Here is a 491,294-nt window from a genome sequence, read left to right as displayed (position 1 = left end):
CCTTGATCAGATTTCAGTCTCTGTTCAAGAGTAAAATTCACAGTTGCAAAATGCACAACTTATCTAAATTTGTCAACAAAAATCTTCTTTTCTTTAACATTACATCAGCTGTTAAATGCCCAAATTGCACAATGTTAAGCTGCAACGTGTGAGTGCTAACATCTTTTCGCCTGTCTCCCCGTGAAGAAACACAAGTTTTCAATGTTGGAATACTGAAGAGAAACAGACTCTAGTTTTTGATCCAGATCCTACACATCATTACCCAAGATGCCGGCCCAAAACCACAGTCTATTTCAGTATTCCAACAAGGGTCAGACTTGCTTTCAAGCCAGACAGGGATTGTTTGCACATGTGCGAGTTCGCAGCTCGTTGAATGTCGCGCAGTTCGATTCGCTGCGTCATCGTTTAACTGAGGTCAAGATACTGGGCCGTATAATTGGATCAGTAGAGCGCATTGTTCAGGATTTGGTGTCTTCAACTTCGAGACAGTTGCAGCTACACATTTGTTTTAGATATATCAAATGCTCTATGAGTAATAACAGCAAGGAGCATTGACAAGTGAACACAGTTTAATCCGCTTATCCCGTTGAGGGTCATGAGAGGTCGGAGACATGTTATCCATAATCTTATGATGACAAAAATATAAGTGCTTTTAGCGTTTAATTAGTTTATCATTGCGAATTTAATATCTTAAATAAATAGATTCATGATTTAATTTAGTTAATATCACTTTAAATAAATTAAAATAAGATAGCAGCATCAAATAAAGAACTAGAAAAGCACTGAGTGGACGCAAACCACGGCCAAGCAGCTTCAGTCCACCCCCAACGCAAATTTCCAATGATCTTGTAAAAAAGAATCGCCGCCAATATTGAATCATTGGTTCAGTGTCCCATCTCACATATCTCCGGAAAATTTCATGCAAATCCATCCATAACTTTTCAAGTTATTTTGAACATTAAACAAACCAACAAGGTGAAAACCTAAAAATTGTGGCCTGTATTTAAATGCCTTCCCATCAACTGCAACTCAAAAATGGTCTTTGTGAAAGAAAAAAATGAAACATTTGAGCCAACCAGGAGTCGAACCCGGAATCTTCTGATCCGTTACCCATTCTACCACTGGCCCAATGATATCCTAAGTGGCTGTTTCCTCAAAAGAATCTGTCCAATAACTTATCAAGTCATGGTGAGCACAGACAAAGCTGCTACTATGCCACTACCATGGGCTTGTCTTGCTAGCTAAGTTAACAACCTTGATGTAATGGGACAAACGTCATCTCTAAACTCTCTTTTATGGGCGCAGTCAGAGCAAACAGACTGATCATGAAGGACACGACCCACTGTCAACACCATTGATACACATTTTAAAAGCACTTGCATTAGCGCCACAACAATAGTGTATGTTTAGTCTGGGTTGGCTTTGAAAGTGAAATCCATGCCATCGGTCAGTGAAAGCACAAAAGTAGAGACAACCTTGATGGATTATTTGGAGGACTGTGAGTGTAAACATCAGTTTCAGTACTTCAGAAATTCTCACTTCAGACTCTGGCCTGTGGAGTCTTGACACAAGGCAGTAATTAGGTCAAAGAGTCACTGTTGCAGACTACTGTTCGAAGGGAGGCGATGACATTACTTGATAAACATGGCCGGACCGAGATGAGATTAGGAGATAACTGCTGTAGCACATCTTCACTCCCCACAATGAGAAATCAATCATCACTGCTTCACATGACAGGTTTTACATTTCACCATAGCATTAGCATGACATTAGCATTTAGCATAACATTCTGATGGAGCTTTTTTATTGTTTAAAACTCTCCCTTGAAAATTATCCTAATTTCTTTGGATGTCTAACTGACAGCTGACACCTCTACGGTTGTTGCCAGTGTAGCGACCCCTGTTAATATCAAGGACGACCTGTGACCTGGCGACACGGCCATGACTCGCTGACTGATGTGGAGAGTGACAGCCTGCGTAGTTTAAATGTCCAGCAGGGGCTCATCTGTTTAACTGTATCATGGGTTTAAAAACAGGAATCTATGCAAGAATGATTTGATGCTCAGTGTAAAATGATACCCCATAACAGCCCCTCTCCTGAGGCACAACGCCTTCAACTTTAATCCTATTTGCTAGTGGTTAAGTGACTGAGGCTGCTGGGCTTGTTCTGGACTGCCGACTTAAAATGGAGCGGAGACCATCAGAACCATCTGGCAGTGATTATCTGCACCCCTCTGACTTATTCCAGGTCTTTTAACTTGCTGAGTGATTGCTTTAATGACCATTTCCAGCCCAAGTTAAAGTTCTCTGTATCCTAGAATCTGCTGATGTCAACAGTCTCATAAACCAGTCTATATAACCTCCAATAAGGTCACTAAGAAGATGTACAGCTTTAAATTCTTAATCATGACTGCCTGTTTTTTCATCACATAATAATGTGCGGATATAATATATATTAGATAGATGCCATTTAAAGTCATGTTTTTCCAAACCATAATCCATGCATGTGCATAAATCATGAGGTTATTCCCTTCAAACAACAAGAAATGTTGGTACTTCATTAAAATCATTTTGCGAAAATAAACTTTGCAGATCTCTAAAGAGGTTTTGTGAAAACATTGAACTTGAATTTTTAATCAGGTAAGGTTTATTTATTATTTCTTACACATGTCCATCTTATCATTTTATTGACTGCGATGATGATTCCTAGAAAAAACTTTATTGAAATCAGCACGTGACCTTCATTCGTTTCTGGCTATTGATTGATGTGACAAAACTGAAGTCAAGCAAACACATTTAATAAGTCAATTTGTACATTCCAAGTTGGGAATGTGTTGATGGACAACTGTATTTGCCAAAGCAACATTTTCTCCACTTAGGTTCCAAGATGATTATGTTACATGGAAATTAAAAACAAAGACAAACACAGATGTTTATTTTTTTTTTGTTAGTTTTTTTCCCTGTCATACATCATCATTTTTAGAGGTAATCTAAAAACACCACCTGTTCGTCCATTAGCCTGTGTTTTATATATATATATATATATATATATATATATATATATATATATATATATATATATATATATATATATATATATATATTTTTTTTTTTTTTTTCCCATATGTGAACTAAACCACTTGGATCCTCTTGACATCCCAAAATAATAACCTTTGCCTTCACGAGTCAGTTTGCTTTGACACATCTGGTGCTAGGGGTAACAAAGAAGTGTCTGTACCTTCTCTGCATAGTGTTGGGGGAGGAGAAAGTGGGTCGCCCCAGCAGCTCCTTTGGTTGAGGTGTTGAGTAGAATGGTTTTTCAAAGTGTTGGTGTCATCTAACAACATTGTAAAAGAAAAGGTGAAATAAGATTCAGCCATTAAAGCTCTTTTTTTCTTTTTCTTCTGTACCTCCCTTTCTTCACCTCCATGATGGTTCCCTTGCTACATCAAGGAACATTACTAAAAACTGACACATATAGACGATAAGCACTTTATCTAAGGTGATTGCTTAGAAAAAAAATGTGTTTTTTTTGCCCGAATGCAACACTAGCCAGACGAAGCACATACATTTTACTACAGTATTATTTATGCTCAACATTCTGTGTTAATTCGGCTTCTCATTTCAACTGCAGTGCTGGCAGTTTGCTTTTCATTTTCTGATATTGATTTTTTTTTTGTGTAGATGAGAGTGTGTGAATGGTTGTTGGTCTATGGGGAGAATAAGCGGAAATAATATGTGAATAATGTATGACAGTTTTACTATATAGGAGCTGCAAACCAAGGGAACATCCACCATCATTGGAAGACGATCACAAAGGTAAAAGCTTTAGAGAATAAGTCGCAGTTTCACTTGTCAATGAAATCAGTTGACAGGGAAACGGTGTCAGCTCTTGCATCTGACCGACAGTAACCCTTGACGGTGGGTTAAAAACACAGCTCACCCCCTCATCTTACTGAAATCGTCCAGAATATTTTGCAGAATAACACATTTATGCCACATCACAGGCGCTCAAACGAGCCGAGGGTCAACTAAAAACGCACAGTGAACCGACGGGCTTGTCCGATAGTAACCTCGATGAGAGGAAAGAAGGAGGAGGGGACGAGTGGCCGATAGTAACCTCGCTACAGCAGGAGGAAGGGAACCAGAAAAGCAAGGGGAAGATGAACACAGTGTCTGCGGTGTGTTCTCGATCAGCTGCATCACAAAAATATGTCGCACGCTTGTTTCGATTAACTGCATTTATCATACATCATTTAACACGGACTCACATCACTTTAGTGTATCAGCTAAGGAACGCCATAAATCGGACACCAAGTAGCAGAGCTGATGTCAAACAATAATGAAAAAGGATCAAAGTGTTTCATCAACAAAAATGTGTTTATAAAATTCGTGCTTCTGCGCCATCTTGCAACGAGTCTGAAGTGGCCCTCAGGTACCGTCGGAACCTTGACCACTAAAAGCAAAAAATAAAGGGGACAAATGATAACCCGTTGTGTTATATATATATATATATATATATATATATATATATATATATATATATATATATATATATATATATATATATATATATATATATATATATATATATTAGTTTAGGGGAATAAATGCAACAGTGAACGTGGCATCGTGTTTCGTATTTCACCTCAAATAAAGCGCTGTACACACACGTCACCTCCGACATCTCCATCGCTTACGATTTAAAGAAACGACAAGTTGCATATCTGTGCATCGTTCTTTTGTCGTATCGGTGACTGGAACATCGTCAACCACCGTATTAATCATCATCAACACTTGCGATTCCGAGACGGGGAGCCGGTGGTGAATGCATCACGGTTTGACCGAAAGTAACCTCTCAATGCAGCCCGGAGAACTGGGTGAAAGGGGAATGATGTCATTGCGTGCCTGAAGACGACGGGAAGAACAAATGATGGTGTAGATCAGCTGGAAGAGGTTAGCGGGCAAACAATCGCAGACTATATATGACTTCACACGCGACATAGTTATTATACTGTACTACAGTGTATCACCAAATACATTCTAATAGTGTTTATACGATCATACCATATAGAGCTTTGTAGTGTCAACAACATACACGTTCTTGGTATGTCGTGTGTCCCTGACTTTATGACACCAACTTTATGCACACAGACAATTAAGTTAACGGGACTATATGTCAATGTATCAGTGCCATTGTGTCCTCTTGATTCCCAAGGAAATAGAAGTTATTTCATAAGAGTTCTGGGGCAAGTGCCCTACTTATTGACATTTTGAAAAGGGCTATTGTTGTGTCATGTTTTTCTGCGCTCCGCATGAAAACCCTTCTAATAAGGCATCAACGCCGCTTATGTGGGCTATTATGGTGCTTTCTGTGAAGTGAGCAGCAACCACTAATGAACAGCTCTACAAAAGGCACAGGAGGTGTTTGATAATTTCATGTCGATTTCATGCTAAAAGAAGCCACCGTGCGAAATAGAAACACACTTTGCGGCATCTTGAGAGCCCAAAAGGGAGCAGTCATTTTTAAACCAATGCGTGCGAGGAAAATCAAGTCCAGTCGTCAGAGGGCCGGATGCGGACATCATGAATAGCATGGTAGATGATGAGAAACATGGCCTGGTTACATATAAACAATGAAGGCTGGAATGATATTCTAAAGAAAGTCACCCCAGATCTAAAGGCGATGAACTCACATGTCATCCTGGAATAGTTTAATAGAATCACATGACCTCATTTCTAAAGCAATGTAGATTCTTGAAATAAAAAAAACAAAAGACATATTTAAACACTGACTACCTGACACCTTTAAGCCAGCAAATATGTTCAGAAACATTAATAGAACAGTTTCTATTCTATTCTAAGAAAGTTCTATTAGAACGTATATTAAATAATGCAGAGGAAAGTGTAGGTGTGCGTGTTTGTTGGCTGCAGAAGGTTGCGTAATGTGTTTCGTGCTAGTGGGCGACTGGAGTTCACTGTTGACCAGTTTGTTTGTGAACGCAAAAAAAAAATGGATTCAAAGTGTTTTCGAGTGCAGTTTAACACGACAACATTTGATTGTTCCCCATTTGACTTGACTCCAGCACAAGACCAAAGTGCAGAGTTAAATATTAAAGACAAATCGCTTCAGGACACGCAGACTGTTTATGGCTAGATCTCAATTTTAAGGATATAATGTTGGCTTATCAGGCACCTTTCATAGTACAGCGTCGCGGCCGCGGGTCTGAGGCATTTGCTGAGCTGCTGAACCATCTGCAGCCCTTGCAAAAAAGAGCTATTCTTCTCCAACAGCTGGCGGCAATCCTGACCTCTGTCTTTCACTCTGTCAGATGCTCCTGTCAGACAGACAAATGAGGTCACCCAGTGTATAATCAGGTGGAATAATAATTGTGACTTCACAGTTTGTAAGCTAGACACTGTTAGAAAACACTAGCATGAATTGGGCAATAGATCTGGTGTAAATGCAGAAGTCGACCGTGACTTCAGCATGTCACTGCTTGACTTCCTTCATGTGGCCATATTTCCAGCGGGTGGCTTTATGAGTGATGGAGATGGACCTGTGTGTATTTATTACCTGTATATAACATGAGGCATTTAGTACCTTTTCAAGTATTATGGATTGCATGAAGCTGACAGTAGACAGACAGACACCATTGATCGCATGACTGGCAGCGGTACTAAACAAATGCCTCTGTAATTATTCATCACTTCCTGTTTGTTGTGAAGGAAAAATCACATTGATTTTAAGTCAAGCCTCAAGTACACTAGCAATTAGCTGAAATTAGCCAAATTGTGAGTGTTAAAATAGAGCAATTTCAGCTTCCATTATTTGATAGAAACAGAATTCATCATCACACACGACAATACTTCACTACCTTTGACAACACTGCCTTTAGTTTCCATTAGATTTACAGGGGCATCACCACAATACGCCCCTGCAACGTCCCATTAATATCCACCTGGAGGAGAAACTTCTCCTGCAGCTCATTTCTCAGAGAGTGTTGTCAAATATTTCCTGAGCTGCTTTCATAATTTGGTCCTGGCATTCCTATCCTGGAATACACCAGTCCTGTCAAGGATGTAGTTATCCATTAATGGAATAACCTGGTCGTGACCTCCTTCTCTGACCATACAGAGCTGCTGAACCTCGACCTTAACAGCTGCGGCGCCCGCAGATCATGGCATTGCCCAGAAAGGTGTGTACAGTAGACAAGACACCAGTCTAACTGTAACTGAATAACAAGGAGGAATAAACGCGATGGTGGCTTCTTCTGTTGTTGGGTGCACTGCAGACTGTAGCCTGCTCAGAATATTTCCAGACCACTTTCTTCTTCAAAGATTATGAGTCTCTGATATTTTTACACTTTGACTAGCATGGTTTAATGCTCATTAAAGTCCATTTCTGTCAAAGCCATATGGGATCCATAGTGTGCACTCCAGTTTGATATGCTGGCAGGAAATCAGTCTGTCTTTGCTTGTGATGTAACATAACGAATTAGCTGTAGAGATGTTGTTTACTTGTATAATCGGGATTTTATCCCAGTGCACTTCAGTGATGGAGTTCATTTAACATTACTACCATGGTTCTCAGGTGGCTGGATTGTCCATTTCTTGGAGAAGGAAATCAAAGGAAATCCAGTGTCTAGTTGATTTAATAAAGAACAGAGCATGAGACAGATGAATTGGTGGAGCATCTTCAGTTATGACAAGGCTGATGTGATGGTGTGATAAAGAAAGAGCTGAGATCTGACAGATGCTCCTTCTCTCACTTATGCCCACAAGTCCTGGTTAGCAATGATGAGAAAAGGTACTGAAAGGCTGAGGAGCTCGGTCATCTAGGGAACCTCTGTTCCTCCATGTAGAGAGAAGCCTGTTGAGGAAGATCTTGTCTCCCTGCTGAGATATTACAAGCGTGTCCAGAAGAGTGAAACCCTCTGGACTGACTCAGGGAACACGGGTGAGACTATGTCTCTCAGTTAACCTTCAAGCATTTCTGGAGGAGGAGGTTTATGAGGACAAGATAATGTGGACCTCTTCACATCCCCTGCTGCCCCAGCGACCCTGCCATGGATACACAAGTTTGGACAGTTTTATTTTGAATACTTTCTCCACTCTACATAGACAGTGAAGACATCAATATATCAAGGGAGATATATGGAATTATGTAGCAATGACAAAAAAGAAAATATGTTTTTGGTCTTAGATGACTCAAAGAAGCCACCGTTGCTTTGATGATAATCTCATGAAGCTCATTGTGAGAATTCCAAGACTGTGCAGAGCTGTAGTCGTAGCGGAGGGTGGATAATATAACATATAACATGTTGGCCTTGACATAAGTGGTAGAAAATGTGTGAATGCTAGTGGAGACCAACTAAACAGAGTCTGCATGAGTCAAGCCTGAGTCCAATGAAGTGGGCAGAGACCAAGATAAAGGACCAAACTCAATATAGACTCAACTAATGGTTTGGTTCCAATGAAAGCATTTCACTTCTTGAGTTCTTATTTTGAAAAAATGCCGACCATTTCTATTGCAGTAAGAGATAAATGTGTGTGTAATAGCTTGTGCTTCTGTATTCTCTTGGTTTTGGTGTCACCGCCCTCTTTGGTCTTGGTCTCGACAGGAACACTGAAGGATGGATTTCATTCCCTGAGGAACCGAGTTACAAAAGCAATGATGTAGCAGGTGAAGAAGGCAGTAGAAAGGTGAGTAGGTATAGATGAGGAAAGAGGAATTCGAACCATGATAGAAAGATTATTCACAACAGTCCTCAAGTCAACACATTGGTTTCCGATAGACTTGAATCTCTGAAGAAAACAGTGACCAACATTCATGGCTCTGACCTTCAAGAGTCCCAGCGAAGGTTGAAAGACCTGCTCATGCTGAATAAGGCACGAAAGAAAACTGCTGATGAACTGAGATGTGGATGCATCAGAGGAATTCAATAACATGTGGGGCAAAGAGAGATGACAGAGAGAATCGATACCCATGGAAAAGAACCCCTTTTTTCCCCCTCATGCTGCTCTCACCGCATCCACGTGAGTGCTGAGCAGAAGGGTGGGGGGGAGGCATCACAAATTATGAGGAGGAAAAGGAAGCGTGCGTCAGGAATGGCAAGCACAGCTCAACGCAAAACCATCTTGTGGCAAGACTAGTGGCAATCGGGAACGGAGACAAACCAGATTCATTCATTAAAATGTAGACCATACCTCAGTACCTTTGGTCACCGTATGGTCTTATTTAGTTGGTGTTTTCACCTGGACATGTGTGAGTTCTGGGTGGTGTGATGATGGACTTGGTGGAGCTGCCACTGGTTATAACTGGACATAACTGTTTCCTTCAGGTACTAACGTGACAATATTCAGTGTGAAAGGAGCTTTGGTGTTGAAATAGATGAGAAATTAACTGAACAAATATTCTTTTGTTTACTGCTTTCAAGGCGTACACAGTGTATGTAATGATTCTCAATACTCTTCCCTGTTATTGTCTACCCAACTTTTGTTATTAATGTAACAAGGTCACAGCTGTCTCTTTGGTACATAGCTCATCTTTGTCCTTTTTCTCTGAAGGTAAACGTTGTAAACTGTCTCGGCTTTTCTTCATCTACCTTCTTCTAACCTAAGATGAGTCATCCTTCGTTGTCAAACATGTGTTAAAATTGTCCTCTAGCGCCATCTACTGTTGGGTTAGCAGAAGAAACAGAATAACGGGAACAACAAAGAAAAAAAACTGAAGAAAAATTTGATTTTCAACAACAAAAATGTTAATCTGAATAAATCTTTGGTCCATGACAATCTAAAGTTTGTTTCCTGTCTCCACCCCAGTTTAATTCCTTTACCTCATTGATATAGCTTCTTATTCTCCTGAAGCCCATGAACAACTTCCTTACTGCTTAAAAATAAATAAATAAATAATAATAATTATTATAAATAATAATAATAAAAAGAATGCCATCATGAAGTTTGAGCAACCTTTAGCAGACTACCATTAAAAAACAAAAACAAAACAAAAACAAAGAAACAAAAATGTGCTCATGAGCGCAGACAAGGTTACCGACATAGGAGTAGAACGAATTGGCACAACTATTTTATAATTTTTATCATTAAATGCAATGGAATAATATAAGGCAACATGTTTATTGTTATTATTCAGATTAGATTAAGCACTATTTATCAGATGACTTTGCAAAAAGGCAGACAATCTGATCACCAAGATATGTGGCCATAATAGCGTAATAATAATATTAATAATAAAGTGAACGTCTAATTCTCTCGTTTTCGCAACAGCGCTAGTTCTATATTAGTTGGATAAGAGCAGCCTCTAGTGAACAGCTTGTGTAATAACAATAAACCAGCCCCTTCACCGAATGAGCGGTATAAATGAAACTATTATCAGGTGCCTCTCTAAGCGACTATTAGACTTCTGGCTGACAGGCAGCAGCTGGCAGCATGTGGTTTTACTTTTATTGTCCGTTCATCACTGTCATGTGAATATGCGAGGGACCCGATTGTTTTATTTTTTTTCAGTTGGACTTTCAGTTTTTATTGTTTCATTTGAAATTTAGTTTGACCACCTTCATGTCACCTAATGGAGAAATTGCATATTTCAAAAGGACCTGTGGTGACCTGAGGTATTATTCTATTAGAGGCTCTATTAGATTCCTGGGAGAAGAGACCAGTCACAATATTGACTGGAACACTGCATGAGCACCTCATGTGAAGACATCTTAACTTCTCATAACTTCAACTGAACTGTCTGACTGAGTCATTGCGTTCCTCCACATGAAACTGGTGTGATTGTTCTGAAAGGTTTTGCACCATCAAGATAGTGTATCACTACTGTAGCCAGTGGTGGCCTTTAAGTTAAAAATGATTTAGTCCCTTAAAACTATCAGGATTTTACGCGCTCGGAGCTTGACCTACAATTGTTACAGGCCCTTGAAAAGGTCAAATGATAGACACAAGAGTTGGTCACCAAACCACACACAATTACAAGCTCCTTTCTTTATTTACTGTAACACTATTTGAAAATATATGCACAGATATCAATATATGTCCTTTATAATGAACTGACCCGAAGACGACCCGAAAAGTACCGTTGTTTAATTTACCAATTGGAATTGGATTCAATAGAGATCAACATCTTGCTAGAATGACATGATTAAAAAAAAAATCACTTCAAAAACAACAACTCCAACTCCAGTGTCTCTTCCGCAGTCTCTCACCAGGGTTGAGTTCAGACTCCAAAACAAGGTGGTTCACCTCTTTACCTTGTTTACAAAAAAAAAAGCAGGATATAAATTTAATGACACTGATGCTACTCTTGGGAAATTAAAAAAAATAAAAAAATAAAAAAAATAATTTTATTTTATACCATATCGTATCGTATGATATACGATACGATACGAATCGTAGGATATATATATATATATACAAACTATATATATATACAGTATATAAATTTGATATATTTATGTAGTTATGTGGTGTATATATATATAGAAATTAAACTAGGTGTTAGAGATGACTTAAATGATAGTATGTAAAAAAAGACACCAAAAGTAATGATTTGTTTCATTGTTCTTTCTCTACTTTTATTTATTCATTTTTTATTTAACTATTTTGATTTATTTTAAAACACTTTTTTTACTTTTACATTTTTTTTTAAACATACACTTGCATTCATTACAGTCAATTCAATAAATGTTTAGTCTTGAATACACTTCAAAATCCACTGTCAAGTTTGTAGAAAGTCATTGAGATGCAAAAACGGAGGATTATTTTATCAGCATCTTTGGTGAGAACAGTGAGCTGCAGCTACATTATGGCCCATGTTCCATATCAGAACATGCAGGAAGCTGATGAGCCATGATGGAGCGTAATGTTCTGCTGAGGTGTGCAGCTCTCACTACACCACGCTGCACTGTCAGGGACCTCACGGTACAAATGTAGGGGCAGGAGTTTATCGAAATTATCGCGCCGCTGGAGCAGATCCAATTGTGGAGAGTGAATAACAAGGTGAAAGAAACGTGATAAACTTGTATATAAATGGACACCGAGTACCTTGTAGTCATCCAAACACTAACTTTGCATATAAATTGTCTAATATGAGACATAAAAACCATAGCAGCAAAAGTAATTACTGCTGACTGGTGAATAATTCATGAGCGGCGTTCTCACCGAGTGTGGCCTACGTGTGCCGTCTCTTTGTGTCCTCCTATTCTCTCACACTCGGTTTAGTCCTGAAGAATAATAACATTTCTGAAAAAAAATAAAAATAAAAAATGTTTTGGTGTTTTTTGTTTCTTTCTGTTTTTATCACTTCAAGTGTCCCTCATGAAACAGAAGTGCGGCACGAAGAGAGGGAGACAAACAAGGCGTCACCATGAACGTGGGCCAGTGTTTACTCATCCTGGGAATGAAAGACTGACTTTGCGGAGGATTTTAAAATTAAACAGTAGCGTCCTCATGCAGAAAAACACACACACACACACAAATAAAAGATGGCCGTCCATACTTCTCTCCGTTGTATTTCAATGTGCCAATTTTCCCTCTTAATTAGCGCGCACAAGGAGAGCGGCGTCTCATGTGCTGCTGGAAACTGAAAACATCCTCTAACTGGACTAGTTCCTCATTGAACCCAAGCCAGCGGGATTGTTGATGACACTGCTATCCACACGACTCTGTCACGCCTCAAATGCCAGTTCCCAAGGTCTTGTCTGCAGGCCTTATTTTCTGCTGTGTTTTCAAGCGCATGCACTATTCTACGTGGAGAACTTCATTCTGTCCCTGACGCCGAAGACGATGCTTTGTCTTAAGTGGCCATTCAAAGAGCATTTAAATCCCTCACCTGGGAGTCCATGTGTTTCAGGCTTCTCTGTCTACCGACCCCTTTTTTTTGTCGGTGTTGATTTGATCAGCGCCTTAATAAATCAGCCCCAACAATGTTTTCATTCATTCTCAAGCAATTTGCTCCAGCAGTCAATCACCGCTATCGCCTCAGAAATCACTTTATCTAGGAAGGTGGGGGGCGTCTCAAGATGGAGCGGCACTGGTGGGAAGCGTTCAGCTTTAGATAACACTCAAGTTCTAATTACCACAAAGGGAACCTGTGGAATACTTGAGTGCTTGCTATCTTGACATCTGATTCATAACTTATAAAGGTCCTGACCTCTCTTGGCGAAGAAAGGAGCACGTCATCCAAGTGTTGCAAAAGTGACCCCTAACATTTGTATCTTACATGCCAACACACTCCTCACTTCTCAGATTGATATATGAAAGGTCTGAACTGGAATTTGCTCTGAAAAATAAGCTATTAAATGACACTTTCAGGAGGGTTTGATGCAATGAAATGTAGAAATGTATTTGCATGTGCAGTTGAGGCTGAGGCCAGTGAGAGACACGACCTACAATTTTGTTCCGGTGATGGCATCTCAGTTCTGGATGGATTTATTATTTATCTAAATTACAGTTTCTTTTTCAGTTAGAAATAAATGCGCATCTCTATGTTACTAATCGACTTTTGCTTCTGTATTTTGTATTCACTTTGGTGTTGGTTGCAACTTGATACGACATCATGAAAAACAAACATGACTTTTTCCACTTTTAGTTTTTTACCGGCTGCACTTACAAAACTTCCTTATAGAGTTGTCATGAGTCTCCCCAGGTGGGGGGCAGTTCTCTTTTTAATGAACCTCTAACTGTAGTCGTAAACATTTGCATAGGCAATATAAAGTAAATCTGTGTGTATAAAAGTGATATATAGCATAAAAGATCAAACATGAACATGACCACGCTCCGCTGACTCTCAAATACCTGCTGACGCTGCTGTATAATAGCTCAGTTTTCCGTGTGTTTTGTTGAGAGGTTTTTGTATTGTGTTATAAAAACACCTGAGCTCTTTGTTTCTCAGTCATAGTTTCTGGCATCCTGGATATAAAATTCACACCCTGCTGCGGATCTGCTGGAGAAGTCCTGCTCTCTGTTTGGACAGGGCCAAAGCCTCATTCATTTGTCTAGACAGCTCAGATTTTTTAGCCAAACGCACTTTGACCTTGGGCAGAGCGCGAGTGTGAAACCCCGTGAGGGATCATGATTCTCAATTTTCACACAAATCCTCATGTTCAAAAGGATTTCTGAGAGAAGGGAAAAGAACGAACACAGTTGATGATAATAGGTACATTGCGTTCTGCTCTTCTGATGGACACAGGGCTGTTTGTTGCGGCACCATTGTGTATCTTTTTTCTTTTCCCATGTTTTGCATCTCTTCTAAAGTGTAAGTGCAATGAAGATGTTACTAATTTCCTCATGCAAATATTTGCAATAACAACTCAACATAACAGATATTGACAAGAACATTCTCGACAATTCCGGCGATAACAGATTTTTCCTTGTGTAAATTCTGTATTTCACATCAATATTAACTACAAATAACTTCTGCCTTTTCGAAAGAAGCACCTGGCGTGACTTTAAAACTAACCATTCTACGGAACGCACAGAGGGTGGTTCAAAACACGCACGTCGAGAAAGGGACGGTCAAACGTGCGCGTTATCACATGTCAAATGGCATTAAGATTGGCCTTAGTTAAGACATTTTTAACAAGTTATGCCCATGTATTTATTAAGATTTATAGTCTACAAAATGGCCGCCTAGCTCAAAAAGCTATGTTCTGCAATGAAAGGTCGAAAACAAAATTCATGTCCTTCTCACTCACACCCGGTTCCTCAATCCTCCGGAACGTACATGCTGTAAACGCATTCATGAAGTCCTCATGGAGTGCCACATCAATCCCATGATCCTTTGCAGGTTCAAAGAACATGCCAATGCATTCATTCACTAAAATGGAAAAAAAAAATGACACAGAATGTAACGTATCATGGGGGACAGTGCTAGCAACTGTGATCGAAGGACACGTTCAAATATTATACACTACCAAGCATTCGTTTGTTATAAAATGATACGCAGCATACTGATAAAATTAGCTGAAGGATCCACGTGGAACTGTGGTGATGAAAAGCAAAAACACCTCTGAAAACAGAGAAACTCATTCATGAACCGGTATATAAAATATGTGCATTCCTGGAATGGACAGGGGAAAGTCACACCACACAGCAGACTCAGTGTAGTACAACTTAAAGAAATGATCGGGGGGTTTAAAATATTCATGTGGTCCCAATATTATAAGAAGCGTATGCACCTTCACATTCCAGCTCTACACACAAGCCCATACACGTGTGTAAAAATCTCTGCTGGAAGCAGAGATATTAAATATTTCAGGGGTGAACATATTCTCTCACCGGCCCTCCTTTCCTGCTGGCACTTTGGCAGGTGTTGAGCTCAAAAAGGAGATTCATGACTTATTGATGTCACAGAGAAGTAATGCTGACGGACGAATGACGGGTGAAAATGAATGCAAAGGTGCGGCATTATGTGGCTCTGCTCATTATGACTTTTCTGGAACTAGAAGGCTGAAAACCCATGTTATTTTGAACCGTTTAATAGTGAACATGCTTCAAAGGAAAGCAGCGGCAACAACTCTGCCTCGCACATAGAAATCATCCAGTCATTTGTCAGTCCGTCTGTCTGTCTTCCAGTCGTTCAGCAGCTCGGAAAACTCCTCACCATCCCAGCTATAAAAGGTTGAGTGGTTTACTTAGGCATTTGTACTCATTAATGTACAACTAGCAAAGTGCTCTTTTTCACCGCTGCGGACCTGAAGCTGTTAAGTGTCTGACAAGATGTTGGCAGGTATTTCTCCAGAGATCGCTGTGGGTCCATCCTGCTACAAGAGCTCCGCTGCAGATGGATGTTGATGAGAAGGTGACAGCTGCAGTCCACAAGAAGACGCTTTAAAAATTCAACAGCTTAACTTTGAAGATTTATAAGGTTTGAAAACCCTGGAGAGCTCTCATTTATGAATTCAAGATGATAGTGTACGTTGTTATGACTTTAAAAAACGGAAGGCAAGCCAGACTTTTTTTTTGTTTTTTTAGGTGAAAACCAAAAACAAAACAAAACCAAGTGCAACAAATAGACAAACAAAAATACAACTGGTGCCACAGTGAACAATACTATGGGATATCTCACTACTCGTGGGATAAGAATGATCACATCTTCACACACAGACTGAGTGTGTTCAAATCAAATACTACATCTCATTATTACTGGATGGAAAGCATTAATAGTTAAACCAAAACAGCAGTTGCTCGAATACATTTAATGGCAAAAAATATATATCTTTTTACACAGACTGAAGTTTGTGTATTGACAGGGCATTCATGTGGCATTTGGGCACGTTCACGCTGCCAAAAGTACCATTTTGTGTGGAGCCACTAGAAACCTAGACGGATTCCTTCCAGATAGACCTGCATGTTAACTCATGACACACGATGGGGTCTGTGTGTGTTTCGGCAACAGTAGTATGGTCAAACTCTTTAAGAGGGCTACTTTCAAAAGATCGCACATTTTACAGGCAAAACCTCACACTGACGGATGAAAAAAATGATGCCGACCCATCTGTGGGTGGACAGAAGATATCGGTAGAACTTTAGATCACGGTTAGACAACTGCTGTACTGACCATCGAACAACCAAAGAAAAGTTTTTGAATGAATATTCCCCTACATGTCGATGTATTTTCTGTGACACGGTCAATGTCTGCAGTTATGGTCAATGCAGTTCCTGTTGCTGGTCGCTGGCTCCCTCGTCAACGATCACAAGGCATGCTCCTCTCCTCCAGACCTTATCTGGTTCAGCACCTTCCAGCCCTGGAGAAGATGGCACTTTTCAGCCTCCTCCATCTTGGACCCGCCAACAAGTTACAATGTTTGCTCAAGCCTCCTGTGTCTGCTTCACTCCAGCCATTGTGCTGCACCTATAACTTCTCTTTCTCACGCACACTCAACCACAGTCTTCACTCAGCATTCCTCCATCTGTAAATAACTTCTATATTAGTAGCATTCCAACAATATTAATATTGTATAATAAATGCACAATTCCTATTATTTATAAATGGGACTATAGTCTCTGCCTCTGTTTCCCTGTAGTATGGGCATACGTCACATGATGGGTGGTCCCTCATCAGGAAGGCCCAGCAAAGAATGTTCTGTCTAAAGCAGCTACGAAAACTACGACTGGTGGAGTTCTACACAGCCATCATCCAGTCCATCCTCACCTCCTCCGTCACTGTCTGGTACAACAGCGCCACCTCCAGGGACAAGAGCAGACTGCAGCGCATCGTACGTTCTGCTGAGAAGGTGATGGGTTGCAGCCTGCCACCTCTTCAGGACCTGTATGTCTCCAGGACCCAGAGACGTGCAGGTCGGATCAGAGCCGACCCTTCTCACCCTGGACATAGACTGTTTGTTCCTCTTCCCTCTGGCAGGAGGCTACGGTCCATCCAGACAAGAACCTCCCGTCACAGGAACAACTTCTTCCCCTCGGCCGTCAGACTGTTGAATTTGTGAACAGCCTTGTTGTTATTTTATTTTATTTTATTTTATTTTTTGTCAGCACTTTATTCCAAAACACTTTCCTAGTTAGTGGGCTCCCCACTGACCATGGCAATAAATTGGATTCTGATTCTGATTCTGATGTGCTTGACCCAAATGAACACTGCAGTGTTTAAGTCTTTCTTGGCACAAATGTATATTCCATTGGTGTAGAATTTGCAACTAGTGGTGTGCTGAGGAGCGTCCTCATATCTTTACAATAGGCGGTTGAATTTCCATAAAAAAACATATCATGTTACAGGCCAAAATTGCAGTTTTTGTGGCTTGGATAGTTCACTACAAAGATACTGTAATTACTTGAAGTAGCGTAAATTGTGGTTAAGCTGTGTGGCCTTCAACTCTGCTGAATTACACTCATTTAATCCAAAAACAGAATGTCCATGGATCTACATTGGGTGGGGACACTGCGTGTGTTCCCTTCATACTCAATATCTCATCAGTTTTGCAATTTTCCCGCTGCCACTTCTATTCAACTTGATCACTGCCTCATTTCACATTTCCAGCCTCCCACCTCTGTCAGTTTCTCGACAGCCGTCCTCACAAAGTCTCATCCTTCCACCGTTCCGAGTTCCTCTTTTTTACAGGCCTGAATAAAAGCACTGATGTTGTTTGTCCTCTCAAAAAGGTTTTCACCTTCAAGATTTGTGAGTTGTTTAGTGCAGAGTTTATCGAACTCAGCACACGGCATTAATAGTCACCGCACACATTGAAAAAGTAGCTCTGCTTAACCCATTCATTTCAATGAAGCTAATTAGTGGAGCCGTCTGGGGAGGAATCCTCGTGTGTTTGTTTGTGTTTGTGTGTGTGTGGGTGTGTTTAAAACACTGTTTTTATGAGATAAATGAATGCTGTTTAACAGAGCAGTAAATACAGATGCTCCACAAGGGGATTATTACCCCAGTTCACTTTATTTTCTAAGCAAAAAAAAAACACAACACACAATCTAAAATCTGCTCCATCTATTCTGCATTAGATTTTCATGTCACTTGCATCAAGAAAGTGTCCTTTTTTTGCTTCAAAATGTCACTTAGTGAGCCCAACTGACTATGCAAGACATATGAGCGTTGCTGCTCCTTTGTTGGGTTTAAAACGTCTGTGTTCACTGGCTGTCGAAAATATATTTTTTAGTCCGTCATGATTTGCAAGACGGAATAAAAGGAAAAATGCTTTCATGAAGAGGCCAACTAGAAACTCACTCAGAGAGCAGACCTCCACGGAGCTGCTAATTTCCACCCACAACAATATTTTCAGATTATCATCTCACATTTGAAGCTCATCCTTCTCTGTCTTGAAGGAACGATGTTCATCTGAGTAATTTATTCTTAAAAAAATCTTTAAAAAACTAAACAAATATGGCACAGACACTCCATTTCACAGAATACTTTTGCTAACAAATCTCATTACCTTTTTTGTCACGATGTTATAGAAACTCCTGCAAAGGATCATGGGATTGATCGCATAATGTGCTGTGTAGCTACTGCCACTTACTACGAACTTCACAGAGCGACTTTTGAACCATAGCTAACTTTTGTTTTGAAAGATGAAGAAGTGGGTTTTTGGCTGTGAGAGAGAGGAACATCCTCTCCTAAAAACTTTGCGACAAAGGATCCATCCCATTCTCTCATGACCTAAAATGTAGCCATCTTTTTACTTATGTGTACTGCTGAAGCGGAAGGCAGAATGTGAGCATCAATTGGAAAACTAATGCGTCAACATGTGATGCTGAAGGCTGTCCTCCACGTCAGTATAGGACACTTTCTAAAGTCCACTTTCCCAGTGTCGATATATTACGTCATGAGAGTGAGGATGTTTTGCTTACAAGACCTGAGATGAGTGTCCCAATACAGTACGGATTTCACTCTGGACAGTTGCGCAGACATGACCTGCTTATTGTAGGTTTTTGTGGAGGACCACTCATCCTCAATCAAGGAGCTTTTCCAAAAACGTTTTTTCTTGAATAAAACTGTGGACTTCATTCACAACAATGAGAACAAATTGAGGGAGGGAGAGGACATCTCGACACATAATTTGTGACGTTTGGGTTTTATATATATATATATATATATATATATATATATATATATATATATATATATATATACACAGTATGGTTTCGGCCTTTAGAATGCATCAACTAATATTTTTGCCGAGATGACACTTAGGCCTATATAAGATGCTTTAAATATTTTTTGTTTCATATTTGTGATCAGTTGAAATTGGAACAGCATCAGATGCACGGCAGGGCAGCCATTATTGTAGTCCTCATTGCTGTGTCAGTGTAAAACAGAGCATTTTGAACAAGGCGGCCATATTGTAAACTCCAACAAGATATTATTTTGAAATTATATTTTAATGTGAAGCCACTGAATCAGTATAGGAGATATGGCTTAATGAAATATCTGGTATAATATTATTCCTTCTCCATTGTTTTCTTACATGAATTAGAAAACATATAGATTGAGTAACATCAACAAAAACTTGGGGCTAAAAAAGTCCTACAATGAAAACGTATATCACCTAATAAAGCTTTTTAAACGTGACTCTTACAACAGTGAAGTAGATAAAAGTGACGCCATTTCACACTGACCATTTGTGGGCCACTGCTTTTGTCGCTGCTGATATGGCAGCGGAATAGACACAGTCAAACAGTCAAAGAGAATCAACTTAATAAGAATTCTATCAAATATGAAACCAAAGAAATCTTTGATTCACCAGAGAAACCTTGAGCATCTTGACATGGACAAGCATCAATGTCAATGTCCAACAAGAAAGGCTGGAAAGATATTCATATTTTGTACTTAATCATTTAAAGAAAACCATAGGAAAATAGTGATAGAAGAGGAAGACATTTAAACTTGACCGGACTTATTTTTTGTCCACTCTTTAAAGTGTTGTGAAGTCCTGGGCTGTACCTCAGGGTGAGGGAACCCTGGACAGGTTGTCAGTCCATCGCAGAGCAAGGTCTTACCTCTATTTTAGGTCCGGACCACTTCAAATGAAACACCAAATTACTCAATGAAAAGTGCAAGTTTTGCTCTGCAGCCCGAGTGTGAAGGTTTTCACAAAACAGTAAACACTTTCCGCTTGTTTACTTGAGCTTGTTAAAAGTTGCTTCCATCCGACTCAAGGGACCCAAACTCACTCCTGTTTGAGACTAATAAACGTCACACAAGTGTTCCAGGTGATGAGGGTCTTCGCTGTTTTGTGAAGACCAACAGAAACGGAGCTTGCCGCAACATTCTTCAGTGCATGACACATTAGAAAAGATCATCATCAAACGGTGAAGTTTCATTCCTACATCGCAGCTGTTGGTTTAAGTTACATTAAAGCCACTTCACCAGCTCATGAAGTTCTTCAGGAAACCTCTGCCTCATTATCCTCCATTATGCAGACACCCCGAATATTTGATATGCCTCTGAAGTCTGACAGGAACCTCAGTAAAGCAGTGGCCTAAAAATCAGAGTCGCTGTTCAAAAGATTCACTGAAGTAAAGGTGATGAACACAATTCCTGCTCATTCTGTGATGTACAGTTAGAGCAGCTTCTGTTGTAGACACAATGAGTGTGTGTCACACAGGGTTCCCTAGTCAGCTGATATAGAGAGCTGCTGCTCAACTATATGCAACAATAGGCTCAAAAAGTATTTGATTCAATTCATGTAGCAAAAAAAAAAAATGTTGCCAATCAATCTTGTCAACATTGCGACTTGGTAACAAAATTCTAGGACCCTCCAAACCCTTTTTTGTAAAAAGAACCTCACAACAATAGCAGATATTTTCTGTGAAAAGCATGAATTCCTGCAGTCTTCACACAGAGCGCTCACAATACTTAACTGTCTTGTACATACCATGAGGCCATATATAGCTCCCTATGGTACACAACATGATGCCATTTGCTTTGAAAAAAAGATTTTTTTCCCCATGAAATACATTTAGTAAACAAGAAAAACAGAAAAAAAAATCTTTGAATTATTTGTTGATATTAACATATGGTTGCTCTATAATTGTAAAACATCCATTAACAAATGAGATTATAGTCTGAACACCCCCCAGTAGAAACAACTATTGACAATACAACTAATGTGAAAACTTAAACCACAAAAAACAGGGGGCCCTGTATTGCCACGGTGGCAGGCCAGGGTTTGTTGGGAGTCCACTGTTGCTGGTGGAACCGGTGCTGTAAGACCTCAGTCACTCTTCCAAGCCTCACTCAGTAAATGGAAACAAAGGTGTGAAACATGATCACAGGCAATGTGTAAAGGAACCAAAGTGCATTTTTGCGGCAGATTATGAGATCACTGTAGGTCACCAACATGCAGACCAGCATGACCTAGACCTCTCTCACAATGTACTACATCTTTAAAGAAGTACTTTGGGTGAATTCCAATTCCTCCCTTAATCCTCGGTCTTAACCCTCAACCTTACACCCTCAAAACCAAATGCTGTGACTTAGAAATGGGACACACCTCAAGGCAGATACATCCTTAGACTGCGGGGGGCAGCATTGGGCAAAAGAGGCGTTTTTCTTCAAAAGAAGAAGAAAAAGATTGATATAAGGTTGTGAAAAAAAAAAGCCGTGCAACAATGAGGTAAATAATCCATAAAATGGGCTAAGATAGTGCAATGTTTTTCCATAATATTTATGTCTCCATTCATCATGAAGATACTTTTGTAGATCGCCGTCTTCAACACCATTTTTTACTGGCTGAAAATACGCGAAGCATTCTGGGTAGTCTGGATATTCCTCAATCCTAAAGTAGGTGCTCCTCAACTTAACTTGCTGAGAATCAGGAGCGTGAGTTCTTGAGGTCGGGACGGAGGTTGAGGATTAAGGAAGGAATTGGAATTCACCCTTAGTTTGTGTGTTGTGAATTGTAAGTCATAGTTACCAGCTGGGTATGTTGTACCATTGAGGGAAGCATTTAATCTTTTCATAGAAAAAAACATCCACACAAACGTCCCTCCTCCCTCGTGAGTTGCTCAATACCTTGGCGATGTGTCAGTGACAAAGATCTCCAAACAGGCACATGTCATTGAACGTCCTTGAGGACACAAGAACAAACACGCTTTTCGACTAAAACAGCCCATTCTCTATATAGAAACACAAATAAATCCTGGCTGTGCTGTGTTAAGCTAAATCGATTGGTTCCTGCCGGACACAGGAGATGGCTGCATTCTCTGACCTTTCTGAGACAGAGTTTGAGGATTCAAGTTTCTTGTTGTTTCTTTCCGGCGTTGATTCGTCTGGTCAGACTGACTGACGGATCCTTCATGAACTTGAGTCACTGAGCAGCAATAGCTTGAGGACAATGACAATAACTTTGGATATAACACATTAAATTAGAAAGTTTGGTGAAAGATCTTTTACCATACATTGAAATTGATTCAGAATGGCCAAGGAAATGAAAGCCACAAAGCCGATCTCTCAGGAACCTGTGAGCGTGTGTGTGCGTTACCACGTCTCACCCATTAGTTACCGTGATTCCTGAACAAGCGCGACTTAATTACTGAACTCTGCAGGGATTCTGCCGTCCTCTGTACATTACCATGTTCCCCCCCGCACCATCATTCATCCTTGTCTAGACTTGTTTTCTCCTCATATGTTTGCCTTCTTTTCCAAGGTACTTTCTCCCTCTCTGACTATTTGGTTTTCTTCCTGTTTTCGCAATTGACCCACGGAAAGTCACAGAGTGCATACGCCAGTCTGCCTCTTTGTCTCGGTGCATTTTCATGCTTCACATGAGTTAATGTGCGTCTGGTAGATCATTACCGCTTCGATGAGCCTATTCTTGGTTTCGAGACGTTCGCTCGAGAAAAGAGACAAAGACGGATGTCGCATCACTGGCTACTCTTTGTGGCGCCAAGATTATCTGCATATTTTGTTCGGATGTAAACGATTTCAGACACAGATGCGGGGTGGATTCTGTAGCAGCAATGAGAGAAAAGGAGATTAAACAGGACCTTTATGATGAAATGCGAATATAAAAGGACAGAAAAAACTCTTAAAAAACTTGACATACATATATTATAAAAAGGTGAGTTAAATAATTGAGTATTGATGGAGGTTCATGTTTCACTTTCCTCATCTCAGGACTTGCTTGGAGTTTAAAAATGAACTCTGTTTACTCTAAAACTTAAGATAGAAATTCGCCCACAATGTTCTCAGATTGAAGTTACAGGTGCCGCCATCTGGTTGCGCAAAGACATCACTACATCAGGCTTCATATTTGCAGCATGGCTTGTTTAAATGCAACAAAGTTGCAGTCACAATTATATAGTTTATATAGCAATTGACTTCATTTTCAATTCACTAGGTGTCGCTCTACACTCTGTTATCTTTGGCTTTAGAAACCCTCATTGAAAACATAGTTTGTTTTGAGACTTATTTAACAATTGTGATGGGTTGGTGTGGTCTCATGAAGCAGTATCCTAACTCTCAGAGCTCAGTAGGTGGCGTTCTTGGTTTAAAAATAATGTGAGGTTTCATCAATTGATTTTTGTTTATTACCAAAGGCTATACAGCACAGTGTCAATGTTTCATGAAACCTCATCAACCCATCAATATCTCACAGTTTTGTTGAGTAAAAATGCAGTTCTACTTTGGAGATATTTAGTGTTCCGTCACCTAGTTATGGTTTGGTAAGGCATTTAATGGCCCACTAGATTTGTGTTTGTGGTCTGTCATCGCAGGTATTTCAGAACAACGACATTGTTTCATGAAGCCTCACCAACTCATCACTACTTGATACTGGATTTCATGTTGCAGTTTCATGTTTCATGTTACTGTTTCCCCATCAACCCATCGCAAGAGAGAGGTCACACTGCTGTGGTGTCAAATACAGAATAAGACACTTTTTTGTCATTCATTTCCAAAAATAATTAATAAATCACCCTCCTCAAGTCTGTCATAAAAAAAAGGCACATCTTAAAAGGTCGTAATTTTCAAAGCCCACTGGACTCAACTCTGTTGCTCCTTTCTTCAGTCTTTGTCTTGAAATACTGTTTCAGCCGAGCCTCTTATCACTTTTGAAGGAGAGCGCCACTTATGTAGCTCTGGAATTTAGTACACTTTTTTTATGAAGGTGCTGTTAATGGAAGGAAGAAACACAAGAACTATTTCTCTGAGCAGATTTAGAATCCTTCAGATGAGTGACAAAGTTTTGTGATGAAGACCAAAGGTTTACAAGTGAGTCTCTACGATTAAATGTTTAATGACTGTTACATGCAGAAATCCATTAAACACCTTCCTAGTGTCACAGTGTTGGGATTTGTATTCGCCAGCGGGACTGTTGGTGCCATGTTGCTGACCTGCTGAAGGGCAGTAAACAAACTCCATTTCCCAATGGTGAATATGGAAGTACTCAAGACACTCCTGAGCATAGCAGACGCACTCTGTCCGTGAAAGAAACGCTCATTTCTTTTTCAAAGGAATGAAAAACAAAATCACAGACAAGGTCTGAAAAAGATGGTTATTGCTGTTGATAATTTGAGGATACAATTGTCTGGCGTTTGCACATGTATTTGTCTCTTGAGAAATGAAAATATGACACTTATTTACATGCTCACAACAAATGATTCCCTCTGCCAGTTATTCACAGTAAATGTGCTTGAAATGCATTTGATTTTCCATTAAAGTCACATTTAGGAAACTCTCAGTCCATAAGGAACAAAACTATATCTGTACGTATAAAAAGTGGGTACATAATTATGCGTATTTTGGTCATACTGGTCAATAAAATTTCTCTTTAGTGTATTCGAACTTTTTTAAAAATCTGAAATGTGATTTGGAGGTATTGTGAGGACATGGTTGCTTGGCAGCTGGAGCTGCAGCAAGGAGCGAGAAGTCTTTTTATAGGTTTCCAAGTTTAACAGAGTGCTGCTGAGACCACCAGCTTCCCCCATCCGCACTGGGGACTCAGAATTCAGAATTTATTTTAAAGCGCTGTTCCCTATATGTTTTTGATGAAGCAAGACAAATTCACACAATCCTCAATTTACTTTTTAAAAAAATGTCTGGGTGTCAACAACACTGATATTTTACATGCACCTCATTGAAAAAGCATACATGGATTGACAGAGCACCATGGCAAGGGAGGCCTTTTACCTGAAGAAGACCTTTAGATAGCACTGCGTTCATGTACACAGCCATTGTATTGCACATCAAGACACACTCCGACATAACATGCACTGCTGAAACACCTCCTTTATTATTAACTGATGAGTAGAAGAACCTGTTGAGAATTAAAAAGTGAAATTGTTTTCCATGTTTTCCGTGTTTTAAATGTAAGTTCAAGGAATATTTTATCAACACTTTCCTCATCCAAACATTTGTTTCGTACAGCAACACAACATAACAGAGAATACAAGAATACTCTCTCCTCAGAGGCACTGAGATGGTTTTAACACATGCTAAGAGCATTACATAGGAAACATATGCCCTAGTAAACAGCATGACAATGAACGCACACAAAGGGATGCGCACGCTTGGATCGCTGAGGAAGTAAGTCATTGGCTGCGAGTGATTTTAACATACAAGTAAGTAATTACAAGGCTTAATAGAGCATTAAGGAACCAACAAGCCGAGTTTTCATTCAGGTTTACTTCTGTTCTTTTACATGTGGATTAATCAAAAAATAGAATGCATTGTCTCTTTACTTCGCTAAAGGTCATGGTAGAATAGAAAGAACAGCCCTTGACAGCTTAGGTGGAGACGGAAAGGACAAATGCCCTGTTGCAGTACATCAATACAGTTTTATTGCTTAATGTTAGGATGAATGTGGTTGAAAAGCGTGATCTCTGTGGAGCCTCTCAGAGAGACAGAAATGGTAGAATTCACCGAAACCAAACTTAAACCCAATTAAATGCACCAGTTATTTTGATGTGCTCATCCTCAAATTGAGGCTTGAACTTGTGGGGACCAGCAAAATGACCTCTTCAGTAGGTGTGTTTCCAAGAACTGGTCCAGTAAAACAAGTACACACACACATAAAACGGTATAGAAAAAACATAAAGGTCAGGACAGCTGTGACTGAATTGAAATTCATTTTACAGCCACTATTTTTACTTGGACAATGCACACATTGATTTGGATAATATTGGTTTTGTTGGTTAAACTTTGAAAGGTATGCAACATGCATATGATTCCTGGTACGATCTTGCATTGGCACACGTTCCCAGAGTGGGGGACCTCTGCTATCTTACACTCTCCTTTATGATAGAGGTAGCAATGGTGCGTGAAATTGATCAGGGCTCTTCTTAAAGGCAACGGTCTATATTCCAATAAACATATGTTCAAATCACCACCTGTGGCCTCGAACTCGAGATGATACAGAAAATGACATAAAGATGCAAGCGACTGGCATTAGTTTGAGCTGAGCGCCGCCAAGAATTGACATGACTGCGATACACCACACTCTATGGCATCATCTGCTGTACGATTGAAATCCAGAGTTTAAATGTGCTAACACAGCTACAGACAGATAGGACTTTAGCCTCAACGTCTACATTTCACTGACCATCACCATGTGTCCGCAGGCCAGACAAAAAACATGGTTTATCATGGCTTATCCAGTTTCATCCAGGGTCAGTGTATTCATGATCAATGCTGTGGTGGAATATGACAAGTTTGAATGGGTTTTCCAGTTTCAGTTCCAGATATTGACATGATTATGGCTCGGGCATCTGCCCCCTGGACGCCTCCCTGGGGAGGTGTTCCGGGCATGTCCTACCGGGAGGAGACCCTGGGGAAGACCCAGGACTCGCTGGAGAGATGATGTCTCCGGTCTGGCCTGGGAACGCCTCGGGATCCCCCGGGAGGAGCTGGAGGAGGTTTGTGCGGACCGGGAAGTTTGGGCTTCCTTGCTCCGAATGCTGCCTCTGCGACCCGACCACGGATAAGCGGCAGAAGAAGGTGAAGGTGAAGGTATATAGCAAGTGAGTGATAGCTCAGGGTACAAATCTTAACATCAAAGGAAATGCTCTTTGTCTTTTCACCTCATAAGCTTTGATGTTTGGCTACCAAATAGCAATTGAAGTTTTGTCTCTACAAGTAAATCTAAACCACACACTAACCATTAGATTTCAACTTTCCAAAAAAAACCAACAAAAACAAAACTCGCAGAGTCACTCTAGAAGCTCTCAATATTAACCTCAAAGTTACTTTGAAGTTTAAATCCGATTCATTTAGCTAGGTTTAATCCAGGTTTTGTTCCATCACTGGAGGACATTATTTCTGGCATATTCTTGTTTAATAAATGGTGCTTTATCATAGGTCAGGTAGTTAATAAGAAGTTTTCTGGTGTCAAATTTATAATATTCCTGAAGGAATATGTTTAATTAAATCTTTTTAACACACCATTTACCTCGTCACCTTGACGATTATGACAGTTGAGACTGGTGTTTTTTTTTCCATGTAAAGAGCAGGAAATGAACTTTGCAGCCATCACTTCCACTCAGGCGGCGGCGCAGGCAAACACACTGTGACAAACACAGTGTGAAGGCAAAACTAATTATTCATTGCAATAACAAATTCACATAAGTGCGCTGGTTGGTACACACACACACACACACACACAATCTTGCAGTTCAGTGTGGGGACAGCAGTCAGACCCAACCACAGTATGGTGCTGAAACGCTGGTGTATATAAGGGGTGAGGGGGTACGGATGAGGAGCTAAAGGCTAGCATCAGACCAGTAGTAACGGAACAGTGGATGAGTTAAAATGGGGACATTTTCAAGTTACATTGTACGTTGGGTTCCAACGGCGCTGTCATAGATTCGTTTCCTGATCAAAGCAGGCGAGAGTATTTGAGAGGATGAAAAGGCATCAATCACATGCAGCTGATCCCCATTCAAGTGGCAGGCACACACAGATCTTGTCAATTCTCAACCTTTGTACACACAGGCAAGTGTGCGCCTGTCAATCACTCCGGCACCGGGCCATTGTACTGCTTCTGAGCATTTTTCTCATCGACTGGACCCAGGATCTCACAAAAATTAAATCTGTTGCAACAATCAGAGCGTTTTTTTGCCTGAGCCTCAGGTACATAAGATCATCAGAGCCGCATGAAGGAACTGCAGTGAAAGACACCGCCTACTTCCTAGTTCACGAAACACTATGATATTCTTTTACTTTATATTCCCAGCTCTCTGACTCACATGCTTAGTCACGGTGGTGGCACTCACTTATTCTGCACGTAACTTGACATTTATAGTGTTTTTTGTCTACAGAATTTACCTTAAGAGCTCCATAGGAACATTTTCCACTGTGGCTTTGAAGGGAAAACGACAATCTAAAAAAACAAAACGACAAAAACAGAATCATATTTACAAAAATGGAATAACAATTTCAATAATAATCATAACAACATACTGAGTAAATATGAAAGAACCCTCTACAGATCCTCCACTATTTGCAACCGAAAATATGTCGATAGGATTTTGCGATCTCACGATATTTTGTTTCCCCTGCTGGGCTCTGTACTCTGTAGCATGTATTGCATAGAGCGATGGTCCGACAACGCAAGACATTGTTTTTCCAACTTATTGACAGACAGTCGAATCAGCAGCAACCCTTTTGTTTTTCGGTTTGCATCAGTTCAGTACTGGTTTCCTTTTTGTAATCGTAAACCTGAATTTGTGGTTGTGCTTCTGTTTTAGCAATGAAACTTTGGTTTTGTAAATGTGATTCCATTTTTCGAATAACGCTGTCATGAATGTAGTTACAGTTTTCCAATGTTATTGTCATCTGGACACTTTACTTCTGCCTTCACTGTGTGATACTGTTGATAAAACATACAAGTAAAAATAATCAGTCAACGCCGTCGCTGAACTTTCTTTTGGTGTTATTGCTTTCTAAATAAAAAAAAAAAGTGTTCTGGAGCCAAGAGGTGCAGCGTTTTTAAGCAGCTCGAAATCGGCTCATGCCAGTAATCGATCACTGAGAACCAGCTGCACGAAGGCGCCATGCATTTTGGAGTGACTATGAGAAAGTGATGACGCAAGCAGTCAGTACACTTCTATACAGTTTTACCCCAAAGAACACAAACTGTTACTCAGCAGCAAAGTTGGAAAACTGCAAGTAAAAATCCATTACAAGTCATGAATTTGTCTCTTTCTTTGGGTTGGTGATCTCTCGCAATAATCGGGAAAACTCTGCAGAGGTAAATCAAATGAAGAAGAACAAGAGTGACACTGTTATTCATAAATGTGAGTGCGTAGCTTTTAAGAGGCACTTTCTGAAAAAGTAAGAAAATCTTTCTTTGCATGTCATCAAGACCTCGGGACTCTTCACCCTCTTACGCTGAAGTGTACTAAAGAATATGATTCTGTGAGGCAAAGAGGCAAAAAAAGAGCATGTTTACAGAGCCATTATGCTTCTAATGGACAGGAGGTACCTCCGTGCCAACCAGGCTTTGGTTTGACGGTGGTTTTGTGTCTGCATGTTTTTAAATCAAATGAGACGCAAGAGTGCTCACTGCGCCTTCTCTGGACCGCTGCAGCTTAATGTGTGCATGTTGGGAAAATGTGAGGAAGAGACCTTCTGGTTTCTTTAATGACTGACTTGTTTGAATTTTACTTACAAGCGCCTCTTGGGAAAGGAGTGATCACAGCAGTGGATTTGATCAACAGAGGTAAACTGCCATGTTGCCACCCATCTTTGCCCTGTCTGTGTGTCAACGGAACCCAAGTGCCTGTCGTAACCAGCAGCCAGGAGACAGGAACGAGAATAAAGTGAATTTATTAACTGAATTAGAGCGTGAAACTGGTAGCAAAGTGTGGCCAGTGTATTGATAAATGATGACAAAAAGTTACTTAGTTACTTTACCAATTACTAGTGATGGGTAGATGAGGTTTCATGACACAGTTTTGAAGGGTTGATGAGGTGTCACGAAACAGTGTCCTGATTCTCAGTGGCCACCAGATGGCAGTGTCATCTGTATAATGTTTGGACTTGGTACTTACCACATAATTTCTAAACCAAGAGTGTCATCTAGTAGCCTCTAAAAATTAGGACACTGTTTCGTCGACCTCTCGATACTGTTCCATGATGCCTCATGTACCCATCACTACCTGTCACTTGAATTTAAAAGTAGGATTACTTTTCAAGATACATTTAGCATCAGGAAACGGCTCTCATTGCCTGAACATCACATCTTCTATGGCCAATATGAGGTTGCGCTTTTGAAACAAGGCAACCTAAGAAGAAACCTGCACCGTTGGGAGCTCAGCCTTTTGAGTTTCACCTTCATATCTACGCATTAAAACTGTTTACCTGGCCATGTGTAACCTTTTTACAACACCCTTTAGTAACACACTCATCCTCAATTCACACACAAGAAGCAACAAATCTGACTACTAATATTTTGAATATATTACATCGCAAATACATTAACATACGCAAAGTCCATTTTCAGAAGTGCAGGAAGTGTCCCAGTTTTTTTTTGTTTTTTACTGCAGACAAAACATTGCAATTAAGCGAGTCCCTGTTCACTGCATGACACAGTTGTACAAAACCTCAGTGTGTCACGTCTCCTGTTGACCAGTTGGGGGCAGGAGCTGCACTAAAGTGATTGCTGCCGTGACTCAGATCGTAGCTGGCAGAGCAATTCATTTTTTACTTTTGGGAGAAGGCAAAAGACAGAATCAGTGCTGTTGCTTCCAGCACCAAAGAGAAAATAAAGAAAAGTGTGGATTGCTTAATTTATCATACAGTAACTGTTGTTAAACTCGACCTTCAAGATGACTTTTAAAAAAAACAAACAAACTGGTATATAGTTTCTCTCTTAAATCTGTCATTCTATGCATCCGTGGAGCCTGATCCTGTCAAGGATCATGAACCCAGAGAGGGGCACCAAGTTACCTGCGGGGGAACGACAGGCTGAGCACAGGGCACTGGAACCAGGAAGCTTTCATGCAGCAGGTGGACACATCGTGGTTCCAGGTGCGTGCCATTACCTAGTCAAGCTCTTGAAGAAGAAGGAAGCAGTAAGACTGTGTACAAAATAAGAGCAGTATTTGACCAGCAATAGATGGATTTCAACGATATTTCTGCTTCTTCATACGCTGACTCAATATGACTGTCCTTCATTTATCTTATATATGGAATCCCACACTTTTTTTTTTGCATTTCAAGGAGCAACATCTTTAGTATTCACTCTCATATGCTGCCCCTTTTTCTGACTGGGAGTGGCGCAGCCTTCAAAAGGTTTGTGATAATCCTGCATACAATCAAAATGTGGCCATCTGGTCCTCATCCCACATCACACAACCTCCCTGTCGGAAGTGGTCAAAATGGCTGAAAACAAGGGATTGGGCTAGAAAATATGTTCCTAATGGGTGGAAATGGGTTAAATTTTCAAGGGTACGCCGCAGCACTGCTGGCTCTGTCACCGTCTCTGTGTCCCACATCGACGTAATTACTGCATCTTCTGCTTGGTAAACTGTTCTCTGGCCTCATTTCCAGTCACCCACGGCGGCACTGATGACAGTGACACGTTTGCTCCTGGTGGCCATGAGGTGGCAACAAAAACCTTAAAATCATTCCCTTCATCTCATCCTCACTGTCATCTGCCAATATGTTTAGACCTTCACTCGAGTTTTAAGACATTTGAAAGCCATGGGACAGTATTTGTGGACAGAGGAGGAGAGCCAACTCCAAGTTTAAAACTGACGCAAATAAAAATACCTCAATGCAGGTCCTCAGCCTGGTTGTTTTGCTGACTCAATGAAGACAAAGACTGCGGGTCCTCAGCTTACAGACGCCTAGAATCTACTTCAGAAACACAAATTCAGTGTGTTTCAATCAACCAGGTTGTTTCTGTTAAATTACTGATGAAGAAAATAAGAACAGTACTGAGACAAAAATGAGCAATCCACTCGCTTCTGACTGAAAGATGAAGTAAGAGCCACTCACATTCACAGCTGTGGACCTCATCTTTGTAAGTGAGGCTCAAATGAAGACTTGGAATTCAGTAGATGAGTATCTTGTCCATTTGAGTCGAGTACTTTGAGAAGATACGCATATCCTGCAGTCGATCACTGAACAAATTATTATTGAACCCACCAACGAGAACTGAAGAATTCATTTGGTAGAAAAACCAATTTTTTTATATACAAATATTTGTTTGTACATTCACACCAAGCAAGAGACATTCATCAATTTTCTTGTGTAAAGTCAACACACTCTCATGCTCTGGTTGACAGCCGTTGCATCAAATGCAGAAGTCAGAAAGTCTTTTTGTCTTTCAACCAATCAGAACCTAGATTTTAATCAGCCACCAAAATAGAACTGAAGCTGATGGTAGTGACTGGTCGACCCAGAGTCGACCACGTCCAAAATCTTTTTGCCACCGCTGAGGTATGTTTTCGACAGCATTTGTTTGTCTGTCTGTGTTAGGTAAAGGGTTATAAATGAAAAGTTGTGGACAGTTTTGAATGAAATTTTCAGGAATCATGTAAAATGAGACTAGGAACAAATGACGGCATTTTGGGAATCATCCGGGTTACCGCCCCGATCCAGGATTTTAAAAAATGATTCTTTATTGGTGGAGGTTTGCACTCTCTGAGTACTTTTGCTTCCACTGAAATACAGGGCTACAACTGTGCCTCTCTGATCCGCCATGTTGACTTTCCACTTAGTTTAGTGGGTACTTGACCAAAGAGTGGTAGTCGCTTTAGTGCCTGGAAATCACTCAGGTGCAAGTGTCCCAAAATGTGTTTGATGTGAACATACCTTGAGCCTGTGCAAAGAAATGTGCACACATTTCAACGAAAGGGGTGGTACCAACAACACAAACAACCAGAGGTTTTATGATGAATTAATCTCGATTCATTGTCTTTTAATAGTTGACACCAGAATGGTCAAATTTACGTCGGATCTGTTCACGTAAATGTGAACACCAGGGTGGAAGTGCTCAAGAGATGAGTGAACTCTTTTGGGCACACGGTGCTCAGAACATTTTTAAAACGTTTCCTTCCATTGGTCTCCTTCAACATTGGTGTTTTGCTGATAACATCACATTGTACGATGAGGTGTACCTGGTATTGATGTACTGAAAAATGTTCCCTGGGCAGGAAAGTTTATACACAATTAATTCTTTAAGTTATTTGATCGATTATATTGTATTTGTCTGAGAAAATGAATCTCTTAGTCCCAGTCCTAGTTTTAGTTTACGCCAACCTTAAACAAGTGAGCGCACAAATGTACTACATTTAATAGGATGATAAGATTCATATTAGAGTTGGTACCGCAATTTCAAGACTTGTATGTGTGTATGTGTTTGGACTGGCTCGCTTTCCAAAATGTCAAGCTAACAAACAAACCCCTACACTTATTTGATAGTGATGGCTGCAACAAATGCTGGCTCGGTTTGTATCAAAGTGTGAAGCGGTTGGGAGGATCAGCACCACAAGTCCGAGGCCATGGTTCTCAACCGGAAAAGGGTGGATTGCTCTCTCTGGATAAAGAATGAGTCCCTGCCTCAAGTGGAGAAGTTTAAGTATTTTGGCGTCTTGTTCTAAAGTAGGGCTGTAAGAGAGTTTGAGATTGGTCGGTGAATCGGCGCAGCGGTGGCGGTATTGCAGTGGCTACACCGCACTATTGTGTGCAAGAAAGAGCTGGGCCAAAAGGCAAAGCTCTCCATTTACCGATCAATCTTCATCCCGACTTTCACCTATGGTCATGAGCTGTGGGTCATGAGCGAAAGAATGAGATCCCAGATACTAGCGTCTGAAATGAGTTTTCGGGTGGTGGGCGTCTCCCTTAGAGACTGAGGGCTTGACCCGGGTGGAGGGATTATATCTCTACACTGGCCTGGGAGCGTCTCGGGACCCCCCAGTTGGAGCTGGTGGATGTTGCCCAGGAGAAGGGTGTTTGGTGCGGCCGTCTGAAGCTGCTGCCCCCGTGTCAATCCATCGATGGGTGGAGGGTTAAATGATGGATGGTTTAAATTGCACTGCGACATGAACATTCCAGAGTCCATCACTGGGGACAAACTTACTAGACTTGAGGGAAAAAAAAAAGATGAGGTAATGACACGGTAGTATCCAAGGCAGTTTTCATTCTCTCTAATTACCACATTCCTGACTCAGTGGATGAAAATCTAACCTTTTATGTACTTTTTCATGATCAATTACCGAAGTGTTAACGTGTCTGAGGCAGGGCTGGCTAGCACCAGCGGGCGGTCGGCGCGAGTTTCCCCCTCATTTTACTGGCATACATGTATTTTCAGTGAGCACCTTGCCTTTCATCATCCCCGCAGGACATTGCGCTCACATCGTTCACACTGTGGACGCAGCAGGAATCAAACACATCTCGGATAATATGTGCCGCACACTTGACTGCACACAGTGTTGTATTTCTTTGTGGTGTTAATAATTACCGCGCCTGAAAGTACGTCTTATGGACTGAACCAAAGAAATCGATGCTGTGAATGCAATGTCTGTGAGCATGTGCGCAGACCCCCCGTGCACAACAATTTATTCAAACTTTTTATCTAAGTATGTGGGATGTGATGGGTGTCTGACATATTGAGACGACTTATGAGACTCCTGTCTATGCAGTTACTGCCGCGTCAGCTTCAACTGTTGCAGTGCTGATGGGACCTGGAGGTTGCTTTAAATTGGTGGGCCAGTACTAAATGACAAGAAATATTTCACAACCAGTTATACTCATGTCACGAGCCACTGGTGACCTGTACTCTAGAGGTTTTACCCAGCTGTCCTGAGGAAGAGGCCGCGAAAAATGCTAACTTCGGTTCCCAACTCTCTGTCCGACTCGCAGCACGTTCACGGTGAGTCGCCACACATTTGTTACGGCGGACTTCGAGTGGTGACTGATCATCACCTTTTCAAAAGTGTGGCTTTAGGACGACCGAACCCCATCCAAATCACGGTACTGTATAAGGACGAAAGAGTTTTCTGTGACTCCTTCTGACTTTAATCACTGTGGACAGTGTCCACACTGTCAAGCTAACAGCTAGCTTAATGGTTAGCATGGCGCTAGCTTGTTGTTGTCAGAGGAAATGCATTTGTTTTTCATAATGTCCCAGGCATCAGATATGAGCAACTGCTGTGCTGACTTTTACACTGATCCAGAGAAGAGGCATCAGTCTGTCTCCTCAGGAACCATGTGTAGTGTCCTGCACTGATAATAATAAACTGCAGGTTCGATGTCTGCTATATCCTTATTAACCAAGCATGACTCATTCCTGTTTCACCGATGCCAAATCCACTGAACTTTTTGAAAGTTTTAGCAAGTTTCCTTGTCATTTGTCACTACACAGTGAACCATTCAAGAAGACCTGAATACACTTTTAAAAAAACTGATCTTTACGGAACTGGTATCAGTAAAAAATATTGTAAATGTAATGACTAAAATCTAAAACATTTTGACCAGTTTCTCGTCCTTTTTTCCCCATTTAGAATCAATAAGAGAATCGCTGAGGAACCAAATCGCTCAGCAGTTTCGATAATGGAATCAGAATTGTTAAAATCTTGTCAATTCCCCTCCCTACCTGTGAGACGCTCCAGATAACTGAAGCCCAGGTTCTTTGAAGAGCATGTTGTCTTTCTTTTCACTGTATCACTGTTTGAGTGTGAGAAGTTCAGACTTGTATTCAGTGGACAGGGGCCTTTAGGAACGAGGATAATTGTTGCGTTTCAAACTTGGCTAACAGCTTGCTGTTTGTTTGTTTAGTCTGAAGCAAGATCATATGTATTCACCTGCAGCTACTTTACGTGATGAATAAACCAGCAACAGTTTCATAAGGTCCAAAACTAAATATGATCTACTTGATGTCGCACCACTCCAGTGTCAGTGGCAACTGAATTACGGTTGTTTACAAAGCCGATAAAATGGGACAAGCCGATTGAGAATTTCAGATTTACAGCAGAAGCCTAAAAGCTACTTTGCATTGCGTGCAGTAAATAAAAAGTTTTCAAATCTGGATTTGTACCTCTCAATCCAAGGTGTGTCGAGGGAACACTGTATCTGAATAAACCGTGTTTGATGCTATTATTGCTGTTCATGACTTTTCTCCAACTTTGCTTCTGAGGTCATGGGGACAGCAGCTGTGATAAACAGACCTCCTTTAGATCATACCAGCATCCTTGAGCCGCTCCCTCATGCCTGACCTTGTCTCCATATCTATAGCAGAGCGTTAGCCTTCCAGTTCTGTCTACACTGTGACTGACTCTGCTGCAGTGATCCATCCATCGATCTCACACTCCATCCTTCCTGCACTCAAGACCCGGCCATACTTGAAGCTCTTAACCTGGACGGGACCGTTTTTTATCACGTGGGCTGCTTCACATTCAGTTTTATTGGTTCAGTTTTATCTGCTTCTCTCAATGAAGAAGGCTGTGTACCTGTTATGGAAGAGCCTTTGAAGCATTTGGTGGTGATATAAAAAGAAGATTGCCTGTTTTACTCACATTCCAACAGTGTAAGATGTAATTCTCACCAATAAAAGAAGGAAAAAACAAACTAAATCCCACATAATTTCATTAAAAAAAAACCATGACAGGAATAGCAAACCGTCTTCCACCTCTTGCATCATATCAGCATGTCACATGACATGAACAGGAAATTAACATGAGGCAATTAAAACACCCATCAGGACGAAGAATTACAGCCGTCACTTTCTGTTTTCACCAGCTTGATCTCCAACTGTTGAATTTGGGAATTCAGTGGCGGCTTTTTGGTGACAGCTGTGGGGGAGCAGACAACAGCACACAATTATCATTCCTCACAATGACACACATTTGCATCGCTGCGCACACATCATAAAAATCCTTTCATTGTTCTGCAGCCCAACTGTGGGGGACAGAGAATAATCAGACTTATTTTTATCTTCACTGATGTCAAACCAGGCAACCCAGTTTAGCTATGCACCCCAACTAATGACACAACTGCTTCCTAGGGTTTGGCGCAGACGGCTTTTTAAAAGAACCATGACGTCAAATTGTCCATGGAGTTAAAAACAGGGGCTTTTATTTGTAATATATAAGTGTGTGTGTATACATGTAAAATCCGACTTACGACCTGCTTGACTTAGATCCACCTGTACTTATGACCACGGCCAGCAGATGCTTTTTTTCGCATACGACAGTTACAGCAGCACAGTATCGCAGCATCTCACTCTCACACAGCCATCTACCACTACAGTAGCACCGATAACCCTCGTGTCGGCTATTTTGAATGGCAGTCGACTTATGTCCAATCTGACTCACGACCAGTTGATCTGATCCCGGTCGCAAGTCGAATGTTTTGCATACGTAACTGTTGTCTGAGCTCATGCAGTCGAACAATACATATACAGTGGTACCTCGATTTTCCCGGAATTCGAACAAATCGGAAATCGAAATCAAGATTTTTCTGCTATTTGCTTTTTTGCGGATTTTGAATGAAAATCCAGAACTCGAACACCCCCCAAAAAAGTAGGAAAAAACGCGCACGGACCGATCAGCTGACCCACGACGTGCTTTGTTATTGTGTACAACGCAGCCTCTGTACGCAGACGTGTCCCGTTAGCTACATTTACTGACTGTTTTTTCTTCATATTGAGGTGTAAAACCTTTCCTGTCTCCTCACTGGACCGAGTGTCACAGGGGAGGTGCTCGCTCTCCACACCTCCGAGGCTGGAGCGCTCACTCCAGGGTTTGATGTCCTGTTGTGGGCTGGAGCTGGGACAGGGATGAGGCGAGTCTGGGACAGAGCGTGACTTGGTTTATGACTTTGTCACAGCCAAACTGCACAGAAGCGCACATTCAGAGCTGGACACGCACCGGGCACCTCTTCACTTCTGGAGAGACGTCACTCACTCGGCAACCCCTCCCACATGCAGCGGCCACACACATAGAGGAACAGCGCACCTGCAGCAGACACTCTACATTCACTCCTACAAAAGACTATTTTAAGGCTTGGAACGCATTGTTTCTTTTTCCATTCATTGTAATGGGAAAAATCGATTCAGATTTCGAACAATTTGCAAACAGCCGTCTGGAGTGGGTTGTGGTCGAGAACCGAGGTACCACTGTTTGTCATTTTGAGAGAATAAGACACATCCACTGGTGATGTCATAGTTCGCAACCAAGAACCAACTTTCCAGGTTTTAAACCTGTTCTTTTCCCTGTCTGAACACGCAGGCTGGTTCAAAATTGTGTTCAGGAACCAGGACCAGTATGGTGCTACGCCGGTGTGAAATGGTTCAATTGGAAAAAATGAAGGTGGAAAATGAGGTTTTATTTAATGGCCATGGGAAGACTTCTGGACTCGTCTGCAGTTGTAGATCAAGCCTGTTGAACTTTACATCAAAATAATAATAAAGAAAACAGAGATGTTCAGAACTGAGATGATCATTGAAATTCGACTGACTGATAGGCGGTGTGATCGGACTCCTTCAACTCTTTCTGACAAAGCTATTGACATTCTGCAGGGCCAATATGGAGCCTCTGGCCACTCTCTCTTCCACCATGCCCTGGGAGCCAGGGGGAAGGCAGAGGCACCTGGCTCCCCTGCCTTCCTCCACAGACCCTCTCCAGATTCGGATGGCAGCGCCAGAAACTGCACAATCCTCGACATTGCGACTTGCACACAGAGGGAAAAAAAATCAAATTACATACCGTATCATCAATTTTACCACAATATTTATCCCAAGCCAGAACAAATCAACTTTGGTCACCGGGAAGGACACTTCTGAGTTACACTGTTGACTGCAGTAAAAAATTTTAAGTAAGTTAAGGAGACTTTTTTGCCTTTATTTTGTCCTGAAAATAACTTTATAATGCATCTGTTTATACGGACGCTCCATTGACCAGCTGGTGACCGTGCACTTTAGAGGAGTCGACTAGTGTTATGAGCCAACAATTTCCCTGAGAGGAACTGCAACTGAAGTGGTCATAACTCAGAGGTGTATTTGGAACATCATGCTGTTTGTCATGATGAAAAAAATTGCGATATATTCATCTTTTATTTTGGTTATTGGATGCAACTTTGTGTATTTTCCTTAAGAAATAAGAGAGAATCAAAGCAGAGAATCTGGCTTACATGAAGCAGCCACGTCACCTATCTGGAGGACGAGGCCATGACACGTCTTCCAAACATTGATCATTATTTATGGTCAAACGAGCAAACGCAGCGATCGCTATTGTTCAGTTAATTATAAAGAAGTAGGCTTAATGAGACAGGAGGACCAATTAAGGGATTAGAGGCCTGATGAAGGAGAGGCGAGCGCACACCTGCAACCTTTGGATCGCTAAGACACCACTCGACCCACCATCCCTCACTCATTATCCTCCCAATCACTCTGGATCCAATGTCATTATCGCAATCATTTCAAGACCAAAGTAGAGCAATTACTGCGCACAATTAGCATGAAACATTCGAGGTGTGACACGTTTGAAATGGAACGCTCCCTTGTTATCGCTGTCAACAGGATGAGAGAAATGACTCCACCGTTGAGACAGAAAATGCACAAAAAGGTGAAATGAAGTGTCAGGAAGTTTGGGGATGGAATAGTTTTCTGCTTGTCTCTGTTCGTTCCACTATCCTGGGATATTAACAATAAATATGTGCATGTGCAATATGTAAAGGACAAAGACTGAAGGAATGTACGGAAGACTTCAGCACTGCCTTTAACACGATTCTTCCAGCTCTGCTTGAAGATGAGCTTCGCCAGCTGGACGTGCCTGACTCCCTCTGCAGATGGATTACAGACTTCCTGACCAGCCGGAGTCAGCGTGTGCGGCTGAGGACGACTGTCTCCGACACTCGGACCCTCAACATTGGGTCTCCTCAGGGCTCTTTCTGTACTCCAACTGCTGCACCTCCAGCCACCAGTCCGTGAAGCTGATCAAGTTTGCGGATGACACCACCATCATCGGGCTCATCTCAGATGGAGATGAGTCGGCTTACAGGAGGGAGGTGGAGCGGCTGGTGTCCTGGTGCAGCCACAACAACCTGGAGTTCAACGCCCAGAAGACAGTGGAGATGGTCATAGACTTCAGGAGAGTAACAGTTTCTCTGTCTCCTCTCATGTTGGCTGGTTTACCCATTCCTATTGTAGACCTCATTGGCAGAATTCTGACTTTAATCTCAGAATTCTGACTTTTTTTTTCAGAATTCTGACTTTAATCTCAGAATTCTGACTTTAATCTTAGTCGGAAGTTAGACTTTGAAGTCAGAATTCTGAGATTAAAGTCAAGGGGGAGCAGCTTGAAGAAGAAGGATGCTGCACGCCTGGACAAACTGGTGAGGAAGGCAGGCTCTGTTGTTGGCACAGAGCTGGACAGCCTAACATCAGTGGCAGAGAGACGGGCATTGAACAGGTTTCTGTCCATCATTGACAATCCCAGTCATCCTCTGCACAACACCATCTCCAGACAGAGGAGTAGTTTCAGCGACAGACTGCTGTCATTGTCCTGCTCCACAGACAGACTGAGGAGATCGTTCCTCCCTCACGCCATTCGGCTCTTCAACATCTCTCGGGAAGGACGATAAAATGGACAAATACACTCTAGACTCACTACACACTCACACCAAAGACACACGTCTATCTATCTATCTATCTATCTATCTATCTATCTATCTATCTATCTATCTATCTATCTATCTATCTATCTATCTATCTATCTATCTATCTATCTATCTATCTATCTATCTATCTATCTATCTATCTATCTATCTATCAATCAATCAATTGAAGGTGGAAAAGAGGATTTCTTCTTTACTTCTTGTAAATGATTCTGAGAAAATAGTCGGAATTCTGAGAAAAAAGGTCAGAACTCTCACTTTAAAGTCAAAATTCTGCCAATCATTTATTTTTCTTCGATGGCCCTAATCCTCTTCCATAGGAATGTGTCTTGGATTCTGAATATTTTTCTTTACTTCTTGTAAATGATCCATTCCATTAAAAGAAAAACAGCAGTTGATCTCCTTTCACCCTTCAATCAAAGGCTCAGGAAACGTCCACTGCAAACACACAAGCCTCTTTCATTCTCACCTCAAGATTCCAGTCGATACCTGCCTCTTTTCCACCTTCTCATTCTCACCATCCAGGCATGGACAATCAATATTGACAGAGGGAATCTAACTTCACATGACCTTTCAGCAATGCACACATCACTCTGAAACGTCGACCACCTTTGAGTCTGAGGTCGTACAAACATTGATGGATGATGAGGTAGCTGTCCTTAGAAGCAGTTTTGCATCAACATTGGTGAACCTTATATCCACTATCAAATTTCAGGACGACAGAACCGTGTGAAGAAGCGACAAAAATATTGAATAAAAATAGAAACTCAAGAGAAGTTGAACAAAAAATCAAGGTTAGCATTTAAAGCTATGACAGGAGCATGTTTCATGGTCCTAATGTTTTATTACTGGATCATAAAGCTCATATTAAACGAAAAGTTACCGCTTAAACTCAACCCTGTCTTCATCATCAGGGTAATGAACTAAAATACAAACAGGGACGAGAAGCTGTCAGATGGATTGTACATATTTTTTAGATGATTTTTCTACACTCAAGTGATTTTCAAAGACAAATACTTGTAAAGAAATGTTGCTGAACTAAAATTAAACAGGCGATTTGTACGTTCTGAGCCTTCCAAAATGATAATGCTCTCTCCATTGGAAAAGCAAGGCTAAATCATCTTTAGACCCAAAGGCACAGAGCATAGAAGTTGAAAATAGCTGCATGAACTTGAAAACTTCCATAAAAACTTCACTTTTTGACCGCAGTATTGTACAGCTTTAATCTAAAATGGACTGACTAATGTTTCCTTTAGAGCCCAGACCTGATCCAATTGAACTTCTCTGCGGATGGTGATGGCATGTTTCCCTTCCAACCTGATGGAGCTTGAGAGGAACTGCAAAGAGAATTGGAAGAAACGTCCCAAAGAGTGTTGTGCCAAAATGCTGCCTTCATGTCCAGAAAGACTGGAGGCTGTTACCGTTTCCAAGATGTTGTTGTGATTTCTCTGAACAGTCCGAATGCCTCTGCGGAGTGAAGTGAAAAGTGTGACACCGAGAAAAACGCCAGAAAAAGGGTGTGTAGAGTCCGTATCAGAAGTGTGTTGCCAAGTCTGCAGTGGGACCCAGGAAGAGGATGTAGAGACTGATGACGCCGCAGAGCAGCAGTAGTACCAGAGCAGAGTGGATATCTTTCTGGCCAATCTATCTGCGTCACATTTGAGTGATGCTAAATTAAGAATGGGATCCGTGCGCGCTGTGCTAGGTGCATCAGTGAGCCTGTGTTCACTTTCATCTTTATACTCAAGTCCCCCCCTTGTACTACAAATGTTTGTGAAGAAACTCTCTCAACCAAGGAGTGATCTCTGTCTATAAGCACTTCACTCCTGCAAGTATGTAGTTCTGTTCATGTGGCTTAACTCAATATAAAATACACTTGAGAATAACGGGGATTCTCGCACCATTTCTATTTGTGGTCCTGGGATGCGTGGTACACCAGGTACGACCCAAAATAAAGTTGCAGTGTAAGACATTCAACTTCCATTCAGTCGCCCTTCCCATCTGTTTTTCTTGGTTTGTTTAGATGAGGTAGATGTAAGACGGGGAGCGCAGCCCACTGGGTACAGCAGGAAGCAGTCGTCTGAGGTGAGGGAAAACATGCCAGCGATTGGGGATTGTCCTCACCTAGCATCACAGCAAATGCTCCCAACTTTATGTGCGTATCGCAGATAATAGGGTCACCCCCGCTTTGTTGGCCTCGACGTCAGATGGGGGCGCAACATCAGTCGCCGTCACCGCTGTGATGCTTGAAGCAGTGACAGAGAAGGTGTCACACCAAGTTTAACACTCGCCTTCGTTTGCTTTACAGCACTGAAACGGCAAATGAGCTTTTTGTTCTGACAAATGTGTGCCTGATAGATTTGCGAGTTCGGCGCTCCCACCAGCAAAAGCCAAAGGAGCGTCTGTCATGTTCTGTGAGCTCATTCAACATCAAGTATGAGTGTCATGACCACTGTCATCATTGCGCATTTACTGCTCCAAAACATCAGTTGAAACAACCGGCATGTCCCAAAGTTATTAGATGCAAAACGGTTTATTTTCAGGTTGTTTTGTGCACACATGCAACAAAACACATCTCTGTCATGAGTGTATTTGTATCGTACTGGAGAATTGTTGCTGAGGCTGACCAGACTTCTACTATCGTCCGACTGGAATTTGAGTCTTTGGCCAGTGTTATTATTCAGAATCATTTGTCTGCATTTTTAGTGTTATAATTAATCACAAAACACTGGTTTGTATAAATATTAACAAAGTTAGACAATACACAGGTTATTTAATTTTGAATGTATTGCTTAAATAGAAACAAACTAAAAACTGAACAAACTCATTTATACACAATGTTTCAAGCCTGACACTTTAAGGAATGACATGCTGTGTCGTATGCCACTTTTACATGTTTTCTTGAACAATATTCCCACCAACCCTTTTCAAAAATGTCGTTGTTTACAAACCCGCATCCTGGTTCTCATGTACGCCATCGTCTCCGCCATGCAGTGAAACTGCTCACGTCTCTGTGCTCCTTCACCTGCGCTCCTCCTGGTGTGCATTCAAAAGTGTTTCTGACTTTAATAGCAGGCAGTTTCAAACACGTTTACTCTCACTGGCAACTAAAACTCTGGTGCAGTGTTGCCTTAAATAAGTCATGCTTCAGTTCCAGATGTTTACGTCAGAAAAGGATTAGACGTGATATAAAGTTCCTGATGATCGCTACTAAATATATGTGATGTTTTTCTTTTCTTTATAAATTGCCTTGATGCGCTCAGTAGTTTTTTTGCTGTGTAGGAATTCTGTCAGAACGATAAATCACCCTGAAATATGAGTTGCACCAGTCAAAAAAAAGAAAGAAGAAACAAAACATCTTTTGGGGGAAATTTATTTTATAATATCCCAGACCAACAATGGATGTTTCACATTGAAAATCCAGTGATAATATTAAAAACTGAGTTTAATGGATGTACGGTATGCAAATGTACATGTTGGTGGTTATTCAGGTACATGAAGCATAAACAACTTGAATAGGTCAGGCATGTTAAGATGACATACAAACAGTTACCCAAAAAGTGGACTTTGAAATAGAATGAATGCAACATACAACACACAAAAACACCAAAAAAACTCACCAAATGATTTAAGAGCTCTATCTTCCATTCAAGATTTCTATTAGGCTCGGGACATCAAATACTGTCACACTGTAAATAGATTGTGATTTCGATGCAAGATAAATAAAACTTTAAATGCTGAGTGCTCAGAAAAGCATCCGGGAGTGAGATCGAATGGCTGTAGAAAAAGTAGGATGCGGAGAAGAGCTTGAGCTCTAGTACTTAAATTTGGCTTAAAAAAAGAACCTTTGTGTGTTACTTCCCCCTCCAGCAGTGGCGCATTATATGAGCAGCAATAAGTCGGTGAACTTCAAGAGTTTCTCTTGACATTCAGGAGTGAAAAGTGACTCTCATTGTAAGAAGAAAAGTGTGAGATGCCCTTTATTGTTGGAATGATAGAATCGTTCGCTCCACTGTTTCTCAGGGAGGACGGGCTGTTGTTGCCCAAAACCTCAGGTTCACCCGTGACGGCCATCTTTCTCTGACTGCCAGCGCCTCTGCCACACATGGATCATGCACATCAGGAGTGTGTCTCAGAGCAACTTTGGACAAGAGCATCACTTGAGTGATGTGTCCAAGAAACCAGCAGAACAACAAATGTCTTTGGAAACTGGAGAAGGAGAATCATTTTGTTTATCTTTATTTAAGGTGGCAGCGACGAGCTCTCACCATCAGTGGTTATAAATCGGCGTGTTATTATTCGGCATTCATCGATGAACATCAAGCAGGACCCTCACTTTCCTCACCAAGTCTCAGGCAAATGCGTTTTTCTCTCAGAAATGCTTCCACCTGGGTTTTGTGTTTGACAGGAGGGCTTGGAGATCAAACTGGCAAGCAGTGAACCAGATCATGTAATCCTCACACCTCTCCTCCTTAAGCGTGAAGACAGCCTTCCTCTGGATTAGGGACCAACTGGGTGCCTGAAGCATTGGATTACATTTGGCAGAGATCACCGGAACAACTGAAGGATGCTCAGCATGGAAGGGGAGATGGGGACTTCTGTGTGGCATTGGCGCTGTTTGCATTTTAGCTGTGCTTATTTTGTCTGCACAACTGCTCCCTTTTGTCTAAAACCAGCTGTGGACAATAAGTGAGAACCCAGCTGTGGAAACCATCGGCAAATTAAAAGATAACATGGCCACATATAAAATGATAGCGCTGTGAATAAATACATTTTTTAATCGCGATAAATTGCACTACAGACATAGTTAACCTAAGATTAATCGCAAATGATGCACATTTTTGGTTGTAAATGTAACGGAAGATTCCAAAATTCTTCAAAACTTTCTTTTGCAAATTACGACAAATTATTACAGCAACCCAACATAACAGATTCTGTCAGGAATATTCTTTAGAATAACTTCAGAGGCACTAAAAATGCAAATCGCTCAACAACAATGGAGGACGCAACCAGAAACGATGCTCATGCTTGGATGGAGTGTTCAGCTGCGAGTGATTTTTAACTCACTGGTGCGGAATTACAGGACTTTACAAAGTTAACACTTGGACAACTTCAACCTTAAAAAGGAAGGAGAAAACATCAAAATCTGTTTCTTAGTCTTCATCGTGAGACACAATGAAGGTTTTCATCATCCGTCTCCAGTGGTAAAAAGTCTGACCGTGACATTAAACTACTGTAATGACACTTTGACAAGTATGTGGTTCTTGTTTAAAATATGCTCCCTTGTTTTCTGATCCTTTGGTTTTCCCTGGTGCCTGAGTTAATGTTTTTTCCATACTTGCGTTTTGATCTGATTCTGTTGTTTGTTTTATGACCACGTTTGCGATTTTGTTATTTCTGGTCATCGTGTTTGTATTTCTGTTTTCAGATTCTTGTTCGTTGATCTCCCGGTTTGGTGACGCTCACCTTTTGGACGATTTCTTTGTTTTGTATTTGTTTATTTGTATCATTGTCAAAATACTCACTTCTCAACTTGTCTCATTGTGAGTTTCCCATCAAGGCATTTGGGACCCACTCTGCTCGAATCATAACAACACAGTCATGTTGGGAGCGATAACTCAACCAGTTGTTTTGCATCTTGCCCCTGAAGGTTTATGACTGACCAGCTGTTCATTTTGTGCAACAGCGAACAAGAACCATCACAAAAATGTATTTTTCAGACGAAAAATGCAGGCACTCTCTTGCGCTCTCTCTCTCTATATATACATGTATAATATTCTCAATGGAAATGCTTTTCTCAGCGCTCCCTCAGGTGTCGTATTTTGGGATCCAATCCTGCTGTTACGGTGTTTACTTTGCTAGGAATTATCAGGATTTCATCTGTTGCTGCATCCAGCCTTTCAACATGGTATAGAAAATAGTTTTACGGAGAACAAATCACAAACAAATGTTGAAAAAAAAAGTGTGTGTGTGTGTGGATGGGTTGGGGGTGTGGGGGAGAGGATGATGATGTTTTTATTTGCTGCCTCTAAGGAATGGAAGATGATTTGGTGATGAAATAGAGCACCTTCTTTGGGGTAGAACCAAGAGTCGGACACCAACTGCAATGGCAGTTGTTTGGGAATTGTCATTACACTGTGAGCTGCTGTGGTGATACAGGTGTTTTAGGCTGCATAATTTTATGATGAAAAAATTGTAGACAGTAAATACAGTAAATATAATTTAGTAATAAAAATAAATACATATATATACATTATGATATTGACACTAGTGTCAAAGTTTTTACATTTTCTTTCTTTCTTTCTTTTTTGGAATTATGAATCTGTTTTTGTGAGATATGCTTTTGTTTTTGTGATTGTGATGTGATTTTTGCAGCACTTTTGTTTTTACAAAATACCAAAGGAGGTGATGTCACTTCATGAAAACATCCCCTCAATAGAGAGTTAAAGATGAACTCATAAACTCTGCGTTTTTTGGTAACTAGAATGTCTGAAAACTTTTCGGAAACCGCTTAAATCAGAGTTAAATGATTGTCAGTGTTGAGCTATATTACAGTGTAATGACATTGGTACAGTGCAAATGTTGTTGCTGTTTTCTTCTGTAGTTCTCTCTTTTCTCTTTTTAGTTTAGCCAAAACTTCTATCCAATTCTTTGAATAAACTCAACCGCCTTCAAGATTCCTGGTAATACGCCTGTTTTTGGAGATTATTTTACCAAGTTGGATTCCTTAGCCAGCACTTAAATGGCGAGTGAAAACCTGTCTTCCTCCTCACTAAGCTTTCCATGAGCTGTAAATCAGATGTGAATGAAGCCCCACTGACTGGACAACACGATTCTTTCAAGGGTTTCATTACAAAAATGTGCACTAAAACCTGAAGTTTGTCCATTTTGGCTGAACAAAAAACCTCTCCAGTCTGGTCCCTGGCAATAAAATGGATGGATGACCTGTTTTTCTTTCCTCTCAGACCACCTTACTCTTAAGAACCGCTTCAGGTGCGGATCCGTTGTTGAAACCAAGGTCATCTCTGTGATTGTCTGCTGCAGATGAACTGATTCTGTCGAAGAGAGAGATAAACATAAGCCTCTCTTTCCTGTAGCGTTATTTGTGACATGCTAGGAAACAGTGGAGAGACGAAACGAGCCAGAAACACAAACTTTGCAGTGCCAGTCATCTATGATACTTCTACTCACCTGCCTCAAAGGCTTGTGGAGATTACAAGTCACACAGGATATGCACTTTTTCAGGCCGCACGATTGAGCAACCGGAGACGTACTGGGGAGAGAAGCAATGACTCATCAAAGGTGATGCAAGTCTGACTGCATCATGTGATGTGACAGGAGGCAGTGAGGTACTTTTTTTGGTCCTTAAAAACTGTCTGCTGTGATGACTAGAAACTCCATGTTTTATATACGAGAGAGATATGTGTCAGTCATGTGAAGGGCAGGAATGAATTACACTGCGCATCATGAAAGTCGGATGCAGGAAATTATCTTAGGGCTAGTTGAACTGGGACTTGTTCAGGATGTAGCATTTAATATAGCGAGTCAGTGTCAGCTGTAGGAGACTCTAGTTCACATGCTATTGCACATACTGAAGACCCCTGGTGCCCATTTCACAACAATTAAAAATGAAACAAATATAACGTTTTAAAATGTAAACAAATGTTTTTTTGAGGACACAATGCATAGTCCCCGATACAAACTATATCTGATAACCTCCACCAAAAATAAATACATTTACAGGGTGTCCCAAAAATTTGACATTGTGTCACAGTGCCAATAATTTGGGCAGTTATTGTGGAAATGACCTGAAATTTTCAAAGCGTTTCCAGAAACAGATCAAGATTTTTTTTATCCATATTTTATTGTTGTTCTGTTTTCAGGTTGAGTCATGCTGCTCACTCCCAGAGACGCCTTTTTGCGTCTTGGAGAACGGTCTTCCTTGCAAAATAGTCAATACTTCAACAAAAAAAAAAGGTCCCAGAATGAACCTATAATGTTCAACACTGAAACGGTTCCATTTATTGAGCTAGACTTGCTGTATTTAGGAGTCCTGGGGAGTTAAGGTTGAAGGATGGATGAGGTTTCATGAAACAGTGTCCTGGTTTTCAGTGGCCACCAGATGGCGCTGTCTGTGAACTGTTTAGACTTGAACAACTAATTCAATGACACCATTTCTAAACCAAGAGTGCCATCTGATGGCCTCTGAAAATTAGGACACTGTTTCATCAACCCTGCAGTACTGTTTCATGAAACCTCATCTACCTATCTCACTAGAATTTAGGGTTGCTAAATAAGATTGCTATAGACCTGACAGCTTGGGTTTTGCATCCAGGATCATTGGTGCATCAGTGGCTACGATTGAACTTTCTTCACGGTGACGGATGTGTGGAGGAGTGTCAAAAGACTCAAATGAGTGACACTCTAGTCTACATATGTTTATGTCACATAGACTTTTTGATGTCTTCACAAATAAACAAACAAATCAAATACACAAATCAAGTTTGTGATTCAAATTTCAGATTTCATTCTGAAAAACAGAAGGTTACCTACTGTAACCTCTGTTCTTCGGAGTATGCAAAGTCTTGCTCCGTTCTCAGAGTTATCCACTAGTGATGCCTCAATAAATGGTGGAGCGCACTTCAGAAAAGTGAGTGTCCCAGCATGCATTGCAGGTCTAACAGTTTCCTCTAGGATATTGTTTTTTGTTTTGCTTTATTTTTCACTTTGTAATGGTGATCTGAGGGCGAATATGACGGTGTTGTGGTGACATCATTACTATATTAGCTCCACTACCCACATGAGCCCATGAAATAGAACCCTGGGGCCGACAGACTGAGAACCCGAGGCCAAGTACATTTTAAAATATTGTCTTATTAAATGTACCACTTTATGTTTTGGTCTTCAACTAATAAACATTGGGTTCTGAATCAAACCTAAGGTATGAACGGACAATTTAGCAAGATATTTTAACTGCGTTTGTGGGCGCACTCACATGAGACCATGACAGTCAATCAATGTACAGACGGCAGAACCAATACAATCTGGAGCTCGAGCTTGTTGCTTTGTTTTTGTTTATTTTCCTGAATGTTCAGATGCATCATGAAAGAAAGGATAAGCACTCCAGACAGATTCAGAGACCAGATTAAAAAAACAAAGACAAGTTCAAAGCAAGTTTGACTTACACTTATCCCCCACTCCCACCTTCTTTCTCCCTTTAAGCTTCCAGATGCATACAATTTATTTCCACAAATACACACGAAAAAAAAAAAAAAACGATATTCCCTCGGAAGCAAATTTCTCCGTTGCTCAGAAAGACCACGGCTTTCTGGTAAATCCTAAATAAGATAATCCTAGAGCGCCAACAAATGCAATTTTCAGCTTAGCATAAAATACATACAAATGCAATATGAGAATGCTTGTGACTGCCAGAGGCAAGGAAAGTGGGATCGTGTTTTCCATACTGTTGAAGGTGGAGGTGAGAAGACCAGCGGGGTTATTAGGTTCGTTCTTCAGAGAATTCTTCAGCTCACACAGTAGAAAATAAATAGATTCTATATATTTTTCAAGTCCGTAAGGTAGAGAGTATTTGATCGTCATGTTACATCACTGACGCAACAATAACAACTGCAGATAAAGAAATACAAAATAGGTTTTTGGTTTAAATAAAAAGTACAATCCAGTGCAAGGGGAGGACTTACCTACATAAAAGACTTCACAAAACAAAAACAGGCTCCTAGTTAGTAGAGGCAACAAAATTTGCAATGTGTTACAAGGGTGGATCAACAACTAAACCTGACTTGCTGACACAAGTCTTATCTACTTATGATGCCCTTTAAAAAAAAAATCTTGGAAGTCATGTTTATTCGATCAACATGATGAAAAGAGAGGCATGGTTTCTTTACTTAATGGTAGTCACATGCTACTTCACGGTTCCATAAAGCAACTTAGAACTTTCACGCATGGATCTGCCATTGTGACACTGTTAGCCAGTGACATGCGCAGATAGACCCCAGTCGTGAGGGAGATCCATTCCTGAATCCTTGCATGAGAACAGTGCCCCACCTGGAGCCCATTTTTTTTCGTCATTTTTGTGAAAAAAATAGTTACTCATTGTTATGTAGTTTGATATTTTGAATGACCTCACGATAGAAACAGCACGAAACGTTGCGCCTACAGGATCCTAGGACTAGGGCCGATCTCTGGTTATTTACAAGCCAAGATGACGATGACTTGGATCATCAATGCCAGCAGCAGTAGCAGTGGTCAAATCCAATAGATAAACATTGTTAACCGTGGTCAAATCCAAGACATAGTCACTTCCAGAAAATCAACAGGAAGTCACCAAATGTGTGGTTCAAGATGTGAACCTGCCTATGATACGTTTATTTAGCCGCAGTTTCCTTTTCATGACTCTTCATGTGATTAGCTGATATGTTTTTGTGATGTAAAATGTACCAAAGAAAAACAAGCGTAACGTTAAACAACTTCAGGGAGAAGCGTTGATGTTGTGCGGCGCCGACGGCAGCGGTTAGTTTTAGCAGGGAGCAGGTCTTCACTGGCGCCTTTTGGGTTTAATTACATGCTTTTGTATCTCGTTTTAATTGGCAGGGTATTTTTTCATATTTGGATCCTTGTTGTTACTCAAACTTTTAATTAAATGTGTTTGTGTTTATAACCGCACCGAAGTGCACTGCTCCACCTGTAAAAGTGAGGATGAGGAAGAACAAAACTGAGCCATCAGTGTGGACTTCACAAACTTAGGGAGATCAGTGTTTGACAGAGAAACAACACAAAAAACAACTCACCAAAACAGTGCAGGTTTAATGCAGCCTGCCATGACAGAATGACGTGGTCCCCCAGTAGCAGCAATACCAGCTGTGTAACGTCTCCCATGGAACAGATACGTTTCTGAACATGTCCTGAGGCACTGCTGTTAAGGTAGTTTAAGAGCTTAACAACATGATTTAAGGTGCAAAAAACGCTTTCTCTTCATTTGCGCACAGGAGTCAAGTGGGATACAGCGCAGTCGTTTTGTGTTCCTGGATCACAAACCGACACACACAGTGGGATTTGGGCCGTCCTCAGTCTGCTCACTGATAAAGAGGAATTACTGTGTAATGATCACATGGGTTTTATCAAGAACGAGGAAGAGAAACTGCACCAATTTTGCAATCCCCCCAATTATTTATTGTATCACATTCACATCAACAAACGGATGAGTGGTTCTGGAAACAATGACTCATTACTCTTGTTGCGCCTTGAAAGATGAGACTTGATCTTCTGTTTGCCAAGTTTACTCTTCCTTTGAGAGTCAGATTCTTTTTGCTTTGATCGACAGCAACACAAATTGACATACACAGGAACATACACTAGTAAATATGATGATGATCCAAACTAAATATGTGTATTTCCAGAACAATATTATTGCAATGATGGTGTTCATTTCTGTTTCTAAAGTCTTAACACGTTCATCTATGGTGCTGCCTTGCAATAGTACATAGTAACCTGAAACCTGCTTGATATTAAGAACCTTGAATACATTTCCCTCTAAGTTGCAGACAAAAAAACTGTCATAGTCATAAAGTCAGAAGACAATAGTTAATATACAGCTCGGATCCATCCCAGATCCGAGCCACATCCCGACCAGAGGCGGTCCGGTTGAAGTCATATTCCAGAGAGCAGCCAAATCCACGCCGGATCCATCTGGTGGATTCGATCTGGATCTGAGGCAGAGATCAATTCTCATCCACAAGGTTAGGGTGCACTGTCCTGGACAATGATGTTTGCTGGGGATATAGTGATCTGCAGTGAGAGTAGAGGTGAGTTGGAGGAGAAGGGTGTTGAGTTTGTGCAGATGAGTTCAGGTATTTGGAGTCAGTCATGTAGAGTGATGGACAGATAGAGAGTGCAGGCCGGGTGCAATGTGTGCTGTGTTACTGAACCGAGCAAATTTAGATGGTTCTAAAAGTCTGGCTCTGGTTTAAAATGTGTATATTTGTACGTTCACCTTGAGTGTGAGTCTTTGTCACAGGAGGACATAATAGAGTCTCAGTCGAGGGCTACACATGCACTAATAGAACTGGAGTTAGCTGCAGTCAACTAGTATATCTCCCAATGTTTATGATTTATACTGACAATCTTGAAATAAAACATGCACACAGTCACACAATGTATAATTAAAAAACACATTTCAAGCATATTTAAATTAAAAGTTTCTCCGTGTTTTATATAATTAAAATAAATCCAGATGAAAGAAAAGTCTGACAACAATCACTGTACATGGTGTGGCCCCTTGGGAAATGTTATTTCTCACCCCTGAACTCGAGAGAAAGGGAAGCTTTTTAGGTCAGGACTTTGACACAAAAACAAAGGGCAGAGCTAGAGGTTTTCATTGGGAATGACTAGGAAGGACAAGATTAGAAACCAATGTGTCAGAGCTCATGTAGGACTGTTTGGAGACCAAGTTAGGCAAGCCAGACTCAGGTGGTTTGGACCGTGGTGCGGAGAGAGGGTGACTATTTGGGACTGTGAATCCTTGAAATGGAAATACCTGGCAAAAGAAGGAAACAATGAGCATGAGGAGGAAGGACGCACATGATAGCTCAGGTGGAGGAGGCTGACTTGCTGTGGCAACCCTGATGAGAAACGCCAAAGACAAAGACGATTACTGTGGTTGTAGTACCTAACAAACTAAGGGGAGCATCACTGATAAATGGACATGTCTGACCTAATGTAATATACTCTGTGTGCAGGTGCGCGCTTGTTGAAACTGTATCCTTGACAGCTTAATGTGCATGTGTTATAATTGGAAATGCATGTGTGGGCTTTGTGTCCTGACCTGTGCCCAGGTCTAGTTAAACCGAAATAGCTACAAGAGCAATAACATCCATAGTTAAGCGGCCAGGGATTCAATTCCCGAGTCATTTTACAAAAGCGCAGTGTGATTGAGTCGGCCTGCCCACTGAATTCAGTATTTAATTTCCTCAAGGTCCCACGAGTCATGTCTCTGTTTCCAATTTCTCCTCCTCATGAGATCAGGATTGGGCACTAAATGAAGTGCTTTTCTCTCCTCTTTTTCTGTAGTTTCCCCTCTTTGTTAAATTCTGCACGTTGGAAGGGAATTGGGAGGCGGCAGGTGAAAATGTTCTTGGTCTGACAACTCTATCTATTGCCATAATTCGTCTGTTTACATCGCTCCTTTCCCATCATTTCATCACTCCAGGGTTTACGTCAGATACGGCACGTCCAAACTGTGGTTTAGTGCTGTGAATGTCTTAAAAACTACAACATAAAAACATCTTTATTTAACCATTTCATTTTTTTCCTTTGCTCTTCTATTCCTGGACAGATAGACAAAACACAAAGCGGGGCAACTTCCGCCGCCTTGTTTGTTTAATGTGAGGAACTGCACACAGTGCACGCAGAAGGAGATTTAAAAAGCTCCTCACAGGACAGTAGTTCAAGGCCAAAGAGAACTGATCCCACCGCGACACCACTTATCCTCCACATATCATACAGATATATTTCAAATTTAGCCACACTCAGAGGAGGAGCAGAGTTAATGCAGGGAAGCAAAGGAAATGAGCCAGTGCATCACTTCACCGAGGTGAAGCTTTCCATCTCTGTGATTCACTTTCCATCCTTTTCTGTTTTTTCACTTTATTCCGCATTTGCAGCTGGATTTTTTATCCACCCCCGCCGCACATAATTCCCAAGTGCATAACCATTGGCATTCAAGATATTTGAGGCAAATAAAATAATCAGCTAGAACCAAATATTTCAGATCAGTTTATTTCTCTCATCTAATCTGTTTTTCAGTTTCAGAACTTAAAATGAGCGCTCGATGATGATTTGGTAACCTAGGACCTGGCTTAACTTGTCTAAGTCTGACTGCAAATTATTATTGGTGACACTTTAGATTAGAAAACATATAGTATCAATAAAGGACTTATTTAGATGTGAAATACCAACATATTAGCCTGTATGGCAAGGTGAAATGTCCATGTAGTGTTAGCGTAGCGTGACCATGACACTGGACAAAGCAAGAGAGCAACACTGAGCAAAAATGTGAGTACAGTCCGCTCTCAGTTTTCAAACGTCCCAGAGTTCGAACGAAAATTTCGAGATTTTTTTGCTTTTGATTTCGAACGAAAATCCAGAACTCCGCTCACTCCAGGGTTTGATGTCCTGTTGTGTGCTCGAGCTGGGACAGGGATGAGGCGAGTCTGGGACAGAGCGTGACTTGGTTTATGACTTTGTCACAGCCAAACTGCACAGAAGCGCACATTCAGAGCTGGACACGCACCGGGCACCTCTTCACTTCTGGAGAGACCTCACTCACTCGGCAACCCCTCCCACATGCAGCGGCCACACACATAGAGGAACAGCGCACCTGCAGCAGACACTCTACATTCACTCCTACAAAAGACTATTTTAAGGCTTGGAACGCAATGGGATGCTTCTCGATCCGCCTTCTGGAATCGATTGTGGTTGAGAACCAAAGTTGGACTGTATTAAAAAAAAAAAGAAACATTAAAAACACAACTTTCACATTTTGTAATATTGCACAACCTGATTGTTGGGCAATAGCTTGGTCGACGTGTAAACACATGAACCCGCTGTTGTAGCATTAGCTTTGATGCTAGCGTCCGTATTTCATTACACATGAGAAACCTTTGTCTTTCAGCCGATCTTTGTTCATAAACTGCCCTAGATCCACCAATTGCCCCATCTTTTTAAAACCCCACCGCTGTATTGCTGGCACTAGCATGCGCCAAACAGGGCTGTGTTTGAACTAGCTTAGGCTTTAGTCAATAAAAAAATTCATTAAAACTTCATGTCTAAATATGTAGATATCTGTTATGCTCGATGTTCTATCGAGCGGAATCAAATTTGAACTTACCCCATGTGGCAAGGTTAATTGCGACACAGCCACAAATAACACAATCAAGGCTGGAGAAGCACAAATGAACGTCCCGCTGTTTCATAACTGATCCAGTGTTTCAATCAAAAGGACAGGTGACATCAATTGGAAGTGAAATATGAATACACAAGGCAAATCAATCAACATCTGATCAAAGATTCATCTGGTGACTTGAACGCGTCTGAAAGTGCTGTCTGCCGACGGACCATAACCCAATCATCCGTCCCCCGACACACGCAGAGATAACTGATCCTCGGGTGCCGCCATGTCGCCGAGCTGTCACTTAAACGTTCTTCAAAACCATGTACATTGATTCCCAGCCACAAAAGAAGCGAGTCATTCCATCAGAAGAGACTATTAATATCCCTTTTATGTTTCTAATGCTTTGATATGTGTAACAAAAGGACAAAACGTCCATGAAAGCAGCTTCCATGCTGGCTGCCGTCCAAGCGACACCAACCTAACTTGGTCATTTATTTGAATTCCCGTAGGGATAAATGATCAAAGGCCAAAACGTGGGTATTTGTATCCCAATTTAGCCAATGAACCCCGCAGTGCAGCACCAAGCCAAAGACAACTCTCGAAAGTTCAGAAAAGGGTTGGATACAAAACAAGAAACTAAACAAAAAATATGGCGCATGGGCGTCCAAAAGGCTCCAGCAAAGAGAGACAGAGAGGAGAGGACTCTGGACTCTGGCCCTGGAAGGAACAAAAAAAAAAGGATCACACGTGCAGTCTTGTCTTGAGTCGTGGTACTTTATGGAATTGGTTTGTTCAGATTTCACAAGCTTTTTCGACATGCTACATGCCATGTGACACAACTGATGGACAGAATGTGGCTTTGTGTCGGAGGCAGATCAGCAGGGGGTGCAGAGAGGTTCCATAGGCGGGTGGAGATCACCACCCGGTTGAGGGGAAACGGTGGATAATAGATGAAGGCGGACGCCTCCGGGGACAAACCATTAGTGGAGCCGGTTGGAACTCTGCCTGACTTCAATTCTGTGAGTAACTTCAGTGAAGAAACTGGTCAGCAGTGAGCTCCACATCCCCACCTGGAATGTCTGGGCTAAATTTAGCTGGCAATTTCGCACCAGATTGCGGTTCAGCTGTATACCTCATCCCCATTTCATATGCATATTTGTCTTTTGAGGGGGCTTAATAACCAGTCACAGGAACAAAAAAAAAATAAAAATGTTGAGTGATGGAATATACTTCACCTCGATATGCCTCTCTATTTTCTGCCCATCGTGTGACTGTTACCTGTTCTATTTAGAAGCAGCATGTCATTGCAGAATGAAGGGACTGCATGCCAGAGCGCCTCTTCCCTGGTGGTAGATGTACACAACAATAGCAACACAAACATCAACAATAGGTGGAACAACTGAGGGACAAAAACAAGGCCAAGGTGAGCTGTTAATTTATGTGCGGCTCCCGGGAGATACAGCAAGGTTTTATGCCAGGAAAAGTGAAAACTAAGCATCATCTGTTTGAAGGAAATTGAAAACACTTTCAGTTTTGTGTGTTTTATCTTAACCTTTTTAATTGTTTTATGAAGAACATAGTTCAATAGCCTAACTTTGTATTATTGTTATGAAGCAATGTCATAAACACTTTTACAGCGCCGGGGTATTTAATGTGTAGTGGGTTATATGAGTGACTGATAATAGCAGTCTGACTGGTGTTCAGTTGCTCGAGGTTTCTCTGAGCCCCGAGAGAGAAGCGGCTGTTACAAAACATGACGACTGATTTAACAAATGAAATGGTAATAGAGACTGGTGATGGATGAGATTATTTTCTATGAAGTAAGTTGTGTGCTCCAGTGAACCCCATTGGCTCAGAGATGCCTTTTGGTTAAGTCAAATTTGACTCCAGCATTCAGTATTTGAGAGGCTTTGTTACGAACAGCCACCAAAACAACATTGGAAATAGCTCTTAAAAAAAGTTTGTATGAGGCAGTCAAATACTTCAGTCAATCCCGGACGGACTCTGAAGGTATCAATCTTATCCGGTTCTTTGCAAAACGAAGGGAAATAAAATCCAAATATCGTGGACCTGCTGCTGTTGTGCCGGAGGATCCACACCAACTCGGGTGAGTCAGTCGATAGGGACAGGGGTGAAAGTTCATTTGGCAAGGGACCGAAAATTTTAAAAGAGTCCAAGTCTGGAAGTTCCCAGATTAGTTGTTGACATTTATAATCACGACTTTCAAAGGGCGCTGCTATCTTCGCGGGTCACAGTGTCACCAAGCGTTGGGAGCAATGTAGTTTTTCAGGCACTTTAAATCAGCATTGGCCAAACTATGTTTTGAAAGGTCTTGCTGGGCCACATGACCATGAGATGGGCGTTTGCTCTGCGGGGGAAGTGGCACAATGAAACTTCAGCTAGGTAAAGGACAAATACTTTACCTCAGTTCAGTCTTTCAGTCAATCTTTCTTTGGATTCAGGATATAAAACACTTGCTCGATTGGCTTTTATAGCAAGACGAGAATCATGATTTCTTGCTGTCACCTGACCGTCACTTACACCAGAGGGTCTTGAAAGTTAGAAAGTTGCAGATGAAACCTCCAAGAGAAGACCAGAGTCAGTTAAACTGCCTGTGATGGTGGCAGTGGCTGGATGAATAATGGCCATATTGTAACCTCCACGACTCCCGGGGCAGCTGACTCAGCCAATTAGGCTGAGTCAGTGTTCCTGTGTGAAAGGACAATGTCAAGTTGTCTCACTGACCTCACACCCAAACTTCTCCTGCTACAGTCGCACCTCTTAATCGTCCACCACTCAACAATTGGGAGTTAAACCAAGTGTTTCAATTAGAGAGTTAAACATAAATGATCGTGCCAAGTTTTAAAAGTAACATGATTTAACAAAATGAAATTAAATCAAGTTAAATATGCTGAATGAAATGAAAAAAAAAAGTATGAAATACATTTGTATAGATGGCGTGATCTTCCGAGAAGAACAAAAACATTCAACAGTATTTGAGGGAATAATAACAGAAGGACACAGGAGCAAAAAGACACAGGAATAGAAACAGAAATATTTGTAACAGGAAGTGAGATAGTTGGGCTGTTAGCTAGCTAGCTAGCTAAGCGAGTCTCCTCCTCTGGCTTGACACATCACCTGATGGACTAGTGTTGGATCATGATGGTTCTTGTTTTTGAGTAGCTCAACTGACTTTTGTCACGTCTGTTGCATTTGCTAAGTTTCTAGTAGTTCCAGACAGGCTAGTGTCAGAGAGCTGAACCCTCGGAGATGGAGGGCTGGTTTGCCCTAAAAAGGCAGAGTTCACAAGAACTCTGTAGAGTTGATGTTCTGTTTTGATTCTGCGAGTACAAATAGCTAGTGTACACGCGACAGAGTTATTTGATCCAACTATACAGTGCATCCCAGTCTCTTTCATGCATTGAAAGAGATGCATTCAAACTTTCTTTCCCTGGTCCAATTCCTAGGTTTCCTCTCAAAATACACACTTTACATTGAATGAACAACAAGGACTACCAAGAACGTCAAACATGGGGGATCACATGTGCATGTACATGGACAGGAAAACTGATTCAAACTGATGAATCGATTTTATTAAAAAAAAAAAAAAAAAAAAAAAAAAAATATATATATATATATATATATATATATATATATATATATATATATATATATATATATATATATATTTGTTTGTTTTAAATGTATGTATCAACACACAGGAAAGCAGGTATTGTCATAAAAACAATATTTTATTCCATATTTTATTATTATTGTTATATACATGGCATAATTTGTGCTTTTTTGTTATCAATAAACCATAAGGGAACTCTTGAAAAATAAACTTTCAAACGTGGATTGGATTGTTCTTTTTCCAGCTTGATTTATCGAGTGGATGGGAAAACCAGGGGAAAGAAAAGTGCCAAAAACTAAATAAATAGACAGGTATGTTGATAAATAATTCTGCCCAAAGACACTTGCAGATGGTCCGCTGAGGCTAGTGTTAACGTTCAGACTGTGATGTGCTTTTACCAACAGCAGCAAAGGCACCTGTGTATCGCTTTGTTTAAAAAAGAAAGTGCGCCTCAGGGCCTTCATTCTGCGGAGTCCGTACACAAACACAATCCATTCATAATGCCCTCTAGCGAGATTTCTGCCACACACATTTCAGACTTCACAGGCCATTCACATGGATTACCCGCTGGAGCTTCAGGTATAAAACAAACTCCTCTAAAATATACTTTGAATTTCCCGTGACGCTTTTAACCGGAGAAAAATGTGACTCAATTGTGTGAGTTTGCAGGGCAGAAAGCAACAAGTTAATTTGGAAAACGTTGGAGTCAATTTGTACACAGTTGAGGAACGGGCATGGCAAGAACAGGGTACAGAAAAAGTGACTGGAGTGACACCAGAAAAGAGAATAAAAGTCACAAAAGAGTTGGAGGACAACATCAAAACAAGTATGTGGGCGTGTGTCGACTGACCCACACCTCACAGGAAACTCAGTTCTGAATTACAAACAGGCGGAAGATGATGGATCGGATTCACACATTAATTTTTGGGTTGGAACTCTAGAGAAGGGGGAAGGCCTTTCTGGTATAGATTGGTCCATTAGCTAGCTTTAGCTTCCCAATGAATCAAACCACTGTTTAATTTGTTTCCCTTCCATTCGCTAACCAAGACTCATGTCCCGACTTGCAATGTTGCAGTTCATCTGAAATATAAAGGAGGACTCCGGGACAGTGAAGTAAAATACAACTTTTCTGCTCTGCTATTCTAAGATTCTCGGATCTCAGATCATGTTATGTGAGTTCACATGTCCATAAGAGGTCTTCAGTTCTACTCCTCTGTTGCGTCCCATCAACTCGTCCATCGCCTCAGGTCCATTTGGTCATCTGGAAAATGTCCGTCTCTGTGAACTTCCTCCATCAGCTAGCATTGGCTTCACGCCCTGACAGCCTGTGATGGTGTGCATCCTACGGAACTGTAATCCCAAATTTCTGATTGGAAAATGGACTGTCACCTCCTCGTCCTTATCCCGGATTCCGGGACATTTTGGTCTGCTAGCCAGAAGTAGCTCTCCTCAGAGTCCGGCGGCTAGCAACGGCCCAGAATTCCTCTGTTCATTACGTTTGAAGTTTAGTCCACTTTCAACTCCAGAGACAAAAGTTACTTGTGGTTTGGCAGGTGGAGCCTTTCTCTGCTGGGGACAGGTAGAGCTTTCCATTAGCACAGGAACACAGCTCATACACAATCTGTTTGGTGTAGGTCGTGCCCGCTGGTGCCCCTTCTAGTGGGTCCACGGCACTGCCCAGAGGAATGTTGCCCAGCTTGATGGTGTTTGCATCTAGTAGGATCTGGAAACAGAGAAAAAAAACAGGTGCGGTTGAAGATACATGGCTGTTTTTTACACAACCAACCTCCATGGTGTGCCACATAGCTCTACCTTGGGTCCCTTTATGTTTGTCTTAGTACTTGCTTCCCCTCCGTCTCAGTTTTAGGAAACATGGAATTTCATTCAGTCAGACTGTCAGATGTACATTCATGTGACAGCTGCATCAAATGTCCGGAGCCTTCTTAACTGTTTGAGTGATGCCAGAGCATTGATGTTCATGAGCAGGGGTTCTTAACCTTTTTGAGCTCGGGGTCCAGTTTTTCCAGAATAAATGACTCATTACTCTTGATTTCATTTGTGTTCAATAACCATATTTCATCTACTGACACGTGAACAAACCAAAACCTTGGGAAACCACATGATCATCCCAAAGATATTTTGAAGAAAAATAAATAATACACTTAAACTGCTTCAGCGGGTGCTATCATGAATAGTGTTCTCTGTCGTGGGCGCCATCACTTCCTTTATAATTTTTTTCTTTTCAAGAACTTCAAACTACCACAAATTTGCAGCTGTCTAGTCAATTCAATGACACACCACTGCCACCATTCTTGGCAAATGTATTAAAACTTAGCGTCTCGCAGCCCAGACGTGAAAACAAAATACCTTCAGTGGTTTCTTTTTTTCCACCTCAGACAGCTAGTTCAAGTAAAACAGACTTTACCCAGGAGGCATTCTGGAGAGCTCATTTATGCTCTTATTGTCAGCGCATCTGGACAACTGCAATAAGGAGCATAAGCCGTAAGACCGTAAGATAAGATAAGATCGTAAAAAAACTGAATGGAAGTCTCTGATTTTCTGGTCCACCTTGCCTCATGCTGTGGATCGCACATATGCTGTACCATTTAAATCATAATGATGTTCGACTATGTTTGTTGTGTAATTGATGATTCATTTGGTGGTGAAAAAACATAATTATTTGAACTACAAATCAGAATCCGACTTCTCCGGCGCTAAGGCAGATTCTAAAGGTACTAAACTATCAAAGGTAGAAGCTTGCAACATCAGCTGACATAGTTAAACACTGGCCGCGACCATGTAGAGATTGTCCCGTAGGAGACAAGCCTGCGACACGCATTGTAGCTTGTAGCTACATATCACCCAAGACCTAAAGCAACTTTTGATGTTGAAGAGCAGTGCTCTCACGGCATTAGAATGTCTTTCAAATTCACAGACATATGTGAGGCATATTACAAGCAAGATCAGAAAATAACTTTCGCCTCTCCACTGACTCCCGTTGGAGGTAGGTCCCATGAGGAAGAAGTAGATGGGCCCTATACACATACACATATACATTATGGGATGAGCAAGACCTTCCTCACCCACCTGCAACTGGTGCAGAATGCTACTGTCCATCTTCTAGTGGGCACTTACAAACCTCCAACACTGAGATCTCTACACTGGCTTCCTGTAAAATCCCACTTTAAACTCTTCTTGTTGGCATACATATGTATCCACGGCCTTGCCTCACCCTCCCTGCGTGACCTGCCTCATCACTACTGCTGTCATCTACTTCAAATAGTTCCCAAAAGCAGACTCAAACTAAGGGGTTTTTACATCTGTAAGTAAATCTCATCTCTTTTTGGTCTTGTTTTTAACGGACGACTCAGCTTAGTAGTTTATGGGTTGTAATAAAAAAGTTTTCAACCACTCATAAAGTTATAACAATATTCATCACACAGTCGTAGTTGAGGGCCAAACACCATTCATTCTCTATTGAAATATCTACCTGTTTTGCGAAAAAAAAAAAAAAAAAAAAGCATTAAATAACCATGAAGATCATTTTATCTCTCCAATATTATTTCTACACTTTTGTTACAAATAATGTGAAACCAGAAAAGCACTCAGAGAGCACAAACCTTGGCCAACCAGCTTCAGCTTCCACTCCCAATACAACATCCTTCAAAACATTCCCAGCTCCAGATGACGATCCAGATCTATCCCAAAATTGAATCATTCGTTCCTTGTCTGAAAAATTTCATCCGAATCTGTCCATAATTTATCACATTATTTTGAACACAGATAGACCAACGCCATCAAAAACTTGACTTCCTTGGTAGAGTTCATGAGAAACACTGCCCTCCAGTGGTGGAAGGCCGTCGGTTAATGTATCATACCGTGACCGTACCATAATGTACCGCGTGGGAGATCTTGTTTTTCATCTGCTTTTAATTTTATTTCACCGTCCAGTGGGCAAACAAGCGCTGAGGTTTAGTATTAACAGCAACAGACGTGTCATAAAACGTACAAGTCTAAAGCTGTTCATTCAGTAAACTGTGTGTGTCGGTCGCATCATCTAATCGTAAGTTTAGCAGAGTTCAGTGGACCCAAATGTCCTCTTTGGGAAATGGTGAATAAAAGCAGCTTTCGCTTGGAAATATGGGACAGATTTTTTTTTTCATGCTGATCCAGTTCCAAAGCAGAAAGGAAAGTTAAATCATTTCGAAGTGCTTGGCAGGTCAAGTGATTCTCATTTTTTTGACAGAAGCAATGGTTTTGACGGATCCAGGACCCGAGTCACTTTTATCAGAGGAAAGAAAAGCACCAACTCGCAAAGACTACACTCGGCTACACTGCGAGATTGTGTGAACAAGGACAGATAAGCTGCAAAAGCGCTGAATGCGATCGCTGGATACGGGTACTGAAAATATCTATTTCCCAATGGACTTCCACAAGAGTTCCTCGTAGACTTAAAGCACATGAAATGTGAAAGAAAAATGCACTCAACAAATAAACTTCTATAAAAGTTGAATTTCTTTTCAATGATTCGCCAAAGATTTGAGATGGCGGATCTTGTTCCACAGCACCATCATTGTCCCTTTTTACCTGCTGCAAGGTGAACATTTTAAATATGAATAAATGTAGGTTGAGACAGGCGATGGCCAACAAACTCTTGTCTTGCAGTGGGACTATCTTCTTCATTCCTGCTATTATTCACAGCAGAAATGAAGAGCTTGGAGAAGAAGAAAGAGTGGATTAGAACATTCTGATAATAAGAAGAGAGTGACTGAGAAGAAGCGTCACACCACAAGTGACTGTTGCTGTGAGGGAAATTTAACGCATGGAAGGAAAAGGCAGAATGAATAGGCTCTTCACTGGCAAGCAACCAATTACCACTTCCACTGATTTGACACTGGCGGATGGAGCACATCTCAAACAAACAACCACGCTTCGTGAAGTCTTTCCGCATAAAGACCAAGGGCGGCGTTGAAGGTTAGTGAAGGGGCGGGGCATGGTGATAGGGGCGGAGATTCCTGTCTTCAAAGGGTCAAGGGGCGACTTTACCGCCCTTTAAGAGTCATGTTCCAAGATGGCAACATTAAGCAACGCCACACACACTTGAAAAAAAGAGAAGAAGAGAAAAGAAAAAAAATGCAAAATTGATCAAGGGCAGAAAAATGACAGGGAGGGTCTGTTTCATCTTCATGTTTTAGTTTGCACCAAGGGACCCAAACTCAACTGCGTCCTTTGATAGGAAAAAGGCGTTTAAACAGAATCGGTTTCCCTTAAAGTATTGAAGCTAATTCAAGGCTTCTCTGTGGTTAGCGTCATAAATTGCCCTCCTTCACCACCAACCTGCTACACAGCTGTCAGTCCTGCATTCATTTTTAAGGAAGTTTTTAGAAGGATTTTTTCCCATTTCAACTGTGAGTTTTGAAGAAATGTAATGGGCTGATTTCATTAAGCAACAAGAAAAGTACTTGGCGGCGACACATTTCTTTTTTTACCCACTTAGTGCCTCACATTTGAAGCTCATTTTTGTCTGTCTGTCTGTCTGTCTGTCCTTTTTTTCCAGACTATGGAGCGCACCGCAATATTAGCTGCACCCACAAAATCTAAGAAGGAAAATAGATGTTTTATGTCCATAAGCCGCACTGGTCTATAAGCCGCGGGTGCACTGTTGCTGTCTGTGCTGCAGAAAATGCATGAGGTTCACTTCTAGCGATCCTCTAGTTCTAGCGGTCCAGCATGGAGACTGACTTATGAAAAAATCTCGGCAATGATATGAACTTGAATCATGAACTCCTCACATCTTATTTACATTTAAAGTGTTCAAAGTGTGCTGTTTTCACCCTCCAGTAGATCGTCTTTGTTGGCAGAGCTGCAGACACGCGGGCGAAAACAGCGCAATTTGAGCGCTTTAAAGGTAAATAAAATGCCATTGGTTTGATGTGACAAGGCTCAATATTTTTGCCAGCATGACACTCTTTAGACTGTAAAAATGAGGGATGCTCCGAGAGACACGGAGAGCACTCAGCGGAAGCAGCTGTCACTCTGGACGTTTGCAAAACATTCAGGTGGCCAAAGAACGCTGCATCTGACACGCACAAAACAGCAGCGGATTAGCTCGATACGGTCTTAAAGCAACACCCGAGAAAGGCTGGTCATCTGCCGTTTTAAATATCATACTGAATTTGTGGCGTTGACGCCTTTAAACGTGCAAGAAACCTCTGCAGTAGACATGCTGTTGCCAAGTGAGACGGCATGGAGGGAGGGATCTATCTATCTATCTATCTATCTATCTATCTATCTATCTATCTATCTATCTATCTATCTATCTATCTATCTATCTATCTATCTATCTATCTATCTATCTGTCTATCTATCTGTCTGTCTATCTATCTGTCTGTCTATCTATCTATCTATCTATCTATCTGTCTATCTATCTGTCTGTCTGTCTATCTGTCTGTCTGTCTATCTATCTATCTATCTATCCTCCATCCATCCATCCATCGATTGGATCAACAGTGGCCCCACAGTTGGTGAGGACATTTCAAGTGATTTTGAAATTGGAGGACAGAAAGAGAGAAACACCTGCCAAACCAGGGAGGTAACCATGGCATTAAAGTCAAGTCATTTGGTGAAAACACTTATAAACATCAGGACGTTAAAATGCTTTGCCCCTCATCATTTTCAGGCGTAATGTTTGGAGGCACTAGCGGACTGTGCCTTGCTGTACTGAAGAATTCACTCATTTTCTACTTGATCAAGGCACATGTATGATTCACCCACATTTAAATAAAGCTGGGTCAAGTCACAAGGCATAGAAGATGATTCATGAATGAGCTACATGCATCACATTCTCATTAGACAAGGAAATAGAAAAAAAAAAGTAACATTCAAAGGGAAGTAGAAACAGAATGTTTTCTTATTCATATTTTTCCATTTAAGATGTGAGTGTAAAACAAATTTGGATGTGCAAAGAACCGCTTCAGCGGCCAAACAGGTGAGTTCCTGCAGCCATTCTGTTTCTCAAAGCTTCCGCCTGCTGTTGCTTTCTTGACAGTGTAATATGAAGATGGAACAAAAGAACCAAACAAGATGTGCTCACGAGGTAATATCCCTAGGATACAAAAGTAATAACGTATGCTCTCAAAGTTCATCCTCGATTGCACTTATGTGGCATCTTGAACTTTGGCACCTTCGCTATTTTCTTTGTGTTGTGCTTCCGTGCATCGGCACGCTTAAGAAAAAAAAAAACAACAACACACACACAGAGATATTCCAACAGCACAAACAGGTGGGAGGTTGTGAAGCTATCACACAGACCATTAGGCTCAGTGAATGGACAGACTCTGGAATGGGAGCTGACAGTGGACTAAATAAAGAAGGCTGGAGAGGACACAGAGCAATATCAATCCGCCTCACACAAGTCCACACTCACACACAATACACACCGCCACTGAATGCAGTTCTCCCCAACAGAAAAAAAGTCCTTTTCTTTTCCATAAAACCTTCTCTTCTGCTTCATTAAATATGTCTTTTATTCAGAGACACAATGCTGCACGAGACATGTAGCATTTTGTTCTGATAACAAAAGGCGAACAATGAAGAAACAAAATTATCTCTAAGTGTCATCAAGTTGAAGACTTTAGAAATAGCATCACAGCTTAAAAGTGCAACATGGTACACTAGAAATTTGGAAAATTTGTAAAAATGTTTTCACATTTGGAGGAGGATTTTCAGTTTATCGATAATGAAGTTAAGAATTGTTTCTATGAAAACAGATTTTGCGATAAAGACACGGCGCATTACGTCGCAGTCTGCTTTGGTTGTCTCCCAGAAAGTCGTCACTTCATAACAATACTGCCGCATATTACATATTAGTGTGCATTCGGCAACAACTGTTCAGGTTAACGTCAACATTAAGACAAACTCTTGCGCTACTCTGTAATTATAAGCAGTGAACAATTCTCGTGACAAAAGCTGAACTACATGGTCAGTAAACAACGGATCCATGTGGACGGCAGAAAGACTATGCTTTGTTGAAACTGGCATGGAAAATGATCGTGTGGGTGTAGCCTAATGCTATTCTGGATGGGAAACACCAAAGAAACGTCAGCGGAGTGTGTTGTTTTGTGGCAGAGAGGCGCTCTCTGATGACATCATCTCATGGTGCACTCTCCTCTCAATGATCCCAAAATAATAACAAATGGAAACGGGAATGAAGTCGCATTTTATTTTTACATGTAATGTAAATGTAATACATGTGTAATGTGTCTGAAGCGCATGGTCATTTAAGACACTTTGTACAAGTAACATCCGACTTACGACCTGCTCGACTTGCGTCCATCCGTAGTTATGACCACGGCCAGCAGGTGCTAATTGTTTTTTATTCAACGTCTGGCACCGCAGCAAGTAGCAGCCCAGCAACGTGTACGACAGTTACAGCAGCACAGTATCCCAGCATCTCACTCTCACACAGCCATCTACCACTACAGTAGCACCTATAACCCTCGCGTCGGCTATTTTGAATGGCATTCGACTTGGTTGGAACCGATCCCGGCTCGTAAGTCAGATATGCAAAATGTTATGTGCTCATGCAGCCTTACCTACATGACACCTTGGCAGTGAGGACGTGGTGCAACCCAACACTGACACAGATCTTCTGCTTGCATATTTAAAGGGAAAGCTTTGCGTCCCCAAACATACATTTCCTCATTTTAACAATGCAGAATGAGGGCTTGCAGGAAGTGTGGCGCTTCAGGGTATGAAGTCAGTGTCTGCTGAGTGGGCTGTCATTCTCCTCCCTCGAGTCCCTTCTTTGCTGTTGGCTCATCAGAAAGCTGAAAAACCCACATCCGAATGAAACTTCCTTGCATCTTTAATTGGCCCTGTAGTGTTTTAAGCACTCAAGCGGAATTAAACTCCATTCAATTAATCAATTGGGAAAAATCCCTGCATCATTCATGACGTAATCTCAAATTAATAGTGACAATACTTATTCTGCCCCTGCTCTGTGTGGTCACTATTGCTCAGCACATCGTGAACAGCTTCCAACAAAGATGCAGAAGTTCGTCTTCAAATCTTTATGAATATCTTTAAAACTAAAAACACAAGTACAAAACAGTGTTCCGTGCAATATACACACATTTACACACAAGAAAATAACACACAAAAGGTTCCGCTAGCTGAATGCTCATGTCAAGGGAGAATCCCATTACTGTGCTAATGCTAAAGCGCGTGGATTAACGGGCGAAATGAAAGCGATATAAGTCCAAAAAAATAAACTACACATACTCTACAGTTACACAACAGCAACACATACTTACAGGCAAATGTTATACAGCTGTATGAAATGTATTAAAGCGCTGACATTGGCTGTCGAGTGTAGCTGTGTATTTTGTTGAACTCTGGCAACTACGGCAACACCGCAGGCTCACAATGCTACTAAACACCTGGAACATAAGGCACAACACAGTCAACAACATAATACTAATAAAGGAGAGTATTTTCTTTGACTGAAGCATGTTTTCTCCACTCGTTTTTATTGAGTTTACGAGAACAGATCAGCCAAGAAGCTTCAGAACGTCAGCAGTGGAGCGATGACTAAAGAATGAAAAAAAGGTTTCTGAGGTTTCTGATATCCCCAAAAGAGCGACGGAGGGATCCAGCTACCAACGCTTATGATAACATGGAGGAGCGTAAGTATCCTGAGCGGATCTGTCAGCTCTTGTTGGATTTGATTTTAATGGAAGCCGGAGCTTGGCCATACCTCTAACCCATTTGGCCCTAATTCCAGTACGGCTTTCTGAACTTTTTAAACTTTAATGGCCTCTTCTTAAGTGCCAGATGCTGACAACATTGATTTGGCTCTAAGCCTCGCTGTCCTGCGCCGCCTTTATTTTCTGCCGCAAAGATCGACAGAAACATCTATTTTCTGCCATCCTCCCACTCATCCGCTCTTTCTTCAGTCCTCCCATCATCCACTCTCCTCCGTTCATTTGATGGAGTCAGCGGTCAGGGGAAGCTGGTTTGAGAGTGGAATAAAAGGAATGCAATCTGGGTAAACTGAGAAGCACCAGCCACTTGAGCGCTTCACACCGAGCTCTTTAAATCTCATTACATCACCCGTTGCTGCGCGCAGTCATTATCAACCTGACGCGCAGGCGTGTGTCGGTGTGTGTAGGGCCTCACAATAATAACCTTGTCTAGATGGACGGATGGATCGATGGGACTGACGAGAAGCGCCGGTATGGACCTGGAAAATTAGAAACCAAATACATTTCGATAAAAGAGTAGGTTTACTTTATCTGTCTCTCAAATATAAGAGCCACAGAAATCCCTCTTCCCACCAACCCTTCTGGGAATTCCTCCCAGTTCAATTGAAAGATATCATCTGGCCGCCACAGGCCGCCTTCCACTTTGACATGCCGGGAACTCCTCTGCAAGGAGGCATCAGTTATCGTGGCCATGCTGTCAACGTGGATGAGCGGCACTCCGACTTCACGCCGTTCCCTCAGTCTATAAAATAAGCTCTGCCGAGGAAACTTGCCAAGGCCACTTACATACCCTTGTCTGTGGCCTTGGTGGGAAGGATTCGAGAAGGAGAGGTGTTCCTTTGGGCTCAGCTCTTTCAGAGCGGTACAGTGCTCACACACGGGTCAGTTAGTCCAAACATTGACCAGCCTTTGTTCAAGTCTCTTTCAGCTTTAGTTCGCATTAAATGTTACAGAATAGCAACGGAAGACTGCAGTGAAATTATTAAAGCAGCAGAATGATGGTGGATTGACCATCGGTGGTCCATCCAGAGAGAGATAACAGAAGATCTCATAGACACTGCCTCCTAAATGGATTACCGAATGAGGCAACCGCTTCACTTTTCAGAGGTCAGTACTGCCAGGAAATGGTTTAAAGATGCTCTGTAATCTCAAGATGGGAGTCGGCAGAGGCACGAAGGAAAGCGCTGAATGGAAAACAGCTTCTGTTCCTCCGCTGAGGTGAGCTGATCTAACTGAGCAGGTGTGTTTTCACATCACCCCTCTTTGTTGTCGACCGCTGTTTATTTTTTAACTTCACTCTTTGTACTGTGTTTAATTAAAAGTTGTGCAAAAAGCAATTGGTGATAAGAACGTGACATTTTTTTAATATTAATTAACCGCATGGCTGAAGAGGAGGATTGTTTAATCATTCTGAACACAAAAAAAAAACAGTTTTTAGTCCGTCACACACATATTGATTTCCATAAAGAGGTGCTGAGTTACAGTATCTCAGACACACACGGATGACGCTTTGATTTCAGAGCCACACCGGCGGTCTTTGCCTTGAAGAGATAGAAAAGTGCTATTCAGCTCTGGTGAATAAAAAAAGTACTTATGCAGCGCTGAATACGCTGCTTTTTGTCTGCTTCAGTATTTTCAATTTGATCGCGGTCACATCAAATTAGTGCCACGCTGCATGAATAGTTAAACTTAATATTGGTTGACAATTTCTTCACACACACACAAAAAAAAATAATCCAACCCTTGAAAATATAACACACAATTAAATAAAAATAAATACTCAAATCCAATTTTTTTGCAATACCAGTTACATTTCAATCACTTGCACCTTACATAATAAAAAAGTTATTTTCCTTTAACTTTTCAGCAATCTGTGCAACATTTAAAAACTTGCCTCAAGACTATTCTGTACTTAAGGAAACCAAAACTTTACCAAAGCAGTGCGCTTTTAGATTTTGGTTGGACATCTGGCCATGTTCAAAGCTGTACCTTATGAATGCTGATATCCTCCGTGCTGCTACTGCAGTAAATATAAATATTACAGATTGTATTTTTCATGCCATTGTGAAAATTTTCACCTGCCTTCTAAGCAAGTTTGTATTGCTACATTATCAAAGACCTATTTTTTCACCCCAATAGTATTTTAAAACCAACATTATTGCCATTGTTTTATCTGTATAATGTGGCATCTATTTTAGCATGTGAAATACCATTGAACACAGTGACTTCAATCAGACAGTAGGTGGCAGTAGTGTGGCTCACACAGTTTTCTAAGATGTGGTTGCTGGTGTTGGGGCAACACAGGCAAGTGAATGACAAACACTTAAAGAAGATTGTAAATCCAGATGAAACTGCTGAACACCAACAAACCGACCCTGAAAGCTTAATTGACGTTTCTTATTTTTTAAACTAAATTTCTTCAAATAAAACAATAAAATATGAGCTGTTTCAGTTCATTCATTAAACTAGTTGGTCAGAAACACAGCAATGAATAATAGCAACCAACTTTTTCCTCAGTTAATGGAAAGGTGGCGACAGTGATGGGTTGTTTTACTTGGGTTGTAAATAATGCCAGAGTGGGCCACACTGCAGCCTCACAACAACAATGTTGTGGGCTGGATTCCAACCTGGGGCAACTCCTGGTTCTACTTCATGTGTGCTCTGCCCTCTGATGGGCTACTAACACATTCGTAGAACTCAGGTTACATCATGTACCCTGTGCCCACTAACAGGCTGCGCTACTGGTACTGCCTGCAAAGCCATTGAGGGCTTCACACAATTCGTAGAACCAGGGTTACACCATGTAACCTTGGGCTTCTTTCAGTGAGGAGTTTGCCGGTCAAATGATCAGTAGGCGAGTTCATCAAACCTGTAATTTGACAGTTCAATTCCACGAGATTCTTATTTTTTTGAATTGAATTACCCACTTTTTGAACCAATATTTTTGGCTGGATTTGTTTATGCATCTATCCAGGTATCTGTATTTTTACTTTATTAAACTATTACTGGTGTTGTTGTTGCTAGTTTAAAAAAGCAATAAACAAAACAAACAAAGGATACCAAGAAAAAAATTAAAAATTAATGTAAGTGTGTGCATGACTGGTTGTTAGTCTCCCATCTAAGGTGCCCTGCCATACTGGGGTGTGCCCCGCCTCTTGGTCCGAGCAGCTGGGATTTGCTTCTGCCTCCTTGCAAGCCTATTAGAGTCGGAGCTGAAAATGAATCAATGAATAACAGCAAAGTTTCATTAACTTTAATAATGAACCGTAACATATCTAATCTATCCACTGTGAGCCTTTTGGCGTCGAGTGAAAGACGGAGTTATATATGATGAACAAGCAGAGTGTGACACAATTAAGATTCTGACTGGATCAATGCTGTTTGAACAATTCGAAAAAGATGTTTGAGCCTGCTTTTGAGCCCCTCTCTGCTGCTGTAGTGTTTGAGAAGGTTATTCAAACATTTCAGTTTGAGCATACCTGCTTCAAGGCTATCATCAGCAAAGAGAGTTATTCACTTTCATCAAGTCCAATGTCTTAGCCAGACATGCGGGCTGTTTTGTTTTCTGTCTTTATTCTGGGTGTCAAAGACCTTTTCACAGCCGAGGATGCGGCTCGGTCTGGAAAACACAACGCACTGATGCAGATGTCACGCTCTCATGGTGTTAAATCATCATGACCTGGTCGTGGACTGACTATCAAAATGATAAATGCAATGGTATGAATTTAGGAACATCAGACAGTAACAGCCTCTAAAATGCAAACGTCATTTTTTAAATGCCTGTCACCAATACTGGACACTATTTAGTAATGGTGACCAGTTTGAAATAAGATGCTTGTGTAGATATGAAACATTTCAGCATTTTAGCACCAACACAAGGAGCTGTGTTTGGAGGAGGGAGGACATCCAGGCAGCATTTCACAAACTCAAGGTTTGCTAAAAAAGACTTTAAAAGGTGATCGCAGTATGTACTGTGTGAGTTGGGTAACAACAGCTTTTCACCAGGATTTCAATTTGAACTTTTTGTCAGTTCATGTAATGATAAAAGGGTGCAGGGTGAATCAGGCGCGAACCACCACGCAGAAGATTTTTGATCTTTCTCAAAACTTTATTGACTTTCTCAAGGGCAGCAACACAACGTGTTTCTTTATTAGCATTGAACAGCATGAATATGCAGCGATATGGATGGCAGGAGGAAGACAGAGGCTGATAATGGATTAACACTGAACAGAAGAGGACAAAAAAGACACGTGAAAAAAGGATGTATGGAGCCCCACTGATGTATAACCCTGGCAACGGAGAGTTAATTAGACAGGCTGCATAACTCGGAGATAAAAAACTGACACAGACAAAACAAATGGGTCGAGGTTGTAGTGCAAAAAACGGAGGGAGATGGAAAGATGCACCTGAGAAATGTAAAGGATTTCACTGTAAGTACGCTGGTTTTTCAACCTCAAGGCTATGTGTGAAAATATGCAGTCGACACAAGATGGGTTTGTAAAGAGCTGTGCAACTTTATATTTAACTAATAGCATGGAAGGTTAACTTTCCTCTTTGTGAAGGCTGAGACCTGCCCTTTGCTTTTATTGATTTTATGGTGAAAATTGACTGCATGCAGAGTCTTTTTTCATTGAAATATTATTGCCTGTACATTTAAATCAACAGCTTTAACAGCCATCTTCCTTTGCCTCTTTGTTTTCATTGATACACAGCAGGCTTGTGCCGTATTGTGTTTGTCCTGCACACCTCCTTGGTCAGCGGATTTTTAACAACTGCCAAAGTAGGGTGGGAAGGATCCTAAAGCCGAAGGGAGACAATTTGCTGACAAAAATCATTACTTTACTGAACATATTCTGTCTTGTAACCAGAAGAAGTGAAAGTTAGTTTGACAAGAATAGATATTTATATCCATTCTTTCACTCATTATCACTGACACCGTGACTTCTGAGCGTCCAAACTTAGATAGACTTATTATTTCGAGATATGCGCTGCCTCTCGGACATTTTTATTTTTGTTTTCTTTTGGCTTCGAGTTGAGAGCTAATATTCCAGTTATGTGCCATTTTCACCTCTGGGCGAACACTACTGTGAAACACCTTGAAGCATCATGGTTGTGCTGAAAATATGGAAATAAATAAATGCATAAATAAATAAAGCCAATGCACTTCAATGGAAAATTTAATGACATCACTGGACTTATATTTTCTACCTTTTTTTACTGCAGGTTTTTCAAAGGCGAAAGCTACAATTGAGTTACGCACCACCAAGAAACACATGCAAATGTAAACACAAATAACAAGAGGAAAATAGCCTCTAACACCTGCATTACTGAGCTCTGACTCTATTTTATACATATATTTTATAAAAAAAAAACAATTTTCACAGTTGAAATCAATGATGCTGGTAAATTATTATTATTATTCTTATTCTTATTATTATTATGTATTTATTTGTTTTTTTTTAAGCAATAGAAAGCATAATACACAGCTGATTCATGAAAAAGTTACATTTCATTATGCGGTGAATTTGAAATATGAATTTATGTGGTTATTACATTTCTTATGGCTGAAAAAAAAAGCCAAACTATGCCAGAGTACATAAAACACGTTTGAGCACACAAAATGATTTCTAGTTTTGCTTATATTTGGCCTGTAAACAAAAACAAAAATAGTCATAATGATGAAAAGATGTGAATAAAAATACACACTCTTCATTGAATAGTTGAACTTTGAAAGACACACTGTCTTGTGTGTGCGAAACTGCCAGCTTGATATCGACCACAAGACTTTAAAAGGAAGCTCTGAAAGTCAATAGGGTCAAACAACCGAGGAGTGACACAAAGCTGGGAGCATCATGTTGGGTTCAGGACACCTCTACATACTGGAACAGATCACATGCCATGTTGCTTCATGAGGGGGCGCTTCATTTACTGGTCAAATACGGGACGATTCTCTATTCCATGGGACGGGTGGCAGTCCTCACTCGGCAGCTGCTACGTGACATTGCAGTTTTTTTGAAGATTTCCTTCCCTAGGTTTCAAAAAAGCTTTATTTCTCACAAGCGCTAACAAAGTTTTGGCATGGTAAGATACCTCCACTGAACTAACATCACCTATGTCAAAGGCAGTGTTGGCACTAACGCGTGATTAAGTAACGCGTTATAGGAACGACGTTATATTTTGTAATAACGAGAGCCATGACGCGTTCCTTATTCTCATTATTTTTCCATTTTCGCTGTAAAAGACCAGAGAAATATTGGAGTAGCGTGCAAGCTACGTGGAGGCTCGAAAACACTAAGCACGTCCAAAGCGAGCGATTCCAATCTGGCGTAACATCTTCAGAAAGCGCAGGCGTCGATCGACCAAGCTGGTGAGAAAAGAATGCTAAGCAGACGCTGCTGAGGTTCGCTGGTCTGACGCCACAGTAGAGAAGTCACTGCAGCCAAACAGCAGGAGCTCGACTTGGGAGCACCTGTTCCTCAGCCTTTACCTCAGCAGCAGTTGAACATACTGGTAGCAGCGAGGTGTGTTGTGGAAGACATGCAGCCTATCGCAGCTGTGGAGTTAGATAGATGTGTTGCTGTTGAGATGATCATCAGCATCATCGGTTTGGCACTAGTGTTTGTTTCTGCTACTACTGAGTGTTCTGTAAAAAGAGTTTTTGCCCTGCTAAAAGTATAGTTTGTAATCTAAATGACTGCAATAAATATGCCCATCAAAAGTTTCAATATAGTCATTTGTTCACACTGCCATTGCACCCTAAGGTCACTGAGTGGAGACTTTGTAATGGGATTGCACTTGAAGTGGGTTATCAATCATCGATTGCCTTTATTACCTGACTATCGAGTTTAGCGGGCCACACAAATAATAGTAATGGGTCAGATTCTGTCCCAATGTCGCTGGTTCCCAACCCAGCCTTGTGACCGTGCCTGTTGTAAGATGACGTATGTTTGAGCTCCACCATAATATACAGTTTTAAAAAGCTACTTTCGCTAGTAACTAGTTACTTTGAAAGTAATGAGTAACTTGAGTAACAAAGTTACTTTTGAACAAGGTAACTAGTAACTGTAACTAAGTTACTACTTTAAAGTAACTTGTCCAACACTGGTCAAAGGGTTAGCACTGTGTAATTACTGACCAATAAGACGATGCTCCAGGTCTCACACAGGAAGGAATGTGAAGGTTCGGTATCAGTTTTACCTGCAAACTAATATTGATCCGCACCAGAATTTTATATATCCCGAAAGTGTATTTGTGAGAGTGTGACATCCATGGAAGATTTATTTTTCTTGTTACTATGGAAATGTGTTTTGGAAGCTGCTTGAGCACAGAGAAGTGACAGGAACAGTGGGCGCAGCGAGAGGGGGGCATTTTCCCGTTAATTACGGGAGTAATGACACACCACGCTCTAGTGGACACACAGCCGCCGCGCACACTAAGGAAAGGAGGCACCACAACAGTGAGCAGAGTTACGCTCGACAGTGAGCAGGCAGGCAGGCGCTGACATCCTCACATCACAGCACCAACTGACAGGGAACCTCATCAAACTAGTGCTAATGCAGTCACCACTCCCAAACAGAAGAGCAGAGGAGGGATGTGAAGAGGAGGGGAGGAAAGGAGGACAAGGTCGCCTGGATTGATGGCTCTCATTAGTCTAATAAGATACTTTAATGAAGCAGCCCCGACACCGCTGAGTGCCACCGGCAGACGCGGACGCCGCGGTTGTGTTTGAGCGCGGCCCCTGAATATCACTCTAACACGATCAGTCAAAAGCCGAGCGGGACACTTTCCAAAACATCAAAGGAAGTGGAACAAAACACTCACCTCTCCTTCAGAGGACTGTAAGAGGAGGTCTTTCCGACAGGACGCCACAAATTCTCCCACTCCGGCATTGATCTCCACTCCTCTGGGAGCTTCTAGTGACAGTGTTCGGGTGGGGGACTCCAGCCTGACAAAAGCGAGGAACATGTTCACTAGTGAGATCAATACCTGCGACAGATGTAGGTGATGTAGGAGAACAACTCTTTTCAAAGGTACATCCGCACCCACTGGCCATGTTCATCCAAGGACTGGCTCAGTTCCATATGTTCTTTTTGGTCACAGAAGAAGTTTGGCCGCACAATAAAAAATAGAAGAAAAGAAAAGACACTTTATATTGTAAACCTTGCTGAAAAAAAAAATGGAAATGGTGGCAGAATAGAAAATCTTTGGTGAAGAAAGGAACATTCACAGCCGTTCAGACTAAGTTCGGATCAATAGGTAATACTCTTGCAGGAAGAAGTTAGAGTGCATACTATCAACAGAGCCATTTAAATGAAGCTGGAAGGCAGTTTGTTCAAAGCACATACTGTATGGTGATGACTCCACTTTACAGTTCATTTGTTTGGGGCTCATAATTTAACATACTCATTTGTGAGGTCAATAGTCACCACTGAAATGAATTGAAATGTGTGTAATGAGCTTAACCCCGCCTCCCCCCCGCCAACGTTCTGCCTAACAAGTTTGATTAAGTTTCTCCCACATCCCCAAAACACTTCCCTCATCTCACTTCAGAGCACCTCCACCTGTTTCCCTCTGCAGTTCCTCCTCTTTCATTCAATGCACATCATCCTTCGTCTCTCCTCCGTCTTTCACTCACTTTCCTCCGACTCAGTTTGAAAAACAAGGGAACACAATGTAACATAAGATATAGGCTTATCTGTGTGGCGATGACGTCATCGCCCAGAAGCCTCTTTTGTTAACATCCGTAACAATGAAGGTTTGTGAAGGACATGCTGGTTCAACAGAGCGTTCATCGCTTCAGTAGAATGGAACAGAAGATACGACACTAGTGCTTCCACAGCGAGATAAGATGCGCTCCCATGCTAGGACAGAAAGGCGCAGACTTGGATCTGTACACAAAGCCATCATAGTAAAATGCTTCTGAACTGTTCACAGCAAGTTTTCAAGTACTCCTGGTGTTGAATTTTTAATGGAGACGATGGAGCAGCATTTGGAGGCTGAAACTCTTCTGCTGCCACCTGAATTTGCATGCTGAAAATAAACCTCTTGAATCACATCAAATCCACTTCCTTCTCTCTTGGACAGTGCCTCAACAAACAAAACAGCAGGAAACCTCGGCGTTGTGACCCAGTGGTAACAAATACAAACATTGCGTTATTTAAATAACGTAGAATGCTGTTGACGGTGATCTCAAGGAACAAAGACGCGGTTTTGTTAGCAAATCCCACAAAACCTGTAGCGACCGCACAAAATCTCTGTCCTCTTTCGTTCCTTTCTTGTGTTCAGTTTTCCATTCCACTTGCTCTCAAGTTCTCATTTACGCTGAATGCCTTCTACGCTCATTTCGTCTGCTTTATTACCCCAAAACAAATTGGCAAAGAAGCAACTTCAGGTCATTTTACCCACATTTTCATTTCAATATTTTCACCACAAAGTCCACAAAGCAAAGTGAAGAACAATAGTTTGATTCCTTTGACAATGCTGACAGCACTTCTGTAAACGCTTAATATTGTTCTTAATATTTAATATAGTCTGAAGCTCTTTTCACACGGACTGTTGAGGGCTTTAGACTTGGAACCCTCTCCTTCACACACAAACCTACATGAACTTTAAATGTATCCATTCATGAAATTTCAACATTATATTGTTGTTAAAGCAAAGCAATGAGTCTGTATGACAGTGACTTCAGAGTAATTCATAACGCTTGCGAGGCAGAATCTCAGCGTCACCGGGAAGTTTCATCACTTCATTAGAGGTGGGATTCTCAGAGATTCATTTTGATTTATAGATTATTACACATTACGCAAACCAATCGCTGATAAAGTCACAGGGAACCTTTGACAGTGACCAACTATAGGTGCAACCCATTAGACAATGGCATGTCATAACAGCCACATGATGAAGGAGACTAGATGAGACGATGTGGAAGGATAAAAGAGATACAAAAAGTCTGCTTCAAGGCCCAAAGCAAATAGGAGCAAAGAGTTTGCTTTTCGCCTGAGCACTTGTACCCTGATGTTTCAGCGCATGTTTGATCATACACTGTTATCTACCTACCTACCTAACTATCATGCCATTTTGTGATCATGTCGGGTGCGTTCTCGCGCTGAAGGATGATTTGACTGGAAGTCTGAAAGTTCTCGTGTGTTGCTTCTCAGATGGAAATGAAGATTTATTCATGCGCACGTTCTCCTGGTTTACATGCAGCGGAGTGAAAATCTAACACTGAGTAGTTCACCTCCGTGGCTAGGGGTGGCGCTATGAGCTCTTCACTCACTTCACCTTCAGAGGTAGAGCATTGGTAGCAAGAGGCTGTTTCAGACTTGTATTGAACTCTGTAAACATCGATCGTGCTGACTAGTTCAACTTCAGAGGCACAAGAGTTCAACGCCACCATCGCCATGGAGGTGTCAACATCATCAAACAGTGTCCCTTCAGCAGGTTTTTCGATTAAACCCTGTAAGTTTCTGGATAAAATGTAATATTTCTGAGATTGTGTTTTCTCAAGAATGATAGATATGGAGTGTCTGAAGTACAGTCACACTTTTCATCTCCGGCCCGAGCCTTCACTAACTTAGCAACCATGCTAACGGTTGCTAACATGGAGTAAATGTCGGCCCCTTGAACCAACAAAGAATAAAAATGACCTTCAGTAAGTGTAGGAAGTAGAAGACCAATCTACACATCATAAGAACCATAAGAGTCTGAAGCTGAAACTGAGGACAAAATCTAGTGCAATACAAAACTAGACCTTGACCACTTTAACAGTCAACTATGATAAGTTTATTCCCACAAACGTGTATCCTGTAGTTCATTTTCTGAGCACAAAATAACGTAGTAAGTAGTGGTGGGACTTTATTCAATTTAATAAAATTGAAATTCTTTTACAAATATTTTCAAGACATTAAAAGAGGTTTAGTTTAAATAAGGTGATATAAAAACTTGAATATAGATTGAATATAGATCCCACCCATAGTAATAAGTTCACGTTTACGAGAGGCAAAGAGACACACCCTTTTGAATAAGAGGTTTCTTGTTTCATGGTTTGCAGTCGGGGTGAGATGAGTGAGACACCAGCAAAACTGAACACACAGGGGCGCACGGTGGGTTAGTGGCTGCCACGTCAGTGCAACAATGTTGAAGGGTGGCTTCCATCTTGTGGCAACCTCTGAGTGACGTTTCTAGTTCCCCCCACAGCTGATGGAGTACTCTAAATAGTCTGTAGATGTGAGTGAGAGTGTGAATTGCTGTTCTACGCTGTGTGCCCCGTGATAGTCTGGCAACCTGTTCAGGGTGTCCCTGGCCTCAAGCCTAAAGCACCTGGGCTCCTGTGACCCTCTTAAGGGAATAAGCGGTTGGAGATGAATGGAGAAAAAAGGCAAAGTGAAGTCATGACTCTTGCTGCCCACAGGATCCTGACAGAGTTTCTCCTCAATTCCTGGCGGGATAGCTGGAGTCCCACCACTGGCACAGGTAGAAATGGTAGAAAAATAACAGCCTCAAAGGGCGCAAAAGATTTAGTAATGGAGAGTCCAAATGCAATTACATTTCAGAATCCAACACTAAACCTGTGAAAAGATAAATAATGCACGAACAGTTAATAGTTAAAGACAGACACAAAGCATGAATAACATCCAAAATGAGCGTTTTGGCTCCGAAAATTCGAGGACATATTTGTGGCCTTCAGCATATGATATGAAGAGCCGCGCTGCCGCTAGTTAACCACCAGAGATATAAACCCAGACAACCATTTAGAGCTGCTAATTTATGGTAAACTATGAAACCTTTCAACAGTGCTGCGAAGCAGCCTCGCGGAGGGTGAAAGGGTCTGAGAGCGAGTCAGTAAACAACGGTTCTGAGACCATCGGCGGTTGCTTTGACGACCAAAGCAATTATGACAGCGGCGGTGCCAAGAGAAAACAGCATGGATTAGCACGCAAACACCGATGATCGATCGCTGGAGAGGGACGCGCCATCCAAGTACGTAATGTAAATCAATCATTAAATCTCTTGTCAAACACTTGAATCAACAACACAATTAAAACCCTATTCACCACTCTGTGCTTCAGTGCAAAATAAAAGTGCTTTTAAAACGTACTGGGCTCTTATAAAGATTTCAGGAGGAACAATGGGATCGATATTTTGCAGGCAGCAAAGTCTTAAAAACCCCAAATAAATTCCATGATCAATGAGCCTTAGGTAGGTTGTCAATTTCACTGATCAATGGCCACAAATATGCATTTTCAACTTGGCTAGCCTTTTGATAATATATGTTTTATTGGCACTCATCAATAACAGAGTTAAAAACTGTAGATAAAGTCAACATTTTTTCTGTAATATTTTAATAGGGTTAGGCTCTGATACAATCCTGGGAAATGAATGAATTGCTTCTGACTTCAAATAAAAGCTGATAAAATGGAAAGGTAAAAGCTGCACAGTGTTGGTGCTGCAGTTCCACAGCAAGAACGTTTGATTCCAAATCTGTTCCCAGCACATCCTCACCCCCATGTTGTAATATATCGACGTTGGGTGAGTGGCGCGGGGCGGCGTGAGGCACAGGGGGACGTTCAGTAACAAGCCATACAGTATGCGTTAACATGCTGAAGGCTGGGTGACAAAAGTTCACTTTTCTAATGTCAATATATTAAACCAGTGATTCTCAACCATAGGGCCGGGGCCCATGATTGGGCCGCAAGCACCCCCTAAAGGGCCCACTAGAAGTTTTTTGTTTCTCACCTCTGGGCGGTGAGATCTGCGAGACACTCAATTTTAATAAATTTGCCATATATGGTGGCAATAATGTGTTCCTGAAATTACCTGACAGCTGCAAATTTAGTTACCAACTATGGAGAAGTTCTTGAATAATGACTGTAATGAAAAATGAAGTGATGCTGCCCTAACAACAACAAAAGCTGTTAACCCGTTGGAGCAGTTTTTAAATACTTTAATGTACACTTCAGTCGTCTTCTTCAGAGATTCTTTATGGAAAAAATATATTTTAGACATTTTATTAAAATATTAAAATTCTGAATTTTATTCATGACATATCTTTTTTTCATATTTTCTCAACAGTCAAGTGTATTTTTTTTTCTTTAGTAAATTTGATGAACATGACTTGCACCTGGTTCTGCTGCTGGTTGAAGATTTCAATGACAACTATCTCTGCGCTGATCGCATGGTTTCATGTCATCGCACAAGGTTTCTGTTTGTTTACATGTATGGTTGTAGCACAAATACAATAAGTAATTCTGAAATCAGAAATCACAGTCATGAATCAGTTCTATTCCTTGAATGGCAAAGTCTCAACCTCAACCTCAACCCCTCATCCTCCCTGGTCACACCCATCCTCTTCATCTCTCCTCTCCACCTCTCCAAAACATTTGGCCTTCTGAACTTCCAGAGTCCAAAGTTCACCACGTGACCGTCCCATCTCCCTCGACTTCTTCTCTTGTCTACTAACACTGCTTCTGTTTTTTTGTTGTTGTTTTTGATTCAGTTAACACAACAAACTCCCTCTTCACTTTGACACCTTGTTTTTTTTCCAACCAATACAACGTAGAAAATATGACTTGTTTGCTAAACCTTTAACTTGTGTCATGTCAAATGTTTTCCATCTATAGAAGTGATTTACCGCCATAAATATTCATGTTTCTGTGAGCTCACCCTGATCACATGTTCAAACAGAAGTCATCCGCAGAAGAGACCATCCATCTGCATCTGATGCGGGGAACAGCGCATCATGACTTTTCCCCACTCAGCTTTAGTAACACTTTAGTAACTTTAATTTAATAGGTTTTGTCGTGCAGCCGGCGTGATTTTTTTAACCCACTTGTTATTCCAGTTTCAATCAATGAATATGTTGCTTATTTCCATTTGGGTTAGAAGCCTTAGAGGACCGAGTTGGTGCCGCACCAGTGAACAGAGCATCTGGGATCAGTTTGCAAAGCAATTACTGCTTTCAGCTGACAGGCGTCAAAGCACTTACTTCAGAATTTAATACTTCAACACATCTTTTTCCATTACTTAAACAGTAAAAATTAATCTAAGTTCTGCTGAGCTGCAGTTGTAAGGATCTTTTATTTATCATTGCAATACTTTAAAACTTTTAAACGGCGCTCAATGGGTGGCTCCAACATGCTGTTCTCTCATGCAACTATTATTTGGTGACTTTGCCTTGAGACTTCGGTCTAACTTCTTCCAAAATCAAAATGTATCAGAGGCCACAAAACCCAGTTTTAAAAATTGCGTTTCAGCAGGCTGGTTCAAATTTGAGGCGCCCCCATGGAGAAAGCTCAGTCACCTTTAGATTTAAAGTCTGGACTTCGGAAGATTAAACGACGACCCGCGGATTTAAGGGTCTCGACTGGCTCACATGGGTTGAGCATTTCTAAAATGCATTCCAAGAGCCGGTCCAAAAAGTTATCTATGGTCTTATAGTCTGCTTTTCTCTGCTGCTTTCAATATTCACTTGAGGTATTTAGCTGCTGTTTCCTTGAACATCCTCAGGAACAACGTCACTTCTTCCTCTTAACTTCTCATGATGACTACTCTGAAAACAACCCCCCGGTGTTGTACTTGAAAGTTGCATCTGATGCTCTCTGAAGTTTGAAGTATGTCTGGCAAGCCATAGTGCTTCTCACATACGAGTGCCTCTTTAATTGGTAAAAATCTGAAACAATGGTGGGAGTCTAGTGTGGCCTTGGTTGGAATCCAGCAACCTGTCGGTCTTTTCTTGCTCGAATAAACTTTGAAAAGATAGCAAAACCTGTTTAAGTGATTTTATTTTTGGTCACATGCTTGAAAAGCCATTGAAGACCAATAGCAGCCAGAAGCATTCTATTTCCAATCAGGCAACACTGACCTTGGCAACTTGAAATGGAATATGATCATGGATGGCTCCCGGTTTGTTTTATTCTGCTGCTCCACTTCCCGTATCTGCCCTTGTGTTTGTTTTCTTTTTGACAGGCCGGAGGCAGTCGCTAATCACTGTCCCTGAACGCAGCGCCAGAAGATCTGGTCTCCAGGCCTGGCAGCATCAGGGCCGTTGCCAGCACTTTCATTTGTGAGTCCAGCCAACACCCGTTTCCCGTGTGTTTGTTTGGCTTCCTGAGTTTTGTTTGGACATCGGATTGGGGTTTGAGATTTCACCTTCTGTATTATTGCAGGCTGTTTTCTAAATTAAAAGAACTTGAACTCCTGAGTACAACTGCCATCAGTGGGTCCACTGCATCAAGCAGGTCACATAGTTTGCCTTGTGCTAAGCTTGAGTTTTATGGGCACAGTGTGAATGAATGTATACCGATCTGTCTAAAATCTCATGATGAAACATGACACTATCCGATTCAGATTCAGATGTTCGGTTTGATGGAACTGCTCAGTCATCCACAGTACTGTCAAATTGAACATAAATTGACGGCTGCGTGTATCTTTGTACTTACCTTGCTTTTGGATTTGAACTCTGAACTTGAACTTGAATTGTGTACCACTTTCAGAGGTGCAAAACTGCTCGTGTGCATTTGCTTCACTTAATGTAATATAGAAATGAGGATGTTGACCTGTGATGTAGTCGTTTCTGGAAGGAGAAACTATCATAATTATAATATTAACATAAAAAAAATAATATTGATAGCCAGTGTTGACACTGTTAGCTTGAAAAAGTAATCTGACTACTCATGACTGATAACTCCCTCAAAAAGTTACTTAGTTACTTTTCCCATTACTTGAATTTAAAAGTAACTAAGTTACAACTTGTTATATTTAGCAGCTAAGGACAGCTCTCATTGACTAAACAACATTTCAATACCAAATTTGAGATTGTTTTTGAAAACAATGTAATTTCAGAACAAACCTGAACCCATCAGGGTCCAGTGTTTAGATTTTCACCCCCTATATCCAAGCTTCAAAATTGTTTGCCTGGCCATGTTTGGGGTCATTTTTTTCAGCGCAATCTCAGCCATATGATTGCAGAGTCAATGTTTTATTTTCTAACCCATTGGACTGAACCCATTGGCAAAAGTTTAGTAAATCTCAACGTGTCTGTCTGCCGTCGGCCAACGGGAGGCAGTAGCTGCACTTAACTGCTGGCTGCTGTGACTCTCATGTGTTTTTATGACTTTAGAAAGAAAGCAGAACATCACATCAGTACCGTTTCTTCCTGCATTGAAGAAAAAGAGATCTAAAAAAAGTCAGAAAATCTATCATAAGTGCTGTTTAGGCTCTTTTTTTCCGCTCTCTTCAACCAGCCATTTCTCAGCGTTGGTGGACCCTGCAGGGTTAATACTGTCACCTGTAGCAGACACTAACTCAAAGTAGTGGCTGTATTTTCAGCTATAAACGTGCATCTCTCTCCTCACTCCTCTGTTACGTAGTCGGTCGCTTGAAACGTGAACTGTCCGCGTGCTGAAAACGTGACTGACGTATCCTGCGTGAGGCAGTTGAAGTAACAGTAAAATAGTAAAATACTGTAGCAAAGCAAAGTGACTTAGATACGTAACTGATTATTCGCATTTGAAATTGTAGCACGTAAGATTACTCATTGCTGAAAGAAGTGGTTATACAAGAGGCTGCAAATGTCACACATATATTTTAGGATTCAACAAAACTTCACCTGGAAATTGCGTGTTCAGTAACTCGGTCCCGCCATGCAAGCTTCAATATAGAGCTCGCTTTTAAGGGACAGGGATCTTAGTAAATCAGCCTCTACGTCGCAAAGCTGCAATAATCTGAAAAGTAGTTGTGGCAATAAATAGATGGACTGTAAATGTCGCCTCGCAAAGTCATATAGCGCTTCAGGGATGGCGTGGAAAAAGCCTCCTGCATTGGTACTGAGGGAGTGAAAATGGGATGTGATTTGTTGTTTCTTTTTTTAGGTAGACTTCAAACAAACAGTTTAAGGAAAACTTTTTTTTGACAAATGTTCGTGTCCAGACTTTTTCCTCTTCCGATCCATTAAGAAGACGCTATATGATTAACGTTTCAGAGCTAAAGTATCTTATTCGCTTTGTCACAATAAGATCTTAAAAATAAATAAAGTGATTAAGTGAAGGAACTCTACAGAAAAGAAAGTGAATACCGGAGTGAGCCAGTGTGTTTAAATCACCTCATGAATGTTGCATTTGGTCAGAAGAAAAGCGAACGGAAACAGGGAATTTTAGATGCCCAAAACCCCTCTCATTTAAAAGAGTGCGGCAGGAGAAGTCTGAGCACATTAGTGGTTTTAGTAGTTAGGACGATTTCCAAGTGAGTTAAAACTGGCATAAAGTTTTCAGTTCGTCTGAGGTGATCATTAAAGGCAGGAGAGACTCGGTTGAAGATGCTATTACAAAGTGTGTGTTCACCTTAATTCATCTCTCCCCCTTGTTTATGTTTCAAAGTAGACACTTGATAAATCCCAAGTCGCTGAAAAAGGAACACCCAAATGATGTGTCTGTCCTCCTCTTGGTGAAATGTAGCTGCGGAAATGGCTGTTGGCTGTCTTCACTGGAAGGAAAAAAATGTCAAGCAATTTCATGCCCTCGTGCTTCTATATGGCCGACCAGTTGATAATTTAATTTAAACTGAAAGGCTAACTGGACTCCCCCGCAACTGCCTGAGCTGCTGCTTTGGCAAGGAAAAAAGGCAAATGAGCAAACAGGCTCAATATTGAGGACAAGAAGGAAACAGACCTGTGGCCACTGGAGTGCTGTTTGGACCGAAATATCCGTATATGAACAAGAATTATTTGGGATTTTAAATATTTGTGAGGTGTGACTACAAAGCAACTTCTTTGGAATGACTGTCATGAATAAATGATGCTCCCCATACACGAGTCTCAGGCAGGGACTTGGTGAAATAAGTAACTAAGTGAACTCCTCTTACCACTTGTCACAGGTAAGTCGACATCAATGGAAGTTCAATTGTGAGAATAAGCAACTATGTGCTCGGACTGCTGTTCCACTTAAGAGTGGCTGGACTTCCAGTACATCTCATGCGATGCAGGAGTTTGACTTGCCAGACTTAGGGGCAATAAGCGAGTATAAGTAGAGTTACAGTACGTTTGATGGCAAGACATCTACATGAAAGGGTTGATGAAACAGTGTTTTAACTTTCAGAGGCCACTAGATGGCGCTCTTGGATCAGATGTGGTGTGAGGTTTCATCCAGCGGTCTCTGAAAGTCAGGCCACTGTGTCATGAAACCTCATGAACCCTTCTCTAGCTACATGGATTGTTCCCATGAAGATGACTTCAAACCTGGCTCCACTCACCATGACAGTGAAAATTCTTTCATTCTGGAAGGCAACCACATGCTTTTGTTGTGTTGCTGAGCTTTGATTCCTCTCCTTCTCAAACAGTGCTGAGCTTATTGAACGTGTTTGCGTTCAGGGCCATCAATACCCCCTCTAGAGGGCTTCGTATCGCCGAAGATGAGACACAGCGAGTTAGAATGGGTAGGTAGAAGGTCGGCAATTGATGGACTATAGGGAAAATAGATGCCTTCTGTCATAGCAAAACATATTTCTGAACATAAATGTGACAAATGCATTAAAGACAACAAACAAAAAGACACAATATAGCAATGTAATTTCAATTAAATAAGTCATTTCATGGCAATCTGCTCCCTTCTTCTTGACAAGATCCGACCAACCATTGCCTCATATAATCATCATAGAACATGTTGTGACTTTCATATGTGTCACGCGTTATGTTTATTCCAGCTAAGATGATCACTGTGCCGTTGTGTACACCACAGTCGTGAAAAGTAAAGAGATAAAAGTTGACCAAATATGAGGCCTGAGGAGGACGATATGAGCTGTTCGGACAACAGAAATTTGAAGCTTATAAGGTGGATTGAAATAAGAAGACAGCATGTCCTCACCACCTGAATTGAAAGGTAGAATCACATTTTCAACTTTTGCTGTTGACATTAATGGTTATACAAATTGTAAAGCGTATCTTAGAAGCTATCAGTTCAAATGTCACTCTGTTCCTGTCGAAGCTAGGATGGCGCTTCTCGCTTCACATATCAACTTGGCACATAAGAAAGACACTGTGATTTGTTTTCCTCTACATTATTGTATTTGTTTTTATTTGAAAATGTATTTTTCTCATCTTATCAGTATCATCGAGGGCATTTCTTGACCGCTAACTTGTTTAGCGCTCACATGCATGAGACTCAAAGCAAATAGCTTTCTTTTCCGGGGGAACTTATTGACAGCACCACGTCAACAAGAATCACGGTTCGAGTCTTGAATAATCACATGGTATTACACGTGATAGTTTTCTAAAACAGAAATCAACTGAGGACATGCTTTATCTCAATCTAGCTACGGGACAGTTGAAGTTGTTTTTAATTTTACCTGAATGCCAAATGGTTGTCGTTCAAGGTTGTACACGTACATCCATGTGGGAGGAAACCAGGAGCCAGTGCAAAGATGAGTTGCTTTTAATGTCTTCATTCATGATTTAGCTCTGCCCACCTGAATAATGTTTACTCGTATATGGCTCACACAAAAAGTCAGTGAGTAAACTGCTGTTCATTTTGCAGTGTAGTTTACCGCCTGGCTGATTTAAAATGGCCGTCCAGTGTTGCTGTGGTGGGATAGTTGGACAATAGTGTCGCTTGCCGAATGGCACGACACCTTTGTGGTCTGTATTGCATTGGATTTAAATGTTGTTTTACATACATTCAAATGCAAATATTTTGTGATCTTCAGATATTTAATTTAAAATTAAAATGTAAAATAATAACAGTTTAGAAACTGTAAAAGACAATTTTGTTGGGCATATATTATTTTTTTTATTGTAGATTTTGTTACAATCATTAAAAAAAACAGGTGGTTTCAGGTCTGTTTCTTTGAGTTAAGTAGAGTCGACACCTTCCGTAAAGAGTTGTTTACCAAGTCAAAACAGCACAAACTTTGAGACTTGAAAAACTAAAGAAACCAAATAAATCAAAGTTAAACAAAGTATGGCATCAATGAAAATGGAAAATGATCCAAAAATGATACCCAGGTCTAAAACAGGACTTGCCATGCTTTACTCTGCTACGGAACACGTTAAACATTTAGTCAAGTAAATAACGTTCAAATGATTCGCCACTGGGAAAACACCAATTGACTGTTTTCCAAGCCGGACATAAAACGCTGCAGTTCAAATCCATTAAGCGAGTAAAGTGGGCTGCCTAAAGGGTGGGTGTCGAGTCAAGTGGAGATGAACCCACAGGCGTATATGGCAGAGAAAGTGGGCCAATTTAAATTTTAATGATTTCCAATTAGTGTGACCTGAACCTAAACTTTCCGTTTACAAGAACTCCTGGCTCACACACACACACACACACACCCATACACAAATGATTTGAATCATATTTTGTCACAAATTGGACAGTATAAATATCACTCAGAAATCCTGATGTATTTGCTGATGAATTGTCCATAAAAAACATTTAAAATACAAGGTTTTCAATGTAATGAAACATAGGGTGAGATAATATATTTGAGGCCATTTTACTCCATTTGCTACTTCAAGGAGTCGTAAAATTTTACAGTCGGCAATTGGGTTAAATTGAAGGTATCACAGGGATTCTGGGCATCTGAGCCCAATTTGCTACATTGTCACTTAAGCTTTTATTGCACTGAACAACTTCTTTTTCACGCTGCTCAATGCCACTGTCAGCGCAACTTGGGTACAGGAATATACACTGCAGGATTGTGAAAATAAATAACTTTAACTACAGCCTGGTGCCTCAACACTATATCACCTAGCTCCTACTGTGTTCCAACCACGAGGCAGCAACACACTCCTAATACGTCACATATTGGCGATGGAAGTGAATGACGTAGACTTTTCGACATCACTGACGGAGTAGTGATCGTTCTGCGTTCACCGTTGACGTGAAAATCTACCCGTCCTTTTCAAACAATGTTATTTCACTGATCACATGCTTCCGTGCGTCTGTATTGCTGTTCACCAATACATCCACCGGGGGAGCTCAAAAGTGTATGACAACAATAAACTCCAAAACAAACATGCCGACTGTGGAAGCAGTATTGATAATACACCGCTTGAACAAAAGACGAAAACGGAGGCAGCGTTGTGGGGCGGTCGGTGAGGACGTTCAAGATGTTGTGACAGGAGGACGGAGGATTTCTTTCTTCTTCTTGTCCTGTTAGAGCTACGTGTAAGGGAGTGACAGCAACACTGCCCCCCCACGGTTTCCGGTGGTACTGCTCCGTTCGGCCAGCATCCATAAGCTTCGTGGAAACATGCAGAAAAGTGGATGAAATGAACGCAGAGCATGGAGAGAAGGCTGCATCCTTATCTAACATTGAGCATCAATGAGCCTTTTTTCAATTGAACCAAATGTTCCCCCCATTTCCGAATGTTGGTTGGGCCGGTGAAGTCATTTCCTATGAAATTTTGGGACCATGAGCTTAACTCTTTAGCACATTCTCGTGGCATCACAGCACATCACACATGAATCATGTTTCCCCTCACCACAGCGTTTCCTGACACCGTGCACCACTGCACTGTCCAACCTTGAGGTACTCCTTACTCCTTTACCCCAACCGTTCTTTTGCTGTTGGACCAGTAAAGTCCAGCAAAGAGTTGCCATTAAAGGCAAACACTTCAGTACACTTCCACTCTGCCTCTGGAACAAGTGTCAGATTTCACTGACAAAATCTCTCACACTGGCATTGCCAACCTCTATCTCTCAACACCATCCTGATGCTCATCTGTACCAGCATTTGGGTCCAACCCTAACATGTATATGGACGGACAATGGATCTCCTTAATCTAGCCATTGCAAATGCAGCTATTTACTGTTTTATTTGATGTGTTTGTGTCATAACACAAACCTGGTTGACAGTTAAAACAACTTCACCAGCATCCAGCTGGTTCTTCCACTGCAGCGTATACTCATGTGATTTCTAGACTGAAGGACAAATAGAGTTGCAAAACTTAGGGTTGAGGAAAAAAAAAAAAAAAAAAAAAGATCGACTCAAGCTTAATTCCTCTCTAAACGACCTTGGTTGTGTTGGTGCTTACTTTCCCAAGGGAACTTTCTCATGACCCCAGGACTTACATAGAAGGGAGGAAGAGCACGGAGGGAGGGATAAGAGGATAAACAGTGGATAGGAACTAGAAGATATTGAGCGTGAACACGGCACTTGTTTTCGACCCACTGTGGAGCCAAGTATTAGATGTAGTTGGAAACCTGAAGTAACCCAGCATCCAGTCTTTTCCTCGGTGGAAGAACTGTACTTTCTGCAGGTAACTATGAATGTATTTATGTCAGAAAAACACTGCTTCACCCTGCTCTTGGCCTAGCACACAGTGGTAGATCAGAGTTCGCACTTCATGCAGTCTGTTGAGCACAGGCACCTGTGTAATTTAAAATGCCTTTCGAAGATCCTCATAGAGGATTTTACCATGATGGACTACTTGAATAAAAGTACAGTTCTACCATATTTGCGTGATAAAACATCAAGAAGAATATTTAAAAAGTACACCTGCGCTCAGACTGCATAACTGGTCAAACTAAAGTTCCCTTCAGCTCCTTTTGACAGTCAAAGGGGCACATTAAAATGTACTGTCTCTACATGAACACACTGCCACTTTGTAGAGATCCCGCAACCATGAATACACCGTCTATAAATATGAAAACCAAACCGATTGTTTTCCAATTGAAAATGTGCTTGTGTCTCCTTTGTCAAGTCTCGATGCAGCTTCTGAAAGGAGGGCAGACAAAACTCTTCTTTCAAAGATGACACACTTCCTCAGTCTCTTCCTGTGTTCCTTAAAGTGTGTAAACAGTTTTCACCAGAGCAGAATGGTGTAAACACACTCCAGTGAAGATAGTACAGAAGAGCTTTTCTAACTTTTGTCACAAGTCGAACCGTCTGTTTCCTTTGCCTGGTTTCACATTTGGCAATGCCGACCTCCTCATCACAGATACATGTCTGCTGTTCGCTTCAGGATGCAGGTTAAACAATCTGTCCTGAGTTATTTCACTCCGGAGTACAGACATTCTCGCAGCAAAGTCTGAATGTATCAAGAGTGAACTGAGTGTGTAAACGTGAGGTGCTTCACTGAAGTGGCTGGCATAAGCAGGTGTTTCCATAAGTGCTCACTCAGCACTCAGCTGCGTTCCTGGTATGTGCATGTGAACAATAAACAGAAACTATCACTCAAGAGCCTGTGTTCCTCGTGTTATCGGAGCCATCACTGCGCACGCGATGCCTTAAAGGCTCCATGTCATGATGACTACTGTGTGACTGGTGCTCTCTTCACAATAACCATGTTTGTAGTGCACATTAAAATGGTTTTGTATTTTATTAAAATGAAGCAACACACGCTGGTCATTGAGAACAACACACCTCTCTTACAGCCAAGTTTCATACCGTAACTCACAATAGTGCACATCCACAACAGTCAACATGGATGAAGGGTCTTTTAGCATCGCAACATCTACAGTCATATGTCTTCACAGCATCGATGCCAGTGTTTAAAGCTACAGACTTGCAGTATAACTTGTTGTTACTGGTGAAATTATATTCTCACTACCAAGCAGTCAGTGACTACTTTCACATTGACTCTAGTGTTTCTGAGTGACATTGAAGTCTGTAGTGTTGCACTGAGAAACGTCACGTGACAGAAGTATGATGGCTCCACTCACCACAATGTGTCACTTATGTATATTAGTGGGAAGATGAGGTTTCATGACACAGTATTGCAGGGCTGATGAAACAGTGTCCTAATTTTCAGAGGCCATCAGATGGCGCTCTTGGTTTAGAAGTGATGTGAGGTTTCATTGAATTGGTTGTTTAAGTGCAAACACTGTACAGCAGACAGCGCCATCTGGTGGCCAGAGATGAAACCTTATCAACCTTTCAATAGTGTCACGAAACCTCATATACTCATGACAAGTCTATACAAAGCACCTCAAATAAATCATGTGTTTCAGTCATGGCGAGTCTTTGACTCATGCTCAGAGTGGTGCTATATATACCATGTTACATTGTCATGTTTCAGTGAGAAATTTTGCCATGCTCATACGTGACACATCAGTTGAATGTGTGGGGATCCATGTGTGCGCACTGTTTCAAACATCAGGATAGCTTCATGTGTATGCTGATATCAGGGTTAGAGCGTGTTTCTAGTTTCAGTAAGTCGTCTACGCAAGTATTGATACGAGGGCGCAAGTGTTAGCAGCTAGTTTAATCAACCACGAGTGAATTTTGAGGGTATAAAGCCATTGTATGCCTCATCTCTTCTTATCCATTGTCTTTCAGCATTGCAAGTCAGTGTTGGAGTTGACCTTAACTTATTTTAAATCACCTTAGTCACTCCTTATCCTCTTCATGAGCTGCCCCTCTGCTATACTTCTGATCTCGTCCTTCCCAGTCACTCCAAATGAGGACCTGAGCCTCTTCAACTCTGCCACCTCTAACGCTGCTCCTGTCTCCGAACCAAGCATCATGACAGGTCTCACGACTACCCTTTGAAGTTATCCTTTCATTCTGTCTGCGACTGCAGTGCCTATGAATTAAAAAAAAAAAAAAAATTATATATATATATATTCTTTCTGTTATCGGTAGATGGAGCAAGGATGTCATGCTGTGATGCCCAAGAAATGTGGCGCTAACCTTGGCATTTGAAAAACATGCTGTGGCCATCAGAAAATAAGGAATGTAATGTGAGGCTGAGCTTGACTTTAACGCAGGGTTTATTGCAGCGATCGCTACTCGGAGTGTTGCTCTTTCATGCTGGATTGTTAATGACCGCTGCGTCCACTGTGGGATTTTCAAGTCCAGAGGATCAGTAAATACGACATAATGAACATCAATCACCGCCATTAAGTCTTCGGCTGCGCACAGAGGAGGATCGTTTGGTAGAACATGACTGACTCAGTCAGTATCGCTTGTGTTTTCCTTTCTAGGATGTGTTCCTTCAGTTTCCACCTCAAATCCAGGTGAGACTGCCTTTTGTAAAGGGAACACTGCAGGACATTTTCATCTGCCATGCCCTCGCCGCTTCCAGATTCATTTGACTTTTGTTCTTTCCTCTTTCAATTTCTTTTTCTGCAATAATGTCTTGTCAAAATGATGAGAAAAGGGGCACAGAAGGGGCACTGTGGAATTCACGTAAGATTGAGCAATAGTTCTAGGTCATGGTGTTACAAAATGGGGAACAAGATGACACCAGGAATGGGAATCTAATGTTTGCATGCAGTGCTGCGAGAATCCCACTGTCGACATTGGAAAAAAACAAAAAAACGTTACCCTCTTATAGGAGTTCATAATTAAAATCATGGCTCTCTCTCCGATCTATTTCACATCTTACAAGTGACTGAAGACTTTCTGAAGCATGTAATTACTTTTGGATCTGCATTGTTTTCCCATTTATCTGTGGCTGACCTCAAGGGGCGTCTGTGCAGAGATGCTGGCTGATGGGTTGTTATTTCAAACGAAGCATCGTAAAGTTAGCCTGCATTTAATTATGGCAACGATGTATCACCCATGCGACTTCTGTACTCTGAAGTGAGAGAAACTACCTCAACATATTTCCATTTCGATGAGGATATTTGTGAACATACATACAGCACACGGATCAAATCAGCGATGTAATAAATGAGTGATGTATAGCTGAGGTATCATGAAACAGTATTGCAGGGTTCATGAAACAGTGGACTGATTTTCAGAGGCCACTAGATGGCGCTTTTGGTTTAGAAATTAGACAGTGTCATCTGGTGGCCTCTGAAAATCCAGACACTGTTTCATGAAACCTCATCCACTCGTAGCTAGTTCATACCCCTTGTGAAAGATGCGTGTCCTTACTTTTCAAGTCATTTCAAAACACATAGATATGAACACGCTTTCGTCCGTGCAACCCTGCTCCATGGCTCCTGGTGAACTGGTGTGTCTCCAGGTATTGCTGTTACCATAGAGCACAGTAATGTGCCAGCCTGGTTGAGCTGCTCCAGCTGGGCGACGTCGGCGGGTTGTAGAGGCAACTTCATGGTGAGAAGTGAGCATAAATTTGGCAGAAAGGATGAGGGCAGGGGAATGTTCAGTGGCCAGAACCACTCTTGTCAGGATTATCTTGGTAACTGCCGGTGATTTGCAGAGTTGCCTCTTTGCTGTTTTCTTCGTTTTTCTCTCACAGTATTTACTGTATAATAAAGAGATGCTGCTGACAATGACACCTATACTTGCAATGCACAATGTGAGACTGAACGTGGAGGCACTTTTCTACTGACAGTGAAACAGCCACTGAATAAGATGTTTATGATTCTCACGCCTTACTTTAACTACTTTATAAACCACGTCGTGAAGAGCATCAAGAACCTCAGAGAAATTCACTTCAAACCAAAAAACAAGTGAGCTTTTCATAAATTCTGTCCTCGCAGGATCAACCTGGAGCTTTAAAGAATCCCAGCGCCTCACTTATAGTTTGGGGTTTTACATTGTTATTATGCACAGTATATCAGCACACCGAAGGGCTTTATAATAGCTCACTTTTATTTCTCCTGTATTGTCTTGTTTAAACGCACCCTGTCACTGTTCTGTCGGTAAATGGAAAAAGTGTCCAATATTAGGTTGAAACAACTCCATATAAACAACCTGAGAGTTGCTTCAGCCATAATTTTCATTTACTTGCAGAAGACAACGCAAACAAAACACACAGCCAAAGCAATAAAGCCAGTCATTTATCAAAACGGATAGCATTTTACCATCTGTCCTGTGATTACACTCTAGACAACAAATGGCATCTGATATTTAGTTTCTAATTGTGGGTCCATATTTTCTTCCCTCCACTGTTTTGCTGGCATTGTGGAGTGGAGTGACTTTGTGGAAACTATTGTCGACTGGCAAGTTCATTGAAGGTGAAACTATCCAGGTGTGTAAATACATCCGTGGCTGAGCTGCTTCATCTGTGAGGGAACCTGGAGCAAACTGCCAACCCTTGACATCCCACCACGATGGGCTCAGAGCTGGCTTTCCAGCCTCTCCCTCGGCATTCCCGTGTGAGCTCCTGGCATTTGAGCTTTTTAAAGGACGTGTCAACATATGGAAGACCTCTTCAAACAGAGTGAACTTAACACTGAGTAACACTCTTTACAGATTCTGGATTCAACTGACTTGTGGAGTGGTTCTTCTCGACGTCCCCCTTACCTCAGGTTACCTGAGGTCCTCAATGAATATTTTTCCTGCTGCTGCATCAGTCAGTCAACGTGCGTCAATGTTATTATAGTTAGTCTAGTTAGTTAGCAGCAAATGTGGACAGCTGGAATGTCAACTCAGTGACATTCATATCACCAACACCAACCCATCTCTACTCAGAACTTGGTCCTGATCCTCTTCAAAAGAGTCACAAAACACTTCTGTGGAGTCTGGTCTTCACTGGGAGATTAAAACCTTTCCTGTCCTCAAGAAATGATCCGTGCTTTCGTTTATTAAAAACAAAATATTTCAGACTGGTATTGAAGTTACAAGGGAAAATGGCAAGGTCACATTGACAAATCTTTGTTTCACACAAAACTCTTGTGGCCAACGCAGGCTTTAATTGTCCTGTCAGTGCAACACTGGTCTCAGTCATAACTTAGCCCTTGTATACTCTTGCCCGGGGGATGTGTCATGCCTGTCACAATGCCAATCATTGGCTCAGTTCATACTGAGGTGAGCTGCTGAAAACAACACATTTGGTTTTTCAGACAGTTATCTGTCAAACCGTAGAGGGATGAGAGCAGATATGCAATATCGTCTTGTGGGATTCATCTAGAGTACATTAATAAATAGGTACACCGCCCACTTTTTATTGTTAATTACTCATTTTGTCGTCATCTTATAAAAGTTTTTTAATTGCAACTCTGCATAGGAAGGCACCATAAAGGCAGTGAAGGTCTCGTAAATCCTTCAGGCACAAGGGTCTTTTCAGTGCAGTATTCAACATTGATGTCACTCTTTCAATTTTTAGAAAGATCCAGACTTTGGTATGGGAGAGAATCCACCCATCTCATTTGCAGATTATGACATCACCAGACGGTGGCGATAGTGATAGTATCTGATCCACTGGTGACACTCTTTCTCATCTCTCAAACAATGATGTTGACGGCTACAGCGGGAATGTGAACACCTCTGCTGCCTCCAGTGCTATTTTGTCCAGTGGTTTCAGCTGCATGTGCTGTTATTTCCATGTTTTTTTTCCCTCCCATTCTCATAAAGCAGACCCGCGGATACAGTGAAGCTAAGCACCAGTTTTTCTTTGTGCTGCTTGTGGACTGTCATGGCAAATGGACTCATTGCCATTATGCACAGAAGCAGCATCAGTTTTTGTATCTCTGGATGACTTAACAACTTCAACTGAGGGTGAAGTCAGTCAAATTCACTCGCCATTGAAAGACCATTGAAACACCTATACGTCAACATGCCACCAGTAAGGCTGACTTTTAAACACTGGATACCAAAGATAGTTGAAGTCTTGGAAGTGAGAATGGGTTGGCATTATGGGGTGTTTACATACACTTACAAAAGCATTTTCAAAGAGGTGAAAACAAATGTATTTGCTACCAGAGTAATGAAAACATGACAAAGTCCTTCTTTAACATGCATGTATAAACATTGTATATGGGTAATGGACCTGTCAATATTGTGCCAGCTGCGACGGTAAACAATCTACAAACTAGTTTGCTTGATACTCAAGTAAAATCAAGTCCATTTCTCACATTACTAAGAAGAAACAGGTCCACAGAGAATCTGAGGCAACGGTTTTCGCCTACATAGTGTAGATACAGTGAGACACCCAACACTTACTTTAGGTCCTGGAATGGTTCTGCCCTCACATGTGACGTCTCTACAGAGTGACTGAACACCATGCCTTCATCACCTGAGGAAACAATGCATTTGAGTTCAATGTCAAATGTTGCATGACATCATCTTTCAAACACAGACTTAACTAATATTTTAGTCACAAAAAACGTGATGGCACTTTAGTGGCTTCTGTTGTTTCAGCCTGATCTGACCCAAGCTTTTGAACCTTAAAACACCACAGGAAAGTAGCCTTATGAAAGATGGGCAGAACTAAAACTCTGCTTTTTCAAGTAGAACATATTAAATTGGTTAATGATCTCTTTTGGCAGCCAAACTAGTTCTGCAAAATTGAATTATTTTTTCCCCTCTAGATACTGAATAAATGTGATCGCATGCAAAGGGACGTAATGTCCCTTCGCGCTTTATGGAGCTGTGCAGCCATGAAATGTTTGCAGGATAACAGCTTGCAATTTCCCGTTAAACCAACAGATCAACAGAAGCATATGTGCCATCAGTGTGATGCAGTCATGAGTGCATCTCATGAAAGGCGAGCTCTTCCACATTAAAGGAAACTATCTGAACCTCGGCCCTGCAGCATCCAGCGTGGACACCAGCGACAAGCCTGCATCCACATGAATCACTGAGCTGAATCCATGGTGGCTGGTTTGACACTTTTGGACCTCACCACATGATGTGAATGGCTGCGCTCATATTTGCATTCTGTTTAGAAGTGTTCACTGTCTCCTCTTTCACCTCCATCAAAAGGAAAGTGAAAGCAGTCACCCCCTGACCCTCATCACTTCACTTCCCCCTCCGTCGTCTGCTACCTTATTCCGGCAGTGTGTGTCTAATGGACAAGTCTCTTCAATTACTGACACTGCTCAGGGCAATTTGTGAGTCTGCAAGTGTCCGCCTGTGCTTCGTGATGCTGCTGTGAACAGTGAAGGACTTGGAAAAGCTCCGGTCATTTCAACCAGATTTTGATCTGTTGAACTTTTAAACCAATGACGTTCTCTGACGTACAACAGTAAAAATGCATTTAGCCCACAGTTTTCCCTTGTTGGCCAGTGTTAGCTAGCTTTTCGTTCACCCCCTTCGATAAATGAGAATGACAGGAAACTCTTTCACGGGGCAAAGCTCACCTGTAACTCGGAGTTTCTCTGTGCCGATGCTGATCTCGTCTTCATCTGCTGAAAACAGGACTCTCTCTCCATCTGAGCTTCTCACCTCGAACCTTTGACACTGTGCCTCCACCATCTCTGAGCCTAGAGGCAAAGTGGTAAACAAAAAATATGAGGAAAACAATGTCCAGCACAACATGCTACAGCACCATACACAGAAATTCCTCCTGTTCAAGATGAACAACAGATCTGCTGTTATCTAGCTGTTCGATTTATCATGGCAAAGTTTAAGTTACCGACAGAACTTATTTTTTCCCGGACTTCAAACAAATCGGAGTTCGAACAAAAATTTCCAGATTTTTTTGCTTCGGATTTCGAACGAACATTCAGAACTCGAACGCCCCCGAAATAAGCCGGAAAAAACATAACGTGATGAAGCAGATGGGTGGAAAATTTAAGGGTAAAAAACGTCTCCCTGAAAACACAGAGAAAATGCAGTCACAAAGCGTGCGCTCATCTCTTGATAAAACTTTAAGAAAAAAAAAAAAAAAATCAAGCCCCACCTATGAACTAGATAAAAAATATTCAAAGAAATGTGACTGCATTAGTAGGCAAGAAACTAAAAAGTGGCAGAGCAGCGTTTACCCACTTGTTTCCAATCAGTTTCCAAAACCGATGCCAAATGCTAACAGAGTTTAGACCATATTTTCTGTAGAATCGAAGCCATGGCAAGCTGAGAACCCATGACTGTGATTCCAGAGTGAAATTCAGATTGTCTTCTCTTTACTGTCGTCGCTACATCCTTCTACATTTCCCATCCCACAGGAAGTCAGCCTGCTCCCTCTTATCTTGACCATCCACCCGACTCATGCTAGCACCTTCACCCACATCTTTCGTCCAACATGTCCTTTCAAAATACAGACAGCAATGCAGGAGAGATTAAACAAAAACAACAACAACATGGTCCATTACAACTTCCTCCACGCTCCACTGTTGAAACCCTGGTAAACAAACACTTGTATTATGCTTCATATGTCAAAACTGCATCCAGTTACTTTGTGCAGGAGACGCTGCTGCTAATAATATAACCTCTCCTGACGGAATTGGTATATGTGCTAAAATTACAAAACCAACTGCCTGGAGAAAGTACTTGAAAAATCTAATTTGAATTTTTAACTCACCCTTGAATAAGCTTCTATTGCTGCAGGCAGAACTGTGGTTCAACACCACGCTCTACTTGACTGAATTCTAACTCTGACGCTCATGCATATTTATAAACACACATCTAAACTTTTCAACATTTTGGTTGACGTTGTTTTATTTATTTGCAAGTATTGTCTATGAATGCCGGACATGGCACGATGAAAGGTCCCCTCTCCAGTCATTCATAGGCACGCCATCTTGTCTTGCTTCAGAAATAATAGTAGCGGCTTTAAAAGGCATATTCAGATCGCTTTATAAATACAGCGGTACCTAGGTTTTCGAACGCCCCCGAAAACAGCTGGAAAAAACATAACGTGGGGACTGACCAGGTGACCCACGATGCGCTCTGTTATTGTGTATAACGCAGCCTCTGTATGCAGACGTGTCCCGTTAGCTACATTTACTGACTGTTTTTTCTTCATATTGAGCTGTAAAACCTTTCCTGTCCCTGCACTGTCACAGGGGAGGTGCTCGCTCTCCACACCTCCGAGGCTGGAGCGCTCACTCCAGGGTTTGATGTCCTGTTGTGGGCTGGAGCTGGGACAGGGATGAGGCGAGTCTGGGACAGAGCGTTACTTGGTTTATGATTTTGTCACAGCCAAACTGCACAGAAGCGCACATTCAGAGCTGGACACGCACCGGGCACCTCTTCACTTCTGGAGAGACGTCACTCACTCGGCAACCCCTCCCACATGCAGCGGCCACACACATAGAGGAACAGCCACCTGCAGCAGACACTCGACATTCACTCCTACAAAAGACTGTTTTAAGGCTTGGAACGCATTGTTTCTTTTTCCATTCAGATTTCCAACAATTCGCTTCTCGAACGGCCACCTGGAACGGATGAGGTACCACTGTATACTGTAATTGTAAAGCAGAAGAGTGCAGCATCACTTGTCCTTGGATAATTCATTCATCATCACGGAAGGTGAAACCAAGAGCAACAAACCAGATGCCCATAATGGCACATTCCCGTCCCGGTGACTCCTCCGGGCGGGAAAAAAAAAATGCTTTATTAAATGTTTATCTGCGATGATGAAGCCTCCAACACAAATTAGCATTTGAGTTTGTGGCCAACTGCCGCAGCACACGAAGCGTTGACATTGCTCCAAAAGGTTGATCACTCTCTGCAGAGTTGTTGCTGGTGAGTTTTCAAGAAAAGGCTGGCGCCGAGCGCTGAGTAATGAAATGTGATGGCAGAGGCCTTTTGTTCACGGCTGCACCTAAAGAAAATGTTCTCCCTAATCCCCCCCCCCTCAACCTTTTCCTTTCATTACTGCACCGTGTTTGCTCCCCTGCCATTACAGGTGTCAATTAGAGGCCCAGAGTGCCGTATCAGTCTCAATCCAGCTTTATTAGCAGCCATCCATCTCAAATGAAGGGCTCTCTCTTTCGCTCTGGCTCGCTTTATGTCCTCCGTCGTGGTCAGCTATATCATGCTTTGCAAGTACACGGCACTCTATAAGTCTTAATGAGCAAAATAAAACAAGTCAGCTCATTTGCCGCTGACCCTCCGCTCATCCACCACGGAGAGTGTGTGTGATGTGGTGAGCGGGGAGTTGGCAAATGAGTGTGAAATGAGCAGACTTTGACCCGTAAGGTTATGGTGGAACGGGAGGAGTGATGGCTCAGACGGAGGTGGGAGATGGAGCCATATTTAAAGCTGAATCGGAGAGCAGAATGTCACGTCAAACAGAGTTGATGCCGGAGATTTAATGAAAGTCCAGGAGAACGAGAGGAATTCGGAAAGAAGTTTCATGATTATGAGGCTGGGTGAGAATAATGGACCTCACGTGAACCGCGCCATGCAAAGCTCATGCCAAACTCAAGGCCTGGGGGCCACATCCGACCCCACTGTAATTTTATGAGGCCCGCAAGAGCTTTAAATACTTTTTGCTTTATAAATGTCAGGATTTGCTTTAACGTTGGTTTTATTTTTTGTCTGACTTAAGGCCCATCTACACTACATATGGATCCAGGTGGAGCTGTCTGTCTGCTGTGCTTATTTTGTCCGAATTTCTGCACATTTCCATAAAGCTTATGGATACAGACCATCAAAAAGGAGCAGTACCACAGGATACTGTGAGGGCGGTGTTGCTATTACTACCCGATATGTAGCCCCAATGAGACACGAAGAAGACATAACAATGGCGAAAATTCTCCGTTCTCCAGTCGCGACATGCTTAACGTCCTCACCGACCACACTCTGTGGTTCTGTTTGTCTTTAGTTTAGTTTAGTCTAGTTAAGAGGGACAAACATTTGACTCTGGGCTGTGGCCCCAGGTGGATATGTTGATGAACAGCAGCGTAAAGAATGCATAGAAGTATGTGATGGAAGTGTCGTTGTTGTCATTGGCTGATTTCAGTTGGCAAACAACGGCAAACGTGAGGGAAGTTTATGGTTGGCGGCACATTGAAGGGAAAGCACAGCAGTAACGTCCGCGGCTGCCTCGGCTTTATATTGCAGGAGGAGCAGGCAAAGATCTGATATAGTGCTGTACCTGTATTTGTACCTTTGTAGCATGGACTGACTGCTTGTTTTCTTGCATGTCGGCTCTGACCGCCGCATGTACTTTTTTGCCCCGAGGTGTGTGTATGCGTGTGTGTGTGCCCCTGAGTGACGGACTGGCGACCAGTCCAGGGTGTATTCCCGACTCTTGGCCAATGGCTGTTGGGTTAAGCTCCAGCACTCCCCGCAACCCTGAACAGGACTAAGCGCTGGTTACCTGACAAAGTATGCTTGTATGTATATTGTATTTCAGTAATAAATCTTGGCATTTGCTCATGTCGCTGCTTGTTTGTGAGTCATCACACACAATTGGGTTTGGCTGTCGACCGGTTTCACAGCAATTAAATAAGGTGTGAATTTAAAGTTCACCAAAAACTCTCACCTCCAATGTTGACATTTTCTTTTATATATATATAGTAAAGGTTAGACGTGTCAACAGATGATGAAAGCACAGACAGATGAGTGTTTTAAAGATGCTTCACAGAGAAAAAGAAGAGAGCGTTGTCAGGTTGACAAGGGGGATTTTGACACCACATGCACATACATTAATACGAAAACTGCCTCTCGGATTTAAAATGGACACTGACAGCAAGTTTTGCTTGAACTGAAGGTGGAATGAGAGCAGAATGTTCAAGCATGAATTGAATCTGTACACAAGAATTTAAACATCAGAGTGGAAAGCAAACTTTTTCGGCATTAAGTCCACAGAACAACATATTTTTTGAAAGTTTATTGTAGTAAATCTATTTTTGCATGACATGAAATGATCTAAATTAATATCTTATATATAACCCCAGCCCTGTTTTAAACTCTTATGCTAAGTTTGTATGGAATTTTCAAGAAAACAAAATCATTAAAAATGTTGTTTACTACATGCAGTGCGTCTGGATCTACGTGTAATGGGTCTAGACCAGAATGTGGACTATGGCAAGTATGTATGGAAACAAACCACAAGTGATGGGCTGCCTTTTGTAGTGACGGGTAGATGTATCATAAAGCTGCATTGCAGAGTTGATGAAACAGTGTCCCAATTTTCAGAGGCCACTAGATGGTGCTCTTGGTTTAGAAATATGGTTCAATGGTTTTACTGAATTAGTTATTAAAGTCAAAACATTTTAGAGAAGACTGAAAATCAGGACGCTGTGTCATGAAACCTCATGAACCCTTCAGTCCTGTGTCATGAAACCTCATGAACCGTTCAGTACTGTGTCATGAAACCATATGAACCCTTCAGTACTGTGTCATGAAACCTCATGAACCCTTCAGTCCTGTGTCATGAAACCTCATGAACCCTTCAGTCCTGTCTCATGAAACCACATGAACCCCTCAGTCCTGTGTCATGAAACCTCATGAACCCTTCAGTACTGTGTCATGAAACCTCATGAACCCTTCAGTACTGTGTCATGAAACCATATGAACCCTTCAGTACTGTGTCATGAAACCATATGAACCCTTCAGTACTGTGTCATGAAACCTCATGAACCCTTCAGTTCTGTGTCATGAAACCTCATGAACCCCTCAGTACTGAATCGTGAAGCTCATCTACCCATCACTAGTTTTTAAAAATGATTTCCTCATTTAAGAAGCTCAGTAGTTGGTGTTCAAAGTTTAGAGGTTTCATTGAAATAGTTCAAAGATGATCCAGTGCCATCTAGTGGCCTCAGAAAATGCGGACACAGTTTCATGAAAGCTCATCCGCCCATCACTACTATTTACAATGAAGTGCGTAAATTAGAGCCCAAGCTGCTTGAATTAATTTCATGAATCTGACTCCAGACATGTAAAAATGGATGAGTCAAACACGGCGACGAGCCGCTCGGAAAATTCTGTGCTGGGCTTATGGCGACGCCCGCAGAAGTGGTTTGAGCAAATCTCACTCACTTGACTTCCTGATGAGTTATTCTGACATAGTGGGGCTTATCTGAGGATTAGCATGAACATTTAGTGGAGGAAGCAGGTCTGCTGCACTTGTCAGCTCCCTTCCAGACTCAAATGTCAAATTTAACGAATACTGAAAGTTCTGCGGAACGAAAATACGTGCCTTGCAAAAGGGGCCTTTAACCAGTGGTGGTTCTGAGGGTTTGTAACAACTTTGACAATAACTGTTTTCTGCTGGTGTATCTATCTATCTATCTATCTATCTATATATATATAGATATATATATTTTGAAGGGCAACGCTCTGCGTTGTGACGGAAGTTCAGCAGTTCGCTCTCCTTTTCGCTGGACTCGGTGTCAGTGGGTAGGTGAAACATTACGCTCTGCTGAAAATTAATGTTTTGACATCAAAACCAGTCATTTTAAGTGTGAAGATGAGAATTCTATTGCTAGTATAAGCGCTATCAACTTTTGGTTTTGTGACAAACAGTTGTGAATGTTTCATGGAGTTGTCGTCATGTTCGGGAAAGGTGTGTTAAAGTGCCACATGGTTGTGTGTGCTTCACTGTGACTGTATATTTTGATGTGTAGGTAAGCTGCGGTTGTGTTGAGTCGAGACTGTGTCTTTTCTTTTTGTTCAGGTTTGTGATTTGTGTTTGTTATGAAAAGAGCTGTGTGTGTTTAGTCCCAGAATGTTTGTGTATGTATTATTTTGTAATAATCCACTGTTCGTCATGATACACTATACGTTCAAGAGGTTGGCAGTTTGCTCTCTTTTTCGCTGGACTGGGGTTACAAATATATACATGTCGACTTGTCAACGACATTTGTTACGTTCAATTTTTGTCAGTTCTTCTTGTGAGGCATTCCTCAGAAGTACCAGGTCCTCAATCATTTCTCCGGAACACAGTATCCATCACAAGATCAGTCAGTGAGATGTGTTTCAAGAGACTCAAAGTGACTTCATCCTTTGTCATTTTACTGTGATGTGAATCAAAGTTAATGAATTTCCCAATATTCAGCTTTGTTGCGAGCAGCACAGCTCGGAGATCAATTCATCAGAATTACTTTCAAAGCCGTTGCAAACCTTAAACAATCTATATCTTTGAAAATAACATTTCCTGGAGGACAGCGAGTGGTCTTCAGGTGGAAACAAAGATGAAGGAAGTACAGCGAACAGGAGGCTCAACTATGACAGTAATGTAAAGGCAGTGATGCAAAAGAACAAAAGTGATCCAACATTGTCTGAGGCTTTAATGTGAGCCACTCTGAGCAGTTCACTCAAATCTCTGCATACAGTGTCTGAAATGTTTATTCACTGACTGTAACTAATGTTCATCTGGAACTAAATACAACTGACTGTGCGAAGGGAGGGAATACAAACATCTCTTCTTCCATCAGTTTCAACAATTTGGAGTGTTGGATGGACAATGGAAGAAGCTGACCTTCAGAATGAGGCAGTCAGCAGGTCAAATAAGAAGGGAAAGTGTTAAAAATTCTAGGTTTATATATGTGTGGTTTTGGATTTATTGAAACGGTGGAAGCTTGTTAAGAACTCTAGACAAGACAAGGTCCAAAACAGGTGGTTGTTCTCACCTCGGTTGCAATTTCCCCCCCAAAAATAGAGCCTCAAAACTTCTACCACAACTTGGAGTCAAACTACAGTCCACACCAGGGAACCTTTATCTCCACTTTAGTCCTTAACATACTCTTCTGAACTCCTCCCGTTCACATTTTATCTATAAGGGGGGCCAGTGAGGGGGACACATCAGTAATCTCAGAGCTCTAACCAAGGTGAAGTTGTCAACAACAACAGTAAATAAACAACATAAAATGACATTGTGCAAAACAAATTTCAAGCTCCTGTTTCAAGGCAGAGGTTGAAGCTCGCAGAAGTGATGGAAAACCATATGAGCCTTCAGTTGGAGCTGTTGTTAAAAGGATGCACAGAGGAAAAGCCTTGAGGAGAGACCGCGAACACACTGCAGTGGCCATGCCATTTCCATCAGACTTACAAACACACAGGTGCTGAGGAGGGATGAGGGTAATGAGTAGCAGCCAAATCTCTCGCCTGAAGAGAAAGGGCATTCATTAGCAGCAGCATGCACTTATGGAAATGACAGCATGACAGACACACACACACACACACAGGCTACCATCTCTGTGGGGACCACTCACTGCCATCCAAAACCCTCCGAAACAAATGGCTTAACTTAACCAGGACTCCAACTATAATGTTATACTGAAGCCCTCATCCTCAAATTGAGGCTTGACCATGTGGGGTCCGGCAAAAGGGCCCCTAAGGTCCCAACAAGGAAGTGTTTTTCCCTAAAACTGGGCGTCGTAAGGTTAGCTCAACCTAAACACAAACACACATTTCTTCTTTGATGTGAATTCTTGTTTTTGTTTATCTTTATTTAAAAAAAAAAAAGTTTTCCAACAATTATTGAGCCCTTTTTGGTTTTAAGGTATAACTTCATATTCATACCTTGTTCACAGATCTTTACCTAGCCGATCTTTTACTCAGCTCATTTAGAAAAAGAGTGCTTGTTTCTGAACATAGAAAAATGGTCATCTGAGCGAAATGAAAGAAAATGATGCAGTACGACTGCCAAGCCCACATGTGGCACCGTAGTGCTCTAGTGAAATGTAGGGAAGGCGGCAGGGCACATGCACATGAACGTGTTTCTGGCCATCATGAAAACAGAACTGAGGTGGTGGAGTGGACTGACGGCCACGGAGGGACCCCTGGTGGTCCTCAAGCGCCGGACCTTTTCACTGAATAGAAAAGTGCCCTTTTTGCTGGTGCATATTTGAAATTCAAAAGATACAAAAAGTTACTCTTTCTTATTACTTGTGCTCAAATCTGTTTTAGTATCTGACATTTGACATTTCTCACCTCTTGTGAGAAGCATGGCCCCTCCCACTCCTGTTGCAGCCAAAGGCTCAAACGTGGAAACTACATACATTTTGTCATACATTTGAATTCATTCCAGTGATGTTAACATTTCTGGCTTGTCTGTTTTTAGCTACCAAAAGTAAACCCAAACAACCTCATAGTGACGGGTTGATGAAGTATCATGAAACAGTATTGCATGGTTAATGAAACAATAACCTTATTTTCAGAGTCTATTTGGTTTAGAAATGATGTGACTAAGTTGTTGAAGTCCAAGCATTTAACAGCGGGCAGCGCCATCTGGTGGCCTCTGAAAATCAGGACACTGTTTCATGAAACCTGATCTACCTGTAAATACAGTGTCGTGAAACCTCACTTACAAGTAACTGCGAACTGATCCAACAACAACTATATGAATAATTTTCGTGACTGGTGCCCCTTTTTTTACTGGCTTAAGCACCTGCTGACAACGAGGTTGATTCTTTTTACACGACATTCAGACAATCGAAAGTCCCACTGTATCACAGACGAACTGTAGCACTGCAGCGTGAGACCCAGACATCCAAATATAGTCTTGCAATTTTCTCACATGAAACGTGTCTCGCCAGTTTCACTGATCACAGTGAGAGGAAAACGCTTCATTCACGCTGACAATCCTATTGACGTTTTCCTCATTCGACAAAGGATGCCACACCGACAGCTCCCCGCAGCCGGAACATTAGTTCCTCTGTGGAATAGAATTGTAGCATCAGAACTACAACTTCATACGTCATCTTTATGGTCGGCCGTAGAAAGTCGAACGATTCTCAATCACAACAACGATCCCATTGTGACAGGGAAGAAACAAGTAGAGAGACAGGAAAAGGAAACAATTTAAGTAAGACTGATAGCAAAATGCGACAGGGTGTCAAAATCCTACCAACGTGAGAAGCGCTAAAAACCTTTATGTTTGATAGAAAATAAGTGCAATAGGAAAAAGGCAAACGTTGCTGGGACGTGCAGATCAGATTTTGGGAAGGGAAACTCTTGAATACATAAATGAGTCTGTGATATGTTCTGATCTTTCATAGAGGTGCTTTCAGCTGGTGGGATAAGACAAGGGATCAGGTAACATTTCTGTAATCCCCTGGAGGATGTGCAAGAGTCACACAAGGATTAAAGCAACTGAGCTGCAACAAAAGAGTGGTGGAGCCAAATAGCAGACTTCATTTCCTGCAAGTCAAACCACACCTTTTTGGGATAAACTTTGAGATCTTATATTTTACGGTCATATATAGACAGCAATGCACATCCACGTCATGCCTTCCTCACGGCGTTGTCACGCAACATTTCCTGGCTGTTCTGTTTTCTCAGAGAGACGACTAGTTGTCTCATCTCTTTCTCTCTGTGCGGTGTAGATGGTGGCGCACAGCTGGACTACTTTTCAATGACATCACATTTAATTTGGCGTCTGAGAACAAACCTGAACGTGATTCCTTCAAGCTCTCGCTTGTGTTTTCGTTCTCCTGATTTGAACCTGCTACTTTTAGTGCTGCTGTGGTTTGATCGTCCCCAGCTACTTTTTTATTTGTTCCCTGTTGTCTCAATGGAGATTTTTCCATATATTGTTCTGAGTAAATAAATTTCATTTTATAAACTGTTCCATGCCTTGTAACTCTCTTATTTCATTCCCTGGTCTCCATCTGCTCTTCCTCAGTCCAACAACACAGCAGCATAATCCCACACTTGTGGAGACTCCAGATCCCTGCAGCACCTTCCACAGTCCGCCACTCCAATATCTCAAAAGCATTTGGCATGAGTGGAGCCACGTAGAGCTGTGCTCCACATGTTGAAGAGCAGTGTGGAACAGTTATTTTTATGGCTGAAATGTTTTTCGCTTTCCAACAAGACACACAGAGTACAATAACAATAGTTTAGTAAGAAGAAAAACAGATATTTTGCGCCTGTTTTTGTTCACATTTTGACTATCTTGGCTGGTGTGCAAGGCTGGCGGCAATTTGACTGACGTGAGTGACGGCTTTTCTGCCTACTTATGGAGCACTGTGACTCAGAATGAGCCTCCAGAAAAATATATACTACGAACCAGCCAACATTTGCTTGCCACCTCGCTCTGAATCCCGTACATTTCTTCTGATGTTGCCAGGACTTTGAGTAGTGTAAGTCCTGTTTCCAGCCTTGCCCTCCTCCTGTCTTGTGCTTCAGAACCTTCTTTGTTTTTGTCTCTGTGGACTGTTCTAGTTTTCCTTTATCTAGTGGACTATATTTGGGTTTCAAACTTGCCTTGTTGACGATCAACACATTTTTATCGACTACCCCTCTTGTGACTGGATCGCATCCACATTTGTGTCCAAACCGTCACACACTCTTTAGTAATGAATCTTACTAAAGCCTTAAAGGAGGCACACAAGGATTTTCAAAGCCTTAAACATTTTTTTTTATCTGTGAAAGACACCTCACAAGTATAAAACAATGTAGTGTTGATGGTTACTATATATGTGTGGTGAATGCCATAAATCCATCATAAAACACCTCACACATTCCGTGGTCCACCTCCAGAAAATTCCTGTGATAGAATGAGGGGTAAATAAAATAAAATAAAATAATAGTGGGAGAGGAAAGCACAGCACACAGCATGGAAGTTTTAGGTGTTTTAAAACGAAATATTCTTGAAGAAAAATAGCAACTAATGACATGATAACAGAAACACATTTGCTGTGGCCGGAACTTAAGCCTGGACACATGAAGGAACAGTCTGGGGGAGGATGGCTGCAGTTTTTAGGGGGATTTCCCATGATTAAAAACTGGCATTGTTATTGTCACCAATTCAATGAATGTCAAAGGTCCGGCTTTGCTTCCTTGTTTCTCTGTTGGATCGCTACGTTCTGTTCCACATCTTGGTCCAAGCAAATATTGTTTACATTTACGATTATCGGCCAGAGGTGTGAATTCGGATCGGCAAACAGGGCTTCCTGGAGTAAAGGTGACACACAGTGAGTGGTTCATGTCCACCATATCTTGTGGATACATTTTTTAAAATAAGATTGCATGCATTTTACTGTGAGCCAGTTTGAATTATCAAACTAAACAACAAGGCAATTTACAGTGTTTTTTTTTTGTTTTTTTTTTATAACAACCCGAACAATCCGGATACACGTCTCTCAATATCAAGTTAGTAACGTCAACTGCCTGAGTCCTGCCTTCAATAACTGGTCCTCCCGACTCCGCAGCTGGGCCAACTTTGCACCCTGCCTTTTTGAATCAAAAGTTCTCTGCTCCTTCCTTTTGAGTTTATGTTATGTAAGCAAAACAAATCACGCTAACTGACCTCCGCCGTCTTGTCGGGCCAGATACTACATTTCCTACCTGTCCACACACCGCAGACAAAAGCATTCTCTTGTTGGATAATCCTATTAGAGTTGAGGTAATCGGGCATTTACCATGAGGAAGGAGCCACATCGGGACAGATCGATGACCATTACGTGGCCCCCATCAGTTTCTCACGCTTCGACTGCTTTTTGCAAGTTTTAGTTTATCTAGTGGAATAGTGGATTCTACTTTGCCTTGTGGAGAGTGAGACTTACTTCTCGTGATTAAAAGCTAGTGTTTTTCTTGTCATCCATTCAGTTAGTGTCACAACTTCCTCCTTAGTTTTCTTGTTTCTCAGGTGGATCGCTTCTTGATCGACTATTCTGTTACACTCCACTGTTCCCCACTCGCACAAAGATTTACCTTTTTAACAAGACAGACAAAACAGTGCAAATCAGGTGTTTGCCATCCTTGGTTGCGAAAGGTCAAAAAAAGGGATGAAAACAGCGCCTCCTGTTTAGCAACATCAAGAATGGAAGAACTTGGTTTGGCAATAGACGTATTCCTGTGAGTTGGAGCAAGTGCACTTGTGATGCCGTTTGAAAACAGCGACAGCATAAACTTTCTAAACACAATGACTGTTATCCTGCAACTGCTCCAGTCGCAGGAACATCTTGTCCCTGGGTTCGGCTGCAGCGATGAATACTAATAAGAGCTTTACCGGGGTGGAACGAGATTGTTGAATCTGATGACTCCAGTGGCCAATGATCAAAAACATTATTCTTCCTCACAGGAATTTTACTATCCCCTCAAGGATATTGAGGAGTTTTTTTTTTTTTTTTTTTTTAACTGCTGATTCTGTGAAAGCGCGTTGGAGTTTATTAAGAACCTGCAGAGTGACTGCATGGATTCTCAATGTCAGTTGAATAAAACCTGCTTGAAGTTCAACCTACCAAAGTAAGAATCTTCTTTATTCTCATCATGTGTGTTGTGTCACATTATCTTACTGCACAGTTGCCATCATGCTCTGATCCAGCTGACAGAAGTGTGAAGGGTGAGGGAGTAAGTGCGTACCCGACCAGTGTCTCACTCAGTTCAGCCATCGATGAAGATGGATGGTGAGAGAAGTGTAAACTAGAATGGCCGTTTGAGGTGACTGAAATGTGGTTCCTTCTCAGCCAGTCCATAGACAGCTTCCTTAAACATGCACTTTCAGACCTTGAACTGCATTCACATCCTGACCTTGAGTTGCATCACCACATATTGATCAGAACATATGTGGATGCAAATGAACATGTCACATCCGACTCTTCAAATCTCTCGATGATCCGTGAAGACAGTTTCTCTCAGACCCTGCAGAGCAATCGTCATATTTCTATCTGCGCTGGGATGCCATTAATTTTACATTTTTATTTGCTTCATTAACATTTTAATTGTTTCCAGCGCCTGGTGCATTGCACGCAGCGTTACGAAATCTGAGCTTTGAATTCATATTTTTGATTAAGGTCCATAGAATTATGAAACCCAGCATCTTCACAGTCCTGAGAAATCGCTTCACAAAGCTTCATTTATCATTGAGATGACAGCTGCGTCGGCCATGGAGATATTGTGGGAACAATAAACACAATACGACACAAACAAACTAGAAAGACTTTTGAGTGAGATACTTACTGAAATAAACCGATGCGAAACCGATACAATTACATATTAAAGCAAATTCCTAAAGTAAGCCCATTTAAATTACGCTCTACTTATTTCCAACAGCTGGGGAAAATAAACTGACACAGCACTGTCCAAATAAATTGAACCATATGGTTAGAATATAACAACAAATAATGGTAATGGAAATCTGTTGACACCATCTCAATGAAAAATTGGTTTCACGTGTGATTCATCAACGCCCTCACAGTTCCTTCTTGTTGCAGAATGTTAGTTCTTATAACAAGTAGAGACTGGAACTCTTTTACTCCATGAGTCTATAATAATAATAATAATGTCCTTCAGTACTGTGTTGTCTTGTCCATGTCTTTGCACTAAAATGAAGAGAGGATTCAATAAAATAATTGAAGTCAAATTTAAGTTGACTCTATGGTTTACGCTTTAGCTGGAACATCAGGGTCGATGTGCTCCAGTGATGAACATCATCTTTGTTGCTTGAATATTTTTGTGCTTCTATTCTGAAGTCTTTTCAGCTAAAATCTTCCCTCCATCAGAGCAATCTCATGTAGGCTCATGGATGTTTTGGTGATGACAACATATTGTGTACTGCTTGCTTGAATTGGTGCCCTGTGAAAGAAAGTTTATTCCTGACTAATCTGGGTTATGTGGATTATTTTTGTCAGCAGTAATCGCTTAAACTGAATGAACTGTATAATCTAAGGTGGTGGTTCTAGACAAGGAGTGTCATACTGATCCACAATAGGGCTGCAGTGGATGCTGGTATTGGAACAAAAACCGCCCTTTGAGGGCCGATTTGACACTCTGTTCTAGACCCAAGCTGCATGAGTTGGTAGCATCTCGGTCTGTTGGTAAATATTGGCAGAAAATGGCAGAAAAAGGACAAAAAAGGAGTTCTTTGCGCCTAGTTTACTGTCGTTCTCCACGCGGATGCTCTCTTTACTGTACGCTGGTAACTTGACTTTCAAATGATGTCAGTGCTGCATGTCACACTGTGCTTGTATTTTGCAAACCTTGGTTTTTCCAACCATTGCCCAAAGAAAGTGAGCTGAGAAGTTCAGTTCAGAAGAAGGAGCAGATGATGTGAATTGAGAAAAAAAGATGAGGAATAGATAGGGGAGCTAAGAGAGCAACAGATATACAGAGAGGTGGTGCAGGAAATAGGTGAGACAGAGCAGGCGGTGGACCTTATTTCTGCAAGTGAGGAAATAGGACAGAAACTTGAGGCACAAAATGACTTTGTCAAGTCAATTTGTTGTGTACTTTCCTGGTCGTTTTTTATATACACAATATATTTTTCTGGAGATTATTGGGGACATAATGATCAAATTCAATGGGGAATGTTGATTTGACATAGGAGAGATTCAAGTCACGATTCTGCCAGGAGTTAAAATCACAAGTCAAGGCACTGCTGCACCATGAAGTGCTTCAAAGTATGAATCATAAAAAAAAATAAAGTTTCTAGCTGCATTGTAAGCTTTCTTGTGTATTTTCCGCACAAACCCACGTGTTTTTTTCCTGTCGTGGATGCAGCACCATCAGCTGCAGCACAGCAGCTCAGGGAATTATGCCCACCCCACATGTCAAACAGTAAAAGGGCTTTGTCTGCTGCACCTGTAGACCTCCTTCTTCATTCATCACATCTCACATACTCATAGAGTAGTTTCGCATTAAAAAACAACTTCAAATGTCTCACATTTTAAAGTCTTCATTCGCAATGAATGGACCACAATGACAGTGTGCTGTGCTCATGACTTAGTTCCAGTTCCACAAATGTAAGCTGCTAGTTGCTAGAAAATAATACACTGAACTACATGTACTTCATTCTTTCACACAAACTTATATTTATATGCAACACCATCATAGTGCCCCTTTAAAACAGGCAATGCTCCTTCTCTTCTGTAAAATAGCCAGTATGAATTAGCGTCACAGAAGTTAATCTCTACCTATTGCATGCGCTCCACTCCATAAAAAAAGCCATTACCTTGAAAATTCCCCATTTTCAAACTGATTGCATTATATAATTGATTCAAAACGGCACCTCGGTCACGAAGCCGGCAGCTGAGAATCACAGCTTGAAGCGCTTTGGCGCATTCACAACTGAATTATCAAACAGCTGAATCTACTGCCTTCAAACCTCATGAGAATATTCCTCTTATCTCCAGAGGGAAGAGTCACTGTGAGAAATTGAATATAAAGTGTTTGATGCAACTCCTGTACGAAAGGCCCCCGACCCAATCGGGTCGAAATAAATCAATGAATAAACCGTGACCCAACTTGTCGATACGCTAACAAGGTTGTGCTTGTTCATTTGAACTTGCTAAGACACCAGTGTGATTTCACAAGTTTGGCATTTACACTACAGTGGCCATGAACTAACACTCATCCTTAATGTATTTCCAAACACCTCTACTACAGTAGCACTACAGTATAATAAAGCTCAATGAAACCTCAGGATAACTCAGTTACCCTGAGGTGTTATTGAGCTTTATTCACTAGTATTTTAAGTTTAAATGAGGCCAGAGACTGTAGTCTCATCCATTTCCCATAAAGCTGATAGAATTTACTGTACAAAAGCAAATGAGTGAAAGACTCGAGCATGAAGGTCGTTCGTCCTTTGCTTCATTTGCGACAGATCTTCACCATCGGTTTATAAAGTGAAATATATCACGATCATTAGAAAGCAGAACATGGAGATAAAGTCGGCCGGTTATAATTTCTTGCTCAATGTGGCGTGAAATTTGGGGATTTTATAACAACCAGACTTAAAAAAAAGACTTCACTTATTGTAAAGCATTTGCGCACATATTTGCTTAAGCAATATATTTTTTCCGACAATGGGAATTTAATGGGTTTCATCGTCGGCTTCAGACGTCAGAGTCACAAAGACGCAATTGAACAAGGCCTTTATGGGAACTTTATTGAGTGAAATAAAAGCCAAAACAAAAATTATTCACATAATTTATTTCTTCATTGGTCAAATCAATTCCTGAGTAATCTCAGTTGTGCAACTATTGTTTTGCCATGAAGTATAATGCAAAGATCTGGGGATCAATGACACACCACGCTGTGCTGCATGAAGAGCGTCCCTAACGGACTTTTTGAGCAAACATTTCACGCTGGGCAGTTTTATGAACATGACCCAGGATGTCGCAGGATTGGCAACAACACCTATAAAATAGCTAGTCCCAGAGTTACCATTCGTTCACGACTGTAAACTGTTGTTAGCATCGCTAATACTATAGAGGGTTTTCACGGCACATCATCAAACCCGAAAGCCGCCATGTTGGAGATACTCACTGCTCAACACAAAACGGTACTGAAAGCGATTCTGCAGCATTTCCTGTAAAATACGGTGAATTACTGTCGTGTTTTTGGGCTGTACAAATCGTTCTGATCGTGAAAAACATTTGGAATTTTATCGACTTTATTATAAATCAAGGATGCCAGAAGTTGTCGTAAGAAAGGTTTGGTTAGCATAGCTGACACAGGACCTTCGTGGCAAAAGTGTGGATAACGCCTGAATATTTTGCTCATTAAAAAAAAGAAAAACTATAGCCTAAATGTCTATTAATTTGCATTATATTGCTGTGGAACAGTAGAGGAATACACAGAACTTACACAGCACATTTTTATCCATGCCAACCCACACGGTTTTAAGTGTCGCGCATTTTTGTGTTCATTGAGTCCCAACTCGTTTCTACAAGTCTTTTGTTTTGGTTTTTTTGCGTTTGTCCATCACATTCCATTCACAGTCTACAAGAGTATTTCCAACATGGCGGCTTCCAGGTTGGCTGATGCGGTGATGATGCGCCGTGAAAACCCTCTATAGCATTGAACTGAGAGGTCTCACTCTAGATTAGGGGACATTTATTACCCTAAATAAACTACTTATTCCTATGTGTATTTGCAGCATATTAGCCATTATTGAGAAGTGTCTTGTTAAGACTGACTAGATTTTACCTTGGGATAGTCACCGAAAGTTCTCGTGTGACAGCACTGTCAAGTATTAACCGGAAATAAAGAAGGAATTAGTTTACTAATAGTACTTGTGGTCCCAATTTTAAAGCGTTACCTTTAAAATATTACATATTTATTGTGTGTAATAAATATGCAATACAACATTAAACCAAAAATGAATACAGCAACAATTGCTTCGCCTAATAAAACACACTCAAAAAAATAAAGAATTGTCCTCCTCATATTTATGTATAGTTGAATAAACATGAGAAACTGAAACCTGTGTACTTTAAAAAATAAGGCAAAGGCTTTGTCAATTTATTTAGCTTTATCGCGAAATAATACCTGTTGGGAGCACATCAGCGGCCATAATTGTAGTTCTTTAGGGAGTGTTTTGAGGGAAGAGGCCATTTAGGGATCTTTAAACAGAAATAGCTTCAACAATACAAACATTTCAAAATTCATTTTGATGGCAAACTAGTCTATAAGAATGTGAAATTCGATTATTGAAGGAAATAAAAAAGTTCTAGCGTACAACTTTTGAAACTTGCAGGTGATTTATCGCTCTTCATCGGAATGTGTCATGGCTAATGCCGCTCTATGACCATTGAGTTATGTGTTCTGGTATACACACGTTTCTCATTAATTCAATGAGAGCCTGAGAAAAAATGATGTAGTCAGAAAACAGTACAGCTGTCAGCATCTGTGGGAAGGCCTAATGGAAATTGATGGCAGATTTAGAACAGACAGAGGGGGAGAGGTACAATGCAATTACGGATCTGAGCCCACCCAAGCCACGCGAATGATAAATAACAAAGAAAATGGATCAAAATAAGATTTGTTTTGTGCGGTTTAGCAGCGGATAGACATGTGTGCTGACCTCCTGTGTTGGGTTCTTACCTACTGTGAGTTGACCAGTCAGCTCTCCCTTATCATTCCGAGCATTGACAGTCACATTTCTGTCCGACTGCAGGATCAGCGGGCTGTCCTACAAGGGAAGAGCAAAGACGGATGCTTGAAAAAGAACACGGCCAGTGAGAAACATTCCATCATTTATCACAGGTTATTCTTTCCAGATCTGTCCTGAGCTGTTATTCACTCTTCAGAGTTTACACCGCCACGCGCAACTCACCATAAATTATCAGCTAGCCAGTAAAAAAAAAATCCAAACCTATGCTCCGTCTTCATGCAGTTGCCTCAATAATCTCGCAGGATTAATTATTGTACAACAGTCGAGGGCTTCAACATATTATTTTTCCACTCTGTTTAAAGCAGTGGGTGCTTTCCACGGCCTGACAGATGTAATGCTGTCCGATTTATTCCAGCTCAATGGGCAGTGCACATGAACAAGCGCTATCTCACTCACTCAGAGGAGGACTCAGTCATTCGGAGGTGTTGCTGTATGCAAGAGTCATATTTACTTAAGCACTCCCAGTCAAATAAACATAAATAGAGGAGTCAATTATAAATATTTAACAGCTGCTAATGTTTATTCATGTAGATTATGAGTGACAGAGCAACTTTTGTTTGGAGTGCGAGAAAGAAATCGCGTTGAGACGTGTACTTTGCATATTGCGTGACGATAATGTGGCATTTTTTTTCTGTTTTACTTTACCATTTCCTTGCTTTTGCTTCAGGGCACGAACATATTGAGATTTATTTTGGTATTCACCGAGGATGAATCAATTCTTGTTTGAAATACAGGTATAGAGCACTAGCTGAAGGCTACAGGCAAATCAAGAATGATGCGTTCACTTCTCCCCCTCAGTCAGGACACGCAGCGTCATTAAAGGAGACAAATTGTTTGGGTTTCATTTTCTGTTTAATCTAACAACCACTTTACTAATGGAAAAGGTCCGAGCTGAAACTTAATCTTCACAAAAAGGACACTTTTGGTGGCAACTCTTACAACGATTCTTGTGTGCTAGGTACAAGGCAAAATTAAGTTCTGTGTGAAGTTCTTGTATATTTTGAGAACTTCTGTTGGGTTTCATTAGTTCAGCAAAGAAGGTCTTCGGATGTGATGTGGATTTCAGAAGGTTCAGATGGTATCTCCACACTTTTATGCTGTTGTTTTTGTTTCTTGTGTCCATTCCAGACGGCCGTTCAAGAAGCAAGTTGTTCGAAATCTGAATCGATTTTTCCCATTACAATGAATGGAAAAAGAAATAATGCGTTCCAAGCCTTAAAATAGGCTTTTGTAGGAGTGAATGTAGAGTGTCTGCTGCAGGTGCGCTGTTCCTCTATGTGTGTGGCCGCTGCATGTGGGAGGGGTTGCCGAGTGAGTGACGCCTCTCCAGAAGTGAAGAGGTGCCCGGTGCGTGTCCAGCTCTGAATGTGCGCTTCTGTGCAGTTTGGCTGTGACAAAGTCATAAACCAAGTCACGCTCTGTTCCAGACTCGCCTCATCCCTGTCCCAGCTCCAGCCCACAACAGGACATCAAACCCTGGAGAGCGAGCACCTCCCCTGTGACACTCTACCACGGTCCAGTGTGGAGACAGGAAAGGTTTTACACCTCAATATGAAGAAAAAACAGTCAGTAAATGTAGCTAACGGGACACGTCTGCATACAGAGGCTGCGTTATACACAATAACAGAGCGCGTCGTGGGTCAGCTGATTGGTCCACGCACGTTATGTTTTTTCCGGCTTATTTCGGGGGCGTTGGAGTTCTGGATTTTTGTTCGAAATCCGAAGCAAAAAAATCTCGAAATTTTTGTTTGAACTCGTTTGAAGTTGTTTGAAGTCCAGGATGTTCGAAAACCGAGGTACCACTGTACTTTGTAAGAATTCAATCGAATCACTAAAACTAAATGCACATTCAACTCACTGTGGACACAAAACATGCTGTTATGGATCATTTGATATTGTTTTGGTGTTGCCCAATGATTGGTTTTGACTACCAAGCTAGCGTTAGCTGTGACCTAGCGCTAGGGAGGCCATGTCCACAGGAGCAAACAGGAGACCAATTTGAGGAATTGTGAATAATTAAAACCCATGGACTGTGAGTATTCCCCTCTACAATGGATTGTGTGCTTAATATGATACAGTCTCAAGTTTTGATCTCAGCTCATAATGTGAGATTTGATAGTATACGACTGGGTACTGGTTGGTTGGTTGACGGTGGCCATGTCGACCATTCTAACAATGTGCAAGGCTTTAACTGTAATAGTTTATGAAGGTTTTAAATACTGATGGGTATCTAGCAAATACATGCATAGAATGGGTAATAACAATCTCATAGATTAACTATATTACTGACTCATACTACGATTACATGCAGAGAGTAGCCCGACTAAGGCAGCAGCTCGCCACGTCAGATTGCATCACCTTCTCTCGGTTTACATGCAGCACAGAGGAAACCAAAGCAATGCATGACTTCGACTTGGCCCAGCTCCCACTGTTAACCTGGTCACTACTTGCTGTTCAGTATGTTCCACTCCTGCGTCACTCTGAGGATGTTGTTTTTATGCGGGAGAAATACCCCATCTTGCCTGTGACTTGTCACCCACTGTCACACACTGAATGCTTGAGAGCCATGTACAGTGACTCTGTTTGGATTCTATTCACTGAAAGACATTTTGATCCATGATTGTAATATACTAGCTGCTTCAAGGAAGACCATCTGGTGCTTTTCCTTATACATACAATGTTTGACAGACAGTCGTGGAAGCTCCTTTAGATGGAGCACACCGTAATAATCAATGCTATTCTAACCACTCGATAGCAAACAAAGTCACTCTATATGGTGCTGTTAGTTTAGAGATGATGTGAGGTTTCATTGGATTATTTGGTCTAGTCAAAACATTACCATTCGTGGCCTGGAAATCGGGACACTAGTGATGGGTACATGAGGTATCATGGAACAGTACCGAGAGGTCAATGAAACAGTGTCCTCATTTTTAGAGGCCACTAGATGGCGCTCTTGGTTTAGAAATGATGTGCGGTACCACTGAATCAGCTGTTCAAGTCCAAACATTGTACAGATGACACTGCCATCTGGTGGCCTCTGAAAATCACGACACTGTTTCGTGACACCTCAGTACTGTGTCATGAATCACCCACCCATCACTATTTATCACTGGACATTGCTTTCAGCAAATGGGGTTTTACAGTGTTGTACTCAAGACCACACCAGCCGAGACCAAGATATTAACAAGATATTATTCAGGTGCACCGATATAAAGGACAAATGTGCGTCTAGAGTGACGTTAAAAACCGGACTGTCCACCTACAAACTGAATGTCTGGTTTCCTAAACTAGAGTGCTTTCCGTGTCAAGACAATATGTTTCTGCCATGAGCCAAAAACTATTTTTGAGTCATGGAGGTTTTTGTTTTTATTCAGTCTTGCAATGCCTACAATGCCTTGTATTCGCAGTTCTCCTTCCTTTGTTGGATTTTACTCTCGGCATTTCTGGTTTTAATCTTACAAATACATGTCCTCTCCTAAAAACAAATGTTCTCTGGAGAACAAAGGACGTAAGCGTCCCTGTAATATACAATGACACATCCCAATGTCTCTGCACAGTTTACCTCTTTTCACATAGAGAAACACGAATCCTCGCCAGAGGTAATCTTTTTAAATACGTTCTGGAGCGCGTGTTTTCAGCTTCTGTTTACGTTGAATTTGTAAGGCACAAATGAAGATCAAGCAAGTGAGCAGTTCGGGACACGTCGCTCCACTTTGACTAGCATTGCAGCTCCTGCAAGAAACCACCCCAGACCGACACGTCAGCAGGTTTAAGCACCTCTTTGGGCAGACCTGCTTAGCTTCTCTTCGATGCCCCCCTTCTCTCCCTATATCTCTCAGTCTACCGCTCTTTCTTAATACCGGCGCTGCCGTGTCCTTTATCATGTGCAGTTGTTGCACCCTGCAATTTCTACGGTCTTATCACCAGGGGAGCAGACAAATGTGCATTATGCAAATATTTATTACTGCAACAACCCGAGACAATGACAAATACCATTCAGATTCCCCAAACCGAACAAATGTGGTGAGAGAAATTGGGGACTGAAGCCCAACCAAAGGCATATTTAAAAATACTAGTTTGGCCCACCGAGACTATTATTTAATCTAAACAGCTGTTTCAAAGGTGAAATGAATTCTAACTAAAATGTGAAAATGCTAACACAATACCTTGACATTCAAACGGACTCAAAAGAGTAACCAAAATGGATCAATTGAAACGACCAGCCATATAAAGGGGAGGAAAAGAAGCTTGAAGAAATTGCAGCTCAGTCTCAGGATAGGTGCCAAAAGCTGCTGTAAGAATCGACCTCCCAGCTTTCAGCTTTCAAAGTGATAAATCTTGAGATGAGGGAGGCAAATAGAGTCAACAAAAATGAAACAGAGAAGGAGGGAGAGAACGGCAGAGGAGGGTAAACAGAAGATCATTTGTTTCAGAGATAGACACAGAAACATATCTATAAACAGAAGCAGCTACATCTGCCCACTACTTTCTGCCTCTGAACAGTAACTTATGATTTCTGAAGGAACATTTGGAAAGTCACGGAGTTCATGCATAAATAATACCGAGCTGCAACATAAATCTCGAAAGACTACATATTCAGTAATATACTTTAAAAAAGTACACATCTTCTCTTGTTCTTCCGGCAGGCATGGGAGCCAAGAAGTCCACCTTCGCACCAGCTGCCAACCACTTAACATATCAAGGCGCTGTCTTTACTGGGAGAAGGCCATTGTCAGCCAAATATCAGGGCAAGAGGAGATTCCCCAATGATGCATGAGTGCTCAATGAAAGGTGTTTCAGCTTTCCCCAATCCGACATGGATGACTGTACACAGGTTTTCTCCGAACACATCAAAGGTTACCTCCTGGGTCATAGGCTTTCCTCATCTAATGTCTTTAAATCTTCAGCACACCTGCTGAGTACTCAGACGCGCAGTACATGTTCACTAGAAAGCACATGAGCTGGATGTTCTCCCCCGTCGGATCTTCCCACAGCTTCACACTTGAGTACAATTCTAGACTGAAATAAGCAGTGGAAGTCGATCAGAGCATATTGACCACAGACGGAAATGTGTTCGCTGAAAACATGGCAGTGAGTGGGTTGGTGCATGCTGGTTCAATTCCAATATGTCACCTCATGCTGTCAAAAGCTGCCAAGCTCACCATCTGTCAGTAAACCTTTACACTTCCACCATGTAAACCCAAAGTTTCCATGGACTCCCTACCCTCACTGCATTGCAGCTGCAGATGTGACCAGCGCTGACTGCCTTCCTGAGAACCACACCTGATGGTCAGTAGATAAGAGTTTGTAGAAAAATAAAACCTGTATAATGTTAAACCAACCCACACGTTTTTCCATGACACAAAAGTGTGAACAGAATCCAAAGAATTAAAAGTGCGAGTGCGTTCTAGAGGGCCGCTAGATGTTTTTTTGCTTTACATCTTTGGGTCGTGTGGGCGCTCTGTTTTAATACATGAGCCACATATGGTGGCAGTCGTGTGTCACTGAATTGACTTGACAGCTGTAAATCTGTGATAGTTAACAACTATGGAGAAGTTCTTGAAAAGAAGATATTTTGAAATGGCGATACTTTTATTTACACTTCATTTATATCTTCTTTGGAGTCTAAATAAAATGTATTATTTTTATTTTATGATATTTAGACATGTCTTTACTATATTCCTTTTATTCAGAATTGTATTCAGTTTTTCCAATTTTCTGACAAATAAATATCTTTGCGACGATCACATGGTTTCATGTCATTTCACAAAGTTTTGGTTTGTTTACCTGTAAGTAGATTTAATATGGTGCATTTGTTCTGGGAAAGGTGGGCCCCAAGATCAAAAAAGCTTAAGAACCCCTGACTTAAGCCACTAAAACCAGTGTTCCGTGCCCCTGCTGGGGGCAAAGGGACGCAAGAAAATCGAGAGTGGAGTTGGTGAAATGAAAGTCAAATCAAAAGTTTGACGCAGTTTAACAAGCATCCGAGGAAATCATGCAGTCTTAACAATAACAGCGTTCTAGGGAGCGAAGATGTCAAAGGAGCCTGGAGGCTCTTTGCAGAAGAAGGACGAGCTGTTGGATATTTCCGCAGAAAATAAAACAAACCTCACACCTGAGAGCTTCTTATTTATGATGTTTTACTCCCGAGTACAATTCGACAAACGCCTGATTCAGGCAGTTGCCTTGTTTAACCAGAAGCTGTGTACAGTCTTAGCACTTCACAATAATAAACAGACGTCTGCCAGTCGTCCATCCCTCTCAATGAACACTTGTCGCTGAGATGAAACGTACACGCGTCGGTCAGCACGAGCACAGAGGCCTCCAACGTGATGCACTAAATACACATTCCACTGTATGTGCAAGGGCTTAATAAACAATATGGCTATAATATATTCATTTACATTGCCCCTGCTGTGTTTTCAGATTACTAGACTGTTCACTATATTGGCGTGAATAAGCTGTTAATACCATATACAACAATGATATTTACGTGAACAGCCTCTATCTAATAAAAAGTCACCTCTTCAAGTGCAGTAACCTCTTCATTTCATTTGTTTTCTGAAACAAGGCTCTGATCAAACCTCCCTTGAGTGTTTGGCTCATTTCCCGCTGTTCCAGTGTTTCTCATACTATGTTAGTGTCACATTACGGTGATAGGTGTTTCCTGATAATGGCCTCCGCGAGTCTCCCCAGTGCTGCCGACTCCTCAGGAAGGAAAGTCGCGCCTGGCTGTTTGGAAGCTGCTAAATGATGTTATTGTGGAACCCAGGACCGGAAAAAAAACTAGATTTGTCGCTGGTTGCTTTTCATAATAGAAGTCGCCAAGAGGAAATGGATCTTAACCAAAGTGGCGACAAATTCATCAGCGAGGGAACTTGCTATTGGCGATCGGTACAGTGGCTAAATGAAATCATTGCCTCATTTGCATAAGTGGCGTTGCGCGTGCAGATTCATTTGCAGTATGTTCCGGTCTCCAACTGCAGCAGAGGCTTCTCTGAGACATTTCAGTGAATGAGAGTGACCTTCGCCTGCGTGGGCTTCGGCGCTGATACTCGCAGCGGAACTCGCTGCTTGCGGAAGACGGCGGCATGAGATGCGTCTCACGGATACAGGACCGGAAAGATTTGTTGCGCGTCAATTTTAAAACGGCGCCAAGAGGATTTGGAAAGTCACCAGATTTAGCGACAAAGTCGCCAAGTTGGCAACACAGGAGTCTCATGAATGGGTGGCTCAGTGAGTTCTTTACATTACCAGGACATAATGGAATTGGATCAAACACTGCCTTGAAAAATAGCTTGATTTTGGCGTATATAATTCACTTTCAGGGGAAGTGAGTGAAAATGGAGCAATTAGAGACGCAAGAGGTGACAAAAAAAAAAAAAGGAAAAAGTAAGATGAGTAAGTGCGGAGGTGGTGAGTGGATGCTCACTGGATCATGTGAAGGAGATTCCTAGTGCCAACTGCCCATTAAAGAAGAGCGACCCACTGAAAAAACAGATGCTGAAGGAAATCACTGCCGCTCAACAACACATACAAATCTTAGGGACGTTTGCATTTGGACCAGAACCGTCTACATGGACCATTCAATCTCATGCTAGGAAAACACATCCTGCATCTGCATGTCCAGTGGGATGCCATAACTATGCTGCACTAGGACACAGAGCCTGTCCATAGAAAGACGGAGTCAGTTGTATCGGTGACTGAAAGGTCCACTCACTGCAACCACAACTACTTCACACCAGTGCTCAGTGTGGGCAGATTTAATCACTGCAGGAAGAGAGTCCCTTGACCCTACGCTGTCATCAGGTTAATGAGATTCTTGTGAGGACTAAGCGTAGTAGCTTCTAGAGCTCCTCATTGATACCATTCATTTCAAATGAGAACAAGAGAGTAGGTGGCAGTAGCACAGCCCAACAACATGGGTAGATGATGTTACAAACACACCATTCAAGGGTGTACACAAGCTTACATTTGCACACATGAGAAATACAAACTGTCAAATACGTGAGTCATAAGATTCCTAAAAGACACATGAGTGGAGCCTCCTCATGCGCGATGGATGAAGAATAGAAAGCAGCATCCCGCCTCCTTGCAGCTGAGTATCTAGCTGTGTATCTGTGGTGCCGCTGTGTTTTGTATGCATGCTGCGATGCGCTGTTTGGGTCAAAAGGCCAGAGAAGTGCAATGTCACGGAGCCAACAGTTAATTCATTCAAATGTTCGACCTAATTACTTTCACATTTTGGATTTTGCTTGTACTCCTCGAAACAACCGGCGAATACTGATTACCCACAGGTACCAAATGTGAGCTCATGAGCCCATCTATAGCGCTCAGTCTCATTTGACTGAGCTTTTGTTTATTCATTTTATTTTATGTAAACACCAGATGGTTATTTTATATTTTCTATGCAATACTAAAAATGCAAAAAGCGACATTTTTGCAATGGGAGACACCTTATAGAGCAGTGGTCCCCAACCTTTTTATCACCGCGGACCAGTCTACTCTTGACCATTTGAAGCCTGGGTGGTATGAAGTTGCCACTTTGAACCTTCAGATAAGGCCTCTGCATGTTTGCGTGTTTGGCACCTGGGACTCACCGATCATGACGAATCCATATTTCAAGTACAACTCCAACTATTGTCTGTTAAAAACGTTCTTCTTCACGGAAGTCGTGGGCTCTTCTTCTGTCTCTTCACTGAGCCTTTTCCTCTTCGCAAAGAAACTTTCCAAAGACGGCTGTTTCTGGCTCATTTTGCAAGCTTGCGGCTCACAGTTTGGTTCTCAAGTGACTGAGGCTTAACCAAGAGAAGCCGGTCATTTTTCAAAATAAAGGTTAGTCTTGTGTGGCCCGGTACCAATTGATCCACGGACCGGTACCGGTCCCCGGCCCGGGGGTCGGGGACCACTGTTTTAGAGCACTGGATATAAGACTACAAATGTCATTCAGCCATTTTCACCCATGGATCTAAGGTTGGATACTGTGATAGCAAAGAGGGTTTTTATTCACTCTGCAGCAGGTTTCCGAACATGTTGTGCGTGTTCTCAAACAAAGATAAGCACACAACGTGTAACCAAGACAAGTAAATTTGCTAAAATGAATATGACATTTGGGTTGCATTTTCTGAATGGAGACAATAAAAGTACATTAATTTACCCTCGACAAACCTTTGTGTGTCTTATTTAATCCGGAAGGTACTTGCAAACACCGTCTATCTTTAGCAGTGTGGAGCCAGTAATACTCACTACTTAATTTGTGTTTTATTTCAAGGACTGTCCAATAAACGCCACAGGGTACGACCTTTCGGCTTGTAGGACTCTGCTGGATTCTTCTGGCTCGTGTCTCTCCAAACATGTACTGCTGCCAAGTCGGGCACAAATGAGTCCACAAGTGATCTCAGTGAATCGGCCCCATGAATAAATGAAGACAGAGTATTAAAAATCTTGGACTTGACTGAACCAACAAATGTGGTTTCACTTCACAACAGCGACTAGCAGGATATGCTAGCAGCAGCTTCTGAAGAAAGTGTCATGTATTCTGAGGGAAAAAAAAAAAAAAAAAGATAAACGGAGGCCACCAGTGTCTTCACTCAAAAGAGCGATTTGCCCGGCGTCCACAAAAGTAAATAACTGTTTGTCTATCGTGCAGTATATAACCGAGATCCTTCCACTTGATTATGGCAAAGCTTTGTTTTAAAACTCTTCAGTAAAATCGTAAACCCTCTGTCTCCTCTCTGCCATTCGGAAAAGCTCTGGGCTAAAAGATAAAGCCTTCCCTTCATGTTATCTTCACACCCAATTACTCAACAGAGAACAAACTCCTTTTAAGCTGGTCATACTTTAAACTGAAACATTGGAATTATCTTTGCTTTATAAAGGAGCTGTGTAAGTGGGAATAAGTCTGCAGTGTAGAAACGGCGTACATGTTAGAACTGTATTGTAATGATGGAAGATCATATCATACTGGAGATGAGCGATAAAATGGTGGTCCACTTTCAGGTCTATCTTCATCTCCAACCATGTTGTTTCAGCACCCATAACTGCAATGAGCGATATCACATGATCCTCAACCTTCTTCTCTGCCCAACTTCAGATTTAGTCTTGATAATCCTGTTCAGGTGTTGAGCACTACAGCTCAGACACTGGGGAAGGACACATGTATCGACTTATTCTGTTTGACTTGAAGCCTGCTGAGAAGAACATATTTAATCCAATGAATGTCTGTCCAATTCAGTCTCATGCTAGGAAACATATGGGCCTCCTGCGACTGCATGTGTTAGTAGACTGTGGGACGCCAACGTTTATGATGCACATAGTAATGATCAGCCTCCCTGTGCACATTACCAAATTCAATTTGAAGGCCACTTAACATTTTTTTCTGTTCCACGTCTTCATACTGATAATAACTAAGGTGCATATAGCAACATGTCCACATAATGTTGGTGTGGATTGCCTCCATACACGTGCGCTGGACTGGCGTTTCTTCCAAGTGAAACTCACTGAAGCTGAAATAGAACGGATTTGTCTCAACCTCGTCTGCACGACACAGCCACTCATTTTTGATGCCAAAATTGTGCAGTGTCTTGATTTAACATCTGTATAAACCTGTCGTAGCTCAGTGTTGCGATGTTTGTGTGAGGAGCGTCGGCTGTGGGGATGATTGGCAGCTCGATAATTGGGGGGAAACATCCGCCACCCAGAGGCCAAACAGTTTTGGACAGCTGGTTTCTGAATGCTAAATGCAAAGAGTCGAATATGAGTGGGTGTCAGGAAGTCACACGTGTGGTGTAGGAGCGCAACAAGGGAAATAAATGGACAAAGTTTTCAATAACAACTCATGACTATGAATTTATTTTTTTCTTTATTTATTATATTTTAACTATTTATTTATTTTTTATTAACGGTAACAATCATCAACATGATCAGCTGGTGGCTTGAAGCATTAGCTTAGCTTTTGTATACAGTGTGTGTGAGGCACATGGTGCTGTATCAACCAAGTGACATCAAACTGTATGTCTCTAAACATTGTTTTTTATTTTTATTTTTTTATTATGAGTGTTGCTTCCAGCTTCAAGAAATGAGACAAGAGGGAACCATTTGATTCAATTGAAAGCCGAAGCAGTGTTGGTTGCCTTCTGCGTCAGCCCAGGAAGAAAAAGTCCACTCAGCCAAGTCCAAGAAGTGAGAACATGTTAGATAGGGGTCGCCTTGCGGTGGCTTTCTCTAATGTCTTAATGCCGATTTTTTGGAGTCAAGAGTGACCCGTAACAACAGCTCAACTACAATATGTAATCGTACCACACCAATATCTCGCACAGTTTTCATTGCGCTCGCCATGTTTGTGTTTTTGTTGCATACATTACACAAGCTTTTAGGGGCAAGTTCTATACCGCCTCCTTGTTCTTTTACGCAGGCATAATGTTAACAAAATGGCAGACCTCCCTTGTCAAATGCAAGAGCCGATTATTAGGACTTGTGCGTGTAAGTCAGTACTCTGTGCTACATCTGACCTCACAGCTGCATTAGCTAAACCCATCCACTCCTTTAGAATGTCACACAGGAGAGGATACATTTGACTCCATTAAAACGCCCACGTGTCAACACTAAAACGGAAGGTTGACTTCTCCGTCAACATTGGAAGCAAAAGTCCACGTGATGACAGTCATGATGTGATGCCATACGAGTGAGAATGTGTTGCACAACTACTATGAAATTTTGTAGCTGGTGTGGACACAGGTTTTTCCTGAAATGGGAATGGAAATGTGAGGACAAGACCATTCCATTAGTCAGTAAGCAGCTTGATGCTCTGAGGAAGTTGGTTCCATTGGCCGTCTATAGGCAGGGCTCAACTCACAGTCTGCTACTCAGCTGTATGGGATTTTTTTTTAATTCAATTCTATTTAAGATGAATTTAAACTGCTGCTTTCATCGCATCATTTCATTTGGGATTACATATAGCTATCGTTTTTTAAGAGAGCAATTTCCAGGGGCAACGTTTTTTCCGTTTTATTTTCAATGAAGACGCAGCAGGAGTTTGGCTTTATGACGGCAGAAAAAAGGTTATTGTTGCGACGCACAAAATATCTTTTCAGTGTTTCTAATGTCTAATTTATGCAAGTTTAATAGAAAGGGAGATAAAAGCAATAAATATAATTTTAGAAGAGGACAAATATGCAAATGTTGGCTGCATATTCCAGCTGTAATTGTCGTATTTGTTTTTTTGTTTTTCGCAGAGCGACGCCTTTAGCTCTCCAGAACTTTTCACTATTCATGAACCACTTTCCACTCAGATATTTTTTATTGCAACAGCTTATTGTTGTCATGCTGCTATCATTATCGCACACTTCAATAATCCGTATCATTCTGTGCAGTCCAACCGCAGACAGAGACAATTTCGTTTTCTTAAAGCGATGCGAGACTGGCTTACATCGAGAGAGTTTCATTCCCTGAGAACTGTCAGGGGAAGAGAAAATTGTGAGAAATGACACATGGAGGGTTGCTGTAAAAGGATTTCATAGAAAGGAAATGAGAAGGTGTAACCATTTCCACAAGACATAGAGGGGCATGTCAAGGAATAGCTTATTTTCAATTTACCTCAGCAGTGTGAGGAAAAAGTCAAGTAAATGTTTGAGGAAAACTAATGATTAACCATGATGACGATACGACTTGACAAGAGCGTTCCAGCAAGCCTCTGACAGGCTCTGGCTGGGGCCATTCATTACATTTATGACAGTCAAACAAGTTGAGACTCAACATACTTTGACAGCATGTGCCCTTTCTCTCTCGACAAGTCCTGTAATGAAGGGAATGTGGCTTTTGGATGACGCCACCTCCGAGACAGCAGCTGGAGGGATAGATAGAATGATCTTTTGGTCCATCAGATTAATATTCTTATTCACTTTTCCAGGTTCTTCTTATCCCTCAAGGGCTAATGTGACTTTCATTCATCTGACATTCTGAAAAATGATGTTAAATGTTAATGAAGACTATTTTTATGCAGGTTATGACCATGTCTGGCAGGACAGACAAGCCGGACACACTTGGACGCGTGTTGTAACGTGTGCCGAGGCGTTCGTTTTAAAATGCATGCTGCGTTATATCATTTGTACGAGAAGCTCAAATGTTGCTGTTTTGAAAGAACAATAAAACATTTCCATCATTTGTCACAAAAAATACAAAACAAACAAACAAAAACAGCAGCGTCGAGTGAATGCAACAAGAGATAATTCATGGATCGGGATGGGGAAAGCGGAAAAACAAAATGCTGCTGCTGCTGATCGACACTTGGTGCTTCACATTAAAGTGGAGAAATCCAACATTTCTGACTCAGAAGATAAGACGAGAAGGGAAAGTCAGTGGCCAGAGGTTTTGTCCAACACATTCCAGAGGTGACACAGCCGTCAAGTGGACCAGAGACAGGAAAGGTTTTACACCTCAATGGGACACGTCTGCATACAGAGGCTGCGTTATACACAATAACAAGGCGCGTCGAGGGTCAGCTGATCAGTCCGTGCACGCTACGTTTTTTCCAGCTTCGAGTTCTGGATTTTCCTTTGAAGCAAAAAAATCTCTAAATTTTTGTTCGAACCCCGATTTGTTTGAATTCCAGGACGTTCGAAAACCGAGGTACCACTGTAGTTCAATGAAACCCTCATGTCACTTCTAAACCAAGAGCACCATCTAGTGGCCTGTGAAAATTAGGACACTGTTTCATCAAACCTGCAATACTGTTTCATGAAACTGCATCTACCCACCACCAGCATGTAGTGTGAGCAGATGCACGCTGCATTGTGGTATAACATCAGCCCATGAAGGTGAGGCACCTGAAACATCACGATGACTTTGTCACTGCCTCCTCATGATGGAACCTCAAACAAAAGTCGCTACAGTTACATCATCACTTAATATGCATTGCGGCTTGTGCGACTTATTTATGAACACCTCAATGAGAAAATGACTCATTTGAGTGCTAAAGACAGCAGCAATACACGTTTGTCACAGAAACTTGAGCCACAAAGAATATTTCGCTAGTCGTTTTCTGCAATGCAAGTCACCAATAGGAATTGGAAAGTCGCCAAATTTAGCGGCAACATCGCCAAGTTGCCAACACTGCACGCCAAGGTAAAAGGGCAATGGTTGAATTATTTAGGAGAATGTCCCTCAACTGCATTCGCCCAATGTAATTCCCATGATGCAGCTCAAGTAATGGGCAATGCTTGGCTCGCAGTACAAGAGCGATAGTTCAGGCTCCCACAGGCCAACCGTAGTCTGATTTCTAATGATCCAGTCCACTGGGCAGTGAGTCTGGAAAATGGAGTGGTGGGTGGTAAACCCTTCCCAGGTGGCAGCCTACACCAACGCACTGGATCATTGAAACACCAAAGCTTATAAACAATGTTAAATGAATGGAAAAGAAAATAAAAATCAACCTTGAGGAAAGCCAGACTAATTTTGACCCTACATTTAAGACACTTTCACAGAGCTGAGAGCTCCCTTGTAAATGAATCGTAAATAAGTGTAACCGGAGTAGATTTATACAGCAGAGAATAGATGAACGAATAAATCATAACCAACACAGAGATCCTAAAATTCTGTAGACATGTTCTCTGTCTGTCTGTTTAAGGGAGCAGCCATATTTTCTACTTACAGTTAATGGCCAATAAATTTCTCTGGGAAGAAGAAAAAGAAGTGCACTACAGTAGTCAATATTGCTGGAAATAAAAGCTGGCATTACAACCAAAGCACAAGACGCTTTAAATAATAATAAACAGTCTTGTTGTTATGTTGCAGAAATATAGTCGAGATTGTGGAGTACAACAGTTATTCAGATTTCACTTTCTCCAGATAGTTGGGCTGAATAAAATGACTTAGACTTCATGGGCGCACACACCAAATAGAGGCACATTTGGAGTCACCCACCTGAGATGAGTAAATGAATCCATCCTCACTGTGACATTTGTCTCTGTGGCATGAGCACAGTTTATTACACGCACCTCAGTCCTTAGCTGAATCATCATGGCTTTGGTTTCAACTTAGGCTCCGTTTCAATGAAATGTTAAACTTCGATATCAATACTTCTAGTGCTCTCAGGTGATTATAAAAAAGTGTGTGATAAATTATGATGCTCTGTAATGAATAAATCAAATTAATCTTATTTAATGTCACATAAAAATTGCGGAGAAAACCCTTATACTTGTGGTATTTTCAGTTACATTTATTATTACAGTGACAGATAAAAACATACATATAACAAAAAATGTTTTTTTTTAAACAGGTGTAACTCTATATTCTCTATAACTCTATATTGTTTTGTTCCTTGAAATGCACCAAATGATTGAGAGCGGTGAGAGCACATGCCTGTGCAACAATAATACTGAACACGAGAGTGTTTCATGACACAGCACTTAAGCATAGATGAGGTTTCAAGAAACACTGTCCGGATTTTCAGAGGCTACTAGATGGCACTGTCTGCTGTAAAATGTTTGGACTTGAACAGCGAATTCAATGAAACCTCACATCATTACTAAACCAAGAGCGCCATCTAGTGGCCACTGTTTCATCAACCTGGCGATACCGTGTCATGATACCTCATCTAACCATCACTGCTGAACAATGAACTGAACCGGTTGCTTCAAATAATCTAATAAAGGAAACGGATCCATCAACCACAGTGTAATACGGAAGTACATCAAAAGTAAAATTCTTCATCATCATAAGTCCTGAAATATTAATAACAATTCTGGTAGCCCACAGAGTACAGAGCCATTGGCAGTGATCAATACCAGTCAGGTGGGGATCTGTGTGACTCCCATCCCACTGCTTCTTCAGTGGAAGTAGAAGTGAGGAAGTATGGATTTAAACTTATATATATATATATCGGAGTTGCACAGCAAGAGTCCAGAGTTTCCCGAGCCCTGGATAATTTCACTTCACAGTCGTGTCCACAGTTCCTCGAGGCCCTGCAGCATCAAGAATGAGTGGAAGACGTTGGATGAATGAGTGAAAAGGCGATGAGCATGCACGATATCTGTCAGCAGAAGCTAAGTAATAGAGATTGTATTATAGAGGCACTTGAAATTGACGCTGCAGTGGAGGAGTGATGGTACGATTCGGAGCTGTGACCGAGTTCTCCATAATTGAGCAGCAGCCACATTTACCACTGTTTGTTTACAATACAGCAAAGTCAAAATCAATCGCGGCTGCCTACAGGAGCAGCTTAATATGCCATTAAAATCCTTTTCTATTCAATTACACATCTAGAGTCGGGGAAGTTTCCGCTCACCCCCTAAGTGGAGAGCCACGGAGAGAAACCCATCTGGAAAATGGCTTAATGAACGTGTATGCACACAAGCGTCATGTCTCTTTTGAAGATAAAAAACCCCCCCAAACATATTAAAAATGTGTTAGACATATACGACTAAAGGCTTCTCTGGTGGTCTGCACCGGCTGTTTTCACTTTGTGTTTGTATACGGGGTGAAATCTAATTTGCTTCTTGCTTCATTGCTAAAAATCGATGATACACAAAGCTCACTAGATATAAATTGATGGCTATGAATCGCATCAAAATGTGGGCATGGATGGAGCAAGTCTTCAGTTTGAGTACAATTTCAAACTTGCGGTGAGGCTGCAACACTTCAGCTGTGCTGTCCTTCCCACTGTGCTTTCAGTTCATATTTTCTCCATTCAAAAAGATCTTCACGTTGACAGATTTGTTTTTGAGAATGGAGGCCAACCATCAAACTATTTCAATGCGAACTAATCCTGAGATGGAATACTCACTGGGAACAATGGCAATAGTGCGTGTTACGTTACATAGAGATGGAGATAAAAAAAATGCTCAAAAAAGACTATTATAAACCACTGGCTGTTTAAAAACATAACACAAAAAAGGACAAAGGACGACCAGGGATGAATCACCAGGAGGCATCAGATGGTCGCAATGTGTCGCTATGAAAATCCCACAGGAGACAATTACAGCGCCTGGTAGCAGGGGTCCGCATCCGTGTTTGAACATGTGCACTGGCTTTATTATATGTATAAGAAAGTCTTTGAAGGGATTTAACAAAGCTGGAGAGATAAAATGAAAATACCTTTACCAGCCTTAATTCAGCCCCCTGATGCACCGAGACTTTTATTGACTACCGCTATCTACAGAGAGCAAAACTGACCCAAAAAACATATGTTCCAGAAGATTGTTTGGATACATTTCCAGGCTCTTTTCCGGAGCTTAGACACTAACTTTTCCAATTATCCTTATTTTCGTGCATGTTGAGTCTTCCCTCAAACTTTGTTGAAAAGGTCAACCAGAGTTTTAAAGTGAAAGAGCATGTGGTTATCTGTTCCATTCATCTGGCTAGTCCATGATCTGTGCTGTCACTTTGCAGTATACACTGACTTTCTGCTGGCTGCTTAAGAAAAGGTTTGAAAGCTTCTGAAAATATCAGTCAAAATATATTTCTTCACTAAACCTTGGTCATGATCAGGTTTTATTCAGTCCTATTTTGTGCGGCTAGTTCCTGTTTGCCCGCGTGTCTGTTTTTTTTTTTGTGCTCAAGAGAGGCTGGGCACGTTGACAGCTACCGGCAATCCACGGTCCTGGATTCAGTGGTGGAAGTCATCCTCTATTAGACACGGTACTGGGCAGATCTGGAGCGTTTCTGACAAAGGTCAGCCCTACTGTACTTCACTTCACTTGGTAGACAGTGAAAGACTGTGGTGTACTACGTCCATCCATCATCATTACTTTTGGCTCAAGTACATTCGCCACGCATAAAGCTTCTTGCACACCAGATGCACATTTTTTGTACATATATATATATATATATATTTTTTTTTTTTTCTCTTTGTTTTTATTCAAACTTGGTGTTTTTCAAAGCAAACTTACACAACCTGTTATTTCACTGAGTGAAAATGTGGCCTTTATCTTTTGACACCAATGATTTTTTCCGAAATTTCATCTGACCGATAGAAATGCTTGTTGTTGACATGTCACATAGTAAAACCATCAACATGGCAGAGCGCCTCATTGTGCTCATATCCCAGCAACCAGCTCTTTTTCATAACAAAACACATAAAAACTACAAAGGCAACGATTATAAAGACAACGTTTCGTAGGGGAATAGGTGCGAAGATTGAAGGACCAGGTCGGCACTGAAAGGTGGATAATACAAAGGTCCCCCCATTTACATGGGGTCGGGGAAGATGTTTCCGTGATCGTGAAAAATCATAGGGCCCATTTATTTGCTCTGACTAGAATGCCGCTACTGTTACGTATTTAGTCACCGTGCTGCTGATGTGCATAGACTGGAGCGTCAAATGTGTTGCCGTTTATTAACATCACTCTAGCGATGATGTGCAAAATCACTGTGTGTCCTATGTTGACAGCTTTGCGGCGTGTGGGGGCGAACGGCGAGGAGGTTAGGACAGGAAGCAAACCATCAGGACCAGAATGTGGGGCTTGTAGACTCTGAGTCATGGCGAATGGACTCCCAGTCACAACATGGGAAACAGCTTCACTGTGGATATTCTGAGTCAGTCACATTCCCTCAGGCACTCAGACGCAGTAGCGTAACTACTGTGACCGTGGTTTTCAAAATATTTTTACACCAAAACATTAATAGAAAGATGCCCACAATGTTATGATTGTGAACGAATGGAGACAACTTTGGAAGGGTTGACAATTTGCTATTTCACAAGGGACTGTCTAAAAAGAGTCGAATGGTGGGCATAACAGAGCCATCCTGTAAAATCCAGTTTGTGTATTTTATGTCACTGCCAACCCAACTTCATCACTTGATGGTTACCAGTGTGTGCAACTCTTTTTTTAAATTTCTACTCTTGGTTCATGCCTTGCTCCAAAGTTCCTGTTTCTGAGGTTACTACCTGAATTACACATTTGAATCATATTTGGCTGCACTTCTATCGAGAACACAGTTCCAGCTTTTGCTGTTTTCAAAGGGAAAAAGTAAATAAAATCAATGAAAATAAATAGGTCACAAAAGGCATGTTTTGGATTTTCTTCTTTTCAATTCTCTTTACAACCGTTGCTACATTCAGTTCAGCGCTGCTTTTTTTCATCCTTTCACTTTCACTTTCACTATTTTGTGGATTTTTATTTTAGTTTTATTTTATTTAGCGCAGGTTCATTTTATTCTCACAGGATGTGCTTAAGAAAGATGACCCTGATTTGTGTATGTGAAGGAAATAAACTGGCTGTTTTGGTCACACACATCTTGAAATGGAGAAATAAAATAAAATAAAAACAGAATAAAATGGACACACTAAGGTGCACGTCTTCGGGCATTCACACAGACATTCACAGATCCAATTTGTCCCAGCTGGAATCAACCATCATTCAAATCATGCTTGAACTTTTATCTAACTTGTTTCATACAATTAAGTCAGTTATTACTATTATTATTATTGTTATTATTATTGCTGTCCTTGGATGGCTGGTGGCGAAACATATCTCAGTGCGGAAAGCAACAGTTCACCGGCTGGGTTTCCGAAAATGAGCACACTCAAATCTATCTCTGGCCCTGATAGATTGTAGATTAAACCTTCCGTTTTTATGAAACAAAATGACACTGTCCGATACTTCAGATGTGCAGTGAGCGTTAGTACCGAAGTACTCTGACATGCACAGTACAGCAGAAGAAGAGGCTCTTCTGCCTCACCACTTTCTCAATCCATTTGTGAACAAACCACCAACCGTTTCCTAGTGACATGTTCTCGCAAAGAATATTACCTTTATTCGTGTCTGTATTTTGTTTAATACACTTGTTTCACATTTGTTTTCATGGTGCTGGAGGACCAATGTTTGTTAAGATTTTTTTTAGTGTCACGTGGAATTGGAGTGGGTGTGCACATGTAGCATAAACCACACCTCTTGACGAACACATTTTAATTCGTAACAAGTTGAATTTTGGAAACAGTGGTTTGCGATATAGGTGCACTGTGCTGCATTCAGGACAACAACGGAATTATGACTTAATAGTCCAAAATCACATCAAATGTCGGCGATTACATGTTGCAAGAAACAATGTTGAGTCAACTAACATTTTCTTTCTTTCATTTTTGAACTATTTCCAAAATCCTAGTCTCTGTGCAAGCTGTTGGTGCAGTGTCGCACCTTTCTGCTGTTCAAATCCCAAGTTTTGCTCAGTCTATTTTTCTTGTGTAATGATTCGTTCTGTTCAGCTGGGATTGAACGTGATGTCCTGCTTGCAGAAGCACAAAAGCTATGGATATCGCAGTTGTCGCACTGATATTTCTTTTTCAGGAAATTTTCCGGAGACATTTTTTAAAAAGGTTTGATGATTCATGAAAAAGAGACATTTGGTCACTGAAAAATATCTGTATGTTTTTGTCTTTGAAATGAGGTGATGCTCAAATTTTTTTGAACTTCACTTTGTGCTGAACTTTGTACGAACATCTCCAAGGCCAAATAATGGGATTTTTTTGTGTGTGTGTGGTTTTAGTGAAGTCCATGTCTAAAAAACTAACTAATGTAACTACTGACCATGGCAATAAATTTGATTCTTCTAATGTAAAGCAGGGAGCTCACCTCATAGTACAAGCATCAGGCTTGCATGTTCCCTTTCCTTCTACTTCTCATGTACTTAAGTACTTATTTATTTATTGGGGATCCGTAAAGGATTCATGAAACGTACAAGTACAATGTCAGTTCCCTGCTTGAGCATCTAAATGTAACTTACAGACAAACATCACAGTGGCCAATAACGCTTTCCTCATGCAAACTGCAACAACCCCACATAACGGATCGAGGCACTGAATGCTCAAAAACCTGCTCAAAGCATAACATTGTAAACACAAACCCTAGAGAACACCACAACAGCACTTTCATACTGGCCTGTTTTACCAAATAGAATACATTGTTCTCTCTCTTTAGTCCACTGAAAGTCACAATATCTGCAATGATGTGAATATGTGAATAGAGTCGGCAGACGCCGGTGGTAACCGAGTTCATATCGACAGCAACTGCAAGGAAATAAGGCGTTGTTCAAAATGTCATGAAGATTCACTGCAGTCAACGCATTTTCAACACGTTAATGTTTTTTTTTTTTTTTTTTCCTCTTCAAACTGTCTTGCACCGGACTTGAACATGCAACCAGTCAACATTCACATCACATAAACAACATGACAACAGAGTGAAAGAGGCCAGAGCAAATATTTAGTCATGACGGCAAACATTAGCTGAACCAGATTTTCTTCAGTTAAATAAGAGCAGGTGTTATACAATCCCAGCCGACACAGAAATGTCAAGCGAAAGCAAATAGATGGGGTCGTGTGTAATCCTCATGCAAACATACACTTACCCTGCGTGACTGAATCTCCTTGACATATAAAGGTTTCAGGAATTCCGACACGCCCTCCAGTCTGACCCCTTCCTTTGTCACCCGCAGGTTGCCCATACCATCCTGGAAATGCAGAGGCAAAAATGAGTCGGAAACAAATAGCGTAATATCTGTATCAATCTCTGTTGGGGAGGGGTCACATGGTCACTGTCAGCTACATGGTGCGAAGAGCTGGGGGACACCTTGGATATGAATGGAGCAAAAAAGTAATGAAGAGGTGGTGAAAGGGACACACACATTTGTTGAAATGTACATGTAATTAGACGGCAATCTGGGACCTTGTCAGTCAGAAAATGATTCCGTGTGGTTCATAACCATCGAAGGTGTCTCATTACTGAGGTGTCACACACGAAGTATCTCATGATGGGCAGAAGCAGAGCCGCCTCTCAACATACTCAACCAGAGGAATAAAAAGGAAAGAGCCATCATATGAGTCCTTGGTCAGTCAAGCTGTCCGACAAAGGAGGAAAAAAATACCAGAAGAAAAGTTACTGCTGGCGAAAAAGCGTGAGGAATGTAGCGTCAAATGACTCCGCACAACACCCCCCCAAAAAACCCCAAAAGAGTGGTCAGCTTATATCTCTGCCATCTTTTGTTTCATTGAAGGAACACTTTCCAGATTAGAAAAAAAAAAAAATCAACATATGATGGAGCGATTGTAGTCAAATGCGGGTGGATTTCACTGTGAGACAATAAAGCTGCTTAAGAACAAGCAGAACATTTCACATGAATACCAAATAAAAGCGATGGAATTGAACTAAATATCCGCTCATGAAAGATGCCCAAGGAACCGTTTCAATTTTAACCAATTTTAATGCATATTTTTCTTCAACTTGTCAGCAACAGTCCGGAAATTGAGTTGAATAGCACGAAAGCGTTTGAACTCTTTGTCTCCCATCCGGTTGAGAGAAGCTCCTGCCCCTTCTGTGATTGGTTAATGCCTTTTCCAAAGGGGCGGGGTTTAATATCCACCCAATCTCCACATGTCCCAGTTGAGTAATTGACAGGAGGGAATAGACTAGTTGGAAATAGTAGTTGTGGTAATAATAGTTGGAAGTCGGTAAAAAAAAGAATGAACTTGTTGGAAATGCTGCAAATAAATCGGATATATGGATTTCCTTATTTATGCTCACATTTCTGGGTGTATTCATTTTTTCATAGCCGTATAAATGAGTGTATTGATGTCAATATATTTGCTATATTCGGTGTTTTCTTGTGCTTTTGTTTTGCAATTTCCCGTCTGTGTTTTCCTTTTCCTTTGTTCCCTCCAGCTTCATGGCTGCGCAGCTGGAGCTCGTCTGATGTTCAAGCTCGCTGAGTTCTACACCTGGGTTCCAGTTTGCGCTGCCAGATGTTCCTCCGGTAAAATTCCCCTCGAGATCTGTTTCTTCTGCGTCCTCCAAACTTTCTATTGTGCCTGTCTTGTCTGCCGCTTCCTTGTTTTCCTTCTCGTTTATTTTCTGTCTTACAGCGTTTGTTTGAGAGTTTTTTCTTTTGTTGGCTTTTTTTCTTTCGCGCGTGCGTGTTTGAGTCTTCCACCACCTCGTGTTTTTCATTGTTTGGGCTTCATGTATGTATGTAGTGCGGTTTTGGTTGTCCCCGTTAGTTGGCTTGATAATAATTTGCCTTTTTTTTTGTACGTTTTCAGGTTTTTCCTCGTCCTTGAGTGTTTCCCTCGCTCTGCGTTTTGGATAGCGAGGCCTATAGTTGCAATCCAGCACTTGGGTCTGTTCACCTGAGCCAACCATGACACTATTACCACTTTGTTTCTTGTTTGCCAGTGTGGGTGAAGGGAATCATCGGACGAATAGGGATGTGCCACTCTTGCCACTGTCCTTTTCTTTCCCATGCCCTTGTGTATCATGGATGGAAAGTCCTGTCTGTCAGTGGTGTGGCTACGTGAGCTCCTTTCACCTGATAAGGTTATCAAAATGACAAACCAACCGGTCTCAGGCAGCCAGATCTCTCGGCTATCCTCAATGGGAGTCATACAATTCTGCCATTTCTTTCTGTGGTCAGATCATTTGTTCAGCTAACTACAGCGGACGGAGCTGGAATCCCTGGGGCTTCACTGGAGCTTTGAGCACACAAACCTTTTCGTCATGACATTTTTCTGAAGCACTCTCTGCCTGCTGTTTTACCGTTGCGTTGCTGTGTGCCACCATTCTGGGAGCCATATGTTGACTCTGAATTTATTCGATGCCTTGATATAAATGCATGTTGCCGCACCGGTTTATGAGTGAGACACAGTGACACTGGTTGAATAGGTGTATATATAATATTACCAGCTCAAATTTAAAGGCGAGTTCATCTCTATCTTTCTGCCTCCCGCTCCGCCGATTGCGGAAATACGATGATGTTGAATGTAATTAGTTTTATTCTCCGCCACTGCTTGACTTTCCTGCACTGAAGCATAGTTTCATCAAACACGACAGCTATCTCTTTCCATCCTCTCACCATTCATACTTACTTCATTTCATTTTCAATTTCAATTTTATTCCAGCACGCATCATGCCACATGAACAGTGTTATCAAATTCTGGAACATGAGGAGAATATATGATGGTGAATCATTTCATTTGTTCATTCAGCCCAAACTTGTTGGCTTTTTAGGCTCCACTTGATGCTCTTGCTTTTCTTACATATCTTACAAGGACAGTTGTGTTAAAGTAGTTTACAAGTTACCTGAAAGTTCAAGCAGCTCACTGATGCTTTTGCAGGTGTCAGGTTTCACAAGAGGATTTAAATGAGGCAACTGAACAAGTTTTAGAATTTATTTCTATCATTGGATCCAGACTGCAACCTGCTGCACGCTGCAATCATGGCTTGAGATACCCTGGTGGCTTCTATGGCTGAACTTGAAGAGAGATTTCTTGGATAATTTGCATCCAAATTTTGTCACCGCCTGCCTCAAATCTTTTTTACAGAAATGGTTAGAAGGAAACCAGCTTCTCAGTGCATAGGGCAACACATTTGCAAGTGAGGATTGATATCTGAAGTTGCATCTCATTTTCGCATTCTCATGCATTAGGACATTTTTCATGATTTTTCCTTCAACATTATTGATATTTGCGGCTGCGTGATTTACAGAATCCATCCATCCATAATCCAAATCTAATATGCGCATGAAAAAAAATCTATTGCAATGACTTCAGTCAAGTTAGACTAGAAATTTCGCAATCCAACAGAGGAATGAATGGCTAATAAACAAAGTAACTCCACAACATGAGTATTAAACATTTGTCACAAATGCAGCAACAAGTACCACGTATTAAATAGTGATACAACGTCAAACAATCAAGTATTCCGATATTTCAGCAAGAATATTGATACCATATCTTGCAATCAAGTATCGCGATATTTGAATGTATCGACACCCCGACTATCCATTCTTTCGTCCATCGAGTTTGGTTCTCATCCACGCACTCTGGTTTCCATCCCAAAATTACATTGAGTTTAATTCAAAACTTTGCGAACTAAAATAGAACTTGAGATTCAATCTACACACATCCTCATAGAAGTCACAGAATAGGCCTATTAAAACAGAGTCTACTGTTTAACACGGAATATTTCGGAATTTGACATAATGCGCAGAAACTGTTAGTGTGGAAGAGGAATGAGTGTTTGGGGAAGGAAGCACATCTGGTTGGCAAAGCAAACCTGCGTCACAGGGTAATACGCAGAACGCAAAGCTGGAGTTATTTGGGTCTTATTTATGTGTTTAACATGCCGTTAAACATACAGGGATGAAATTAGGATCTGGCTTTCATCAGATCTGGCTGTTTGAAGGTGAAAATATATTCCCATATATTCCACTCAGCGGCTGGTATACCTACAGTATAAATCCTGTTTGCCATTTGAGAAGAGCAGAGACGGGCTGTCAGGGCCAACAAGGCTCCTGGCTTAGAGTTTTTATCCAATCAGAATCCAGCTAGCTTGTGTGGTCATGTCCAAGGCCTTCAGCAGCAACAGTGCAGGCGCAGGTGCCCTCAGAGTGAACGGACACATATAGTTGATAACCAATCGGATCACCAGTTGGGGACAGCGAGGCCTTCTAGCTGGTCTCATGTTGAACGTGACTTGTTTGCGTCCTGTGATTGGATACTCATCCCGTCATTTCCGGAATAATGGCGACTCTTTTCTCCCCGTCTGAAACCTGTGGCTTAAACATATGAGGATGTTTATGGGCAAACTAGCTTCAGAGCAATGAAACCACAGATGTTTGGTGACATTCCAGCACATAACATGCTGTTCTCCGCCCCTGCATTTCCCCGGCATCTTCAGCCACGCTAGCGAGATAACCAGACGAAGAAAGTTCGCCACTTCCAAACATGTTAATAACGGGTCGCACTGGCAGCAGTGTGATTCTACTATGACATGTTTCTGGTGCCGCTGTCAGCAAACTGTGGCCGTCTGGTTGGAGTCTGAGACTTTGCAAGTGAGTGTACAACAGGGCTTCCGCCACATATAGACCAGCCTGGTGGTGCAACACGGCTTCCATGAGAGCCGCCACACCGTCAGAAAACCGTTCTCTTTTTAATGATGAAATCTCACGTGATCAAACGTATAAAACTAAGTGGAAACATCAAAGACGTGGTCTTGAACGTGTCGGTTTTCACCTGTTATTTGTGGAAAAATACCAGAAGACACATCATATACAGTGATGACTGAAGTCCGTTGCTGGTGGAACTCAAGTCGCGGATTCCGGCCAGACATATGTGAAGACGGACCGGAGCTGTTTGGAGACAGGTTGACTCCTCATGATTAAATACTGGCGTTTTTGCTGTCAGCACCAACTCAGTGACTGACAAAACATTCACCTCTGTTTCTCTATCACATCCTGAATGGCTACGTTCTGTATATATGCGGGATGAGGGGGTTGGGTAGGGGACTTGACTTGACTGAAGGCCTTGATGTAACGGCCTGCCACTGGAGAAGAGAAACACCGGACGGGCGCTTTAGCTTGTGATAAAATCATTTAAAGTAAAATGCAATACATGAGTATTTCAATGTTGAAGTGCGTCCTGTATAGTGAAAAGACATTTCGGTTAGCTGGCAACTAATATTACTCTTCGATAAACTGACATATAAAATATAAATATAAACACAAGAGGGGGTCATTACGACTGTAACTGAGCTTTTAGTCGTGTATTTATGCGTCTCTGTGTATGTGTTTATGCGTGTATGTGAGACTCAATGTATTTGAAAATTAGCATAACGCAGAGGAGATACATCTCCATGATGTGTGATTTATGCGTGTGTACAAGAGGAGGAGAGTGCAAATGTCCTCCTCAACACAAGCGTGGCAGAGATGATGATGGATTCTCGCATCATGGCGAGGTTAGGTGGCGAGCTGTTTCATCAGATCAAAGCGTCCCTCAGACAAGGTTATTCATGGAAATACCAACAGTGAGCAGATGTGTTTGTCACCGTGACTTCGAGGTGTCCATAAAAACACTCTGACGCTCGAGTGTCAATGTGACTCATTTCAATAGTGTGAACATTTTCTTTTTTTTTTCACTCTTCATGCAAACTCTACTGCCATTGAGGTGGTGGAGTTTGAGAAAGGACAAAGTCAGCTGCAACATCTGTGCAATGGCCTAGAGGACGTATAATCTCAGAAGTCTTTTTTTCTTTTAACTTAGAGACTTTGAGCACCGAGGAAAAAAAAAAAACTTCTCTTATACATGAAACTGTCACTCATTGAGAGACTATTCTGGAGACAGGAATATCAATAATCATTTTCCAGAAGACGACTTTTAGGATAAAAGTAAAATATTGGCTAACTTGTACAAATGGTAATGTAAGGGGCTCAATAGAATTCAGAATAATTCACATTCAAAAATTCTCATCTTCGGTTTTCGTCCGCCACACTTGAAGCATCACAACGACTTCGCCGTAACAGGACGTAGGTACTTTGGCTGCATCTGATTTTTAAGATGTGCAAAGCTGACTTTACAAGAAACAGTGTTTTGCACTTACTTGCATGATAGATGCTACAAACAACAAGCTCCACGTGACAGCTAGGTCACAACCGTGCGCCTTGGTAGAGAACATTACCGCAGTTGTCGAACTTTATTGCATTACTGAACACGGAGGCCACCTCCTCTGAAGCATCGGAAGCAGACGTTATTCTGAGCAAAGGGGTTTGATACGGACCTCAGAGTGAAAGCATTGAGATCTACACTCAGAGTCAGACAACACACACTTCAATGAGATCTATCTGGACCATCAGCGCTTCATTGTTACAATACCTTATCCACATTACAGTGGCTTTTCTACTTGGATGACGGAATAAATCAGCAAACATGGATCCATAGAGAGTTACCTGGATGGTACTTTAGTTCTATGAACATGAACCATGCCCTCAAATGGGTTTTGCTCCATCCGTGGAGCCTAACACACCACAGACTTAAACTTAAAAGCACATATGTACGTGCTCTCTACCATGCTGAAGGAAAAACAAATCAATGTCCAATGTGGCAACACATACTACTGAGATCTGTCGCTATGGAACGCAAGAGTCCACTTAAAAATAGTCCATATTTGAGTCATTAAAAGTGAGAATATGAGGCTTTGTTCTATGGTCATGTACACGCAGAGGGGTTCCAACATGGGTCTTTGGGGTGCGTGCTGACAGGATATCATGGAACAGAATATTGAACAATGGTAACTACACCCTGGGCACACTTGAGTGATTTGCCGCCTGACTTAGTGATTTTCAAATTTTAATGAATTTAATAGAATCCAGCATGTACACGACCCTTTTAAGATTTCTCCTTATGACCCAAAAGACCTCCATTTTTCGCAGTAATGAATACTTGGTGCATTCATATATAATTCATTGAGAGCCATTTAAAGTCTTTTCTGCGTCGCTAACCATTTGGAACGTCATTTAAAATGCATGCGCTGCGATGGCTTATACGTTCTCCAAACTTTAAACACACCACACAAGTCTCAACCAGGGTCAATAGCTTTGAAGAAAGTAGTGTTTGTCCATCACAACCTAAGACACTGTCGATATGGCTTGGAAGCCTTGAGATCCACTCTGGTCCTGACTCCAAGCTGGCCGGCTCACACAGCCATATTTGATCAGTCTTGATCCAGACTTGCTTTATGAGCGCCAACAAGAGACAACGCCTGAGTCCGTCATCACTCTATTGATTTGCGGGAAATGATATCATGTATGCTTTAAGACTCATCGCATGCATATATATGATGGAAGTTTGTGCTGGCGCAACCTCCAGTGAGGCTCAACCACCAAGGATACGTGAGGGTCTTGGAAAGAAGTGCTTCATTAATGTGGCTCCGTACTTACACAGCACAACAATTTCTTGTTTTGACATTGTGAGTTTAACCTGGGAACTATGTCACCCTCTTTAAAGATTCATCGAATGCTTTTTTTTCTAATTAAGTAAATGAAGTATATACAAAGTACCTCAGAGAAGAGTCTGGGGCCTCATTATCGCTGATCTGATCCGGTATAATTTGCTGCTGCAGCTGTTTGCTGTAAATGGTAAATCAGCACTTTCTCCATCTGTTTCACATTAAAACAATACCAGCAGTTCAGGCGGCTTTTTACCTCGACCTCCCACCGAGGCCAAAATGAAGGCCTATCACCACTTGCAAAAACTGCTTTCCAACTGTGGACACAGTAGAAAAATGCATATATATATATATATATATATATATATATATATATATATATATATATATATATATATATATATATATATATAGTTTCTATTTAAGAGTGAGACTTCAATGACAGTAATTGAATAGTGGGCTCTAGTGATCTGTTGACCCTGAAATATCTATACCTCCGATACCGGATCTTGATTCTCTAAAATCGAGGCAGGCAATATCCAGGTACAGTGCAGTAATAAATAATATAAATAATAATATAATAAATAATAATAATCAAGTAATAGTATCTGTATCGATGAAATAATCTCCCCCACCCAAACTTTATCCTGGATTACTTAATGTGAGGATTCCTGGGTAGTTCACCTTTAAATTATTCAGTGCAATGACAATAAAACAGCCTTGGTGAAAAATGTACTAGAAAAGATGAATAAAACACAAGTTTAGCTGCTAAATACTGTATTATTTTCAATCAAATTTAACCTGTTAATTAAATATATATATATATATATATATATATATATATATATATATATATATATATATATATATATATATATATATATATATATATATATATATATGAATGAATAATTTATGTTGTATTACATTTATAGTGGTTGTTAATAATTAAAGACATTAAAGAAACGTTTTTTTTTTAGAGTAAATAAATACATAAACAAGTTACTCATCCTTGTATTCAAGGAAGCTATGATTCGGTGTAGTCTCATGCATATAGGTATCAGTATCGGTATCGGTATGGCCGATACCAGCCTGAATATTATTCAGTATGGGATTGGAAAAGAAATCAGTGGAATTGAACTTCACTAGTGGGCTCCAGATCCGACATCTTGGCTATATCATTTGTCCCTCTGGTAATACTGACACACTGCATTAACAACACAGGCACAGAGAGAGTTGAAGTCACACCTGATGCAGGTGTCAGCAGCCACCATGACCTGCATTGTAAGAAGTTCACTTGCTTGCTTACTGTCGCTCTCCTCCAGCTCTCTTCATCCCCTGTGTTGGGAATGGTGCGATCAGGTGTCTCTTGGACAGGCACCCAAGCGTGATGTCCACCTGCTTCAGTCAAGACCCCTCCAGTCTCACTGCTTGGGATGGTAACTTGTTACTTTTATCCACCGCACCACTGAATTTGCTGTGCCGAGCAGAGTTATTACCGCTGTCTGTCTTTCTGAGTTCAAAATAACTTGAAAAGTTAGGAACGGATTTGGACGGATATTTCAGAAAATATGTGTGTTGGGACAGGGCACAAAGGATTCGATTTTGGGGGTGACCAAGATCACCGTCTGGATCCAGGATTTCTTTTTCTGACATTGTCTCACTAGGAGAATGTGGGGTGGACTTAAGCTGCTTGGCAGAGGTTTGCGCTCTCAGAATGCTTTTCAAGTGTTTGCTGTTCCACAAATAGAATTAATGCAACTTAAGCCCGACACCCACGCTAAGTCAGGCTGGTGCGTCTTCCAGAACCGCAAAATAAAGCACTGTTTGTTGACTTCGAGTCCGCATGGCACCGAGCCATCAGGAGAGAGGTGATCTCACTTGATCCGTCTTGGAAATGTGCAAGGAACCCTAACAAGTTTTGAAAACAGGGGCCAATACTGAGACTGATGAATGATGACAAACAAATACAGTGATGATCGAACAGTTCCACAGCTGCAGCACATAGCTCCAGGAACACGTGAGCAGTGGCATAAAGTGGGTGGGAACGGCAAACTGAGCTCTTGAATGTAAGACAATAAACAAGGGCAACTCATCTGACACTGAACAAGCTTGTTACAGACGATGAACTGGTGACGTGTTCGTCCTGAACCACGCTAGCATGAGTCATGGCAACCTGGGATGTGGCTGGCCCTAAATCTAAATTTGAGTTTGGTTTGTATCAACGTATGATCAACTCCGTGGTATTAGAACAAAAAATGGTTAAAGGACGGATAAAGCGGCATCTACTCACCGCAATAACAAAACCCATACATGGCAGTACCAGCTGTCGGCACCTACCTGAAACATGGTAGGTAAAAACCATACAATTTCTATGGGCAAAAGTGTTGGGTGATGGCTTGTGCTAAATAAATAAGTGATCAAATTGCGTGCTATTGCTCCAAATTTATGGTGGCTGAGAAAGCTCACGGCAAGTGCAAACACCGAAACACAACGACATTAACTCACAACACATCTGTAAAAGCTGCGTCAAATTCAAACGCTGCAACACAACAACATTAATCTGCAACATGACTACACAAACCAGGAAGTGAGGGAGCAGGAGGGGCTGCTGTTGCCAAGGACCAATGGCTGAGGGAGAAAGTGGCGAAGGATTTCGGAAAAGTAAGTTGAAGTGTTTGCCGCTTTCTTGTTTTCAGAAATCTACCATGTTTGACTTTTAAAAGTATTACTGTGTCCACGAGTCCCTGTGTACGTGCTCTATACCTCTACAATGTATTAGCTTTCCCTATAAACGTCTTTGTCATGACTTCCGTACGCCCAATTGGGTTCCAAGTGTTGTACCACCAAAACCAATGCTCAGAATATAAAAGCTAGTCAATTGGAGACAAATTCAATTTACACTGTAGAATGGCATGTCTTTTCAGTATTTCACACAGTGTAACCTCTGGCCTGGAAAGACATTAAAAAATACTTATAGCTGAGACCATCAATACCAAAGAGGTGCCAAATTTGTGTAATGTCTCCGGAGGAAGAACATTAACCTTTCTTAAGTACCGGCCTGTGCTTGGTGTTTGACATAAAGTGCCTAAGTGGCAGTCACTTGTCTGAATTCCATGCCTGTGTCCTGAGCAACCTCTGACTGATAAATGACACAAACTCTCTCACACACACACAGACACACAAACAGTCACACTCAGAGCACCAGCCACAGCGGAATAAGTTGACACAAGCCGTTACCATCACTATGCTTCCATGCTCTCAGCTGTGTCCCTCGTCACCAAAGTGGTGTGTGATTCTCCTTTATTGAAGAATGACACTTGTGACTCACTAGTTTGGCACATTTGTTTTTGTCTCCTATAGTTTTTTTTTGAGCTGTCATCTCTCTCCCTCTCATCATAAACAACAAACAGAATGAGTAGCAGAGGTCAACAAGGAGAGTTGTGACATAATCCTCCGCGGATCAGCGGTTAGATGAGACATTGCACTCTGACTTGGAAGACTTTACAGCGACTTTGGCAATATTCAGAAGGGTATACAGTGGTACCTCGGTTCTCCACCACAATCCGTTCCAGGCGGCCGTTCAAGAAGCGATTTGTTCGAAATCTGAATCGATTTGTCCCATTACAATGAATGGAAAAAGAAACAATGCGTTCCAAGCCTTAAAATAGTCTTTTGCAGGAGTGAATGTAGAGTGTCTGCTGCAGGTGCGCTGTTCCTCTATGTGTGTGGCCGCTGCATGTGGGAGGGGTTGCCGAGTGAGTGACGTCTCTCCAGAAGTGAAGAGGTGCCCGGTGCGTGTCCAGCTCTGAATGTGCGCTTCTGTGCAGTTTGGCTGTGACAAAGTCATAAACCAAGTCACGCTCTGTCCCAGACTCGCCTCATCCCTGTCCCAGCTCCAGCCCACAACAGGACATCAAACCCTGGAGTGAGCGCTTCAGCCTCGGAGGTGTGGAGAGCGAGCACCTCCCCTGTGACACTCGGTCCAGTGAGGAGACAGGAAAGGTTTTACACCTCAATATGAAGAACAAACAGTAAGTAAATGTAGCTAACGGTCCACGTCTGCATACAGAGGCTGCGTTATACACAATAAACAAAGCACGTCGTGGGTCAGCTGGTCGGTCCGCGCACGCTATGTTTTTTCTGGCTTTTTTCGGGGGCGTTCGAGTTCTGGATATTCTTTCGAAATCCGAAGCAAAAAAATCTAGAAATTTTTGTTCAAATTCCGATTTTGTTCGGATTCTGAGACGTTCGAAAACCGAGGCACCACTGTATATTCAATGCATTGTTCATGATATCAAGTGATTCTAGTAGCTGCTAAAATACTACTATTTGGAGTCTCAGCAAAATAAATATATATTAATGAGAACATACACTAAATAGTAGCAAAGATGAGAAATGTTATGCCAACAATAAATAAATAATAAATAAATATAAATAATAAACTCTATTAAACTCCACTGTTTGCTGATATCATTTGTTTGCAACAGAATTCCAATGGATCTAGTTATTTATTCATTTTAGACATCAGTCAGTTTAACTGACTGAAAAATGTGAAATGCCCAAAAAAGCAACGGCTACGTAGGCTATCAAACTGAAGCATTATTAAAGAGAAAATCACAAGTTTTACATTTTACACTTCCTCTTCTCATGGAGGTCACACACTGCGGTGAGATGTGACATCAGTCTTCATCCATGAAGCTGGTGTCAGCTGTGATCCTGCTGTTGACTGTGGCATTAATAGGAGGCTCAAGGGAAGGTGTCGGATGCTTCCGCGGAGATGGGAGGGTCACGTTGAAGGATGGCTGCATCCTTGACTATATCGACATGGGCTAACTGCTGGCTGCAAAAGCTCATCTTGATATCTCTATCATTTAGATTGCCTCCAATAATGGCAGGCCTTGTTTTCCAGTGAAGGAGCTGTCACCCCTCACCATCACTCTGCCTCCACCGAAGGATGTCACTCCATCTGTGAAGCAATAATCCTTCTCCATATCTTTTACACGCCATGCCCTGCTCAATCAGCGGGCAGAATCAGGAGCCATCGCTGAACGTAACGGCTCAACCCTAACGCGCCGGTTCCAGAGAATTTGCTGTCTATACCGTTGCAAATGAGCTGGTTTCTCAAGTGCAGTCGTGACACCCCTCCTGCCAGCTGAGGGGACCGCGTATTGACTTCAAGCAATCTGTGGCAGATTGGATTGCGGAGTCCACGGCCGTTTTGTGAAGCTAACCTTGAACTGGAGAAGAAGCCTTCTTGAAGTCATCAACTCAGTCTTGAGAAAACATTACTCTCACTTGAAGTTGGCTGGTCACATACAGTGTGACCACGACATCACGCTGGCGTAACAACAAAGCAGGCCGTACAGTATCACGCGTTCATGAAAAGTTGTTTTAAAGAGACAAAGGCTGCCACAAAGTGGTACAAACTGAAAAGACAATACATGCACTTTAACCTCTTAAGATCGCAGCTATGTTAAGGTTTGCTTTTTGAAATTTGGGATAGGAATTGTCTCAAAGGAGTAATAAATAAACTTAAGAAACTCAGTGCTGGCATCAATAATAACACCATTGTAATATCTATTCCCATGTCATATGGAGCTGGAGACACTATTGTACATATTGTATGTACACTGACTCATTGTTGAAGCCTGAACAGAGTGTAACAACAGAGTCTGTTTCCTGCTCTGTTTTCTTTCTGGAGTTGATGTTGCACAAGTCTACTGTGTTTCTAAGTGCTTGCGTTCCTTCCGTCATTTGTCTCTCTGGAATTGGTGTCATGTTGATGCATCACAACAAGATGGCGAGGGCACTGTCCCAAAATGTGTCTATTAGATCAACATTTTAAAAAAAGAAAAAACAAAAGTACCATGGTGCTGAAAGGCAAAAAATGTAATTTCTACATATCTAGAAACGGGGAGCTAAGAGGTTAAAACTATGTCTGAGTCACTACAAAGGGATCAAGAAATGATAAAAACACTCAGGGAATCAGAGCGTTATGTTTTGCGCCAGTGTGTTTCAAGTGTAACTGGTAAAATCCAAGTTAAGTTGCATGTTGTTCCTGATAGTGATTTCCCTTCCTCCCAGCCAACACATTCTCATTCCCATGAATATATTGAGCTTTGCAAGTAGACTTTTGCGTCCAATGCTTTTGCTTCATCATTGTATGTGTGCTGCCGTTGGTAGCGCGTAGCATAAAAAAAAAAAAATTAAAGCCATTTAAAGCCCCTCAGCCATGGGTTTCTCTCATGGTGACTTGCCTTATAAGGTGCTGTATATACAAAGTGACATCAGTAAGTACCTAGTGTAGAGTTTCTGCATGTCTCCCACCACAAACCTGTTCCAGCATCTGATATGATGACCAATCCCGCACTGAACTTGTCTGTCTCCCAGTGTACTGTACCTTAATCTATGATTCAATAATGTCATACAACTCAGGTCTGCACCTTTGCATTTGCAAAAAAGTCTCGAGAAGCGATGCCTCTCTGTCTAGTTGAAGTTCAACTATCCCCTTTTGCCAAACTGGTGAAACATGCAATCCAATATCTTCTTTTTTTTAGTTCTGCACAGTCAAATCGAGGAAAGGTTATGCAAATCACGAAGGCTAAGTACGACCTCTGGAGAAATGTGGTGACAGATTTGAGCCTATTTGCGGACACTCTGCATCAAAATCCTTTGGTGGGAAGAATAAAACGAAAAGACTTCAGGTGCAAATCCTTCTACGCAGAGCTAATAGCTTTCATGAATGGTACAACCCCAATTTCTGAGTAGAACTCAGTGTTGAACACTGCGTGAGACTGAAACTTAGCTCAACAGACCTTCTCCACACTGTTATGCGTTTTATGTGGAAACTTGGGATTGATGCACAAGTTCAAGGAAATCTGGTTACATAACAATACATTGTCAAAAAAGCATTTCATTTTCTTCGCTGGGAACCGGCAGCTCCACCCCGAGGCGCCGGCATTCTATCCTGTAGGAAAGCAATTTGTCCAAGGAAACCATTCACTGGTGCCAGCGATCTTGCCGTTATTATCCAGCTACTGTTTATAGCCAGAGGTGTGTAAGGCCTCTCGGGTAAAGTCTATTTAAGGATACTGGAGAGGAGAGTATGGGCAATAGATGAATCAGTGATTCAAGAGTTCTAATCCTGGCAGTGCAACACTTTAACAGAAGCCTTTTTTTTGTGATGAATTCTGACAACTTGGAAAGACAGTCGACATACAGGAGATTCTTTGAGGCCGTCTCTGGAGTATACCCGTCGGCTAATGGTCTGATGGGAAAAATAAACACTGCAAGACTCTAAGGCTGACGGTGAAGTGGGACAAGGACATGTGGCTTAATGGATGGATGGAAAAGTCACTAGGAGGCAATTTATAGTTGTCTCCCTCTCTATCGAGGCAGGGTTATTTAGAGATAATCATTCCCTGGTCAGCCCTTAGAACTGCAGCATCAATTACCTATGCCCCAGCTTCACCTCTCACACGGCCGCCATACTGGTTAATATACTGTAATAGTTACTTGGGAACTGGCTCTCCCCTTTAGAAAACCTTCCACTTCAACTTCCTCCACATCACACTCATCCAGCTGCTGCTCATCTCACATCAAATCCAATTTAAAAAAAAAAGTTGCCAGCGTACAAAGCCATCAACAACCTTCTGTAGAAAATGGTGCTGCTTTCCTGTTAGTATGTGACGCCTCAGTGACTGATCTTCAGGCCCCCTCAACCGCAAAACGCATTCTGTAAGATAAAGCCGGAGACAGTTTGGAACAGTGGTACGGAAGGCACTTACGGGGCGGCTTTATGAAGGAGGGATCAAAGTTGTTAGGAGAATAAAAGTAGACTTGGCTGGGTTTACTGTGCAGGGAAAGAGCCTCTTGTGTTTGAAGCTCCTGAAGATTTGGATGACTGACCAACTTCTCTAGAGAAATAAAATATATCTGCTACAATCTTTTTCTTTTTAACACCACTTAAACCAACTTTCTGAGGGCATTGCCGCTGTTAGCTTGCCATCGTGTCTGACTGATCTGCTCTCAGAATTAGGGATGCACCGATACCAGTTTTCTCGAGAAGAGTATGAGTACTTCCATTTGAGTACTCACCGATACCGACTACTTAAGCCATTACACTTAAAGTTACTTTGATTTTTTTTTCCCCATATATATCATTTATTTCACTCAAGCCGGTATCAGACCGATACCGATATTGGTGCATCTTTACTCTACTAGAATGTAAGCAGAGGGTGCTCATACTTCTAAATGACCAAGTCACAATGACCTACCTTCCATAAAAATGATAAACATATGGAAATATATTGAGTCATCTTTATTTTTATTGTTCGTTATTCTTTCTTTATTTGCAGCAGGTTCAGAAAATGAGGCAGAAATTTAGCGGCAGAGACACATGCATAACGCAAATCTTCTTCAAATAGCTGAAAAACACTGAAAATATCAGGCAAATAAAACTTAATTCAAACCTGAGCTCTTTAAGAATCCATGCTACACAATGCAAATATGTCCATTTTCACTGGTCTATCAGCTGCAGGGGCAGAAAGGCTTGTTGTTGTGTTTCTCCCTCACAATATGTAAGCTGCCATGTGATCTTCACAATCGACATAATGGTTAGCCCGATATAAGCCAAGGTTTTCCACCACGTTTGTGAGCAACTAAATCACAGAGCATACATGCCACTTTTATTTTCCAAATACGCATGGTGAGTTTCATATGCTGAAATACAATATAAAGAACACTTAAGCATCTCTTCACGTCATTTTGGGTAAGCGAACTTTACTCGTCTTTAACTAGTAATGTGGAGTCAATATTAGCATGCAAACATTGACTCTTTAATTTGACAGTTTATGCTCCCTGCCACGTTGTCAAAGTTCACCAAGTCTTTTCACCAAGAGTCAGGACATGTCTCTGCAAGCGGAACAAAAATAAAGCAACTGACCAAAAGGTTCAATAACTCTGACAGATATGTGACTAGTTTAATGGGCTCTAGGTGACAGATTGTCATGGTGGAAATCTGCTCGCCAGCCTATTGTCATTCACATGATTCTCCCCACAGGAAATGTCCGTTTTCAGTGCAGAGCTGACTACGCAGTGTCTTGACTGTGTTACCCCTGAGAGTGAGACAGCGTACAGGCGCGTGCTTTATTATTGAGCATTCTGATGAAGCGCATGAGGAAAGTTTGGTAAAGGGCTGCATAATAGTAATAGTATACCACGCACACATGCAGTTCACCCTAACTGAGAATAACAGAAGAAGAAGAATAGAAGTGTGTTGAAAGTGACCAAGCACAATTTAGCAGTAGTATGCATCCGTTAAATGGAAGGAAATTACTTCTGAAAGTTTATAAATTAGAATGACTTTTAGATTTTTATAAAGAAATATTGGAAACAGTGTTTTACAGTTTAAAATGTAACATTCAATAAAGTTTAATTCAGACACCCTGATGGTCTAATACCTGGTAAAAAGTATAACAATGATAGGTTTCTAGTCCACTTGATCAGTCCTTCATATACAAAGTTTGCCGAGCAGATTCGCCTTCATAATAGAAGCCGACTCAAGCCCCTCCTCCCACCTTTGCAGGGACACCCAAGCCTGAGGATTGACGGCACACCATGACTCATGACAAACTGCATTAACACTGGGATGGACAGTGAACTGCTGCCCCCCTGGGCCAAGACGCGTACAATCCTCTTCTCCAATTTGTGTAAAAGTGGGCGTAAATGGAGTGGCAGAGGTCTGGAGGGTCACCCCCAGAAACCTCTGTGTCTTGCATTGGTATTTTCTAGTGTTCTGTTGCACATTAGGGATGACCAGCGCGGATTAAAAGCTTATATACCCACATGCAGTCTAGGTCATCAAAAAATATGTGCACGCATTGTGGCGACGGACTTGGCTCTTAGCTCCGTCTACACAGATGTGTTGGAGAATGTTCATTTTAAGCAATAGATATGTCTGATATTCTAGCCATGGACTGAAGTTCCACTGTATAAATGGCCACTTGCCTTCCACTCAGTGATGTCATACTGGTCTGGCATCCTTTCGTCATCCACCAATGTTTTTGTAGATAAAATTTGATTATATTGGACGTCCTTTATTTGTCCCACAGTGGGGAAATTCAATGTGTCACGGCAGCAACAAGCAAAGACGCTTAAGACATCAAAGACAAGAAAAACATCAAAGACACACACCGGGGTTTTCTCACCAAGGCAAAGAACTCTACCATCCTTATGTTGCCATATTGCACATATCCATACATCATCACTGTGTACAAACTCTGAACGGGTCTGTATTTCTGGATTCAAAGTGAAGTCCGGAACCAAGTACATGCATCCAGCGCTCCATTCGGACACAGCATTAGCAGCGGCTCATGATCTAGAGGGATTTATGATAGATCACGCTCCATATTCTTTGATGGTAACCTGAGGGCCCCATGTAGATATCGACCCATAACCTGTTTTGTATGATTAAGGAGCTGCATGGAGCACACATGACATGCTGTATAGGACCCATCCTGCGAGGATAAGCCACCCCTTTATTAATGTGGATATTTACGACAAAGCTTTTAATGTGCAGTCTTCAACTACTACAAAAAATATATATATAACTGGAACACAGGCAGACATAGCCGTTGTAGGCAGACATATTGAAATATTATACGAAAAACAAGAGAAGGTGAAAAAAAGAAGAAAAAAAAACAACAACCCACAATTGGACGCCTACTTTTCTTATGCCATGGGGCCACCTTGACGCTAAAATGTCAAATAAAAAATCAAATGAACTCTGAAGCAGAACAATGTGGTTCTGACATTAAATTAAATAATATAAAGTTCATGAAAATAAAAAGATAAAGTTTGTTTATATCCAGTTCACATTAAAAGAACATTATTAGCATGGTACGAAATATCTGTCTCAAATTTGTGACAATGCATGACATGATTTAAATAAACATAAAATGAAGCTCATAAAAGTATCATGACTCACAGCTCTTTCCATAGTTTCAATTACATAACCTGCACCTGCGCAATAACATCAGTGTCCTTTTTATTCCAATTACACACTCATATATTCAGGAGACTGCAGACCTGTTTGGTCCACCCTCTTGTGTGTGTATATATATATATATATATATATATATATCTGTATATATATATATATATATATATATATATATGAAACACACTTCTCTCATGTTCAGTATCTGTTTTTGGTGTTGCGTAGTCTTCGATATTCGTCTTGTTGACAGCAGCGGCACTTGGTATTAAAAAAAATCCGGAAATAAATTGTGCGAAACATTGACATTTCAACTTAGGTGCCTCCAAAGACACGGTTTATTTACTCATACATCTCCTTTTGTGTGTAACCGCTTCATAAGAGGGCTCTTATAGAATGGTAGAATTTATTACCGACATCAATTCCCTCTTTCCATTATTTCAAAGAGAGACACACTTCAAAAGTGGTTATCAAAAGTTTGGAGATAACTTAAACAGATGAATAAAAGGCTCATCTGCATGCTTTGAACAAACTAAAAGGGCCAACACAAGCGCATGAGAATTGCTATGCAGCAGCATCACAGAGCAAAATATCTTGGGGCACTGACTTCAAAACAAGACAGCGGCATTAGTATTTGGATTGCTACTCTGAGTTTCGCCTGGCAGGACCTTGCGGTCCTTTCTGCAACCTTATCTATTCAAGTCAGACAAGAGCTTGTTGACTACACCCCAGAGCAAATGCTAATGGCTAGTGTGTCAACAGCGCTTCCGTTTAAGCTTGAGAGAGACACACGCCATCACATCAAGTTTTACTTTGTTTGCTGACATCTTCCTCGGAAGGGAGAAGTGGCAGGACGAATCAATAGGCCATCACTTTTGTTTTTATGGCACCTTTTGCCAGAGATGAAAGCAGATCGGCTTTTGTATGCATCAAACAACGTCAAGACTTACAATGAGATCCAGTGACGGCTTGATCACACTGGACCAACGCCTATTTCGTTTTAGTAGAGACAGACATTTTGGACTGATGCCTCTGCTATTGAGGGATTTGTTCTTCATGAAATAGAATGTTTTAATCACCAACGTGTTTTCAATTGAACACTCCTCGAGTTGACAAGGTGATTATAGTTTACAGGAATTTAACGCATTTAGCTCACTGCATCTGCAACAATCGCTTGAGAAATGTCATTGTCTTTTTGTTTTTTTGACAGTTGAGCTTGTCCTTGTAAAGTTTATTATTGTTACGTTCATGTGTCAATACAAAATATGATCATTTTAAGCTCCAACTCTGTTATTAGAGTCTGCAAAAGACAAAAAGATGTTTAAAAAAATGTAGGAGTTAGTGCAAACACCCTGCTGAATGGAAGTGATAGCAAATAATTCAAATGAGGTTGAAGACAAAATGATGATCAGCCAGATACACTATCTCACTTGTAGTCGCGATGCTCTCTTATCACCACAGTACAAATCTGCATGCAACAAAAAGGTGAATAACATTGGTATAACATTAGTGATGCGTTGGTCTTATATCACAACCTTTTTCAGTAAAGACTAATGTAACGCGTTACTATTTCAAACAAAGTAAAATCAAATTAAAGTTACTCATCTAAGTCACTGTGGCCTTACTATTGTTGCCATTGTCGCTTTCCACAGCTGCGTCTTTGGGCATGACGTCATGTGCGGGACACGCCAGTCAACATGCACGCAGCTCACATGTCAAGCTGCCGGCTACACAGCAGTAAATAACAGAGAGAGATGCACTTTTCCAGCTGAAAATACAGCCACTACTTTGAATTAGTATCTGCCACAGATGAAGGTATTAACCCTGCAGGTACCACCAACGTGCAGAAATCACTGGAGCAAAATAAAGTAGCCTCGCAAATGTGTGGAAAGTGTGGACTCCAAAAGCTATGTATCAGCTTTTTAAAAATCCCCTTGATAGGTCAAGTTAAACGACACTTATGACAGATTTTTAGACTTTTATAGATTATTTTCTCTTTGGTGCAGGAAGAAACAGTACTGATGATATGTACTGATGTAGCATTTTCTCTCGAAAATCCGAAATAAAATGATCCTCCGGTGCGACGGAGCGTAGAGGCGAGTAACAGCAGCCACTTAAGTGCACCTACTGCCTCCAGGTGGCCAACAGGAGACGTGACACACTGAGACTTACTAAACTTCTGCCTTGTAGTTAAAAAAAAGCAAAAAAAGTAGAATGAAAAAAAATAAAAAAGTTGAAAAAAAAAAATTATTATATATTATATATATATATATTATAAATGGCAATATATCACTTTGTTTTGTTTTTCATACTTGTTTCTTTTTTCGTGTGATTGTCGGGTTAGAGTGTGTCAAAGTAAAACATTGACTGTACATTCATATAACTGAGATTGTGCTAATAAAAAGACCCCAAACATAAAAAAACTGGACCCCCAAGAACTCCAACCTCAAAATTGACATAAAAGATATTGTTTAGGCAATGAGAGCTGTGGTCGGCTGCCAAATGTAACTTGACAAGTAACTTGTAACTAACTTAGTTACTTTTAAATTCAAGTCATCAGTATAGTAACTAAGTTTTTGAGGGAGTAATCTGTAGTCAGATTACTTTTTCACAGTTACTGTGGCAACACTGTTTATGCACAGACAAGCACCACCATGGAAGAGAAGCCTGAGGCCTCAGCACGGTTCCACTGAAGTCTTCTGTCATTTAATACAGTTCAGGCTGCTAAAATGATAAAAACTGACATTTACAGAAAACAATATAAAAAGCCAATATAAAAATACCTGATAATTGAGGGACTCAGTACTCAGGTTTCCTCCCACATCATAAAATGTTACTTGTTACAGAGGCTATTGGTGGCCAACGTGACAGTGAAACACTCCGACAACCATTTGAATTCTTGCATTTACAGATGTGACGTTTACCAATACATTCTCACTGTGAAGTCAGCCTCCACTGTTGCATTTTCAAGTAGATATTTCCCCTTCAGTGGTATTTCTTGATGCACAAAAATAAGGTTGGTACTGTGAGGCTAGCTCATGATCATATAAGGTACTATGTATTCCAGGAGACATGACATTGCGATGAGGAGCGCCACCCTCTGGCTTAAACTTTAACCTTCACGCCTCGGACAGTCAGATGAAGTGCTGCCGACGGCATCAGGGAATGTTGAGGAAAGGAGGAAGACGACGTAGGACTGAGAATGTGTCAAGTTTAACAGCGCAGAAAACTCAAACGAAGCATAGTCATTTAATCCAGAACCACCATCAAAATTCATTCTAATAAAACAACACACTGCTATATTTTATACAGGAAACTATTTGAAAACAGGTTTAACGTAATACCATTACTGTAGTTTTCCATTGTTTGAAAAAAGAAAAGTCACACATAACCAAATCCATTTTCATCTCCTGGTCATAAATTGTCCACTTGCTGACTTCAGAGATTAATTGTGTTTCCTGGGACAGGCTCATTTTTCTTGTGTCTGTCAGCCACAGAGGGCAATAATATAAGCAAACATGCTGGAACACAGTCAGGGTCCTCTGACTAATGGAAAACAATTTGCAGATTGTATTACTGTCTCTATATATTTTGTCCCTTGAAAAACAAAACAAAGAAGGAGCTGGCATCAGGTTAAATCCAGCTTGTAAGAGTCAAAGAACAAAGTCATTTCAAGAGATTCGGATGGTGTTTATTAGATATAAAAAGCCATTGTTTGATGTTTAAAGCACACTTGAGATGACAAACAACAACCAGACCTATGCCTCGGCATTACACGACAGAAATCCAACTATATCCATGTCTATGAATCTCAAATATGAGCACAATTACTGGAAACAAGGTACAAATAAAAGCATTTTTTTTTATTCCTGTGCTTCCATTCAGACCCACAAGGCCCCCTCTCACTTCGTACCACACATATTGGGACTGTAAATGGCTTCCCAACAAATTGAGGAAATCCCCATTAGATAATAACAGACAATAAATGTCAGCTTGCTATTCTACAGGAAGACAAAAGAGGACCAAGTTCTATGGACGAATCTCTGCGGTGAATCTATTGTCATCAATCATCCACTTATAGGGAATTTCCTTCCGACACAGTCGCGGTCTATGAGAAAATATTTGACTCTGCACTGTCATGGGAACCTGTCTGGCCTCAGGAGCTACACTTTCAAATGGTCTGGCTGTGCTTTTGGCTTCTACACTTAAAAGCTAGTGAAGGCTCGAGACCGGACTGAACCAGACTCAACTGTTGCTTTCTTCCTAACCTGTTAACCTGATGCTACGGGGGATTCTTCCCTGTATACACTGTGGCTACACTATATTATTTCAGTCAGACTTTTCAGATGTATGAAACCACAGCCCCAGTCTTGCTGTTCGGGTCTGAACTTTTCCAAAACTGCAGAGGACTTACACAATGCCACATTCAATGGTGAAGCTCAAGAGTCCCCACTGCACACCTCACCTTACAGGCTCACAGTATCATACTTCTACCACAAACTAAGGCTCACAGTATCATACTTCTACCACAAACTAAGGCTCACAGTATCATACTTCTACCACAAACTAAGGCTCACAGTATCATACTTCTACCACAAACTAAGGCTCACAGTATCATACTTCTACCACAAACTAAGGGTCACAGTATCATACTTCTACCACAAACTAAGGCTCACAGTATCATACTTCTACCACAAACTAAGCTGCTCACAGTATCATACTTCTACCACAAACTAAGGCTCACAGTATCATACTTCTACCACAAACTAAGCTGCTCACGTGTTCATTTTGTGGATTTTGTGAACGCCTCCCTGGCACGTTCTCCTACACCTGACCTGAGGTGATCGATAGCAACTTTCAGCAACATTAAATGGATGTCAGTACTGTAAAATCACAAGTCTACTGCTACTGGAGAAAAAAAAATGAAGTGTCAGTATGAGAATTTAAGACATTGCAGTTTTTCAGAAGCGTCTTTCAAAAAGTACCTCAGTTATACACATAGGTTTCATGGATCATGTTGCTACTGATGTTCTTTTAGTTTTTAGTAGTATAACTGTTCAGAAGTGAACCTAGTCATGACTCACTGAAAATGCTAGGGTGCTCTTCATATCCGAAGTATCGCTGTTATCCCGAAATTGAACACACAACATGGCAAAAAAAAGAAAGAAAAGGAAGAAGCAGCTTGCGTCTCTCCCACTAGTTAGCTCATTATTGCCATGTTAAATTAGCTCTGTGCCAAAAATCAATCCTTTATTGAGCTTCCTCTCTCCAGATTACTCACACAAACCACGCTACAAAGGTCACAGATTTGCAGGTTTTCATTCTCTCCCTTTCAGTTCATAATTTGGCTCATTTTATTCATCTCCTTGTGCAAACACATTCTTTTTAATCACCTCTTTATAACACCTCCTCTTGTATTTGTCGGACAATCCGAGTGAAAACGCACAAAGCTCCGGGTGATCAAAAACATGATACGCGTTTTGAAAAGCTGGCTCCCTGAGAGTGTTTTCATTTTTTTTTAGATTGGAGGAAGACATGAGGAGGTGCCACAGAGGAAATATTTATGAGTGAAAAATTATTTTTCATATATTAGGGTTGCATCTGAGCAGCAGGAGGCAGGAGGAAGTGGATTTCTTGTTTTATTGTGCAACATCCATAAGATGGAAATGGATGTATTCCAGTTTATTCAATGATTAAAACAGGAGACAAGAAGTTGTTGGTGGACAATCGTAACTATTATTAATAAATAATAAAACTAGGGGTGGGATTCAATTAAATCACAATGGTGGCTATATTCAAGTTTTTATATCACCTTATTTAAACTAAAGCTCTTTTCATGTCTTGGAAATATTTGTATAAGAATTTAAATGTTATAAGAATTTCAGGTCCATTCAGAGTAGTGGAAACCCTGGCCATTGTGTCGTGAAAAACATCCCTGAACAAAAGCAAACTCTCTGCTTTTGTTTGCTTTTGTCCAGGGATTCCTCCATGTTTGTTGTTGTTGTTATCATCCCAGCTGCCACGTGTCTTGTGCAACAGTGTGATCAGAGGACTCCTGCACTTACAAAGGTTCCCTGTTGTCTGGAGAGCAAACCACTATTAAAAACATTATATTAGTGTCTAAAACTGGATGTCAGACGGATTGTGGTTATTGATTGAAACAAAGCAAGTGGGTCACTGCAACATAACAAAGGCTTAGTCAACACGGCAGTGCTCACTAACTGAACATTTTACTGCTCAACACCCTTCACTGCACTGAGAGTGTAAACAGAACCACGCTAAGTTGGGTTTCTGTCAGCCAGATAATGGAACATCCTCTTAGAGGAGATTGTTGTCATTGTTGCCTGTCGACAGTGGGGTCTTTTAGCGATTGAGGTCATCACAAAGTATCGGTGATCATCATGGTCTGGCATTTTCTATGACGGAAATGTCTGCCATTGTTTTTCATTGTCTCCATCCACTGGCATCTTTCTACAGCTGAGCTTCTGTTGCATTTCTTTGCTCTTTCAAATGTCAAAGAACTGAATTAAAATTCCAAAATTGAAGGTATGACAGCACGATGAATATCTGAAAGTCTGCTCCTATAGATTAGATGGCATGAATATTTGCAAAATATTTAAGCAATAACTGCTTCCTATCAAAAATTCCCCTTCTTAATTGGTGATACATCTGGTGGTTTTATGTGAATATTATGTGGCTGCCACCTCGGACATGGCTGGCAATTACAGTTACTGTACCATGGGGACACAAAACCTGGGGAACGGTGACACATTACCTCATAAAAATAGATGGGGAAAGCTATGCCTGCCCGCCTCAGCTAGCCGTACTTCCACATGGAGGCATCAGCGCTGGCATAGCAGTTGGTTTTTCAAAAGTGAAAACAGCATGTTGATATCGTCCATGGTTTTGCCACTATTACCGCTCGAGTTCAGCGTGTTTTTTTTTTGTTTTTTTTTTTTCCCAGTAATGCTTGACCAAAACTGGCAATCAGACAGAAACACACCAAAACCTCTGGCAGAATATGGCAGTTATTTCTGTTGCTATGGACAACAACTGGGGTCAGCGCTCCGGTAGTTGACATAACATCTCTGAAATATGTTAAACCAATGCAATTTAAGAAGATAATACGAGAGCAAGTACCTGGCAGGACTTCTATAAGCATGTCAGCATAAAAGTAAAAGCTATCAACCCAGTCCCTGAAGGCCCAAGCAGACAAATGTATTGTCCAAATGCATGCGAGCCACACACACACACACCCCAGCAGGTTCCATTAAGATAGCACAGATTCATTATTTATCATTGTTTGTATTATGACAGAGCACCAGGATGGATAACAAGGATAAAACTGCTGACGGATGGATATCTTGTCCACACAAACACACAGCAGCGACTCTCCTACAAGCTGAATGGAAGGGCTCATCTTCACACACGCTGTGCTGAAAGAGCGACGCACGCTGTGCGAGGGGAGAATCAGGTGCGCGTGTGTTGCTTCTTCATCACTGTTTGACATGTTGCCACAGGAAATAATTGGACTAAAGTGCTGACCGACTCACATTTGCGAGTCTGACACTTGGTGGCAGAGAACCTGCAGAGTGCTATTTCTTCAGCATACGTGTCCTCTTCTTGCTAGCTATTTTACAGATGTGCGCTCTCAAAACTTCTGAGCCGCCATTGATATGTACGTTAAAAAACAAGCGATACTAAGTGATATTATTCTATCGCCAAAACTTTGTAAATGAATACCACAGTAGTCACTGAAAAACGCTCCAAAATGCCCTTTTATTACATGTATTCACAATGTAATGGCTCCACTACCCCACAATCATTGGTCATGATGCTGGGATGTGAGCGTGGGAGACTGTCTAATATTCAGAGAAACGATTGACACGCAGAGTGTCAGCACTCGAACTCAGAAGCATTTGTCACATTAACACCATTAGTTTGTGTGTGTGTGTGTGAGAGAGAGAGAGAGAGAGCATGTGTGTGGGCCACTTATTGACAAAACACCATCCTTGTGAGGACTTTGTAGCTGGACCCCACAAGCTTAAGCTTCAATTGGAGGATGAAGACCCCAAAATAACCGGGTCATTTGGGTGTCGGTTTGGTTCAGACTCCTGGTTGAGTTTAGCCAATTGTTTTTGGATGGTTAGGTTTAGGATGAGAGGCTGGGGAAAGGGGTATGGCAATAAGAAACCCCAAAATGTCCCTACAAGGACAGCAACACAAACATGTGTGTGAGAGAGCACTGGAGAGTGCATGTTTGTGAGTGTGTCACCAGTGTATTTCATGGTGGACTGGCAGAACCTGAGGTCAGCACAGTTGCTGACAACATGCGAGTGTGTCCCTGTATATATGTGTGTGTGGAGACTTACATGTGCGTGTGAGGATGAGAGAGAGCTATAAACTTCTCAGTGCAGGTGTGACAATCTATAATGAGTGTGTCTGGTCAAGATGAGGTGCTGAGGACAGCAGGTTTGTGAGAGAAGACTGTCGTCGATAGCATGTTCTTTTTTTTTTTTTTCCTCTCCCGCATAGACACACACATCCGCCCTCACAAAGTGCACAACACACCCTCTAGAAAATAAAGCCGCGCACACACACCGCGTGTTAAACATAAATAGCATCTGCCTGTGTTAAAGACACCTACATCAGTGGATGTTGGAGCGTTCATCCGCGAACTAAAGGCCTTTGAAGGGGGGGGAAAAAGCCTGGAAATGGAAGTGTATTGGATTTGTGATCTCAAGCGTGCGTTTCACTTTTAGCTAAAATAAGCGGAGCTTTTAATTTAATCGCTGTTTAACTTACGATGAATCTTGCCAGCTTCAGTTTTGATAGCCCGGCTAGCATCACAGCAAATGAGTGGAACTAATGAATAAATGCAGGCGCCGCCGCAATTACGCAGAAGCTTCAGGTCAGTATGTCGCCTCCGCAGCTCACTTCCTCCATTTTGAAAGAGCTTGGAGTTCAGTCATCTTTGTGTAAAAATTAGGCAGCGTTGTGTCGTTTCATTCTGTGGATTGTGTACACACACACACGCACTGCTCTTCTGTCTCGGGGCCCCAGGATCTGCGATTATTCCAGGGTCTAATATTCACAGAGATTATAAGAGATGATCAGCTGGTCTCAGCTGTGCCATGAAGACTGAGCTGAACTCTTCGCAGGTGCATCATGAATTGAAAAGAGGAGAAGAGAGTCCTCCGCATCTTCTCAGAGCGCCTCCCTGGTGAGGGTTTGAGCTCCAACAGGATGGAGACCCTTTGGCAGAGCGAGGACACAAGAGATTATGTCTCGCGGCTCCAGCTGCTGCTCTCACGACCCAACCTCAGCTGGGTCGTGGACTATGGATGGATAAGAAACACGAGCTCTTCCCCATATATTATCCCAGTGTGTAATGTTACCATAATTTTAGAAAGTGCATTTTAAACACTTGACCAAGCGGAGACCTCCAAGATGGTAGTTTTTCAGTTCAATTCCCCCGAGTCCTTTTTCAAAATGCAAATTTAAACATTCTTTGAAGTGCTAATGGAAAAGTCTATTTTTGATAGAACCACCATTAGGTCAACTTCAGCATCAACCAGCGCTGCCTTTTGAGCAGATAATTTATTGATCATTTCACACCTGGCAGCTTCACACGTCATGTTGATGCTCTGCTGACTAGATATGTAAAACATACTTGTTCCGTTGGGACACAGTTTTGGCTCACGCTGTTCGGCTGACATTTGCCTCACATAGAGCAGTGGCTTATATGACGCCATTCGTTCATTTCAAGTCTTGCATCTATTCCTCTATTTACATGTTTTTTTTTCAGCAACCACTAGAATCCACTGATGCCGCCAGAACGATCATTGAACTTATCAAACCTGAAGAGGGCAGCAACTTTGGTTTGGCATAACAAAGGGGTAGAAATTTAAGATTTTTTCTTTTAAATATGAACATTTAATTTTTCTTTTCCTTTTAAATGCGGCTGCAGTATATTACTAACTTAAAATGCAAAAAAAAAACAACCAAAAAAACCTAAACTTAAAGTTAACAAAAATAAAGCGTCAAATATTTGAACACAAAATGATTCTTCATTTCAAGTTAAGATTCCAGGAATGCAGAACAAACTCTGCTGCCTCCTCGCTCTCTATTATTGTAATATCAATGGAATACATCCAGAGTGATTCAGTGTTTCATATAATTTAGTATAGTGCCATCTGTAGGACATTTAGTCCACCTGTTTGTTAGTAGTTGTAGATGTAGTTGTCATGTGGATGTACTCAAGAAACAACGCTCTCTGGGCAGCAGAGTTGTGATGGATTATACAAGCATGTTACCCTATCCATGAAGCTACTAGTAAGTGAAGGATCATTTTTGGTTTCTAGAAGTACTCAACAAGACAATTATTACTTTATTGTGTGTGTCTCAGTCTCCTGTTATGGGTTTGAGGGGAGGGTGGTTCAAAAGAAACAAAAAAAGAGTCTTACAGTCGGAGAATGGGATAAAAACAAGGGACCTCTGTAGTGTGGAAATGAACTGTTCGCAAGCATTAGAGCACTCCAGTACCGAGGTACTAAAACAGTCCGGTCCCAGTACGTGTTTCACTCCGAATGTTGAAGGGGAGCCACAATTGCTTCATCATTTCAGCCAGCTTCAGACTGAAGTACATGGACTGTTAAAACCACATGAACGTGGTGCGATCACAAACCTGGAAACCTGCAATCTTGAAAAGATGAAGATCACCTTATGAGCTAACGCTCTATCCTTGTCACAGTTATGTACATAGTTTGGAAAGCTTTTCACTCTTTCTCTTTCAATTTTTTTCCAGTCATATCTGATCCATTTACACCAAACCTAAAGGTTTGCAAAGATGGATCCAGTAGTCAGACTTTTAAACACCTGGCTCAGAGGCTTGTCTGTTGAGATTCTGAGGTCAGAGCACTGCAGTGTTACTGCTGCATCACTTTGGCTGCCAACTCTGTCTTATATACACACCCTGTGGTAATAACTATAAATGGACTTTTCTGTTTTAATGAACATGTCTATGGCTGTGAAACTAAACAGAACTATAGGGGCTGTTTCACATTGTCTGAAAGTGATGAGAGTGATGTTCATATAGCATCCACACCACTGTTTGGAGAGGGATTATCTGAAGTCACGGAGTGCTCCGGAGCGGGTTTGGTGCGGACTGTTAGGAGGCTAAGATGTTTTTCTTATGGCGCTGCTGTCTCAATTATAAGAGCAGATTGCTGGCCGGCTGACCGTTGATAGCTTCTCATCACTGCATCCTGGTGATTCACACCGACATTGCGCCGTTTTTATAATAACATAAAAACAGCCGCGCGTCTGTTAGAGTGAGAGGGATTGTCTCTTCCGATGTAATTGTTGTTTCAGATTCTGCAAATGGCGCATTACAGGGTGGTATATGCGTCTTTATTTACGCAGCACAGTGACACACTGCTTGCTGTGAACGCCAGTCTGAAGTGGCCAAAGTTTCAACTAAAGTGACAACTTCAACTTGGTGGAATGGATGGATGGTGGAATGGATGGTTACTTGAAGGGAAAAAAACCCAATTGCACTGGAGGCAGAGCCGTGGTTTTGAACTTTTCTTGGGCATCTCACTACTTTTGTTCTGGTCGCTGTTTTGAAGCTTCATTCACCCAAGGAATGTTAAATGAACAATGAACAATGACCTGCCCTTTTATTGGCATTAAAACAAACATGAAGAGGCCATTAGATGGCGCTCTTGGTTTAGAACTAATATGAGGTTTCATTAAATCCATTGTTTTTACAGCAGACAGTGCCATCTGGCCTCTAAAAATCAGGACACTGTGTCATGAAACCTCAACTATCCTTCAGTAGTGTTTCATGAAAACTCATCTACCCACCACTAGGTGTAAGTACTAAAATCTCTGGTATACCTACCACACATGCTCTATTTTCCTTTGTCATGAATGAAGACAAACAAAGATCTACAAAATAGCACAACATTCCTTAGATTATACTGCAGAATTGTTAGAAGACGTCAAACAGTTTGACTGTACTGGGGTTGACCCTTCTTCAGGTGCGGAAGTGGTAGCATCCTCTACCTCCTCTGAATTCTGAAGCTTATCCTACTTCTGCAATATATATATATTTTTAATATCTTTATTTACATTGCTATTTTGAGGTGAGACAATGTTGAGTTTAAAGGCAAAAATAACTTTAACCTTAAAATGTGGCTCTGTCTACGGTGAACCAGAATCTGGTGAGGGACTATAGAGTTGGATTTGTTTCTTGAAATGACGTCTCTGTTCCGACTGCAACCCCAGTTTTGCACTCTCTTTTTGTGTCAATCGTTCTCCCAAAACTCCACAACACACATTGCACAAAGGGGTTAAACACCAAGCACGAAAACATTCCTTCGTTTTGTCACAGCTCCAGCCACGGAGGACGGAATGAGTTGTGTGACCCAGTAGTGTGTCCCATCATAATGGCAGTCAACAGGAGGGAGAAGCTGAGTGAGCATGTTTTGCGACTACTGCCATATGCAAGCGCACATTTATTTACCAGGACCAGCTGTCCCCCTCATCGTTACACACCAATCTCATTTTTTTCCTTCTCAGATCTTTCCCAACTATTTCCCCTTCGACATTAACTGTAGAAAATATAATACATAAAGTCTCTTCCCTCAGGCTTGTTTTTTGTCTCCTCTCTCTCAGTTCTCTTATTCCCTTATAACCTTCTTATATTTATCGAACTTGAAGGTGTGATGAGGCTTCAACAAAGGTCATAGTCTTTTCCCATTTGCATATATACTATCAGAGCGCTATCCAAAGTGCCTGAAGGCAAATATGATAATTCCCGCACCTGTGTTGCACCTCTGAAAAACAAACTCAATGACTTGGACAGCTTTACACGGTGATATACGCTCAGCAAGCTGCGCGTACACTGTCCCTATAAACCACTTAACGTACACAACTCCATGAAACGACTTCAGTCAAATGACTGCAGGCAATTATGGAGCAGTGCCACTGGCAGTGTGGGGCACGTACATTAGGCAGGTTAGTTACAGTTACTAGTTACTGTATTTACTCAAAACGTAAATGAGAAACTACAAAAGTAACCAGGGAAAACTGTTGCGCTGTTCTTTTGTTTTGTTTGTCTTAAGTCACAAAATTGCAACAGGAAAAATCGGGGCATTTAGTAGTGATACAGTGACACAGTGTCATGACTTTCCGAGGCCACCAGATGGCGCTGTCTGCTGTGAAACGTTTGAACTTGAACTACTAATTCACTGAAACCTCACATCATTTCTAAACCAAAAGCGCCGTCTAGTGGCCTCTGAAAATCAGGACACCGTTTCGTCAACCTGGCACTACTGTTTCATGATACCTCATCTATGCATCACTAGCATTTAGACAAGCTGATCTGTAAATATGGTGCCTGATGTAGTTACTACTTTATACAAACAGAGTTAACTGAGATGTAACTTCAATCTGAGATACATTTAACTCCCAAGCGAAAAAAAAAGACCCAGGTCACGGAGACAAGGGCTGTTTTTGTTTCATAATAGGGGCAAAACAGAGAGCAAGAGAGTGGATAAAGATAAAGGTTCAGAAGAGTAATGGTGTTCTTGCTCTGATGGAGCTCATACAGTGAGACAAAATGTGCAGCTGCTTCTGTGTGTAGTGACAGTGCGTCCCTTCGCCGTCACAGCCGCACAAAAAGCCTATTCCTGAGTCAAAACACTGTGATGGAAGTAGCGTAAATGTGAAAATAAAACATGGAAATAGCGGCAGAAGCGGGACAAAATACCCCACAAATAGCTGTGGATGCAGCAGTGGTGTTCACAGACCCGCTGTAAACAGCAGTGATGACGCCCTGGCATCATTATCATCATCGCTCCAGCTTGAGAGACGAGGAAGAATGTCATTCAAATCTCACATCTGTAAAAGTTCCGTACATGACTATGGCTGGTGACGTCATAATCCACACATCCATTCATCTTTAAGTGCTTTCAAGCTGCAGCCCCTCAAAATCGTGATATGAAACTTAAATATTTCATTGAAAAAGCTTCAACCCAAAGGGTTAAATATGCCTCCGACCTTTTATTCCAAGCTGGATTCACAATCCAAGCCATGAAGGCCGACTCTTCCTCAGCTATTTTGGTACCTTTAGGGGCCACAGTTTCATTGTCTGTGACAGTAATGGAGGCGACGGGGCAAATAAGGGTTCACCAGAATATTAGAATAAAAGAGGAACTGGCCACATTTGATGGCTGCTCTATCACCCCCTTTGATGTAGCTGCAGCAGTTCAACGAGGATGAGCTCAATTAAGTGAAAAGAAAATGAATAATTAATGTCAGTTTAATTTATTGTTGAGGAGCTGCTCCATTATCATGTAAATATAACTTTTGTAAATTTTGTCTATTCATTTTCTACTGGAGCGAAAGCAACTGAAATGCCTGCTCCGTGCAGAGCGAGCGCACATCTAAGCTCAGAGAGAACAGAGAGGCTCACATCCACTGTTCGAGAGCCTTTAAAGAGCCATCGGCATCATGGGTATTTTCAGCCTGCCACCATCGCAGTCTGGAAAGAGTCTGAGTTTAGAGAGGACAAATACATCCGGCCCTTTCCATCACTCCCTCTCAATGTCGTCGCATTTGTCAGTCCATCGACACTATTTCCAACCCAATGTTTGTCATATACGACCCCTGCCGTGCGTGGAAGCCAGGAGCCGAAATCACTTTCACCAGGGGAGAGGAATTTCTGTCAGCAGATGTTTCAGGTGTTTCATTTCCAAGCGAGCAGTTGAAGACTGTACGTCACACCAGTAAAAGGAAGGGATGAAGGAACTGAAAAAGATATTAATTATAATAACATAAAAACAGCTTCAGCGTCAGGCGAAGGGAAATGACGCAAGCAAATGACAATGAATTGGATTTGGAAGCTGCCACTCACTGAAACCAAAGTGAACATGTTGAGCCACTAAAGCTCTTACACGCACTTTGTCAAAGTGCCCCACTCATGCGACCTCCAACCAACTTTTAATAGGAGTCCTTACATAAACACCGCGGCATGCTGACTAATAAAAGACAGCCAGGGGACTTACCGGCGTGAAATTCATTACTTTGAGAATCCAGATGGTCAGAGCCAAGTTGACAATCATGGTGACTAAGAGAAGCAGAATGAAGAAGTACAAGCATCTCTTCCGCCAGCCGTAGATTCCTACCGCTTGATAGACCTGTGACCCACATACTGATTCCCCCCGCTGGTGGAGGGAATTTGGCTGCGCAGACATGATGTACTGCTCCTGAGTCATCTGGAAGAGACAGACGCGACATTAGTTCTTTCCAAAGTTTTCTCTGGCAGGGCAGACACAAGCAGAAAAATCTTGACCTGCAGTTGCACAGAAATAAGAAGATACGTAAAAAGAGATACAACATTCTTGGTTCCCAATGCCACTTTTAATATAATCACTTTAGGAAAAAAAAAAAAAAAAACAGGTTGATGAAAATGCAATATTTTCAGTGGCAAAACAAATGCAGACAATGTTGCTAAAGCTCACCTCCTCTGACGTTGGATGAAACATTGGAGAGCTTATGTTGAATATTTAGTAGCAGATAGTTGACAGAATGTACTTCCTTTCGTGATGAGCAAATTCATCTCTGTGGCACTTTATAATCTCAGCCCAGTACATGGCACTTCCTGTTAAATATTTATGTTTGCTCTGATTAAAAAGTAAGATAACTGAGTCATCAGTTGGGCTCGGAAAATATGAGGATAATGCTTGATGAAGCAAATGTTTCCGATCACTCGTACCAAGAACTGGGCAACACACCCACACTCTCGTGGCATAATATATTGATGTTGCGATAGTTGCCGTTTGCACTCTAAACTCTAACATAGGCAGCCTGCTGTGAGGCATGTTGACGCATTGGCAGTGCGACACGTGAAAAAAATTCATTCTATGTATAAGAACGTGTCGTCACTTGCTATGAAAAGCTTGTCAAACAGCCGTGTGTTTTAGCCATGGAGTCGGAGAACCACGTAAGTCAGTGGTCCCCAACTTTTCTATTACCGCGGGCCGGTCTACGCTTGACCATTTGAACGTGGCCCGCGGGGTATGAAGTTGCCGCTTTGAGCCGTCAGATAAGGCCTCTGCATGTTTGTGTGCTTGCCGCGTGGGAATAACCGACCATTATAAATCCATATTTCAAGCACAACCCCTGCTATTGTCTGTTCAAGACTTTCTTCTTCTTGGAAGTCGTGGGCTCTTCTTCTGTCTCTTCACTGAGCCTTTTCCTCTTCGCAAAGAAACTGTCCAAAGACGGCTGTTTCTGACTCATTTCGTGAGCTTGTGGCTTACATTTTAGCTCTCAAGTGACTGCGGCTTAGCCAAGAGAAGTCGGTCATTTTTCAAAATAAAAGATCGGAAATAATTTATGATTTCTTCTGCGGCCCGGTACCAATTCATCCTTGGACCTCTGGCATAAGGGGTTATAAATACCAACTGACAACCAATATGATTCAGTAAAGAGGTCTTCTCTACGTCCCGGAGATCCCCGATCATTCCGAAGCATGCGGTTACGTGAGGTGCGATCCCTACCCCGACCTGAAACAATATATGGAAGTGAAATGTGTTCACATGACCCACGAACCGCCCCTCTCCCATCACCTCTTCCGTCTAGAATGCTACACGGGAAGGACACCTTTTAGTTCATTGACGCCTATGCGTCAACATGCAACGCTGAAGGACGCCTTTGTCATCAGTATAGGATGCAGAAGTCTTTCCCAACATCAATATATTACGCCATGGGAGTGAGGATGGGTTGCCATGGGTGAGATGAGGGATGTTAGCGATGAGACTTATTTATCATAGAAAACTGAACAGTAAAAAAAAGGCAGTAAAGTTTGAAAAATATTGGCTAATATAGATACTAGAGGGAAGCTACAGAAATGCACTCAGCGAGCTCAGACCTCTGCCTACTTGCTCCTTTTTCAGCCAGTGATGCAGTCCTCTGATCGTAGCCCATTCTGTACAGTAAGTCAAGCCAGGAACTCTTCTTATTTTATTTTATTTTTTCCCAAATTGTTCAGACTGAAACACAGCACCAAACAAGTTCGCGACGAGTCCTTAAAAGTTTTCTGAAAATATCTTACATGAATCCGTTCCGAATTCCTCGAGTCATTTTGCAGAGAGACACACAGAATATAGTTGACAACACCAATGACGTTGTATAAAAACTCGAGCATCTATTGAGTGCTGGACGGAGATGAAGGCTGAGAAAAGAGAGGAAGGAGAAGAGCCGATAAGACGCCAGAAGAGTCCATTAGTTGTAGTGCAGCGGGGGGAGTAATCACCGAAAAGAGATATGGACACTGGCTGCAAGGCGGTATTATCTCTGTCAATCTCTGTTCATCTCTCAACCTCACTCTTTTACCTCGTTCTCTCCATCTTCAAACTTTCTCCCACTTCCTAATTCACTTCCTATCTTCCTGCTGCACCTCTCTCTCTCGCTTTATCAGGCTCGCTCTGGCACATTATGTCTTTATTTGCTGAGCCTGCATGACCTCAACACCTCACCGACTGCTCAATTCCCCGCCGGCGATGTGTTCCCTTCTCCATACAGTCTCATATAGTGATAGGGGTATCCGTGGCGGGACGGCAAAATGCTGACTCCCGCCTTGTCTGCTTGTGATAGAGTTATGAAGTTATTTAGTGTTTCTCTGGAAACGTCTCAGCATCACCTGCAGCCCGATATCCTTGCGTACACTCGGCCTCATAAATCACTGTGACGCTTGGTCACTTCTAAAATCACATGAATGGAAGTGCCCCAACATTAGTCTCAAAGTTCTGTCTGCTTCTGAGGAGTGGTTTTAAAACTTACTAAAGCACTGGAAGTTCTTCTCTGAGAGGAGAATGTCATCTCCGTCCGCTTCTCTTTGATGCCTCATGACACAGGTTGTTTGCATGTGTGTGTTGTTGGAACGGTACACCTCTTTACTCAGTATACAATCCTGAAATGGAAACCACTTAACATTCAAGGCTTCCCTCACTCACGTCTCCCAAAGGGAAGCTTGTATATGCCTGTTATTTTTCCATGGGATTTTCTGGTCAAACCAAATATGCATCCACTGTATAATGTGAAAGGAGAAAGAAGAATTAGTCTTGAAGCTATTCGTTGGTGGGAAACAGAGGGAATCATCACGGCATTATGTAAATTAAATGAACAACAAAAAGAGCAGCACCAGTTTTTGTTCGCACCTACAGGTTTCCTGCAGAAAATCCATCTGTTTGGAGATTTGGGGGGACGCGGTGTAGAACCTTGCGTTCACAGCGTCACAGACGGCGTCCTGTCAGCTTTATTTTAGGGTTAAACTGTGGATGTGTGAGACGGTGAGTGAGAACAAGAGTGCACCACGGTGTACGTAGCTCAGCATTGGCTGCCAAGGGCGCTTTGGAATGTATGTTGTTGTCTTGATATATCAAATAAAGTCAACATCTGTTGCTCTTGCAACACTTTCTCACACCTAATACATCTGATAGTGACTTCAGATCACAGTGTTAAGGTGTTAGACAGCTGAGGCACACATTCACCTGTGGCTCAATATTCATGGCACCACTGAAAATGTTTTTTACACGACAAGGCACATGTCCTAAGGTCCCTGTTCGTGTTTACTATTTTGCACACACATTCTTAAACTTTTCATACCAGGGTTTTACCAGGGATTGAGGGCGATTTTCACAGAATGCATCTGCAACTTCAAACAGTTTTTTTTTAATGGTTTGCAGCATGGCAGGTTTGGAGAGACTCACTATAAACCTCCCTGCTCAAAACACAGCATTTAGGACCTCAGACCTTTCTACTTAGGAAAACAGGATTAAGAATAGCCAGCTATAACGGTCGCTGTGCGCAGGAAAGACCCAGATGCAAATAAAAAAGTAGACTTGCATGGAGTTTTGCAAGGAGGACGGCAGGGGTGCCCATTATGTCAACCCTAATGGATTCATTTTTGTAGCACTGTTTCCAACATGGCCACCTTTTTCCCCCTTTCAAAGACGCCTACGTTAAATCTGTCTCTATGTTTGTGATAAACAAGTTGTCGCTGACTCTCTTGCAATCTGATTTTGTCATTTCTGCACTACATGAAATGAGATTTAAATCAATTCCAACACGCATGTCTGTGCCTGTCACAGGTGTATTGTCAGTCAAGGCTTCTCATTCCTTATACATACTGCCTTCACTCTCATGAATATTAAACTTGGCAAACCAAACTAAAGACCTTCTCAGTGGCCACTGGCCAGAAAAAAATAATGATAATAATAATAAAAAAATAAATAAAATAGGATATGCCAAGGTGGACCATTTTCAAGATTTAAGGAGCTCATTTTTAGATTTTAATAAATATATATTTCTCTCATCTAATTCTCTACTGCTGTTTTCCCCACTAGAGTCACAGGGGCTTGTGAGACACCTCGAAGAGACGAGAAGAGACACACACACTCACACCTACTGAGAGTCACCAATCCACCTCGAAAAGTCGAACCCATGATCGTCCAGCTGCAGCACCAATCTTTTCAAATTTTCATACAAATAAGTCATTTGATACTAGTTCAGTATTTCAGCAAAGTGTGTTCCACCATCTCCAATCGCCACACAACTGGAATTATCATAATTTATCATAATGTTTCATGTCATTGTTTACAGGATCTGCTCTCCTAACAGTAAAGATGGCCATCATGAATAAGCTCTAAATCATAAAAACAATTCAGCTTCTAATAGAAGCTTCTAATACAAATTGATTTATATGACAAGCAGATGAAAACTATTGGCGAACAAATGACTGGATATTTACTTGCTGAACTCGGGGATGGTAACAGACGGATGGACTTAGCCGGAGGAAAATGACCGAAGCATGGACGAACATCTTGATGAAAACCTCTCCTCTCATGGTTTTGACTCCACACCTCACATCCATGTCAAAATGCAATTAGTATGCATGAGAGCCGACTGGTGCAGCTGCTACACATGAAGTGCTGCGGGCAATTCAGCGCTTTTATCAGCCATGTACCTCGTAGACAGAGCTCCCAGTACACACACACACACACATATATTCCAAAAAATTCCAAACCAACAGGTTTTTCAAGACACGCTGTCTCTCTGACATTTGCTCGCTTGAGTTGAGAGCTCAAATTCTGGTTACAAAGCTTGACGGCCGTCTTCGAGAGACAACTGCTCAGCATCTCTTGTTTCATTGGTCGACACCGCACACAGTGGAAGCATCACGGTTGTGTGTTCTGTTTTAACATTTGCTGAGGAATGCCCTGAACCACCATGTTTACTCTGACAACTTTACTGATTTACAGACTTCAACAAAACACAAAGGATTTGGATTTGTGAGTGCAATGGAAACTACTGAGAAGAAGTGGGGGTCACACAGCAGCACACGGAAGTTTGGAGGAATGAGATGACGCAGAGAAGGTTATGAGATACAGGAAATGTTCGTATTGTGGAATAAACTCAATGAAAAACATATTGCAATAGGTTATGCAGTCTCTTCTTTGTATTCATTTGTTGTTTATAAGGGTATTTTTCCTTCTGTTTTGTGGTGACTCTGCAACAAATAAACTAGTGTATAAGGTGACGGTCAAAGCGGCGTGCGTCTCCATGAGATGGCGGCTAGTGAAAGAGTGAAAAAGAGGGAGCAGAGGTTGTGAAAACTTGAGTTCAGTTCCTTGGGATCAGGCATTCAGAGTAATGAATAGAGAATAAGGCTACATCAAAAAGCAAAAACGTGTTTCTGCCGTCCACAGAAAACTACGTGCGACACCTGCCAGCGTTCTAGCGGCGCTGTCGTGCCCTCACAACAAAATAAGAACACAGCATGGTGCATGCACACATGAAGCTGCTACGCTAGTATTAGCATGGGAACATAACAAGCTTTTTCAAATGTATTCACTCTAGAACCGGATTTAAAAAAGAATTGGATACGGTCAGGGCCGGGTTTTTTTTCGCTATGGCCCAGGGTGCACACCAAACCAATCCGAACCGAACTGTCGAGGATGGTTCCTCAGCAAGAGATGGTTCACCCAAGGCGAAAATTGAGCGTGACTGAAAACACCACTCCATCCTCAGTTCGGACGAAGTCCAGTGGAGGTGAAGAGAAGAGTGCAGGCAGGGTGGCGATGACGGAAGAGAAGAGTGGCAGCAAAACTTATTAACTTGCTGGAATCAGATAGGTGTAAAGCACACCGACCGGACCCCAGAGGAATTATCCACGCTCCCTCTCTCATCGCTGGACTCACTAAATCAATCAGCTGAAACAGCGTAGGGTGGCAGGTGCGCAGAAGTGTGACAGGCAACACAACAAGGGATTTCCCGCAGAATGTAGACTCGAGACTTGATATTCCCGTGCATGAACGTTCTGTACACACACGCAAACAGGTACATGTTTGCATTGGTGCATGCATGTGTAAACTAATATGTCCACAGATTGTGCCAAGCTAAAGCTGCGCTGGCTGCTGGCTGTTGATTTTGACAGCTTGCCATTCCTCTGTGTCAGAGGCAGCGCTCCGCGCACACACATCTGAAGCTAAAGGACTGAAGCACAGCGCAAAGCAAACGTGCGTACAAATAGTAATTAACATGCTTATGAGGAAATAATTATGCTTGTGTTGCAACCGCAGCAAATAATAAGGATGTGAAATGAACACGCTTGTGCTATATGCTAGTTTTGTCCGTCCAAAAGTCATCACGTTGAAATATACGCTATGCTAAGCGTAGATAAGCTTCCAATAAATATATTTCCCCAAGTCCCGCTGCTGCTCTGCCAGCCACCGAAGCAGACACAAAAGGTCAGAAAATATTTCAACAGTCAAGAGACATTCGGTGGCTCAGAGAAAAAAAAACAAAAATACATTGGTATTCAAGTTACGGTTTTCAGTTTTTGCTTTTCCCACACATTCCAGTCTCACTGAGTGTATTTCTGATTGCTTCCCTCACATTTTCAAAAACAATTCAAGTTTGACGAGAATATTGTTTTGAACTCTGACTCCCTTTCGCTCTAATGTAATGATGAGCAGGTGCACAGGCTCGGCCGGATCACTGTGCACATCATGTTTCTCCTGATGCCATGTTTGTGTTATTGAAAGGCCCTTGTCCTAACAGAGGTACTTTCTATTATTGGCTATTTATAGAGATTCTCAATGTGCAACATTTATCTCTGTCTAGATTAATCCATCAGCAGCATCAGTCACATCCCGCTTCCATCCACCTCTTTGTTTTTCCTCGAATTCCCTGAAGACCAATTAGCCGATGTTATGAAGAGAAAAACGCTAGAAAGCGACACAAGATGGGTACAGAATGAAGGAGTGAAATGTAGCATCATTTTTGAATTTGAGTTGCCACCAGTTAAATGGTTACATCATGGTAACCACGACAGTATGCCACATAATAAACCTCTACTTTCATATCCACAAACATACTGGTATGAATCACCCATCTGTATTTCACCCAGTAAACTGGCTGTCTACTTGACACCCTACCTGTGGTGTTCTTCTGTTTGGACTGCTACTCATGTATCACTGAACATTTGCGGTGACCTGCTTCGCTCATTGATCTTGTTTCCCTTGTTAAACTGATCTCCCATCATTGACCTCAGGCTGAATGAGACTCCGGCCAAGTGGAAGTGAGTCATGCATTCGGGTTGTATTGCAATTAGAAATTGACAGAACAATGTGGACTGGGAATTCCATCCGGTAAAGCTGTGAAACAAAAGGCTTTGTCGCCAAAGAAACATTCAGTACTAGACAAGGACTTGACACACATAACTACAGTATGCTCCATTTACTGCCTTCGCTGTTTGAAAGTTGTGCTGTACACACTCGCAGTTACTGTGGTTGGTTGCCACCTTGCACTTTTGACAAGTTTCAAATTGAAAATTGATCCAAATGAATAAAGATGTTGCCAAGCTTAGTCTTAGAAGACTAGGTTCAAATGAGACGCTTCACCTGTCACGCAAACTGAGGCGGTTTTCATCAAGGCTTTCCATCAAGACTTTCTATACATTATACACTGTAATAAATAACAGCTTGATTGACAACAGAGAACCTGAAGGCCACTCAACTGTCAGTGCTTCTTAGACTTATACACAAGGTGTGTCAAAGTCATGGCCAGTGGGCGACAAGTGGTCGAAATATGACTGGATAGTTTGTGTTTTCTTGTCTAAAACCCAGAGTTGCCCTTTAGATCGTTGGCTTGAGCCGCGACTAACTTAGCAACCATGCTAACGGTTGCCCATATGGAAGTAGTGCCGTCCAACAAATCACATCTTCTTATCTTCTTGAGAGAACTAATGAAACAACAACATGAGTGAAGTAAGTTGAAGACAAATCTCGCAGTCGAGAGACAACACAGCTGATCAGGTTTGTTTTATAGTCACCGCAGACATCGGCTGAGACCGATATATGACACATGTAGTTACACTGGTATATGTTATGAGACTGTCTTCACACCTGAGGAGTAGTTCGCTTACTTCTTCTGTGAAGCTGAAGCTCAGGCAGCCACACATCACCCAGTCAAGCTACTCGGCTACATGCTAGCTTATTCAAGCTATTAACCGCATTATCAAGGTCATGGAGGACGGCAAAGAGAAATGAAAATTTCTCTCCCATAGACTGACTGGGCTGTTAACACGCATTTTAAAAGTCGGAACTTTGTACACCACAAATTGGGCAAACATATTTTTAAATTGTACATAACTTAAATCATGGAAATGGGAAATATTCAAGCAATATACTGTCATTTTCACAATGGTGCAATAGCTATGCAGACTTTATGAAACATTGAACTGTGCACAAATTGTGTGCTGCAGTGGACAACTTCACATATCTGAGCTGAAGATTTTGACTTCACTGGGGGCATTTTCCATTGTCTTCATGAATCCTCCCAGAGAACCTGCTGGAACTTGACACTAGTTCTGGATTACATTTCCCGTAATATGTATGTGATATACCATTTCACACTGCCATCAAAAGACCATCGCTTGAAAACATAGTCTTGGAGTGAGGCATTCAATTCCCTTCAGTTGTGAACAGATCCAGTAGGCTTCACATCGGCACCTCACACCCCAATGACACCTAGGTTTCATGCTTCCCTACCATTGTTCCATTTTAGCCCAAATTGCTGGTTGAAATAAGTTCATTTCGTGTCTTTGCTGCAGTGTGTGCAACTAGGTTAGTAGCGCTTACACAGATTTTACAGATATGTAATCTTTAAGTGACACTGAATATGAACTGTTTTTTGCACCCCAACTTTTACTCAGTATAATCCTCATCCCACCCCAGGGATATTTTTGGCATACAAAATTAGCCAGCCAGGTATTTTACTGGAAACGGATTATACTTTTGCCCCTTGCAGGTACTCCATGTAATCTGCTTTCGCAGGTGAACCTCACTTGCCACCAGGGGAAGAGGTTGAGAAGTACCACCACTCTGTTCGGTGAAGTACAAACAGAGAACATTGGAACGTAAATCCTGTATTGAACTGAAGACTCGTGTTTACAGTCCTTTAACTGTTTGGTTTGCTGCACTTCACTCTTAGCAAACATTTTGAGCTTTGTTGTGGAAAGTATCTCAAACAACTGGACCCTGTTGCCAACAGCTCTTCCATCTTGGAGGTTTATGAAAATATCGTCCTCTTTTCTTATGCTTGAAATTACTAGTGATTGAGTCATAAGAATTAATGCTAAATTACACTTAGTAGCGGTCTATGAAAATCCTAGAGAGACGACTCCTGCTAGTATATGAGACGTTTTTGTTTTTTCTTTTTTTAACCACAAATATCCTCTTATTCGATTGAGAAGAATGAAAAGCAATACATTTCCTTGAATCCTTGAAATGCTTTTTTTTCTTCCAAAAGACCTTTCATTCCTAAAAGCACCACTATGCGTTCGACTCAACCCAAGCTTCTTTTTCTCTCTTATCCCCCGACCAGTGTTTGTACGTGTCTATGTAGTCATTACTCACACCAGCATTTTCTTCTGACTTCTTTCCTAATTGAGTCATATGTTGTCAGCTGCCGCCCAACCTTCATTTCATGCTTTTGACCAGAGAGAATGTGTGTGAATGATCTATGAAATGTTTTGTCCGGCAGTCACTCATGTCAATGCTTTGATGGAACACCAATACATCAGCCTGGGAGCCCTGCACGACAAATGATATGTGGAACAACACGCAAAGAAAGAGGAGATTATAGAGTGAAGTGGAGAAGAAAAAGGGACACTCTTACATTGAACTGAAAAGTCTAAACATAAAAAAAAAAAGATTCAGTTCATGCAATGCTTAGAACCGTTGTTATTATGAAGTCAGCACTTGATCTGGACCATGAATGGAAATTGCAGTTATGAATCACAAACATTCACACATATTAGAACACGATTTCTGATGCAAAAATAGAATTTCTTGCTTTTTGATACTATGCAACCTGAATAAAATGAATGCTTTCATTCATCAAATCACCTACATGTTTTTTTCCTGGGTAAAATAAAAGGAAAAAGAAACTGCTGGTACAGGTGACCGCCATTGTTGGCTGGACCTCCACCGACACAAACTTTGAGTGTCCCACCTCTTGCTACCATCTTTATAAGGACTTAATGAAATAACCTCAAAGCTTAGACCCAATCACACCTTAAGAAAATATAGAAATATTCTGTAGAAAGACATCACTTTAACATTAATACAACCAGAAGCTGTTGAGCCAACTGGCCACCATCAATGCCAATGATATTGCCGTCTTGCTGAGACTTCTTTCTCCTGCCAGGGAGGTTTCAGGAGTCCCACAAAAAGCACCTCTCGTGAGCTTCACAGCAACAAACACCTCCAAGGATCCGTCATATAGTTATGAGGACGCCACACCGACAAATAGGGTGAGCTGCTCAGCATGTAGGTGCTTCAATGCACTCAAATGACTCCCCTGATGCGTGACATTCCAAAACGGGGGGTTGGGCAAAGGAATGATGATTCAACACATCCTCACTTCCATGACACAATATATTGACAATGGGAAAGTCGTCTTATGCTGACACCAAAGTCAGCCTTCAGCGTTGCATCTTGAGGCTTTGGCAGCATGAGATGTTGAAAAAATGATGGAGGTTGAGGTTAGGTAATCCATTCATTTTACGGCGATTCACATCCTCCAACTAGATAGGAAGGAAAACATTCTTTCCGTCCATTGGAAAGCCCGAGTTTATGTGTACATGAGGCTGCCTTTGTTATCAATATAGCTAGGAGAGCGTCTGCAAAACATGAAAAAATGGATGCCCGATTCTCGACCGTTGCCATATAAGAGCGTAATCTGGCGGCCAAGATACGGTCGAGAATCGGACGTCCTTTTTTTCATGTTTTGCAGACGCCCAGACGCCCTCCTAGCAAAAAGCCTGACAGGAAGAAAAAGTCCACCTCCCAATGTCAAAACATGATTCAATTCAAATCCAAAATACATCACAATGTAACCCTTATGCCTGACTTCGGCGTCACTCTTGGACACTGAAGGTCGGCTTGAAAAAGTCACTGGACTGGATGAATTACTTAAGTTTGAGACAGCATGCATGCAGGGAAACTGAGTCGGCAAAAAAATTCATAGTATAAATGCGTTACCTGAATCATGGTTAATCCATTGTCACTCAGCTACTGTTAGATTTTTCCTCTGAACAAAGGATCATCAAGGTCATTTTCGACATGAGTGCAGTTTTGGCTGGCAGCCCGTTCGACTCGGCTTCTTTCGAGTCTCCTGCAGGCTGTCTGTGTTTGGGAATGCTGGGCTTAAATATACACAGGCCTAATGGTGAGGGACATTACTGAAAATTCAATTGCTGCACGAGTTGCTAATGTGTGTGTCAGCAAAGCAGGCCGAGCTGAGTTGTTGAGATTAAAAGCTGACATGGGACTACGGCCAGATGGAAGGAAATAAATCAGCTAAGACAGAGGTCAGTTGAAATTAAGTGTGGAAAGCTGAACACAGTGCCAGAATGCAAGTCAGTTTTCTCCAAAGACAAAACAGCTATGGAAACAGCATCTCAGCTGCATGGCTGTTTCGCTCACTCTCTTTCCGCAGGTAGTGCTTTGTAATTGTATTGTTCTTCAGTAAGACCTCTAGCAGAGGCATTATTTCAACAAGATGGAATAGAATAGTTAACATTCACAAATATAACACACCAGGTCTTAAGGCCTTCACATCTTTCTCGTCACACTCACATCCACGCAGCTAATTCCTGGATTCTTCTCTCTATCTTTACACACCCATGTAATCTCCATTTAAAATGGGGATTTAGTGTCATCATCAGCCGGCGCTCACGTAATGCACGCGTTTCAGTCCCGTGTCTTGTTGTACTGCCACATTGCAGAGTCAGCATTTTCGGCGGCAGGACTGAAAGTTTCCTTTGCCTAAGCACATTAGCGCGCTCTGTCTAAAGGAGCAGGCAACCATCCATCACTGATATTGCATTTAAGCCACTGGCGTTTATGACCTTTTTTTATTTGGGTCATGACTCCAAATTAGCAGTGGAAATGGAAATGACCAGTGGAAACATGTTGTTTTTTTCAGAGGGAGAATTTAATAGCAAGCATGGATTGTTTACTGCACTCACGAATCACAGTCATATACTGTATGTATGTATAGAAACATCGCTCTGAGCGACACTGAGCACATCTGCACACCAACACAAACCCACTAACATAGAAACAACGGCACACCAGTATGAGCACCATTTAGACAAGTCTCACCTGCTCAAGTCAAACTGGGCAGGACACATTGGCCCTCGCTGTGATGCCTGCCACTGAAGGTTTCCGCTGCATAAACACATGCTCTCGTTTCTCAGCGGGCAGAAATGACCTGCTACCTGCTGTGATTAATTAATAAGTAAACACGTCGCTTGTCACAAGTCAGATGCAGGTCCTATGAAGACTTGTATCAAGATCGGGGGGGCCATTACTCGATAGCATATGGCGAGTGTGTTGGTTGCATGGCATTGATAAAAATGGCCTGTTGTCCATCTTCACTACAGCATTTGCCACTGTGGCAAAACAAATACGCCACCCTTTACCACAACATCGAGCTTGACGTCCACAAGCCATTTGACTGACATACAGGACAACCAGATGAGCATCTCAGACAAAGCTCAACAGTCCATGAGTGTGAGGCAGCTCCAAAACTTTTGATCCATATGCTCATTCTCAGCAAGTTAGGAAAATGTTGGCACTGGTGCAAATCCCATCAGAGAGAGAGAGAGAGACCTTGACAAAAGGTCCCTCACAAAGTACAGCAATTCAGACGGAATAAAAACCGTTGAATGAATCGTAAAATTGAAAATACAGCCTTTCCACACTGTCAATCCATTCACATCATATCCACACGGCAAGTCATTCTAAAATCCACGCACATGGACTGTTTACTCTGAATACACAAGCTCCCTACTGAGAGTCTGACAACCTGGGTAGAGATGATTGCATGGAGGACCGGTGAAAACATCAGAGTTTTGCAAAAGTAACAAAATATAAGCATATTTTGGTCCCATTTTAGCAACTCATTTTCCAAACGTGCCCAACTGGATGGAATGTACGAGACAAGTAGCTTTCGTTTTTTGTGAAAAGGAATGCAAGATGAGTGCGTTTGAATTCCTATTTATCCTTGTTGGATGTGGATTTATCAACACGCTTTGGCCACTTGAACTGATTCGAATTTTTCAAATGTAAAACATACATAGCTCCTTGAAGGCTTAGCCTTTTATTTAGTTATTTATTTTTAATCTGAAGTCACAGAACTGTCATCACCAGCCCCAGCACCAGTGCCTCTTTGGGTCCACGAACCAGGAGCGGCCCCTGAGCAGCTCTGGAGTGGCAGTATTCTCCATTTCACATGAAGGTTGCAAGATAGCACGGTGTTATGAAAGGCAACAAGTAACCAGCTCTGTGCCTTGTTTTTTCATTTGGTTCTTTTCATGAGATGAATTACTCTCAAAATACCAGCCAGTAGGTACTGAGACTATACGAAAACAGTGTCTGTACCACTGCATACAAGAAGGACACTCACAGACAATAACTAAAGAAACCAAAAGATTCCAATGAAACAATATTTACAATATTAAAGTAAAATCATTAGCCACGAGAGGATAGACAGGGACAGGGCTTTAGCATGAAACCTTGAGTAGTGAGCGCAGCATATTATGCAAACTGACAGGTCATTAAACTGAGCTCTTTCCGGTTTTGGAGAACCTGAAAAAAACCCACACAGACAAAAAGTGTTTTTGGGCAAGGGTCTTGCTGCCGCTGTAGAGGGAGGGACTGTAGAATCTGAGCCTCCCTCCCTGAGCGATCCACTCTACTCTGGGTTAATGCTGTGACCAAGTGGTCCACGGATAATTGTGGAGTAATTCTAGTGCTAATGCTAATGCTAATTGTAACCACCTAGAGTTCAAATAATGTTATAATACAGTAACTATTTTCCCATTTAAACTGTTATTACCCTGTAAACGAAGAAAACACAGAGCACCTGACAAACACTAAAATAAGGAGTGGGACCTTGCTGTTAGACCTTTACGCCGCCCTCACCATTAGTTATGTAATGAAATGGCATATACAGCCCACGGTTGCCATCTTCATGGATGATGTATCATCTACTAACCACTCGATCAAGGACATGGTGAATAAGTCAGGCAAGCACACCAGGGGACGTGGATGGGGCAGCAACAACGCAGCAGCTGGGCTGCTCGTGCTGCTTTGTGCCAGAAAAGACCTCCAGTAGGTCACAGGAAACAGGCTCAGTGGGATTGGCACAGTGACCCCATGTACGCAAGAGGAGCCTACTGTATCCTCCCAACCCAACTGGCATTTTCCGGGCAGCTCCTACTTGGTAGAACATCTGCTGGGGCTCATCTCACATCAGGTTCACATTGAGCACATGTGATGGGTGTGAGAGCCTGGAGATGCCGCAGCGTCCTCCAGCATATCATGCTTGGTTTTCATGTGAGGAGGTTTGGATGGTCGGTACCAAGTCAGTCTACAGAACTGGGATACGCTCTTCAGACTGCATACAAGCATGGAAGGCCATACCTTAGTACCTTAGGACAGTAGGTGGCGCCATTGATATAAACGGTTTATTGTGAGATCTAGTGGCTGCTGAAATGGACGTCAAAGTTTCATGGAAATTCATGAGCCCACCACACACACACGACCAAACCTGGCATTGTTTTCATATTATTCTTTATTTAAGTCTAACTCTGAACACGATGACAGTGGATTCCATGAATCATTTCTTGTTTGGAACAGATTCCACGATGCCAGCGGTGGGCAGTTCAATTTCCTAAGGGGCCAGGTTACATATTGTGACCGTTGAAAGGGGCTGTCACACCCAAAACAAAGGAGGGTAAGAGAAAATTGAAAATAAAAATCAAATGATGACATCATGTGTGATTATGAAATTACACTTTAAAAATGCCCAGAAAATGTTGGTTTGTTGTGTTTTATTTAATTCAAAACCACATTCCATTTAAAGATTCTCAATGTGTATCATACATTTCAGAATATACTTTCAATTCTAATGTATTTTAAGGGACAAGAAATATTCCTAAAATAGCCGACGGAATAGACGAACAATTTAGAAAAATAATCAAACAAGAAAGTTATGTTTCAGTTTCACAAAACAATGCAAAAGACAGTCAGGGACAATGTCAGTTTTATAGTTTTACTCTGACTCCAGGAGGGCTGCATAAATACAGTCAAACGCTCGCATTTAGCCCCCAGGCCGCACTTTGCCCAAATTAATATAAAATGAAATTATTAAATAAAATTATTAATATCTGACTGAAAAAATAACAACACAACATCCATGAGGGATCTGATATATGTAGGTTAATTAAAGTCAAAAATCTTTTGGGGACTATAAATATAGTTTTACAGATTGGATTCATAGTGAGGTGATTTATATACATATATATATGTGTCCAATATGTATATACTTTGCCAGTATTTATGCATTTATTTTTTATTTATGCAGCGCTTGTGAGGGGTATATATATATATATATATATATATATATATATATATATATATATATATATATATATATATATATATATATATTTTTTTTTTTTTTTTTTTTTTTTTTGTGGTACCGGTGGCCAGTCTATGAGTACGAGTACTCCAGACTGGTATTGGAAAATGCTAAATAGATGCCTAGATGAAGGGCATTATCAGCGACTGAGGCTAACTGAAGTACTGTGGAGGGCTGCTGGGGTGGATGTTCAGGTGTCGGTGATTATATTAGAAGCGTGGATCAGTGGGCTTGTGTTTTTGTGTGTGCCCGGCGTGTGAGTGTGCATCTGACAGCCACGTGATCTAAGGTCTTCGGTGTCAGTACGCTGCCTGTGCTGTGATAGCAACTCATTCATCATCTAAACATCCGTTGCCCTTGCTGAGAAAAGTACACAGAAACGTGCACACACACGAGCACATAAAAACCCTGCATACTTCAGATAGTGTTTCAAAAAACCTTTGTCATTTCAAATTCCCAGAGAGAGAGAGAGTGGCGAGATCAGCCGAGGGGAACGGTCTTAAGCCACATTTAGAAGCAACACAAAACCCTTATATCATGATGCTGATGCTCTTGACGTTGACAAAGGGTAGAAAACATTCTTACGTTGGGAAGTGTTAAAAAAGAATCCACATCTAAACCAGGTGATCAGACCATTTAGGGGTCTCCCATTCAGCAATAAGTCATGAATCATTTTCCATTTAAATTCCATCCTACTTTAAATAAGGAGCACTGTATTCGGGGAATACTTCCACTCTGGATTGAAATATGACCTTATGAATATAAACCTCGTGCTTCTTATTTCAACCATTTCTCTAATTGGAAATGGTGGTTCAGTGGAGGCTTCACTGGAAGTTTCATGTGTTTTTCCTCTGAGGATTTAACTGACAAAATGAATAAAGAGCATGATGTGAGAAATTACAATGTATGGCGTTGTAAGTGATGGTTGTTGCCCTCACATGCTCATAAAGGACAGAAAAGAAAGAAGCGCCTGAACAATTCTGACACGTTTGAAACTGTTTGCTCTGCCAGTTAAAACTAACACTTGTGTTTTCAGTGGAATCGAAACATTACTGTTCACTAGAATTACACATCATCCATTTCCCAGTCAGCCCAGTTGTTGTTGGGAAGTAACAGAATATTTTTCGTGCGGACGGTGTGATGGATTTAAGTGAGCCGGGGTTTAATGGACACCTCATAATTTGCGGTGTCACCAAGCATAACAAGGAGCTGCTTATTTCATGAGCTTGTTTGCCCAGAATTTATTACCAATGTCATTACTGCAGATGGTTGGAGGTCCTTGGTGGTACACAAGCAAGTGAAATTTGATCTAACAAAATCAGGTTAAACAACATGGAATGGAACGTTAAAAGCTACTTCAATATCAAACAGTGAAGTCAATCTCCTGATTGAGTTTAGCTTGCTTGGCATTTGAACCTCATGACCTTGAGCAAGCATCACACATGGCTGCGACCTTGACGATTAAATGGTTAAATAAAAAAAAGGGAGGATCAGGAAAAGTATTGATCTGTAACAGAATTATACACAATCATTCCTTGCCAGGCAGTGGTTGATCTTTATCATCCTCAGTATGTCATCTTTTTTTTTTTTTTTTTTGTATGTATATGAATGTATTTTTGTTATCTTTTGTGTGAGTGAGTTTGAGTGTGCAATATGTACAGCCACATGTGGTACTTTGCCGGTATTTATGCAGCACTTGTGAGGTCAGAGCGCAAAAGTACAAAAGACACTTTTTCCATTCCTTTTTATTATATTCAAAATTTAACTCATTTTTTCACATCATTTTTTAAGTCTTCATGTTCACAGTATATATATATATATATATATATATATATATATATATATATATATATATATATATATATATATATACACATACACACACACAAAACAAAACTATTTATTCTTTATGTGGTCTAGTATTCTTGACCTAAGATGAACATTTTCTCACCTTAACAGATGAATAAAAATGTCATAGTAGAAGCAGTGGTAAGTGAGTGTACGGATCATGTGTGCTTGCATGGATTCAACTGCAGCATCAACCCAGGACTTCTTGACCGAAGCCATGATTTTACTAATCTAAGGACCATAGAATTAAGACGTTATTCTAGGTTGGGTTAGCAGACTGAGCCATAAAGGGGTCGCAGCAGGTGCAGGTTTTTGTTTCCGATCAAACAGGCCCACACAGTTTAACCAGTCAGGTGTCAGCTGAAAGGAGCAGCGCCAGACTGACAGTCAACTGTGAAGTCTTCACTCACCTGACGGGTGAAAAGGTGACTGGCTGGACGCGCCCTGTGAGGACGGGTTTGAGACCCCAGTCTGAGGTCATGGTTAAAAATATTCTGTGACTAAGAGAGCGACCTCATGTGAGAGCATGTTACTTAATTCCCAAACCAACTGGCCAAGTTTCATTGTTGCCAAATGGTAATGTGCACTTTAATTTATGGTCCTCTTGTCTATATTCTGCCCTTCTCTGCCTCTTATTTCCAGCTGCAATTATACAAATAGCCAAAATCTTGGCAGGAAGGACACGTGCAAAGGCCTGTGTGGTCTGCAGCTGTTGGATTCGGGACGTGGCAAAGGAGAAATGAAAAAAAGAGGAGAGGAATGGAATTATGTCGAAGGAATAAAACAGGAGACGGACAGATGGAGGGCAAATAAAATTGATGGCTAGAGACATTTGAAAAGGGCCAATGGTGATGAGGCTTCCTCTGAGCTGAATAGAGGCACTTGACTGATGGGGGAAATCTGATTGAGCTTGGGGAGAAGAAAATAGAGGTATTGACATCAAAGTATGGGAGCAGATTGCCTTGGGGCTGTTCCACGATTGACCACCTGGTTCAAGATGGAGATCCACATATTTTGTTATCTGAATAACGCACTTGACGTGATTCCTGCGTGGGAACAAGCAGCGCCCGCTTACACCCCACCCATCCTGGTATTGGGAGGCAGAAGTCAACAGCCAAGTGCTTGGACTGAAGATCTAGTGAAAAGATGGAAGACAGATATACATGTATATTTTAAACCAAAATCTGCTGGTCGGACAAAAAAATACTGCTCACACACTTTTAAGTCGGTCAAAGCAAGTGAACTTAACAGGATTAATAAAGCATATCATTTCCTGCGTTGGGAGTGTTTGTCCATGCTTCCTCCTGCTCCCTTATCCCCACAAGCTCTTGACATATCATCCCCAAAACTCCCTCACACACACACTGACTTTTTCTCCAATCAATTGCAGTTGGCCTTGGTCCCAGACATCTGTCTCTCTGCGGTGAGAAATGTGGCAGCCTGATCCAGCTCAACCCAGGGTCAGCAACAAACAATGCATCTCAAACCTCTCACTCCCAGTTTGTCTCCCCTCGTCGTCTCCGTCTCTAAGACCTCACTTCTCTCTCTCCCTCCATCTGTCCCGCCCAGATGTTGTCTTCCGCTTGTTCCTCCGATTTCAAATGGAGTCTAGATCAGGCAGCGTTTCATCGCCCCATGGTCCAGCTCGCTCATATTTTCAGATTTAGACCTCCATTCTCTCCTCTCTCTCTTTTCTTCTCTGTGGGCCCTGGAGGAAAACCATGCTGGTGCTTAAGAGAATGTGCATGCACCAGCCTGCGCTCTAAAAATCATTTCACTCCGACGACAAAGTCAACATTTGATAGACCCATTGTTAATGTCTTAAATCACTGTCCGTATCCCATAAAAGTCAGCGTCCCCACGACTCCCCTCACTTCACCCCATGACCTTCACTCCTGCTCGTCTGGAGGACTCAAGAAGCCGCTCGCCTCTGCCTGACCATGAAACACTTTATGGTTTGTCATAGTGATTTTATTCATCGCCACCCTTAAGCCTTGAGTCTGCCAGCTTGTCACATCTCTAAACCCCTCCAGCCTCGCTACCTTAGCAACCCTGGGTTCAACCATGATTCCTCAGCAACACACACTGAAAACAGTGATCGTGACTCATGGTGTCACTGACGGTGTCTGTGGAGAGAAACGGAGTAAACACATCTGGCTACCTTTGAAATTTACCCATGGTTTTCTGCAAAGTTTTACTTTAGGTTCCAATGAGTTTTCCATGTATGTGCGACAAGCGTATCCTACATGGCTACGGGGACAGTGTCACGAACCCCCTCCATCTGGTCATGTTGTTTTGGACTACTTCCTCCTCCCGCCTTTCCCTCCTCCTTTTTCTCCAGCATTAGGGGTCTTCTTCCCGCCATACAGGTGTCACAGATACACACACACCCCTATTCATATCATGGATGATTCATCTCCTGACAGTGGACATTTTTCCATGCGCTTGGAGTTTGTGGGCTGTTCCTGATCCATCTCCTTTGTTTTCCAGTGTGTCTGTGCCCGTTCTCCGTGGTTCCTCTCCCCCAATCCCGTGGACTTACTGTGTGTCTTGGACTCTTGTTCTCCTCCGTTGTTTTGTGCTCATGGACGCTTGTTTTGATTTCTGAACCATTTTATTTTTGTCTCCCTCTTCTGTTGAGATTTTGTACCGTCTTGTTTTTCCTGCCTCCTTCGAGCATTGAAGTAGAGTGTAATTCATTTTGTGTATAGCACTTTTGCTCCTTGTTTACCTCCCTCTAGTACAAAAGTTAAGTGCATTGTTAGTTTTCTTATTTGTTGGACTTGACCCCTCCGTCTCAGTCTCCTCCCTGCTGCACTTGGGTCTCCCGTCTTAAATCGTCACAGACAACACACACACCTACTAAATGGATTCTCACAGCGTTGTCACAGCTCTCAAATGTCTCACGTCTTTATCACCAGTTGGATGGCACAAAATCCCCCACAGCTCAGCCGGTCAAAAACAAATCTTCCTCCCAACTTTGAAGTCCACTTCAAGATGCTAGTGATAACTTCTGAAGCCAATCTTGGATTATCCCCATGGTACATTGTAGAAGTGCTGACCCCCTACGAGCCAGCCAGGACCCTTTGACCCTGAGGAAGGGGCGTCAAGACTGAAATCTCGGAGCGACAGAACCTTCTCCGTTCAGGACACATGGACTGCACCTTCAAGACCCTTTATATGGTCTTACAAGTCCACTATAGACTTGCATCTCCGTGTGACTAACTCGATTCTGCCTTCTGCTACATGTCCACTCAATTCTTAGCATCTTCAGTTCAAGGTCAAAGTCTTGTCAACCACTTCAGGCGCATCATATACATCATATGGCGTCGTAAAGAAAAACAGTGACACACACAAAGCAGACGCATGCGGTTTAATTGGGCTTAAGCCTCACTCTATCACCTCGCCCTTTATGTTGGAGCCTCACTCCCAACCCTGTCGGATTCCTTTTTGCCGGTAATTTCAGTGACTCATTCGTATTTGCATTTCTGGCAACCTCCCTGTTCCTGAGACTGGCACGATGTCTCAGCCCCATCCGTCTACCCACTCTTTGTCTTTGAGCCTGATCCCTATTTGCAGATCCCTCCGCAGCTCCCTGCACCTCCCACCAGCATGGGCAGAAGCAGTAGCACCCAAGGACCATGCTCCTGAAAGAAGGCCGCCTCATGCAAACTTAATTTTACTAAGGACATTATTACATGTCTGTAATTCAGCACTCATGAGAGGGGCACATTCCAAAATAACACAACAAACACTTGCATGATTATGTTGGGTTCACTACGCTCCTCCACACTCACAGCTCTCTGTATGAAGCAAAACACTTTTAAAGGACACACATTCCCCCCGTGCTTCACACCACACACACAGCGATTAAATACGGAGCCCATCTGGTGCTAAATAAGAGCAACGGAAAGGCCCCTTTTGCAAGGTGATGCAAGCCCAGAGACATGTCCCTTACATCCGAACTCCCCAACCCCCCCTTTTTTTTTTTTTAAATGCTCTCTTCCTGTTTGTGACTTCCATCCTTTTTCTTTGTTGTATCAGCGGCTCCTGTACAATTTGCTCATCTTTGAATGATCTGTCCGTCCCCGCAGCTTCAAAAGGATATTGGCGCTATCCTGTGAACTTTTTCTTTTTTTTTTTTTTTTAGCCCACATTGCTCTCAGCAGATTTTCTTTTTTTTGTGTGGAGCAGAATCCTTTCACTTTGAGGGGCACCAAAGAATCGAATTAAATCGTCTTCAGAAGTAACATCTGTAAGACCATAATGTGTCAAACACAATGGCAAATTCACTCTCACTGAAAATAATAAATAAATAAAATCAATAATAATAATAATAATCTGGCACTGAGGAAATACTCGGTCGGTCAAACACCAAATTATGCTTCAAATTGTATGGAATGGTGGGCTGGGACACTATTTGTCAGAGATCTTGGCTGTCATTCCACGTCCCTTGGCTGCTTTTCTCCTGAGAATTATTTCCAATACGGTTGCTTTCTCAAGCTGTGCTTTTAAAACGCCACTCAATTCAACAATTGTCATACGCATTGCGGACACTTTTTACTCCCTCGTGAATCGTGTTGACCATTTGCTTCTCTGTATTTTTATGTGTCTAGTCACATCTTGAGGCGTCTGGTCTGGCGTACGCTCTAAAAGACGACACCCCCAGATGATGCCCACTACGCACATGAGAGTGAACCCCTGCTTAAATGCAAAGACAAGACCATCCATCTGTCCCCGGGGTGAGATGGGAGGATGTTATTTGCATGATTCATGATGACTAACAAGCGCTGGCAGTGGCCTGGACTCCTATGGGTGCGACGCTTGGTGCTGGTCTGTCCTGGACACTTTCCATCCCAGTGAGTTAAAGACGTACTGATAGGATTATTCAAAGTGATCCACTTGTGATCTATGTCTGCCAGGGAGACCTGGTGCTGAAGCGCAACTCAACCATGTCAGATGTTGACGTCCTACATCTACTTCAAGTCCGAGCTTTTCATGTAAAGTTAATCAGGTGGGAACGACTCAGCTTTGAAACGCTCCTCCAGCTGCAGACTTAAAGGTCTGGAAGCCTCCACGCTTCATCACAAGGTTTCCAGTCCCTTCAACAGAACCGATTAGCATTTATCAGTGTTCGGACCACAAAAAAAATGGAGTTGGATTCTGGGTTTCACCAACCTCGAGCTGTTATTTCATCATCTGCCAACGGTAGTGTAACTGAGAAATATCATATTCCTTGTAAATTGTGAAAATAAGGCAGTGAGCTTGTCAGACAAATGTGAGCCGGATTTTTTTTTTTTTTACGCTCAGCTAAGGAGATGATGTTTCTGCAGGTGTACGATAGACCGATAGAAGACGCAGAGAGGGGGTCGACTCTTAGTTTAATATCCGCAGCCACACACACACACGCACACACACGCCGCTCCGACAAGAGACATATGGTCAGCTTCATAACCTGCAAATTGAATAATTGCAGCGCGTGAGTCGTATGTTATGCCTGCATGCTAATGTGTCTGAGTGGGCAAATCAGTGTACATCTGTCTGGGAATTAGATTTCTTCTGCTTGTGTTTCTCCCTCATGAGCTTCATGGTTACTAATCACACACGTGCGCTGTGACTAGGTAGCAATGACTGTCTAACAAGCTTATGTGACGGCCCCTGGAGAAAGCCGTCCTTCTTCCTGACCACAACGCACACATTTCCAGGCGTGGACTGGATTTTCTTGCAAGTATACGTGAAACAAACAGGTGCATGTCAGTGTCAAGTGAGATTATTAAAATATACCGACATCTTTTCATGTCTTTCTCTGGTTAAGGTCGTCCATTGTGTCATGACTCACTCTTATTTTGCACCACTTCCTTTTTCGCCTCCTTCTCCTTCCCTGATTTGTTGGAGCTTCACCTTGGATTTGGCACACAGCTGGAACTGGTCGACAGATCATCATCCGCCCCTTTTTAAAGCACCATGGTTCCAGCAATGGGTGCCAGATCCAATCTACTCATTCTTAGGTCACAGGCTTCCGCCGATCTTTTTCCTCGTCCGTCCGTTCGCTTGTTGTTTCTAATCTTAGTTTGTTTCCGATCTCCGCGTTTTTATTTCGTCTGATTTAGTCCTTATCCCTCGTGTGTTCATTCTGACGACTGCGTTTGTGATTTTGTTATTTCCTGATCATCATTGTTTTTATTTTTTCAGGTTCTTCGCTCATGATCTCCCAGTTCGGTGACGCTTACTGTTTTGGATTTTGAGACCTTTTGTTTTTGTGAAATCATAGTTTTGATTAAATACAATTGTTTGTTACTCTGGTCTCCTGTGAGTCTTTGCATTAAGGCATTTGGGTCCCACTCCGCTCGTATCATTACACATTGGTTCTATTTCAAAACTAAACCCTGACATCTCTCCAGAAGTGAAGAGGTGCCCGGTGCGTGTCCAGCTCTGAATGTGCGGAGACAGGAAAGGTTTTACACCTCAATATGAAGAACAAACAGTCAGTAAATGTAGCTAACGGGACACGTTTGGATACAGAGGCTGCGTTATACACAATAACAAAGCGCCTCGTGGGTCAGCTGATCGGTCTGTGCATGTTATGTTTTTTCCGGCTTATTTCAGGGGCGTTCGAGTTCTGGATATTCGTTCGAAATCTGAAGCAAAAAATTCTCAAAATTTTTGTTCGAACTCCGAGGCGTAATATCGAGGCGGCACCGTACATATATATATATATATATATATATATATATATATATATATATATATATATATATATATATATATATATATACTGAAAAAAGAATATTGGGTGAAAAAATAAATATACCTCCCTCAATACAATTTGGGTTTTTTTACATTTTATTTTTTTGTTTTTCAGCCAACATAGTTTTTTCGATTCCTAAATTCTTTTTTTCAGTCAGTATTTTTTTTTTTTCAAAGCAAATGTTGGTCTTTCAAGTTCACTTCAAGGTGGCAGGAGGGGATGATAGGGGAGTGGTAAGGGGCGAGGTCTGCATGTCATTTGCATGTTGGTGTAACATTCATGTTCGGTGAAGCTCATGCGCTGATTTTTCAGCCAATATTCTTTTTTTTCAATTCCTACATTGTTTTTTTTCACTGCCAATGTAAGTGGTCCCTGGTCTGGAAACGTTTTGGGCCTAATTAATAATTGTATGTTATTTAAAAAACCTGCTGACTGGTTGATACGCCTGGATGAGCCTTGTGTGTTGGCCAGTGCCTGCTGGCAGATCCACCTGTGCCGTAAAAAGACATGCAAGCACACATGGTGCCACAGCTGTTTCATGGCTGCCAAAATATCAGGCAGCTGAGTCAGATGATGAGACGACGCATACATTGCACGGCTGCTTCATCGGGTGAACTGTGTGCGAGGCGCTGGTCCTTTCAGGGATGTGTGAATATATAACGTGTTCAGGCATCCAGGGTGATGCTGCAGCCTGACAGATAGAAAGTTTTATCCCAAGCTCCAGGCAACCCTGGCTGTGGAGGGAGTCTTTCAGTGTGGATTTTCTATGAGCTTGCTCTCACTCTTATTTCCACCCACAGTCCACACTGTTCATCCCAATATTTAGCACCAGCAGGAAGCTGCAGAGGCACATGTTAAGATGGAATGTCTGTTTTAAATGCGTTCTTAGCAAATAATAGCAAATTCTCCTGCAAATACTAGCTTGAGCTGATAGCTAGTAAAACCTTGTTCATGTACGTGTCCTGAAACAATTCTTTTTGCAGCTCTTTTGTTGTGGCAGACAGTAATAAAGGTTTGAATCCAAATATTTGGACATCAGTTATGAGAGTATGAGGGTCTGGTAGGGATGCTACAACCTCTTTGCACCATGAGTAACTGGGATTGTGTCTTTCGTTCGAAGTTGTGGGAAATTAATGTACAAACAGTGATGTTTACAGCAATCTTTAGCAGCAACAGTGGTACAATAATCTCATTTTACTTCTTTTCACACACACATTTATTGTTATTATGGGCTGGCTTTTTATCAAGTGGTGTCTTTCATACCCTAACTTAACTACTGTCACATTGATCTCATTTGAATTTGACTATAGATGCTATAGATGACATTTCAAATGCTGAAAAATCCCAATATGCTTTTGTGTTATTATTAAATATGATGCACTGTGATGATGGACCCTGTGATGACGTAGTGAACAACTTGATCGCGTTTGCGTCCATATTTCCAAGGGTTTTCTTTAAGACCTATAAGACCAGGAACAGGAAGTTTTAAGACATAAAACTCTGAAATAATAACAAGCTGGTCATGTATTATAATTTTCAATTTAATAAACAGTTCTCAGTGTGGCTATTCTTTTATGTAATAGTTGCCCACTATTAAAAGAAGAATAGACGCATGTCTTTAAAACCTCTATATAGAAAGTAAATTATGAAATACTAAAGAAAAATGGATCCACACTTAATATATGAAACCGACTCAATACCACACCACCAGCTGATAGTACACTGTATGTGGCCAGTGAACAAAACTCCAAAGACAATTTAAAGTTTTTAGTCGCGAACATAACTTCATTTTCAACAGATTTACTTGAAGGTACTTCACAAGGAAGTGTAGTGCATGAACCTGTTCGTATTTTGGGAGGGCATTAACTGAATGATAAATGAAGATAGAACATGCTTATTCTGGTGTCTGTAAACAGAGAGTGCAATCTATGTCACACACCCGGTTCCAGACTTTGTGTTCCAGATAAAAACCTGGTTAAATGCACCGTAAAGAGCCCTTAATATTTAGCGACATAACTTTCATTTGGCAACAATGGGTGTGTTGCACTTCCCACAGGCGGGCGCACAGGACCAGAAGCAAGTGCAGGTGCCTGGCTCTTGCCTCCACCTTCTTCTCTGGGCTCTCGAGATTTGTATGGCAGTGTTGGTGATGATGTCAGAGCCAAACTGCACGATTCCCGGGCACCCAAATTCCCACAATGCATTGCGCACAGACACTGTATATGCTGATCGGTGCTGCACCTACTGGGGTCAACTTCAACACACGCAATACTTGCCAGAAGCGCCTCATGCATCATCGAAACAAAACAAATAGTATCCAAAAAAAAGCTGGAGCAGGTAGGCGCCACATGGATTGGTCAAGAGTCTGCATGCGAACTTTGCTACCAAAAAGAAAGGCCGCTCTTCAGTCAGTTGCAAGTCCGTGCTGGTCACGTTCACATTGCTAAAACTGATGGTAATGTTTGAAGTGGACTACTTCCTCATGTCAAAACAACATCTTATCGTATGAAGTCCATGTGAGCTTCGCACTGGCAATTTTCATAAGAAAAATAACAGTGTAGAAAATCGTATTACCATGGTAACAGTAGTCAGCTTGTTGCACTCAAAAGATCTTTTTGGTGGCAAGTGTAATTAGACCCAATACGAGACGCTTTAAAAGATTGATTTTATGTAAATGTGCTGCCGTCTGTGTGTTGCCAGCACCTCAATTGAGTTCAAACAGAAAGAATTTGCAAATGTATCTCCTTTATGAGGACAAATGGTGTGTCAGTGCTGTTTAGCAGAACTTGTTTTAAGGGTTTGGAAACACTTTAAATGTAATGACTTTTTTTTCTTTACATTTATTTGAGTAGATTTATCTTGTTGCTTTTATCTCACATCTACTTCCACAGAAATAGCGGCGACTCCAGCAGGGTTTTTGTGATGTCATCCGATCATCTGAGGTCAATGTCTCTCTCATCTCTCTGCTGATGGTCTGCAGTATAACTGTCTCTCCAGCCCACGAGTGATATGCCGCTCACTCCAGCTCAATAAAGACCCTCAGCATAGGAGACATGGGACACTTTTGTTTATGAATGGCGAGCAGGGTGAATTGTAGTTTGTCATGCAGCAGGTTTTTATCAAAGAAGCTGTATTTTCCTCCCTTTTTTAGGGTGCAAAAGTCTTCTTGGACGTCTTCAGCATCGTGATTACAGACTTTATTCATAGACAGCCTCAGATAAAATCTGTGATTTTCTCTCCAGAAGGACACTTCATCCCGTCGCTATTTTAGGTGCATACATTTTCCTTATTTTGGTAGATATTCCTGATCATCCCTGCATAATTATTCCAGCCAAAAGGGCTGATTTAGAGACAGCCACTTCACAGGACACCTCATCCATGATGCTCTATTTTTAGCAAATTCCTTGCATCATCTCTCGCTCCTTCGCTCTCTTTTTCTACAGTCATTCTTTTGCTCCGGCAATTTCCGACAATGGAGTCACCCAGCATGAGACACAGGAGAATTACCAGGAGGTGATGAAAAGAGAATGGCATAGCTTGAACAAAAGATGAGAAAGGAGTGGAGTTGGTGCAGAAGTTTCATAATGTATGGATACAATTTTTTTATTCTTACTTTTTTTTTTTTTTTTTTGCTGAGCAGAAGAGGAGGCACAGACGCATGCAGATAACAACGGCTTTAGCTTGTTGTCAGTCCAGGCTAGCAATCTCTCTGAAGAAGTATAAAAGTTGAACACAACTTTTCTTGACAGGATGGAAGGCCAATGTTAGAAAAGCAAATGAAATTATTAATAGGCTCCCACATCAAAGCCCTAATAGAGCCTCACTAAAATCAAAACAAAAAGCCACTCAACCAACAAGAGTCCATAACAGCTCTTTTCTTCTCACACGCATTTAAATCAGGAACTTAGAAGGAGCTCATCTCGCTGGATTTTGCCGTGCAGCTGCCTTTTGTTTCTGCGCTTCAGAACAGAATGAGCAAAGCAGGCGATCACTTAACCAGAATAAAAGTCTCTCTGGTGTTCAATGTGCAACTCTACTAGTGTGGAACAAAAGGACACAACAGCAAATCTAACTAACTTTCCCTTAGGCCGGAGTTAACTTTGCAAGGCTGAAATAACAGCACTGCTTCCGAGGTGTGTGATATGTGGAGCTTGTACGGCACAACAGTGGGATCACATCTAGGCACCACAGCACAGCAGACAGGACCAAGGTGACTAAATAAACTGAAGAACCATCCAAGTCGAAGGAGGCAGTGAGAGGCGGGACGATGTCAATAGAACGGCTATATGTTCAACTTTGTGAAGTGAAGTGAAGAGGTGCCCGGTGCGTGTCCAGCTCTGAATGTGAGCTTCTGTGCAGTTTGGCTGTGACAAAGTCATAAACCAAGTCACACACTGTCCCAGACTCGCCTCATCCCTGTCCCAGCTCCAGCCCACAACAGGACATCAAACCCTGGAGAGCGAGCACCTCCCCTGTGACACTCTACCAGGGTCCAGTGCGGAGACAGGAAAGGTTTTACACCTCAATATGAAGAAAAAACAGTCAGTAAAAGTAGCTGTCCAATTAACCTAGTGAGCATGTCTTTGGGCTGTGGGAGGAAACCGGAGGAAACCCACGTGGACACGGGGAGAACATGCACACTCCATGCAGAAAGGTGGTCCGACCCGGGCATCGAACCCGCAAGGCGACAGTGCTAACCACTAGGCCGCAGTTTGGCCACTAAATAAATGAGAAAATAAAATGTAAAAAATAAAATACCGTCATTCTCAATGGTTTATTTTGGTATCATTTTTCACATTCAAAACCAAATGATGAACTTCAGACTAATATTGTTATTTGTCCTTTTCATGCTCTTTGACATTTCTAGAATTTTAGCACAAACATCACAAAATATTTATCGATATTTTTTTCCTTATTCTTTCCAGTGCAGGGGCAAAATAGGTGATAGATCCTGCCAGTGTTATTAATTTTGCAGACAGGCACCAATAATAAACTCCAGATGAGTTTAGAGAAACTTTCTTTGATTTAATGAACATCATACTGTACCTAACAGACCACCAGATAAAAAGTGATCAGGTCCATAAAAACAAAATGAATACAACTACGCCGGCTCAGCGACTGTGTAATGCTTCTTTGCCCTTGGAGCGTCCCGGGAATGGTGTTTTTTCACCTCAACAAAACATAGAAAATGCACAACCATTCCATTACTTTGCACTCAAGAGTATCATTCTTGAGTTTCCTATTCACCGCAAAATTAACAATGTGCTATGTTTCAAAACAGGAAACAAACGGAAAGTGAGTGTGACTGTTATATTTATTATGATCATCACTGAAGGCTTTGGGGAGATTATGACCACTAAACACCTGTTTTGCAAAAGCCCATCCTCATCTTCCCGAGATAGCTTCCTGTGAAATACTCAGCGCTTCGCACTTTCCGTGCCACTGATGAAAGATTTACTCTGGACTCCAAATGCGATTTTCTTCGCCTCATTTAATGACGCTTGAGCCAAACATGACTATAAAATAATGAGGAAAACATGGTGGAATCTTGATGAATCCCTCCGATGAAGAAAAATAAGCACCACTGCTTAGATAGTTTTACATGTAAATACATTATTGGTGTATACTATGGACAGACAATAGTGACAAAGTACTTTGATTCAACAAATGTTTCAATGCTTTGACTATTCTTAAATGTGTGGCGGAGGAAATGGCGTGCAGCACATAACGCCGCGGCTGAAATGCTGTTGACAACTCATTCCCGGAAACACAATTAGGTTAAATCATTTTCCAGCAATAAAATAAACAATATTGTGTTTCCTCTTGGTGGCGTTATATTTTTATGTCGACTATTCTTTTGCTACACATAAGCACGTGTCATTGACTGGACTCTAGGTTGTGGTGGCACTGTGTTTTTGAATATGGTGGACTCATGAGGGTGTATTGTATGGGTTAGTAATGAATCTCTAACCTAGTGTGTGAGTGTTTTTTTTCTTCTTTTTTTAAGTAGTTTCATGACTTATGAGTCCCTGAGCTATTTTTTCACTCTGCCTCCAGCGTGGCTCTGAACCCGCCCACCTCCATATTAGACCGAGCCATAGCAGAGACGGTCTCCTTTGCATCCGATCATCACAGACAGACGAGGGAGAGTGAGAGACAGAACTGAGTCAAGTCTCAGTCATTGAACCAGTATTAGATACTGAGGACCCCCGCCCTACTTCTCCGGTCCACCACAGCAGTATTTTCAAGACAGGACGCTGCACGTCGGCTTGTTTGCAGTGACAAGGAAGTGGGGCTTTGGCTGCAAGTCATTTTAAGTGCAGTAAACTGCTCATGCCTTCAGAACTCAGAAGGTTTCTCCTGACCAATCACAATAGAGTGGGCCTGATCGAACCATATATATCAGCTCCCACCAAACTTTCTCAGTGCACATTTTTCCTGTAAATAAGACTAAATCATAGATACATTTGTTCAAACAGAAACATAGTGATGTGTTCACTAAGGCTCTGAAACCAATTGCTCTTTAAGAACCACCATGTGTAATGACAACACAGCTGTCACACAGTGCTCTCATTACTGTCTGTATCTCACAACACTTCAAACAAGAGTGAATCAAGTGGTCAGTGATGTGCATTGCTTCATAAAGGAGGAAATGAGTGACAGCAGAGCTGCAGACGCCGGGAAGACCTGATGCTGGAGGTTATGAGATAAAAGACGTGTTGAAAATAGGGGAAAATGCCAATGTGTAATTCATCATCTTTGTGGGTTCCAGTGAGGATTAAAGACATTTCAACTCATTTCAGTGAGTAAAATCAATTTGACGCATGTGTGAAAGCAGTGACAAGCACTGCCAAGTTAAACTTCACTGAAGCCTCAAAATGGTGAAACAAATCTTTGCATGAATGGGTTCGACACCCGTCCATTCAGTAAAGTGAAATAAATAACTCATACTTGACCACATTGGACTATGTTCCACAAACATAGTGGACCCTCATAATGAGAAACACGTTATTAAAACCACTTAATAAATTCGAAACCCTCATGCGTTCTGTTTATCACTTTACTGAAAATGAAAAAATAACAAAACATAAATATTGCACACGCTCCCGAAGCTTTGACACGGACATGACCATCAGTGAATATTTAATGGAGGAGCGCGCGGCAAAAGCAACGGGCGGAATATGCATGTCTCGCTGTCAAGCTGTCAGGGGAAGTCATTAAAGTGGGAGCCGACATTGATTTGAGGATGGTGAAGGAGGAAGAGTGAGTGAGACCTGGAGAGATAAAATGCAAATAAATAAATAAATTAAAAACCCAAAGAAACGTAGTAACCAAGACTGTTTCCATGAATATAATGCGGTTTTGTGTCAGACTGTGGGCGTGTTGACCGGGCAGACGCGTCCCTGATGCACGCCGCCGATGGATGCGCTCGCCATTTCCTTCGAGCTGGTCGCAAAATTGTATCGATCAATTGTCATTGATAACTAATGACTGCAATGACTTTTTCCGATGTTCCGTGTAGCAACTGGGTGGAGCTCTGCTTGGCAATGAAATACGTACTCAGTAATTGTTTTTAAATGCAAACGCTGACTTGGAGGGTTTGAAGGGTTTAATGCGTTATCGATATGAGCGGTGTGTTTGTGTGCGCTTGTGTGCGTTTGGGTGCGTATGTGTGCTTTCTTCCTGGGGGAACTTAAGACACTCATTAATTGCCTGAAGACTCCATTACCCAGGCTGATCACCCCTGCATCAAAGTGACAGGTCACTTACGCACACGCAAGCTCACCAACTCCAACCCAAATTATGTATGACATACAGTCTATAGCCCCACATTAACTGACTGATCCTGGCTCTGAATTCATGGTGTTTAAGTTGAAAGATGCCGGCGTTCACCTGGGTGAACACAGGAAATAACAAGAACTAACCTCACTAACACTAACCCGGTGAACCTCTGGAATATGTCTGACCTGTCTTTAACCTTATTGTCATGATTCCGCTTTCATTTTGGTCCCTTGAGTTGTGTTTTGCTTTCTCCCTCCTTTGTTCCTGTGGTAAATTGGTTCTCCTTGTTTGTTCGCTCTCTGTGCTCTAGTTTGGTCATTTTTGACTACACTCTCTGAAACCCTGGTGTCTGAGTTAGAGTTTAGTTCCTTCCTCCTTGTTCTGTGATTTTACTATTTCTCTTCATTGTGCATTTGTCACTCTGTTTACAGATTTTTCAGAACTTTCTGTTGTGGTTTTCTTGTTGTTAAAGGATGAAAATATTGTTTTTGACTCGCTCCTGCCTCCTGTGACTTTCACCACTGCACGTCTTGACCCATAACACTTATGGGGGTCATCTCACAGACAATTATGAACGTCATTATTTGGATACCAGAACAGCACTCAGAGAGTGCAAACCTCCGCCAAGCAGCTCCAGTCCACCCCAACACAATCTTGCAAAAAAAAAAAAGACAAAAACAGCAAAATGGCACAAATGCCAAACACGCACTTTTCTCCCGGTGTCAAAGAATGCTTAAAAAAAAATTCTGGATCCAGTCTGCGATCCACAGCGCTGCCAAAATGGAATAATTTGTCCCTCCAATTTTCTGTAAAATTCATTGAAATCTCACAAACTGACAAACCAACACTATCAAATACAGAAGCATATTTATTTCAGGCTGCCTGCTATAAAACCATAACAAACCAAAGTGGTTCTACTGGTGTAAAAGTTGATCAGAATCTTCTTTTGCAAAGCTACAATGCTACATTATGACATGCAAAACTCTAACAGTGACACTATTTCATAACTATCTTCATAACAGTTGGATGACCAATGTTTACCACTCAGGGTAGGACCAAAAAAAAAAAAAAAGACTTGTTTTGCTCTCGTCCTGTACGATTGATACATGCCACACTTTTTTTCAGCTGCAACATGCATGTACTGGATGCACATGGATGCGTAGTACCATCATTAGAACATCGCCCAGATGGTCACCTCCTTGTCAGACCAGCCCCGTTGCTGCACTGCTATCACGATTTTTAAGGCAGAAACAAAGCTTTACATGCAGATGACATCTTTCTTTTGTGGGACCCATTGCCCACAGCTTCAGTATTTTCCACTGTTGGCGGAACATGTTCTCCAATTGAAAGCCTTATGCATCAACATGCGACGCTGAAGGATGCCTTCGACGTCAACATGGGACGCAAAAGTCACTTGAAGAGAGTTGTTATTTCATGCTTTGGGAGTGAGTGAAAAACCAAAAAAGCACTCTCCATGATAGTGTCATATATTTAGAAGTGTTATTCATTGGAAGGCATGTATAGTACAATTCCACATGCTTGAGGTACTGCATATACATAATTCTGATTTACTGTGATACAATTCGTCCACCGCCCATTTATCATTAGAAACATGTAAATATCTTCCACCATTTTGCAGATTGTCTTGGATGATGTAAATTGCATTTGGCGAAAAGCATTTCCGGACCGTATGTACACACGAGAAGCCATGCGTTCACAACAATCACTTTCACTTAATATACTTGAGCCCTTGATATGATGCATGATTGAAATGAATAACATTTGACTTTCAAATATATCTGTTATGGTCACAGCTCGACACTCAGGGGAGGCAGTGGCTCCCAAAACAAGACCAGCGGACCACTGCTGCTGCAGCTCCCAAGTGCTGCTCCATCCTGTTGATGCTGCCTTCAAATATAAACCTGAAATAATTCTCATCTCATGATAACCTGGTTTTTGGAACTGTGGTCAGGAAAGTCAACTTTAACAGTACCAAACATCTTTCAATACTCAATATTCATCCAGGATTATATGGTGATTTGTGTTGGCTTTTTCCGTAAACATGGTAACCCCCTAAGTTCTGTGCATCGGCAGTTTTATCCCAACTCTACGTAAAGGGATCTTTAGAATGTCAAAACAGGTGGAGGACTTTTTCTACCCTCCGGTGTTGCCAGGTCTATTTATCCCCTGCACCTTTGGAAGAATCATCAACCGCAATTTCCGTCCACATTTGTCTGCACATCTGTTTCTGAAGGAAGGACTTTGAATTAAATTCCTGACACTGAGCCCGTCTTTAGAGGAAGCCTCTCAAATAGAGTAAAAAGGAAATAAAAGAGAAGAAGATTCTGAGTGGAAGAATATGAACTGCATGCTGATGAATCATCCGTGGTTCCTATTGAGGTACTCAGGCCAAGGCAGCTGCGGTCCCAAATGATTGAAAGACACTAAAGCAGCCACGTGTTATTGGCGGTTTAGCTCCAGATGTGGACTACAGATCTAAAAAAAATAAAAAAAATTAAATGATAATAATAATATATAGTGAATTTGGAACGACACAGACTGTGTAGACCAGACCTGGGCAAAGTGCGGCCCGGGGGCCAAATGCGGCCCTTTGACTGTATTTATGTGGCCCTCCTGGAGTCAGAGCAAAACTATAAAACTGACATTGTTGTTGTCTCTGACATTTTGTCTTATGGATTGTTTTTTGTTTATTATGATGTAACTGAAACATAACCTTCTTGTTTAATTATTTTTCTAAATCTTTTCCGTTGGCTATTTTAGTAGGAGTATTTCGTGTCCCTTAAAATACATCAGAATTGAAAGTAAATTTTGAAATGTATGAGCCACGTTGACAATCGTTAAATGGAATGTGGTTTAAATTAAATAAAACACAACAAACCAACAGTTTCTATGCATTTTTACAGTGTAAATTCATAATCACACATTATTTTTATTTTCAATTTTCTCTTGTCTTTGTGTTTGACGGCCCTTCTCAACGGTCACAACATATAACCCGGCCCCTTGGGACATTTAATTGTCCACCTCTGGTGTAGACAGTGCATGGTGTTTGCCATGGGATATGCTGTACTTGGACTTCTACAAAGACTCAGTCGAGACAGAAACCGCAGCCATATTTTATTCACTGTTGCACTGGAGGTGCAGCAACTACTGAACAATATATTGCACTGGTTTATTCTCTACCTCACAGCAAGCCATTAAAATAACTGACCAACCCATGCAATAATATTTAGTCTAGATAAAGACCTTAGTAGTCAGACATTTTTAAATATTGAAAATGAAGTTTGACAATTTGAAAGGGACTTTCTCCTCTCATTGTCTGAGATGAGTGATAGTTACAAAAAGCCATTGGCAGGTTTCCAATGGACACCATGACCCCGTGAAGCGCCAAAGAGACTAATTGTTTTCTTGGTCGGAACACTTGATGGATTCGAGACTTATTAAACAGAAAGAGTGTCGGACAGAAAGACTGATTGCCGATCTGGTTATCACGTTTGTTTACAGATCAGCAGGGTGATATTTGAACAAGTGACATTTGCAGAAAATGGCCTCGAGGTCTGTGAGCAGCCAGCACACAGTGGTTCATTCAGAATGGCATATTTTAGAGGCTTTAAGGCTTTAAAGCCTCTCAGCGTGTTTAAAAGCCGGTATATTTCATGCCCTGGAACTGTTTACAACACGCTTTGCTCTGCGCTTTGCACCACATGTTTCAAGCAGGGACCATTAAAGAGTTTATGAAACTCCTTATATTAACATTTTTTTCTTACATGATCCTGCAAAAGAACATTGTTTTTACTACGGTGGAAGGCATTGGAGGCCCACTTGGATTTCAGCCAAATGCATAAAGAACTTTACTCACTGAACATATTAAGTGCAGAAATGAATTAGTGGCAAGACAAATACATTTAAGTTTCAAGGCAGAGATGAAGTGGATGGCTTTTTAAATAACACATAGGTGTAATTTACCAGCTGCTGCTCCAGTCTCAGGTGGTGAGTCACTTTCCCTCAGACGCATTAATCCTGAACACTTTCAGATGATATCAAAGTTTTGATTAAATAGCAGCCAGAGTTTATCTTCAATGTTCCATGCCTGGTAATAAATGATGCTAGCATGTTATGATTTCATGGTGCATGACCGACGACAGAGACTGAACGCCGCCCCCTCTCCTCCCTCTCTTGTTCAGCTTCAGGTTCCTTTAAGACCCATTTATGGTCAACGTTACGCACAGATCTGCCTTCATCTCGTCCGCATTTCTGCACTTTTCCACAAAGCTTATGGATACGGACCAAACAAAGCAGTACCACCGGAAACCGTGGGGTCGGTGTTGCCGTTACTACTCGATAACTGGCTGTAATGAGACATGAAGAAAACATAACAATAGCAGAATGCGATATATTTCCAGGGTTCACTCCAGGGTTTGATGTCCTGTTGTGGGCTGGAGCTGGGACAGGGATGAGGCGAGTCTGGGACAGAGCGTGACTTGGTTTATGACTTTGTCACAGCCAAACTGCACAGAAGCGCACATTCAGAGCTGGACACGCACCGGGCACCTCTTCACTTCTGGAGAGACCTCACTCACTCGGCAACCCCTCCCACATGCAGCGGCCACACACATAGAGGAACAGCGCACCTGCAGCAGACACTCTACATTCACTCCTACAAAAGACTATTTTAAGGCTTGGAACGCATGATTTCTTTTCCATTCATTGTAATGGGAAAAATCGATTCAGATTTCGAACAATTCGCTTCTTGAACAGCCGTCTGGAACGGATTGTGGTCGAGAACCGAGGTACCACTGTATATTGAGTTGACTTCTAACAGCATATTTTGCACATTCCTCATGCAGTTGGTGTCTATCGGTATCTAGTGACACGCTATGGTTCTGTGAAGTAGCGATGACAAACTGTATGTCTTTGTGACATTTTGAGAGTGGGCTGCTCCTCCTGGTGGATATATTGGCGAACAGCAACACCAACATAAAGAATGCATGGAAGCATATGATCAGCACTGTTTGAAACAGAAGGGTACAATTTCATAGGTAACGTTGAGCACCCCATCTCACTTCCTGTAGCCTCCTGTGCGATCTGTACTGACACCTGAAGCACTGATCTCTCACAGCACAGCTACTGTATACTGAAATAAATTGGTTTCAACAGTCAAAACGGTAACTCGGTGTTGGCATCTAGGCGCCTTCTATGACTTAAAAAAACTGTCTTTTTGTCAGGCAAAATATTAATAATTTAAAAGATCACAGAATATCCCCGTCATCTCCCATCCAGTATTCATCCTGCGCCTCCAGCAAGTTAATAATGTATGCTCTGACTTTGGCAGACACTGCTGCAGCTTTGGTACATCAATTGATTGTGAATGTGCAGTACACTAAATACCATAATGATCTGAGGACAATGATCTACCCCCTGGGGCGTCTGTGGTTTTGGCTCATAACTCCATCGTGGACAAAGAAGACAAGGACAATGAAGTTGTGTCGTTTCCTCTCTATTAAGACATCACTTGCGGAAAAGCTGAGCGAACACATCACTTTGAATCTTGGCGCTTACGCATCCGCGCATCCGCGCATCTGACACCGTTTTCAGTGAGGATCACCGCAGCAACATCCAGATTGATGTCAACACAGATATGAGGTTTTGTAGACGCCTCCATCTGCATAAATCTCCTTTGTTTAAAAAGACAACGCATCAAAATGTGCGACTCAATAATTTATTACACACTTGTCATGTCAGACAATGCGCTGTATTATCAATTACCTCAGAGAAAAGTCGGCATCTGGCCGCTCTTGACGGTCATTATTAAAAATACATTTCAATGTCTCATAACAAGGATGTTGTCTGTTGATGGTTTTAAAGAATGTACATGTTTCTTGCATTTTTAATTTTGAGACTCGCACAACATCAACCTCCCTGGCTTTTATTCGGGGCAGTTCCTCCTCTACATTGTAACCCAGTAGAAAATTGGCTTAAAATGCAGCTTTAAATAATGTTCTGACTCTTTAACAGGAACAAGGCTATGTAGAGTGAGTGAGAGAGATCAGCTCCTCCCCTAGTTCACAATGATGGACAGCCAAGACACATGTTAAAGTTGCTGCAGAACTGAGACATGATTCACACGTGGCTGACACAAACACTTTAAAGTGATCGAAAATGTGAGGCTTTAAGTGTGTCAGAAAGTTGATCACGTATTAGAGAAAGTCCGCAACTGATGAGAGCAAGTTTAAAGTCTTTTTTTCCACATTGTTATTAACAAAACAATGCTAAGCTAATGTGCTAACCTGTGAAAGTGCTGTATATTTCCAGAATTCGTGTTTGTCTTTTACTTTAAGTAAAATAAGAGTGACAATAGTTAAAAAAAAGTTTTGTTTAATTTGATTATTGTGACTGGAAAAATGGTTACACAACACTTAAACAAATTCTGTGGTGATTAAAAAGGACATTCTTTATGAGCATATTGTGTTTTGGAACAAAGACTCAATGTTTACATTGTGTTGAATGTGTATTATAGTTAAATGGAGCAATTCCAGACCAAAGAGTTGAGTCATATAACATCATTACTATGCATGCTGGAAATTTCATTATATAGATTTTAATGTGAAGTGACAGTGAGTGTGAACTAGGCCTCGTATGTTACCGTCCAGAAAAGATATTTATTTATATTTTATGTATTTGTTGCACAACAATAGTTGAAAGAAAACATTCAATGACAAAACAGCCTGGGTCTTTTTGAGTACGAACAACTTGTGGGAGAAGAATTGAACCTTGATGGAGAACCTCACCTTATGGTCACGTATCGCACCTGGTGTTAAAACAGGAATACGAACAAATATTTAGAGATTTTTTTTGCTTCGGATTTTCGAACGAAAATCCAGAACTCGCATCACCTCTTCAGGTTTCCACAACGAAATACAATTGGTTGTCTTTCTCTTGAAACAATCCAAAAAAAAAAGGCGGTGTGATACAGCCGTGCTGTTCTTGAGCAGAGCAAAAGGATTTGACGTTTTCTGTCCTCGACTGCATAACAAAGCCAACTGCTACTGCCATATAGCTAAGAGCCAAAGAGATTGAGAGAAGTTCATAGAGTGCAGGAGGAACTGTCGATTGAAAAAGGACAGCACAACAAAAGACCAACTGCGACCACTGAGCACTGCTAAATAATCTGGGAGACAATAACTTAAATACAAAAATCACTTTCTTTAATTTCATTTTTGAACTCCAAAGGAAAGATTCAGTCCAAGGACAATAAGATATTCAATTTAACAATTTGAATTTAAGTGAAATCACGTTAAGGGTAGTCACAAAGAAATTGAATTCTCATTTTGCTCCCATATATTGGGGACAATAACTTTACACATATTCCATGTCATTTGGCAAATGCATCCTCATGACTTTTTGGGACCCCCTCCAGCTTTTCATTTCAGCTTTTATGGGCACAAATGGCTAAACTGGAAATGTTCCAAGGAAGAAAAGTTTCAGACAATTAGTTCCTCGGCATTTCATTTATTGAAACGGTGATGTGGCAGCACTCAGTGAATATCAATAACTTGGTGAGAGCTTTTGGAAAATCAGGAGAAATGAATTTTTTATTTAGCCACTTGGGAAATAGACACTAAGAGCAAAAGAGGCAGAAAGTAGAAAGTGAGTTGCTTCTGTCACAAATACAACCTGTCGAGGTAATGGACTGCCCAGGAGGTACTGTGAGGTACCCCAGCATTTGTCACAATGTCATTTAGCCAAATAACGGGAAAACAAATGAAATTTGCAGGAACGTGTAGGACAAGGACAAAATGATTTTATGAAGTTTTGGTGGTAAAAAATAAATCAACAAAGCTTTTGAGGGAGAGAAAGCACAAACATTTTTTTCTGCTTCACTTATAGTGTGTGTTCTGTGCAAGTGAGTTCTGGAACAGTGTTGTCACCCCCGACCGACTGAGCTCATTGAAATCAACTATATTTCAAACGCTTTGCTTTTCTGTTTTTTAGTTTATTCTATTTTGTGCATTTTGTCAATTCCCTTTTCATACCAATACTTTTCAGTGTTGTTTGCTCACTAACCTGATCCTTTCCTCTTCTTAAAAAAAATTAGAGATCAGTTTTGTTGAAGGAGTGAAAAGACAAAAAAAAGCAATTTCAGTTGAATCCGATCACTTCCATTTTTTTTTAGTTGTTATTAATTGTCTTTGCAAAGTTGCTTCCTGAAACTTAGATGGTGTCCTTCACAATCTCATTTAGGATTAATTATTCATGTCATTTGAGCGTTTTTTTTTTTTTTTTGTCCAGACAGCAGCTCAAGAAAGTCCTTGAATGTTGTTGTTCTCCGGTAGCAAAACCGTTACTCTCTTGGTTTGCTCAAATTGAAAGTTAAGTTGGAGGCCGTACAAGGACGAGACACTGTTCTATACTTTGTTTGGCTTCCTTTCGTTCAAGTTTCAGTCCAAGCTCGGCTCACTCACGCTGGTGTTTCTTTGTGTTACTAACGCTATTTAGCTAAAGAATGAGATTAAAATGGCAACAAATTCACTTCATAAATACTTGAGTGTCTCATACATGCCGTCAAATGTACACAGACACATGCTCAACCTGGTTATCCAACACTGTTCAGCAAGCTCTTTACTGAGTTAAAGGGAAATTTCATGATCTGCCCTCCGCACTTTCATAATCACAATTGCAGCAGGAAGCGTCTCCGCCCTGACATGCACGGAGACATGCACGGAGACATGCACGGAGACATGCACGGAGACATGCACGGAGACATGCACGAGGCGTGCGCGCCCATTCATGTGGCTCCCAAACACCACATCAGCCTCATAAACTCCTCACAAAGAGTCTCGGTGGGTGTGTTGCCACAGCAGATGTGCTTCCCTCTTTCATATCCCAAAGCCGTTCTAACTCCAGCGCAGCGAACTCTAGGATATCAGGAGTTGATGCTCCACTGAAGAATAATGAGGACAAGAGGAGGTTAATTATCATTTCTTGGCACAGTTTGCCATCAAGGCTTTAAATTAAAAAGAAGCAAAGTCTCTTTATTATCAATCTTTTAAACAGTCACATTCTCTCTCACCCTCTGAGAGGGAGCGACACCGTTTCACTTTCTGTAAATAAAACGGACTTACTTCTCAACTTGGTCTGCATTCATTTGCTGCTGGAAGCTACTAAAATATGTAGAAATCCAAGGTTTTCGTGTAAGAACATTCAACTTTCGAGCTACTGATCGATTTGTTTCCATGTGATCTGCTACGCTGAATTCAGAAATTCCAAAATGGTTTTTCAATTCCTGATGGAAACCAGTGAGTTGAAACTTAACCCAGTGATCTAATTTCAAGGCCACTGTTTGTAATTTATGAAAACGTATTGGTTAACAAAAGTGAAAATGCTACGAAAGAAGTGATAAATGAAACGATTCTTAAAGCATTTGGATGGATTTTTATTTTTTAATCTCGTAGAGAGTCAAAAAGCTTTGACCACCCCTGAAAGTTTTACTGAGATAGCTCCGTTCCTTTTTACATTTTAGTATAAACAAGAAAAGCAAACAGACTTCTACCACCTGTTATGTACCTTTGAACACATCTTTGACTTTACACCACAGTTTTACTGAGCAGACTAAATCAGATAAACTGTGTAGGTGCCCAAATCAAGGCATCAAAACTAGTGTTGTTTGAAAGTCGCTTCAAAACCATAGTCACCTATGAAGTAAACACACTGGCATCCTCCTGCCTTTTCTGCAAAAATCTAATTTCATATAGTATAGGATAGGTTTTTTTTTGCAGTGGAGCTGACAGAATATCAAGTTTATTTATTTATTTTAACTAGTAGTGATGCTGGAGTGTATATATATATATATATATATATATATATATATATATATATATATATATATATATATATATATATATATATATATATATATATATATATATATATATATATATATATATATTACAAAAAATAATTAATTAATTAAATAAAAAAATAAATAAAATAGTCACAGATGTGTTAGACCGGAAACAATTTCCATTAGATATTGGTCTGAAATGGTCTTTATAAGGATGCCATTCTCGCACAACTGCCACCCCATCGTGTTCACACAGAAACCAGAAACCTTTGGTGTGACGCACCGCTGTGCGTCGATTCAAACACATCCACACAGAGACACATTTTTCTCCAATTTAATCTTTCCCCCTCCAAAAACAAACAACTACACAAATCCAGTGAAAATCACCAAACATGGTGCACTAAACTTTCCAGGCCCGTGGTTAGTGCTGTTCTGTACGCAGTGAAGCAGTAATCTGTCAGCAGTGAAGACTGAGTGGATGACTTGCCTCGGAACTTACATATGACGCCTCTGTCTCCGCATGGACCGGATTTAAATTATTTATTTCATTTAAATGGTTGGTATTTGGTGTTGATCCCAATGAAAAGTCTTTATACGTCGAATACGGCTTACAAGATGGAATTGCCCCACTTCAGAATACAGTATTTAATGTTCATTAAACGTGGTGAATGTTGATGAATGTTGGTGATATTCCGACATAAAACTTGCTCACCATTTCACTGACTGCTTTTGGGGATTCAGTCACCTCATAGGCACCTGGCTTGTACCACTTAAGAGTAAATGAAGACTCTTCCTCACCCGGAGAAAAAGCTCACGTCAAGTAAAAACTCACTGAGCCACGACCTGTTTTTTTTTTTTTTTTTTCCTTACATTGGAGCCAAATGAGCCACGAAAGCCAAACGGCTGAGCCAAATGTGGAGCCATCAGTGCACAGAACAAGATTAGCAATGAAACAGTCAGTTAAATTTGCTCAAGTTCCCAAGCAGATACATTTTTGTTAAATTCGGACGCACACATAGATGGCAAACAGATGGTCGAGGCAACATGCAAATTAGATCCGCACCACTGGCTAACTGCTCCACCAGGACATGCAACACTTCAGGTTCTCCAGCTTGCACTGATGTAAAACCACAACTTGGAGAGGGAGTACCTGCCTCTGCAACCTGCTTCAATATGTTTTGTCACTATTTTCTGTTTGTCTTTCAGTGGCGAGTGCAAGTGCATCCACTACGGAGTAAATAGTCACAGGAGGCTTTTCTACATAATGGTAAGTATTGAACAGAGACACATGAGGCTGGAATATTAAAAGGCCTTCTGTGCGTGGGGTGGAAAATGTCTGGGAATATATGATAATGAACGACACCTTTGGGTAAATTCAAGGCATTAATAGCCACAGTTACTCGGTCCACACGGGTGCTGCATCATATCCGAGTGATTTCACAGGAAATAAACAGTAATAAATAACACGGCGAAAACGAAAACCCTGAGCTGAACTCTCACTAATCACCAAAGCAAATAAAGGTCAAAGGGATTTACTTAGATTCCACTTGGCATTTTAATCTGTTCCAATCGAACTCAGCACCTAAACATTCATGTAAGTGCTCATGAGTACAAGAAAAAAGATGGAGCAACCTGGGTAAGATACGACACAGTCCAAAATACTGAAGAATTAAAAGCAATTTCTTTATTGTTTAAGTCGTAGTAGCTTTTCAAGGACAGATGACGAGAGTAACTAAAACTGAACCACTTCAATGTTGGATACAGTGTTGTTTACAACAAACAATAATAGCAATGAAAAAGACTAGGAAGACAAACACCGGGCACATTTTTGCAATATTGTCAGTTTGACAACTGCACAATAAATCACTATGATGGCTACATTCAAGTTTTCATATCACCTTATTTAAACTAAAGCTCTGTTAATGTCTTGAAAATATTTGGATAAGAATTTCAATGTTATAAGAATTTCAAGTCCATTCAGAGTAGTGGAAACCCTGGCCATTGTGTAGTGAAAAACCTCCCTGAACCAAAGCAAACAGATGCTTTTGTTTGCTTCTGTTCAGGGATTCCTCCATGTTTGTTGTTGTTGTTATCATCCTCGCTGCCACGTGTCTTGTGCATCAGTGGGATCAGCGGACCAGGAACTCCTGCACTTACAAACTAGAGTGTACAAATTACATACACTATCGTCACAAGAGTGTGGGCAGGTGTCCAGTAAGGGAAACTGGTCAATTTCTCCTTAGTTCAGAAAATGGAAAACAGACAGTCGAAGAATCAAGGTTGAACACACTAGCACTGTTTCTAGAGGTTGCAACACATGCCCACTCCCACAACATCATATATTCATGTTTGAAACATGGATTTTTGCTCGATGATGCATAAGTGCTGGTGAATGACCCTCAAACGGCCATGCATGTCAGTCATGGTGACTTCCGGATGGCACCACCAGTAAGGAGGACAGGCACATAAGGCCTTCTATATAGCACGCATATAGGGTGCAAATTGTACATATCCTGTATAGTAACATAATACAAGAACAAGAAGAAATGTGTGTGTATATATATATAGCAGAAAGTGCCAAGTCAGTACTAAATAAAGTAAAATTTCAACGCCTATTTTTATCTTCCGAAATAGTTGCAGTAGCCATATTGTTAACTTAAGAGGGCTACACCGATATTTTTTTTATCTGTTAGAGGCCCCACACATAAAGATGAAAAACACCTGGGGTTGAGTGTCAAGTCTGTGGTGTCCCCCCATGTGGTGTCTCCCTCCCATGGCGCACCACACGTCATTCATTGTTATTTCCCATCCATCTCCCATGGATAGATAGACAGACAGATAGATAGATAGATAGATAGATAGATAGACAGACAGACAGATAGATAGATAGATAGATAGATAGACAGACAGACAGATAGATAGATAGATAGATAGATAGACAGACAGACAGATAGATAGATAGATAGATAGACAGACAGACAGACAGATAGATAGATAGATAGACAGACAGACAGATAGATAGATAGATAGATAGATAGATAGATAGACAGCTAGACAGATAGATAGATAGATAGATAGATAGATAGATAGACAGACAGACAGACAGATAGACAGACAGACAGACAGATAGATAGATAGATAGATAGATAGATAGATAGATAGATAGATAGACAGACAGACAGACAGATAGACAGTCAGACAGACAGATAGATAGATAGATAGATAGATAGACAGCTAGACAGATAGATAGATAGACAGACAGACAGACAGACAGACAGACAGACAGACAGACAGACAGATAGATAGATAGATAGATAGATAGAAATCACTTGAAACATCAGAGGAAGTTGGATTCCTACATTCAGACTTTCATAAAGTCTCAAACAAACGCCATCTGTGCACAGCCCATAACTGGCCTTTACTTATTCATGCCCTTCTAGGAACACGTCGACATTTACCATTTAGATTCAGCTCTGGTGCGGCGAAGAGTTTCCGTGTTTGCATTGTGAGAAAGAACAAGCGAGGGAGCGAGTTTGGACTGTAAAACAGCAATAATGACAGCGCGTTAAAGTCATTATGGCGTCTCTCTTTCCGTCAGCGACGGAAAATGTGTTTTGAAAAAGGCTGGGGCTGTTATTATCCTAAATCAAGAGTTTGCACCGCGGCATGACACTGGAAATTGCCTCTGAGGGTCAACTCCTAGTCATACATATTTAAGAGGAGGTCGGATGTAAGGAAGCAGTCAAAAGCCTGACACAAGTTTGGGTCAGAACGAACACATAGCCGGGCCTGTATGAACCGTAACAATCCCTGAATTGACCCATTAACGGATGCAAACACATGAACTCGGATTGTGACTTGAAGTTTTCACACACATTTGCATCCATTCTAAACTTACCAGCCCTTTGGAAACTGCATTGCCTAACTTTACTCTGGACATACACCAAGCACAGAGGGCATTCACCCCACTCTGGTTTCATTGACACAGTGAAATGGGATTTTTTTTAATCATTTGTGTTGTTATTCTGCATGTCCTTCTGCACATACACACATCTCGCAGATGTGTACGGCTCACACACGGAAGAACTCACTCTGCCACACGTAAATCACAGTTACACTAATGCGTCCGAGCACTACCATTATGTCGCACATGCACAGAGATCTGAGGTCAAGGTGACACAACCTCGGAATCATAACTTGCTATCTTAGAGTTCCATTGAATGCACATATTTATATTTTACTTTTTCATCCAATGGTGGTGCCTTTGTATTGTTCTACTGCAGCTATAAATGATTGACCTTTGAACATTATCTGCATTCCGTTGAGTCGACCGGCAGCTCAGACACTTCAGTTAATTTGACCACTGCAACACAAAACCATTCGTATGCTGTTGTGTTCTCATCTACGGATGAAGTACATTTCTAACCAGTCATTTCCATTCATTGCTTCAGTCCATGCGATGCTTTAGGTGTCTGTCATTTCGTCAGTTGGAGAGGAATCTTGGACTGGTCAGCACAGTCGTGTCAGCCATCACGCAACTGCCACACACAGTCAATCAGGGAAAGTGAGTTGACACACAAGACATGCACCGTCGCTGTGTTGATGTTCCAGTAGCTGAAATAACAGGATTTCTTTTTCTTAACATGCACTTGAATCCAGCATGAAGCTACTGGTCAAACACTCGGGCATGTTTTTGGTCATAACTTGGTCACTATATGCTGGGGACTTGGTTTAGGTCAGGGGGTTCGAACTTGTCTTCAAGGGGCCATTGGTGGTGCAGGTTTGTGTTCCAACCAAAACAAGCACAGGTGAACCTACAAGGTGTCAGCAGACACAAGCAGCATCAGACTGACAGTCAAATGGTTACAGGAGAGGTGGGCAATTCAATTTCCTAAAGGGACACATTAGAAATTGTGACGGTGGTGAGGACAGCGATGACTACAAAACATGACGGAAAAATATTCCAAATATATACTTCAGCAACAAGGACAAAATCAACCTAAAAGGATTAAATGCAAGTAAGGATGTTACGAAGTGTAAATATCCCATGAAAACTATTGACATATTTTCATTTATAATATTTTATATGCATTAAATTTGAATATAAATTAACACAACTATGGACCAGACGTTTATTTATTTCAAAATACATTTTCAATATTCCTTCACTGTATTTTGAGGAACAAGAAAAACACACAAAAATGGCCAATGAAATAAAGAAAACTATCGTCTTCAAACAAGAACATTCTATCTTTACTGCTGAAGTGGTGGTGTTGACTAAAAGAGAAAGAACAAAAAAGCAGAAAAATTACAATTATTTCAGTTATCGTTTTAGTCTGACGTCAAAAGGGCCACACGTAAATATGGCCTGATGCCTATAGTATGTGATTCATATTAGTTACTGACAAACAAAACTTTATGGAGAACAATTCAAAAGGCTGCCGATCCATTGGGGACAGAATGGAGGCAAGTATAAAAGGAAGCTGCGCTTGAGCACCATGGAAGGCTAGAAAGCTGAAATATCTGTTGCTCAAGGTAAGTAGTCATTTTACAGATTTGTGGGAGAAATGACAAGCCAACAAGGACTTCCTTTTTTCTAGGGTCAGGAGAGGTGAAGACCTTCCCAAGTTGCACAGGTAGTTTAGGTGCATTGATGCATGAGACTGAATCTAGCTTTTCCTAGGGAAGTCCTCATGTGATGCAAGCAATGATGGAGGCGAATCTGAATATCTAAAAGGAACCACCCACACTTTTGGACCTTATTATTGGTTGGGAAACCAAAGAGTTATGATATAGTATTATTTTTTATAAGAAGAAAATAATCGTGATAGATAACTATTATTTAATATACTAGTATAAAATGCCTTTTTAAAGCCAGCAATATTACAATCAATAAATAAATAAAAACATAAAAAATAAAGCATAGAATCTAACAGAAGGAATTATCACACATAAGTTAAATAAAATAAAAAAATAAAATAAAAAAGATAAATGTTGTGACTATTTAGGGCCAGAGCAGCAGACAAAGTGCAGTGGAATGCAGACATTTTCATACTGCCAACCAAATGTATTCATTTGTTTGGTTCAGTGTGTAATTTACCATCACTAAACCGTTTGGATCCAAATTGGTGCCTTGTTGAATGCAGACGTTTTGAAAATATTATGCATCACACCATTTAGTGACAGAATGTATGGCCTTATTCTGGTCTAATTCAACCAGACTAGCTTATTCAACTTCTTCACAATGATCTCCATTTGTCATAAATGATCATTGTCAGGTGTTCTCCATCCACAGCAACAGCAGAGTTCTGAACCAGAATCATTTCCACAAGCCAGAATGCACACGGACTAGATAAATAAATAAATAAACTGCTCCTTGACCTGTAGGTCCAACACAGTGGCTGGTATATTGAAGAGAAACATCCACAGACAAGACACCAGAACACCCTCAATTGACCTTTCCTTTGCAACAAGTAGGTGAAATACAAACAGCAGGGGCAGTAGCGGTCATATTACTTGTATGGCTAGTTGTGGAAGTGGATGCACACACATGATTTTTTCTATTTCTACAGGATTTCCAAGGTAGCAGATGGCAAATGCCTTTCCTCAGACAGAAAAGTCTATTGACAGCAGAAAGGATGAGAACCCCAAAGCCAATATTTCTGACTCGCTGCAGTGCAGGCACCTGTCTGTTGATGTTTGCTTTAATATGTCCCGATGCTTAGGCAAGAGGGAAGGACATCAAGAAGTACGGCGGGGAATACAATTCAATTAAGTGTATATTTGGGGGAACTAACGGATCAGGACACCCTAAAGCAAAACATGTTGAGTCCTCTATTTAAAAAAGGCTTTTCCATGGAGGGGCAGGTGTCAAATCTGCAGCTGGAATTAAACACCAGACTCGGTGGAAAGCATTCTCACCACTTTATCCTTCTCTGCTGATGTAATGGTGAGCTCTGTCTTTTCTGAATTTGCTTTTTTGCTGAATACTGTATTTTTGTTTTGATCATAAATAAAACATATTTCTGTCTCTTCTTCAAATGGAGCTCAGCAGCAGAAGTACCAGTACTCTGATGTGGGAAACAGATGTTTGTAGATGATGTTACGTCAGATATATTTGTAAAGTTACCAAGGACACCTGACAAGACGGCCACCAATACCCAGCGCTCTGGGATGAGACTAGCCAAGTTGATAGAAAATGAAGATCTGACTTGATATTTTTCAATAACAATTTCAGGACAATGTCTGAATCTCTGAAGGAAAGGCCTGGAAATCTAAAGAGATGAAAGTAGTGCAGGAAAAGGGCCAAAAAAACAAGGACTTCCCCACCGGACTGAGACTCAGAAGTCGGTCCGTTGTGAGAAACCATGAAAGTCGAGGCAACCAGATTTCATCACTGACAAAATAAAAGCGACTAAAAAAATGAAACTTGAGGAAACTGCCAAAATAAATGTGTTGATGCAGGACAACATATTGAGGAAGCTCTTACCACTGATAAAGTAGAACAACCAAAGCAATATATAAAAAAAAATGAAGAAAGGAATTAATAAAATAGCAAACACCTGAAAAGTGTCAAGATTGAGGAAAGATTCAGACACACAAGTTGATAGTGTCATGCTCTGTATTGAGAAGGATGCGATTGGATTCATGAAGAAGTTTATTATCACCTCAGGCTGGATGCCAGCTGAGGGTGCAAATCTGTAAATTCCCAATGACATATGTGAAATTTAAGTGTCTCAGGGAAGCACAGCAGGCAGGAAACATCATTGTCAACGATCGGACCAGGATCATGTTCGACCATTAAATGAAATAGAAAGTCGTGCATGCATTTCCCAGTGAGATAAAAGTGACTATCAAACAAAGCCCAGAAGAGGTAAAGCAAGCGCATGTGCGCATAACCATGGAACATGAACAAGGATTAAGGTTTGCCTTTTTTGAGAGTAGCGCGTACAGAAACCACCTGACACTGGTGCTACATAGACAAAGAGCTGTAAAGACGCAGTCAATATTGATTCACTTTATCTTTCATGTTATCGGTACTTGTACTCAGACAGTACTTCATTTAAGTTAACTTAAAGGACTCTGGAAAACAGAATGGACTTTTCAAAAAATAATCTGAAGTTGGTAATCTGTCGAGGGAAAGAAACAATTTTAAAATATGAGTAGAAATATTTGTTCTTCTCTCTGCACCTTGTCGATCCCTGAAACCACATCAAACTGGGAGGGTCATTGTTGTATGTTGTACGTGTGTATGTAAGCTGTAAAGTGGGACTTCAATAAACTGGTTCTTCTAAATCCTTATTGATCTACCTTGTGAATAATTTAAAAAAAGCACAATAGTAAATCTAGAAATGAATGATGTACCCGACAAGCACAAGATTTCAAATAAAAAAATAAAACATTAAAATCTGTTGCAACGCAACTACTTCTGCAGTTTTGTTATCTGCCATAATAATAATAATTATAATAATAATTATAAAAATAATAATCAACTTCTTGTTACAAAAATGAAAAAGGCAGAGAAGAACCCCATTTTTCTGCCATAAAAGCAACTCGGGATTTCACTGCCACATCACAAATGCTATCTGTACATTTCTCTCATTAATAAATCACTGTGAAATTAGGACAAGCGACAGATTAAAGTAATTGAAACTGTCTGCGTTAGCGACTTGTTGCCACCAAGATCTTGAGCGGTTTATTTCGGGTAATTTCAAAAGCTCTTGGCGATTCACATTACAGACCCTCTTTCAATTTCCTGTACATAATATTGGAGGACTCGTGTGTATTGTCCCAAATGAAAATCCATGTTAAAGCCTTGTGTTACAAGCAGGCAAACATGGGACCCAAAAATGCTGACGGGGGGGACATGAAGGGAAAGAGACATGCGTCGCAAGGCGGTGACAGTTATGTTAATTCCATGAGACATGCTGGCAGTCGCTCGTATTTAGCAGTTGAGGGGTGAGTAAGCAGACGACTTAGGACAGGATTCACAATAGTTGTGAAATGGTGTTGCAACATTATAATGGATGAGTGAAATACTGACAGTGCTGCGGAGAAGAATAGCTTTTATGATGTTGAGGAGTGCATTGTCACGGGGTACAATGGTTAAAAAAAGAATAATTTATAAGACAGATATAAATATTCACCATGTCGTCTGAATTAACCACGTTATTTTTAAATTCACATTTTCTTTTCATTTCAAATGATTGTCAAAGTTTTCTTTCCTCTGTAGATACTGAGATGTTTGACATAATCTGTTTTTTTTTTTAGGTGTCACTTCACCAGCACATTCCCTGACCATAACTCATATCAACCATCGTCTACTGTTGAGGCACAAGTCGCCCTTCTGTGTTGCCAGTTCCCGCACATCTGTATACACGCCGTCAGGTCATGCAGCCGAAGGCCAAACGTGATTCAACTGAAAGACGAATGTGTCAATCTGCAACACAGACTGCTGACTTCTAAACACCTTACTTTACCTGAAAATAGTCAGTACTTGACGCCTTGGAAGAAAGAATGTTCCTCGGTTCTGGACCACAATTCCAGATGGTCGTTCAAGAAGCGAATTGTTCGAAATCTGAATCGATTTTTCCCATTACAATGAATGGAAAAAGAAACAATGCGTTCCAAGCCTTAAAATAGTCTTTTGTAGGAGTGAATGGAGGGTGTCTGCTGCAGGTGCGCTGTTCCTCTATGTGTGTGGCCGCTGCATGTGGGAGGGGTTGCTGAGTGAGTGACGTCTCTCCAGAAGTGAAGAGGTGCCCGGTGCGTGTCCAGCTCTGAATGTGCGCTTCTGTGCAGTTTGGCTGTGACAAAGTCATAAACCAAGTCACGCTCTGTCCCAGACTCGCCTCATCCCTGTCCCAGCTCCAGCCCACAACAGGACATCAAACCCTGGAGTGAGCGCTCCAGCCTCGGAGGTGTGGAGAGCGAGTACCTCCCCTGTGACACTCTACCACGGTCCAGTGTGGAGACAGGAAAGGTTTTACAGCTCAATATGAAGAAAAAACAGTCAGTAAATGTAGCTAACGGGACACGTCTGCATACAGAGGCTGCGTTATACACAATAACAAAGCGCGTCGTGGGTCAGCTGATCGGTCCGCGCACGTGATGCTTTTTCCGGCTTATTTCGGGGGCGTTCGAGTTCTGAATTTTCGTTCAAATTCCGAAGTAAAAGAATCTAGAAATTTTTGTTCGAAATCTGATTTGTTCAAATTCCGAGACGTTCGAAAACCGAGGCACCACAGTGTATATTTATAGATAGATAGATAGCACAAGTGTGAGAAAAGAGGGATGAAAGGAATGTTCATTTTAAAGAGCTGTTAAAGCCGTTTCAGTGGCGAACAACCCATCAATGGTTGGCAACAATGGAGGGTGCTGCAACAAGGAGGTCGAGACTCAACCCTTCTGCCTTGCATCAAGTTCCAGTCAGGCTCTAGATATTTTTGCATCTTATAATTTAGTCTTTTTCCATCAAATTTCCACTTTGTAATTGTTATAAAACACACCGCCTCCCTTGTGAATAATTAATGCATATTTCAGACCTCAGAGTGTCTATTCTAGTAGGGCTGTTTTTGGTACCCATCCTGCAGACGTGAGTGAGGAAGAAGCCGCTCACGCTACAAAGAGTCCCAGAGAAACATACTCCCAGTGGAGCCTGGCAGACAACCCAGCAAATACCAATGAACTTCAGCAAGCCGCAATGAATTTGACATGTTGCCGGGTTGACTCACAAAAACAGGAAACAAATCATATAGACAGAACAATAAAAACAGACACCCACCGCGACAAACAGTTATAAAAAGTATTACAGGGCAATTCTTCAAAAAACAGCAAAGGAAAGGGTTTTGAATGCAAACATATTTAAATAGAAAACAGGTCACTCAGAATAAATGACTTAATTGAAAAATGAAAGGATTTTGTTTGTCAACTTCATGATACAAGAGGTTTTGCCACTTTTCTCTCCAAATCATCCTGAATTATCCTCTATATATCGCACAACTTTTGAGCGCAGTGCGCTCCCTCCTTCAATGTTTGAAGTCTTATATAAGACTGCAGCTTTGCGTGAGTCGACAGGATCATTTTAAAAAGACAGCTTTGATCAGTGATCCTGAGGAATGCGTCGGCCCAGTTAACACAAAGATTTAGATGGTGTGAGCCTGTTATTATTTGTTTTTTATTAGTTGGTGTGTACTTTACTGTGACAACTGTGTCATCTCGTGTGTAAGGGGTGTACGTTTGTTGCATCCTTTTATAGGATGCTGAAAAGTTCATCTGAACATCTGAATAATTCTGCTTAATCCTGCACAACCTTGCGATGCATGGCCTGCCAACATGTGCAGTGATGGACAGGCAGAACTGCCGTGAGTTTTGGACTAGTGGAGAAAAGAGTTACCTCAGCGAGAATAAATCAATAAGCTGTTGATTTCTGCCTCCTGGGACTGTGACACATTAAGTATATTTCATGTATGAGAGAACTTTTCCCTCTGTTGGAGTGACATGTTGAGCTTATCTGTGCACTGGAGGCTGAAACATGGATTGATTCGGTCATCTGTCTGGGATCATCTTCAGTCTGAAATCCTTTTTTTTTTTTTTGTTCAGCGTTTTCTCATTGCTTTTATAACACTGTTTGGCTGTCACCAATTAGAATAATGTCATCAGACATAAGGCAAAAGACTAACTTTTGGTTCGTCCAGAGAAGGATTGACACAGACATGAGCAATTTTATTTTCTAAAATATGTTTTTCATGTTATTTTGTGACACAGTTCATCATGGCCTGAAACAGTATCCAAAGCCTGACCACAAATGTGCGTGTATATATATATATATATATATATATATATATATATATATATATATATATATATTCTTTTCAATCTTCTTTTAAATCTGGCGTCACCAACAGTAAAATCTATACATGAAGTACCTTGGAGCAGGTTTACAAAATATTTAGAAGATTTCATGGCAATACTTTCATTTACACTTTACTTATCTTCTGCAGAGTTTATTTATGAAAAGAAATGACATTTAGACGTTTTATTATCTTAATCTTATTCAGAATTGTATTCATGACGTACACTTTTTCCAGTTTCCTCAACAGTTTGCATCGAGGGTATTTTTTTCTGAGTAAATTTGATGAACATGAGGATAAGAACCCCTAGTTTAGCGTTCCTGTATACTGTTGGGATCCAGGGGAGAGGGAAAAAAATATTCAATATTTTAGACATTTTAGATGCACAATTGTGAAGTCAACTGTGAAGTCGACCGTGAGAGTTATTCAACCTGTCTTTAGCCACGGTACAACTGTTTTCAATGAAAACATCCCAAGGCACACCACCAATTGAACCTTGGTCAAACGCAATTGCGCTTCATCGAAATTGGATGGAAACCCTTTGAATTTGTGAAAAACTGTCCCCATTGACACTTGACCATGACGGTATATTTTCATATTATTTTGTTTAAAAATGTTTCCAGACCAATTATGTGAAATTAAATAATACCATACGGCACAAATTTGGTCACATTTTCAGTTGAACCACAATAAAGTCATAAAAGAACCGAACTTCATGAATATATTTTGTGACAAAGAAGCATCTGTTCCAATAACTCTGTCAGAGAACAAGCAGAGGTGTAGAAATAACTGGAAATTCAAGAGAGCCATGACATGATGCACTTTACAAGTGTATGTAAACTTTTGACCACAACTGTAAATGTTTTTTGGAACATATCTGGGACACCACATGGTCGCGTTTGATTTATCATTCAGAGATTTCTTTTGTCCCACATTCTCAACCTCAGAAATATATTCTATGATGTTCATTGTCTGCTAGTGTTCATTCACTTACACATCTAGGCCTCCTTTCAGTCGGTCCAAAACACCTCCTGCTTAACATTTCAGATGTGTTCCTTGCACTTCATGATGCTCTTTGCTCCCCCATTTCCTCTTAACAAACCTCTGTGGCCAGTACAAACAGCTGTATTTATCCTGGGATTAGCTCGCAGAGACGGACTGTTAAATCATTAGGTCAACATGCGGTCACTCAGCAATCATCAGGCAACTACTAAAGGTTGCGCTCAGAAAAAAAATAAATAACTGAATTCCATTTCAGTTATTTATTTGGAATTGAAGATTGAAAACCACCTCGGTACCTCGGTTTTCGACCGACACGTAATTCGAACAAGTTCGAACAAAAATGTCGAGATTTTTTTGCGGCGGATTTCGAACAAAAACCCAGAACTCGAACGCCCCTGAAAAAACCCAGAAAAAACATAACATGGGGACTGATCAGGTGACCCAAGACATGCTTTGTTATTGTGTACAACACAGCCTCTGTATGCAGACGTGTCCCGTTAGCTACATTTACTGACTGTTTTTTCCTGTCTCCACACTGGACCGTGGTAGAGTGTCACAGGTGCTCGCTCTCCACACCTCCGAGGCTGGAGCGCTCACTCCAGGGTTTGTTGTCCTGTTGTGGGCTGGAGCTGGGACAGGGATGAGGCGAGTCTGGGACAGAGCGTGACTTGGTTTATGACTTTGTCACAGCCAAACTGCACAGAAGCGCACATTCAGAGCTGGACACGCACCGGGCACCTCTTCACTTCTGGAGAGACCTCACTCACTCGGCAACCCCTCCCACATGCAGCGGCCACACACATAGAGGAACAGCGCACCTGCAGCAGACACTCTACATTAATTCAATTTGTAAGTGGAGTTTTGTGTCCCAGACTGATCTCACATGTAGCACCTTCCATGGTGTTTCCAGGGCAGGGCATTACGCAGAAAGATAGAAGGTGGTTAGTTAGAGTTTAGCCATTTGGTGGGGCTCCGTTCGGCATGATTAATTCAAGTTGTCTTTTAGTATAGGTAGGACCATCCCTACTCTTCCTTTTGGAGTTTCATGTGGGTGGGGACTCCTGGGCAGGGATTGAGAATGTGTTGGTGTTCCAAATTTTTACTAGAGCACCACCTCCCAGTCGCGGAACAGAAATTTTTAGCACTCGTAAACCCAAATGGACCTACAGAACATCCACAATAAATTCATTTTCATTTGTTCACAAATGGAGAACCCAATAATTCAACACATAAAATACAAAACAAAATACACCTGACTTTTAGTTTGTTTATTTTGCCACCTGCCGCAACGGCAAGTGCGGATACCGGGTTCTTATTAGAATGTTTTCAACGATTCCATATGTTCTGTTTCAGGAAAAAAATGGAGATGATGCGTTGAATAAAATAGTACAATAAAGTCCTCAAGTACAAAAGTAAACTTTGCAGTTCCTACCTTCGACAATTAACTAGAACAAGTACAGTTACTACGATTCCGTCCAGTGAACAACTCAACAGAACAAATGACACTGCGGGAAAGTCCAAACATAAATATGTAAATGTATACCAGCACCATTTATGCAAGCCTTTAAATGAATATTTGATGACGGGCTCTGTAAGAAGTGGAGTTTGCCTGCAGTATTCAGCAGCAAGTGGGAGATCAAGTGAACACAGTAAGACGGAATAATCATTCAGAGCCCAGCTCACATCCACGCGGATCATGACAAGGCAGTCATCAATGATTCAGAAGCAGAAGGTGGATAAGAGTGAAAGAGGAAGATGGAGGGAGAATATGCCAGGTGGGAGGGACAAGAAAAAGGCAAAGATGGAGAGCAACGATACAGCAAGAGGGAAAGACGGACACGCAGAAGAAATCGCTGATGGGGACAGAAACTGGCAGCAATAGGAGGATGCTTTAGAGACTTTTTATTCTCCTTGGCTGCAAGTCATTTCTGGTAGCGCTCTCCTTCTGCTATATTTGGGGAAAGCGTGACGAGACAGAATGTGAGCAGAGAAAATGCAGTTTGACATTACAGCAGTCTGAACAGCAACTCTAGCATTTAACACCTCATTTTCTGCTGCAGTGTCTCTCTATATTTTAAGCATTTAGCACAATCCAGACATTTCCGCTGCAGCGGAGCGAGTGGTGAAATGAGCAAGAAGAGAATCAAAATCAGTTAAGATTCTGATGAGCGAATATCCGTCGATACCGTGCGGACTTGCAGCTCTCCCTTCGCTTGCTTTGCCCTTTTCAATCACACTGGTTTCCTCACAGGGACAAAAACAAGCTGTTGTTGCCATTATTCTAAATTGGCCACTCAATGGCCAATAGGTCAGAAGCTGGAGAAGAAAAGTTGGGGGAGGAAATAAAGGGCACCGATGGGAGAGTAGTGACGTTGGATTCAGGGACCGTCGCGGTCCCTGAATCCAACGTCCAAGGAAAGGAGTCCAAGGCAGAGGAGTCCAAGGCAGAGGAGAGCTGATGCAGAGAAGGAAGGATGGAATAGTATCTGTGCAGGGAAACAAAGAAGAAGGGAAGTAAGGCGAGGGATGCTTGGGTGGGTGATAATGTGGAGGTGAAGAGTGAGTCAGAGGTCGATGGAGTCGTGACATAGGTTAGAGCAAGGGGTGGAATTCTGGGGCTTACTAGGCTAGCTGAAAGGATAGGTGGGTAGGTTTTCCTGGAGATGGCTCTGATTTCCAGTAGCTCACAAAGACAAGAGCACAGGGAGGAATGGAGTAGATCACATCATGCACAGAGGAGCAAATGTGAAAGAGAAAGGTGACTGCAAAGTGGTTCCAGGAGACAGACCGCAGGCCATTGGTCTATAGGATGAAGTCAGAGACTTCAAGTAGGATGGCGGTGAATTGAGCACCGGAGATGAAAAGGAGGAAGCTGAGGAGAAAAAAATGTTGCTCAGATTTCAGGAAGATTTACTTCTGGATGGAGTGAAAAGAGGAATTAATTCTCCCTAAAGATAAAGAACAGGAAAAGACAAAGGAAATGTTTGACCACCAAATGAGGGGAATGGACTTGGAGAATAGAAATAGCGACAAGAGAGGTCGATCTATCTACTGTGTCTACCTACCGTATCGATCTATCCATTAGCGATGGGTACATGAGGTATCACGAAACAGCATTGGCGGGTTGGTGAACCAGTGTCCTGATCTTCAGAGGCCACTAGATGGCGCTCTTGGTTTAGAAATGATGTGAGGTTTCATTGAAATGGTTGTTCAAGTCCAAACCTTTTGCAGCAGACAGTGCCATCTGTTGGCCTCTGAGAATCAGGGCACTGTTTCACGAAACCTCATCTATCTGTCTGGACAATAAACGCTCATAAGCTCACTCATTAAACTGAAAGTGCAGAAAGGTGCCAAGGTGAAAATCTCCAACAGGAAACAATGGGCTGCACAGTGACTCTGCCAAGTCTGCATTTTCAATCATAATGTGACATGAAAGGGCAAACACAGGCAAATTAATGGCGTATAAGCCGTTTTCTTCCTGGCCAATACATGTATACAAAAACATCGGACTCGATTTTCAATCCAACCTCATTAAATTCAGCCCGGAAAAGAACACTCTAACAAGTCTGGCACACACAGACGGTGACATCGGCTCCCAGCCAACCCTGTCATCCCAATTACACACATACGACTCACACACATGTTCACACACACTTTGGAAATCTGTTTGTGGCGAGGTTCACTAACACACAAACACACCCAATATACCAAGCGGCGATGGGAAGCCTCTTCAAATGGACACCTCCTATTCCCGCGAGAAACGTTATCTGCTGAGAGTAATAGCTTTCTATTTTCTCCATTTTCAATGTCATCAACATTGGACTACCACGGAAGTATTAATACACATAGGGGTACACAACAATTTTATTACTTCACTTACTCCTACAGATTGACCCGTCTTTTATGAGGGAATGGGTTTCCTTAATTCCACATTCACCGTTACAGACAGGTAATAAACAGCGCCATTTTTTTCACGAGAGATTTGGCTCCATGATCCTCTGGTCCCGTGGTCAAACGATTCTATTCTCATCCATGGATCAAAACTATCCCAGGGCTCTTTGTTAACCCCTGAAAAAAGCTCCCTTTTTTTTCGCTTTCATCATGTGGTCTGAATGGTTATTGAAAATCCGACTGGATTGACGCTGTTCCTAGGAAGACCATCGCCAAGAATAAATGTAAGGTGACCAAAGGAACCATATCAGGGACCATGCTGCCTGCTCAAGATGTGAATTCTGTTGAACATTTACTGTAGTACATGACAGCAAATGACATGGTTTAAGATGGACAAAACTGCTGCAGTGCATTACGGGACATGAGGTGTGAGAGCTGCGAGTGAGTTATTACCCACAGGGTATCCCTAATTCTATTGCTGGCCACAGTCTAAGACCACTGCAGTTTGACATGTCAATGGCCATGTTATAGAATATTTGACGTTCCTCAGTACCAATGGAATGTTGAACAGATATCCACCCACTCTGTATTCCAAATACACCAGAGATTCCTACCTTGGAGAGAAGACAGGAATGTCTGTTTTGTCTGGAGCTCCCAGAAGCTCTTGTCTCGGCGACTCAGCCTGGACTCGCGTGATGATGTGTATCTGGTACAAGGAACCTAATGTGTTTGTACTTTGAAGAATGCGATGCTATGCGATGCCAAGCGATGAGACGATGTTAAGCTGATGTGGAATAAACCCAAGCTAGCATCCCACTCCTTCTGCGCCCGACTCGACGCCCCGAGAAGCGTATAACCCGCTGACCGGACTACAGCCACAGCTTCCTTCTCCCTGGCCGACAGCTGAAGATCACAAACTAATACTATCAGACCGCACCTTCAGGCTGTGGCTACTTCATGAATTGATGTTTTGTCACTGGTTGTTGCTCCGCACGGTGTCTTGGCCATGAGTCAGATATGGATTTACCTTCTACCAAATACAGAAGCATGTCTTGTCACTGTTCGTACATCAGGACAAAAGGGGCAAGATACCGGTAGAATACAGTGTCAATGAGGAGCGACGATGGAGAAGCATGTTTTGATGAATGGAAATGTGATATTGGTTTCATGGGTCTTTGAAGGCCAGAAAATGGGGCTTCCCACAAAGTGTCATTGATTTGAGGATGGTCCGCCTTAATTGGCACAATAATTACGCAACAACTTGCCAAGTGAAAACTAGCGTTCGTGTTCATTAAAAGAATCAATCAGATGCGGGCAGTGTCTGCAACTTCAAAAGCCTGGTCGCTCTCCTCAACCAGCCGCATTGATCACCTTTAGTCAAGGTCTATTTACAGCATCGGCCGCACATTTTTTTTTCTTTTTGGGTAAGTAAGAAGTGACCTGCAGATCTTAGAACTGGTAGCAGATCTTTTATTTTTCAGCTCTTCTTCGGCTGGACATCTTCTTCAGGCATCCTCCCACCTCTTACACTAATGGTATGCACAAGTGCCTCCCAGTTGTAGATTGCTACGTAAGCTCTATTGATCAGCCTTTATTGGCTATTGATCAGCGGAGCTGGAGTGAGGCAAGTGAATTGGTGAGAGGATCTCGGTGGTGTCCACTAGGAAAGACCTTTCAGAGAGGCTTCATCAGTATGGAGGGTTGGTGTTTGAATGTCACACTTCATATCAATGAAATCACCAATGAGCCACCATTTGTCACCAACTCCCTTTCACTACAGTGGCAATATTCAGCGATGAAATTAATAAACAAAAAAAAAAAAAAAAAGGACTTCCCTTCCTAGTGATACTTTTCATTGAATGTGCTTCGTTCGGATATTTGTCAGAATGATGTTTTCTTATTTTCTTTTCCTAAATAAGTAGTGTACAAGTACTGGCATTTAGGTACTCACTGATACTGAATACTTATAGCATTACACATGGTTACTTTGGGTTTTTACCATCACAAGATGTTTTTCAGTCACAAGTTTCACTGGAGTACAAACACCAAATTTACAGAATTGTCATAAACTCTCATAAAAAAAAATACCGTAAAGTGGTATCGGTGGCCATTCTATGAGTACAAGTACTCAAGCCCAATTCCTGATACCAGTATCAGTGAATCCCTATGAATTACACTATGAAGTCAGGTTCATCTTGTTATATTTTCCATTAAAAGGTAGGGCTTCACTTACCCCCCCAACCGAGTTCCCACACTGAGTGCCTGCTTTGCTGGCACAAACTTGCCAGCATGTTAACACCAATCCAGGCGAAGCACCACCAGAGCCATATCTTCTCTTCACATTTAAACTTCCCCTATTAACGTCCAGCTGCTCGACAGGATCTAAAGCTGCAGGGACCAGGAGGCCAAAACAAATAGGTGTTATCTCAGGACGTGGTCTCTGTTGCAAGCCGCTGCAATGTTGTCTGTCAATCAAGCCCATGCACCAGCAGTATGAAAGTGGAAAGCGTATCTGTTGTGTAAAGGTCATGAGGAAATATCATATGACAGTCGGCTTTGAAGAGGAGACCAACAGCTGACCGGCCAACTGGGAGAACCTCTGAGTCCCCTGACTAACACAACAAACCTGTGCTGCAAAACAATGGCATTGAAAAGTTGGTCTTTAAATGGATAGGGGGCGCATGACCCCCTCAGATTCATGGTGCCCTTATGCGCCCCCCCTTCATAAGACACCTTCCTTACACCATCGCCTGCCACAATACATCTATACAAGTAACATCCGACTTACAACCGGGAACCGGTCTTAGTCAGAGTGGATGTAAGTCGAATGCTATTCAAAATAGCCGACCTGAGGACTATAGGTGCTACTGTAGTGGTAGATCGCTGTGTGAGAGTGAGATACTGGGATACTGTGCTACCGTAACTGTCGTACGCTGCTACGTGCTGCGGTGCCAGGCACTGAATAAAAAAAAAAAAAAAAAAGCATCTGCTAGCTGAGGTTGTAAGTACGGGTGGACGTGAGTCGAGCAGCTCGTAAGTCGGATGTTACTTGTAAAATAAAGGTAAATAAATAACAAAAAAAATAGGCACATGTTGCTGTCATCCAAACTGATGGTGACCAGGATAGATTGAGGCTGAGCATCCATAACTGTCAGTGTATGTTGTCAGCATACTTGAGATTTGTTCTGTTCGGGTCACATCAGCCAGACGCTGCATTTGTATTCCGTAGTAATTCGGATTTAGAGGATGTCTCCTAAAAAAGAAACTAAAGCTTAACAGAGTTAGAGGAGGAGGTTGAGGAGTGGAATCCTCCTTCAGACTTGGAGACAGATTCTTCTTCTCAATAACTGGCTGAATATATTCGGTTCAGAATATTTGGTGCGCAGCTAATGTAAATTAGTCGCTTTATCCTGGCTGGCATTCCAGACCTAAAACAGTTTCATAGTGTAAGAGTAATGCTCATCAGGTAGGCCTTTGTTGTACAATATTCATGATATCATGTTCCCCAGTGGCGTTTTAGCACAAACCAGTGACACACAAGAGCACTAGTTGAAGGCCAGGTTATCCAACAATAAAGTTGAGAAATTGTACACTGACTTCGTGGCGCTCCACCTTAAAAAAATAAAAATAAAAATTCCCATTTGCATCCCGGTCTTTAGAGTAATTGGGAATGAGCGGATCGACAAATAACATGCTCGTGACTGCTGCGCTATATCATTGCCGAATACACCAAGAACTTAAGCTGAGTAGGCAAATAAGAGGTTTGTTTGTAATAGATTCTGACACAACACAGCCGTTCCCTTTTCCTGAAGTAAGAAGCCGATGTTGAATATCCCCTCAAACGTGTCAAAATATGCAAATGAATACAAGTTTTCTCTCTTACATAAATCATCAATTGTTAATGGAAACTTCACATCAGTCTAAACAGAGCTGAAAGAGAAGAAGTGGGTCATAATTTAAGAGCCAGGGAGCATTTAAAAAAATAATAAGTTTTGATATCCATTCCAGCCTAGAGAGATCACACAGTTTTAAAAAAAACTTAAGTACAGTTTCACTCCTTACTTTGCAATGCGTGTGTATGGAAGGATGAAAGTGCAAGTGCTCTGAGCACAAGCCAAAATGTTTGGTAGGATCTCATTCCTACGTTTGGATTTAGCATCATAGCCACTCTAGTAAACTAAATCTGAAATGTAGAGAGAAGAATTTTAGGACTGTACCTGGATGGGTTGTATGTCCAAAGGCAGAAATACTGTCCACTGTGTGTGTGTTTACATCTTAGAGACGCGGTGGCAGAGAATGTTTCAAAACAAAGACAATGAAACCTGAGTGAGGAAACCAAGTTTCTGGAAGGGACAATGAGATGGAAGCATGTTCCGAAAATAGCTCCAAGAATCGAAGTTCATTTCTTTGAGAGTTGTATTTTGTGGCTTAGAGGTTGCACTGCAAGAAAGTTTGTCCAGATTTTATGATAATAACACACCTATAGTAGAGAAAAATGCTTGAAATTATGAGTCCATGTCTGAAGAATTAATATTTGAGAAGGTATTGTTAACTTGCTTCTAGTCTAGTGCAGTATCTGGCTAACATATAAGTCATAAGTTCATGAAAAAATAAGCCAGATGAAAGTACTAGGAATGCTTCATGAATAACATTCAAATTAAATGGGTATTGTATTTGAATATTTAAAAATATATGTATATACAGTATTTGCGATTCAACTTTGTATATTTTTTTGGGCATACAGTTGTACCCGAATGAGGTACAGTACAGCTTGGTATATTTTTTCGCTGAAAGAAAATGTACCGTTGCTTGGGCGACTTTATGCCACCCGCAGTACTTTTTTTGTGTATCCACACTCCACCCGTAGGTTAGCTTCAGATCTTACAAGAGTCATACTGCCATATATTGTACTTAACTGGCTCTCACCTCCAATAGGGCTGATAACTGCTTCTTTTGTTGCCTAAAACATGTGAAAGACAAAGAACTACAGGAACGGACATCAATGAGCTTTTTTTTACTCCATGTATTTGTAAAACAAAACAAAAAAACACACACATTTATCTTCTGTCTATTGGGTCTCTCCACTGGTCCCATAGGCACAGAACCTCAGGAGACATGAACAAATCAATGTCCATGGTGAATTAACAAGTACACGGTAAAAAAGACTTGAAAAGTAATTTAAAATCTGTCACAACCAAAATATCAGCAAAAATTCCTTCATATCGATGCGGGTCGTGACAAGTAGTGGTAGTTATTGCTGGCATTAATTCCTACTCACCCACTGCAGCAGGTCAAAAGTGAAAGTAAAAACAAGGACTCAGAATACTAAATATGGAATCTAGTTTCCAACACCCCATACGGGTCAGTTACCATGACAACTGCAGCAGCATTCCTCTCCAAGCTGCCAAATATTTACGCAGCAGCCTCATATTTGCTGTCTGACTCCAAGATAAGGAAGCAGCCCAACGGATGTTTCATTTGTCAAAGACTTAATCCATCGTCTTCACCGGATCAATATGACTTATTCACCCCAACATGTTTGCGCTGAAAAATAAGATATCAATAATGCAAAAGTTGCCTTCTCTACGGCATTGTTTCCCTAACCCCTGCAAAGAGGAGTCAAAGGCTGCTACCGCGCACGACTGTATAAAACACATGAATTAATTGGCTTGCATCTCATCTGTAATCGGTGAACTGTCTTTGAAAGCCTTCATCTGACAGCGATGTATCGGCATGAGATGTTCAGACTTTGCCCACAGTGAGGCCTCAATGTCAACTCTGGTTATTTGGTTTTGAAACCAACGGTACGATTTATTTAACACAGCCTTGTTGTTTCAATATAATATGCATTATAAAATTTATTATGAACCGTGGTGGAGAAATGTAGCAGCTGAACATAACACGGCGGCTGAGCCCTTTTTCATTCCATCCAGATGTAGATGGCTGTTTTGCATTGAGCCACTGCACTGATACCTACGATTTGAGAAGAATAAAGCGGTACAAACGGATGTGAATCTTTTGCTGAGCAGTTGGACCTTGTCACCGGCTGCGATCATAATTTGTATGGACTTCTCATCACACCTTGGGTGGAGAGGGTCTTTGGACTGATGGCCTCATCACCTGTTGGCTCCCTCAGACTTCACTGGGCAGCTCTGCAGCCAGAAATGAAAATCTGCTCTTCTATATCCAAAACTGTGGTGTTGTAGAAGAGTGGAATGTTGAATCCAGGTTGCTGGAGACGCGAAGGAAAGGTAGCGCATGGGATCAAGAGATCGATCGAACAAGTGTGTACGCACCATGAAGCTGAGATGCTCTGAAAAATGATCAGTTACCAGTCAATAATACTCTTTATTTTGTTCTTTTCCTTCAGCCGGCTCTTGAACCGAGATCTTAAGTCATTCTCATTCATTGCGTTCTTCCGGCTCCCTGAGCGAGATTTCCTTATACTTCCTGTGTATTTTATTCTTCCAGGGGCCAAAACCAGGCCTCTATCACTTGTTTGTTGACTTGGTCTGCCAGATTTTTGGGATCTTTAGTCAAGTCTTGACATCTTTATGTTCCCTTTACTTATATCCAAATGGGACTAAACGTCCACGAGGTTCATGTGACTATGAAGAATTCCAGAAAATGTGGCGACTGCAGGAAGGACAGGTGGAGAATGAGACATGCCAGAGAGATATCGGCGTGATGCAATTACATCCTTTCAAAACCCCACATAAAAAGACCATGACACGTATTGATTTTGCATTGACTCTAATGGACATAATGGGCGCCATACATCCGTCCACGGACACTGAAGCATTAACAAGGGCTTCCATCCCACTAAAACACTCGAGTTAACTCACCATCAATATCTTAATGATCATGAATAATATACTCTTCTAGTCATTTATCATGCAAGTGTCATGCAAACCAGAAAAAAAAGAAGAAAAAAAAACAATATTGCGACGGTTCGCTCTCACTTTAATGCAGGAATCAACACATTCATAGCCGCAGTTTGGCCATTCACTTCTAATCACGTTTTAATAGAGACATGTGTGAAAGACAAAAGGATAATAGGATTATTATTCTCCTCTAATCTCCATGAGTCAGTGTCACCATGAGTGGTTATGTGCACAACTGTGTGAGTGTGTGTGTGTGTGTGTGTGTGTGTGTGTGTGTCGTCGGGAGGAAGGGAGGGAGACACGATTGGATCATTGCCTGTTGTCATGTGTATTGTTGCTCAATCGTGTGCTTATGTTGATCACAGAAACTCAGTCGTGGAACTCAGTTGTGGAGCGTGGCAGCTGGGATGATAACAACAACAACAAACATGGAGGAATCCCTGAACAAAAGCAAACAAAAGCATCTGTTTGCTTTTGTTCAGGGAGGTTTTTCACTACACAATGACCAGGGTTTCCACTACTCTGAATGTTCTTGAAATTCTTATAAAAGTGAAATTCTTATACAAATATTGTCAAGACATGAAAAGAGCTTTAGTTTAAATGAGGTGATATAAAATATAGACACCATCGTGATTTACTGTTCTATTGTCAAACTGATGCAAAACAAACAATATTTTGTTGTTTAATTGTATGTATGGATATTCTTGTACCATTTATATATATATATATATATATATATATATATATATTCCCAAGTGTGGAAGCGAGGCGGCTTTATTTTCAACCCCTCCCGGATGACCAAGCTCCTCACCTCATTTCAGCGGCTTGTACCCTTAATCTTTCTGTTTTGGTCACCACCCAAAGCTCATGACAGCACAGCACAAAAGTACTGGACTGAGAGGTTTGCCTTCGTGTGTAAATAGGAAGTCATTCTCATGATGGGTGTTGTCTTTGCTTAGTTACAGCAAAGCAAAATGGCTGACAGGACCACATCTTCTGGAATAGTAAGAAAAAATGGCACCATTCCCAAAACCCTCCTCCATGACACGCCAAAAAAAAAAAGTCTGCTCATAGACAGAACTGACAACAAAGGGAGACGATGCAAATTCCAATCACCCCTGGAAATGAGTCAGACTACTGGCTACGATGAACTTTGGTGCCAGCTGCACAGAGACCACATAGCTAATGCTCTCAAACCTGGAGCCCTGAAGTTCCAGCTGCCTGGGAACACTCACAGTGAACCATTGTGAGAGGTGATAAAACACTCCAAAACTTGTCTGCACCCAGGTGAGCTGTTTCCTACCCTCCTCACCCAAGCCACTTTTGCCGTGACTGGCCTCCTGACGTCCAGAGACCAGCGAAAGGGTGTTGTGAATGAAAATAAAAATGACATTATTGTATTTCACCACCTTTAAACACCACCAGCTCTTTTTTTGCTGCCACGCCAACTGTACCATTCCAACATTCATTGGAATTTTGACTGAAATAATAGACAAAAAAGCATCACCTCCATTATTCAGTCAAGCAACAGGACAGTGAGTCCAGTGAGGAACAATTTAAGGATCTTCCATGGACTCAGGAGGGACACTCCAGTCTGAAACAGTTAGATTAAAGCTGAGACAACCCTGGACTGGGACTTGTGCTCTCACTAACACATTAAAGTTAGCAAACTAAGTCCAGTTTGGTGTCACTTGTGACTTGTCAACCCATTACACAATCCTTTTTTTTTTTTTTTTTAGACATCGCTTGCCACTGGACTGATGAAAAATGTGTAAAAAAAGTTTTCGAAATTCAAAACATCTTGCTGCTGGAATATATTTATGAGTCACTGTGTCAGTGTTGGCGTTCGAATGAGTCACTTTTTTTTTATTAATAGACTTGATGTGGGTGGTATTTGGACACCACAGGAGCACACGCATGCCGATCCTACAGGGCTGGAACTTCATCCTGCATGTCATATATATATATATATATATATATATATATATATATATATATATATATATATATATATATATATATATATATATATGAAATATCATGTGCTATTACCCTGCGTGAAGATGCTCTGGGCTGATTTTCACGTTTAAAAAGGGCTTGACTCTGAGTGTTTTTGGTCGCCACCAAAGCTCATCCTTGCACCTGCGGGTGGGAACACGCAGTTGAGGCTTCTGAATCAGAAAACACCCAGCTGATACGTTGTGGCCTCAGTCCTGTGTGTTAGATTGCAATCACCTCAGTTGAGAGCAGAGATCATGATCACATCATTACAATCAGGGAAGCCTCCGCACTGCCCATGTTTTTCCAAACATTCAAGAAAAAGCCCTGCACGCTGAATAGCAATGCCAGAGGTCAACATCACGCATCTCCTGATGGTACGGGGCGAAAGAATCTCACGCTCTGGTGTTTCTTTAACAAAGACACTGCGGCGAGATCATCTCTCTTTGGTGAGTGACGCTCTGTTACAACAGAGTCGACAGCAACGCACACATCTGCTCCAGAGTCTTGAGAAAACAATCATTTAAGTACATTTAAGATACAATCCGACACCATTTGGCAAATATTGTTTCGATGACTGACTGTACGACACACTGTTTGTGCTTGCTTTATGCGCGCAGCGTGAAAGAGGCAGGAAGGATTTAGCACGCGCTCACAAATGGATACATGACACAGATCCTATTTATATCATTTTGAAGTACAAAAAGTAAACAAAAAGAAAAAAAAAAAACTTTTGTGTGGAGGGTCTGACTTGATGCAAATGATGTGGTGATCAAAAATGCACTGCCATGGTTTTGTTTGAAGCTGATTGACTACAATGACTAGCAAAACAAATGGAGTTGTGATCATGAACCAGTGAAAACAAGACAATGAAATGAAAGACTAAATCGGTGTGGAATGGTTATGACAAATATTTGATATAAACAAGCATAACCATAAATCATGAGCATAATTAGGATTAACTATGTTGCCCACATATAATTTATTCACAGAAAAGTGTTCTTCATATTGTCTTCAGTTTGCTTGCTTGTGCCACATCCAGGATACCGGACTTTCTGGAGTCCTTTTTTTTTAACTGTCTGAACCCTGCAGACAATAAGCCACTACTTTTATATATATATATATATATATATATATATATATATATATATATATGTTTACGGCGTCAATATCGAGCCTTGCCACATCAAACCAATGGGCTCAAAATGCGCTGTTTTCGCCCGTATGTCCGTAGCTCCACCAACAGAACCGATCTCCTGGATGACTGGAGATGAGAAGCAGCAGCTGAGACCAGCTGTGGTGTCGGAGATCCTCGGAGACGCATGCGAAAACAGTTCATTTTGGGCGCTTGAATGTCAATAAAAGACGTGAGGAGTTCATGATTCAAGCTCACAACATTGCCCCATTTGTTTCATGACTCAGTCTCCATGCTGGACCCCGTTTTCAAAACTAGTTTAGAAGCGATCCTCTTGCATTTTAAGGCAGCTGCACTACTGACCGCACTACTGCACTTGCATCTTATACACCAGTGCAGCTAATGTTTGAACAAGTCTATTTTCCTTCTGAAATTTGGTGGGTGAGGCTAATATTCAGGTGCGCTCTATAGTCTGGAATGTATGGTATATGGATTTTCATGGGCAGATATGTTTTCATTGCTGTTCTTCAGTTGTGATGTCATAAATGATGGCATTATAATATTTATTTATTTTTTAACCAAACTAGCTTGGACATGACTGAAGGCATAGGTGTGAAATGCACGGCCCACCACTGGTATTTTAACGATATAATTCATATATTTTTGAGCATTTAAATCATCATTGATAGCGCTGGGGTCAATACAGGGGATCCAGATGGTCATTTCACTTGGCAGAATTCCCACCGAGGAAAGGGAAATATCTCACAAATTACACTGCATAGTCTATGTATGTCTTTTGTCAAGGGCACGCTGACTTTAAAGTAAAAGATTGTGAATTAATGTGGCATCTTCTGGGGAAAAAACACAGCTGTGTTATCTGTCTGGCACTGATAAATATAACCAAAGCTACAACGCCACGGCTCGTTCATATAAGCCACACAGGGACAGAGGAAGGGCAGACACAGTCGGGGGGATTCAATCATTTCTATTTTTTTTTTTTTTTATGTTTGTTGTTTTTTTTTTGTTTTTTTTCAATCCAGAAGGCCAACTGCATGGTGCGAGATACACAGAGGAACTGTCAGGTTTCCATATTTCCTAGGTAATGAGTGATGGAGACAGCATGCATCTTTGAAAGAGTGTTTCCAAGTTAGCACTTCTGAAATATTTCCGCGCATGATATACTTCTTTCTCGTGTTTTTTTTTTCTTTGTTGACAGAGGCTGTTGCCCATACGGCTGGATGCAATCATTGCACCACCATCTACACCAGCGCGGCCCCACGCAAAAATGCAAAAAACACAGAACCATGTTCTGTCTTTTTATTGTTTTTTTCTACCAATAGAAAAGAGCTACTTCGTGATTCTGCGCATGTGCTTGACTCTTACGTCACGCTCATATTTTTTTTGCCCCCTGCAGTGACCAAGCACTTGCCTAGAAATGTGCGAGAAATGGGAAGTGTTGCGAGGGTGAGTGTGACACCTCAAATTTGGGTGAGAATTGACAGCCTTCTGAGTGACTTTTAGGGTAGTGACTTTCCTTACTGAAGTGTTGGCAACGCTTTTTTTTTTTTTGTGACTAATTCTGCCGGCGCTCCAGGGTTCATAGTCATCCACAGTGCAGTACTTTACACCACATTTCCAAATGATTTTCAAAGAGTTTAGTTTATGATTTCTGTTTTATTTCTCTTCTGTGCAATAGTCCGCTTCCAGCTGTAAGGAATTTACAGACGTTGCTGAATGGGCATCTACCTGTGTGTTATATATGTGTGTGTACTTGGTTTAAGGCTCTATTTGAGGATTAAAACTTCAAAATAACTAGGTCATGACAACTGGGTTTAAGGTTGCTAATGCGTTCTGGTTAAGGTCAGCCATTTGTTTGGTTGGTTAGGTTTCGGGTGAGAGGCTGGGGAAAGGATGATAGTCAATGAAATGTTCCCTTAAAGATAGTGGTACGTGTGTGTGGTTGCGCATGTTTGGCTCAGAAAATCCAATGCTTTCTGTAACTCTGAATAGTGTGTCCTGTTTACGACGCACAGAGATCCAAGGAATTCAGCTAACAGGCCAAACTCTTATCTAAAAACATCCACAATCAAAGCTTCCCTTTCTCAAACAGCGTTTTTTTAAAGCCAATAAAACGCGGATCTGAAGAGTCTTCAATAAAATTCATTAAATAACAGTCCATATGATACTGACATTGCTTAAATTAGTCTGCAGTTGCGCCGGATGTTTAAGAAAAAAAATGCTAATGAATAAAGTATACTTCAATACAGAGCCTCAGACGCTTGTCATTATTAAGAAATCCGAAACTTTTTTCAGCCCAAAAGAAGACACTTCTTCCTCATTGGATGTGACTGTTCTTTGGCAAATGTAGGGCAGACTCATCAGCAATATTGCTTTTATTTGGGTATATAATCTATTATTCAACGCGTCTCTTTTCCGTTTAATCTGCGGCTCGCCAGCTACGATATCAGGTCTCTTCTTTCTCACTTTTTTTTTTTCCCTATCCGTCTTACTTTTCCTCAACACTGCCCTCTTTTCTCCCTCTCCGTGTCTATCTCTCGTGTGCTCTCATTTATCTGCTGTTGAGGAGATAAGCATCGCTTTTCAGCAGCAAGAGGAGAGACAGGACAATACACAACATGCTCACGAGAGGCAGCTGGCAGCAGCCGCACTCAAGGTCGAACTAAATGCATAGCGCTCGTGTGTATGTGTGTCGGCGTGATTTACAACACTGTTTTTTTCATCCATTATCTTTCCCCTATTCAAATCTTCTCACTTAATTCTGAAACCCTTCTTCTGAGTCCACTCACACACAACATACACAATACCCTTTTTTTTTTTGTCCATGTGTCATGTGACAGGCCTCTTGTTGTATTCCTTTGTGACAACACACATTGCTAATACAATACATCCCATAATTCACAACCTGACTTTACCACTTTTGCACTCTAATAACACCTTCTGGCACGAGTATGGTGTATGGAATGTGACCCTGCAATTGGAGAACAAACACGGATCCCTCATCGAATGCGAGACGAAGACATCAAGGACTCACCTCTGACTTGATGTAGCTTCAGTAAAGCACTGCACAGAGAACTTTAGGCCGATTTCGATTTCTGCCGTCCTCCTTCATTACCCTTTTTCCTTAGAAATGTGTTCTGCAGGGAGAAAAAAAAGAGTTTTTGTTAGCATCCCATGCTCCCAAACACCACACAGGGAAGTCGGTCAACTTATACGTTTTCCCCCGTTATATATTTTTTTTTTTACAATTTCAAATCATGTACGGCGTATAACAACTTTTATACGGGGAAAATTAAGTTCGAACAAACAAAAATTCCCACTGACGTTTCACGCCAGACCGATATCGACTCGCCAATTTCGGATCCAAAACGGATTGTCTCATCTCGCTGGTAGCTGACGACGGTCGCCGCATCCTACAAGCAAAAGCTATCCTCAATTGCGCATTTATTTTTCTCACTATGAGTGAGACTATGGAAGATTGAAAGACACTATGGAAGAATTATATATTTTAAAACATGCTGCACATGGTAAATGTAATGCAAGAGCTTTTATATATGTTACCTTTCTTATCATTTCCCAGTACATTGTCTGTCTTGCTGTGATGTAAATAGTAATAATAAAATATTTTATTGTGTTTGTAAGGTTTCTTTTCAATGTATAAGGGGCGCTTTACAAGGGGAGTTATTAGCAGAGGTTGACATTTTGTCCAACTTAGTGTGTGAAGAACTGCGTTAAGCACATTTGTGATTGTCAGTTCTGCTCCACTGAAGCAAGAGAGTAGCTATAAGAGCATGTTCCAATAATTGATGCGCGACCAAGTGGTCATATTCCAATATGATCTGCTGGAAACCGCGGATCCAAACACGAATCAACAGAGTCTCAGTCAAAAGTTTATTCTAGCACTCACACAATAGGCACAATAATCCACAGGCAACGAATAACCCGAAAACGATGGGGTTAACTCCAAAACAAGGGGAGGGGGAAGTTACTCGCAAGTCCAAAGGAAATTGAGGCAGATGTAGGCTGAACAGAAAAGAGAGCAGGATAAAAAAAAAAAAAAAACGGTGTGATTGTCACATTGCCTCCAGGTGGTGCGCCAAACCTCTGTCAAGCTCAAAGAACACGAGTTGGAAACGTCTGAAAGGAACAGGACGATGACAATGACCACGGAATCTTTCTGTACTACAATGCAACAGTGTATCTATTTCATCCAGAGGGGTTGAACTCAATGAAAACTAGTTGCCACCGTTCTTAAACAGTATATAGAAGTTATTGTAGATGAGGTATCATGAAACAGCATTGCAGTATTGAGGTTGCATTGCATTAGTTCTTCAAGTCCAAACAATTTACAGTATACGGCGCCATCTGGTGGCCTTTGAAAATCACGACATTGTTTCATGAAACCTCACGTACCCATCACTGCTTACTGGCCATAAGAGCGGGGCCTTTTGGTGACAACACCACTTCTTCACCCATTATCTTTCCCCTATTCAAATCTTCCCCTCTTCCTCTCACACACACTTTTTTGTGTCACATGATAGGCCTCTTGTTTTATTCCGTTGTGACAACACACATAACTAATACAGTACATCCCTTGAAACATTTTCAACAACTAGACACACTCTCTTACTTTTACTCGGGTTGTGGAATGTATTATTCTGTTGCTATGGCGGAGGTCAGTCATAACTTCTTGTCTACAGTTTCAGCTTGACTGAGAAATAACTTGATCAAGCGCAAAACATCAAGTCAGAGTAGGCACGTGTTCGGCATGAATTTGTGTCCGGGCTCAGGAGTGCAGTGTCTTATCATTTCATTGCAAGGCAAGTCTTTGTGGACGACAAACCAGGTGTGTCAATGCTGCCTTTGAGTAGAGGAAACGACACACAACCTGGAGTGAAGAGGTGCGAGGCTGAACAGTGAAGGGTGAATAGCGGAGAGGAAAGCTCCGTAAGAGTCTGAGCAAGGGGGTCGAAACTGTTCCACAGAGGGCAGCAGCGGGTGCAGATTTTTGTTCCAAACAGTGAAGTGGACACTTTCAACCAGGTGTCTCAGGAGTGTAATCGATTGACGTCAGTCTGGGGTTGCTTTAGAGGAGCAGCTTGGACACCTGTGGTATAAGCCCTGATATTTTCGTTTTTATTTATGTCTTTACAAGTAACGTCCGATTTACGGCCGGGATCGGTTCCGACCAACCGGTCGTAAGTCAGAGTGGACGTAAGTCGAATGCCATTGAAAATAGCCGACACGAGGGTTATAGGTGCTACTGCAGTGGTAGATGGCTGTGTGAGAGTGAGATGCTGGGATACTGTGCTGCTGTAACTGTCATACGCTTTGCCAGGGTGCTACATGCTGCGGTGCCAGACACTGAATAAAAATAAACAAATAAATAAGCATCTGCTGGCCATGGTCCTAAGTATGGGTGGACGTAAGTCGAGCAGGTCAGAAGTCAGATGTTATTTGTATTTATTTTTGTTTTCATTTATTTACATACTATGTATTCACTTTCATCTAAGTTCCTTCCTTCTGCATCCCCTGTTGGAAACTTAGAAATAGAGTTCTAGTTCCAAATAACAGGCCGTTCCACATCAAACCTGGAACACTGGGAATTTAGTGAGTCACAAAATCCACCTGTTTTGTAGTGGATCAGTATGAAACATAATTCAGATATGATAACATTTTAAAAGTTAAAAGTTGCGGGCTACCAAAAATCCTAACAGGCCAGATTTGGCCCTCATGCCTTGGGTTTGCCGATAAGTGGCGCAGTCAGTGGCGTGAGTGAGGGGTCATGGTAAAAGCATAGCTTCAAACCAGAAGAGTCAGGACTGACACCCAGGTCCCTAGCACACAGCTAGAGGTGGCCGCTGCATTGGTGATGGCCCTGGTGATCGTGGAACCCCCACGGAGCACAGCCTCATCTTGGTTCGGAGCTGGAGTGATCACAAATTGATCTTCTTGGAAGAAAATGTAATTGATAAATTAGATCTGTTTGATTTCATAATCACATCCAAATGGAACAATTTGTTTGGATTCTCAGTGGCATATGCTCTTGACATCTGTTGCAGTCAGTGCAGGAAGTTGGACCCAATGGGAGGAGCATATGGCCAGATCCAGATGATTTAATGTTTTCTCTCGCAACATCTCCAGGAGCAGATCTGCAAGCAGATGCTCTCATCGTGGACGGAGAGGCCACCTGACATGGAAAGACTAAACAGATCGGTGGTGACAAGGAAGAAAATAACAGCCAAAAGTGCACACAAGTCAAAGTGCAGATGCGTAAAACACAACTGTATGATTCTGAGCTGCCTTTGAGCTGGAGACTCTTATATAAACTATGTCCAAGGAAGCCATTGCAGCAGGTATAACCTGTGGGGAAATACGGCTGTTTGAGTTGCAGAGCAGCAGAGGACTGCAGTGGAGCTGCTTATAGAGCATGGAGACGGATTTAGGCGACATACAGAACTATGTTAATTTGTGCTTTGACCTGTTTACTTCACACAGAGAACAAAGAGATTCTGAAATGACTTGAATTTGACTTGGACATGGATCATTTCAAAAAATGAAAAGTCCAGAACCGTACAGTGGACTCCGTTAATAAATCACAGCAATGTCGGCATTTTCTGTTTCTAGACAGGATACCGAGCATTTTCTTCTTCATTGTCCTCCCGCCAGGCGTCGGCTTGACAATAACTTTTATATTTTTAAAAGGCAGACGTTTTGTTTTATCCACAAATGGCAGCCAATAAACCTTTTCAGCAGCTTGAATTTCTCATTAAACTTACCTAGTGAGTCGCTCAGTAGGTGTTCTATTTGGCAGCCAAAGTCGGAGCTGCCCGACGAGTGGAAACAACTACATGATTTATCTCGGTTCTGCAGGCATCTTCTGTGGAGTTCATGGCCCACATCTGAGCCTCCGGGTTTCAGAAGCATTGCAGGTATTGTGATAGTAGGTGTATGTACCGTGTGTGTGTGCGCCTGACACCATTTTATATTTACAATGTAAGTATTTAGAAAGTTCAGAATGAAGAGGTAAATGTTTTCCCAATGTTTTTTTTAAGAACCTACTTTTGCAAGTCTTAATTCATTTCAATAAAACACTCAAATAATATTTTTAACTGCTCCCAAAGTTTTGTTGCGGTTCAGATTGACTTGACGTATCGACCATTTCTCATGCCATGTAGCCGTGGACACGGATGTTCGGTGAAAAACTACTCTAAAATACTAAATATACTCTAATAAAATACAAGAAAACAGCGACATACCATTTCGCCATCAAAACCAAAACTAAGGAGAAGTTAAACTAGCTCTTTCTTTCAGCTCCAACATGGCTCAAGCCCTTTCTTTTCCGGTTCCAAAGTGACTGAAGCTTGCTAACACGTGACACATGCGTCACCTTTTCTCCCCTCAGCGACTTCAAATGACTTAACAGGGGGCGCCAAACCCAAGTAAGCACCATCACTAGCTCGCACACATATATACGTACAAGAAATCCAAACATTCAGACAAACCCAAAATGATGACAGATACAATATTATTGACTCATCTGTGTCATTACATCTTGGTGACGCACCATCTTAAGTAGAAGTCAAGGGGATGGGTTCACTCTTAGTCCTCAAACTGTTCCCCAACAAAGCTCTCAAGCACAGACCCAAGATAGGCGTGTGGTAAAGTGGATAACTGGCAACTTTCATCCACTGTTTCAGCCTGACTGACTGTCCTCAAACACCATAAAATAGAACAGTTTGTAACAGATTACATTCAGCAGAAAAACAGTTTGGCTGCAGTTTGTTTGGCAAGCACACTCTGACCTATAAACTGACAGTTATGACAAGTTATGAAAAGATCCCATCACTCCAAATTCCTTTTTCACTGGTTGGGATAGGGATTTAGTTTATAAAGACTTTTATTCCACATTTATTGATCTATCATTTAGACTTCTCTCTAAGTTTGAGTCGCTTCCTGTGCTATTCACTGCATTTCTTGTCTTGCCACACAAGCATGTCTTCTGCTATGGTTCAGGGTATAAATACAGAATGCACAGATCAAATAAATGCTTATGCTGAAAACCAAAAAGAGCACATCAAGTCACAGGCAATCTCTTTCAACTTCCATCCCTCTCTCTTTTTTTGGAGCTGACTCAGGGAGGATGCAGCAGACATGTCAAATAAATTGGTAACAATGCTGAGAAAAGAACCAATAAAGTGTATCAGCTGTCCAGTTGTCCAAGAAATTCTGATTCACTCCCAAAATAGAAAATGGATTGTTGTCAACTCTCAGCAACTTTGTGAAGTAGCAAAGCACTGTCAGCCGAGACAGATTAGAGAAAGATGGTGAGGCCGGAAAGCAGCGCTCACAGCAAAAATAAATGGACTCTGAAGTCACCTCTGCAAGCAGTCAAGTGCATTAAGTCAAGAGGGCTTCGCTCACGAAACTAGACATCACACACTGTGTCGGCGGCCCCTGCTCCCATTCAGCTCCTCAACTGTTGAAAAAAGTAAAAGAAAAGATCCTTCCTTCTTTGAGTTCTCTTTCATCTGCTTCCCATCACGTCACCCACTTGTGGTAGGAGCGAGCGCTCAAGAGCAAACAGGACTGTCATTTGTATTCATCCGTCTCCTCACTTGTTCTTCACGACTTTGCCGTTTTCGGTCCTCATTCCGGATTTATTTTGCCTAAAATATTGCTTTAGCATGACGCTACTTTTTCAAACTAAATAGAGGGGGATGTGGCCAGTGGGCTATTTTCTTGTTTAATTTGCGGCTCATCTGCAAAATGGGTAAGAAAATAAAAAAAAGAAAATCCTGCGCTCACAAACTCCAGTGTCCAGCCCTGGGGACAGATTTGATTCTCATGCTCTCTTATACCAAGCAGTTTGGGAACTCTATTCAATACAACCTTAGGGATTGTTAACATCCAACGCTGGGATTAGCACAGCATGTCACTGAGTGCCCCCCACACACACTTTGAAGTGGCTGAGATAGTGTCAATCTCTTTGCTTTCCAAAGAGATTAAATGAGAGTCAGTGAAGCCGATATCTTCCACGGTGGAGAACACGTGGTTTGTTTTGGCCTCAGTGTGTCGGTATGTCCAAAGGTCTGTCAGTGAGGGACCATAATCATGAGGCGACTAATATGAACCCTCGCTCGGCGACAATGTAATTAAGATTTCCAATTTGGTCTCAACAATTGCAGCATTGTTCATTCCCTCATTTGAGCACGGGTCATGTTTCAATATAAAGACACACACTTGCAGAGGCACTAAAATGTTACTAATGAATATAAATAAATACATGAGAAATGAGAGACATTGTCTCGGCATTTTTGTGTTACATTTTCCCCAAAAATACGTAACTGTGAGGTAAGCCTGAGTGATAAATCGAAAGTTTACTGTCACCAAAATTTACCACGCTGACCAACGTCATTTTCCCCAGGTCGATAAAGTCGGTATTTTAATAGGAAAGAAAAAAAATGTGTTTTTCGTCTGCTCTGACTGTAGGCCAGTGCTTCTCAATTATTTTCTGTCGTGCCCCCACCAGGAAGAAGTAAACATTTGGCACCCCCCAACTTTCCGCCGCCTGTGTAAATACTCTCATTTGCCCATAAAATCATTACACCTCTACATAACATTGTATTCTTATAACATTAGAGAAAAGAAAAAAGAAAGTAATATAGATCAACTTAACTTTAATGCTGCTTTGTCTGTAACAGAAAAGATTTAAAGTGCATCAATTTGCCGGAAAATAAAATGAATGAATGGATGTGCTATTAAGACTTTATTCTAGTACGGTAAAAAAGTATCTTCCAAGGTCACATGCGCCCCCACTGGCATCGCTCCACACTCCGCCCCACTATTTGAGGACTGTCATAGGCAATGTAGATTCCCCTTTACTATGGGGTAAAGCGAGTGTGGTCACCTAACTCGGCAATATTCAAGATATTAACATCACAAAATTCACCCCCCTCATCACGCACGACAGTGATCTACGTCACTTTTGCGCTCTCCCTTCACAATAGAGCAAGAACACCAGTCAACCACAAACCTTGTTTCATGCTTGCCGCTGAGGAATCATCAGGAATCACAAATATGACCATACTCAACAGAGCAACCAGTCAAAAACACGCACAATATATGCAGCACACATGTGTTTTCAGACCCAAGTCAAACAATAATTTGAGGCATTATGTAACACGAACTCGTTCAAGGACCCACGTAGATGATGCTAAAAAAAGTTAGCCACATAAGGCTAACATATATGGAGCTTCTCACTGTCCATCCCCTGAGATTGTCACACCAAAATGAACTGGATATTGGTCGTAATGGTTTTCTTGTGCAGCCTGTGTCTGTGCGTAGCGTATCACTGAAACAATTTATTCTTAAACTTTTACTGCAAGAACTCGTTCCTGCACATTGCAATTTAACTCCAACTGTTTTCTTTCATGTGCACTTGCACCTAGTTATGGCACATAAACATCTTTGTGTATACGCATAAAAAGAGTAAATACAATAATTAACCAATGTGATACTGGGATAATAAATGAACTGAAACCACGGTTGAAGGTTGAACACCAAAGGTCCGGTAGCATCATATTTTTTGACAATGAGTGGAGGATTTGTCGCGCATCATCCCAGCCCTCATGTGGAGGTGTGCACAGATTAAAAGTCTGCAACAACACGCGGTTGCAGGCAGTTCTGCAGGCTTCTTTGTGTGCTACCATCAGAAAGACAAAAGAAATTGTGGCCATGCACAGGTCTGCTTCAACCTTGAGTACAATTTCCAGATGTCTGATGGTGCCGCTTTCATTATTCAAACAGTTATACAAGTGCCATAAATACTGGCGAGAAAGAGGAAAGATTCCATACAAAGTATGTATGCTGTATCTACCTAAGAACAAAAGGAGTTGTGAAGATGTCTGCTGAAGCTAGTGAGATAATGGCATCATCCACAAAGAAAGTCCTTCAGGCCACACAGCAAGAAGAGTCCATTTCTTCGAGAGCAACATACAACAGCCTGAATACAGCTTACAAATGCACATAGCAACAAAGTCCTGACAAAATTTGTCACTGAACTGCCTCAGAATTCCATCCTGTGTGATGAACGGTCGTGACAGTGTGATGGTGAGGGGTAGTTTTGCTGCAGGAGGGACTGGTGCACTGGGCAAAACAGATGGCATCATGAGGAAACAACATTATGTGGAAGGATTGAATGGCCATCTCTAGCCATCAACCAGAAGGTTAAAGCTTGGGCGAAAATTGGTCTTCCAAATGGACAATGACCTGAAGCATACTGCCAAATTGTTTACGAAGTGTTGTGGAGCGGCCATGGGAAATTTCAGTCCCATCGAAAGTTGGGAAAAGGGGCCCACAAAGTTGGACCAGGAGGAATGGATATTTTCATGTGATAGAAAGTAAAAGTCCAATATGGCTTCAAGTTAGTCTCAACTCAATGTAGCAGCCGCATATATCGTGGTTGCTGTTTGATGGAGACCTCTTAAAGCCAGGTGGCAGGCGAGGAAGACAGCTCGCACGGCTTTGACTAAGCTGTCCTCTGTTTTTCCTCCGTTTCAGCATTACAGGTTGCGCCGACTGCGACTGCATTACCGCGACAACAGTTCAGCCACTTGTCATCTGTCTGTCTGCGCTGTGGGAAAGAGCTCACGATCAATCCACCAGCACCAAATATAAATCTGCCCGCGACATCTTCAGTGCAACAGGTACTCCCTTTGTTTTGTCATCTTCAACCTCTCTGAAAGAGAGAGCCCACCTTTGTAGGGCAAGGTAAATGGAGGGGGGGGCAATATACGTGTATGACTCTTTTATTGTCAGGCTTATGCTCTCTACAGACGCCAGGGGCTGCACTTTAAATCCATAATCAGCTGTCATGAAGACGACAAGCCAATCCGTCTGAGAGGTGTTCGGAAGACTTTGCAACATTGTCATGAGAGAATGAGCATCAATGAGATGCCGGCACATTCCCTAGAGTGAGTGATGGTTATGTATGTGCGTGTGCGTATTACACCGGGGAGGCTGATTGATGGTATGAGTAAGAGGTTTTTGTTGTGTGTGACAAACATTCTGCCTGCGACTTAATCTCTGCTTATGTGAGCCGGCATGGCCGTGTATACGTGTGCGCATTGATGAGCCACTCTTTCATCTGGAATCATCATGACATTCTCGTTGGTTTAAACAACATTTTAGCTTTTCATTTAACTCCTTTTTACCAGATCAGCGGGGCCAAAAGGATGGTTATTTGCTGGTGTCGCACAGCGACCTTGAACCAAAACACAGCCTTTACAGACGTGAGCTGACCATTCTTGAAAAGTTTCTCTCTCCATTCCAAAGACAGGAGTCACTCATTAGTCTGTCCACAGAAGGTAGTAAAAGAGATTGAAGAGTAAAATGAGGACTGGCTGACAAACCGACACCCAAGGGAGGGAAGCGAATGAGAGGACTGATGGTGGTCCGGATGTAATAACTGGCTTACAGGGGACTGGGAGAAGAGGATGTGACTAGAGGAAGAAAGAGAAAAGCAGTCATGAAGACTGCTAGCAGTGCACAGCTTGTTAGAAATATGTTTGGATGAGCAAAGTAGAATAGTAAAAATGCCTGGGAGGTGCACAATAGAGACTTACTGCTGTCAATTTAGTTGTTACGGGGGAAACATCTGGTGTTCTGTGTCCATATTTAAAACACTGACAGGAACGCAGTGTTATGAGCCTTGGATAGTTTCAATGCTGCAAAAGTCGGGAGGGATAAAACAACATCTATTATGGGCACGAACACTTCCCACCCAAATCTGATTAAGACGGAATGCATTTTTGCAATCAGATAAAGATGCGGAAAATGAGTTTTTCTAAGAGTGGGATGAGATTATAATAATTGCTCTAACCATTCTGTGTTGGTATCAGTAACCATAAATAAGTCCTTGTTTTAAATGCGTTTGATCTAATTATACTTCTTAAGACGTCTCACTACATTAGCCCTCGGAAAAGGAGCACATTCTAAAAACGCATAGAGAGCTGGGTTCATGTTGGAGGTAGACGGAAGTGTTCTCGTGTCAACTTGTGAACTCGTCCAGCATAGTTTCACTTCCAAGGCGACTGTTTTCAAATCCAGTGTTGGCGTTGCTGTCAGTCGTCTGCAGTGCAAGATGACCAGCAGGGTTGGAGATAGGAAGTACAAAATGTGGGTGGTCTGGATCATACACATTTAAGCCTAAGTGGATTTTGCAAGGTGCTATATATACCAAGTGACCTCAGTCTTTCAGTCTTTCCTCAGTCTTTCCTTGACAGGACACGCTGACTACGCGGAAGGCTAACTGTGCTTCAGCTGAAAACCTAATGTATCAACATGTTCCCAAATCTGCCTTCTGAGCGCACTTGTCTCTGCCTGATGTGCGACGACAGTTGCATTCAAATGTTAATAAACCAATAAATAATAAAAGAAATTAAACTTCAAATGAAGAATTCGATGGCACTTTCGAGCACGCACAAAACGTTATATATATTAGCAATAGATGATGGTGACGTTCGCGTCATGATCGGCTGACGTGTCGACTTTATTACAGGCTATTGGGGATAAAAATCAACGCCATTTATTGAACTGTAGCAAAAATGTGCATCAATGAGAATACTTTTTACCCTTTTAACTACATGTTGACGTACGGGGAGTTGCGACACATTAATCCGGAAGGAAGCTAATTTAACCCCAGAAGCACCCCGTGCATATTGTCCATTGAGGTAGCGACTTTGAGAAAGTCATGTGGGAAGGGAACCATTTTACTCCATTGAAATACCAGTCCATTGGAAGACTAACTTTAAGATCACAGTGTGCCAAAGCACCCTTGAGAATTTGTTTGAAACAACAATTTCAGGACTCACAGGTACTTCTTTATTTCATTAGAAACTTCAAATGTGTTGAATAAGTGCTCCTGCCAAAATATCAAGAGTAAAAACGCTCATCTTTAGCGACTACAAATGAATGTTCTAGTTCACCAATTTATGTGGAGTTGCATATTGTACTAAAAGATTCTAAGGTCAGAAACTAAGTAGCGTCTCTCAGACTTGCTTTGTAGATGTGTTTTTGTATGATGTTTTTTTTTTTTTTTTTTTCTTGAGAAATCAATGATGCATCCACTGACAGGAAGCCAGTAGAAGAGGGTGTTACACACACACACACACACACACACACACACACACTTGACACAACATGCTAAAGAAGCGACCACAGACCGTGTACTGAACATAAACAGAATCATATCCTTCACTAATGCAATGTGAATGAGCAAGAAGGCAATGTACCCTTTACTCTCTTTCGCCCCAAGGTTGAGAGGACACACTTGTTTATTACATACACACAAACACACCCATGCGGAGGGATCAGCTACAATCATGTCTTAAAATGGCGGGAGAGAAGAGTCGAGAGGAAGAGCCGGCGACGTCAGTTTTCTTTGCAGAGAAGATGAAAGAGGGAAGATCAAACAAGCGCTTGAACGTGACACATGGAAATGTCACTCCTCCCCAGATACACGCGCACACAGCGAGCCCAGACAGATATACACACATCAGCGCCGTAGAACCCATGATGGAAGATGCGTGGGTCCACTTGAGAGCAATTATATGCAAGATGAAGCATGTTTGTGCGCGTTAATTTATACGCAGTCCTCGCCATCGGTGTAGTCTTGGCTGTAATTAATCACGAGCCGCTCTGAATAAATCAACGCGGGACACAAAAATTAGGACACAACAATATTGAAATGAGTCGGTAAATTACAATACCCCATGACAACGGCGTGAACTATTGTCACCTCCTGGAAAGCCGTCACTAAAAATGGTCCACCTTTGAGGAAATAACAGTCGAGTGAGAAAGGAACTTTTTCTGTTGTGACGCAGTTTAAGCCACACTGTGAAGCTCATATCATGGCTGATGGACAATTTTCATCCTGTTTGTAACTACGGAAGCTAAATCTCTGAACCCCTTCCTCATATTTGAAGTGGAATTGCAGATATCTCCTTTGTGTCACCTAGTTTACTGAGATCTGTTTGGAGTCATGAAAATGAAACCCTGTTTGTTCGGATAAGGATCAGCTTAGTCATCTGTGAACAAACTTCACACGTTTACTAAAAAAAAAAACCCCACCGCTTGAAAAAGACAACATCCCCCGGAGCGTCTGAACGCACCAGTGAACACGAAAATTAAACATTTATTAACAAACAACTACAGCTGTAACAACACAACACTACATCAGGATGATTGGAGTGAACATGATCACCACTGGGTACTGGGTTGTGTTCTCCTGAAAGGATTAATACACTCATTCCATGTCATCTTAAAAAATGTATATTGAAAAAAAGTTGAATTGTGTTACTATTCTACAATAGTAACACCTTAGAGTCAGCGTGGCTCATTAGCTACACAAAGCAAACACGTACACAACAATGCATACATGTTCATTTGAGGCCTGACCTCCATCTTTCTTCTATGTAGCCCACAGCTTCAGGAAACACCACGGAATGGGCTTCAGTAGAAAGCCAGAAGGTTGGCTCTGGATTGCCACCAGCATGTTGACGCTATTAGACGACCTTTGGTGTTAGAACGTGTAGGATAAACACTTGTACTGTAATTTCTAGACAAGAGCCGCTACTTTTTTCCCTGTGGCTTATATGACTTGGCTAATGTATGTATTTTTGCGGGCTAAAGAGCATCATGGTGCCAAAACATTGAGCTTTGTCACATCAAACCCAGGAAATCGCAGGTGTTTTATTGACCTTAAAGCACTCAAAATGCGCTGTTTTCGCAGGCGTGTCCGCAGCTCCATCAACAGAGCCGACCTCCTGGAGGACCGGATAAGAGAAGCAGCAGCTGAGACCAGCTGTGGTGTCAAAACTTCGGACACGCGGGTGAAAACACAGCTTTAATGTCAATAAAAGATGTGAACATTGACCAGTTTGTTTCATGAGTTAGTCACAATGCTGGACCCCGTTTTCACACTAGTTTAGAAGTGACTCTCATCCATTTTTAAGCACCACTGACCTTTCTACGGTGCAGACAGCATCACTGCACCCGCTGCTTTTAGACCAGTGTGGCTTATGTACAGTATGAACAATTTAATTTCCTTCTAAAATGTAATGGGTGCATCTCTACGGTATTCATTCCCTCTTTCTCTTCCCAGATCATGCTGAGCAGCATTGGACACCGCATATTCGTTGCAGCAAGTCCACACACTATTGTGCGCAGCTTGATAACTCGATTTGTATGTGGTTTAGTGTGCGCAAACCCTGCGCCCTCTGTGTCAAGAAACGTCATCTGTCACCTTTATCTAGTGTCACATGTAGGAGCGTAACTACTTCTTTTCTCAGAGCATTTGTGAAGTGAATGCAACCTGTCAACTTCAGACCTGAAACTGCTTCGGTCTGTGATGCCATTCTGTTTAATGAATGCCTCTGTTTGCGACACGCTTCTATTGGGTAATCTTTAGATAACACACAGGCATTCGTGATAACTGTCTCATGTTGGGAGGGAGAGGGTTTTTTTCCCCCTGCAAATCTATGCACTCCTAATCCTCTTAATCTATATCTGTACACGGTGTTGGGTGGGTAATTCAGACCAAAAAATAGACACACCAATCTCAAGGTCTCATACACAGGAAGGCAACTGCATAATACTTACTGTCCAATAAATATTGTGTCCTGTGGGTGAAGGTGCATATATGTGTGTGTGTGTGTGTGTGTGTGTGCATGTGTGTGTGTACCAACTGGATTGGCCTGTCAAGTCCACACACTTACAGGGTCAAGGGAAGCGCTTTCAGCTTATTCAATTTCATTCCCTGTTGAGTAAAGAGCTGCACACCAAATTGAAAAAGGCTACAAATGGCTTCACGATTTTGAATCCATATTTTCAGGTTCTGGCCGTGACAATCTCTCACTCGACGTGACAAGTCAGAAGAGAAGAGGAAGATAACCAATGAGGATCATGGATGCACAAAATGAGGACATGAAGAGGGTAGGTGAGATTAGGGAGGCGCAGGAGGCTGACTTGCTGAGGCGAGCGCAGATGGGAAGGCAGAAGTATCGACTCAGGTTTGAAGACAGACAGTCTGGGTTGGGTAATTTCATGTATTTATATTCAATTTCATTCACAATTATACTTTCTTCAAAGAACTCAATTTTACGAATGACAAAGGAAAGCGCAAGGGCGAAGTAAGAAGTAACTCCACTGACCCTGATGTAAAATATATTCATGTATTCTTGACTTTAATTGTACTCATTGAATTCAAGGGCAAACCGAGATTCTACTTCATTCATAAAAGAGCAGTGTAATAAAACTTACTTAATTGTGGGAAAATCCCATAACCCCCCTTTGCTGATGTGCAGTCAGCACATCACGACAGACAAGCAGTGTCGACACAGTAAAGGTTGCTCCGTCTTCTGTGCTCCCTACTCCTGTGAAACGAAATGGATTTAGGCCAAATGTAGACGGATTGTTTGACCTTAAAATGAGGAACAAGGTAAAACAATGCAATTCCAAATTTGACATTGAGGCGGTTATAATGTTCACCTCTATTACTGAGACTGGCACAGAAGAGAATTCAATTAAAGGCTGAGGGGGAACGTGTTCCTGTGTTGCCAACACTGGTACCATCACCAAAATGTGGAGGAGACGGCTTCAAATGAGAATGACTGTGTTTCTGTGACGTCCGCTGGCCCATCCTCTTCAAGCAAAAAGGATTATTTGAATTACGACTGTATGTAATGAAGCATTTTTTATTCAGTGTATAAGTCACGGAGAGTGTTTATGAATAAATTAAACTGTTGTTCTCGTGGGTTATTGGCAGCAATGCGTGATCCAGTCGAATGAAGAGCGGCAATCACTGCTGAAAAATTCACAAACGGATTTAGTTTCGAGCCCTGAGAGGCCTCAGCCTAACCCTCATCAGGTTTTTATCCCTCACACAGCTGCTTTGGGAAACCTGAAGTGACACCCCAGAAAGATGCAAGAGCATGAAAAAGCCTCCCAGTCATTCCTAATATCAGCTTCCACTGGTTTTCTAGTAGATGGAGGGAAGCATTTGGACCGACATCCACATGGTCACACATCAGTTAAAAATGGGACTGTGGGAGGAAATTAGAGTAAGAGCAATTATTGAACACCAAAACGGTGTTTCCTGAGGAAGAGATGACCTCTGTCAAGGTGTTTTCATGTCTTTATTTTCACGACAAACGCAAAATATTTGTGAACCCACAGAAGGCCTCCTGCGCCTTCTAAGCTGGTACAGCAGGCTGTGGTTTTTATAGCACACCAGAGTCTGTCAATGGTGCAATGACAGTTTGTTTTCCCATTCATTTCTATTTTCATGTGAAGGCACATCTACAAATAAGTAGGCGTAACAGTCGGAGACAGAAAACAACAGTGTTGTGAGATCAATGTTGAAGGTGCAAAAGGAGAAGAGGAAAAATGAGGTTTATCACAATGTGTGTTTGCTAATCCTAAATGTTTCCTGGATTCTTTTGTATCTTAATACAGCTCAATATCAATATCAGCTACTTTTGCCTGCATCAGTAGCTTGTTATTATAAACAATTTTGACTTGGTGCCATAGGAAGTCGCCATGGCCAAGTTGAATGTCCTTGGAGAGAAAGAAGGAACAAGGAGAAATAAGCTGAGTGAACAGCCAAGAGCTGGCAGGGTGGAAAGGACAAATTCCAGCTGCAAAAGTTACTTGGGAACATCACCTCAGCGGCTCGCAGGCTGCAATCTGAGGGGCACTCTCAAGAAAATGGCTGAGAAAGCAGAGTAAAAGAACTTTGTGCTCTGGGATACACCATCTAGTGACGGAAAAACCCGTGGAGGTACATCTGGCTACGAACGTGTACCAAGTAGGTGGACTTGTTGGCATTGTGAGAAAGGAATGTTTATTCTATTTTATACATGCTGTTGGTTTTGTGATATAAATATACGACCGCAAGACCAACTGTCCCTGGAAAAGTCTTCAGTATTATATTACATCCACTGGTGCATTTATTTTCAGCTGTCCTTGGGAAGCAAGTGATGATTCTATTTTGTCGACACATTCTCATATCTACAACCTCATGATGTACTGAAGTGACACTAAGGTCCGGCTGATCAAAATAGGGGCTATTGTCAAGTAATTTAATCATGTTTCCCACCCCACTATACAGTGGTACCTCGGTTCTCGACCACAATCCGTTCCAGACGGCCGTTCGAGAAGCGAATTGTTTGAAATCTGAATCGATTTTCCCATTACAATGAATGGAAAAAGAAACAATGCGTTCCAAGCCTTAAAATAGTCTTTTGTAGGGGTGAATGTAGAGTGTCTGCTGCAGGTGCGCTGTTCCTCTATGTGTGTGGCCGCTGCATGTGGGAGGGGTTGCCGAGTGAGTGACGTCTCTCCAGAAGTGAAGAGGTGCCCGGTGCGTGTCCAGCTCTGAATGTGCGCTTCTGTGCAGTTTGGCTGTGACAAAGTCATAAACCAAGTCACGCTCTGTCCCAGACTCGCCTCATCCCTGTCCCAGCTCCAGCCCACAACAGGACATCAAACCCTGGAGTGAGTGCTCCAGCCTCGGAGGTGTGGAGAGCGAGCACCTCCCCTGTGACACTCTACCACGGTCCAGTGAGGAGACAGGAAAGGTTTTACACCTCAATATGAAGAAAAAACAGTCAGTAAATGTAGCTAACGGGACACGTCTGCATACAGAGGCTGCGTTATACACAATAACAAAGCGCGTTGTGGGTCAGCTGATCAGTCCGCGCATGTTACGTTTTTTCCGGCTTTCGAGTTCTGGATTTTCGATCAAAATCCGAAGAAAAGAAATCTCGAAATTTTTGATCAAACTCCAATTTGTTCGAAGTCCGGGATGTTCGAAAACTGAGGTAGCACTATATTTCCTAATGCCTCAGGCTAGTGACAGGTTGTTATGCAGGTTGCATAATATATAAGCAGCATCAGTGGTCTGGGACCAATAGCAGCTTACGATTCTTGATCCAAAACCCAACCATTGCTTTTGAACGTCATGAAATGCCGTGGGTGGGGTAACAACTGATTCAGCACATACCAGCTCACAACGCAGATGGCGGACTTGTGCGCCAACTTTGGACCCCAAAGTCAGCATGACTGTAGTCAGTGTTTGACACAGTACTTTGCCAACATGTTTGCTGAATCTCCTGTGTTGACAAATACCATGACCCACTGTAGCTTGGGGTCAAAACAGAGACAAAACTCAGAAATCATTATATGCCAGCTGGGAAATACCTCGAGCTGCCATCCATCATTTGACATTGAGACAAAGGGGGAGGGTAGCGTGAGTGGGTGGATGGAGTTTATGGCTGGGTGTAATTAATTCTGCTGGCTTTTTGCTAAAAGGATTGCAGTTGTTAAAAAAAATAAGTTGCACAGCGAGGACAGCACGCGTTCCAATGTGAATAAGTAGACTTGGCGCAGGACTTTGGTGACAGTGAATGAGGGGTAGAGGGGGGACGCCACAAGGAGGCAAGGGATATAGGACAGCCAGACCTGTAGAAATATTGAGGTGACAAAGGGAAGAGAAGAAAGAGGGGATGACATTGTGGCGATGAAAAAATCAATGAAGGAAAAGTGGGTTGGCGCAAATTTGAGTGGATGAGGGAGGGCAGGTTGAAGAACAGAGGAAGGGAATTGGAGAAACTGCTGGGAAGCAATTTGGAAAATGCTTTTAGTGGGGAACTTCATACCTTTATCTGTGAAAGAGGGATGAAAGATATCGATAAACGAAGTCGACCTGACAGATCGACTGTCAGGTCTTTATGTCATTGTGTTTTGCTGTATCGTCTTTATTGCTAGTAAAAGAGCGAGTCGGTCATTTTTCGGGATTCCGGTATTTTTATTTTTATTTATTTATTGCTTTTGTTTGTTAGATTTTTGTCTTTTTACTTGAGCAGTTTGTCACATTGGCAGCAAACCCTCCCACCCACGCGTTCCACTCTCAGCGGTCCATTAATCCTGAAAAATACACCCACTAGAAGGTCACAGGTTCACTCTTGTCTCTTGACAAGATGTCAAAGCCACCTATTCTGCCTCCTTTTAAGCAGCGATTCTGCCGGACGGCCGTGCCTCTTGAACTTATCTCTACAGCGGAACCCAACCTATGTTTTGGCCACATGTATCCAGAATCTCTTGCTCTTCAGAAGACCTCGTGATATTCCAACTCATCCCTGAGGAACAGAATTTAATTTCCGACCTGCACATCTGTCGCCGTCGGAGAACCATGGTCCCAGACTTTCAGTGTCTGAACCTCATACTGGCTCTTTCACATTGGGCTGTAAACTATTCCACTGAGAATTAATGGTAGCACGGGCAAGATTCTCGGCTCCATAAAACAGTAGCCTACCCCAACTGGCTGCTCCCTATAAACAGGCAGGAACCCTAAAACCACTTGTCGAAACATAAAATCCAATGACTTGACGGTTAAATCGTCATGTCACCTTTTAGGTTTGAGCTGCTTGCGCATTTTTGGGTGACCTGGAAAGACCGTCTTTGGTTTGTAAACTGATTTTACGTTAGATTGATTTATGAAACAGACAGAGGAGAAATATCATACGTTAAAAACATGTTTCATGTCCCCAGACACCAGATCCCACAGTAGTAGAAAAGGGGATTATCACGATCATCAGTAATAAGCAAAATGCCAGCAACTCTAAGCCTTCAGCATCTAATAAATCCTCCCTAATCCACACAGGAGCGTAATTAATAAAGACAGCAGGGGGGTAGGAGGTCGGATTTACTCAGGGTGAGTTCATAAGAACTGATTCGAGGAGGTGTGAAACATTCAAATCATGTGTTTGAGACTAGCGAGTGAAGTTGCATTCAATCCAGTGGGGTTGTTTTTTGTTTTTTTTAAGAATTCACTTGGGTCTCCAGGGACACAATAATGTGTTGCAGTTGATCTCTAAAAATCTTTCAGAAAAAACAGGACTGTTGGCTAAAACCTTTATATAAAAATGTCACTCCAGGAAATAATTCCCTGGTAGAAAGATATTTCCAATGAAATGTTTTTTTTTTTTTTTTTGGTGTGTAAAGAGTGTGTCAGATTTTTAATTACATTCACTTTTAAATTCCAATTCATACAGTTTGAATTATCAATTATGCAGCGCAAATTATTTCCACTGACCTCTCACTTTAATGGATTCATTTGGCTGATGGTGCTTTATCTGTTATTGTACGTATTACGGCCAGTTTTGGCCCATTCTGAAATGGTATGTTTTTCCTTAGCTCCCAGTTTCTTTGCACAAAATAAACTCTGTGTAGCATGTAGGTGTCAGTGTAGCATGTCGCATGAGCAGGATTGCTGTTGTTTTTGGCGGAGACTCGCGCATCACGGCTAACCATGTGACTCAGTTGTTGATCCCTCAGACGTCTGAGAGGCAAGGCGAGACACGCTGGTCGTGGTCAGACTTGCCTTCCCAAGGTTGGAGCGAACTGCAGATACACCAACTTTAGATAGCTCATGTCCGCTTCTGATGTCGATGGTCATCTTGTTCGTGACCGTAACAGGCAGGAGATGATGCCTTTAAAAATTGGATAGACGTGATCAATGACTGCCCAATAAGGTGCTCTATCATTATTATTGTTATTGTCTTAAGGAATAGAAGTAGTATCAGTAGCAGTAGTGGTAGTTACAGTATTATTTGCATGCATTTATAATATTTTATTATATTTTATTTTGTTTGTGGTCAGAGGACAATACAATTTTCCAGTATGTTTACATTTCCATAAATAATCCATTACAATGTGCAAGTTACACCACTTCATGTGAAAAGACCTCAGCACATCGCCATCTTCTGTTTTCCAGGTTCATCTCCAAAGGGTCGGAAGATTGTAGCCAACTGCAACTTTAAAGCAAAAATGGGAAGCATGAACAACTTCATTTATTTAGTGTGGCAAGACTGTGAACTGAATTCCGGTTCCTCACCACACGTCAAATACTGACTCTTGTCTAGTAGAGTTTTGACACAGAAGTCATCTGTGGGTGTCACATATTGAAGCAGTAGGTGTTCAATTCGAGCATGTATCTTGTTCCCTACTATTACCAGATTCAAAAGGCAGGACGTTGCTGTGCATAAAGAAAGGTGGTAGTTGGCCCCGGTGACATCACCCCAGTCAGAAGATAACTAAGAACATAATCCAAGATGGCTTCCCTGAATGTAAACAGGTAGAAGTTTTGAATCAGTTCCAAAAGAAACAAACACATCGGGTGAATTTTTGTTCCCTCTTCATCCAGTGGGTTTTCAAGTCACAAACAAAGCACTTATTTATCAAGAAGATGCTCATATCCAGACAAGACTAGCTTCCATAGACATCACTACTATCCGCTTTTCTGACTTCAATAACTGCAATGCACTGAACACGGTTGAGACGTCACTCCCACCTCCAACTTTCTCAGGTGTTTGGAGCACGGCATTCATTTCATGGTCCAAACAGAACCTCCAACAGTCGAGCACATGGCTACATACAGTGCTATCAAACATGAAGTAGTGATCACGCTCACCAGCGTCACTGCTCACGCCTCCTAAACCCAAACTGCAAAACTGCAATACAACAGGCAACACAAAAGGGTTCAGCGTCAACATTGGACATTGGTCTGTCTTGCCTTGTTCCCCAAATCATTTTAGTGTTTAGCTAGTTTGAAGAACCCTTTCACTCAATTCCACAGCACTACTTCTTCCTGGAAATGTCAGTGATTTTGAAACAAGCGTTTCACATTTCAGTGTCAGGTAAAAAATGTTATGTCATCTGAGCTGTATTATGACCAGAAGCAAACACACACTGTCGTGTTGCCATCAAGTGAGGTCATCTCCTCTTAGCTAAATGGATAAATTGGACACAAGCCACTTATTAGTCCTTATAAAACATGTTGCACCGTTTGTTTTGAGTGTTCTGCACTCAGAACCTAACAAATACCTATTTTCGTCGCCATAACAGTCAGAACAGAGCAGCCGATTCTGAGTCAGACCCCCCTTACCACAGAGCTGGGACATGGAGTGAGCTTCCGCTTTACATTTAATGTGATTTAATGGAACAGTGTGAGTCGAAATAGAAAGTAACACTGTGTGCTTCAATCCAGCGAATTCCAGCGGGAGTCAAATAAAATAAAGGCTTCACTTTTGGAGAGGACAAAAGCATCAATAACAACGACTACATTTTATTTAAATCTGTGACTTTTTTGAATATGGCAAAGCTATCTAGCCTAGCATGCTAAGTAGTTAGTCTATTCAAATAATATTTTCATGTAAAACCCAGCTCTTTGAGGGAAAACGCTGAAGCAATTCTGCTCTACTCCACAAGAGCAGCCGTGATCTTCAAGCACACACTCTTTTTCATGCCACTATTTTTCATGGGCCGCGCCATCCGCTGCTATTCCTTAGTTTTATTCTCATGAAAAACGACTCCAGGGTCACAGATGACTATTTACTCCTTTATCGCCTCTCAGAGTAGTCTTTGTCATAATTCCCCATCCACTGATTCTAGTACACCTGCAGCCACCAGTAAACATGTACACACACACACACACACACACACACACACGCTCCGACCAGACCACCAGGCTTGCAGGGAGCTTTGATTAAAATTTTCTCCATGCTCCGCTTCAGGTGGTGGCATGCTGAATGATCTGTGTCCCCACGCAGATGGATCTCCCCTCTGCACACATGTGCGCACACACCAATGGAAAACTCACACTCAGACACACACAAGCAGGAGCGACTGTATGAAACCTCGCTCCGTGTCGAATGACTCATCTACATGAATAAAGCACCTGTTACAAAACCTCTGGCCCTCTTCTCCATTGAGCACTTATAGACCGAGCTGTTTCACGGCCTGCACATCACGTGCATCAGTCAGAGCATCAGAGCAGCAGACGTAAATAATGTACGTTTTGATGTCACCAACCCCCACAATTAATAAAATCCACAAAGAAAACACGGTGTAACATAAACCCAGCGAATGGAATATGACAGTGATTAAATGAGACATTTAGCGGATGCAACAACAAACACCCCGCCAGCTATTGATGACAATTCTTCTCATGCCGGGAACAATAGACCATTTATTAATAGATCCCCAGTTATGTAGTGGAGGTATTTATTGTATTGCAGCTAATAAGCTCGGTCGATTTTCACATCTAATATATATGACAGTTGGCAGCCTTAAGGAGCGAAAACGTATCCATGGACTCATATCCATGGATCCAATGTGAGAATGTTGTACCTATGTGTTCCATTTTATTTATTTTTTCTTTCATTTTCGCCCAGAAATGACTAAAGATTCTTTAGAAAATGGCACAACTCACCTCACCTCCTTACTCCCACGCCTGTCGACAAGCACCTGAGGTTACAAGAACCATCACAGCCTGACCATCTGCCAGAAATGGTACTCAAACCGCCAACTTGTAGTTGATGCTCTGCCACCAACCCCCTGGAGTCATCTTGCACTCAGCTCTTTCAAATGTTTGTAAGTCGAGAGGCTACATGTGCTTCAGGACCCGTAAACCTCTGACAAAACAGCCGCTCCATCACAAATTGTGAAAATTCAACAAAGTCAATGGAACTACAAATGTATTGAGAGCATACATCTGACAAGGGGCTCATTTCACATGGCGTTCTACAACACAGCTACAAACAATAATAATACAACAATAAACAACTTCCAGGGTTGTAAGAATTGTGTTGACAAAAGCTAAGGACATGCACCGCTTTAGTGAAAGTGCAACATTATGTCTGCTGTTGATGCTATTCTGAAATCTGGAGTCCTCACATCTCTGCCACGTGACCTTAGCATTCTAAACTACGGTAAATTAACAATAACAACCAACACATTCTCACACCAAAGGCATCAAATATTGACTACAACTAAGTGGACTTAGCGCCTCAACTAACACCCGAGTCAGCTGTGTTGCATTGGGCTTTTAGTTTCCATTCCCGCAGCATTTCCCATAGCCATAGGAAGTGGTTGGGCTAAGAGTTACGCCATGAGGTGGCGCTCCTTAATGTTTTGCAATTGAAAATGAATTTCTTGAAGGCGGCTTCTGTTGGTCTGTGGCAGGCATTCCCATGGAATGTCACATAGGGATGGATGTTTTTCTATGTTTTTCACTCCACTGAAAGACCGGCAACGCACAAGGTTGACCTAGCCATCAACGTAGAACACAAAAGTCCACTTTCCCAACGTCACTATAGGACACCAAGGGAGTAAAAATGAGTTGACAAACACCGGGCAACATCTTAAGTAACTTAAGGTCTTACGGTTGTCACCACCCCTCATGTCCTAGTTTGATATTACATTATATGTCATACGTCACCACGCAACTCGGAAGGTTGCTGTGTTTTATAAAGTCAAGTACTGAACGTGTGAGAAGAATCACACAGCAAAAACATGGAATAAGTCCAACTCTATAAGTAATGGCTGGAAAGCTCAGCCTTGTTTTTGAAGATAGTTGCATCACTCCGATAATAAAAACAAAAGGTGAAACGGTAAGGTCAGATTATCTATCCCGAGAGACTAGCATCTGAACTTTCTGGGCTCCGAGTGTTGCCAGTGGTTATCCGACTCGAGGATCCCGATGCCAACACCTCCACCATGGCAACGACATTTTGCCAGACCTCTCTGAATGGTTATCTGTGTGAGTAGATAAACTCTCAGATGGAAGCTGCAAAATAGCATGTAGGTCACTGCATTCATTACATTTCGCTCTCCTTCAGAGAAGCCAGCCACATTGGTTCCATGAAAAAAGCATGCCTTTAAATATCTAATATGGATGTTTGAGTTTGCTAGATTAATTATTCCAAAAATAATTTTAGCCTATAATCTCCTTTTTATTATTAATCACTGGGGAAAAAAAGTCATTTTTGGACTCAGTGGAAGCCTCTTGAAGTTGAGTATAAGAAGATTAGTCACCAATCCGAATTGAAGAAAAAAGAGCCATGAAAAAAGAATTATTTTTGTCATCAGCGTTTGAAATCTCTAATATTGTTGGTGATTCTTGGCTATTTCAGGCATTCACAAGCCAGGAACTAGTTTTGGAAGACAAGAAAATGCTGAGGCATTGTCACAAAATAATCCCACTTCCTGCCTCCCTGCCCACCTGTGACCAAGTATTCCGCCTTTAGAGGGGAAAAGCCACAATTCTAAGAAAAGCAATTGATGGTTTTTCCATCCAATCTCATTCCTTTGCCATAAGAACATGCGACGAGAACAGGAGCTCGGTGGGCTGGCCTGCCTTTGTTGGTGTCAAATCAAAGCACCGATGATCAATCTCCAATGTTGTCTCTCTAGAATCCGCCGTCGTTTTTACTTGGGATCTTGGAACGCATGAACAGAATAATCCATTGATCCCCAGGCGAGGATCTCGGCGAGTCATTAAAGATGCTGATCCTCATCCCAACAGCTGCTTAACACTCAGATGTGAACTGATTCAATAAATGTTGAAGGTCACAGAGCAATGAAAGCAATAGGATCAGAGAATTTGAAAGGGCAGCGCTGTAGTTCTTGTGTATGCATTACCCAAACTCCCCTCGCTACATAAAAGCCACATTTTCTGTTTAGCTATGACCTGCAGGTTTCACACGCCGACACTTCAGGAGGCAAGTGTGTCTGTCCCTGTTCAGTGAATAACACAATACGCTGCCAAAAATCATAAACACGTTTATCACATGGGATTGTAAAAAAAAAAAAAAAAATCTACAAAATTATCTGAAATAAAAGCCAGTAGACAGAAGTGATTCGACAACAGCGGTAATATGTAAGTCAATCGCACAATCTAAAAATATGCAGCTACAAGGTCTGCAACCATCAGATAACATGGAGTGAATTTTACCCTCCTCCAGCTACCACTTTCCTTTGGTGTTGTCTCCAAGGACTGACATTCTGTACAAAAGAGTGCTTGATTTTCCTCGCCATCTCCAGCCCTTCATCCCTCTGTCCCTTCATTCAGCGTTTTGTCTCCGAGATTACCATTTAACTAATGCCAGTCACATCATGTCGACTCTGCATGCCTCTGATCTTTCATAGCAATTCCTTTCAAGCCATTCAGTTATTTCCTCGCCCTCACATGCAGCGCTCTCGCACAACTCTTGTTCATCTAAGTCACGGCTTTAATCCTCACCAGCCATTATCGTGACTTCCCTATTCAAGCACTCTCTGCTGCCACATCTGTTCTCAGCGTACAACATGTAGTGCCGAATTTCATTTAATTCCAGAGTTAGCAAAAATAGAAAAAAAAGAAAGTGCACTCCCACTTTCCGCGCTCGGTTGTGGCATGAATTGAGAGCGTTAGAGTTTATGCGGAAAAGTAGCAGTCCACAACCAGTGCTGATCTACACGCTGAGTTGTGCTAATTCAATTTTTTTTCATTCATAGTTCATAGTTCATAGGCGTCATTGAAGCACATGTCACACCTTCTGCATAAAAAAATGAAAGCTTTTACTTTTACTCCTTCGAAACACCTATGAGTGACACGCAACAGAGAGGGAGGCCTCTGGCATCAGTATAGGACGCAAAAGTCAAATGTCAATAAATCATGCCACGGGGGTGAGGATGGGTTGCCACGAGGTAACTAGCAACAAGCTTTTGTAGACCTTTTTTTCCCCAGACATCCACACTCCCCTGGCATCATATGCTGATGTGGGAATAGTGGAGCTGTCATATGCTGATGCCAAAGTCCACCTTTAGCATGTTAACATGTTCTATGGCATATCCTGACATGGTGGGCAGCGTTTGCATAAAAGAAAGACAAAGGAAGGGGTGAGGTAAACGCTAATCATGACAACTTGCCAGTTGCTATTTAGAGTGAAGCCCCTTGAACTGCTGTATGTTTCAGTCGAAACTACTGTTTACATCCAAGTGTTCTCTTTAGGCAGTGTTCTTACAGGCAGTATCTTCTTGCTGCTAGTATACTGGTGATATTATTGACTCAAAAAGTGTCAAAGCACAATTTCTCAAAACGCCTGGTATTCTACTTGCTGTTCATTCCATTGTGTATGTAGCGGAGTCACTCAGCGGACGTTTGCATGTATTGGATGTGTGCAACCCGTGCGTCACCTCTGCACCGGAAGAGTGGTGGAAAATGCCGGCCGGTAATACACACAGCCGAGCACTGCAGCGTGCGCTTATCTTTATTGGTCTGATGTGACAAAGCAGGATGGATTTTTGGTGCGCGGCATAGACTTTTTGGGCACCAAGACCGTTTCAGCCTCAAAACCTTCAGGCAAAAGGCGAAAAGATTCTCTATTTTTCCCTTTTATTTTCCATGGTATATTTACTGAACGTGATCAGCATTTACTTTGTCACTCCTAGGGGTCTGAATGGATTCTGAGAAAGGCTGTGGAGGCGGAGCTGCAAGAACTCCAGAGAGGTGGCCGAGGATACACATGGGTGAAACAGGGTTTAAGGGTGCAAATCCCAAAATACTGTGATCCCCAGAAACAATAAGATATATTGTTTCTGGGCGGTACACAAACATTGATGTGTCTGTATCTTTTTGATTCCAGACCACGTTGTTCACTTTCTAGAATCAGGTGTTAAAGGAATGTGCCCAGTCATGGGCCCTGCTTCAACAGGACCATCCGTCAGATGATGGAACACCTCTCATGTCAGGAGTGCCGTCATCACATGACATACACTGTCACGCTGTACTTTCACCCATTAAACAAGACTATTGGTAATGACTGGCTCTGCTTTTTATCTGCGAAACACCTGCTTATGTTGCCCTATTATTGTTTGCATGTAATCCAAACTAAAAGCCGATTTCCTGTCATGGGACACATTTTTGCAAAAAAAAAAAGCCCAAATACTTTCAAATATGTCAAAGGCTCAACCACAGTTGCAGTGGACTTCAAATGAATTGGATTTTAATGAGCTGCAAGTTGCTGCAACTATTGGATGAGAAGATCAAAGTTGGTGCTCTGACTTTTAGTGCGAGATTATGTTTCGCTGTTTACTTCAAAGCGTTGCACGATTCGGGCCAAAATATGTTTTGTGTCATTTAAACAGATGACGCTGTGGAGCAGATTGAAGTGGTCAGAGATTGAGGAGGTTATGAAACAAATAGGCGGCGACAGAGTTTGACTAAACTGCTGTCATGAGTAAATGTAGTTGCCCAAACAGGTGAAATACAGTTTCGCAGCAGGTGTTGGTGTTTCCCAGCCTAATGGGTTTCACCTGTGTCTCGGCCATTGTTGTTGCCAACCATGACGCCTGGTTACTGTGGAGCCCCACAGAGAGGGACATCTGGAAGAGGGTCAAAGGGGCAACATGGCTGCATGGGGTCCTGGAGTCAGAGTGATGACTCGAGTCAAGACTGCAGCCCAAAGCCTGAAGGTGAACACCAGTGCTGAGGCCGATGATGTGAGCGAAGATGACTGCCACCCGTGGACCGACTGCTGCTGTCTGAGGTGAAGGCCAAAGGTCAAGCTGTGCACATCGAGAATGCTCATTAGTGTAGAACAAAATATCTCTGCAGTTGATTTAGGTTAATTGGTGCTCAGCCAATTACTGGGAGGAAAAGTGTGTTAGCGACGAACCGATGAACACACTCTAGACATGAACATCTGCATCGTGAAGATGTCAAGGCCCAATTTAGCCTTAAATTTGACACTGCGTCTTGGGTTTCTTCTTGGAAGCAACATCCTCAAACATCTTCCTGGAAGTCTGCACTTATTGATTTGTATTTTCATGTGAAGAAACCAAGAGAAACACTTGCTCCAACCACAGAGAACGCTCCAACTGAGAGCTCCATTAAAGGCTGCTGACAGTCGACACAGAAGTTCTCTCTTCAAGACTGTGTGCAAACCTAAGTTAATACTTGTTTGAAAATGATTATGCGAGTTAATAAACCTGTGAGCATATAGAACGATGGTATTCCCTGCTCCCACGCTGCTGTTATTAGAGGTTACACGACTTGAATGACAATTGACTTGACTGCATGCCATGAGTCGTGCAGTGCACTAGCAAATGAGGATTCAATTGAATTTTTCTCTTTTTATGTTGTGTAATTCTTCCTGTAAAGGTGTCCTGTATCTTATTAGTTTTCTTGTTTCCCCACGGCTCCAAAATAAACTGCCATCAGAGCTTTCATTCCATTTATTTAAGTCCACTTTTGGCTCTCCACTTGTGGTGCGGAGAAACATTTTAGTGTGTTTTTTTGTGGCTGATCCGGGTTCAGCCATTAAGCATGGGAATGACCTAGATACACGTTGTACAGGGGAGCACAATTATGAGGAGGGCTGAAATAAAGAAGCCCATGACATTTCCTGACACGTGGAGGTGGTTTATATCATTTTTGCTCTGGAAACTAAAAAAGGTCTTGACGGTGCTGAAGTGGGTATTAAGGCACAAACACTGCTTGAGAAAAGAGAATAGCAAAGGTAAGTAAGGCAAGTGTGGCGTCGCCAACTGAGGGAGAAAAGGAGGGAAATAATGACAAGAAGGACACGTGAAGGAAAGAGATGAGGAGGCTTAAGGTCTTAAGACTGGAAACTGAAGCAGTGAGGTCATCTCCAGAATTGGGAGGGACAGAAAGAAAGAGAGGCAACAGAGGGAGTGTGAACAGGAAGGCATTATACTATAGTCTAAGCTCACTCTTTCCACTCCTGGACTCAATACCTCGTCCCATGATGCACATATACGCTCCCATATTTCAACAATCCCCGGAGATCAGGCTGACCAATTCCCTGTATTGATTCTGAATGAGACTGGAGCTGTTGCTCAGAAAGACTGACTCCGGTTCAGTCGTGTGGGCTTTAACACAAAGAGACAGGCACGTATTGCTGTTTTTGTGAGTGCATGTCAAGAGAGAGAAAAACCAACACTCTCTGTCTTCTGTCATATGTCAGGGTGTCATGTTTGACTGCTGTTGCTTCTAAAACACGGGAACAATTGTGTAAGACTAGACAGGGGACCCGACCGTCGTGATAACCGAAGTCAAGGCAACAGACAGGCGTGACATTTGATACGGAATAGAGACTAGAGGAGACCTGGTGAGCGAAGTCGCTCAAAGCAATGCAATAAATAACCATAAAAGTACTCAGAGAGCACAGGCCGCCGTCAAGCTACTCATGTTCACTCACTCGCCTAATTGTGTCGCCCTTTATCTACACAGTAAGATGCTCACTGTCCGCACTTTAACATCAATGGTCAACTCAGGAATTTGAAAACGAAAGATCTTTAAACGCAAATGCAATAAACTGCATTTCCCTGAGAGTGATAACCAATGTTCCCTCTAAGCTGCGCATGTGCGCACTGCTGATACGGTCTTGGTGCACGCGCACCAAAAATCCATCCTGCTTTGTCACATCAGACCAATAAAGATAAGCGCACGCTGCAGTGCTCGGATGTGTGTATTACCGGCCGGCATTTTCCACCACTCTTCCGGTGCAGAGGTGACGCACAGGTTGCACACATCCAATACATCCATGCAACATCTGCTGAGTGACTCCGCTACATACACAATGGAATGAACAGCAAGTAGAATACCAGGCATTTTGATATCCTGGCTGACTTTTATGAGCTGATTTTTTTTTTCTTAAAGTCGCTTGTGGTGAGTATGCGCTTAGCCATTTGGGAGAGAGGGATGATACATGCAGAGGAGCGCCGCTCAGGAGAGGGAGAAACGAAAGAGAGAGAAGATTGTTGTAGCGCAGGTTTGAGAGACTACACACTAGTCAGGTAAAGAACTTAAGTAACAGTGTAGTATGTGAATGAAGCCTATGCCTCGTTCATTGTAGCCTGATCCACACAGGCTCATCGTTCCATGAGCAGCTTTCCCAGAATACAGTAGCCTCAAGTGGACAAAATAAAGTCTCACAATAGACGGATTCATGAGCCTTATCAGTTTGAGAACAAATATGTTATATGTAATTCACTTTATTAATGTTCAAATATGTAATGCTGTGCAATATAAAATTCAAAGACAATTGAAAGGTTTTTGTTTGTAACTATTTTGTTCTGTTCCTCAATGTGAATTGGGCAACTTGTTAAATTCCCATCACAATGATACTATTACTGTTGCACCATATACTATTACAGCAGACAGCACAGCCGACATCGACCGATCGCTCACAGTGGTCCAAGAGACTGCTCCGAGTCTTTCTGTGTTTGCTCAGACATGAAAAATTATAGGGAACATTGCTGATGACTATGATGAGCCCATGACCTTGTGGCACGTTCTCTACTGAATGTGACAGCTGACAACGTAATAGTCTGGTGGACTGGTGTTCATGATCAAAAACTGCTCCCCAATTCGACTGAGAAAGCAACAGATGTTGATCTTACTGGATATATAAACACATCTCCAGCGCTCACATCTCGCACAGCCACAATTTAACTCCAAAATAAAACTGGCAGAACACAGACTGTGAGGTTACAAACACAACAACGTTCTACAATTTGCGCATCTCGACACAGAATGTGAGACAAACTCATGTAATGGACTTATGTATCTATTGTGATTTTTTAAACATTTTTTAAAATGTTATTGTTATCACCATATTACGGTGATGTTTTTATTTTATTTATTTATTTATTTTGCCTATAATGCCGATCCCAATCGAAATGTGGTCCAGGTCCCATTATCAACACGTCTGTGCAAATGCATTGAAACCTGCTCATGTGTTTCTGATTTCTTTTGCTGACAGAAAGTAGGATGACCACCAAACCTCCCTGGCAGCTGAAATAATAATAAGAGTAAAACGAAATGTTTTCTGTTTGACAAACACATCATTGAATGCATAGATATGTTTGTTTCTGCTCTGTTGTCAGAACTGCTGCTAGAGCCACTGAGTCACTGCATTAACCCCGAGATCTCAACAAATTTACTGCTTGACAAAACAGCATGTTTTCTTTTCCCTCCGAGGGCCTGTCTGCTTCATAACCCTCATACTTGGTGCTCCTCCTTTGCAAACACAATCCCCTGGCCCCTCACCCAAACTTTGCAATCTACTTGAGATAGCACACTCTGTCACAAGGTCTGTAAATGACCCAAGATAAGTGCAAACTACTAGACTGGTAAATTTGGTTCGTAGCACTCCAGATTCATTTGTTTCCAGTTTCAGGACAAGGAAGTGAAGGGGAATTTTTAACTAGCTTAAATGAGCTGCACTCTGTCAGAGGGCAGGGTGAGACAAGCCATTTCACAGAGAAAAGGGGCACAGTGATCCAATTCAAGCACAAGATCAGATCATGGATCATCTTTGCGTTGTTTTGGTTTAAAAGAAGGGGGAGAGAGCTTGAAAAACAGCACATTCTCACTCCCAAAGGCATCACATATTGAGTCAGACGTAAGCCTTCCATGTAGCATTTTGACACGCTTCACTCACATTGGCAACAAGTGCGCACCATGAGTGAAGCTCATGATCATATGAGGTGCTGTACAGCTGGAGAGAATTCCAGAGAATTCTAGTAAAAAAAAAATAAATCAATCACACTGGCAGTTCTGAGCACCTCAAAACCTATTTTCAATTCTGGTGTATTTTAAAGGACTAGAAATGCTGCAAATATAGTCAAGTGAAAAGACAAAATAATACAAGGCAGTTATATTTAAACTGCGATCAAAATGGACTGAATAAAAGTGTCAGAAACATTCCGACATGGTCAGTTGTAACGAAGGGAATTTGAAAATACAGCAGAAGGCTGACCTGCTTTAACTGAATGCCAATGCCAACATGTAACACACACGACTGACTGACTTCAGTCTCTCTCTTCAACACCCAAGTCCACTTGAAAATTGTTGATGTGTGACAAGAACGTGTGAGAACATGGAGCAAAAATTGATCATCATCCAACCTGTAACTATGCAGCAGGATTATATTTAAAGTTGTTTAAATTGAGACCCCTACAACATAACCCATACGATAATCTGGGATAACTTTCAAAGGTATAAAATATATACATATATCAAGAGATTCCATCATGAAGCTTTTTTTTCCTCTCTAAAAGGACTGAGTGGAAGACGAGTGAAGGACAGGGATAAAACTGAAACCATCCGAGACCACCTTCAACCCACTTTGTGATGAACTGTGGCTGAAAGACCTTCAGTCAGAGACTCATCAGCCCGAGGATCAGAAAGGAATTCTGCTGTCACCTCTTCGTAACAACACAGACAGCAACTACTGCAATGTTCATAGTTCAACGCTGAGCATGACGTGGAGGTTTATTTGTGTGACTGTCAAAACGTTCTATTTGCTACACCATACAACGGTGCCATCTGTGTAACCAAGACTATGGCACAAATTTTGTCTCTCAGAACAGCACAATATTCCGCCTTAAAAAGTTTTTGATCAACTGCACTCAACTTGACAGACATTGGAGGAAAAGAAAAGGCACATTAATTGCTCTAAAGCAAGATGTTCTTTTCTTTTCAAGTGTCATTTAGCACAACAACTGGCGCCCTTCATGAAACATTTTCAGATTTCGGCAGTCAGTTTTGCATTTCTCATCACACCATCTCACTCCACACACACACACACACACACACACACACACACACCTGTGTGCCATATGGTGAGTCACATTTTACAACAACTTACATCAGACGCGGCGGCCAATAGATGACGCCAGCTGGACTGAAAATAAAGGCAGACTGTGAGATAGAGCCAAGCAATTCTGGAAATGTAAAACATAGTCAACCCATTTATTTAAAATAAACTTCTGGAAAGATTTAGATTGAGTTCTCAAACTGCATAGGGAAACTGGATGGCATGAAGAGGTGTTCACAATGCCATCCAAAGGAAAAGGAAAGTAATAACAATAAAATAGTGGCTGTATATGTTGTGTACCTCACCGATAAAACCAAACAATGAAAATGTCCTCCTACCTTACCACTCCCTCAGAAGTCATGATCACGTTCAAACTAATCCTCTGAAGTCAACAATGCCCACATTTGTGAGGATAAATCACACTTTGACAGGCCACGTCACCACTTGTGCCCAGTCTGCAGCGCATGGAGACGCCCTGATCACAGTTTAATAGTCCAGATCAACATTCCTGCATGGACATCACAACCTCTATAGCCCATTAACGAAGAAGGAGTCAAGTCAAGAGCAAAGTCAGCAGTCAGACAGAGAAATGACATGACCACTTTACCTCATCCTCTGTTGAATTTACCCTTTCACTCCACTGTTTGAAGTCCCATCTTGTTTTCCTGCAACATCCCTCCTCTTGGTCACATCACCCAGACTCCTCTGCTATGCGGACGACATGCCAAGTCATTTAAGATTCTCAAGGCATCAATCCCGTCTTAGTAGAAATGATGTCACCAGGAGGTTGGCAGAATTTGCTTCAGCTTCACCAGCATAAACAGAAGTAGTCGCCTACTTTGCCTGATAGAAACTTTGCTTCCCTTATCTACAAAACAGAAGGTAAAACCGCTGCATTGTATTTGAATCCTTTTATCTGTGTCATTTGACACTCACATTAGAAAAACACACCAGACCTACTTCCTTATTCCCCTTTCTTAACATACCAATATATTCAAAACAAATGTGACATATGACAAAAAAAAATCACTATTTCATGAGAGGTATCGGTTGTAACGTCACACAGTTATGTGGTGCACCTGGAATTGGTGCAGTGAAAGTTAATATGCCTGTACTGTGAAGCACTTATGGTACAGTGATCTCAAAGGTGCCACATAAACATGGTATACTTTGCTACATTTAGCAGACAAGCCTGTACAAGTGCTTTCTAGCGACCCGATTAACAACAACAGACGTGATACAGAGCTTTTATTTTTATTTTTTTTTACAAACTGTCAGCACTCAGCATCCACAAATTAAGAACATATTGCATGCACATACAAGATATCCGCTACATGGAAACCACCACGGCATCCATGAGGGTGATCTCTTCTTGAAGATGAACTCTCACGTGAGCAAATAATGTGGAAACATTGTTTAACATGGATAACTCAGAACACATCATGGAGGTAGACTTGGTTTTTCACAGAGAAATCCTGAAAGAAATGTAACGATGACCGAAGCCTGTTGCTCACAAACCTCAAGTCGCGCATTCCGGCCGGAAATACGAAGAGATGGACTGCATGAGGACGGCTTGGATTGGAGCGATTGACTTTTCCCGATTAAAAACTTGACTGTCACCAACTCAGTAAATGTCAAAACGTTCTTCTTGTTTGCCCACGTTCCGTTCCGTTCCTTTCTTTTTTAAATTTTTTACACACACACACTCACACGGACTCATGTCCAAAAAACACGTTCCGCCACCCGAAACTTGTGATAAAGAACTTCCCTAGTCTTCAAGTGAAATCTCATGGAACTAAAAGCACAAAACATTTAAGTAGGTGTCTCTCTGTACAGCACTTTCAAAGTCACTGCCCTCAGCAACCGCTGAGGAAGTCATGCTTCAGCTGGCACCCTGAAGCACAGCATCGAAGACCGACTTGATATGTGAGGATCCTCATTCTTTCTGAGAGGCACGCTGCATTGATCATGACAGCGGATGGATGTTCCCCTTCACCTATGGGCTAACCAATCATACGTCCAACCTGAGTCTCAAAGGTGGAGCGGGGAATCTCAAGCACCACGTATAAATAAAGTCATGGAGGGGCCTCGAGGTGAAGGAGTTAAGGAGTGATTCATGAGCCGGGCTTCTTAATGGGACACTATTTGCTGAGTTTGAGCCAAGAAGTCACCAGTCACAATGCAGAATTGTAGATGCTCAGCAGCATCTTTCCCTGTGACAAAAGGGGTTGCGAGCCAGAAAGACGGATTGCGGCGGGAAACTGAGACAAGAGAACGCTTTTAGGTTTTAAGTGAAATAAACTGAAAGCAGAAGAGGTTTTCAGGAAGTGGTTGCAAATGATCAGTCCGTAACTGAACATGACACAGCATAGCTCCAAATCATTTAAGTGCTCACAGTTTGAGGAGCATCCCTGAAAAAAGGTGTGCAGGCAACTGTCGTGCAGCACTCTCAGTTTGAAGATGTTTACACAGTGTGGTTATAGTACCATGAATAAATAAGCACCGTTTACAAGTGACTCGCACTGCAGATCACTCTTGCTTTTTTGTCGTGCGCGCATGCGCATGTGTGCTTGGGGTTGCTCTTTATTTACACACCGTTTGACATTACATCTTTGTGCCTCGCTGTGTGTCAATGGCGGAAATGAGAGTGTGTGAGATTGGCATGTAATTATCAGAGTGTCAGCTCGCCGCTACTCATGCGGGTCACTCATCCTTTGACTGTCATTACTTCACACCCCTGCAGGACTGAGCTGCAGGTTTTTGCAAACGCATTTGGATGCATGTGTCGCGGTCTCCAGGGAGCCATCGAGAGAAGGCTACACTGGAGACATGTTCATCATGTACAGCGCTCACCGAATCAATTAAAGCCGTCCGTTTTCAACGCAAACTCATCCTTCCATGCTGATTCGCATCACTCGGAAATACCAGTTCGAGAGGAGAAAAATGTGTCTTGTTTTCTCTCCATTCATTAGACACTTGACTTGAGCAAACACCTTGATCTTATTTGACCTTCACTCCTGGTAACATGTTTGTCGCTGGCAAGGCTCTGGGACTGTTTATGTTAAAGACTGCTGGCTGAGAATATTGCCATAAAGTGTTTTACCAAAGTGGATTAAACTGGATCAAACCCAAAACTCCAGCATTTTAGCCAAATGAAACCTATAAACACTGCCCCAAATGAATAATAATTTTAGCCAACAGCGAGCATCACCACGGCTACAAGCAGGTTCAAATCTTAAATGTCATTGATTTCACGAAGGGAAAAAAAAAAAAAATTACCATAAGGCCTTTAGTGCAACGTTGCGAGTCGTCAGGTCACTGTAATGGTGCTATAATTTATTAATAAAATATTAAAAGTTAACAGAGGGTAATATTTTTATATATATTTTCATTATTCTTGGGTGTATTAAAAGCATGGGAATCCTTCAGCCGCAGTATGTGGTTCCACACCCTCCCAAAACATTTGCTTATATTTTATTGTTGTTGAATTCATCCATTCATTTTCTTCTGCTTGTTCCCCTGGTGGGGTCATCTGGAGCGGGAGGTAGGTGAACCACTGGACTCACTATTAATCAGTTCCAACAAGGTCCAATGGAAATAAAGAAAGTAGAAGAAGAATTAGGATTAGAATTATTGTAATGTCGGGACTATAAGCCGCTACCTGATGTCATTCTGTGGCTTGTATCGCGACTAATACATGGATTTTTACTGCCTAAAGAGCGTTATGCTGCCAAAATATTGAGCTTCTTCCCATCAAACCAATGGAATCACAGCAACAGAGCCGACCTCCTGGAGGATAGAAGATGAGAAGCAGCAGTTGTGACCAGCTGTGGTGTTTTTAAATGCGAATAAAAGATGTGAGAAGTTCATGATTCAAGTTCAGAACATTGCTGAGTTTGTTTCATGGGTCAGTCTCCATGCTGGACCACGTTTTCCAAACTGGTTTAGAAGTGATCCTCATGCATTTTTAAGCCTGGTCCACCGCTGACCTTTCTACGGCGTAGACAGCACCACTGCACCCGCGGCTTATAGACCGGTGCGGCTTATGTATGAAATAGCTCTATTTTCCTTCTTAAATTTAGTGGGTGCAGCGATATAGTCTATAGTCCAGAATTTTACGGTAGGTTGAGACTGCAGGACTAGAGTTAGGGCTGAACGAAATGTGAAGAATATCGATATACCACATAAGATAGTCCTTTACTTATCCAATATTTTTGTTTGTTTTAATGTTGTTTTGTTTAAAAAACATCAGCATGCGACATGGTTGGATGTCTCCCACTGGGTGGATTTATTTGTCGATCCACTTTCAGTAGGAAATTCCCTTGGTCGGTTCCTTTTAGCCATATGTTGACAAGTGGTCAAGTGTGGGAAATTGAAATTGTTTTTATTAGTGATGTAACTATTTTGAATGTTCAACCCCGACGGTGGGCAACCTTTTGCAAATAAGAAGTCAGGCTTATTTTGTACAGTGTGACATTGAAAAAAGACTAATAGGGACTCAGTTAAACAACTTCTCCCCCCTGGTGTTGAAGCCATACATTGCAATCAACTGTTGCGCGTGTGTTGAACATAGTACATATAACAACTATGGTGGCCTTCACGGTTCATAAAGTACATCATTCTACCCAGATTGCAGTAGCGCTTGAAAGGGTGAAATCACAGAGGGGGAAAAAGCACAATGCAGCGTCGGTTACTAGAGAATGTCAACAGTGATATATACACTGTCAACAGCCCTCTGCAGGACTTGTTAAAGTTATTCTCCTAAACTTTGATCGTGGTGTAAACGTGTTGTGTTACTGCAACGCTGCTTCGACCAGCAGCTTCAGTAAACCATTGTTTGCGATTATTATTATCATTTCAAATGTGGAGGAGGACGTCACAAAGATGTAGCGAACAGCCTGGATAGCAGCCGCGAGACGCCCATATATCACCTCAATGCAATCTGACTCCTGCTCCTGAAATGTGGAAAAAACCTGGGTGGCCAAAGTGTTAAGAGAGTAAAGTACTTACAAAGTGCTGGGAAACATCTGATCCGGCAATATTGTTAACAATAAAAAAAAATCCAATGTTATAGCCGCTCAGTGCTCAGTTCCATCAAACCCGTGTCAGCAACTTCACCACCCCTTGTTAAGTCAAAGGATGTTGAAATGTCATGAAAGTTCATCAATTATTTACGCATATCGGGAAGCATTAGAGGTAAGTACCCCCCTGCTGCTGACAGATGTGCATTAATGAGAAAATAATCGGCAAGAGTACCACTGCTGCAACTGCTAAATGATGTAGCACTGTAGTTTGGTTTTCTTTGTCTAGACACGCAAACTCCACTGTCTTTAGGCGCAGCGTGTGAGTTGAGTCCAACAAAAATCAAACAAATCTCTTGTCAGTACATCACACAAGCGAGAAATATACTGTATCAATAAACACTTAGGACCTGACTTTTTCACATTTTAAATGTTGTAAACATTGCCAAGTGGCGCTATACCAACATTACACCCTCAGTCCAAAAACAACCATCCATATTACATGCTGACCATTCTAGTATTCCACCATGTGATACATTTTCTGAATTCTGAACAACAGTGTTGCCTGTCTGATGCGATGCAGGGGAGCATTCCAGGTACGAGGACCACACACAGAGAACACATTGTCTCCTCTCAGTTTTCTGCTGGTAGAGCGAAGACCAAATGGTGAAACTGCTAGGTGCTTTCTAAACAAACACTTTTCAAATGAAGCCCGAAACTCACAGTAAACGGCAGTAACGTCTCTTTTGTCTGCTCCAGTTAAAAAGCATGCTGCAGCGTTCTGAACAATTTGCAGTCCAGAAAGGGGCGACTGACTGACTCCGATGAAAAGACAGTCGCAGTAGTCCAGCCGAGACGAGACAAAAGCACAGTTTCCATTGCCTGAAAGATCAAGAGTAGGGTTCCTGTTATGAGAGGAGAGTATTATAATCACTGGAATAACTCCATTTATTTTTTATTTTTTTGCAAAAATGGAACACATGAGCGGGACAGGTGCTTTCTTGCGCTTTTGTTTACATAACTGCACCTTCATTTTTGCAATTGCTGTATCGCTTTTGTAATTGTCCTTAGCAATATATGACCTTTGTAATTGTGTTGTCGTTTTTATTTATTCCCTTATCTCTTCGATTGCCATTTGCCCTTATGCGTTCACACCAAACGCTATCCGCATCAAAAGCCAATGATGGAAAACAGTCGCGCGATTGCACAGGAGCCAACCAGATTTTAGAGCGACGTATGCAAAGAGGGGAAATAAATCAGGAAGACGAAGAATGGAAATGGAAGAGAAGCTGATCATAGCGGTAGCTGGAATTGACATACAATCGCGCCTCTGGTGGATCTAATTGAACCGGAGACGACAGAACCACAGTAGATGAAGAGCAACAACTCGCCCTCTCTGATATGATACTGTATTGTATATTGGCCGATATGATCCCAATCCCAATACAGGAGTGGTGTTACGATATATGATATTGCGATGCGATTGTGAAGTTCAGCAATTTATTGTAATAAGAACACTTTAAGGAGGGAAGTCAGATATTGCATATCATGTGCATGAAAACAAGTTCATTGTTATGACATTCAGCTAAATTCATCGTCAGAGGAAAATACCTCCAGCGTACAGAAACAATACTTCAGTATTAAACAAATGCATGTTATTATTAATACAACATAACCAAGTATTTATTTATTAAATATTGACATAACCAACGTTGAATATGAAAACAATATCACACGATTGAATATTGCCATATAAGCAAAGCCGGCTGTCGGTGGACGGTCATAACCACGTTCTTCAGTTCATTTAAAGGGTCAAAGTTTATTGGCGGTGGTTGTTTTCATCCATAATGTCAATATAGCAGGTCATAGTACTTGTGTTGTTCTCTCACCGAGCAAAACATTTTCAATAAATGAGCAAATAATCTATATATTACCAAGCAAATAATGGAATTGCATTCACGTTCACGTGTCGAAGGATGAGGAGCATGTCACCTCTCTTAAAAATCTCTAACACAAAGCCATGTCACGACCGCACGCTCGGGATTTATTTGGCTGACGTTTGTGAAAGAATAAATACCAGACGTTGGGTATATTTGGAGAGGGATTCCGAACCTCTTGAAAGATTCAGTGAAAATTGCTTGGCCACTTTGGTTTTCCTTCATTACCGCTCCTTCTTTCACCATGATCAACTCCACTTTCACTTCCTCTAATCTCCTTTCATCCCTGCCATCCTTCTTATCCCTGGGCTCACCCCGCGCGCCAATTAACCACAAGCTCAGCGGGGGGTTTATTTCGTTGTGATTAATCAACCTGGCTACAGGAGAGTTATTGTCAAATAACTTATATGCTGATGGATCATTTTGTTAACTGAATGAATTAATCATGCGCCAGGAGGAGAGCGCTGCTCCCCAACGCTCCCGCATTTATTTGCCTCTTCCCTTGTGGTGAAACTGGATTACCCAAGATGAAATTTGTAAAAAAAAAGTGGACACAAGGTGGAGTGTTTTACAGCACAGTATGGGTAATAGAATATCAGATTTTGCAGAATAAAACAGACATTTACTGTCATTTCACAGGGACGGATCAAAGGATAGCGGAATTGGGGCACTCTCCTGCAGTCGTTTCAACTTAAACTTACAACAGAAACTACACAAGCGACACCACTAGAACAGAGTCAAAAGCTGCGTATGCCATCTTCAAATCTATGGTTTTCAAATAAACTAAAAGTGCACAGCACTTGCTACATTACTTGAATAACTCCAACACGAGCAACTCACTTTGCATTGTTTTTGTCAATTCTGGGCATCATTCCTCATTAACCTCCCAATAGTAAAACATCTTTCCATAAATTTAGCTTTCAAACTGCGTCATGATAAACCCATGAGAGTGGTTTGACTTCAGAACATGAGCCATGCCAGCTACTTTCAATAAAGAGCACGGTGACTTTTACTCATGGTTAAAAAGGTCTGTCAAAACGCTACAACTGTGAATAGACCGGCAGTACTTGTTAGCGCTTTTTAGAGCGTATATATATATAAATATATGAGGGGATTGACACCTCCCAGTTTCACAGGCATTTCTAACCCCAGCGGTGAGTCACCTTATGTCTGTATGTTAAATTCGTTCACTCCCAATATGCCTTTTTACTTAGAAAAAACATAACATAATATTTGTATTCAAGTTTGATCCAGAGGTGCAGATAATAAAATGAGCCAAATCTCTATGGTATAGTTAGCAAACACCTTATTAAATGAAGCGCATTCCATAATGTGTCACATTTTACAAGGTGTGAACACATTCTGTACAAAAGCGCCCTTCAGTAAACTGCCTCACTATATGCTCCTTATTTATTAAAGACTTTTTTTTTTTTTGAGAACTTTGCAAACTACCTCTGCAAATGACCTTATTAATTCATCTCTGCTTTCACATCCTCAGAACCTCCATCACTTGTTCTCGCTGCTTATTAACCGCCTCAAAAAGATCTTTGATGTACTGGGTCGGGTCTGGCTTCTGGCTCTCAAAGACAAAATAGAAGCAGAGGAGCAAGGGAAGGTAGCTTTTGTTCAGCAAGAGACCACCCTCATTTCTTTTTGCATGGATTTAGCCTCCGACGACTCGTTTCAGTCAGGCCATTTGATCAACAGACGTTCTTAAAGAAGAGCCTCATCTGGCTTATTAAACAGAGTCACTCGGCAATTCACACACCTGCACTGATGTTTTTTTCACATTTGTTCAGTTTCCTGGATCACTTATCTGAAAGTTTCATTTTTTTCCATTTTATCCCAGCACCATAATCTGAAAATGAGTGTATGATTGTGTCCACAGAAACTTTCCTGCCTGTCTGGGAGGCAGCAGAAAAGAGGCCAACCATGAGGAAACTTCTGGCAGTTTTGGGGTGTGGTCTTCTGATCAAGACGCCCAGATGGCGTGGTGGTGTTCATGGTTTAAAACGGTCTCAAGCAACGTCATCGACTAACACATCCGCATTGCCATGGCGTCACATTTTTATGTTGGAAAAGTTGCCTTTTGCAACATGTGAGAAGAAGAGGGAGGTTGGATAAAGCCATAGGACACTTATGGGAGGAAAACATTTTGGTTCATTGAAACACCGATGCATAATGTTTCACGCTGAAGGCTGCCTTTTTTGTCAGTATAGGATGCAAGAGTCCACTTTCCCAACGTCAGTATATTACGCCATGGCAAGAAATCTATCCATCACTGCTCAGAAGTCTCAGAAGTCAGAGTCACTTAAACAGACTTCCCTTATAGAACAGCAGTGTTTTCACGCAGTTTCCTTCCCTGATGGCCGAGCCTCTCATTCCAACCAAAACAGTCGCCCTGACCACCCTGCGGAAAAACTGGTTTAAACTGCCTGTTTCTTCCATTTACTCCCCAAAGCTGTGAGACCACAGGTGAGGGTGTAAAAGTAAATCGACCCGTAAGACTAGAGCTTTGCAGTTCCCACTCCTTGCCGGAGATTTCAGAACTTCTCAGCTGGGTAGGATCTAATTTCCAATCTTAACACGACTAGAATTTAGCAGAGGCTGTGAACCGTTCCGGGGGGACTTGGTGGAGCCTACAGGACCACAAAAAAAAAAAAGGCGGATGTGGGAGCGCAGCGCTAAGTCTGGAAATAGTTCAGAATTATTGCAGAGGTCAGGTGCTAGATTCTGGCAGCAGACAAATCCCTACTAAAAACCATGTCAGCGGGGTTGATGCCCAAAAAGGATGGCATGAGAATGTGTTAATAAAATGTCTTTGCCGAGAAAACATGATGTGACTGTGAATTAAATATTATCATCTTTTATATAAACTAAGTAGCTAACTGCCTCGCTTACCAAAGCTGAGTCGCTATGAGCGCATTGTTTAATGGGATGATGAATTATGAACGAATTAGCACCTGTTTCCAACACTACTCACTCACCAACAATGACCCTTTAATAACTATTTAAGTCTGAGGAAAACTTTGGACGTTTCTGGGCCTCATCTCTTCTATGGTATAGACGCTTCTGTCAGAATGCAAACCACCTGTAAATGGCTTGTAAGCCATTTTGACTTATTTCAAACACTATCACAGTCAATACAGCCAGTAACTACATTCAGGAGATGCAACAACACAAAGATAAGAGGTTCCAACTACTGCCAAGTATTTCATGATTCCCATAAGTAAGCAATAATTTCAACGTCGGCGCTTGTTTTTCAAGGTGTATGAAGCCTGACAATCTTCATCAGACTTCATTTAAATGCAGGTTAACGCTGCTCCGTAAACTATTTCTATGGCAACATGTTGGATCTTATACAACGGCAGCACCAGCTGGGATTTGTTTCTGTGAATTCAAGTGCAACAAAGATGTTTTTCATCCAAAATAAAAAAAGGTCTTTTTGAGATGAAGTCAACGCAAACACCCACCTTTTTCTTTTTCTTGTTGTAACATATGTATGATACACTGGTGTGGGTGGAGGGTCACATGACTGTTTCAACCAAAAGCCAGTCTAGGATACACTGTGGGAGGGATGAAGAGAGAGTCATGGATCTTCAAAAGCCAGGTCAACCTTATTCAACAACTAAATCCACTTTGTTTTACTTTGTTCCTTTGCTTTTCGGCAAGAGCACAATAACTGATATTCACATTACTTGAAGAATTACTGTGAGGTGCAACGTGGGACCTGTGTTACTAGCATTCATGTACAGCTGAATGAAAAAGCCACGGCACCATATTTTGAGTGAGCGACGGGTGGAGAGGTATCAAGAGCCCAACAATATCCCTTTTCCATCTCTCCATCAGGTGCAAGCACTTTGAATTTGGCAGCCGAATGACTGTCGAGCTATTACATGTTTGAGTGGTAAGGAGTTTGCTACATTAGAATTCATTATTTATGTCCATTGTATTAGCAGGTCTGAACATTTTGGCACACACTGCTTCACTAATTACCAGGTCAGCACCTTTGGAGGGCTGCAGGGTTTGGCACAAAAGCGCTTTGCACTGAGACAAAGGGAAATGAGTGATAATGTTAATAATCCTCTGTTTACATTGTCTCCAAACCCCCTTTTCCTCCTCCAGCTATTTTCCCCGCTGATACACAATATACACTGCATATATATCCGCATTAAAATGGACCATGAACTGACTGATATATCAAGTCATCGGAGGCTTTTCATTGACTCATCTGACTAAACAGCTGATGTCCAAAAGACACTGCTGAATAACCACCATCACAGAAAGTACTGTGTCGATCCCCAGCACAAGTTGTTGGACCTGCTATCTGGCTTGCAATAGACTGTATCTTGTTATTATTCTCTTAAACATATCTAATATGAGAAAGGTCTTTGGAGATGTTCACCATTGACTATGATAGTCCCATGAGCAAGAGATGAAAGAATGGTCAACCCAAAACAAGACTGACAATATAATCATTCTATCAACCTTAGGGGCACCTTATTTTAGAGATCTTCTTTGTCTTTGGACAATTCCCGCCAGTAGACCCCACGGCGAGTCGGCCTAGCCTCTCTGTCATCCATTCGCCTGTCTCTCTTCTCTTCAAACCTCTCAACGTGAGATGTCCCTCTGACACACTGCTCTTGTCCTTCCTAGTCACTCCAAATGAAACCATCCTCAACTCTCACTCTGCTTCTGAACTCAGGGCTACTGCCTCTAACCAAACATCTTGGCAGGTTCTCACATCTGTCCCATGAACCTTCCCTTTCACTCCAGCCCACGGGGTCTTTAACTAGGGTGGTGCGGGTCTTTGTTCCAACCAGTCAAGCACACATTAGCGAATAAGCTCTCAGCTGTAACAAGCAGCAGCCAATTACTTCAGACAGCTGACTGGTTCTTGACAAGTTGGAAAAAAAAAAAAAACTTGCACCACCCCGGCTTTTTGAGGACAATGTTGAAGACCCCTCCACTAACTGCTACTTTTCGGAGCCAGATTACCCCTGTCAGTCGTCTATCCCCGTTCCACCTAGCACTTTCTTCGGCACTGTTCTTATGCTACCTTTAGACGTAGCCTGCTATTTTCAGAAACAGACATTCCAGCCTCTCGGTTTTCAGAAATAACACCGTGCACACAATATCCAGTTACAACATTGCATCCACACCACAACCAGTGTATGTCTGCTGCCAAGACAAAACTGTAGGTGGCAGTGTAATAAGAAGCTGAAGCCCACGTAGGTCAATCTGAATCCGAAAAATAGCCTTTTCATCATGTCATTTCCTCTTTATTTGATACAGAAAAATGTCTCTCCCCCTCCATATGATAACGCAAAGGTTGACGTCAACTTCCTGACTTTCTTGAAGATCTGCACTTTGCTTGAAGTTTTTGAAAAGAATTGTTTCCAATTCTCTGTTTGCCTATACCCCTAAGTGTGCAAACCCAGGGACATTTCCTTATTTAGGAAAATATTTAAACATCTAAACAGGGTCTTCATGATTCATTCTTATCATTGTTCCGCTTCTCTCCAACTCCTGAATGCTTTCCAAATAAGTGCCACAGCTCAAAGAGACTCCTCTTTCACCTCATGTGTCAGATCACCACCAAGGCAAACAAGATCTCAGCTATAGTCCTATGTCATGCCTACAACAATGCCTCACTGACATACGTCTCTTGACTTCCTCATTCGCAATTGTTCCTCATAAATGTGTATTAAAAGATCCTTGAAACCTCAAACTTTCCGCTGCCTTTTGTAAAACAGCATACGGTTATATATGTGACTACTTTTACGTGTCCTCAGGGAAAGCTTTTAATATGGAGTCAGGCGGAGCTTTAAACCAGTGATGCAGGTATAGTGTGTCACCATGGTTGTTCCAGCCCCTGCTGTGTTTGCTGCGGCTCTAGACCGTCAGGTTTTTTAAAGAATATTCACCATAGATGCTGCATGATTTCCACTCTTGCGTGACGTGTTAGCGGTGCTTGGCTCAGTTATAAACCTGAGCCTCGTCTCCAATCTGCCACCTGCACACTTGCTCTACTGGAAGTGACAGGATAATTGACAGCCACGTTGAAGCGGAAGATAAGAAACATGCTGCCTGTATCAAATCAGCATTGATCCAGGAGCTGTACTTAACAGCGTTACTGTTTCCAATTCCATCCTGAACACAAAATAGATGAGCATTTGTGTAATTTGTCCATATATATATAGGAGGTGAATTTGCGTGTCATTTGCCTGAGGTGGGGATTTTCTAAAATATGCTTCAAAGGGGGGAAAAGGACAACACAGAATTCTTAAATCGTGAGTTAGGATGCATTGCTGGCCAGGCTTCTTGCTAGTTTTACTCGATATTTAAGAGTGGTGTTTACAGTGTGGAGGAGAATAAAACTTTATGTAGCAGAACTGTGTTGCTTAACAATAAAAAAGGCGTAACCTGCTTGAGTTAAATTACATTCATGGTTTGTGCGGCATCAAGGAATTAAACTACTTTTTAGGTATTTTTTTAAACTGTTACTCATACAACAAACTGCAATATTGGCAAGTACAATAAAATCATTTTATTCACGTGAAATTGGACCTTTTCTCACAATACAGTGACGGCTCACATGGTCGTGGACGTTTCTGAAATCACGTTTATTGAAGCTTTCAGTCAATACGAAAGATGCATGCAAGCAAATCTCACAATAAATGATGATGGAGAACCTTTCAGCCACGACCCACCCACACAGGCCCAGAGGACAGTGCACAGAACAGGGCAGCTGCCCCAAATCCTGCCCTGTCGAATCATACTGGAGCAGAGTCGGGAGTGAAACATTGAAAAAGGATCACAACTGAGCTTCGTATTTATCATTGTGGGTTTTTGTTGTCGTTTTTGTTCTCCCCGCACGCATGAGCACCAATTGAGGCAAGACTTTCATTATTAATTCTAGCTGAAGTCCAATGATTAAATCGGGGTTTTGCTTTTAGGAAGCCTTACTTAATGGAGCAGGCCTGATATTTAAAGGAGGACATTAAGTGGAATGCAAAACCTTTAGAGACCTCGACTTTACTATTAAGTGAAAAGTGCCAATCTTGGTCATGGCCATTTACGGACTGCTAAAACACCACTGTGAGTTTTCTGGTCCTTATCCGAGATGACTTTAGCGTTCTTGTTTGCTGATCTGACTTTGTTCATTGCCGTTTTAGCTAAGATAGAACCAGCACATGATGGTCAAACGCACGCCCCACTTGTTCACTCTGGAGCAAACCCAACTAATATTTCAGTCAGACCTCTGTGGAACAGATAAAGATGATAAAACTAACAAAAAACGTGACCTTCAAACCTTGGACTCTCATATTCTTTAACACTGCTACCTCCATCTGTTTCATCTATTCACATTCAGAGCTCAACACAGAAAATCTACAGATCTAAAGACAAGTGTGATGGTCGACACCACTTAACCAGAGACCGTGTTTGTCTGAGACCAAATCCTACACCAAGACTTTGAGGGCCCGAGACCAAGACCAATGACAATGTTCCAATGAAAGCATTTCAGTTCTTGGTTTTTGCTGAAAACAATGGCTTCCATTTCTTTTGCATTAAGAAATACATATTTCTATATGAGTAACACTTTTACATGTTGTGTCTGAGTTTGGTCTCAGTCTCGAGTTAGAAACTCCTGACTACAACACTACTAAAGACTATACTGTAGACTCTTCTTCTTCTAATTCTCCTTCTTTTCCTCTCGGCTTCTCCCTTCAGGGGTGGCCACAGTGCATCACCTTCCTCCATCTCACCCTGTCCTCTGCTTCCTCTTCTCTCAAACCTACCGACCTCATGTCCTCCTTCACCACCTCCGTAAATCTCCTCTTTGGCCTTCCTCTCCACCTTCTGCCTGGCAGTTCCAACCTCAACATCTTCCTACCAATGTACTGGCTCTCTCTCCTCTGTACATGTCCAAACCATCTCCATCTAGCCTAAACACCTAAGCACATGTGCTGTCCCTCTGATCTACTGCTTCCTGATCCTACCCATCCTGCTCACTCCCAGAGAGAAGCTCAGCATCTTCATCTCTGCTACCTCCAGCTCTGCCTCCTGTCTTTTCCTCAGTGCCACTGTTTCCAAACATACAACATTGCTGGCATGACCACCGTTTCGTACACCTTCACTTCATCCTTGCCGACACCTTTTTGTCACACATCACACCTGACACTTTTCTCCAATTATTGCCTGCCTGCACCCGCTTCTTCACCTCTTTCTCACACCTCACCACTGTCTCACACCTGGCAAACATGTCCTGCACCACTCCAACATACTTCTCTGCCACTCCAGACTTCCTCATACAATACCACAACTCTTCTCTTGGCACTCTGTCGTACGCTTTCTCCACGTCCACAAAGACACTATGGAGCTTCTTCTGACCTTCTATGTACTTCTGCATGAACATCCTCAAAGCAAACATTGCATCTGTGGTGGTCTTTTTTGGCATGAAGCTGTTGCTCACATCTGCTAACTTCTGCCCTTAGTCTACTTTCCACTACTCTTTCCCACAACTTCATCGTATGGCTCATCAACTTTATCCCTTTGTAGTTGCCACAACACTGGACATCTCCCTTGTTCTTGAAGACTATACTGTAGACTAAGCCACCGTCATTTCTGTAAGCCGCTACTTTTTTTCTCACAGTCTAAAACCCTACAACTTAATCAACGGTGCGGCGAATATATGGACAAACAAGCTTCAAGATATTGAGCCTTGTCACATCAGACCAATGAAACTACAGGTGACTTGTTTGCTTTAAAGCACACAGTGCTGCTTTAGCCTGTGTGTATTCCCAGCCCCCACAGTACCGCCTCCACAGCTGGTCTCAGCAGCAGCGTCGAGCTCTGGCAAGAGCAAAGAAGTGCCAGGAGCAAACACTTAGTCTGGGATGTTGTGTATCCTCCTTAAACTGAATGGGTGAGGATTATATTCAGGAGTACATGTAGAACCAACAACGGTCTCTTGATCTGATCTCCAATCTCCATCGATACATCAAAGTGGAACTATCGCAATCTGGATGTTTTTTTTTTTTTCTTTAAGAAGTCAACACTTGGCCATCCATAGCGAGCTTTCAGCAACAGTTCTGAAGTGGAGATCGTAGCTTGCTGACCACTGATCCTGCCCTTGTGCAGTGATACAGTTAACTTTGACACAAAGCCTGTGAAAGACAGCAAGACTTTCCGGAGACAGACATGCTAACACTCCCATCATGTGCTATTTACTGTTAAGAAATGCATCTCAGAGTGAAAACTAATAATTCAGTCAATAACAGACGACCGTACTTTCTTTCAGGCTGTCGGAGGATGGTGGAGGGGTGGGGAACAATAGAAAAATCTCCTGAAAAACACTCCAGAGATCCATTTTCGTCACATCAAAAGTTTCTTCCGAGAATTTAAAAGAGACTGCAGACATTTTCACACTTTCAGTAAAATGATGACTCCGCTGAAAAAGGCACACGAAAAGCACCTGTGAACCAAGACGTTAAAAACTTCAAAATATGCTGAAGCCTTGATGAAAAGAGCGAATTGAAATACCGAAAGTGATTTGTATTCCTGTCTCATTTTAACATCTTAACAGCATGAACTGGAAACATGTAATGTTTTTTTGCTCAACATCAAATGGACAAAAGTGATGTTGTGTTAAATATGTCTTTACACGTGTGTTTTTCAAAGTCATAGTCATCTTAATGAGAACTGCAATGATATATGTCTAGAAATGATGATATCACATATGGAAAAGTTTGGGCAAAGTTCGGGAGCCTTGAAGATGGAGAGGAGAGACTGTTGGATGATGGATGTCAGAGATTGGAGCAGCAGGCAAAAGGAGAATAGGGAGGCAGCCAATGAGGATGTGTTAAATGAGGACATTAAGAGCACAAGAACAAGTATGAAAAGTGGGGAAGATCAAGGTGGGTTCAGGTGGCGGATATTAACTGGCTCTGGCAACATGAAATGGGAAACACTGACTGAGGAAAGTGTTGTTTTGAAAGCACTTAAAATAGATGGCATCGACGCATACTAGAATAAACCTGCCTATTTTTATATTTCATCAGTTGAAGCGGCTCATGAGGAGAATTCCAACATTGTCAAAATGATGACTTTATTCATACAATAATAGGCGGTGACGTGCGGAACGGAGCTCTTTGATGACTAGGTGTTTGTGTGTCTTTGTTTACCAGAAGAAAATGTATGGGATGGTCGGTCAGATGTTCAAAATGCTTGTCAATTCTGCCTACTGTGTGTGTAATGTGCTGAAAGTATCGTCAAAGCAGCTGCACCAGATCCTTGTTTGGTCACGGCCACCAACTGACATGCAGCGCTGCACACTCTGGTCAACACACTTGCAGTCACCAGTCACACACAATATGAAATTAAGATCCACACGTGGCCAACACATTTGTCAATATTCAATGTTAATCTGTCTTGTGAAGAAAGCAGATCTAATTCGATCATCCAACCATGGTAATGTTTTGTCAGAATACACATGATGATGTGCGTATGTGTACTTACCTATAAGATCATACACAAATAAAAAAAATAGGAGATATAGTATCTCCTTTTTTTTTTTCTTCATCCAGATCCCAGTGACCAAGACTCCGGAGGAGTATATATGTTCCTATTGCCAAAGAAATAATATTTTTGTCACTGGCTTTTTATTTTATGCAATAAAAATAATATAATAAAATAATAATAATAATAATAAATAATGCCACTGTTTTCATTGAAAAAGATCATAAAATGCTGTTACATGGAAATATTGTATGACTGAAACTAGTGATGGGTAGATGAGGTATCATGAAACAGTATAGAGCATGGTAATGAAACAGTGTCCTTATTTTCAGAGGCCACTAGATGGTACTCTCGGTTTAGAAATGACTTCATGTTTCATTGAATTAGTTGTTCAAGTCCAAACATTACACAGCAGACAGTGCCATCTGGTGGCCTCTGAAAATCACGACACTGTTTCATGAAACCCTTCCACTGTGTGTCATGAAACCTCATCTTCTCATCGCTATCTGAAACTACTTCTTTCTAGAATAGAATACAGAGTAGAATACAAGTAAACCTTGTTTATTGAGCTGATTTTATTTATTAAAAAAATAAAACAATGGACTAAGACACCAAAACAATCTCATATCAACCAACTAAAATGGGACTGAAGCTATGATGCAGTGACACTACAACCAAGACGAACATTGTCCGTGGGTCATGGTTTTTGTTTCTGTTTTTTAAGTGTGACAAGGTCCAGTTTTAGTCAATAAATATCAATTTTACAATGAAGAGGGGCATGAAAATGGTGATCCAGACCTGAAAAGAACAATAAAGTGCTCAGTAGAAGTGAGGATGTAAAGCTGATGGCAATTGAGAAAAGGCAGTTGGAGGCTGTAATGAATTAAGCGCAGGTGGAGAGAGTGCACTGCTGACATATTGATCCACACAAGGACCACTCTGCCTCTTTTTTTACCAGCCTCCCGCATAGATCATCGCTGCGTGCCACCAGCTGCACAAGTCACCAGTTCCACAACACACACCAACATTAACTCCTGCACATGCAAGAGGTAACATAAGCCCCACCTCTGAACTCCGTAACACACTCATTTCAAAGAGTGGAACACCATCCTTGGCGCGCATCGATCCAGAGCAAGAAAAGTCAGACCACTCAAACGGTGACAGTATTTTGGCTCTCCCATACACGCACATATGAACTCACTCGGCCACATCTTTGAGTGTTCGTGACTCTCCGGGATGGAAGATAAATGAATGACAGCACAGTCTACTGGTGGAGGTGGAGCGAATGAACCACAAGGAAAATGCTGCGAACCTAAAAAACGATGGCACAGCATTATACGCCAAAGCATGAGTTATAGGTGGAAGAGAGGAGATGGAGAGAACAGACTTGAAAAATGATAAGAAGGGGGGAGGGTTGTTGAATTATTCCCCACGAAAAAAGCAAGATCGCCCACCACAAATGTATGCTTGATTAAAGTGTGTGTGTGTGTGTGTGTGTGTCGGTGTGGGTAAACGCTAACCAGACAGCCATCACCACTCAGGGCCAAGCCTGTATAGATCATATCCCAATCATCATATTATTGCCTTCAGCTGTAGGAGGGAGATGAAAACAGGAGGTAAGAGGCCGGACTGTTGAGCACATTCAATATACACTTTGTGTTTGTCCACTGTGGAACGCAAGTCGACTTGTTTATTGTTATTTTAGCTCACACACATTTGCTTCGTTGAAACGCGGTGTGTACCCATTTGCATTTAAGCGTTGAAATGTGGAGTATATAAAGGTCTGTCTTAACTCAGACACACACCGGTTTGTCACTTTATTATGGAGCAGCTGTGCAGCTTGTGGGATGAGGGGCCATATAAACAAAAAGAACTGACCGGTTAACTCAGTTAACTTCACATTTTTTTGAGTTATCCAATGCTTCTAAACCAACAATATAAAGATATTTTAAATTCAGCAACCTTAAATATAATATTGGCAGGACAAATATGTAATCTGGATGATAGTAAACAACAGCTATCGTCTCACTGTCTTCCTCAGCCACTATTGCTCCCCTACTGCTGAGTCCAGCTGTCTCATAGCAACACTATGACACTGTGACCACACATATCCTGGCAGTAGTTTGACTCTCTTTTTCAGTTCACAAAATGTTTGCCTGCAATTTTAGTGGAAATTAATAACAAATATAAGTACTTCTTTTTTTTTTTTTTTAAATGACTGTGCACAGTGAACAACAGCAAGGTTTTGAAACCTTCAGGCAGGTACTGTCTGTGTACACCAGCAGCTCTGCAAGAGTGAACGCCACTTCAGGTGCCCTCCACAAAAGACAGACGCTTCAGTGTCTCAATGACTTCCAGCTCTTAACTCTGCTCCCTGGACGAGATTTTGTTTTTACTTAAATAGCTATTGCTTTTATACGGGCAATCATGTTGTATGTTTTACCGTTTAAATGCTTCAAATTCGTTTTCAGAAACAACAAGAGTGGGAGAACAAATGAGCCAACACATCCTCACTCCCATGGTATCATTTATTGATGTTGGGAAAGTTGCCTTTTGCGTCCTATACTGACCAAAAAAAGGCAGCCTTCAGCGTCAAATGTTGACGCATTAGCAGCATGACATGAAAAAAACTTGGGGCATTTAAAGCTCTTAAACCGGTTGTGTGTAACTGACATCCAGTCTCATTCAGTGAAGAAGGCTTCTGCACATCTCCCTGTGATGCTTTCACAAATACCATATAACATCAATTGATGTTGGGGAAGTTGACTTTTGAGTCTTCAGCATTGCTGACACGTTATGTTTTCAATTGAAGCACATATTCCACAGAGGAGGGATTTACAAAAGCCATGAGATGGCGCTCCATTCATTCTACATGTAGCAACATGTCAACTGCATTTTAAAGGCTGTAAACTGTTTTAGTCCCGGTGGCGTTCAGTACCATCACTAAGGGGAGGAGAGCCACGTAAGGGTGGGAGTGAGGATGGGATGGCAGATGAGAAGAGAAGGTCCTTTTGAATTCACAGTGAAATACTCTCCAGTTTCTTGTTCAGTCGTCCACCACCCCTAACACCGACTGGACCTCATGCTGGGGCATGGTGTTATTCCCAATTGTTTTCAAAAATGATCAAAATGCAATGTAAATAATGTTTGTATTCTAGTTCCTGTGTTCTCTGTGTCCTCCCTGACACCGATCAGACGGCCAGAGATATCAGAGCTTCAGCTGGGAGACGTCAATTCCCTCTACTGTATAAACAATCGTGTCACTAGATGAGTATAGCATTGAAGAGCTTAACCTTAACCCCAACCTCCGTCTCTCTGTTATGTGATGCACTTCAGCGTTGAGAATCAAAGCCTAACATCCCAGAGAGACTTGTGAATATCAATTGAATTTGACACTTTAGGGGTTCGATTGTGTTGAACAAGTGGCTTTCTGCTGATGGCGGAGTCTAGCAACCATTTGAATTCTTCAAGTCGGAGGGTACTCCAGTAAACGTGCGCCACCAGGCGCCTCTGCCAACAAGAGCGATGAATGTGCTATAAAATAGCACGGCAAAGCTATTGAAGAGGCCTGTCAGAGGTAAATGCATTGGGGCGGGTACCTGATTATGGTGTGCCGTGTGACAAAGACCATTTAAAGTGCAGCACCTCCTCTGAGAACAAATACAGACAGGGCAGACGGCTCTCATTTTTGTTCAGAGAGGCAGCCAGCACGCAGGATTCTCGCAGACACATTTGAAGTCATCAGCGCTGTTTTCCTGTTTCTCAGAGGTGCTGCTGAGCAGAATCACACCTCTTCAGGCTTCCTCCTAAGAAGTAACCTTATTCCGTGCGGCATCATTTTAAATAGAGCGCCGACTGAGACTCTTGTTTATGTACGTATGTATAGGAATGTGAGATATGGAATATCCACAAGAACATAGCCTATCTATCAAGGATGATCACAGACACCACCCTCAAGGTCTGACTCCATATATATATATATCAGAATATGTCAGGAAAAGACAAATATATGCAAGGAAGAAAAGCGGAAACTTCAAAAAAGCATCATTTCTCTGAAGGTGTCCCTTACCAGGAATATTAGAACATCCATTACACATCAAAGAAAATTTATTCACAGCTTTTTTTTTTCCTTTTCTTTTTTACTTCTCATTTTGCCTCCAATAAAGGAAACCGGCTTTACTCCGGCTGTGTGCGCAAGTGTGGCAAACAGGAAATGGAAGTGTGGAGGATTATTTTTCTTCAATAGGAAACTTACAGGCTTAACTGCAAATTATGAAGTCATTGAAAAATTTCACAACCTGTGTGCACATCGAGTCGATTGAACTAGAAATTGAATGTTTGATATGGAAATAGGGGGACAATAAGAAGATTTGGATGAACTAGAAGCAGAGTGTTCTGAAAAGTGGAGCAAACCTCTTTTTTCTGTCTCAATTGCAAAATATTTTAGATAAACTTTTAGATAAACTGGATGTGAGCAACACTAAACCGGATCACCCTGGCTTCTGAACCTGACAGACAACCGTGAGTATTCAGCTCAGAGCTACTTAGAAACTTTACAAACTTGAAAAAGCTGATGATGGATTTTTTTTTCTTTCTAATAAAGTTCTAATTCATGAAACATTCATTCTCTAGCTGACTGTAGAGAGGCGACAAAAATGAATGTGATGTCAGATGCTGCAGGTGCGTGACATTTACACAAGTCCTGGAAATAGCACGCAGGTCGGACGCCATCTGGACATGCCCTTTCTACGCCAAACAAGATGAACAGTTATTGAGTTTGCTGAAACGGACCCTCTTTTGTCAGGAATATGAATGTGATTTTAATTGTGGCGGTTACAACATTCCGCATATTAAATTTTGTTGATTATTGAAATTATGCAATGTGTGGAGGGTTGCGTTTTCTGTATACTTTTGGCTTTATGCACATATTTGATGGTCAGATGTGTGTGTGTGTGTGTGTGTGTGTGTGTGTGTGTGTGTGTGCACTTTGATGTCTAACATTTTTACTAATATAATATAATATAATATAATATAATATAATATAATATAATATAATATAATATAATATATTACCTACTCCTTTTGTTCAGTTTCCATGCCTCATCTATTCATATTCTTGGCTCTCGGGATGGATTCCAAGCGAGCGATTCAACCTGATGCAACACATCCTCACACCCATGGCTTCATGCTCTATATTGAGGTTGGCAAAGTCGACTTTTACGTCTCATACTGACAACAAAGGCAGCCTTCAGCGTTGCACGTTGACGCTTAGTCAAGTCAAGTCTCAAGTCTTAGGTCACGTGTCCAAGTCAAGCCCCAAGTGCTATGACTGGAATGAGCTTGCAATGATCTGCAGCCAATATCCAGAACTATGACATCATCATCAGGAGACATGCTGATTGTTATAGATATTTTACTTTTTGCAGTCAAACATTTTGACAGCTGTTTTATTTGCAATGCATGGTTGCACCGAATATAGGTTTTCACATTCATTTTCTGTCATCAATAGTCACTGAATGTTTAATATATATATATACTAATAAAATGTAGGATAAGTGGAACCTCTGCAGCAGAATGAGCAGCTCTCTGCAGTGTGACATATTTGTTGGGATGTGAGGACTTCAAGGAGAGAACAGAGACAGACGTGACAGTGAGGTCACCATTATAATGAAGTTGCTGATAAGCTTTCTGGTGTTGGATAACGTGCCCGAAAATGCTGGATCCGTGCGGATGAAAGGCTCAGTTATTGGCCTCTATAGTGGCTGCCACCAAAGGAATGGCACTGCAGCAGTCGCGGTGGCTTATTGTCGGGTGGATGGCTGGCCACGGGTGCGTGCATGGAACATTGTTGGAGGAAATCAGGATGGAAACATACAAAAGTGAACATTGAGCATGTGTCACAAATCACTAGTTGAGTCTTTTGTCCTCAAGTCCAACTCAAGTCACTGATTGGTGCCACACAAGTGCGAATCGAGTCCAAGTCGCAGACTCAAGTTCCCATCTCTGGGGCGCATATAGAGAAAAACCAGTCAATGCTGATGCTGCGCAAATATAGGACCTGCAGTGCAATCTATATACTGCACTGTCGTGCTGAAGGGACTGTGTATGAAGCCAAAAGATGTGTAGGACGATACAACATCAAAGATCCTTTGAATGTACCGCACAGCAAATAGGAAAGGTTACTCACAAAGAAGTACATTTTCAATTTCCAGAATGAAAGGCATGTACATTGCCTTTCTTCTATCAAAGCTTGAAGAATATGAAAAGCTATTTCAGAGAGGAGCTGTAATATGATTGAGTTGCAGCCCTTAGATCAATCTCTGCAGGTACATCATATATTGCAGTGGAGTCCGAAGATGGTTCTGTCCTAGCGTAAAAATAAGAAGTAAAAAAACACCAGGTCCTGAACCAGTGATGTAACCGCAACATTTTATCGAAGCAAACCGGGAGTATTTGGAAAATTAAATTGGAGTTTCTGTGTAACAATCCATCTTTATTTCACTTGATGGGGTAGACGCCGTGGGCCCACTGACTCACAAATAGTTTCTTCTGCGTAACAGAACTCTCTCTGAGATGACACCAGCGATAAACACCGACAGATCCTTTTTACTTCACTATTAACTAGCCTTGTAGTTTATTGTGCTCTAGATTGGCTTTTTTTCCCTGCCAAATAACTCAAAAAGTTTTTTTGTGATCTGGTGGTCTTTTTGTCAGAGAATGTTCAGCTACCTTGCGGGTGCATGTCTAATTTGATTTTTTTTTTCCAGCTGCAGTCAGTGAACCTGGAGGTACATCATTTTACCGAACATATGTTGACTCAAAAAAAAAAAAAGGCGCTCACACGCTGACTCACTATAATTCATCTTCCCACACGTTGGCTCCCGATCAAACTCATTCGGTTCAGATGACACGTCCGACTTCTGATCATCTAATCTATGACAGAATCAGAAGTCAACTAACCTCTGTTCAATGTCGCACAAGTCTATTGTTTTTCCATGGATGCTGCTTCTCCAGCGGGACCGCCTTTAGGCACTGAGTCCACTGTGTGTTTAACCACATAGATAAATCACCTAGACTTTCATGACATGCATTGATTCTCTCCAACTTACATTCATAAACAAGTCCACACAAAGAGCTAAACACCAGCGCTTTGAGCACCACACTCTGCAGGGTTATGTTTGGATTGCTGAAATGTGCCTCGCGCTTTGATGTAATCCATTGCAACCCCTTCAATAGCACTTCACCACCACCACCACCACACACACACAGGAGTCACCTATGGTCATCATGAGCTTAGTCTTCTCAATGTAGGGTTAAGGATTCAATAAACCTTAATGGATCTCCATTAAAGCCTTGGCTTCTTCTTAAAAGGGTGAGAAACTTATTGTGATATGCTTTTAGCAAGTAACAAGAACAACTGAAAGAAATGCGTGTGAGGCACCAGTTCTTATAAGGAGAACACCAAACCACCCTCTGAGACAGGATCACAACGGTCCACCACCTCCTGCAAGTCAAGATGAAACACTACATTTCTACTGTGGCGTGTCAATGTTTAGGACTGTCTCATGTTGGAGGAACAAACTCCTACCAATGTATTTGTGCTATTTTTTTCTCCTAATGTTATGCCAGTGATTTGGGTAAAAAACATACAGACCATACATGGCAGTACACTGTTTCAGCAGGGACCTATTTCACTGCAGCAAACCAGCACCACAGAGTGTACACACGGAACAGGGATGAAAGGGAAGCACACATTCACAAAAGATCCTGCTGGAGTGAACAACGGAACCAGCCGCCCCATTCAGTTTGTTGCTCTGAATGTTGCCCCCGACTGGTCAAAATATGAGCAGATGGGAGTCGCAGTACAGCACTACTGCGCATGAACAACAGAGACAGATCAACCGATTCAGAGATGCTGCAATGGTCAGAAAGAAGTAAAACAGCATGAAGTCTGGACCCATTTTTGGTGCCGTAGACTGTGCAAAGAGTGTTGACGTTGGTAATTGAGATATCATACCACCATATATTAAGCTAACCTAAGCTCTTTCCGACTACAGGTCTGTTTTACATTTGCATTTGCAATAACACTCAATAGTCAACAAAACAATTCACATTAATTTTCATGACTAAAGGAGGAAGAAATCTAGTAAGAGTAAAGAAGAAGGGATGACCACTTGCTTGTGTACAGTAGTTTGTGGCACTGCCACCTCTACTTTGTTCATTGTCAATTGACTGCATTGTTTTTTTTAGACTTCTTTTTTTGCACTTATTAATTGTTTTTTTTTATTCATAGAGTTGTGTATATACTCAACCATAAACTATGTATGTGTTTAAGCAAAGTGCCATAAATTGTGTGTAGCAAGGCAGTAGGTGTGGACTGACTTTTCTTTTTTTTTTGTTCCCACAAAAAGATTAACATTGTGAATGAATCTGGACCCGAAAACATCTCCAGACCTTTTGCTGATGACGTCACGCTATGAACAGCTCATAGTTATTGATGGAGTCAATACACATAACGTGCATAATGCCCAAAACCACCCCGACTTATAGCATCTACCTTGATATGAATATTAAGATTATGCATTTTGAATTGTCATACTCATGGAGTTAAACCCAATGTACTAATGTGCAGGATATATAAACGTGATCTGTAAAATATCGGACCCAAAGAGACAAAACCAGACCAAGTTTCGATCATTTTTTTGCCTGAAGAGAAGCAAATATCACTGCGTCGTCTTATGGATAGATGGCGCTGTCCTTCTAGACTCAGCCACTAAAACCAGCGTGTGCAAAGAAAGAGATATTTCATGAGATATTTATATTTCTCTGGCTTCAAAAGTAGCCTGACGTGTTGAGCCTTGTCATCTGCTTCTTCATTTATGTGAGCACAGGCTATATAAATGGGATTTTAGGAGATGAAATATTAAAAACAAATCCCATATTTGCCCGCACAGCCAATTGACGTACTTGAGCTCATCTTCTAAGACGGTTTGAGAGAGATGAGGAGCATCTTGATTGGGATGAAGAGGTCCTCAGCCTGCCGCTGCCTCTAGATGTCTGACGGACGGAGGAAATTGTTGTGCACTGTATATCAGGGAATGGTCCTGATCAAGTGGACTTGGTTCAGAGAGTAGGAAACAGAAAAGAGGCGCGAGTTTCCAGGAGCAGTTTAGCAAGTGTTTATTCTTATTATTATTTATACACTTGATTTGGAAACATCGATTTTGTCTTCTTACCAACCAGTCAGTCCACTTCTCAGGGCTTCTTGGATTTGAAATGCACAGACTCTGCCACATACTTGATTTCTGCTTTCTAGTCCTAACACGGCAGGGCAAATAGTACTTTGTGTTAGGAAGTGTTATACAAGTGACCGCAGGTCTTTCCGTGGCAGAGGGAGGTCAGCCTGAACATGAAGAGCTCAGAGGTCAGCAAGCGCCTTGGAACCAAAGGCTTAGGAAGTCTGAATGTCTGTATTGTGAAACGCACCAGTAGAACAACACTCATGGACATCTGCATTGTCGCATTTATTTGATTTTCCGTTGGATTATCCACATGAACACGGTGACTCACTATGTCACTAGTTTCCCTGTTTAATATATGAAGCAGCTGCGGCTCAGGAATCTCAGAATCTGAACCACAGCAAACAGGAAGAATCACAATTCATAAGTACTAAGTACTATGTAGTATGTGGCCCGCAACAACTTAAAATACTTAAATTCACCAAAAACTACATCACCTATAATGTGCCTTGATATCATGACATACGATACCATGCAAAAATTTCTTTGAAAAGAGTTTGTCTACAGCAGATGGATGTTTGTGCAGCGAGGAGCAAACATTCTCTGGAGCAGAGTCAGTGCAGGCGGAGGACAATATTTTGACACCAACCACAGAGAGGCTTTAGGCCACAATTAGCTCCAATAATTAAAATGGAGAATAACTGTGTACCTCCCAGTTATAGACGTATGTGTGTGGTGTTCTGCCGGTGTATAGGCCAGTATCTAAAATTCCAGCTCCCCTTTTGGACCCTTCTGATTTAATGCATGATTCCTTTCATGAACATTCAAAATAAACACATCTTTTATTTACTCCCTGAGTAGAGATTGAAAAGACATTGTGAGGAAATGTTTATGGTGAAGCTTGGTACTCAGCTTTATGCTGTGCGACCTCACCTGTCAACCGCCCTTGTCTGTTGTGGCCACTTCTTCCACCCTATCTTCTTCACCTCCTGATCTCTGTCCATTAATCTGGACCACAAATTCCAAATACTTTCTCTCGCTCAACTCCCAGCAAATCCACTCACCCTCCTGCCTCCCTCTCTGTCTAACTCTTACTTACTTTCACCTCTCAACCTCCTCCTTACTCCCACTATATGATCAGCAAACACCACTGTCCGTGGAACTGCTCCCTAACCTCATCTCCCAGTCTGTCCATCACTCTCGCAAACACGAGGAGCTGAGAGCCAATCCCTGATGTAATCCTACTCTCACCTTGAATCCCTTTGTCACTCCTGCTGCAAAGTATCCCACAGTACTCTTTCAAAGACGCCACATACTCACCATGGCCCTTCAGAACTCCAAACTCTCACATTAACAAGCTTCACCCGCTCAACTGTAGCATGGATGTCTTGTCCCTGATAGATACGTTGCTCTCCAGCTTTACTGCGTTTAAGTACCATTCTGACTATCTGCACCATCTGTTACACCGTACTTACATTTCTTATCTATTTCGCTCTTCTCTGGTTTCCTCACCTCTTTGCTCTGCCTCTCCCCGTCCTATGTCTCCCACTGCATTATCGTCACTCTCCATCTGTGGCTCTATGAGACAGCGAGAGCCCTCTGTCCTTCCCATCATCGCACCAACTCCAGCGGTCGAAGAATTATTTCTTTGAAAATGACAGCGATGGACAGTGAGGCGGACATTGAAATAGTCTATTCTTGTACACCAAGTTATCCATTTAACCTACGGTTGTGTCATTATTTCTCCGTGTGGGTGCTGTCTTTTCGAGGGGTTCGCATCGCAAACTTTAACAATTGTTTTTGGTGGGATCACTGGAAAAAGAGTGACACATGAATTTACACTTTATCAATTTTAAAAATAAGGAAATTAAAATTAAAAGCTCTTCTGTGTACTACTGAGTCAGATGTTGTCGCCACGTTCCTCAAAAACGAATAGTCAAGATTTGAAAAAAGGGTTGGAGGCACTGATCCAAGCAAACCGATATATTACTCCGATCCAATACCAGAGCTCAGTTTGCTTGTTGTTATAAAAGAATCCTGTCTTGTAAACACATTTGCAACTGAGTTTATATTTATTATATGTGTTATATAGAGTTGATCAGCCGAGAGACACACTATAAAAAGGGTTTCCTATTGTAATTTATTTGAAATAAAAGTGCAACAAGTGTAAATGACTGACATCTAAAGTCCAACTATGTATTTTTGACAGACCAAATGACGCAGTACTAAGTTTTAGAAATGAAAACTTCTGACTTGATCTCCAGGTGCATTGTTTGCTTACTAGTTAAGGTGCTAGTTTCAGCTCCAAATGCTGCTAAATTCTTGCGTGCCGAATGGCCGCAAACTGTGGCATGGATTTCCTGAACGGAGGTGTGTCTCAATGCTCTGCCACTGTTAAGAAAATATATTCCACAGTCTGCAGTCAACTCACAGAGTACATGACTGGTAAGAAATGTCAGCAGACAGCATTATACTCAGACTCGGCTCATGGATCGGTGCATCTCCGATGCTTGTAGCGGCAATCTCTGATCCGTCAAAACTGGATCGGATCATTCACATCCAAAACTTTAGTCTTAGTCATATGACAAGAAGCTGTAATGCAGTAACGCTGGAACATATCAGGTTTCCAAAATGCAATGAACATACTGAGGTATATAAAGTTTTATATTTTTCCTCTATTTACATTCATGCGGAAAGAAAACAACTTGAGAAACCATGTTTTCTCATGACATTAACAGTCTATTAAAGTCACTGAATTTCAATTGAATCACTAAAGTTTGATGTTAAGCACAAACTCACAGATGATTTAGGCATAAAGTGATGGTCTCACAGAAAAGCAGATAAAACAACAATAGCACACAGTACAATACCAGACTCGCTGACCCAGATAAACGCATCATCTTGTTGAATCCATCACTGACTTTCACAAGCACATTCTCCCTCGCTCAACTGAGGTGCGACGGTAACCCAGATCCACCGACGTCGGACACAATTACTGCACATATGTCCAAGCGGCATGCATTATTCACACAGTAGCGCGTGATGTGATGAAACCCAAGCAACTCCAGTGACAACAACTATTTGATTGCAGTCGATGTTTCTCAGAGGTTATATGGAATCGTATGAAACTCTCATGAAAGTCAACATCTGTTGCCGGTTTTGTTGTTTGGGATGCAAAAGGCACAGGCCACTTAAGCTCCTTCGCCATCAGACAAGAGAGCAGTTGTCTATGTTCCAATCCTGATCCAGAAACAGACAGCTGCAGATCGATTCAGTTGATATGTGATCGAAGAAGCACGTGTATTGCTCAGTTTACCTCGCAAGACAAAACTGCATATTTCAACATTCCACACGACACAGTTCCAGAAAGAAAATAGCCAAACGGCTCTCTGCTTCTTCTGCAGTCATTTAATGCAACCACAATTGAATAATATTTCTCTTTCTTCATGGCCTGTTTTCAACATCTATTCCACCAACTTTTAGTCTACGATAAAAGGAAGAATTCTGCTTAAAACACACACACACACACTACGTGCCGTGAGTCAGCATCCGTGCTCCACTCAGATAAACTTCTTCCTGCAAAGGGCCTCATCAGATGAATAGAAGAAGATAAATAACACAAAGTATGCATGTTGCTAAACCTAAAAACTAGCTTTGCCACAAAATATCACAATACATAAATCCTTTCTTGTGAATTTGGATCTAAACAATGTGGTGTTATTCTGAAAATCCAGCCACGAAAGCACTACTTGCAAATGTAACAATTTCATGCATCTGGAACTTGGGTGCCCGTGAGTCTGCAGGCTTACCGCTCCACTTATCTTCCTCCATATTGCTCTGTCATTTCGTCTCATCCATCCCTCCATCCCTGCACTCTCCTCTCTCAGCCTCCATTGCTTCATTTTGCTCATGATGAGGTGTCACCACACTGCCCTTGAGAGTGTGACACCCCACCGACTGGAGTGTTTGTGAAGAAGCAGCGACATGTGTGGGCCAGTCTGTGTGTTTTCGGTCTCATACTGTATGTGAAGCCGGTGCACGCGTGTTCATGTTCTGCTCGTGTGGGGTCCGGCTTTGCCAGTGACAGTGGCAGACATCACTGCCGTGCTGTCACACCAAGAGACGAGATAATGCACTTGTCAGTTTGGGAGCTACAATCAGTCGTTTTCACAGGAACTTGCATTTCAAAGATGCTGCTCTACAGTTGCTCATGCCAAATACAAAAATCTGTGACAGACGTTTGGTTTCCAGATGGTTGCGTAAGCTATAACAGTTTTCATTTATTACAGCGAGGTGAAAGTCCATGTCCCGTCGTGGAATCATTACTTGAATTATGCATTACAAGATAAATATGGGGTCCCCTAATAATTCATTATGCATGCTGCTTTTTATTTCTTGCCTGTACTTGAATGGTTCTGTTGCCTGTGCACACCCACCCACACGCCAGTTTGTACTGAGCATGTGTTTTCTTATCATATTTTATCTCGGGCAAAACATCCTCGCAATAATCCGAGTATACACGGTGCTTTATTGAGCTGGATTAACAGCCCAAAATGACACGCAGTTTCTGCAGTTTTATTTCAACATTTTGGGAATTTCTGCAAGAAAAAAATGACGTTTTATTGTCTTTCTTTTTGGTATACAGCACGTTTATTTTGAAACCGCGTATTGCTCTTCTAAGTAGATGCATATGCAAGTGCCTAGATAATGGAAATACAGGACAATGACATTGGGTACTACAGTGTATTCAAAATCTATTATGGCTTCAGTTGGTGTTTATTGTTTAGAATAAAGCTTGTATACCTTGCTCTCAATGAAATCTAGTCAATAACTGTACTTAAAGTTCTTTACTTTACAACTTTACAAGCAAGCCAACATTTTTTCAGCAGCCACAAAGATTCATAAGTGGTTGTTGATGCCACAATGAGACAAAAATGATGCACAGAAGTGCTGTCTGACCAGGAATGGACTGGAAACCTGTCCATTGTGTCCCCTACCTCTGGCTACATGTAGTTTGGATGTGCCTAAGCCCTCCAAGACCCTGCAAAAGGACGTGCTCTACCCAGCATGAAATAATGAATGACGAAAAATGGCAGAATGAACTGTGAAAAATTATATAACTTTCGAGAAAGGCACTGGGACAGAGCACACCTCCACACTGATTTTTCCATTTCATCACCATACATTCATTTTATCAACATAATTTGGGTTAAAAATATCTAATGACCAATGATCTCAGTCAGACAGCAGGTGGCAGTACCAAAACTGCGCTCCAATAACTCATATACAAAAAATAAAAAAGATTACGCAGGGAATAAATGAGAGATAAATAAGCCTTGAAAAGTCGATATGATGCCTCCATCAGCACACAGCAGTTCATTTATTTCAGTGATTTGACAGGCAAGGGATCCACCGATACCGGTGTTGGGCAACTCACACTTGCACACATAAAACTGACAACGATACCACGTAACCGATAACGCTTTAAGGCAGTGTGCAAGTGTGTCTAGTTGTTATTCTGTAAAATGTGTGACCGTCATGCATGTACAAGACAAGCATACTGAGGAATGTTTCAATAACGTCAAGTGTATTTGGAAAAATAAAACGATTCAAAGTAACCTTTTGTGTAATGGTGTTAGTGCTCTGTATCTGTATTGGTGAGTATTGAAATGTATTGTATGATTGGAAAAAATGGTATCAGTGCATGTGTATCCTATAGGAAAGTAAGCACTACACTCGAGAACACCCTCTATTCTAAAGAACTTGGAGAACGCTACCAAAATCAAGTAACTTCTAAGATACACATCCAGCAACCTTGAAAGTTAAAGTGAAGACTGTCCTGCCTTGAGTAACTCTGTTTACATAGTGTTTTTGGACGAAGTGGAGAAGGCTGATTCGCAGTAGCAAACCCTGGAGGGAGACGGGAAAAGAAGAAGTTCAGCATATTTTCAACGGTTTTATTACAGTAAAAAAGATGTCTCAGCACAAGTTTAAGACACTGAAACAAGCGAAAGAGGACCGGTGGGACTGCAACTGGACTTATATTGTAAGTGTGTCATACAAGTAGGCCACTGAGAGAGTGCAAAGTGACGATCTAAAATGTACTTATTTATGAAGTAAATGTTTGGTTACCTTATCCAATAGTCACATATCTTGGCTTTTTATTGTTTTCTTTTGGCATCAAACAATGACTGCAAAACAATTATTCCCATTGTGTCTGTGCTGGACTGAGCTCAAGAAACAGCAAAACATTTTCAGCCAAGGTTGAACTGAGGATATTGTCTTTGATCATAAGCAGCAGTTATTGTATTAGGTTTAAAAAAAAAAAAAAAAAGAAGTAATTGAACTTTCTTGTTGTTGAAATATTTCAGGCCTCAAGCATCTACTTTGATTCGGCAGTGATACAATATGATTTCAGTTGGCGTCTTCATTGAACTCCTTTTGCTCAGATGTCCTCAACAACTCACTGCTGAGTTATATTGTGTTGTAAAGCTGCACGTTCAATAATGATAATCACTTTAGGTATAGCAATCGATACATGAGCAGTCTTTCATTGAAGTCATCAAGTATCTCTGTCATGAAAAAATGCGTTGATGCGTTTTCACTTTTTGAAAAGCAATTAGATCCACCGGTGCAGATGAAAATTAAACGTGTTATGAAAGGTCTGCCTTTTGTTCTGTGGTATATTGGAATTATGTGTAACTAATGCAGCACTACCAAGCAATACCAAGGAGTTGCAATAGCAAAATCCTTTCTCTTTGTCTCTAGATGTTATGTGTTATGTGCTATTGTGCGTTACGATCCAGAGCAAACCTCGAGTTTGTATGCCAGCTGCAATATTTGTCATGACGTGATGGTGACCACATTGGTTTGGTAGTTTTTGTATGCATGCTGGACATGGGAAAAGTTGCTAGTTTTCAAGTTGTCACAAAGTTTTACTCTCACATCAATTGTGGTCGCCTTTAATAATGTTGGTAGTCAAGAAGTGCAAGTAATTCTGCTGTCATTTCTTGTTTGTTTTTCAGAGGGATGGCGAAATTCATTCTTGTAACACAGTGCTGTTGAAGGCGAGAAAAAAACCAAGCAAATCCAAAACAATGTGAGCATTGAGATTTGAAATGTCTGCATATTTTTTACCTTTTAAACAATACTCTAAATTTGCCTTTTCTTTTGACCACTACAACCATAAATATTTTTATTGCAAAATATAAAATTGTATGAGAATGTGTGTGTGTGTGTTCAAGCTCCCATTTGTTGGCAAAGCCAAGTTTGAACTCTGATTTGGTGTATTTGTGGAACAGCTTCCCACGCTACTTTGAAATGGGCCTTTTGGAGCGATCATGACATTACGCAATATCATGTTACTGTGTTAAACATGAGTGAAGCGATATATTGAGTCAATACCATAGTGTTGACTAACCATTAAGGATTATTTCATAGTACTTTCGGGGAATTCCTGGTTTACAGTATGGGTACGATTAATCGATTACAGAAGTTCATGCATCTAAAACGCAGGATCAAAAACAACTTCCATGATTCAAGAATTGTGTTGCCGCACTGCAAAAGTAAAGTGCCTTGAAGGGACTTGGACCAAGGACAACGGGGAGGAAGCTTTAGCGCAGACTCCAAAAAAATAGTCTTTTGAGTGAAATATTTAAAGGATATAAATCTTGCTGGAGAAGCGTAGCTTCTGTGAAACCACAGATCATGAGGTGTTGTAATGTCAGGAGCTCATACTGTAGCATACATTACATATTAAAACATAACAAAGTAAATCAAAGAAAGAAAGTTGAAACATCACGTTTGTTTTCACTGAAATGTTATATTGTCCGCAAACTTCTCCTCCATTGCGGATCCTCCTACCTCCATCAATCTCTTTCTCCTTACACTACAATAATTGTTATTGGAAACAAACAAACAAACAAAAAAAATGGCATTTTATGTGCCACCTCAGGAATCACACTGACATGCTATTTACAGCCACACACTGGAACATTCTATTCCATGACAGACTTGCTATTGCAGTGAACGTCCATGGCATGTCAAATATAAGCATTTTTGTCTTGTGGTATAAATAAGATAAAAAAGCTGGGTGTGTACTTCCACCCAGTACTTTACTTGACTTCTATCACGTACGTAATCACATTTTACATTTTTTAAATTTTGTTATGGCTGTTATTGTTGCTGGATTACAAGTGCCAGATTTTTAAAAAAAGCAGTAAACGTTTTGATTATTTATGGTTCTAGAACAACATGATGGGAAATCAGGACCCATGTACATTAGCTTGTCTTTTCTTTTCTTTTATATCCATGCTAAATAAAAAAAGATGACAAAATGAGTCCATCTTTTTTTTTATAATGATGCTCCATGAGTAGTTATTGGGTTTTTCTGTGATAATATTTGCAGGCAAATGTGAGCGTTCTGCTTCGCACACGACTTCATCTCAACAAGGTGAGTGTGAATGTGATGCATTGCCAGGAGAAGGTTGAGCGAAAGCGAGAAGACACTAAAGTGATTGGTTGAATTTGGGTTGACAAAATTGTAGCACCTCGCAGAACTCATTGGTTGAAAATAGTTTAATCGCAACATCACAGTTTCCTGCAGGCACTGACCAATGAACACAGGAATGGGTGGAGCCATCTTCAAAGTCAGCTTGTGGCAACAATAGCTCAAATGCAAAGAAGAATTTGCTGCAAAGTCTTGCAGGTTGTGTTAAACATAACAGCTTGATCACCCTTGTTTTTGAATACATGACAAATTTGACTTGTGATCGTCTATGCCAGGCTCATGAGACAATAAGCTGGCTCTGTTTCAAGGTCACACAGTTGTAGGCGCAACTGACAGTCCTCTGTGTCTGCTGGAGCTGCCAGGTCACATAGTGCATCTCTGACAAACATGCGATACACGATCATTACGACTAGCTCGGACCTTGCTTGACATTCTTCTCCCTTCCAAAATCTTCTAATCTGAGTGGTCAGTCATGTGAAATACGACAGACATGTTTGCTTTGTTGAGGACGCACATGCACCGGCAGGAAGCACAACGTGTCCGATCATAGTCTCAGAAATCTTTACAGAAGCTTCTACAGAACCATCTTGGACACTGAAATGTTTCAATGGATGAAGCAAATGTGTGAGGCAGCACCTGCAGTCGACTAATGTGGCATTACCCTCTTCACTTCCCTCCCACGATCCCATGTTGGTAAACCCTTCTCATGGCTGTGATGCTGCTTGTTAAAGTCCAGTCAGCTCCCTGTCAGCTCAGAGCACTGGTACCATTTGGCATATTGGGCACATCTGTTATTAATGAGATGACACCCTGAGTGCTCATAATGCTTGTTGCCTACAATTTTAAAAATAGGCAGAGAGCAGCCATGCAAAAGATTGGACAGGCTACGCATGTTAACCACATCAATGCAGCAAGATACACACTTCAAACTCCGGAGGCCACTTACTGGTGGCCGAAATGGACTTGTAAACTTCAAGCTGTGTCAGAAATGGGCATATGTTCAAGTGGCTTACATTTCCATTCTGTAACAGACGACTAGTGCTACCTACTTAGGCTTAAACGTAAAATAACTCCAGTTGTGGGATGGTCTCTGGCTTGCTTAAATGAATGAGTAATGTTCTCTCGTTGCTCAGAGGCAAAACTGAAGTGTCCTTGGGAAAAAGGCACTGAACCTCCGATGGCTCCAATTGAGCAGGTCATTGGACAGAAAAGCAAAGCCGAAGCTGCAAAATGAAACAGGCACGCGGTTGAGACGGCAACTAGGACTGGAGAGCAGCCATCATATAAAAGCCGATTGGTTCCGGATATGACTTTGGCAAGAAGTAATCAATCACCCAAATCTCACGGAGCTCCCAAAAGAAATTTAAATGCTCAAGATTAGTTACATTTAGGGATAGATTTGGGGATACATCGATGTCATAAAAAACACTTTACACAAAGAGGGAAAACAGCACGCTATAACAATCAATCAGCTTTCCTTTTCTCACTGCTTATTCGAGGTCGGGCTGTGAAGATCGGAGGCAAGAATTCCCTTATCCCTCGCATCTCTCGGGACTTACCCAGGCATTCCCAGCAAACTGAGGTACAGCTGCACCAATATTTCGTCCCAGTTAGGGCGGCACCAAGCGACCATGCCCATATTGGAGCCAGTTTATGAGTGTCATCATAATCTGCCGGGTCAAATGACCATCTTTGTTTTTTAAATAAGATATTTAAACAACGATTTTATATTCATGCATGATGAGTAACATTATTACTCTTTTAAAATGTACATCCTAGAGTGGAAATGACCAAGGAAAGCAGGCATTTCTCCTGACAATCACACTGCTTGTTGTGATGCTGCAGCCCCACCTAGCAGCAGACAGTGAGCCAGCCGGCCACGACAGCTCTCATTCGGCAATACTTCTGTGTCAAGAAAAATGACAACCGAATTGCAACATGTGCACTCACAAAGTCAGCCTCAGCGGTAAAACAAAACGCTTAGCCCTAAATCACCGTTCTGAATTTGTAAGCTACCGAGAGGCTAACAGAGCGAAAGTTAACCGATATGAACCGCAGGTGAAACCAATGCTAATGGAGTTTATTGTTTTGGACCAGCAGCCGTGTTCTGTCAGTGAAGATCGGAGCTTTCAGCTGCTTGAACACACCTGGACCCCAGATACTCATTCCCTAGACCTCTCGTCGATGAAAAGAGGAGCGGTTTGTCGGGTTACAAGGCAACGTTCCCGTAGTTAAAAAGTGATGCGTGAAATCTAACAATGTGTCATGTCACGTGATATGTGTGATCACACCTCCCAAAAAAAAACTAAAGAGTACAAAAAAATGAGGCAACTGTCCTGACTACTGCCCAGTGGCTGTATGCTACTAGAACAAAGTATTGACAAAAACAATTAAATACAGCAGTTGAGTGATTCTTACTTCTCCTAATCATGGAGTGGCACATGTTCTGTCATTCGTCCCAATGGTTCATTCAAGGATTTGTTGGAAGCAGGCACAGTATTAGATGCTCAATTTCTGAAGTGGCTTCATCTGGAACAGCAGCGCACTTAGGGGATAAATCACCATGGTAAATTCAGGATACCATTCAAGACCCTGTGACTAGAGAATATGGAATAACATGCATGATAAACTGTTTTTGTGTGGAAGAAGGATGTGTGTTCCAGGAAAGTTGCATGGAGGGAAGCTACGGTACGGTGAGTCCGCTACACAGACAAATAGATCGGCCCAAGAGTTCTGAAGTTTCACTTTTGGATTTTCAAAGGTTTTGAGGGATTTGTCATTCACTTGTACGGCTTCAGTGCAGCGCAACCTCTTCTTCATGTCTCGTGCGTGTTCTGGGAATAATGACAAAAAGTACTAATGTATTTCAATAAAACTTTCAGGGTCAGTTTGAAGCTCTTAAATGATTTGATCTTTATTGTGTATAGGTTCAATTTGATTCATTTCAATTCACCGGTAACTTCTCTCTTCTCTGGGGTAAAGTAGCGCTCACCCTGAGACTTTCCCTGATGACAGCTTCCCAGCACCTTCCACACAGACTGAAGGCAACACTCTTTTCTAGCATCGAGCAGACTCACAAAGCATTCATTTCCATTAGCGGTCGTCATGAATCGAGTCCTGAATCACAATTTCAGACAGCGACTATGCCTCTGCGAAAGGTCTCTTTGTTTGTCTTGTGACTTCTGGTATACATTTCGGTTACAAATGAAGAGACCCTAACCGGGAGAGCAAGAATCAATCAGCCTGCTTTTATAATAATGCATATTGGTGCAGATTTACGTTGCAGCTATTACTAAAAATCAATAGTACTCTGACTGCGGCCTTGATATTGAAACATGCACTGTTTCACAAGCAGAGAGATCGGCCGGTCAGTTCTTCAGTTTGAAGTCTTTCAGAATTCCCAAAGTCATCCTTGCACACTGTTAATGTGTTGTCTGTTATTGTAGGAGACTCAATAAAGCCACTCTCATTAAAATGCCTGCTGGATTTCATAGCACAATTAAGTATATAAACGTTGATTCCAGCCATACATTGCCCACGTAAACCCACCTTAAATACATGCATTTTTGGGCTGTCATAAACATCCGGAATATGCAAATGATTTGTAATCGATTGGCGCGTCTTCACAGCTAAGCGCTGAAAGCAGTGTGTTAGTGTATATACATAAATATATATAGGAGCAGACAGGGATCGCCAGTGCTGCCAGCTCTGAGGAAAAACGCAAACATAGATGTATGGACAGAATGACAGGAAGCAGAGGGAAATAAACTGCAATGCCCACACACTGCCAAGACGATGCCGAACTGAACATAACCCAGTACTGTCATTGGGGTGAACAATGTTTCCTGGGTCAAGTAAGACTGGCATTAGCATCAAGTTTATTTACTGTCGTAATGAAACAGTTTTTACCTGTTGTATTATCAATATATCCCAAATTGACAAAACAACATGTGTTTTAGCTGCTTCAGCATGACACTAAAGAGCATTTGGAAAAGGAAATGGAAGAGTTCTATAACAACAAAGAGTGCTAAAACATCACAAACACCAAGTAGGACAGGTTTCCAGTATTGTAAGGCAACATACTACTTCTTTATCATGACACTTAATGCCCAAGTCTGCACGGTATTTCAGTCAGACAAACTGCCGTTCACCACCAAGAGCATGGTAAAATGAACCAATATGAAGTGGAATTATAAATAGACTACAACCCATTATCACTCTTAAAAGTGTTGACTGTCCGTGTTGCATGTTGACGGAGAGGTGCTTACTAGGGTCAAATGTTTTCCCTCCCATGTGACGTTCAACGCTCCTGGGAGTGATGACAGTGTCTGATCAGTAGTTGCCTGACTATTTGAGGTGCGATAATATCAAGTGGCATGTAAGAGTTGAATGAAAGGATGGTACGTTGCTTATGCAGAAAGCGAATCAGGCTTCAATTGAACACATCAATGCATCAGCATGAAATGCAAAGGGTTAACTTCTGCGTCATTCAGGTACGCAAAACTTAGTCGATATTTGACCCCTTCATGCATTGCAACTGACTTTTAGGTAGAAGAAGCCATCAACGATGAGGCTTATCTCACTTCCTCTCTGCGATACACTTGCTATGGTGGTTTGACAGGTAACTATGCAGAGGAAAGGGCAGTGTCAGCAATCAGCAATGTTGTCAAATAATAGTGTTTCACTCCTGCTGAAATAGGACCAGAGTCTTTGCTTGAACTTTTATAAATGTCCACGATTATCCCCCATCTAAAGTCTGAACAGAGGGAGCCGTGAGAAAGGCCTTAGGCAGGTGGGAAACTGAATGGCTGGGCCACAGATTTGAACACCACTAGGGCCATCAGACGGTGTGTGAGTGAGAAGATAGGATCTGGTGTGATACCATTATTCCAGTGAGAGAAGCTACATTCAGCTATAAAACTCGGGTGGACACCAAGTGAAGGATCTCAACCATGGTCAGATGAACATGTACTGTCTGCACAGAACCCAGTTTTTTTTTCTCATCCAGTAAGGTTCAAGCAGATATGGGATGATTTATCTTTTTATTTTTTTGAGAGATGTCAGTGTTCTTGGAGCTCCGCCTCCACAGCAGGTCCAGAGTTCCAGGAACACTGGCGCAGTGGTGGAAAATGTACATAAAATGCCAATAATTTCATTTTACCGACATGACACACTTTCAGAACATCGGCAAGTTGCTTTTCATCATTACGCAAACTGGTGCTGGACCCCGTTTTTGAAACTTGTTCAGAGGTGATCCATCCTCGCACATTTTTAAGCCCACACGTGGACATCATTCACCTTACTAAGCTTATAATACTCTGACTTATGTATGTGCAAAATATTTGTTCACAGGTGCAGCTTACATTAAGGTGAGCCTAATAGTCCAGACATTACAGTATCACAAAGTTGTACAACAAACAGCTGTAAAAGCACTCAGTTATTTACAGTACACGGTTGCTAATATCGGTGTATCCAGCGTCCGCATAGCAAACAATTCGTATCGCATGTATTGTGCCCATCATCTCCCAGTTTTTCACTTGAAATGTCATGCATTATATATTTTGATGATAATGACTGCAGCAGACAGTTTATAAAATTTTTATTCAACCACCCTAAGTGAGACATTTGGCTTCATGACATGCCTTATGCCCTATTTTACACGGCGCCATCCCTCCTTCCCGCTCAACAGAGAAGGCAGTAGCACTGTCAAGGATTCTCAAGTGATTAGACATTGATTCAAATTATACAGGCTGATGTCAGGTCAGAGCTTTTTCAAATAAACAGGGTTTCACTGATGCATGCCATTTACATACTCGGCATTGCTGAGCGCTGAAGCAGGGTTTTCTAGATCTCCGATCCCTTATCTTAGTCGGCGCATTACCAGTAAATGAGGAGTATTTAAGACCACTTAAACAAATGGCAACACGTGAGAACGGAGTTAAAATAATTTGTGCAATACCTGCGGCAATGACATGAGTTTATATTAACGTTTTTTACATGATGTTGGAGCGTTTCCAATGGCGCATATTTATTCCGGCTGCATGCATATAGATTTAATGTCAAGATGAGGTCAGGAGACATGTGGCACAACAGCGCATATGAACTCAAACCAAAACAGAAATCAATCACTGCTTACCTCTCCAGTCCAAGTTCACTGGATAACAGCTGAGGCCATCAGAATGTCAATTTCCATCTTTTGAATTCTGTAACCACCAAGGTTGCTGGTTGTCAACATCAATTTAAAGCTCCACCTGCACCAGCGCCGCACTCAAATGCTTCTGAGTATGTTCAATATTGATTTAAATATGGCACTGGTAGATTTATCAAGGCACCATTTATCGGTAAGACCCGACCACCCGGTGCCATGATTGATAAAGGAAGAGGGCAAAGTAGGATTTTCAAAAGAGTAGACTCAAGTTTTCAAAATACTGAGACAAAAAATGCTGAAGTGATGAAAAATCGCAATAAATGTTGAACTATCAATTGTTTTAGGTGGTTTGTATTTGTTAGGTTCTTCAGCGTGAAGTGTTTGAATCAATGCAGTGCCTGTGAAAAATTTGCTTGGAGAAAAATGTTTTGATTTTTTTATTTATTTATTTATTTTTTTGAGCTGGGTTACGCTGCCCAAGAACACAACTATATTCGTGACCACTAACTCCTACCGCCCACTTGGAGTCATGATATTTTTCAAGTATAAAGCTGAATCAAAGTGTCCTGAGACAAGCCCACACAAGCAAATTTAGAACCCTCGCACACATCGGAACCATATTCTCAGCATTCTGGAGTAAAAGGATGATAGGACTTTCTAGCTGTGGGACCCACAGATCTATCCAATACCCACTGGCACTGTCCATAAAGGCGGCCACACTCAAGGGAAATAAAGCGCCGAATCATTCATTGATATCTAAAGGTAACACAGTGAATTAAGAATCTACTCTTACATTGAAGTACACTGAATAAATACTTCAAGTTAGTAGCATTTTTTTTTCATATATTTTTTGCAACATGCAGGTACAAAAAGAATAATTTAAAGAATGCAATGATATATTTTGAAAATCACTTCATTCAGCAGTTATAGAATATAGAACATATTGAAGCCACAGATCATACAACCAGTTTTTAAAACTGTTGAAGGGAATGAGAATTTTGTGTTCTGCAACCTCCTTTGCATTTTGGAATGATATATCTTTGAATAAACTAGGAGCAGCTCTGACGTTGAACATATTGGGGATGTTGTTGTTTTTTTTTTCTTCCAGTTCTCGTTTTGTTTTTGCTCACACCCATCAGGTCCATTCGACCTACAGCGGGGCTTCTTGCATCAACTCTGAATACGCGTCGTATTGAGATTCAATTCACGCACCATCTCCGCTTCCAGTCAACATAGTGTAAAGGTTTAGAATTCAGGCGCGTGGATCTGCGTCAGTTCGTCTCAGCACACCAGCTCGACTCAACTCTGCCCACTTGGTAACCACACAGCTCCAGCGAAAAAGACAAATAAAATAACCAGGCCAGTCCATGAAACAGTGCGAACCCACACCCAGCTCGATCTGGACCTGCTTTCCCAGCTCTTACCTTCAGTGCGCCTTTGTCCAATGATGGTTCCATGACATGAGTTACGAACTGCTCAGGAAATTAAAGTCCCGCCGGAGATGATGAGGAAGAAAAAGTTGCTTGACGTTTGAAGTCCCGGACTCTGGTTCAGCACATTGCATATGTGCTCCCTCAACAGTCTCTAACAGCGGGACTCCACGCTGTTTCCCGGAAGAGGGACGATAGATGCAGGAGAACAGTCGCCGATGAGGACGAACCGCGCGTAATGCAGCTTTTTTTTTCGCACTTCGCGATCAAGAAGTGAGTCCTTTTCTGGTCTCACATCCGATGTAGAGCTTGTCACTCTCCGCTGGAAACAAGCAAATGTATCCGGAAGGATTCCTTGACATCTAGAGCGCCGATGCGTCTGGAACTGACGAGAAATGATATCCGAGTGAAAATATTCTTGCCTCGTCTGAGCGACTTTCATGCGGCAAACCGCCAGAGATAGCAGCTCTCCCTGAAAGAAAATAAAAAGAGACTGAGGGCTGAGAGGGATGTGGGAGAGAGAGAGAGAGAGGGGGAGCGAGAGAGCCGGTGGGAGAGATGCTGAGTAGAGGGGATGAGGAGAGTTGGGACAAGCCGAGAGAGGAAGGTCTACGCCGTTTATTATTTCAGTGACTGACACGTTGGTGTGTGTGTGTGACAAGGGGGTCGTTCCGATCACATGGAGGGAGAGCAAATGTTGCTCTGCCAGGGAGGAAAGAAAGATTTAAATGCAGAAGATGCTGCAGAAAGTCTGGTGGATGTGTGTGTGCCGTGGTGATGTGAAGGCATAAATCTGTTCGCAGCTTATTGGAAGTCTCCTCATGAGGTCGGGTGATGCAATATGGTGATGAGTAAGTCAAATTGTGGCCCTAAATTATTTGGCGTCCGAAGATCTGTAAAAGCAACAGCTTCGAAAGGACTGGAAATACAAAGTTTAGCACATTTTAGTCGGTGAAAAAAATCCCAAATGGTTTGATCACAAATCTTAACTAATATATTGTTTCAGAATTTGTTGATTGTTGACCATGTTAAATAATGTTTATGAAATGCACATCCTTCTGTCTGCTGTCGTTTTTAATGAACAGCTACTGTATAACTTCAATACGCACTGCTGTATATATAAATATATTCAGCTCCTGCATTGTATATTTTACCTTCAACTCTCTGCTTTCAGTTACTCCACAGCAAATATGAGACATTTGTTCATGGATCTCACTTGGAGATAACAAGCGCCATACAGTATGAATGTTTCACCTCAGCTCGGCAGCGTCTTTCTTCCCCTCTGTTAGTAGACACTTTTTTGCCCTACCCCCCTTCATCCCCCCCTCCCTCTGTGCCCCCATGTTTCTCAGCCTCACCATCTTCTTTTCTCTTTTGATGTCTCCTTACTTTTTTCTCTCTCTTGTGCTCTTTAGCTTTCCCCTGCTCTGAAACACGAGGGACCTTCGCACTTCCTTCCTGCGTCGCTCTTATAAACTTTCTGCTGCTGGGTAATTAATCATTTTTTCACAGGACTGGCGTATTGCGATGGAACCACTCACCTCAGGAATGAGAGCCCGTTCCTGTGTCAGGTGGAAATGACTCCCGCAACCCCATCTCTGACTGTGGACAGAGGGCATTCCTGGGTCTCTTGTTTGGCATCATAAGAAGTGTGTGACCATGTGATCTTGCGACTCTCACTCTCTGTTTAAAGAAGTCAACCTAACAAAAACTTCATGTCTCCGCTGAATACAATGTGATGATGGATTAAATGGTATTCCAAAAGGGCAGCCTGTCCTCCAACCTTAGCTTACTCATCCAACAACCCATATAGAAGCCTGTCACTACCTTATCATTCCGCCCTCACCAGCGTGGTTGGAAACCCTCACCAGGCACTGGCAACCCCTTTTAATCTATGTTGATGTGCTTGTTCTTTCAACATTAATTCTCTCAACTCATAATGTGATTATAAAGTTTGCTGCCCAGAGTGACAACAACAGAAAAAATATATAAAAATGGCACCCATCTTGTACAATGGCAGAATATTTTTCTGTTTATTAAAATAACTGAATCCACAGAGTGCCACACTTCAGTTTTACTTTCCCTGTGCTTCAGTTGCCGAAGGGCCCGGCTACTTGTATCAATGGCTGAAAAACTGTACCGGACTGCAGTTTGTGGTCATATAATAGCTAGAAATTAAATACAAAGTAAAATGTTCAGTTCAGTCCAACTCAGCAGAAGTTTTACTTTATAAAAACAGCAACTAATAAAAACAGATTTGGTGTTTTCATTTCTTAAAGCCTTAAGATCTTTTTAATGACAAAAAAAAACATCAATATCATTTACAAAATAATTTATGAGAACCGTTTGAAGAGCCTGTGCTCCAGGCCACTGCCTAAATTTGGAATACGTTTGAACTGTTGCTGTTTATGTATGAATTCTGCCGAGGAATCCAGCATCCTGTTGTCTAAGAACGCCCCGAAATGAACCTGCTCTGCTCACCAAAGTTGTTTTGTCCTACAGACAGACTGGATGCTGTGATGTCATGCAGTAGACGCTTCTCTATTTTGAATTTCAAAGAGGAAGGTACCATTGACCTTCTGCTTTCGTCAAACCATTGAAGATGACAGTGGCAACTACAAAATATGATGTTTAAATGATGATTTATAACCCCTCAATTTCACTCATTCTCATTAAATTCATCGCTTGATTCAAAGAAATGTTGAAGCCTTTTGAGAGTTGTTTCCTGTAAAAGACTTCTCCCTTAACTTGAGTGTCTTTAACTTGAAAACAATGTACTTTTACTGATACATTTAATTAAAAATGGTTGCTTTCCCAGCTCATCAGTGGACCTCTATTTCACGAGCCTCCAGTCATCTGTCTGAGAGTACTGAACATCCATTCTGCCACATTGAATTTAGGGAAGCACATGTCCGATACGCTCTGCTGAAATGGTGACAGTTTTAGCCGACCAACACTCCAAAATCCTAAAATGTGTCGCCCTTAAAAACATATAGGTGAGCTGTTTTGTCATATGTCGCAATAAAATATATTTAGAATCATATATTCAATATAATAGTCTATTGTTATTGTTGAATTTCCGAATTGTGGGACTAATAAATTCAAATTATTAGGATATATTATTCGATTAAATTATTAATGTTATCCCATGTAATTCATATGATTGATGTTGGCAAGTTAAAAATAAAATGTATATTTTTACTTCTGATCGGTCACTTTAATTTCAGTTTATTTGTGTGCTGGTCTGACCACCTCTTTTTATGAATTTTATGAGAGGACGCCGTAAAAAGCTTCGTCAGACAACAAAACTACATATCCCAGAAGCATCAGCGAAACTATTCCCTGTATTCTGATTGGTTGATTCGTTGACCAATCGCATTGTGAGAACGTGTAAGTAGTCAAAGCATCCTTCCGTCATGGCGTCTGTGGTGGCTAAAGCCTCTGCGAAACCATTAATATTGTCTACATTCCTGCTCCTTTTGATATGTTTGCCGTCCGGTGGAGGACAGAAGAAGAAGGAGGTAAAACGAGGATCAACTGTTTCTTTAATTGTCGTGTTAATCCTGCTTGTATGGTGTTAATACTGGTTGTTCCGGTTTACGCTGACGTTGTCAAGCTAGTGACAGTTCTGATAAAGGGCGAGACCCAGATGGATATTGGATACAAACAAACTCAGCTTAGCATTTTTGGCACACCTAGTGTTGGTGTGTAATTTAAAAAATGTTAAAAGCTTGATGCTTACCGTGCTGGTGGTTCGGTTTCCGCATTTGTGTGACTTTAAAATGACATGCGCTGGATATTTCTGCTCGTGAAAATATGGCATCCGCCTTGTGAAGGAAACATGTTGTCGGACGAGACCGTGGCTCGTTGTTCTAAAAACGTCAAACACTATGTCACAACAGTTTTGTGACGCTGTTTCAGGAACGTATACTCTCTGTGTGTGTCGTTCTATTACTGTCCCTGCTTATAATGGCTTGATCAAAAACAAACAAACAAACAAACAGTTGCTGAATAGTAATCGAAGTTTGTCATCATCTGTTCTGATCTAGAATTACCGTATGTTACTTTAAATGAAATTCAAGACAACAGCCCAGCTGATTAATATGTTTGTTTCGATGCAACAGGATGCATTTAATCTTTGTTACACATTGTGTATCAAATGAATAATAAAATGATTGCTACTTTTTTAATATGGGAATGAGGCCTATAGTCACTATTCATTTAAAAAAAAAAAAAAAATCATTTTAGTAGTGGCATAATTATAGTCGTGGGATCACAGCATCGCGACACAAATCTTTTTTTTATAGAAAAAGTCCTGCAATAGTCTTTATCTTGCTTGGTAACATCAGAATCAGAATCAGCTTTATTGCCATGGTCAGTGAGTCATCCCACCAACTGGGAAAGTGCTTTGGAATAATGTGCAAACATGAACAAAAACATAATCATAATAATATAAAATAAACTAAAATAAATTATGAAATCAGCTTGCAGGGTATTTGAATCCATTTCCATTCACATGCTGAGCAACATCACCTGGAGGGACCAGAATAACATGAAATGCCATTAATATATATCTTTACTTTAGAATGTGTTTGCTATATTATTTGCTTTTAATTTGCTTTACTTCCTAATCCTTCATCTATCTTCTTCTGCCTGTTCCCTTCAGGGGGGCACACTGTAATCACCTCATGTATGTTTAATCACCAAATAATATGAGGTCAGTCCCCAGCTTTTCTTAGGGTCATTTGTCCACTTAATTATTTTAATGTCAATAAACTACATTAAGCAATCACTATTTCCTGCTTCGAAAATGTCATGGCTGAATGCCATTTTGCACATGCTTACTAAACCAGGGCAAGAAGAACTTTTCCTGTTGGGAAAGTGCTGTGAAGAAAAGAAGAAGAATGTATGTTTGATAATTTCTTAAACTCAAAGAAAACAATAAAAAGAAGAATGATTCTTTGTGGTTACCGTCATCTAAAGGCCCATTTTTGCTCAGTGTTATGTATGGATCCAGGTTCAGATGGACCCTTCTGTCCGTGTCCTGTCCGAAATAATCATCACCCATATCATATGGGCCATATGATAACGGAAATAGAAGGAAAAAATATGAAAGTTTGACTATGATCATTCCTTTGTGATTCCCCCCACCAGTTCTTGTTTCATGGTGTATTACAATACACATTCAATGACTTTATACATATGATATCTATCATCTAATATCTGATGTCTAATATCATCTGATATCTATTATCTAATATTTATTTATTTGTGGACATATAGTTTTGTTTTTGGAAACCGGAGGCCTCAGACCGAAATTTCGTTGCCATAATATAGTGATATGTTTTTGTGCAATGACACTAAAGAAAGTCTTAAGTCGAAGTCTATGATATATGGTGGGACAGTTTTAATTAACTTCAGTTGTACTTGTTGAGAATTCCTCTCACTGCAGCGCTGTTTCCGTGGCTGCCCGAGTAATTACGTTAGTTACGTAAGTTCAGCAGAGAATAACAGTTACACGTACTTTTCCGCATGTTCTTCTGCATGTTCATGGAAGTCGCTGACGATGTGAGTTTCCGTTCTCATATATATATATTGTAAATAGTTATTGCGGGCGGTCATTGTTGCTGCGTGTGTGATAGTGAGTGCGGAGCTGGCGATGTTTACTTTTACTTTTACGGTTCGGGTGGTTGGTTGAAGTTACGGAGCAGGGCAGTCTCCATTGCCGTGTTGCGCTTTGCTGTTTACGTGTGTATGTGTCCGGGTGAAACCGCTGTGTGGTTGGGATTGTTTAAGTGTTAAAATTGATGAAGAATTTGCGTGTTTGTGTGATTTGAATGACGTAGTTTGTGCACTGCACTACCGTTTTGTACAGTTCTAATCTCACTGTGATTATGTTGTTTATAGAAACTTCCTGTTGATCATTGCACCCATCTGGGAAATAAAAGTTTGGAACTCATCTGAAGACTCCAGTTCTCTGACCGGAACGCTGCAGCGGTCAATACTCTTCTCACCAGCAATCAAAGGGTTAAAACCCAAGAGTACTTTACATAACAACCTATCACAAATGACCCAACACTTTGTTCTAGGGAAAAGCAGGCAGGGATAGTCCTTTGATCTAGTGCACTTTATTTCCACACTAGGGCTTTCTCATCTGCCACATAAGATTCCTTGCAGATCGCGTATATAGATTTTCCACTATATTAGCAAGTGAGGTGGATGATGCTGCCTACCTTGTAGGTGGAAATAGTAGCACATGCATTTATCTCTGCATTGTATTATGTGAGTGTTCACAATGTATTTGTTTTGGAGTCAAAGTAATATATTTTTACATTCATGGGAAAGGAAAATAATGTTTATTCGCTGTGCTACCTTAAACAAGCCATATCCCCTGAGGATGGGGAAAAAAATACTCACGGAGCAAAATAACATTTATAGTCCTGAATTTGTCATTGTTCATCGTCCATGCACTTTGAGATATTATTGTGTGCTTGTGTTGTGATTCAGTCTTATGGCTGACGACAGCACAAAGAAAGATCCAAAGTAAGCACTTCCTGCACTGGATATATAGTCAAGGGAGCGGAACGGAATATTGGCCTGGGCAGGGAGTTGACGATACGCAGAATTATACATGTGAATAAAGTTGCTTTTCTTAAGACTGTAAAACAGCTGCCACCGCGGGAAGGGATCTAATATTTGGAGCAGAAAAAAACAATTGGCTAATTGTGGATTTATCTTGTGGCAGTGCTCCTCATTGCCACCTTTGGTGTTTGACACACTACATCCACATCACCCAGAAAAGGTTTAGAAGTGTTCTAAAAAGTTGTCAAATTTCATTCTCAGCAGATATTGTACATAGGTTAGTGAATTCTTTCTCATGTGGAAAAAAAATCCAGTCTAAACCTGTGAATAAAACCAGTCATACTTGGGTCATATTTTATGCATTCAACATTTCTCAGGGAAGTCGGGGTTGATTTGTTTGGATCTTGCTCATTAGCCAAAGTCATCTGAATTATTGATGCATGTGTCATGCCTGTTTTCCTGGTGACTGATGCCCTCTGTTCCCTAGTCATTTTCTTCTGCATTTCCATTTCCTGCTCCAAATCCTTTAATCCACCATGGCTGTTTTTTTTCACTCCTTTCTTTCATCCCTCTGACAAATTTGTAATTCACCTTCCTGTGTAGCGATGCAGCAAAATACAACAAAACTTTCAGTTCACTATTGCTTTAGTATATAGTCGGTGAGTATATCCCATAAATGCAGATTTGTTTCTGCTATTTGACATTCACTTAATATGCATTCTTAATATGCTTCTATGATTTGTCCTATGATTCATGGGATTTATTAGGTGACTCTTCCGACTGAAGCCTTCATTCACTTGTCTTATTGATTCTATTTGTTTTTTTATTGACATTGTAAAAATGTTATGGACTCACTCTAAGTGCTGGTAGAATCTACTTGCTCATTGCACCAAGTAACATGTTTAAAATGAGACTATCAAACCCATTACATTTTTATATTAAAGTTAACTTAATTTACAATGTAAAGTTGTGCATGGTGGTCATGGAGGCTTTGATGTTTCCTCTTCCTCCTTCTTATGAAAAAGCCGCGTGGGCTGGAGGTGGGCTCGCCCATGTGGGCTCAATGTGGAACCCATGTGAATGTCAGAATAAGCTGTGGAAGTGGTTTAACCCTCATATATGGTTGAATTAAATGTGTGGAAAATCAACACTCGGTAATGTATGTGTCTTATTTAGAGTCGAGTAGTGTCTGTGGTGGATTGCTGTGTTGCGTGCATATGTGGAGATGAACGGATGAGACAGATGACATCCCATTTAGGGGCAGCAAATGAGGACTTGATCATTTCTAAAACTGACTGAGGGTATCAGATCGAGCAGCGCAGAGAGAACTCTGTAATGGGTATTCCCAGAAGCTATTTGTGGACTTGTGTGGGTGTTAATGGACGTTTTCAATATGAAATATCAGGTTTTTCTACCTTTCTAAGTATATCACAGTGTGAAGGTAATAGTCAGAATTTGAGAAGACAGTTTGTTTTATTTGCCTAATTGACCTGGGGTGGAGTGTGTAATTCAAAAATGTCAAGCATGGTTGTCCTGCATGCACAAATGTAAAGGGAAACAACACCTGAGGGGAGAAAAATACTGAATGCACTGTCATGTAATGTCATGACCTTGTGGGTGAGTATGAAATGAGTCAGCGGCAGGCTGATGTTCACTTTGTTCAAGTGCCTTTTCACTTTTAACATTGCTCTATGAACACCAACTATTGAACACGTTGAAACTGACTGCGTCGGGTTATGTATTGACAGGTATCTTGTGATGCAATACATATCCCGTGGTGATATGACACATTGATATATTGTGATACTAGCTCAGACCAGATAAATCAGACCATGCAGTTCGATATGATGTGCCTGAACATAAGTTTATTGTTGTGATGTCAGTCCAGTTAGACTTTCAGTTACTGTAAATTTCACATTCCAACAAAGGAATAAGTCACTCCCTATACGACAAAATAACTCCAACGTACCAAAAGAAAATACTAGTGTTAAACACGTCACAAATGCAGCACCTTATCCAAGTACGTACGTATTATATATCGATATAGCTTACTTAAAAAAAATCGAGACACAAGCAAGTTGTGTGATTTGTCAGCAAAAGTATTGATAAAATATCACGCATGATATTTGAGTGCATCAGTATTTGCTTACTCCTCTAAAACTGAGTGTATAATATCTAATCATTAAAAAAAAAAAAAAAAAACAACCTCAGACATTGTGCCAAACATATACCATATACTTTGAAATGTCAAGATCAAACTTTTTTTTTTTTTTTTTTTTTTTTTTTCTCTATTTTGGAATGCTGGGTGTACACCATTTCTTAACCCCTTGTTTCAACTTAACAAGTGGTCCTACGCCTCGCCTCCTGTTCAGACAAATGTGTTGCTCCATATTGGTGGTCTCACAGTCAATCATTTTGTTTTTGTTATTAGTTGTGTTCTTACGCTTAAACAATGGAAGAGATAAGACACAATAATCCAGATGTGATGATGAGTCATGAATGGATGTCTTTCTCTTCGCTGTACTGTGCTATTAACTGATAATAAGTGATAACAAGAATTTTTCTTGTGTATAGCAAAGTTCCAAATGGTGTGTTTATTTGACTGAAGGGGAGGAATGTCATATAATTATAAACCATTGACAAGTTCATCTTTTGTGTTATTTGTATTCATCTCTATGATTGCCATTTCTACTGGTATTGATCTTCACATCATGTTGTTTCTTTATTGATTGTTTCAATTTAATACAGTTTTTTTTTATCTTTTCTCCCTCCATATGTTTGCTTATTATTGCCAAAAAGAAGCGGAACTAATCTAGTCTGCACTGAGTTCTCATAAAAAAACAATACAATAAAGCATTGTGTTGTCCCCCAGAGAAATGGCACCTGCAATGATGGTTGAAAATAACTTGATAAGAAAAATGTGGGAGGTCAAGTGGGAGATTTTACTGGTCATGCCTGCCCTGACAAATACAAATAAATATCCGTGGCTGAAGCTGTGGTGGAGGAATATATATTTCTGTACACTGTTGCCAATGAAGAGATGCGAAAGAAATGCTGTGTACTAAAGGTGATAACGTGGAACGCTGGTGCTTATTATTGGGTAAACAAAGGATGATGATGACTAGAGCAGATTAGTGTTTGCGCCGCAGTTATATTTAACATAAAGGAATGCAGCTGTTTCATGCCTGAATTGAAGTTTATTCATTGCTAATGACTTTGTTAATTATTTCATTGTTGTTGAGCTACAATAACGATAATATTTTTAAGATGTGTTAAACAAAAGGTTGCCTGTAATAGAACACGTTCACATTGATTCTTACGAGTCGCCAAATTGTATCCGATTGTGTAGACCATTGTGTGCATTGTGTCTGCGTCAATGGGCAGCATCGAACTTCGTTCAGTTATTCGGAGGCCATTTCCTGTAATCCCTTTTTAAAGAAGGGAATCCGAAGGAGTATAGTTCACAAACAATGAATCTTTGTGGAAAAGGAACAGCCACGCTGATGGGTTTTAGAACGTACAGTATGTCCACATGCCACCTACATCATGTTTGGTGTTTGAGTGTGCGCTGAGAGGTAGTTTGAGGCTGCTTTAGGTGTGGAGCTAACCTGGAGTTTGCATTTGCAGCAGCTGTAGGTTTTTCCTCACATTCCCAAAACGTGTAGAAGTCAAATGGTGAATCAAAATTGTCTGTAGGTCATTCCTTGTTTGCCTGCGACAGCGAGCATTTAGCCTACCTGTTTTGCACTCTTGACTGTAAAAGGAAGTGATGGTCCATGTCTCATGTTGGGGAGAAATTATCATCTATGTTGAAATTGTCTGCGTGTGGGCATGAGTAGATGTCTCTCTGCATCTTCGCACGAGTGTTTGTATCTTCATTGACCGTAATCTCAAGCCCACTGGTAGCTATGAGCCCACCATTTTGCATTGTAGATTTGGTTACTCTCGATAGTGCTCAAGGTCATTTCAATAATGGGACATTCAATGTGTTACTAAAATAATGCTGTAAGGAATATGAACAATAACCATAAAAGGAGCAGCATTCCTGTGAACATGATGTGACATGTTTTACTGACTGGAATTAAAAATTGCATTTTAATGACCGCATATTTTTTTACTGTGTTCATTGATGTGAAAAAATCCCAAAGAATCCCAAAGATATTCTTGGTTTGGAATGCTGGAGTTTTATTTCAACCACATGCTCTGTGCATGCACGCTTAGATTTGTGCTTGTTTCTGGTTGCCTGAGCACGGAATCAGAGTTCACAACATACGCTTTCAGAATTGACAGCTCTTCATTTTAGGCCGAATGCACACTGGCAAAGGTTTGTCGTGGAGACTTGGATGGATCAGTGCACAAACGGGGTTCGGTATGTGCCCTATAGTGCACCTTTCCTTGCTGAATTATTAAGTTAGGTAGGTTTGACTTTCCTCTTTTATATTCCAATACATCTTCTAATACGTCATATAACTGCAGTATCATTTACTTTATGATATGGATGTGGCCAATAGTAAGGTCAAAATTGGAAAGACGCCTTTCAGATACTTGAAAAATCTGCTGATTCTTGGCAGTGGTTAACATAGATAGGTTGGTTTGAATATATGTTTCCATGAAGATAAAAGACCAATAATATAAGCTAGACCTTGCTGATGTTGAGACCGCAGTAACCACAGTCCCATGCAGCGTTTCAAAGGACAAGTAGTTCTGAAGAAAAGACTCCTGCTGAAGATAAAATAAATGGATTACAAAATGACTGAAGTGGCTCCATTTGGTCATTTAACCACTTTTGCGTATAAAAGGCACTTGTGTTCATGTTGAGCATAGCATTTCACAGTGGAATGATTTGTAGGTAGCAACAACTGTGGCTCAATTGTTGAAAAAAGTATATGCTTAGGGGAAGCTTCCCGTCTTTTCAAAGCTTCCCACAACAGTATTTCAACACTGCAAAGCTTGTCGTCCTGGATCTGTGAAATTCAGCTCAGTGTTTGTTTAATTCTTTTAATGAATCGATACGTTTGCAAATTGAAATTAATGATGTCTCGATGAAGTTTTGTGATAAGGCTGAGAGAAAAGCCTAGCCCTTCTTTTTTTACTATGCGAATATGCTGCGTTTTCTGATAACAGCAGAACTCCTGCGCACCAGGAGAGGCGGCTCACTGTGGAAAATGTCAAGTCAGTGCTTCTGTTGTTTATGATTACCTTTGGTGAGTTTTGTGTCCTTTTGTTAGCATCTCATTAGTGAGTGGTGGCCAAAAGCCAACTCTAATTTTAGTATATTTATTCAAGCAGCTCTGTAAGTGTTAATCCTTTAAGGTGTCTAACATAAAAACGAAGGCCTTCTGCTGACCAGATTCTAGTTTAAATGTCACAGTATTATAATATAATTGAGTCGTACTGTATGACTGTAATCCCTCACCAGAAGCACCTGAATAAGAGCTACTGAATAAGAGCTACAGACAGTTACGCTGTACTGGCTGATGTTCTTTAGTTCTACATCATGCTATCGGCCCTTCATGGTTTCCTTGAGGATTTTTACAAACCAAAAAAATAAAAATAAAAATAGTGGAATAGGACACAGCCACACGACAAGAGAACAAGGAAGCAGAGGGAGCAGTTATAACATCTTCACCCAGTCCATCTCTTCATATGCCTGGTGCAACGGTAGTTCCGTCAGCCAAATGTTACACATCTTTTAATACGAGAGATCACTTTAGCTTTAATTTTTAACAGACATCATCATTCTGAAGGCATGGTGGTTCACATTTAAGAATCCCTGCCCTTGCTTTTACATTAGATAAAGAGCTATGATTCTTCCTCTCCCTTCCACCATGTACACTAACTTAAGGCCCAGATTTATCTGTTTCTATTACTGCGACTTGATAGGCGGGGGATGCTGCATTTGGGCTACCGAGGAGACAAGCCTTGCCAAGTTGGTTTGGTGTGAGCATACCTTCGAACTCATACATATTGTTTGCCAACCCAAGAATACTGAAATAGCCTGAGCAAGTCGAGGGAGAAACACTGTTGGTTATGTTTAGAGTCTGAAATGTACTGCTACTACCTGTAAATGCTGTTTAATTTAACCATTTGCTAGATAGCACACTGAGACTAATGCAATCCACAGGAGCCAGAGTGAAAGTGTGGAACTCAGTGAAAGGAATTCAAAAGCCTAAATAATCTAAAACAAAATGTGTCTCACTCATAATCTTGAAGACTTCCAGAGTGAAGACTTCATTAGGAGCAGTAGAATAAAAGGACACTGCATGGACAGTGTGGACAAGACGTTACCTAACAAATAAAACAAAGAGCTTTGCATAAGGTTACATACAGTATGGCCTCTCTTCTACTGAATAACTGGCCTGTAATCACTGTTTTGGTAAATGTAATGTATGTGTGAAAAGTGATGTCGCCTGGCCGAATGCTCGCACCACTCGTTGTGGTCAATGATATTTCAAATGTGTATTTATATAGGTAAAATACCAGAAGGAATATAATGTTGGGTAAAGAAAATGATCATTTTCTTTGTTCTCTTCTTCCTTGATTCAGAACCTTTTGTCAGAGAAGGTTGACCAGATGATGGAATGGTCATCCCGACGCTCTGTTGTCCGCATGAATGGGGATAAATTCCGTCGCTTCGTCAAGGCTCCACCCAGGAACTACTCTGTCATTGTCATGTTTACAGCCCTGCAACCCCAAAGACAGTGTTCTGTTTGCAGGTATGTATCTGCCCCCTGAAAAAAAAAAAAAAAAAAGTCTCAAAATCAGAACCTAGGGAGAAGGCCACATGAATAAATCCACCCCCCACACCAAGAGTTATTCATCCGTCTCACTCTGAATTGCCTTCAGTGGCTCCCAGAGCAGTCACTCAGTTCACTGAGCTTCACCTAAAGTGCAAGAGTCTATGAACTTCCATGTAACTCTCCTCCCACAAATAGTAATAAACCTGTACACCTTGGGATGCATTGTGAAGTGCACAAAGCACCATTCGGCTGCTCAGGGTTGTCATTTGAAATAGATCAAATAATAGCTAGGGGCTTAATGAGTAATTCGTCTTCAAACTTGCCTCTCAATTTCTCAAGATAAACATGTTGGGCTCCGAAGAGAACGGTAGTTGAAATGGGAGCTGTCAGTGGTGCTGAATGTGTCTTCAGTTCCTGTAGTCACTGAATGGAGTAAGAAATACAAGATCATACAGCCAGCCCTGCACAGATGTGGCAGTTGTGGGACAACGCCTGTCATGAATGGCTTTTTTCAATATTGCCATTCTGAGGAGTATTTGGAGATGATATATGCAAGACAGTGCCAATCTGGTTTAAAGGTGAGATTGCCATGACATATATTTGAACCAAAATTAAAAAATAATAATCTTATTATCTTTTTGATATGGTCTTCATTTTGTCTTTCCATTTTAAACTGGGTGTAGTACACCATATTTTATGTCCTCCCACCGACTTGTCATCACCTTCCTCACTGTATCATCATCTTGCTTACTTTATAAAAATGAAATATACATATATGTATGTATATATGTGCATATATACATATGTCTCCGGTCTGGACTGGGAACGCCTTGGGATCCCCTGGGAAGAGCTGGAGGAGGTTTGTGCGGATCGGGACGTTTGGGCTTCCTTGCTCCGAATGCTGCCTCCACGACCCGACCGCGGATAAGCGGCAGAAGAAGGAAGAAGGAAATATATATATATATTTACAGATTAAAATAAGAAACTCTTTATTATTATTATTATTATTATTATTATTATTATTATTATTATTATTATTTTTATTATGATTATTATAGTCATTTGCAATGTTCTCTGCCTAGACCGCTCCCCAAACTTCCTCCAGGTCTCCATGGAACATGTCATCCAGGTCAATGGAAGGACATAATCTCTGCACAGGGGCCTGGGTCTGCCTGGGGGCCTCCTTCTTGTGAGCACCCAGCACATTTCATGAGGTCACCTCAACTGGCCTCTCTTGATGCCTGAGACAAGACACTCGGTAGAGAAGACTCTTTTCAGCTTTCTTCTAGGACAAAAAGATCATAACAATTGTCTTCTGGACAGACACTATTTGACGTAAAAGACATTCAAAATTCAAAAAAAAAAAAAAAAACACTCGGCATCGTCAGCATGCCATTTATTTCTAGTCATGACCTTGTTTCAAGTGAATGTGAGACCTGGTGTTAATGTTGTCTGTCTGTGTCTCACACCTCCAAAATTATGAAAACATTTCCAGTGTGTTATTCATTTTGCAGACAGGCAAACGAAGAGTACCAGGTGCTGGCCAACTCTTGGCGCTACTCATCTGCTTTTTCAAACAAGCTTTTCTTCACTGTTGTTGACTACGATGAAGGTGCTGATGTTTTCCAACAGGTAAATGTTCAACTGCATTTAAATCCTGGTAGTATTAAAATGTGAATGACATCTGGAATTTTTTTAATATGTAAATATAGATATAAAACAGTTTATTTTTCTGTGCGAATTTGGGATCGAGAAACACGTGCCTTTCAATGTTTGACGCGTAAAACAATCCATCCATTTGTTTTGTTTTTTTAATGTTTTCTTTGCTCTAGTGGAACAAGAACATTCCTCTCTTGTTTAAAATATGAGTGCTTTTGATCTATTTACGTGAATTTACCAGCCTTGCAACATTGTCATTTCTAATTTACTTTCAAGTTGGTATTTTCTTTTCCCCTCACATGCTGATGCGTCTGCCCACATCGACTTGCATCCATACCATTTAGATCCTTTTTATGCATAGGATATTTGAGGCTATTTATAGAACGCAGAGTAAATAACTGCATAATATCTGCCCTCAGCAATAACTACTGTTATATTCACTGCATAATATTTTCCTTTGCTTCATTGCTCTCCTGGGAATAAACAGAGTGAACCAGTTGACTTAAACATTGAGCAGATAAATGCAGTGAATGGGAGCATCGGGATATATATGTATGTGATCATTCATGGGGAAAGAAAAGTTAGCCACAAATCCGTATTTGACTAGTTGTCCTTGGGCGAATTAATTGAGCGACTCCCACCGGAGGAGCCCATTCAAAGATCAAACCATTTTCGACGTTCTCTCTTTAAACAAAATGAGAGGGATTTCGTTTCAGTTCTGTAATTTCCTTCAAGGATAATAGGCTATAAAACCGACTTTTTTTTTTCTTTTTTTGTTTCAGTTGAATATGAACAGCGCTCCAACCTTCATGCATTTTCCAGCCAAAGGAAAGCCAAAGAGAGCTGATACATTTGACCTCCAACGGATTGGTTTTGCTTCGGAGCAGCTTGCCAAATGGATTGCGGACCGCACAGATGTCCAGGTACGGTTCAAGACTTCTTCAGCTCATGATCATCTGGAACAACTACATTCCTTTTCTGTTGTCTCCTCAATAGACTTCACTTATTCATTTATTGTTTTTTTTTACTGTTACCTGAAGGATTTGTAGTGTCCATGTTTCAGGTTCTTCCAGGTTTTTCCTGTGGCCAGTTAAATCCTAAACTTTATGAATGATTAAAAGGCTTTGTTTCTTTTGAATTAGGAAAAGTGTGTACATTTATTTAATGAATAATTAGATGAAACAGAATGCAAAAAATTGCTTTCTTTAGCCATTCTGACTGTCCATTGTTTGCCAAAATAAAATTTGAAATCTCACACTAAATGGTAGACATTCTTTATATTCTTTTTAGTTTATTTAAATTTATTTTGAATTATTTCTAAGTTAATGTGAAGTCTGTTATTTGATGTTATTAAAATAAATTGTGTGCAATTGCATTGTAATTTTTTTATAATAATAACAATGTAACTTTCATGACGAAGCTTTTTTGACACGTTTTACTTGTCACCTGCTAAGGCACAATGCAAACATGTAGCTGCTTGTCATACCAAACATACGTTTGGTTTATCTTGTAGAGTGAGTGGACGTGCTGTTACCTGGCCTTTAGACAATATAAAATGACTTTTAATACAAACAACATATTAACGTTTAAATGCTTGGGAAACAATGTGAAAGTCATTGACATGACCAGAGATATTTGTATTTTCTCCCTCTTTAGATTCGTGTCTTTCGTCCGCCGAATTATTCTGGCACTATTGCCTTGGCTCTGTTAGTGTCTCTGGTGGGAGGCTTACTGTACCTGAGGAGAAACAACTTGGAATTCATCTACAACAAGACTGGATGGGCCATGGCTGCACTGGTGAGATACTATATTTAATAATAAATGTATAGATAACAATACAAACATAACTTTTTGTGTTTCTTTTTCCAACTTTCGTTTTGCTTTCAGTGTGTGGTTTTTGCAATGACGTCCGGTCAGATGTGGAATCACATTCGAGGCCCTCCATATGCCCACAAAAACCCCCAGAATGGACAAGTGGTATGTATGCACAACATTGTGGAATTAATCTTTCTTCATCTACGCCCTCTTTGCTAAGAGACTTTTCAATTATATTCTGAGAAATATAAATCACTACGCTTGAGGACTTTGTTCGAGGACTTGCGATTTCTGCATGTTAATTTTCTACTTCTCGACTTTTTGCGGGAGTGGTATCAGGAACATGATAGAAGTTAAGAGAATAGCTATGTTGAAAAAGTCACACCAAAAACTTGTCTTACCAACATAACACATGAAAACTATTTAGCTTTATCTTGGATTGATTGTTTTCTTTACATCCTCTTAATTTATTTATCTATTTCATTTTTGAACTTGTATCGATCATACCTTGTACTATACACTGTGGTGACCTTGGAAAAAAGACCAACCTCCTTTCTTCAGGCTCTCCCTCAAAGCTTTGCCCCCAGAGCTGCAATGTCAAGTCACTCACTTGTTCTCATTGTTTATTGCAGTGAGACTATTTTTTTTTTTTTTTTGCTATTTTGCCCAAGCGCCTCAGTCGAGCCGAATGATGTCACACATCCCACTTCTTTGCACCAAAACCCAGCGCCCCTCCCTCTACTCTTCCCATTAGGTGTGTTTTAATTAGAAAGTGCTGCAGTCACATTAAACATTGCACCAACAACTCATTTCGAGCGACTTCTTGAGTGAATGCAAACCTTCCTCTCTATCCAACAAGCAGCTATTCCATTCACTCTTGAGTTCCATTGTGCTCAAAGAACAGTTGACTTCCATGCAATGATGTCCCTCTCATCTTGGCATATTTACATCCGGCGCCGCGTGTTGTCTGCAGACCCTCTTTTTGTCTCCCGTTTATGACAGTTGTAAATGCTATAGCGCCCTCTTCTACCCTGTCATCCTCTTCATTCATTCAGTCCTGATTTTATTGCTGAAGCTCATGCTATTCCGCGTCCTTTTTTCTATGTATATCTCTATCGGTCCTCTATTGTCGTTGATCATCAAAAGCAGCCTAATCAGAGCAGTGCTATTATTAAGGATTCTGTTGAGGACGTCACGTTTTTAAATGATCTTCTCTCTCTTTCTTAATAACTTATTTCGGTCCCTCAGCAACAGACAGAACGTGCATGTGTGTCTTTGTGTGTTGATGATTTTTTCTGTGTTGGTGTCTCCTGGTGAGACTCAGCAAAAAAAAAACCATGATGCATTTCGATGCAAGTGTTTCATTCTGCGTGTGTCGCGGAGTTTCTAAATGTCCTCAATAACCCACCGACTAGGTCTCTCAAAACACATGGCTACATTAGCTAAAACACAACCTCTTGGCACCGCACACTAATGAATGAAGCTCCGACACACTAATCCATCAGATTAATTGGAAGTGCTAGAGCATGGATTGAGGGATTTTTCATTCACCCAGCACCACTTTGGCACTCAGCTGCTATCTGCAGTTTTTGTTTATGTTAGTTAGACGTGGAAAGCAATACCTGTCTAATTGTATTAATTCCAGTTTGTCCCTGAAATTAAAGCTGCAGTACTTGGACCGTCGGTTGTTTGTGATATCAGGGGTTGAAATAGCTGTTTGGATTTGTATCTGAGCTTCTGGGATTGTTGGTTTCAAGAAAAATTTAATTAAATTTCCATTTTGCAGTCCAGCATGAAAATTGAATCCCACCGCTGTGGAATGTATTGTTGTAGGAAACAATTGATTTGCTTCTCATTCACTCAGTCTGGGTGGTCATTAACGTTTCACAATTTCACCTTCAGATGTGCTTTAAAAGGTTAACGTCAACGGTGAATGTCAAACAATCGCCGCAGGAACCTACTTATCCATTGTGCTGATGAAAGCCGCCTCAGTCACTCTTGATATGGAAACCATGGTGATTGTATTCCAACTCGTGAGCTTATGTTGAAGACAAAAGTATCGTTTTGCGTGCTTTCAAGAGCACAAAATCTTTAATTTCAGTCCACTGAAGCACAAAACTTCAACATCCTTCTCCACTCCTCCTTTGTCCTCATGTATTCATTCAGCTGTCTTTTGCTGCTTTCCGATAGCAGCCGAATGAACAGTGGGTCAGTCGAGTGGAAAAGCTCACGTACAATGTGCTGTAAACCAAGATGCTTATAATATTGCGGCGCACCAGAATGTGAATGTCTCTGCAAGACTCTATTCTCTTTATCTCCACAAAGTCTGGAGTAGCTGGCTTGGTTTTGTTTCCTTTGTCTGACTCTCAATAGGTTAAATAAAAGTAACTCCCAGTAAGATCTTTTTTTTGTCTTTTGCCTCTGGCGTTTCGTCCTTGGTTAAAAACCAATGTGTTCTCAGGTTATATTCTGCTTAACCCTTTATCGACGATTCCATCGCCAGAGGTGGGATTTGACATGCATGTTTTGGTAACTCTTTGGATTAGGGAAAGCATATCAACCATTAATAACTGAATTACTTGCTTAGTTACTGTCAATAGTCAGTAATAAGATGGTTTATCCTACACAGCCGTGTGTGTTGATATAGCGACCAAAACCCCAGCACTTCTGCAGTAGCGCCTCCAACACAGAGACTGTATATTGCTTCACAGTCCAACTCCTGATATTGAATGGAAAAAAACCCAAAAAAAACAGCTTTCTTATGATGAAGGCATGCACGGTGAGGGTAACAATTTGCCAAACGGGCACAGCGGTAGCCTTGCGTTCTCTGAGATGGAGCAGTGTTGGTATGCAACTAAAAGGCCAGGTTTGAGAGTGTTTATCAAGGCTGAAATTGGGATCGGGGGTGGATGATGTTCCCAAGCTCTCTTCACTACTTTGCAGTAGATCTTACGTGGCGTATAAGGCACCTCATATTCTTGTGCTCTTCAGTCTAGGTCCAACTAAGCAGCAATTGCAATATGAAGTCCTATATACGATGTACGTGGCGTGATATTGAAAATCCAGAGTGAAAGGCGCCACATAATGGCTCAATCCTTACCTTCTTATGCGTGTCACGGTGCCTATAGACATGCCACAGAAGGCAAAACATGTTTCATTTGAAAGCCGATGCATATCAACATAAATAGCTGACATCTGCAATTATATTGGAGGCAAAACTTCAGTTAAAAATAGTCACATTTGGAGTGACAATGTGTTGGAATTTGTTTTCTTTCTTTCCATATATGCTGTTATTGCACAGAAAAAAAACTCAACAGTCAGAAAACCCAGTGTTACAAAGCCCTGTCATGATTACGCCCTGTTCTGAATTAACCTAAAGTCTTTGATGACCTCACATCCATTTTTTGTTTTTGTCTGTTTCTGTACAAATGGAGGAATTCAACTCTTATTTCAATATATTTTTAATATTTTTCTGCCAAAATGAAAAGTACACCCAGGTGACCTGGATGATATTAAAGTAGTAAAAGGTTTAAGTGACCTTTTTTTTTTTCATCTTTAGCTGGGCTATTTTTTGCTGCATTGCTTTAGGCACAATTGACACACAGTTCATACATTGTTTGAAATGATAGTCACACATATGCAGGTCATTTTGGTTTTAATCACTGTGATTCATTACCTGTTGTAATGTACTTGTTCTTCAGGGAATTTGTATTCAGTCTCAACACAAAGGCAGACATTGTCTTGTATGACACATGTTAATTATGAAGTACTGGCTTTCTATTTCCATGTACTGCAGTCAAGCAATTGAAGAACAGTTGCCCTCGGACATGTAACTTTTGTTATCATGTGTGTCTTAAAAACAGCTTTTATAAATAGACTTGGTAATGCGAATTCATTTTCAGTTTTCTGTAGGGTTCAGCTGACCTCGCTGCCCACTCAGGAAGAAAAAGTAGCATTTGTTTGCCCACGCATGGAGGAATTGTTTGACTCAAACACGCAAATGGAATATTCTTCATCATTCATTCCCAGCAACGTGCACCGTTATGTACTGATGTTTACATGTTGATATTGAATCTTTGTTGATATTGATAGAATAGATACATATTTTAAAGTCGATATTGTATATGTATATTGTACATGTGTATGGTTGAGTATGATTCATCGTTTTATTATTCTTTCTGATATTTTAGTCCTTATTTCTCATGTCTTTTGTATTCACCAAATACAATTCTCTCTTTCTCTCCATCCAGAGTTACATCCACGGCAGCAGTCAAGCTCAGTTTGTGGCCGAGTCGCACATCATCCTTCTCCTGAGTATCCTTTCTCCCTGTGTGTTATGTGCCTTTCAAATAGGCTTGGATTGGGTCGAATCGATTTCAAACAGTAAAAGACGGTACAGTTAGTTTTGTTGTTTGTTTACAAACAGGTAATCATTTTCACCTTCCCTGAGTGAGGTCAGAGACTTAAGGTCCATCCTTTTTTCATTGTCCTCGTGATGCAGGATGCAAAGGAAGCACATAACGTCAGAAAACACTGAAAAAAAGTGTGTGTGTACTAAGTTTTCTGCTTTTTTAGGTTGTTGTTTGATTGCAGATTGTGGCACTTGAGAAATGCTCTAATTCTTCCAGCCATAGGGAAATGTTGCGCTTACCCATTAGTCTTCTTCCCAACAGAGGAAAACGCAAGCACACCAAGATACACAAAGACATCTGCTGAACAATGAACATATGACGTTTGTATTTTTTATCATTTATTTTGCAGATGGTGTAAACACAATTATTCACATTTTTAAAACAATTTCCGAGAGCAGTTTTTCCACGCACAAGCTGCTAGTGCGTATGATTTGCTAAATACTGTTGTTGTTCTTTCTTTTCATTTCTTTATTCATTTAAATGGCGCACTTTCCCTGTCCACAATCATCGTGTTTCACTACATTTTATCGCAGTCAGTATAACGTAAATGTCTCAAACAATATAGAAAAAAATCAATCGATGAAAAAATTATGAAGCTATTGATAATAAAATACATTTTAAATAATAAGAATAAACTTGAGGAAGGAGAGATGGTGAGGAAGCTGCTAAGCAGCGTGTCAGGGGATGTGGAAGTGTGAGCGTTGCAGCAAGGTGGGTCAACACTCATTAAAAAAAAACATGTTAACACGCTGTTTCTGTGTGAAAGGGGTACGGCTCTCTCCAAACTATATTTATCATGGCAGGTCGTGGTGCAGTGGAGGACCATTGATCCTTACTTACCACTCTTCATGGTTCGGCATGTACAGGGCCTGCGAATTAGTAGACTTGCACTACACCACCAATTTGAAGTGGCATCGCCACTGTGTGCCAGCGACAAGAGCCAAGGGACAACTCAACACCCGTCATCACTGCAGCATTTAAGCAGCCCTTTGCGGCAGAATTCAACAGGGCTAAAGCTATTGCACTTCACGGTCGGAATGCGACTCAAGCAAATGAGGCTTATCTCTCACACTCACGCATTGGGAGCAAATTATTATATAAAGTGTCTCTGTGTGACTTTGTGAGGATGAATTATGCCAGTTGTCCACTGGTACCCGGTGCTGTGGGACACGGCCTTTCCATGAGAATCACATGGACTCAACCAGGTATTTCTTTCATAGCTTGCTCTCTTAGTCTCATTTTTGTGTTTAATAAATAGCAAAGATCCATTGGGCTGTTGTTCATAAATATATGAAATGATCCTTCCTTGCATAACAGTCGCAGATTTTGCTTGCAAACAGGAATGCCATTCTGATGCCTTAATTTTCTGCTCTATCTCGCCATGAAACAGCCTTCTTATGTCCCCCAGTCCTTCTCCAGGTATGTGGGACTGTATGCTGAGCGCTCTGAATAAAGAAATCTGTAATTGGGTTTTAAGCCACGAGACTTAGCTATGCACATATTTCTAAGCTGCTGTTGAAAATGACTTTTTTATGTAATTAAGAATTTTCCATTCAAACAGCAGGGGCTGTTTGTAAAGATGGTGGGTTTTGTGTTTGTCCCTGTTGAAGGTTCTAACCTGCGCCAGGCTGTTTTATTTTCCCGTCAGTTTAGTTTTGATGCTTTCACCTTTGGAGACTCGTGCCACTGATGAGAACCACATCCTCCTAAATTCTTCCATACAACTGTTGCGTTACTGAGGTGAAATTATTAAAAGGGTCACTTCATGTCATTACTTTGACGCATAAAATTCAGATGAATGTCAAGAGTGATTTGTCCGTAGTGTATCTGCAAGCCAGAAACTATACTTGGAGAATTCCCCTGCCCTGTATGGGTGCTGTTTCCTTGACGACCATAACAGATGCTGCCATCACCATGGGGATGGTGCTGCTCAATGAGGCTGCCACCTCTAAGGGAGATGTGGGCAAAAGGAGAAGTAAGTAACTAAGTTTTCCTGTTTTCTTGAATTCTCGTTCTCTCTTTGTGCCAGATGTTTTTTTTGTTTCAAACAGTATATTGAATTTACTTTAAGATATGAAACTCAATTTTAGGTTGAGAATACACTCAAGTCATTTACTTAACACGTCATTTAGCAGACACTTTTATTCAACTTTTATCAGACCCTCAATGGACTGGAACGCATTTTCAATTCTCTCAACAGGAGTCTATGCTTCATTTTTGTGTTCATGATGTGCAGCAAACTAGTTGTCTACCTCTAGAAGTCATATTTTGGACATATTTCGGTTGGATTTCAGTCCATTCACCCTTTGCCATGGCTCAACTTCAAATCATATTTGGTCATATAGTAACCTTTCCAGCCAGCCCTCCATGGGGGAAGCACTGCGAAGCTTTTGGTGACCAAAAATAAAAATGTCTATATATTTAGAATCTCCAGACTAACCTCAAGGCACAAAAATGATGTAGACATGCTTCAGAAATATGCATTTATTGAAGTAAATGTGACCAATACTGGTGGCGTTACTGCAACGATTCTGTCATTACTCTCCTTCTGGGCTTTTCCGAGCCTCCAGTAGTAGAATTATTGAGCATTTCAATGTAATCCTTGCTATAAATCACTTTAAAAGCAAGCCTGTAAGTGGATCAATCTATCTACAAATTGGTCTCCTACCCTGTGTATTATCTTTAAAAGTATCTGTTGCTGCCCCAGAAAGTAATTAGATGACCTTTACAAGTAATTACCTTAAATATAGAGACACAGTCAGAATGGATTTTAATCAAGCCACCACCTCTAGGAAGCATTTGTCTTTCTTCGCGTGGTGGCGCACCCTTGTCCATACACAGACGAACAAAGTTGACTTAGTTTCACGTTTTACTGTGTCCTTTTTTTTGATGAAATGGTTCCATTCAGTGTCATACTCATGTTGTGTTATGTTGTGTCATGTTATTCTGATGTTATATTGTACTTGTTTACATCTGTGCATTTCAATTAATGTAGCCGGTATTTTAATTTAGTTGTTAAATGCATAAAAAAAAAAAAATCTAAACTCAAATCATGAAGGTAAACACCTGTAAAGCCTGCAGTCTGTTCAGTGAAACTCCAGGCCTTTTGCATAAATATGCCCAAAGTTTGGCAAATAAAAACTAAAATATAAAGATTGCTCTGTATCTTTATTCTTTAACGCACTCTCAAAAGTGTTCAACTTTGATCCAATGGAATTTGTTCTTTTTTGTGTGCGCTTTGAAGCATGTATGTGTGTGTGACGCTGTGTGAGCACGCTCATGAATTTACATGTTGAAATACCGACAAACTCACCTTGAAGTGCCAATTTTGCTCAGCATTGCATTTTATGGCATCACTGAAATACTTTCTTGTTAGATTCTTTTCATCGATGGCATGTGCTTTACCATCTACAAAAGTCCTCAGCATTTTCTCTCATGTTTATAATGTCTGAAAAGATTTTTAGCGGGCCTACTTCAGTGCAAATGTGCTGTGCAGCTGAATTGTTATTGTTTTTTAAATTTGTTTTGTTTTATTTTTTCCTCTGGCGTGGCTTTTTATGAATTGTCTAGTCAGAAAATCTTTCAGCCCTGGATACAGCTCGTGTGTCGGTGGTTGATTCCCGTCACCAATATTCAGCATACATCAAGGTCACAATGATACTGTGGCAGTGTTTTATGATTTAGGGCTTTTCGTACTCCCACTGTTTCCTTAAGGGCTGAAGCTGATGCTGAGAGTAGATGCCCCAATTAAACATGGCTTTCCAGAAGCTGAGACTTGATGTAGAAAATGTAGGTTGAAAAACAGATCATTTTGAATGAAATACCATGAATGATGAGTGTAGTGACTATAGGGAGGTTATATAGCGGGACGCTTTGGAAAATGTGGAGCAAAGCTTGAAAAGTTGTAAGGGATGAACATTTTTACATCTGGCGTTCTCATTTTTGAGTGGAAAAAAAATAGGGGTCCACACACACACTTCAAAGAAGTCACATGTTGTCTCTCATCAGGTGGACATCAGATGTCCAAGAGTGACTTTCGAGTCACTCCCATGTTGCATGTCGACCCGGACATTTCAGCCTTGTCAAAACTCCCCCCCTTCTATTTGTACTCAAAAGTTCCTCTCCTCCATATGAAATTCAAGAGGAGGGGGTGGGATCAGCACATGCTCCTGCTCCTTCCCGTTTCCTGTTTCTTGGTGTACATACAATACTCCAGTTGAAGGGCAGATATGGGCAGATGGCAACCCCCTGAACAAAAAACAAGCGAAATCACCCCCACTTTAAAACTGCCAATCCCCGCCCCATTTCCGTCTCCCGGTTTTTACAGTAAATGTGAAGTAAAAGTAAAAGAGTAAACATGGTTGGTTGTCTTTTATCCCTCCAACGCCCCTTGCCCTGCGCGATGCATCATAGCGACAATTACTGCCGTCGATCGACTGAACACAGTGACACACGAGGCTCGGTAACGCTTCACACACCCTGACAACCAACAATTTAAGTTTCAGGGGGATGGTGCTCCACCCAAAAGAAAAATGTATTTTTATTAATTTAATACATTTTAATTACGGAAATAATCTAAATTTTAATGAGTCAATTTCAGCTAAAATATGTTTCCATGCATCAACACTTGGCAGGTCAATGGCCTCGTGGCAAACGCATGTCGCCAGGATGTGAAAGGTCTTAATTTTAATGCATGGAACTGATGGAGTATCTTTTTTTTCCCTCAATATTGAAGAAAAATGCTTTCTAGAAGGGGCACTTCTCTCCTGCATGGAAAAAGAGGCGTAAAGGGCGAACTCTGCGAGCCTTCACTGTTCTCTTTTTTTTTATTTTTATTTTTTTAAGAAATTACCGTGCCGTTTGATTCTTTTTTTTTATTTTATTTTTTTAGATCTCGACTACTGTGTATATGAATGTGGACATGCACTGTACCGGTGCTGCTAAAACATACATACCATGAGTGAAGAACATGAGAATATGAGGTGTTACATGTAACAAGTGATTTGACTTGATTTTTTTTTAGACTTTTTTTAGAAATAGATTGAACGCGTGGACGTTTTACAATCCAAACCGCTGCGTAAATCATATGAGGTAGATTTGGCACTGCCACAGAGTGATGTAGAATTAGTCTTGTTTGCTTTTTAGTTTAGCTCTGTGTCACTTTTGACATACTGTACAGCTTGTCAAAGGTAACGCGTGCTGTGTGACATATATATTTTTGAATTGAATGAAATGGGTGTTTTGGCCCTTGAACTTGAGTGACTAGACTACGAGTTGCTTTATGCGTGTCGCAGCTTTCAATTTGTCAAAAAAAACATTTTCGCCAGAGCGCATTTGGAATATGATTTTTGAAACAATATACTGTGTATTCCCTTCACCCATCAGTTCTCACAGTAGGCCAACCTCGTAAGTAGCCGCGCAGGGGCAGGTTGCTGAATGAGCCCCATGTGTGCTTGCGCAAGTGTGTTTGCCTGTGGTCGCGGGGCGTGGACAAGAATTTCATATTAGCTAATGTGTTGCACACAATGACGCACCAAGAGTGACAGATACCGCAGTATAATGCCGCCCTAGAGGTGTGCGTGGGTTTATTGCGCGTGTGATTGTATAAGATCAGAGTCGAGGGCGACAACGCTGGAAAATGGGAATAATGGTGCGGGCGCTGATGCTGACTGATGGCAATGTGGGTGATCTTAGAAATGCATGTGACAGCAGCTGAAGGTGAAGGGTATTCCGAAGACTGCCCTCGCATGTAGTGGTAACAAACACGCGCACGCTCTGAGGACATGCTGATGCCTCGCGATGTATTCTCCAGCAGAGGTCCTTATTCTAATCCCTGATTAACAATATCAGTAGCTGGTGACACTTTAATTTAACACCGTGCTTCTCAAGTATTATCTGCTATATTAGGGTGACTGCACAAGCCCACACACACACACACACGCACACACACACACACACACACACACACACACACGCATTGTGGATTGCTGCTTCACTTTAGAAAAGCCACTTAGGAAATAAGATGATAATAGTTGCAAACACTATTTTCTGCAAGACGGCAAGGTGGATAATGAGAACCAGGCCGCGGAGCGCACAATGAGCTATTGTCTCAATAACAGGGAGCATGAAGCCTCCTTTATGTACTCGTGCTAATACGTAGCAGCCAGGAAATAAAATGGGAAAATACTAACAAGCTTTTGCAAGTGCTTCATATTTTATTTTATCTCGTCTCCATTATTTCGATTATTCGTTGACAAATTGAACCAAATAAATTGTTTTGTGAGACAACGTGCATCACCTTTGCTGCCACTCTGTTCAGCATACATGTAAATAATCGACAGCAAGAAGGCATGAAGAGCCAGGAAAAGTTCAGTGACTTGTTTGAACTCTGCGCATCGGTGACTGCTAAATCATAGTACGTTGTTCAGAAGGATGTTCGCCTCATTTCACCCACAGTCATGTTGGCACCAATGATGGCTCCTTCAGAAGACGTCTTCCTGTGCCTGCAGGAATATAAATGATCAGGTTTTACGGCAGGAATGTGTGGCAGGAAACACAAGTGTTGCCCTGTACAACTCATCCTAACGCCTGTGGCGTAATGTATTGGTGTTAGGAAAGTGGCCTTTTGCGTCCTATGTGCTGACAAAAGCAGCCTGGAGTGTAGATTGTGCCCAACTTCGATATGCAATGCTGAAGGCTGCCTTTGTCATCAGTATACGATGCAAATGGCAACTTTCCCAACATCAACACCATGGAGGTGAGGATGCGTTGCCTTGTAACATCATGGACCTGGACAAGTACTGTATTTTTCAGACTATAGAGCGCGCCGAAATATTAGCTGCACCCACTAAATTTAAGAAGGAAAATAGATCTTGTTCACACATAACACGGTGTAGAAAGGTCAGTGGTGCACCAGGCTTAAAAAATGCATGCGGATGACTTCTAAACTAGTTTTGAAATGGAGAACCAGGAGACTGACTCATGAAACAAACTCAGCACTGTTCATGAACTCCTCACATCTTTTATTCACATTAAAGCGCTCAAAATGCGCCGTTTTCGCCCGTGTGTCGAAGTTCTGACACCACAGCTGGTCTCAGCTGCTGCTTCTCGTCTCCGGTCCTCCAGGAGATCAGCTATGTTGGTCCACAGACACACGGCCGAAAACAGTGCATTTTGAGCGCTTCAAAATAAATAAAACGCCTGTGATTTCAGTTTGATGTGAAGAGGCTCAATATTGTGGCAGCATGACTCTCACTTTAGCCTGTGAAAATCCATAAATTAGCCACGTTGTTCTATAAGCTACAGGGTTCAGACCACGACAAAAAAGTAGCGGTAAAAATTGCGGAAATAGACTTGCTCCAAAAGCTCCAATGTTGGCTATGATTTGGACATGTTTCAGTGAGAACGTTTAATGGCTGACATTTTATCGCCTCTGAAAATTGCACCCGCTTGTTCTAATTAAAACGTATACTTCCGTTATCCCACCGAAATAGCAGCCTCTTAATGTACCTGCGTTCGATACCTCCGGGCACATTCAACATGAAGAGATCCCGTCGATTATACCTGGGTGCTAAATCACTTTTAATTGATGTCCACGGTAAAATGTTCTCAGCGGCTATTGTGTGCTAATTATCGTTCATACATCATGGTCGCAGTTGAATCGGCATTAAAATGTATTCAACGCACCGTCCAGTCGGCCGCCGCTGGCTTGCTTTGGTCAAACCCATATATCGTGGCGAGATTGCTACTGATTTCATGTTGAAGTCTGGATTGTAAATGCTGGATCCTGTCTGTCTTTGCAGTCATCTGCCTGGTCGGCCTCGGCTTGGTGGTTTTCTTCTTCAGCTTCCTGCTCTCCATTTTCAGGTCCAAGTATCACGGATACCCCTACAGGTACCTATTGTAATACTTTAATGGCTCCATTCATCTTGTCTTGTTTGTGTTGCGAGCAAATAAGCAGGTTCCCCTCAAATCCACATCTAAAAGGCAGTTCGCTCGGCTCATCTACGCTGAATGATTTATTTAAAACTGCTGATCCATAATGTCTGATGACATTTAAACAGCAGATGTCGTAACTGTCTGAAGCGCAAGGAGCTGATATGTGAGTCAAAAGTGTTGACGTCTTCTTTTTTTCATATTTTGTAAAAAAAAAAAAAAAAAAAAGAGTTTACTGAAGGCAGCAAGGCCAATAGAGTGCAGTGTTAGAGGAAGGGTTTTGGGCCTAAGTTGGGTGTTTATATTTAAAAATTGAGCAACTTCCTTTCAGTTAGAAGGCTGGACAGGCAGGAGTTGTTCACATTGTTTTCAATCCTCCCTCAGAAGAATGCACAAAGCAGTATTCATTTCTGTTCCGGTCTCAGAACTTTCAAGTCCAACCTCAAGATCTAAAGGCGCATGGACGATGCCAAAAAAATAAAATGCCAGGAGTGATAACTGTTTATCTTAAACATCTCTGGTACATTATTGGTACATTTCTCGAATCATTACTATTGGCAAAACGGAAAGTGCATTCCTCAAAACTATCTTTAGTCCATCTCTCAAAAGTAAATCTCTTTAGCAGTGAACAAGTCAGAATGTCAAGTCCTTTCGTCATTGTGTATGGACAAGACAGTCATATTGCTTTGTCATGTTGTCCGTATAACAGCGACTCTGGAGGGATGTAAACTATGAATAAAGTTTTGATGAAAGTTTCTTTATTTGTATGTTCTATATTGCACCTTAGTCTACGTTTTTACTGTGCTGTAATTTGTTGACAGACCATGTCATTGATATGGAAAGGCAAAATGAGCACAAAGGGGAAAAACAACAACAGTAAAAATATGAACGCGGACATGCATGCAATGCTATAGGACTTTCAGTGCAGTCTTCCTATACCTCCATATGTTCCTGGAGATTGGGACACAGATTCTCATCCACATCACAAGTTCCTTCTCTTGTAATGCAATACAATCTGTTAGAGTGCCTTATCCAGATGTGTGGTGGCATCACATGCAGCATCTATGGAGGCCAGAAGGTCATCTGTGTGTGTGTGGGGGGCAGGTGATCATGAACTTTCATTCTCCATGCTGAGAACGTTCCTTAATCATCAGGTGGTGCTCAATCCAAGGTTATCCTATGCTTCATGCATGTCCTTGTATTAGAGAAAGTCAAGCTACACCTGGTAGCAATGAACATATTCTGGACAGATTTATGGAAAAAGTCTAATGGTCATTTATAGAAATACGCTTTACAAATGATGACATGATCAACCATTTGGCTCAGAAGGACTTGTGGGATGAAAATGCTGTGAGGGGTGAGACTATTCAGAGACGCGTGATAATGCATTTTGATCAACTTGACATAAGCAGCCGATAATATAGAAGACAGCAGAGAATTGCACAGCGACATTTGCATGGATGCACTAAAGCACTCGCAACTTGACCAACAACACGCGAAACTGCTTTTCTGATGTGCACATGTGGCAGTGATGTGCAGATTGAACAACTAGTTTTGAGAATTTCAATTGTGATCTGAGAAATGTACCAAAGCGACCAAGAAAACCTTAAATATGTTGCAATGTCGAACAATCCAGTGGCTTTTTTTTTGTTCTTAGTTTTGGCAATGAACTTGATATTCACAGTCAAAAACTCACAGAAAGGCTGAATTACTGCCTGATATTAAAAACCTGTCTTGGAAGGAAGACTCACTCTTTGCAATGATTTTATTTATTTTTGTTTATTTATTTATTTATTTTACATTCTACAGCTACACAATTAAAATAGTATTTAACATCTGCATTCCGTCAAATCTCAGCATTTTAATGCTGTTGGGGTGTTGGTTTTATCGTCATTAAAGGGTCTTAAAGATAACTCAGGCAGCACTTTGTCTCTATGTTCTTTTAATAACTTTTAATAACCATTGAGTATCCGCAGGTTACAATTCCACTGCTTAAGAAACTTGTGCCTGTACGTGTGTGTTTCACCCTCCTCTGAATACATAAATGGACAGTTAAGTTTCTTAGCATTAATGTGGACATCGACCTTCAGGCGAAAACATGCTGAATAGGGAATCGGGCAATTAGCCCAGTGAAAAGTGACCAGCTCTGGGAAGGTCAGTCCGAGCATGTACGGATTCTATGTTTGATAAAAGTCAAACTCTTTAAAATCATGTAATCACTGGTCTGCAGGTGCAGGAGCCACGACACAAAGTGCAACACCGACAAAAGTATTGCACTTTAATTATACCTGTTTGTCATTTTCTCCCTTGGCAGCTTCCTTATTAAATGAGCGGCGGAACAAGAGGTCGGAGGATGATGCGGCGCTTTCAGGGCATGAAATGGATTCAAAGGTGTGAAGTGACTGAGCCACTACTGAGTCCACCACCATAATTGTGTCGTTTGTTTTATTTATTTCTCCTTTTTAACAACCACTGTCATCTTCTCTGTAAACCGATGAGGAAATATTCCTACTGATGTTGGAAAATAAAAATACTTGTTCTCTGGATTTTCTTTTGTCTGAACCCACAACTTTCAGGAAGGTTTTCCTGTACTTAGAATTTTGGTTGTAAATAGAGGTAGGACTTGATTTCGAAAAAAAAAAAAATCTCAACTACATTCTGAACTAATTCTCTGCTGCATTGTATCTTGACGTCTGTGCAGTCTCAGTTGGTCTCCTTCATCATGGATGTTTTGGTTACGACGTCATGTTGTACCGTGTTGCGCACCTGGAATTAGGGTAGTGAAAGATGCTGCTTAAGAAATCTTCAGTCACCATCGAGGACTTCTCTTCATGCACAGGCAGATTTACCTGTGGTGTGCCACAGGGTTCCATTTCTGAAACTGCATGCTACCTTCTTATTTTAAAAAACTAAAAACAGGTTGATCACACTTATTTTTTGCTTTCTTTTTTCAATTTCTTGTCTACATGATAAAGTCACAAGAAATTCGAAATGGTACAACCCAAAATATATTCTAGGAAAAACAAAGACATGTAAATATTTAACTGGTTTACCAATTAAAAAAAAATATTTTTCTTGGTAGGAAGTACTGTGGTCGAAAAAAGTACATGCATTCTGCTGTGTGCTAAGAGTATGACTAATAGTAGTGATTTATTTATTTAGCACATTTTCTGTTGAAAACTGACCAACTGAAACTGTCACGAATTTAGACTAAAATATGTAGTTTGTATTTTTTGTGCTTCTACAATGCAGCCACACTTCATAATAATATATGAGCTTCTGCCATTGTAAATCAGATTGAATAGAATTTTGTCACATATTTATATTCAACGTAAGTGACAATCTCGACAAAAACATTAATAGTAATGGGTGTTTTGTATTTGAGGTTTCTGCTCACCAGTTAAACATGCACCCACCATTGAAGTCCAATGATGCAGTGCAACAGCTGAAGCTCTTGTTTGTGTTTGTCACTTCTGAACTAAAACGTATCATTCGCTAGGTTTATTACCGCTGCCATGGAGGTCATGTGACCCTTGGTGTTAATCGATATGCGTCGGCATAACCACTCAAGAACTAATGAACAGGGTTGACTGATATTTTCAGGGATACTCTGGGTTTCAGTTACTCTCGGTGCTGCGGAAGGAGCCCTCGCTCACACCTGCTGACATCATGAGCGGTTTGGTTGAGGTCTGCGCTCGCTCTGCTGCTTTTCTCATCTGCTTTGTATTTCTATTGTGAAGGTTGCTGCTGATATTCTTTCACATTAGAAAGCATTGTGAGAGGCAAAGGTCTTTTTTTAACCAAAATTTTTAACCAAAGTTTTATTCCGTAGGTGTGTGGCAAGAATGAAATGTTATCCTTAATATCTTTATGAACAAAAGTATCGACCAGCTACGCTGCCTTTCATTCCAACACCACAGTCAAGGGCATGCGGGAAAGATTTGGTCATGAAAAGGTGAGTGAATGCTGCGGTGCCGTCGCAATGTTGGGAGTTTTATTCCTTCCAAATGTGTCGGAGTGAAACTGCACTTGAAATTGTCCCAATCGCGCCCTTGGCGTCCGCCAGAGCGCCGGCTCCCGCTGGCGCTGGCCTTTCTTTGGGGACAGAAATCAGCAGAGGAAATGTCACCTTCATCAGGCAAATAAGCATCTTCAATGGGAATGAAGTTTAATGGGGATGGTAAGAGGAATAAGTACAAATGGAGAATTGTCTCAGCGAGTCATTTTGCATGCTTTAATTAGCGGTGTAATTAGCCCGCTTCTACGGTGTAATTGAAGCCGACTGCTTTTATCACTAATACGCATAAGAGCTCGTCGGGTCGATTAAACAATGCGGTCGGAATCCCGTCGAATCATTCGAGCCAAAGCTCTGAGGAAGATTATCAATAAAATATGCATATGAGTTCATCGGGAAGCCGAGTCGTAAAGGTGCTTCAGCTCATTTGCCTTTAATGAACGAACGCGTGGTAAACACTGCCACTGTCGTGGATCAGTCAACACCATAATGGAGGAGATGGGAAAAGACAAACGGATTGTCCTCATTACGTGTCCCGTATTTGCGTGTCCTCACCCTCCACCTTCACACCTGGTGTTTGGGCCTAACATTGTTCGGCTTCTCCTGCCACGCTACTCTGTCTGCGCACCAGTTTCATAACCTCCATTACTTTTTAAAATCAATTTTCTCCTCAAGGGGAGTGTTCATCAAATATTGAATTTCTTTAAACTTCTTTATGAATACTGTCGACCTCCGTCTCTCTTGGTTAATGTTGGTCCACCTCCACAGAGCTGTGTAACCTTGAGTCCAAACATTTAGCCGCAGACTTGCCTTGGTTTTTTATCTGATATACTCATCACGATTTATATATTGTGTTCTACTTGGTGTGACATCAGAGATGGGGACTCGATTATGAGACTTTGGAATTGAGTCAATACCCGTAAACTCGCCACTTGACTCAGACTCACAATCTGGGACTCGTGCACAATGTTCAGTTTTGTATGTATCTGTTCTGCTCTAGAATTTTGGTTGTAAATAGAGGTAGGAACAAAACAAAAAAACATTCTTAGCTTCAGGGTTTATATAGAATTAATCGTGTTTTAGTATTTGACTCCGGAAACATTACAGTTACGACAGTTATTACAGTTAGAATCTGCACCCGTAAGTGTAAGTCAATTGGTCTCTTTCATCCTGGATTGTTTGCTTATGACGCCATGTTGTATCATGTTGCGCACCTGGAAGAAGGGCAGTGAAAGATGCTGCTCAAGAAAGAAACTTTACACGTCATTACGCTCCTGGGTGGGAATCAAAGACTCTTAGCTGGTTCCGGTCATATCTCTCTGACAGGACATCTTCAGTCACCATCGGGGACTTCTCTTCATACAGAGGCAGATTTACCTGTGGTGTGCCACAGGGTTCCATTTTAGGCCCCAGTCTATTTCCAAACTACATGTCACCTTATTATTATTAGCTCACCATGAACTTGCCACTTGACTGGGACTTGCGATTATATCCATTCTGCTCTGCAGCCCACATGAGCCCACGGGCACCTGACAGTAACCCGAGTGACTGCAAACGCGTGCCACAGTACCCTTCGCCATGTTGAGTTTGGTGACTTGGGGCGAATAACAGACTGTCCGATCGAACCACGCCAAATTTTATCAGACATCTCAAAGGCATTCCAGTGAGTCACGTAACGGTAGCATTACAACCTGGGAACTTCCTCAACACGGAGAGGGAGTCGCTCGAAGTCGTGCATGTTCTGTGTGAGTCTAAACTGGTGTCCTGATTTCTTGTATAAAGTTGCCCAACCTCTGTCTGCAGCGTTCAAAAAGATCCTTGCTTCTATATCCAGCAAAAAAAAACGATGTGCACCTTCTTGGTCATGACTGCTGACTATGAAGGAGAACCAAAACTATAGCGTATGGAATTGGAGAGCGCGTGTAAAAAGCCTTCACAGCCCTCCAGCCTGAACATTACAATGCATCTCTCGGGCGGGACCTTTCAATCTCAGGCTAAATTTTAACCATTGAGCCTTATACCCAAAATGTAGGTTTTACTTCCCAAGATTATTTCAAACATAAATGTTGCTTAAGCTAAAATAGAACAATAAAAAGTACTAATCTTACCGTGGGATCAGTCTGGAACTGCCATTGTCAGTCACCATATCCAACTGCTGACAGCTGATTCACAGTCACTGTTCAGTCTGTTCCTGCTTTCTCTCCAAAAGTTGTTGCTTTACAACAGTATCGGCCAACTGCAGAGCCGTGCTGATTTGGCAGCTGATGTTTTTGGGGGAGTCACCATGTTGGGGGCTATCAGCAGGTATAGTGGTATAGCGACAGTCACCCCACTGCTGAAGATCCCGGACAACTTTGAAGAAAACTGTGTTTTTCACTGACAACTGATCCACGTACAAGAGAACACATCTCACTTGAATCGCTCATGAACTACCAAGTAGTCAAAATGCTGCACAATACGTCTCACCGACTTCAACTCAAATGTGAGAATATATCACTTTTTTAAGGAACCTACACAGTTTTATATAAACCAAAGATGACTATTCAGCATAAACATTCAGTGCCTGAATTGCAGAATGTCACAGCAGGCGACCGAAGAATATTTTGTTTCACTACTTCTGAGGTTTCTTTCTCTCTCTAGCAGGAACTGAGGTAGCTTTTTGGCTTTTCAGGTCATTGTCGCAAAGGAACCAATTCATATTGATTTCCTAAAATACCGCGTCCTTCCCAGTTTGCCTCTGCATCCTAAACCCATTTTGAGGAGTGCTTGTGTGGTTTTGGAGATGTCTCCGCCACAGTGTTCACATTCATGCCACAGTCACACCAGTGGTGGTAAGCTATGTCTGTCGCCACAGCTGCCCTGCGGCAGACTGACCAAGCGGGATTCGAACCGCCCTCTCAACCACCTGAGCCACAGTCTCTCAATTACATACTGTAAGCAAGGTACTACTACCAAAGCAAAGCCACATAATTATATGAATTTATTCTCAATAGATTAAGACAAATATGGAGCATAGTTCAAGACCTGTGTTTGGGGACATGTCAAGTTTCACATGTTCAGGTCTGTATGGTTTTTGCAGAGACATTTGCCGGCTGCTGGTCACACACAGATGTCCGTACTGGTAAAACAAACAATGGTTCGTGAAGACAAAAGCATTTTTTTTACTGACACCATTAAAACTTTGCATAAAGGCAAAAAATACTTGGTGGGGAAAACAGGACTATTTAATACGTAGGTTGCCAGTGAATCTTCTCAGAGCTTGTTTTAGTTGAAAACGTTCTATGCTACTGTGCATTTCATGCCTTTTTGTCTACAGCTGATACATAGGTGACCAAAACCAATGATGTGACACCAATATCTTGGTGGCATTTCATTCTATTAACAACCATATATTAACCAAAGGATATATGATATATTCATGGGGTTTTAAGCAGAAGACTTGAGAGTATGTGAACTTACGTTATCCCAGACGTGTCGCCAATGTGCGCATCCCCGCGGATGCCAGGTGAGCAACCACTCACATATCAGAGGTAACATGAGGCCTGTGTAGTGATGGGTAGACGCTTCATGACACAATATTGAAGGGTAGATGAGGCTTCATGAAACAGTGTCCTGAGTTTCAGATGCCGCTGTCTTCTGCAAAATGTTTGGACTTAACTACTCGAAACCAGATCACCATCTACTGGCCACTGAAAAGTAGGACACGGTTTTGTCAACCCTGCTATACTGTTTCATGAAACCTCATCCTTCCATCACTGGGCCTGTGAGAAGACTCTCAGATTCCTCCTCCTGATCTGGTAACTCAAGCTAGAAACACTGGAAGGAAGATAATATGACTTGTATAGAATATGGAGAATGATTTTATATATTTAATATAATGTAATAATAAACTATATATAATATAATAATAATACATTTACGTTTATCATAATTCTGATCATAATTTCAGGTCTGATCCAGTCTTTGGAAGATGGAGACATGACTCAGGCAGAACTGACGCTTGAGCTTTGCATGCGACATTTGTGTCAAACTAAAAAGATGCACCTTTTGATTTCATATTTCACAATCCTGTCGAGGCACCTGAGACCCAAAATAACAACCTAAATACTAGAGAGTGAATCAGATTTGAAAAACTCGACACAACGTTTGTGAGCTTGTTCCTGCGTTCATTCTCATTCATTTGAATCTGTTTTCGTTCAAGCATCACATACAAAAGGAACACTACAAAACCCATTACGTAGCAATTTGAACTGGCGTTTAGTTTTTTTTTTTTTTTCTGAAAGACCTTAACATGGTGATAGGATTGAGTCACAAGTGCGGCGCTAACCGGCTTACTGGATGTCACACACAGAGAGAGACTGTTTGGACAGCTGGAAGCAGCGGAGTCAAACCTCAACACTGCGGATAATTCATTAGCATATGTTTATACGTAAGATGAAGCTCTTCTGAAGAGCGGCGGGTGACGATAATACGAACAGGGTCTCATCTGCAATTTAGCAGCCTGCAGACTGATGATAGGGAGTGGTGTGATCCAGATGTGCGCCAGATTAAGATCACAGATTTGACTGATGGTAGGAATTTAATTAAGATTCCTGGCAGGGACGGACTGACAGGCTCAATTTGATCCGCCTATATGAAAGCAGCGCCTTGCTCCGGTTCTGGATGAGGTGTTTAGGCTGATAGAACTCTTTAGAGAAAGCTCCACGCCCTGATTGAAAGCTCTTCCACGGCAATAAAGGAGATAATAGAACCTCAACAACTTCAGAGCCAGAGACTTTAAAGTGTCACCTTGAGTGCTGAGACAAATGTGTTAAGCATTGAGACAAACAATAGCACGGAGGGTGCAGACCTCTGCCGAGCAGCTCATCTTTTGACAGGAGGTTGTTGTCCCACATTTATTCAGGTGTGTAATTACACAGATCAAATTCATAAAAAATAAATAAATAGATGAATCTCAAAGGGGCTTCAATTTAATGTGCCACTTCCTGTGTTTTTTTGTTTTCTTTTCAATGTTTTTGTGGCCTTAAATACATGAAAAATGTCAAGCCAACACATCCACAGTCCTATGGTGTCATATATTGACATTGGGAAAGTTGCTTTTTGCGCTTCCAGCGTTGTGTTTGACACGTGACGTGACACTTGGAAAAAAAAGACAGGGTGAGCCATGGGATGGTGCTCCGTTCATTCTATGTTTAAGAATGTGTCCATTCTATTCAAAGCCCATCAAACTACCGTGTATTTTAGTCACAGTAACTTTCAGTACTGTCACTTAGGAGGGGAGCCACGTCAGGGGTTAGAAATAGAAACTGACATCCAGTGTGATTCAGTGAAGAATGCTTCAGCATGTCTTACCGCAACCACCAAAAAAAGTTTTCCTTCCAAGCAGTTTGGATCGTGGAACAAACTAATATGTAGTATAATATAATATAGTAATTCCCACGCAGTCAGTGTGAGGCTTACACAAATGAGGCTTTTCTCACGCACTGACGCCACACTCTCCTCTTCTTTAGCCAAAGTAATAAATAAATTCACCACGCGACACGAAGCGCCACACTCCCATCTTTCCAGTGAAAGTTTTCTTGAAATACATTCATGTGTTTTAGAGTTATTGTGTTTTCAAGATGACCACAGTACACATGAGCTGATCAATCTCACGTGGGTACCACAAGTCTCCAGCTTCTCATTTAAGGTAAAGAATGTTGAGTCTCTTACATGGCCAGTAGTGGGAACCTTGGTCGCCTGAAGTCTGAGCACCCCCTCACTTCAGTTATTGTGGCGGCCATTCTGAGGCGTCATGAAACATTATGCCCATTTTGGAGAGATGCCGCTCTCTGTTCTGTATGTAATCTTGTTTGAAGAACTATTTAAAAAAAACTTTTTAACTGAGCGCCACCTGCTGAGCTCTGGAAATGAAGACACACTAATTCATTTCAAGATCACATTAAAATGATATGAAAATGAATCCAATATATACGGTATTTTGTATTAAGTCAACATTCAGGCTTATGATTAAAGTGTGCATCTCTCAAAGGCCTTGAACGGAAAATATTTGCTTCACACAGACTTCCCTCATGTGGTTATAATAAATGTCATTTTTCATCTTCAGAGGAGACATGAATGTTAGAGCTGTCAACAAAAAAAGAAAAAAAAAAACTGGGAGAATACAAAACGCACTCGGAGTTAAGCTCACGAGGTGGAATAAACAGAAAGCGCTCGGTGGTGGAGAAACACACACACACGAGGAATAAACTACATCAGAGTGAGAAATGAAAAGTGAGACAATAAAATTGCTCACACGCAGGCTGAATGGCGAAGGGGAGAAACAGAAGCAGAGCGAGGAAGAACGAGGAACTGAGGAAGCAGCTAAATAGGAATTCGAGCTCACAGAGAAATTTCAAAAGTTCAGTAAAGTAGAGCAGTCCATCTCATCAGCCTCATAACATCAAGGAATTAACATTTATTCATTTTCAGGTCCTCATTGGCATCTTGCTCTTCCACAGAAAACAGAAATCTCCAACAACTTTTCGGCCTTTAAACTGTCAAGTTACGACACAAATGTCTTATGTAAGAGTCGCTGTGTGTACTTTGAACCAACACATGAATCCGACTCCACATGAGAAGGAAGTGGGACTCATAAACCACAAAGCAGGTAGAAATGAAAGAGAAATGTTGTACAGCAGCAGAAGTTCACAAGACAAGATTAATTAGAAGAAGACAAAGAAACGAACTGGCACAAGACACGAGGGATCGCAAAGACTAATGGTGGAATCAAACAGTGACTTTTGAGCACAAATGGAACGCACCATTTGCACAGTTCCAAACATGTGAAATTAATTGGAACATCCCTCGCACTTCATCGATCAAAATCTCCCCAACTGGCTTCAGAGCTTTCCACTTCCTGTTGGAGTCACAGCACTTTCAGAAGCGTTTTATTTCATATTGAACTCCCTTTAATGTAAGTGCAGCTGACTAAGTTGACAACTTTGTTCTTTTAGGTCTTTAGTTTTAACTTTCACACTGGTCTAAGTGATGATGTAACACTTGAGTCTGCGTCCTGCCGTGGCACTTTCAAACGTCGATGGCCGCTCGGTGCGTAATGTCACACCATTCTGGATAACAAGCCCCGTAAAAAACAGACCATCACAAAGCTGCCACGCTCCCATCAAATGCTCATATGTTGCTTTCATATTGCATCAGCTTCTCAGTTGGTGCGTTTGTTTTCGTCGAGGTGCCTTGGATGTGTGTGCATCATGCATAAGAAATAAGTTCAATCGCTGCTGTTTGTTTATCCATCACAGAACAGCAACTTCATATGAAAAAGATGCTACGCTCGGGACTCCTTTTCTCTACAGCTGTTTAGGAAACAAGCCAATGTGGGAACAACTTGGTTGTCGTTGTACCTGACAAAAATAAATAAACTATATATATATATATATATATATATATATATATATATATATATATATATATATATATATATATATATATATATATATATATATATATATATATATATATATATATGGGAGACATTTTTTTATTATTATTTTGTCCCATGAGAGCATAACTGAGGTAGATGCAGCCACTGCTACTTTTGTCTCGGGGTCTAAACTCTGCAGCTTATGCTACGTTGAACCTAATACATGGATTTTTACCGGTTAAAGTGTCATGGTTACTCAAGGGTGGACCCAAGCGCAGGAAGTACTGGTCGACAGAAGGCACGGGAGACTAATAAAGAGATTAAATTCCAGACATTTAATCGATGAATCAACAAGACAGAAAAATAATGATAACAAAAGACGCAGGAACCAGAACGCGGACCGGAAACTACATGCAGGGACTGGGGAAGAATCTGAAAACACAAGAAAGGCGAATTAGAATTCAAGCCTACGATAACTGGGAGAACACAAAACATGTGAGTAAAGTTCAGGAGGTGGAATAAACAGAAAGCGCTTGGTGGTGGAGAAACACACACACGAGGAATAAACTACATCAGAGAGAGAAATGAAAAGTGAGACTGGAAAACTGCTCACACGCAGGCTGAATGGTGAAGGGGAGAAACAGAAGCCGAGCGAGGAAGAACGAGGAACTTAGGAAGCGGCTAAATAGGAATTCGAGCTCACGGAGAAATTTCAAAAGTTCAGGGAATGGAAACGAGAGCTTGAAAGTCGTGGAAGAGTTTACCAGAACATAGTGCGGAGCAACCATCTGGCAGCACAAGCTGGCGTCGAGGGGTTCATATCCATGGAAGGTTGATGATGTCATGAACGCCAGCCGCCTGTGAAGCAGGAGGGAAGTAAGGTAGAGGAAACACAGGAACATGCGGGAGTAACACAATAAAAGCATGGAACTACACAGAACAGAGACAAAACAGACAAAGTGCTGCCAAATATTGAGCCTTGTCACATCAAACCAATGAAATCACAGGGATTTTATTGACCTTGAAGCACTCAAAATGTGTTGTTCAGAACATTGCTGAGTTTGTTTCAGGGGTCAGTCTCCATGCTGGACCCCAAAACTAGTATAGAAGTGATCCTCATGTATTTTTAAAGCCGGGTGCGCCATGGACCTTTCTACGGCGCAGACAGCACCACTGCACCCGCGGCTTATAGGCAAGATCTATTTTCCTGCTTAAATTCAGTGGGTGCAGCTAATATTCCAGTGCACACTATAGTCTGGGATATACGATAGGTAAACAAAACAAAACAAAAAACTGTGAACAAAGTTCACTACTATATAAACCATACAAGGATTTAATGAATAAATCGGTTGGATCAACATTTGACACACAGTTTGCCCCGTAATGAGATTTTTATTCAGCTTCCGTTCTAGTCAGTCGCATTCCGCTGCTCTAGCTGAATAGGAGAGGTCCCCAGGACTCACACTGAGGAGCTGTTCCTTCCAATGGGGTGCAATAACAGTGGCATTTTCTTTAATATAAAGGACAAACTGATGTGCGTTCCTCTGGAAGGAGAATCAGCAAGTAAAGCTGCTGCAGATCTGCAGTTTTGGGCTTCAGTGCTACCCAGTGGCAATAACATGATTCTGCATACTTGGATGTTTATCCTGGCGCCACAGATGCAGGCTCATGATTTTCTCACTGAAAAAGGCCTCGAACCATTGACCCATCTCCAAAATGCATGAATCAAAAGTAGTTGTTGTATTTGACTAAGGATGTTTTTTAGACTAGAATTTAAAATAAGTGACATCCTCGAATTTGTGGGAAATGTAATAAATGATCAGAAACAGTTTTGGAGAGATTGGCAGCACAGTGCTCAGACTCGCCGCTCAGGAATCCCACAGATGAGCGATGATTGATATGCAGGCTCGTACCTGCAGGAACACATTTAGACTTGAATCATGCAGTTTTCTACCAATTATAAAAATTTCCTTCCAGTCATAATTAGGTAAGAATGATTTATTACCTTCCCTTGTCCTCACGTGGCCCCAAACCGCTGCAGTGGAGATGGTGAAGCCTGAGCACGGCAGCCGCTCCACGTCGGACCTGGAAACAAGACCGGCAGCGTCCTCCCTCCACGGCTCACAGGAGTCTTCTCTTCAGCATGTCACGACATCTGCAGGTGGTATTTTGCATGGCTTCGTGTCATCAGGACGCAGTTCTCTCACTTACGTCAGAAGCACGAAGTTTCATCTTTAGACTTATTTCCAGATGCATGAACCGCGGCCGGAGCATCTGCTCATCCGGGAGGTCATCTGCGATGTCGCAGATTTGATGTGACCAATGGTTGCACAAGTGAAAGCAGAAAAAATGAAATCTGGCAGGTAAATCACCAAACAATTCCCCTTCTGTTGATCACAAACAGCTCATGCGGTTCTTTAGTTCCCCACCAGCAGTAATTCATTCCTGCGTCTGAACACACCAGCCTCCAGTGGATTGGGATTGCCAGTTTGTTGACTAATTCATATTCATTTTTTTTTTTTCTTTTAAAAATAGCTTGAATGCGATGTGAAAAGGAACAAATGTTTTAAGAGCTACTGCCGAGCTTGGAGGTATGGACGGCGTTTCTCTTGACATTCCAGAAATACATGGCTAAACACGCTGCTGTTGAGACTTTACAAAGCAAATTTTGAGATGCTTCGACAGTATTTGTTCAACGTACGACTCAAAAAAAAAAAAACAGCTACAGCAATTACAGTCAACCAAATAGGACTGGGCTTGATCTACTCATTTGAAAAGGTGACTTCTGGTCAGCTGGAAACTCATTTCTTCCGACCGCATATTTTACTTCTCGCACTTTCACAGAATTTCCAGCTCATGTGTAAAACGGTTGTCAGCTGGCAGTGAACCATTTTTTTTTTTTTTCAACTCAGGTCCCTCTGCTCTGGAATAACCTTCTCTCTAACAGAGGAAAGTCTCACCAAATCCAGACTTTAATTTCTCTTTTCGTCCTCCACCCACTCCCCAGATGGACAGAGCTGCAAACCACGAGTGTCAAAAGTGAACTTGACTTTTAAAAGCTTACAAAAAACAAAATATGTTGAGTGATCTTATTTACAAATAACTACTGTAAACTAGACTGGGATCATTATTTGTAATATTTATATACAAATAGATTATGTGTATTTGTATTTGAATACAGAAACCTCTACTGTATTACATACAAGTCAAACTCATGGGAATTATTCATTTACATTTATAGGAAATGTAGCTCCTGTAAGAAATGTGAAGTGTAAAAACTACCCAAAAGAGTTCCAAAAGTTACTGTACCACTACTAGACAAAATACTACTGTATACAACAGCACAAGGCACCGAATTTACTTATATTTTCAGTACACATTACGAACAAATTCCAGATGAATGGAACACCACATGAGAGCCTCTACTTACTTGCTGTTTAGGATCCAATTTTGACAACCTGCCAGGCACCTCCCCGACATTTTGCACTATCACTTCCCCGACCTCGCAGATTCTTTTAACTGTGCAGGGTCACGGGACATAGAGATAAACAACTTGCTTTTGATCGCAAAAAGTCCCAAGTTGTGAGGTGTGAGGACCGCACTACATGGGTTGAAGTGATCGATCGGTCTGGAAACTTGATGTTCTAGAAGTCAGTCACGAACCTGGCAAAGTGGGGAGGGTCTTCGTTTTTTTTCCAAACCCATGCAGCACCTGCAGGTAATCTTCGCCGGGTAACAGTAGTCGTGCTACCGGATGCATCGTGGAAGGGGCAAAGTTCCAGTCAACCCAGCGTCCTGTAGTCGTGTTGTTTGTGCTCGAGAGTTTCTGCTCTGTTGGATTCTCCCCAAATTAGATAATAGAGCAGAGACTCATCGCTGAACTACTAGTCCAAGCGTGGTCTCAGTAATTGTGGAGGAGTGAGTCACCCACACAAGCATCATATCTTTCACTTGAACTTGAGGTGAAAGAACTAATTGAGTTCCAGAGGACTTCCCCTGGTATTTATGAAACCACGCTGCAGTGGCGTTTTTGTTCGTTCAGGGCGATCGTGCGAATGGGGATGGAGCAGTGTGACTGCCATTCAAACGCTATTGGAGACTGAAAAGCTTTGCAATGCTGCTCTAACAGCAAACATAGTGGCACTACTCAAAGTAGTGTATTTTAAACAACCAGTTTAAAGTTTCAATTTCTTTCAATATCAGGTTAGTGACGCAAACAGCCTGAATCCCAAAGTTCAATACCTGATTCTCTTCCCTCCGCCGCTGGGGCAACACTGGACCCATCGCCTGCCTTTGTCTGGATGAATAATGAATCGAGAGTCCACTGCTGCTTCCTTTCCTTTTGATGTGGATTAGTCGAGCAAAGAAAATTGCGGTAATAACAATAATGACCCAGCTGTGGCCTCCGTCATCGCATCAGGGAGGATGCCAGGTACCACATTTCAAGATAAGGAGGGGGGCATACAGGTGTTAGGAAAGATAATACGAAAAGAAATTAATTCTGATTTTCATTTGTAGTTCATTTATATGTATTAAAAGTGCAAAAGTCAAAAATTAAATTTAAAAAAAAAATTACATTTTCCTCTGGGGCCAAACTATGGCCATTGCCATACAGTACATCTCCATATCCAATGGGATAAACCCCCAATTTCCACCAGTAGCTGCAGCATCTTACAGCATAGTTTTCGATGCAGTGGCGGGAGCTCACGGAGTGAGAGCGGATCCCCTGAGTCCCATGAGTTTGGCTGGTCGGACCTCTGTTTATGACATGCTTGCTCTCTGGCCCATCGCGTTCCATTTCAGCTCAGGCTCTTTCTTTTCTTACGTTGTCGCTTTAATGTTTGTCACGTGTCATACAGAATGGGCCGACGCTCGACCTCCAAAATGAGCATCTGGTCACCCATATTGTCAACTGGTCACGAAAAAAAGCACTGTCATGCGAGTTTTATTTTGAAAATTTTCCGGATTCACGCCATGTTTTTGTCTCTCTGTTTCTTTCCACTCCAACTTGATGTGCGTGGCCCTGCAAGAATCCAAGCTGATTTGAAGCAGTGCAGTAGCGCAGCTCCGAATGACATATTCAAAACAATTGATTCTTTTTTAAAACTACGCTGCAACAATTTTGGGGTTAAGGTGTGAAATCCAGATGGATTCACTTCTCTCACCTGCAATAAAATAGGAAAAGAAAGGGTGAGTTTTGAAACAATGACAATGTTTTCTTGCAGCGAATAGCCTGACTAAGGCAACAGATCGAGTGTCCAGTTGCAGAGGATTGTCTTGGCTCACATGCAGCGGAGAATGGACAGAATTATTGAGTAATGCAACCTCTGTGACAAAGGCGTGAGCTCTTGAGTACTAAGTCTTGAGTCAACAGTACCATCAACAGGAACACTAGCAAGGAGACGCTGAACTGGACTTGGTACAATTCCATCAATACCAAGTGGTCAACTTGTTGAATTGAAGCATCAGCAAAAGCACCAGAAAACCTCATCTGTATTTTTGGATTATTGGATTTATTGTAAATTTATCACATTGTATTACTCTGCTATAGTCAAACCAAGCTGTTTACACACATTTAAAAAATCCAATCTCAGCCGGATTAAGTCACTAATTCAGTTTTCTGTTCCGTCTTGTGCAGTAACTGGTGGTTTTGTCAAGCTTCAGTCCATGAACAAACATCTATAAACAAGGAAGCTTTTACCTCACTGCCTCTCCTTATGTTGCCTTCACCTCACACTTAGGACACAGATGAAGTAGGCCATCTAGTCATGTGTAATCGCAGCAGCAACCTCATTAAAAACAAAATAGTAACAAAATGATCTATGGATTTGAGCAGGATCACAAACCGACATAAGCCGCCGACTCCCAGAGCCGGAACTTCACAAGCAAAACAAAGTTCTCCAACTTCAAAAGCAGGAAGTAGATAAGTCGCTGAGCTTCCTGCGAGGAAGCAGCAACTAAGTTTTCCACAAACAACCCGTCAAAACACGTTTCACGAGAGGAGCATAAGATCGTGAAAGCCATTTTTATTTATTTATTTTTGTACCCATGTGGTGGCCGGGTGCTGAGTAAAGCAGCCCTTCAAAGGGCTTCCTTCAAAGAGGCTTTTAATTGTATTAAGAAGACCCTCCGTCTCTGTCGTCAGCTCACCCTCACTTTTGGTTCCGTTTCTTTTTTTGCGCATCCCTTGACAACAACCTGCAGATTTAGATGAAATCGGGTGAAAAAGTAATAACCCTCAAAATGACGTTCTAATTACTTCAATACTCCTCGTCCCTTGTCATCCACCATTACCTCCCACTCTCACACCTGCCAGAGTCTCATGTGAGTTCATTAAGTAAAATGTGCGACGCTACCTGGAGTGAACCAGCTTTGGAAACTCTGTGTGAAGAGCTTGGAAGCAACCGGCAATTCTAAAATTCCATAAACCAGACGTGTATGATAAGATCGGTAAAGGTGGCATTTTAAAAGGTATCGCCCGTGTCTCCGCACTGGACCGTGGTAGAGTGTCACAGGGGAGGTGCTCACTCTCCACACCTCCGAGGCTGGAGCGCTCACTCCAGGGTTTGATGTCCTGTTGTGGGCTGGAGCTGGGACAGGGATGAGGCGAGTCTGGGACAGAGCGTGACTTGGTTTATGACTTTGTCACAGCCAAACTGCACAGAAGCGCACATTCAGAGCTGGACACGCACCGGGCACCTCTTCACTTCTGGAGAGACCTCACTCACTCGGCAACCCCTCCCACATGCAGCGGCCACACACATAGAGGAACAGCGCACCTGCAGCAGACACTCTACATTCACTCCTACAAAAGACTATTTTAAGGCTTGGAACGCATTGTTTCTTTTTCCATTCATTGTAATGGGAAAAATCGATTCAGATTTCTAACAATTAGCTTCTCGAACGGCCGTCTGGAGCGGATTGTGGTCGAGAACCGAGGTACCACTGTAGTTCAGATCATTCGAGCCGAGAATGAGTCCAAACCAAGACCACACCAAGTCCCTGACCGAGTCAAGACCAAAATGGGGTGACAATCTTCTAAATTGGCTCATTTCCAACCACCCTGAAGGTTTTATTCTGTCAATAAACGTAAAGACACTGACCCCTCAACACCTACGAATACAACATGCACATATTTTGTCGCTTGTTGTGTGTTTTGACTTTGGGCTATTGGACTATGGGGATCTACTTGTTTGTTAATTTCTCCTGTGATCATCCTTTTTTCAGTGTGTATGAGATTTAAACCACCAGTTTTTTGTTGTTGTGTTTTTCAGTGTGTGTTGTACTTGTAACTCTTTTTTTTGTATTTTTCTACTTGTGCACTTCAATAATGTATTTTTAAAACTTTTTTTTATCCGCTAGTGGGTCTCTTGTCTGTCAGAACGTCACAGAGACAAGACCAGGACGAAACACCGTTGATTCCTAGATAAGACCAAGACCTTGAAAATGTGCTCTTGAGTTCTGTCTTGAAATTGAGACTCACTTCTTGAGTCCTACAACACAACCAAAACCTTAGTAATTCGTTTTCAACATAAGTCGAATTGTTTTCCAGCGATGCTAACACTGAGTCAGCATCTCAAGCATTCACTTCTGATCCAGGGATCCACATTTCATCATAGCGTGGGAGGGAGGGACTAGGCACGGTGCTCTTTATTTCCTCACTGGTCTTCCTTTCCATCGCTCCCACACACAGTCCTCTGTCCTTCCAGCTCGTTCAGTCTTAGAGTATCTCCAAAGAGCAACATGGCACTGTCTTTACAGCTGGAATTGTGGATCTATAGTTCCTTTTCCATTGGCCACTGGGTAGAAACAGCTCTCTTCTTACCAAGCTATTGGTTTCTCCTGCATGAGCGCATTGTTGGAGATGTTTGTCTTTCACTCAGACTGGGTCCGGACAAACATCTAACTGCACATGAACGAAACACCTCAGAGGCAGAAGTGATGCAGATCTCAGACAAGGTTTTCCTTCAATATGAATGTGACCATCGTACTGTAGGTGGTATGCAAATGAGCGCCATTGTTAAAGGATTTCAAATGACGGTCGGGACAAACGTTCATTTTCTAAGGTGCGTCTCACGTGTGGTTTGCTCAACACAACGATGAAAGGTGAGCTCAGCTTTGCTCGGTGTGATGCTGTTCATTAGTGATGCCAACTACCTTCGCAATCTGCACCAAGATACACACCAAGGCAAAAAGCAGGAAAGGTTAACATCAAATGAAAAATAATAATAACCGGTGTTCTCATCCAGCACGCGTACATTCAGAGAGGCTTCTGCTGCTCATTAAATGGAAACTGTGCATTTTCCTTCCGCATTATTCTGAATATCAACCACACAAATGATCAAAGAGGTGATCCACATCACTTGATCTGCAGAAATTAAGAGCGGACCATTGCAAACGCATGTCAGCTTCACATCCATTAAACTGCCACCAAACTCACTCAAATCTACTCATGTTTTACTACATATTTAACTGTAACTTTTTCTATATGTCGAGGGCAAGTCTCACATATTTCTGTAAGACGGTTGCCTCTGATATTACTTGAGACTGTTTGAACTATTACCTGAGAGTGTTTTTTCTGAATGTAGTATCTCTGTCTTAAGTGAACACTACTCAAACGTGGTCATTCGTGGGGCCTGGAAAATGATATTGGACCCAAGGTGAGCACTGTCGAAAATGTATTCTTATAAAATACTGAAAAAAATATGATGTCTATGAGAAAATAGAGCACAAGTCTGGCAAACACACTCATCTAAACCCCTAGTTTGATCCTATTTCTTCACATAAGATGCCTTTTTACTTGAAAATAAGGCTGCAATTCATAGCCACTATTAACTATACATAGACCATGTATGTATTCTGTTTTTAAGCATCTCATGTTTAAAGACTCACAGACATGCTTCAGAAACTATGCATAAATATGCTCAATGAAATTAACTTAAATCATCTGCGCAATTGGTTCTTTTGAATTGGCTTGCTAAATGAGAGTGAAATTATTTTTAAGTGAACGTAAATTCACCGGCGAGATCCTGAGACACCCAGCGATGTCATCACGAGAGGAATATTGTCATGGCTGTCTAAGGGTTCAGACCCAGTCGCTGAATTGTTGAGAGAGATTGTGGGGATTGAGGGTAGTTTTAATGAGCTTTATTAATTATGGGAGAAGACAAAAGACGAACAGGAACGGAGAACCAAGGACGCTAGAACCAGAACACGGGCCGAGAAATACAGAGAAGAGCACAAACGCACTCGGAAAGTAACTCACCAGGCCAAATAAACTGAAAGCGCTCGGTGGTGGTTCTACACACACATGAGGAAAAACAATGAGGAGGAGCGAGAAAGCAGGAAACGGAGCGAAGAGAACCAACTAAGGAGACGGCAGAAAGAAGATCAAGCACGTACGGAATTTACAAATATAAAACAAGACCTTGAGAGAGAGTTTACTGTGAGGACGCAATGCAACCATCTGGCAGCGCAGACTGGAACCCAGGTGTAGAAATCTGTGGAGTCTGATCAGTGGAATGGGATCCAGCTGCGCTGCTGTGAAGCTGGGGAGAAACAAGGAAAAGGAAACACACACACGAACAGGCAACAACAAAATAAAAGCATGAGAGAAACCATGGAAATGACAAATATCTTGTCGACTACAGGTGTCAATATATAACATGCGCCTGAGCTTTAATATTATAACACTCTTCTCACAATGTATGTAAATAAATGTTATTTAAATATTTGTCGACAAAAGTTAATATCAAACCAAAGTCTCAGATTCTATTGCAGCGCCTGAAATGTGGTGTGGTGGGCGGAGCTATCGCATCCCCTTCACTCAGTTCTGACATCACGACAAGTGAAGTGGTCGCCTAAGACGAGATTTTGCTGCATAATAAAAAAGACTTCACAGAATGTCTTCATGCCTTGACACATAGACATCATGTAGAGCAAGACTGTCATCATTTTAAACACAGTGCCGGAAATGCAAGACAGAGCCCTGTTAAGCCCAAATTACCAACCCCTTCCTCCCCGCTGCGGCCTGCATGCCGTCACGTTACTCAGCTCCACACTGCTGGTTGCACGATGGCAGAGAGACGCTGCGTTTGGACTTGTTTTGCAGCCGCACACGAAACGACCAGCTGTGATGTTTTCAGGAAACAAACGTGCGGCTCTGTCATTACCATTTAGCTATACAAACGCATTAAGAACACACTCAAGGCGAAGCACGCGCTCCCAAACTGTTTTGAACTCAAAGGTGTCAATCATGCTCTCATAAACAGATTTGTGGACGGTGTGGTCATATTTATGTGCCATCGAGTCGAGTGCCTTTGAAAGACGGACTCGGATTCATTCACAGCTGGGGCTCGTGCAGTGAACATGTTCGATGAGATTACATTCCGCTCATATCGTGAAAGTGATGAGGGTCTCTGGCTTCATGAATCACTGTCCTCATTTCCAGAGCTCTCTAGGTGTCGCTCTTGCTTTAAAAATGATGTGAGGTTTCATTGGCGTAGCGGTTCAAAGCCATAAATCAAAGCGTGTCATCTACGGGCCTCTAATCATGTTCCCGGCGTAGGATTGCTCATGGTGGATTAGATTAGATTAGATTAGCCTGTATTCTTCCCACGATGGAAAAACAAAATGTGGTTGTTACAGCAGCATAGCAACATGAAAGACAGTAAAGACTAAGAAACAACACTATCTACAGTGAAGGAACAAAGACACCAGAAAAGAAAAGATGATAATGAAAAATGACAGTACTCCAACTGTCCACCAAAAAGCAGGAGGACTCACGAGTGAAGTTTCCATAAACAGTGCTCAATTTTTGCACTCAGTAGACGGCGCTCTTGGCTTTAAAATGATGTTCTTCTTGGGGCAGCTACGAAAACTACGACTGCCGACGAAGTTGCTGGTGGAGGTCTACAGGGCCATCATCCAGTCCATCCTCACCTCCTCCATCACTGTCTGGTACAACAGCGCCACCATGAAACCTCATCATCTTCGGGTAGATGAGGTTTCATGAAACAGTGTCCCGATTCTCTGTGGCCACTAGATGGCACTGTCTGCTGTATAATGTTCGGACTTCAACTAATTCAATGAAACCTCACATCATTTCTAAACCAAGAGCGCCATCTAGTGGCCTCTGAAATTTCATCAACCCTGCAGTACTGTTTCATGATACCTCATCTACCCATCAGTACATCAGCTCATGACTACTAATATGGAAACATTTAAATCTGAGTTATGGTATGTTATGTATATGATATGTCTTATTCATATACTTAAAAATAGAAAAACAATTACCAAATATTATTATAATGTGAAAAGCAATAAACCATGTCCAGGATCTTATTATGATGTTTGAAAGTGACATAAAGTAGGTCATTTTCACGAGATTTTATTTGCATGCTTCGACCATGAAATCTTTGTCAGCTGCCCTCTACCTTCAGACTCCCAGGCTGGCGTGAGGCTTCCTTGTGTGAGGATTGTTTCTCACTGCTTGCCTGCTGTGTATGTGCCATGTGATGGACCGGCAACCCATCTGAGGCGTCCCAAACCTCTCACCCGAGGAAGCTGGGATAGTCTCCACCTGCCCATCCTGGCTCAACAGGTGTAGCCTTAAAGAAATGAGACGTCTGAGAATGTTGCAATAGTGTCCTAATATTTGGCACGAACCGTTCTTGACTCCTTTGTAACCCTTTCAGAATATATTATTTATCTTATAGAAAGAATATTTTCATTCTACCTCCGTCACCTTCCCTTCAGCCCCTTGGCCTCACAATGTGGAAGGTTTAGCATTATTATTCCAGGCATTGCAGCAGGTCTGACCTGTGGCCAGGCCTCTGAACACAGTTCATCATATTGGGAGGCAATGAAACAAAGGTGCCGGTGAACTCAGCACATATAAAATATATTATTTTCTCATAAGCACAGTCGCATTGCCGCGCTTTCTGCGAGGGAGAAAAGACGTGTGTAACAGATTAGATGTATAAGGAAAGTGTGTGTGAGCCATGAGGTGCTGTGAGATTCATATCGCTGCAGATCATAATCTGAAACAGTTTACAGCGTTCAATTCATTTCTCTGACACTGGAAATAAAGTAAAAAAATATATTTATGTGGTATTGTGCTTTGGTGCCTGTGGCTTCATAAATGAATAGTATGGAATTAATATAGAAAACACAGAGGCAGACGCGAGCTGGAGCCACACACACCGTGAGTGGAGCGACTCTAACAAAATAAAGCAGTAGAAGAACTAGACTATCTTCAGAAAGACAGGGAGGAGCATGTGGCTGGTGTCAGGGCTGGAGACGTGACCTTCGGGCAAAGAGTTCAGGAACGCTCTGTTCCTTCGGTGAGGGTCCGGATTACACAGTTGACTTCCATCCTCTGTGCTCTGACCTCAGTCAAGGGAGGCAGAGCAAAACAAGGACAGTTGCAGAACTACATGCGAAGTGACTCCTCAGATGTCTATGGCCTGTAAATTCACAGTAGTGATGGACTGATAAGGTTTCATGAAACCCTTTCATTATTTTCTTATTGCTCAGTATCTTCTGTTTTAGGTTGTAAAATAGTCGTTCAAAGTGGGGGCTGACTGATCCAATCCGCTATTAGTTTCATGTTATAGATGTTGCTAGACTTCAGACGTCTCTCCCATGTCACCCATTCACTTCTTTGTTATTGGAAAAAAATGCCTATAAGAAAACATTTATTCATGCTACAAGAGTAAGTGAATGTCATTTTGCTGATCGAACGAAGCAGCACCTTGTACCTTCTGCCTGAGAGCTATCCAGGATTTAATAAATGTCAAAATGAAACCTTCATACTCGCTAATGTGTTTTCAGGACAGGACTTTCCATTTCTGCTCTTATACCGACCTCAAGTTGCCTTTTCTAATGCCGCATACCCAGTTCATCGCAGCACCATACCAGTGGTATCATGAAACAGTGTTGCAGGGTTGATGAAACAGTGTCATAATTTTCAGAGGCTACTAGATGGCGCTCTTGATTTAGAAATGAGGTGCGGTTTCATTGAATTAGTTGTTAAAGACCAGAACATTTTACATCAGTCGGTGCCACCTGGTGGCCTCTGGGTCATGAAACCCCAGAGAGCCATCACTAGATTCTAGGAATGAGGACACTGCTGTCATGTTCTGTGTTTTCTCTCGTGCTTTTATTTTGTTGTCGCCCGTTCATTTCTGTTTCCATTTCCTTGTTTGTCGTCCGCTTCCCAAGCCACACCGCTGGGATTCATTTGCGAATCAACCTCACTTGGATTTCAACACCTCGGTCCCAGCTCCTGTCGCCAGATGGTTGCTTCACGTCCTCATGGTAAACTCCTTCGATCCTCGCTTCTCTCGTTCTCCCGTCATTGCAAATTCTGTGCATGTTTGATGTCTTTTTTTCAGCCACCTCCTTAGTTACTTTCGTTCTTCCGCCTTGGTTTATTGCTTCTTCCTGCTTCTATTAAATATCTGAGAAGTTATCTTTTGTGTGGCAATGTGTTTACATTCAGCTTCTGAAGGGCGGCGTGGACTGGCACGTGGGAACTGTGTGAGAAAAGAAAGGACCCAGAGTTTCATTCGAGCCATTCCTCTGGCTGCTGAGGCTTGATTTTCTTTCTGCTTTGAATTATTCATGTTCACACAACAAATTCAAGTCACTTTTGTGAGGCTCTCATTAACTGCAGGAGCCGATCACTTCACAGGAACACTCCAGCAGATGCGTGAGAGTGTTTGAGAGCTGCTCATGTGGAACGTTACCAATAAGTATGACCCCTCTCCTCCATATGTGCCACACAAACACCAGGACTCCAGAATTACTGTCCACCTTTTCACACGTTTCTCATTCACTATCGACCACTCAGCATTAACTCTATTTGTCAGTGCTGACTATTGACACGGCTCTGATACCTACAATGAAAAGGCAGGCAAACCGATCTGTCCATGTCCAACTAGCTTTCACCCTTTCATGTATTCCCAGTGCATAAAGTCCGCTACATTCTGGGGCATGTACACCACCAGGGGCTCAGGGCGGTTACGGTTCTGTATTTTAGCCATGTCTGTTGGTGGAATCCTGTGTTGTTCACCCATATTGTGAGTGGTTTCAAAAATTTCAAAAAACATTTTGTATTTTGTTTTCAAAAAACATTTTGTTTGAAAATGAAAAGATTTCAATTTGTTCATTATTTTTTATTCTTTGTCTACTGATGGTTTTGAAAAGGACAACCTTTGAACTGCACATCTGACCATGTTGAGTCACGATTTCGCAATTCCTGGGAAAAAAACTTGCCACAGACAAAAGTAAAAGGCCCAGTGGAATCATGTTATGTGACACCTCAGCTTCATTCGGAATAAATGTCCAATTCTCCTGAATGAATATGCTTCATATGCTTCATCTATTGGGGGAGGGGGAATACTATAATGAATTCATACAAACATACTGTGGAATGTTGTGTACTGTATAAACTTTCTGTCGCAGGGTACGGCAAATATTAATTAATGCTGCATTAATGCTGCATTAATCAGTCACCATGACTGAAACACACGGGGTTTAAATAGCAATGAACACTGTGTAACACATGGAATGGTTGGAGCGCCATCACATGGCTTACAGAACACTGTCCTTTTTTTTTTTTTTTTTTTCTTTTAAACATGGTGTCAACATGCCACGCTCAAGGCTAACATAGGACGCCACTTTCCCGACGTCACTATGGGATGCTATGCGGGTGAGCATGTGTTGGTTTTGTTGGCACCTACTGTAAATTTGGAAATGAACAGTGCTGTCCAGTTCCTCAACTGGTCAGGTGGTACAGCCACCTGTTAGGCTTCAGATGTCAATGGCTGTATGATCGGAGCATGCCTCGGTACACGCTTCACAAATGTAGCGGCGCTACATGTCCCTCGCCACAGAGGACACAACACGCTCCAACAGTTGATTTGTCCTGCTCTGTGAGTCTATGCAACTATGTGGCGAGGCATATTAGAGCACTTTAGATCCGTGTGTAATCCAACCGAAGCAAACACCTTGTACTACTGTTGTTGTACTCAAGATTGGTGTTGGTCTCGAGACCGGTCTCAAGACCAGTTATTTCAGGTTTCTGTCTCAAATGCATTTTTACTCGGTCTTGTCTCAGTCTCGGAGTGGGCTGACTCAGGATTTCTATTCAAGACCGGTCGAGACTGAGAAGACTGTCACGATTGGTAAAAGGTTTTGTTGTGTTTTTTCTTTGAAATTTATCAACCAATCCACACAAGGGCCACAGTGGGTGTCTGAAGACTGTTGTCTGCCAGCATCAGACTGACAGACTGATGCTGGCATATATATATACATATATATGGACTGGTCTGTTGGTCTTGTCTGTGTCTGTGTTGGTGTGGTTTGGACTGTAACACAACCCTGTACCGAAATGATCCTGTACATGTACCAGATTCAACTACAATTTTCGGATTTCTTGTGTCAAATATTACAATATGTCTGATCAAAAATAACTTATTTCTATTTTTAGTCCCACCTCTAGTACAATATAAGAGTCAGGACTTTAACATGTTAATCTTGGTTTATTATTAATACAGGTAAATACAGACAGGTTTATCGCATCGTAACCTTTTTTTTCTCCTCAGGAGCATTTTTCAATTCGCCAATTCCAGGTGCACAACATTATATAACGTGATGTCACAACACAACATCCATGTTGAAGTAGACTAAATGACATTGCACTGATGGACAAAGAAAATATATCTTTAAAAAAACTTGCTAGTATGTCCGTATAAAACTGGATATTCTTTGAGTGTTGGACTGCATTTTATATTTGCAAAATGACATCCACATACTGCCGTGTTCTAGACTGAGTCACAAAGACATGGAGCATTTTATACTGCCTTAGTTAGCACTTTTAAAAAGAACAAGAAGTACTTACGGTCTAAAGTGAAGTGGATTAAGGCTTCTTTCACTGACATGATGTTCGGTGTGTGTGTAAGTGCACTGCATCTTTCTGTATGTTGAAGGTAATAGCTGAGAAATATGAAGCGGTTTATTTGAAGAGCCCTTATAAATGTGGAAGCGGCCCTAATGGCAGCAGTTCCACAGGATGACATTTCGATAAACATGGCTTATTCATCAATGTGTTTAACGCACCTTCACATCCCACGTGTGTTGGTGAGTGCGTGTGCTAGCAAGACCAAACGCTGTCAGTCCAGCGATGACCAGTAGATGCGCTTGTCATCTGGGATTCTTCTTTAATGGGTGACAAGCAGCTGCAGTCGCATTCTGGAGGACTGTTTGTTTCTCACAGTGGCAGTTGAACAGAGAGAATATGACTTTATTATGGAGAAAAATATAAGATTAGTAAAGATTTATGTTAAAAAGGCAAACAAAAATGAGTGAAACTGAATGTAGTAAAGCTTTTATTTATTTTTTTTTTTTCCTAAAAAAAAAAAAGAATTTTGAGAAGAGGCGTGTTGAGTGTCATGATCTTACGGTCGCATTTGTCTCTACCAAAGAGAATATGAGGGAAAAGCAGGTTATTCATCGTGCAGTTCCACAGCTCACAGTATGTCTTCATCACTCTCAGATGTTGCAGCACAGCTTCATTACCGGCTCTTCCACATGCAACAGAAACAATATCCTCTAAAAAGGCATGAACATTCCATTTGTAAATATTTGACTGAACGAGGGAATCAATGTGTGGACATAATTATCATTTATGTTCACACGACGGCAAGAATTATTCATAACGTTGGGAAGATAAACAAGACGACAGCAGCGGGGAAATATGACTGCGCCGACACGAGTGTTTTTCATCTTTTTAAAGACATTTGTGTTCATGATTCAGTACCAAGTTCGTAGATTCTGAGTGATCGGACACAAAGCTCGAGATGAAATTAAGAGATTCAATAAAATAAAACGTAAAAAGCCAAAACTCAAAAAACACTTCATCACTGTGATATTCAAGAAAATTGTTTCTTTTTTTTTAATGGCTAAGAAAAGCAGAGAAATACTAGCCACAGATGTCCAGATACATTTTGCTGTCACGATGGGCGACACTACAAAACACCCCATAATACCCTGGAAAACAGGACTCTATTTTATTTGTTTTTCGTTTGTTTTGTTTTTTTAAATTATGTGACACCAGCATGGACCAAAACCCGAACTGAAACAAAGCAACACACACAAGGATCATGACATAGTTGCAGGCTGTGTTAAACTGCAACCGTATGTAGACCATGTAAAACTGTGTTATAATTTTCTTACTATGTTTGCTGTCATGTTTGTGTTTTCTGCACTTTAATTTGGCGTTTCCAGTCGTGTGTGTCTCACACTGCTGGTGCTGATCATCTAAACAAGCCTCGTGGATATCAACACCTTGCTGCCAGACTGTTGCCAGATGGTTACTTCGCGTTCCTACAGTAAAACTCTCCCTGTCGTGATTTTGCTCTCCCGTGTTTTTGATAGTTCTTCGATTGGTGCGTGCGTGTGTTGCTTAGTCCTCGCTTTGTTTTCTTTTTTCTCACTTCTTATTAGAATGGCGTGTGACTGTTTTTGTGACTCACCTTTTCTTTTCTCTCATTATATTTATTCCTCGTGTCTGTGTGTGTAATTCCACCACCGAGAGCTTTTTGTTATCTGGGCCTCGAGAGTGCGTTTTCTGTGACTCCGTTATTAAGGCTTGAGTTTTGATTTGCCTGTTTTCAGGTTCATCACCTTGTATTGTCACCTTCGCTCCACATTTGGTGTCAACTCCCTTAGTTCCGCGTTCCTGTTCCTGCTTTTGATTATTGTGTATTCGTATTAAAGTTACTGTTAAAACTTACTCTCATTGTTCCGAGTCTTCTGTAAACCACTAACGGTTCAGCACTTGGTTCTGATTCCTTGAGCAGTCATGACAGAACCAAACACACACAACCAGGAACAACAAAATAAATGCGCAGAAAAAATTGTTTTTGACATTTGAATTTGATGGAAATAAAAATGCCAGTTTTCAATCTTGAGAAGTAAATCTTCCTCCAATCTGCAGTCATCCTCAGCCGTCAGAGGCATGTACGAGCTTTAGTTCTGAAAGTCTTCCCCATGTTCAGTAACTACGATGTTTCTTTCAATATTTTTCGTCAAAACACACCTTAAACCACCATCATCATGTCCACTACCACTTTGTTTTATCATGCGTGATCACATGATGATTTCTGGCGAACAGTACAGGGCTAGCATCGCTGTGTGCGTGGTGAGATTATGGTGCATAACAATAACAATAAACACAACAATCAACGCCAGATTATTTTTGGTGACGTGTGGGGTCTGTGACAGAATGGCCCCCTTTCCTCTACGTGACACGGCGGCATGGAACTTGCCACTAAATATTCGTGCAGATTTATCTATTAAGGTAAGATTTGGCAGAGAAGACTCTGACGGAGGAGCAACACAGGAATACGAACAGGACATGTTGGTACTACTTCAGCACAAATGAGTCTGGAGAGAATAAGCAGCATCGAGTCGGCGCGGCTCATCACTCCAGACCAAGAGATTTCGTAGAAACAGTCTGCGCCTGAGCTGCATCCTGATGCAACAAGGAGACAGATAATTGCTAGCTGCTTGACTTTGACATCTTGTTTGTGACCCCCATGACTTTTTAAATGTCTTAGCCAGTCACCTGGAAAGACCCGAGGAATAAACAGATCATGCTCAGTAACGTATTTAAACTTGTTTGGATCCTGATCTTGAATGATATCTTTGGCACCAGGGGCACAACATCTGCCATGTGACGTCCATGGAAACCATTTAAGCTGCCAAACATTGACTACAAGAAGTTAAAGACTGGCTTGAAATATTACTGCTGTATGTATCTTTAGCAGCTCAGCCAAAACAAAACGCAGGGATAAACTGGACTGAATGAAGTTGCAGCCGCTCAATGAGCATTTGCAAAAGTTATTTGCACTCAGATTTTGTGCAAACATTGCTCACAATGCAGCTGTTAGTCACACAGGCACTTGGATCAGTTGTGGATAAAGTATCCGCAGCTCTGGCTCCCGCACCATAGTGACCCAGTAAATTGAAGCAAGATAGCGGAACAAAGCCCATAGGCCCATAAAGCTCTCCTGATAATCTGCTTGGATAAAATAGGGATGACAGCGGCCAAGTTTTCAAACCTTTATTGTACATTCCAGCAAACACGAGCCTTTGTTGGTGTTATGTTGATGGAGGGGATTTTGCGTTTGTGCTGGGAGACCTTTTTAATCCACGTGTGGGTGCAGGACACTTTGCATCCCAGTTCGACCAAAATAAAAATGGTGCATTTACAAACAAGTGACTTTATTCGCTTGGATTTCTTATAGTTGTGAGTTGCTCAAATGCTTTGGGTTTAGAAGGCTGCGAATGTGCTGCAGCTTTGCAACAAACTGATGTAAAAATGTGAAGCTATTCAGAGGCAAACGAGAAATGAATTCAAAGTTTTACTGAACTAGACCTCGCTCCCACATGTATCACTCATGATGCCAGACGTGCATAAATGTTCTCTTGGATGCTCACAGAGAAGCTTGAAAACCTCAGTTTAAAAATGACTTTGGCTTTATTTGTAGTTTCACTTTTGTTTAGCAGTTCAATATATAAGTCTGTTACATTTTCACACATTAATAGATCATGTAGAGATACTGAATCACACGTTTGGTGGGGAAAATAGTAAAATAAAATCCAAATATGAGGGTGAAATGCATGCGACGATGAATCCAATGAAGAGAAAAGCGTCATCCTGAAGGTAATGATCAGCAGCTCATTGGGACTTTTCTTGATAATATTTTCCACTGTGCTATTTTTACATGCTGTGATCACCCAGGAAGCAAAAGGAGAGATGGGTCAGGTGGTCTGATACAGATGTGATTTCCACTCTGCCCTTATTTTCCCTTTGCCCACTGGTTTGGAAAAGTACATTTTCACCCCTTGCTGCACTTCGTTCCAAAAGTCTCCCTCTTTCAAAACATCCATTGTCTCACCTTAACACTGTGACACCAAACAAAACAAGAAACCGGGCCGTGTTACTTTCATTCTGAACACATCCACTGTCTGCAGGTCAACACAGTCAGCAAAAGGGCAACAGTAAACAGAGTTTGCACTCCACAAACATCCTCTTTGCAGTGTAGTTATGGGAGTGGTTTAAACGGTATATGAGTATATTATGTATGTATTGTGTATTAAATTTGTACCCCTTCATTTCCAACATTGTTAGTGTCACTGATCACATACTTTGATGCGTTGGCATTGCTGTTCACCTATATATTCACCAGGGGGAGCAGCCCACAGTCAAAAGTTTATGACAATGACAAACTCCAAAACAAACATGGCGACTGGGGACAAGATGAAAACGGAGGCAGCGTTGCAGGAGGTGGTGGTCGGTGAGGCTGTGTTAATATATCGCAACTGGAGGACGGAGAATTTCCGCTTCTTCCATCTACTTCGCGTCTCATTAGAGCGACGGGTATCGATGAGTTACAGCAACAAAGCGCCCACAGTTTCCAGTGCCACTGCTCCGTTTGGTCTGTACCCGAAAAACAGTGTGGAAACTTGGACGATATGAAGGCAGGACATGGAAAGAAGGCTCCGTCCGAATCCATATTTGCATGTAACCTTGAGCCTAAATGGGCCTTCAGAAACGTTTGCATGGATTCATTTGTATCGCTCCTTCTGACCCTGTTACTTCACAGCCTTTCGGAAGTCAATTTCAGAGAAAACCAGACCACGAAACGTAAAAAAAACAAGGAGTAAATTACAAACCTTGTGAAGTTGTTTCCTCCAAAACTTGGATATATCATGCATTTTGAGAGTAACCCAAGGTCTTCAGTATTGATGCACTCCATTAACATTTATGAAAGCATGTGTGACCAGAATAAGAAATAAGCTTTTGAAAATAGAAAATAGGGTCATCTATTAATGTGAAAATGATGTATAATACATGGCAGGTCATTGCGAAAGTTAACATGACAAAATTCGACAGACGGACATCAAGCCCTATGGGTGGTTTCTTCTGGGTAATGTAAGGCTCGGGGTCATAAATGAGGTTTCCATCCAGCAGTTCTAGTAAAAATGTTCACAAATTGCGAAAACAAACATGCAGAGAAAATTTGCTAAATACGTCTTTAGGCTTGGAGGAGGAGGTGCAATGTCTGCGTATCGACGGTGCAAATCACAATTCTTTGCTATGGAAACAGGTTTTTGCGGTGACTGGACCATATACCACGTCACACGTCTGGACTGGATATCATGTCACATGTATACCTTGTGGTCCAAAAAAAAAAAAAAAAAAACGGAGGCGGACGATAACGTTAGATATGTTTGAGGGATGAAGAAACGGAAATCTCTCTGATGACAGCATCTCATGGTGCACACTCCTCTCGATAATAATAATAACAAATGTAAACATAAACTCACATTTTGTTTTTGTGCATTATTACTAAATCTGCTAAAAAATGTCAAAGCATTTGAATGCACTAAAATAAATAACAAATACCAATATGTTTATGTGTACACAAAACATATTGTGTACACCATGTATTCAAATAATAATAATTGTAGTAATCATTAAGTGGTACAATACTACTATCATAACTATATATTATTATAAAAAATAGTATAAATAGTGCAGTACAGTGAAATTTGAAAACTAATAGCAAGAATTTTGCTTTTATTTAACCTTTACTTTAGCAGATAATGAACCCATTGAGATCTGGATCTCTCTCACAAGGGTGACCTGGTCTGAGAGCATTCACGAAGGAGTGATAGTATGAACATAGACATGCAGCAGTGCAGTAGGGTTTTCAAAGCGCAGGAGCTCTGACAACAACAACGAACCACGTATTACAATTTCAAAGCACAAGCACTGCTCAATGATCTATCGCTGTCCATCCTTCAGTATGGAACTGAAGACTTGAAGTGGAGTAGGTTCAGAAAGCTTTAGTTCAGCCTGTAGCACCTTCCATGCAGAGGGGGCAGCAAAGCTAAAAGCTCTTTTTTCCAAATTCTGTCCGCTAGGAACAGAAAAACTGAATGACGTGCAAGAGTGCAAGGCACAGCAACTGCTGTAGTAAAGCCCACAAATAATGGGGGGTCAAGCCCAAGACAGTCTTCTATATAAGAGTGAGTCAGTAATAATAGTAATAGTAGGAATATACTATTTTGTCACTTGTAAATATACATTAATTTCCCCCCACATCTTGAATTATCCACAGTTCCGAAGACGTCCTGAGGAGCGAGCAGGTGAAACCCGGTACTGCAGCTTAAGTGAAGTCTCAAACCACCTTCTCCTCTGTGTCTGTAGTCAGCATAAAATGTCAGATCTGAAACTCCCCTAAAGCAAACTTTATAGGTGTTAACCAAGGAGAAAATTGGGGATGTCATAATGTTGTCGCGTGGGATGTGAATTTGGGTTTTGATGAAAGGAAGCCGGAAAGAGAAAAGACAAGCAATGCGAGGCAGCAGGGATGTAAACTCAGGTGGGTGTCGGGTTTATGTGAGTGATGCGATGATTGGAAGCTACCCAGGGAGAGAGGCAGACGCACGTATGCTGCTCTTGACAAGTCCATTAGTCAAATAGTCCTTTTAAATCTGACACCTCTTAAGTCGATTTCACAACCTGTGAGTCATGGATGACATCACTTGTATGCCTTGCGTTACTCTCTATTCAACACAGTGAATGCTCACCAACAAAAATGTTTTCACATGAATGTCAAACTAGAGTAGTAGCAACCATGCTATCTCCTCCAGCCACACTCCAGCTTGGTATTTGAGGACGTGACGCGGAAATGTACGAAAATATGTGACAAACCGCTCCAGTAAAAGACCAACTCAAAGAAGACGTAGACAAAGTAGAATCACTGGACAAAATAAGGGCTAAAAAATGGCATTTTGAGTGACCACAGCAGGAGTACAGTGTCTGAAAAAGTTTATAAAGACAGAGAGAATCTGATGACAATGAAGGCAGCAGCAGCCAAAACAGAATAGATTCTTCCACAAAACTGGCTCTTGGCTGGTTCTGTTGAAATTCTAAAGACAAGTCCAGTAAACTTGTGTGTGGGAGACAGAACCGTCAGTCCAGTCAGCAAGACTTGAACGGAAATGTGTCTGGTGATGTCAGCTATATGCAACAATACTATAAAAAATATAAAACACATCTAAATAAAATACACGAGTCTATAGTTTTATGGCACATTGACAAGAAGAGAAAATAAGCAGGGTGGCAGAGTCATTAATAATGTGCCCACAGAGTAGAACCACTGCTGAGCAGTCGAACAACCGCCAGGAAAAAGCAAGTCCTGCTTTGGAAGCTTCTTTTCTATTTAAAAACAAGTGAATGAATAGTTGGTTGTTAGCAGCCAGACACACTCAAACTATCAAAAGATTCAACTTGCTTCACTGTCAATATAGCGCCGATTGATAACGATTATTCATTACAAGTAGATAAGACTCGAATAAATTACAAGAAAAGGAATATAAACCAGCCATGAGGAGAAAATCCAAAGGTTGCTACGACTGTGTCAGCGGCACAAAATACAGGTATGAATTAGTGAATGGCAGATTTATTGAAGGTTTATGTTTATTAAAACATGTGCAAACTGAACCCCAGAAAAGTGCAAAGCCATTCAGTAAGGGAGCGCACAGTGGTGTGAAACCAAAGGCGCAGGTTCCAAATCCGGCTCACCGAGTCATTTTATATGGCCCATATAATAGTGACCCAACAATGTCAGATTCCTTAAGCTATATGAATGATTTTATTTCATACTGTAATTTCTTTTTTTAAGAAGGAAAGTAGATCTTGTTCATACATAAGCCACACCGGTCTGTAAGCCGCAGGTTCAGTGGTGCTGTCTGCACCGTAGAAAGGTCAATGGTGCACCGGCATCGAGAGTGAGGAAATACGTAACGTAATACGGAGCGTCTTGTTTTATCCACGCTGCTCTCACAATAGACAAGTTGCAGCTCTCCAGCCGGGATCAAGTCAGCGACCAAAACCCGACTCGCTTGTGTTCACGTCGGACTTTTGATCTGAACGCACTTTGTCTCAAGACAGTATCTCACATCTTTCATTCCCATTAAAGCCCTCAAAATGCGCTGTTGTCACGCGTGTGCCCAAAGTTCCTACACCGCTGTGGGTTTCAGCTGCTGCTTCTCGATTCCAGACATCCAGGAGATCGACTCTGTTGATGGAGCTGTGGACATGCGGACAAAAACAGCACATTTGAGTGCTTAAAGGGTAAATAAAAACAAAAAAGCCTCTGATTTAGTATGATCTCAGCCTGTAAAAATCCACATATTTGCCGCACTGACGTATAAGAAAAAAGTAGCGTCTTATAGTCCGGAAATTACAGTATATTTTTTTGTCCTTTGTCCTTCTTGTGATATTCTGTCTGTTTAAAAATACATTTACTCTTCATGTTGCAGGTCGACAAACAGTTCTCACCTGTGATAGTGCAGTAATTTATTCACTCTCATTGACCAAGTATATTATGAACACCACGATGTGCAACTAAATAGCTACAGAATGAGGAGCAGCCTTTGAGTCTCCGGGCACCTGCCTGGTACCTGCCTGGGTTGTTATTGCAGCCAAACCTCGGTCTGCCTCTGGCCATTTGTCCTGGGCCTGTGGGCTCAGGAGAGTCCATTAAGAGTGTCATCATCAGCACAATGCCAGCTCCGCAGCTCCTGTACGTCTCAGAGATACTCACCTGCTCCTCTGGCCAACAGAGAAAAGCCCTGCAGGACAGACAGGATGGCACTTTTGACGCCGCCCCTCTAGCTGCTCAACATTTCTGGCATGATGCGAACAACTCCTTCATTTAAAACAGAGCTGGAGACCCCTTTCCTCGTTTCTGGTTACATCTCTTTGAAGAAGATGAAACACTTTGCTATGTCTGGCCCTTTGATTGGGATAAATCATGTGTATTTTCATTTATGCTTTTTGCCTGAGTTTGATCTTCGCAGCAGCCTCAGCTCACTGCTTCTTCGTAAATAGGTACATGAAATGGCCCTCAAGTGTCCTGCTGCTTTCATGAACACGGCTGATGAAAGGTTAGAAGGAGTCAAAGATTTTTTGGTTTATTCTAAGTTATTCATACAAACCTTTTCTGTATTGTAACTGAAATATAGTCAGGGGGAAAATGGAGCTGATGAATCTCATGCTGTGGAAAAGTTTTGATGAATTACATTTGAAAGTTATTCACATTAATCTATGTCATTTATGAATTTTTTATGTGCGTGGGGGAGACATGGGATGGAGACGACCTGAATAAACGGAGAGTGTTCTCGTTCGAGTCACTCGATGTGTTTAACACAAGTTCACACCAGCGCACTGCATCTGATCTAACTAAAGAGTGACTGAAAAATGTCATATATTTAAATTAAAATGACAAAAAATGTCTGTTGTATTGTTCTATTTATGTCATTCAGCTTTTATAATATATATTTTAGTGGTGGGACTTTTATGATTTTATTACGATTAATTAATTACAACATTATTACGATAAATGAATTACAACAAAAAATTCATTTCATTTAACAGTTTGCTCTCCAGACAACAGGGAACCTTTGTGAGTGCAGGAGTTCCTGGTCCACTGATCCCACTGATGCACAAGACACGTGGCAGATAGGATGATAACAACAACAACAAACATGGAGGAATCCCTGAACAAAAGCAGACAAAAGCAGAGAGTTTGCTTTTGTTCAGGGAGGTTTTTCACTACACAATGGCCAGGGTTTCCACTACTCTACTACTCGACTCTACTAACTAAATGAAACCATAAAGAAAATAAAGAACCATGAAATGAGAATGTGTGTTCAAACTTTGGACTTGCAGTGAAAATGCCCATTTTCAATCCTATGTCAACAAAAAACAATGAAGTGTCGAATACCTTCCATCCATCTGAAATGATAACATTTGAAATGTGCGTGCTGTTACTAATGCATAAGTCACTCTCCAAAGTGATCAGATTTTTGATTCATGCGACTCCTTGTTTAGACAAACACACACGTTTGATCAGTGGCCTCCAGTCTTGCCCACCTTAACACGCTTAGATAAGAGAGGAGAAGAAGAAGGCGACACAAGATAAAATTAATGACTTCCAAGGGAAGACGCTGATTAATATCACTGATGACTCTGGTGTATCACGGAGTCAGATCCGGTTGAAATCGGGGAGACAGGTGAGCGACTGCAGGCGGGTCACACTCCCCATTTGTCTTCTTTATGTCAGTAACGATAAGCGTGAGCGATAACTGGAATTGAAAGATAAGAAACCCGACACTATTTCCCGAAATACTTGCAAGTACACGTTGTAACGTGTAAATACTTATCATTTTTTCTGCTTTTATGGGAAACTTTGCTTTTTGAAATGACTCTCAACAGGATGATGGTAAGTCGTATTCTCATGTTGGGCAAACTCAAGGTCACTGCTATGTAACCCTACTTCTACGAATAAAGGCGCACCCCATCCTAGCTGGCAAAGTGAAGCCCTTGGTGGATTCACAGAACCGGGGTTATGTACAGTAAGTAACCCCAGGCGGGTGTCTCTTCTAGGTAAGAACAGTGCAACGTGTTCTGCCCACTGGACGCAGGTTTGACCAGACAGCGGGAGCAGGTGTGCCAGCACAGTCTCCGAGAACAACGTGAGACAAAGTCAGTCCATTTTGTTTTACGTTTATCCACGTTTTCGCCCGTGATTTTATGAGCAGCGATATGAATAACTGTTTCTTGTGCGTGTTCCAAGTCAATTAACCTGCGCCGCACAGAACACAGCCAGCACCTGCTCCACTCAGCAATCTGCCGCGCGCTTGCTACGCCAGTCTAATGGGCCGCTGGTCACTTCTTATGCTCTCTGTGTTGTCAGTTGTTGGTCCGCATCCTCCACAGAGTTGGAATATTCATGCAAATGTGCTCATTTGTATGTCTCCCCTCAGAGAGGAGGCCGGAATACCCGCGATCTGCAAGTACCGGAGGCAGCACTGAGACACTTCAGCTCTGCCAGGTTGAGTGGCACCAACTGACTCTAAGTGCCGCTAATTATGCGGGGAAATTCTCTTATTATCTGATGTGTTTGATCCATCACATTCTTGCAGCTTGTTAGTAATGCTTTGCCTCACGCCGCGGTTCCTGATGATCCCACCGTGACTGGCGCCGCAGATACTGCCAAGTGAGGCTTCTTATTAATCACACCTGATGTCATCTCTCGCCTCGTGCGCTGCATGCATTTTTCATTAGAGTGTTAATAGTGTCTTCTGCTTTAAACCCACTGCTGTGGGCTCCTCGCCACCGCTCTCGGTGGATGTTGCACCACAAGTTTCCAGCCTCGCTCATTCCAAAGAAGCCACTCATTTATTCATTCTAAATACTTTATGCTGGCAGTAACATCAAGCTCTATTTGGAGAAACAGATGTTTTCTTTAATGAGGAGCCTCAGACACGTGCTCGGGACTTTTTTGGACACTTTTATTCCATTTTTCACCTACAAAAATCCACCTTTCCGGAACTACATCATTGCAGAAATTCTTAAATATAAATGCGAGCGCTGTGAGGAAAAAAAAAGTCCAATCTGAGTTACCAAGCAGAGAGCAGTGACAGGCGGTGCTCGCAGGCTTCCTCACTGACTATAGCGCATGCTCAGTGGAAAGCAGGCAGCTGAACCGCAGACTGTCTGTGACCGAGATTATGTGAACAACTTAAAGCTGGTGAAAAGTGTTAAGGACTATTTAAAGCGATCACAAGTGATGGGCTTATGAGGCTTCAGGAATCAGTGCCTTTGTTTTCACAGCCCACTAGATGGCACTTTCTATTCTCAAGTCTTTGTCTTTGTGACACTGGGGTACTGTTGCACGGCGCCTCCTCAGCCCATCCCCAAAGATGGCAAAGCAGCGTCGCCATTTTTAGAGCTCAGTTGGTGGCGCTACTTCATTTTTCAAAAAATGAGAGGTTTGTATTTGAGGGGTTGATTTATAAACACTACAAGTAACATCCGACTTACGACCGGGATCGATTCCGACCAACCCATAACCCTCAACACGAAGGTTTATAGGTACTACTGTATAGGATACACAAAGTCAATCTGTTGCATTTTTAAGCAACTTTTTCTATTATGTACCAAGCTGTTTACAGCCGTAACTATCGTACGCAATGCCGGCTGGCTGCCATACTTGTTGTACGTGTTGGCGGGCTGCTAGATTTTGAATAAATAAGAAAATATAAGATGAATAATAAATAAGAAAAAATAAGCATCTGCTGGCCGTGGTCCTAAGTGCAGATGGACGTAAGTCAAGCTGGTTGTAACTTGGATGTTCAAAAGAGGGACTAAAGAAATGTTCTCTTTGCAGTGTGTTCTTACACTTGCGATGTTAAACTATGTCACTCTGGTATGACAAATCAGATGGCAGTTGACAAACAAATGAAAATTCATGTTGTTTCTCTTCTTTATCGCGCTAAATCAAAGCACCATATTCTTAAGTATTCGATTTTGATATCGTTTCAACATATTGCAGCTTGGAAATGGTCTGACATGAAGTTAACAATGGGATAATAGTAAACTCACTAATATAATTTGAGGATTATGACGACACCAGGCGGCAGCCATATTAAACTGCATAACCTTTACAGATGTATATCTGATCCACTGGTGATACTCTTCCTCATCTCTCCAGCAAAACCCTGCCTTCATAGCCATTTACCGTGGAACTATGAACACCACTGCTGTCTACACTGCTGCGTATTTTCTCCTTCAGCTCCTACCGCGTCTTCCGATTAATCTTCCTGTGACCTTCCTTAGCTTGAAAGTTAAAAACCGTCCCGATTTCCCAACCTTGACACAGTGAAGCAAAACACAATACGTGCTTATGGACTCTCAGGCGTTTAATGGATGTGCTGTCACTATGGAGAGATGCAGCGTAGCACTTTCTGTCATCAGACAGTGAATGTTCTTGCTCTCACTCTTGACCCTCAAAACCTTCGGTCAACACTTGAGCGTTCTCTGTTTCTCTCTGTGTCTGTGCTGACAGTGACATTTTGCCACAGTGACAAATGTAGCATGGCATGTCTTATAGTGTCTATGTAAAACTTTCCACTGACTCTTCACCATAGGGCCGGGGCCATGGTTGGGCCGCGAGTGCCCCCTAGAGGGCCGCTAAAAGTTTCTTTGTTTTCCACCTTTGGGCCGTGTGGGCAGCGAGACACTCAGTTTTAAAACATGAGCCAGTGTAGTGGCAGTAGTGTGTCACTGAATTGACCTGACAGCTGGAAATTTGTGATGTTGACAACTATGAAGAAGTTCTTGAAAAGAAAGAAAGTGATGCTGCTGCTCCCCAACAGTAAAAACTGTTCATAAAAAAAAAACCTGTTGAAGCAGTTTGGAAAATGAATAACAACATTTTATGGCGATACTTTCATTTACTTATATCGTCTTTGGAGTTTAAATAAAATATAATTTTTTATTTTATGATATTTAGACATGGTTTTATTATATTTATTTTATTCCGAATTTTATTCAATTATTCCTATTTTCTCAACAGTTTGCATCAAGTGTATTCAAGTGTATTTTTTTCTTTAGTAAATTTGATAAATATCATTTGCACCTGGTTGAACTTTTCGATGACAAATACATATTTTTGCAATGATCACAAGGTTTCATATCTTTTCACAAGGTTTTGGTTTGTTTACGTGTCAGTAGATCCAATATGGTGATTGATCACAAATGAAATCAAGAGGAATGAATCAGAAGTTCAACGAGTCATACGGGCCCCGGGCCTACTTGATCTGGGAAACATGGGCTCCGAGATCGAAAAGGTTAAGAACCCCTGCTCTATTCCAAACAACGAAACATTTGCCTTCCAGAAACCTTTGTCCTACTGACCCAACTTGCAATGACTCACAGTTCATTGTTTTCAAAACGATAGTCTGTAGACTCAACAGGACACTCAGTGGACGGAAGGATAGCAAATGTCCCTGAAGTGGCAGGTCCATTTCTGCACACCCCGTCCCTGCGCATTCTTTCCCCAGGCACTATAGAAAGCATACATGACTGTATGCTCAGCGGCTTCGATGCCCCCCCACTGACAAACCATGCAAAGGTTGGCTCATACAATGTAAAAGAAATCATTGGTACCTCACTTCCTTCCATCCATGGCCCATATCGCCGTCCCAGACCCCTCCCTCCAGTACCACGGACTCTAGTCACTGCTCATTGACTCACATAGAAAGCGCCTTCTAAGGAGTGAATCGATGAGTCGAGCTGTTTTTAAAAGGAAGCCCAGAAATCTACCTCATGGTGCTTTCCATCAAACCAGAACTCGCATGCATTTTTCTCCTCCACGCTTCAGCCACTTAAACTAACACTGCTCTGCAGATGCAAAACTGCAAATGGATTCAGGCCTGCTCTTTAGCGTCTGATCTGCTTAAGGGATTTTAGGAAATGGCGTATTTTAGATGGATACTTAACAGGGAAATTTGATGCATTAAAAATTAATTGATCGTGGACCGAAATAAATCATTTGTTATGAATGATGAAAGCCATTTATATAAATCACACGTAATGATAAAAGCTTCGGGATTCATATGAGAATCCCTCAGAGATGATAGCAAAGTAATGACACTTAAATACCTCAGGCCCGATTGTAATGTCGATGTGAATATTGGAACTCATGTGTTGAAATGTATCGAAGTCTCAAAATTCCAGCCCATTACAGGAAAATCGCAACTGCCCTTTGAATCTCATTACAATATGAATATGTCTGGTCTACGGCTGTGGATGGACGTCTGCAACCTTTAATAGCAGTAATAAATTCAAATGTTATACGGCAGAAGAATTTGTTTTTAGGGGGCGCTGAAGTACAACAACCACTCAAAAAAACAACCCCCTGAGCTTTTATATGATATTCTATAATAAATCCTGTTTTTTTTTTGTTTGTCATTGCTTTTATTTCAAGCATGTTGACATACAGCCATATCACAACTCGACAAACAGTAATTGTTTCAATTACTGTTTTTTTGAGCTATTAAAAGTAACAACCCACAATCTTCAAAGCAGATATTTCATGCAAAATGGAGTACAGTGGTGCCTCGGTTTTCGAACGTCACAGACTTCGAACAAATCGGAGTTTGAACAAAAATTTCTAGATTTTTTTTGCTTCGGATTTTGAACAAAAATCCAGAACTCGAACGCCCCCGAAAAAAGCCGGAAAAAACATAACGTGGGGACCAATCAGCTGACCCACGACGAGCTCTATTATTGTGTATAATGCAGCCTCTGTATGCCGACGTGTCCCGTTAGCTACATTTACTGACTGTTTTTTCTTCATATTGAGGTGTAAAACCTTTCCTGTCTTTGATGTCCTGTTGTCTACTGGAGCTGGGACAGGGATGAGGCGAGTCTGGGACAGAGCGTGACTTGGTTTATGACTTTGTCACAGCCAAACTGCACAGAAGCGCACATTCAGAGCTGGACACGCACCGGGCACCTCTTCACTTCTGGAGAGACGTCACTCACTCGGCAACCCCTCCCACATGCAGCGGCCACACACATAGAGGAACAGCGCACCTGCAGCAGACACTCTACATTCACTCCTACAAAAGACTATTTTAAGGCTTGGAACGCGGTTTCTTTTTCCATTCAGTGTAATGGGAAAAATCCATTCAGATTTAGAACAATTGGCTTCTCGAACGGCCGTCTGGAACAGATTATGGTCGAGAACCGAGGTACCACTGTATATTATACTTATTTTTGGGCTTTTTTTTTCTCGTGTTATGGCCCCCAGGATGCATCTCATTTCCAGGTATGCCAATCGTAATTCAAGAAATTATCTTGCTGCATGGACAGACACTTTTACTTGTTTCAACTGTGTATTTATTCAGAATGAATGTCCTTTTTTGCAGTATTCATTCCACATCTGTACTGTATGTACCAAAAGTGTCTGTGGATAGTGACTGAACTAGTGATGATGTCACATCCTGCAGTTAAAATTAGATTTTTAACATTTATTTTTTCTCAGTAAATGAAAATAAACCACAACACATTCATCATAAATTTAATGTACGGTAGAAATGAGTGCATTGATGAGGTTTCATGACACCGTGTCCTGTTTTTCAGTGGCCACCAGATGGCACTGTCTGCTGTAAAATGTATGCACAACGAATTCAACGAAACCTCACATATTCTCTAAACCAAGAGCGCCATCTAGTGGCCTCTGAAGATCAGGACACTGTTACATCAACCTTTCTGTACTGTTTCATGATACCTCATCTACCCATCAATAGCAGAAAATGCTCCTCACTCCTTCATTTTGAAGCTTCATTTCATCATTTAAAAAGCCATAACCATAAATCAGATCCCAGTGGCAGCAAGTGACGTCCACACTGGAAGCCTCAGACACTTTCCATAATAATAATAATAATAACACCGACTACCAGCTGAGTGAGGACTGAACAGCCAAGAGAATGGCGAGGACAGAGGTGTGAAGCCTTGCAAAAGACTTCTCCTCCCTTTTCCATGATTTCTGATCCACATGAAATATTAGAACACATTTTGAAACACTTTTTCAGCGACCTGAGAATCAGAGAAAATATGTGTTTTACAAATCAGCTTTTCAACAATGGCTCATTCAAGTTGAACGGCGTGTTGTACGTAGGAGGGAAAAAGCAGCCTGCAAAGACACAGCCAGCAAATAGAGTCGCTACCTCCCACCAAGCAGTGGTTTCGTATGCAGGACACTTCCAGTGGAGACTCCAGTACAATGAGAGAATATGGAAATCATAGCTCTGATGATTAGACATTGTTGAAGACTTCCCTTCATTGTCAGCCGCTGAGTCCACTGCTGTGAGGTCACTTCACGTGAAGGGCACAACACATTGTCATTGCAGAGCTTGTATTATTGTTTACCAGTGTTCCCGGACTCACTGAAGGCTGAGTGCTGATTGGCCAAATGCGTGAGCGGCGCATGCATTATTCAGCGTGGCGATCCTCGGAGAAGAGCCTATTACAAAATAAAGCTTGTGTGAAATAGAACATGGAATTACAGAGTCATGAAAATGGAGCCGCATTGATTTTCAAAGAGCAGAAGTGGCATGTCGCAGGACTTTGGAGCAAGAGATTACAGCGCAGCCCGGTCAGAAGCCATCGCTTCCCTGAAATCTGAAGACCACAAAGCCTCTCGGCCCATTCGGCGGCGAGGACTCTGAGTCAATTGGAACAGACACGCTAAGCCACAATAACACAGGAACAAATATTATTGAACAAAGGCTTGATCTCGCTCTAACTGCCTTTGAGGTGACTCTGCCACTCAGTTCCGATCTGCTGCTGATGGATGAAGGATGATTATGGGCCTCAAGAGCATTGAGAAGACAAGGCGTCAAGGATCTCTTCATTTATCAGGCACGCCACACGCATGGAGCAAAATGAGCGCACACAGAGCTGCATGCATTTGCCCAGCAACGGCCAGAGAAATCCAGTGACTCCGAAAGACGTGAGCATTGACAGTTACTGTAGCTGTGGTGTTTCTCGATGAGGTGCCGGGGGGAAAACATCACACCGCAGCTGTGCTTCTGGCACCTACTGCCAGGCAAGTCCGGGACGCTTCTCCCCATATTCACATCTTTTTGAGAAAAAAAGGGACTTTGACTCGGACCTGAATCTGTAGCATGAAATCCCCCTCAGATGAAACGCAACTGTGCAGTTCACACAGTTTAGAAGATGTGTGCAGGTGGCAGTCGGCTACAGGTGTATACGAACGTAGCTGAGGACGAGGCGTAGCAATCGCCGTCTGTATATACTGTGACTGACGTGGCTCTTCAGCGAGATGAATTTCAATAAGTCATGGGGGAAGAGTGACTGGATCAGGCAGAGATGGGATTGCAATGCATATACTGCACCACCAGGTGTGAAGAACTCATGCCGAATCTCATTGGACCACATGATAAAGTACTTTTAAATTATCGGCCGCATGCTAGCAGGGACTGAACGATGACTCAATGAACTCAATATGAGAAAGAAATACTGGGTTTTAGTGATGGGTAGATGAGGCTTTATGAAACAGTGTCGTGATTTTCAGAGGCCACCAGGTGGCACTGTCAGCTGTATAATGTTTGGCTTTGAACAACTAATTCAATGAACCTCACATCACTTCTAAAACAAGAGCGCCATCTTGTGGCCTCTGAAAAACTAGGACACTGTCTCATCAACCCTGCGATACTGTTTCATGACGCCTCATCTACCCATCACTACTGTGTATTGACCCAAACTTGTAAGGTGGTTAAAATACTGTTAGCTTTCACAGTTGTCATGTGATCAACAAACAGTGAGAATCTCCTTCATTCAAATAAAAATCTACTCAAGCAATATGAATATCCATCCATCCAGACCTGAGTACTTCTGGGGTCAGACCTGCAGTGTTCAGACCTCTAAACAAAATGCTCTAATCTCTTTGGAAGTTGCCTCTCTCTGTGTCTGCTACTTTGACATTGTGCTGAGGTGCACTTGCTGTCAATCCGCATCCAAACAACACACACAACATACTCAGCATGCAAAGACTCACTGACAAGGGCATGGGCTCAGCGGGGATGTATTTGCTGTCCTTTTGTCACATTACAAAGCTATTCACAGACACACAAGGACATATGCTGTTGAATGTAGAATGGCTTGGACTGGACTTGTAGTTCTCAAGACAGGTCTTGACAGAGCAACCTCCCTCTCAAGGTGGAACACACTGATGATCATCAAGTGCACTTTAGCGTCCCAGTGTGACGTGGATGGACGTTGAGTCATAGCTGTTTCAACTGAATCAATTGTTTGATGTTTGTAAATAATATTTGTTGTGAGGATGAGGAGGCACGGTGGTGGCGAACATTGGTATATCTCCATAGTCATCAGACAGTAGCTTAGGTGACTTATGGTGCCACAGTGAATTTAATTCGAACAGTCTGCTCTCCAGACCACAGGGAACCTTTGTAAGTGCAGGAGTTCCTGGTCCACTGATCCCACTGATGCACAAGACACGTGGCAGCTGGGATGATAACAACAACAACAAACATGGAGGAATCCCTGAACAAAAGCAGACAAAAGCATCTGTTTGCTTTTGTTCAGGGAGGGTTTTCTCTACACAATGGCCAGGGTTTCCACTACTCTCAATGGACTTGAAATTCTTATAAAACTGAAATTCTTATACAAATATTTTCAAGACATGAAAAGAGCTTTAGTTTAAATAAGGTGATATAAAAACTTGAATATAGACACCATCGTGATTTATTGTGCTACTGTCAAACTGATGCAAAATAAACAATATTCTGTTGTTTAAATGTATGTTTGGGTCCATCATTTGATTCAGTCATATACCAAATTCATTCAAATTGAAGAATGTGGCTCAAATATTCTTATACCATTAAAGCAATTGAGATTAATTCATTAGAAATTCTATAATTAACTAGATTATTTTTTAATTTAATCCACCCCTAATTCTTTCTTATACTCTTGTGATTAGAAAAAGTCAGGAGAAGCATTGACTGTGGCGTAAGGATATGACTTGGGAGGGAAACATTTCATTCTGTTCCGAAGTGACACTGGTGCTCACAGAGCCGAGTCGGTGCAGGTTGTTGCTTCAGCAAATGACACAGTTTCACCAAGGCGGTGTCGGCTGAAACAAGCAACACCAGGCAGAGAATCAACAGGTTTTAAAAGTCAGGATGTGATAGGTACAAAACCCTCCACCACGATCTACACCCGACCCTCTGACCCCCGTTCTTTCAACAACATGGAGTGCACACATCTTCTTTTCACCTCACCCGGGGAGGCAAAAGTCCACTCCAATATGTTAAGAACGACTATGTGTTGGTCAGTCTTTTCTAGGTCTCGGCAGTCTCAGGTCTTGGTGTCAGATTCCCTTCTGTCTCCCGACACGGCGATCACTTTGCATCCGTTCACTGGTCGACAACAGTGTTTTGTGGTGGTCGCAGTGTTTTGGTATTGACCATAAGTCTTTCCCATGTTGTGCTGAAGCTATTTCAATATGACTTTTCAACACATCATAATGCGTCTGTCACCATCGAAAGTCAATTTGAAAAAGTAGGAATGGATCCATCCTGAATAAGTCTATATACTGTACCAGGTCTTTTTCTTCCTTTTCAATATTATTTCCAACCAATGCTTAATGAGTCACATCTGTTGGTCAATGTCCACGTCAGGAATGTTATTTTCCTTAAACAATTTCAAAGAACACGTCGACATGACTTAAAAGGTTAATGCCAGTACTGAGCAGTAAACTGATGCTGAAACTCACTTTACTGAGTGTAGATAAAAAGAAGTGGATGACAAATAAGGACAGCGAAGACTGTGTGGGCCGTTATTTTTATCTCACTAGTAACAAGGCACAGTCGAACCCAAGGCTCAAGCATCGTTCGCGCGTGTTTGTATTGTGGTTTTCAAGGTTGTGAGTACTTGACAGAGCTTTGTACGATGTCCCCAGCTTTCACCTCTTCATGGCTACCGTTTCTTTCCTTTCCCATGGGATTGGATCATTGCAAACACATGAATCCTGCCTCGACATTTGACTCTTTGTTTAAGTTAATTCCCCTCCAGCTGTGCTCTCCCACACAAAAACAGCAGCCAATGATAATGTTTTTATAATGTCGTGAGCCTGAAAGACTCCACGGAGTGATAAATGTCCCGCGTTGAACATTAAACTTCATCTCCAATTCTCCAGGCAGATTATGCAGGCTGAAGGCTGCACGTTAAAGTTTACTTTCCCAAAGTTTTTGCTCAAAACGCCAGAAATAATTCTCAATGGCAGGTTTTTAATGCAGTGAGAAGTTCTGATGTGAGAAGCTTTTGCCTGACTGCTACTGTTTTGTAACAGCCCACTTGTCAAAAGTCAAATAAAATCTCCATTTCATGAGTTCACATATTATTTTTTGAGTCAATTCATTCATATATTCCAAAACTTGGAGCTCAGTCTAGTCTCCCTCTACTCTACTGTGCGAGTGGTGACCTGTGGCACCAGCTGATGGAGAACTTGAAGCAGTCAAAGACACAGGGAAAAGACCCCAGATGACATGCTAATCTCTAAGACGGCCTTCAATTTTGCCCCATTTATTTGGTCTCCAGAGAATGGCGTGTTTCTCGTTAAACAAGAAGGTCTGGGGTTGAAAAGTGTCATTGGGTTTGTAACACTCCTTGGAGAGTGACAAGGGTGTAGCGAGTCTGATTGAGGTCATGCAGTATAAAGTGAAGAAGTGAGAAGTCGCCACGTTTATTCTGGATATGGATGAAAAATGAAATACATTTCTTTCATAGTGTCAGCACAAGTGTCCTCAACTGTGGAATGTATTATGTTGAGTAATAGGGATGGGCGATAACTTATCGTACACGATATACTGCCAAACACAATCTCCACAATGACAGTTCTGCATCTCACGATAAATTTGATAAACACATGACAGACTCGCTGCATTGCACACGTGAACACGTGAACACGCTCTCCAGCCGACACCGGCGTGTGACAGTTGTGGAGTGTGTGGTGGACTTTGGTTCACTATCCTAGTTTTAAACTTATTTTCACTGCAGGGAACCTTTGATAATGACACTGGTCAACTCTGAGTCTCTGCATCCCTGTTTATTTTATTAGATGGAGTGGTCCTCATAGGTTCTCTGATGCGGTCGTCTGCCTTGGTTCATATCAACACATGCAGGTTTCCTGCTGCACTGCCGCCTTGGTGAAACACTGTGGTGAAAATAGTTGAATATTAGACAGTGCTCCGCTCTGGCGTCCTCTTCTGCGTCCCCATTCGGGTTCACTGATCGCTGACACACTCTCACAGGCAGCGCTAATGCTACCCCCCAGCATCAGTTAGGGACCATCAACAAATTCTAAAACGGTCAAAGTATAAGTGACATCTTCAATAAGACAATGAAAAACAACCATTTCAGGAGAGCAAATTGTGAAAGGATTTTTCATCACACAAGACAAAGGACTGACAGTTTGTATGATGTAATCATTTGGAGAAGTGAATATGACTAAATGATCATTTATTCACATTATTTCTCATGTTTCTACAGTAGCATCTAGGAAATGTGTCCAGTCTGGTTCATAGTTAAAGTCAACTGTTAAGAGACATGAGATACAGCAGACAGACGGCTCAATTTCACACCTAAATAAAGCTAGCAGAGCAGTCTGTCAGACACCAGCGGCTTCTACCAGAGACGTGAAACATTGAATTTCTCATCTCCACACTTGGTTAACTATTATATTTGAACATAAAAAAAAATAATATAAGTTTCACCATAAAACAACTTCAAGACAGACTGTAGTGTCCAACACCTGGAATAGAAAGAAAATGGATTTATCATGATAACTATCGTCTTCGCCAAAATTACATTTATCGCGATAACTTTTTTGTCCATATCGCCCATCCCTATTGAGTCATCAAAAATGAACAGCACAAGCTGTTTGAAGTTGTGCTCAAATTTGCGAATCCATGTTGCCAACACTGTGAGTTGCGTGTAAGGAGCGTACCGTGTCCTCGCACTCCCTCAACTCTGACTCACTGAGCACTGCAGTACCCAAGTACAGGCCTGCCAGCAGGGTGTCAACCCACCAGCTGGTCTTCCGGCCAGCCTGGTCGACCCTGCGAGAAAAAAAGTTTGTCTTCGTTCTCATTCATGAAGAGAGATATTTAAATAATAAAAACGGAATATGTTTGAAGATTTTGTGCTCAAGTAGATTCTCCGTCACTAAAAGCTTCTGAATGAGACCCACTATATCGATATAAGGCAAACAGGGACGGGACTTATTTGATCATTTATCACATTTTAATATTTGACTCCAGAATGATCAAATTCATGTTGAATCAGTGCACACAAGTGTAAACACCAAGGTGGAAGCGCTCCAGTGAAGAGTCAGCTCTTTGCTGCATCGTTTCTCTTTCTGGAAACTTAAATTCTCTGTCCATCAGCGCAATTTCTTTTCTCTTTCATCATGGATGTTTTGGTGATGACATCACATTGCATAATGTGGCGAACCTGCAATTGGGAGTTGAAAAATGCTCCCTGTAAAAGAAAGTTCAGACGTGATCATTATGTTTTTATGTTTATCACTTATTTTTTGTCTGCGATTAATTCATCGAAATAGACCTCTTCATATTCCAGCCTCTAAAAACCGCTTTAAAGAACTGCAGTAGGAGAGAAGGTCTGACACACGGATGGAAAGGAAAAGTCTGAAGGGGGAGTCGAAAGACAAGTCCATCAAAACACCGGCTTCCCACTGGACAGTGCAGCCCAAAGAAACCATTCAGGATGTGGAGAGAGAGAGAGAACAGAAAGAGAGAATGGAGATATAGCACAAAACTAGCACAATATACGAGAGACCAGATATGAGAGAGATGAAGGTGATGATGATGATGATGATAACAAAAAGCCCACAAAGCTGAAACAACACTACAAAAGAACCTAACACAGACACACGTTTACACACAGTTACAACCACTGTTTGGGAATATTGGCAGAAGTGGGAATAAGGAACAGAAATTTGGGGTGAATTCCAATCCCTCCCCTAATCCTCATCCTGAGTCCTCAATCTCAAAAATGCACAGTGCTGTGAAGAACAAGGAAAGTATCTTCCTCAATTTTCAGATTCCCCGGCACCTGAGTACCCAGACTACCCAGAGTGCTTTGCATATTCTCAGCCAATAGAAAATGGTGTCAATAAACAGCAAAGAAAGCAAGCCACAAAAGTATTTTCTTTATGAATAGAGATGTAGATATTACATAAAAAAAACGTTGTATTATTGTTTGGTTATTGCATAGCCATTTTATAAATTGTTTACCTCATTGTTGCATGACATTTATTTTTATTTTACAATCTTTTTCAGGCTTCTTCCTCTTTCTAAATCAACAGACTGAACGGTGCTTTTGTGCAATACTGCCCCCCACAGTTTGAGGGCGTATCTGCATTTCCAAGTTACGCATAAGCCAATAATATAAGACAAAATAAATGAACTCTATGCAGTGTAACATTAAAGAAGCCATTTGATATAATCACAATAACTTGTCATGTAACACATTTAAAATGTGTTGAGAGAAAACAAACATAGATTCATTCGTGATCATGACAATGAATATGATGCTGGTGGTGACACCTGGAAGTAGCACTGCATCCTCATCCCTGTAGCTTTCACCAATGCGGGTAAATTCCACCACAGAAAAGTCCAGACATTTCTATTTACATCATGTACACAACTGGACGGACCGATTCTGTTGTCATGGTAACAGCTTTCTTTGCTCATGGAACTCTGAAGCCAAGCCTTCCAGGTCGCTTCACATTACGTATCGATGGTTTCACTTCTGTTTGAGAGAAAATAAAAGGTAAGTGATCAAATATTTTCGAGTCTCAGTCTGAGGACATACAGTGTCAAAAGCAAAGTGTCAAATGACTCCACAAATACCAGTCACACACAGTCTGTCTTAGGTTGTTAGGTGTAGCAGCACACAGTAAGCTGGTATATAGATGGTCAACAAACAGATTTGCAGAGGTGTTTTCAGGTAAGGGGTCGGAACACCATGTCCTCATCATTGATGCTGAATGCCTCCAGCCTTAAAAACATCTGTTACTTGGACACTGCTTGCGATGAGTCTCCGGTCCCAGCTGGCGCTGGCTTGTCAGGAGTAGGCAAACGTGTGCATGAGAATGGCCTGAACAAACCCATAAACGTGTAGGAAGAAATCTGTTGATGCAGTGTTATTACTCATTCTCGGCCAAAATTATCCTGCAGGGAAGAGAAAAAACAATGCTTGTGTAGCTGTGGAGTGAGTGTGTACGGGTGTGTGCTTGTGTGTTTCACTATGGTCTACTTGACCTCAACTCCACCTCTTCACTTCTCCTACCGCCTTCATTATTATCACCCTGCCTTCCACAGCTGCTGCCTGCCCACACACTGATCCGCGCGCAGCACACGGAAAACTTCTGCTCATTGATCATCCGAGGCGTGATGCAGAAACGGAGAGAAGAGTGACAAACAGGTCGAAATCGATGTTGAATACTGAGCCTTAACTGAGGTGAGGATGAGAGAGAACCAGTCAGACCAGAGCTAAGGAGCGGTGGACATGGTGGAACAGAAGAGATTTGCGACCGTGGTGTCCTTCCTGGGGAGTGTCTCATACATCCCAGGGCGGAATGTGTCCGCCTATTGTGTGACTCATGAAATAATGAATAATGATAATTGACCTTCACAACATCATGAGGCTTTTGACAGTGGAGGGAAATTGGTAGGAAAAAATATTTTGTCTATGTTAGAGGCTATTTTTGTTTTACACAAGTGATGCTTCAAATGTGTAACAAGTGCAGCCCATGAATACAGAACGGAAAAATCATGAATGTAAAATAGAAATGCAGATGATATCGGGACACAATGTTTGTTGTGTTCTCTTAGACCACTGGGAAAAAAATGCCAAATTTTCCGACTAATGCATTTATTGGAGGATGTTCTGACTCCAGCTGACACAGAAGCAAGTGACAATCTCTTACATAAACTACTGATCACATTCAGCCTCTAGTACTTAATGCACATCTTGGTCTCAAGTGCACATTTCCTTGGTTTTGGTCTCAGAATCCACAGCGTTCTGACTCAGTCTCGGAGAGTCGTGACTAGAGCTGCAGTGTGTTTGGAACGTGCAAAATTCCCAACAAATTAAAAGTACACAAATTCAACCAAGACAACTCAACCAAGAGAAAGTTGTTGTCGGTTGCCGTGACTGTGTCAAATTCTGGCGCCTGCCGACGCAAACATTGTTAGCAACTTTGTAAACAAGTATGGTTGAGCAAAGATTTGAGCGGAGCGAAGGACTGCAGCCCTGTTTACTAAAACCTCAGCCTTCTGCAAACAATGACTCGCGCTTGTAAGAGGAAGAAGGGTCTGACAGGAAAGGATATATATATATATATATAATCTAGTTCATTGGAGAATTCTCAATTAATCGCAGTTTAATGGTAAAAGAATATTTGCCACAAGAAGCCACATTTTTCACTTTGAATGAATTTGGTATATTAGTGAATCAAATGATGGACCCATACATACATTTAAACAACAAAATATTCTTTATTTTGCATCAGTTTGACAATAGCACAATAAATCACGATGACGGTGATATTCAAGTTTTTATATCACATTATTTAAACTGAAGCTCTTTTCATGTCTTGAAAATATTTGTATAAAAATTTCAATTTCATAAGAATTTCAAGTCCATTCAGAGTAGTGGAAACCCTGGCCATTGTGTAGTGAAAAACCTCCCTGAACAAAAGCAAACAGATGCTTTTGTTTGCTTCTGTTCAGGGATTCCTCCATGTTTGTTGTTGTTGTTATCATCCTAGCTGCCACGTGTCTTGTGCATCAGTGGGATCAGTGGACCAGGAACTCCTGCTCCTACTGACAAAGGTTCCGTTAATGAAATGGCGACACTAAGATAAAAAATTCTGCACTATACTTCCATCAAGCCTAAAACATAAACAAAGGTTGGTGGGTTCCTTGGGTGACTCCCCAAAACTGCTGCAGAGAAACAAAGACATCAATGGTTGCCACTTGTTCCGTGAACTTGCTTCATCTATTTTTCTATTTTTTATGATTATCTGCATCTTTTGGGAAGAACAATCTTGTATTTTCACAATGAGAGCATTTCGTTGCTGATGTTGATGCTGAAGCACATCAACACAACACAGATCAGCCAGCAGGATATTCCTCTTGTGGTGTAATAAGGGACTCATTTTACATTCACTTGTTCACTAGTTGAACACATCTTTAACTTTGTAATGCAGCAGAACCCTCTTTTTAGAGGATTTACGTGAATATTCACGTAACATTGCAGAACAATACTGGGGAAGTCTTTAGTTTAAAACATAGCCAGCCAATTTCTCCCTAAATGAACCTTGTTTAAGTCATATTGTCCTGTGTGTGTGTGCTGTGGAAGACTGGAGTTTGAGTTGTCGAACATTTTATTTACGTTATTAATGAAAACCTCTCAGTGTGTCACTCTGGGTAGATAAAATAACTTTCCTACAATTGTCTGTCTCAAGCATTCAGTAATAAGAACTGTGTTATTCTACTGTGAAAGTGGTTATATAAGCTTTAAGCAAGTTATTACAGTGGGTTTTTGCGCATTGTTTTGCTTGTATTGTTTTGATTAAATCCGCAGTGTTTTTCTAGTGGCCCTGGAGAATTTATAGTGTGTGAAATGCACTTCAGGCCAAGCAAGATTCCAAAATAAATCCCCTGAAACCTTTCAACAAAATCCCTGTGAAAGTCACTGTTTGGGGAAAAAAAAAGTGTGCTGACTGGAACACATTTTAAATTAAAAATGAGTCAATACCGCCAGATAAGAAACAGTCTCTCTCATGGAGAAGTGGTTCTTTTGTTCGCCCTCCCAAACATTACGTATCCAGACAATTTGTCATTTTCCTTTGCATTTAGAACTCTTTTTTTTCCAAAATATTAATTAAGATTCAGTTACCAAGATACGCAAGGCTTTTGAAATTGTGTCTTGAAATTCCTTTCACTTGCTTTCACTCCACATTGAAAGTTTCAGAGGATCTTACCATGTTATGTATTTTATCTGCCGAGGAAGACAAATATCTCTGCTTGTGTAAATAGGTGTAATAACGTAAGTGTAGGAGCTAATCTTGAAACTTAAACCTTATGAAATATCCAGAGAATTCATATGTGTGGCGCCAAATATAGTCACAGAAATGATGGTCATCATCACCTTCGCTCGACTACTGTAAAGGGAAGGGAGCGTCCCATCCTTGTGCGCTGAGTTGACCCGGTGAACCAGTTTTTGCCAGTGTGGATAGTATTGTACCAGCTGGTCTGCTTCCTCCCTGGAAACGGTCTTGTTGTACAGCCCATCCTCACTGCCATGGTGTAATGTATTGATGTGGGGAAACAGACTTTTGGTCCTATACTGACGAAAAAGGCAGCATATTGACGCATTGGTGTTTCAATGGATTAAAAAAAAAAGCACAACCTTTTCCATGTAGCGTTTCAGGCTGCAGTGTGGATAACACATTAGGCCTCTTCGCCTTAGTGATGGTACCAACTAACCGTGACTGAAACGCACAGCAGTTTGTTAGGCTTTAAATAGCACTTTACACATTGTTATAAGCAATGTTGAATGAAGTGCCAAACCATGGCTTACCTACCTCCAATCTCCGTCTTCTTTTTTGGTGTCGTACTGCTGCAACAGGCAGGACAAGGTACAACTGAAAACCTAATGCGTCAACAAGGCTGCCTTTGTCGTCGGTATTGGACGCAAAAGTCTGCTTCCCAACATCAATGTATTACGCCATGGGAGTGAGAATGGGTTGTACAACAACACGCTTTCCATGGAGGAAGTTACTTTTACTGGTGAATTACTGGTGAAGGCTTGCTTTTTGTGGAACCATCCTCCTTGTTTTCAGAACTCTGAGTGCAGACTGAGCGTCTCACAGACGCTCAAGGTTCCTACATTCTTGCTTGTTATCTCCAATATCATTGTGTACCCCTCCTGTCCTGAGATTAAAGTGCAAGTGGTACGCAAAAGTCCACTTTCACAAAGTCACTATATAATGCCATGGGGTCAGGATGGGTTGTGTTGGCGGTCACCGGTAATGACCAAGCCACCAGGTGTTTGACTTACCTCGTGGTCTCTTCCTACCTGCAGCCATCGGGTCAAATTCTCTCGCCACCTCTTTTTTAAAAATTGGGCCAACCATCACACTGACTGCTTGAAATACAAACAACAATACAGGTGGGAATCAGTGAATACAGTTGAATAGACCACACATGCCGAAACTCAGGGGCCAGATAGGGCCCTTCAAGTCATCTTATGTGGCCCATATGATCTCTGATTCTCCACCCAAACTAGGCCTCTCCTGGTGCATGTCGAACTCATGCCTGTGAAGATCACAATGTTGGCGCCTGACTGCAGACTGGAGTGAGAAGCAAGGGACACGCCGAACATGTGGCCAGCGAATCCACACAAGAATGCATGAAAGAAGGGATAGCAATTCACCCTAAACCCAACGATGCCTCAAGCTGGATTCAAACCAGCGACCCTCTTGCTGTGAGGCTGCGGCCCTGGGAATTATCCACCCTGCCCTCATTTGTAATAACCACAACCAAACAGAACAGCGCTTCACTTCATATAAAGAGGCTGATGTGAGGGTTTCAATAGATGGCAAACACCCAGCCCCCAGAAATAATTCAATGATTTATGCAGCATCAAAAGTTTCTTCTATTAATTTTCCAATCCCAACCGCCCATCAGCGTGAGACATGGCAGAGCTTACGCAGCTAAAATAATCCTCTGAACTCTGGAAAATGACAGCAGAATCTGAAGTACATCTGCGTTAATAAGCTAATGTATCTTAACAACAGCGAACTGGTCGAGTCATTACAGGAATCTAATTTCGCAGTGAAACTTCAAAGAGGCAAAACGTGTTTTTCGATGCATCTGCACAGCTGGCAGTCAGCCGGCACCACACACTTAATGGAGATGGATTATTTAATCCCGCTAAGACTTTGCTCACACAACTTCATCAATTAAAATGAAAAGTAAAGCGCACGTATTGCTCTCATTTCCATGCACCTGCTGTTTAAAGATATGGCTTTGCCCCTTCATGAGCTGAATTCATGCATGTTGATGTGACTCAGCGGTTGTTAGTGTAATTGCGCTTTCGAATGTGGATCGACGACGCCTGCGTGTCGCAAAACAAACATGTCTACTGGCTTCATTGGTGCTGCGTCAGCATGTCGTGATGATGAAGAAATGGAGCACTTATCTGCGGCAGGATTACTGCATTAGCATTTCCTCAAAAACAAGATGCATCAGAATGTTATTCTGATTTATCACTGCCGTCTCTTCTTTTACGACCTCTGGTTCGCTGAAGTCTTGAGCTGAAAAACTCCAACACGCCGAGGTTTGAAACGCCTTCATGGTTAATGTACTTTTGTTCGTTGCTTTGGATAAAAGCCTCCGCTAAGTGATCTGCAAGAAATGCTCCCGAGTGTTGCAGTCCTCTCAGTGAAGGCCGCCAATCCCGACTTTCAGCCTGAAAGCACTGTGCTCCGGCTAATCTCAGCGCCACTTGCAGAGGGCAGTCTGCAAGGTGAGTTCAGACAGATGTGGACTTCACCAGGACCCAACGGGATAATAGACTTGGAGGAGGCAATTGTTTACGCTTCAGAGTGCACTTCAGTTGTTGTCAGGGCCAACACGTTAGATTCCTTTGATCCGTGAATATATCATACGTTTGTACGTACACGAATGGTCTCACCCTAAAGCTGCACCCAGTGAACAAGCGTCTTTCATTTAAACATGTCAAACTTACCTCCTTTTCAGTGGTCAGGGCAGTTAAAATAAGTGTGCTGTAAAAACAATGCGGTTCATGCACAACCATGGTGTATCGAGAAGATTTCCTGTTAATATTAGCAGTAACATGAGCAGCTGCCTGGCCTCCTGTTCGCTGGTATTGTTGTGAGGTGGCGGCTTTCGTGGAGTAAGCTGAGGTCGTGACTTCATTGTTTTCAAAACTAGCCGAATCCACTGTCCTCACTGAGAAGTGTTTCGGTATTATTTATTCTGGGATCCGTTTCAATAAGTATCAGATACGGTCGGTCAAAGCGCTGGATTCATGTGGACGGTTGGCCTATCCCACTGGTCTGGAAGGCCTATGTGTTAGCATGTAACGCAGAAGTCCACTTCATGGTAGATACGTGACACCTTCTGAATGAGAACATGTTGCAAGAAGGTGCAGTGGAAGCATATGTTCCCATATGAATTTGTGACTTTGAATTCAATGGACTGATAACATTGAGATTGGGTGCCGAACAATGCCACATGTCACATGGAGGTACAGACACACACTGCTCACAAGCTTTTAAACACCAAATTGACAAATACATTTTCCATTTCAACTGGTGCACATCAGTTGTCTTGACATGTCGGTTATGACAGGTGCGTGATAATTTCCCTCAAAATCTGATCATTTCGAGTCTTTGCTTTGATACCCTGGTATTTGTCGAACAACAGTGGTTCTAGTTGTTACTTTTAAATCTCCTTGTTGCACTTTTCAGTCGCCTCAAATAAAAGCATCAACAAATGCACTGAGAGAGTGCAAACCTCCACCAAGCAGCGTCGGTCCTAACCCAAAACATTCTTCCTAAAGTATCCTTCATAAAATAAATAAATAAAATTCTGGATCCAAATCTGGCACAAATGCTGAAAATGGTCTTAACATCTCCCAATGTCACAGAATCCTTTAAAACATTCCTGAATCCAGTTGGAGACAGGATCGCTCCCTAAACTAAATCGTTTACTGACAATTTCATCCAAATCTGTGAATAGCTTTTCATGGTATTTTGAATACAGACAGACAAACGTCAAAAGCCTCCTTGATGGAAGCAACATTAAATGTTTGGAATGGAATGTCCAGCATTATTGCTAGTTTCCTGCCTGGCTACCGTCTCTTCAACCTTGCTTGTTTTCTGCCCTGAGACCAACATGCCATTGTATGTATCCCTGACATGCTTTCTGTCTATTGTCTTGGAAACCTTCGCCTGTCATCTCTTGCCCCGTGCCTTTTCCTGACCTCTCTTCCGTCTTCTTCTGGCTCCCTATTGAATGTAGTCTGGTGACTGGATCTTGGGTTGCCTGGTAGTTTAACCTTGAATATCGGTCACGGAAGAACTTTACGGCCTCCACTCTTCACACACAGTACTGCACCCACACTCCTGACCTTGTAACACAAGTTACTAATTCCAGTCAACCATGAACTAAAAAACAGCACGGGAGTAAGGGCAGCAGATGGATATGAGACAATACTGTCGTCATTATTTCTAGCTTCCACTCAGTTTGGCATGTACTCCATTACATAAAGCTAAAAGTAATCACTTGTACTTGAATGGTACTGTTGACCTGGCGAGGACTTTGTTCCTGCTTGCGATGGGTAGATGAGGCTTCATGAAACAGTGTCCTTTTTTCAGTGGCCTCCAGAAGGCAGTGTCTGTTGCAAAATGTTTGGACTTGAACAGCTAATTCGATGAAACCTCACATCATTTCTAAAGCAACACTGCCATCTAGTAGCTCAGCGTTTCATTGATGCTGCAGTGCAATATTGTTTCATGGTACCTCATCTACACACACACACACACACACACACACACACACACACACACACATATATATATATATATATATATATATATATATATATATATATATATATATATATATGCCTCGTTGCATCACATCAGACTGAATTGAATTAACCACAAATTTAATTCATGACACTGGAGTAGCAACACACACTGGAAGTGATCGCCAGTTGGTGTCCAAAAATCCAGTGTTGGTGGCTTTCATGACTTTTTTTTTGGCAGTGTATATTTGGAACAAGCACAATGGGGCTGAATCCCCGAGTGAATTGTGTGTTTAAGCCATCCCACGTCGCCTCAGCAGGGAGGAAAGTGCTACATGAAAATAATGACACCAAAAGGTTTTTTCACTGAAACAAATAGGCACACACACCCACACCCACACAAATCCCACACTTGCACACACATATATTACTTGCATGGAGTGTAATTCATCATACACACAAGCCCGACTGGGACAGAGGACAAACCTGACATATCTGAGGGGTCAGGATATAAAAAGCCCAACCTGAACCCTAAATCTAACCTGTGTAAAGCTCAACATTACGCACGCATCCGGGTATGGACGGAACCTTCTGTCCATGCTCTGCATGAGTTTCGTCTTCATTGTCACGGGATCAGAAAAGACAGGAGACTGAACCGCAGAAAGTAAGAGAGGCGAGGCGGATGAACACAGTGTTTAATACAGAAGAACGGCGGAGCCGACAGAAATGGGACGCGACGCACCCCCCAATTCCAAAGTCCAAACAAAAGAGTTCACAAGGTAGATCAGGCACGAGGAGGATCAGGAACTACAAAATGAGAAAGGTCGGGAAAAAAACTTACAAAAATACTCCAGGAAAAATAGAGATCCGAATGATGAAACGCTCACTATCTGCACTCCACTGTCATCCAGCTCCTCCTTAAGAAGCTGAGGGAAGTCACGGGAAATGAGATAGATAGATAGATACAAAGTCCCCAAGGTGAGGTGCAGCTGCCACCTGTGCCCAATCTGTCAAGGCACAAAACACACACGTGGTCATACAAAATAAAAGCACAACAGGAGGGGACTTGATATGTATTTCTGCACATTTCCACAAACGTTAAGGATACGGCCCAAACGGGGCAGTACCACAGGAAACCGTGGGGGCAGTGTTGCTCTTACTACGGAAACATAGCTCTAAAGAGACACAAAGAAGATATAACAGTGGCGGAAATTCTCTGTCCTCCAGTCGTGATATATTTAACAGCCATCTAGAGGTATCATTACCACAGTTGCCATGTTTGTTTTGACTGTGGGCTGCTCCCCCTGGTGGATATATTGGTGAAAGCAATAGCAATGTAAAGAACGCATGGAAGTATGCGATCAGTGACTGAACGTTTGAGACAGATAGGTACAATTTTTATACGTAAAGAGACCATAAATGCGCCTAAACAATCAGGATGTACCGCAGATTTTATCGAAGGCTGAGCCTAAAATACATTAGCAGAGTTTTACTTTATCCTCCTGGGTCACTTACCCAGCAGGAAGAACTGACTGTGCTTTGGCCTGCATGTGTTAAAAAAAGAAAATCCTGTGTTTCATTTAATGCAGTAGAATTTCATTGCATCCAACATTCGTCCCATGTTAGGGAACATATGAGATGCAACAAATGTTTAACCGCACAGAAGGGACTCACAGGTGTGAGGGCTGTGATAGCGTGAAGGTCACCGTGCTCTGGTGGCATGTGAGGATGGTCGAGCTGAAAGGAATCTCAAGCAGGGATCTTGACTCCTCCATTGTATTGCAGACTGGAAGCAAAGGAGCGGGGAGGTTTGAGAGGAGGGATAAGTTGAGACTAGCGTATCAGAACCATGGGGGATGACCTTTGGATCACCCTCATTACACATGAACTTTTTGGCTCGCTCATTTTAAATGTTACTCAGACTTGTTGTAGGGCGGTTTCAGAGGGAGGCTCGACTGGGCTTGGTGAAAGGTTCTGAATCGATGCCACGCACTGCAGCACCTGTTTCCCTACAGGACACATGCTCATGCTGCAGCAGCGCCAGCTGTGCAGGGATTTTCTCTAAAACATGATGCACACATCAGTGGCCTCACCCCTGGTCCTCGCAACAGGAAGTAAACCTTGTATGTGTCAAAGAGCTGCTCTTTCTTATATAAAAAATGGTTTCCAAGTGGCATCTCTTCAGAATCCGAAGTCCAGAGCAGCAACCTCCTGAGTCTTTGATTCCTCCTCAAATAACTTTCCCGGATGCTATAAATTCAGCATACAGCACCTCATGGTTCGACTCAAGTTTGTGCTAAACTGAATATTAAGTCCGTTGGAACCAGAGAAGAAATCATTTAACATTGTTCCATTGTTAAAAACCATTGTCTCTCTTAGCAACTACATACTACTACTTCATCATTCGGGAAAGTTTAGAGAAGTCTGAGGACCTCTCATTGCCATAACCCTTTCCCCAGCCTCTCACCATGAATCTGACCATTCAACCCACTAAACCTTGTGAGGACGGGCCAAAATGTCCTCACAAAGCACAATGTAGCACAGCAAAAACAAGTAAACACACACAAAAATAGAAAAAAAAGGATATGCATGAACGTGAATAGTAGAAAACTCACGGTGCCTCTGAAACCCTGAAGACCCGTGATGTAAAGCTGAACATAAATACACATGATTCAACATCATTTTTACCGCAACATCTGAATTATGGGTTGACGACTCCTCACTTCCCGAGACGCAATGACAGAATGTATCTTTGCATGACAGAAGGCCCTGCCATCGTTGAGAAATATGGTGCTATGCTTCAAAATGACACGCCCTGCCGGCTCAGAAAATATTGCAACACCAATTCCATTGCCATCAGAGGAATTAAACTTGGGTAAATAGGTCAAATCCACTTGAAGAACAGTGGAGAACATTTGCAAATCTTAAATGGATGGAATTAAACTGCTAACTAGGCTTGCTTCACTAACCTCTTGCCTGAAGCAGCATCAGCTTCTGCCTCAGCAGAAGGACAAAGACTGACCGGAACTGAAGCACCATGATGTCCAGGGGCTTGGACCTGGCACCCTGCCACATTAGGCGGCTGTTGCACCTGCACATATCCTCAATATCGGATCAATTCCCAGGTTGTTTACGATCTCACTGAAGTAAGATCATCTGTCAGCTCGGTGCCGGTATCACCAGGTCAGCCACCATGTTGCTCAAAGTTTGCATAGAGTGTGTCGCTTGGACAATGTATGGTTTAGTTTGAATTCCTGCCAGAATGATCCGCTCCACTCCAGATTGACGTGGGTTCCAAGTAGTCAGCAACAAAAGTTGAAGTATTTGGAAACACTTTCATTGACTAGAAGTGAAACAATGGAGCCATGATTTTGTGCCGCAGATGCCGCTGAGGCATCACCGTGGTGAGCAACTGCCTTAGGTGTTGCTAGCCCACAGGGCACCAGCGGAAATGCTTCTGAATTTGCCTCCACCTCTGAGGGATAGATGCCCAGATAGATGCAGATGAATGGGGAAAGAATGGGTCAGTCTTTAAAATCCTAACCAACTGATCCAATAACAACACTAAGATAGAAATAATGATTGATGTAGGAAGGACTATATGAATCATTTTCATGACAGGTGCCCTTTTTGTCTGGCTAGAGGACCTGCCCAAAATGTGCACATGCCTGAGGATGACGAATTAGAAGGCAGAGGGAGAAATGACAGAGCAAGGCTGTGGACGAAGAATGTCGGAGTCGGAGCTACTGTGCGAGTGCAGCTCAACATGAAGATGAAGGAGACAGGTGTGACCAGCGAGGATGATCAAAGTGACTTGCTGTGACAAACTCTGAAGAGAAATGTTAGAAGAAGAAGCGGAAGACACTGATGTCAGCATTGTTATCATGCTACATGCAAATGCTTTCCTTTCATTAACCAATTTGAATTTTCAGTGCACAGATGGTTTCATGTGCTTGGACACTTTCAGGCACGACTTGCTGATAATGCATCAGCGAGAGCTGAGAAAACTGAACTGGTACCTCAATCTGACTTACAGTAAATTGGACTTGTAGAATGCCTGAATAGCCCTTAGTCCAGCTCATTCAGATCAGACTGGGTGATCGTGGTCTCTCCTTCAGGGCTACAGCGAGACTACCAGGATGGGCTCCAGAGATCCAAGAGGCACGAGGGAAGGTCTGGATGCCGGTGAGCAGACATGGCTCCCAGTGGTATGAATCTGTTGCGCCACAGACGCTCTTGCCGTGGAATAGAAAGGCAGACAGACAGATGCTTGCTTCCTTCAAAGGAACCAGACAGAAGAAGCAGTAAGCATGGAGATGGTTGTGGGCCAGGGGAGGCTGCACACAAGATACAGGACCTCACTTCTTCAAACTCCATAGTGACGCCCAATGGTAAGAGAATAATCACACAGAGATCAAAGGGGAATTTCAATTCCTTCCTTAATCCTCAACCTCAGTCCTCAATCTTTAACCCTCAATTTCATTCCTCAAAAGCAAAGGTGAAGGAAGATTTTGTTCCTTTGAAATGCGACACTCTCTAACGCAGGTTTGTCCTGAGCCTGCTGGAGGCAGCCAAAGCCAAATTCTGTCTGTCAATTCAGAAGAAGAATAAGGGGGTGTAGGCGCGAGAGGCATTTACAGGCTCAGCAACAATGCTGTCTGCAGCTGTGTTTGTGTCTCTTGTCTTTTATATCTTTATTTACAAGGAAAATACTTTACGGTCTCTTTCTTTTTGACACCATCCTTGATACTACGCAAAGGATTCTGAGCATTCCTCAATACAGAGGGAGGTTGCGGAGTTCCTCAAGGTTGAGGAAGCTACGCTCCGCAGTTTAATTTCCTAAGAATTGGGACAGTCCTTGTTCCTCGCATTTTTGCGGGTTGAGGCTGAGGGGTTAAGAAAGGAATTGGAACGCACCTCAATTCAAGGTACCTGAGTGAAAAATGGTTCACAGTAGTGGAGGGCTTATATAGCGGCTTAGTCTTTCCCCTAGTTGGGTGGAGAGTAATATCAAAGACCAGGACAAAGGCCTTATATGAGATAAACCAATAGCAAAGTCTGTTAGGGGGCTTTGCATGTACCAATGTTCTTCCTGAGGCAGCTACGAAAACTACGACTGCTGACAAAGTTGCTGGTGGAGTTCTACACGGCCATCATCCAGTCCATCCTCACCTCCTCTATCACCGTCTGGTACAACAGCGCCACCTCCAGGGACAAGAGCCGACTGCAGCGCATCGTACGTTCTGCTGAGAAGGTGATCGGTTGCAGCCTGCCACCTCTTCAGGACCTGTATGTCTCCAGGACCCAGAGACGTGCAGGTCGGATCAGAGCCGACCCTTCTCATCCTGGACATGGACTGTTTGTTCCTCTTCCCTCTGGCAGGAGGCTACGGTCCATCCAGACCAGAACCTCCCGTCACAGCAACAGCGTCTTCCCCTCGACCGTCAGACTGTTGAATTTGTGAACAGCCTTGTTGTTATTGTATTTTATTTTTTGTCAGCACTTTATTCCAAAACACTTTCCTAGTTAGTGGGCTCCCCACTGACCATGGCAATAAATTTGATTCTGATTCTGAATAGCACTGGAGTACACTCCCTCATTTGAACTCTGTATATAGTGAATCATTATATAAGGAGACATCAGGAGGTCAACAAGTCCTTCCTTGCAGGCTGAAAAGCATGTTCAGCTCTGTTAAATCCAGCAGAGATATTGACCCCTGGTTCATTTGGTTAATATGAAGCTGCTGACTTTACATGCTTCTTGCTGACCAGGGTTGAATAAAAACACTCAGACTCATAAAAAAACACTGAAATAAAAATGACCAAAATCGATGCTGGGTATGTTTAAACTCTCAAGTCAAATGAATCTCTCGCTTCTTTCCACAGAATAATTGTTTGGAGGCACCGCGGTCCATCTTGGACTGTTAAAATGTGATTATGACTAGGTGTCATTTGTTATACACAGAGCACAGCGGGGGTTATTTGCATGCCATAGTTGAACCATAAACCTCTCCAGGTAAGAATCATCGGGAGTCGTAAAGAGGACTGCTTTCCTGTTATCAAGAGGCGCGTCACAAAGCTTGGTCTGGTCATCTGTGTGCGGCAAGAAGGAATAGTCTCGCTTGTTGTGTTCTTGAAGAATATTGATTCATCATATTCATTTAAAACTAAAAATTGAATCTGTTTTCTGCTCGTGACTTTGTGGAAGCTTTTCTGACCCGAGTTAATTCATTGATTCGACTAGGTTGACTGAGATTCAAAGAGCTCAAAAGCTCACTGGTGAGGAGGCAAAGAAGGGGCAGGGACAAAGATGGAACTCACTATACTATAGAGGCGTGGAAGAACCTGTTTAAATGATGAAGCTCAGTGAGAGAAAAAAACAGAAGCAGGAAGCAGGCGGTCGTCACTCACCTCCTGCAGGTTCAGCATCTGTGCCCTGTCAAAGACGCTTGACTAAGTACAATATGCATGCCAGCGCACACGAGCGCACACATTTATATGAGTCGGTGGGACATTGAATTATTCCACAATGCACCCGGCAAGACCCTTCCTTTAACAAAATGTGAGTGGTTTTCTCTAAAGGCGGTTTTTTTGTGACTTTCTTGCAGCACTTACTTTGCTGTTTTTACATTGTTGTTTTGAACTATTTCTTCCTCAGTCAAACACAATCCCTTCCACCTCCATTTCTATTTACTTCACTTCCCTCGGATGTATATCGCGTCCTTTGCGGTTAACACCAAGATGCGCCTGTTTATTTTCTGTATTTATTTTTGTATTCTTTTGATTCCTATTTTTGTCTCTTCAGTGTCCCTTGCTGTTCAGGACCACATGATAAAGCAATCCAAATGTTTCCAGACGTTCACACGCGATCTGAAGAAGCTGAGCAATGCTGCCATCTGCTGCAGGAGTTGTGCTACAAGTGTTCTCAATTTTTGTGACCCATGTTTTTATACTTTTAGCTCAAGGTTTGGAGCTGATAATATCATCTTAAAAATAGGTCAAATTCGAAGCGTATGGTGGTAAAAAGGAAAACAAATTGCTTAAAATTGGAATTGAAGATATTGAGGGAAATACATTCTAATAAAGCACCTTTTTAAAATAATCTTTACATATTTTTCCCGACATCCCATTACTAAGATATTCACCACTTAAAAAAAGGTCTTGTGTTATTTATGATTTTATTTAAAGAATGTTAATATAAAATATATTGCAAAGTCAAACAGGACAGGTTAAGCATATGTCATGGCGTAATTACACTTTGTAAAATGTAAGTATCAAAATCTAAGGTTCTTTATTTATTTATTTTGACTACAATGTGGTATACCTTTCTATATTTGTGTATGTTATTGCTTTGTGTACATCATTGTTGTCTGTGTATGTCTGTGGTGTCTGAGCTTTTGCTGCTGTGACGCATGGCATTTCCTCACTGTGGGACAAATAAAGGACATCTGGACAAATAAAGTACATCTGAGCGAATCATTTTTCTGAGCTCAGAAGGTGGTGGTGCCCTTGGCTGAAAATAGTGTGAGGTTTGATGCACAAAGCTGCTCTGAAATGACCAAAAAAATAGGTTTAATTTTTTACGTTTTTATTTGCTGCTGTCTCAACTGCATCACCTGTTTGAGCTCTGAAAATGAGGACACTGTTTCACGAAACCTCATCTGTAATTCAGTGGGTTATAAAGGTCATCCAGTTCCACACATTCTGTGCTTTTCCCCTTATATGACTTTATTTTTATCACTTGCTTTTGCGTACAAACCCAGGAGCTCACCTGCGAAACGAGGTCATGAAATCACTTCAAAGGCTGCTGTTGACACTCTTGAAGGACATCACTTCCAAATCCATTTTAGTTTGCCTACAGGGCTAAAAGATCAGTCGACAGAACAGTCAGATCCTGCAACAGCTCGCCAGCTCTGGGACCTGTGTGAGCGCTCCATCTGTGGATTCAGGCTCTGTATTCAGCACCATTGTCCCAGAGATCCTGCAGCCCAAGCTGACACAGCTCAGCGTCCCGGCCTCACTCCTGTCAGTGGATCACCAGCTTCCTGACAGACAGCAGCCAGCGGGAAAATCCCATCCAGCGCTCGGACCATCAGAACCGAGGCCCCACAGGGACGCCCACGCTCCCGTCCATACGGTCGATCACACCAGATGAATAAAAGATTGTTTCCTCAGTGAACAATTCCAATGGATTATTTTGCATGGATGAAAAACAATAGTAAATCTGGCTAGTGTTCAGGTTCTCAGCTCCTCTTCCTGAGTGCTTGTTTTCCCAGAACGCATCAAAGTCTCGGATGCCTGGAAGTATAAAAGCCATCTAATTTCCTTGACGTGGAACCTTTAAAACCATTAACCATAAATTCAGTTACATTTAAAGACACGTTAGGCCTTTTTTGACTAAAGAGCTTTTAAAATCAATTTTCAGTAATGCAATATTTTATGGTCCAGCCTCTCGGGATGCATAATAAGGAATTATTCAGGAGGGAGGGGGGGTAAAATGCCATTGAAATTCCGTGTGTGTGAGTGATGATGAGGTCTGACGGGATCAGTGAAATGATTCTGATGAAGCCTCACTTAGCTGTTAATGATGCCACCGAGAATTGTGAACCTAAAAAGTCAATTCAGGTTTGACTGATTCAGGACAGTGGCTCCTGTCAAATCTGAACTCACACCCCGGGCAACAATAGCAGAGCGCTTATAGGTGTTGGAGCTGTAAACGGCTCATTTCAGAGTGAGAAAAACTCATCTCCATTAACAGGGAACGGAATTATTTATGCAACTTCTCACTGCTGTCTGCATATAAATGTGGAACTGAATTATGTGTCTGCCCAAGTGGATGCATATATTTCATAAACAAAAAAGCAAGGGCGGAAAAGTTTGAACATCAAGATTCATTTATTCACCCCTCTTTCTCTTCCTCCTTTGAGGTCACTGCTCAGGGTACAGTAGAAAGCCAGTGAAGGTGTTTGATCCCTCCACATTCCCGCACAGCTGCCGGCCCCCGAGAAGCTCCACGTAGACTTGGTCCCCCAGCTGGAGCGGGAGCAGAACTGTCTGAGAGCCGCTGTCCTCCGAGTCCTCCCTGTTCTGCTCCCACATCGATGCTGCCGTGACCCCGTTTTTCATGAGCCGCACTTTGTAAAACATCCGGTCCCCCGGCAGGGCCAGCTTTGAGTAGACCGAGTAGGAGATGGAGTACAGTCCGGAGCAGGGAGCCGTGAAAACCCCTGGGGAAAGTGTCTGTTGCTGAATCAGCACGTCTCAGTTACATTCACAGCGACTGTATGAATGAAGTATGATCATGCAAACGATATATATATGGGACATATTGTATGTTTATCATCATTTCTCTCATATTTATAATAGAATTATTCTATTAATGAAATGCACGCTGCCATTAGAATTTATATCACAGTTTTCAATTCAATGAGAAAGTCATGTTTAACTATTATAGCTTGAAGAGTCAGTTATGTTATGTGTTTAAATGTGTTTTATATTCTTAAGTTTGTATATTCATTTATCTAGGATGTGTGATTTTATTTAGCCGTCAAACTGATGCAGGAATATCAATGAAACTGACAGGAAAATGTTGATCATCGGTTCTTCTATAATACCACCTGAATACACAAATCTTTCTTTGTGATGCAGCTCTGCCATTTTAATGGCTTCAGAGCTCAGTAGGTGGCACTGTAGGTTTAAAATAACTACAGGTTTCATTGAAAAGAACTGCTCAAAGCCAAAGATTATAGCAACGGACAGTCAAATGCCATCAAAAAAATAAAATGAATGTTCATTCGAAAAACAGGTTTTCAAATCTTAATGGTCAGAACAAGCCAAACTTTGGATTTAAGTCCCTGGAACATTCAGAGAAGTTGTTGCTGGGATCCTTTTTTTCATTTCTCAGTGAGAGGACTAACTTTACTGCCCTTTTTTACACAGCAAACCACATGAAACAAAGGGTTCTGCAGATGTCATGACTGTTTACAAACTCTGACCGGGTCTACAGAGCAGAGAGTGCCATCTGCTGGAGGAATGAGGACACTGTAAAAATAGCTAGATAGTGTTGATTCTTAAAAGAAAATAAATACATAAAATAAAAATCTCAGACTGACTCCAAGTGCATTTCAAATTAGATATGAATTATTGTATGAGCTAGTGTTTCTATTTATTAACAGTCTTTCTTCTGCACATCTTTGAATTCCTGTATGTTGTTGGTTTTATTTCATTTGAGATTATTTATTGTCAACAACTGGAACAAACTCACTCATCTTTTTCCCCCCACAGTTAGACATTGCATTTCCTGTCTGGATGTTGACTCAAGACATGTGTTCTACTAGTTGGTCTTTCACTCCATCTCCTACCCAGAGCAGGGTTGTATCCGCTTCCGTGGTTCAGGGTGATGACGTCATAGGAAATAGCCGTGCTTCTGGTGAACGGTCCCAGGCACGTGCTCGCTGGCCTCAAATGAGCGCTGAAAACAACTCTGCTCTTTCCTGGTGGAGAGAACAAGAATGTCCGGTGAATGTTTGCGACGTAGCCGTGCTTGGATTTCAGCCGGAGCTTTTACCCATGAGCTTGAGCATGCTGTCTCCAAGCTGGGACAAGCTGCGGGACAACTCCACGACTCTCAGGAGGGTTTCATCCTCCAGCTCTCGGAGCTCCTGGATGCCACAACAGCAGCCTCGTGCTCGACTGAACGCACATTTGCAGTCCCAGTTTGCACAAGGAAACTCCCCGCGCCACAATGCTGCAAAGACATTGTTCTTGGTTTGGCGTGTGATGTCTGATGATGATGATGATGAAGACGGAGTTTGTTTACCCGCCGCAGCTCGCAGGCTGCTGAGGTGCGTGTCAGCTCTCGTCTGGTTCTCCAGCAGTGTCCAGACAAACAGCATGCATAATACAGAGCGCATCTCAAACCTCCAAAACAACAAAATTATTAAAATCATTTTAAATAAACAGTTGGTGCCTGTTAATATGACTTATTTTATCAGACACTGAAGTCAGAATCAGCCACAAGCTGTGGCCAAAGAGCACCATGTGGTTGCTGAAGGAACCACCCGTGGGTGAGAGTGTGTTGCTATCAAAGGAGGTTTAAGTCCTGGTGTAATAAAACAGCAATGACATCTTTAAAATGCCTTTTTGTTGGCTTTCAGAATCAGAATCAAATTTATTGCCATGGTCAGTGGGGAGTAGGAAAGTGCTTCGGAATAAAATAAAATAAAATAAAATAAAATAAAATATTAATGTATTATTTATTTACTATTTTTGGATCATCCGTTTTATTATTATGTTTCTATAACCATCATTATCATGTGTACGCTCATAAGCTCTCATGTGTAACACGTGAAAAATATCTGTGAACAAAGCGAGGAATATAATAATATGGTTGAATAAGTGAATAAGCTGAACAGCACTCACCTGATCAGACAGAGCCTCCTCAGTCTTTGGATCACAGATGGGATGTGTATAATGTGGAAGCTAAAACCAGAAAAGGATGTACTGACATGCCTCACTTGCCTCTGTGCTCATGTCTCCAACCCTTTCCCGAAACCCGCCAGTCCTAGGAGGCGTTGCCAGTAAAGGACCGCTCCAGCAGCGATGCAGTAAAATCCCTAGTGACTTCAGAGTTCAGCCCCTGTGTATGGTGCCGAGGAGACACCTATACAGAGGTAAATAGGTGAGGGGTGTCAGATTTACCGATAAGATGGTGGAGCTTGGAGAGCTTACCTGTCTGGATTATGTCTCTATAGTTGACCCCTATTGGGAATCAGTGACACAAATTGTGAACACTTACTGGAGGACCTTTATTGAAGTGGTGTTAGTGTGGAGAATTGATGTCTGAAATGAGAGACTGTGGCCTGGCATTTGACATGTGACCTGTTCCTAGCTGCTTCTTGGGGTTGGATTTACCTCTCAACAGTGTTTCACCGGGGCAGAGGAGTTGGTCCAAACTCCTGTCACCAACACCAGAATCACTTTTGCTGTTTAAAATAACCCAGGTGATCCTCTACTAATGTGCGATTCATCTTTTCACCGCCCTGCTCTTCCGAACAGCGCAGCTTCTGGTGTTTACTCTGATGATGAAAGTCCATGAATCAGCTGTGAGCAACACCACAAGTCTGAAGGATCTGAACTGGCATCTGCTTTATTAATCTGATCCTTCAATGTTCTGTGGCCTGTGGCTGCCATCTGTCATCTCTTAAATCATCTACGGCACAAAGGGATGCATGTGTTTTTACAGTCTACTGCCCCCTTGTGGCAGGAGGCTGCATTCCATCAGAACCAAGCTCAGGTTTTAAAACTAAAAAACTGTAAAATTAATTGACACTCGACTTTACTTGGACCTGCAGTCGTGGTGACCAGTGATGAGTGGATGAGGTGTCATGAAACAGTATTGCAGGGTTCATGAAACAGTGTTCTTATTTTCAGAGGACACTAGATGGCGCTTTTAGTTTAGAAATGATGTGAATTAGTTCAAGTGCGAACATCTGGTGGCCTCCAAAAATCAGGACACTGTTTCATGAAACCTCATCTACCCATCGCAAACAGGAACCCAGTGCTCACCAAGTCAACAGTACCGTTCAAGTACAAGTGATTACGTGCATGCTACATGTCAAATTGAGTGGAAGCAAGGGCTCATGACAACACTATTGTCTAATATCCATCATCTGCCCTCACTTCCGTGTTGTTTTTAGCTCATGGTCAATTGGAATTGATAACTTGTGCTACAAGTGGGTGCAATACTGTTGGTGAAATGTGGAGGCAATAAAATCCAAACATTACATCTAGTGGCCTCTGAAAACCAGGACACTGTTTCATGAAGCCTCATTGTCAGGTATTTTTGTATTCCACTTTTGGAGTTCACTGGATGGCGCTCTGAAATGACTTTGACTGTAGCCAAGCAATAAGATAAAGGTTTGCATTGTTTTAAAACCAAGAGTGACACCGGCTGGGCTATGAAAATGAAGCCTCTGTTTCACGAAACCTCATCATGTAAGCACTATGTTTTCCATTCACCTCATTATGAAATGAGTCCCATTTGAAACCTGCCTTGGTTTTAGTCATAAACTTTTTGCTGGTCAGGTGAAATATGACCATCACTAAAACGTTACTAGCACATTTAAATCTGACCTGTAAAGCTATTTTGGGAAGAAATTGGATATATAACAGAAAGTGAATGAAAGTAAAGATCCTCATCAGTAGCTGCTTGTTGTGTGGTAAAGCTTTCTCCACACGTTTGCAGCACTGTGGCGATGGTGATCCCTCCAGGGAGACGTGACAAACACCCATTGTTTACATGTGAAATACGATCGGATCTATTTTTTGAAAAGCCAGTCATGGCGTCAACAGAAGCTATATAAATATCAATGTTTCAGTCTTATGCCGTAACATTTTTAATGCAAATATGTAAAAAAAAAAATTGCGATGAAGCATTAAAAAACCTAAAAAGTCATAACAATCATACTTTGATTTATGGCAGATTTAATTTACATTAGTTGTCTCACATGACTCACTCAATACAATAATTATCACAAATAGCATGCAAATGTTTTTCTTCACACAAACTTCGTCATTGGGTTAATTTAATGAGTCCGTATTAGTAATAAACCTCTGTCTTTTGCGTCTTTATTTATTTTTATTTATTTATTTATAGCTTTCTACTCTGGAAATACTGTAGATGTTGATGAATATTCTGTCACCATCAGCTACGACTTGCCCTCCTTGACTTTGTCATCGTAGGTGCCGCTGCCCTTATAAGCACCAACGTAGCCTGTGTTCTCTTTAATGTCTTCACGCCCAGCAATTCCTCGCCCTTTCCCCGACTCGTCGAACCGCTGCTTGTGAGCCCCAGTGTACTTGCTGGTGTCCGTCAGTCTGTCCACTGCGCCGGCCTTTGTCGCTTTCTACAATAAGAAGGGAGAAAGAACGACATTCCCCTCAGTCTCAACACTTGACGTGGAAGACAGGAAGTAGTGAGGTGGAAATCTTTGGTAGTACAGGTCATCCTGTCGGCCGCATGGAGGTTGACATCCCCCCTCTTTTTCCTTTTTTCTCATGGAGCCAGCCTCACTTTTACATGTAAAGGTTTACTTTGCACCATCTAGTGGTGAAGGAAATCACTGCCGATGTGAATTGCTCGACTGATATGAGTGACAGCATTCAGTATAAGCTTGAAAATGGACGATGGCAGTTAAATGTATACAGTAAAATAGAAAAATATTCTGTATGATGGGAGGAAATTGACACATATAATTTGTTTAATACGTCATCATGCGCCTACCACAGTGAATTACAACGTTTACAGATGATACAGAGATAGCAATAACAATATAATATGACAATAATGATGGGTGGGACTGCGAACACCACCGAACATTTTCAATTTCTATTCACCAGAAAACTCCCACAAATCTTGCTAAGATTTAAGTTACGGATTACCGCCATCTGCTTGTGTAAATCATGTTAAATTTGTGATAAGCCTTTATTTTATTTTATTTTATTTTATTTTATTAATAGCACTTTATTTCGAAGCACTTTCCTAGTTGGTGGAACCCACTGACAATGGCAATAAATTCTATTCTGATTCTGATTCTGAACAGCATCCTGGCGTCATATTCCCAATTTTGCGACGATGGCGCTTAAATGACTAGACCCTTATCCAGTATTCACCAGGAGACAGTACTGTCTCCAACAATCCCATAGCTAGATTGGTGACGGAGAAAGAGACGCCTGGTGGGACGTTTAGGTTCATGGTAACAGATGTACATTTGGTTAGGCTTCATGAGGAAACTGGACAAGCAGGGATGTGTCGAAAAATAGATTTCAAAACTATGTCATGTTTCACTGATATTGGTTCGACAACAAAGATTACTACAAAGCAGAAAGTTCCAGAAAATGAGGACAGTGTATCGTGAAGCTTCATTGTCTTCAGTGTCCAACTGGTGATGCTGAGAGAGAAACAGCTTTGACCAAAGATGAGGCTTCTGGTTGGGGGATTCACAGGTTTTGAATATATACTTTTGTTGCATTGGTGTAGACCAAAATGAATCTGGTGAGCGGTACTTACAGTGACGCCAGCATTGGCAGGTTCCTTCCCAGCAATGAGGCCGTTGATCAGTTCCTTGGCTTCGTCCTTGCTTTTACCTTTGAAACGTTTCAGACTTAGCTCCTCCATCGCAGTGTTGAACTGCTCGTAGGTGATCACACGAGCAGACTTCTCCCTGAGAAACAACACAATAAAACACAAATCATTGTTTTCATTTTGCCAAAAACACTGCCTAAACTTCCAGTTAAGGAAATGTGGAAAATAAAAACAATCTTCTCCACAAGGTCTTTGGTCTACGTTTGTATAACTTTTGTGTCCAGGTAATGCTATTAGAAGGCAGTATGTGAATGTACTTGACTTTGTTGAACACAATGTCGACGTCTGTGGTGGTGACGTGTTTCCCGTCGATGACATTGCAGTCCTTGCACAGCTTTGCAAAGTTCTTCCCATTCATCTCTTTTCCCGTCGCCTTGCTGTCACCGTGGACGGCAAACTTCCTGAAGGACGTCTCAATGTCTGACACGGTGTTCTCAGCCATCCTGATGGAGACACGCAACAGAATACACAACTTGCTCTTAGTTCAATTACAGCATTTCTCGCGGTATATTCTGGCATTTTCATCAAAGCATTACCAGAAAAAAACTTGTTTTCTTCAAGGAAAAGGTGGATTTAAATGGAAAGCAATATGATCGTTGATTTATGTGGCATGTCACGCTCAACTGCACCACTGAAATCTTCCCTTAACACAACACGCCACCCACAGTTTCAGGACCGTGCTTCAACTGAAGGCCTAATGCGTCAGCATGCAACACTAAAGGTGGACTTCTGCGTCAAGATAACGTGCTTAAGTCCCAATGCCAATACATTATGGGAGTTAAACCGCATCTGGCGCAAAAGCTCAAGCAGTGCTGCAGTGCTAACAATAGCTCAAGCTAAATCCCAGACATGGGGCTAAACAATGTTTGGACCTTGACTGAAGGGCCCTGGTGGGTCAAGTCTCAGAACAGTGGACCCCTCACACCCCTCATGAGCAGGTTTCTGAAAGGTTCTTCACATGCAGGTCCATATCCTTGATATCTTCAATTATTTTCCAAACAGCATTATTAATAAACTTTTGTGTCGGTAGCACCATTTCCAAAGTTAAAAAAGTACTAGTTCATATTTACCAGTGGTGGTTTACTGTGGAGTTCAGCACATGTCTGCATCTTCTGTCATGACCTCAATGTTTTACTTTAGCAAAACCCACCATGTTTGTAGGTAAAATGCAGCTCGGCCGCTAAATGATATTGCTAAATAGTCATAATGGGCAGATGAAGCATCATGAAACAGTGTCCTGATTTCAGAAGCCACTAGATGGCGCTGTTGGTTTAGAAATGATGTAAGGTTTCATTGCATTACTTGTTCCAGTCCAAACCTTTTACAGCAGACAGTGCCATCTGGTGGCCTCTGAAAATCAGGGCACTGTTTCATGAAACCTCATCTACCCATCAGTGATGGGTCTATGAGGCTTCACGACACAGTAAATATGTCATGAATCACTAAATAGTGAGCTGTTGGTCCACTTAAGATGACAGCTAGATGGACAAAACAGTGCATAGGAAATGGGGATTTTGTTGTAACGTCTAAATGAAACAAAAAACAGTGATTTATGATACAGTCTGTGAGAAGTCCATTGAAATAAACACAATATGGTATGAGTTTCCTCTCTTAACGCCCATCGCTGTCTCTAAAATGCCGACCACGGCATTGACATGCACAGGCTCACTTCCACCTCCATCAGTGTGATTTTATTATGGCTGCTCGCGCCGCTCTCAAGCCACTTTAATTGAATCAACTACATTCACAAACGGCCGCCCTGCAGCTCACTCTGTGGTGGATAAACAAGCAGAAGGAAACTTCCCCTGAACTGAACTGCAGCACTAAGCAAAGCCTCAAACATGCAGTTTTAATTCAAGAAAACTTTAAGAGCTGAGCTTTAAACAATTTGAGATGCCAGACCATCTAGAGCCGAGAAACCTGGTTCAGCAGTTATAATAATACTGAACACTGACAGTGTAACGCCGAATCCGACAGGGTCAGCTCACCTGCTGTTGCTTTGTTTTTACGGAATGAAGATATCTTGAGCAATCTTGACTGGCACTGACTGGTCTGCTGGCCCGTCCTCTCCTCCGTGCTGCCACTCCCAGACACAATGATGCTGGAGGATCTTGGCATGAGCACGGAAGTAGGAGGAGAGGAGGGAGAGGGGACCGGCCAGCACTGATGATGACATCATAGCTGGTCAGACAACCAGAGGATTTCAAGGCCTCACTTCCACTTCTCTCACGTGATCCTGGCACCAAGCTGCTGTGGTTCTAAATGGCTGCTTTTTTAATTCCATGAGGGTGAATGGATGGATATTAACCATCTTTTTTTTTTCATTTATTTATTATTATGACTTATATTCTTATTTATTTATTTATTATAATTATTTATTTATTTATTTTTGACTCATCGAGTTTGCAGTTCCTTATTATTATTATTTTTTTTATGTTTGTGATGTATCACCGATAATGCATCTTCAACCAACCATGGAATCATTTAGGAGGATTCACAAGTTAAACAGTTCAGTCACCGTCGGCTAGGAATGTCATGTGTGTGTGTAAAGAGGGGAGTTCAGTGTCTCATGTTCTCTTTACATCCTGAATAACACAGGTGTGTCTTACTTACTGTAGCTTGTCTCTGAATAAATATTGCTCTCAGTCATTCTGGGCATGACTTATTTCTGCTGCTGTCATTAAATAACTCAATAACCTTTTATGATTCAAAGGACTCGTCTTTCATGCACAGTGTCAATGACTGAATAAAGTCGTGTGGGCTGACAAAAATGTCCCCTCTGCAGGCTTTATTAAAACACTTGTGATGTGATTTAACTAGAAATAAAATGTGAATAAATGAAAATCAAAGGTTCTGTGAAACACGTGTTTAACAGTAGGAAGGGTGACTCAATAAGTCAAATAAAATACTTTAATTTGTTATTAATTTTATTATTTTTTTTATTTTACAACATTATATCTTTCTACATGTTGTAAGATTAGCTACCTTCCAAACAGACACAAAAATTTAACTTGCATACCAGTTACAATAAATAACAGAAAGATGGAATATCATATATGAAATTGAAAACAAATATAAAATCTAAATATATATAATATATGTAAAAAAAATGTATCTAAATCTAAATATACGGTGAAGTTAATTGCAAAAGTAAAGTATTATCAAGACAAAACACTTGTATATTATGGAACGTGGACTGACTCATGTTGGCTAGATAAGACATATAAACATAAAATATGTGAGTTGCTTCCATGAACGGAACCCTTGTCAACAGATTCACTTTAAGTGCTAGAATGGTCAAAAAGAGATACATCCATCGATCAGGCGGAGGCCTTCATGACTAGTGAGAGTGAAAGCAAGGCTCCTCACCTGAGGTTAAGTTCTCACCAATCTGCAGCTACACTGATCCCTTCTGGCGTGTTATCATAAGACATGCGAGTCATGTACAGTATGTGAAGTGGTCTCTATGAGTCTTTCAGTTTGGGACATCAGGTGGCAGTAACACCCTTGGACAGCTGAGTCCACACCTATCCTGAACACCACCCAAATGCAGTCGCCTATTCCTCCTCCCTTGACCAACATTTCCATAACTTCAGTTACACAATACACAAACTCACAAAAAATGTTTCATTATACTTTCCTCACATGATCAGCAGTGAGTTAGAGTTCAAGTCTGTTTTCAAAATTTGGACTTGTTTCCTCTCACATGAAAACAATGACTGTTATTCTTTCAGCACGTCATTTAAACTTTGCTTTTTAGATGCATAATTCAGAACTGATCTCTGTGCATAGTTAACATTGTTCTCCCACTTTTAAAATTGTATGGCAGGCACTCATTGAAACTGATGGTGTTTACAGTATAAACAGGAATGTTTAGTCACCACGCACCATCATGATACTGTGCGACCATATGAGACGCAGAGCGTTCTTCATGGGACAAAAGATAATATGCTGATGATAAATGCACTTTTGTGCTTTATCGCCTGAGGAACTTGAGTTATCAGATGCAGCAGACCAACCACGTCAGAATGATGCAGAAGTTATATACAGGAAGTTACAGGACAAAAAATGAACCACAAGAATGTTGTCTCGACATTAGTCAGAGTGTGAAAACACTGTTGCCTATAAAGAAAAAATGTTCAGATGTAAAGGTTCATGCAAGGTAAACTCAAGGTCCATGGCGCAAATCCAGCCTGCCCTCGAGAGCCTTTGTACAGAGCCCTTAAAAAAACACACAAAAAAGTGGAATAATGTGGGTACAAAATACTGTCAGGTGCACATGCTAATAACGCGTGATTTTAAGGGATGGTAATGGAAATATTCCTAATGTTCCAGTTACTGCAGAAGTGGGAAGTCAGAGCTGGGAATGATGATCAGTTACCGAACACGTGTGTTCCTAGTGTTTTGAGCGTTTATCGGCAGCTTTGCGGTCACCTGCAAAGGGAATAATCTGAATGAATTTCAATTCCATAAGTTCTTGTTTGATTATAGTTTGAGGAAATAAAGATACACTTGTTTTTGAGCGCAACAGGTAGTTGCCCCTTTTTTTTCTCTCTCTCTCTTATACCACTTTAGGGTCTCTGTCATACCAAAACACTGGTGATAACATTTAGTTACTCAAAATAATCATAAAAAATAATAATATACATTTAAATGAAAAAATATCAAAGCTTCAACAAATCCTCACTGGTGACATCTACTGTTGAAAGAAGTGGACAGAAGTCGTAGATGTGACTTACTATGTGAGACAAACGCCAAATATCGTATTTTGATGATTTAAATTATAACTTTCAGTATGTTTTCACATCCAACATGCATCACAACAAAGCGCAGCTACCTTTCAAATAGAGAAAACATTTCAACTTACATAGCTTCCAGAGATTAATAATAAATACACACACACTATATATATATATATATATATATATATATATATATATATATATATATATATATATATATATATATATATATATATATATATATATATTTATAATTTATAATTTATATATAGTGTATATATATATATATAATTTTGCATCATACAGCTACAGTATCTACAATGTATGTTTGTATTATTGTAAAATAAAGTAATAAATATATTACAGGTCATGGACTGATTATTAAATATATTAACTAACTACAGCCAGATGATAAATGTCCAATGTAAAATATGTGACAGACATGAAATAAATCCTGATACCAGATTCACTTGAACAATTTGAATTGCAAAATAGAGAGACGCAGAGGGCCAAAAAAAAGGCCAAGACAGACTTGTATCATTTCATAATAAAGCAATGACTGATTTCCTTAAACTCATCTTTGCGTTTGAGATGCGTAATTCAAAACTGATTCGTGTGCAAAGTTAACGTTGCTCTGCCAGTTTAAAAATTGCTTGGCTGGCTCTCAGCGAAACTGATGGTGTTTACAGTATAAACAGAAATGTTTAGTCACCACGCACCATCATGATACTGTGCGACCATATGAGACGCAGAACGTTCTTCATGGGACAAAAGATAATATGCCAATGATAAATGCACTTTTTGTGCTTTATCGCCTGAGGAACTTGAGTTATCAGATGAAACAGACATGTCAGAATGATGCAGAAGTTATATAGAGGAAGTTACGGGACAAAAAATGAACCACAAGAATATTGTCTAGAAATGAGTGAGAAAACAATGTTGCTTATAAAACCTTGATGTTAAGGTTCATGCAAGCCCGAAAGGATTTGGCCTCAACAAATACCTTCAGTGCTAGTCTCTAGATCATGTGTCAAACTCGAGGAAGTTCATTCATGAGGACCGCAAGAACCTTTGAATACTGAATAAGTTGAGACACTGCAATTATATACAGTTCAGACTGTACAGTAAATAAACATCATGTCTGGCTCTGGTTTACATTTTCAACCCCTGCGTTCGTGTGACCTCCCCTGCCATAGCTGCCGTTGCTAGTGTCATCGCAGAAACTTGTAAAAGTAACAGTAAATACAGAGATTTGTTGTTATCATTCGGAGTGCGTCTTATTGAAGTGCAGTGGTGCCTCGGTTTTTAGAATGTCTCGGAATTCAAACCAAAATTTCTAGATTTTTTTGCTTCAGATTTCGAACAAAAATCCAGACCTTGTACGCCCCTGAAAAAAGCCGGAAAAAACATAGCGTGCGCGGACTGATCAGCTGACCCATGATGCGCTTTGTTATTGTGTATAACGCAGCCTCTGTATGCAGACGTGTCCAGTTAGCTACATTTACTGACTGTTTTTTCTTCATAATGAGGTGTGAAACCTTTCCTGTCTCCTCACTGGACCGTGGTAGAGTGTCACAGGGGAGGTGCTCGCTCTCCACACCTCCGAGGCTGGAGCGCTCACTCCAGGGTTTGATGTCCTGTTGTGGGCTGGAGCTGGGACAGGGATGAGGCGAGTCTGGGACAGAGCGTTACTTGGTTTATGACTTTGTCACAGCCAAACTGCACAGAAGCGCACATTCAGAGCTGGACACACACCGGGCACCTCTTCACTTCTGGAGAGACGTCACTCACTCAGCAACCCCTCCCACATGCAGCGGCCACACACATAGAGGAACAGCGCACCTGCAGCAGACACTCGACATTCACTCCTACAAAAGCCTATTTTAAGGCTTGGAACGCATTGTTTCTTTTTCCATTCATTGCAATGGGAAAAATCGATTCAGATTTCAAACAATTTGCTTGTCGAACGGCCGTCTGGAGCGGATTGTGGTCGAGAACCGAGGTACCACTGTACTTTATTCATGTGACTGTTGTGTTCCCATATAAGAAAGTGAACCTGAAATTCCAGCTTCATAGCACATTCCGAGTCAGGGTGAGGGGTGGGGGTGACATTAGAGACTGTTGACACCAAAAACAAGGTGTTCCATATAAGTGTGAGCAGGAAAAAGGAATGCACTCATTTGCTGCTCATTTCTTTTCAAAAATACATTTGCTGTGGAAGGTTTGGCGTCATGGCAGAGTCGGGTTTCCCATTACCTCCAGAAGCCTTTTGTCCTCTCTGCGGGGACACGGTGAGAGATCCGGTCACTATTCCATGCGGCGATGTTTACTGCCTGGAATGCATCAAGATCTACTGGGACCAGTACGACCACATCGGTGTCTACCGTTGCCCAGAGTGCCGCGCCACATTCACCCCGCGTCCTGTGTTGAGACGGAACCTGCCAGACGTCCATAACGGGCGGCACCACCTTCCTGAGCTCACGCCGTTCCCCCACATGCAGCGAGAGTCCTTCTGCGATTTTTGCGTCGGCCGCCGCAGCAAGGCCGTCAAGTCGTGCCTGGTGTGTTTGGCCTACTACTGCGAGACGCACGTCAAGCCGCACTACGAGTCCTCCACCTTTAAGAGGCACAAGTTGGTGGATGAGACGGGACACTTGGACAGGAAGATCTGTCCCCAGCATGAGAAAGGCCTGGAGCTGTTCTGTCGCTCTGATCAGATGTGCATATGTGTGCTGTGTACAGTTCGAGAGCACCGCAGCCACAACATCACCTCGGCAGAAGAGGAACGGAATGAAAAGCAAGTAGGATTTTTTTTTTCTTTTTACTCATCTCCCAATATATTTTGCATGTTACGCGCCACTTCTTTGGAAATGATGTACCATTCAGTTTATTTATTTATTTTATGTGCCTCAGCTGAAGACTGTTTTCACTTCCATTTATCATCGTACTTTTTCTTTATGAATTAAAAAATATATAGCCAAAGCTAATAGAGCAAAGATGCCATCCACCAGCTTGTCACGACTCATGATATCGATGTGTCATGATGTCCTCCATCAGAAAGTGCTGGTTGTTACCCAGTCTGAAGTTCAGCACATAATTCAAGAGAGGCTGAAGGAGCTGCAGGAACTTCGCCACAATGTGGACGTTCTCAAGGTAAGTTGGTTAGTCGGATGTCGCCACCCTTTGTTTTCAAAATGAAAGTGACTGATGCCTTTTATCCCTCAGAGCAATGCCCAGCGGGCGCAAGCAGAGAGCGACAAAACATTCCATGAAATGCTGCAGGCAGTGGAGCGCTGGAAGGCGGAAATGAATCAGATGATAATGGCTAACATGCAGGCCGCCATGTCGCAAGCCGAAGGTTATGTGGAGCGTTTGGAGCAGGAGATTCAGGAGCTGCAGCGCCGAGACACAGAGCTGCGTCAGATCCTGGAGACGGAGGATAACATTCACTTTTTACAGGTCAAACAAGCACAACTTTGCAGAGTATCATTTGTTGTTGTTTAGGAACGTACTTAAGTGCTTTAGCTGCATATTCTTAAAAGAAATATCTGGGGTGAAACAGAATTTCCCAACGCTGTGCGTCCCTCCGGAGGCCATGGTGCCCAAAGTCCTCATCAATCCTCAGTTCTCCTTCAGTGAGATGAGCAAAACTGCGACAGATATGAAGGAACATCTGGACGACATCTGCACCAAAGAACAGAGCAAGATCTCCAAAACAGGTTTGATTTCATCTGCACTTTTGAATGATAACGTTGATCTCTGACAATTATTCGTAAATGTCATCGTCTCCACAGTTAGTGAAACTCCGATTTACATCCTGCTCCCAAGAAACGGAGACACACGGACAAAAGGTATCTGACTCATCTTAAGTGTTTGACAATGCTATTGCACAAGTGGAGTCAGAACAATCAATAAAGAATATGTCTGACTCTGGAATGGTTTTACATATGCAAACTGTGGATGACAAATGAGATCTGGAGTCACCTGTAGCTGAATACGTTAAGAATATTAGCATGTGCTAAAACAGACCTTTTCTTTGGTCATATGGCGAGTCAGTCTCTTCCACCACATCCTGTCAAGTTACACATCTCCTTTTCATGTTCATGTTCCCTCTTTTCATCTGTTTTTTCCTGGAGGCTCTGCCTCTTTTTCGTTCCCTTTCTCCCACCCTTGTACACTGTTTCCGTCCAGGCCCTGTCGGCATATTGTCAAAACAGAAATAAGATCAAATACAAGGAGCTGTTCAACATTGTTTTTGTTTAGTTTAGTTTTTTATTTCAATTTCATGAATACCATATTCTGTAGAAGAGGATTAAGGGCCAGTGAATTCTCACTTTAAAGTCATTTTATTTTCCGTCACTGGCCCCATTCTCTTCCGTAATATTTATTTATTGCACCCCCAAAATGATGTTGTGAAAAAAGTGTCAGTTTCTTTACTCAGAACAATATGACTAGCGATGAATTGACAGCGAATTCATTTGGTCCTGTAAATAAATGTACAATATTTACAGTCAAAGATGAGCCTCTGTTTGGCTATGTAGCATGTAGCATCATGGATAGCAAGGAGCATGAGCATTAGCTCTCTGACACAGTTTCTAAGCAACATTTCCATTTCATTTTTTGCTCCTAAAATGCACACAGATCTATCGATAAATGATTAAATCAATTAATATATTTCTTCTACAGCTCCTGCTCGGATGGATTTTCAGGAACCAAAAACAAGAAGCGACTTCTTGAGATGTAGGTAGAAATGTGACTCATATCTACTGGATATCTACAAACAGCAGTGTTTCCTTCCATTCCTTTCATTCCCCTCAGACGCATTTCAGATGTCCTTTGATCCAAACACGGCCTTCAAAGAACTTGTCCTGTCGGATGGGAACCATAAAGTCAGCCGCAAGAAGACCGCCCAGTTTTACCCGGATCACCCGGAACGCTTTGACGGCTTCGCCCAAGTGCTCTGTAAAGAAGCCTTGAGTGGTTTTAGATTCTACTGGGAGGCGGAGTGGAGCGGCGAGTTTTCCATCGGAGTGGCCTACAGGAGCATCAGTCGCAAAGGCAAGAATTCCAACAGTCTGCTCGGCTACAACGACAAGTCCTGGAGTCTCCTCTGCTCCGATTCAGGCTACTCAGCCTGGCACAACAAAGTCGACCGCGACCTTACTAACTCTCCTCGAGCCACACGTATAGGCGTCTACCTGGACTACGCCGCCAATTCTGTAGCTTTCTACTCAGTTTCAGAGAGCATGGAGCTCATTCATAAGTTCAGAGCTCAGTTCACGGAGCCTTTGTTGGCAGGATTTGGAGTGGGCTCCTCAGTCACCCTCTGTCAGCTCAAGACACCTGGCAAGCCCTACTGAAACTGAGGCACACATTTATTCAATTTGTTAGATTTAGAGGGGGAACATTTGGCTTCCACTCAACTCCGCTCGAGCGTAAAGTCATTCACTTTAATAAATGTGCAATATTCTATTTTTCAAAATTTCATCGATTTTTGCTAGCAATGTTAGAATGTACTTCATAAAATGTGTAGTTTTTCAGAGCCTTCTTTTGCAGAGGATAACAGCTTTTGACATAAACACCTTCAATAAACTAAACTGATACTTTATGTTTTCTGCTGTGCTGGTCCTATTCCATGTTATTCAAGGAGCCACACTTTATTTCACTTCCAACCTGTTCAATCTCACTGTTTGCACTTTGTCAGCTGCGCGCTTTATAATCACTTGATCATGAACGCATTGTTATCGTACTGAACATGATCATCATGTGTTTTCTGGAGGGTCAGTAGGGGGCGCACACCCCCTCATACCTGCATAAAGCAATATGGTGCATTTATTTTGAGTTCAATATTCTGTAGCAAAACACAAAACTGAGTGACAGAAATGTACAATACGAATACTGTAATACTGCATGAAGTCTTGTGAAGTTTCGGTTCCGCAGCATCCGATGCAGAACCACCAGATTCAGGAACAGTTTCGTTCCTGGTGCTGTCAGGCTGTTGATACTGTTTATTTGTTTCTTTGGTCATATGGCAAGTCAGTCTCTTCCACCACATCCTCTGCTTTACTTATGATTATATTTATGAATTTGCACAGCTTTTCCAAAGCATTTTGGCTGATAGACAGACAAGAAACAGCTTTTTTGATGTTTATAAGTGACAGGGTGATGTGAAGCTCATACAGGTAGTTTCAATATATTTGTTTCTGATCTGAAAAATCTACCAAGGTAACTGGAAAAGATAAATGAAATGATCACAAGGGGAAGAAATAGCTGCACATTTCTGTTTTTTGAGTTCATGCAAATGGGGAGCACTTTTCAAATGATGTTGTCTTTGTAAAACACAGCAGATTTGTTTATGTTTTTCTTGTCATTGCATTATTCCAAGTGGAAAAAACTGCAGTCGCTGTTCATTTGTTTGTTTCAGCTGGTCAAGAGAGCAGCGGGAGGAAAGCGACGGCAGCGCTCAGCATCAGGTTTGGGTCACAAACTACATGTCTTTATTGTTGTTTATGCTGGATGTGTACCGATAGTTTCAAGACCCCTTCATGAAAATGACAGAATATACAAGAAGAGCACCGTTAAGCTTCTTAGTCTACGCCAATACGTCTACATTCAGACTTGCAAGAAATGTGAGGTTCATCTGTCTAAAATCTATTTTTGAATTTGACTGTATTTTCTTACGAGAATGATGTAATAAAATGAAGTTGGCAAATTCAAATTTCTCTTCCTGGACACTGCTCATTCATGTGTTATCAGAGGACACAAAAAAAAAAACAATGGGGCTGATGTACCTTTGTGTCCATGTATATTGAATTATAATGTAATTCAGTGTCGCAGTTGGATTTACATAAGTCACACAGTGCTTCTCTTTTCCCTTGGCAGATAAAATGAATACTTCAAGTGGAATGAACAGTTCAGCGTCAACAGCGTTCATGGATCACTTTATACCGAACTTCGCCTTCGGTCTCATTTCCTCCAGTTTATTCCTCGGCGTCCCACTGTACAGCTTCACGTTTTGGCAGCTCCTTAAAAACACCAGAGGGAACCCCAATTCAGACATCTTTTTTGCCAATATAATTGTGGCCGATTTGTTATTTTCTTTGTCTTCCATTTTCTACTTGGTATATTATTTTCACTCTTTCCGGCCCTGGTTCCACGCATACACATTCTCAGTTGGACTGTTGTACACGGCACGTCCCGTCTTCCACTGCTGCGTCTGCGTGGACTGTTACGTCGGCGTCGTTCATCCTGTGTTGTTCCTCCGATTCCAGCCGCTGAGGTTCAGAGTGGCCTGCACCTTTGTTGGATGGCTGATCAGCTTAGCCTCCTGCTTCTATTCCTGCATCACCTTCTTCGATGTTCAGAATCTTATGACCTATTTCGGTGAAAACATTGTCTTTTTTTGCATAATGCTCTTTTGCTGCCTGTCAGTTCTCCGCACCCTGTGTTGTAACGGACCAGGAGAGAACTTGGCAGAGCGACGGAAGAGGGACAAGGTGAAGCGGAAAGCCTTCAAAATCATTTTACTCCTCATGATCTCAATGAGCATCAATTTTTCACTGTATATTTGTGTAATTCCTCTGCTGTTCGTCATGACAAATGATGAGTATGTTTTAGCAACCGTTGTTACTGTTGCTGCTAGTATACTCACTGGATATGTGCATCCACTCGTCTACCTTCATAAATGTGGGAAGTTGACCTTTTTCAAAATGTTCTGAATTAGTTTCACCTTTCTGTCCGGTCCGAATGTGCCACGTCGGTAAAAGGGTCAGTGAGGTGAAGTGATGCTAATTCAATGCAAGTAAAGTGACATGGCGCACACTCATCGATTCATCAGGTGGTTCTTTTATTTCAAAGTTCTGTGAAGGCTTGAAGACATTTGAGCACAATTCAACTTTCCTGTACTCATGGCCCACTACTCCACATCACATGTAGAGGGTTCTTCCTCACAGACATCACTACAAACTTCGTAGGGAGGGATTAGCATAGTGGCCTTTTTCGAAGCTCACCCAAAATGCTCTATACTCCATGTCCATTTTGGTTCTTGAACTCACCTTTGTCCTTGAACTCTGGGATGAAAAAAAGCTATTAAAAAAAAGCAGCACAAGTCGCATGTGAATCTATCTTCAGGGTAGCTGTTTGGAGTGTTACACGTATTTTTTCTCTCTTCTCATGCTGGAGCGCATTTTTTTGGTTCTGCATTTAGTCTTAAGGCAACTTTTAAACCACTCAGCAAACCTTGATAGTTTACCAGGGTCAAAGTTTTGAAGTGAGGCGTCACATTAGCAGTTAACTCTGCGGTGCCAATAGTCTTTGGCGTCAAGTGGGAGGTGCATCAGGTTTAAAAACAACTCACCGGCTTCTTCCCTCACTCATTTACCAGTGGCATTTTCTGGCACAGACTTTGGCGGGTGACAACATAAATTGTTCATTTTCCCTGTCGACACAGCAACATGAAACCAGAGTTTTCTTCACTTCATCCTGTGTCTGAGTCACTACTTTTAATGGCTTAATCTGGCGGTTTCATGTGGATGACAGGAGAAATTGTACAGAAGAGAATAGTTTCAGCAGACACCTGGCTGCGTGTTGACACGCTCATAATCACATGGAGCTGCCTCCCAACCACTCACAGTTCAGTTTAGCAGCAGCGTCGAGACCCTGACTCTTTCTCAATGGTTATATTGGTTATACAGTTCACTCATTTGAAATATTTCCATCTAACTAGGACATTTTCTGAACCATTTCATGTCTTCAACAGTCATGGATCAAGAGTTTCTACCACAATACAATCTAAAGGCCACATAGCATAAAGAGTTATAAATGTGGGCAGTAGACCTTTTTCAGAATGTTCTGCATTAGTTTGACTTCTCTGGTTTCTGTCCTGTCCAAATGTTCCACCTATGTAAAAGGGTCAGTGAGGTGAAGTGATGCTAATTCAGTGCATGTAAAGTAGCATGGCGCACACAAGAAGCAACATCATTCGATTCATCAGGTGGTTCTTTTATTTCAAAGTCCAAACATCTGTGAAGGCTTGAAGGCATTTGAGCTGCCTGAATGTTTTTTGACAAGTGCACAATTCAAATTCGACTGTGTATTTCCAGTACTCTTGACCTGGTACTCCACATCACATGTAGGTAGAGGGTTCTTCCTCACAGCTGTCACTGTAAAGACCTCGTAGGGAGGGATGAGGAGCTCATGTTCATTTGGAAATTCAGAATATTTAGAAATGTCTGCCCCAAAGCAGGTCTCAATCATAAAGCATGTTTTACCAAATGCTGGGCTCGCGTAGCCGTCCATGCTGCTGGAGGTGAATGAGCCAAACCGAAAGGATTTGTTCATAACATCTCGGGAAAAGCTGAGTCCAACCCTGCGGTAGACAGTGCGACATCTCCTGCCCTGCTTGGATTTGAGTCAGCAGTGGTCAGGTAGAAGTGGAGAGCGTGATATTGGAAGGTGGTTCTGTAGGAGGATGCCTCAGTGCGCACGGCCTGATTGAACTCTGCATAAAGCTTGGGCTGGTCAAGAGTGTAAGCGTAGACGGCCATTTTCTCCTTCAAAGTGATCTTGCCAGTGATCTTGCCAGTGATCTTGCTCAGGATCTTGTTGCGGATCTTGTTGAGGCGCTGTTGGAATTTCTTTTTGGATTCCGCTTCAAATTTATTTTGTGCTTTATGCCAAGCCAGCGTAAAGGTTCGGTTCATACTTTTTTCCTTTTCCAAGAGCTCTGCTGCCAGTTGTTCCATTTTTGAATCACATCCTTTATACATGTCATCAACAGAGTTGGGAGCGAGATCCAGGTGAAGTGGTGCATGAACAGCATCCTGGAAAACAGTGGGAACACACAACTTGCATGAAGGATTAAGTATACTGTAGTGGATCCTAGTTACTCCACTGCCAAGGCTGCAAGGCTCACCTGAACTGCTAGTCATGTGATTTTGTGGTTATGCGGTTAAAGCACATCCCTGAGTGTCACAGTTGTTGGTTTGCGTCCGGCGTATCTCTCTTGTGCATTTATTTTTAGCATGAATACATTTCACCGTGATCCTCTTCGAAATGTCAAGTGCCGTTGATAGAAATGCATGAGCCATTTATTTTATTTCTATATTTTTGCCACCAATAACGTCGTCCTTGTATATATATATATATATATATATATATATATATATATATATATATATATATATATATATATATATATATATATATATATATATATACATATATATGTATATATGTGTATATATTTTTTTGATTTTTAAGAGGAAGGATCTTAAAGCATATGTTTTCTGCTTGATTGAAAAAAAGGATGATGTCGTACAGACATAGATTTTTGATGATACTTTTCAGTCATACAGTATATAAAAGGTAAACTTCAAGTGTACCCACTTAGTTTAAGTATTACTCACAGTGCACTTGAATAAACTACTTCAGCCAAAGCACGACAAGACTGTGAAAACCAAAGTAGCATGAACAGCTTCATACCATTGTAGATCCAAGCCCGACCCCAAAGGTCAGCAAGAGAAGCATCACAGCCATTGTTGCACCTGCAGACGGACTCTTCATCAAACCTCTGCACCAGTTCTGCTCCTCTTTGACTTAAATGCAGAGCTTCTGCAGAGTCATCATCAAACTCAAATCATACCAGCCCACTTTTGTCTCTATGTCTGTCAGAGAAAATGAACCAAACACACACATGAAGAAGCAGGAACTTGGTGGGTGCATGTGGGGGGGGGTTGATGGTGATGTTCATCACCATGAAACTGCTCATCCAAAATGCTCTCAACTCCATGTCCTTTTGGTTCCTGGACTCACTTGAGTTTGTGAACCCTGGGACCAAAAAAATTCAAATGAAAAAAGCAGCACAAGTCGCACATGAATTCATCGTCCTTCAGGGTAGCTCTCTGGAGTGCTGCTCCTCTGTGGATGTGGTGATTTGGACCCTTGCTCAACTTGCTTCATCTCTTCATTTTGGCTGAGTCTGTGCCTTCTTTTGAATCTTTTTAAAAAACACATTTTTGCAGACTTCTGGATTTGCCACAGGGAATTTCATCCTCTGCGGTCTTGCCCCATGTTGTCTCTGTACCTCTCTGTTTGCTTGTCTGTCTGTTTAACTTACCTGATTCTTATGTGTCCTGTATTGATTTTAATCTTGTTTTTATGTTAAGCATCTTGTGACCTTTCACGTCACATGCGCTATGAATCAAGATCTCTTTTTTTTATTTCAACTCACATTTCTCCAGAGTTTTAGTCACTTCAGTTTGAGTTTTCACTCAGACTACAGTCACTGCTTTTAATCTGGCGGTTTCATGTGGATGATCGTACAACAGAGCATAGCTTCAGCAGACACCTGGCTGCGTGTTGACACGCTCACTCCACTCCCAGTTCACTTTAGCGGCAGCGTAGAGACCCTGACTCTTTCTCAATGGTTATATTGGATGAGGTGCAGTTCACTCATTTGAAATATTTCCATCTAACTATGACATTTTCTGAACCATTTCATGTCTTCAACAGTCATGGATCAAGAGTTTCTACCGTGATATAATCTAGTGGCCACGGAGGAAGACAGGCAGAGGACCTGTCTCACGGAAAAGATGAACTAAATTAAGATTTGTTGCGTCAAACCCTGATAAGAAATGCTGAAAGACAAAGAAGAGGAAGAAAAAAAGAAGAACAAATGGCCACCTACTTACGATCCTAAAGATGAACCATTTTATTTGGTAAAGTTGCTACAGAAAAACGCTTGGTCACGATGTGTTTATGAACTCTGCTTAGCCTGCCAGATGGAGGTGTCAGCATGAACCCCAGAACTATTGAGTGTCCCAAACCCTGAATAAGAACTGAGAAGGTGGGCCTCACCTCAGGTTCCTGGGGCCACCACATGGGTCGTTCAACCACTGCCATCGCCACACAAGCAAAGGCACAGCTGATCCGTCCACTGACCACACACACAGACCAAGACATTATGGGGTATCAAGACTGAGACAAGACCGCAGTGGGTGCGGGATTTTGTTTCAGTGAAACAAACGCACATTGGTTAACCAATCAGGTGTTAGCTGAAACAACCTGAAACACCCCCTGCGGCTTTGGTGGATCAGTTTGGACCCCTGAATTAAATGTCACAGAAAAAAAAACCCTCAACAAAACAGTACAAAAACCTAGAATCGTAACTTTACCAACTATACTTACAAATCACCTCGGTGAGTCCAAGACTGAGAAAAGACTGCATTCGAGACCAAGACAAGAGCTAGACCCTAAAAAAGTGGTCAGGAGGGACATCACTGACCAGTCAGGAGCCCCCAGCTGCCTGGAGATCAGAGAGAAGAAGTGAGCCAAGTAGCCAAGGAGGAGAAGACAGGCCTGACCCGACAGTGCAAGTTGCTATTGGAAAGATTTACCCTGAACCCGAGGAGCGCAATGAGCTCCATTACCAGTTGCATCCAAGCATGTCAGGAGCTGCAGACCCTGGCCCCTTAGTGGTTTCCTTTAAATGGCCTAGGAAAAGGTGTGGGGAGCACTCAAACAGCAGATGAGCACATTGATACACTCGCCACTCTGGTCCAAACCGGAGGTACTCCCTGTGACTCCCCTGAAACGGATTGTGAAAATGGATGTCTATGGCAGTTATTCGATCTCATTCCATCTGACAGGTTGCAGGAGTCATGTATTGAATCCAGGATGAAAAGGCTGCCCCTCATTGGAGAACTCAAGCTTTCTCTCTCTCTGTTAAGAAAACTGTTAATACAGGTGTGGCTGGTCTGTGTCCAATAATATTTCACACTGCCTCAAACTGAGCATACATCAGCCAAGGGCAATGACAAGGGCCTGTCAAAGACTTGTTTAAAACTATCACTATATCACTGCTGGGTGATCTGGTGCTTGCTTTCGCTGTCCTGTGGCAGCGTGCGGGAGCGTCAGCAACCAGCAGTGGAAGAACAACCCGAGCAAATCTGTGCATTTCTGCTGCTAAATATAAGTTGTTGACGTCCTCGCCGAGCACCTGTACAGTAATCTTTAATCTGTGCAGTAAACTGATCCAACTTGATCAACCTCTCAACAACCTGTCAGGTAAGATTGTGCTAAAAATAATGTGCTGTCACTTGTCATGCTTCATGCTTGACTCATGTCTACCGCATCAACCCCATAAATAAAAAGGACATGTCGTGTCATTGGTATAAGACTCCTATCCAGACGGACAGCCATGCTCCTGCTGGCAGCGCTCCTGCTCTCTCTGGCCAGCGTCGCCCAAGGATTTAAACCAATGTTTTCAAAAGATTCAACCACCCATCGGGAAATCACCATTCGTGCAGTCCTCCAAAAGACGGCCGAGGTCTGCCGGGACATGGCTGCCGCCGAGGGTCGAGACTTCAGCCTGACTGTAAGTGGAAATAGGACCTTCACACATCAGGTGAAACACCAAGAATGAGGATGGTGAGTGTGGTCCAGTGTACACGAGAGAGAAACTGTTCGCTGGCTTTTCTCTTAACTTTGGACCATGTATTGGAGTTCCTAACCACCCTCTGTATCCCGCAAAGCTCTGTACATCCAGCGCCTCTTTGTTTCAGATCGACGACAGCCTTACGCCGGAAAGAGTGCAGGAGGCCTGTTTGCCATCAGGAAAAGACTCCTCTATTCTCTCCACCGTCATGTTCCACACTTCTCTTCACACCATGACCTTGAGCAACGCGTTAGTGGACCAGGTGTACATGCTCAGCGCAGTGCGCCACTTTGACGACGAGACCATCCAGGGTGGACGTGACATCATCACAACAGGTCAACTTACCCTCACAATAGCCTTTTTTACCATAATCTTTTTATAGTATAGTATAGTATAGTGCCAAACAAGAAGCGGATGAATAAATCCAAATGACCTGAAATTATAGTTCTAGAGTCAAGACTACACTTCGTAGAGTCACATTCACAGAGTGTTTTGTTCTTTTTCAGTCTTTAAATATGTGGTGATCTTCTTAGTAAAGCATCTTCAGAGATGTATTGCTCCTCATTTGTTGATACTGAATATAAAGATGGTACCAACAGTCACTGGTCATCTGGCTATCACTGTTTACTTGTAGGTACATTGCATGAGCAATGAATGTTGCATTTAACATTTCACTCTTTGCTGATCGGCTGTTGAAGGTGTGGCTGCTGTGAAGCGAAGTGTGAAGCAAGAGGACTTCATAGCAGGTCGCCGGACCCTTGGCGCTACCTGCCACACCCTCCAGGTTAGTGGAAGAGCAACCCGACCAACTCTGCACATTTTTGCTGCTAAAATAATGTATTGGCGTCTTCATCCAGGACTTCTACAGTCACAGCAACTGGGTGGAGCTGGGGAAGACCTCACCGTACAGCAAGCTGATCCAACCTGACCAACCTCTGGACAATCTGGCAGGTGAGACTGTGTTTGGGACTTTCCTTCCGTGACTTGAAAACCTCACAGACCTGTTTGTCACGGATCCATACATGACTTGTGTTTGAAGACGTACTTTAGCTTGTTAAAATGTTTTATGGAGATCCATATCTGCCAGGTAAAGCAATTTGGGAAAGAAAAATGTCATCAGAAAAAATAATAATAATAATCCAAAGGAGATCCAAGATGGCACCAATGTGTGGTGCTGATCCTAGTGATCTACAGCCACTGCCCCCGGCTCAGAAACTACTAATACCCAGGCTCCTGTCTGATCAAGGTTTGGTGTTTGGGATTTCTTTAACTCGCGTCACCTGAATTTTCTCTGTGAGACACTGGCACACTGTCAGAGTGGCTTCCTGAAAACAGTGACTATTTTCACTCCCCATGGACATCAGGCCGAGGAGGACGAACGGCAATGGTTTGAAAAAGGACTTGGAGTGCAAGGAATTGTTCTTAAGTGAAAGGGTGAGCAACAGCTTTGAGGCGACTTCTTTCAAAGTAGGACGTAACAATGCTGTGTTCTACGTTGCCATCTACCGCCCACCCTAGTGCAGTAAGGAGTTTCTCTCTGACTTTGAGTGCCAGAATTGATGTGACCACTGGTCAGTCATATATGAGGCTGCAGTCATCTCTATTAAAAACTGCAATCCACGTGTCCTGTTCAAAACCTTCAATTCCTAATGCACCACAGACCGCCTGCTCACACTCAACCTCTGACACTTGTGACTTGTTTTTGGATTTTTTTATTGATAAAGTTGCCACCACCACAGCGGTCACAGACTTGACCATCTGTTGCTGTCTTAGGTCCTGCCACTTTTAACCGGTTTGAACCTGTAACTGTGACTGTTCTAGAAAAAGTGGTCAGACACATGAAACCATCTGGATCCCGTCATGATGTTGTGCCATCACATCGACTCAGAGATTTTCCCCCAGCGATTGGTTCGGTGGACTTCAAATTATTAATAGAAGCCTGGCTTCTGAAAAGTTTTAACCATGCCAAAAAACCTGGTCTGGGTTGTTCTGTCCTGGCAAATTATAGGCCCATCTCCAAGTTACCATTCCTCTCCAAAATTCTGGGAAATATAGTTTACTGCAACCGAAATTATTTCTTGTCGATTTTAATATTTTATAGGGTTTTCGGTATGGTTTTAGGTCCCATCACAGCACATAATCTGCATTGTTGAGCGTTTTTAATATTCTTAACCTGTGGTGCTGGAGAACATTGTGTTCTGCTGGATCTTACTGCTGCTTTTGCTACGGTCGATCACAACATTTGAATTTAGCGCCTCCTCCACTCTGTGGGCATCGCTGGGTCTGCGCTCAGGTGGTTTAAATCTAACATGTCCAAGAGCACTATGAGCGTTGTACTCTGTTCTACCTTCAGCCACTTGGAGAAACATGCATGGAAACACATGCATGTTTCTTGGGAGGAGTCTGTCCTGCAGCTGGTTCAGAATGCAGCGGACAGGTTTTAAAGTGGATCACACAAAAGAGAGCACATCACTCCTGCTGAAAACTGAATGAAACTAAATGCAGAAATCCTGCACCACTGGCTCATTGAAGACCGGTTTGCCCACCACTGTCTGGAGGCGTCAGATGCTGTGTGCATCACTGACTTTTCCATCCAATGTTGACAAGATCAGCATTCTGCATCACATGTTGACACTGCGCTTCAATGGATCACTGCAAATCAAGGAACAAAACCTGTTTGTTTTGTTTGGTTTTTTGTTTTTCTTTATTCAACATTATCATATAACTGAGTTTTATCAGGAACATGTATTTATTGATTCATTTATTTTGTTTAATCTGGTGGACTGAGTGGCGTCGTCATGCGAGCAATGATAAAGTAAACACATGACATAACGGTTTAAACCAAATGAAAGTGAGAGAATGACTTTAGGGAGTTACTCTGTTCGCTTTTAAACGCTATTTTTACATTTCAGCTGAGTTCTTACGCTCATCAATAAACCAAACGAGTCATATTCATTGCATCAAACCACCAGAGGGTGCAACTGAGAAGTCAGTGGATCACTGTGCTAGGTTTGGTCAAATGGAATGAAAGTGCAAAAACTCTTGACTGTTAAAGTGTTTTGGTGTTATTAACCTATTTGCATTTTTGCTGCAGGTCCTGATGTTCCCACCTGTAGAAACTGCGCAGGAGATAGTTGTGATGACAACATTCTGCCGGAGCTGCTGAACCTGGGACTCATCACGACTGGTTATTTTAGCCTGTTCTCCTCAGTGAAACCTCCAGGTAACACGTGTTTCAGTCCAAATTCGACAGTCTCAAAACAGTATCACTGCCTTGATAAACAATAATGTATATCTGTTTTCTACAAAGGGAAATGCAGCCACGGTGGGTTTTTTGATAGGACGAGCAGACGGGACCCGGTTGGGGGAATAAACAAGGATACAATGGGGTCCAGCCACGGTTCACTTCACCCCAAGGCAGCCGATCTGGCTGTGAAGGCAACCATAGAACTTTTGGGGGACATCAGATTGGCCGTGGGCGACAAGGCTTTTCTCCAGTACGAGCTGAGAATGTGTAAACCTCCTGTCAATACAATAAGTGATGCGGGACTCTTGCTCCGCCTGCAGATTGGTGGGCCTCTCCCAGTCCTCCGTGCTGTGTTTCGTCATCGACACCACAGGCAGCATGAGCGATGACATCGCCGAGGCAAAGAGAGTTTCTTTTGACATCATTGACAGGAAGAAGGGAACGTCCCAGGAGCCGTCTGCCTACATACTGGTGCCTTTCAATGACCCGGGTGAGTGAATTTGCCTCTGCGATACAAGCATCATATGGACACAAACGTCTGCTTCATTCACGTCAACACTGAGTTGCATGGTTTGACAGGTTTTGGACCTCTAGTGACGACAACTGATGCAGAAATCTTCAAAGCCAGCATTAACAAACTGACTGCCAGTGGAGGAGGGGACAACCCCGAGATGTGTTTGTCTGGATTACAGGTTGTCAAAACTGTCAATCTTCCATTTAAAGAGCAGTGTATTTATTTATATCTTCTGTTACAGTGTTTCTTTGTGTTATTGTTAATGCATCCACAATACTTTAATAGGTTACTTTATGTACAATATATTTTTAATGTTTAGTTGTTTAGATGCCCAACATGTTTCTTTCAATATGTTGACACAGGACTGAAGGGTGGATGAGGTTTCATGAAACAGTTTCATGATTTTCAGAGGCCAAAATGTTTGGACTTGAACAACTAATTCAATGAAACCACATATTATTTCTAAACCAAGAGCGCCATCTAGTGGCCTCTGAAAATTAGGACACTGTTTCCTCAACCCTGCGATACTGTTTCATGAAACCTCATCTATCCATCACTTGCAAACGTGTTCCTGACTGATGAAGAGGGCAGAAGGGGCGGGACAAACGACAGTTGAGTTTGATGGACATGTTGCCATCCAGTCACTTTGAGCCTGGTGCTGTTGTTCAATCATGTGCGTAAAATAACCAAGATACATGTTTTATGGTTTGTAGCTGGCCCTGACGGCAGCGCCACCTTCCTCTGACATTTTTGTCTTCACCGATGCTCCTGCTAAAGACGCTGATCTGAAAAGCACAATCACTGCACTGATCGAGAGCACCAAGTCTGTGGTGAGTCGATTCCATCCGATCGTCCAAGGTTGCACTTTGAAAAAGGATTCTGGGAAACACATGCATGGATAAGATTGTGGGAGCGGAGATATTTAAAAAGTGACTGGAACATGTTTCATTGACTATTTACATCCATTGTTTTCCAATGGAAATGCTGCTGATAATGATGCTAATACAATTGAGGTAGGCAACGCTGTTTAAAAATAAAAACAGAATGACATCAAAGGTCATCTGTTACTATCAAACTACCATCTTTGCAACCCCTTTTTTTCAACCAAATTCAGGTGACGTTCATGTTGACGAGCGTATTTGCAAGACGACGGCGCAGGGACAGCCAGGGTGTGGCCCCACGTTCAATTGGTCCAGCAGGCGTTGAGCTTTACCGTGACCTGGCCAGAGCCAGTGGTGGTCAAACCATCGAGGGCTCTAAGTCTGACCTTGCAGCTGCAACAGCTGTGATACAGGACTCGTCCGCCAGTGCAGTGGTGGGTACTTTATCGTGACCCTAAAACAATGCTGTGGTGGTTTTGTAAACCTGCCGTTGTGGCCCTTTCAGGTGACAGTTTTTCAGGCAGTGAAGAAGCCTGGAAGTCCAGATACTTTTACGTTTACTGTTGACGAGTCACTTCAAAACCTGACGGCCTACATCACAGGAGCCTCATCGCTGACTTTCATCCTTACGAGTCCCTCAGGTGATTTGAGACACCGAATTAGCTGGAAGAATAAGATCATGGAACTTCACTGATATAGTATGTTTCAGAATGCATGTTAGTGACAAAATGTGGCTTAATATATTGACGTTGGGAAAGTGGACTGGTGCGCGATGACAAAGGCAGCCATGACCATGGCATGTTGACTCGCTAGCAGAAGTGATTGTCTTGGATGTGAGGTTGGGGTTAGGTGAACCCACCCAACCTCTTTTTTTTTTCTGGTTGTGTCACGCTGCCACAGAAAGCGAGGCATGTGCTTCATCTAATCGAAAAAGCGACAACAAGCAACGCTGAACAGTTGTCGTCAGTACAGGATGCAGAAGTCCACTTTCGCCATGGGAGAAATCGTCAAATACGAGAGAAATGAATGAATGAATGTATGAAGTCAAGTCGAAGAATAGGGACACTATATTTCCTCAGTATAAGACTACCATTCTCACTGGCTACTGACCACACCACTCCAGCCACCTACCTCTGCAGACCCTTTCCTGACCTCTGAAGCAGTGTTTTTCAACCTTTATGAAGAAAATATCAGCTATTTTGTCATGCTATTTGCAGATACAAATCTGAAATGTGTCTGTTTAAAAATGTCTCCAGAAAGCAGTGGAGAATATGGCAAAAATATATCAGGATTTATTTATTTGAAATGACTGTTTCGATTTTATCACAATCTCTTTTGCGTGATTTTATTCAAGTTTGGGGAATTTTCATCTTTAACATTCTTTGCCTCAGCTTCGTAACAACAGTGATTCTTTCTCTTCACATTTTGGAGCGCATTTATTTGGTGCCGCATTTAGTGTATAGCCAGCTTTTAAACCACAGACTAAACCTTGGTTGTCTACAAGTGTCAGTCAAGTTTTCAAGTGACAGATTAGACAGTTTTTGGTGTCACGGGTCCAACAAGGAAGACTCCATCGTTCTGTCTTGCAGGTGTGTGGTCAAGTTAGAGTCGCAAAAACAACTAGAACTACTGCGACTGATGGTCGAGCCAACACATCAGCATAGATCTATCGTGTCTAGAAACAATTTGACCGAATCCATGTGGTCTCCTCACGTTGGTAGATCGTCAACACCTTCTCATTGGTCACTTTGCCATATCGCCCACCTCTCTCTGGAAAATTGGGTGAAACCAGATCATTTCCTGCTGTTGGAAATGTTGATCAGAGTGACAACGTCTCATGTGATTCTAGGTGCATCTCAGACGTCTAGTGAGACCAGTGGCCCACTGGCATCAATGACAACCGCAGGAAACCTCAGGCGTCTGAGCCTCAGCACCGGCAACCAAACAGGATTATGGGAAGTCAGCGTGAATTCAAACGACCCCTACTCTGTTAAAGTGACAGGTACGGCAACTGCATGACTATTTCAGGTCATCTTGCATGTTAATAGTTCCGTGATCTATTCAGGTCAGAGCTCAGTGAACTTCATCTTTAACCTTGTGGAGGTGTTTGAAGGAGCTCATGGGGACTTCAGTCTGAAGGAGGGACGACCTTTCGCAGGTCAGAGAGAGTTCATTGGGTTTCTGTGTCGCTCCATGTCTTAACTTATGGCAAATCTCTTGCCCTACTACAGGAGGGAATATCAGCCTCATGATCACAGTGACTGGAAGCGACTCGGTGAAGGTCACAGAGGTCACTCTTTTTGACAGCTCAGGGCCAACACAAGTTAATGGAACACTGGAGGTGAGTCCTGCTTTCACTGAGTTCCAGCAGAGAAGTTATGACTGCACTGTCATGTGATAATACCTGGAAAGGAGATTCAGAATCTGTAATATATGAGGTGGTTTTGATGAGTCCAAGGCTTGTTGCATCTTTGCTTGACACAGCTTAATAGTGAATAGTCTTCGGAGTTCCAGTTTAACATTGTTATTTCCATTAAAACATTAAACAGAGCACACAATTTCATTGGGCTTTGATAGAGGACAAAAACCTTCTTCCAGTTCATATTTGCTTAGCAGTGGTGACTGGCAGATGAGGATTCCTTATTTTCAGAGCTCAGTAGGTGGCGCTCTTGGCTTAGTAGTGTGAGATTTCATTGAAATAGTCGTTCAAAACAGAACATGAAAGGGATGGAGTGCCATCATCAGGATTTTCACTTCTTTTCTGTGGCAGGCAAGTGATGCAGCAGTGCATGACTTGTATTTCACTCCAGTCTTTAGGTGGCGGCACCTTTCTAGCACGGTTCAACAATGTCCCGGCAGGAGAGTATGTGGTGCGTCTGAATGGGGAAGAGAGCGGTTCCATATCCAGGGCATCAGCGAGCAGCTTCCAGAGACAAGCCTCCACACAGATGAAGACTTCCAGCATCTCTGTCACCGTGAGTTATCCTTCAGTCAACCATGGGGAGCCAAAGTCACGCCCCTCGACTTCTGCATCATGGGACCTAAAGTTGACAAAATATATGAGCGGGAGTCAATGGAGAGATAAAAGCTATTTTCTGATCTCGCTTGTAATATGTTACAGATTTCCCATATGATGTCCAGGTGGGACCGGCTCTACAGGCTCACAGCTGTAGCTGACGTTTGCTAGCTTCTACCTTTGATAGTTTAGTACCTTCAACATCTGCCTTAAAGTTTTTCTTTTGAGTGTGTCAAACGGTTCTGTCTCCATCTGCTCTTGACCTCATGATTTGTGAAGTAGCATCAGAGCTCACTTGAGCATGAAAACTCTTGCGAAACAAACCACTCCACACCCAGTCTCTAACCTTCAAGCGTCTGCATTATAGGCCGACGTGAGCAACACCAGCATTGAACCAGGATCCACCATCTCCATACCTTTCACGGTTGCCTCCATGGCCAACGGAGTGGTCAATGAGTCTGCGACAGGGACGTTCAAAGTACGATCCAACAACGACCGCAGCTTCCCATCTTCCTCACCCAGCTCTGTTACTGTTGAGGCTGGAAGCGGAGGGAAAGCCAATGGCACCATCACCGTAACGGTGCCCTCCAGTGCTGCATCAGGCTCTGACCTGACTCTGACTATTGAGGCAGAAAACGCAGATGCTAGTGACATCAACTACGCTGTGGTGCGGTTCTCCATCACTGCCAAGGTGAGGAACGTGTAAACGTGTGTCGAGCTGTGAGAAGAATATTCTGTTTCTCAGACAATTCATGTTATTCAGGCAGAGAGCTATTGAGTCTAGTTCACTTTTGCCAGGGGAGTCCAACACCAGAGACACAAGGGGCCAAATGATCTGACATTTATTTTATCTTGCATCGACATTTCTTGATTCCCAGGCAAAGATCTTTCTCAACAACACTTCCGTATTACGCAGCAGTTCCACATTCTGGTTAATGGCTCAGACAGGATCAGAAGCCTTCCTTCATTGGAAAATTGACAAATGATTCTTTTTCATGCTGTTGTTGGTGGTGCTGAGTCAGAAGCTCAACAATGTGAGCGTGAGCATCTTCGGCTTGTCGTCCTCAGGTGACGGACGTTGACCGGCCAGTGTGCCAGGTGGTCAGCAGAGCCAGCTGCCCCAGCCACTCGTGTTCCTCATCACAGTGGGAATTCATCGCCAACATCACTGATGGCATCAATGGCACTGGCATCGACAGCGTTCGACTCCGCCAAGGCAACGGGACACTCAACGTCAGCTCTGTCTCCGGCGCAGGAGGCGAGAACATCACTGTGGCTTCCTATAGCGCCTCCTGCTGTTTCCAGAGTGTGGAGTTGGTCGCTGTGGATCGAGTGGGTAACGTGGGCTCTTGTGTGGGTCAAGCTCGAGCACTGACCACTGCTGCCCCCACCACCACAGCTCCTGCCACTACAGTGAGCACCACTTCCTCCGCTCCCTCCTTCAGTACTACATACCTCCTCTGGGGCAGCTTGCTGCTTTGTCTGCTCCTGAAATGAAAATCAGTTAAGGTTCTATTGCAATGACAACAACACTGCGGAAGCAACACTGTTGTTTGAGCCATGTTTGAACACCAATTATTTCATTCATCAAATGGTATTTTATATCCTACAGAGACGTGTACACGAATATTTCTGATAAATTTGACTAAATGATTACGATGTGATGTGTTCATGATGTCATCTATTGAATCCTGCAATTGAATCATGCTTCGTCTTTGGCTTTTTGCCACAGCGAGTCAGCCTCCTACACCTTCACCTATGGACTCTCACTCTTCATGACCTTCTTCCTCTTCTTCTTTTTCCCTGTACTTCCATTTCCAAACCTTCTGGCCTCCCCAACTTTGACTTCAAACTGTAAAACAACAAAATAAGAAAAAAATAATCAGTACAGCGAAGCCAAAGTACATTAAATAATATCTGTTCAAAATAATAGTTTTCCAAAACCTATCATCCCGCAATCCTTTGCACAGGTGAAGGAGCAGGCGATTTTCCAAGCCGGACCTGAACACACCACAGCATAATGATGTTGGTACCTGTCTCAGCCGTTTAACACGGTAGCTCATAGCAACAAATCTTTTTACAAACATCCACCTGCGTGGGGTTCATAGTTCTCTGTATACACGGTGTATGTCAGTCAGGTGGAACCCAAAGTACCTGTAGAACTGAGAGAAAGGTGTGAACCTACTGTTTGTGAAACAGCATTAACTATTTTTATTTTCATTTATTTATTTATTTATTTTTACATGCAACCTTTGCGCAAGAAGTGATACGTAAGACACACATGAATCAAGTCCCAGACGTGGCCAAATACACAAACTACTCAAGCACACACAAACACCACTGTAAATATTTTAGAGAGGCATCAATAAATCATGGCATTATTAGCCTTTCCTTCACTTCATCTGTCACATCACAGCACTGATGCCATCCACATCTGCCCACAGGCTCATATTCACTCGTGCGTGAAGCAGGTCAGTAACTACAATAAACTACAGTCTCTCATAAACAGCTGGATTTAAGTGACTAGAGCTGGTCCAACCTTTTATCCTCGTCCAGTATGACGTCGCCCTCTAGTGGCCAAATGATTAACACGCGGTTTCTTCCCCACTTGTACACAGAATCAGACAGAGGACACAGGCGCGGCGGATGACTGCAACTTCCCACTCACAGTTGTGAGCGACTCACACATCTCCAGCTCCACCACCAGTCCAACCTGGAGTCGTGCTGAGCTAAAGGCCAGACTCCCTGCACACAAATACCTGGAGAGACGACACACAGTAGCAATACATGAGTACATTCTGCTCATAACTGATGGCGACGAACAGAAAGACTCCATGAAGATGAATGAGACGTTAGAAAACAGGACGTGGAAGAACAAAATAAAACAGAACTGAATAGCTCATGACAGTTTGACCCTTAACCTCCAACAGAGTATTGGTGGACCTTATTACCATCTGTATCTTACAAACTCGATTGCGAGCCAATAAATCGATGACAATCTTACGCCGGAAAAAGTGCAGGAGGCCTGTTTGCCAACTGGAAACATTTCCTCGATTCTCTCCACCGCAAAGTTCCACTCTTCTCTGGCCGCCATAACCTCCAGCAACACGTTAGTGGAGGTGCGGCTCGCGCTCAGCAAAGAGCGCCACTTTCACGGTGAGAAGATCCAGGGTGAACGTGACATCATCGCAGCAGGTCAACTGCAGTTCAACAGAACGTTTTGTGTGTGTGTTTTTTTCAAGAATGACAACCATAACCTGGCCCATCTTTTGTTACTGTTTAAGTACATTACTGGGCCAAAAATGATATCGAGTTGAACGCGTCATTCTTGAAAGCGGATCGGCTGTGAAGCAAAGCGTGACGCATAACAGTGTCTTCGGGGGCCGCAAGACCCTCGGCATAATCTGCCACACCCCCCAGGTTAGTGGGGCAACCCGACCAAATCTGCACATTTTTCCTGCAAAAATAATTCAGTGGCGTCTTCATCCAGGACTTCTACAGTCACAGTAACTGGGTGGAGCTGGGGAAGACCTCACCGTACAGCAAGCTGATCCAACCTCTCGACAGTCTGGCAGGTGAGACTGTGCCATTGTTAAAGTTTGGGACTTTCAATGCTTCATGCTACATGCAAAGATGTTACTTTATTAGCTAAGATGTAATGTTATCGCTGTAAATGTTTAGTAATGACTCCATGGTGTGACATTTCCTGCCAGGTTCATAAACAAAGTTGAGCAAGAAAAAAAAACCAGAAAAAAGAAAGATTGTATTTATCCGCTGCTTAAGTTTGGGAAAAGCAAACATAGAAATACATTGTTTTTTGTTTGTTTATTTTGTGTTATTAGATTAAATATTTCTTTTATTTTTTACATTTTTAAGTTTGATGAATTTGATGATTTTCTTCACAACTAAATCACACACAAAAGTCACTTTTAATCAAATCCATGAAGTTACTAAACAACAATAACACTGAACACTGTGTAGAAAACAAACTTTTAAAGTAAAATAAACAACAATACAAAAGTGCATCGTATAAAATAAATAACCTGAAACCTGACAGACCATCAACGACATGTCCAAGGAATGAGTACATCTGGTCCAGGTGCACGATTAGCTGCTGAAAGCTCTGGTCTTCAACAGAACTGGGCTGTTGTAGCTTTGGTTTCACCTGCAGTTCTCTCCAGTTAGCTTTGCTTTTGCTCCGTTGCCCTTTCGGTACCACTTGGATTTGGTGCAGCGGTTTGAGCCCAAGTGTCTTGTTTTACCGCAGATGCTGACTCTGTGGTTGCACATTAAGCGAACTGCAATTTGGTTGTCACTCTCCTTGACGGAGAAGTATTGACCGCCATCATGGCTGGATGGCTCTACTGTATGAGGCTGCAGGGCTGCAGGCGGGTCTGCAGCATCACAACAAGCAGTGTCATTCGCCGGAGAAATGCCTGCTTTGTTTCGTCTTTTTCATATTTTAATTTTAAATAGCATCTGATAAAAATATAAATGACATTTGTCCTTTGAGCTGCTGATCACGATGACGTCATAAATGCCCATATCAAAGCTAATAAATCGGTGAAGCCATAGTATAACGTGACATTAAGAGTTTCAGGAGTCACCATGGTCATAGGACGTTAAATACAACTCAGTGACCTTTATGAACAAATCACCATTCCTAACTGAGCCCTTAGCCTCGTCAACAAACCTCACGAGTCAAATACAGTGGTACCTTGTTTTCGGATCTTCTCCTAGTCTCCGAGTTTTTCTTTTTTGTGTGTCAACTGGTTCAGTCTCCATCTGCTCTAGTAGTATCAGAGCGCATTCATCTGTGTGTGGAACTTCCGTCTCTGTTTGGATTGTTTTGCAACGACACAGAAATTGGCAACAGGCACAAACCTTCACAGTGCTGCATTGACAGTTGAAAGTATGGAAGCCCATTTTCGCTAGGTACAGAAAAAAAAAAAAAGGAAAACGTTCATATCTTTAATGTCTTGGGCGTCTTTGAGCTTAAGACACATGGCAAGCCCTACTGAAACTGAAATCTTAGCAGCTACATTTGCAAAAGGATTCCGCTCATCTCCGCTCACGCATAAAGAAACTCACTTAAAAGTTGTATACAAACAATGTTATGTTTTCTAAAAGTGAACACTTCCCAGAAATAGCCGCTTGACAAGTCGGCACATTTCTACAGGCGGGTGCAAGCAAACTGCGTTGTTTTTCCAGATGTAAGCATTGTGTGCAAATGAGAGGGTCAAAAAGAAAACAAACAATGAGTTCATGACTTTTCCTGACACCAGTGATGTAGGATACAGCGTCAACTCATCTGCCTTCATAAATGTGGGCCGTTGTGCAGGTAAAGTCACACATCTACTCATGAGTACAATTCTGATTTCTGCATTAGTTTGACCTTTCTAGCTTTAGATGTCTGTCCTCTCAGAATATGACACGTCGCCTACCTATAGCACATGTCAGTGGCCATCTGTACAAGGGTCAGTGAGGTGAAGTAATTCAGTGCATGTAAAGTGGCATGACACACATGAAGCAACATTCGATTCATCAGTTGGTTCTTTTATTTCAAAGTCCAAACATCGGTGAAGGCTTGAAGGCATTTGCGCCTAAATATTGTTGACAAGTGCACAATTCAAATTCGACTGTGTATTTCCAGTACTCTTGACCTGGTACTCCACATCACATGTAGGTTCAGCGTTCTCCCCCACAGCTGTCACTGTAAAGACCTCGTAGGGAGGGATGAGGACTTCGCGTTCATTTGGAAATTCAGAATATTGAGAAATGGCTGCCCCAAAGCAGGTCTCAATCTTAAAGCATGTTTTACCAAATGTCGGGCTCGCGTAGCCGTCCATGCTGCTGGAGGTGAATGAGCCAAACCGAAAGGACTTGTTCACAACGTCTCGGCGAAAGCTGAGTCCAACCCTGCGGTAGACAGTACGACATCCCCTGCCCTGCATGGATTTGAGTCTTTGAACAGCAGTGGTCAGGTAGAAGTGGAGAGCGTGATATTGGAAGGTGGTTCTGTAGGAGGCTCCCTCAGTGCGCACAGCCTGATTAAACTCTTTATAAAGCGGGGGCTGGTTAAGAGTGTAAGCGTAGACGGCCATTTTCTCCTTCAGACTCATCTCGCCGGTGATCTTGCCAGCGGCCTTGTCGGTGATCGTGTCGCGGACCTTGTCGAGGAACTGTCTGACTGCCGTTCTGGGTTCCGCTCCAAATTTCTCTTGTGCTTTATCCCAGGCCTGCTTAAAATTTGAATTCTTACTTTTTTCTTTTTCCAGCAACCCAGGTGCCAGTTTTTCCATTGTCGTAACACATCTTTTATACATGTCGTCAACAGAGTTGGGAGCGAGATCCAGGTCAAGTGGTGCCTGAACAGCATCCTGTAAAAGAGTGGGAACACACAACTTGCATGAAGCATTAAGTATGAGAGAGTATACGTACGTTGCAGACCATGTACTTGTGCTGTAGAGAGATCCTGGCTACTCCACTGTCAAACCCCTATGAATGGATGTGCTGCGACTGTTGTTCTCAATATATAGCAAATTAAATGGTGTATACGAACCATGCAAGACGATACTATATAATATATAACATGTCTTCCATATAGTGTAAACTTGAACTACAATCCTATATGGTTCTGAACATTTTAACAAAGTTAATATCTCAAGGAAAATGACATTAGTACTGTACCTATTATTAGTTGCTGATTTTTGTTGATAGTTTTCAGTCAAGTCATAAGCATACTTCATTAAATTCGTGAATATATGAAATACAGTATCTAAAAAGTAAATTTCAAGTATATCGACTCGGTTTTAGTATTTTAAAAAATTTACTTCAGCCAAAGCACGAGAAGACTGTGAAAACCAAAGTTGCAAGAGCAGCTTCATACCATTGTAGATCCAAGCCCGACCCCAAAGGTCAGCAAGAGAAGCATCACAGCCATTGTTGCACCTGCAGACGGACTCTTCATCAAACCTCTGCACCAGTTCTGCTCCTCTTTGACTTAAATACAGCACTGCTGCTCACAAAATAGCAGCGTCATTATCAAACCAAAACCACAACAGCCCACCCTTTGTTGCTTTATCTGTTGGAGACAATGAACAGGACACTCACATGAAGAAGAAACACCTCAGCAGAAAGTGTCTGAAGGTCTGCTCACTTGCATGGATGGACTTAGTCTTGAAACGCTGCCACTTGAGTGGGGCCGAAAGAAATCCAGGGGCCACAAACTGCTTAATAATATGTTCCTCAATTTGAACTATGTATTATTGTTTCAGCTATATCTGCATCCCTACATTTTTTTAAAGTACTTTGAGTATAACAACATTCCTACAGTAAATAGTCATCACTCCTTTCAATATTTCTTTGACATCCCTTTTTAAATGCGGGGCTACAGTGACCCAATGAGATTCAGACCCAGGAATTGGAATGATATTGGCTCTCTAACACAATCTGGCCTTGTTGGTAGGACCTACTTAGTCAAAGACAGAGACAGGTGTTCCATTGTATTTATTGTTCCAGTATTTTTCCACAGTGTTCTTACCTTGTTCTCTGGTCATTGGACCTTTCCACGTCCCAGCAGCAGTGGTTGTTCGAGTCGTTCATGGTGCTCCTACTTCTTTGCTCGGTGTGGTATTTTGATTACCCTCCAACATCTATTCGATGAGTTGTTCTGCAGCCATGGAGGCTGATCTACAAGAACTCCGAGAGATTGTTGCCCAGTTAAGGGCTGACAATGAGCGGTTGAGTAATGAGGAGGTTCACCTGAGTCTACCACATCGGTGCTGCCCACTACATCAGCTGTTGGTGCCCCTGTCACTTGGAGGTTAGTATCTGTTGCTAGAGACAGAATGTGTCCCATCTTCCAGGGAAGGATAGGCATAGGACTGAGTGAGTGGACTGAAGAAGTACAGGCAGAGATCAGAGCCTGTTTATTTGATCACCTAGCTAGAGAGGAGACGTGACTCAAGTATCACTCGAGCATGGACCGAATAGTTGCCATTTTGTGTGAGTTACATGGGTGTGCCGAATCATACATTGCTCTTCAGGAAGTGTTCTTTTCCAGGAGGCAGCAGGAGGGGAAACTCTTCAAGAGTTTGATTTGGTCCTGTAGAGCCTCATGGAGACAGTGAAACAGCGTGCACCTATCCCTATGCCAAGTGCCGCAGCTTTGCTGAGAGACCAATTTGTTGAGCGAGTACTTGATAGCTCATTTTGCTGTGACCTGAAACAGCTGGTGCGCAGACCGCCTGATGTTACACTGCTAGATGTCCGGGCTGAGGCCATCCGTTGGGGGCGAGAGGGACTGGGGCGAGGGATCGTCGTCACTTTGTCCCTTTGGTGTGTGGTGCTCAATGTGGGGTTCAGGCCAGATCTCAGGGTGCGGCTTCTCCATCCCCAATTTCAGAGATGGCAGATGTTTGTGCATCAGCAGGAGCAACTGACTCAGCTCACTCAGAGCATCGCTCCTCTACAGAACCCTCAGCAGCGCAGTCGTTGCCCGCATAACGGCCCATTGCTTTCCAGTGTCAGATTGTAGGGTGTATGTTACTTCCGATGGGCAGTTTCATTCACAACCTCCAGCAAACCCTGCAGCACAGGCACATGCAGTGTTAAGGTCAGAAAACTAGAACCCACAGAACCGCAGAGCCCCAGTTTGGATAGGGCTGTTACTGTCTCATAAGTGTCTTGTCGCAGCTTGGGTACAGCGAGACTGATCTCCGCTTGTTCACATGTAGATGTGAACATGGGTGGAGTGCATGTCCCTTGTTTACTTGATACTGGTTCCAAGGTGTCTACTATTTCTGAAAGCTTTTTCCGGCAGCACCTTGAACCATGCAGCTTTGCGCTCCTTTTTGGGTTTCGCCAGTTATTATCGGTGGTTCTGTCATGATGGTTCGGGGAGCCTGGCCCAGTTGCTTATGTAAGACTTGAACGGTGAGATAAGGTTTAACATAGATGTATTACGATTCCACAATAAACAATAGACGAACAGGTTTTTTGCAGGTTAGAGTTTTAATCCAATCACAATCCAGCTGGCTTGTGTGGTCCAAGGCCTTCAGCAGCAACAGCGCAGGCGCAGGTGCCCTCAGAGGAACGGACACAATAAGTTGATGGATAGTTGCGATAGCCAATCAGGTCACCAGTTGGGGACAGCGAGGCCTTCTAGCTGGCCTCATACCGTCATTTTTATGGGCAAACTAGCTTCAGAGCAATGAAACCACAGATGTTTGGTGACATTCTAGCGAGAACCGCGCTGTTTTCTCCCCCTGCATTTCCCCGACATCTACACCGGCGAGATAACCAGGTGCAGAAAGGCGGCCACCGCAGGCTTAGCGCTTGGTGAGTGCTGACGTTTGAGATGTTTATTTTGGCCTTGTTATTTAGGTTGGTATTTCGAACAGGATCACGGTAAAAGTCTGACGCACACAAGAAGCAACTTCATTTGATTCATCAGGTGTTTTTTTTATTTCAGACTCCTTTCATCTGTGAAGGCTTCAATGCATTTGAGCTGCCTGAATGTTTTTTGGCAAGTGCACAATTCAACTTCGACTGTGCTTTTCCTGTACTCGCAGCCCAGTACTCCGCATCACATGTAGGCCGAGGGTACTTCCTCACAGATATCACTGTAAAGACCTCGTAGGGAGGGATGAGGAGCTCATGTTCATTTGGAAATTCAGAATATTGAGAAATGTCTGCCCCAAAGCAGGTCTCAATCATAAAGCATGTTTTACCAAATGCTGGGCTCGCGTAGCCGTCCATGCTGCTGGAGGTGAATGAGCCAAACCGAAAGGGTTTGTTCATAACATCTCGAGAAAAGCTGAGTCCAACCCTGCGGTAGACAATGCGGCATCTCTTGCCCTGCTTCAGTTTGAGTTTTCGAAGAGCAGTGGTCAGGTAGAAGTGGAGAGCGTGATATTGGAAGGTGGTTCTGTAGGAGGATGCCTCAGTGCGCACGGCCTGATTGAACTCTGCATAAAGCTTGGGCTGCTCCAGAGTGTAAGCGTAGACGGCCATCCTCTGCCTCATCTGCAAATCACTCAGTTTGGATTTCCGATGGAATTTCTCTCGTGCTTTATCCCAAGCCATCTTAAAATTTTGATTTCCGTTTTTTTCCTTTTCTAAGAACTCAGATGCCACTTTTTCCATTTCCGAAACACATCCGTTATACATGTCATCAACAGAGTTGGGAGCGAGATCCAGATCAAGTGGTGCATGAACAGCATCCTGGAAAAGAGTGGGAACACACAACTTGCATGAAGCATTAAGTATGATGGAGTATACGTAGACCACGCACTTATACTGTAATAGATCCTGGGTATTCCACTGTCAAACCCCTATGAACCGGATGTGCTGCGACGGTTGTGAAGGGCCTTAATTTGGTGGGGCCAACACTCGGGTCGCAAGGAGAAAATGGAAAATGTTCAATTATGCTTTGAAATGAAAATAAAAGCTTTAAAAAGTTTGTTTTGGGGGGATTTTTAAGATTCTCAATATATACATATTTAAAAGCATTTTTTCTTCATTATGTATTTAATGCGAAGAGTTGAACACTTGAAATGAATTCATTTGGTGGAGAAAGGCAAGACAATACAATATATCTGAACATTAAATATGAATTCTGTAGGGAGCAAAGTAGGAAGTAAAATTAAAGTGTAATAAGGTGGGATGATGGTAATAACCATATTTATTAGTAGTAGTAGTAGGAGGAGGAGGAGGAGAATTAGTAGTAGTTGTTGTAGTAGTAGGAGGTGTAGTAGTAGTAGTAGTAGTAGTAGTAGTGTTGTAATGTGACGATTTTGTTGCATGTATCCTGCTGTCTGTGATCTTTATGTGGTGTCTGTGATCTTTATGTTCGTCTGGGATTGTATGTCGTGTCCAGGTCTGTGAGAACAGATATTTCATCCATGCTATATGTCTCGTACTGTAGCATATTTGACAATAAAGTTACCTTACCTTACCTTACCTTACCTTACCTGTTCCCCTCGACCCTTTTGATAGACAGGTGGCGCAGGCCGCCTGTGTCCTCTGCGCGGTACTTCACAGATTAGTACTGGTCTTATTATTATTAGTACAAAGTCACAGATTATGGCTGACACTATTCAGTCTAAACATAAGTATACTTCATTATATTCGTAAACTTCAGGTGTATAGGCTTGTTTTTAGTATTTTAAAAAATCACACATCGAACACTTGAATAAACTACTTCTGCCAAAGCACGAGAAGACTGTGAAAACCAAAGTAGCAAGAGCAGCTTCATACCATTGTAGATCCAAGCCCGACCCCAAAGGTCAGCAAGAGAAGCATCACAGCCATTGTTGCACCTGCAGACGGACTCTTCATCAAACCTCTGCACCAGTTCTGCTCCTCTTTGACTTAAATGCAGAGCTTCTGCTCACGAAATAGCAGAGTCATCATCAAACTCATATCATACCAGCCTACCTTTTATCACTTTATCTGTCAAGGAAAATGAACCAAACACTCACTTGAAGAAGCAGGAACTTGGTGGGTGCATGTTCGACACCAGCTGTTCCAGTTCCAGTGTCACCCATCTGCCTGATCGCACCACAATACATTTGCTTTCTCTTGTATTCTTTTCACATCACATAATCCATATTCTGAAACGGACTTATTCTGATATTGCGTTGTAACTTTGGGTCCTGTAGTGACCTTCGTGTTGCTTGGATAAGGAGCCGTATCGATGACATTACATAACGTCTCACTTGTGTAGATATTTTTGGTTTTAGGGGAAACGTTTCTAACCAAACTGGTATTGAGAGAAAGTCATATGTTTTATTTGGATATTTTTGGATCATTGATTGGTTGTTAAAAACTCAGTAAATGGCCTTGTTATTTTGGTTGATATTTCGAACAGGATCACTGTAATAAAAAATTACATGCACAAGAGTTGTACGTCGGACATGAACCGAGGGAATCATGGGGATGTGCTTTAAGCACTATACGACGGAAAAGTCACATGACCTGTTGCTCAGGTGACCATTACAGCCTTTTTTCAGCGTTTTGTCTGAATTGACACATCTGTGGAGCACAATAATTCATGTAGTACAAAGTGGCACTACACTTCGCATGAAGCTGTCGGTTAAAGGCATGTTTGAATCTATACTATTGGGCAGCAAGAAGGGGTGAGGGGTGGCGAGGTGGGGTCCCTGGGGGAGCAATTCAGCGTAGGCCACTGTGTTGGGAAATATATATTGTAGGAGCAATGTGTAGCAATGAGCAGGATCGCTAGCATAGTCAAGTTCTTAAGTAACACAAGGTACAATTTCACAATAATGGATCGGCTTTCCAGTTCCCCAAAATGGTTATCTGACCCAGCCAGGTTTGGAACTCGCGTTAGCGTTTTTGCGTAAGAGATACAGTAAGCGGAGCTGGAGTGGTTGATAACGAAACACCTTCACTTTCATCATGAAAAGTATCTTCTCCTTCTCAAGCATCACTGTTGAGTCTCTTGCCGCGGACGGTCCTCCATCCGTCTGAGAGCTCCCTCCTCTGTCAGACACACTGCACGACTTGGTTCTGTATACGCAGTTAGAGAAATAAACAGGCCACTGGTTTTGTCACTCACACTCTTTCTTTCACCTATTTATTGAACACAACAGGTAACATGCTGAAAACATTTACATGGATTGTCTCTAATGGCAAGCATCGCTCTCTGACACCCCCGCTCGATGATTTCCCTCAATACAATAACTCATTTATTAACAAGCATTAATGATGAGGACATGTCCATTTTGGACCTTGTAGCCGACTTTCTGAACATGTCTGCTACTATGTTTTCTGTAGGACAGTACACAAAGAACACACTGAATTGTATGCAATTATACTTGATGTCCACATGCTTGCTTCTCTGGCGACTCACTGGATTCTTGGCAGGTGAATAGTACCTCGGTTGTCCTCCAAGATTGTTATTGTTTCCTGAAAGTTAACATCCATGTCCGTTCTTTGTGTTCCATGAAGCAATAGCATCCTTCTGTCATGTGTCCATTCTGCATCAGCAACCCTGTTATCTCCAGTTCAGTGTCTCTTTTGTTTGTCACACAGACCAAAATCCTTAGTTCCCTGCAGATACGAAGAGTAATACGAAGACGTAGGAAGTAATGTCTGGTCTAGTACAGCTCAGAATGTAGCAGAGACATCCTTGCATCTCACTATATCTCCGCTGATCTGCTTGTTGACTCTTAGGAGAAAATGTCGACCGATATGTTGGTTGTATTTGGGCCATTTTTCACTCTACATCGCTTTCGGACTCTAATTCATGTTGTCGTCAATGACTGACTCATTTCTACTTTTCTCCCTAAATCTGTTGGCTGGCCACTGACTACATTGCATGTTATTTGTAAGGGTTAGCGCAGGTTATTTGGTAAAAGGTCATTTGCAAGTTAGTCTGCCAACATTTGTATGTTCAACTTCAGTAATAAAACCATTCTGTATAACAAATATTGACAAATATCGGCCCAGATTATCGGCTCATTATGGATCAAGAAGATTTGCAACATTATCGATTATTTCTTTGATTTGATGCTAAAACCTTGCAGCTGTTCCACGTATACTTCATGGTCAAAAGGCACAAGCAAATAAGCGGCCTGGACGCCCATTTGATGCAACTGGAGATTAAGCATTAGCACACGCAAAGATGTCAAATTGACTGTTGGAGAAAATGTTTGTGAATAGTCGAAAAATCATCTCTGAAAGTAATGACATATTTGTGACCTTCTTATGACTCTGCTGCGACGGGGCTTCCCTGATCAGTGCGTAGTAGCGCTAACAAAACAGAGGTTGTAAATGTAAACCATTAGTGACGGAAGATAAGTGATGTATGAAGTGAGTATGGTGCTAATTCCAAATATCCACTGGTGTTTTCCTGTTACCCCTCTGCAGCCCCATGAAACTTTCCAGCAGGAGTCCATCGCAGGGAGCTTGTGACTGTCATCTTCTGACCAAAAACCTCAGTAGGGAAGTGACCGTTTACGAGCAGAAGCTCATCCAAAATGCTCCCTACTCCATGTCCATTTTGCTTCTTTGCCCTTGAACTCTGAGAGCATAAAAATCCAATAAAAGAAGCAACACAAGTCGCATGCGAATGTATCTTCAGGGTAGCTGTTTTGACTGCTGCTCATCTGTGGATGCTGTGTTTCAGACACTCGACTTGCTTCGGCTCTTCAATTTGGGCCGTCATTCCTCGCACTACTCCACTCTGGTTATGCTCGGAGATCCCTCAGGGGTCGGGTGGACAGGCTGAGGAGGGAAATATATAATCTGTTATGATCAGAACAAATGAGGATGGAAAGATGTTCTTCAAAATAACATGACTCGACCTTGTTTACACTGACACACATAGATCATGGTCATCGTAATGACCTCCGTGCACTCCTTCAGGTGTGGGTCCGAAAGCATTTGCATTAAAGTGAAACCAAAGAACTGTAACAACAGGTAACTTTTAAACATATTTGAAACACAAGACAACTTGAAACTGGAGCAGCATTCCGAGGCAAACGTTGGTTTTGTCCGGCAAAAGCGCCCCGCAAACAAATAGGGGCCCGCACTAGGAGGTGTTTCCCCCAAAATCGGACCTCACTTGGATAGATATGCTAAGACACACACGAACAGCTGGTCACAGAGGATATAAACTGAGCGATCCATCACTCATTTGACCAGTATTTAAACGCTGAAGTGTTCCTTTTTGATTTTGGGGAAGACTCGTCTCAGCACTCCAGTAACACGCCATTGACCTCACATACTCAAACTCTGTCCTAAACATCGTGTGCAGAAAATATCACGCTCACTTCCATGTCTTCAACAAGTCAAGGGTTTCTACCACAATATAATGTCATGGCCACATAGCATAAAGGAAACACTGGAGGACAGACCACAGGGGACCTGTCCGTGGGAAAAGTTAACAGGCAACACCTTTCAGTGTTACTTCATTTAAACTTTGGTGACCTGCTGCGGAGATATGATAAAGAAGAAAAAGAAGAACAAATGTCCAATTACCTAATTTCTTCATGATGAAACATATACAGGACACAAACAGTTTTTTCATAATGCTACGAGATGAACCCAAGAACTATTGAGTGTCCGAAACCCTTAGTAAGAACTGAGAAGGTGGGCCTCACCTCTGGTTCCTGGGGCCACCACAGTATTAAGAAGGGGTCGTTCAACAGAAGGATCACCACTGCCATCGCCACACAAGCAAGTGCACAGTTCTTCAGAAACCTGATCTGATCCATCCACTGCAGGTGCCTCATGTCCGCAAGCCTGCAGAGCAAATGTATGGAGCATATGAGCCACTGCCACACACACAAAACACACCACTCTACTGACACGTAACTCCATCTGTGCATCAGTTGAACTCACCATTCCACATAATCCTGTGCTTGGAGACCTTCAGCTTGCGTGTCACCCAAGTTGTGCGGGAAAGAACAGCCAAGCAGTTCCTTTGATTTTGTTTGTGTTGAAGGTTTAGCCACCGCTTCAGTCGGCGACGCCTTTGGTTCACAACAGCTCAAACATGGGATTGTTGAGTGCAGGCTCCCAGAGCGGAGATACCAGTTCATCCTGAATGGTAACAAGTTAAACTGAGCACAAATAGCTCTCAGTTGGTGTCGCACCGAATGCCAAATTACTGTGTTTGCTTTTGCAAAGATCATCTAAGGGGAAAAGGTTATATTCTCTGGACTGCTGTTCATGATGTGGTGAGCTATTGTGACGCTTGTAAGTTGATATTCATATTCAGAGCTGCTTGGAAAGTCTTCTGTTTTTCAATTGTATGACAGAACATGAGACACGTCGGGGGAGGAAAAAGTTGGTGTGGGGTTTTTTTTTTATTCAATATTTAAACATACAAAAATGTGATCTAAAGTTTGAAGTTTCTACCTGCCCACTCGCTTATACTGTTCATGCTAAGATACAATGCAATACTTGCTACTTTATCTCGCATTCCTCACATCAGTGAAAGCATCCAGGCACAAGCAACATGCTGAGCCGAGTCCCAGCTACAGCTACTCAGAATGAAGCAGTGAGCTAAATGGGTTTGTGAGCAAATGTTTATATCTGTTGGGCGGGAACCTTTTTGTCTAAGAGCCAAGGGACTGACATGTATGGAAATATATTTCTGTAAGAGCCACATGCTTTTTTTCTTTCTAAAATAAATCACAAAAAACTAAATCTGTGCAATTGGGAATTTCTCTTCGGAGATTAATAAAGTATTCATCTGTCTATTTGAACAAACAATTTTAAATGACAATCTCAAGTTTAGTGAATCGCTTGAGACTTTGCTGCGTCCGTGAAAGATGTACATACTGGCCGCTTGTAGCAGGACTCCGACACAGAGAGCACTGCATTTATGAAAGTTTCCACTCCGGACGTTTTCAAAAGTTTCAGATTCAGGTGGCTCACGAACGCTGCACCTGACTCCAAAACTGCGACAGATCCAGTCGTTTCCGTTTCCGTCTCTGCGTAAACACCACCTGAGAAAGACTGGTCATCTAGTGCGGTGAAATTCATGATTATTTCTTAGGTAACTTGTCTCCCGTTCCGATTGTCATGCTCGGACCGGCGGGTTTTGCTAAGCACAAGCGGCACTAAGCGCTGCTGAGGAACCATGGCTTTCACTTTCATGAGCACCGGAAAACTCTCCATGCTCCGTCAAGTGCTGGTGCCATAAATGGCATGTTTAATTTTAATGCAACATTGTGCCGTGCATGTGCAGGCCGCAAACTTTAAATGACAGCTTGAAAGAACATTCACGGCAGACGTTGCCCGGTGAGCAGCGAGTCGGGAGGAGCGGACGCATCACTACCACCGGTGCTTACCCTTAATATTTTTTTATATTATCTCTGTTCTTACAGTACATAAAGTCAATTTATTTCATAATACTCCAGTAAAAACATTCCAAACTCACAGGGACAGTAGAGTAGAGCATCCTGAACAGGAATCCAGTGAAGCATTTCACTAACCTCTTGTGTTTTTTTAATATATATTTTTTTATATTATCTCTGTTCTTACAGTACATAAAGTCAATTTATTTCATAAAACTACAGTAAAAACACTCCAAACTCACAGGGACAGTAGAGTAGAGCATCCTGAACAGGAATCCAGTGAAGCATTTCACTAACCTCTTGTGTTTTTTTAATATATATTTTTTTTATTTTATCTATGTTCTTACAGTACATAAAGTCAATTTATTTCATAATACTACAGTAAAAACACTCCAAACTCACAGGGACAGTAGAGTAGAGCATCCTGAACAGGAATCCAGTGAAGGATTTCACTAACCTCTTGTGTTTTTTTAATATATATTTTTTTATTTTATCTATGTTCTTACAGTACATAAAGTCAATTTATTTCATAATACTAAAGTAAAAACACTCCACACTCATATGGATAGTAGAGTAGAGCATCCTGAACAGGAATCCAGTGAAGCATTTCACTAACCTCTTGTGGTTTTTCTAATATATATTTTAAAGAATATCCATATTACAACAGTATACAAGGTGTATTTTTTTGTAAAAAAAAAAAAAAAAAACTGAAAAATGAAACGAGACGCAAGGGTGAATCGAAATTTTTTTCACGATTTATCATGCAGGTCTACGTGACACGGTTCCCAATGGGTATCATGTCAGCACGGATGTAAAAATTTTTTGTAACACTGAATATGTTCACTGCAAAAGAACTGTGGAAAGAGTACTGTCTTGTACTGTATTACAGTCTCTATGTCTCACTGTGATGTGACTCTCTATATATATATATATTGGTTTTGATCATGACTGTTTTGACATATATGGGAGCATATGTTTTACGCTGTGACACTGTCGACCTGACTGAAGCCTATCACGACTGTAACGCTCTCACAATGCTCCCACTCTCACAGCTGCACCATGGCTCCCTGGAAGGAGGTGACATGCCACAGAAAAGCCATATTGGCGTGCGCCTCCACTGCTCTTGTTCTCTTCGCCGGCCTGATGATTTTAGTCCCTGTTCACAAGAAATGGATCCGAGACAAGATTGAGACAAAGGTTTGAACGTTCTGTCTGTATTGTATAAATCATAAGCCGCATCCACTACAGTCTCTCATAAACAGCTGGATTTAAGTGACTAGAGCTGGTCCAACCTTTTATCCTCGTCCAGTATGACGTCGCCCTCTAGTGGCCAAATGATTAACACGCGGTTTCTTCCCCACTTGTACACAGAATCAGACAGAGGACACAGGCGCGGCGGATGACTGCAACTTCCCACTCACAGTTGTGAGCGACTCACACATCTCCAGCTCCACCACCAGTCCAACCTGGAGTCGTGCTGAGCTAAAGGCCAGACTCCCTGCACACAAATACCTGGAGAGACGACACACAATAGCAATACATGAGTACATTCTGCTCATAACTGATGGCGACGAACAGAAAGACTCCATGAAGATGAATGAGACGTTCTATTTCTGCCTGAGTGAAGCTGTTCAGATCCTTCAACACGATCAGGTGTCATGTCTGCACACACAGCACAGAACAGAAACACACTTGGAGATCACCTCTCCGTATGTTCGCTTCAGTTCTTTCATCCTGGGTTCTGCTCAGGAGAGCGTCTCCAGAAGGGCGTCGTGTTTTGAAATATACTCCTGTTTCGGTGCGGATGTTTCTCAATACACAGGTATGCAGCCACCTGGGCTCCTGCTGGTTCCTCCCTATGAAGTGTTTCAAGTGACTGGTGTTAAACGAAACACATCGCAGTGTCAAGTTGTGTACACACTGAAGGGCAGCCTCAACTGTGTTTATGATAGGAACAGCAACACCTTGCAGGCAATATCTGTGTCGCCCATGCACGTCGTCTGGTGCATTTCCATCATCACCTGCATTTTGATTTTTATCTTTGCACTTATTTTTGTTCTCTTTAAAGTCTTAAAGTGCAAACAGAGAGATTCACTTTTTGGACCTCCTGCTTACCATCCACCTGCCGTAGCCACGTAGGTTCAGCATGCAGTCTGAAATATCCAGTATACTCTATATGTTTATGTTATAAACAAATATGTGGACAAACATAAGCCAAACCATCTCCGGATCAAACAGCCCGTTCTGAACTCAGGAGCTGCTGTCACTGAAGTGAATACTGTGATTTCACCACGTCCTGAAACATCAATAAACTCCTCTTAGATGAATGCTTCTGAACCTTCTGGTACATGATTTATTTATTTATTTATTAACAAACAGGTTGGTTAAAGCTGCTTTAAATGCTTCAGCGATGTTTGTGATCCCTTGAAACTGAAAGTGAATCCCGGACACAGTTCATGGCCCTTGTTTGTAGTCCTTTGTAGGTCAATGGAGCAATTGGACCGAGGCAGCCATTTTTCCAACTTGAAGTTGTTGTTATTGAAATCACAAATATTTAAATGTTTTATTTTGATGTGAAGCATCTTTATTCGAGTCAGACTGACTGCAGAGGAAACACTGGACACTAGGGCCGCTTTATGGCAAGAGCTGGAATCCTTACTCAAGACGAAAGGGACTGCACCACTCCAAGTTGTGCCTTGTGAACTTATATGGAGATGCCAAAGTAAACCATAAACCTAGTGTTAGAAGCTTAACAGTGGCCGCTGCCTCACAATGGTGATGTTTGCTACTTGGTGGCAGCAAGATTGAGCAAGACTGACCTTCGCTACACCTCTCTCCAGATACACGTGGCTGAAAAGTCCAGTTTGCTACTTACTGTTATGATTCACAAGGGCCTCTACCATAACTGTAGACTTCCATTTGGGACAGCAGCGACCTCAGCTATCTTCCAGCCGGCCATGGACCAAACAGAGAGAGTGGACTATCTCTCCGCACCTGAGGAGTGATGCGTTCCTGGAGCTCTGCATTTCTTCCCTTCTATAGTTTTGCTATTGCTCTCTGGACGCAATTCATGCGATTTCAGGCGATATCAACATCAGTTTTTATATTTCGGTAGTCACATGACCGCTTGGAGTACACAGACATTGATAACAATATATTAATAATAGCAATAAGATTTGTATTAATGAGGAGATGGTTTTTCCTCCTGTGCTTATTTTACACTGACTATTTCCCCCCTTTTTTTAAATCTTTTTTGTTGTCTTCTGCTCTTGAACCACTGCATCTGTGGTAATGGACCAAGCGGTGAGAGAAAACGCATGAAACAGTATTGAAGGGTAGATGAGGCATCATGAAACAGTGTCCTGATCTCAGAGGCCACCAGATGGCACTGTCTGAAAAACGACTTGAACAAGTAATTCAATGAAACCTTGTATCACTTCTAAACTGAGATCGCCACCTAGTGGCCTCTGAAAATTAGAACACTGTTTCATCAACCCTGCAATACTGTTTCATGACGCCTCATCTACCCATGACTGCTGTGACCCCAAACTGCCTTTGCAAGTGGCATGTGATGCCTCTCCCTATGGTGTCAGGCAGTTGATCCTTAGATCATGGTGAACAGCAATGAGCACCACGTGGATGAACTGTTTCATCAGTGTCTAAAACACTGTTTGAGGTGAGAAATATAAGACACGTTTCAGAATTTGATTAGAGCACATTCATGTTTTCCATTATTTGATGTTCATGGGAGCCAAATGTTATGTCAGTTTATAAGCGTTTATGCACTGAATTAGTCCCTTTTGTCTTGTCTCATCTCATCGCATCGTTTTGCCATCTGAGTGATGCTACCATATGCCATGTATTAGACCGGTTCAATGCATAAACACTCCCTCTTTTAAACCAGTGCCATTCAAGACTTTCAGGACATTTCTCAACGCCAAAGAATGTTGCTCCTCCACAGTTTATCCTTTGTCTCTGCACATCTCTTCACAAAGGAGGGAAGGTATGTGGCCCCCGACATGGACAGAAGCACACAGACGTTGATCTTTTTCTTTACGGTGTTTTAGTTGTACACAGTGACTCATGCCAGCCGAATGGATGGTCGACACAAAAAATGTGGTTGAGCTGGATTACTAGCATCAACTTTGGGGTTGCCAAGTTAAACAGAAGCCTCGACTGTAACCTGTCAATAGATGCTACTGTGTATTTGCTCATGATCTTAAATGTGTGTTTGCAATGTTAAACAAATATGAGCTGACCAATTTTACGTCATTATTTCAAGTCCTACCAAATGGAAAAAAGCTGTATACGTTTTAAAAAGTATGTGTGAATGGTGGCAACCCAAGATGGGTTTGGCAGGAGTGGACCATTCCACCCTGCTTCACTTCTGCAGGAGTGATGGTTTCAAGTGACAGTTTGTCTGTGTTTCCATTAGACTGACAGTATGCGAATCTCTATCGGTATCAGTGCTACAGAGTCTTTAGAAAAACGAAAGACCCAGAAATCCTGATGGTCATTATGGATGCCTATGAAGTCATCGAGAGCGTTTTCGAATCTGCCAAAAATAAATCTAAAGATCTTAATTTGAAATTTTGTGACAAAAAAAAAAACCAAAAACTTCAACCTAAAATGACTTTTTTTTTTCCAGATAACTACCGTGTTCCCTTTTCCCACCACAACATTTTTTCAATGAAATATATCTTTATTTGTGAGACATTATATGAAGGTTTCATCTGTCATACATTATTAGTACATTCATAAAAGAAGTCATGTTTATAATCATGAAGAGCAATGTCTTCGGCTGTGAAGGACGGAGAAGTATGTGACAGGGTGGGTGGTGGTTTGGCAGTTTATCATCACCATCACTTGACTCATGTCAACCCCATCCATGAAAAGAACAGAGAGAGAGCATGTAATGTCTCATTGTTGAGAGGCTCTCGCACACACCAAGACAAACTCAAAGACGAGTCTGGAACAGCAGGCGTGAATATTGGACTTAAAGTTTCAAGGTAACCTATTCATTTTTAAAGCTCATTTTTGAATGTTTAAACGATTTAAAGAAATGACTTCATATCGTGGGACATTCTTCTCTCCGTCCAGACGGACAGCCATGCTCCTGCTGGCAGTGCTCCTGCTCTCTCTGACCAGCGTCACTCATGGCTTTCAATCACTGTTTGCACGGGATGGAAATTCAACCACCCATCGGGAAATCACCATTCGTGCAGTCCTCCAAAAGACGGCCGAGGTCTGCCGGGACATGGCTGCCGCTGAGGGTCGAGACTTCAGCCTGACTGTGAGTGATCCTGAGGGACATGTAGCCTCAGACGTCAAAGATGACATCTGATATTGCAGTCCAGCTAATGTCCGTCGCCTCCTCCTTTTCAGATCGACGACAGTCTTACGCCGGAAAGAGTGCAGGAGGCCTGTTTGTGGTCAGGAAACGCGTCCTCCATTCTCTCCACCGTCATGTTCCACACTTCTCTGTCCAGCATGACCTTCAGCAACGCGCTGGTGGACGTGGTGTACGAGCTCAGCGAAGAGCACCACTTCGACGACGAGACCATCCAGGGTGGACGTGACATCATCACAGCAGGTCAACTTAACATCAAGCCTAAACAAGAAGCTGATGAGAAGCCATTCAAGTATAAAAAAAAAATTAAGGATCATGCATGTTCAGCAATAATGTCACAAAAGTGATATCTAAAAGGGGAGTTTTGACAGTCATTTAGCTGTGTTCTGTGATGCCATCTGAATGCACACTACTATACATTAGGGAGACGTTACTTACATCTCAAATATCGACAACAAAATACCTTTTATTTGACCTTTCTGTTGGCCACTAAATCTTTAAGTATTATCATCATTCGATCATTGTTGTAGAATGTTTTCAGTGTAGTGAACGGAACAAAATATGGTATATTACACATATAAAAAGATCAAGGACAGAATATGAAAAAGTAAGAGTGAAATGTGAATGAGATGAATTCAGAAGGAAATAAATCAGAAGGAAAACAAATATGACATCAAGATGCAAAATGATGAACTTATTAACTTGCTTTTACTTATGTTATATGTAGAGGAAACAAATGACATTTGATACTTGAATATTTGTTGCGGTGCTAAGATAAAGCAGAATGAGGAGGAAATGGAGGGCGATGGATATATATATATATATATATATATATATATATATATATATATATATATATATATATATATATATATATATTAGTATATTTTAATATAGTTAATCTATATTAATCTGTATTTGAAGATGCATGAATAACTGTGAATCCTATTAAGCGCGAAAAGACCTGAAAAGTTTGAATGTGAAAACATGAGATTGTTCACAAATCTTTGTCAATGAGGTTACCATTTAGGCACATTACTGAGTTAAAAATAAAAAATCATTAAATATTGAATTTCACATTTCACTCTTTGCTGATCGGCTGTTGAAGGTGTGGCTGCTGTGAAGCGAAGTGTGAAGCAAGAGGACTTCATAGCAGGTCGCTGGACCCTTGGCGCTACCTGCCACACCCTCCAGGTTAGTGGAAGAGCAACCCGACCAACTCTGCACATTTTTGCTGCTAAAATAATGTATTGGCGTCTTCATCCAGGACTTCTACAGTCACAGCAACTGGGTGGAGCTGGGGAAGACCTCACCGTACAGCAAGCTGATCCAACCTGACCAACAACTCGACAATCTGGCAGGTGAGATTGTTCTAAAGAAGACACTTTCCATGCTTCGCTTGAAAACTGAGGAGTGTTTTGTGACTCGTCCACCACACTCCCACCCCACGCTCACTCATGTTTGAAGAAACACCTTACACAGCAGCTTTACATGTCAAGCAACGTGACTCCACTGTGTGGCCAAGAAATATTTTGTGCAAATTGGAAAAGCTTAGACTGTTTTGGACCTCAATTTCTGCTATGTAAATAGATAAATTAAAAGTCGAAAAAAAAACTTTTTTGGTCTTTTTTAGTTCCTTTCTTTATCATTATTCTTTATGTGTTTACAGCTCCATCTTTGAGTGTTATGGCTTTATTACCATAAGGTTTTCTAGGTTAATGCTATCAGTTGCTCCGTAACTTAGTTCTTAGCCACATCAATAAACCAAACAGCCCTGTTCATTTCATAAGTTGAGTTCAAATAAAATGGCAAAGGAATGTAACTGTTCAAATGTTTGGTTCGGAGGGAGCTCATCTTCACTGTTGCTGCAGGTCCCGACGTTCCCACCTGTAGAAACTGTTCAGAAAATGGTTGTGATGACAACATTCTGCCGGACCTGCTGCAGCAGGGACTCATCACATCGGGCTATTTCAACCAGTTCTCCTCCGTGAAACCTCCTGGTAACACATATTTCCGTATGAGCATCATTGCTTTGTTTGACAACTAGGCAAGTTTGTTTGTCTTGTGTTTTGTACTTCTCAAGGGAAATGCAGCCACGGTGGTTCCTTTGATAAGACCAGCGAACGAGACCCGGTTGGGGGAATAAACAAGGATACAATCGGGTCCAGCCACGGTTCACTTCACCCCAAGGCAGCCGATCTGGCTGTGAATGCAACCATAGAACTTCTGGAGGACATCAGATTGGCCGTGGGCGACAAGGAGTTTCTCCAGTACGAGCTGAGAATGTGTAAACCTCCTGTCAATACAATAAGTGATGCGGGACTCTTGCTCCGCCTGCAGATTGGTGGGCCTCTCCCAGTCCTCCGTGCTGTGTTTCGTCATCGACACCACAGGCAGCATGAGCGATGACATCGCCGAGGCAAAGAGAGTTTCTTTTGACATCATTGACAGGAAGAAGGGAACGTCCCAGGAGCCGTCTGCCTACATACTGGTGCCTTTCAATGACCCGGGTGAGTGAATGTGCCTCTGCGATACAAGCATCATATGGACACAAACGTCTGCTTCATTCACGTCAACATTGAGTTGCATGGTTTGACAGGTTTTGGACCTCTAGTGACGACAACTGATGCAGAAATCTTCAAAGCCAGCATTAACAAACTGACTGCCAGTGGAGGAGGGGACATCCCTGAGATGTGTTTGTCTGGATTACAGGTGCACAACAGAGCAACTATAGCGGGTTTCTCGCTCAATTTCTCAATTGAATTTTGCATGAGACACTTAAAGATCTGCTTGAAAAAGGATAGGAGCAAGCCAGAATATCAGTTCAATAGACCTGTTTGCAATTGTCCTCCAAAGTCCTGCTTCCAGAACCGCATCCCGCTTCATGGCTCATTGCAGCGAGACCACTGGAGGCGGGACAGTTTAGTTGGATGGTCTTATATTTCCATCCAAGCATTTTTAAATTCACAAATAACCAAGACACATGTTTTATGGTTTGTAGCTGGCCCTGACAGCAGCGCCACCTTCCTCTGAGATTTTTGTCTTCACCGATGCTCCTGCTAAAGACGCTGATCTGAAAAGCACAATCACTGCACTGATCGAGAGCACCAAGTCTGTGGTGAGTCGACTCTGACCATTGATAACAGCATCTGCATTGGAAGACAATTCAACTTGTTTTAAGATGCAGATGCTGACAGCTTATGTAGGTCCAGGTGTGTTCCCTCAAAACACACGTTTTTCTTTTTGTTTGTTTTTTAAACCGAATGCAGGTGACGTTCATGTTGACGGACGTACGTGCAACCAGACGACGGCGCAGGGACAGCCAGGGTGCGGCGCCACGATCAATGAGTCAAGCAGACGCCCAGCTTTACCGTGACCTGGCCCGAGCCAGTGGTGGTCAAGCCATCGAGGTCACAAAGTCTGACCTCCCAGCGGCCACGGCTGTGATAGAGGACTCGTCCGCCAGTGCAGTGGTGGGCACTTTAATGCGGCAAAAAATGCTGTGGTGGCTTTGTTAACGTGCCTTTGTGGGCGTTTCAGGTGACAGTGTTTCAGGCAGCTAAGAACCCTGGCAGTCCAGATACTTTTACGTTTACTGTGGACGGGTCACTCCAGAACATGACGGCCTACATCACAGGAGCCTCATCATTGACTTTCAACATTACGAGTCCCTCAGGTGATTTGGATCTTCTCCTAGTCTTATTTTTCCCTGCAAAAGTCATCCAACCAGAAAAACAGCCAAATGTTGGGCAATTTTTATATAGAGGAATTCTGTGCGCGTGTTGCCTGGTGTTCCCATTGGCAGCCTCTGCAGAACCCAATAATGTTGATCATATCAGAGGCGTTGATATTATCTAACAATGCCGTGCAGTGACAACGTCTCATGTGATTCTAGGTGCATCTCAGACGTCTAGTGAGACCAGTGGCCCACTGGCATCAATGACAACCGCAGGAAACCTCAGGCGTCTGAGCCTCAGCACCGGCAACCAAACAGGATTATGGGAAGTCAGCGTGAATTCAAACGACCCCTACTCTGTTAAAGTGACAGGTACGGCAACTGCATGACTATTTCAGGTCATCTTGCATGTTAATAGTTCCGTGATCTATTCAGGTCAGAGCTCAGTGAACTTCATCTTTAACCTTGTGGAGGTGTTTGAAGGAGCTCATGGGGACTTCAGTCTGAAGGAGGGACGACCTTTCGCAGGTCAGAGAGATTTCATTGGGTTTCTGTGTCGCTCCATGTCTTAACTTATGGCAAATCTCTTGCCCTACTACAGGAGGGAATATCAGCCTCATGATCACAGTGACTGGAAGTGACTCAGTGAAGGTCACAGAGGTCACTCTTTTTGACAGCTCAGGGCCAACACAAGTCAATGGAACACTGGAGGTGAGTCCTGCTTTCATACTGACAGAACATGTTCCAGAAAAAAAAGTAGTTTATCCGTTTTGATATGTTTTAACAACAAAAGCAGTCTAGCACAGGAAACACGAAAGGAAAGATTCTAGCACGACAAGTGGAGGTAGGTCGATGACTCAGGGAAGTGAACGTGAAAAGCAATTTCAATCTCCACTTGTTTTCATGCGCCAGAAGTGGAGCGCGGAGGACAAACACGAATGGAAGGTTGCGAACCTGAAAACAGAAAAAGCAGGTGAATAAAGCTCAAACCTGAACAAACGAACCAACCAAAAAGGCACTCGGAAACTAAACTCACCAGGCTAAATAACTTAAAGCGCTCGATGGTGGTTCAAAACACACACACATACACAAGGATCATAAAGTGAAGAAACAGAAAAGGCCAGTACAATAAATAACACTCACACGCGATCAATGAAACTAAGAAAAGGCAAGCGAGAAGAACAAAGAAACACTGTACATGGGGCAGGAATATAAATCTGAATCACAAGAGATCGGAGGGCGAGAGTGAGAGATTTACCATCAGACATGAAGTGACCATCTGGCAGCACAGACTGGAGCCCAGGAGTAGAAATCCATGCAGACTGATCAGCGGAGTGAAATCCAGCTGCGCTGCCATTAAGCTAGAAACAATAGGATGAAAACAGGAAGCAAGATACCAGAACACAAGAAATAACTAAAGAAAAGCACACAAAAAAACGAACCATGACAGATGGCTTACTTTGCTCTCTCACAGAGCAGGCAAGGTGATGCAACAGTGCATGACTTGTATTTCTCTCCAAAGTCTTTAGGTGGCGGCACCTTTCTAGCGCGGTTCAACAATGTCCCGGCAGGAGAGTATGTGGTGCGTCTGAATGGGGAAGAGAGCGGTTCCATATCCAGGGCATCAGCGAGCAGCTTCCAGAGACAAGCCTCCACACAGATGAAGACTTCCAGCATCTCTGTCACCGTGAGTTGGGAGCCAAAGTCACGCCCCTCGACTTCTGCATCATGGGACCTAAAGCTGACAAAATATATGAGCGGGAGTCAGTGGAGAGATAAAAGCTATTTTCTGATCTCGCTTGTAATATGTCATAGATCTCACATATGATGTCCGTGAATTTTGAAAGACACATTCTGATGCTGTGAGAGCACTGATTTTCAATGTCACACGTTACTTTAGGTTTTAGGCTTTGTATGAGTAGCAAACTACAATGCTCACTGCAGGTTATTGAGTAAGAGCCTGCAGGCGGAACAAGCTCCACAGGGTCAACAATGTCAGCTAACCTTTGCTAGCTTCTACCTTTGATAGTTTAGTACCTTCAACATCTGCCTTAAAGTTTTTCTTTTGAGTGTGTCAATTTGTTCAGTCTCCATCTGCTCTTGACCTCATGATTTGTGAAGTAGCATCAGAGCTCACTTGAGCATGAAAACTCTTGCGAAGCAAACCACTCCACACCCAGTCTCTAACCTTCAAGCGTCTGCATTATAGGCCGACGTGAGCAACACCAGCATTGAACCAGGATCCACCATCTCCATACCTTTCACGGTTGCCTCCATGGCCAACGGAGTGGTCAATGAGTCTGCGACAGGGACGTTCAAAGTACGATCCAACAACGACCGCAGCTACCCATCTTCCTCACCCAGCTCTGTTACTGTTGAGGCTGGAAGCGGAGGGAAAGCCAATGGCACCATCACCGTAACGGTGCCCTCCAGTGCTGCATCAGGCTCTGACCTGACTCTGACTATTGAGGCAGAAAACGCAGATGCTAGTGATATCAACTATGCTGTGGTGCGGTTCTCCATCACTGCCAAGGTGAGGAACGTGTAAACGTGTGTCGAGCTGGTGAGAAGAATATTCTGTTTCTCAGACAATTCATGTTATTCAGGCAGAGAGCTATTGAGTCTAGTTCACTTTTGCCAGGGGAGTCCAACACCAGAGACACAAGGGGCCAAATGATCTGACATTTATTTTATCTTGCATCGACATTTCTTGATTCCCAGGCAAAGATCTTTCTCAACAACACTTCCGTGTTATGCAGCAGTTCCACATTCTGGTTAATGGCTCAGACAGGATTAGAAGCCTTCCTTCATTGGAAAAATGACAGATGATTCTTTTTCATGCTGTGGTTGGCGGTGCTGAGTCATGTGAGCGTGAGCATCTTCGGCTTGTCGTCCTCAGGTGACGGACGTTGACCGGCCAGTGTGCCAGGTGGTCAGCAGAGCCAGCTGCCCCAGCCACTCGTGTTCCTCATCACAGTGGGAATTCATCGCCAACATCACTGATGGCATCAATGGCACCGGCATCGACAGCGTTCGACTCCGCCAAGGCAACGGGACACTCAACGTCAGCTCTGTCTCCGGCGCAGGAGGCGAGAACATCACTGTGGCTTCCTATAGCGCCTCCTGCTGTTTCCAGAGTGTGGAGTTGGTAGCTGTGGATCGAGTGGGTAACGTGGGCTCTTGTGTGGGTCAAGCTCGAGCACTGACCACTGCTGCCCCCACCACTACAGCAAACACCACTTCCTCCGCTCCCTCTTTGAGTCCTAAATATTTTCTCTGGGGCAGCTTGTTGGTTTCTCTGCTTCTGTGATAAAAAATCAGTTAGGATTGTGCCGCAATGAGAACAACACTGTTGTTTGAGCCATGTTGGTGTACCTCATTATTTCATTGATCAAACGGTATTTTATAACCGATTTTAGACCTCTCAAGAATGTCAAGTTTACCATTTGATAAAAATTAATGCTGAGATATTTGAAACCAGAAGCATCAGATTGTTGAAGATAAAAGTCTGAAACCCCTCATCTTTGCTAGTAACAAGCAACGGGACACGACCATCTATGTCTACGAAGTGACAAATGTCCCATTCATAAGGGTCTTACGTAAGGGTGCTTTTAGTGAACAACGACTCCCTCCTTTCTTGTCTCGACTTGTGCTGTCACTGTTTTCATATTTCACTTGAAGTTTGCATTCCTCTGTACTTTGGAAAAAAGACACAGGTTAGGAGAAAAAAAGGAATAAAAAAAATCCGTCCTTGGTGTGAAAATCGTTCTAACGCATCAGGCATTTGCCACCTTCTTTTCTGTGGACTGCAGGGATTTCAGGGAGGGGGTTCCCCTCAATTGGAAAACGGAAATCGAAAAGAAGGGAAGTGAAAATTCTGCCTGTTAGTTCAAGCCAAGAGACCGGAGGATCTGTGTCCTGCAGTGGCTCAGCTTGCGATTTGGGGCAGAACCATACACTGTGTTCAGAAATGAATGAAGAGCACAAACAACGAAACCCAGGAAGCGACTACAAGTGTGACCTGGAAGTGGTTGCATGAGTGTTGGAAAGACTAGAAAACGTCAGCTGCCACTGGAGGAACTTGGACTAGTCAAACTATTGTCGTTGGAGTGTGAAGAATTCTTCCAAAAATGCAACATCTCAGATCGAGAAGGGCAGGATTGTATGTATCGGTGTGATCACAAGCTAAGTTAGCTTATGCTAACAGGGCGTCCGACGAGTTTTAAGTGGCATTTGAAGTCTTTTCTTGTCACTCTTTGACAAAGCTATACCTAAAACTGTTTCTACAGCCCCATGGGTAAATACTTGGGTAAACAATGCCGGAGACAGTTCATTGAAGTGGTTTTTAATCCTTGATGCTACATACAGCGTGGCCAAAGCACTCTGAGGGCATCTCAAACACAACACCGTAGTTCGGAGTCGACGCTGTCCTTGTGTCACTGTGATACAAACGTGACATTAGAGACAGTGTTCAACTTTAACAGAGAAAGCTGGTGAGTCTTTTGTATCCAGATTTGCAGAATAATTAGGTTTCACATCCTTCACTCAGCATCCACACAACAACAGGAAATAGTTGCCGCCTCCTGCTTCATTTACGTGCGACAGTTCAGTGATCCATCACTGAACTGCTTGAACTTTAACAAGACTTTTTAAGCTACTTCGAACGTGACTGAAAAGATCAATTATTACTCACTTCCAGTAGTGAACATGAATAAAACACATGAATATGAAGCGAGGGATAGAATCCTTCCTGCTAGCATTAGTGGTAGCTAACTTACTTTATCACAGGGGTCAGGAAGCTACGGCTTTTGAGCACGATGCAGCTCATTTGAGTCTGGCTCTTTCAAACAAACCACAGTTTCTCTCACTGCATTCTAACGTAGCCAGCCAGTTTAACCCTTATATATGCAGTAGCAAGCTCAGTAACAGTGACTTCCCGCGACGCTGTGCAGCTGAACGGCTGTGGAGGCGGAACCATGTTGTAGCGATCGACCACTGTGATTGGTTGACTGGACTGCACAGCATCATGGGAACTGTTTAGGTCACCGTAACTGAGTTTGTCACTGACAGTGATGAGTCCAATGCTGCGCAGCCCGATGTAACGTAGTCAACCGCAGCATTAGCAGGCTATGTTGCAACTGTTTCATAGAACCATTCAGTAACACTAGATAACAATTGAAATTATGGCTCATGGGAACTTCATTGCTGCAATAAATATTAATGACTCAACTCTAAATTTGTTGGTCTTCACTTTCCGTTCTGTTTATGTAACTGTCATGGAATTACATTCATAAATATGAGGGTTCCTCGGCTCTCTCAGTGAAAAAGGATCCCAACGCCTGCTTTCTCGTCATGGAGTCATACCTTGCACGACTTGATCTGAGATGTTGCCGTGTATCAGCGATCATGTGTTTTCTGACATCAATTTTAACACTGCTGCCATGTTGTAAAATCACGACGCAAATGTTGTATAGATCGTCATGAGATTAAGTAAAGATGCTATGTGTTTCAGACAGTTTGTTTCTCTGATTTTTTTCACCTCTCAGCCACCGTACTACAAGCGCTATGACAGGTAGTGATGGGTCAATGAGGTGTCATGAAACACTATTGAATGGTAGATGAGGCTTCATGAAACAGTGTCCTGATTTCCAGAGGCCACCAGATGGCACTGTCTGCTGTAAAAGGTTTGGACTTGAACAACTCATTCAATGAAGCTTCACATTTGTAAAGCAAGACCACCATCTAGTGGCCTGCAGTACTGTTTCATGAAGCCTCATCCACCCATCACTACTGACAGGTGCATATAAAAGATAGAATGCATATTTAAGCCTCCTTGCTGCCTTGTGTACAAATCTAGGGTGACCAAAGGGTGCATGAATGTTGGGCCTGTTCAGGCATGCTTTTGTTTTTTACAGATAAATCCCCTCGTCTTTCCTTGGAAATAGTCCTGCTATAACCTGACATCTTTTTTTTCTACCACGTGATTGCAAAACTCCTACATGTGCAAGTGTAACTCTTTTTGCATTAACAGAAATACAGAAGAGTATCAGGAAATTGGAGGTGGGTGGGGAATGCCTTCCATGGTTTCTCCGTTGAGTCATCCATAGCTCTTTTATAAAGGACTCCACTCAGATGACAGATAAGAAGCACCCAGCCGAAAGGTAAGAGCATCCTTGAACGTGTATTTTGCGTGCGTGTCGGATGTGTTTCTACTCCTTTTAGAATGAAGAGTTGAAAAGTAAATATACTTTGAAAGCACGAATCGAAACGAAGTTGTGTTGTGGTGTAGTGTTTTCTTTTATTTGAGAGGTTGGGGCTTGTTTTCGTGAGAGGAACTGAAAATGCTTGAGTGAAGAAAAGGAATGAAGGAGTGTTGTGTCACAAACCGAGGATCCCCGGGGTCGTGGAGGCAGAGGCAAAGCAGCAGGATCTCAACAGCATCGCAACAGCATCATTGATACACATTATCATACACAAACATATTGAATTGACTTCCCTTCCGGGAAACATTACATCTCTGAATTCTAATCTCCTTGGTCACATACGACCCAGTAATATGTCCCAGGAAACCAAACATCCCATGTGACTCTTGCTTTGTTTTAAAAAGTTTAAAGAATCTTTGTACATCATTGGTAATTTTTGTGAAAACTCTGCAATGAGACACGTATTTGAGAGGAATATAATTTGTCATCCATGACATCAGAAGTGTGTACGGAACCGATGGGAGCCCTTCGGGTCACACAGTGCCCTGGGAGTAGCTCACAGGGGTGGTGACCCCTGATCAAAAGGATTCTCTCTCCCGCCCGAACACAGACCCAGTCATGCTCCTGCTGGCAGCGCTCCTCTCCCTCGCCGCTCCTGCGGATGGCTTTCTCCCGATGTTTACAATAACGTCGATCAGCCACAGAGACATCACGCAACGTGCAGTGCTCCGCAAGACGGCCGAGGTCTGTCGAGCTATTGCTGCACGAGAGGGAAGATTCTTCAGCCTGACTGTAAGTGGACACAGAAAACATTTGATACTACAGGAAATTTGCAGCAGAAATGTTGCATTAAAAAGTGAAGCGCGAAACATTTCAAGGAACGATTTTATTTCTTACGTTCTACAGAAGATATTGGCTGATATAACGTCTTAAATTTTTCAATTATGCCTAACGTCTGGAAGAAAATTTTCTTCACGTAGAAAGTACAGGAGCAGTAGAAGGTCATCTGAAGTGGATAGAAGTCGGAGGCATCACATTTCCTGGGGTGCCACATCACACGCAGGACTGTTGTGAGGGGTTCATCCGACCAAATGATAGCAGAATTTATTAAATATAATTCCTATGGGAAACAAAAAAATATATAAATGTATATATATATATATATGTGTGTGTGTGTGTGTGTGTGTGTGGAGAGAGAGAGAGAGAGCGAGAGAGAGAGCTAGAGATAAGATAGATGTGCCATGTCGTGTCAGGACTTGAAAAACATGTTGCTTTTTTGTTGTAGATCGATGACAACCTGACTGCTGACAAGGTGCTGATGGCATGTTCGTCATCAAAGACATCTTTTCTTTCCACCATTAAGTTTCACACGGCTCTGAACTCTGTGGCCTTCAGTAATGGGGCAGTGGATCTGATACATTATTTCAAACCAAGCCACCATGTTACTGATGAGCATCTTGAAGAAGGACGTCAGCTCATCGCAAGAGGTAAACTCACACAAACTAAAGGCTAAAACAAAGTTTGTTGTTTGATACCCTGAGTATGTGTTTTCCAGACCAGCCATGGTTCGCAAGGGAAGAGCCTGCTGTACACTTGTAAAAGCATGTAACCGTGAAAAAACTGTCAAACGTCAGCTGTTTAGCACTGTACATTTTTCAAAACTGCCAACTGCTATTAATATTTTCAGCAAAAAATAGTTAACTTTACACAGTTTTCCACAGACAGAAATTGCCTGTTATAAACATTGTTTCAACCCACCGTAATTTTATTTTAAAAGTATATTGTTGAGTGTCAATGCAATGTCAATGTAGCTCCATTGTTTTTTATTGCATAAATGAGTTAAAATCTAGTTAAATGAACCATCATTTTGTGGTAAAAATGCTCTGCTACTGTGAGAAATTTTTACTGTGATCAACATGTAGCTAAAATTGACACACTTGACGTCCAAAAAAAATGTACTGTATTTGTTAGTGTAGAGTAAGAGAAGTTGTTGTTTTTTTTACAGTGTTGTAGTGATAGACGTGTGGTGCTTCATCATCCTCCCCGTAAAGAATGACAAATATCCGATCTAATCTCTGTTCATGTTTAGGTAGCGCTGCAGTGAAGGCTAGCGTGCGGCGTTCAAGCTTTTTCGCTGGACGGCTGACACTTGGTTCAATCTTACACCCCCTCCAGGTGAGCGAGAAGAGCGTGAAACACGTCATGGGAGATGCGGTCGGTGTAACTGAATATAACGCTTTCACACAGGACTTCTACAGTCACAGCAACTGGGTGGAGTTAGGGAGGACTTTTCCGTACACAGCGCTGTTCCAACCCGACCGACCTTTGCTCAACCTCGCAGGTACCACTCAACTACACCTGTCACAAATGGGTTCGAAGCATTGGACAGGCTGATTTATGTTTGGCATGATGGTTACTTATCTGCAGGTCCTTATGTTCCCACTTGTAAAAGCTGTATAGGACAGAACTGTGAAGACAATATTCTGCCAGAAATTCTGCAGAAGGGGCTCCTCACTACAGGCTATTTTGCCTCCTTCTGGCCAAGTAAACCAAGAGGTAAAACATATATTGTTCATCAGGTGTATCATACTGAACAGCAGAAGAATATCTAACCGCTGTTAACCCCTCGGATTCAAGGTAAATGCAGCCACGGTGGTACCTTTGATCTGTCAAGCTACAGGAGCCCAAGAGGGGGCATTAACAAGGACTCCATTGGTGCCAGCCACGGCTCACTTCACTTCAAGGCAGCGGCTCTCGCTGTGGATGCAACGGCCGAACTTCTGGAGGACATCAGGATGTCGGTGGGAGACAGAAACTTCTTACGGTGAGGGCTCAGAACTCACTTCGTCACGGCACACGTGATGCGAGTGATGCCTTTCTTTCCTACGCAGATTAATGGGGATCTCCCAGGCGTCAGTTCTTTGTTTCGTCATTGACACCACGGTTAGCATGGCTGGCGACATTGCGCAAGTGACAAGAGTGGCCTTTGATATGATTGACCACAGAAGAGGAACTGAACTGGAGCCGCCGGCCTACATACTGGTTCCCTTCAACGACCCAGGTGGGACGGAGGCCCGAATAGATGTTTTAAAATTTCTGAAAATAGGGGCCTAATAACAAAACAACAACAAAAGTATGATGCAATATTGTGGCAAAAATCAGTAAGTGACGGAATAAGAAATGTGCATAACTTCAGCCAGTGTGCTGTGGGAAATGATCCAGTTTCACCCAATAGAGGTGGACGATATCATGACATTAAGCCGTGATCCATTAGAACGTGTTCTACCAAGATGAATTCTGTCACATTCTTTCTATACACTTAAGCTCTATGCTGCTACGCTCGACCACACATCTGCACCACAGAATGACGGAGTGTTCTGTATCAGACAGCAAAGACTGCCTGCACCACAGAGTTAACACTCACAGACCATCAATATTCCTGGTTTAAAAGTTGTTAGAAATGAAATGCAGAGCCAAATAAATGTGCTACAAAATATGAAAAGAGAAAGAATCATAGTTGTTATGTGGCTGAGGCAAAGAATGTTAAAGATTGTTCTGGAAATTTACCCAAACTAGAATAAAATCATGCAAAAGAGATTGTGATAAAATCGATTTAAAATAAGTAAATAAATCATGATGTATTTTTTGCCACATTGCCCACCCCTTTCTGGAGACATTTTAAACAAATTTTCTGCCATTTCATTCTGAAAATAGCTACATGGCTACAATTTTTTTATTTTCCACAGGACTTTTGACGTGTGCCATGACTAGTGCTGCTTTATATAATACTTATTTGATGTTTGCGGATGGATTTTCGTGTATTCTTATACATGATTTAAATTCATATATTATTTTTTTCCCTCCCACAAAGAAACATTCATTTTGCTTTTGTTGTACAGAGGAGAGAGAGCCAGTACATTGGTAGGAAGATGTTGAGGTTGGAACTGCCAGGCAGAAGGTGAAGGCCAAAGAGGAGGTTTATGGAGGTGGTGAAGGAGGACATGAGCTTTGTAGGTTTGAGAGAAGAGGAAGCAGAGGACAGGGGGAGATGGAGGAAGATGATCTGCTGTGGCCACACCTGAAGGGAGAAGCCAGAAGAAGAAGAAGAAGAAGAAGAAGGATAGTTGATTTTGCTTTTGTTATTGTTGGTGTCTGAAAAGCTGTGAAGTTAGTGTTCCATAGTGGTAAATGGATAGGTTTCCTGCAATAAATGTTCAAAAAACAAACCCCAAAACTTGAAATTAAACTTTTTTTTTCTTATAATCTGTGAAGATTCTGATGAGAGATTGTGTGTCTTAAATGTGCCGACTTATTTTGAAGATCCATTTGTTGTTGTTTTTGGTGATGGACCGAGGTATTTTATGTGACCCTTGTCTTGCTCTGCGTAGGGTGAGTGTTTGTGTATATTAGTATTATATTGTCTATATTAGTTGTGCTTCTGGCGTAGGCGCATGACATACTACATTGTTATTGATGCGTAATTTGGTGTCACAAATAACTCTTGCCGTCAAGAAGGAACAACACCAGCGCAATGGAATAATGTAAAAAGACAAAACACTGAATTTAAGTTCAGTTAAAATAACACCATAGATTTTGTAATACTTCTTTTCTTTTTAGATGTATTATATTTATTTCACTGTAATTTCACTCTGTCTTTTGACAGGCTTCGGACCTGTACAGACGACGACCGGCGCAGATGAATTTAAAGCCAGCATTAACAGGCTAACTTTCGGAGGAGGAGGGGACATACCCGAGATGAGCTTGTCTGGACTGCTGGTGATTTGAAAAACAATAATAATAAAATATATACATATATATAAATCTAGTGCATCATTTCACCAACAAGCATTTCTATTCTAAGGCACACTTCAAATGAGTCCATGTGCTTTTGCCTTACAGCTGGCTCTGACCGCAGCGCCGCCTTATTCTGAGATTTTTGTCTTCACCGACGCTCCAGCCAAAGACGTACACCTGAGAGGCATCATCCAGGCGCTGATAGAGAGCACCAAGTCTACCGTAGGTCACCGGCATCTGAACATGCCATGCCATGAAATCATGAAAAACAAAGTGCATTTCTGCGGTGACCAGTGTTCTGGTACCTCTATATGAAGTATGCGTGTCGGTGCTATAAATACCAACACTCATTGCTTGCGTCTCATTTTGCTTTCCCACATTTAGGTGACTTTCATGATGACCCACAGTGGCAGAAGATGGCGTCGCTCCGTTTCAAGGGCCCGAAAAGACGACCAACTTTACAGCGACTTGAGTGGTGCTTCTGGTGGTTTGGCCATTAATGTGGAAAAGTCGGAGCTTCACAACGCCATGTCTGTGATCATGGACGCATCAGACAGTGCAGTGGTGAGTAAGGAAGGTAAAAAACAAAACAATGACTTTGACCTCATGAGCCGTTCTGTTCTTCTCAGGTGACAGTTTTCCAGGTTGAGTGGAGGCCCAGAAAAGCGAGTGAAACCTTCCCGTTTCTCGTCGACGGATCACTCCAGAACGTAGTTGCGTATATCACAGGAAGCCCTTCTCTCACTTTTGAACTCATCGATCCCTCAAGTGAGTCCTTAAATAAGAGCAGGTCGCTGTAGACTCGACTCCTTTGAAATCTTTGCAGGTGCAACGCAGACGTCTAGTCAATCCAGTGGTCCTCTGGGGTCAGTGACAACCACAGGAAACCTCCGCCGTGTCAGCCTCAGGAACCACACAGGGCTATGGCAAGTCACTGTGAACTCAAAAGACCCGTACTCTGTTAAAGTTACAGGTAAGGTAAGCTTTGACGCTCCTGCGGCGATGTTCATTTGAGCGTCACTGTCACTTCAGGACAGAGCTCAATAGACTTTATCTTCAACCTGGTGGAGGCCTTTGAAGGAGCTCATGGAGACTTCACTCTGAAGGCGGGACGCGCTCTGGCCGGTGAGTACATCTTTTCTTTTGATATGTTCTCCACGTTTCAATGACCTTTGACACTCTTGCCCGACTGAAGGGGGGAACACCACCCTCGCCATCACAGTGACGGGCGGCGACACAGTCAAAGTGAAGGAGGTCATGTTGTGGGAAAGTTCGCTCCAAACCAGAGTCGACGGAGAACTGAAGGTGAGAGACTGAGCTCATTCACATTTTAAATCCAAGGTTGATCTGAAATCTTGTTTTTGTTGTGAATAGTCCTATGGAGGCGGGACCTATTTAGTGGGGTTCACCCGTGTGCCAGCGGGCGACTATGGTGTTATTCTTGTTGGGGAAGACAGCACTGGTTCCATGTTCCACCGATACGCCTCAACACGACTCAAGACCTCCAGCGTCTCTGTCACCGTGAGTTCTCTCATCCCAAGCCCTGGATATTTTCAATTCTACTGTAGCGTCATTGGCTGGAAAGGTCAGCTGATTATTATTATGACTAGCACTAGTAGAACCCCAGTGGGTAATGAAACACACGATAAGATGCTCAGCCAAAGAAAGTGATAGTCATTTCCATACCACCTCCATCATGCTGCTGTGGGCTTCAGTTACGCTCTGCTTTCTAGGCAGCAGTAAACGACACCAGCATCGAACCAGGATCCACCATCACCGTCCCTTTCACAGTTGCCACTGTGAGCCACGGGCAGATCGACACCGACGCAACAGGGACCTTCCTGGTGCAGGCAAACAACGACCAAGACTTTCCTTCCAGTTCACCCGATTCGCTGGTCATTGCACCCAGAGGTGGAGGACAAGCCAGCGGCGTGGTAACTTTGACGGCACCAGCCAGCGCTGCCTCGGGCTCAGATGTGACTCTGACTATTTTGGTGCAAAATCGAGCCACCTCAGACGTCAACTCTGCCACGCTGAGGTTCTCCATCATTGCAGAGGTGAGGAAAGACCTGTCAAGCAGCATTTAACTGAAGAATATTGTTAAGTCATGTGTTGAGTTTTGACTGAGTTTGATCATTTTCCTCTACGTCTGTGTTCAAAGTTGGTCAGTTTTGCACAGCTCCGATCTCTCTCTTCCCCAGGTACAAGACATTTACCGGCCGGTGTGTCGGACCATCAGCACATCGCAGTGTACCGGCCGCTCACCCTGCTCCTCATCAACCTGGGCCTTCACCACCAGCATCACAGACGAAGGTGGCTCCGGCATCCACACCATCGAGATCCATCAGGGGAACGGGACGCTCAACACAAGCACCGTCACTGGGTCAGATGGCGAGAATGTAACAGTTACTTACAGCGCCTCCTGCTGTACGGAGACGGTGGTGTTGGCAGCTGTGGATGGAGCCGGTAATGTAGGCACTTGTGTTGGTCAAGCGGTCAGCAACAGAGCTGGACTGGTTTTCTCAGTGGAGCCCTGGATGATATCGAAATACTTTCTTTGGAGCAGTTTAGTGGTTTCTCTACTCGCGATCTAAACTTTAGTGCCTAGATAGAGCTTACTTTAGATAGAACTGTTTTGGTTGTAGATGGTTGGCATTGTGTCGAGTGGAATACCTGGCACTGACAAAAATGTTGCCTTCGAATGTGAGTTTGTGAGATAAATCTGTGTTGTTTGGATCGATTATATTCTCTGAAAATAATTGAAATGATGAACTTCAATCAGCATGAACTTACTCTTCAACTCGGACAACTTGCTGATCAAAACCAGTCTGGATAATCCGCTCGCTTACAACTGCTTGTTCTTAATTGCATGGTTTAACCACCACTGTTTCGCACTGTGAATTTTGCTGTTGCGTGGACTCACATTATCAAATAAACTTGACTGAAGATTTTGTGCTTCCATTTTTTTTTTTTTTTTTTACAACAGGCCCATATTGATACCGAGGAAGTTCAGGGGAGGGAATGCAAGTGTGATGACAAGAACGACGGACAAATGACCGGCTTACATGAAAAACTGCGTAGTGAGAGACAGGATCGATCTTCTTCAGCTAACATTAGTTGACATGCGTGATGGAGAGCTCTTTTGAGTGGGCTGAGATCGCGATGAAGTGTACCTTCTGATCCAAATCTGACACTGTGATTCTCTGCCGGCAGAAAGTGTGGACTCCCCACTCCAGCTTGACTTTGTCCCCAATGGATGAGCAAAGGTGGGGGGGACGGTAACAGATCGGATCGGCATTCGCAGTGATGCAGCCCCCATTATCTGCCTGGGTAACTGAGCCATAAGTTAAGGCTCTCAATTTAGCAGCCAATCTACATTCCAATTCTCATCTATGGCCATGAACTTTGGATACTGACCAGCAGCCAAAATGAGCTTCAGCCAGAGGGAGTCTAAGTCTAGCCTTAGGTATAGGGTAAGGACAGACATAGGGAGGGAGGGAGGGAGGGAGGGAGGGAGGGAGGGAGGAGGTCACAGAGCAGACCCAAGACAGAGAGTGATAATATCTCCCAGCAGGCCTGGCTGTTCCTAAGAATCCAGCCGGAGGAGCTAGTGGAGGTGGCTGAGGTCAGAGATTCTGGGCTTCCCTCCTGAAAGAGCTGCCCCTGCGACCCAGACCTGGCTAAGCAGCAGAAAATGGCTGGTTTCTGCCTATTAAGGCATTATAATTGTGTTGGTATTGAGTTAGAGCAGAAAGTCATTCTACATTTTGCAGTCTCAAAAGGTTTGACAACACGAACATGAGTAGTAGAGAATCTCATCCACCCAATGTTCTAGGTAGAACAATGGAGCAGACAATCCTGAGTGACCGAGAATGAGAGTGAGAGAGTGACCGAACATTCAGTGTAGGATAATCTCGCAGTATATAAAAAAAAAAAAAAAAAAAGAGTCAGAAACATCAGGAATATGTAGCAAAATTTATTTTATCCAATTCAGAAAGTAAACAAAAGAAATTCAATCAAAAGTATAGCATAGCAAAGAAAGACATTTAGAATGTGGGAAGTGAGATTACTGTCGGAATGCAAGGATTGGTCCTTCATTACAAAGAAATAACACACTAAAGCAACAGGCAGCTCAACAAGTTCGCTACAAAAAAAAAAAACAGCTTATCCAAGTTTACGTGGCGAGAACAAGCCCAAAAAGCCACCCCACTTAAGAGAACATACACATACTGACTTGGCACGTCAAAAGTGCACCACCACGTCCAGACAACTTCTATTCCACCAAAGGCCTTCTAATGATTTGACACTCCAACTAAAATATTTTAGAATCATATCAGTCAATGACAACACTTTATGTACAATAGCTAAGATAATACTCTTTTAAACAGAGCAGACCAGTATGGTACAGACTTAGACATGTCAATTCTCAACTGTCAAAGCTACAGTTAGTACTCCAACAAACGCAGGTGAGAAACTGTACAGAATGTTCATGTTTCATGGCGAGAACACTAAGCTATTTTGGGTCCGATTATTCATAAAATTGTCATTCACTCGTTCATACAACACATTCCTTCATTGTCAGAAGAGGTGTCAAAAAAGTGCATTTCAGAGGTCGAACAAGGGTTTTAAAAGGTCATTTCCTGAAGTTTATTAACCCTGAAAAGTGTGGTGTCGCGGATATATATATATAAATATATATATATATATAAACTCAAGCTATTGGTCAGCATCTGCATGAGGAGAGGACGTTCCGTAAATATCGACGAAGGAAGCATGCAGAGGCACTGAGCTGAAAGGAACAATAATGCAGAGCATGCTTACACTGACATGAGCTTCTAGAAGAATCCAGGAAACTAAACGCACCCAGGCGTCCATCAGATATATATTACTTTCACATTATGTCCATGCAGCAGATGGAACACACCACTGGATGAATGAGGTTCAAGCAATAGACGTCCTTCTCTGAATTCCAGGTGTGATAA

At 41.8% G+C, this 491,294-nt stretch overlaps 12 protein-coding genes across 16 annotated transcripts in view; 5 read left to right on the top strand and 7 right to left on the bottom strand.

Moving 5' to 3' along the window:
* Positions 1-59,740: 59,740 nt before the first annotated feature.
* On the bottom strand, positions 59,741-323,599 carry LOC128754737 (zeta-sarcoglycan-like). Of its 2 annotated transcripts, none has more exons than XM_053857566.1 (10): positions 323,501-323,599; positions 319,753-320,230; positions 244,478-244,580; positions 172,430-172,639; positions 138,993-139,094; positions 117,584-117,671; positions 99,277-99,399; positions 98,138-98,210; positions 77,168-77,291; positions 59,741-61,305 (listed from the first exon to the last, which is right to left on the bottom strand). In XM_053857566.1, exons 4-10 carry the CDS (start codon positions 172,637-172,639, stop codon positions 61,099-61,101), a joined length of 927 nt encoding a protein of 308 aa, XP_053713541.1. In that variant the 5' UTR covers positions 244,478-244,580; positions 319,753-320,230; positions 323,501-323,599; the 3' UTR covers positions 59,741-61,098. The 2 variants fall into 2 exon arrangements, with proteins under 2 accessions (XP_053713541.1, XP_053713542.1); XM_053857567.1 differs by lacking the exon at positions 323,501-323,599 and adding an exon at positions 321,300-321,317.
* On the top strand, positions 323,146-351,440 carry LOC128754736 (tumor suppressor candidate 3). The gene is made up of 10 exons (XM_053857565.1): positions 323,146-323,279; positions 332,887-333,056; positions 334,595-334,712; positions 335,522-335,662; positions 336,396-336,536; positions 336,627-336,716; positions 340,805-340,868; positions 342,867-342,941; positions 348,769-348,859; positions 351,216-351,440. Exons 1-10 carry the CDS (start codon positions 323,175-323,177, stop codon positions 351,229-351,231), a joined length of 1,011 nt encoding a protein of 336 aa, XP_053713540.1. The 5' UTR covers positions 323,146-323,174; the 3' UTR covers positions 351,232-351,440.
* Positions 351,441-417,399: 65,959 nt separating this feature from the next.
* LOC128753322 (complement C1q-like protein 4) lies at positions 417,400-419,366 on the bottom strand. Its single transcript, XM_053854907.1, has 3 exons — positions 419,039-419,366; positions 418,833-418,964; positions 417,400-417,698 (listed from the first exon to the last, which is right to left on the bottom strand). The coding sequence occupies exons 1-3, from the start codon at positions 419,364-419,366 to the stop codon at positions 417,400-417,402; spliced, it is 759 nt and encodes a 252-aa protein (XP_053710882.1).
* A 2,508-nt stretch (positions 419,367-421,874) lies between these two features.
* On the bottom strand, positions 421,875-426,282 carry LOC128754284 (tubulin polymerization-promoting protein family member 3-like). 3 transcript variants are annotated; one of them, XM_053856787.1, is made up of 4 exons: positions 426,230-426,282; positions 423,874-424,059; positions 423,542-423,695; positions 421,875-422,378 (listed from the first exon to the last, which is right to left on the bottom strand). In XM_053856787.1, exons 2-4 carry the CDS (start codon positions 424,056-424,058, stop codon positions 422,181-422,183), a joined length of 537 nt encoding a protein of 178 aa, XP_053712762.1. In that variant the 5' UTR covers position 424,059; positions 426,230-426,282; the 3' UTR covers positions 421,875-422,180. The 3 variants fall into 3 exon arrangements, with proteins under 3 accessions (XP_053712762.1, XP_053712761.1, XP_053712763.1); XM_053856786.1 differs by lacking the exon at positions 426,230-426,282 and adding an exon at positions 425,605-425,814 and having other exon boundaries at positions 421,877-422,378; XM_053856788.1 differs by lacking the exons at positions 421,875-422,378; positions 426,230-426,282 and adding exons at positions 422,754-423,458; positions 425,605-425,838.
* A 4,234-nt stretch (positions 426,283-430,516) lies between these two features.
* LOC128753894 (tripartite motif-containing protein 16-like) lies at positions 430,517-436,205 on the top strand. 2 transcript variants are annotated; one of them, XR_008413884.1, is made up of 8 exons: positions 430,517-431,159; positions 431,416-431,511; positions 431,584-431,817; positions 431,921-432,077; positions 432,153-432,209; positions 433,045-433,098; positions 433,177-434,831; positions 435,241-436,199. XR_008413884.1 is itself a non-coding variant. In XM_053856063.1 (7 exons), the coding sequence occupies exons 1-7, from the start codon at positions 430,590-430,592 to the stop codon at positions 433,716-433,718; spliced, it is 1,710 nt and encodes a 569-aa protein (XP_053712038.1). In that variant the 5' UTR covers positions 430,517-430,589; the 3' UTR covers positions 433,719-436,205. The 2 variants fall into 2 exon arrangements, 1 of the variants encoding a protein (XP_053712038.1); XM_053856063.1 differs by having other exon boundaries at positions 433,177-436,205.
* A 1,347-nt stretch (positions 436,206-437,552) lies between these two features.
* Positions 437,553-438,982, bottom strand: LOC128754535 (ecto-ADP-ribosyltransferase 5-like). Its single transcript, XM_053857229.1, has 2 exons — positions 438,841-438,982; positions 437,553-438,179 (listed from the first exon to the last, which is right to left on the bottom strand). The coding sequence occupies exons 1-2, from the start codon at positions 438,919-438,921 to the stop codon at positions 437,694-437,696; spliced, it is 567 nt and encodes a 188-aa protein (XP_053713204.1). The 5' UTR covers positions 438,922-438,982; the 3' UTR covers positions 437,553-437,693.
* Positions 438,983-440,320: 1,338 nt separating this feature from the next.
* On the top strand, positions 440,321-453,172 carry LOC128753321 (von Willebrand factor A domain-containing protein 7-like). The gene is made up of 21 exons (XM_053854906.1): positions 440,321-440,325; positions 441,535-441,733; positions 441,921-442,128; positions 442,492-442,577; positions 442,651-442,744; positions 444,888-445,016; positions 445,104-445,290; positions 445,361-445,530; positions 445,620-445,732; positions 446,268-446,384; positions 446,669-446,869; positions 446,941-447,076; positions 448,285-448,437; positions 448,501-448,593; positions 448,667-448,776; positions 449,246-449,410; positions 449,819-450,142; positions 450,520-450,864; positions 452,070-452,302; positions 452,926-453,026; positions 453,165-453,172. Exons 1-21 carry the CDS (start codon positions 440,321-440,323, stop codon positions 453,170-453,172), a joined length of 3,177 nt encoding a protein of 1,058 aa, XP_053710881.1.
* Positions 453,173-455,011: 1,839 nt separating this feature from the next.
* Positions 455,012-456,415, bottom strand: LOC128754440 (ecto-ADP-ribosyltransferase 5-like). Its single transcript, XM_053857064.1, has 2 exons — positions 456,341-456,415; positions 455,012-455,831 (listed from the first exon to the last, which is right to left on the bottom strand). Exons 1-2 carry the CDS (start codon positions 456,392-456,394, stop codon positions 455,055-455,057), a joined length of 831 nt encoding a protein of 276 aa, XP_053713039.1. The 5' UTR covers positions 456,395-456,415; the 3' UTR covers positions 455,012-455,054.
* A 1,299-nt stretch (positions 456,416-457,714) lies between these two features.
* On the bottom strand, positions 457,715-460,808 carry LOC128753320 (ecto-ADP-ribosyltransferase 5-like). Its single transcript, XM_053854905.1, has 3 exons — positions 460,714-460,808; positions 459,025-459,678; positions 457,715-457,921 (listed from the first exon to the last, which is right to left on the bottom strand). Exons 1-3 carry the CDS (start codon positions 460,792-460,794, stop codon positions 457,715-457,717), a joined length of 942 nt encoding a protein of 313 aa, XP_053710880.1. The 5' UTR covers positions 460,795-460,808.
* A 10,591-nt stretch (positions 460,809-471,399) lies between these two features.
* On the top strand, positions 471,400-478,646 carry LOC128753319 (von Willebrand factor A domain-containing protein 7-like). Its single transcript, XM_053854904.1, has 17 exons — positions 471,400-471,582; positions 471,675-471,882; positions 472,748-472,833; positions 472,907-473,000; positions 473,511-473,639; positions 473,723-473,909; positions 473,980-474,149; positions 474,239-474,351; positions 474,641-474,757; positions 474,909-475,112; positions 475,180-475,315; positions 475,535-475,687; positions 475,751-475,843; positions 475,917-476,026; positions 476,838-477,002; positions 477,525-477,848; positions 478,215-478,646. Exons 1-17 carry the CDS (start codon positions 471,400-471,402, stop codon positions 478,623-478,625), a joined length of 2,883 nt encoding a protein of 960 aa, XP_053710879.1. The 3' UTR covers positions 478,626-478,646.
* Positions 478,647-481,353: 2,707 nt separating this feature from the next.
* On the top strand, positions 481,354-489,277 carry LOC128754112 (von Willebrand factor A domain-containing protein 7-like). Its single transcript, XM_053856477.1, has 18 exons — positions 481,354-481,476; positions 482,129-482,310; positions 482,804-483,005; positions 483,608-483,693; positions 483,766-483,859; positions 483,946-484,074; positions 484,156-484,342; positions 484,410-484,579; positions 486,182-486,294; positions 486,418-486,534; positions 486,697-486,876; positions 486,942-487,080; positions 487,139-487,285; positions 487,345-487,437; positions 487,508-487,617; positions 487,687-487,833; positions 488,046-488,369; positions 488,514-489,277. The coding sequence occupies exons 2-18, from the start codon at positions 482,137-482,139 to the stop codon at positions 488,904-488,906; spliced, it is 2,805 nt and encodes a 934-aa protein (XP_053712452.1). The 5' UTR covers positions 481,354-481,476; positions 482,129-482,136; the 3' UTR covers positions 488,907-489,277.
* A 1,000-nt stretch (positions 489,278-490,277) lies between these two features.
* Positions 490,278-491,294, bottom strand: part of LOC128754005 (cytoplasmic phosphatidylinositol transfer protein 1-like) — a 29,595-nt gene continuing 28,578 nt past the window's right edge. The window contains exon 9 of the mRNA XM_053856278.1: positions 490,278-491,294. This exon is cut by the window's right edge and continues 1,190 nt beyond it. The gene's annotated coding sequence lies outside the window, so the exon portion shown is untranslated.

The sequence above is a fragment of the Synchiropus splendidus genome, chromosome 2, assembly GCF_027744825.2.
Source record: "Synchiropus splendidus isolate RoL2022-P1 chromosome 2, RoL_Sspl_1.0, whole genome shotgun sequence".
Lineage (NCBI taxonomy): Eukaryota > Metazoa > Chordata > Actinopteri > Syngnathiformes > Callionymidae > Synchiropus > Synchiropus splendidus.
Note: the sequence above shows the minus strand (reverse complement) of the source record. Positions and strands in the feature narration are given on the sequence as shown.

Coding starts and splice junctions, on each gene's coding strand:
- LOC128754737 (XM_053857566.1), bottom strand. CDS start 172,639: ATGACTCAGGAGCAGTACATCATGTCTGCGCAGCCAAATTCCCTCCAC. Junction 98,211..99,276: donor AGAGAAACTCCGAGTTACAG/GTGAGCTTTGCC, acceptor TTGTTTCCTCAG/GTGATGAAGGCATGGTGTTC. Junction 77,292..98,137: donor GAACCATTCCAGGACCTAAA/GTAAGTGTTGGG, acceptor CGCTTTTGTCAG/GCTGGAGTCCCCCACCCGAA.
- LOC128754736 (XM_053857565.1), top strand. CDS start 323,175: ATGGCGTCTGTGGTGGCTAAAGCCTCTGCGAAACCATTAATATTGTCT. Junction 335,663..336,395: donor CGGACCGCACAGATGTCCAG/GTACGGTTCAAG, acceptor CTCCCTCTTTAG/ATTCGTGTCTTTCGTCCGCC. Junction 336,537..336,626: donor GATGGGCCATGGCTGCACTG/GTGAGATACTAT, acceptor TTTTGCTTTCAG/TGTGTGGTTTTTGCAATGAC.
- LOC128753322 (XM_053854907.1), bottom strand. CDS start 419,366: ATGCTGTTTGTCTGGACACTGCTGGAGAACCAGACGAGAGCTGACACG. Junction 418,965..419,038: donor CAGCATGCTCAAGCTCATGG/GTAAAAGCTCCG, acceptor TCTCTCCACCAG/GAAAGAGCAGAGTTGTTTTC. Junction 417,699..418,832: donor CGGATACAACCCTGCTCTGG/GTAGGAGATGGA, acceptor CACTTTCCCCAG/GGGTTTTCACGGCTCCCTGC.
- LOC128754284 (XM_053856787.1), bottom strand. CDS start 424,058: ATGGCTGAGAACACCGTGTCAGACATTGAGACGTCCTTCAGGAAGTTT. Junction 423,696..423,873: donor ATTGTGTTCAACAAAGTCAA/GTACATTCACAT, acceptor GTTGTTTCTCAG/GGAGAAGTCTGCTCGTGTGA. Junction 422,379..423,541: donor CTGCCAATGCTGGCGTCACT/GTAAGTACCGCT, acceptor TTCTTATTGTAG/AAAGCGACAAAGGCCGGCGC.
- LOC128753894 (XM_053856063.1), top strand. CDS start 430,590: ATGGCAGAGTCGGGTTTCCCATTACCTCCAGAAGCCTTTTGTCCTCTC. Junction 432,210..433,044: donor CGGAGACACACGGACAAAAG/GTATCTGACTCA, acceptor TTTCTTCTACAG/CTCCTGCTCGGATGGATTTT. Junction 433,099..433,176: donor AAGAAGCGACTTCTTGAGAT/GTAGGTAGAAAT, acceptor CATTCCCCTCAG/ACGCATTTCAGATGTCCTTT.
- LOC128754535 (XM_053857229.1), bottom strand. CDS start 438,921: ATGAAGAGTCCGTCTGCAGGTGCAACAATGGCTGTGATGCTTCTCTTG. Junction 438,180..438,840: donor TCGGGCTTGGATCTACAATG/GTATGAAGCTGT, acceptor ACTGTTTTCCAG/GATGCTGTTCATGCACCACT.
- LOC128753321 (XM_053854906.1), top strand. Junction 446,385..446,668: donor TCGAGAGCACCAAGTCTGTG/GTGAGTCGATTC, acceptor AACCAAATTCAG/GTGACGTTCATGTTGACGAG. Junction 449,411..449,818: donor CTTCCAGCATCTCTGTCACC/GTGAGTTATCCT, acceptor TCTGCATTATAG/GCCGACGTGAGCAACACCAG.
- LOC128754440 (XM_053857064.1), bottom strand. CDS start 456,394: ATGGCTGTGATGCTTCTCTTGCTGACCTTTGGGGTCGGGCTTGGATCT. Junction 455,832..456,340: donor TCGGGCTTGGATCTACAATG/GTATGAAGCTGC, acceptor ACTCTTTTACAG/GATGCTGTTCAGGCACCACT.
- LOC128753320 (XM_053854905.1), bottom strand. CDS start 460,794: ATGAAGAGTCCGTCTGCAGGTGCAACAATGGCTGTGATGCTTCTCTTG. Junction 459,679..460,713: donor TCGGGCTTGGATCTACAATG/GTATGAAGCTGC, acceptor ACTCTTTTCCAG/GATGCTGTTCATGCACCACT. Junction 457,922..459,024: donor GTGATGCGGAGTACTGGGCT/GCGAGTACAGGA, acceptor AGGGTTCTGTAG/AGGAGCGATGCTCTGAGTGA.
- LOC128753319 (XM_053854904.1), top strand. CDS start 471,400: ATGCTCCTGCTGGCAGTGCTCCTGCTCTCTCTGACCAGCGTCACTCAT. Junction 476,027..476,837: donor AAGTCAATGGAACACTGGAG/GTGAGTCCTGCT, acceptor TTCTCTCCAAAG/TCTTTAGGTGGCGGCACCTT. Junction 477,003..477,524: donor CTTCCAGCATCTCTGTCACC/GTGAGTTGGGAG, acceptor TCTGCATTATAG/GCCGACGTGAGCAACACCAG.
- LOC128754112 (XM_053856477.1), top strand. CDS start 482,137: ATGCTCCTGCTGGCAGCGCTCCTCTCCCTCGCCGCTCCTGCGGATGGC. Junction 486,535..486,696: donor TAGAGAGCACCAAGTCTACC/GTAGGTCACCGG, acceptor TCCCACATTTAG/GTGACTTTCATGATGACCCA. Junction 488,370..488,513: donor GGTTCTCCATCATTGCAGAG/GTGAGGAAAGAC, acceptor TCTCTTCCCCAG/GTACAAGACATTTACCGGCC.